Source organism: Narcine bancroftii, chromosome 6, assembly GCF_036971445.1.
Source record: "Narcine bancroftii isolate sNarBan1 chromosome 6, sNarBan1.hap1, whole genome shotgun sequence".
Taxonomy (NCBI): Eukaryota; Metazoa; Chordata; class Chondrichthyes; order Torpediniformes; family Narcinidae; genus Narcine; species Narcine bancroftii.
In genome coordinates this window covers 49,274,703-49,851,418 of record NC_091474.1, presented here as the reverse complement: position 1 = coordinate 49,851,418, position 576,716 = coordinate 49,274,703, and the positions used below count along the sequence as shown (strand labels likewise).

At 42.7% G+C, this 576,716-nt stretch overlaps 2 protein-coding genes and 3 long non-coding RNA genes across 10 annotated transcripts; 3 read left to right on the top strand and 2 right to left on the bottom strand.

Annotated features, from left to right (window-relative positions):
• Positions 1–6,178: 6,178 nt before the first annotated feature.
• On the top strand, positions 6,179–138,642 carry LOC138737510 (uncharacterized). Its single transcript, XR_011340988.1, has 2 exons — positions 6,179–6,308; positions 138,185–138,642. It is a non-coding gene; the product is annotated as an uncharacterized lncRNA (long non-coding RNA).
• A 57,637-nt stretch (positions 138,643–196,279) lies between these two features.
• LOC138737509 (uncharacterized) lies at positions 196,280–198,989 on the bottom strand. The gene is made up of 2 exons (XR_011340987.1): positions 198,598–198,989; positions 196,280–196,602 (listed from the first exon to the last, which is right to left on the bottom strand). It is a non-coding gene; the product is annotated as an uncharacterized lncRNA (long non-coding RNA).
• Positions 198,990–201,188: 2,199 nt separating this feature from the next.
• Positions 201,189–511,675, top strand: srrm3 (serine/arginine repetitive matrix 3). Of its 6 annotated transcripts, XR_011340078.1 has the most exons (14): positions 201,189–201,276; positions 201,922–202,193; positions 297,756–297,857; positions 409,255–409,335; positions 421,758–421,826; positions 432,982–433,017; positions 444,663–444,713; positions 456,839–456,946; positions 460,602–460,848; positions 472,338–472,684; positions 473,299–473,553; positions 493,871–494,008; positions 501,008–501,129; positions 511,387–511,462. XR_011340078.1 is itself a non-coding variant. In XM_069884948.1 (13 exons), the coding sequence occupies exons 2-13, from the start codon at positions 201,949–201,951 to the stop codon at positions 511,622–511,624; spliced, it is 1,917 nt and encodes a 638-aa protein (XP_069741049.1). In that variant the 5' UTR covers positions 201,189–201,276; positions 201,922–201,948; the 3' UTR covers positions 511,625–511,675. The 6 variants fall into 6 exon arrangements, 5 of the variants coding, with proteins under 5 accessions (XP_069741049.1, XP_069741050.1, XP_069741051.1 ...); XM_069884948.1 differs by lacking the exon at positions 501,008–501,129 and having other exon boundaries at positions 511,387–511,675; XM_069884949.1 differs by lacking the exons at positions 409,255–409,335; positions 501,008–501,129 and having other exon boundaries at positions 511,387–511,675.
• Positions 417,197–503,239, bottom strand: LOC138736074 (uncharacterized). The gene is made up of 3 exons (XR_011340079.1): positions 503,126–503,239; positions 419,656–419,745; positions 417,197–417,699 (listed from the first exon to the last, which is right to left on the bottom strand). It is a non-coding gene; the product is annotated as an uncharacterized lncRNA (long non-coding RNA).
• A 57,000-nt stretch (positions 511,676–568,675) lies between the features above and the next one.
• On the top strand, positions 568,676–574,873 carry hspb1 (heat shock protein, alpha-crystallin-related, 1). Its single transcript, XM_069884953.1, has 3 exons — positions 568,676–569,083; positions 571,389–571,452; positions 574,152–574,873. The coding sequence occupies exons 1-3, from the start codon at positions 568,711–568,713 to the stop codon at positions 574,336–574,338; spliced, it is 624 nt and encodes a 207-aa protein (XP_069741054.1). The 5' UTR covers positions 568,676–568,710; the 3' UTR covers positions 574,339–574,873.
• Positions 574,874–576,716: the final 1,843 nt, after the last annotated feature.

Here is a 576,716-nt window from a genome sequence, read left to right as displayed (position 1 = left end):
TGCCAAAGCCCTTTCCCGCTCACGGTGTCAAAGGCTTTGGTGAGGTCAACAAAGGTGATGTAGAGTCCTTTGTTTTGTTCTCTGCACTTTTCTTGGAGCTGTCTGAGGGCAAAGACAATGTCAGTAGTTCCTCTGTTTGCGCGAAAGCCACACTGTGATTCTGGGAGGACATTTTCGGCGACACTAGGTATTAGTCTATTAAGGAGAATCCTAGCGAAGATTTTCCCTGCAATGGAGAGCAGCGTGATTCCCCTGTAGTTTGAGAAGTCTGATCTCTCGCCTTTGTTTTTGTACAGGGTGATGATGGTGGCATCACGATGGTCCTGAGGCAGCTTTCCTTGGTCCCAACAGAGCTTGAAAAACTCATGCAGTTTGGCATGCAGAATTTTGCCGCCAGCCTTCCAGACCTCTGGGGGGTGGGGGGGGGGGTTGCTTTGCCACTTTTCAGTTGTTCAATTGCCTTATATGTCTCTTCCCGTGTGAGGACCTCATCCAGCTCTAGCCTTAGGGGCTTTTGAAGGAGCTGGAGCAGGGCGGATTCTTGGACTGAGCGGTTGGCACTGAAAAGAGATTGGAAGTGTTCTGACCATCGGTTGAGGATGGAGATCTTGTTGCTGAGGAGGACTTTGCCATCTGAGCTGCACAGCGGGCTTTGGACTTGGGGTGAGGGGCCGTACACAGCTTTTAGAGCCTCGTAAAAACCCCTGAAGTCACCAATGTCCGGCTGAGCTGGGTTCGTTTGGCGAGGCTAGTCCACCACTCATTTTGGATCTCCCGAAGTTTGCGCTGAAGATGGCTGCATGCGCGACGGAAGGCTTTTTTCTTTTCTGGCCAGGACGGCTTTGCAAGGTGAGCCTGGAGGGCAGCTCGCTTCTTTGCCAGCAGCTCTTGGATTTCCTGATTGTGTTCGTCAAACCAATCCTTGTTATTCCTGGAGGAGAAGCCCAGTACCTCTTCAGTGGATTGCAGTATGGCCATTTTCTGGTGATCCTAGAAGGTTTCAGGAGACGTGCCCGTGAGGCAGTTTGCATCCTCGAGCTTTGCTTGGAGGTTTGCCTGGAAGTTTCCTCTTGCTTCGTCTGACTGCAAGTTTCCAACATTGAACCTCTTTCTTGGGGCTCCACTGTTCTTCAACTTTGGCTTGAAGTGAAGGTTGAGCTTGCAGCGAACAAGCCGGTGGTCAGTGTGGCATTCCGCGGTGGGCATGACCCTGGTGTGGAACATATCTCGTTTGTCTCTTCCTCGCACCAGAACATAGTCCAGGAGGTGCCAGTGTTTGGATCGGGGATGCATCCAGGTAGTCTTCAGGCTGTCTCTCTGCTGAAAAAGGGTGTTAGTAATGACAAGCTGCTGTTCTGCGCAGAGTTGCAACAGGAGGCACCTGTTGTCATTGCACTTGCCGACACCATGCTTGCCAAGGGTTCCTGGCCAGGTTTCTGAGTCTTTGCCTACGCGAGCGTTGAAGTCGCCAAGGATGACAATCTTGTCGGCTGTAGGGGTGCGTTGGATGAGGTTGCGCAAATCAGTGTAGACCTTGTCCTTTACTGCTGGTTCCGCTTGAAGGGTTGGAGCATAGACACTGATGAGAGTGATGTGTCGCTTGTTTTGAAGGGGGAGTCGCATGGACATGAACCGGTCAGAGTGCCTGTCGGGAGGTTTTCGAGTTCTTGGAGTTCTTGACCACGAAGCCTACACCAGATAGGCGTCATTCAGCCTGAGGCTTGCCAGACCAGTAGAGTGTGTAGCCCACGCCATGTTCTTGGAGGCTGCCTACATCTGCAAGGCGGACTTCACTGAGAGTGGCTATGTCGATGTCGAGTCTGAGGAGTTCATGTGCGATGAGGGCAGACCGATGTTCAGGTCGGTGGCTGTCAGCCTTGTCTAGCATGGTTCTGATGTTCCAGCATGCTAGCTTGAGTTTGTGTGCATCTTTTGAGGGGGAGGACATGGACATGTCCTCAGGCCTGCGCAAAGGAGCTTTTAGGTGGAGTGCAGTGTGCGCAGTACTGGCCCCACCCTTTACACCCATGGTTCGTGTGCCATGGCCACGCAATCTGGGACATGGCAGCGAGGTCCTTGGGTCGTAGGTTTTATATCGGAGTGTCCTTCTCCTATGCAGGTTGCTTAACCAGGCTGAAGAGGCCTGCCACCAGCTATAACCCTAGAGGTAATTGCCAGGTGGAAAGGGAAAATCGCGCAATCTGGAAGGCAGTGGTTCTGGCCCTCACGTTCAAAAATTTACCAATGTCTTGCTGGCAGGACGTTTTGCCAGAAGCCCTCCATGCTATTCAGTCATTACTTTGCACCGCAACTAACACCACCCCGCATGAACGCCTCTTTGCTTTCCCTAGGAGGTCAGTGAATGGTTCTTTCATCCCTCCCTGGCTGACATCCTCAGGGCCAGTTCTCCTTTGGAAACACATCAGGGGCCATAAGACGGATCCACTGGTTGAAGCGATACACCTCATTCATGCCAACCCACAGTTTGCATTTGTGAGGTATCCAGATGGCCACGAGAAAATGGTGCCCTTACGAGACCTGGCAAGGGCCAGGGACCCCAAGACCGCCTTGCCGGCTGCTGACCATGCCGTGGACCTGATGGTGCCACACCCAAGCACAGTCCTGGAGTCCAAGCTGCCCAACAAGCAGCCGGACATCCAGGCTCCTACCCCTCCTACAGCTGCAGAGGACTCCCCAGATCTTCAGGAGTCCACTGCCAGCACCCCAATGCCCACAGTTACGCCAGCAGACGGTCCCCCATTGGCCTTCTCTTTGGAGGAGTCCGTACTGAAATGCCAGTTCCGTGGCAGTCCGGCTAACAACAACACTTACTTATTGTACATTGGCCTTAACCTTACATTGGCCTGTGTCATCTAAGATGTGTACACTTTCACACCAGGTGAGAGCGTAGCTGTTTGGGGATACATTGATCTCTGGAGAATGTGGGCATCACTTCCTAGGTCTGTTTCAGCAAACCTCCCTGGAATATGCACCCCATGGCTTTCTTTTTGCCAGTACTTGAGATTTTGTCAGTAACTGAGACGTTAGTCTAAAATGTCTCTCATGAACGATGGATGGCTCTTACATGTTCATTTTGTTTATTATTCGGTCGTGAGATATTAAGGTGGAGTGTACATATGGTTTTCAATGCAGAGGCAAACATCAGCTATGCACTTCATTTTTCTACTGCTTTCAATAAATCACTTTGACTGTTGGGACCATATTAATAGAATTAATTTACATGATAAATATGAACTTTAAACTTTGAACCTTGAACTCAGCAACAACTACAGAGAATAAGTAGAAAATCTTATGAAATGGTGCGAGAGTAACTAACTGAGTCTCAAGGTGGACAAGACAAAGGAGATGATTGCAGACTTCAGGGGGACCAGGAGTGACCATCCTCTAGTAGAGAAAGTGGAGAGCACCAAGTTCCTTGGAGTTCACTTAACTAACGACCTATCATGGACACTCCACATCTCCTCAGCTGTCGGGAAGGCTCAACAGTGACTGCACTTCCTGAGAAGACTGAAGCGGGCAAGGCGACCTTCTATAGGAGCTCTATCGAGAGTGTCCTGGCCGACTGCTTCACAGTGTGGTATGGTTGCTGCAGAGAAATGGATCGGAGGTCAATCCACAGATCCATAAAAGTGGCAGAGAGGATCACTAGAATCTCCCTGCTCCCATCGACATGATCTACCGGAATCATCTGAAGAGGGTGTGCAAAATCACTGAGGATCCCTTCCACCCTGCACCCAACATCTTTCATATGGTCCTGCCAGGGAAGAGATACAGGAGTATCAGAGCCAGCATCATCAGTTGATGAACAGCTTCTTCCCATGGGCAATGAGAATCCTGAACGACTAAAGGAACTGCTCACACTAACTATCTGAGGCACTCATTGATTTTTATAGATATAATACTTGTCCTGCGTATGTATGTTATGTCTGGTTGTGTGTCTGCATGTTTTGCACCAAGGACCAGAGAACGCGGTTTCGTCAGGTGGTAATAAACTCGACTTTGAGCAATGATGGCTGTTGCTGTTGTCTTCCTTGAGGAAAAAATGGCAGAAGGGGCAGAACTATTGGTCTTGAGTGCAAACTTCCACTGATTTAGCAGTCGCATTACCCTTCCTGTGAAAAGGTGCTGATTAATTTTATTCTGATGACCTTTTACCCTGAGAAAGGCCTTCCCTTTCTGCACTCTTGAAACGGGTTGCAGAATCAGTAAACGGAACCAGCTTTGGATTGTGGTGCAAAGATGGTCGGGATGGGGGAGTGGCCGCATCTCCATGTGCAAAAAGTTAGGAACAGGTAGGCCAGAACTGAGAAGGAGCCAGGTGGGCCAGTTAGCATGGACCAACAATTTTGAGCAGGCCTACTCCCGCTGGTAGAGGCAAAATGGGGGACCTTTTGCCTTAGTAAAGATTATTGATGTTGTAAAGAGAGTCAGCCGCCTCCCCCAACCGCCGGTCCCTCAGCCGCCTGGCCATCTCCCCCAACCTCCAGTCCTTCAGCCGCCTCCCCAACCGCCAGTCCCTCGGCCGCCCAACGCGAGCTGCTGGTCCCTCGACCGCCTGGCTCACGCTGCCTCCTCTCTCCCCACTTGCCGGATTTTGGAGCTTTCTGGATTTTAGATGTCCAGATAAAGGATCATGTACCTATACCCAGGTGAACTACAAATTATGCAAGATTCGCATTCCTAGAAAATGTTTCATTTTGCCATTTTTCATAGTACTAACCTCTTTTCACATTGATTCCCTCATCAGTGGTCAAAGTGACCATTTGCTATTACTTAACAAGCAAGGCCAACATTAGATCGTATTCACGTATGCAGGTCCACGTTGTATTACGGGTGGTCTGTTTTTAGTCATTACTGAATCAATAACAGCACTGTGATGTCTCAACAGCAATGCCATGCCTGGTGGTTGTGCCGCACTGGAGAGCTAAGGTCCTCAATCTGATCTACAACCTTGCTCACCCAACTGTGCAGATGGTCGTGGTGCAGTTTGTGTGGCACAGGTTGAAGAAGGAGGTGGCGGAACTGGTCAGGAACTGTACCAGGTGCCAGACCTCCAAGGTCCAGATGAGCCCCTATCCAGAACGTTGATCCAGCAGTTCGTAGATTACAACACATCCACGTTGATGTTGTCAGATTCCTGCCAGTGTCCAAGGAGGCTCGTTACCTCCTCAGGGTAGTGGATAAGGCTAAAGGTGGCAGGAGGCCATCCCGACTAAGGAGGCCTCACAGAGATGTGCGCCAGGACTCTGGTCAGCCAATGGATCGCTCGTTTCGGAGTCCCGGAGCACATCACTAGCGACAGTTCACATCTGCCCTGTGGACTCAGATGGCAAAGCTCCTGGGGGTCAAGCTCCAGCATACCACCTGCAATCCAATGGGTTGGTGGAGAGGTTCCAAAGGCACCTGAAGGCATTGCTTATGGCCAGGCTCTCTGGACTGGACTTGGCAGACAAACTACCCTGGGTCCTTCTCAGGATTAGGACGGCACCCAATGAGGACCTGCAGGCTTCAGCAGCGGAGATAGTTTATGGTATACCACTTTCCCTGCCAAGTGAGTTTTTTGGCCCAGACCATGACACCACGGCCACCGACAAAGACCTGCTGGCGAACCTACGCAGCCAACTGTCCTCCTGAGCTCCCCCACCCCCGGCACGCCATGTCACCCAGCCGTTTCATCTGCCCAAAGAACTTGACTTGGCCCAGTTCATTTTCGTGCAGAAGGGATCACAAAGTGCACCACTACAGCGACCATACGAGGGGCCATACAAAGTCTTGCACTGGTTCGGCAGAACCTTCACCCTGAATGTTGGGGGGAGAGAGGAACTTTTTACAGTGGACCGCCTGAAGGTGGCCCATCTGTACTTATCACAGCCGGTGCAGATGGCCGGGGCTGGCCGCCAAAGCGACAGGATGTGTAGTCGGTTCTGGGGGGGGATTGTGTGGTGGCACACATCCTCATGGCAAACCAGCCCCACTTGTATTGCCACGTGGTGGAGCAGCCATGAGGAAATGGCGCCGTCAGAGGTTTCTCTCTGACTCCACCATCCCTTCCAGCGCCCACCCTGGGCAGTGATTATGATGTCACAATGCACCAGGTGACTGAGCTCATGCTGCCCTTATAGGGGCGCGCTGAATTTGAATAAGAACAATCGCAAAAGACCCTCAACGTGGTGGCCGTGTTTCTCCCACTGGTCACACCCCCACAGAACTATCATTAAAGAGGAAATAGTGAGACATCTGGATAGAAATTGTTCCATTAGGCAGATACAGCAATGGATTCTGGAAAGGCAAGTTATGTTTGGCAAATTTACTGTCGATTTTTTTTTTAGGATATAATTACCACTCTGGATAGAAAGGAACAGGTGTATGTTGTGTACTTGGATTTGCTGAAGGTGTTCGATAAGGTGCCGCATAAAAGGCTTATTCATAAGATAATGATGCATGGAGTTAGGGAAAATGTGTTAGCATGGATGGAAGATTGGTCATCCAATAGAAGGGAGAGGGTTGGAATAAATGGGTGTTTCTCTAGTTGGCAGTCAGTGGGGAGCAGTGTGCCACAGGGGACTGTGCTAGGCCTGCAATTGTTCACAATATACATTAAAGATTTGGAGGAGGGGTCCGAGTTTCTGTATTCAAGTTTGCTGATGACACTAAATTGAGTGAAAAAGCAAATTGTGCTGAGGATACAGAGAGTTTGCAAAGGGTGTATCTAGGGTATGGCAGCTAGGGCACATGCCCTGGGCCTCACTTGCAGGGGGAGCCACTGTCCTTCCCTCGGCCGCCCAATATCTGAGTCCCTAGCCCAACACAGATTCTCCATCCCACTTGAGTGCCCTGGAGCACTGCTCTACCACCTCACTGGACTACTCCAGCCGGCATCTCACCAAGCCGCTTCAGGGCTGCACCCACTTTGGAGGATGATTTGAACCACGCCGCAGTGGCACAATGTAGAATCAATGGCCAAGATGCTGTCTTCCTTACCCATAATTCCCCCATGCAGCTGGAACCACTCTGCCAGTGCCAGCGCCAGAAAAATGCAGAGTATCATCTTTGTGACATTGACAAATGTGAATTAAAAGCGTGTTGATGCGTGACTGGAAAGGGTAACATAATCTGAAGAATTGAATTACCATTTCACTATTCTGCATTGTATTGCGAAGGGTCAAGACAGCACTACCCAGCACTGCTAGCGCCAGGGAAATGCAGAGCAGTTCCAGTTGAGTGGGGGATTATGGGTCAGGAAGATGGCCATTTTGCCCAATGATCTCGCATTGAGCTGCCATTGCTGCAAGCTGCCCGAGTCGTCCCGAAGGCCGAAGCGGCTCGAAGATATGCCGGAGAGGCTGGTGAGGTGACGACCTGAGACATTCCGAGTTAACCACCCTGAAGTTATCTGGATCACAGAAGCAGCAGGTCCTCTTGCAGAGGCTGCCAGCTTCCAGCCGTGAACAGCAGATAATAAACACAAGGCTGGAGCCTGGAGCGTCCCATGTCTTGATGACTGGGAATAATAAACCTCAATGTGGTGTGGCGTGGTTCAAAATCGAGGGTTCTGTTAGTGGAGGGGGGAGTGAGAAAGGTGGGTGTGTGAAGGGGGGGGCCTTTTCCTTACTAAAGCTCAGCCTAGAGGCCTGGGTGGGTGTCACTGGTTCACTTATAATAAATTACAACACAACGTGTGAAATTTGCAAGGCTATTTCGGGCACACGATTGGTGTAGATGTTAGCGCCAGCCCAATTGTGCGTGAAAATCGTCCGTCAACTTTATGTGCAATTTTTTTTAACAGGGAGTGTGCAAATTCAGTGCTTGCCATGGGCGCTATTTTACCTAGATAAGCCTCCAGCAGATGGAGCACCATGTTGGTAAATGCAAGGCCATCCACTTTGGTAAGAAAAATAGCTCAGGTTATGGTGAAAGATTGCAGCAGAGTGACTTGGGAATCAATGAAAGATTGTTTTGCAGGTGCCTCAGATAACTAAGAAGACAAATAGAATATTGCTTTCATTACTGGACGGGTGGACTTTAAGAGGAGGGACGTTTCGCAGTTACCGAGCAGGATACTGTTGAGGTTGCATCTGGAGCTCTCCTTACTTGAGAAAAGATGTACTAGTTTTGGAGGTGATGCAGAAAAGGATCAACAGGTTGATTTCAGAGATGAGGAGGTTAGCCCATGAGGAGAGATTGAGTCAAATGGGGGTATAAATACAGAAGAATGAGAGGGGATATTATAGATATATTATAGTTTGAAAAGGTTTGGTATGACATCAGAAACCCCAGCAAATTTCTGCAGATATATGGTGGAAAGTGTGCTGATCGGCTGCTTCACGGCCTGGCATGGGCACACCAATACCCTGAAGTGTAAAGCCCTCCAATGGATAATGGACACATCACAGGCAAAACCCTCCCCACTTTAAAGGACATCTACAGGAAACATTACCGTCAGAGAGCAGAAGCAATCATCAAGGATCCACACCACCTGGCACACACTGCTGCCATCAGAAAAGAGGACTAGGTGCCACCATGTTCAGCAAAAGCTACTACCCCTCCACCATCAGACTCCTCAATGACAAACTCAATCAGGGACTCATTTAAGGACTCTTGTGCACTTTATAGATTTTTTAATCCTTTCTGTATTGCACAGTCAGTTTGTTTACATTCATTATCTGTTTACAGTTCTGTATTTGGATACATGTTTACACTGTGTACAGGTTTTTTTGAACTACAAATAAGTGGTAATTCTGCTGCACCTTCAGAAAAGAAGAATCTCAGGGTTGTATGTGATGTGACGTATGTACTCTGACAATAAATCTAATATCTGAAAAATAAATCTGAAAATTATGAAAGGGATAAGAGAGGCAAGAAAGTTGTTTCCACTGGTAGGTGAGACTAGGGTAGGGAACACAGCTTCATGTTTTCGGCAATTAGATTTAGGATAGAGAAGCTGTTTTTCCGAGAGAGTAGTGAACTGATAGAGTTCTCTGCCCAAGGAAACTGTGGATGCTATTTCATTAAATATTAAGAAACAGGTAGGTTTTAGCAATGTTAGAGGAAGGAAGGGTAATGGGAAAAAGGCAGATAAGTGGAGCTGTGTCCTTGATCTTATTGAATGGCGGAGTCAGATGGCCTCTATTTCCTATGTTTTCATGTGACTGTATTCTTCAAATATTTAATAGAGCCTTACAAACAACACTTCCACAGGTTTCCCAGTGGCCAAGGACAGTTTGAACTAGGACTGGTAAACTATTAAAGAAAGGAATTTGTTTATTGCCTCGACTGGACCTGGAGTTGGATGAACATAGGATGATTTAGGAAGCAGAGAGGGAGGCAATCACACCCAAGAGGCAAGAGGCAGGTAAGAGGGTGACAGTCAGGAGAGGGAAGTGGAATAGTTGTTAGTGCAGGGCACCCATGTGTACTACTATGGATACTATGGAGGAGGACAGTCTACCAGGGACGTCATAGTGATCAGGTCTCTGGCACAGAGTCTGGCCCTTCAGCTTAGAAGTGAAGTGGGGAAAAGAGGATAGCTGTACTGATAGATTTTGATAGTGGAACAGTTAAGAGTCCCATATGGTATGTTGCCTCCCAGATCCCAGGGTCAGGGATGTCTCAGATGGAGTTCACAGATTCCGTGCCACATGTTGTGGACCACATTGATACCAATGCCATAGATAAGAAAAGGGATGAGGTCCTGAAGAGTGAATATAGGGAGTTAGAAAGGAAGCTAAAAGGCAGGACGTCAAGGACAGGATTTGGAAGTTATGGCGGATGAATGCGTGGCTGGTGCAAGGGGCAGGGGTTCAGATTTGTGGATCATTTGGATCTATGACTTACATCAAGAACAGGTTCCTCCTGAATTGGAGGGAGGCCAATATCCCACCGGGTAAGTTTTCTGGAGCTGTTGGGGAGGATTTAAAGTAGTTTGGCAGAGGGATGGGAACCATGATGAGAGGGCAGTGAACAGGGCAGATGATGTACAAGTAGGATCGACAAAGAGACAGACAACAGACTCGCCAAGGCAAATAGCGCTGTTGGAAGACTACACAAAAGAGTCTGGAAAAACAACCACCTGAAGAAACACACAAAGATCAGCGTGTACAGAGCCGTTGTCATACCCACTCTCCTGTTCGACTCCGAAACATGGGTCCTCTAACGGCATCACCTACGGCTCCTAGAATGCTTCCATCAGCGCTGTCTCCACTCCATCCTCAACATTCATTGGAATGACTTCATCACCAACATCGAAGTACTCGAGCTGGCAGAATCCGCAAGCATTGAATCCATGCTGCTGAAGACCCAACTGCGCTGGTTGGGTCACGTCTCCAGAATGGAGGACCATCGCCTTCCCAAGATCGTGTTCTATGGCGAGCTCTCCACTGGCCACCGAGACAGAGGTGCACCAAAGAAGAGGTACATTGAGCCAACCAGGGAAATTTTAGACATACCGCATGGTAACGGGCCATTTCGGCCCACTAGTCTGTACTGCCAAATTTACACCCAATTAACCTACATCCCTGGTACATTTCAAATGGTGGGAGGAAACTGGAGCCCCCAGGAAAAATCCATCCAAACATAGGAGAATGCACAAATTCCTTACAGACAGCGCAGGAGTCGAAACCCGGTAACTGCTACATCAACCATGTTTCCCCAATGAACTTGGGAACCAAAGGTAGGGGAACCCCATGAAGGCAGTGATCATAATATGATAGAATTTGGCCTTCACTTTGAGAGGGAGAAACAAAAATCAGAAGTGTCAGTATACCAATGGAATAAAGGGTACTGCACAGGTATGAGAGAGGGGCTGGCCAGAGTTGATTGGAAGGGGACACTATCAGGGATGCTGGTACAGCAGCAATGGCTGGAGTTTCTGAGATTAACTCAAAAGGGAAAGATCAAATCAAATGAAGTGAAGCCAAGTCTATAGTCATCTGATAGTACAAGTACAACCCGAAGAAACAGTATTCTCTGGTCGTCGATGCTGATGCATCATCAATCACTCAGAAGACTATTGTGGAAAAACCAATAGGCTTCAATTCACTTGAAAACATAGCATATCCCTACTGTTCAGTTGTCCTACACTGAGTTGCAAGAGGGCTGTGGAACAGCCACCTTTATGCAGGAGCCAGTAGTGAGGGGCCACAGATGCCACTGGCCAATTAGTATGCCTGACCTGATAATTATACATTGCAGTGGTTTACCACAGGTACAAAACATTCAGACACATAACCAGACATAACACACATATAGACAAACAATATATATGCAGGACAAGTATTTCAAGTATATAAATAAATATTGTTTCATGAACAGGAGAGACTTGCCTGAGCTGTTCCTTTGGTTGTTCAGCATTCTCAGCCTGGTGGTGCTGGCTCTGATCCTCCTGTATCTCTTCCCTGACGGGAGCAGCTGGAAGTTTCTGTGTGCGGGGTAGAAGGAGTCAATGATTTTGCGCCCCCTCTTCGGATAACAAAAGATAAATTAATCTCAAGAATGAGAAAGTGCTGTAAAGGGAGGATGAGGCCAAGTGGCAGACAAGGGAGGTGAAAGCAAAAGATGAAATGCGGAAAAAATAATGGGTATCAAGAAGATTGGGAAATGTTTGAAAGCCAAGAGAAGGGAACTAAAGGAAATTAATAAAGAAACGATGAAGATAAGCTAGCCAGCAACATAGAAGAGAATGTGAAATGTTTCTTCAGCTATATAAAAAGCAAAAGAGAGAGGTGAGGGTGGACATTAGACTGTTAGGGAGATGATAATAGGGGTCAAAGAAATGGTGGTCGAACTTAATAAGTATTTTGCATCTGTTTTCACTGTAGAAGATACCAGCAACATGCCAGAAGCTCAAGAGTCTCAAGGAGCTGAGGGGTGTGTCATTGGTATTACCAAGGAGAAGGTGCTGGGGAAGTTGGAAGGACTGAAGGAGGATAAATCACCTGGACCAGGTGAATGGTTTTGAAAGAGGTAGCTGAAGAAATTGTGGAGATACTGGGATTGATCTTATAGCAAACACTAGATTATCAAATGGTTCTGGAGAATTGGAAAATTTCAAATGCCACTCCACTGAGTGGAGTGAGAGAGGCAAAAGACAGGACGTTATAGGCCGGTTATCCTGACTTCATTGGTTGGTAAGATGTCCAAATCTATTATTAAGGATAATATACTTGGAGGCACTTGGTAAAATAGATTGAAGGCATCCTATTGAAGGAGAAATCTTATCTAACAAACATGAAGGATGGATAAAAGGGTGTCAGTGGATGTGATTTACCTGGATTTTCAAAAGGCCTTTGACAAGTGCCACACATGAGACTGTTGAGTAAGATGAGGCCCCAAGGTACTATTGGAAATAAGCTAGCGTGGATAGCATATTGGCTGACCAGCAGTGGGCAGAGTGGGGATAAAAGAGGCCATTTCAGTTGGCTGCCCTGACCAGTGGTGTTCTGAAATGTTGGGGCCAGTTCTTTTCACGTGGTATATCAATGATTGAGATGATGGATTAAATGGCTTTGTGGCTAAGTTTGTGAATGATACAAAGATTGGAGGAGGGGAGGGTAGTGCTCTGAGTCTGCAGGAGGACTTAGACAGGCTAGGGGATTGGGCAGCAAATGGCAAATGGAGTAGAGGGTAGAAACGCAATTTGGTGGAAGGAATAAAGGCATTCACTACTCTCTGAATGGGCAATGTTCAGAAATTTGAGGCACCGAGAGACATGGGAGTTCTCGTATAAGACTCCCTGGAGGTCAACTTGCATGCAGAGTCAAAAGTAGGGCAGCCAAATGGAATACTGGGATTCATTTCAAGAGGAATAGAATATAGAAACAGGGATGTGATGTTAAGGCTTTATAAGGCACTAGTCAGATCATTCTTGGAATATTGTGCGTAGTTTTGGGCTCCATATCTAAGGAAGGATGTGTTGACATTGGAGAAGGTCCAGGGTTGTTGGGGGGTGGGGGGTGGTGTTACAAGGCTGATCCCCTGAATGAAAGGGTTTTTTATGAGGAGCATTTTAAGTCTCTGGGATTGTACTGGCTGAAGTTTAGAAGAATGAGGGCGGGATATCATTGAAGCCTATCCAAACTGAAAGGCCTGGATTGACTAAATGTGGGGAGGATGCTTCCTATAGTGGAGAGTCTGGGACCTGAGGCCGCAGATTCACAATACAGAAATGCCCCTTTAGAACAGAGGTGCAATTTCTTTACACAGAGGGTGGTGAATTTGTGGAATTTGATGCCATGGTGGGCTGTGCAGATCAAGTCATTGGGGTTATTTAAAGTGGCATTCTTGATCAGGAAGGATGTGAAGGATTGCAGAGAGAAGGCAGGAGAATGGAGTTGAAAAGAATAGTGAATCAGTCATGATGAAATGGTGAGGCAGACTCAATGGGCTGAGTGGCCCAATTCTGCTCCTGTGTTATACAGTCTTTATGAAAATGGACGTCATGAACGGACCCATGATCCAACAATATATGAACAAAAAAGCAGTTGTTGAAGGAACAGTGGATCAGATAGCATCTGTGGAGATCAACTTCCATTGACCCTCAAATAACCTCTGCAGATGCTGCCTGACTTGCTGAGTTCTTGCAGAATTTTTTTTTCTTTGTCCAGATTCCAGCATCTATTGTCTCTTATGTCTCCAATATTGGAAAACTTTATCTGTTGGCATGATCTTTTTTTAAAAGTGGGCTAGTTTCTCCTTGCTGTGTCTATTTGCTTTCTACATTGTTCTTTACATTACACCTCCCCTTTATGTCATTGTAAACCCTCCGTAGCATGGACACTCCCTCTCTTTGCACTCTATTTTAGCTCAGCAACCCGTAGTACTTCTTAAGTCCAGCACTAATTTCCTAAGATTTTAACGATTTCTGTCCATGAAGCTTGAATTTCTACCAAAAACAAAAGTGTGATCAAAATGCTCCATCAAGCATCTTTTTTTATTTTTTTTTAATGTTTCACGCTATGAACCATACTGACCAAAATACACACAAACATTTCCCTCTTGAATATACATAGTGTGGAGGTGTGGCAAGATGGCGTAGGGAACAGATGTGCCTTCCAGACCTCTCCTGACTCTGATTTATTGTTTTGTCTTTAAGTGCCCGTTAAAGTTCTTTTAAAAGTTTATAAATAATAAGAGGTGTTGGATTAGTGCTTAATGGTTTATATGCAAAAAAAGAGGTAAAAGAAAATATCAACAGACTGTTAAAAAACTACATTTTCCGAAATTGTCTGAGCCTACTTGTTTACAAGAAGCCAGGACTTAACGTAGAATGGATCCAGAGGAGGACATGCAGAGTTCGGCATTGAAGCTTCATTTTAAGCCGGTGAGGCTCTCTGAAGGTCGCATTCAACAGCTTTCAGAACAAGGGGCTGGATGGGTGCCAGTGTTTCGCACGGTGGCCACTGCAGGTGTTGTTCCTGAGGCTTTGACAGTGGAATCAGCTGGGGCGCTACCAGCTGGAGAGTTAAAGAGTTGTCATTCGACTGCTATAGTGGTGGCGCTGCAAAATGCATCTTCAATTACAACGGTTTTTCCAGACATCGATTCAGTGAAGATTATTAAAGAGATTTGGCTTAAAGATAACCCTGATCTTCAGTCTCCTGGCATTGCTGGGGGGACTTTGAGAGGGATTTTTATACGAAGTCAAACTGCTAGAAAAGATACTAAATTAAGGGAAGGGACAGAAGATTCCGTGGTCTCTAAGGAACAGCAAGCCCCCATTATGCCTGAATCTACTTCTGTTGAAATGTCTGTTAAGGATCTTGAAGATAAGATATATTCTGTATCGAGTCACTTAGCTAATTTTGTGAACCTGTTTATTTCCAAGATTAATGCGATGGCGGAAGTCATTAATGGAGCTTTTAAGCTTGAAACCATTGAAAGATTTGAAATGTGTGATCAAGGTTTAGTCGATGCAAAGGATCGAAAATAGAATAATTGAAACATTGCAGATCCAAAATAAAAATTTAGCAAAAAAGGTTGATTATTTGGAGAATCAATCTAAACGGAACAATGTGAAAATTGTTGGTTTGTCAGAAGGCATAGAAGGACCAGATCCAAGAAAATTTTTTACTGAATGGATTCCACGAGTGTTAGGACAGGATAAATTCCCTGAAGGTTTAATACTGGAACGTGCTTATAGAGTTTTAAGAAGAAATTCTTTTTCAGGACAGAATCCAAGATCTGTTTTGATCCGTTGTTTAAACTATTGTGACAAAGAGACAATTTTACGTACGGCTATTAGAAATGCCCAGCAAAATAGATCTCCTTTGATGGTTCAGAATAATCCTGTTTTCTTCCATCAAGATTTGAGTCAAGAAATTATGTTTCAACGACGCAAATTTAATTCTGTGAAAGAACGGTTGTGGAAAAAAAGACATAAGGGAACATTCAGGTATTCTGCGGTACTGAAGATTTTTTAGGATGGAAATTAGCCAAAGTTCTTTGACAATCCTAAAGAGGTTATGGAATTTGCTCAGTATCTACCAATCATGCAGTTTCAGGAACGATGTAGTCTTTCAAGGTCTCCAAAGAGAGTAGAGATGTAAGGTGGGATCCAGATTTTTAAAAGAAATGGAAGCAATGGTGATCGAAGTGGTAACGTTGATTTAAAAAAATAAATCTTTTATCTTTTTTTTTGAGAAGAGTTTAAATAGTTTAAATAATGATGATAGTTTAATGAAATGGGAGTTGGGAGAGGGAACTGGGTGGGCACTAGTTTCCAGAAGTCATCAGCTACCTGTGAGTTATCTCACACCCAATATTTTGGGGGAGTTACCGCTTTGGGCAGTTTAAACAGGAGGAGGTAGTTGTGACCTCCGACCTGTTTTTTTTTTCTTTTTAATTTTTGGGTTAAGAAGTGAAGGATTTTTTTTATTATTTTTTTTAAATAAATATTTTTTTTAACTCTTTTTGTTTTGATTGTAATTGAGAGAGAATTAGGAGGTTTTTTTCTCTCCTTTTTTTTCTCTTTTTTTGGGGGTTTTTTTTATCTCTTTTTTCATTTTTAAGAGGATGATGTCACAGAAGATAATAAGTCAAAAACTGAGGATGTTGAATTAGATGAAGAGGAAGATGAGGGGAAAAGTGATAAGAAGAAGAAGAAAATTAAGTACAAATACATTAACATAACATAACATAACAATTTACAGCACAGAAACAGGCCATTAGGCCCTTCTAGTCCGCACCAAACCAAACACCCCTCTCTAGTCCCACCTCCCTGCACAATGCCCATAACCCTCCATCTTCTTCTCATCCATATACCTGTCCAAACTTTTCTTAAATAATACAATTGACTCCGCTGCCACTATTTCTCCCGGAAGCTCATTCCATACGTCTACCACTCTCTGAGTAAAGAAGTTCCCCCTCATGTTACCTCTAAACCTCTGCCCCTTAATTCTTAACTCATGTCCTCTTGTTTTAATCTTTCCTCCTCTTAACGGAAATAGTCTATCCACATCCACTCTGTCTATCCCTTTCATAATCTTAAATACTTCTATCAAATCCCCTCTCAACCTTCTACGCTCCAAAGAATAAAGACCTAATATGTCCAATCTCTCCCTATACTCTAGATGCTTAAACCGAGGTAAGATTCTGGTAAACCTTCTCTGCACTCTCTCCACTCTGTTTATATCCTTCCTATAATTAGGCGACCAGAACTGCACACAGAACTCCAAATTAGGCCGCACCAACGTCTTATACAGTCTCAACATCACCTCCTATATTCCATGCAATGATTGATAAAGGCCAGCATACTAAAAGCCTTCTTCACCACCCTATTCACGTGAGTTTCTACCTTCAGGGAACGATGTACCGTTACTCCTAAATCTTTCTGCTCTTCTGTATTCCTCAATGCTCTCCCATTTACCACGTATGTCCTGTTCTGATTCTTCTTACCAAAATGAAGCACCTCACACTTATCAGCATTAAATTCCATCTGCCATTTTTCAGCCCTCTTTTCTAAGCAGCCCTAATCCCTCTGCAATCCTTGAAAACCTTCTTCATTATCCACTATTCCACCTATCTTAGTATCGTCTGCATATTTACTAATCCAATTTACCACCCCATCATCTAGATCATTAATGTATATAACGAACAACAATGGGCCCAATACAGATCCTTGAGGCACACCACTGGTCACCGGCCTCCAACCTGACAGACAATTATCCACTACCACTCTCTGGCCTCTCCCTTTCAATCCATTTGACTATCTCAAAATTTATACCTAAAGACTGCACCTTCTTAACTAACCTTCCATGTGGTACCTTATCGAAGGCCTTACTGAAGTCCATATAGACAACATCCACTGCGCTACCCTCATCCACATTCCTAGTCACCTCTTCAAAAAATTCAATCAGATTGGTCAAACTTGACCTTCCTACCACAAATCCATGTTGAGTGCGCCTGATCAGACCCTGTCTATCCAGATGTTTATAAGTACTATCTCTAAGAATTTTCTCCATTAATTTACCTACCACAGATGTCAAACTTACAGGCCGATAGTTGACAGGCTTCCTCCTTGAACCCTTTTTAAATAACGGAACCACATGTGCAATGCGCCAATCCTCCGGCATTATCTCCATATCTAATGACATTTGGAAAATTACCGCCAGAGCCTCTGCTATTTCCTCCTTCACTTCTCTCAATGTCCTGGGGAAGATCCCGTCTGGTCCCGGAGACTTATCCACCTTTATATTCTTCAAAAGCCCTAAAACTACATCTTTTGTAATCTCTATATTCCCCATATTTACCCAATTTGCTTTTTTCATCTCACATCTCCCAATATCCTTCTCCTTAGTGAATACCGAAGAAAAGAAACTGTTCAATATCTCCCCCATTTCTCTAGGCTCCACACACAGTTTTCCGCTCTGATTCTCTAAGGGACCAATTTTGTCTCTAGCTTTCCTTTTACCATTAACATATTTGTAGAACTCTTTTGGATTAGTTTTCACCCTGCTTGCCATAGTTTCCTCGTACCTTCTTTTAGCTTTCCTAATTCCTCTCTTAAGATTCCTCTTACATTCAATGTATCTTTCAAACATCCCCTTAACTCCATGCTTCTTATATCTAATGTATGCCTCCCTTTTTCTTCGAACCAAGTTTCCAATATTCCTTGAAAACCACGGCTCTCTCAAACCTTTTTCCCCTCCTTTTAACCTAACAGGAACATAAAGCTTTTGCACTCTCAAAATCTGATCTTTAAAAGACTTCCATCTCTCTACTACATCCTGCCCATAAAACAAATTGTCCCAATCCACACCCTGCAAGTCCTTTCGCATCTCCTCAAATCTAGGTTTTCCCCAATCAAAAACCTCAACCCTTGGCCCTGACTTCTCTCTTTCCATAATGACATTGAAGCTGATGGCATTATGATCACTGGACCCGAAGTGCTCGCCAACACTAACCTCCGTCACTTGACCCATCCCATTTGCCAACAGTAGATCTAACACTGCTCCTTCTCTGGTTGGCACCTCTACATATTGTTGTAAAAAACTATCTTGCACACATTTCACAAACTCTAACCCATCCAGTCCTTTCACAGAATGTGTTTCCCAATCTATATGTGGAAAATTAAAATCTCCCATAATTACAACCCTGTGCTTATCACAAATATCTACTATCTCCCTACAGATTTGCTCCTCTAGGTCTCGGTCCCCTCCGGGTGGTCTATAATACACCCCTACAAGTATAACCTCTCCTTTCCTACTCCTCAGTTCCACCCAAATAGCCTCCGTGGATGTGCCCTCTAATCTATCCTTCCTAGGCACCGCTGTAATATTTTCCCTGACAAGCAATGCAACCCCACCTCCTCTTGCCCCTCCGACTCTATCACACCTAAAACAACGAAACCCAGGGATATTCAGCTGCCAATCACATCCCTCCTGCAACCATGTCTCACTAATCGCTACCACATCATACTTCCAAGTATCAATCCACACCTTCAGCTCATCCACCTTTTTTACAATACTCCTGGCATTAAAATATATGAATTTCAGAGATTTCCCAATTTTTAATCCCTGTTTTCCCTAATCTTTAATAACAACATTATTTACTTTTCCTGCCAATTGCCCTTCATCTTCTTCCAGAGCATTTCCCTTCTCTATCACCTGCCCATCCATATTCAAATACTTACTACAAACTTTCTTTGTTGCATTCTAACCTTCTCCTTACTGCTCTGTACTATTTTGTTCCCTCCCCCCAACCATTCTAGTTTAAAGGATCCTGAGTAGCCCTAGCAAATACCTCTGCCAGGATTCTGGTCCCCCTGGGATTTAAGTGTAACCCGTCCTTACTGTACAGGTCACATCTCGCCCATTGAGGGAGAAGAGTTTAATAAAATTAAGTTAATTTTGATAGAGAATTTTGAAGATGTTATAAATGTTATAAATGAAGAATATGGAGAATTTTATGAGTTTGAACTTTTTTTTCTTTTTTTTTCTTTTTTTATATAAGGGGAGGGGAAGGGAATAAAAAGTTTATCTGATTGTTTTTCTAAGGGATGTTTTTGTTCTCTCGATGAATTATAAAGGAAACTTGGTATTAATGGAAATTCTGTATTTATGTATTATTAATTATGATTTTTTGTATAACAGATATGTGGTTGATATATGATTTTAATATTTAAATTTAGTTTTAAAGTGGATTTCATTTGTTAAATACATGAATTATGTTTGATTTAAATATATGTTTAAGGGTATTATTTTAGTATTGATATTTTTTTGTTGTTAGTAATTTTTTTTGTTGTTAAGTTTTATCCTTTTTTTCGTAAGTGGGGTTTTTTCTATTTTATTTACAATATTGTTAATTAATTCTTCACTCTTTATTTTTGGGGGGAGGGTTGGATTAATTTTAAATTAGATGATTAATGTTGTGTTATAATTATTGAGGGGATTAATTTGTGTAGTTTAATGATGTAGTATTCTAATTTTTATTATCTTATATTTTATTATTTCTTTAAATGTAATTTTTATTTTATTCATGTCATAAAATTTTAAATAAAGTTTAAAAATAAAAGAATATACATAGTGTCATTTTCTCCCCTTTTTCCTCCTCTTCCCTCCCTCCTTCACACCCCCCCCCCTCCACTCACTCAACGTTCAACATATATGATACATTAAACCCATTAAATAATGTCATCACACAATGAAAATGAAGAAGAAATTTGTGTCTTCTACTTTTACATACTGGGTCAGTTCATTTCATCGTCTTCTCCTTCTGTCATTTTAGGCAGTGGAGGTCAGCAGTAGGACTTTTCTATTGTGTTCCATGTACGGTTCCCAAATTTGTTGGAATACTGTGATGTTGTTTCTTAAATTATATGTTATTTTTTCCAATGGAATACATTTATTCATATCTATGTACCATTGCTGTATTCTCAGGCTATCTTCTAATTTCCAGGTTGACATAATACATTTTTTTGTTACCGCTAAGGCTATCATAATAAATCTTTTTTGTGCTCCATCCAAATCGAGTTCAAGTTCTTTACTTCTTATATTACTTAGAAGAAAGATCTCTGGATTTTTTGATATGTTGCTTTTTGTGATTTTATTTAATACCTGGTTTAGATCTTCCCAAAACTTTTCCACTTTCTCACATGCCCAAATTGCATGTACTGTTATTCCTGTTTCCTTCTTACAGCGAAAACACCTGTCTGATACTGTTGGGTCCCAATTATTTAACTTTTGGGGCATGGTGTATAGCCTGTGTAACCAGTTATATTGTATCATGCGTAACCTCGTGTTTATTGTATTTCTTATATTTCCGGAGCATAGCTTTTCCCATGTTTCATTCTTTATCTTTACATTTAGATCTTGTTCCCATTTTTGTTTAGGTTTACAGCTGGTGTTAATTGATCTTTCCCCGTCTTTGGTATTACTGTAATTATTGCTGTTTTGCATGAATCTGGCATGTTCAATCTAGTTCATTACATCCAGGAGAGGAGGAATTAATAAGTTTCTAAACGTTTTATAGAATTCTATTGTGAGTCCATCCTCTCCCGGCTTTTTATTGATTGGTAGTTTTTTTAATATATCCTGTATTTCCTCTATTTCAAATGGCTTTATTAATTTATTTTGCTCCTCTTCTTACAATTTCGGTAGTTCAATTTTAGCTAGAAAATCATCTAATTTGTCTTCTTTCCCTTCGTTCTCAGTTCGATATAGTTGCTCGTAGAATTCCTTGAAGTTTTGATTGATCTCCATTGGGTTATATGTAATTTGTTTGTCCTTTTTCCTTGATGCCAATGCCGTTCATTTAGTTTGTTCTGTCTTAAGCTGCCAAGCTAATATTTTGTGCTTTTTTTCTCCTAGCTCATAACACTTCTGTTTTGTCTTCATTATGTTCTTCTCCACCTTATATGTTTGTAGTGTTTCATATTTTATTTTTTTGTCCGCCAATTCTCTTCTTTTTGTTGTATATTCCCTTATTGCTAATTATTTTTCTGTACTTGCTATTTCCCTTTCCAGCTGTTCTATTTCCCGATTGTAGTCCTTCTTCATCTTAGTTATATAACTTATTATCTGCCCTCTGATGAATGCTTTCATTGCATCCCATAGTATAAACTTATCTTTCATTGATTCCATATTTATTTCAAAGTACATTTTAATTTGTCGTTCAATGAATTCTCTAAAATCCTGTCTTTCAAGTAGCATGGAGTTTAATCTCCATCTATACGTTCTCGGTGGGATGTCCTCCAGCTCTATTGCCAATAACAGGGGTGAGTGATCCGATAACAATCTAGCTTTATATTCCATTTTCCTAACTCTCCCTTGGATGTGGGCTGACAACAGGAACAGGTCTATCCTTGAGTATGTTTTATGTCTACCCAAATAATATGAGTATTCCTTCTCCTTTGGGTGTTATCTCTTCCATTTATCCAAAAGTTGCATTTCCTGCATCGACTTAACCATAAATTTGGCCACTTTGTTCTTTCTGCTAGTCTTTTTCCAGTTTTATCCATCTTTGAGTCCAAATTAAGGTTAAAGTCCCCTCCTATCAGTATATTCCCCTGCGTATCTGCAATCTTCAAAAAGATATCTTGCATAAATTTTTGATCTTCTTCATTAGGTGCATTTACATTGAGCAAATTCCAAAATTCTGAATATATCTGAACACTTTATCATTACATACCTCCCTGCTGGATCTATTATTTCCTCCTCTATTTTGATTGGTACATTTTTATTGATTAATATAGCTACTCCTCTGGCTTTTGAATTATATGATGCTGCTGTTACATGTCCTATCCAATCTCTCTTTAATGTCTTGTGTTCCACTTCATTTAGATGTGTTTCTTGCAAGAATGCTATAACAATTTTTTTTTCTTCAGTAAATTTAACAGCCTCTTCCTTTTGATTTGGTTATGTATTCCGTTAATATTTACAGTCATATAGTTCAACTTGGCTATTTCATACTTTGTTTACCTCTCATTTCCACTTCCTCATCACCACCTTTCCTCCTTATCCATTTCTGTTTTCTTTTTTTGAACACACTGTCAGACAACACTTCGAAAACATAAAATATCTCCACTATTCCCACATCTAAAATTCCCTTAACCCCAAATGTCACCCCCCCCCCACCGAGTTGCCCCTTGTCCCTTGTCGGGCAACCACATCTCCCCTCTCCATTTGGATTTCGAACACGCTCGCAGGTGTCAACTGATTTCGCAGTGACTGTTATTCTCTCCCACCCAGCCCCCTCCAAAAAAGACTTTTATCTTCACATATAACAAAGCTCACTCTCTTAATTCCCCCCTTACTTCCTTTCTTCCCTTTCTTCCCCTTCTTAGTTCTTACTTATACTTTATTCTTCTTCTTTATGAAGTTTGTCATCATTCTTGTTCTTGTTACATCTCTTCATCTTTCTGTCTGTTGTGCAGGCATTCTACAAATTTTCGAGCTTTTTCCGGATCCGAGAACAGTTTGCTTTGCTGCCCCGGGATAACTATTTTAAGCACCGCTAGATATCTTAACATAAATTTATAGCCTTTCTTCCATAGGATCGATTTTGCTGCATTAGACTCCTTCCTCTTCTTCAGGAGCTCAAAACTTATGTCTGGGTAGAAAAAAAAAATTTTGACCTTTGTATTCCAGTGGCTTTTTGTCTTCTCTTATTTTTTTCATTGCCTTCTCCAATATATTTTCTCTTGTCATATATCTCAGGAATTTTACTAGAATGGATCTTGGTTTTTGTTGTGGCTGTGGTCTGTGTGCCCTTTCTATTTCCATTCCTTCCTGTAATTCTGGCATTCCTAGGTCCCTGGGGATCCATTATTTTATAAATTCTTTCATATCTTTGCCTTCTTCATCTTCATTAAGACCCACTATCATTATATTGTTTCTCCTATTATAGTTTTCCATTATATCCATCTTCTGAGCTAACAATTCCTGTGTTTCTTTAACTTTTTTATCAGATTCTTCCAATTTCCTTTTTAAGTCGTCCACTTCCATTTCTATGGCTGTTTCTCGTTCTTCCACCTTGTCTACTCTTTTCCCTATTTCTGTCATTACCATCTCTAATCTACTCACTTTTTATTCTGTACCTTTTATTCTTCTTTTTATTTCATTAAATTCTCATGTCTGCCATTCTTTTACTGCTTCCATATATTCTTCAAAAAATTTCCTATCTATGTACAGGCCATTCTCTTTATCTTCTATTTCTCTGTGCAGAGCTTGATGTTCTCCTTCCTCTTCCCCTGAGTCCACTCCAGGACCTGTGTCCTCTACCTCTCTTCCTTGTATCTGTGTCTCTTCTGACTTTATTGTTGGGCTGTTTATCTCAGTTTGCTGGGTATTTTTTTTTTAATTAATGGTGTCTTGATGTTGTTCCTCTTCCTCTGGGCTGGTCATCTGCTGTGTCTCTGATTTCCTTTTTTCATTCTCCTTCCTCTCATTCCCATTATTTTCTGTATCTTCCCGCTGGGAACCCTGTTGTCGGGTCTTACTCAGCTGTTCAAGTTGTGGAGTGGAACTCCACAGCTGGTCCCCCCTCCCGTCGGTGTTGTCTTTGTCGTGCGCATCACGCATGCGCGATTCCTCAGGCATGCGCGGTTGCGCACCTCTGTTTGGCTCCGTGAGCCATCCTTCTCGTCCTGTGCTCGGTGGGTCGTGACCCTTCGGGGTTTCCACTGACCTCAGGGAGTGGGCTCCTCTTTCCATGGCAGGTCCCTGCTTCTTCGTACAGGTAAGACCTTCACCTTTCTCTTCCAACATCTTTCCTTCTTTTCTTCCTGTTGTTTTTGGCTTTTCTTTCTTTGGTGCCATTTCCTCCACACCTTTATTTTTTAGTTGTTGTGGTTTGTGTGTCTGTGGCTTGGCTTTTTCTTTACTTTTTTCCTTCTTTTCTGGAGAGGGCTGGTATTCTCCTACCAGCCACTACTCCATCACGTGACTCCCCTCCGTCGAGCGTCTTCAAACAAAAATTCTGATTGTCTTTCTAAGGCTCAGTCCACTTTCTTCAGATCATTTTGTTCTACATGGCTGTCCCATGAGATAATGAGATGTTTTTTTTTAATGCAACGTTGCAAAATTAGACTAGATTAGATGTAGTTGAAGGTTTCAAGAGGTAAACAAGTTAAGAAATTAATGGTTTAAAATGTGTTAAGTATGAAACGCATTAAGATTGAATTTGATCAGTCAGAAGCACGTGTCACATGGTGTTTGTTCCATCAAGAAAACCTTCATGGATCAATGAGCAATTCCTGAAATGATATGTAACATGAACATGGTTTGTAATTTGCATATTCATATCAGGGTTATAACCCTGCTCACAAACATCAGAACCATGCTAGAGAAGGCTGTCAGCCACCGACCTGAACGTCGGTCTGACCTCATCACACATGAACTCCTCAGACTTGACATCGACATAGCCACTCTCAGTGAAGTCCGCCTTCCAGATGTAGGCAGCCTCCAATAACACGGCGCGGGCTACACACTCTACTGGTCTGGCAAGCCTATGGATGAATGACACCTATCTGGTGTAGGCTTCATGGTCAAGAACTCCATTGCCTCCAAACTCGAAAACCTCCTGACAGGCCACTCGGACCGGATCATGTCCATGTGTCTCCCCCTTCAAAACAGCCGTCTTCAGCGCAAACTCCAGGAGATCCAAAATGAGTGGTGGACTAGCCTCGCCAAACAATCCCAGCTCAGCGCAGACATTGGCAACTTCAGGGGTTTTTACGAGGCTCTAAAGGCTGTGTACGGCCCATCACCCCAAGTCCAAAGCCCGCTGCGCAGCTCAGACGGCAAAGTCCTCCTCATCGACAAGATCTCCATTCTCAACCGCTGGTCAGAACACTTCCAATCTCTTTCCAGCTCCCTCAACAGCCTTTAAGGCTAGAGGTGGATGAGGTCCTCACCCGGGAAGAGACATATAAGGCAACTGAACAACTGAAAAGTGGAAAAGTAGCAGGTATAGATGGAATCCCCCCAGAGGTCTGGAAGGCTGGTGGCAAAACTCTGCATGCCAAACTGCATGAGTTTTTCAAGCTCTGCTGGGACCAAGGAAGGCTGCCTCAGGACCTTCGTGATGCCATCATCATCACTCTGTACAAAAACAAAGGCAAGAAATCAGACTGCTCAAACTACAGGGAAATCACGCTGCTCTCCATTGCAGGCAAAATCTTCACTAGGATTCTCCTAAATAGAATAAAACCTAGTGTCGCCGAGAATGTTCTTCCAGAATCACAGTGCGGCTTTCGCGCAAACAGAGGAACTACTGACATGGTCTTTGCCCTCAGACAGCTCCAAGAAAAGTGCAGAGAACAAAACAAAGGACTCTACATCACCTTTGTTGACCTCACCAAAGCCTTCGACGCCATGAGTAGGAAAGGGCTTTGGCAAATACTAGAGCGCCTCGGATGCCCCCCCAAAGTTCCTCAACATGGTTATCCAACTGCACGAAAACTAACAAGGTCGGGTCAGATACAGCAATGAGCTCTCTGAACCCTTCTCCATTAACAATGGCATGAAGCAAGACTGCATTCTCACACCAACCCTCTTTTCAATCTTCTTCAGCATGATGCTGAAACAAGCCATGAAAGACCTCAACAATGAAAACGCTGTTTACATCCGGTACCGCACGGATGGCAGTCTCTTCAATCTGAGGCACCTGCAAGCTCACACCAAGACACAAGAGCAACTTGTCCGTGAACTACTCTTTGCAGACGATGCCGCTTTAGTTGCCCATTCAGAGCCAGCTCTTCAGCGCTTGACGTCCTGTTTTGCGGAAACTGCCAAAATGTTTGGCCTGGAAGTCAGCCTGAAGAAAACTGAGGTCCTCCATCAGCCAGCTCCCCACCATGACTACCAACCCCCCCACATCTCCATCGGGCACACAAAACTCAAAACGGTCAACCAGTTTACCTACCTCGGCTGCACCATTTCATCGGATGCAAGGATCGACAATGAGATAGACTGCAATCATGTCTGCCTGTCCCGCATCGGACTTGTCAGCCACAAGCGAGCCTGCAGCTGACGTGGACATTCTTTGGCTTGGCTTCGCGGACGAAGATTTATGGAGGGGGTAAAAAGTCCACGTCAGCTGCAGGCTCGTTTGTGGCTGACAAGTCCGATGCGGGACAGGCAGACACGATTGCAGCGATTGCAAGGGAAAATTGGTTGGTTGGGGTTGGGTGTTGGGTTTTTCCTCCTTTGCCTTTTGTCAGTGAGGTGGGCTCTGCGGTCTTCTTCAAAGGAGGTTGCTGCTCGCCAAACTGTGAGGCGCCAAGATGCACGGTTTGAGGCGATATCAGCCCACTGGCGGTGGTCAATGTGGCAGGCACCAAGAGATTTCTTTAGGCAGTCCTTGTACCTTTTCTTTGGTGCACCTGTGTCACGGTGGCCAGTGGAGAGCTCGCCATATAACACGATCTTGGGAAGGCGATGGTCCTCCATTCTGGAGACGTGACCCATCCAGCGCAGCTGGATCTTCAGCAGCGTGGACTCGATGCTGTCGACCTCTGCCATCTCGAGTACTTCGACGTTAGGGGTGTAAGCGCTCCAATGGATGTTGAGGATGGAGCGGAGACAACGCTGGTGGAAGCGTTCTAGGAGCCGTAGGTGGTGCCGGTAGAGGACCCATGATTCGGAGCCGAACAGGAGTGTGGGTATGACAACGGCTCTGTATACGCTTATCTTTGTGAGGTTTTTCAGTTGGTTGTTTTTCCAGCCTCTTTTGTGTAGTCTTCCAAAGGCGCTATTTGCCTTGGCGAGTCTGTTGTCTATCTCATTGTCGATCCTTGCATCTGATGAAATGGTGCAGCCGAGATAGGTAAACTGGTTGACCGTTTTGAGTTTTGTGTGCCCGATGGAGATGTGGGGGGGCTGGTAGACATGGTGGGGAGCTGGCTGATGGACATTACCCCTCCATAAATCTTCGTCCGCGAAGGCAAGCCAAAGAAAAGATAACCCTTCAGTTACTCCTGTAGCAATCAAAACTTAGCATACGGCAGAATTCACCTTGCATGTTGGAGGAGTGCAGTTAAAATCATTAAATGCTTGCAAGAATCAATAAAGCAAACCCACAGTGGAGAATGGTTGCTATTCTTCCACTAAGTGAGCAGTAATGATCAAAAATGAATTTGACCACCTAGGTGCCCTCATTGCTTCATTAAGTGTTTCTGACTGCGTGACCTTTAGCTAATGCTGTAAAATTGTGTATAAGTCTACACAATCCCAATCACTCTAATCTCCTCAATGCTCTTGCCCTCCCAACTCACCCTAGTACTTCTGAATACTGTCATCCCCTTTACAGTAATGCCATAACCTATGGCTAACTGCGATTGATGTCGTGCTGGCAGCAATGAATAAAATATTTTCACAGTAAAGGCAAATACTATTCTGGAGACAATTACTGATCTGACATTTGCCCGTAGCACTCTCTATTCAATGCCTACACAGAGGTGAAAAAAATAAAAGCAATACCTTTTCTTTAAAATGGTAATTTTACCAAAATATTGTCATGGCAAAATGTTGCATTGCTTGTTTCAGATTTCTTATTTTCAAAACCCATTAGACCTGGCAGTGACTGACACTTGAACACACATCTTCCTTCCAATTCTCTCACTTTATCTGACAGGGCAATAAAATTGAGTTAAAATGAATGATGTCAATTTGGGCAGCTCATAGATGAAGCAGAGTTTCTTCTGAGAATTCACAGCACTATTGTAACTGCATGGTAACATGACACGCTGCGTTATTTGATCCTAATTACTTACTTAGCAATTCCATTAATCCTGAATTTGACCCAATAAAATCTGACGAGCTTTCCAATAATCCGAGGATTAATCTCTTGACAGTGGGCAAATGATCAGCAGGAAATGAATATTAAATTTAAGGCACTAAGCTCCATTTTCTAGGTTAGGCCGAAACATTATTCCTGTAGAACACAGTAATGTACCATTGCTGGAGGACTGGGCAACGAGCACAGCGGGTGTACTTTAGATTTAGCTGCACAGAGCAAACCAGTCCCAGAGCTCTTAAACCTCTTCCAGTCACATGCCAATCAGAATTATGAACAAGTCACGAACTTCATTGTTTTGCGGGAGCATCACAGCGCAAACATTCATATCAACCACCTTACAAAAAAAAAATAGTGCACAAAAAGTCAAAGTAAGGCAGTGTCTTTGGTTCATTGATCATTTAGGAATCTGATGGCAGTGGGGAAGAACCTGGCCTTCTGCCAGAGTGCTTGTCTTCAGGGTCCTGTACTTTTCCCCGATGGTTGAAGAGTGAAGAGGGCATGGCCTGGGTGGTGGTCGTCCTTGAGGATAGAGACCACTTTCTTCAGACACCGCCTCTTGTAGATGTCTTCGATGAAGTGAAGTGATGTCGCAGGCTGTGTTAACAACCCTCCAGAGTTGATTCTTATCCTGAGTGTTGGCAACTCCATACCAGGCAGTGATGCAACCAGCCAGAATCCTCTCCACGGTACACCTGTAGAAGTGTACGAGAGTCTTCTGTGACATACCAAACCACCTCAGACACCTCACCAAGTAGAGCTGCAGGCGAGGTGCTTTTGTGATTGCATCAAAGTGGAGCCTCCAGGACAGGTGCTTGGAGATGTTGACATCCAGGAATTTGAAGTTCTTGACCCTCTCCCCTACTGAGCCCTCGATGAGGACTGGGTTGTGTTCTCCTGACTCCCTCCTGATGTCCACAAGCATCTCCTTGGTTTTGCCTCCATTGCCTATCCCTGACACCCCTCAATGAGCAATTGGTTCAACAAAGGCATCCTACTGTTCTGCTGTAACCCAACCCATCAGTTATCGAAATGCATTCCATGACCTTCCTTTTTAATTAAGTTACCCAGAAAAGGCTGCAGATGCTGTGATTGTGGTGCAATACACCAAAGAGCTGGAGAAACTCAGCAGGACACGCAGTGCTTTATCATTTGCTTCTTGTGTAACATACAACCAGTTATTTTGAAAATAATAACAAGGAGCAATTAATGGGATATCATATTTTGTTTAATTTAAGGATCGTGTTTGTGCACAAAAAGTATGTTTTGTGGTGGATCGGACTTGGGCAAAATTGCATCTCCATTCCTGAATCCCTAAGCCAATGGTTCTCAACCTTTTTCTCTCCACTCGCATACAAGTATGCCATAGGTGCTCTGTGATTTGTAACGGATTGCTTAAGACAGTGTGTGGGTGAAAAGAAAAAGGTTGAAAAACATTGTTTTAATCGTACTTAATTAACTCATTGTGTGCACTGTTTCATAACTCCGACGGGCCAATGACAATTTTTCTCAGGCAAAATATTTCAGTAACAAATTGGGTCTAGAGCAGTGGTCCTCAACCTTCCCTTCCCACTCACATACCACCTTAAGCAATCCCTTACTAATCACAGAGCACTGTTGGCATAGGGATTACTTAAAAAGGTATGTGAGTGGAAAGAAAAAGGTTGAGAACCACTGCCCTAAACCATGATATTCAGAAATCCAAATAAGTGAGTCCTCAACACCAATACTGGAGTACTGGAGTTAAAGCAAATGTGGAAAATTGTCCAGGAGTTTCCTCGCTAAAAGACAAGACAAATCCAATTTGGTTACTTCTCACCCAATCGGTCATCATCAGACTGACACAGTAATTTACAGTGCTATCGAAGGACGATTTTCAATAGCCTGCTCGGTTTATGTCTCATTAGAACCTTTCATTTTGAGACCTCATTAAAGTGTAGTCCAGAGTCTCTTTCTTTGGCTTGGCTTCGCGGACGAAGATTTATGGAGGGGGTAAAAGTCCACGTCAGCTGCAGGCTCGTTTGTGGCTGACAAGTCCGATGCGGGACAGGCAGACACGGTTGCAGCGGCTGCAGGGGAAAATTGGTTGGTTGGGGTTGGGTGTTGGGTTTTTCCTCCTTTGCCTTTTGTCAGTGAGGTGGGCTCTGCGGTCTTCTTCAAAGGAGGTTGCTGCCCGCCAAACTGTGAGGCGCCAAGATGCACGGTTTGAGGCGATATCAGCCCACTGGCGGTGGTCAATGTGGCAGGCACCAAGAGATTTCTTTAGGCAGTCCTTGTACCTCTTCTTTGGTGCACCTCTGTCACGGTGGCCAGTGGAGAGCTCGCCATATAACACGATCTTGGGAAGGCGATGGTCCTCCATTCTGGAGACGTGACCCATCCAGCGCAGCTGGATCTTCAGCAGCGTGGACTCGATGCTGTCAACCTCTGCCATCTCGAGTACTTCAACGTTAGGGATGAAAGCGCTCCAATGGATGTTGAGGATGGAGCGGAGACAACGCTGGTGGAAGCGTTCTAGGAGCCGTAGGTGATGCCGGTAGAGGACCCATGATTTGGAGCCGAACAGGAGTGTAGTCCAGAGTAAACAACCCAAATTTGGTCAATCCCTTCTGAGAGCTCATACCCTAAAAATCAGACAACGTCCTAATCAATCTCTTCTATACCCTTTGCAAACCTTCTCATCCTTCCCATATGGGGTGAACAGAATTGCACCCAGGTTTCCAATTACAGCCTATTCAGTTTGATGTAGCTTCGACATAACTCCTTTACATTTATGTTCGATGATCTGATCCATGAAGTCGCCTTCTTTACCATCATCTACATGCATGGTGGGAGGACAAATCGCTGAGCACCTCCCCTCCATCTGCTACAACAGAGACCTTCCAGTAGCCAACCATTTCAATTCTGAGTCACACTCCCACACTCAAAGGTCTGTCCATGTCCTTGTGTGCTATCCCACCCTGACCACCTGCAGATTGGAGAAACAACACCATATTTTCCATCTGGGCATTCTCCAGCCAGATAGCATTAACATTGACTTCTCCAGTTTCTGCTAACGTACTCTCCTTTTTTCACCTCCCCATTCCAGTTTTTCCAGTTCACTCCCCTCCACCCACCCAGCCATCCCTCCTGCCCCTGATTATTGCTGTCCCCTCCCTCCCTTCTCCAACTATCATCTCCTGCCTTTGCCCCTTCCCTTCCCCCCCCAATCCTTCTGTTTGGATACCTGCCAACATTCTTCCATACCTCGACATAGGGCTCAGGCCCAAACCATTGGTGATGTTTTCACTACACTGTTTGACCTGCTGAGCTTCTCCAGTGTTTTGTTTTTTTTTTACCTCAGGAGGTCGTCTTTCCATTAACATTTCCATTCCATTCTTATATCACTTTAGATTGAGCAGGGTAGGGATATTGGGTGGCAACTCCCTACGATCTTTATCTTATTTGATTAGTTAATTTGGACCTGTCCATCTCGACTGAGGTAGAACTTTGAAAGTAGAATATAAAGCATTACAGCACAGTAACAGACCTTTGCCCTATGTAAAGCAACTCCACCACAAGCCAGCTTTTCCCTCCCTCACACCAATAACTCTCTATTGTTCTCACGTCCATTTGCCTATCTTGGAGGCTTTTCTATGTCCCTATTTACCAGTCTCCACCACCACCCCGGTAATGCATTCCAGGCACTCACCACGCTCAGTGTAAAAAGCTTACCTCCACAATCTCCCCTAAACTTTTCTCCACTCACCTTATATAGATGACCTCTGGTATTTGCTATTGTAACCCTGGATAAAATGTGTTGGCTGCCCCTCATAATCTTACATACCTCCCATCCCTTGGCACCTTGCTCCATAAAATTTGATCTTCAATCCAGGCAACATCCTGGTAAATCTCCTCTGCACCCTATCTAAAGGGTCGGCATCCTTCCTGCAATGTGATGACCAGAAAGGAACGCAATACTCGAAGTATGGTCTAACCCGAGTTTTATAGAGCAGCAACATTACCTCATGACTCTTGAACTCAGTTCCCCAACTAATGAAGGCCCGCACACCATGTCCCTTCTTACCCTCACTTTCAATGGTGTACACCAATGTCCCTGGTGCATATGAGGATGCCCCTTTTGTCCCTACCTTGGTTTCTCTGATTACACCTCTGTCCTGTTAATCCTGGCATACAGATTCCTGGTAAAATGAAAAAGTGAACAAAGCCAATTTGCAGGGTGATCAGGATGTGGCTGGAGGGGTGTGGGGGGCACTGCAGCATTACAGGATTGCTTTGAGACTATGGCGGAGTGGACCAGTTTAAGGGAGGTGCCCACTCACAACGGCCGTGTAAACATCAAGGAGTACACAGGCTCAGTGACTGGTTCCATTAGCAAGGACATTGAAGATGTTCCGGAGATCAAATGCTACACAATTAGGGGCAACCAGAAACCATGGTTGGACGCAGAGGTCCATGCTCTCCTCAGAGCTTTGATGCTGGCTTCAAGGCAGGAGATAAGATGGCACAAAGATCAGCCAGGACTGAACTCCCCCATGCAATCCAGAATGAAGAGTGAGGGTGCACACCGATGATCCATAGTCAGCTGACATGAGGCGCATGTGAAAAGGGATCAAGACCATAAGGCACCAGAAGACAACCTTGTGAGTCAACGACAACAATGCCTCCCCTCCGGGCAGCCTGAATACCTTCTACGCACAGTTCAACAGAAGAACGGGCTGATGCCACAGAAACCTCCTTCTCCTCCTGATAAACAAGCAAGCCCCTTGCAAAGTGAAAGTGATGATTGTGGACTTCAAGAAGACCAGGGTCAACCACCCTCCACTAGATTTCAGATTTCTTGTCAGAGAACATACATAACATCACATACAACCCTGAGATTCTTTTTCTTTTGGGCCTGGCAGAATTATCACTTATTGCCAGTGTGAAAATAAACTATCTAATGTACATGTGTAAACAAATAAACAAATGCAAACAACTGCTTATGCAATACAGAGAGGGGAGAAAAAAAAACAAGCAGTAAAATGAAAAAGAGTCCTTAAATGAGTTTCTGTTTGAGTTCATCGTGGAGGAGTCTGATGGTGGAGGGATAGCAGCTGTTCTTGAACCTGGTGGTGCGAGTCTTGTGGCACCAAGACTACTTTCCTGATCAGCGAGATCAGAGCATGTGCTGGATGGTGTGGATCTTTGATGATTGCTGGTCCTCTTCAACAGCAGCGTTCCCCAAAGATGTTCTCGGTGGTGGGGAGGGGGTTTGCCTGTGATGTCCTGGGCTGCAACTCCTACACATTAACAGCTTGGTAGTGGAGACTACCAAGTTCATCAGATTCCACTTAAGAAGTGAGTTATCTTGAACAAAAAACAATTCTTCACTTGTCAGGAAGGTGCAACAACAACTGCACTTCCTGAGAAGATTGAGGTGGGCAAGGCTACCGGTCACCATCCTTTCAACCTTCTACAGGAGCTGTATCAATTGTTTCCTAGCCGACTGCATCACATTGTGGTAACAGTTGATTTAGAGCATCAGATCGGAGGATCACTGGAATCTTCCTACCCCCCCCCCCCAACCTCCCCATCAATGGGATTTACTGGGACCATTATCTGAAGAGGGCTCACAACATCAGTGAGGACTCCTACCACCCTGCAGACAGCATCTTCTAGCTACTCCCACTGGAGTATTAGAGTCAGGTCCACCAAGCTGAGAAACAGCTTCTTCCCAAGGCCAGTGAGATTGCTGAATGACTAATGAACTTCTCACACAAACCCTCCATGACTCAACCATTTATTTAATAATATTTATTTATTTTAATATTTGTATACGAGTTCAGTGCATAGATATCATTTGTATATTTGTTATGTTATTTCTGTATGCATGTTGCAGTGTGTTGCACCAAGAACTGGAGAACGCTGCTTTATCAGGTTATACTTGAACTTGCAGGCAACCTTGAGCTATCTATGGACCTTGGCTCAATGGTCTCTGTATAGCCTTTTGCCATTCAGCATGTTACTATACCTTCAAGCTTAACCTTCCAAAGTGCATCCCTTCACATTTAACTGGTTGAACTCCATCTGTCACTTCAGTTTCTTTTATACATCTGAGATGAAAATACATAACCAATGTTTCAGGTTTGAGCCCTTCATCAAGGTTGAGGTCTTTATCTTTATTGTCATACCTTGATGAAGGGCTCAAGCCCGAAACATCGGTTATGTATCTTTATCTTTGCTTTATAAAAGGATGACATTTTATTTTGAGGTAGAGGAGTAAGGCTTGTCCTCCTTCCACCCTTGTCTACATCACTAATCAAAGATTCCCATATTTACAAAACACATTTATTTATTTGTCTATATGACATTTTTTGTGTGTGGGTGTGTTATGTCAAGTTGTGTGTCTGCGTGTTTTTCACCGAGGGTCGGGGAACGCCGATCTAATTTTATTTTAATTTAGACATACAGCACCGTAACAGGCCAATTCAGCCCTACCAAGTCCGTGCCTCCCAATTTACACCTATTAACCTACAATCCCCAGTACTTATTTTGAAGGGTGGGAGGAAACCGAAGCCCCCGGAGAAAACCCATGCCAATGCAGGGAGAACATATAAAATCCTTACACGGGATTCGAACTCAGGTCTAGTCCCCGATCGATGTGTGAAAACTACACGAATATGTGGACCCCCACACTCTTCACCCATCCTCCCACTGAGCTTATTCCACCTGCTCCATGAAATCTCATGCAGTTTAGTCATCAGCACATCCTGTTGGATCAGGGACCTAACATGATGTTGTATCCAGCCTCCAATTTCTTTACAAAGATTTAGATCAACAACTAGTGCTACTAAGCAGCTAATGTGTAAACTGCCTTGGGCACCTCACAAAACTATTATCCACAAGTCCTTTTGTGACTTTAAACGCATGCTGACCTGTTTTGCACCAGCTGTTTGTTGCACTTTTGCTTGTTTGAACTAATTTTTGGACTAAATTCTTCTTTATCCTTTATTCTGTCAAACATCAGTTTAATGATGTTATTAATGAGTAACTTAGAGAATCAGTAGAGTGAGCTGTTCTTTCTACAGTTTCAAAGCCATCAGAATGGAAATTGAACCTGTTGGCACACCTCCTCTCTTCTAAATGTGACTCTACATGCTCTGAATTTGTGTCAATCTTTAGGATTATCAGAGGCCCAGAATAATCTGAAGGCCGTTGAATGATCAGGGACCAGTCCCTGAGACTGGAGTGTAATAGATTGAATATCTCTGCTGTGATCACCATCACTGGACAAGGTGGAGATTAAGGAAGCGGAAGTGTTGGATCTTCTTAGAAACATCAAGATTGATAAGTCGCCGGGGCCAGACACAATTTACCCCAGGCTGCTGTGGGAAGTGAGAGAGGAGATAGCTGGGGTAGTAGCTATGATTTTTCAATCCTATTTGGCCGCAGGGCAGTGCCGGAGAATTGGAGAATGGCAAATGTAGTCCCCTTGTTTAAAAAAAAGGTAATAGTAAGAATCCTGAGAATTATAGACTGGTGAGTTTTACATCAGTGGTGGGTAAACTAATGGGAGCGGATTCTTAAGGATAGAATCTATGGGCATTTGTAGAAGTACAGTCTACTCAAGGACAGTCAGCATGGCTTTGTGAAGGGAAAGTCGTGCCTCATCAGCCTAATAGTGTTTTTTGAGGAGATAACAAAAGAAATTGATGAGGGTGGTGTGGTAAACTGCTATAATGTATAATTATCTGGTCAAGCATTCCTATTGGCCGGTTGTGCATGTGGCCCCCTCCCCACAGGCTCCTGTATAAAGGTGGCTGTTCCACAGCCCCCTTCAACTCGGTGCAGGACAAACGAACAGTTGGGATGTGCTATGTTCTCAAGTGCATTAAAGCCTATTGGTTTCTCCACAATAGTCTCCTGATTGATTGATGGTGCATCAGTTAGGCTGGTAGATGTGGTGTACATGGATTTTAGCAAGGCATTTGATGAGCTCCCCCACGAGAGACTCATCCAGAAAGTCATGAGTCACAGGACCAGTGGAATATTAGCTGTATGGATTTTTTTTTAAATTGGCTCATAGAAAGAAAGCAGAGAGTAGTCAAGGAAGGAAAGCATTCTGAATGGAGGTCAGTGACTAATGGAGTGCCACAGGGAACTGTTCTGGCATCCATGCACTTTGTGATTTTTATGAATGGCCTGGATGAAGAGGTGGATGGATGGGTCAGTAAGGTTGGAGGAGTTGTGTATGGAGCTGAAGGTTGTCAAAGGTTACAAGAGGATATAAACAGGATACAGAATTGAGCAGAAAAGTGGCAGATGATTTCAATCCAGATAAGTTTGAGGTGACGCATTCTGAAGGACAAACAAGAAGGCTGAGAACAGGGTTAATGGTTGTTTGCTTAAAAGTGTGGATGAACAGAGGGACCTTGAGGTTCAAATCCATGCATCTCTCAAGGTTGTCGCACAGGTTGATAGGATAGTAAAGAAGGCCTATGGGATGCTGGGCTTCATTAATGGGGGATTGAGTTCAGGAGTAAAGAGGTCATGTTACAACTCTACAAACCTCTGGAGAGACCTCACTTAGAATATTGTGTCCAATTCTGGTCACCTCATTATAGGAAGGATGTGGAAGCTATGGAAAGGGTGCAGAGGAGATTTACCAGGATGTTGCCTGGATTGGGAAACAAGTCTTATGAGGCAAGGTTGGCAGAGCTGAGACTTTTCACTTTGGAGCATAGAAAGATGAGAGGAGACTTGACAGACGTCTACAAAATTATGAGAGACATAGATTGGGTGGATGGCCAGCACTTGTTTTCCAAGGCAGGATCAGCAAACACTAGAGGGCACAAGTAAAGAAAGGGAAATTTAGGGGAGATAATCAGGGGTAGGTTTTTAATAGAGAGTACTGGGTGTCTGGAATCCCTTGCCTGGGGTGGTGGTAGAAGCTGAAAGATTGGGAGCATATAAGAGACTACTAGATGGACATATGGATACAAGAAAAATAGACAGCTATGTGGTAGGCAGGGTTTAGTACTTTTTTTATTGGAATGGATAGATCAGTCGGCACAACATTGTACTGTGCTATACTATTCTATATTCCATATTTCAGAGTTAATTCCTACCCTTGCCATGTCAGGGAAAATAGAAAGTATGTATAATTTCAATTTACTTGTGAGATATAGCAATGGGAACAGGTTTACCAGCCCACAACCCACACTGCCCATTTATGACCAATTAAACTACAAACCACGCACATCTTTAGAAGGTGGGAGGAAACCAGGGCACCTCGAGGAAACCAATGCAGACACGTGGAGAACGTACAAACTCCTTACAGACAGTGCTAGATTCAAACCCTAGTCACTGACATTAACTGAAAATCTGAAAATCAGTGTTTTAAATCAAATTATTTGGAAATAAAGAGTGGAGCAACTTCAAAGCAGAGACCCTTCTCCAGCTGAATGATTGAATTTAGAGAATAATAATTGATAGTTCATGAACCAACCCCACACCTCGCTCAGCGCCGTAACTAACCCCCCTCTCAGTGCCACCACCAGCTCCCACTCTCAGCACTGTCACAAAACCCCCTCTCCCCCCTCAGCACCATCACTAAATCCTCTCCCAGCACCACCACCATCCCCCAATCTCAGCGCCATTACTAACCCCCCTCTCAGCGTCACCACCATCCCCCACTCTCAGCGCCACCACCATCCCCCACTCTCAGCACCGTCACTATCCCCCTCCCAGTGCCACCACCATCACCCACTCTCAGGCCATTACTAACCCCCCTCTCAGTGCCACCACTATCCCCCACTCTCAGTCCCACCACCATCCCCCACTCTCAGCGAAACCACCATCCCCACTGTCAGCGCCGCCAATAATCCCCCTCTCCTCAGCACCATCCCTAACCCCCCTTACCCCCAAGTGCCACCACTAAACCCCCCTCTCAGTACTTCCACTAACTCCCCCGCAACATTACTAATCCCTCTCAGCGTCACCAACCTCCCTCAGCTTTGCCACTAGCTCCCCTCACAGCACTGCCACTAACCCCCAACCCCACTCAGTATTGCCACTAATGCTACCCACCCCTCTCAGCACCACTACTAACTCCCCCACCCCACTCAGTGCTGCCACTAACCCACCGACCCGACTCATCACCGCCATTAAACCCCCCACCCCACTCAGTGCTGCCACTAACACCCCACCCAACTCAGTGCCACCACTAACTCCTCATCCTGCTCACCACCACCACTACTCTGTTCCACACCCCACTCAGCCTCGCTGTTGTCGGGGGGGGGGGGTGCTCGAGATATGGCCTAGAGACCAAGGGGGCATCAGCTGGGAAAGGTTTGGAGCCACTGATGCAAAGTTTGTAAAGATAGCCATCAGTGTGTGTCCACACATATAAACAAACAACGAGAAACAATAAAAAGATGGTGAGACATTCAATTGCAAATGATGTGGCACTGAACATGAACCAAAATAATGCCCAGCTTATGGAAAGGGCATAATCACTAAGCAAAGCAATGTTTTTCCATAGGGAAACAAAACAAAAGTGAAAGTGTGCACATGGTTCACGCTATAGAAGGAACTGCCCTCAGTGATACACTTTTCATTGACCTGGCAGTGGATAAAGGACTATAAACCAACAGACACTGAACTGCCAAATATGAACAGAGTCAAGCAGGATAAGTAGACTTTCATTCAATATAAATGGAGCAAATATTCCTTTCAAGCTGGACACAGAGGAAAACGTCAATTTGATCTGTGAGCATGACATCAGGGCAATGAAGATAAAGCCATACATCCATGCAATCCCTACAAAGCCTACAATGGACAGAGCATCAACACGAAAGGTACATGTAAAGTCAAGGTGAAAGTTAAAGATAAAGAACATCACCTCAGGCTCACAGTAGATGACCATAATTCATTGCTTATTGACAAACCATGTGTGAAGAGGATGGACCACAATGCACAGAACAGTGTAGAGGAAATAATGGATCATTTTTCTGACATCAGTTAAAGGAGGACACAGAGTCAGTAGTTCATACATGCCCCAAGGCGGGTTCCAGATGTCTTAAAGTGCAGGAGTCCAGAGAATGGGTGAATTCAATGGTGTGTGTCAAAAAGAATAACTGTAGTCTACACATGTGCATGGACACAAAAGACTTGAATCTCAATATAAAGAGGGAACATTATCAGATTCAAACCAGAAATGAAATTACGTGAGATGGCTGGTGCAAAGTTTTTAACTAAATTGGATGCATCTCAGGGCTTCTGGCATGAAGATAGCACAAGATAATGTACATTTAATACACCGTTTGGCTGATACTCATGTCTGAAGATGCCTTTTGGAATTTCCTCAGCTTCAGATGTGTTCCACAGGTCAATGGAACACATCATAGAAGGCACAAATGGGGATCCACACAAAAACAACACAACAGGCTCATCAAAGTGCCTCGACACATCCAGAAGGATGGATTAAAGTTAAACAGAGAAAAATCTCAGTTTAGTGTGAAGGAAATCACCTTTCTGGGAGATAAACTGTCAGAAGCAGGTGGAGAGCCAGACCAGAGCAAAGTGAAAGAAATTTTAGAGATGCCCAGACCCACTGACAAAAAGGCATATTGAGAGTGCTGGGAATGATAAATTTCATTGGTAAATTCATACCAAACCTGTCTCCCAAAACAATGTACCTAATGTCGGACTCTGGCTTTACCTTACCCTCAATTTAGTTTATGTGTCGTCTGAGTCCAGCGTGCTCGTTGAATGAAGTGATAGGAGAAGGTATTCGGTTCAACAATCAGTTTATTATACAGCACAAGAATAAAACTTAACAGAGCTCTGAGTCAGTCGTCAGTTCATAGGTCACCTGCACAGTGAGCTATTCCCCAAGACTGACCCCTATTGTCCAGTCTGCTCAGTTTATATAGCTACAATTTACCACACAGAACAAAAGTTGGCTTCCTTTGCTAGATTTTTACATAAAGTATATCACCAGCAATTTCCTTATTCTACAGTTTATCTCGGGTGTAGACCTCTTATCTTAAATCTTCCAGATCAGACCATCCTATTGTTTTGACCAGAAATCAATTCCTGCCTAGATATTTCCAATCATCGTTCTGTTCCTGTCTGGCAAAATGTCTTCTGTTCTCCTTAACACCTCCTCATGCCTTAATCTTCTTCCTAGACTGGCTTTCCATTCCCTTTGTTTCTTACAGGATATTCTTTGTTCTGGTCTGCCCTGTGTCTCCTGCGCTACTCAACACCTCCTTCAGTTGAGCATTCCTCCTAAATCGTTTCATCCATTTCCTCTCCCTTGTATTTTGAGCAGACAATTCTGCCCCTACTGGACTCAGCCAACTTTGCTCCATGCTGTGATTGCCAATTAATTACCTTATACTTTTCCCTTAACCATGAAGTAAATAGAAAAATTGTTACATAGTCCTCTATTCCATGATATTTTAGCCCCTAGATTCCAAAAGTCCCCCTTTTGGTCTCATGAAAATGAGACCAACCATCTGCTACCTTATTAGACCGAGATCTCAGGAGTTATTGCAAGGACTGGCATCTCCGACCCCTTGGTTTCAGTATGCTCTTGGGAGGGCAGTAGGGACAAATTCATGCCTTGGGATCTGGGGATGGCTCTCTGTGAAAACGCTTGTTGAACCAGGCACTGGAGGCAGGGAAGGATGCACGGAATCAGGATCAAAGCCAACACCACCACTTCAGCAACTAGCACTGCAGTCTGTATCCATCCCCAGCTTCCTGAAAACAAATTTCCTAGCCATGCGCTGCCCAAGGGTCACCAGGTCTGAACCGGGACATGAGCTAATTTGCGAATGCCTGAAGAAATATCCTTTACTGCTTGCCCATTGTCATCGACTTTTAAACAGCAATTAGTGAGATTCAATTTCCCACCCACTCCCCCCTCCGTGGCTAACAAATAGTCTAATGCTAAGCAGTTTTGAAACACCGTGGCCCAAATCTTTTGCTGCTCTTCTGCCAACAGATCAAGGCCCGTGGCTGTGTTAATTGGTGATAATTTCCAAAATAGCTTGTAACCGAATCAAACGGTTTAACATGTAAATTGGGGTTCGATACCCCCAAGACCCATCCTGGGCCCAGGTGGCAGGTCCGTAATAAGAAATAATGCGCTCTGGAGGCCAGTCCTCTCCCCACTCACCGATCTTTAAATCCCTCTTCTGACGGAGCCCCTGATATGCACGCTCAGCTAACTGATGGGAGTCGTTCTGGGGTAAAAGCACAAATTGTGGTTGAATGATACCTATACAACACGTTCCCCTCCAGTCTGGCTCCAAAAAAGTGTATGCCATATTCCCACAAATCAAATATAATCCCTCTGGAGCAAATCCGTGTGGAGAGGAATGAGCCCACAATTGTCTGAGAGAGGGAACCCCCTTATATGGATTATGCCCCGTGCAATTCCATACTACTTTACCACGGGAGTTATCCGTTATAGGTCTGCAATCTGCTTCATTCTGTGGGGCCAGGAACCACCGTGGTCGCTGAGGATGCCATTGAGGGAATTTTCCCAAGATTTTAACCCTTGTGCACCTCGAATCCCCTTTATACTGATTGCCTTGCTCCTTCCTGATACATTCCTCCCCTAATGGGTGATTTGCTAAGTGCCATGTTGGCGGGGAGGTGTCTCATCTGCCGATCCGTGAATACCCATCAACTCCCACACCTCCAGGGGCTCCCCGCTCCATGGCCATGTCCCAGCGTTGGCATAGATATCCCCCTTTTCGCTGTCCCATACGTATGGTTGTTTTCCATTTTGCCACATGGGTTCCCACTGTATCCTCTGAATTGGTATTGAGCCCCCTTTCTCCTTATCTCGGTCTCCCTCCAGGGCACAAAACCATGTTATTCCTTGTGGACAGCGGTCTCGATTTGGCGTGAACGGTAACGATCCCCAATTGAACTTAACATTATACACTTGTCCATTATGAACACACTTACGTCCCGTGTGAGTCCCAACACAGTGTTCAGGAAAGTCAGTCCAATCCGCAAAGTACTGTTCTTTTTCGTTATGCGACCCCCAGGCTGAATGCATACACTTCGTACAGTGGTTTTCCTCCCCAGATCCTTCAAGGGCTCGGAACACCAGCACCTATAATCCCCACAAAGTATTCATCCCTTTTGTTTTGACGTTAATATATTGATTATAACGTCAAACACTGATATACAGTCACCGTAGTCCAATAGTCTCTTTAAAAAGGGACACGTTAAATATTCTTAGTCCGTAGTTTCTTCACAGGTTCTCAGTCACCTCCGTTCGAATCTGTTCCAGTGTCCGTGTTGGTGGGTCCGTTGCTGGACACTGACTCCAATGATACCACGTCTCTCCTTTTCCCTATAGTCGAACCGGGTGGGACGTTCTCTCCACCACTCTGTAGGGTCCTGTCCACCTGGGCTCCGACTACTTTCTCTTGATCACCTTTAGCAGAACCCACTCCGCGACTGATGGTATCGGTGTTTCCCCTTTTCTGTCGGTACTGGTGACCTGTTGTGAAAAATCTGACACCAGAGCCGTTAGTTTATCATAATAAAGCTTGCATCTCATTGAACTTACCTCATTCTTCGTGGTCTGAATTCCTGCTCCAGGTCCCGGAAACTGGTGCCCCGTTTGTAGTTCATATTGAGTAAATCCTGTCACAGAACTTACCAAACTCCTTATTGACATTAACGCCAGGGGCAACGCATCCACTGTTAGGTCTGCTTTGTTCATGAATGAGTGAGTCAAACACCAGACTGAGTCGAAATCAAGGTTCTTTGTTCTTTATTGCCGGATTGTAACACTTGCAACTAACAGTGTTAGTTGGAGAAGGCGCATTCTGCCGTTATCAGCAAGTGGTGTTTTTTATATACGTACTTAGTAAATTATCATACCATGACATTGTCCAATGAATAAACTGTTGCTGTCCCTCTCTGCTAGCCTCCTGCACATCAATTTGTCATCCCCACTCTTATCTTGAGAGTACAAGGTCACAACTGCATCTTGTTACGGCCCAGCACTGGGTGACTCCCTCTACATTCCCAGCTCATGATGTTTTTACCTAACACCACCCAATTTAGTTTGGTCCGTGCCTGTACTTTCCCAATCTTACCTTTTATTGTTTGGTTCATCCTCTCCACTTTCCCTTGGGATTGTGGATGGTACACCGTTCCAAAGGCATGTTTCAACCCCAACATCGCTTCTACCTCCTGTAGATCTTTATTCTTAAAATTACTTCCATTATCTGATCTAATTTTTCTAGGGAATCCGTGTCTCGGAATATACTGGTTGATCAGGAACTTACTTACCGTCTTTGCATCTTCTTTTTTGGCAGGGATTGCCTCCGGCCACCCTGTGAACACATCTACTGCTACTAAGAGGTATCGATAGCCACTTGCTCTCTCAATCATGTCTGTGTAATCAATTACAATTTCATGCCCCGGTAACTTAGGCAACGGAAACTGTCCTTCATGTCGCCTTGACATTGAAAGTTATACATACCTCACACTCTCTAATATGGTTCTCCACCATTGCCAGCAGGAAGGGGTGCCATCAATGTATCAATTACCTTATCATCTGCTTCTTTCCACAGTGTGTTAACCCATGTGCCTCCTCTAGGAGGGGATTCATGAGTCCAGATGGTAAAACTAGCCTACCGTCTGTCGATCTCCACAGTCCTTGATCCTCGGTTGCCCCCCTTTCCTCCCATACCATCCTTTCCTGAGGTGATGCCTTCGCTTGTTCCTGAATTATTACTTCTACCTCACACGGTGGCAATAAGTCATGTGCCGTTCTGTCTGCCTGTGTCATAATAAACTGAGGGCCGTACCCTGCTGCCCTTTTTGCAGCCGTGTCCGCTTCCTGATTTCCCCGAGCTACAATCGTATCTGTTCTATCATGTCCTTTACATTTAAGAACTGCTAATGCCCTTGGTTTCAGGAGAGCCTCAGCCAATTTTCTAACATCCTTCTTGTGTTTAATTGGGGTCCTTGCTGCTGTTAAAAACCCACTTCTAATCCATTGACTAAGCTCAACCTGTATTGTCCCTACCACATATGCGGAATCTGTATATATATTGACCTCCTTCCCTTCTGCCCATTCTAATGCTGCTATCATTCCCTGTAGTTCTGCCAGTTGTGCTGACTCCTTTCCTCTCACTGCCCCTGTAATGATTTCTTCAAATCCTCCTGTAGTTTGTCGTACCACCGCATAGGCGGCTTTCAATCCATCCGTGGGGTATCTGTAACAACAACCATCTGTAAATAAGGTCTCATCTGGTTCTCTCAAGGGTGTAGCCTGTAAGTCAGGTCTTATTTTAATATCCTTTACTACCCTCTTTTCACAACAGTGTGGTACTCCCTCTCCCATATTGTCTGCCATGTTAATGCCTTCATGGGTAAACGTAACATTTGGAGCATTCAGGATCTTTTCTAGTCTCGTCTGCCTTAGCGAAGTCATTGTAAATGCTGTCGAGCTCACAAATGCTACAATACTATGTGTTGTAAATACCGTCAGGCCATGTCCCATCATTATGTGTGCCACCTTTTGTAGAATCTTTGCTACCCCCATTGCATGTCTCGTACATGGTGGGTGTCTGTCTTCCGTCGGATCCAGTGTGATACTCACATACATGAGCACACATCTTCCACCCCCTTTTTTCTGAAAAAGAACACCATTAATTGTGTGTGCTTTTTCAGAAACATCCAAAAAGAAAGGATGTTTATAATTTGGAATCGCCAAATCTATAGCTGTTGTAAGAGCTTGCTTAAGTAGAATAAAACTCATCTCAGCCTCTGCAGTCCAATCAAGTGTAGCTCCCAGATTCCTCATCCCCTGCTCATTCACTAAAGTTCACAGTGGATGTGTCAACTCACCATACGATGGGATAAACTGCCTACTATAACCCGTCAAGCCCAAAAATGAAAGCATTTCCTTAACTGTCTTTGGTTTTGGATGATGTAGTATCGCTGTTCGATGTGCAGGGGAAATCCCTGTACCTTTCGCTGAGACCATTCTACCTAAAAAGGAGACCACCTGTCTGCAGCATTGCAGCTTTGAGCGAGAGACTTTAAAGCCTGCCCTGAACAGCTGCATCAGCAGGAGACGTGTGGCCTCCAAACAGGAAATATGATCAGGTGTTGCCAATAGGATGTCATCTACGTACTGGATCAGAACTACCCCACCTGGCAGTACTAAACTCCCCAGCTGTTCCTTCAAAACCTGATTGAAAATCCCTGGAGATAAGATAAAGCCCTGCAGAAGTCTAGTATAACGTAATTTTCTCCCTCTATACATGAAAGAAAACACATCTCTTAATTGTTCTGCCAGCGGCAAACAAAAGAAAGCATTCGCTAAATCTATGCAAGAGAACCACTTGTGGTCAGGGGTTAAAGCAGTCATGGCAGTATATGGGTTCGGTACTGGAACTGTGGGTGTTCGCACAATACCATTGATGCGTCTTAAATCATGGGCCGTCTGATATTTGCCCGTGTCCTGTTTCGGAACAGGTAAGATGGGTGTATTCCAGCTTGAGCACGAATGCTCCAACACCCCTGAATCCATTAAGCCTTCAATGGCCTTTGCCAGACCCACCTCAGCTTCAGGTTTGTGGGGATACTGTGTCTGCCAAATTGGAGTATAATCTGACAGTTCGAAGTTTATGGGGTCAGCCTGCTGACAAAAACCCACATCTGCTGATCCCACTGACCACAGGTTCTCAGGGAGAGAATCTAGCATAGGGGCCGAGTCGGGGTGATCAATCTTCTCTCTACCATGAAAGCGTTCAATCTGTCTATGCTCAAGGAGGATTCAATCATTTGTCGGGTACAAAATCCTGTACGCCTGACCAGATGAGGAGAACTGCACTGTCGGTATTTTGGTATCGGACCAATCCCTTAAGGCCATCAAGTTCCGACACATCGGTCCCAAATCTTTTGCCTGGTGAGTAGTGCCAATTGCAAGGGTGACGTGCGGAATGGCCTCACCTGCCATCACATACCACTCCAGCTGTTCAGATGTCAGTGCTACCGTAGCTGCCACTCCCTCCTTTCCTACCACTATGTAGTCCAAATTAATCTCCCATTGTATGCCCTCTACCTCTTCATAAAAGGCATGCTGATAAATTTCATCCCCATCCCTATCGTAAAAGAGGGTCACATGGAGGGGGTCCGAGGGAGGGGTATACGGGTGTAACGTCTGGATCCACGGCTTCCATTTATTATAAAGCTTTAGCAGCCCTCCCTTCTGTGGGTCCTCTGGTTCCAGCAGCCCCCAGTAAATGTCAGCCCATAGTCCCTCAGACGCAGATCCTCCAGCGGCTGCCAACAACATCTGAGAACCGGAATGAAGTGTAGTTAATGAACAGTTCATAGAATATCCATTTGGAAAGGTGATCTCTATTCCGCTGGGTCCGCAAAGGATCGATGCTCCGCACCTGACCAGCAGGTCTCTGCCCAAAAGATTAGTAGGGCACCTGGCTGACAAAATGTATTGATGTTTGAAAGTCTGTCCCGCCACAGAAGTGACTAGTGGTGTAGAAAACGGCAGATTTTCTGGTGTACCCGAGAACCCTATCAGCTGGACGCTAGAGGATGATGTTTTAGCTTGAAACTCAGCGCCAATGAGTATTGAAAATCTGGCTCCCGTATCCACTAAAAAGGATACTTCCATGCCCATTACGTTCATCTGCAGGAAGGGGTCTGCCAACCTAACCTGCTCTTGGGTGCTCGGGCCCCGTCACTGCTGGTAATATGGCTCCTCCTCTGTCAGCGATGGGAATTGTCCCTTTGGAGCGAGAGCTGCATGGGGTGCCTGATGTCTCGGGAGTGGCACTGACGATCTCTGGGACTGGACCCAAGGCTCATATTGTGGTGGTCCATATCCCCTTCCCCCAGTGTCCTGAGGACCCCATACTAGGGGCAATCTCTCTTCCAGTGTCCTGGTTGACCACATCTGAAACATATGGCTGGCGGCATTCGTGGAACACCCCGACCTCTCCCTCTTTCTCGGAATCCCTCCATTGGACCTCCAATTCTGCCCCCATAGGTGGGACCCAGTGCCCAATTTGGGGCCGGGGGCCAATTCATATTATTCCCTTGTGGTGGCTGCGGTGGCTGCTGAATCATCTGGTTCGCACCCTTTGAGGAATTCTTTTTTACCTCGTTTACCTTTTTCCTAGCTTCTTCCAATTGAAACTTAAGGAGTTGCACTTGTGCCGACTCCGTACTTTGTTTGTCCTCCTTTTGCTTAGCCCTGTAACGCTTCATGTGATGGGTCAAATGTCTTTCCCATTGCTCATTCGAGCAATCAGGAATGTCAGGGTTATTCTCTAACGCCTCCCTAACTACAGCTGGCAGCCCGCTCGTTACTGCAGACCTAAAGAGTGTAGTCTGCAAGGGATCTGTGGCTGGGTGTACTCCTGCTTTATCTGTCCAACTCTCCTTACACTGACTCAAAAAAGACGAGATCTCCTCATCCTCCTTTATGGAAAAGGTCAGGGACTGCATGACCCCGGGGGGAACGGGAAACTTATCCCGCATTGCCCCTCCTATTGCCGTAGCATGTTTGGCAAATGGCTCGGCATCGGGGCACCTAGTGATTCCTGCGACCATTTCTACCTGCTGTACCTCCCACATTAACAATGGCGTGAAGCAAGGCTGTGTTCTTGCACCAACCCTCTTTTCAATCTTCTTCAGCATGATGCTGAACCAAGCCATGAAAGACGTCAACAATGAAGATGCTGTTTACATCCGGTACCGCACGGATGGCAGTCTCTTCAATCTGAGGCGCCTGCAAGCTCACACCAAGACACAAGAGAAACTTGTCCGTGAACTACTCTTTGCAGACGATGCCGCTTTAGTTGCCCATTCAGAGCCAGCTCTTCAGCGCTTGACGTCCTGTTTTGCGGAAACTGCCAAAATGTTTGGCCTGGAAGTCAGCCTGAAGAAAACTGAGGTCCTCCATCAGCCAGCTCCCCACCATGACTACCAGCCCCCCCACAGCTCCATCGGGCACACAAAACTCAAAACGGTCAACCAGATTACCTATCTCGGCTGCACCATTTCATCAGATGCAAGGATCGACAACGAGATAGACAACAGACTCTCCAAGGCAAATAGCGCCTTTGGAAGACTACACAAAAGAGTCTGGAAAAATAACCAACTAAAAATCCTCACAAAGATAAGCGTATACAGAGCCGTTGTCATACCCACACTCCTGTTCGGCTCCGAATCATGGGTCCTCTACCGGCACCACCTACGGCTCCTAGAACGCTTCCACCAGCGTTGTCTCCACTCCAGCTTCAAAATTCATTGGAGCGACTTCATCCCTAACATCGAAGTACTCAAGATGGCAGAGGCCGACAGCATCGAGTCCACGCTGCTGAAGATCCAGCTGCGCTGGGTGGGTCATGTCTCCAGAATGGAGGACCATCACCTTCCCAAGATCGTGTTATATGGCGAGCTCACCACTGGCCACCGTGACAGAGGTGCACCAAAGAAGAGGTACAAGGACTGCCTAAAGAAATCTCTTGGTGCCTGCCACATTGACCACCGCCAGTGGGGTGATATCGCCTCAAACTGTGCATCTTGGCGCCTCACAGTTCGGCGGGCAGCAACCTCCTTTGAAGAAGACCGCAGAGCCCACCTCACTGACAAAAGACAAAGTAGGAAAAACCCAACACCCAACCCCAACCAACCAATTTTCCCCTGCAACCGCTGCAACCGTGTCTGCCTGTCCCGCATCGGACTTGTCAGCCACAATCGAGCCTGCAGCTGACGTGGACTTTTACCCCCTCCATAAATCTTCGTCCGCGAAGCCAAGACAAGAAGATCTCCCACAGCCCAAGCTGTTTCCCTAATAATGCTCTCCAATCCCCTATGGCTATCTTATGCCCCATCGTATATTGGCAGAACTTTCCCATCCATGCTCCACCTCCCTCAGTCGGAGGTGGCATTTTGTCTAAAATACAATTCATGTCGATGAATGAGAAGGGTTGATACCTTTCCCCAATTTGCGGACCCTTATAAATTAACGGCATCTGTGTATCCTTTCTGGAAGCCGTATTTCCTCCCTGTCTCGCAATGCGTATCCCAAAGGGGAGCGAGGGTTTTCCTGACCCTGTCTTCTGTGTGTGACCATTCTTCCCCTGATCGTGACTGGCTGTTCCTCATCCTCACTCTCCACACTCACACTAGCTATCTCATTTTCCTCGTCCTGCCCTCTCTCCCGCTCCCATCTGACACTGACAGGGTCACTTCCCCTCCTTGTCCCTGCTCTCTCTCATCTTTTTTTCCCAAGCACCTACTATTTTCCCCTACTGCACATATATCGTTCTGTATTTCGTGCACCCATTCCTTTGTTTCCTCCACTCTCTCCTGCGCAACTCTCTTAAGTCTCTCATTCGCCTCATGTAGTTCTGGACCTGTTAACTCAGTGACATTCACTATTCCCTCACTTATCTGCATCGTTGGCATCTGGGGAATAGGATAAGGTGGTGGCAATGTCTCTGGTAACTTTGGATATAGCGGGGCTGACGGCTTAACCTCCCCCGTTTTCTCCTTTGTGATAGGGGATCCCTTTTTAATATCATGTTGAAGGTTCGCTTCCACAGCCATGCAAGCCAATGTCATATTATGTAGATCTGCCCTTCTCTGTTCCTTCGCTTCCTTCTGCTTTTTAAGCCTTCTTCTATTCCGTATATATCCTTGTCCCTTTGCCTCATGTTCCTGTACCTCCTTTGCCACTTCCCTCTCGGCTTCTCCCAAGTACATTACAAGCCGGATCTTTTCAAACCCTAGCGGTACCTTCCCCTGACTCTGTAGCTCTTTCCATATCTGTTCGTACCGTTTCATAGCTTGTACCTCCTCTCCCTTTGGTAATCCTCCCAGTAGTTCCTTGTTCTTTCCCACTGTCGGGTTACAGATGGGGGAACCCATCTGTCTTCCCCGAACTTTTGCCCTACATCCCTAATTACTCCTTCCATCTTATGTTCCGATTTTTAACCCTTCAGACTTCGTACTTCAATGGGTCTCTCACCTGGTAGGATTTTGCCACCCTGCAATCTACTTCAACCCTTCACACGTTATTATAAACACCCACGGCACACTGTACACAATACTTAACCAATAACTATTACCCAAGATATACAATCCTTAAACAAATACTTATTATACACTACTATAATACACGATCCTTAAACAAATACTTATTATACACTACTATAATACACGATCCTTAAACAAATACTTATTATACACTACTAAACGAAATAACTATAACACAATGTACACTATTCTATTAGGCCAAGTGTCTACACTAATATCTCGAGATCTCTACTAGGGGCCTCTAACCCTGTTTTCTACAGGGGTCTCTAACCCCCGTTTCTACAGGGGACTCTAACCCCCGTTACCTACAGGGGACTCTAACCCCCGTTCCTTACAGGGGACTCTAACCCCCGTTACCTACAGGGGACTCTAACCCCCGTTACCTACAGGGGACTCTAACCCCCGTTCCTTACAGGGGACTCTAACCCCCGTTCCTTACAGGGGACTCTAAACCCCGTTACCTACAGGGGCCTCTAACCCCTGAAGCTTTATTCCTTGGCTTCTACTAGGACTTTTGCAGAGTAGTGACAACACACAATTTTATCTTTGCCAATAGCAGAACTTCGTTTAAACAGGCGTCTACTTACCTTCTTTTGTTGAGTTGCCCCTTGTTGTTATCACCACACCACAATCGACCGTTGTGTCGTCTTTTTCTCTTCCGTCACTTCTCCATCTTCATCACATCGGAGTCACCAAATTGCCGGACTCTGGCTTTACCTTACCCTCAATTTAGTTTATATGTCGTTTGAGTCCAGCGTGCTCGTTGAATGAAGTGATAGGAGAAGGTATTCGGTTCAACAATCAGTTTATTATACAGTACAAGAATAAAACTTAACAGAGCTCTGGGTCAGTCGTCAGTTCATAGGTCACCTGCACAGTGAGCTATTCCCCAAGACTGACCCCTATTGTCCAGTCTGCTCAGTTTATATAGCTACAATTTACCACACAGAACAAAAGTTGGCTTCCTTTGCTAGATTTTTACATAAAGTATATCACCAGCAATTTCCTTATTCTACAGTTTATCTTGGGTGTAGATCTCTTATCTTAAATCTTCCAGATCAGACCATCCTCTTGTTTTGACCAGAAATCAATTCCTGCCTAGATATTTCCAATCATCGTTCTGTTCCTGTCTGGCAAAATGTCTTCTGTTCTCCTTAACACCTCCTCATGCCTTAATCTTCTTCCTAGACTGGCTTTCCATTCCCTTTGTTTCTTACAGGATATTCTTTGTTCTGGTCTGCCCTGTGTCTCCTGCGCTACTCAACACCTCCTTCAGTTGAGCATTCCTCCTAAATCGTTTCATCCACTTCCTCTCCCTTGTATTTTGGGAGCAGACAATTCTGCCCCTTCTGGACTCAGCCAACTTTGCTCCATGCTGTGATTGCCAATTAATTACCTTATACTTTTCCCTTAACCATGAAGTAAATAGAAAAATTGTTACATAGTCCTCTGTTCCATGATATTTTGGCCCCTAGATTCCAACACTAAGGAAGTTGTTACAGAGCAAATGTGAATTCAAGTGGACTGACAACCAAGAGGAAGAATAGGAATGACTGAAGACCATTCTAACTACAGAACCAGTGCTTTTGATATTCTTTGACACATCCAAAAAAATGAAAATATCCACAGACACTTCAAAAGATGGAATAGGTGCCATGTGGTTTCAGACTATAGGAGAAGATTGGAGGCCAGTAGCAGACACATCAAGGATGATGACAACATTTGAATGTTGATATGCACAGATCTAGAAAGAGTGTCTAGGTCTGGGCTATAGACTCAAGAAATTCCACAGTTATGCATATGGTCGACCAACATTAATGGTAGAAACAGACCACAAGCCATTAATAGCAATAATCAAGAAAAATCTCAATGTAATGTCACCGCGAATCAAAAGACTGATGATGAAGCTACAATGTGATGACTTTGAATTGGTGTATACAGCAGGGGCACCTATTGTGTTAGATGATGCATTATCCAGGGCAATGACACAGAGTGAAGCACACAATGAGAGTTCCATAGAGACCGATGTGAATCTCCACGTGAACCTAATCACTGAATCTCTTCCCGTATCTGACATGAAATCCAAGGAGATCTCAACTGAAACAGAAAAGGACACAGTTCTACAGAATCTGAATGACGGATGGCCGAGAGGTGAATGGCAGCCATACTACAACATCAGAGCTCAGCTTAGTGTTGTCAATGAGCTTCTACACAGACAAAACAGTATTATCATTCCTCAATCAAGAGATTGTGGAAAGAGTTTATGATGGGCATATTGGAATGAATAAATGCAAGAGGAGAGCCAGAACTGTTGTTTATTGGCCAGAGATAAATGCTGACATTAACAGGATGGTTTCCAGCTGTGAGATCTGTGTGAAACATCACACAAAGCAGGCAAAGGAACCCATGATAATAACTGATGTACCAGCAGAACCATGGCAGGAAGTTGGGACTGATTATTCCACAAGAATTACTTGCTGGTTATTGACTATATATCGAACTATATGGAGATAGCACTGCTTCCTAACATGTCTGCTGCTTGTGTCAATCTTTGCAAGAAATTCCTCAAATTGTCTACAGTGATAATGGACCATGCAATAGCTGTAGAGAATTCCAGAACTTTGCACAAGAGTATGATTTTCAGCATGTGACTTCAAGTCTTCTGCATCCACAGTCAAATGGTAAACCAGAGAAAGGAGTTCACTTAGTTAAACAGTTGCTCAAGAAAGCACTAGTCAGTGGCTCAGACCCACATTTAGCTCTATTGAGTTACCGAGCTTCACCACTTGAACATGACATGTCACCCACTGAGCTTCTGATGGGATATAGACTGCGCACCACATTTCCCTACTCTACAGACCCAAACAAGAATAACGATGTCGAAGATGTCAAACGGAAACAAAAGCATCTGTAATGGAGACAAAAAGCAAAGTATGACAAGTCAGCAAGAAGCTTTGGGCCACTGGCACAACATGACAAAGTGAGACTCAGAGATTCTAACACTTGGGACAAAAAGGCTACTGTTCTGTCCTGAAGGAAGTAAATCCAAGATCCAACATGGTCAGAGCAGAGGATGGTTAAATTCTGAGAAGGAATCAAAAGAGCCTGCTGAAAACACGAGACACTGAAGGAAGAGACAAATGCAGAAGCACCACCAGTGCTAGACAGTAGTGGACCAGCAGATCCACCTGTTTTAGAAAGATCCAAATGCATTATCAAAGCACCTGACAGACTGAATCTCTAAAAGAAAAAGAAATGCACTCTTAAAAAATTTGTGCTGACTCTTTTGTTAGATGGGATACAGTGATACTCCTGACCACTAGAGGGAGTTGGAGACTAGTTGATTGCAGCTTGTTGAATTCAAGAATGGATGCTTCCACACAGTCATGTGTTCTTTAGCTAATAAAGTATAGCTGTTTTAAAAGAATCAATTGTCATATTTACAATGAAATAAACATCACAAAGCTTGCAATTGCTATAGTTTCCTCCAAACTTCAGCATGTCCCATAGCATCAAGTCAGGTTCAACTAAAACCACAGTGACCCAGGTAGACATTATGAGATAAATGGTTTAAAAAGAGGTGAGGCAGCAACAAGAAGTTGATTGGGGGAAGAAGCTGATGAGAGGAAGAAGCTGATTGGAGGAAGAGAGGTCAGGTGACCTGAGGAGTAACAACAGCAAGAACTTAAAAAAGGGCGAGGCCACAGCACAAAGTTCATTAGAGGAAGAAGCTGATTAGAGGAAGAAAGGTCAGGTGACTTGAGGATTGGCAGCAGAAAAAAATTTAAAAGGGGCAATGCAGCAGCAATTAGTTGATTGGAGGAAGAAGCTGAAAATAATTATAAAAATGAAGATCTGTGTAGTAGAGTGGTTATTGAGGGAGCAGTAATTGCTGGATGCAGAGTGATAAGGCTTTGGCTCAACAGGTAAGAGGCAAGTGTTATGGTGTGGGTAAATGAATTGTGCATTAATTATTAAATTAGTTACAGACTAAGCAGTAAATATGCTTGGGGGAGGGGGGTGGGAAGCTGTGTCTCATTGAGACACTTCAAATGCTGAAAGCCCTGGACAGAGGTCATGTGACAAAGTTGTTTTCTGTGGTAGGGGAGTCTTGGACAAAAGGCCACAGTTTCAGGATAAAAGCAATGTGGAGATTTTGCCTGAGCCTGTGGGGTTGTGAGTTTGTGGAACTTGTTGCCACAAGAGGGGGCAGAAATGAAGTTGTTGGGTGTGTTTAAAACTGAAATTGACAGGCACCTGATGAGTCAGGACTTCAAGGGTTACAGGGAGAAGATCGGGGAGTGGGGCTGAGTGATAAGGATCAGCTCATGATTAAATGGCAGAGCAGACCTGATGGGCTGATTGGCCTACTTCTGCTTTTGGATCTTGTGAAGTGACCACTTTACCTATTTGAACAAGCAGTCTAGGTTAAAAATATCTTGTTTAAGGTCCTAATACATAATTGTACTGAAGTGCCAGCTGCAGTTATGTGCTCAAGTCATGGAATGGCACTTGAACTTGTAAACTTCAGACCCGGATGTCAAGCCAGGTAAGTCAAATTTACGTTGCCCTATACTGGAACCATCAAGTTGAGTCCGTGATCCTTCGTCCTTCTGCATTTTGTTAGTAGTTTTGGTATGTCACCAAAGGCTCACAGGTATCATTATGACTGGAGGTGCCAATGCACAGGACAAGATTAGATGACAGAGGGTTGTAAACTCTGCCAGTGCCATCATGGGCATTAATCTTTAGTCTTCCTGCCATTAATTACCTTTTAAGAAGCAGTATCTCCAGAAAGCAGCCTCCAACATCAAGGACCCTCACTACCCAGTCCTTGCCTTCTCCCTGCTGTGATAGCTGTGCTTCTGTCAAGATGCAAAAAGAATTACCAAGCCACACAGTGTAACACAGAATTTATTCGAGTCACACCAGTGGGAATGAGCAGTGATGGGTAGACAAGGTCACCTCACTAATACTGGTGAATCGCATTCAAAGAACTGTCAGAAAATACAATATTTAAGGCATTTTCCTGCATACAAATTTGATAACATTTCTTTGAACTCATTGTTATAAGGTGTGTTTTACATCTTGCATATCTCTATTCTAAAGGCGGAAATGGTTTGATGTCAATCATTTATTCTCACATACAAGTCATAATTAAGAGGTATCCTTGTATACAGAAATTAACAGAACTCTGGAAGAGTTGCTCCTGGTACACATCAAAATCTGTTCTCTGCCTGCCTGATTTCTGGTCTTTAATTAGCACATGCAAATAGATAGTTTGACCATAAACTTAAGTCATTAAAGTTGTCAATGGTCAGTGAAAATTCTGGGCAGGAACAATGTCAAACTGGGACTGGGCTGGCTGGCATTGTTAAGGTTACTGGATGCTTGCTATAGCTTTTGACAATTTGCATTGCATCTGATGGGTAGTAGACTCAATCAGCTCCATTTGGGCAGGAAACTGATTTATGAATAGACTTCTTTTTGAAAGCTCATTGACTAGATCAATAGTCAGTTTGCACTATTGCATGAAAGATATCAAGGATTCTGAAGCCTGGGTGGGTCTGTGGGGCAGAAGTGATAATTGAACCCTATCTGGAAAGTTTGCCAGCCTAAAACTTGTCTTTTCCAGTCTGATTTTATTTGTGTAACTGAGTAAACTCTATGCTAGTTTTCTTATAATCGATATTTGGAGTTAGCCTATCAACACAAACTTCTACACTGTTGCGATCAAGAAGGAGGTACAAGAGCCTGAAGACACAAGCTCAATGTTACAAAAACAGCTTCTTCCCCTCTCCCACCAGATTTCTGAATGACCAATGACTTCCGGACATAAACTTTTTTTGCACTTGTTACTGTATTTTTTTGGTTTAATTCTTATTTATGTAATTTTATAGTCATTTTGCACAATATTACTGCCACCAAACAACAAACCTTGACATATGTTCATGACAATGAATCTGATTCTGATGATCATATTATGAGGTATGGGCCATTATTCCCTCTACTTACTGATTCCTAACCTTTGTAATTGTGAATCTTTTATTGGCATGTTATCTCTCCTGTACTGTTTTAGTCGCTCATTGTTAATGTTTTATAATCACAAGTATGGGAAGATTCAGTGGTTCTCAACCTTTTTCTCTCCACTCACAGACCACTAAGTATTCCCTATGCCATAGATGCTCTGTGATTAGTAAGGGATTGCTTAAAGTGGTATGTGGATGGAAAGAAAAAGATTGAGAACCACTGTTTTAATCATCCCTCATTGACTCGTTATGTGCATGGTTTCAGAACTCCAAAGGAAGTGGGCCAATGAATTTTTTTCAAGCAAAATATTTCAGTAAAAATTTGGTCTAGAGCAGTGATTTTTCAACCTTCCCTTCCCACTCACATAACAACCTTAAGTAATCCCTTATTAATCACAGAGCACTGATAGTATAAACAATTACTTAAAGTGGGATTTGAGTGGAAAAAAAAGATTGAGAACTGCTGAAAAATGCTACAGTGACAAATTTTACATGCGAAGGTTGAAATATGAGAATTGTACTTTGTATACAAGGTGTTTAAAATAATGCATGAATGTGTGACAATCAGGAATAGCTGAAGAGGATGGAGCCATACTCCTGACCTAGTTAATGAGAAGTCAAATAGGGTGCATTAAAACTCTGAAGAGTTTTGATCAGGTAAATGGAGAAATGTTCCAACATGTGAGGTGCATTCAAAGAGGAAAGCAAGTGAAACTTGTTTAATGAAGAGGAGCTGATTGAAGTAACATTGGTTCCCCAAAGATAAAGCCAAACATGATGTGAAAGGAAGGATCAGGAATGCCAATGGAGTTGATGAAGAAAGGGAGGAGGCTTGCATGAAGTATTAAAAACTGGCATGAGCCCTGTAGGCCAAATCGTGTACTCTGAATAATAAACTGTAGCCTCAATTGCTGTTTAGTTGTATTCCCAGGATTGAGAGCCACAATAGCTTCAATGACACATAAATTTTTAATCATGATGTTGTGCTGGGAATCCACAGCAAATCCTTGCCCACCCACCACTGGTAAACTTTCTTCTGTAAATTGCCCATAGTTTGGTGCAGAAAGGTTGAATGTTGGGCTGGTGTTAGGGGGGGGTCAGGCAACTGGTGCACTGGGATATGGAGCACCCTGTCTGCTGGGAGTGTGGGCCGCTGCTGGCAATCAGCAGCACCGACTCCATTCTTTGACAGGCTGCCTGGTCAGCATGACCACCAGGGTGCAGGAAGGCAAGATCATTTGAGTTAAAAGCAATGCTGGAGAAACTCAGCAGGTCAAACAGTCGGGCTTGAGCCTTTCATCAAGGTATAAGCAAAATGTAGGCAGGTGTCTGAGCAAAAAGGTAGGTGGGGTGAAGGGGCAGGAGGAGGAGCACAGGGCCATGGGCAGGAAATAGCAGGTGGATGAGAAATTAATTTGCCTCTGACGAAACTTCTTCTCAGTTATGAATGGTCCACTCATTACTTTGAATCTGTGATCCCTCGTTGCCCCAAACTCTGAAACATAATCCCTCTATCTTTTATTTTAAACTTTATTTATTCGTTCAAAAAACAAATAGTACATAACATATACAACAATTAACCATAAACATGAACATTATTTTTTATATATAGAGAAAAAAAAGAAAAGAACCCCCCCCCCCTTTAGCCAACTCTCCTAAGGAGAGCCATAAAGAAAGAAAAAAAAAATTAAGGAAAAATGAAACATACATATTTAGATCTAATCAACATAAATTTAAATGTAAATATTCTGAGTATAACAATCACTTATTCATAAAAAACTATAATTATCACGCAAAACATGTAATTATTTCCATTATTAATCTCAATATTGTATCTATCCACGTACTAGCAATACACTTTTTCACTGCAGATAAAGCTAAATATACAAAAACAAGTTGAAATTTATCTAATCCCAAACCTTTCAGAGATTGCAAACTACCCAATAAAAATACTGTCGGATCTAAAGATATCTTAATCTTATACAGGTACTCTAAAAACAACTGAATTTTTTTCCAAAAAGATTGTGTGTGATATATATATATATCTATATATATCTATATATATCTATATATATCTATATATATCTATATATATCTATATATATCTATATATATATATCTATATATATCTATATATATATATCTATATATATATATCTATATATATATATCTATATATATATATCTATATATATATATCTATATATATATATCTATATATATATATCTATATATATATATATCTATATATATATATATCTATATATATCTATATATAGATATATATATATATCTATATATAGATATATATATATATATAGATATATATATATATATATATATATCTATCTATCTTTGGCTTGGCTTCGCGGACAAAGATTTATGGAGGGGTAATGTCCACGTCAGCTGCAGGCTCGTTTGTGGCTGACAAGTCCGATGCGGGACAGGCAGACATGGTTGCAGCAGTTGGAGGGGAAAATTGGTTGGTTGGGGTTGGGTATTTCCATCTTTGTCTTCTGTCAGTGAGGTGGGCTCTGTGGTCTTCTTCAAAGGAGGTTGCTGCCTGCCGAACTGTGAGGCGATATCAGCCCACTGGCGGTGGTCAATGTGGCAGGCACCAAGAGATTTCTTTAGGCAGTCCTTGTACCTCTTCTTTGGTGCACCTCTGTCATGATGGCCAGTGGAGAGCTCGCCATATAACACTATCTTGGGAAGGCGATGGACCTCCATTCTGGAGACGTGACCTGCCCAGCACAGTTGGATCTTCAGCAGCGTGTATTCGATGCTGTCGGCCTCTGCCATCTTGAGTACTTCGATGTTAGGGATGAAGTCGCTCCAATGAATGTTGAGGATGGAGTGGAGACAACACTGGTGGAAGCGTTCTAGGAGCCGTAGGTGATGCCGGTAAAGGACCCATGATTATATATATATATATATATATATGACCAAACAACATGAAAAAAAGTTCCAACAGAATTACCACATCTAAAACACAAATCTGATTCATGAAAACCATACTTTTTTAATTTTTCAGGTGTTAAGTATAATTGATGTAGAAAATTATAGTTATTGCATAATGTGCATTTATCAATCTAGTTACACTGTCCTAACAAATATCTAACCAATCATCCTCGGAAAAAAAATAAAACAAATATCCGCTTCCCATTTACTTTTAGATTTATCCCAACCCTTTTTATCCATACCATCCTGTAATATTTGATACATAGATGAAATATAACCCTTCTCTGGTACCTTCATAAGAAAAGTCTCAAATTTAGTCATTTCAGGTAAAATCATATCTCTACCAAATGTATGTTTTACCAAAGATCGAATTTGATAATAAAGAAACAAAGAGTTCTTATCAATACCAAAACTGTCCCTCATCTGATTAAAAGATAAAAATTTACCCTCTTTAAAACAATCTCCCAAGTTTTCCACACCTTTAAATCTCCAATGTAATAAACTTCGATTGTATATTAAAAAAGAAACAAGTTGATTTATTATACAACAGAGTCAAAGCTGATAATTCATCCCTATCATTTTATTTTTCTTTATCCATAACTTCATTAAATGTTTAGTCTAGGCACATTATGTTGCTGTAACAAATTTATATTACATCTAAACAGAAATTGATGTATTCAAATTCAGAAATATTTGCCATCTCAATTTTGGCCCAATTAGGAAGCCATTCCAAATCCATCAATGAACTAATAAATTTAAGTTGGGCTGCTTCATAATTTGAAAATGTGTTAAACATAATCCCCCTAACTCATATTTCCAAGTTAATTTATTCAAAGCTACTCTCGAAAATTTACCTCTCCAAAAAAGCACCCTAATCATTTTATTCAAATCTCGAAAAAAAAAAAAATATTATCAAGTAAATACGGAATAAATTGAAACAAATGTTGCATATGTGGAAAAATATTCATCTTGATTGTATTTATCCTACCCAATAAATTAATAGGTAAATCTTTCCATTTAATCAAATCAGTTTTAATTTTTTTTATTATAATTTAATTTATATAAAGATTGATAATTAACATTCAAAATTTTACCCAAATATTTAATTCGATCAGTCAATTTCAAATTAATAATTTTCTTATAAACTGAAAAATCTCCTTCACTTACCGTTAATATTTCACTTTTTTTCCAATTAACTTTATATTCAGAAAGACATCCAAATTGTATTAAACACTCCTTCAATTGCAAAAGTGACTGAGCTGGGTTTGTTAAATACACCAATACATTATCAGCAAATAAATTAATTTTATACTCCTCATCTAAAACTTTCATACCTTGTATCTGTCTTATCATCTGTGCTAAAGGTTCGATCACTAACACAAACAAAGCTGGTGATAAAGGATAACCTTAATGAGTTGATCGAGTCAATTTAAAAAGTTCCGAAATCAAGCCATTCATCAATACTCCAGCTATCAGTTTACTATATAAAGCCTTAATCCAACCAATAAAGAAAGGACCAAACTTAAATTTCTCCAGAACTTTAAATAAAATATTCCACTCAACTCTATCAAATGCTTTTTCTGCATCTAAAGATATCACCATCGGATAATCTAAAGATTGTCAATCTATTAATCAAACTAATCACACGCAGAATATTATCTGAAGCATATCTATTCTTTGTAAAACCTGTTTGATCCATATGAATCAACTTAGATAAGCATTTAGCCAATCTATTCGCTAAAATTTTAGCTATTATAATCTACATTTAACAACGAAATTGGTCTATACGAAGATACTTTCAAAAGATCTCTGTCTTTTTTTGGGATTACTGTAATTAAAGCACTAGAACAAGACTCAGGTATTTCATAATGTTCTCCAACTTGACGTAATACATCCCCAAACACTAGAGAAATCTTCATAAAAGATTTTATAAAATTCAACCGAAAATCCATCATCACCAGGCGATTTACCATTCAGCATTTCCATCAAAGCCATTTTAATTTCTGAATCAGTAAATGATTCTTCCAACTCCTGTATATCTGCATCCTCTAATATCGGTAATTTCAACTGTGATTTTTAAAAAATCAATTGATCCAGTTTCTTGTTTTTCTTCAGATGTATATAACTTTTTATAAAATGAACAAAATTCATCATTAATCTCACGAGGTTTATAAGTGATAAGAGAATTCCATTTAACAGCATTAATAGTCCTCAAGACCTGTTCTTTCTTTAATTGCCATGCCAATACCTTATGTGCTTTCTCTCCCCATTCATAATACCATTGTTTAGTCTATTAATCACACATTCAAATTGGTAAGATTGCAAAGTATTATATTCCAATTTCAACCTAGATAATTCTATTTTCTGATCTTCTGTAGCATCTTTCTGAAATTCCTTTTCTAACTCATCAATCTGTTTCTCTAATTCAAGACTCTGATTTAATCGATTTTTTTTTCAAGGTATAACTAATTATTTGTCCTCTCAAATAAGCTTTCATAGCATCCCATAATACAATTTATTTTGAACAGAATTAGAATTTTCTTTCAAAAAAATTAATTTGTTTTTTCAAAAAAACAATAAATTCCGTATTTTTTTAACAAACATTGTATTAAACATCCAATGATAGGCCACTTGAATTTTCTCAGATGTTGCATATGTAAAGTATAACAAAGAATGATCTGAAATCACCCTACTTTTATATTCCGCTTGTTGTATTTCCCCTTGTAAATGTGCCGATACTTTAAAAAAAAGTCAATCCTTGAAAACTATTCATGTCTAGATGAATAAAAGGAGAAATCTTTCTCTGTCGGATTAAGACATCTCCAAATATCTACTAAATTAAGATCTTTCATCAATGCTTGAACCTGAACTGCCATCTTAGATTTCTTAACTTTCTTCAGAGATTTATCTAATAAAGGTTCCAAAACACAATTAAAATCACCACCAACTAAAATATTATCATTAGCCTGACCCAAATATAAAAATGATTATGAAATAAATATTTCATCATCTACATTTGGGGCATAAATATTAAGTAAAGTCCAAAATTCACTAAAAATCTTACTATTCAGTTTAAGAATACATCCTGCCTTTTTCTCCAATGATTGTAATTCAAAAGATAAATTTTTATGTATCAAAATTGCTATACCTTTAGCCCTGAAGAAGAAGAATATACATGCCCAACCCAGTTCCTCTTTAATTTCATACTTTCTTTGACATTCAAATGTGTTTCTTGTAAAAAAGCAACATCAATTTTCATTTTCTTAATATACGCCAAGACTCGCTTAAGCAGTCTGTTTAAACCTTGAACATTAAAAGTAGCAAACCTCAACTTTGACATATCTACTATTATTACTAAATACCAATAATATCTTTGTATGAAAACTCAAATAAATGTATATAGGCCCTCCAGTAGGAGAAAAAAATCACAAATTAAAAGCTAGCTAAAATGAAAATAAAAAAAATAATTAAACCCCCCCCCCCCCAAAAAAAACTACCAAAAGGTAGTAATCCCTAAACAAAAATTGGGTGTGGGTCACCCACCAGTGGCTGATGATTAGTAAAGAACTTGGAGAAAATCTCTCCCTTCCCAGCCAAACAATGAATAATATCAAAATATCATAATAACATAACAAGTAAAATAAGAATAAGAAAATTCTTCTATTCATCCAAGAGATTCCAAACTCTGAGATCCCATTTCAGAAGAAGTTGGACTCTTTCCATTCCCATTTTTCCCATTTCTGCCATTTCTTCCATTTCCAGAACAACCAGATTTTTCTTTAGGAGACAATGGTGGACTACGTCTTTGTCCTCTTGTATCTGGCAATGAATCAGCAAAAATCATTGCTTCATGCTCATTCTCAAAAAAAAACGAAATTGATAGTCTCCATAAAACACCTTCAACACTGCCGGGTTGCGAAAAGTTTATAACGAAAAGTAGACTTATAACCTTTACGCCACAAAACTTCTTTAACTGGATTAAATCAACGTTGAATGACCTCTTGACTCAAATCAGGATTTTAAAAAAAACTCTGCTATTCTGAATCAATAACGGAGTTTGTCGTTGTCTCGCATTTTGCACTGCTAATCAAAGTATTGCTTCTCTGTCCAAATAATTCAAACATCGAATTATTACCTGTCTCAGTGGTTGACCAGGTAAAGTGTTCTTCTTAAAGCTCTATGAGGTCTTTCCAGTACCAATCCTCCAGAAAAAAATACTTGCCCTATTACCTGTGGGATCCACTCTTTAAAAAAAAAATGGAGGATCTTGTCCTTCCATACCTTCTGGCAAACCAATGATTTTCACATTATTCCTTCTGCTTTGATTCTCCAAGTAGTATATTTTCCTCTCTAACTCCTTCTCATGTTCTCCCAATTCTATAACTGATTTTTCAAACTTCAACACTTTTCCTGTGTTAGAAACCACTTGCTGTTTACATTCCAAAAAACCAGATTGAAATTTTTAAAAATCTTCACAAGATGCTTCCACACATGTTTTAACTGTATTCAATTCTGAACTTATACTAGCATTCATTTGAGCCATCTCATTCATTAAAGGTTGAATGACAGCATTTAACTGCATACATTATAGCTCAGAAAAGCTCAGCCCTGCTTTCTGTGACATAGTGGCAGAACCAGGTAACTGCAGCTCCTGCTGCAACTCAACAAAAGGCATTTTAGAGGTTTTACTGCTGGTCTCCCCCTGCAGCTCATTGTTTTTGCGCAAAATCACGGAGGAAAGCGATATCTTCAAGTTGAAATGCTTCCTGATGCATTTCAAACAATGGAGTCATCTTCCTCCATGCTCCCTCCATTAAAATCGAAAGGCTTCCAGAATCGGGATCCACTTCTTGGGAACACGCACTTTCCTCCAGAGAATGGATAATTCCAGTGCCATCCTTCACTTGGTGAGTAGTAGACTTTTTTTTTCAGCTCCCACAGGCAGTCTTTGTGGTTTAGACACTGAAGAAATTAAACCTGAAGCTGTAACAAGTTGTTTAGGCCCCAAATCTTCAGCAGTTCAAAAATGTAACTTCTTCTGCACTTGAGGTTTAATCTTTTTACCATTAATGGCCATAATAGTTCCTTAATACTTTAAACTAAAGTTTAAACTTAAAAAACAAAGGGTTAAAAAACGGGTACTTAAAAATCCGGCCAGAGATTACACGTCTAGATTCTACGCCATCTTGCCACGCCCCCATAATCCCTGTATCTACATTACCATCCTTTAGAATTCTGTACAATTCAATGACCATTGGATTTGAGACAAGTCTGTGGTAACAGGGCACAACACTCTTTTTCTCAGTCAGTCCCTTGGGATCACTGACTGATGTTTCAAACATCAGCAACCCGAGATCTAAACATGTATTACAGATTTGGTTTCAATTTTGCAAATGTTTGATTTTTTTTTTAAAATATTAGTTTATCAAGTCGTCTCTTGCCTAATTTTATTCACTGTCTATAATGGATCAAGCATTTTCTTTTTGGAAGGGCAAATTAATTGTTTATTTTTTGATCCATGTTTAATGTCTTTTGATACAATATCTAAACAACAATAATCTTCCCAAGTCATTTTTTAGATGTTTCCAAGTGAGGTTTCTTGAATAAGATATTACCTAATGTTCCTATATCATATCACCCTGATTTGGTGTTTTTTTTTCATTTGAATCCTTAAATAGGTAATGTTTACAACAATCTATCTCTAATGTTGAGAGAAGCTTAGGAATTGGAAATTCAGTCACTTCTCCCAGAGGAACTTTGGGAAAAGCTTTTTGGAATACCTCTTTATGTGCCTGACATGCATTGATTCAGTTTAAAATGGTTCATTGCATTCATAAGTCGAAAGATGCATTGGCTCATTCCTTTCCTAATGTCAGTCCTATGCACTATAGATGTAAATCACAAGTGGCCACACTAACACATGTTTTGCTCTTGCTGTATATTGGACAGATATTTTCAAGACTTTGACAATTATACTGGGTATTGGATTGCAACCTAATCCATTGATGACTATTTTTGGAATTATAGTTCCAGAGGTGGGTCGAGTTCCCACTCTACACATTGGGTTGTAGCCTTCACGACACAGTTGGCCAGATGAGCCATTTTATTTGATGTGATGGCTTTCTCAAGTTGTACTTTTGATACCTCTAAGTTTGAAGGGATTTGATGTCCTTTTGTAAGCTATTTTTGTATGAGCTAATCTGTATTTTGACTGTTCTCAATTTCTGTTGTATTTTTTTTTATTGGCAAGGACCAAATAAATAGTTTGTATTGATCTGTTGTAGTAATCTCTCAGTTCAGGCTGCCCAGCCTTTTATCTTTTTTGTTATATTTCTTGTTTATTTTGGTAGATTAGAAAGAGTTTTAATTTTTAAAAATCTTTCTTGAATATTCCAAATTGAGGAAAAAGGGAGAATATCATTCAATTCATTATAATTTTGTACATTGTATTATGTATTGCAATATACTGATGTTTCTGCTTTACTATTCGATTCTGGATCCTATTCTCCTCATGCATTGAAACCTCTGGTACAACCAGGATGCTTTCAGTCCCAATGGCCCTTTAGAGCCCTTGTACTCAGTACCCTTTTGAACGCCAGTTCCAATACTTGGTTTCCTTTGACTGCAAGTTGCCACCAGCTCCTGGAGGTCCTTCAGCTATGGAGCCCCTTGCTGGTCTGCTAGTTTGGTCAGTGTCCTGTAGGGAAGTCACCTATGTGACTCCTTGTCAATGTGAAGAGATGTCCCTGTTTCTGGTGACCTGTGCCAGTCCACTGCTCCATGGAATCTGCAAAACCTCGTGGTATACTGACCAGTGCAGGTGCTGCCATCTCGGGCACAGGCATGTGTGGTGCAGGATATAAAATAAAAATGCCGTCACCCCTTTTAACAAGCCTTTTAAAGCCTGTACAGTGCTCTTAGCATCAGGCCCAGGCATTAGGACCCCACAGAGCAATGTTGTGCCTCCTCTTCCCTGCTCTCCCAGGTCCACACCAGCAGCAGTGCTTCTGTTACAGTAGCACCATTTTAAAATATCTCTCCTGTTTTGAAGGCTCTGAAGTGGTAAATGAGTCTTGTGTGTGATCCACCAATGCAGCAGATAGTGGCTACTAGGATGGGCAGGAGGACACTTTGGGAGATGGTCTTCTCTTTTCCTGCTTGTGTAGGATCCTTTTGGACTTCCAATGCAAGGTTCTCAATACCATCTGGACATTGCTGCTCCACTTGGAGTGATCATGGGCAAGGATAAGCCAAAATAATTCCCAGGAATTCTTGCAATTGATTTACAACCTTAATTGCTCCTTTTGGAGTTTTAGGAGCAGATGTAGGTCATCTAGATGATAGTTTCTACCACCCTAATGGCTAGGACAGCAATTCTTCTGAAATGGAAGGACCCCACCCCTCCTATTATAATCCAAGGGTTTTCTCAAACCCTGGCCTGTTTGAACTTGGAGAAAATTAAAGTCCTGTATTTGATTCATCAGTTAAATCTGAAGAAACATGGGTCTCATTCTTACAATATTGTCATATGATGTTATTTCTAATATTTTTTCTGATTTATTCACCCTTCCTGATACCATTGTTTCTCTTTGGGTGAGGAGCAGGTTTCTTTTGCTTGCTGATCCAAGGCTTTGTTTTTTCTTTTAGATTATTATAGGTGGCTTTTTGCTACAAAATGAATTCTTTATTTTCTTTGTGTATGGGAGATGAAGACACTTATGTACTGATAGTAATCTTTTCAATCATGTTCCCTTATTCTCAACATCCATTGTCTATTGTAATTTTTATATGAAAATCAATAAAAAAAGATTGAAAAATAAAAGACAAAATGATTCCCAGGAGTCATGCTTTTAAAACATCCTTGAATATTGTCTTCCTGTCCATTTGGTAAGCTGTTCATATGACAGAGCTTGAAACAGAGTGTCTGTGCTAGGATTTGCAGTGAAGCATATGAATGGTGTGGCCTAAATAAGTGCCAATACTGCAGATGTTGGCCTGAGAGAGGAAACTGATGTCAGTTTAGTTATCCTTTCCAGTGAATTTGGAAGATTTTGCAAGAGACAGCGTTAGTAATATATTTTCTGGTGCCGAGAGGTTTTTGATAGAGATGGGGGGGGGTGGTGTCTGAAGCAGAAAGGAGACCTGCCCAGTTGACCAGTAGTTTTCTGACAACTCTTGAGATCTCAATCTTCAATTGACTTGTGGGCATGCTGAGCCAATAAAAGTGGTGATGAATTTCAACATCAATGTCTGCCCTTCAAAAGGTGGATCCCAAGATATGGGAAGTAGTTCACACTTGCAGAAGAGTGCAGTGTGGAGTTACAGAATCCATTAAGTCATCATGAATCACAAGAATCTTGTCCGTCTTAAAGATGCATCAATGCAGCGGACTCCAAAATGTGCATAAGACATGAATCCAGAGATGGAACGCTTCCACCAGCGTTGTCTCCGCTCCATCCTCAACATTCATTGGAGCGACTTCATCCCTAACATCGAAGTACTCGAGATGGCAGAGGCCGACAGCATCGAATCCATGCTGCTGAAGATCCAACTGCGCAGGGTAGGTCACGTCTCCAGAATGGAGGACCATCGCCTTCCCAAGATCGTGTTATATGGCGAGCTCTCCACTGGCCACCGTGACAGAGGTACACCAAAGAAGAGGTACAAGGACTGCCTAAAGAAAGCTCTTGGTGCCTGCCACATTGACCACCGCCAGTGGGCTGATATCACCTCAAACCATGCATCTTGGCGCCTCACAGTTCGGCGGGCAGCAACCTCCTTTGAAGAAGATCGCAGAGCCCACCTCACTGACAAAAGACAAAGGAGGAAAAACCCAACACCCAACCCCAACCAACCAATTTTCCCCTGCAACCGCTGCAACCGTGTCTGCCTGTCCCGCATCGGACTTGTCAGCCACAAATGAGCCTGCAGCTGACGTGGACATTTTACCCCTTCCATAAATCTTCGTCCGCGAAGCCAAGCCAAAGAAAGAAAGACAGTTTGGTCAAGATATGAGGATTATTATGGTGGTTTCCTGTTCTATATGTACCATTACATTTTTCTGACAAAGAGTAATTTGATTAATTCCAGTGCAGAGCAGCTACACCTTCATCGCCCACATGACTGATGATCCACATAGATGGATCATAATTCCCTCCACATGAAGACAATGGAATAAGTGCCATCCATCATTTTAATTAAGCAACATAATGTTGATATGAATTTTACATTGACCATCTGGTTAAGTACCTCGGTGAACATTTTGAATATGTGGGCCTGATTGTATTCCCTTCTCTCTTCCTGCTTTTGGGACCGTGCTCCTCCCTCACTCCTCTTACCCTTGCCTTTTTGTTTGGACACCTGCTGACATTTTTCCCATACTAAGATTGAAATGTCGTTTATGTACCTTTTGGTGTACAGGTACTCCCCTACTTGTGGCCAATGTGAATTACGTTTATCTGCACATACGACCAAAAATTTTTAAAAAAAAAAAAAGAAAAATATAAAAATTTACGTGGGTTCATGTTTTGGAGTTCAGTTGGCACATGTGAGTTAATGGCATGAATTCAATATCGTTGGAGTTCATAACTCATGCATGCACCCACCAAAGACTTGAAAATGCACACAGGAATCAAGATGGCCGCACCTAGCCTATGGAGCCCAGGGCACCAACTAACAAGGTAAGTATGCACATTTTGGCTGTTGCATGCCCTGTATCTCTATTATAATTTGTCAAATACAACATAAACTGTAAATTTTATATTTCTTATTTTTTAACAAATGTACACAATTCTGCCATTCATCCATTCAGAGATACAGCCAATCCTTCAGTCTGAATTACAGTTGTAAGTTGGGAAGTGCTTGTATAAAGTGCACTGTTTGACCTGCTGAGATTCCTCCGGCATTGATTTTACTTTCGTGTTGTACTTAATTGGCAGACATCAGGATGGGACACCTTGAGAAACATTTTTTTGCTCCCTGTGACTCATCTAGTGGGGAATGTGCTGCCTGACAGGTAGTGAGAGGAGATCATCTGACATTATGTTAATAAATGCATTTTGAAGCCCAGATGCTAGGTGAGGGGGGGTGGGGGGTGTTGGGTGTGGAAAAGTCTTCTGTTAACAGGTAGCATCTCCCTATCCCTGGGAAACACAGCAGCCTGTCTTTGAGTAGCATCTCACTATCCATTGAGGGCTACAAGTAGCTGACCAGTGGGACTTCACTGTCTGAAGCACTACTTCTTAAGTTGACATTCTAAATTGGAGAAAGGCCAGTTTTGAGGAAATGAGAAAGGATCTCGAAAGAGTGAATTGGGCTGCGTTGTTTTCTGGCAAAGATGTGCTCAGTAAATGAAAGGCCTTCAAAGGTGGAAATTTAAGAGTACAGAGTTTGCAGGTTCCTGTCAGGATTAAAGGCAAAGTTAACAGGCATAGGGAACCTTAGTTTTCATGGGGTATTGGGGATTTGGCTCACAGGAAGAGAGAAGTGTACCGCAGTAGAGGCAACAAGGAACAAATGAGGTAACTCTGTATATAAATGCAAGAAAAAAACTTAAAAGAAGACATGAGGTTGCTTTGGCAGACAAGGTAAAGGAAAGTTCTAATTGCTGTCTTAAAGCAAATAAGGGGGATAAATCCCCAGGACCTGACAAGAGATTTCCTTGGACTTTGAGGGAGGCTCGTGAGTAAGTTGCAGGGCCCCTTGCAGATGCATTTAAAATGTCCTTAGCTGTGGGTGAGGTGCTGGAGAATTGGAGGGTAGCCCATATTCTTTTTTTTTTAAAAAAAAAAGCTCCAAAAATAACCCAGGAAATTATAGACCAATGAGCCTGACATCAGTGGTAAGTAAGTTATTGGAACATTTTTTAAGAGATCTGATATATAAGTATTTGGATAGTAAGGGATTGAGTAGGGATTGTCAACATAGCTTTGTCCATGGTAGATTGTTTAACCAATATTGTAGTTTTTCAAGGTTACCAGGAAAATTGATGAAGGAAAACCTGTGGCTATTGTCTATATGGACTTCAGTGAGGCTTTTGATGAAGTCACACATGAAAGGGCAGTCAGGAAGGTTCAGTCACTCAGTATTAATGGTGAGATAGAATACTAGATTCAACTTTAGCTTTCAGTGGTATGCCTTGGGGATCAGTGCTGAGATTATTGATCTCCCATTTGAGTAAAATCTGATAGTATAGACAGGAGGAACTGAATGGCCACAGTTAACATTTCATAGAAGCCCCATCACAACAACACAATTCACAGCCCAACAATAATTCATTACATTGGGAGAACTGGGGGAAAGTTTGTCTCAGACTGTTACAGATTTGATACATTTGCAAAAACACTGCTTTTTCGCAAAGGGAGAGTTATTCAGACTGCTAAAGAGAAAGCAGTTTTGTGAAGCAGCTCTTGTGGCCAGCCATCTTTATGGCATTCAGAACAAAGTGTGCCTTGTATAAAGTGGATTGATCTGTGCCAGGAGAGTCTTTTTGGGAAGCAAAGTGTTTTATTTTGATTGTGACTAACAGTGAAGGTAACTTGGAGAGACCAGTGCCAGGGTCTTGGAAGCTTCATGGAGGCCATTCAGTTCGTATCTCCCCTACAAAAGATCCAGGAGTGTTATGATCACAGCTCGTGTGGATGGACATTTCTTCAAAGGCAGCACAAAGAGAATTTGAACCTGTAGCATCCACAACTCCAGTCATCCCATCAGTTCATCATTAATTCTGGGCATCAAATTTCAGAGGTCTACACTTTAAAACTGAATTTGAAAGACTGAACTTTCACGGACACACGCTGCTCATTACATGTGGTTCGTAACAGGACCATTGCAGTTTGTCATCTATCTCAATGATCTGGATGATGATGTGCTAAATTGGATCAGCAAGTTGGCAGAAAACACCAAGATTGGAGGGGTTGTAGACATAGAAAGGCTTTCAAAACTTGCGGAGGTGTCTGGACCAACTGAAAAAATGGGCAGATGGAATTTAATGTAGAGAAGTGTGAGGTGTTGTAGTTTGGATGGATAAACCAAGGTAGGTCATGCACTGTAAATGGTAAGATTCTGAGGAATATGCTAGAGTAAAGGGATATGGGAATACATATCGATTGTTCCCTGAAAGTGGCTTCACAGTCAGGTAGGGTTGTAAAGAAAGGTTTTGATGCATTGGCTTTCATGAATCAAAGTATTAAGTATATGAGTTAAGATGTCATGGAAAAGTTGTACAAGACATTGGTGAGTGGTGAGCACTATCGGTAGGCCAATAATGATCCAAACAGAAGACTGAGGGGAACGATAGGTTTTATTAAGCAAGAGACTGTTGGCCTGGGTCTAGGCTAGGCAAATGAGCGGGAAGGAGAGGGGACTCGACCTTTATAGCCAGGGGTCACATGGGAAGGATCAAGGGAGGAGCCAAGGTAGGGAGAACCCACAGAGGGTGGGCCAGCCAGTACATACAGCCACATCACCACATTCACCCCCCCCTTTTTGAAAAAAAGAACCCACCGGTAATAAACAAAACCCGGAGGCAATACAACAACTGAAATAATAAATTTAAACAATCAACAAAAACAGTAAAAGGAAGCAAACGCCACACCCCCCCCCCCAACCGGCTAGAGGTTGAGCTGCACAGATGGCTTCCCCAGTCTGTTGGACCACTGGGGATCTGGCGTTTCAGTCGCGTGCCCCTCCAAAGAGGGGGCCGAAGGGGGAGCGTCCGCTGCCAGAACTGTGGGGGTTGGGGTGCTGGCAGTGGACTCCTGAAGTGCTGGGGAGTCCTCCACAGCTGCAGGAGGGGTAGGAGCCTGGATGTCCAGCTGCAGGTTGGGCAGCTTGGACTCCAGGACTATGCTTGGGCGTGGCACCATTGGGTCCGCGGCGTGGTCATCAGCCGGCAAGGCAGTCTCGGGGTCTCTGGCCCTTGCCAGGTCTTGTAAGAGCACTGTATCTTCATGGCCGTCTGGATACCTCACAAATGCATACTGGGGGTTGGCATGAATGAGGTGCACTGCTTCAACCAGTGGATCTGGTTTATGGCCTCTGACGTGCTTCTGAAGGAGAACAGGCCCTGGGGATGTCAGCCAGGGAGGGATGGAAGGAACCATTCACTGACCTCCTAGGGAATGCAAAGAGGGGTTCATGTGGGATGGTGTTAGTTGTGGTGCAGTGTAATGACCAGAGAGCATGGAGGGCTTCTGGCAAAACGTCCTGCCAGCAGAACACTGGTAAATTTTTGGACCTGAGGGCCAGGAGCACTGCCTTCCAGGTGGTGCCGTTCTCCCTTTCCACCTGGCCATTACCTCTTGGGTTATAGCTGGTGGTCCTGCTGGTAGTTATGCCTCTGAGCATGAAGTACTGATGCAGCTCCTCACTCACGAACGAGGTGCCCCGGTCACTATGAATATAGTCGGGGTACCCAAACAGAGTGAAGATACAGCTCAGGACCTTGATGACAGTGGTTGAGGTCATATCCAGGCAGGGAATTGCAAAGGGGAACCTGGAAAATTTGTCCACCACCGTCAGGAAGTAGTCGTTCTTATTTGTGGTAGGGAAGGGGCCCTTGAAATCAATACTGAGTAGTTCAAAAGGGCGTGTGGCCTTGATGAGGTGTGCCTTCTCTGGCCGGTAGAACTGAGGCTTACACTCCGTGCAGATTGGACAGCGTCTGATCGTGGACTGGACATCCTCAATGGAGTAGGGGACGTTCCTTGACCTAATAAAGTGATAGAGCCTTGTGACTCCAGGGTGGCACATACTGCTGTACAGGACTTGGAGATGGTCAAGATGTGCACTGGCGCATGTCCCTAGAGATAGGGCATGCGGGGGATCATTGAGCTTAGGTGGACAACTCAATCCTCCACATCAAAATCTTGTTGTTCTTGATTGTACCCCGTTGTTTGGCGGTTAACATGAAGGCCACTGCCCTCTGATCAGTCAACAGGGTAAATCTCTTACTGGCTTGGTAGTGTCGCCAGTGATGCACTGCCTCAATGATCACCTGCACCTCCTTCTCAACGGAGGAGTGCCGGAGTTCGGGGCCATGAAGGGTACGGGAAGAAAATGCTACCGGTCTGCCTGGTTTAATGTGGCGGCCGGCATGAAGTCTGAGGCATCGCTTTCCACCTGGAAGGTTACGGACTCATCCATGGCATGCATCGTGGCCTTAGTGATGTCTCTGTGGATCTGATTAAAAGCAGCTTGGGCCTCCGCCGAATTACAGGATGGACCTTATCAGTGTAGTTGGGCACCCACTGCGCATAGTATGAGAACAGCCCTAGGCATCATTTCAGCACCTTCAGGGAGTTCTAGAAGTGGTCACATGCGGTCAGGGTCAGGAGCAATGACACCATGTGCCACTACACATCCAAAAAGGGCCTGGCGCTCCGTGTTGAACATGCATTTGTCCTTGTTGTACATGAAGTTAAGTAACTTGTTCATATGCAAGAACATGGTGAGGTTTGCATCGTAGTCCTGCTGATGCTGCAGTTGGTGACATTGTTGAGGCAGGGGAATGTTGCCGTTAGCCAGTGTTCCTCCACCATTACTCTGGAAAGTAGAAACACCATTAGTAATGCCGAAGGGTACCTGCAGGAAGTGGAAAAATTTCCCGTTGGCTTCGAATCCATTATAGATTTGATCGCTCGGATGGAGAGGAAGTTGGTGGTCAATGGTCGAAAAAATTCTATATTTGGCGACTTTATTGACCAAGTTGGATATATGAGGGAGTTGGTACGCATCCAGCTGGGTGTAGCGGTTGATGGTTTGACTATAGTCAATTACCATCCAGGGCTTGCCTGCCCCTCTGACCACTAGGACCTGTGCTCTCCAGGGACTGGTGCTAGGGGCTATGATCCCCTCCGCCAGGAGTCACTGATCCACAGCCCAGATAAATTGCTTATCCTCTAAACTATAATGCTGACTCTTGGTGGCAATAGATTTCCAATCCGGAGTGAGGTTCGCAAACAGTGACAGAGGGGGCACCTTTAAGGTAGTGAAGCCACAGGTCATAGCCGGGGACCGAGTGCCAGGACTGCTGGACGGTGCCGAGGACTTGGTGTTGGGGCCACAGGGCAGTAACAGGGCCAGCCATTTGGTCGGGGATGGTCACCCGAATGCCAAGGGCTGCAAACAGTCAGCAGTGGTTGGGGGCATCTGAACACCATCATCACGCTCCTTAACTGACTCAAAGTCGAGGCCTAGGAGGATCGGTGCACAGAGTCAGGGCATGACTAGTAAAACAAAGCCATTATAACATTTCTCCCTCCCTTTCCCCTGCCCCACCCCCCCCCCCCACCAATAGCGACGCGACACAATACCTCTGAATATTCATCTGTTGGTCCGTGGCCACCATTGAAACCATCCCGGTCATGGGTGTATGAAGCTTTCCGTGCTGCCGCTATCAAAAATACAGTTAATTTTATGTTCATTCACCTCGATCTGCATCATTGAGTTTGAGATTTGGTGAGGACCGGCTTGATTCAGTGTCACTGAAGCGAGGAGTGGCGTTTCTTTATCATTGTCATCGGTGGAGAAGCCTGCCCAAGATGGTGACCTCCAAGTTGACCACGCAGCATCGGATGAAGAAGAAGCCAGAAGTGGAGTCGAGGTGGTCAGAAGTGACGTCAGTAGTGTGGTAGGCTGAGTTACTGAGGCTGGGAGTGGTGGCCAGTAAGATGGTTCTCCCCTCACCATGTACGTGATCAGTGCCGGAAGCTTTTCGGGAATGCACACTGCACTGTTCGCTGCTTGCGATCGGGACCTACAGACCCTTTGATAGTGGCCCCTCTTACCACAGCCTGAGCACATCGCTCCTTTTGTGGGACAGAGGTGCCTCGCGTGCCTGGCCTTCCCACAGAAGTTGCACCTTGACGATGCGGTCAGTATGATTGCAACCGCGGTTGGGTCGCTGATGCACAACACTGAGTTCCAGGCCACTGGCCCTCATGGTGGAATGCACATGGTTGGCCCGTTTCTGCCCATGATCGACACCACCTGGTGCTGGGCTGAGTCCAGAGTTCTGACCAGTTCGATAGCCTTTTTGAGAGGGAGCGGGTCCTTCTCGAGGAGTCTTTGCCGGATGTAATCTGACCTCAACACCGACACACAGGCATCTCTGATCAGCTCTTCCATGCACTGCTTCAGCGATATCATGCCCGGGCCCATGAGATCCCCCAAACAGTCTTTTTGCTGTGTGACGAAGGACTGGACAAACTCTTCAGCAGACTCACCAGGCTGTTGTTTCTGGGATGCCAGCAGGTAACGGGAATAAACCACGTTCACCTTGGGTTTATTGAATGCCCGCTGCTCAGCCATCAAGTCGGTGTAGGTCATGCAGCCTTGGATGGTTAGGTAGGACTTCTGGCCGACTCGTGCCTGAAGGATCTTGAACTTTTTCTCGTCCAAGTCGACCACCTCCACAGCGGTGTCGAGGAAATTATTGAAACCATTCACCCACTGCTCAAAGAGAACCGATGGACCCGGCACTTGGAAGTCTACTTCCAGCCTTTCAGGGCGTAGCAATTTCTCCATAACCGGAGAGTTCTAAAATCTTGCTTAATAAATTGTTGGGCACAATCCGTCATCCCAATAATGATGCAGACAGAAGACTGAGGGGAACGATAGGCTTTATTGAGCTAGAGACTGCTGGCCCGGGTCTGGGCTAGGAAAATGAGTGGGAAGGAGAGGGGATTCAACCTTTATGGCCAGGGGTCACATGGGAAGGAGCTAAGGTAGGGAGACCCCCAGAGGGTGGACTAGCCAATACATAGAGCTTTTCCATGACATCGTGGTGAAATGGCTGTATAAGACATTGGTGAGATCAAATTTGGAGTTGAGTGCCGTGTTGGTCTCCTAACTACAGGAAAAATATGAATAAGATAGAAAGAGTGCAGAGAAGATTTATTTGGATTTTGCTGGTTCTTGAACTGAGTTACGTGGTGTTTCATCTTGTATTCGTATGTATGAGTTCTTAGACAACACATGGATGAAGGAAAAGGTTCTTTAAAGTTGATATGAACAGCACATGAGGCAGGCCATGAGACTGCAAGTCTTCATTACAGATCTGCATACTGTGCGTCTCCTGCTCTGTGCAGCCAATTCTAATCAAACAGCAAGGCCTTGCAACTATGATGAATGTCATTACACATGGAGAGGTTAAACAAGATAGGACTTTATTTCCCTGGAGCATTTTTTTTTAAAAAGGAAAATTTGATGGAGTAGCCTATTAAGTATATCTTTGGATGTGGGATGAAACCAGAGCACTTGGTGGAAACAGAAGATGCATAAACTCGGTCATCCACCTCAGCAGTGCTCAGAGCTGAAAGGCTGCAGGATTAAACTGCACAGTCATGTTGCTGGTGACCTGGTTGAGGTGTGGTAGGAAGAGGTGCCATCAGAATCTGCAAAGAAAATACCAGTATAACATGTAACTCTGTTGCATTTACAGTAAATGGATCAGCAAAGGATAAGGGGTGCTCATCAGGAATCCGATCATTCCCTACTCTCCTTTCAGCCTTGACCCAAATGGTTCCTCTCCATGAAGCTGAGATTTAGCTGTGAGAGGGCTCCCATCCCAACTGGCCACTGCCTTCCTGTTGCTTGCCAAACATTGTTGGCACTCAGTCTGACATAGAGAGATAAAAGTAATATTTAGTCAAGTGATCGAAGATTTAAGTGAGAGGCTGTGCACATTTATGAGTGAGAGAAATGGCGGGCGTGGGCATTACACATTGATGGGTGAGAGAAATGGCGGGCGTGGGCATTACACATTGATGGGTGAGAGAAATGGCGGGCGTGGGCATTACACATTGATGGGTGAGAGAAATGGCGGGCGTGGGCATTACACATTGATGGGTGAGAGAAATGGCGGGCGTGGGCATTACACATTGATGGGTGAGAGAAATGGCGGGCGTGGGCATTACACATTGATGGGTGAGAGAAATGGAGGGCGTGGGCATTACACATTGATGGGTGAGAGAAATGGCGGGCGTGGGCATTACACATTGATGGGTGAGAGAAATGGCGGGCGTGGGCATTACACATTGATGGGTGAGAGAAATGGCGGGCGTGGGCATTACACATTGATGGGTGAGAGAAATGGCGGGCGTGGGCATTACACATTGATGGGTGAGAGAAATGGCGGGCGTGGGCATTACACATTGATGGGTGAGAGAAATGGCGGGCGTGGGCATTACACATTGATGGGTGAGAGAAATGGCGGGCGTGGGCATTACACATTGATGGGTGAGAGAAATGGCGGGCGTGGGCATTACACATTGATGGGTGAGAGAAATGGCGGGCGTGGGCATTACACATTGATGGGTGAGAGAAATGGCGGGCGTGGGCATTACACATTGATGGGTGAGAGAAATGGCGGGCGTGGGCATTACACATTGATGGGTGAGAGAAATGGCGGGCGTGGGCATTACACATTGATGGGTGAGAGAAATGGCGGGCATGTTTCATGAGTAATAAATGAGTAGCAATCTGGATGGAGCATTTTGTTTCATCCTCCCATATACCCTCCTAGAAGTAGAAATCTCCTGTCACAGGTGGTGAACAGCAGCACACAGCACCTTCCTTGTGTCATAAATTTTCTCCACAGCCTTTTTTGCATGGCAAATGAATCTTGGAGGTCTTTTTTTTATTTCCTGCATCCTCACCACAGGTATAATATCTCACTTCTGTCTGGCTGCCATGGGACTGTCTCCTGTGAGGACTGTAGCCTGTTGTGATTGCTGTGCAGTAACTGAAATTCACAGGTTAGAAAATGGGAGCCACATTGTTTCCCTTTAGATTGAAAAGTTTTCCAGGCCCAGTATCCAAGTGCACATTACAATTTTCTTCAGTGGACCCACAAGCAATATCAATGAATTTCTAATATTATGTAACTCAGTAATTTTAAGGAAAGCAAATTTGGAATACTCAAGTACAAGTTCTATATCATGTGTGCCACTTTTAAGCGCAAAGCTGAAATACATTGTGGAGGCCTGTATTGATTTCATTCCTGTAGACAGCATTACTTAAAACACAATGAAACCCAATATTGATTATGACCAAGATTATTTAGGATTTCTCAACCTTTGACATATTGGTACAATGGAAGTGGCAGTTCACTTTCTCACCAAGACCACCGCAGTCTCCAGCTGTTAAACATGCAACACCTGATGTTGTTCATGACTAAATAATTCTCCTCTCTTCTAATTGTTATTAGAAAATGTCTTCAAAGATGAGATTGCAGGTAATTACATCTCTGCCTTGTATTATGATAAAACTTAAAATATCTATGAATGTAAAGGAGGAGCAGGTAGTTTTTGGTTTGAAACAATGTTTAATTTTTTTTTTAATTTAAATTTAGACCTGCAGCACAATAAGAAGTCATTTGGGCCCACTAGCCCATGCCACCCAATTAATCTACACCCTCTGTTTTGAATGGTGGGTGCAAACTGCAGTCCCTGGGGAAAACCTACGCAGACACTGAGAGAACCTACAAACTCCTTACGGACAGCACAGGATTCGAACCACAATCACTGTCACTTTAACAGCGTCATGCTGGCTGCTATGCTAACTGTGCTGCCCAACACAGCACAGTGACGGTCCTTTTTGGCCCACAAGCCCATGCCACAAAGTTATACCCAATTGATCTACAACTCTGGTACAATTATTTCTCAGGAGCTCCTATTACTGTACGCATTTTCTCTGAGCAAACAAATATGCTTATTGGATAGCTTGAATTAAAACTTCTGTTAATATTTATGCAAGAAAATGGATGAGCTGTGTAGGACTGAATGTGTAGACCACTGAATGTTTTGATTGAAAGATGTCAGAAACTTTAGGAAAAAAGAAATTGTAAACAATTCAACAGACTGAACAGGCATTTGTATATTTCATCTTTGTGATCCCATTAAAGCACAGGTGAATTTAGGACTAGATCTCCGATGGGGAGTGGAATGGGACTTGGAAGAAGACCAGAGGTGTGGTGAGGTATGGCACTTGGTAGGCAGCAGAAATTGGAAGTGTTGAGATGATGAGCTGCTAAGAGATTGGAAGTGGGTTTTGGTACAACATATTCATAAATGAGTTGGACTGAGATCACAAGATCAGAACAGATCAAAAGCTATGGATACATTTCTGCCAGGATTCAAAGGGAAAATAAGGGCAACAATTGAAGGTGGGGTCACATGAACAGGGTTGGCTCCTGGATGATGGGTCTTTAATTCATTCAGAGTTTGTCAACATTACTGGCAAAGCCCATGTAAATTGTCCACCTTTAATTGCAATTTCACCAAATATCTTTCCATATCATTTCTGAGAGCAGTGAAGAATCGAAAACATTATGATGAGTTATGAAAGATAGGTTGGACCAAATTATTTTTTAATGCAGATATTTATTGCCCATCCTCATTGCCCTCAGCTGAGGAGGTGGTTAGTAGTCGACCACTTTGTTAGGAGACACGTCTGGGTTGGGGCACCAGATGCACTTCTCCAAGAATGAGGGATTTCACAAAACATCCAGTTCATGTTTAATGTAACTGAGACTTGCTTGTTTTACAGTTCAAGATTTTGTTTAACATTTGAGTTTGTATTCCTTAAACTGTTGCAGATTTGAATTTGTATCTCTGGATTAATAGTTCAGAAGTGTGGAATGGAACTACCAAGTCTACTACCAATCAAATCAAACTACCAAGGAAAACAATGAGATTTAAATTTGTGCTGGAACTTGGTGCAAGAAGCAGTTCTTTTGGAGGTACTCAGCAGGTCAAGCAACATCTGTGGGAGAAAAATAAACTTCAATGGGATTGAGAACACAGAGGGGAGATGACCAGTATTAGGAAGACAGGGTGGGGGGGGGGGGGGGAGAGATGAGGTTGGTTGAGCAGGGGCCAGTGAGGAACCAGGAAGGGCTGATGATGGATAGATGAGGAAACAGAGGTAGTAGATTACCAGGAGCCAGACAAAGGAGCAAGAGGAAATAATGGGGGGAGTCGGGTGAAGGAAGATGGGTGGCGTAGGAGATGGCTGGAGAGGAGTGATGTGGATACAAAGGCTGCCAGTGTGGAATCTGAAAAAATGACATTGGTATAATAATGGAGAGAATTGCCATTGCCAACTTGTCAGATTCCAGCACTGGTAGCCTTTGTCTCCACTTACTACCTCACTCCAACTGTCACCTACTCCCCTCTGTATGACGTCTTCCTTCATCTGACCCCCCCCCCCCTTGTATTCTCTTGCCTTCCTCTTCCTTTGTTTGGCATCTGCCTGTGTCCTCATCTGTCCATCATCCTTCATTCCTCCCAGGTTCACTGATCTCCTCCTGATGCCTGTCCAACCACTCACAACAATCCTTATTCTCCTGCCTCCTGGCTATTTCCCCCCTTTGCAATTTCGCACTTGCTGAACTTAAAATGTTGGCTATTGTTTTTCTTGTATGATACTGCTTGACCTACTGATTCTGCACTGTACCATGGAAGATTGGCAAATCTTCCCCATGAAGAACGTAAGGGAGTCAAATAATTTATTCAGAGCAATCTGATAGCTCTGTGATCAGAAATACTTATACGAGGCCTTTATTCTAGATTCATTTAAATTATAAACTGGGATTTGTGTTTCTACCTCCTGACACCATTTATTAAGCTTCCACTAAAATTGGAACCAAAGCATTAGCGTGGAGAAAACCACCAGGATAAATGGATCACTTTCAGGTTGGAATCTTGTAACATGAAGAGCATGCTGGGAATTGGTGCTGGGCCTTTTTGCAGCCGTGGCTAAAGGGAGCAAAGGTTCAGAAGGGAGAAATGGCAAACAAATAAAAGTGAGAACAAAATGACACAGAGACCAGTGGAAACATAATATCTTTGCTATTATGGAAAATGGTTAAGAGAAGGCCAGGACTTCTATTGCACAGTCCTGGTCATGGGGCATTTCAGATAAGTTAGAGAAGAGCTTGCAAAAGGAGGGGTTTGGCAATGTCAGCTAAAGAAACAATCTGAGATTGTGAGAAGGGATGATGTGCTTGATTTTTTTTCCATCAAATGAACTCTGGTGGTGTTGGGAGTGTACCCAAACAAGGGAAATAAAAGAACACTTCTGACAACTGAAAAAATAAGTCCAGTAAAAGCAGGAGATTTAAATGACCTAATGATTGGGTCAGGTGACCTGCACCATGTCCCAGGTGTAGGATGTGTCTTTTTACAAAGTAAGGGAATTGAGGTGGACTTTTTTGAATGTGTATTCTCTGAATGTTAATAATGAGAAGTTTATCCAAGGTCAGTGCTGTCCTGTCGTCAACAGCGGGGAGAGAATATAAGCAGAGTTGGCAGTCTTCAACTTTGACTTCTTGGGTGTGTATTATTCTTTCCACACTTCACAGTAGCACGCACACTACATTGGTGACCCCGACAGGCCCAACTACCAGTTGGACCAGAAGATGACAGCTCTTCATGCAGTTTTGTTGAAGCTGCCAATCTTCTGGACAATGCAGCCTCACGTGTGGTTTGAACAGGCTGAGGCCCATTTCCACCTCCAACAGGTCACTGATGATGCCACCTGCTACTACTACGTGGTGAGCTCGCTCGACCAGGACACTGCAGCAAGGGTTATTGACTTCCTGTGGCAGCCTCTCGAACAAGGCAAATACAATGCCCTCAAGCTCTTTGCATAAGGACGGTTTGGAGGACAGGGCTACATCTGCCCTCATGATCAAGATGCTTGGCCGTGCTGAGGACCACAAACCTTGTCTGCTCTTCAAGCAAATTTTCCTGGAGCAGCTTCCTGAGGATATCTGACTCTTACTTGCCGATGAGGACTTGAGCAAAACCCCCACCCCCCCCCCAGGAAAGTCTAAAGGGAAACATTGCCTCGGTGGAGCAGATTATTAGGCCCCACATCCAACAAGGCCATAGCAAGCAGAGGCAAGTGGACCCCCTACCCACCAGTATTGTTACTATCACCAATGATGGGGTGCAAGGCCCATCGATGCTGCCCACACTACGTGTTTCGGGAAATGCATGGCCAACCTTCGTTAATGGCTGTGGCAGTTGTGTGGGACTCTGGGAGGTGCTTCCTCATTGACACCGGTGCTGAAATAAGTGTCCTCTCTCCTTCCCCACCCCAGCCGCCCCCCTCCACCTTCAGCCTATGACATGCGGAACTGGGCCTGGCACTGAGGGCAGCAAACAGCATCATCATACAAACGTTGGGCACCCACACCGTCCCCCTCCACTTTGGCACTCCTGGTGCCTTCAGTACCATGTGGTGGCTCAATGCCTTAATACCACAGCTGGCAGGTTCCCCGTGCCCCATATTTAAGACTTTACTGCCTATTTACAAGGGGCACGGATATTTTCAAAAGTCAACCTCATCTGGGTTTATTATCTGATCCTGGTCCATCCTGATAATGTCCCTAAAACCACCGTCTTTACCCTTTTTGGAATTTGAGTTCATGTGAATGCTCTTTGGACTTAAGAATACAGCCCAGACCTTACAGAGGCTGATGGATGTGGTGGGCCAGGATCTCCCATTCACATTCATCTATTTGGATGATATTCTCATCACCAGCCACAATCACACGGAGGACGCAGCCCATCTAAGGCAATTGTGCATCCAGCTGCAGGAGTTCAAGTGCCAGTTCGGGTTGGAAAAGATAGACTTCCCGGGGCATCGAATCAACAGGCACAGAGCGAAAGCCCCTGCCCGAAAACGTAGAGGCTGTTCGGCACTTCATCAAGTCTCGTGTAGTGAAAGGGCTGCAAGAATTCGCTGGTATGATTTTTATTACTGTTTAAAACCAGCAACATCCTACATCATGTCCCTGTTTGAACTCATGGCAAGGAAGGTAAAGACATTACCTGGGACATTGAGGCCTTGGAGGTGTTCCAGAAGGCCAAGGATGCTCTGGCCAATGCCACCCTTCTGGTACACCCCAGGCCAGAGGTACCAACCGCTCACACGTGAACTCCTCCAGCACAGCAGTAGGGGGAGGACTGGAGGCAATTCATTGAAGGGCAATGACAGCCCATGGCTCCCTTTAGCAGGCACCTGCAGCCACTCAGGCTTTGACTGTGAACTATGGTGCTGTACCTGGCAGTCAGGCACTTCAGTTATCTTTTTGGAAGGCAGGCAATTTAGGGCCTTCACAGACCATAATCCTTTAACCTTTGCCTTCCACAAAGTATCAGACCCGTGGTCGGCCAGACAGCAGTGACACACATCATACGTGTCCAAGTTCACCACAGACATCCAACACATTGCAGGTAAGACCAAAGTGGTGGCCAACGCACTGTCCTTCCCTGCAATCAAGTCCATCTAGTCCCTGCCTATGCAGTGTTAGCCAGGGCAGAGCAAGAAGACCTGGCATACAGGATGCCAGTTTCTGGGCTCAGGCTGGAGGACATCACAATGGGCCCTGGTAACTAGATGCTCCTCTATGATGTCTCTATCACCCCATTATGCGGGCGGCATGGAGACAACAGGTTTTCAATGTGGTGCACATACTGACATGCCCAGCCATCAAAACTTCTGTCAAAAAGGTGGCCAGTAGGTTTTTCTGGCACAGCCTCTGGAAACAGGTCTGTCAGTGGGCCAAGACCTGCACGCTCGGCCAGACATCCAAAGTGCACACGCATGTCAAGGCAACCCTCCCCAGACATTTGAGCCAACGTGATGTCGGTTCAGCCACATCCATATTGACATTGTAGGGCTGCAATGGTCTCCTGCGGTGCAAGGTATCTCCCCACCATGACTGACCGCTCCACAAGGTGGCCAGAAGCAGTCCTGCTGGCCGACACAACCACCGAGACCTGTGCCAGGGCACTAATTAACACCTGAGTGTTGATATTCCTGAGTCCTGGAGCATATGATGTCCTTTAGAGGTACACAATTGCCTTCAGGATTCTGGGTGGCACTGGCCAACCTGCTGGGAAACCAGCTCCACCACATCACGGCTTACCACTCTCAGGCCAATGGGTTGGTGGAGTAGTTCCACAGGCACCTAAAGGCAGCCTTGATAGCTCAGCTCAAGGGGCCAAACTGGGCAGACAAGCTGCCCTAGGTCCACATGGGGATTCACATTGGACCGAAGGAAGACTTCAACACCTCAGCAGCCAAGATGGTTTATGGCGTGCTATTGGTGATCTCTTGGCCACTGCCAAGGATCCAGAGGACACAAAGGCCTCATTGAAAAAGCTGAAAGGCTGGGTACTCTAGCCCCTCCTCAGCCTCTGCCGCACGGCAAGTCCCACATCCCCAAAGAGACTTGAGTACATTTTCATTTGAAGGGGAGAGCACCAGACACCTCTACCACAGCTGTATGAGGGGCTGAACAAAATAATCAGCCACAACGTGTTGACATGCTGCTATATATTGGCGCTATGGAAGGGATTTTCTCCGTCGACTGCTACAAGCCAGCACATCTGGACAATAGCAAGCTGATCTGCCCTCAGCCCCCACAATGCAAAGGTAGGCCACTGAAAGAGGCAGACAGCGCTCTTATTGCTGATTCTGTGGGGGGGGGGGTCATGTAGCAGCCTGGTAAATAGGGTGTGACCCGGGTACGCAAGATAGCTGACGACCGCGGGGGCCAACGACATTTGTCCCAGGTGAAAACCTGAATGGTGCAAAATGATGAGTAACAGCAGGAACACTGACCAATCCAAAGCTTCCACCCTAATGTTACTCCTGTTGCCAACAGTGGGGAGAGAATAAGTTGAGTTGCCAGTGCAATAAATCAGTCTTTGACTTTGACTTCTTGGGCGTATGTTGTTCTTTCCACACTTTGCGGCACTGTGCTATTCTATTAATTCCTATATTTATCAAATCTAATTCCTGTATTAGATCTGGCTTCGGAAACTCGAACTCTTCCAAAATCATTTTCGATGGCAATAAATATTACTTTTATTATTTTCAATTAAGAGCATATTTGAGGGATGAGCTAAGACTAAATGTTTTTAATCCAGTTGTACTGAAGCAGCATTCATCAGGAGAGGAATTATTTTAAAAAGTTACTTGTATGATGTATTCATTATTACAACCAGGAAACCCAAACAAGGACTTCATATATCTAGACAGCTGGGAAACAGATTTAAATATTACAATTGATGAGCAAGTATGGGTAAATTTATATAGTGACTGTATGACTAATACAATTAATGCAAGATGAAGATTAGTCCAATATTATTTTATACATTAATTGTAACAGTAGTTTTCAACCTTTTTCTTTCCATTCGCATCCCACTTTTAAGTATTCCCTATGATATCGATGCTCTGTGATTAGTAAGAGGTTGCTTAAGGTGGGATTTGAGTGGGAAGAAAGGTTTGAAAACCACTGTTTTAATCGTCCCTAATTGACTCATTATGTTCATAACTCTAAAGGAAATGGACCAATGACAATTTTTCTCAAGCTAAATATTTCACTAGCAAATGGGTCTGGAGCAGTGATTCTCAACCTTCCCACTCACACACCACCTAAGCAATCCCTTACTAAGCACAGAACATGAAAATCCCTTCCATGGCATAGGGATTACTGAAAGTGGGATGTGAGTGGAAAGAAAAAGGTTGAGAACCACTGAGTTGTATCTTATACTACAGAAGTTGAATAGATTGAAATCTGATTTATCAGATCAATATTTTAGATGTGGTGAAGATGTTGGTCTTGTCCCAATGTAAGACCCTTTGGGGCAGATTTACAGAATTTTTTGGAACATGTTATAGGAATCCTCTTTCAGCAAAGTCCTGATTTATTTTTATTAGGAAATATTGATGGTACAAGACCTAAATTAAAATTATTGATTTATCAATAGTAATTTGTTAAATTAGCATTAGTAGTAGCGAGGAAATGTATTGTGGTTACTTGGAAGTTTGATACATCTTTGGGTGGCATGCAGAAAATCAAAATTATATTCCTTTGGGGGGAAAAAATTACATACAATTTGAGGAACAAGTCTGCTACGTTTTTGAAAATTTGGTGCCCTTGCATAATGGGATTAAATAATGGGATTAAATTTGTAATCTATGCCTGTAGACCTACGATCTTCTCCTATGAGTGTTTATGAAAAATCTGGAGATAACACACCACTACCCACCCCCACCCCCACCCCCTGGGAGGGAGGGGTTTTTGAAATGGGGTGAAAAACATCATGTATGTTGCTTTATTTTCTTGAAATCTTTATGATTACAAAATGTATGGAAAAAATTATTTAAAATATTCAAAAAAGTTAGGGAATTACAGAATATGGGGAGAAGTCGGGTAGGTGGAGATGAAGCCCATTAGATCTCATTGAATGGTGGAGCAGGACCGACAGGCCCGATAGCTCACTCCTGCTTTTATTTCTTATTGATTTCCATTAGTTGTCAGCTTTGTTTACATTTTACTTCAATTACTCCTGACAATTAAGAGTTCAAATATCAAAAAAACCTCTAAAGTACCATTGTTAATTACACACTAGGGTAGTTTGTAGAAGCCCATTAACGAGTACAACTATCTCACTTCGGTCTTTTAAATTGGTACTTCACTTTAGTACAGGTTGCACCTCTCGAATCGGCATTTTGGTCTGCCACATTGTGAATCTGCCGTGATCGGCCACCAGGGCGGCGCTGTTAGCAGAGCTAATGCACCAAAATCTGTTTACGCTGCTGCCGAGTATTTTGGTGATAGTCCTGTTAATTTCTTGTATTTTGCTGTGGTGGGCTGCAATGATCGAGCCGACGGTGAGTGCAACCCAAAAGCAGCAGCTCGTGCAGCTGCATCAGCCCCAACAAGCAAACCGGCAGCTGAACGGCAAGTGCAGCTTCAAGGCCAGTGACCCAAAAATGGCACTGGTCTTGCTACACAGCCTACAGACAGGGTCAGCGCATGGGGAAGAAGAGTATTGTTATGCAAGAAAGCATCCACGTGCGGGATATCCACTTATTATGCATGTTGTGACATCAGCCAAGGGGGGCCAGGGCGGGAACAATGAAAGTATAAAAGTTGAGCCTGGGCCCTAATATAACTGAGTTTAAGCTGACTACACTACGTGTGTATATCTTCTTTCAAGTAGTGTGTGGCTACATTGCTGTATTTTAGCCCTTCAGGGTGTCATCCAAGAGACCAAGAGGTGAAGAAGATGATGCTAGTGCTAATAAGTGTTCCCTTTGGGGTCTATTTCTATTTTCTGGCATTTTCTGTGGTCTGGCAATGGTCAGGTCCCAACGTTGCCGAAGTAGAGGTACAATCTGTATTTAAAATACTTTATAAATTCTTTCTCAGGTGTTTGGAGCTGGCCTCCTACACAATGCAGCAAAACAATTCACCTTTTTAATGGAGACCTTTACCTGCGATCACGAGATATCCTACCATTCACATGTCTGGATGCCACTTAGTCTCAATGAACCCTGGATGGCAGGAAGAGAAGGCCATTGAAGCAAGGCCAAGAGATTCTGCACCTAGTGAGGTGGTAAGGGACCAACTTCACTGGTGAGTGGCCCTTCAGAAAGACTGCACCTTGTCAATCGGCACAACATTTGACCTGAAACAATGGTAAGGGACAAGCAGTCACAGCACGTGATTCAAACAAACAGCAGGGGATCTCAATATTCAATTCTGAATGTCAAAATGGTTGGATAGAATGGATGTGGAGAAGGCGTTTCCAGTCGTGGGGGAATCTAAGACCGGAAGGTATTGCCTCACTACAAAATAAGTGGTTTCTGGTCCATTCCCCTCTCATTTGTAATATTTTGTCTCTCTGCAGCCATGTCTCCCCCCACCACTAACAGCTACAGCCCTATGAATCTTTTGAGATTTCCACACTTTCTCATTCTGGATTCTTTTGTATCCATTTCATTAATTTCCCCCCCCCCCCTCCCTTGGATACCCAGACTGCATTTTTGGCCATCATTCTGGAATTCCCTCCCTATCTCCTTTGTTCGAATGTTACTTCAAACCACCTCTTCAACCAAACATTGGTCTTCAGTCCTAAAGTCTTGTGACCATTTTAATCATTTATATGACGCCTGCATTACTTTCAAGGTCAATACGTGCCTAATTGCACTTGGGAACCTTGTGATGAGCTGTAGCCCCCATTCCATGCAGTCTGTGTGGAGCCTGGTAATTATCATACACCAGTAATTGAAATAAGTCTAATACCTAGTGTCGCCGAGAATATTCTCCCAGAATCACAGTGCGGCTTTCGCGCAAACAGAGGAACTACTGACGTGGTCTTTGCCCTCAGACAGCTCCAAGAAAAGTGCAGAGAACAAAACAAAGGACTCTACATCACCTTTGTTGACCTCACCAAAGCCTTCGACACCGTGAGCAGGAAAGGGCCTTGGCAAATACTAGAGCGCATCAGATGTCCCCCAAAGTTCCTCAACATGATTATCCAACTGCACAAAAACCAACAAGGTCGGGTCAGATACAGCAATGAGCTCTCTGAACCCTTCTCCATTAACAATGGCGTGAAGCAAGGCTGTGTTCTCGTACCAACCCTCTTTTCAATCTTCTTCAGCATGATGCTGAACCAAGCCATGAAAGACCCCAACAATGAAGACGCTGTTTACATCCGGTACCGCACGGATGGCAGTCTCTTCAATCTGAGGCGCCTGCAAGCTCACACCAAGACACAAGAGAAACTTGTCCGTGAACTACTCTTTGCAGACGATGCCGCTTTAGTTGCCCATTCAGAGCCAGCTCTTCAGCGCTTGACGTCCTGCTTTGCGGAAACTGCCAAAATGTTTGGCCTGGAAGTCAGCCTGAAGAAAACTGAGGTCCTCCATCAGCCAGCTCCCCACCATGACTACCAGCCCCCCCACATCTCCATCGGGCACACAAAACTCAAAACGGTCAACCAGTTTACCTATCTCGGCTGCACCATTTCATCAGATGCAAGGATCGACAATGAGATAGACAACAGACTCGCCAAGGCAAATAGCGCCTTTGGAAGACTACACAAAAGAGTCTGGAAAAACAACCAACTGAAAAACCTCACAAAGATAAGCGTATACAGAGCTGTTGTCATACCCACACTCCTGTTCGGCTCCGAATCATGGGTCCTCTACCGGCACCACCTACGGCTCCTAGAACGCTTCCACCAGCGTTGTCTCCGCTCCATCCTCAACATCCATTGGAGCGCTTTCATCCCTAACGTCGAAGTACTCGAGATGGCAGAGGTCGACAGCATCGAGTTCACGCTGCTGAAGATCCAGCTGCGCTGGATGGGTCACGTCTCCAGAATGAAAGAACCATCACCTTCCCAAGATCGTGTTATATGGCGAGCTCTCCACTGGCCACCGTGACAGAGGTGCACCAAAGAATAGGTACAAGGACTGCCTAAAGAAATCTCTTGGTGCCTGCCACATTGACCACCGCCAGTGGGCTGATAACGCCTCAAACCGTGCATCTTGGCGCCTCACAGTTTGGCGGGCAGCAACCTCCTTTGAAGAAGACCGCAGAGCCCACCTCACTGACAAAAGGCAAAGGAGGAAAAACCCAACACCCAACCCCAACCAACCAATTTTCCCCTGCAACCGCTGCAACCGTGTCTGCCTGTCCCGCATCGGACTTGTCAGCCACAAACGAGCCTGCAGCTGACGTGGACTTTTTACCCCCTCCATAAATCTTCGTCCGCGAAGCCAAGCCAAAGAAGAAGAGTAATTGAAATAAGTAAGGCTGGAACTAGGTCAGATATCAGGAGACACCACTCTCTTTCAAATTGCTCTTAGTGATTGAGTTGGAGAACAACTCCTTTATAAAGATAACTACCCTATCAACCAGTGCAGCAACTTGAGAGATCTATGGATTTGGACCCTCTGATCTTCCACACTTTTACGAATCCTGCCTGTAACTATGTACTCTGCATTTGACCTTTTAAATGGATCACTTTACACTTGTTTGGATGGAATAATATCTGCCACTTTTTTGCCCAACTCTGAATCCTGTCTATATCTTGTTGGAACCTATGACAATATTCTACGCTACCCAGAACACTTTGTATCATCTTCATATCATTACCTTGTCCAGGTAATTTATAATAATCACAAAGAGTAGGGGTCCCAGAACAGATTTCTGCAGAACTCCATGAGTCACTGACCTCCAGCCAGCATTGTTCCATTCACGTCTACCCTCTTTCTGCAAGCAAGCTAATTCTGAATCCGCACAGCCAAGGTTCAATGGATCCTGTGCCTTATGACTTTCTGAATGAGTCTACCATGGAGGACCTTGACTGGTACCTTACTAAAATCTATATACTCCTTAATCAATTTCTTGAAAAACTCTTTTAGACTTGAGGCATGACCTTCCCCTCACAAAGCCGTGCTGACTATCCTTGAGTTGACTGTACTTCTCCAAATGCTCATAGATCCTATCCTTAAGAATCCTCTCCAATAGTTTGGCCACCACTGACTTAATAATTTCCAGTATTCTTCCTATTACTTTTTAAATGAGAGGGCCACATTTGCCATTCTCCAATCTTCAGGTACCTCCCCTGTGGCCAAGGAGAATGCAAAGATAATTGTCAATGCCCCAGCAATCTCTTTTCCTGTTGTAACCTGGGGTACTATCTCATCAAGTCCCAAGGACTTATCAATCCTTGTTTTTAAGAAGGTCTTTCTTGACCTTAACATGCTCCAACACATGTTCCATTTCTGACCTCACCTTGATCAAATTCCCTCTCTCTGGTGAATACTGAAGCAAAGTATTCAATTCCGACCTTCCCTACCTCCTCCAACTCCAGGAACATGTTGCCTCCTTACTCCTTAAGTGGGCCCCCCTTCATTCTCATCATCCTTCTATTCTTCATGTATGTATAGTACATGAGTTTTTTTTCCTTAATCCTACTTGCATAGGCCTTCTCATCCCTCACTCTCCAAAGTCCTTTCTTAATTTCCTTCCTGGCTGCCATTGTAATTCTCATGAGCCATTCCTGTGTTTTGCTTCCAAAACCTCATGTCTGCTTTCTTCTTCCTCTTAACCGCCTCACCTGTTTTGTCAATCACAGTTCCTTTATCCTACCATCTTTGTCCTGTTTCAGAGGGACAAAATTATCCAGAATCCTATGCAAGTGTTTTCCCCCAGAGAACATCTCTTCCCAATTTACTCTCCTTAGCTCCTGCCTAATGCCATTGTGATTAGCTTTTCCCCAGTAAAATACTTTTTTCATTTTGTCCGTTCTTAGCTATGCTTATAGGTCAGGGAGTTGTGGTTACTTTCACCAGAATGCTTCCCCACCGGGAAGTCTGTCACCTGACTAGGTTCATTACCCAGTACTCTCCTTGAGTTGGCTTGTCCACCTACTGTGTCAGAAATCCTTGCGTACACCTGACAAACTCAGCCTCATCTATTCCCCTTGCTGTAGGAGGAGCCAGGTCAATATTTGGGAATTGAATTCTCCCATCACAGCAACCCTGTTATTCTTCACAATTCCAACATCTGCCTACTTATCTACTCAGTGACCTGAGGACTCTTTGGGGACTAATTAGTGTGATTGCTCCCTTCGGTTTCTGAATTCCACCCACAATGACTCAATCGAGAAGCCCTTCCTTTCTGCAGCTGTGACACTCTATCCCTGATTAGTAATTCTATTCCCTTTTCCCCATCTTTTATCTCCCATCCTTCCCTTTTAAATCTTTGTAATGGCCACAATGTAATTCCACATAGTAATCCATGCTCAAATGCTCATCTCCCTTATTACAATTACTGCTTGTACTGAAGTGAACACATTTCAAACCTTCCAACTGTCTACATTGATACTCCCTTATTGTTCCTCACAACCTTGCATCAACCTTTCCACAATCTGCTTTAATCTCTGCCCTCTCATTCTGCTTTTCACAGATATCTTCAACATCGCACTCCAGTAGGGTGTGGTACCCACCTATTTCAAATTGGCGTCAACCGTACCAGTGCCCAAGAGTATAGCAACCTGCCTTAACAACCATCAACCAGTAGCACTTTCATCAATAGTGATGGTGTTTTGAAAGGCTGGTGGTGAAGCAGATCAACTCCTGTCTGAGCAGTGACACCTTAAGCAATCCCTTACTAATCACAGAGCATCTATGACATAGGGAATACTTAAAATGGTAGGTGAGTGGAAATAGAAAGATTGAGAACCACTGCTCTTCACAAAGCCCTGGAACACTTGGACAGCAAAGATGCATTAACCAGAATGCTCTTTATCGACTACAGTTTGGAGTTCAACAACATCATCCCCTCAAAACTGATCAGCAAATTCCAAGGCCTCAACACCCCACTGTGTAATTAGATCATGGATTTCCTCATCTCCAGACCACAATCAGTGAGGATTGGTAAGCACATCTCCTCCACAATCTCCATCAGTACCAGAGCACTACATGGCTGTGTTCTTAGCCCCTTGCTCTACTCACTTTACTCCTACGACTGTGTGGCTCGGTACAATAATAACACCATCTACAAATTTGTCAACGATAACACGGTTAGTGGGTTGTATAAAGGATGGGAATGAGTCAACATATAGGATAGAGAATAAAAACTTGGCTGAATGGTGCACCAGCAACAGCCTTGCACTTAAGTCAGCAATCAGCTTACTTTTGGTGACATTAAGGAAAGGAAAGCCAGAGATGTACAATCCAGGGGATCAGAGGTGGAGAGGGTGAGCAAGTTAGGTTCTTGGGAGTCACTATTTTGGAGGATCTTTCCTGGACCCAACACACCAATGGCATCTTGAAGAAAGTATGTCAGCGTCTCTACTTCCTTAGGAGTTTGCCAGGTTTGGTATGACATCAGAATCCCTGGCAAATTTCCACAGAGGTGTGGTGGAAAGTGCTGACCGGCTGCATCCCAGTCTGGTATGGCAATACGAATATATCTGAGGGTAAAGCCCTCCAAAAGGTAGTAGACATTACAGGCAAAACCCTCCCCACAATTGTGTACATCTATAGGGAATGCTACCATCAGAGAGCAGCAGCAATCATCAGACCCACACTACCCAGCACATGCTCTGTTCTTGATGCTACCATCAGGGAAGAGGTATAGGTGCTACAAGATTCACCACCAGGTTCAGAAACAGCTGCTACCCCTTCACCATCAGACTCCTCAACTACAAACTCAATCAGGGACTTAAAGACTCTTGTGTACTTTATTTGCTCTTCCTGTATTGCACAGTCAGTTTGTTTACATTTGTTATCTCTTTATAGTTCTTTGTTTACAATGTGTATAGTTTATTTTGCACTACCAATAAGTGGTAATTCTGCAGTGCCCGCAGGGGAAATTTCAGGGTTGTATGTGGTGCCGTGTATGTACTGTGACAGAATATATAGATATGTTTTTGGGAGATAAATTGGGAAAGTTTTGTTAGAGTAGGTCACATAAAACACTTTAAAACAGATCTTATTTAAAATACTGGAGCTCTGCCCCATGCTAGACATAATGGCTCCAGAGCTTTTGCAAGAGCTTTGAAGCATGCTCAAGAGACTTCACTAATGGATTGTTGTTTACAAAAGGCAGCAGGTGAAAGAACTTGTTGGAGCTGCAGATTGTCTGGAGTGGAACTTGCTGTTCTAAGAGGGTCATGTGGTTTTGCAAGCAGAGAGAGTCAAACAGGCTTTCTCTCAGTGCGAGAGAGAGAGTCACACACAGAGATCACTTCTATAATGTTACAGCCAGTGATAGCAGTTGGACTGGAACAGGACAAGCTGGCAAACTTGTGGAGAGCCCCATTTGGCCTGGTCAAAGCCCTTGTGGTTTATGCAAGAGGAGAGGACTGGCTGTCTAATGTTTCAATATGAATAAAAGAAACAAAAAGGAACTTTGTGGTGACCTGAAGAAAAGAGGTTATCATCTGGAGAACCCTGAAAAAGCAAGTCTCGTCAGTAAGACATTGAGGTAACTGATGGAAATAAATCAGTTGTGGATGTCCTGGAACAACAAATCTCTCTGAAAATTGTCAAGAACCTTCCTGAGTGGTAACCATTTACCTTTCAAGCACCAAAGCCTGGTGAACTTTATAAATGTTAAATTCTGTGCACAGTATAAGAATTGCCTGCAACCAGTGAACTTGGAGGAATGAGAAGTGAGATTTGGACTGTGAACCAAATAACTTTTCTGAACTTACACACACATTACATACAAGTGCGCTTAGAATTAAAAGGGGGTTAAGTTAGGTTAGTTAAGTCAATAGTGATAAGTTAAAGTGTGATTGTTTTTATGTTTAAAGATCATTAAAAGCAACTTTTTATCGATTGCTGCTGGGTTTTGGGGTCCTCTGTGTTCATAACGGTACTCTGACAATAAATCTGAATCTGGTTTCTCATCCCCCTGCCAAATTACTTTAAACCTTCCCCAACACTCCAGCAAACCTGCTCTCCAGGATATTGATCCCCCTTCATTTCTGATGAGCCCATCCTTTTTGTACAGGTCATATCAGATCCAGAAAAGATCCTAATGATCCAGAAATCTGAGCCCCTGCACCAACTCTTCTGCCACACATTCATCTATTCCTGCCCTTACTGGCACGTGGCATAGGCAGCAATCCCAAGATTACCACTCTTGAGGTCAGCTTTTCAGGCTGCACTCAGGACACAGAACAGGAATTGCTTAAGAAACAATGTGAATTTAGGGGAGGCAGTTTAAAAACCACTGGACTATATGCTTAATGTGGCATCAAGAGCACATTGGTGGGTGCTTACACTGTATTAAGGCCAGCACTTGATCTCGCAGAGACATTTTTGTGTGAAGGATGGTCAAGGTTGAGCAGAATAGTCTTTAAAACACCAAGGAAGTTTAACACAGCAGACATTCGCTTAACTGTGCTAAGCATTTGCCATCAGTACTGCCTGCCTTTGCATCGTACAGGTTTTGAATTTATGGTCTTGAGTGCTGACACAGGCTGAGAAAGCTTGTTTTGCGAGCAGTCCACCCAGTCAATCCATACCTAGTATGGCAGTAGGCAAAATGTGGAGTGCAGAGATAAAAGAATTATCAACAATTCATCAAATTCTCACCAGTGCGTGATAAGCTCACTTCACCTAAACATTTATAAACAGAAATCACTTGGGTCCATTGATATTTTCCAAGGTGGACTCTGCCACACATCAATCCAAGCTTGTCCACTTGCTCACAAATGTGTTACATTGGCAATCTCCCTTCAATGACCCTGTAGGAGTTCCTTCACCCCAGCCACTGCAGGAAGCTACTTACAGTCCCAGTGCAATTGGAATTTATGATTGCATAGTCACCTAACGGTGGTGTATCCTCACCTCCAGACCCCAATCGGTGCAGATTGGCAAGAGCGATCTTCATCAGCACCCGAGTACCACAGGGCTGCATACTTCATCTCCTGTCCTACTCCACTCACTTGGCTCAGTACCACAGCAGCACCATTTACAAATCTGTGATCCAATTATGCAGAGTGGTATTAAGCCCCAGGGTTTGGAGTTTGCTGATCAATTTTGAGGGGATGATAGTGTTAAATGCCAAACTGTATATTTAATTATTTTTTTTAGGCTTACAGCACGGTAACAGGCCCTTTCAGCCTACAAGATCATGCCATCCAATTACACTCAATTGATCTACAACCCCCGGTATGTTTTGAACAATGGGAGGAATCCGGAGCCCCTGGATAAACCCACACAGACACAGGGAACATACAAACTCCTTACAGACAGCTCGGGATTCTAATTCCTGTCTCAGTCGCTGGTGCTATTATAGTGTTGCACTGAACACCACGCTAACGGTGCTGCCCTGATATAGGTGATAAAGAGCAGTGGTTCTTAACCTCTTTCTTTCCATTCACATCCCACCTGAAGTAATCCCTCTGCCATCGGTGCTCTGTGATTAATAAGGGATGGCTTCAGGTGGGATGTGGGTGAGGAGGGAAGGTTGAGATTCACTGCTCTAGACCCAATTGTTACTGAAATATTTTGCTTGAGAAAAATTGTCATTGGCCCATTTCCTTTGGAGTTCTGAAACCATGCACATAATGAACCAATTAGGGATGATTAAAACATTAGTTTTCAAACTTTTTCTTTCCACCCCCATACCACCTGAAGCAATCCCTCACTGATCACAGAGCACTGATTGTATAGGGAATACTTAAAGTGGGATGTGAGTGGAAAGAGAAAAGTTGAGAACCACTGATAAAGAGCATTTTGATATATGCTTCTTTGCTGTGCGGATATTCCAGGGTTTTGTGTAGAGCCTGTGATATGGCATCTGAACTGAATTTGGCAGTGCAGTCTTGAGGCAACAGCATGAAATATTTACATACCACTCAAGAAATGATGGTAAAGAGGGAGTCACGTGATGGAGTAGTGGATGGTAGGAGAATATCAGCCCTCTCCAGAAAAGAGGAAAAAAAGCAAAGAAAAAGCAAAGCCCCAGACACAAATCACAACAAATAATAAATAGAGAAAATGGCACCTAAGAAAGAAAAACTGTAAACAACGGGAAGAAAAGAAGGAAAGATGCCGGAAGAGAAAGGTGAAGGCCTTACCTGCATGAAAAACCAGGGATCCACCATGGAAAGAGGAACCCACCTCCCGAGGTTAGTGGAGACCCCGCAGGGTCGCGACCTACCGACCGCGGGACTTCAAAAATGGCTCACTGAGCCAAACAGAGGTGCACAACTGCGCATGCGTGAGGAATTGCGCATCCACGATGCACAAGACAAGGAGAACACTGACGGGAGGGGGGGACCAGCTGTGGAGTGAAACTTCACAACACGAACAGCTGAGAGAGGCCCAACAGCAGGGCTCCCAGCTGGAAGATAAAGAAAGCAACGGGAAAAGGAGGGGTGAGAAAGAAAAAAGGAAGCAAGAGACACAACAGATAACCAGCCCAGAAGAAGAGGAACAACATCAAGAAATCATGGAAAAAAAATACCCAACAAACTGAGACAAGCAACTCAACAAGAAAGTCAAAAGAGACACAGATACAAGGAAGAGAATTTGAAGACATAAACCCAAGAAGAAGGAGAAGAACACCAAGCTCAGCACAGAGGAATAGAAGATAAAATGAATGGACAGTACATAGATTAAAAAAAATTCAAGTACAAATGAAAGCATTAAAAGACTGGTTGACACTAGAGTTTAGTGAACTGAAAAGAAAAATGAAAAGTACAGAAAAAAACAGATGTAGGGAAATGATTAGAAAATGTGGAAGAATGTGTAATGGTGGTAGAAATTGGAAGAAAGTGACAAAAAAGTTAGAAACACAAGAGTTGTTCGCTCACAAGATGGATATATTGGAAAATTATATAAAGATAGTGTGTCTTAAGGAAGATGAAGAAGGCAAAGATATGAAAGAATTTATAAAAGAATGGATCCAAAAATTCCTGGGAATACCAGAAATGCAGGAAGGAATAAAAATAGAAAGGGCACACAGAACATTAGCTCTGAAACCACAGTCACAACAAAAACCAAGATCCATTTTAGTAGAATTTCTGAGATACACGAGCAAAATCGATCCTATGGGGAAAAAAGGCTATAAATTTATGTTAAGATATACAGCGGGCTTAAAATAGTTATCCCGGGGCAGCAAAACAGACTGTTCTCAGATCTGGAGAAAGCACGAGAATTTGCAGAATGCCTGCAAGACAGAAAGAGATGAAGGGATGTAACAAGAACAAAGAAGATGACAAACTACATATAAAGATGTAAAAATAATGTACAAGTAAGAACTAAAAGAGGGAAGAAAAGGGAAGTAAGGGAGAAGGGGGGAAAGAAAGAGAAGGGGTTAAAAAATAATAATAAAAGAAAAAGAAGAAAAGAGGGGGAACTTTGTTGTAATGTGAAGATAAAAAAATATTTTCTGGAGGGGGTTGGGTGGGAGAGAATAACAGTCACTGCGAAATCAGTTGACGCTTGCGAACAAGTTCACAGTCCAAATGGGGAGGGGAGTTGTGGTTGCCCATCAAGCGACGAGGGGCAACTCAGAGAGGGGGGGAAACTTGGGGTTAAAGGAATTTTAGATGTGGGAATGGTTGAAATATTTTATGTTTTAGAAGTGTTGTCATACATTGAGTTCAAAAAAGGAAAACTGAGAGATGAAAATGGGGAAAAGGGGAAAGATGGTGGTGAGGAAGAGGAAATGAGATGTAAACAGAGTACAAGATGCCCATGTTGAACTATATGACTCTAAATATTAATGGAATGCATAACCAAATCAAAAGGAAGAGGCTATTAAATTTGCTGAAAAAAGAAAAAAAGTAGATATAGCATTTGTGCAGGAAATGCATCAAACTGAAGTGGAACACAATAAATTGAGGAGAGACTGGGTAGGACACATAATGGCAGCATTATATAACTCAAAAGTCAGAGGTGTAGCTATATTAATCAATAGAAATAGAGGAGGAAATAATAGATCCAGCAGGGAGATATGTAATAATAAAATGTCAGATATATTCATAGCTCTGGAATTTGATCAATATATATGCACCTAATGAAGAGGATCAAAAGTTTATGCAAGATATATTTTTGAAGATTGTAGACCCACAGAGGAATATATTGATAGGAGGGGACTTTAACCTTAATTTGGACTCAAAGATCGATAAAACTGGAAAAAAGACTAGCAGAAAGAACAAAGTAGCCAAATTTATGGTTAAATCAATGCAGGAATTGTAACTTTTTAATATATGGAGGAGACAACATTCAAAGGAGAAGGAATACTCATATTATTCGAGTAGACATAAAACATACTCAAGGATTGACCTGTTCCTGTTGTCAGCCCATATCCAAGGGAGAGTTAGGAAAATGGAATATAAAGCTCGATTGTTATCTGATCACTCACCCCTGTTATTAGCAATAGAACTGGAGGACATCCCATCAAGAACATATAGATGGAGATTAAACTCCATGCTACTTGAAAGACAGGATTTTAGAGAATTTATTGAGCGACAAATTAAAATGTATTTTGAAATAAATACGGAATTAATGAAAGACAAATTTATATTATGGGATGCAATGAAAGCCTTCATCAGAGGGCAGATAATAAGTTATGTAACTAAGATGAAAAAGGACTACAATCGGGAAATAGAACAGCAGGAAAAGGAAATAGTAAATACAGAAAAAGAACTAGCAATAAGGGAAGATACAACAAAAAGAAGAGAATTGGTGACAAAAAAATAAAGTACGAAACATTACAAATGTATAAAGTGGAGAAGAACATAATAAAAATAAAGCAGAAGTATTACAAGCGAGGAGAAAAAAATGCATAAAATACTAGCCTGGCAACTTAAAACAGAACAAGCTAAAAGAACTGCATTGGCATCAAGGAAAAAGGACAAACAAATTGCATATAACCCAATAGAGATCAATGAAAACTTTAAGGAATTCTATGAGCAATTATACCGAACTGAGAACGAAGGGAAAGAAGACAAAATAGATGAGTTTTTAGCTAAAATTGAACTACTGAAATTGCAAGAAGAGGAGCAAAACAAATTGATAAAACCATTTGAAATAGAGGAGATACAAGATGTATTAAAAAAGCTACCGAACAATAAAATGTCTGGGGAGGACAGACTCCCAATAGATTCTATAAAACATTTAAAGAGTTACTAATTCCTCCTCTCCTGGAAGTAATGAACCAGATAGATGAAACACAAAACTTGCCAGATTCATGTAAAAAACAGCAATAATTATAGTAATACCAAAGACGGGGAAAGATCCACTAACACTAGCACCATATAGACCAATAACTCTACTTAACTCAGATGATAAGATAATTGCAAAACTATTAGCAAACAGATTGGCTGACTGTGTACCAAAAATAGTAAAACTAGATCAAACTGGATTTATTAAGAAAAGACAAACAATGGACAACGTTTGTAAGTTCATTAACTTAATCCATGCAGTACAAGGAAATAAGACGCCAACATTGGCTGTTGTTTTAGATACAGAGAAAGCCTTTGACAGGGTAGAATGGAATTATTTATTCAAAGTATTACAGAAGTTCAACCTACTAGAGAAATATATTAATTGGATTAAAGCATTATATAAGGGTCCAATGGCAAAGGTGACAGTAAATGGATATATATCAAACCAATTTAAATTAAACAGGTCAACTAGGCAGGGATGTCTACTATCTCCCTCACTGTTTGCTTTAGCAATAGAACCATTAGCAGAACTGATAAGAACAGAAAATAAAATAAAAGGGGTAAAAATAAAAGAGAGAGAATATAAAATCAGTCTATTTGCAGATAACATCATATTATACTTAACAGAACCAGAATTATCAATAAAAGAATTACAAAAGAAATTAAAGGAATATGGAGAAATATCGGGGTAGAAGATCAACGCAAATAAAAGTGAAGTGATGCCAATGAATAATGCGGATTTCAAAATTTAAAAAAAGAATCACCATTTAAATGGCAAACACAACCAATCCAATACCTAGGTATTAGACTAGATAACTCACTGCACTGACAAAAGGCAAAGGAGGAAAAACCCAACACCCAACCCCAACCAACCAATTTTCCCCTGCAACCGCTGCAATCGTGTCTGCCTGTCCCGCATCGGACTTGTCAGCCACAAACGAGCCTGCAGCTGACGTGGACTTTTTACCCCCTCCATAAATCTTCGTCCGCGAAGCCAAGCCAAAGAATCTAGGCCATCTATACAAGTTGAATTATCAGCCATTAATGAAGAAAATACAAGATGACTTAGAACATTGGAAAGAGTTACCACTAACACTGATAGGAAGCGTAAATTGCATTAAAATGAACATCTTCCCAAGGATACAATACCTATTTCAATCGTTACCAATTCCCTTAACAGAGAAATTCTTTAATGAGCAAAAGAAAACAATAAGAAAATTCTTATGGAAAGGGTGGAAACTGAAGGTAGTGCTAGATAAATTAACAGAATGGTATAAATAAGGTGGTTTGCAGCTACCAAACTAAGAACTACTATAGAGCAGCACAATTAAATATCTATCAGATTTTTATCAAAGTAAAAACCAGATTGGACCAGATTAGAGCTAGATAAAATAGGGGAGAAGGTACCAGAATATATACTTTATAAGTGGGATGAAAATCTGGTACAATATAGAAGTTCACGAGTACTGCACCATCTACTCAGCATTTGGAAAAAGATTCATGTCGAAAGGAAAAAAAACAACTACCAACTACCAAAATTACTATTGACGCAAAATCAACTAATCCCTTTCACAATAGATAACCTTTCCTTTAGAGAATGGGAAAGAAAAGGGATTAAAAGAATAGAAAATTGTTTTTTTGGGAAATAATTTGTTATCATTTGAACAAATGAAGAACAAATATGGAATAACTCACGGTACAATGTTTGAATACCACCAACTGAAAACATACTTAAAGGACAAATTGGGAAGCAGACTGAGGTTACCAGAAGGAAGTAGCTTTCAATATGTGATTACAGACACAATGATAATTAAAAGATTTATAACAAACATGTACATCAAGCTGCAAGAGAAAGAAAATGATGAAATAAGCTGTAAACCCAAACAAAAGTGGGAACAAGATCTAAACATAAGAATAAAAAATGAAATATGGGAAAAACTATGCTCCGGAACAATGAGAATTACAATAAACATGAGGTTACGCATGATACAAAATAATTGGTTACACAGGCTATATATTACACCTGTAATGGAGGATTAAAACCATGTACTCAGATGCTTTTTGCTTATGTGGAACTGACGACACTGGGTCCACACGCAGGTCACCTTACTTTCAGAACTAGCAGATGTAATTAAACTCAGCCATGGGGACTTATCTGAAGATACACTTTGAAATGGAATTCCACCGTGAGGCCCAGGGAAAGCAGTTGTCAAATACGACACTCTGAAATTGACGTATTGGTCACAACCTGTCTTGCTCAAGAAGTTTTAATGAGTCCTTGTATCTACGAGATAAACCAGGATATCATAGCATCCTGCTCCATAATAATTAATCTTCTAAATTGTAGAATAGTATGCTCAGCTTTGATTTTGACTGACAAATGTTAGAGGGAGTGGGTGCATGATTAATTGTTTTTGGGGTATAAAAGTCTGTGGTCCTGCTGCTGAAGTTTAGACTCTCCGAGGGGTGGGAACACCCCTTGTCAAGAAGGAAGAACAGCCAGAGTCCGAGCAACGTCCCGGTCGGGGGAGGTGGAGAAGCTGCTACCAGCGTCCTGACAACCTACTACAAGTGTGCAGTTGTTGCCTCGCTTCGGCAGTTGGGACCAGTCCAAGCGTTGATAAGTATAGTTGGGAAGGGCTTGCATATTGTAGTGTGAAATCAGCTTTTGAATTAGTAATAAACATTTGTATAAACTGAACTGCTCTCGGTGTGTGTGTCTATTTTCTTTCGGTAGCTAAAACACTGTGACCAATCTAAAATGAACAAAATGAGAGGTATAAGTTTACCCAAGACAACACCCCAAAAGTTAAATAAATGGGACCCAACAGTATCAGATAGATGTTTTCGCTGTAAGAAAGAAATGAGAACAACAGTACATGCAATTTGGGCATGTGAGAAAGTGGAAAAGATTTGGGAAGATCTAAATCAGGTATTAAATAAAATCACAAAAAGCAACATACCAAAAAATCCAGAGATCTTTCTTCTGAGTAATACAAAAAGTAAAGAATTAGGCCTCGAAATGAATGAAGTGCAAAATAGATTTATTATGATAGTCTTAGCTGTAGCAAAAAAATGTATAATGTCAACTTGGAAATCAGAAGAGAGCCTGAGAGTACAGCAATGGTATATAGAAATGAATAAATGTATTCCATTGGAAAAAATAACATATAATTTAAAAAATTAAGTCACAGTATTTGAACAAATTTGCAAACCGTACATGGAACACAACAGAGGGCCTACCGCGGATCTACACCCCTTAAAATGATAGAATGAGAAGAAGATGAAATGAACTGACCCAGTGTGTAACAGTAGATGACGCAATGTTTTTGTTTATTTTCATTGTGTGATGACATTGTTTAATGGATTTATTGTATTGTGTATGTTGAACGTTTAATGGGTTTGGAAGGGATGGGAAGAGAGGGGGAAAGGGGAGAAAATGACATTGTATATATTCAAGAGGGAAATGTTTGTGTGTATTTTGATTAATATGGTTCATAGTGTGAAAAATAAAAAAATATTTTTAAAAAATGGTAAAATTATTAATGAGGTATAGGTTGGTTTAATATAATTTTTTGCATCAATTATACTTAACTCCTCAAAAAAAATGTAAAAACTGAACACAACATCATCAGATTTATCTTTCAGAAGTGATCAAAAAGTTGGTTCGTTTTTGCATTCTACTTGGAAGTGTCCTAGAGTAAAACCTTTTTGGTTGGAGGTTGGGAATTTTTTCAAAAATGTTAGGGGTTAAACTCCCACAGGATCTGGTTATTTTTGTTGGGTAATATTAAAGTTGTTAGACCTAAATTAAGGTTAACTATGTATCAAATTGAATTTTTATGACTAGCTTTATATTTTTCTAGGAAGTGCATAGTCATTACTTGGAAACCAGATGCAGATTTAGGGATGCAGAGATGGCATGCTGAATTGCGTGTTCCATTTGAGAAAATAACAAGTATCAATAATAAGTATCAACTTTTTTCAATAATATTTTGACTTGAAATTTTGAAGGACTTTCTGAAAGCCCATCCCATTGGCAAACCCCAGTTCCATTATTATTAGTGTTGAGACTTTATTTTTCTTTTCGACATTCTCCCAACTCTTTCATTTTTCATTTCTTTTATTTCTTTGATCTATTTTGGGGGAGGATGGGTAATTGGGGGGGGAGGGAGAAAGGGATTGCAGTGGTTTTGTGTTTTTTTTTCTCTTGTAGCTTTTTTGAATGTGTATATATGATTTTAATTATTTTTTTAATTTAAAAAAGAAATTATGGTAAATGTGTCAATCAAAGTGTTTTACCCTTTATTATTTTAAATTAATGAAACTATTGAAATTGATAATAAGTGAAATTGAAACCAGCTTGAAGCTGTAAGAAATTAATGAAGGGCATATGTCGAAAAGGTATATAGCATGCAAGTTCATTTGAGGCATGGTTTTGGCAACCTGGAACTGTAATGTGCTGTTCTATAAATTTAGATCCACCTTTAAACCCCTGATACATTTCGAATGTTTGGAGGGAACTGGAGCCTCCTGGGAAAACCCACTCAGACACTAGGAGAAGGTACAAACTCCTTACAGACAGTGCAGGATTCGAACCCCAGTCCTGATCTATGGTGCTGTAAAGATGTTGCGCTAACTATTACACCAACCGGGCTGCCTCTGTTCTTTCTCCACTACCATGTATCAGTGCTGAAGCTGCTTTCTTACAAATGGCTATGAGATTGTGGCCATTACAGATAAGTAGTTGCAGGGTGGAGATAATAACCAGGGGTATTAGATAATTTGGATGGATATGCCAGAGGACCTCAAATCCCAGCAGAAATAGATATTCACCAAGACAAATGGTTACTTAAACAAAAGTTGCTTTAATGATCTTCATGAAAACAGAATCACACTTTAACTTATCACTATTGACTTAACTAACCTAACTTAGCCTCTTTCTAATTCTAAGTGCACTTGTATGTAATGTGTGTGTAAGTTCAGAAAAGTTATTTGGTTCAAAGTCCAATCTCACTTCTCATGTTACCAAGTTCACTGGTTGTAAGCAATTCTTATACTGTGCACAGAATTTAACATTTATAAAGTTCACCAGGCTTTGGTGCTTGAAAGGCAAATGGTTACCACTCAGGAAGGTTCTTGTCGGTTTTCAGAAAGAGATTTGTTGTATGCTGGACACCCACAACTGCTTTCTTTTTAATCAGCCACTTCAGTGTCTTACCGAAGAAACTTGTTCCCTCAAGGTTCTCCAGATGATATCCTCTTTTTTTTCAGGGCAACACAGAGTTCTTTTTTGTTCTCTTATTTCAAGTAAAATATTAGGTAGCCTCTTGCATAAACCACGAGGGCTTTGACCAGGCTGAACTAAGCACTCATAATCCATCTTCCAAATGCAGCTTTCCATAAGCTTGCCAGCGTGTCCTGTTCCAGTCCAATTGCTATTACTGGCTGTAACACTATAGAAGTGATCTGTGTGTGTGTGTGTGTGTGTGTATGTGTGTGTGTGTGTGTGTGTGTCTCTCTCACTCACTGAGAGAAAGCCTATTTGACTCTCTCTGCTTGAAAAACCACATGACCCTCTTAGAACAGTGAGTTCCACTCCAGATAGAATGCAGCTTCAACAAGTTCTTTCATCTGTTGCCTTTTTGTAAACAACAATCCATTAGTGAAGTCTCTTGAGCACTCTCCAAACCTTTTGCAAAGCCTATTGGTGCCGACATGTCTAGCATGAGCAGAGATCCTATATTTTAAATAAGATAATTTTTTAAATGTTTGTATGTGACCTACACTAAAAAGCCTGCCCCAATTTATCTCCCAAAAACATATCTACATACAAAACAAACACAATATGATCTGTCATAGATAGTCTGGTGGTAAGAGAGTTGTGCAGTTGGTACCTGAGATCCTTGTGAGGGCTAAACTGTGAGGCCTGGAATCGGAGCTGGAAATCACTAGTACCAGAGATCCTTGTAGGGGCCATCGGTACCTGAGGTGCTCACGAGGGCCAATGGTTGGAGGTAAGGGAGATGCAATATCACTCTTAATTGTAGGGTGATAGTGAAAGATTTATTTAGGCTCCCAGGATCAAATTGTTGGTCAGATCACCAAGAGCAAGGGGAAAATGTGACTTGGGGGGGCAATTATTGGGCCACCAAGCAATAATATTACAGAGGCACAGGCAATCAACAAAGAAATAACTGATGTACATACAAATGTTCATTTGGGGCACTTTAACCAACATCTCTTTGGCTTGGCTTCGCGGACGAAGATTTACGGAGGGGTAAATGTCCATGTCAGCTGCAGGCTCGTTTGTGGCTGACAAGTCCGATGCGGGACAGGCAGACACGGTTGCAGGGGAAAATTGGTGGGTTGGGGTTGGGTGTTGAGTTTTTCCTCCTTTGTCTTTTGTCAGTGAGGTGGGCTCTGCGGTCTTCTTCAAAGGAGGTTGCTGCCCGCCGAACTGTGAGGCACCAAGATGCACGGTTTGAGGCGATATCAGCCCACTGGCGGTGATCAATGTGCCAAATCAAGTTGGTCGAGACAGTCTCGAGGCAGTTTATAGAATGCATCCATGGTTCTTTTATTAAACAGCAAACTGCGAAACCTGCAATGGAGCATGCTATCTTAAATCTGGTCCTGTGTAATGAGACAGATCAAATTAATGATCTCACAATTAAGGTTCCTCTTAGAAACAGTGATCATAGCATGGCTGGATTCCTAGTACAGATGGGGTGCGAGAAAGGTGGATCTAAATCCAGTGTCTTATGCTACATTGAGGAAGACTACAATGGGATGAGGGATGATTTGGTTAATGCAGACTGGGAGCACTTGCTGCAGGATATGGATCTGTGGAATTCTCTGCCAAGAAAATAGTAGAGGGTTCAACTTTAATTGTGTTTAAGAGAGAGAATTTTGAATAGCATGGAAATTAAGGGTTATGTGCAACCGGCAGATAAGTGGAGCTGAGTCCATGGCCAGATCAGTGATGATCTTATTGAATGGCAGAGCAGGCTCAATAGGACAGATGGCTGCCCCCTGCTTCTATGTCATATTTTCTTATGGTGTCTTCTCTAATCAAATTACATGACAAAATGGTTACAATTTTGTTTCGAAATCTCTTTGCCTTTACAGAGTATTAATTTTCAGACACCCAAATATTCCTTCACTGTAATACAAACTCTTTTAGTGTTACAGATTTCAGATTATTGTCAGAGTACATACAGGACATCACATACAACCCTGAGATTCCCTTTTCCTGCAGACCAGACTGAATGATCATTAACTAGTAGCACAAAAAAAACAGTACATACTGTAAACAGATAATGAATGTAAACAAACTGACTGTGCATTATAGAGAGAATAAAAAAGAAAATCAATAAAGTGCACAAGTAAGAGTCTTTAAATGAGTCCCTGATTGAGTTTTTCATTGAGGGGTCTGATAGTGGAGGGGGAGCAGCTGTTCCTGAATCTGATGGTGTGAGTCTTGTGGCACCTTGACCTCTTTCCTGACGGTAGTATCTAGAAAAGAGCATGTGCTGGTTGGTGTGCGTCTTTGACTGCTGCTGCTGCTCTCTGACGGCAGCGTTCCCTGTAGATGCACTCAATAGTGGGGAAGGTTTTGTCTGTGATGCCCTGGCCTGTGTCCATTACCATTTTGTGAGCTTTACGCTCAGCAGCATTGGTGTCCCCATAACAGATTATGATGCAGTCAGTCAGTCAGCACACTTTCCACCACACCTCTATAGAAATTTGCCAGGATTTCTGATGACATACCAAACTTCTGCAAACTCTTGAGGAAGTAGAGGTGTTGACGTGCTTTCTTCACAATGCCATTGGTGTGTTGGGTCCAGGAAAGATCCTCCGAGATGGTGACTCCCAAGAAATTAAATTTGCTCATCCTCTCTACCTCTGATCCCCCAACAATCACCTCTAGCTTTCCTTTCCTGAAGTCCACAATCAGCTCCTTAGTTTTGGTGATATTGAGTGCAAGATTGTTGTTGGTTCACCATTCAGCCAAGTTTTCAGTCTCCATATTTCTGCTGACTCATCTCTACCCTTTATACAACTCACTACCGTGATATCGTGGGCAAATTTTTAGATGGTGCTATTATTGTACAGAACCACACAGTCGTAGGTGTAAAGTGAGTAGAGCAGGGGGCTAAGAACACAGCCTGATGGAGATTGTGGAGGAGAAGTTATTACCAATCCTCACTGGTGGTGAGGAAATCCAGGATCCAATTTGCATCCATGTTACAATTGAGAACTGAAGCAATTAGCAAAAAGCTCAAGGAACCAATATTCTCAAGACTCTTGCGGAATCAAAAAAATAAAAATTAAACAACCCAACAAAGCAATCTATTGGAATGCACAGTCCTTGTTAGTGTTATTGGCAGACCACCTTAAACAATCCCTTGGTAAAGGGAATACTTATGTGAGTGGAAAGAAAAAGGTTGAGAAGTACTGCTTTACACCATGGTATATGTTTATATTGTAAAAAATTCCCCTTCTGGTTTTGAGCAATGTTATTTCTTAATATTTGTCATTAATGTGAAAGGACCTTCACAAAAAAATATAAATACACAATTTTGTTGACAAAGAATACTAATAATTTAAAATATATACATATACCATAAAAGAAAAATTTTGTATATGCTTACGGAAGCTTGAAGAACAATACCTTCTCTTTCTTTGAGGGAAGTTACAGCCTGCAGAACTCAATATCAAACTCTCCGGTTTTGGATAACTCTGTTTCCATTTGGATTTCCTGTTTTTCCTCCTCTTTTTCTTCTTTCTTGTGAAATATTCAAGTCATAAATTATTCAGTGCACTTTTATGCAAAATACAAACCTCGACATTCTGCAACAGGGTTTTGCACACTGCAAACGCTTGTAGGAGTTATAGGATGGATATTTGATGTTCCAATTTATTTTCTAGGGATGTCAGTAAATGTAAAGAATGTTGAAGATCTGTGTTGGCAATTTCTGGCAGAGACAATGGATCAAAATTAATAAATCACCTTATAAAACTAAACATTGTCCTAAACAAAAACTGATTGAATAGAGTCATCTAACATGGTATTTTAAAAGTTCATTTACCCACTCAGGATTTGTTACTCTCTGGTTCTATATGACATCTCAACCACCTTCCCCCAAGCAGTCATTAGCTATTTATTAGGTTTCTTATCAGGATACTTCATAGAATCTCTATGTGGGAATTTATTGTTTTTCTTTGTTTTCTCTCTATTGTAAACTCATCCAGCGACAATGTGTTCCCTGTTTACAAACTTCAAAGATTGATTTGTGTCATCAGGGTTTTGTGAAATTTATTTTCTTCCAATGTAAGAGGAGGCCTTTGGCCTAGTTAAACTGTGTTGGCAATTGAGAGCAATTCCATTAATGCCATTCCCCACTTATTTCTCTGTAATTTATTCTCTCACACATTCCCATCAACATTCCCCTGACTCTACCACCTCCAACCTACATTAGTCATGATTTATTATAGCTTTTAGCTTAATAGCACACTTTGGGATGTGGGAGGGAAGTGGAGTGCCCAGGGGAACCCTGTGGTCGCAGTGTGTAGACCTAATAAAAGCAGTGGAAGGACATGATTCACAAACAAAGTTGAAATCTATGAAACGTCATATTGTGGTCCCAAATTACTGAATGGAAGTTTCTAATTGAGGAGATTTACTACTCTCAAAAAATCCAAGAGGTTTTTCCTAAATATTCCTAGAAATGTGTAACAATGAGCTATATTTATTGAAATGTTTTTGACAAAGTCTAAATATTATCCACTACTTTACCAAGTACAAGCAATAAAAAAAAATCAGGCCATTATAAAGCACAGTGTAATATCAACATGATAAAAATAAAGTAAGAAAGCATTTGAGCGGTGGTTAACCTTTTTCTTTCCACTCACATCCCACTTTAAGTAATCCTTATGCCATAGGTGTTCTGTGATTAGTAAGGGATTGCTTGAGGTGGGATGTGGGTGGAAAGAAAAAGTTTTAAAACCACTGTTTTAATCGACCCTCATTGACTCATTATGTGCATGGATTCATAACTCCAAAGGAAATAGGCCAGTGATAGTTTTTCTCAAGCAATTGGGTCTAGAGCAGTGATTCTCAACCTTCCCTTCCCATTCACATCCCACCTTAAGCAATCCCTTGCTAATCACAGAGCACTGATGGCATAGGGATTACTTAAAGTGGGATGTGAATAAGAGAGGAAACAGGTTGAGAACCACTGGCTTAGAGCTTGGAAATCTAAAAAGATACAGAAAATACTGAGTAAGTCAGGTGGTATCAATAGAAAGAAAAAAAAGAGTTAATATTTCAGGTTATAGAGTTTTCACCAGCTCCGAATCCATTTCTGACCTCAACCAGATACTCAAATGGAGTGGACGGGAAAAGGGAAACACACATGGCATGATAGGATTATTGTAGCGGTTAGTGTAACACTATTATAGCGCCAGAGACATGGGTTCAAATCCAGCATGAGTTTGTACATTCTCCCTGTTTGGCTACATGTGTTTCCTCTGGGTGCTCCAGTTTTCAAAACATAGAGGGATTGTAGGTTATTTGGTGATTTGGGTGACACAGGCTCATGGAACATAGAACACTGCAGCACAGTACAAGCCCTTCGGCCTTGATGTTGTGCTGACCCATATATTAACTTTCTGGTTCGCAATAATGTCTTCCAAAATAATGAAAGAACAAATTAATGTTTCTGCCTTTTCCTTTTCTTTTCAATATTTTTATTGGATTTGACAGAAATAGTACACAAGCAAAAACCATTAATTAAAAGTCATATATAAAAGATATATACAGAAAAAATGACTTAATAATAAAAATTAAATTATTATATATAAATTCAGTAATATAACAGTCAAGCAAAAAGACTTAAACAGTGACAACATATGGCTAACTGAAAAAGATTTTTAAAAAGTAAATATTCTACTATATTAAATATCCCACCCCATTCACATCTGAAGTTATCTGGTAAATACATATAATTTCACTACCACAAAAGGAAACCACCAACTCACAAAAGCAAGATCCAAGTGATTTTATAACATAGGAAAATAGTTAATTTAAATCTGTTACAGTGGAGAAATACTGATTTTTTTTTCTCTAAAGTTTTAGGCATTCCATCATATCAGATTACCATTGAACATGAGAAGGAGGGACAGTATCTTTCCATCTCATGAGTATTGAACATCTAGCAATAAAGGAAGCAAAAGAAATTACGTGGGATTGAGATGTAGTTAAATTCAAATCAATTGTCTTAGTTGAACCAAAAAGAGCAATTATAGGATTAGGTGTCAGATTCACATTGAGATCGAAAGTTAAAGTAGAAAAGATATCCTCCCAAAAAAAGGAAAGAAAGGAACAAGATCCAAACATATGTAACAAAGTACCTTCCTCAGTCTTACTCCTGTCATATTTTGAGGAAATGTTAGAATAAAATTTAGTCAATTGAACTTTAGAAAAGTAAGCTCGATGTACTCCATTTCCTTATTGGCATTTTGTATTTGTGTCAAAGACATTTATCTTCCTTTTTGATTTCTTTCAAAAACTCATAAAAGCTTTTCTCTGCATGTTTTTTAAATTTTCTCTCATTCTACCTTCTTCTTTCTAACATGAATTAATAGTTTTTACACAGCTTCTAGACAAAGCAGCAAGAGCAACATGTTTGGCGTGGACACATGGATCGAAGAGCATGGTCCTGTGCTGTATTCTTCAATCTTCCACATGGTCATCCTTTACTCCCTTCAATCCAATTTGAAATGGACGAGCAATTTTTCCAGTTGTATTTTATTGCTCAAAAAACTTGATAAATGTAAATCATTTTTTTCAAAGCATATCTTGGATTTTCTACTGCCATATCTTTTAATCTGATTCTCAGTCTATGTTGGACAGTTTCTTGCCTGGCAAAATGCTGTTCATTGGATATTTATCAAAAGCTGTGAAAGAATGGCCAGGCTTTCCAATTAGGGCACCACTGTGGCATTTTCAAAATCAATTGTAACCAGCACACGTTTGTCACTCACACACCTGAACACTGAAAATTAAAATCAAACACATTTCTGCCCATCCATTGCAGGAAATAGCAACTGTGCAAAAATCGAATGAAGGACTCAAAATGCTCTCAGGTAACTCAACAAAATAATGAGGAAAGTGCGTGTGCAAAGACTCTGGGAATCCAAGGATATGGACCACAGGCAGATAAATGAAAGGATAAAATGAATGGCAGAATGATCATGAGGGGCTACATTGCCTACTCTGGCCAGTGTTTCGAGGTTTAAGTGGGGACACGATAAAGTTTTTGTCTTATGTGGTAATGTAGTCTGCGATACTCAGGTTCAATCAAAAATACTTGTTTGGTGCCCTTACTTAAGGGGTAAATGAGTATCAGAGCATTCAAGGAGAAGATAGTAAGGGTTCAGACAAATTAAATTTTATAAAATCCTGTATCAAAAAGTGAAAGAGCATGAGATATTAGGGAAGTTAATAATTTGGACAATGATTTTGGTTATTATTAAGGCATCTGAAAATGTTCACATGATGTCTGGTGTGAAAGAACGCCGAGGTTGCAGGAAGATAGTCAAAGCGTGCAGGAAAAAGGCAAATTAAATTTATAAGCCTGAGCTAATGCGCCTGGATGGGAGAAACCAAACAGGAATTATTGAGAAATATTGAGGAACAGAGGGATCTTGGAGTGCATGTCTTTAGGGCTCTGATGGAATCAGGATGAGTAACTAAAATATTCAAGTAGATTTGTTGAAAATATAGGACATGTGCAGGCCCTTCCATCCACCATGATGCCAATCTAACTAATCCCAAATGCCTGCACCTGGTTTATACTCCTCCAACCCCTGCTTGTTCATGTGTCTGTCTAAATGCTTCTTAAACACCAACTCCCCTGGCAGCCTGTTCCAAGCACCTATCTAACTTGGTGATTTTAAAAAAAACCATAAACCTGCTTTAAATTGTGGCCCTCAAACTTTAAACATCTGCCCTCTAGTTCTTGACATTTCCACCCTGGGAAAAAGACTCCTGACTATTCATCCTATCTATGCCCAACCCGATCGCTCTCTGGCTTCATCGTCCTATCTATGCTCGATCACTCTCTGGCTTTAACATCCTATCTGTGCCTGACCACTCTCTGGCTTCTCCCATAAAGCCCATGTCAAATCCAATTTACTACGTCATCATGATATTCTGATTTTTATAAATGACCTGGATGAAGAGGCAGAAGGATGGGTCAGTAAGTTTGCGGATGACACGAAGGTTGTTGAAAGTTACCAAGAGGGTATAAACAGGATAGAGGGTTGGCCAGAAAAGTGGCAAATGGAGTTCAATCCAGATAAATATGAGGTGATGCATTTTGGAAGGACAAACCAGAAGGCTGAGTACAGGGTTAATAGTTGGTTTCTTAAGAGTATGGATGGACCTTGAGGTCCAAATCCATGGGATAGTTAAGAAAGCCTCTGGAATGCTGGGATTCTTTATGGGGATTGAGGTCAAGAGGTCATGTTGCAACTCTACAAATCTCTGGTGAGACCACACTTACCGAATTGTGTTCAGTTCTGGTCACCTCATGACAGGAAGGAAGGATGTGGGAAGCTATGGGGAGGGTGCAGAGAAGATGTACCAGGATGTTACCTGGATTGGAAGTAAGTCTTATGAGGCAAGGTTAGCAGAGCTGGGACTTTTCTCTTTGGAACGTAAAAGGATGAAAGGAGACAATGGAAGTCTACAAATTGAGAGGCTTAGCAGGGTAGACAGCCAGCACCTGTTTCCCAGAGGAGGAATACAAAACACCAAAGAACATCTGTACAAAGTTTAGGGGAGACATCAGGGGTATGTTTTTTGACACAGAAAGGGGGCCTGGAATATGTTGCCAAGGGTGATGGTGGAAGCTGAAATATTTGGGGCATTAAAGATGGAAGAAAAATAGAGGATAACTGAGTAGGGAGAATTTAGTACTTTATTTTAAAGGAATATATGGGTTGGCACAACATCGAGGGTCGAAGGGCCTGTACTGTCCTGTAGTGTTCTATATTCTATGCCTCTTGTAATTTTATATACTTCTGACAGGTCGACACCTCCAATGTTTCAAAGGAAGTAATCCAAGCTTATCCATCCTCTCCTTTGGTCAGCCGAGTACTATCCATCCCAGGCTACATCCTGGTGAACCTCTTCTGCACGATCTCCAAACTCTCCACATTCTTTCTATAATGTGGTAACCACAATTTCACACAACATTCCAAATGTGGCCTGTTCCAAGTTTAATACAGTGGCCACATGACAACCCAGCTCTTAGACACATTACTCTGACTGAAGAAGACAAGCATCCGTACACCTCTTTTGCCACTTTCAAAGAGCTATGAACCTGCACCACAAGAAATCTCCACATGTTGATGCTCTTAAGGGTAGTAACAACAATAACTGAGGGCTGAAGGGCCTGTAGGTACTATGCTGTGTTCTATAATCACATATAAGGATAATGTTGATATGAACTTAAATTCTTACTTCCTATTTCAAAATAGAAACTTCATAAATTCAGAGATCAATTCCAATAATATACATTAAATGACCATACAGAAAAAAATAAAATATTGATAGGTAATAAATGTTCACCGTTCTAGTCGTTTACATTGAGTGTCATTAATATCAAAGAGTGGCAGGGTTAGTGCAGCGCTATTACAGTGCCAGCTGCTCGGGTTCACACCCTGGACTGTCTGTAAGGCGTTTGCACATTCTCCCCGTGACTGTGTGGGATTTTTCGGGGTGCTCCGGGTTCTTCTCATATTTCAAAGACGTACAAGGTTGAAAGGTTCGTTGATGACGCAGGGCAGCGCGGAATTTGTGGTCTGGAAGTGTCTGTTACCGTGTTGAATCTCTAAGTAAAAAATAAATCACCAAGTCCTTTAGCATTCACATCATGAGGGTCACCAGAAAGTTCCGTGGACCAATCACAGAAATACTGTGGCTGTAAGGTCAAGATACACAGGTATCTTGATGGAAGTGACCCAATACTTGGCACCCTAAAGCCTTTCCATTATCTGCACAGTTCCAATGACATTCAACAAACAGCCCACTTGAACAGCATCCCATTCAGGACCTTAAACATTCATTCTGTCCATCATCAGTCTGCCATGGCAGCAGTGGCACAAGCTGCATCATGCTCTCAGTACTTGATGCTTGATATCACTGTCACCAAGCGGGACAAGGCAGTATGGAAATGTCACCTCCTGTCCTCCAAGATCCTGATTGAGAAATACCTTAGTATTCTTTCATCTACACTGTATTCAGTTCCAGGCAGTACCTACTGATCTGCATTATGGGTGTAGCCTTACCAGAGCACCGCAGTAATGCAAGAAAATGATTCACGACCACCTTCTTTCGAGCAATTCAAGATGAGGAATAATGCTAGCCTTGACAGCAATGTTCAGCCTCCATGAAATGAACAATTAATAAAACAATCACGACAACATCTTACATATACATAGAGTCCTTGATCCCTCATAGACCCACATAGGGTCCTTAATCCCTCACAGACCCACATAGAGTCCTTGATCCCTCATAGATCTACATAGAGTCCTTAAGCCCTCATAGATCCACATAGAGTCCTTAAGCCCTCATAGACCCACATAGGGTCCTTAATCCCTCATAGACCCACATAATCCCTCATAGACCCACATAGAGTCCTTAATCCCTCATAGACCCACATAGTCCTTAATCCCTCATAGACCCACAGAGAGTCCTTAATCCCTCATAGACCCACATAGAGTCCTTAAGCCCTCATAGACCCACATAGAGTCCTTAATCCCTCATAGACCCACAGAGAGTCCTTAATCCCTCATAGACCCACAGGCTTGGACCAAAATAAATCATTGAGTAGACATGCAGTCTCCATACACATCTTACATACACAGAGAGTCCTTGATCCCTCATAGGCCCGCAGGCTTGGACCAAAATAAATCACTGAGTAGATATGCAGCCTCCATATGCATTAGTGAGGGAAACTACATACCATATGCATGGTGTCCGGGCCTCCCAGCAACAACCCAAACTTTGTTCCAACACACCCCAATCATCAAGTAACAAATCTGTGAATTAAGCAAGCAAGTGATAACAAGAACAGTAAAAAAAAATGCAAAACGGAGCTGGGTCCAAGACTTCAGCATTGGTGACGGCGACTCCATTCTCAACATTGGATACATGCCGTCCATGTAGAAGAAGTTGCCTCGGGCTCCCAGGCAGGAGCAGGGACCTCGGGCTCCCGGGCAGGACTGGGGACCTTGGGCTCCCGAGCTGGACTGGGGACTTCGGGCTGTACAATTCTTTCGACCTCAAAAGTTCAATTGACTCCGATGTTTATTGATCTCTTTTCGACCCCCTGGTATTTTTTGACCCCTTGGATATTCCCATCGACCCCCCCAGGGGTCACTATCGATCTCTTTGGAGACCCCTACTCTAAATATTCATAAAGCTGTGTCTCTTTTTGTTCAATGATGCAGCTTTAGACACAGCTCGAGCTCAACAACACAGAATAGGCCACAACTCATGCGACGTGTTCTTGCTCTTTTCAGAGTCAACAGATTACTCTCTTGCTCTCTCCATTGTCCTTCAAATTTCTCCTTTCCATGTACAAGTTTAATTCCTTTTCAAGATACTATTGAATTGTATTCAAGCATGACTTTAGCCTCCTGAATTTAATTATCATCTGGAGGTTCATATTACTAATCAAGTTTGTGTCTTCCTTTGTTATCAAGCTTCATAGACTGAGAAACCTAATACAATGCATGAATACATCACCATCCTGTGTATGTCATCAGATCTCAGGAAGTGTATCATTAAAATTAGAGCCAAGGCTTTCAGGCAATGCCAGAAACCACTTGTTCATGCAGTCGGGAATTTTTGGAGCTCTCTCCTCAAAAATGAGGGCCAGAGGACATTTTGAAATTGCATGTGTTTGATTTTTACTTGTTCTGGTACTAAAGAAAGTGCAAAGGCCTGAAGTGGAGGTATGATTTGAATCTGCCGTGATCTAATTAAAATTAAACTCATCTTGCTCAGAATGCTGAATGACCCACCCTTGTTCAATAATTACCATGATGCTAATTATTACAGCCCTGTTCTACTGGTAGCTGAGTCAGGAGAATGACGGTGTAATTTTCTAAAGTGGATATGGTATTTGTTCAGGACTTGCTTGGCTTCCTGCATGATGGGCTCCATAGTGAAATAACACTTTGTAGATCAGCTTGTCTCTCCTTCCACTCCGATGCTTTGCAGAATCAGTGTCCAAAATTCAAATTCACAGTTCAAGTTCATTGTCAGAGTACTCAGGATTCAACTTAGGGGCAGGGAGGTTTATTGCTGCAACTGCACTAGGTACTGATGAGGCTGCATCTGGAGTAACGTGCGTAGTTCTGGTCTCCTCTCTTGAGGAAGGATGTACTGGCTTTGGAGGCGGTGCAGAGGAGGTTCACTGAGTTGATTCCAGGGACGAGGGGCTTGGCCTGTGAGGAGAGGTTAAATCAACTGGGACTGTACTTGCTGGAATTTAGAAGAATGAGAGGGGATCTTATAGAAATGAATAAATTTATGAAAGGCATAAATAAGATAGAGGTAGATAAGTTGATTCCATTAGTGGGGGAGACCAAGACAAGGGGATGTGGCCTCAAGATTCAAGGTAGTAGATTTAGGATGGAGATGAGGAGGAACTGCTTTTCCCAGAATTTGTAGCCCTTTGAAGTAGTGGAAGCAACCTCAATAAATATACTTAAGAAGGATTGGATAGATTTTTACATCATGAATCTAAGGGACATGGGGAAAAAGAAGGCAAGTGGAGATGAGCTTATCATCATGGAACCATAGAACATAACAGCACAGAAGAAAGTCCTTCTAATCTGTGTCGAACTATTTTTCTTCCTCGCCCCACTGATCTGCACCCAGTCCATAGCCCTCCATATCCCTCCCATCTATGTACCTGTCCAAATTTTTGTTGAGTGTTAAAACTGAGCCCACATTCACCACTTCAGCTGGCAGCTCGCTCCATGCTCCCATCACTCTCTGTGTGAAGATGTTACCCCTAAACTTTTTCCCTTTACCATTTACCCATGTCCTCAGGTATGTGAAAAAGACTATCTACATTTCTTTCTTTGGCTTGGCTTCGCGGACGAAGATTTATGGAGGGGGTAAAAAGTCCACGTCAGCTGCAGGCTCGTTTGTGGCTGACAAGTCCGATGCGGACTTTTACCCTGTCTATAACCCTCATAATTTTAAATACCTCTATCAAATCTCTCCTCATTTTTCCATGATCCAGGGAATGAAGTCCTAACCTGTTTAACATTTCCCTGTAACTCAGTTCCTGAAGTCTGGGCAACATCCGAGTAAATCTTCTCTGCACTCTTTCTATCTTATTGATATTTTTCCTGTAATTAGGTGACCAAAACTGCACACAATACTCCAAATTTGGCCTCACCAATGTCTTATACAACTTTACCATAACATCCAAATTCCTGTACTCAATACTTTGATTTATCAAGGTCAATAAGGCAAAAAATCTCTTTACAACCCTATCCACCTGTGACACTACTTTCAGGGAATTATGTATCTGTATTCCCAGATCCCTTTGTTCTACCACACTCCTCAGTGCTCTACCATTTACTGAGTACGTCTTTCTTAATTTATCCTTCTAAATGCAAGACCTCACACTTGTCTGCATTAAATTCTATCTGTCATTTATCAGCCTATTTTTACATCTGGTCCAGACCCTCTGCAAGCTTTCACTGTCCACAACACCTCCAATCTTAGTGTCAACTGCAAACTCGCTGATCCAATTTACTACATTATCATCCAGATCATTGATATATATGACAAACAACAATGGTACTATTACGTGTTCCCAGTTCTTTTTCATTTGAGTGGGACTGTCACTTTAAGAGAACAAATCAAGCTGTAAGCCCTGCAAGCTTTGGAGATTGACTGTGGGGTACTCAAATTCGCTACTTCAGAAAAGAGGGGAACACAGGTGCAGAGACCATGTGACCAACATATTAAAGAAAACAATACATTGTGTGGTCAGGGGCCATTTTAAGGAAGTAGAACAGGAGCAGCAGCTCTTTGAGAAATACTATACTGAAGTGGCTTTGCATGGCTAAAGGTCACTTTTGGAGGGGACGTTGAATCCTACCATGACCAAAGGAAAGGTCATTTTGAAGGGAACTGTTGAACCCCACCATGACAAAAGAAAGGATCACTTGAACGAGCCAACAAAAGGGTTCTGAAACCTTGCTTGGTGTCCCTTATGTCAAGAAAAGTGGAATTTTGACTTCCACGTATGTAAAGGAGATTTCTCTGGAAGCAACTCAACAAGGATTTTGTGAGTTTACAACCATCTGTCACCCTGTCTCTCCCACCTGGATTTCTGAGACTGAACTTTGAACTGACATTCCAGAATTGTATTTAAGCTGTAATGGTTTGTTTATTTACACACACACACGCACACACGTATATTTGTGCATAGTTGGGGTTAAGTTTAGATAAGTTAGATAAGGTCCTATGTTAATAGTAATTAATAAAAATATTATTTTAAATATAACACTGTCCTGGAGAATTTCTATTGTTGCTGTCTGCATACATAACAGTTCCAGCACTGATCCCTGAGGCACACCAATGATCACAGGCCTCCAGTCTGAGAAGCAATCATCCACCATCACTCTCTGGTTTCTCCCATATCACCAATGTCAAATCCAGTATACTACCTCACCATGAATAGATCAGCCATTGAAATGGTGGAGCAGCCTTGCTGGGCTGGATGGCCTACTCCTGATCCTATTTCCTATGTTCTTATGACATGACATTGCTTACAAATTTGAGAATTTTTTTCTCCTTTAGGCCAAGCAAAAAATTCTAAATTACCAATAACTGTAAACTATACTCAATGAGAAACAAATGTATACAAAAGAAAAATAATATAAACAAATTGACTGTGCAAATACAGACGTGAGTTTCTGAATGAGTCAGTAATGCAGGAGACTGATGGTTAAGGGGTTCCAACTATTCCTGACCCTAGAGGTACAAGTCCTGTGGTGCCTATACCTCCTTCCAGATGGTAGAGACATTTCTTTCCATGGAGACTGCCAGCCCCCCTGACTCCTCAAACCTTTCAGTTTAGTCAAGATATTGCGCTGCCACTGCTACATCTGACTACAAATTCATTGCATTAATCACAAGTTGAAATACTGCAGTGTAGAGCAGAATACCTAATTACACACCAGTTGCATGACATCTCTGTACAGCTACACTTTATGTCATTAAATGAAAATGTTATATAATAGGCTATTGCAGAGAATTCATGATAATTTATTTTTTTTAATTGAGTCATGCAGCACCGTAACAGATCGTTTCGGCCCACAAGCACCAAGCCGCCCAATTTAAACCCAATTCATCTACAACCTCCAGTATGTTTTGAACAGTGAGAGGAAACCAGAGCCCCCGGGCAAAACCCACACAAACATGGGAAGGACGTACAAACTCCTTACAGACAGCACGCAATTCAAACCCCAGTCCCGCTCGCTGGTGCTTTAACAGCGTTGCACTAACTGCTATGCCAACCCTGTTTTATTTTATTTTTTAATTTAATTATAATATCTTAATGTTTATCACTGCCCTAAAACATGTTTTATTTTGCCTTCACTTTATTTCAGGTTAGAGAAGAGTGTGTTGGGTTAAGTCATTGGTTCTCAACCTTTTTCTTTCCACTTTAAGTAATCCCTATGCCATTAGTGCTCTGTGATTAGTAAGGGATTATTTAAGGAAGGGAAGGTTGAGAATTGCTGCTCTAGACCCACTTGTTATGGAACGATTTTGCTTGATAAAAATTGTCATTGGCCCATTTCCTTTGGAGTAATGCAGCTCTTCAGCGCTTGACGTCCTGCTTTGCGGAAACTGCCAAAATGTTTGGCCTGGAAGTCAGCCTGAAGAAAACTGAGGTCCTCCATCAGCCAGCTCCCCACCATGATTACCAGCCCCCCCACATCTCCATCGGGCACACAAAACTCAAAACGGTCAACCAGTTTACCTATCTCGGCTGCACCATTTCATCAGATGCAAGGATCGACAATGAGATAGACAACAGACTCGCCAAGGCAAATAGGGCCTTTGGAAGACTACACAAAAGAGTCTGGAAAAACAACCAACTGAAAAACCTCACAAAGATAAGCATATACAGAGCCGTTGTCATACCCACACTCCTGTTCGGCTCCGAATCATGGGTCCTCTACCGGCACCACCTACGGCTCCTAGAACGCTTCCACCAGCGTTGTCTCCGCTCCATCCTCAACATCCATTGGAGCGCTTACATCCCTAACGTCGAAGTACTCGAGATGGCAGAGGTCAACAGCATCGAGTCCACGCTGCTGAAGATCCAGCTGCGCTGGATGGGTCACGTCTCCAGAATGGAGGACCATCGCCTTCCCAAGATCGTGTTATATGGCGAGTTCTCCACTGGCCACCGTGACAGAGGTGCACCAAAGAAAAGGTACAAGGACTGCCTAAAGAAATCTCTTGGTGCCTGCCACATTGACCACCGCCAGTGGGCTGATAACGCCTCAAACCGTGCATCTTGGCGCCTCACAGTTTGGCGGGCAGCAACCTCCTTTGAAGAAGACCGCAGAGCCCACCTCACTGACAAAAGGCAAAGGAAGAAAAACCCAACACCCAACCCCAACCAACCAATTTTCCCCTGCAACCGCTGCAATCGCGTCTGCCTGTCCCGCATCGGACTTGTCAGCCACAAATGAGCCTGCAGCTGACGTGGACTTTTTACCCCCTCCATAAATCTTCGTCTGCGAAGCCAAGCCAAAGAATGAAACCGTGCACATAACGAGTTAATTAGGTACGATTAAAACAGTGGTTTCCAAACATTTATTTTCACTCACATCTTAAGCAATCCCTTACTAATCACAGAGCACCTATGGCAGAGGGAATACTTAAAGTGGGATGTGAGTGGAAAGAAAAGGGTTGAGAACCACTAGGTTAAGAGTTCAACATGTTTTATTTTGCCTTCACTTTATTTCATCCCACACCACAGATCCTTCTTTTATTTTATTCTGATATTTTCTTCCGAATTCCCTTGCCCAGGAAGTTTGATTGCATTATATAGAAATCTGGGCCCTCCCATGTGGTTTACATGTCTTAACCAGAATGGCCAGCCATGCAGCATCACTCTCATGCAATGTCACTTTTCAGCTCTCTTAATGTAAACTTGAGCTTAGAATGCAGGAAGAACATTTCCAAGAGGATTTCCATTTCATTGGATATTCCATTAACATGGATATCCTGCAAAACTCATACCTGAAGCAGATTCAACTGCCCAATGTCCAAGCCCTTATTCATAATGCAAGGAATGTTCTCGTGGCCAAAGTGTACTGGATACTCACACACCTCTGTCATTCTAAAAGTGACAATCTGACCAATGTCTCCATTGGTCACCACAGTGCAGCCCTGAGGGCTACTCCTTGTGTCATGAGGGCCACTTTGTGAGCACCCAGCTTCTGGCTGACCAAAACAGTCTTGGAAAACACCTCCTTCCTTCAAATGAGCTTCCAAATGAACTGATAAATGCAAATTTTTTTAAAATTATATTATTTTGTAAAGAAGATTTCTTGCAAACAGATAGAGATAAGATTATACAATGTGCAGGGAGTCCAAGATATTGGGATATTTTTTTTTTAAATAGATCGATGACTATCAGCCAAATGGTGCAATTACTGTCAATTACCTTGTACCTATTAGCTCCATCAAATATGATCTAGGGATCTTACACACGGGAGCTCAGTGCTCCAAGAAATGTTGATGGTTAAATGCTTGAGAGAGAGGTTTACCTTTCAAATTCATAAAGAGATCATAATACTAACTCCTTGATGGCTATGAATAATGTGTACTTTAATCTCTGCAGGCACTTAAGGTCCTTTCATGCAGGCCTCCACCTGGAGGCCAGCCACAAGCTTAGAGGGGATACATAAACTTACCTTTCATGTTGAGCGGCACCTCATAGCACCCTCCAGAGCTGATGGAGGCAGAGCGACTGGTGCCATAGCGCCACCCATCATAAATATGCAGCAGAGCAATGGCCGCCTTACCTACCCATAATCCCCCACGCAGTTTGAAACACTCTGTGCTTCCCAGAACAGTTCCAGTTGCATGGGGGATTCGGGGTAGGGAAGACAGCCATTGCTCTGCCACATTTTGAATTGCAGAGAGTGGCCCCAAAGGCCAAAGTGGCCTGATGAGGTGCTGGAGCAGCCGGCGGGGCTGTCACAGCCTGTACTGGCTGCCCCTACCCCACCGGCCCCTGTCCTGACGGCTCCTGCCAGCCGCCCATGCTTTCAGGGGGTCATGAAGGGAGAGGGGTGAGTGGGGAGATAGGTCGCTCCACTAATTATCTTTCCCCGAGAGGTTTTGCAGTGGACACCTTGAAGGTAAGTCTCCCAATGTAAGGGCGGAGAACCTCTACCCTTAACAGTCGGACTTTTTCTTTGCATGAAAGGGCCTTTAGTCTCAAGCGGATAAGGTATTACTTTAGGGGTTCTTAGCACTTCCATTAGTATTTCTGCTGCTGGTGCTGCTGGTTCCACCAGCGTTGTCTCCGCTCCATCCTCAACATCCATTGGAGCGCTTACATCCCTAACGTCGAAGTACTCGAGATGGCAGAGGTCGACAGCATCGAGTCCACGCTGCTGAAGATCCAGCTGCGCTGGATGGGTCACGTCTCCAGAATGGAGGACCATCGCCTTCCCAAGATCGTGTTATATGGCGAGCTCTCCACTGGCCACCATGACAGAGGTGCACCAAAGAAAAGGTACAAGGACTGCCTAAAGAAATCTCTTGGTGCCTGCCACATTGACCACCGCCAGTGGGCTGATATCGCCTCAAACCGTGCAACTTGGCGCCTCACAGTTTGGCGGGCAGCAACCTCCTTTGAAGAAGACCGCAGAGCCTACCTCACTGACAAAAGGCAAAGGAGGAAAAACCCAACACCCAACCCCAACCAACCAATTTTCCCCTGCAACCGCTGCAATCGTGTCTGCCTGTCCCGCATCGGACTTGTCAGCCACAAACGAGCCTGCAGCTGACGTGGACTTTTTACCCCCTCCATAAATCTTCGTCCGCGAAGCCAAGCCAAAGAGTATTTCTGCTCAATCAGCTATGAAGGCACCCTTGCAAGAATCTGACTGTAAATTCATTGTGGGATTTCCCATTAGGGAAACTCAGAAGATCCTCTTAAGGTAATTGCACCCAGTGACATCAACCAACCATTTAATGGGAATCTATTGATCTATGTTCAACTCTAATGTTGGGAATTGAAACATTCCTGGGAAACTGATTACCTCTGACCCATTGCATTCAGATTAATGCACTTAGCACCAAACAGGAATCAGAACTGAGATCCTCAATCGGGGCCCCACACAAAAGGGAAATGTCAATAGTGCAAATGAAACCTCATTTTCTGTTTGGCCTTAGTTGATGCAGATCCTTACTGATGATTTGTGAATGATATTATTCCTTTTCACACTGGCTAACTTGTAAATTGGCTGTTCAATGAAGTGATTAAAGAAGCCGTCTTTGCCATTCACACTGGACCACTGTTATCACATTCACCACACAGGCATCCCTGGGGAGAGGGGTGCCTATATTCCACCAGTGACATCTGAGTGACACATCCGCTAATTATGATCTTGCATTTAAACAAAATTAATCATTCCTAATTATAACACAGTATGATCCCTTCAGCCCATTTTTTTATACTGATCTGTATAAATTATAAATTTATAAAGGACCGTGAGAAAGTGGTATAAAGCACGTAGCCACGCAGAGAAACTATTCCACAAGTGTTTCATGACTGATCCATTCATACAGCCCTTTCTCTGCAGCACAGAATTCTGGGAGGGCAGGTCCGCCATCACTCAATGTGTGTATTTCATCCCTGACTTTCCCTTGGTCTTTATAAATTGTGCGGCTATGTGTTTGATTGCCGCTTCCACATTCCCACAGTCCTTATAAATTGTTTCACACAGCGCTATGCTGTACATAAAGCTTAATTATGTTATTAAGATTAGGCATGATTCATTTTGTTTAAATAAAAGATCATAATACATTGAACAGGATTTAGTAAACTGAATACAAAGTTTATACCTTTTTAATCTTTCACTTCTTTCGTGCAAAAATATCATCATTGCGTCACTACTTTGTCCCTGGATAGTCCATGCCCCTTTCTTCTTCTTCTTTGGCTTGGCTTCACAGACGAAGATTTATGGAGGGGGTAAAAGTCCACGTCAGCTGCAGGCTCGGTTGTGGCTGACAAGTCCGATGCAGGACAGGCAGACACGGTTGCAGCGGCTGCAGGGAAAAATTGGTTGGTTGGGGTTGGGTGTTGGGTTTTTCCTCCTTTGCCTTTTGTCAGTGAGGTGGGCTCTGCGGTCTTCTTCAAAGGAGGTTGCTGCCCGCCAAACTATGAGGCGCCAAGATGCACGGTTTGAGGCGATATCAGCCCACTGGCAGTGGTCAATGTGGCAGGCACCAAGAGATTTCTTTAGGCAGTCCTTGTACCTTTTCTTTGGTGCACCTCTGTCATGGTGGCCAGTGGAGAGCTCGCCATATAACACGATCTTGGGAAGGCGATGGTCCTCCATTCTGGAGACGTGACCCACCCAGCGCAGCTGGATCTTCAGCAGCGTGGACTGGATGCTGTCGACTTCTGCCCCTTTCACACTGGGCTAATTAACATGCAGGTGTCTGACAACCCCAGGGATGTTACTACCTGTTAGGCACTCCATCCTTGGCGTTATTTGATGCCTGCGTGGCAATTAAGGAGCCTTCACCTTGGGTCCTTAACTTGTATATTGCTCATTATTTACTCAGACAAGGTGCCAGTGTAAAAGGGGCCATTGAGAAAGAAGTGAACTTCAGGCTGTGCCATTCAGCTAGTGCCCTTAAATTCAAAAATATATATAATTAATAATATTCAGTTTATATATATATATATATATATATATATAAATCCAATGTATTCAAAGTCAGGATGTCCAGTAAACCCATCCCTAAACTTTGAGACCCTGGCCCTAGCGTCCTCCCACTGCATCTGGATGCTTGACGTCTGTTTAACAGACTACAGTGAAGATGGAACAGCACCTCAACAATCACACTCAACGCTGGCTGCCCACAATGCTGTGCAATCAGCCCTCCCTTTTATTTCCTCTACACCCCATGACTGTGCCACCAAGTACTGTTCCAACTGCATCTTTAAGTTCATTGACAACACTGCAGTCGGAGGCCAGATATCAAATATTGATGGGACAAAGCGTGAGGGTGATTGAGAGCCTTGTGGCATGGTGACAAGATAGCAACCTCTCTCTCAATCTCAGCAGCTGTTGATAATGGTCTTCTGGAGGGCATAGAGGCCACACCCACCCATACATCAGAGGTGCTCAACTGGAGACAGTAGATAGCTTCTTGAGAGTAAACGGTTGCAGTGACCTGATCTGGATCATCCATATCAAGACAATCAAGAGAGCACACCACTACCACGACTTCCTGAGAAGGCAAAAAAAGGTCAGCATAACCCCATGTCCTTTCAAAACTTATGCAGATATCCTGTCAAAAGCACCCCAGCTGGATACAACGGAGCTTGGCAAGGGAGCTGCTCTGCTCAAAAGTACCAGAAGGTGGTGAAGATGACAGGACATCACGCAAACCTCCCTCCCCTCCATGAATTCCATCTACCCCTCCCACTGCCTCAGAAAGGCAGCCAAGGACCCTGGTTACACCCTTCTTTTATTGAGGAGAAGGCTAAATGTTCAAAGATAGTTGCTTTCCTGCAACCATCAGATTGGACCTCACAATGGTGATCTCACTCTGCCTCCGCCAGGTACGAATCAGTCTTCACATCCTACGCTCTTGCTCTTCAACTTTGACCTGCTGTGTGCATGTAAGAGTTGACTTGTTGGACTGCTTGTGAAATGAACCTTTCTCACTGTACCAGGTATAACATGACAATAAACTTGAAATTGAGAAGCTGCTGAGAGAAGGGGAATAGTTGGTAGAAACAGTCCCTTAATTATGATGAAATGCCAGTTAAACAAGGATAGGGCACCCCTCCTCCTCACCAGCCTCCACATCCAATAGATCATTCTCTGTAATTGGTCCAATCTTCAATGGGTTTCAACCAATGGAAACAGCCCTTCCCCTCCCCTTTCAGCATTCCAAAGGGACTCTTCGCTTTGCTATTCCATAGTCGTCATTTCCATTGCCACCATCATTCTTCCATGGAACTGTCCCATACAACCCCTCCAGGCTTCCAACAGTCCTTGCAGGGGGGAGTAGAAACTAACTTGCACTAGTGTCAGTTCAGGGCAGCGCATCTGATTCTCCACCATGGAGAAACCTAGCGCAGACTGTGTGACTGTTGAAGAGCAATGCCATTCATTTCACCAGGCTGACACTGAGCTTCCAATTCTCCGGCCCATTTCCACTCTGCCTCCTTCTCTGCTCCAAGGCAGCCTCATGCTTGAGGAACAGCAACTCATCTTCTATATGGGCAACCTTGGGAATTCTTGGGAATTGCGTCAATTTTCAGATAACACAGCCTTTTTTATGGCTGGGTATTTCAGGTTTGTTTTGATGCTTTGATTCTTTGATTCTTTTCTGTCTACTACTGTCAGCTTTTAAAATCACAGTTTTGGTCAGCATCCAATGTGCAGACATAGCCTCTGTCCTCCTCACTCTTTCCCTGCAGCGTGCACTCCGTTTTACCCTACATTAAAAAAAACCACCAAACTATTCCTCTCAACAGCTTTGTAATGTTCCAGAGACAGGCCAAATAAATTTCTCGGCTGATGTACCTCCATGGCCAATACCTGAAATCTAGCCGCAGTCTTGCTTCTAGGAACAAGAGCACATTGGAGATATGCCAGCAAAGGGTATAACAGAGTGAAGAGACAAGTCCTTGCGACAGCTGAAATGAACCTTCAGTCTATGAATTGTTTCTAGTGGCTTGACGGCACATTTATAGCAAGTTTGTGGATATAAGCAGAAAGACAGAAACTGGCTGTACTTTAATACATGGAGCACAGTGAATCCCCATTCCTTTAGCCAAACCTCTAGCGCAGGTGAAAACTTGAAGTTTTGGTCACCTACCTACAGGAAAGATAGCAATAAAATTGAAAAAGTGCAGAGAAAATTTACTAAGGTGTTTCCTGGAGTTACAGGGAAAGGTTAACAGCTTATTCCCTGGAGCATGGAAGAATGAGGGGAGATTTCATAAAGGTACAATATTTACAATTATGAAGGGGATAGACAGAGTAAATGTAGATAGGCTTTTTCCACTGAGGTTAGGTGAGATCCAAAAGAAGACATGGTTAAGAGTGAAAGGGGAAATGTTTAGGGGGAACATTAAGAAGAACATTGAATTGTGGGAGTGTGAAATGAGCTGCCAGCTGAAGTGTGTAGCATAAATAAAAGCTCTCACTGGAGGGAGAACAAATGCTTTTATTAGCTTAGAACTCTGGGTAGGGTCTCACAGTCATCTTTAGAAGGGTTCTGGGTTTAAGTGAGAAACCAGGGTTATATGTGAGCAGATGGGGGCGGAGCCAGCCATCAGCACAGCACACCACCAGTGAATCCTAGTTCACTGCAACGTGATGAATGCGGGCTCAATTTTAACATTTAAGAAACATTTGGACAGACACATGGATGGGAGAGGCTATGGACTGGATGCAGGTAAGTGGGACCATGCAGACTAAGAGTTTAGCACAGACTTGAAGGGCAAAGGGCCTTTTCCTAGGCTGTGATGTTCTATGGTTCCATAATTCTTTATCCCATCATTTTTTTTGATAGCCAATGGCAGAATATTCAGCAAATCGGCAGTATATATTTACATACCAAGATTTTGATTTCTCCAGTGTATTAATAGATAACAATAGAGAAGAGTAGTATCCATGTCCAGTTAATTCATGGCACAAGTTCCTTGGAACAATAACAATTATCATTTATCATTAAAAATTTGTCATTTTTAAAAATGATTCATGGAGTAACTTAAAACTTTATGTGTTGCAATTCATTTGTTCCTTAGCATAAGAAATAAAAATATCTGCTGCCCATCAAGGCAGACATTTTGTTAATTTTTGATGGCTACTACTGTGATAACGAGCCTGGCACACGACCAATGAAACTATTGTGGTTTACAGGCTAGTAGGTGAATGTGGGAATACACCCTGTACCATGAAACAACCTTGCAATGCTTCAAAAATGAAACAAAAGAAATTCTTTGTTTATGTACCTGCAGAGTTACAGCTGAAGAAAATATCTTTGCTATTAGAAACCGCTCATATGCAGTGGTGTTGAAATCATAAGGATGGATTTCTATCTTCTCAGGGTGCCCCATGGAAATTTACGCCAAAGAAAAATGAATATTTTGATATTATTGTCATCATTTTGCCAAATGGTAGAAATTGTTTTGTGCATCAGCAGAAAATAAATGAAAGACTGGCCAATCAGTTTTGATATTGACTGTTGAGGAAGGGTTATTTGTTCAGCACTGGATGAATGAATGCTTGAATTCTCTTCTCATAGTGTCATTGTTTCTAATTTACTGATGAAACTTTGATCTAGGACACAGCACCTCTGAAAATGCAGCACTTCTTCAGTATGGCACTGTATTATGTTAATATTGGCTTGAATATTAAATGCTTGGATGCATCGCATTCTGACCCAGCAGTTGATAGTATGACCAACATGCATCTGCAGTTTTCTTTTTCAGTTTCTTGCCAGTTAATGAATGAGTTTAAACTTAAATTTAAACAGACAGACAGTAACGGGCCCTTTCAGCCCATGACCCCATACCACTAAACGACACCCAATTGACTAACAAATCCCAGTATGTTTTGAAGGGTGGGAGGAAACCTGAGCCCCTCTGGGGAAAACCCACGCAGGCACGGGGAGAACGGACACATCTCCTTGCAGACAGCGCGGGTTTCGAACTCCAGTTCAGTGCTGTAACAGCACTGTGATTAATCACAGTGGCTTAGCTAGAAGGTGCAACTGCTCCCCCTGAACACATTCTTCAAAGGTGGCACCTTTTTCACCTGTGTGCTCACTGCTCAGTCTCCTGTGATGTTTATGATATAGGAATAACAATTACCTACTTCCTTTCAAACTGTATCTTTTTAAAGTTTCTTGCATTTTGATGTTAAATACAAAATAACAAAGTATGATGAATTTAAAATCATTTGGAACGCATCTTGGACATGGTGCCAGCATCAAACCACCGCCACCCCCTCCCCCAGTCTGAGCCACCGAAAAATCAGCACGGCCCACTATTCAACCACTGATTCACTATCTGGTGCATTCTTTATATGCTCGCTCCCCCTAACTTTAGCCCTTGCTAACTGTCATCTCCAAAAGGGCACTGAAATTCTTATGTACATCACGTGAACTAAGCTACCACAATATCAACTCAAGTCAAATTTATTGTCATCTGACTGCCCAAGTTCAACTTGAGAGCACCAGCCCCAGATCTCTTAAACCTCTTCCAAATCATGTACCAATCAGAATCAGAAGTTGTTATCATGAATAGGCACGGAAAGTCAAAGTGAGGCAGTGTCTTTGGTTCAGTGATCATTCAGGAATCTGATGGCAGTGGGGAAGAAGCTGTCCTTGTGCTGCTGGGGGGCTCATCTTCAGGCTCCTGTACCTTTCCTCTGATGGTGGCAGAGTGAAGAGGGCATGGCCTGGGAGGTGGTTCTTGAGGATAGAGGCTGCTTTCTGAAGACACCATCTCATGTAGATGCCCTCGATGGAGTGAATTCTGGTGCCCATGATGTCACAGGCTGAGTTTTTTTTCTTGTTCTGAGCATTGGCCCCTCCATACTAGACAGTGATGCCCCCACCCAGAGTATTGGACAACATTCCAAATTTCCGAAGAAAATAAAAGTGTTCACGTGCCGTCTTCATGGTTGCTTCAATGTGCAGGTTCCAGGAAAGGTCCTCCAATAGGTGGATTCCCAGAGACTTAAAGGTACAAACTTTCTCCACTGCCACACTGCAAATATAGGTAATGATTGATCTCCTGGCCTCAGCTACCTAACGATCAGAATCAGCTCCTTGGTCCTGCTGATGTTGAGAGTATGATTGTGGACCTAGCACCACACAACCAGGTCCTCAATCTCCATCCTATATTCTGATCCGTCATCATTTCTGATGTGACATGATTTTCCTCTTTCCATAGCTACCATCTGAGCTGCTTTTTTTTCCCAGCATTCACCTCTATTTTAAATTTATAGCAACTACAGTAGTCCCCCCTTATGTTCCAAGATCCCAGCAGATGTCTGAAACCACAGATAGTACCCTATAGACACACACACTATGTTTTTCTCTATACATACACACCTATGATAAAGTCTAATTTATAAATGAGGCACAATAAGAGATTAACAACAGTAACTACCGTATATTTTGGTGAATGTCGAGTCATGAAACCCTAAAAATAAAATGGGGGGGGTTCGACCTGTACGCCAGATATACTTTTAAGGCCTTAAATTCAGCTCAAAATCTACCCCTTGCCAATTTGGTGTATAAGTCGACTCTTGAAAAACAAAAAAAACCCGACTGCGACAGATTTCATTGAAATTTTTATTGAAAACAACAACACGTTTTGAACCCATCAAAATCACTCTTGCTATCATCGTCTGATGAGGCAGCTTCAGCTTCATCATCAGTGTCCCTCAATAAATCATCTTCAGTGCCATCAATTGCACAAGAGATACCACACTTTTAAACAATTTTATTACAGTCTCTACTTTCACTTTGTCCCGTGCCTTGAGCACTAAGTTACACAGCCCTGCCTTTTGTGAATGACTTTTCTGCACTCAACATCCATGTATTCCATTCCTCATGGTCTTTGAATGGCTTGTTCAAGCAGACATCGAGAGGTTGCAATATAGATGTCAAACCACCTGGGATAACCGCCATTTAAGTATTATGTAGTGCTAATCTACTTTCAGTTTTCTCAGTTAAGTGGCTACGAAACATATTACAGACCAGCAAATTCCGTTCCTTGTGTAAACTACATATTGTTATCCATAGTTTACACCATTTTCATCCATCCATCCTTTATCATGAAAAACATTTGAAAATACCAACAGGGAATTTTATTTTAGGTTTAAGTTTGCATTTGAAGATTATCTTTTTCCCGTCGTCCATGCACAATTACACCACGGTAAACCTGGTCCTTTTGTGGCCTGAACTTCTGGTTTGCAGTTTTAACACTTTTCCATTTTACTGTTCTATTGCCTATCATGTCAAAATTCATGGGCGTTTCTTCCATGTTTCCAATATTTGCCGATGCAAACTTGTGTTTCTGCCAGTTCCGTATAATAAACTGGTGAAAACTTACAACTTTATGATCACATTTCTGAGCAATTTTTGTTTTTTTTCTCATAATACCAGATTTTTCTGAAGTGGTTCCACCCGCCAACTGTAGCCTCAAAATCATCACTGAGGTCTAGGTGCGACTTGGCCTCTGCAATGCAAATATTCAATCTTGCCTCTGTTCATGGACCCATTCTGCCATGTGTTTTTCCAACTTTGGCCAACGAGTGATTCCTCTTCTCATTGGTATTTTTCTTAAAGTCTCTTCTTTCTTCGTCCAATCTCTTACCAACTTCTCATGCACATCACATTTTCCTGGCAGCAGCTCATTTGTTGGATTTCTTGGCCATTTCTATCACTTTTAATTTAAAACTCGCTTCATACTTTTGTCGTTTCAATGGACCGTCCATGATGACAACCACCCCCAGCAACTCAATCCACAATTCTTGAAGGTTGACGTATGATAAAACCATTAAAATTGGCTGAAAAAGGGAGGTCAACTTATCTCCCAGTCAATTTATATGCTGAAATATATGGTAATAATAAAATAGAACAATTATAAGAATATACTGTATTTTATTCCATAAATATTTAAGGGTTTCTTGAACACAAGCACTGCACTATCACAATAGCCAATCTGATAAACGAGATGGCCTTCTGTGACTAGCAGGCGGGTAGTGTATACAGTGTGGATATGCCGGACAAAGGGAGGATTCACGTCCCGGGTGGGATGGCGCAAGATTTCATCACACTACTCAGAATGGCAGGCAATTTAAAACTTGTGAATTGTTTATTTCTGGAATTTTCCATTGACCGCGGAAAGCGAAACCACAGAGAAGGGGTAAACACTATATTGTGCTTTGTATCTCAGAGTTTTGGCAAGAATTTTTCCTCTCTTTTGCCTCCTCCAAAACAATTAGCAGCCATTAACAAGGCTTCAGCACACTCTCCCAGATCACTCCAACTGTATCATTCAATGGTGTCTCTGCCCTGTAACAAAATTCTTTTTGTTCACCCCTTCTCTGCAAGTTTAAACATGCTTGTGCCTTCCCAGATTTAAAGAAAGGTTCTTGACCTGAAATGCTAATCCTTTCTTTATTGCTTAATTTAATTAATATCGCCAACATTTTCTGTTTTCATCCTGTCATGAATCATCTTATGACTGAATAAGCAGCTGACCTAATTATTCACTCACAATAATTTGAAGGGCTTTTCAAAGATGATAAGTCGACAGACATTGCAATGGCAAGGCAATTAAATCAAACATTGCGTTCAATAAATCACTGACAACTCTCAAGTGTGGCTGCAGTGACACATTTTAGAGCAGACCCAGAAGTCAGTCAAAGAAGCTACAGCTCAGGTGGTGGTCTGAAATTTTGATGAAGTGGGTGTCCATTTCCAAAGGGAGGTCAGATCGTCCAATGTAGGGATGGATTATGGTGGGATCCCAATTGAGGGTTGAATTGAATCACAGGGATAGGTTTACTTGGGGAAGGAAAGGGGTAGGTACCTTTCTGGTTTGCGTGTGTGTGTGTGTGTGTGTGTGTGTGTGTGTGTGTGTGTGTGTGTGTGTGTGTGTGTGTGTGTTTTAACACTGTTTTAAACTTTATTTTTAAAACTATTTTTAACTGTTTCTGTGCTGTAATGTCCTATGGTTCAATAGGCTTTTGATTTGAGGATGTGTCCCAAATACAGGGACTGGAAGGAGAGTCTAATCATGGACAGTGGTGGGTTGAGATCTGATTGTACATGGGAGATGTTTACAGCCACCTTGCATATTGGATGCTTAATCTGAAGCAACAAGAGATCCAGTGATAGTTATGGAAGGAGGCATGCTGGCCCGACTGAAGCAATGAATTCAATCGTACAGCACAATAACAGGCCCTTCTGGCCCATGAGCCCATGCCCCCCCAAACACATCAATTAACCTTACGCTTCTGACTGGTGGGGGGAAACCAGAAGACCTGGAGGAAACCCATGCAGGCATGAGGACAGTAATAGTGCGGCGCTGACCATGCTGCCCTTTAAAATACCTGTCCCCCCCTTGAGCTCAAAGCCATTCAAGTCATGGCAGCTTACTCAATTCCATCCATTCACAGCCCATCCTGTGCACAACGGCACCAAGTATAAAATGCATTGTCATGACTCACCAAAGTGTCTCTGCAATCAACAAGCAGAACCACCCAACAAGGCACATTGCAGCAGCATGGAGGCACATGGAGTGGCTGCAGATGGACCAATAAACACCTCAATGATGAAGGGTTCTGACCTGAAACTTGGACAATTTTCTTTTTCTCCTACTGCTGCTGCTCGACCCAGCAGCAGATTGTTTGTTCTGCAGGTGCCAGTATGTTCTCCAAGTCACACTTCACACTTTGTAATTCCTTCATTATCACACAGACAATATGGTCACCACTGAACAGCCTATAACTGTACCTGAATGAACATACAAAAGCTTTACTGCCATCTTTTCAAGTGCAGTTAAGGATAGGATTAAAACTGGGCCCACATTCCAAAACTAAATGAAAAAACAAACCCTGCAAGACAGGTTCAATCTGATGAAGAGTTTTTTTTTAGTTGGCTTCAACCTGAAATATGAACAACTTCTCACTTCCCAGTTTCGATGAAATGTCTGTGACTGCTTCTCCGACAACAGATGCCACCTGACCTGCTGAGATTTTCCATTTTTTAAAAATTTCAGATGTTATTTGCAGCCTTTGCTTTTCAATGTTTGAGTTGGGAAGTGGTTGTAATTAACTCTGGCTGGTCCAACATGGAAAGCCGTTGAACTCTCCATTCCTGATCCCTCGCTTTAACTAACACCAATTTAATGAAATGTCATTTTTAGATTTTCAGTTAAATTTAATGTTTTAAAATTTGTACAGACAGCACGGTAGCAGGCCATTTCGGATCATGAGTCCGTGCTGCTCTATTAACCTACACCTCCCAGACATTTCGAATGATGGGAAGAAACCGAAGGTCCCGGGGAAAACACATGCAGACACAGGAAGAATGTACCAATTCCTTACAGACAATGTGGAGTTCGAAACCTGGTCCTGATTGCTAGCGCTGTAAAGGGGTTAAGCCAACCACTACACCAACCATCCCGCCTTATTGCAAAGTTGATGCAATAAGTTGGGCCAGCAAACTCTTATAAAGGGAAATGCTCAGCAGATCAGGCAGCTTCTGTGAAAAAAAAATCACAGGTAATGACATCGGATTAGAGCTTGGAAAAGTTCTGGCTCAGAAAAGCTTCAAGCTTTAGAAAAAGGGAGAGTGACAACAATAACATTAAGAAGGGTCTTTGATGTAGTGGAGTGTGGAGGACAAGATAGGCTGTAATTGAAATGTAAGGTAACATTCACTTTGTCACTTTACAATCAAATTCATTTTCTTTGTGTTTTTTCCCTCAGTCATTGTTTTTGATATCTTTACGATAGATTACATGACAGGGCGGCCCAGTTGGTGTATCGTTCAGCACAGCGCTCTTACAGCGCCAGTGATCGGGACGGGTTTGAATCCCACACTGTCTGTAAGGAGTTTGTACGTTCTCCCCGTGTCCACGTGGGTTTTCCCTGTGGGCTCCGGTTTCCTCCCACTGTTCAGAAACATACCAGGGATGTAGGCTAATGGGGTGTAATTGGACGGAACAGACTCATGGGCCGAAATGGCTTGTAACCGTGCTGTGTGTCTAAATGTAAAAATTTAAAGAAAAATTATATTTAAAATTACTTCATTCATGAAAAAGCTTCACTTTTTGCTTTACTTGAAAGCACATCAGATGCTGGTTTACAGCTGTGGGCTTTCTTCCTTAATTAACCTCCATCTTCAGACCACATCATGTCCACCTGATTTGAATTATTCCATTGTTTGAATAACTGATGGTTTTTAAACTCAAACTCATTCAGTAACAATCCAAACTAAACCTTCAGTTAGGAAAGGACCTTAACCCGAATTCCGATCCGCCTTCAAAATAAATAAATCCTCATGTCACATCTTTTTTATTCTCCGGCTGGTAATTGTTCACTCAGGAATACAGCTTGTGGCAGCTGGGAATGACTCATCTCTTTGTTCGTAAAGCAGTGATATTGGATTTGCATGAACTTCATTAATGATTAGTCTAAAATGACTGTTTAGAGGAAGAGTCCATAGTAAACATTGATTCTAAAATGACTGTTTAGAGGAAGAGTCCATAGTAAACATTGATTCCAAAGTGAACATGTTTGAATGAAACATCTTCAAGCTCTTCTGCAGCATTGTTTGTTTTGTAATTTATCCTCGGTAAAAGAGCTGAGAGCTGTGAAGGTCTATACTCTGCTGCTTGCAAGATGTAAGTATTCCATCGGGAGCAGTGACCTGGACTGAATTCTGTTTGCTCATGTAATTTACATGTTTAGATTTTCCTTATCTTTTTCATAATTACAAATCAATACAAGATGAATACGCTAAGCTTAATTTTGAAGCTACAGGTTTAAAAGACCATGATGCTAATGTCATGCAGTGATTAAGCTCCAGACAAGTGCTTTTAATTGTACTCCTTGAAACAGATAACTGTTGTTATGAATGTGTTCAATTCTTCATCAAAATCAACTTTGTACATCCATGAACACTGCAGTTATTTGGTTTAAACCCCTTATAATGCTGCTCACTCCGTTCATTTTTATCAACTAACCATAAAATCAATTCTGTCGTAGATGGTGAAAGTATGTAGGGTTGCCTTTAAAACATTTCACTGCTGCCATATATCTTGCGGTTTGGGATGGAACGTTGCCATTTTGGTTTTCTTCAGGCTTACAAACAACACCAGGAGGTGGGACATCTGTCAGAAAAGTGGCACGTGTGGACGATCACCGATAGCAATGAGGTGGTGTACAGGAGGGAAAGTAGTGCCACAAATATGACCTTGCACTCAACATTAACAAAACAAAGGAGCTGATTGTGGCCCTCAGGAAGGGGAAATCAGGAGCGCACGAACCAGTACTCATCGAGGGGTCAGCATTGGAAAGGGTTAAGAACTTCATCATTCCATGGGTGTCAACTGCCCTGTCCTGGGACCTCCATGTTGATGCATTCACGAAGAAGAAGGCACACCAGTGGCTATATTTCGTGAGGAGTTTGAGAAGATATGGCAGGTCGCCAAAGACTCTTGCAAATGTCTACAGGTGGAGAGCATTCTGACTGCTTGCACCACTGTCTGGCATGGAGATGCCAATGCACAGGACGGAAAAAACTACAGAGCGTTGTGAACTTGGCCTGCCTCAACACGGGCATCAGGACATTGAGGACATCTACAAGAGTTGGTGTCTTAAGAAAGTGGCATCTATCCTAAAAGCCCATCACCACCCAGGCCATGCCCTCTTCATGCTGCTACCATCGGGAAGGAAGTACAGGAGCCTGAAGACAACCACCTAGCAGCACAAGGACGGCATCACATTTTTTTTTAGACATACAGCACAGTAACAGGCCATTTCGGCCCATGAGTCCGTGCAACCCAATTTACACCCAATCAACCTAATGTTTCAAACGGTAGGACGAAACCGGAGCTGCCAGACGAAACCCACCCAGATACGGGGAGAACGTACAAACTCCTTACAGTCATGGCGGGATTTGAACCCCAGTCCCAATCGCTGGTGCTCTAAAGGTATTGTGTTAACTGGACAATGGATAATGAACTGTAAACACTACCTTTGGCAATAATTTATTTATTTTTAAGCATGTAATTTTATAGCAATGTTTGCACTGAGATGCTGCCACAAAACCCTAAATTTTGTTACATGTTCATGGCAATGAACAACACTTTTAAGTGTAGATGGGAAGGGCACTGCTTTCACGATTTTAATGGAAATGTCATTTTTGTTTTGCAGTGTACACGGTGAAAAAGTTTTTGAAGTAGTGATGACTATTTACCAATGTACTGATTGTCTTCCTTCTGAAATGCTGATGTTCTCCCGGAATAATGAGAAGTAATAACTCGGCTGCAATGAACGTTATTGATGAGCGGCATTTCTCTGCAACCTCCGAACGACGACAGTATCTTCAAATCTAATTACTTTGAGTCAGTGCCACAAATAAGGTTGAGCAGCAGAACTAGTTCTCAAATCTGCTGTGCATATCACTCCTTGACCCATAATGAACTCCTGCATGATCAAATGCAAATACAATTTACATGTTTCTGGGGATCTGTATGAGCTTGATTGCAACAGTAGAACTGATTGCAGCCAACTGGATTTCATTGCTTGTTTGTTGGTGATGTTTTTTAAAAAATAATAATTTGTCTCTTCTGGCAAAAGCAATAAAATTCTCTAGTCACTTTTTAAAATGGTACCATTTGTCTGTATCTCTCCACAGCAGTTGTAGCTCCAGCCAATTTATTAAAAGAGAACGCCAGCGCTGATAAATGATCTCCCTGTTAAGATGAATAGTGATGCTAATTTCACTATTATTGATAATAATTCAGTGCAGATAATGATCCCTCCTTGTCTTAAACGCTACTTCTCAAACATAAGGTTCTCGTCTATTACATTCAATCAGCAAACCTCTGTCTGGCTTCAAACTTCATTGTAACCTTTTGCCCACCCCCGTTCACTCAAGAGTTCTCAATGTCACTTTTCATTCTTGCAAATTTACTTGCTCCCACTGCTATGCGATTCACTTCAACTATGCCATGCAATCATGAATTCCACAGCCTAAACGAGCTATATTTCTTCTGATTTCTGACAAGCCATTTTGTTGTGTGAATTCATCAGCCCAGGGGCAGCGCGGGTGGTGTAGCGGTTAGCGCAACAGCCTTTCAGTGCCAGCCAATGAGACCGGATTTGGGTTCAAACCCCGGCCTGTCCATGAAGGAGTTGGTACGTCCTCCCTGTGTGGGTTTTCTCCAGGGGCTCTGGTTTCTTCCCACCCTTCAAAAATGTACCGGGGATTGTAGGTTAATGAAGTGTAAATTGGGCGCCACTGGCTCATAGAGATGAAATGGCCTGTTACCGTGGTGTGTGTCTAAATTTAATTTTTAATTTTCTTTTTAAAATATTTTTTAATTTAACATATAAATCCTACATACAAAATCATTTAATATAACGAACAACAGGCCATATCATGTACATATCACATATTAAACATATAGCGGAAATCAAAAACCTGTCCATGATTGTTTATTTAACTTGTTTCTTCAATTATATAAGACTCCAGAGAAATTAACAAAATACAAATATATCTCTTCTGATTTATGTTTTGGATGCCATAAGGAAGTGGGTTCATTTTTATATTCGATTTGGTTCTGTGAGATGGTTAAACCTTTTTGGAGCAAAGTTAAGGAATTTCTGGAAGTTAAGTTTAAATTTAAAATTTCACTTGATCCTATGATTTTTTATTGGGTTATATTAAAAAATTGAGTTTGGATTTAAAACTAGATAGATTTCAAATTGCTTTTTTTTGAGATTGGCTTTAGGTGTGGCTAGAAAATGGCTTGCAATTACTTGGAAAAATGAGACTAATTTGAGTATTGAAAGATGGCATGTGGAAATGAGATCTTGTATTCCCTTGGAAAAGATCATATATAATTTAAGAAATAATCATTCTTTTTTTGTTTGAACTTGGAGCCTGAATATGGAATACATCCGATTTAATCATTGATATCTTTTTTTCCCATACATTGATGGTGTCGCCTTTTGTTCTGCATAAACAAAGAATTTTGCGGCTAAAAATGTAGGAACAATTTTGAGACACTTTGACAGAAAGTTCAGGATTAAACACTGCTATCAAACCATGGTAAATAATTGAAGGGTGTTATGTCAGTTGATCTCTTCTTTTTGCTTTTTTCTTTCTTTTGGGGTAGTTTAGAGGGAGGTTGGGAGGTCTGGATGGGATAGGGTTGGGGGGTGGGGGGTTTATATGGGATCAAATATTATGTATTGGCTTGTATTCTGCTTGTATAATTTTTTTTGTCATTCATAGATAAAATTTTCAAAAAAAATTGTTTCTTTAAGATATCAAATTCTACAAATATGTTGATTAACAGTTTATCTCTTTCTCAAAATATATCCCAATATAGCTATGGATAGAAAACAGATAAGACTAAATTAAACCATCCCTTTATCTGGACAAAGGGTGCATTCCATCCTCATCAATGATATGATCCAGGATAACCATATTTAAACTTATGTTTAACTAATTAATCTAAAGATAAGAAAAGATTTTAAAAATCCACTGATTAATCTAACCCCTTAATTTTTTTTATTAATTGTCTATTGTGGCCCAGGAAATGAACATTTGCACTTAAAAGATTTCAGATTTATTGTCAGAGTACATACATAACATCACATACACCTTGAGATTCTTTTTTGCTGTGGGCCAGACAGAATTACCATTAACTGGTAGCACTAAAAATAAAATGTACATAGTGTAAAACATGTAAATAATCAAAAGAATTATAAACCGATAACGAATGTAAACAAACTGTGCAATACAGAGAGAACAAAAAGAAAATCAATAAAGTGTGCAAGTAAGAATCCTTTAACTGAGTCCCTAATTGAGTTTGTCATTGAGGAGTCTGATGGGGGAGAGGGAGCAGCTGTTCCTGAACCTGATGGTGCGAGTCCTGTGGCACCGAGACCTCTTTCCTGATGGTAGCAGCGTGTGCTGGTTGATGTGTGTCTTTGATGCAGTGTTCCCTGTAGATGTACTCAGTAGCGGGGAGGGTTTGCCTGTGATGTTCTGGGCTACGTTTTGAAATGCTTTATGCTCAGGGGTATTGGTGTTCCCATACCACCGTGATGCAGCCGCTCAGCACAGTTTCCACCAAACCTCTATAGAAATTTGCTAAGGTTTCTGATGTCACACCAAACCTCTGCAAACTCCTGAGGAAGTAGAGACGTTGACGTGCTTTCTTCATGATGCCATTGGTGTGTTTGGTCCAGGAAAGATCCTCTGAGATAGTGACACACAAGAACATAAATTTGCTCACCTTCTCCACCTTTGATCCCCCAATGATCACTGGATTGTAAACCTCTGGTTTTCCCTTCCTGAAGTCAACAATCAGCTCCTTAGTTTTGGTGACATTGAGTGCGAGGTTGTTGTTGGTGCACCATTTACCAAGTTTTCAATCTCTATCCTGTCTGCTAATTCATCCCTTTCCTTTATACAACCCACTACTGTGGTATCGTTGGCAATTTTGTAGATGGTGTTATTGTCATACTGGGCCACACAGTCGTAAGTGTAAAGTGAGTAAAGCAGGGGGCTAAGAACACAGCCCTATAATGCTCCAGTCCTGATGGAGATTGTGGAAGAGAAGTTCTTGCCAATCCTCACTGATTGTTGTCTGGAGGTGAGAAAATTATACAATGGGGTGTTAACTCACAAGTCCTGGTGTTTGATGATCAGTTTTGATGGAATGATGGTGTTAAATGCCAAACTGTAGTCAATAAAGAATATCCTGATATATGCATCTTTGCTGTCCAGATGTTTCAAAGCTTTGTGTTGAGCCAGTGAGATGGCATCAGTTGTAGACCTGTTGCTACGATAGGCGAACTGGAATGGATCCATGTCATCGCTCAGACAGGAGCTGATATGCTTCATCATCAGCCTTTAAAAACATTTCATCACTGTTGATGTAAGCTAGTGGTCGATATTGATAAAGAATATTGATCCTCAGAATTCATTAGTGCACAGTGAAGCTTAAAAGAACAGTATTTCCCTCTTACAGTTGTTTTGCATCTTGGTGGCATGAATTGAAACGTTATCATTTTCACTGACATTTGAAAAATAAACAGGAGTGCAAAGGTAGCTCATTTACCAGTTGACAATATAGCAGAAGATGAATTTTCTTTTGTTCTGCATCCAGCAAAGTATTTTGCGGCTAAAAATGTAGGAACAATTTTGAGATACTTTGACAGAAAGTTCAGGATTAAACACTGCTATCAAATAGAATGCTCTGAAGTATAATTCTCTAAAGTGAAGTCATGCCATTCAGAATGGACAATCAAAATCTTGCCTTCAGTTAATTGTCACCAATGCCTGAACACTGGGCAAAAGGAGATCAGTACCTTTCGTAAAACTACATTTTCTTCTGTAAATATTGTTTGTACATGAAGTTGACAAACAATCACTAACATTTATAGTATTAAAGTGGCTGTCCATGTGGAAACAGAATACAGGTAGGTTAATGAATGAAGAAGCTAAGTCTGTTTTGTATTTTGTATTTCATAATCTTCATTTGGTTTTACTGTAAACTTCCAGAATTATGTTTGAGAATCTGGTGCATAATTATTTTGCATCCATACTTTGTTATTTCTTAGACTGTGGTGTCCAGCCAGGACTACCTTTGCAGTACATTTGCCATCAACAGAAAGATACATTCCCAGAACATGGAAGAAAAGGCAGATTGCATCTTTTAAACCCAGAAGATCTGGGGATCCTGTTATGGAGTCCAGAGGTCCCCAAAAACCAACAGCAATACATATGTACCACAACACAGGGTTACTTAAACAAAAGTAGTTTTTAATTATATTTGAACAAGAAAACAGAAATGAACTTTAACTTATTACTTAAACTACCTAACTATTTAATCCCCCCTCGAATACTAAGTGCAGGTGTGTAATGTATATTTAAAATTAGAAAAGTTCTTTGGATCACAGTCCAATCTCACTGGTTGCAGGCAATTCTTGTACTGTGCACAGAAGTTAGCATTAACAAAGTTTACCAGTCTTTGGTGCTTAACAGGCAAATGGTTACCACTCAGGAGAATTCTTGCTGGTTTTCAGAGAGAGATTCCTTTTCCAGGACATCCGCAACTGATTCCTTCTCAATTAGTCTTGCTGACGAAACTTGCCCCCTTTAGGGTTCTCCAGATGATCCTCTTTCTTTCAGGTCACCTTTCAGATCGCCAGTCTTCTCCTTTGACCGGACAGCCTTCCAAAGTTTGCCAGCTCTGTCCTTCTGGAAACAATTTCTGTGACTCCTCTCTCTGTTTCACACCTTCCCTCTCTGAAAGCAAATCAGTTCTCTGCCTGCAAAGATCACATGCTCTCCCAGGCATTTTTGCCTCCTGCAAAAAAAGCATTCTGCAAAAGTCCTGCAAATATTCAGTGTTTTAAAATGTGTGTGTGCAACCTGCTCTAACAATTCCCCCAAAACCACCTCTTGATACTCTGTCACAATCCTTTTGAAAGTGAGGAGTAGCTGAACGTGTGAGAATGAGAAGGTATTGTGATGGTAATGCAATCACAATGAAGGCTCGCCAGCGGCGATACTTTGTGAGGTGTCTGAAGAGATTCAGTATGTCACCGAAGACTCTCGTAAACATCTGCAGGTGACCACCATTCTGGCTGGTCGCATCACTGCGACCAAACTCTCGGGACAAAAAAATCTCCAGAGGGTTGTTAATTCAGCCTGCGACACCACAGGCACCAGACTTCACTCCATCAAGAACATCTACATGAGGCGGTGTCTTAAAAAAGCAGCCTTTACCCTCAAGGACCCCACCACCACCCAGGCCATGACATTTTCACTCTGCGACCATCGGTGGGGAGGGGGGTAAATACAGGAGCCTAAAGACGAGCACTCAGCAGCACAAGGACAGCTTCTTCCCCACGGCCATCAGATTCCTGGATAATCAATGAACCAAAGGCTTTTCATGCAATATAATTGTTATTATTTTTATAGTAATGTTGTAAGATGGTTACAATATTTTTTTTCACTATGATGCTGTTGCAAAACACTGAATTTCACGACTTGTTTACGATAATAAATCCTGATTCTGATTCTGCATTGATACACGGTGTGGAAAGGAAGAGAGACATCCTGTATTCCAAGAAGGATGAATGTTCTCCAAACATCTGCTGGTGGAACGTGTGGAAGTAATGCCAGTACTGGAAGAGGTTTAACACATGACAAACCTATGCACTTGAGCAACTATCTCATGGTAGCTGAGAAACTGCAATTGGCAAAAGCTCCTTTGCCTCCCTCCTCCTCATAATTCAGCCTTTTTCGTTCTTGTTCAAATTCAAGTAATCAAAAAACTGGATCTGTTCCAGTGAGAGGAAGAAGACAAAAGTGGTGTTGATGCCTTTCCTTGAAGACACTGTAATTACCAGCTCGTACCCTGACACAGCGATGACATAGAAGCCTAAAAGCCAGAATACGCCTGGGATTGTCTGATCTTGGAAGCTAAGCAGGCTCAGGCCTGGTCAGAGGGAGGAAGGGAGACCACCCAGGAACACCAGGTGCCATAGGTTTCTGTGAGGGGCAAAGAATTTCAGGTATGTTACATTCTAAATGTAGTATTATGCAATGGAAGCTTACCTTTATATTTTACACTTGCATCAGAAACTGAGAATAAGGATGACATTACATGCAAGGCTGCAGGACCAACAGTGGAAGCAAGGAGGGAGGGAGTGAGGGACAGAAAATGCTGGTGCCAACTCACCACATGGGAGGTGCCAGGATATGGAAGAAGGCTGACGGGCAGAAATAACACATGTTTGGCACACCTGCCACAATAAGCAGAATGCAGTCATCACAAGAGGTCCCCAGAATCAGTCCTTTCTAGATCTGGACACAGCCATTCCAACCTGGGTCACTTACTTTGGTAAACGTGATCTATCCATGATGGCAATTATTGCAGCTTTTATTTCTGCTCTCATCAAAGATACAGATGCTACAGTGGAATCTCAACCAGTGGTCCGTAGACTTCGAGAGTTGCTATTGTGCATCTAAAGGGATTATAGTAATCTGTCAATGTTCATCAAGTCATCAGGGAGTCTTACAATTTGGGCATGAAGAAAATTATTTTTAAAATTGTACCATTTGTCACTTTTTAATAAGCCACATGTGCTGCAAAATCAAACAAGAAATTCAGAAGGAACTTCTGTATCCAGAGGGTAGTAGGAAAGTATTATCGTAGTGAGGTGTGAGGCTTGAAGAAGGAACTAAAAAGGCATCTGAAGGTGCAGGGACTTCGATTAGGAAGGAGCTGCTGTGGTTCATGACTATGCAGATGACGCAAAGTTGAGTAGTGGGATTGGCTGTGTTAAGGATGCTAGAAAGGCGCAGAGTGATTTGGACAAGTTAGGCGAGTGGGCCAAGACGTGGCAGATGCAATATGATGTGGATAAATGTGAGGTTATCCACTTTGGAGGTAAGAACAGGAAACAGGACTATTATCTAAATGGTATCTGTTTAGGAAAAGGGGAGATGCTGTGCATCAGACGTTGGTTGAAAGTGGGCCTGCAGGTGCAGCAGGTGGTGAGGAGGGTGAATGGTATGTTGGCGTTCATAGCAAGAGGATTTGAGTACAGGAGTACAGAGTTCCTGCTACACATGTACAGAGCCTGGTGAGACCACATCTTGAGTACTGCGTGCAGTTTTGGTCTCCTTATCTGAGGAAGGACATCTTTGCCATGGAGGGGGTGCAGAGAAGATTCACTAGACTGATACCAGGGATGGAAGGACTTGCATATGAAGAAAGGTTGGATAGACTAGGCTTGTAATCTCTGAAATTTAGAAAATTGAAGGGGGATCTTATAGAAACATAAAGACAGGCTAGACGCAGGTAGGTTGGTTCCAATGCTAGGAAAAACCAGAACCAGGGGTCACAGTTAAAGGGTAAGGGGAAAGCTTTTTAGGACTGAGATGAGGAAAAATTTCTTCTCTCAGAGGGTGGTGGATCTGTGAAATTCTTTGCCACAGGAAATAGTTGAGGCCGGTTCCTTGTCAATATTTAAGAATAGGTTAGATTTACCCCTTGTGGCTAAGGGGATCAGGGGGTATGGAGTGAAGGCAGGAACCGGGTACTAATCAGCCATGATCATATTGAATGGCAGTGTAGGCTTGAAGGGCCAAATGGCCAACTCCTGCACCTATGTTTCTATGTTCACGGACAACCGCAGCATCTGTTTCTGTGCTGTGTCCTTTGTGTACTGCTTGGAATCACACCCCTGCAGATTGCAGGGCTTCCTGGGGCACTGCTTCTCAGGAATGACAGATGGTGCAAGGAACATTAATGTGTGATTCATGGAATGGGACTATTCCTATTCACAGCTTCGCCACACTGCCATTGTTCTCCTGGATTGCATTGGCCTCTAGCCTAGATTTTTGCAGCCATGCCCTTAATTGGGTTATTTCGGGTCGCGATGGTTCCTCAAGGCCAACTACAAACTGCTTAACTGGAGTCTTTTGCCACCCAACCTTTATTTGCAAGGCAAACAACCTGTTGAATACCAAGTTAACCAATGGTAGAGGAGAAGAAAATACCTGGACAAAAAATGATTAAATTAGCTTAATGTGGGAAATTAAATGAATGGATAAAATTAGGATGTAAAATAAAATGACCAGTGAATTTCAGTTTGTGTCCAAGATATTGTGATAGTTGGTGACAAAGGCTGGAGGAATGATAGGATTGCTGATCGGAGAGTTGTTGAAGCTGGGGCATCACTCATGAAAACTTTTGAAAGCGCAACCAGAAAGGAACTTGCAACACTCGGCTGTTCTCCTCCTCTTGATCCTCATTCCCCTCCTCAATACCTACCTTGGTATTCACTGAAAACCACCCTGTTTGCTGAGGAATCTGGTCCAGGGTTTACTGATGCTCATTGTAGCCTGGTACGGGCACATGTTGGAGCCTGGTCATTGTCATGAGACTATGACCGATGTTGATCAGCAATCATTCTGTGACTTGCTGAGGTCGATGGTGCAAATGACAAAAAAATAAAAAATGGAACCATGATTTTCTGCCTCTGACTAGTCAGCAAAGGGCACATTTAGGTAATGGGATTCCCCTCTTATCAAACGTCAAAGTCAGTGAGTGAGTGAGCCGGTCGTGACTGCTTGTCCTGTGCTCATTTCTCTAGATCCACTGCGTGGCTCTGGCAACAGTGAATGAACTTAAAGTGCTTGTCTTGACGTCAGACCCCTCAATTTCCACATCATGAGGCACTCTCCCGAAAACTGCCTAATATCGCATTTGTCTTCCAGCAGTTGACTGGAAGAAGCCAAGTACATTAATCTCAGAGTGATGGAGGTCCATCGCTGCCTTAGTCTGGGTACAGTTGTGCTTGATGCCATGGTCCATCTTGTGATGCTCTGATATTTCATCCATTGGTCTTAAATCAGATCACAATAAGTGAATTGCTTTATGAATTGCTTCCTGCTGCCAGCTATCCCCACTTGCCATCATTTGCATTCTCAGCACTTGCCCTGCTCCAAAAGGGGTCTCATCATTTGTATTTTTGGAAAGCCAACCATGCCTGCAAACAACAAAAGACTTGAAATGAGTGAGAAACTGCTTCAGGTCCAACCAGAATGCACCTTGTGAAGTACTGAAACATGAGCCAAGTCTAAGGATGATCCAAAGATTGCAACACTTACCAGAGTAAATGATTAAGCAATTTACTAATTATGATTTCATAATTGCCTTCCATTGCACAGGTGCATTGTGCTGAGTTATAACTCTTTGGATCGTGTAGGGAAGTGGAAATAACAACACTGGTAAGAAATCAGCATATTTCCTGCTCAGGATGTAGCTGAATTGTTAAATGCACATACTCCTTTTCCTGTACACTTCCTGACAGAAGTGTTCTCAGTCTTGTTCAATATAAAGCCCTTCAGCTCATGATGTTGTGTTGATCTATATAAACCTATTCCAGCATCAATCTAAGCATGACCTCCCTCACAGCCTATAACCCTCTATTTGTCTTAGATAGTCCATACGCCTATCTAAGAGTAATTTAAATGACCTTATAATGTCAATCTCCACCACATCCCTTGGCAGTGCATTCCAGGCATCGCCAACTCTGGTTTTATTAAAGTAAAAAACTACCCCTGACATCTCCCCTAAACTTTTCTCCACTCACCTTAAACAGATGTCCTTTGGAATTGGCTATCGTCGCCCTGGGGAAAAAGGCGCTGGCTATCCACTCCTATTATTTTAATCTAATTTTAATTTAGAGATGCAGCACGGTAGCAAACCATTTCAGCCCACGAGCTTGTGCCAGCCAATTTACACCCAATTAACATACAACCCCCCCCCCCCCCGCTGGCATGTTTCAAATGGTAGGAGGAAACCTTAGTCCCTGGGGAAAACCCACGCAGACACGGGGAGAGCACACAAACTCCTTACAGACAACATGGGATTTGAACCTGTCCCCATCACTGGCACTGCAATGGTGTTGCACTAACCCCCTACATCAACTGTGTGGCTAATCTCTGCTTCTCAAGATCTTGCACATCTCCATTCTCTTCTCAACTCCAAAAGATGTCGCTCAGTCAACCTTTCCTCTTGCCTCAGCCTGCCCTGTCTTCTACAAGGATTCTATTCCTTTCTCTCCACTTGAACCCAGCAAATGCAAATATTATTGTGTGTAACAACTTTCCTTAAAACATATGCAACATCCTGGTAATTTTTAAAAAACATATGTTATTTTTAATTTTTCAAAAAATCAATTTCCATATTCAAATATAATTATAGCCATGTACAAAATCTACCACCGAGTTCAAGTCATTTCTCCCCCCCCCCCCACACCAAACCCTCCTCATACCTCGTCTACAGGACATCTACAGCAGAGGTGAGGAAACCAGCAATGGGATCATTCCTGCCCTTTATTCCTTTCAAGTGCTTCTTAGCTCTGGGGCTCTGTCTATACATACTAATCCATTTAGGGGCAGACACACCTCAAGACACTATTGGACATTCTCATTCGCATGCAACTCCCAGACTAACAGGAAAAAAAGGAGAAAATGGAAAGGAAATTAACCAATAAATAAGGTTCGGAGATTCGCCACATCTCAGCAGTTTTTAGGAATTTTAGGATTTAGGAATAAAAATTAATGATCAGTGCTGGTCAGACCTGTGTCAGATCAGCTTGGTAGCAATTATATAGGCTGGTACAGTACAACTTATTTCACCAGTTATATTTGGCACCAAAGAAACTGAACAAGGCTAAGCCAGAAATTTCAGACCAATGCTTTAAGGGCGACATAACAAAGGGAACCCTTGTGCGCACGACCTGGACATGTACCAAAGTGAGGCCCTTTTGGGTCAATTTAGGCCAAGTCCTGGAAAGAATTATAGTAAAGAGTTCCCATAGGAGTCGGAGTTGTTCCTGCTGGGGAACATGCTGGATGTAAGACTAACGATGAATCTGTTCCAATTCATAATGATCACCTTGGCAGTGGCCAGGATGTGCCTAGTGGTTACCTGGGAACCCAACTCCCACCTTGGCAGTGCGCGTTGGAACATGGAAATGCAGAACTGTGTTCCCCTGGAGAAATTTACCTATAATCTGAGAAAAAAAATTCAATCCTGTAACGCGATCAATGACCACTCACAGACACGAATTAAAGGCCAAAGGCTTTATTGATCTTAAGATCCAAGCATGCCTCAGCATGCTGCTGGCTCAAGTCCAAAGGCAGGTATGAGGGGTCTAGGGGTCTTGGCCTTTATTAGGGGTCTTAAGGGGAGGGGCTACCGGTTTGGCAAGTGAGCCAGCCTACCTAGCTCAGTGGGGAATGTGCCCGCAATACCATGTTCCACCACAAGTACGTTAATTCAAATTTGGTGACATTATTTAAATTATATTGGAGTGCAGGTGTAGTGTGGGTCTATGTGCCTCCACCCCCTACTCCATCTATGTATCTTTCCATCGGGGGGGGGGTGCTAGGGAGGTTGTTCCATCATACCATGTTTGAGAACAGCTAAGGAAAAGTGACAGCCTGGGTGCCAGCTGCTGAAATGTGGCTCACCCTGGTAATTCTCCTCTGCACCCTCTCTAAAGCTTCCACCTCCTTATAATCAGGCCTTCATTCTACTTTGAAGAAGGGCTCAGGCCCGAAACTTTGATTATATATCTTTACCTCGTATGGATGCCACGTGTCCTGCTGGGTTCCTCCAGCTTTTCTGAGTTTCACTGGTCTATACTTCCCAGGATTATCCATGGTACCTTTCTTGAACATTAGAGAATATTTGCCACCCTCCAGTCCTCTGGTACTACCCCTCTGGCCACTGAGAATGTAAAGATCATTGGCAAAGCCCCAGCATTTGCCTACTTCCTGGAGTAACCTGGGATATATCCCATCTGGCATCAGGGACTTGTCAAAATTTTAGATTTAAATTTAAATTTAGACATACAGCACGGGATCAGGCCATCTTGGCCCAAGAGCCCGTGCCATCCAATTACACCCAATTGACCAATTGAAGGAGGGGAGAAAACCAGAGCCCCGGGGATAAAACCCATGCAGACATGGAGAGAACACACAAACTCATTACAGTCAGTATGGATTTCGAACCCGGGTCCTGGTCACTGGCACTGCAATAACATTGCGTTCATCATTACACCAATCATGCTTCCCTTGATGTATTTGAAAAATGTTGATGTTCTTCAGAAACTCCAGTGCTACCTTTTCATAACCTCTGTGCTTCAGTACAGTAGCCTGTCCTATGCTGACCTGAGATTCTTTAAGTCCCCTCTCCATGGTGAGCAATGAAAAATGTTCATTAATTCCCTCCCCTACCTCCTCTGCCTCCATGTCCATGTTTCCCCAACATGGAACAGCCCTGCATGCCTCAATTCCCGGTTTACCTGTTTTAAAAAATAATCGCTGAAGCTCTTTATCAAAATGTGTTGGCTTGTTTTGGCAAACTTTCTATCAAAGTTTATCTTCTTTGAGGCCTGATTGCTGTCTCTGCAGGGGAACACTATCAAAGTTGGGACAAACAGCTGTAGCTTCCTGGTCAGGTAACAACTGTCTGAGCTTCTCTCCTAACTTAATCGGAATTTATTGTCAGGAACAAGTCATGAAATTTGGTGTTTTGCGGCAGCATTATGGTGCAAACATTCATATTATAACCATCTTGCAATAAATAACTACTATTTATTAATATATATTACTATAAATTTAAACAAATTACAATAATAATGCATGAAAAGTCAGGTAGTGTCTTTGGTTCATTGATTATTCAGGAATCTGAAGGCAGCAGGGAAGAAGCTGTCCTTGTGCCGCTGAGTGCTCATCTTCAGATTCCTGTACCTTTCCCCCAATAGTAACAGAGTGAAGAGGTGGTGAGGGTCCTTGAGGATAGAGGCTGCTTTTTTTTAAGATATCACCTCGTAGATATCCTTGATGGAGTGAATTCTGGAACCTGTGATGTCGCAGGCTGTGTTTACGACCTTCTGGAGTTTATTCTTGTCCTGATGTTGGCGCCTCCATATCAGGCAGTGATGCGACCACAGTACACCTGTAGAAGTTCAGAGAGTCTTCGGTGATATACCGAATCTCCTCAGACACCTCACAAAGTATAGCCACTAGTGAGCATTCTTTGTATTGCATCAATATGGAGGCTCCAGGACAGATCCTTGAGATGTTGACACCCAGGAATTTTAAGTTCTTGACCCTCTCCACTACTGAGCCCTGGATGAGGACTGGTCCGTGTTCCCCTGACTCCCTCCTGAAGTCCACAATCATCGTTAATGTTAAGCACAAAGTTGTTGCTGTGATACTACTCAAAGAGCTGATCTCTCTCCCTCCTGTATGCTTCTTCATTGCCTTTGTGATTTGGCCGACAACAGTGGTGTCATCGGCAAACTTGTAGATCACATTGGAATTGTGCCTGGCCACACAGTCATGGGTGTATAACGAGTAGAGCAGAGTGATAAGCACGCATCCTTGGGGTGCAACTGTGTGGATGATCAGTGAGGAGGAGACGTTGCTTCCAATTCATACTGACTGTGGTCTTCCAATGAGAAAGTCAAGGATCCAGTTGCAGAGTCAGTTAAGAGGCCTAGAGTTTGTATCTTCTTGACCACTCTGAGGGGATAATGGTATGAAGAGCAGCCACATGTATGAGTTGCTTGTTTTCAAGGTGTTCTTGAGCTGAGTGGAGAGCCAATGAGATTGCATCTGCTGTGGAGCGATTGTGACCATGGGCGAATTGCAATGGGTCCAGATCTTTGCTTAGGTACGTGTTAATTCTGGCCATGACCAGACTTTAAAGTATTTAATCACTTAAACCAGGATGCCTCTTAAAAATTGCTGGAACCTGAACCAAACTGCAGCACCTGGGTAGCCCTGCTGGGACCCAGGTGCGATAACTGGGGCAAAGGTGCTGGAAGTATCTTTTAAATTGTGGGGGAATCTACCCGGTGATTTAATGACGCCTCATGCACTCACCAGAAGTGTTACCGGATGTTCAGATGCTGGCTGCCCGGTGACGCACGCACTGTCCGCGGAATAAGCGGGACGGCCATTTTCTTTTCAAATCGGCCATGGACGTGACCAAGGTAAGTTTAACTGGGTTCCCTGACTACCTCTGAGCTAGGTCAGGGACCCGGTTGGGTTCTGATGGGGTTGACTCGGTTGGACCTTTGCCATGTTACTGGGGCGCTAACCGTGCAAATTGCCCGGTTAACCCTATGGCAATATGAAAGGGCCTCTTGTGTGGGTTTACTCTGTTCGCAGTTATCCAAACGTCCGACTGGTGACTTCTTAATGCACACTTTATTTTTGCACATTTTCCTGCTTTTCTTGTTTACTCTTGATTTAATCTTTTAGTTTAAATGGGATTTGGCACTTTACACTCCCCTGTGAAAAGTCACACTTCAATATGCAGATGAGTGTTGCTTTAACAAGAACAAGATACATTCTCACTAGAGTCTTTTCAGTCAGAAACAAATCAAGGAGGTTGATCATAAAAGGGCACCTTATGCTACAAGGTGTTCAGTCTCATGCAGCAAAGTAACACACCATCTGTTACAAACTATCGTTCACGTTTCTTGCTCAATCCCTGCAGAGATTAGAATCTTTACAAAGAGGAAAACTCTTTTAATAATACTTTTTGCTTTCAGAATTCCAATTTAAGAGGTGGGAATTTAAATCGTTTTAACTTTGAGACTGTCATTTTTGTTGGAGTTAAGGATAGCTGCAGAGAAAGGAAGTTGGTTAGTGTCTAATATTTATTTTTAGTTTACTTGCTAATTTCTTGCATGTAGGACTCAAATGACACTAGCTGCTTTCAGGTGGCCAGAATACTCCAAAGTAAAGTCTCCTAAAATACCTGAATGCGGCTGTTGGGAGGCCATCTGAAAGCAGAGAATCCTGTCCTGAGGAGTACGTGCCCAATCCTCCTCAGGGTAGGCATATTCTCCGCTTCCGAGTGCTTCCCCCCCCCCCCCCCCCCATCATTCCAGGCACCTGAAAGCGGGCGGGACTACGCCTATGGTCTACAGGAGCCGGCGTTTGCTCTGCCGTGCCTCTCCCCGCTGCAGATCTTTCAGGTGCCAGAACAGCGCTTTCGGCACTGCCCCCTGAATGTCGCTTTGCACACACCCACAGCCTGCCCTGTAGTTGCATTCTCCCAGCTATTCCACCTGAAAGCGGCTGCTATTGGATAAAGAAAACCTTCAAAAATAGCAATGTTTGAGATGCTTGTGATACAATAACTACAATTTTAAGTGTGCCTCAAGCATTCTACAATTTTTAAGACTATGAATTAAAACCCAAGCATTTTATCAAACAAATTAACATCTCTTTTTTCTTGTTCAACCAATAAATTTAAATGTATTCAAGTTTGAATTCAAATTTTTGACATACAGCATGGTAACAGTCCCTTTCGGCCCACGAGTCCGTGCCGCCCATACACCCAATTAACCTACAAACCCCGGTATATTTGGAACAGTGGGAGGAAACTGGAGCCCTTGGGGAAAACCCATGCAGATACGGGGAGAATGTACAAATTCCTTACAGACAGCATGGGATTTGAACCCCGGTCCCGATCATTGGCGCTGTAACAGCGTGGTGCTGACTGCTACGCTAACCATGCCGCCATGTAGAGGAGTTTTGCAGCTGCACTGAGGGTCTATCTACTGAGGCTGTGTGGGTAGAGATCCAAAATAAGGAACAGCCATTCACTCTGATCGAGCTGTACTATCGGCCTCCCAATAGCAACCAGGAGGTGGAGGAACAAATATGGAGACAGATTGTGGATAGTCGCCGAAGCCTCAGGGTCATTGGAGTTGCCAACATCCCGCAGCCTATGTGAGTCCTTCACCCACAGAGCCCCTTGCTGGTCCTCTGCTATAGTCGCTGTCATGTAGCATCCTCTCCTATGCTTCTTATTCTCAATGAGGGGAGGTGTTTCTAGTGCCCTGGTTCCCCCAGAGTCTGCAACCTGTTATGGTATGCTGTTCAGCATATAGACCCATGGTTGCAGGATTAAAAATAAAACACACCATCAGCTCCTTTAACTGGCTATTTAAAGCCAGTCCAGAGCCGAGGTCATTAGGACCATGCAGAACAGCGCTTTGTCTCTGCTTCCCTATTCTCACTCGCCTGTACCAGCAGCAGTGCCACCTTTATAGCAGCTCTGGCAATAGAGGTCTTTTTTTTAAGTTTAGAAAATGGTGGGCTTCTTTAGTGAGAATGTATCTTGTTCTTGTTAAAATGATGAAGACCACAAAATTTCCCTCACTTTTAGTGAGTTCCAGCAATTGCTGTTCTAGTCATTTCTGCTTTTTGCACCTCCGACCCAGCCCTTCTATTCCTATTATCTATCCCAGCGGTTCTCCACCTTTCTCTTTCCACTCACATCCCACTTTAAGTAATCCATATGCCATAGATGCTCTGTGATTAGTAAGGGATTGCTTAAGGTGGGAAGAAGAAGTTTGAAAACCACTGTTTTAATCATCCCTCATTGACTCGTTATGTGAACCATTTCATAACTCCAAAGGAAATGGGCAAATGGCAATTTTTCTCCAGCAAAATATTTTAGTAATTATCGGGTCTAGAGCAGTGATTCTCAACCTTTCCTCCCCCCTCACATCCCACCTTAAGTAATCCCTTACTACTCACAGAGCACTGATGGCACAGGGATTACTTAAAGTGGGATGTGAGTGGAGAGGATAAGGTGGAGCCATGGTTGTTAGGCTGGTCGAGCCTAGTTCCAATGTTCATTTGTCGTGGTTTATCACGCCCTTTGTCTTTTATACTCTCCAGCCTTCCTCCCTATCGCAGGAGCCTTTTACTGCCTCTTTTGTCTCCTCAGTCAAACACAGATTTAAAAAAAACACTCATCAGCTCAGAAGGCAACTCTATTTCTTACTCCAGGGAAGATAATAAATAAACCTTCAGAGTATTTTACCAGCATTTAAGTATTTTTTGTTTGGATTTTCAAAACACTACCCATAATTAAACTAATGGAATATATACTGTATCCAATCATTAATGAATACCATGAAACATTTAATTATTATTATTGAACTTGAAAATGTTTAAAAATCTATACCGTGATTAGGAAATTAAACCAAACAATTTAAAAATAATGACAATGAATTCAGCTGAGTGGTTAGAGCACTGGTCTTATAAACCGGGGCTGTGAGTTGGTTCTTTGCTGGGGCCTCACTTCGTGAGGGCCGCTGGACAGAGTGGAGACTCGCTCTTCTCCTTACGGTGGACAAAGTTAAAGAATTTCACATATGCTCCATTCGAAATGTAGGATTACATGACAATAATGGAGCCTTTACCTTTATTGCAGTGGTTCTCAACCATTTTCTTCCCACCCACATCCCACTGTAAGCCGTCCCTTACTAATCACAGAGCACCGATGGCATAGGGATTACTTAAAGTGGGATACGAGTGGAAGGAAAAAGGTGGAGAACCGCCGCTTTATTGTCATACATATTGCAAAAGTACATATGCACCTAAATTCTTACTGGCCAAACAGTTACTTGCAAAGAAGATCTATAATAGAAGATTAATTCAATTGAATAAAGAGACAATAAATGCATGAGATAAATAAAAAATATTGTATGCACAGGAATCCTAGTGCAGAAAAAGCGACTTGAAATAATGCACAGTCCTTTTGTACTGTCTATGATGAACACAGAAATGGTGGAGAAACTCACCAGGTCTTGCAGCATAAAGGTCTTGAAGGTAAAAGTTGATTAGTCCTGAGCCCTTCTTCAAGGTAGGAGTAAAAAACCGGCAGGTGCCCAAGTTAAAAGGCTGGGAGAGAAGGAAAGAAAGGGGGAGGGGTACAGACCAACAAATAGAAGCTGTTTATTGGACATGGACAAGAGGCTAGAGAGAGAGGAAAGGTGAGAATTTAATGGAGGAAGGGGTTGGTTAGCTTTGTGAATGCAGACCTGGGGAAAGGAGATAGAGGGAAAAGAGAGGAGAGAGCGAGAGAAAAAAACAGCTAGAGGAAATTAGACATAGGGATAGATGGGGGAGGGGGGGCTAATGAAAGCTGGAGACGTCGACATTATCCAATTGGAGCATGCTCATGTGGAATATGAGGTGTTGTTTCTCCAATTAGCGGGTGGCCTCATGAGACAATGAACACGGGCCGCATGGTTTTGCATAGCAGCTAGTGAAATGTCTTTACAAGCAAGTGATCAGGACCGAACTAGGGTTCAAATCCCGCGCTGTCTGTAAGGAGTTCGTAAGTTCTCCTTGATTCTGCGAGGTATTTCTCTGGGGGCTCCAGTTTCCTCCCACCATTCAAAATGTACTAGAGGTGTGGGTTAATGGGGTGTAAATTGGGCAGCATGGACTCACGGGCCAAAATGGCCTGTAACCGTGCTGTATATCTGAATATTTTTTAATTTAAAAATACAGACTTGTTTTCAAATGTATGGGTTGGGGAATTGAAATGGGTGGCCACTGGATGATTCCTGCCCTTGAGGAAGATAGAGCTGTGACGTTCAACAAAGCATTCTCCCAGTCTGCGCACAGTCTTTTTAATTTTTTAAAAAATTTAGACATACAGCATGGTAACAGGCCATTTTGACCTGTGAGTCCATGATACCCAATTTACACCCCATTAACCTACACCCTTGGTACGTTTCCAATTGTGGGAGGAAACTGGAGCCCCAAGTAAAGCCCATGCAGACACGGGGAGAACATACAAACTTCTTACAGACAGCAGGGGAGATGAACCCCAGTCCAGATCACTGGTGCTGTAAAGGTGTTGTGGTAACCACTCATTAAGTGTGCTGCTCCAATGTAGAGGAGACCTCCGTGGGAGTACTGGAGATGGTCCCTGGTTTTACAATTTATAAGTGAAACATTACTACTCTTGGAGGACTGGTTGGGGACCCAAATGATGATGATGATGATGAGGTGGGGGGGGGGGGGAGGTTTGAGTGCAAGTGTAGCACCTCCTATGGTCACAGGGTTCAGAGCTAAAGGGGTGATATGTTCAAAGGGAAGAATGGTTTTTTTTTTTTTTTTTAATTTTTTATTTTTCACACCATAAATCACAATAGCCATGATATACACTTTTTCTTTTCCACACATTTACAGTGACTTTTTCTCCCTCCCCCCTCCCTCCTCCCAAGCCACCCCCCCACCCCCCCCCCTCTCATCCATTTTAGGTATACAATCTAGGTTGCATTAATTCAGTTAGACAATGTTGTCATTCAACAAAAATACACCAGAAATTCTACTGAGTCCATTCTTTTCTTTTCTTCTCCTTCCATCAACTTAGGTAATGTTTGTTCCCGGTAGGTTTTCGCTATTGTATTTAATGTAAGGCTCCCATACTTGTTCGAATATTTCAATATTATTTCTTAAACTATATGTTATTTTTTCTAATGGAATACATTTATTCATTTCTATATACCATTGTTGTATTTTCAAATTATCTTCCATTTTCCAGGTTGACATAATACATTTTTTTGCTACGGCTAGGGCTATCTTGACAAATCTTTTTTGTGCATCTTCCAAGTCAATTCCAAATTCTTTATTTTTTATGTTACTTAGGAGAAAGATCTCTGGATTCTTTGGTATATTGTTTTCTGTTATTTTATTTAATATCTGATTGAGATCATCCCAAAATTTTTCTACTCTCTCACATGTCCAGATTGCATGAATTGTTGTTCCCCTTTCTTTTTTACATCGAAAACATCTATCAGATACTGTTGGGTCCCATTTATTTAACTTTTGCGGTGTAATGTATAGTCTGTGTAACCAATTATATTGTATCATACGCAGCCTCGTATTTATTGTATTTCTCATCGTTCCAGAGCATAACTTCTCCCATGTTTCCTTTTTTATCTTTATATTTAAATCTTGTTCCCATTTTTGTTTAGTTTTACCATTTGTTTCCTCATTCTCCTTTTCTTGCAGTTTAATATACATATTTTTTATAAATCTTTTGATTAACATTTTATCTGTAATCACATATTCAAGGTTACTTCCCTCTGGTAAACTCAAGTTGCTTCCTAATTTATCTTTCAAGTAGGATCTCAGTTGGTAATATGCCAGCGCTGTATCTCCAGTTATATTGTACTTATCTCTCATTTGTTCAAAGGATAAGAATCTACTTCCTGAAAAACAATTTTCTATTCTTTTAATCCCTTTTTTTTCCCATTTTCTAAAGGCAAGGTTGTCTATTGTAAAAGGGAGTAGCTTATTTTGCGTCAATATTAGTTTTGGTATTTGGTAATTTATTTTATTTCTTTCTACATGAATCTTCTTCCATATATTGAGGAGATGGTGTAATACTGGAGAAGTTCTATGTTGTACCAATTTTTCGTCCCATTTATATAATATGTGTTCAGGTATCTTTTCCCCTATTTTATCTACTTCTAGTCTCGTCCAGTCTGGTTTTTCCCTTGTTTGATAAAAATCTGATAGGTACCTTAATTGTGCGGCTCTATAATAATTTTTGAAGTTTGGCAATTGTAAGCCTCCTTGTTTATACCATTCTGTTAATTTATCTAGTGCTATCCTCGGTTTCCCCCCTCTCCATAAAAATCTCCTTATTATTTTCTTTAACTCTTTGAAGAATTTTTCTGTCAGTTGTATTGGCAATGCCTGAAATAAGTATAGTATCCTTGGAAAAATGTTCATTTTAATACAGTTTATCCTTCCTATCAGTGTTAGTGGTAGCTCTTTCCAATGCTCTAAATCGTCCTGTAATTTTTTCATTAGTGGATTGTAATTGAGTTTATATAATTGGCCTAGATTTTTGTTTATTTGCACACCTAGGTATCTTATTGCCTGCGTTTGCCATCTGAATGGGGATTCCTCCTTAAATTTTGAGAAATCCGCGTTATTCATAGGCATTGCTTCACTTTTATTTATGTTTATCTTGTATCCCGACACTTCTCCATATTCCTTCAATTTCTTATATAGTTCTTTTATTGATAGTTCTGGTTCTGTTAAGTACACTATCACATCATCCGCAAACAGACTGATTTTATATTCCCTGTCTTTTATTTTTATTCCTTTTATATTATTATCTCTTCTTATTGATTCTGCTAGTGGTTCTATAGCTAGCGCAAACAATAATGGTGATAGTGGGCATCCCTGCCGCGTTGACCTGCTTAAGTTAAATTGCTTTGATACATGTCCATTTACTGTCACTTTCGCTAACGGTCCCTTATATAATGCTTTAATCCAATTAATATACTTCTCCGGTAAACTGAATTTTTGCAATACTTTGAACAAGTAATTCCATTCTACTCTGTCGAAGGCCTTCTCTGCGTCTAAAGCAACTGCTACTGCCGGTGCTTTATTTCCTTCTACTGCATGAATTAAGTTAATAAATTTACAAATATTGTCTGTTGTGCGTCTTTTTTTGATAAATCCAGTTTGGTCTAAATTTACCATTTTCGGTACCTGTTCTGCTAATCTGTTCGCTAATAGTTTAGCTATTATCTTATAATCTGTGTTTAGCAGAGAAATTGGTCTATATGACGCTGGTGAGAGTGGATCTTTCCCTTGTTTTAGTATCACTGTAATTATTGCTGTTTTACATGAATCTGGTAAGTTTTGTGTCTCATCAATCTGGTTGATTACATCCAGGAGGGGCGGTATTATTAGGTCTTTAAATGTTTTGTAGAATTCTATTGGGAGTCCATCCTCTCCTGGTGTCTTATTATTTGGTAAATTTTTTATTATCTCTTGTATTTCTACTGTTCCAAATGGTTCTGTTAATTTATTTTGTTCCTCTATTTGTAGTTTTGGTAGTTCAATTTTAGTCAAAAATTCATCTATTTTCCCTTCTTTCCCTTCGTTTTCGGTTCGGTATAATTGTTCATAGAATTCTCTGAAGTTTTCCTTAATTTCTTTTGGATTATATGTAATTTGTTTGTCTTTTTTCCTTGTTGCCAATACCATTTTCTTAGTTTGCCCTGTCTTAAGCTGCCATGCTAAGATTTTGTGTGTTTTTTCACCTAGTTCATAATATTTCTGTTTTGTCTTCATTATATTCTTCTCCACCTTATATGTTTGTAATGTTTCATATTTTATTTTTTTATCCGCCAATTCTCTTCTTTTGGTTGTATCTTCCTTTATTGCTAATTTTTTTTCTATGTTTATTATTTCCCTTTCCAACTGCTCTGTTTCCTGGTTATAGTCCTTCTTCATCTTGGTTGCATAACTTATTATTTGCCCTCTAATGAATGCTTTCATTGCGTCCCATAGTATAAACTTATCTTCCACTGATTCCGTATTTACTTCAAAGTACATTTTTAATTGTTTTTCAATAAATTCTCTAAAATCCTGTCTTTTAAGTAGCATGGGGTTTAATCTCCATCTATACATTCTTGGAGGGATGTCCTCTAGCTCTATTGCCAATAACAGGGGTGAGTGGTCCGATAATAGTCTAGCTTTATATTCCGTTTTCCTAACTCTCCCTTGAATGTGGGCTGATAACAGGAATAGGTCTATCCTTGAGTATGTTTTATGTCTAGTCGAGTAGTATGAGTATTCCTTTTCTTTTGGGTTTTGTTTCCTCCATATGTCCACAAGTTTCATTTCTTGCATTGATTTAATTATAAATTTGGTTACTTTGTTCTTCCTGTTAATTTTTTTCCCCGTTTTATCCATATTTGGATCCAAATTCAGATTGAAATCCCCTCCTATTAGTATGTTCCCTTGCGTATTAGCTACCTTCAAAAAGATATCTTGCATAAACTTTTGATCTTCTTCGTTAGGTGAATATATATTAAGTAGATTCCAAAGCTCTGAATATATCTGACATTTTATCATAACATATCTCCCTGCTGGATCTATTATTTCCTCTTCTATTTTAAATGGCACATTTTTGCTAATTAATATAGCCACTCCTCTTGCTTTTGAATTATACGATGCTGCTGTTACATGTCCTACCCAATCTCTCTTTAATTTCTTGTGCTCCAATTCAGTTAAGTGTGTTTCTTGGACAAATGCTATATCTATTTTTTCCTTTTTCAGTAAATTTAGTAGTTTCTTCCTTTTAATTTGGTTATGTATTCCATTAATATTTAGAGTCATATAGTTCAGCGTAGCCATTTTATATTTTGTTTATCTTCTCTTTCCGTTTTTCCATCATTACCTTTCCTCCTTTTCCATTTCTGTTTTCTTATTTTCAACTCTTTACCAGACAACATTCCTACAACATCCAACATTTTCCTTATTCTCCTATTTCTATCTTCTTTATCCCCAGTCTCCCCTTCCCCTCCTGAGTTGCCCTTTATCCCTTGTCGGACAACCACATCTCCCCTCTCCATTTGGATTTGCGAATCCACTCGCAAGCGTCAACTGATTTTGCAGTGACCGCTCTTTTCCCCCACCCAGCCCCCCCCAGAAAAGATTTCGCTTTTTATATGTCACAAAGGTCACTCTTTTAATTCCCTCCTTATTCTCTCTATTCCATTACCTTCTCTTATTAATTCTTGTCTATACTCTCTATGTTTTCCTCTAATTACAGATACTTTCACATATGCCCATTGTCTCTATTCACTCTTATACCTCTTTACCCGCATACATATCAATCGTGGTCATTTTTACCCTCATTACCCGTCTTCATCCCTCAGTCTATTTTTGTCTTTACCCACATACATATCAATCGTGATAATTTTTGCTCTCATTACCCGTCTTCATCCCTCAGTCTATTTTTGTAATTGTTCTGCAAATTTTCGTGCTTCTTCTGGATCCGAGAATAGTCTGTTTTGTTGTCCTGGAATAAATATTTTCAATACCGCAGGATGCTTCAGTGTAAATTTATATCCTTTCTTCCATAAAATCGCTTTTGCTGTATTGAACTCTTTTCTCTTCTTTAGGAGTTCAAAGCTTATATCTGGATAAATGAAGATTTTTTGCCCTTTATACTCCAGTGGTTTGTTGCCCTCTCTTACTTTTTCCATTGTCTTCTCCAGTACCTTTTCTCTTGTAGTATATCTTAGGAATTTTACTACAATAGATCTTGGTTTTTGTTGTGGTTGTGGTTTAGGGGCCAATGCTCTATGTGCCCTTTCTATTTCCATTTCTTGCTGTAGTTCTGGACATCCTAGGGCCTTAGGGATCCATTCTTTTATAAACTCCCTCATATTCTTGCCTTCTTCATCTTCCTTAAGGCCCACTATCTTTATGTTATTTCTTCTGTTATAATTTTCCATTATATCTATTTTTTGGGCTAGTAATTCTTGTGTCTCTTTAGTTTTTTTATTAGATTCCTCCAATTTCTTTTTTAAGTCTTCTACCTCCATTTCTGCTGCTACTGCCCGCTCTTCCATCTTGTCCATTTTTTTCCCCATTTCTGTTAAGGTCATATCCATTTTATTTATTTTCTCTTCTGTGTTGTTTATTCTTCTTCTTAAATCATTGAATTCCTGTGTTTGCCATTCTTTAAATGACTCCATGTATCCTCTAACAAGAGCAAGTATATCCTTTACCTTGCCTTTCCCTTTATCTATTTCACTGTACTCTTCCTCTTCTTCTTCCTCTGGGTTGACCATCTGTTGTTTCTTTGCTGCCCTTTCCTCCTCTTCTTTCTTGTTTCCATTGTCTTCTGTGGTCTCTTCTTGCTGCAGGTGTTCTGCAGCTGTCGTTGCCGGCTGTGGAGATCGACTCCCCAGCTGGTCCCCCCTCCCGTCGGTGTGTTTTTTTGCATGCGCGGTTGCGCACTTTTACTCGGCTCTGTGAGCCATTGTTGTAGTTCTTTTTCTACCGACCTGAGGTAGTGGGGCCCTCTCTCCACAGCGGGCCTCTTCGGACAGGTAAGGCCTTCACCTTTTTCCTCCGTTGTCTTCTCTTCCTCTCTTCTTTCCGTTGATTTTGATTTTTCTCCTTTTGTCTCCATCTTCTTTCCACCTTTATACTCACTTTTCTTTAACTTGTATTTCTGTGCCTTTGTATTTTCTCTTGTTTTTCCCGACTTTTCTGGAGAGGGCTGGAGTTCACCGTCCGGCCACTACTCCATCACGTGACTCCCCCCAAAGGGAAGAATGGTTGAGGGAGCACTCTGTGGAACTTGGAGAGGAGAGGAGAAGGGAAGACTTTGGTGGTGGGATCATATAGTAAGCAGCAGAAATAGTGGAGGATGTGCTGCAGCCAGACATGGATGAGGTAATAGGTGAGGACAAGGGAAATCCTGACCTTGTTGGGCACGGGGGCAGAGGGGGCCAGAGCAGATGTGCGGGTGAGGACTGAGTTGATGGTGATTGAGTGGAAGCCACATTTTTTTGTGTAGTTAGAAATGTACCGAGTGAATTGAGCTCAGGGGGGAAGTTGGTAGCAAAGTGAATAAAGTCATTATAGGTGCAGGAGGCAGCACCAAAGTAGTTGTAGACGTTGCGGAGGAAGAGTTGAGGGGCCTTGCCTGTGTAGCTTGTAGTATGATCCATTTATGTGTACTCTTCCCCATTTTTTCCCTTTTCCCCAGCCCCTTAATTCAGGCGCCTGTTTCCTTTTTACTCCAACACAAGGCCTCAAAATGTTGGTTGTACCTTTGCCTCCCTCTGGACATGCTCAGTTCCTCCAGCATTTCTGTGTTTTTACTACAATCACAGTGACGGCAGACTGTCATGTTTCACGAGAATCTATGATTAGTGTGCAAAAGTGAGGTTCAAGAGCCTGATCACTGTTGAAAAGGAACTGTTCTTGAACCGAGAGGTGCTGGTTTGCAGGATTCTGCACTTTCTGTCTGAAGGTAGCAGCGAGAAGAGGTTGTGACCAGGGTGAAGGGTGTCCCTTATGATGCTTGCTGCCTTCTAGAGACCGTGCCTCACACAGAAGTCTGTAATGGTTGGGAGGTCAGGTCCTATGATGGACCAGGCCATCTTTTCCACCGTCTGCAGCCTTCTGTGTTCCTGGCCAATTGTCCATGCTTTGCTGCAATCAGTCAGCATACAGTGCACCTGTTGAAGTTTTCTTGTCCAACGACATGTCAAGTCTCCTCAGGTATAGGTGTACCGCGATGTGCTGGCTCTGGGAAATCGCTTCTGAAATGTGGACTCCCAGGAACTCGAATGTTCCTGACAGCATACAAGCCACTAAAAAATGCATGGCACTACCCAATTTTGATCCAAGCATTTGCCTCTTGCGTTGCCCAACAGCTAGATTGTTCTGTCCTGGGAGGTTGCAGTTCGCATGGGTTTTAATTCCACCTTCTGCAGCAATTGCAAGGGATGGATCAGTTCATTCCTGCAAAACAAAAGCTGTTCAGTCACAGAGGAATGCATCTCCTTCAAATTGGTTCGAGTGTCAGCTCTTAAAGTTCATGAGATAACTAAACATCATGACTGATGCGAGCCTGCAATTGAGCTGATGAAGTGGGCCCTCTCATGGTGCAATGGATGAATGAGAATATGTTGCTTACATAAGTTAAATTCCGAGTAACAGGTCCTTTCAGCCCACAAGCCCATGCTGCCCAATTGACCTACAACCCCCCGTACATTTTGAACGGTCGGAGAAAAGCCTGAGCCATCGGGGAACACCCGTGCAGACATGGGGAAAACGCACAAACTCCTTACAGACAGCTCTGGTTTCGAACCCGATCGCTGGTGCCGTAACAGGGTTGCACTAACCGTGCTGCCCTGTTAATGCCTGAACCCAGCAACATCATGACATGAGAGTGTTTGCTCCCTTGTCACTGAGTCAAATCCTGCATATCTAATTCTGACAGAAGCAGTGGGAGTCTGCATTGTAAAGCACTAAGCCGTTTCATGCCAGGTGCGGAGGGAAAACATAAAATCTACCCTTTATAGAGTAGCCCTAAAAGGCTGCTCCTGTGCTGCATTCATGTTGAGTGGCGCTTCGTATCACCCTCCAGATCCAATGGAGACAGGGCGACTAGTGCCGTAGCGCCACCTGTCATAAATATGCTGCAGATCAATGGCTGTCTTCCCTACCCATAATCCTCCACCCATCTGGAACCGCTCTGTGTTTCCCAGAACAGTTCCAGCTGCATGGGGGATTATGTATAGGGAAGACAGCCATTGCTCTGCTGCATTTTGAGCCACAGAGAGAGGCCCTGAAGGCTGAAGCGGCGCAGTGAGACTGTCACAGCCCGCACTAGGCTGCCCCCTGACAGCCCCTGCTGGCCACCCCTGCCCTGATGGCTCTCACCAGTCCCCGCTTCCTGATGGCTCCCACTGCCTGCCCTGATGGCTCCTGCCATCCCCTGCTGCCCTGATGGTTCCCGTCACCCCACGCTGCCATGACAGCTTCCACCGGACCCTGCTGCCCTGATGGCTCTCACCGGCCCCAGTTGCCCTTATGGCTCCCACTGGCCCCCACTCCCCTGATGGCTTCTGCCACCCATGCCTTGAGGGGGTTATGGAGGGAGAGGGGTGAGTTGGAAGATGTGTCACAGGCTGACAGTGTCATCAGCCCACCCTTAACCAGCCACTTGCAGGGGCAATACATTCACATGGGGACCTGGAGCACTGCGCTCTGCCAGTTATCCTTCCCCGAGAAGGGTTGGATTCGATGCCTCAGAGCCGGCCACGGTACATTCAGAAAGGTAAGCCTCTAGGCTTAAGGATGGAGAACCTCCACCTTTACAGACGGGCGTTTTCCTTGCCTGAAAGGGTCTAGTAACTCAAGTCATGAAATATTGGGTAAATAAAAATAAGGGTCACCAAAATTGCACCTTGATTCTCCTCTGCTGTTGATGCCTTGACCACATTTATTAATGAATCATTCACATTATAACCATGATTGCATTTAAGTCAAAAGCCATCTGAACATTGCCCCGTGGGTACGTTCAGCGACTTCAGAATCAGAATCAAAATTTATTGTCATGAACAAGTCATGAAATTTGATGTTTTGCGGCAGCGTCATAGAGCAAACACCCATATTATAACCATCTTGTGACATTACTGTAAAAAATAAAATAACAAATTATAGGACTCTTGCATTTTGCAATGACTTGCATTTTGTTCGCCTTTTACCTGCACCACCACGTCTCCACAGCACCTCCCTCAGTGACTGCAATGCAGCCGGACAAAGACTGTTGATTTACATTAGTGGAAGTTGCAGTGGGCCCTGAAGGATTCTCTCCAGCAGATCTGGGCCTGATTGACTCGGCTTCTGACTGCAACACCTCAGCAAGGGCACACCCAGCATGGGCGTGGAAGTAATCAAATCACAAGTGTTTTCATCCTGAGGGTGGACAGTGCTCTGTGGAGTGTGGCACATCAACACCCTTGACGTCTAAGAGTTCAGAACAATAATCTTAATCCTATGGGCTTGGTTATAGAATTTTTTGCAGCATTATATCTAAGCCCTTGAAGACTCAATTCTGTCACTAACTTCCCTGGCCATCTCCTGCTGCTGTGATTTTATCTGAACTCTGCTCTGGTGCACTTAATACTGAAACATAGATCGTATTTTACACTGGAAACCATTTCTCAGTGGCGGTTACATTTTTAAAATTAAAATTGAGACATACAGCAAACACGGTAACAGCCCCTTTCAGCCCATGAGCCCATGCCACCCAATTACACCCAACCGACCTACAACCCCTGGTACATTTTGAACAGTGGGAGGAAACCAGAGCCCCCGGGGAAAACCCACACAGATATAGGGGGAAGGTACAAACTCCTTAAGGACAGCGTGGGATTCGAACCCAAGTCCCAATCACTGTTGCTGTAACAGCATTGAGCTAACCATGCCACCTTAAAGATTCTCAGTGGAAATTTGAGAACCCGTTTAAGTGATGAAGAATATCGAGACTCTTTGGTGCAATTCAAGCAGATCTGCTCATTTTCTCTTATTTTCCAAGAACTTTCCAGTTAAAATTTGCGTGAGCTGTGCATTGTTTAAACAGTGATTAGTCAGGCGTCTATAGAATTACTTTTCAGCATGAAAATAGAAGGACATCTGCCAAACCTTATGCCTTTCATTAAACTTTACAGAAGATCAAATTACAGACCTTGAAAAAAAACACACAAATGCTGGAGAAACTCAGCGGGTCAAACAGTGCCTTTATGTAGCAAAGATGAAGATACATCAGCAACGTTTTGGGCTGGAGCCCTTCATCGAGGTATGTGAAATTACAGACCTTGTAATTCATCCATGATCACCAACCACAATGGATTGATAATGGCAGATAGAAATCCTGACATCATAGCCCCTCCATGCTTTTTAAAAGGGATTTGGAAAACTCCCATGCTAACCACTTGCTCTCTGAACAAAAATTTGAGCTCAAGATTAATGTAATTTGCAATGTGAGAATATGAAGGGAAAACTTGCACCATGTGGTAATAAACAGCACTAGTTACATTGGAGGTGGAAGCAGATTTCATGGAATTGTAGAATGTCTACCATAAGATGGAGGCCAGTGTTTGTCCCCATTCCCTAACAGATCAATTCTCTCGTGTTTTCTCTAGCCTTACAAATTTGTTTCACCACTTTAAGGCCACAATGAAACTTGCCTCCACCACTCCCCGAGGCAGTGCATTCCAGGTTCCAACCACACACTGAATAAACAAATGCTTCATCTAGACCTATTCATTTTCTTTCCTTTTATTTTTGTGATATTTTCTTACAAAAACACAGAACCAGGCCATTCAGCTTATAGGTTCCATACTACCCTTCAGTGCAATCTTATTGCTCCTCTTGACACTCAAGTGGTCATTAATTGCCCCTCCAATCAAATTTTGGCTGCACATTATACTTGGGCCAATTCTTAGGAGTCAATTCTACCAGCGCACCTGAGGGATGTGGGAGGGAACTGGAGCACCTGGTGAGAATGTGCAAACTCCACCCAGAGAGTGCCCGAAATCAGCATTGAATCTGGTTGGTTGAAGCTGTGCAGCTGCAGCACTCCCTTCTGCTCCACCCGTTAACCCTGTAGGTGTGACTTGGACCCCCATATACCAAAGAAACAGTCTCCCACTTTCCATTCTATCTGGAGCATTCAATCAAATATCTCCTCAACCATCTCAGCAAAGAAAAGGTCCCAGCCTTTCTAGTCTATTCTTGTAACGGCAGTCCCTCATCTCAGGAACTATTCTGTCTGGATCTCTGTATTTTTAAAAGTGAATTGGAAGTATAATTGGAAGTGAAAGACCTGCAGGGCCATGGAAAGGGTGGGATAATGTGACTGAGCAAGTCAAAGAGCTTACACTCCTGGTGGACAGAATTACTTTCTCTTGTGCTATCCATTATACATTATCTTATTTCCAACAGCCCTTGGACAATTCCTAACTTGCTCTCTCTCTCTCTTACCCATAAGTAAGAAGGTTGTAGGTTGAAGCAAAGAGGTCAAGCATTGCTTCTGGAGGTAAAAAGTGTCAGTACTGATGCAGGGTCTCAACCTGATTGTCGAATCCATCCTCACCTCTTTTACTCCCTCCCCTCCCCCGCCCCCCCCCCCCCCTCACCATAGATGATGTTTGACTTGCTAAGCTCTTACAGTGTTGTTATTTGGTTTAGTTGCCCCACATCCTAACAAACATCGATCTTTCAAACAAGATAAATTGTATGTTCTTCTAACACATGAGTCTCCATGGAACCTCACAATGTTCAAATTTGAAAAATGCACTTTTACAACTTTTTCAAAAGTAAACGTGAAATGCATTGGGATGTTCACAGGTCGTAAATATTTTGAAATAGTTCAAAATTCTTGCTCTGATTTTGCTATCCATTTTACCCCATTTCATATATTACATGGATAGATGGACAAGTATGAGATGATGAATTTTGGAGGATCAAACCAAAAGGCTGAGTACAGGGTTAATGGTTGTTTACTTAACAGTGTGGAGGAACAGAGGGTCCTTGAGGTCCAAATCCATACATCACTCAAGGTGGCCACACAGGTTGATTGGATGGTTAAGAAGGCCTGTGGGATGCTGGCTTTCATTAATGGGGGATTGCGTTCGAGAGTCGAGAGGTCATGTTGCAACTCTACAAATGTCTGGTGAGACCACACTTGGAGTATTGTATTCAGTTCTGGTCACTTCATTAAAGGAAAGATGTGTAAGCTATGGAGACGGTGCACAGGAGATTTACCAGGATGTTGCCTGGATTGTAAAATAAGTCTTATGAGGCAAGATGAGCAGAGCTGGGACTTTTCTCTTTGGAACAAAGAAGAATGAGAGGAGATTTGATAGAGGCCTACAAGATTGAGAGTTAGTAATTTAGTAAATCAGTGTTGAGGACAAATTTTATTGTTTGGCTGAAGCCAACCTAACCTTCTGCAAACTACAACATAACCAACAATGTCAGTCAAAAGATTTCAGTCAGAATAAATATGTGCAGAATTTCATTGATTTGGTTTCAATCTTTATTAAAACTCTTTGCATTCACAGGCATTCATAAAGAATGTAAAATTTCATATTAATGAGATAACAGTTTATCCAACAATTTATTAGTTGCATACCATACACTGAATAAATTTTGCTGTCTTTGCCAATATACAAAATGCAGTAAAGGTGTATTTATTACATTTACACTTTAAACAGATCCACCACATGTAATCTCCAGTTCAATAGTTAGATGATAATTCCAATAGTTTCTATTTCCTGTGTGTGTTGATCTTCTGTTAACAATGCCTTTTTATTGAATAATTTTTGAACTGCAAGTTCTACTTTACAATCTAGTTGAAACTCATACTCCAGGGGCGTGGCAAGATGGCGTGAAGGGAAGACATGTGGTTCTACCTTCCCACAGTTAGACTTCTAAATATCTGACTTTAAAATTTGTAAAAGTGGTTAAAAATAGTATTTACAGATTTTGGAATAGTGAAGGATTGAAATGGCTGCAAACTTGAAAAAAATCAAAAGCTTAATTGCAAAAGAAATTACCTTACAAAGGTGTTGATGAATTGAGGCCTACCTATCAAATTGAAGCCACGGAGTCGTCGACTGGAGACCCCAAGCCTCAGAGGACTCCTGCTTGGTTAAGTATTACGCCGGCGCCGATCGCGCATCTGCAAGATGGCGCCGGTTCAGCGACGAGCTCGGCTGCTTTTGATTCATGCGCTCATGAGTCCGGGCACGTGGGTGGATCAGCCGAGCAAGGACAGTCCCACAAGCCCACAACATTGCCTGGTGGTCCGGGGTGCTCAGAGTGGCATCGGAAGACGCACCTGCGCGGTCAGTGGTTCTGCCGGGCATGTGCAGTGCATCGCGGGTCCGTGAATTACTAGATAAGGTGTGGGCCATGGGGAAGCGCAAGTGACAGCGGACTGATGAGGTCAGCGCACTGTCGTCGAGTGTCCAAACTCGCAGCCGCACCAGAAGAGGCCCTACTGCGTTTGAGGAGGAAGAGAGCTCAACTTTATTGGAATTTACACAGGAAGAAATGAGGACTGACATCAGAGGTAGGCAGGCCTCAAAAGGAGCTGATGGAACCTGGACTGGATGCTGTGTTTACAATCTTGGAAGGGATTGCTCATCAAATGGAAAAAATGTCAATGCATATGTCTACTCAGATGACTCAAGGATTTATGGAAGTGAAAACCAAAATGACTACTATATGAGAAGAAATAACTTTTATGAAGCAAGATATTACTGTAGTTAAAAATGATGTTAGTAGATGCATAAAATCAGTGGAATCCATATAAGATAATTTTTAAAAGATTGAAGAAGCTTTTTTTGAATGTAAGAATCAAGTGGAATGTAATAGAGAAAAAATGGATAAAGTGGATGATTCTTTCATGGATTGGGGGATTCAGAAGAAGGAATTATTGAAGGAGATTGATTCATTAGAGAATCAAGGTCAAAGAAATAATGTAAAATAGTAGGTCTTCCAGAAGGTCTAGAAGGTTCTGATCCAGTAAAGTCTTTTAAGAAATGGATTCCTGAAATTTTGGGCAAGGAATTCTTTCTGGATGGTGTGCAGTTAGATCGAGCACATAGAGCATTAAGGAAGAAACCATTTCCAGACCAATCTTCATAAGCAGTTCTGATTCGCTGTTTGAAATATCAGAATAGAGAAATAATATTGCGAATAGCGGTGCAGAAAGCATGACAAAACCAGGCTCCAATGATGGCTCAAAATAACAGGTTGTTTTTTTATGCAGATTTGAGTCAAGAAATTATTAGAAGGCACCGAGAATTTAATTCAGCTAAAGAAGTATTGTGGCGAAAGGGATATAAAATTGCTTGCTTTTCGTTATCCAGCAGTATTGAAAGATTTTTATGGGAATTTTCAAACTCAATTTTTTGAAAATGATCATGATGCATTATTTTTTGCTAATTTATTGCCAGATTTACTAGGAAGTGGACAATCATCATCACTGTCACCTAAGAGGAGGGTAAAGAGTCATGGAAATGGGAAGAATGGGAAACATGGAAAGAATGGGAAGAAAGTTGAATTAACACAAAGTCTTCTTGATATTGAGGAGCCAGAACAATCACTGGCACTGGAATCTCTGGGTTGGCTGTTTTTGTTTAAGTACTTTGTGAAAGTCTGATGGGGGGGGGGGGGTGGAGACACTGAGACCTTTAGTCTCCTGCCACTAGTGGGTTTTACCACACCCAGATTTTTAGAGGGCTACTACTTTTTAGTGGTTTGTTTTGGGATTGTTTTTTTTTCTTTTCTTTCTTTTGGAATTTTTATATAGGGGGGATTAGAATATTATGGGAATTAGAAGGGGAGCATTATTTTACAGTAGTGGAATATATTATTAGATTAAGAAATGTCTAATTTGAATTTTTCAACTTTCAATGTTCAGGGTTTGAATAACCCAATTAAGCACAAACAAGTTTTGGCTTATATAAGAAAAAAAAAAGTTGATATTGCTTTTTTGCAAGAAACACACTTGACTGAAAAAGAGCATTTGAAATTAAAGAGAAGGGGGGTGGTCATGTGTTCTCTTCTTCTTTTAATTCTAAGATGAGGGGTGTTGCAATTTTAATTCATAAGAAATTACCGTTTGAATTGGAATCGTTTGACAGTTAACTAAAATTTTTACTGAATCATGGACTTTGTTAAATGTTTATGCTCCTAATGTAGATGATGAATGGTTCATGTCGGAGGCTTTTGTATTGTTAAATCAGGCCAATAAAAATATTCTGCTTGGGGGAGATTTTAACTGTGTTTTGGATCCTTTAATGGATAGATCTCCAAAAAGTATGAGGAAATCAAAGGTGGAAATACAAATAGGAGCTTTGTTGAAAGATCTGAATTTGGTTGATGTTTGGAGGAGAGTAACCCCTACAAAGAAAGACTTTTCTTTTTATTCATCTAGACATGATTCATTTTCTTGAATAGACTTTTTCTTGGTTTTGGCACATTACAGGGTAGAATACTACAGGCTGAATATAAAAGTCAGGTTATATCAGACCATTCCATGTTATTTTTCTCCTGTGTTAGTTCAGAAGTGATGCAATTGTCTTATAGATGGAGGTTCAATACAACGTTATTGAAGAAACCAGAGTTTATTACTTTTATTAAGAAGCAGATTACTCTGTTTCTGGCTGAAAATATCAAGTCAGTATGTAGTAATTTTATACTGTGGGATGCTTAGAAAGCATATTTACGAGGGCAAATTATTAGCTATACTACGAAAGTTAAAAAGCAATATGTGGTGGAAAGTTTAACATTGGAGAAACAAATTACTGAGTTGGAAAAAGAATTTCAGAAAGATGTTACAGAAGAAAAGAAGCTGCTTTAACTAAGTTGAAACGACATTATAATACATTACAAACTTATCAGTATGAGCATTTAATTTATCGATCTAAGCAATGTTATTATGAATTGGATGGGAGAGCTCATAAGGTACTAGCATGGCAGTTAAAAACAGAACAGACATCTCGAACTATTAATGCTGTGAAAAAGAATTCAACAGTAACATATAAACCTCAGGAAATTAATGACCAGTTTTATTCATTTTACCAGAAATTATATACTTCTGAGGGAAACCACAATGCTGGTTCTATTGAATCGTATTTATCTAAATTAAATTTACCTGTTTTAGGAGAGGAGGAGGTTAAAGAATTGAAAGGTCCATTCACGGAGATGCCGAATGGAAAGTTGCCAGGAGATGATGGATTCTCAGTTGAATTTTATAAGATTTGTCTTCTGTATTTGGAGATGTATTGCAGCAAGTAACTGAGGTGCAGTTGTGACCAGAATCTTGTTCGAATGCTTTAATTTCTGTGATTTCTAAGAAAGATAGGGACCCATTGAAAGTGTCTTCGTATAGGCCTATTTCCTTATTAAATGTAGATTATAAAATTATAGCGAAGGTGTTAGCGAATAGATTTGCCAAATATTTACCTCAGTTGATACATACAGATAAAACAGGTTTTATTAAAAATAGAAATGTGTCTGATAATATCCTCAGATTGATAACATTGGTCAATGCAACCCAACCACTGGTTGCGCTAGATGTGGAAAAAGCCTTTGATAGGGTTGAGTGGAATTTTTTATTTAAGGTGTTAGAGAAGTTTAATGATGGCCCTTATTTTATTGGTTGGGTTAAGGCTTTATATACAAATCCAATTGCTAGGGTGGTGACAAATGGCCAAATTTCTTTACCGTTTAAATTTATGCGATTGACTCAACAAGGTTGTCCATCGTCACCAGTCTTATTTGCATTGGCTATCGAACCGTTAGCTCAGACAATTTGACAGAACAATAAGATTAAAGGAATGAAAGTTGTGGATGATGAATATAAGATTAATTTGTTTGCAGATGATGTGTTGATATATTTGACAGAACCGGAACAATCTTTGAAATATTTACAAGATTGTTTGTTAAAATTTGGGGAGTTGTATGGATATAAAGTGAAATACTGCCAGTTGGGGGTGGAGATTATTCAGAATATAAAAGTATTATAAGATTAAAGTGGTCAGATAGAATTAAATATTTAGGGGTGGTAGTAAATGCAGATTATCAATCTTTATATAAATTAAATTATGTTCCTTCATTTTAAGGATTAAAATGGATTTGACTAAATGGAAAGATTTGCAGTTAACATTAATTGGTTGAGTAAATTGCATTAAAATGAATATTTTTCCTCGAATTCAATATTTGTTTCAGTTGATACCATGTTTACTTTCAAAGGGTTTTTTTTTGGATTTGAATAGAGCAGTGCACGAGTTTTTATGGAAGAGAAAATTAGCATGAGTAGCTTTGCATAAATGTACATGGAAATATACATTAGGTGGATTGCAGTTACCTCATTTTCAAAATTATTATGAAGCAGCTCAGTTGAAATTTGTTAGTAGATTGATAGATATGGACCAACCACCAAGTTGGGCAAAGGTATGTATATCTGAAGTTAAGATACACCAGTTTATATTTAAGTGGAATGGGAATTTATTGCAGGAATGTAATATGCCGGTACTAATTCATTTGCTAAGAATATGGGTAAAATGAAATATGGTTTTAGGATCAAAGGGTAAATTATCAATTCAAACCCTGTTATATCATTATCAGCTTATTCCTTTTTTAATGTTTAATAATCATTTAAAGAGATGGAATTCTAAGGGTATTAAAATAGTTCAGGACTGTTTTGAAGAAGGCCAGTTTCTTTCTTTTAATCGACTGAGGGAGAAATTTGATATATCTGTAAACTCTTTATTTGTGTATTATCAACTTAATTATGGTAAAGAGATGAATCTACCCATGTTGACGAAATTTGAGTCTTTGATTTCCTCTGTACCTAAGAAAGGTTATATTTTGGTTATGTACCAATTGTAACAAGATGCGATGGATAAACGAGAATGGGAGAAATCTAGACTTAAATGGGAAAGTGATTTAACTTATATTTTTCCTGAAGATAATTGGGAAGTTATGTGCCATGATAGTGTAACTAAAGTGACAAATGTACGATATGGAATGGTTAATTATAATTTTTTGCATCAGTTATATTTGACTCCGGAGAAATTTTAAAAAAATATGGGTTTAGTAATTTGGATTCTTGTTTTAGATGTGGATTATGTACTGGAACTTTTTTACATGCTGTCTGGTCTTGTGTCGAAGTACAACCATTTTGGGAACGAATTAGATTGGTTTTGGAAAAATTATTTAATATTAAATTGCCATTAGACCCATCGACTTTTTTGTTGGGATATATGGTTTCTTTGAAAGGACTAAGGTTGAATAAATTTCAAATTGCATTTGTACGTCTAGTGCTGTCTTCAGCACGAAAATGTGTAGCTAGTATTTGGAAAGATAATGTGGAGGCTAATATAATATTCTGACATAATGAATTGAGAACATATTATTATGAAAAAAATTACATGTAATTTACATGATAATTATTCATTTTTTGTTAAAATGTGGTCTCCTTATTTGGAGTATATGAATTTGGAAATACTTTGAAATATTCTTTATATTAATTGTATTGTTTTTATATTTGGGTCCCCTTAAGGGAGCTGGCTGAAGGGGTGGGATGGTGGGTGGTGGGGTTTTTTTAAATATATATATAAAAATTTGTTCTTCACTTTTCTTTGTTATGTTTAACTGTATTTTGATTAAAGTCTTTAAATAAAGTTTTAAAAAAAACTCATACTCCAATACAGTTCCTGCTTGTACAAGGATAAAAGTGCCAAGGAAGTCCAAAAGTTTGTTACACACGTGCCATGATGGCAGGAGCATGTCCCTTCACTCCTGTTAGACACAGGAGTTTAGACAACTGTAGTGAGAAAGAAGAAGACCTGAACCAAATCTTTGGAACAATTCTTTCCAGCTCTCCCATACAATCTATCCCAGAGCTTGTATGCACAATCAGTGGGAAGTGACAAAACTAGTTTTGTGCAAAGTTTCTGTGAACCGAGTGTTGTGTGAAATAAAAAAAATACGAGAACCATTCAGAAGTTCAGGCTGCGTCTGTGGAGAGAAGAGCAGTAAAAATCACAGATGATTGGCTGAAATGGCTAGCTCTGAGACAAAAAAAAGAAAGAGCTATCTAAAGTTGGCAAGTTTGTTATTGACACTGGAAGGTTGCAATATTCCCACATGGAAGATGAGGTCCAGTGCCTCAAACATAAATTGGGCAGGAGGTCAGAATGGGAATAGGATGGAGGATTAATGTATCAGGTAACTCAAAGCTCCGGGTCCCTCCTATTGTGCTCTCTTCCCCTTTCCCTCTCTATTCAGCAAACCATCCCTCCTCCCCTTGCTTGTTGCTTTGCCCTCCTTCCCTTCTTCACCTATTACCTCCTACTTTTGCGACCTTGCCCCTCCCCCCACTTATCTTTTTGTTTGGGCACCTACCAACATTTTTGCATACCTTGATGAAGGGCTCAGGCCCAAAATGTCAGTTATGTATCTTTATCTTTGCTACCTAAAGGACACTGTTTGATCTATGAGGGACGCTGGACAAGTGGCGACTCTCTATCTGCCTTATGATAGACAAAACTTAAATAATTTCATGTATATTACATTCTAAATGTAGTATTACATTGAAAATAATGGAACCTTTAAACTTCAACCTTCTCCAGCATTATGATTTGTACTTCATCCACAGTTTCTGCAATTGTTTATGTTTTCCATTCGGTGGTACAATATTTGGTTTTCCAATGTAGAGGAGATTACATTGCGAACTCTTAATATAGTACACTTGAATGGAAGAAGTGAACATTTCTTTGATCTAATGTACTTCACCTGGAATTCACATATACCCCTATATTGGAGAAACCAAAAGTGAATTGGGTGATAACTTTGCAGAGCATGTGTGTTCAGATGTCAGAGGGACCCTGAGCTTGTCAATTTAATTTCCATCCATTCAAACCCACCTGTGGCTTCCTGCACTGTTATATTTTGGTTCAATCTTTCATCTTGCAACATGGCATGTTATAACCTTGTGAATGTTTTTGTTTTAGATAACTTGTTTTACTTGCCAGAATCAGAACTGGCAGTTGCTGCCAGCCATTCATTAGAGTTATGTTAAGTAACTTTGAACATTGCCAACAAGGAGCATGTTAGGTAACTGGAAGCCAGTGGTTTCAGGCTGCTGCCCCCTTGAATGTTGAAAGACAAGGACAGAGTTGGTTTAGAAAGGTTGTTTGCCATGGAGGGATGATCTAGGACAGTGGTTTTCAAATATCCCCCCTAAACTCGCATCCCACTTTAAATAATCCCTATGCCATTGTGCTCTGTGATTAGTAAGGGATTGCTTAAGGTGGGATGTGGTTGGGAAGGGAAGGTTGAGAATCACTGCTCTAGACCCAATTGTGACAGAAATATTTTACTTGAGGAATATGGTCATTGGCCCATTTCCTTTGGTGTTCTGAAACTGTGCACCTAACGAGTCAATTAGGGACGATTCAAACAGAGGTTTTCAAACTTTTTCTTTCCAACCACATCCCACCTTAAGCAATCCTTTACTAATCACAGAGCACCTATGGCATAAGGATTATTTAAAGTGGGATGTGAGTGGAAAGAAAAAGGTTGAGAACCAGTGGCATAAAGTATAAAAAAAAAGCTTATGGGAAATATGTGGGGTATTTTGTCAATTTGCTTTTGATTGTACTAGAAGCAGGAATGAGCTGATCATACAGTGTCTCACAATTGTTAATTAATCTGTCTCATAAAGACCATCAACTGAAATAACAAGTCCTGGTGTCTGAACTGTGGAGCTACTTGGATAGACAAACTGTGGTTATCTGAGATAGAGGGAGGGGATCTCATAGAGATGCATCTCATTCAACCAAACTATTTATAACACTCACTTACGTGATTTTGAAGTTATTAGTTAGTGACAATTCACATTGTTAGTCTCCGACACCACTAATCTCTCGTGATTGCAACTTCTTCAGATGTTGGTGAACTGTCTGAGGCACACATGTCAAACTCAGGCCCACGGGCCAAATTTGGCCCGTGATATAATTATATTTGGCCCGCAAGATCATATCAAATATGTATTAGAGCTGGCCCGCTGGCTGCTGTGCCAGTATAGCGCGTGCACAGCTAATACTACAAATCCCAGAATGCTTTGCAAATGCATTGGCGCCGGCCCGTCAGCCCGCTAATCGCCCCCACCTCCTCTCTTTACTTCCATTAGCATCTGCGACCTGTCGCCCAACTCACACGTAATAAACCCCTTACGAAAAATGGCCAAGCGAAAGACAGAAAACAGGACCTTTCAAGACAGGTGGGAGGCAGACTCTGACCCCAGAGTTTGATGAACTTGCATCTAAGAAGAGATGCCAAGTATCTGCTTTAGACCCAGGTGCATCAGAGTAAATCACAGTGTAGCAAGCTAAGCTTGGATTAATATTTTCTTTGGTTAACTTTGGACTGTTCATAGTTGAAAGATTGGATTTTCATTGAAGCAAGTTGTTATTTTTTTGACTTGTTGGCTTGTGAAAAAAAAATACATTTAAAAGGAGCTTAAAGGCTATAGAGAAATATTATTTATTGAATATTTTATTTCTCATCTGTTAATGCTTCTTCTGGAAAGAGTTTAGCCAAAACTATTATTAAACATTTATTTTAATAAGAAAAAGTTTAACATTGCATATGTTGAAAGAAGAGAAAACATGCAGATGTTGTTGAAAATTTTCAATAAATATTTAGTTTGGCCCATGACTTAGTCCAAGTTTTTAATTTTGGCCCTCTGTGAATTTGAGTTTGACACCACTGGTCTAAAGAATCATGGCCACTATGCTTCAGCCACATTAAAACTCTTTGATGGGTTCCTTTAGGGAGGTGGTTGAGATTCTCACCTGCTGGCCCACACAAGAGAGATAGGATCATTGTGAATATCAATGTTGAATTGATAAACACGATCCAAGCACTCCTGGCTGTTCATGGAATCTTCCTTTCAAAGCAATGTATTTCTAGACAGGTCGCAAAGTATGTGTGAATAACAGGCTGGGGTTAATCCTTGCTGAATGATGAGGGAATCTGCCTTGAATGTCAGTGGATGATATCACTGATAACGTCTTCATCTGTTGAAAGAGTATCCTCCTGGAGCAAGAGATTTATTTTTTGAAAGAGATCAAGTAATTGGTTAATAGCACAAAACAGTCAACTACAGAAAACAAACAAGAATGTATTGAAGGATCAGTTTCTAACAGTGCAGAAAGAAAGAGAAATTGCATTTCACAATGTAACAAACAAGATAAAGAAATAATATCGTTTGAATCTCATTCATGACCAACTATGGAACAAAAAGAAAAAGGTGAGCAAATCTGGTCGCAGAAATGGTTAAAGAAACCGTTCATTAAAATCGAGAGGATCAAATAAATTTTCAGGATTTGATGTTAAGAGTGTGGTGACTCAACCACAACACTGGCCGCACTCCTACCAGCTGACTGCAGGTAGGCAACCTGGGAGGCTGGCCCCACCTAGCCAGCTGTCAATCATCGGCCAGTATATAGACTCGAACCAATCCCTCCCGGGGTTAGTCGGACACATGGAGTCAGCGAAGGACAGCCAGGCACATGTGATCCCAGCAAAGATATTAAGGCTGGTGTGTACAGAGTTTGAGCTGATTAAAGCCTGTGGTTTGTATTTGCTTGCTGCACCACGGCACATCACAAAGAGTTCAAATTTTCCCATGAGAAGCAGAATGCTGAAGAAAGAAAGCAAGCAAACAAGCAAGCAAGCCAAACTATGTGCTGAAGAAGTACCTCAAAGGGAAAGCTGTGTCCATTTTGTCTGTGGAAGATTTGAGGTTTACCGATTGACATTTTAACTCAAAGATTCTGGAGACAGAGGAACTTTAATAAGTACAAATTGACTTTATTTTGTTGTTTGAATACTACACAGGTTACAGACTTTATTGATCCTGAGTGGTGGTAGAGATCACACTTTTTCAAGACTATCTGCTGGTAACCTCTGGCCTTGTGAAGAAAAAAAAAAGATCTGTATAAAGTTTGAATTTATTTGTATTATTGTGTAATTGTAATTTAAGATATTACATCTAATTATAATAATTAGGGGCGGGATTTGTAAGAGCCAAAATGTACAATTGCTTTACTTCACTAATTTGGTAACGCATTGGTCTCAGTGTGGTCAACAGAGTCCCGAATTTGTTTGGCTTTCCACGGTCATCTTTGTTGTCGTGGGCAGTGCATTTGGGTGTTGCAGTGCTGTGTTGGAGCATGCGCGGTAATGTCTGACACCCATTGGGAGCTTCAGATAGAATATCATAAACGTGGAGCCCTAGAGAAGGGTGACTGAAACACATAGGAACATAGGAATATAGGAAGTAGGAACAGGAGTAGGCCAAAAATGGACCATTGAGCCTGCTCCGCCATTCAATACAATCACGGCTGATCTAATTTATGACCTAACTCCACCTACCTGCCTTCTCCCCATATCCCCTAATTCCTCTATCATGTAGAAATTTATCTAACCAAATTTTAAATATGTTTAATGAGGCAGCCTCAACCACTTCCCTGGTTAGAGAATTCCAAACATTCACTACTCTCTGGGAAAAACTATTTTTCCTCATCTCTGACCTAAATCTACTCCCCCGAATCTTGAGACTGTGTCCTCTCGTTTTAGTTTCCCCGGACAGCTCAAAAAACCTTCCTACATCTATCCTATCCATACCCTTCATAATCCTATATGTTTCTATAAGATCTCCTCTCATTCTTCTGAACTCGAGCGAATACAATCCTAGATGATTTAATCTTTCATCATAAGTCAACCCCTTCATCCCAGGGATCAACCTAGTAAACCTCCTCTGGTCCGTCTCCAAAGCTAGTGTATCCTTCCTCAAATATGGAGACCAGAACTGGACACAGTACTCCAGGTGCAGTCTCACCAGGACCTTATACAGTTGCAACATTACCTCCCTACTCCTCAATTCAATTCCTCTAGCGATGAAGGCCAACATTCTATTTGCCTTCTTAATAACCTGCTGCACCTGCAACCTAACTTTTTGCGATTCATGCACAAGCACTCCCAAGTCCTTCTGCACAACAGCATGCTGTAGTTTTTCACCCTTTAAATAATATTCAGCACTTTTATTTTTCTTGCCAAAGTGGATAACCTCACACTTACTAACATTGTACTCCATCTGCCAGACCTTTGCCCACTCATCCAGCTTAACTATATCCCTCTGCAGACTCTCCACATCCTCATTACAATTTGCTCTTCCACTCAATTTGATATCATCCGCAAACTTGGCTACACCACATTTTGTCCCCTCCTCCAAGTCATCAATGTAAATGATGAACAGTTGTGGGCCTAACACTGACCCCTGTGGCACCCCACTTACCACTCTCTGCCAACCTGAAAAACTCCCATTTATCCCGACTCTCTCCCTCCTGTCAGACAACCAATTTTCAATCCAGGCCAATATACTTCCCCGGACTCCACTTTTCTGTAACTTACTGATAAGTCTCTTGTGCGGCACCTTATCAAACGCTTTCTGGAAATCCAAATATACAACATCAACCTGTTCCCCTCTATCCACCACACCCATTATATCCTCAAAGAATCCTAACAAGTTTGTCAAACAAGATCTTCCCTTTCTAAAACCATGCTGCGTCTGCCTGATTGAACCCTTACGTTCCAAAAGTTTCACTATTTCATCTTTAATGACAGCTTCAAGCATTTTTCCAACTACAGACATCAAATTAATTGGCCGATAATTTCCAGTCTTCTGCCTACATCCCTTCTTAAAAAGTGGCGTGACATTTGCTGTCTTCCAGTCTGCCGGGACCTGCCCAGAATCCAAGGAATTTTGGTATATGACCACCAATGCATCAACTATAACTTCTGCCATTTCCTTCAGAACCCTTGGATGCATATCATCAGGACCAGGTGATTTGTCTGGCTTTAGTCCCATTAGTTTCTTCCATCACTACTTCCTTTGTAACAAATATTTTATCAAGGCCCTCCCCAACATTTGCATCCTTAACTCTTCACTTGGGCATGCTGGACGTGTCTTCCACCGTGAAGATTGACACAAAATATTTGTTTAATGCCTCGGCCATTTCCTCATTTTTTGCTACCAGTTTTCCTTTCTCATCCTCCAAGGGTCCTATGTAAACTCTGGCCACCCTCTTCCGTTTTATATATTTATAAAATTTTTTGCTTTCTGTTTTTATATTTTGTGCCAATTTACTTTCATAATCCTTTTTCCCATTTCTTATTACCCGCTTTGTAACCCCTTGTTGTCTCAAAGTTTTCCCAATCTTCTAGTTTCCCACTGCTCTTTGCAGGTTTGTACACCTGCGCCTTCAATTTTATACTCTCCTTTATTTCCTTTGTTAACCACGGTTGATTTTTCCCTCCCTTGCTGCCCTTTTTCCTGACCGGAATATATTTTTGTTGAGCATTACAAAATATTTCTTTGAAAATCTTCCACTGTTCCTCAACTGTTTCATCAATTAGCCTGTGCTCCCAGTCCACTCTGCCCAATTCCTCCCTCATCCTATGGTAGTCACCCCTGTTTAAGCATAATATATTAGTTTTAGATCTAACTATTTCCCCTTCCATCTGAATGAGAAATTCAATCATACTATGATCGCTATTTCCCAGATGGTCTCTGACTATTACATCATTTACTCTACCTATCTCATTGCACAGCACTAGATCCAGGAGAGCATTTTCTCTTGTTGGCTCCTTAACATGCTGCTCAAGAAAGCTATCGCGGATGCATTCTATGAAGTCCTCTTCCAGACTCCCACGACCAACTTGATTTTCCCAATCTATGTGGAAGTTAAAGTCCCCCATGACTACTGCCTTTTCGTTATTACATGCCTCACTTATCTCTCTATTTATTTCCTGTGCCATTAAACTGTTGTTATTTGGTGGGTGATAGATAACACCCACCAATAATTTTTTTCCCTTTGTTATTCTTTATCTCTACCCAAATGGACTCAACATTATGCTCTTTAGATCTTATATCATTCCTCACTACTGCCTGGAGCTCATCTTTGATTAAGAGTGCAACTCTACCTCCCTTACCATCCTGTCTATCTCTTTGCACCACCTGATACCCTTGAAAGTTTAATTCCCATTTAGGGTCACCTTGTAGCCATGTTTCCGTGATGGGTACCGATTTGCACCTCAAGTTCACTAACCTTATTTCTAATACTGCGGGCATTCAGATAAAGTGCCCTCATGCTCTTTGTCCTTTTAATATCTAGTGACTTCTGTAACCTTTTCTTTTGATTTTTCTGCCCACTATTTTTCTTTGTAATTTTCTTAACACTATCATTGACCCTAAAACTCACTGCACCATCTGATTTTTTTTACTTTCTCCTCCCAACATTACTTTTCCTATTTTACTTTTCCTGGCCATTACTTCATCTTCCCTACCCTTTTCCCTATCACTGTTCCCATACCCCTGCCAAATTAGTTTAAACCTTTCCCCACTGCTGTACCAAACATACTTGCCAAAATGTTGACACCTTTTGGATTTAGGTGCAACCCGTCCCTCTTGTAAAGATCATGCCTTCCCCAAAAGAGATCACAATGATCCAAGAAGCCAAACGCTTGCCTTTAACACCAGCACCTCAGCCACACGTTCATTTTCCTTACATTCTTTTCATCACTTGCATTTGGAACAGGTAGTAATCCCGAGATCACCACCCTAGCGTTCCTTTCTTTCAGCTTTCATCCCAGCTCACTGTAATCCCTTTTCATTACCTCCTCCCTTTTCTTGTCAATGTCGTTTGTACCAACATGTACCAAGACATCAGGCTGCTCTCCCTCTCCTCTCAGAATATTTTGGATCCGATTTGTGATATCTCGTACCCTTGCACCAGGGAGGCAGCACACCATGAGGGTATACTTATCTGGCTCACAGAACCTCCTGTCTGTACCCCTGACAATGGAGTCCCCAATAACTACGGCATTTCTCCTTTTCCTTTTCTTTTGCACCACTCTGCCAGGCTCATTGCCATTGACCTGATGCCCGTGACCATCTTCTGTCCGGTCATCTCCCTCAACAGAATCCAACACAACATAACTGTTGCTGAGTGGGATAGTCAGTGGTGTGCTCTCCGTTTTTCTCGCTTTTTTCTTCCCCCCCTGACGGTTTCCCACTTACCTGGCACGGGTTCTGGAGAATTTATCACCCTGAAAGTTGAGTCGATTAACTCCTCACTCTCCCTTACAAGCCGCAGGTCATCAATCTGCAACTCCGTATCCCTAATTCGCTCCCTTAGTAACTGCATCTCGGTACACCTGGTGCAGATGTGGCCATTTGGGAGGGTGGAGGTCACCCATTGTTCCCACATCTGTCACCCAGGACAGAGCACTAACCCTACTGGCATGACTCTGAATACGAAGGCAAAAAACTCAGCTTACTTTTTATCCTTGTCTGCTTTCGCCGAAGCCTGATAAGCCAAAGCCAGGAAGTCTCACTCCTTCACTGCTCCACTCACTCACTGAGCCACTCCTCGCTGACCGCTCCCTCCCCTTGACCAATTAACCCTGTCACTTTCAGCAAGCTCATCACTTTAGTTGAATGTTACTGGAAGTTTATACAGATGTTATTTATTGATATTTAATTTCACCATTAAAGAAGATACTTTCAGGTTTATGTGTTAAAATAAAGGATTAAAATACATCTGGACTTGTATTGAAACTAATTGAAAATGTAGCAGCTACTCAGCCATTGAAGGAGATTTGTATTGCCCAATTACTACAGGAGAGGAACTGGAATACTGGATGGGGGCTAATGGTATGCCTTTATTTAAAAAGGCTGCAAGGAGAAGCCAAGAACTACAGGGAGCATCAGTTGTGTGTAAATTAGCAGATGGGATTCTGAGAAACAGGATCTACTTGCATTTGGAAGGTAAGGAGTTATTCAGGATAGTCAACATGACTGTGCTTAGAAATAATTTTCCATGAATGTGATAGAGTATTTTGAAGAGATGGCCAAGAAGACTGATGATGGCAGTGTGGTAAACTTAGTGTACACGAAACTTGGCAAGACCTTTGGCAAGGTCATGCTGGTCTGAAAGGTCAGATCACATGAGATGCAAGGTGAACGGGCCTATTAGAAATAGAATTATTCCATTTTCCCCAGCCTTTTAATGCAAACATCTGTCATTTTTTTTACTCAGGAAATATACCTTTACTTCTTATGAACACTGCAATATTAGCTGAGTTCCTCCAGCATTTCTGTTGTTACCACAATCACAGCACCTGCAGACATTCCTGTTTCCCTCATCATGTAACATGTCCCTGCTCCTGTACTCAGTGCCCTGTCTGATAAAGGCAAGTATTGGGAAGGACAGTGGCTGTCACGTGACAGTGCTCCCCCCTACCTTGTCAGAGGACACATCAGCTGCCAATCAAGGTTTGGTTCTGCCCCACCCATTAGTGCACACCTTGTTGTTGTAACATGTAAATTACCTGGACTGCACTCTCCAGCCTGCCTGTTCTTGGCCTTGGGCCATTGCCTGTTGTAATTAGATTAACCCTCCTTCCACTGAGCTATTGGCCCCCAGTAAATTGTCCCTCCCGCACTATAAAGGCGCCATGTGCTTTTTGTTCTCTCTCTTTGCCAGCTTGGGACCACCCTGCTTCACTGCAGACCTAGAAATGTGGAAGGGTGCTGGAGAAACTGTGGGTAAGATGTGCACTGTTAAAATGGTCAAGAGCATTTAATTAGTGTCCCTTGTAGCATAGAGCCGTGCCTGCACTGAGGGGTGGTGGGGCATCAAAGTGATTGTTCCCTGATCATTGTATGTACCAGTTCATTGTGTGCGTGCGTGCGCGCGCGCGCGCGCTCTGCATCAGTTGCCTTCTGTAAATAAAATCCTTCCCTACATCAAAATTGTGTTCAGAGTCCTTGCCTTTGAGACCAACCAAACCTGTTTCCTCACTCACAACACTCTGTAGATTAGATATATAGTTCCATGAATATTGTGACACAGATACATAGGGTGATGGAGAAGGCATTTGGCGTACTTGCCTTCATCAGACAGGGCACTGAGTACAGGAGCAGAGACATGTTACATGATGAGGGAAACAGGAAAGTCTGCAGGTGCTGTGATTGTGGTAACAACATAAATGCTGGAGGAACTCAGCCAATATTGCAGTGTTCATAAGAAGTAAAGGTATATTTCCTGAGTAAAAAAAATGACAGACATTTGCATTAAAAGGCTGGGAAAAATGGAATAATGAGACAAGAAGAGGTACAGATGAATGGGCAACAGGAGGAAGGATGGGCCTCCTTCGTCATTCTGCCTTCTACTAAGTAATCACATGACCAGACACATATTCCCTTCTCTTTCCCTCTCCACCTTCCACAGGGACCACTCCCTCCACAACTCCCTCATCCATTCCTCCCTCCCACCAATTGCCCCCTTGGCTCCCCCCCCCCCCGTGACCGCAGGAGATGCTCCATATGCCCCACACCTCCTCCATCACCATCTTTCTGGGCCCCCAACAGGTCCCTTCAAAGGAAGCAACACTTTACTTGCGAATCTGAAGTGTTCATCATTTGATGCTCCCATTGTGGTCTCATCCAATCAGATTGGACCCTGACTGGGAGATCACTTCGTGGAACACCTCCACACTATCCAGTGCAATAGCCGGAACCTCCGTTTCAATTCCCCATTCCATTCCCTTGGTGACATTGACTCATACACAGCCAAACTGAGACCACCTGCCAATTCGAGGAACAACAGCTCATCTTCCGTCTGGGCCCCCTCCAACCACAAGGAATGCACATCAAATACTCCAGTTTCTGTTAGACTCCATGTCTCCTTTCCTCTAGAGCTCTGCCTCTCTCTTTCTTCCCTTTTCACCCTGTCTCCTTTCACAGAGCCAAAAACAAACCCCCTCTCCCAATCTTTTCTCACCTTTCCTCTTTCCTGTCCCCTTATCATATCTAATTAACACCTTTTGTGTTTTTGTCTACTCCTTCCCCTCCCATTCTTCCCTTTTCACCAGCCTTTTAATACTGATGTCGGTTTTTCACTCATACCTTGAGGAAGGGCTCAGGCCTTTACCATTATTTTTACCTCCTACAGATGCTGCGAGACTGGCTGAGTTCCTGCAGCATTTCTATGTTTTTATTTCAAGGCCACTGTGACAGAGTATTTAGGGGTGGTTTAGAAGGAATTGTTAGAGCAGCTTGCACACACACATTTTAAAACAGAATATTTGCAGGGCTTTTGCAGAATGCTTTTTGCAGGAGGCAACAAAGTATCAACAGCAGCTTGTCTGGGAGAGCAGGTGATGTTTGCAGGGAGAGGAGAAGAGTTTTGCTCTCAGAGAGGGAGGGTATGAAACAGAGAGGAAAGACACAGAAATCAGTTCCAGAAGAACAGCTGGTAAACTTTGGAAGGTTGCCTGGTCAAAGGAGAAGACTGGTGGTGTGAAAGGTGACCTGAAAGAAAGAGGATCACCTGGAGAACCCTGAAGGGGTCAAGTTTCATCAGCAAGAATGTTTGAGAAGGAATCAGTTGTGGATGTCCTGGAAAAGGAATCTCTCTCTGAAAACCAACAAAACCCCTCCTGAGTGGTAACCATCTGCCTGTCAAGCATCAAAGCCTGGTGAACTTTATTAATGCTAACTTCTATGCACAGAACAAGAATTGCCTGCAACCAGTGATATTGGACTGTAATCCAAAGAACTTTTCTAATCTTAAATATACATTACACACACCTGTGCTTAGTATAAGAGGGGGGGATTAAGTAGTTAAGTAGGTTAAGTAATAAGTTAAAGTTTAATTCTGTTTTCTTGTTCAAATATAATTAAAAACAACTTCTGTTTAAGTAACCCTCTGTTGTGGTGCATATCTATTGTTGCTAGCTTTTGGGGTCCTCTGGACCCCGATGACTCCACACTGAGAACTGGGCACAGTTCTGGTCACCCAACTAGAGAAGAGTTGAAAATAGTTTTGCATAAAGCACAATGGAATTCTAAATTATTATCTGGCCCTAGGGAGGCCCCTCTCCCTATTAAAGTATATAATTATAATGTAGAATAAAATTAATAGTCAAATTGGGGGCAAGGTGGGGGGGGGGGCGCTTTCACAAAACATTCCTGGCTAAAAATATATTAATTCCAATAACGATTGATAATAAAATCCTCGACACTTGGTCCCAGGGAGGGGTCAAGTGTATTGAGAATTGTTATGAGCAGGGACAATTTATGACATTTGAGCATATTAAGATTAAATATGGAGTTTAAATACATATTTTTTTCTGCTATCTTTAGTTATGATCTTATTTAAGGGAAAAATTAGGTCCAGCCTTCCGCAGTGTAGTGAAATAGAGACTGGTTTGAAAGAGGAGGATGATTTTATTTTATTTCAAATATATATTCTTTGCTTCAGACAGGAACCCCTAAACAAGGGCATGATAAATGAAGACAAAGGTGGGAATCAGATTTAGGTATAGAAATTGATCCACTTTGCTGGTCTGACTTATGTTGGGACAGCATGATGAACACGATTAATCTGAGCTATCAGCTGGTGCAATATAACTTCTTACATCAGCTATACCTTACTCCACAAACATTACATAAACTGAAATCGGAAATATCACACCAATACTTTTGATGTCATCAAGCAATAGGTACTTTCTTGTGTTCAACCTGGTCATGCCCTGAAGTGAGGCCTTTCTGGGAAAATTTGGATAATCTCCTGGAAAAAAAAACTGGAATTTTATACCCTCAGGCACATGAATTATTTTTATTGGGGAATTTAGAAGACATACGACCTAAAATTAGGCTGTTGAAATATCAATTAAAATTTGTTAAGCTCTTATTAGCAGTGGCCAGGAAATGCATAGTAGTTACTTGGAAATCTGATTCCCAACTAGGTTTAGCCCGCTCGAAGATAGAAATTGTCTTCCCTTGGATAAGATCACCTATAACCTCAGAAACAGATATGATGTATTTTCAAGTATATGGAGTTCATACCTAAGGTACATCAGGGTAAATCTTTAATGATTCCTCCCTCCTGTCTCTTCCCCCAGGGATCACAGCACTGAGAACCCTAGAATAGTCAGGTTATTTGTCCTTTGATGGAAGTGGGGTTTATTCTTGGTGAAGTCAATTTTTTTCTTTTTCTTATTTGTTCTCTTTTCTTATACTTTCTTCTTCTTTCTTCTCACTTCTTTTAATATCGACATGTGGATCAATATTTGTAATTTTTAAAAATATTATTGATACTGATGTTTTTATTTTTGATGATTCTTTGTTTTGACTGCATGTTGATTGGAAATTCTCAAAATAAAATATTCAAAATAAATGAGGGGAAGTCGTATTAATCAAATTACAAATGGAATTCCAAACCTCATCAGAAAATGAAAGATTCAAATCCTGTTCTCAATCACTCTTGATCCTAACTAAAGAGGCTATACTTAAATAGGGAAAATTACTATAAATTAGAGTTATTTGTGAGAAAATTCAAAATCCAAAAGTAAATCAAATATATTCACCTCAGGAATTAGCAGAAAATCAGGAAATGAGATTGAACAAAATGTCTAACTTGTAAATATCTAAAAGAATGTGTATTTAGTAAATTAAATGTTGCCACTGAAGGAAAACTATTATGAATCAAAAAGTCTTGAAATATTTAATACCCAATCTATGCAAATTATTAAAAACTGTGTTTTTCAAGGAAGGTTTAAAAAAAGATGATTACATAAAATTCCCAAATCAAAAAAACTTTCCAAATCAAACTATGTTTAATCATCAGATTATTAGTTAAATTCTAAATATTTTAGCAACACAAATATAGCTAAATGCTTTTTCTAGCTGTACCTGGTAAAAGTCCATTTTATAGTTATCAAGCAGTGATTTAATCTAAAATGCAAAGTAAACTAATAAGTGATTACAAATGTAGTGACCTGGAATGTCTATTTACATTATTGCAAGCAATGGTATCATCCAGCTGCCAAATCTTTTCACAATATTGCATTAAAGGGGGATTAACTGCCTCTGTTTGCTTTGCAAGATGTATTACCATTGTGCAAAATTCTGTCATAGCTAACCTATATGTATGTTTTTGTTAAAACAAGCAGCTAAATTAAGGCAAATTGCCATCAATTACATTTGGTTTCAGGTGGTTCCACCTTAACATATTATTAATATATTATGAAAATCTGTAATTATGTTTCCAAAGTAACAGGCATTCATTCTTTGCAATGTAATGCCAGCCATGTTCTAACATAATGCAGAATTAACCAGATAGCCAGGGCATCAGGGGTTATTGATTATACTACAAGGCTTGAAGGAGTTGAGATGATATATTTTGAATCAAACATCTAAGAAATTGAACCTGCAGAAGTCTAATGACTTTTTTTTCCAGATACAAACCATTCACTTGCCAGTTTGATGCAATTTCTTCCAAATTATTTGACGACAATACGATTCATGTAACCTTTGCTTCACTGCTCACTGTTGTCAACATTATCACACTCCCATGAGTGTTTGTGAAGTTGCCAGTGTTGGCTGTTGTTGGTTCTCAACACTAGTTCATCCTAGTAATAGAAGAATTTGAGGTCACTGAAGCAAATGCACGATAGTGCCATCTTCTTGCCTTGAGCAGTATGCACTGTCTTCACACCAAATCGAGAAAACCTTTATCTTGAGAGAGAATTGAGCCCACAATCAAACTATCTTTTACAGAGGAATAAAGCATTTCTTTGTCTTCATCTATCAAACAACAGTGAGGCAGTTTTTGCTAAGAATATTTGTATTGTGCAATGTTCGAGAACTGTTCAAATTGACTTAAAATTGAGATCTTAATCTGGTCAGAACAAGTGCAGTGGACTCTCTTTATCCTGTCACCATATATCACCTGTTCAGAAACCATGATTGGAAGCAAACGTATTCCATTTTATATGTAGAACAATCAGAATTCATCTTACTTTGATCTTTTTCTGCAAGAATGGCTCTTTCACTGACAATGGAATGACGGTGTAAAATCAGTTTTGATTTTTGTTAGAAAAATGTGATGAATACGAGTGTTATGTCAAATTCACACTTGTGTTGTCCAATGATAAAATGCATATTTTGTCCAAACTGTTAATTAGGTTGCATCTGCCAATGCACAAGGTGATTTGTAGTACCCAATTTGTAGTACCCAATTTTCTCTGATGTGTTCCTATGGGATGTTTTTCCTCCCACATTTTCATTTCTTTGGCAATGACACAAAGTGACCCACCACTGTTATTTCAAAGTGGACACCATTATTGGACTGGATGGATATGACCTGCAAAATCTGTCGAGTTTATTTTGGAATGTTCCTCCTATTTCAACATTGCCGCTAGGTTTTTCCTACTGCTCTGGGATTTGATAGGGAATCCAGAGCCCATCTCTATCCTTCCGCTTCTGTTCCCCTACGATGAGACAGTGCTATATTTGTCCTATTGGAGTTAGACTATTGACTGCGACAGTACCACCATTACCTTCCACATCACCATTTCTTATTGTGACTGAACCAAATAAGCAGAGAAATGTGGAATTAGACATTCCTGACAATTTATTTGAGAACCTTGCTCTTATGTGGATTTCATGACCAAGTCTCACTATATAGGAATTTTTCTTCTTTAACCTTACCTCTAGTTATCTCCTAGTAACAAATTAACAGCCAGTTCTTCCGATTACTGGTGAGGCCTTGGACTCCATTGTCTTTGAGTGAACCCATTGTTTTTAATTTTACTACAACTAAATGGCCTATCTTGTTGCTTCTAATTTATTAGACTTCCGAGACCTTGCATCTTAGTAAAGTAAACTTACTTACTAATTCATCACTGCCACTAATGAATCAGGGAGAATATTTCATTAGGGTATTTTTCCTTATGTCATGTTAGGCTAGTTCATCCTGTGATTAATCAATGCTGGAAAATAACTCCTGCAATTAACATATCGTCAATCTTCTTGCTTATAATTTGTTGACATTCCCAGAGAACTTCATAGATCATCAACCATCTCTGTACACTGCAATCTCCAATTGTTGGTTCAGATAGAAAACTCTGTCCATGGAGTGTTGTTTTTAATCCTTACACTATCACAGTTCCCCACTGCTCCCCTTTTGATCTTGAGTTCTACACCTGCAAGGATCATAACACACTTATGTATCACTGAGTGCAAAATGGTTTAATTTAGACACACAGGTAGTCCCTGACATGTCCATAATTGGGACTGGAGAATCAGCCATATCCCGAAATGGGCACAAGTCGGAATTTTTCCCATGCATGTGGAGTAAGTAAGTCTTAAAGCAAACTTTTTAATCAAAATTTTCATCATCTGAATTTTCCTTGTTAGTGTAATTTTCATCATCTGAAGCTGTCCATAGGCTGGATGTAGCCATCTTGATTCCTGTGCACCCTTAACTCTCTTGCATGCGTGGAGGGTTTGCGTATTAGAGTTTGGTTAGTGCATGTGCGAGAGTTAAGGACATGAATTTAATATCGTTAGGGCACTTAACTTGAGTGGCTCATAAATCAGATGTTTTTAGCCTGTATTTTAAAACTAATAATATGGTCACTGGTCCAAAAGTGCTCCTTCACTGTCATTCCAGGCACTTGCACAAAGATAGTAGGCAGCTTTAAATTCTTAGTGCCTGACCTGATCGACTGATGACAATGTAGAAAGCAGAGAGTAGTTGTGGATAGAAGGTATTCTGTCTGGAGATCAATGATTACTGGAGCTACGTGGAGACTTGTTCTGGGACAACTGCTCTTTGTGACTTTTATAAATAACCTGGATGAGAAATGGAAGGATGGGTCAGTATGTTTGTGGATGATTTGAAGACTGAAGGAGTTGTGGATAGCATTGAGGGTTTCAGAGGTGACAAAAGAATTTAGACAGAAAGGAAAGTTGGGTGGAAAAGTGGCAGATGGTGTTCAATTTGGATAAGTGTGAGGTGATGCATTTTGGAAGGTCAAACCAGAAGGCTGAGTACAGGGTTAATGGTTGGATGCTTAACAATGTGAAAGAACAGAGGGCAGTCTCAAGGTTGTCAGGAGATGGGATAGTTAAGAATGCTTATGGGATGGTGGGCTTCATAAGTCAGAGGACTGAGTTCAGGAGCCGTGAGGTCATGTAACTCTACAAATCTCTGGTAAGACCACACTTGGAGTATTGTGTTCATTTCTAGTCACTTCATTACAGGAAGGATCTAGAGGCTCTGGAGAGGGTGCAGAGGAGATTTACCAGGATTGGAAAATAAATCTTACAAGGCAAGATTAGCAGAGCAGGATTTTTCTTTCTGGAGCGAAGAAGAACTGGCAGCATGGTTGGCGTAGCAATTAGCACAATGCCTTTACACCACCAGTGATCGGGATTGAGGCTTGAATCCTGTGCTGTCTGTAAAGAGTTTGTACATTCTCCCCGTGTCTGTGTGGGTTTTCTCTGGGAACTCTGGTTTCCTCCAACCATTCAAAAATGTACCAAGGGTGTAGGTTAATTGGGGATAAATTGGGTGGCATGGACTAATGCACCAAAATGACCTGTAACTGTGCTGTATGTCTAACTAAATAAATAAATAGATAAATAGTATTAAATAAATGAGACATGATTTAATAAAGATCAATAAAATTCTGAGAGGCATAGATAAGGTAGAGAGCCAGCACCTTAAATTTCCCAGGGTTAGAATAGCAAACACCAGAAGACACATGTACAAAGTGAAGGGAGGGAAGTTTAGGGAGATGTCATGTGCATTTTTTTACACAGAGAGTTGTGGGTGTCTGGAACACCTTGCTGGAGATGGTGGTAGAGGCCAAAACATTTGGCAGCATTTAAGAGGCTCTTGACACCCACACTGATAAAGTAAAATAGAGGGTGACAAGGTATGAAGGGTTTTGGGTTTTTTTAGTGGGAATATATGGGTAGGGACAACATCGAGGGCCGAAGGGCCTGTACTATGCGGTAGCGTTCTATGCTCTATGTAATTGGATGACCACAAAAACTCACTAATGCCTCTACTTTCTCAGAAACTTGAGAATTCTTTGTCCTTCAACCACTTCTGATGCTCTAGTGGAAGTTTTCAGTCAAGGTGCATGACTGCCAGGTGGGGGAACTGTTTCATATAAGGCCACAAGAAGCTGAAGAGAGTTGTGAATCACACATGCCCTCCATCCATTCATCAACTCTAGCTCTACTTTCTGCTTCCTTGGAAAAGCAGGTAACACACTCATCCCACCCTAGCCACACTATCTTCACTCCTTCCCACTCCAATCCCATCCCATTAGAAAGAAGATTCACAAGTCTGAGAATGTGCATCACCAGATTTGAGGACAGTTTATTTCCTGGAATCTGCACGTGACAAATTTTGGTTTAATTTGTGCAAAATTGCAGGCAGGTGGTAGTGTGAACACAACTGCTCTATTAGGGTTATAAAGATGTGTATTGTCAATCTGTAAATGCTATGTTAAATCTCTGACAGCTATCCTGATCATGGATTTATGCTCTCGAACAATCCTATTCTAAATGTGTGGCACAGTTAACATAGTGGTTGGCGCAACGCCATTAAAGTGTTAGCGATCAGGACCTGTGTTCGAATCCCGCACTGCCTATAAGGAGTTAGTACGTTATCCACGTGTCTGTGTGGGTAGTCTCCGGGGGCTCTGGTTTCTTTCCACTTTTAAAAACATCCTGGGGTTGTAGGTCATTTGGGTGTAATTGGGAACCTTGGGCTCATGGGCCAAAATGGCCTGTTACTGTGCTGTATGTCCAAAATTAAATTATAAGAAGTATGTTCATCTTGAATGATTTGACACTTCCTAATATTAATCATCTCATAGATAGATGATAGTCACATTTATTCTCGAGATCAAATTTCCTCAAGCCAACACCATGGATTTTTACCAGTTTCCAACCATTTTTCAATCAACCAGCTTTAAGAAAGCCATTCTCTAATGGCAACACAGTGATTACAGGCCACAGGTGGGGATGGATGTATTTAGGGAAAGTCTTAAACATATCATAGCCTTTAAAATGTTTAAAATCAATTATCCATGTTCAATATAAAGAGTGCATTGTTCTTAAAATAGATCAATCCCTTGCTTTCAACAAGCTTCATTGTGAAATGATTGCTTGGCTGGTGTTACGTGTTATTGTGTTAAATTGTCTTGAAAATATTGCATTGTAATAATTATGACTATTGTAACTATCCCATTTCAACTGAAGGTAGTGTTCCAAAATTCCCTTTCCTGCTCTTTTAAGAAGTATTAATCGATTTAATATAAATAGGTTTGTACCTCCATTCAAAAGCACTAAATCAATGAAATTCAGGCTATTTTCCTAACTTGTAGTAAAAACACACAGAAATGCTAGAGGTACTCAACTGGTCTCTCAGCATTCATAGGAGGTAAATAAATATAACCGATGTTTCAGGCCTGAGCCTTTCTTCAAGGAATAAGCAGAGAATGGAAAGTGTAAGAATAAAAAGACTGAAGACAGGATGAGAGAGAAGTCTAGACCAATAAACGGTGTTAATTGGCTGTGGAAGTGAGTCTGGGTGAGGACATTGTCATAGAGCTTGAGAGCAGCAGCAAGTGCAGGAGAAGTAACAATTAAAAGGATAATGTTTCAGCATTACATGATTGGTATACAGAATTTCCACCGTTTGGAGGAAACTACCCCACAAGTCCTTCAAGTGAGATCTTCAACAATTTACCAGGTTAATTTGGAGAGCCTCAAGTGGAGTTCCACCCTAATGTTACCAATGTTATATCTGGCTTGGGATCAGTATAAATTGGAAAATTGTTTTGTGACAAACATAGATTCTCAAGGTGGGGTGTGCACCCCACCGGTGGGCATGGGAATATTTTGGTGGGGCATGGGGCTTAAGAATATTTTAGTAGAACGTAGGAATATTTTGGGAAATAATTAAAAAGTTGGTTTAAAAAATAAACTCGTTATGTTGATGTGAAAGGTGTGACTTGGCAATACTATCAGTACAACACAATTGTGGTAACTTCCAAGTAAAATCACTTGGTTCTTTTTATTTTCATAATGTGTATTTTTCCTCTTCCAAAGTTTCTCTGTTGTTTCTCTTATTTTAACTATTGTTATCCTTGGTTAACATTATAAATATATTTTTTCTGACCAGTCTTACTATCATTGATTCCAAATTATCTCAATGGCGATGAGGATTCCAAATGATCTCAACAATCATATCTCCGTCCATACCTCTTTACTTTTTCAGTGAAGAAGACCTGTATCTGTATGTATCTTTGAGCACTAGCCAGTGTCACACTGAATCATACCCTTGAAGCTAGTTTTGAAATTTCTCTGCTGATAGAAAAACATGGGAAGAATCATATGATTGGGGAGGAACTGATTAAATCTGCAATATTATTGTTCCTCAAAACAGTTCTGCAAAAGGATAACAAAGATGTCCAAGCAATTCCATTGAGTAAGAGTACTGTCTGCAACAGAATAGATGACATGGGTCAAGATGTTGAAAAACAGCTTATTAAGAAGGTGAAATCACAATACAAATGGATGAATGTACCATATGGGACAGTGAGGCTCTGTTATTGACATATGTGAGATATATTGATCAGGAAGAGTTTCAAGAAGAGATGTTGTTTTGTGAATCATTCGAAACAACCACTATTGCAGTTGATATCTACAGCAAGCTCAAAAATTATTTGGAATGAAAATGAAATACCAAATGGAAACATTGTATCTTGTGCTGTAGATGGTTAAAAAAAACAGGATGTTTAAAATTAATAAAGGATGAAAATCCAAACATGTTGGTTGTGCATTGTATTATCCACTGAGAAAACGTAGTGGCCAAGAATGTTTCCCCTGTTCTACATGAGATATGCATTCTGTGATCAAGTGTATCAATGTCATCAAACCTAATGCCAAATGTGAATGTCTGTTTAAGCACTTTTGTGTCGATAAAAATACAGAACATGAGATTATTGCTTTGCACTGAAATAAGGTGTTGTCAAAGGGAAACTACTTCAAAAGGTTTATGGAACTGTTTGATCACTTCAGCGAGTTTTTGAAGGACAAACCTGAAATGAAGCTCTTGCTAACAACAGATGGCAAAGCTTATGTGAGTTACTTGATGGACATTTTTGAGAAACTAAGTACATTGAACAAGCAACTCCAAGAAGCAAATATGATGCTCGTTGATGCAAAAACAAAGATATTTGGATTCATGACACTTCTAGAATTATAACAAAGGAATATTTCTGCAAGAAATTTCAGTCAATTCTATTGGTTGAATAAGTGTGGGGTAACGAATGCTACTACAAATGTCATTGTTGACCATTTGAAAATGTTGGTTACTGACGTCGATGATAGATTTAAAGGCAATGGATTTCCCCTTATTGGTTAACTCAGCCATTGCTAGTGGACTTATCTGAAATTCCAGTGCAATACCAAGAGGAATTATCTGAGTTGCAAAGTGAAAGGAACCATGATGTGGCTGTCTAAGGAGATTGAAAGGAAATTCACAAACTCGACTACTTTAGCAAGAGAATTATTGATACATTTTCCATCATCTTCTTTAGTAGAATGAGGTTACGTGCTGTTAGTGACTTTCTACAAGTTAAGAGAAACTGACTGGACATTACAAAACATGGAGATTTAAGGTTGAAACTAACAAAATTAGTCCCTCAAATCAAAAAAATCTGAAGCCAGCATCAGGGGCAAGGTTCCCACTGAAGTGACAGCAATTGTTGAATGTGTTTGAGATGGTTGATATATTGTAGTAGTAATTGAATATGAAATGTGTGTTCCAATGTATTCCCAGCCTAATTGCTTTGAAATGCACTTGCAGTAGATGATTTAATCAAAACTTCTTTTGAATATATAACTTTTTCCCGCTAATGGTGGGGCGTATGTTTTTTTTTTAAATTAAAATGGGGCCTAGAGCAAAAAAGGTTGAGAACCACTGATCTAAAGTGTAATTTCCCATGGAGCTTTATAACAGATATTCTCAGATGAATTTGGATGCAGCACCATATTTTAGATGGGAAAACCCAAATCAAATCCCACAGCAAAGGAATTTAAATCAGATGGAAAGGGTTAGAGAAAGAATTCCAGAATAATGCAGATTGGTGGCAAGTATGGCAAAGGTACAAGCCAGAGGAATAGGTTTTTTGGCCTGTGGAAAGGGTCTGTAGGAGTAGCTTTCCAGGGAAGGGGAGATATGAGGCCATGAATTGATTTAAAGACATCAATCATCTTGCAATACAGTTTTAGGAAACTTGTTACATGTTTTGTATTCTGTTCTCCTGGATTGTGTTGTTGATAATTGATGTTCCGCACCTGTATCCTTGGAGAACTGGGAGTGGTTCAGAAGCCAGTCGTGGTCGAGTGTCCATCAGAAGGTGCCCAAGACAAATGGAGTGGTCTCAATATTTGATCTCCTTTCAAGCTGACATTGGATTAAACCTGCAACTTGGTATTCTGGTGTTGGACATTGTGGAACCAGTGATTTTCACATGCACGATCTGACCACCCCCCTGCTCCAAAGCACTTTTTAACTCTAAAAAAAGCATTAATACCTTATATCTAGAAATGTTAAAAAGGTTGCATTATTGGCACGTAATACTACATTTATGAAATAACATGCATGGAATTCTTTAGGTTTTGTCCAACATAAGGCAGACAGAGGGTCGCCACTGTCCAGCGCCTGGTCACGGGATAACCGTGGCGTTTTGCACTGCTGTTCTGCAATGGAACGTCGCCGAACTAAAATGTATCCGTGATCTAAACGTCTGGATTGTGACGTCAGTCTTCCCTCCATAAATAAATAGTTCATCAGCAGAACTCGGCAGTCATGCATCAGCGTTCAGCCTTCCCCGTGAGAGGCTCCAAGTAGAGCCCCGTCCAGCAGGTCCAGGGGTGCCAACTTTTCATCTCCCTTGCATGAGAACCGCCCGCCTACGTACTTCATCTTCTTCCTCTGATGAAAGGTGTCGAACGCTCCATCTTCCCGAGTAATAACTCGCAGTCACGTGATGTTTTCGTGGCCCGGGTGGACAAATGCTTTCCGTGAGCTCCCTGTCCAGAAGTGCTGGGGAAAGTCAGCAGGTCACGCGGCGCTCCTCCTGCAGCAGCAAAGAACCAAAGCCGCTGGGGCCCGAGCTGACGCGGCGCGGTTGAATGTGAAAGGATCGCTGGAAGCCTGAGTGTGTGGCGGTGGGGGGAGAACTGCGGGCCGAACGTCGTCCCGTGACTGCAAAAATAAACGGGTTCCCAAATGAAGATTTTTGATGGCTTTCTGCTTTCGCGTTGAGCAACGCTTAGTTCTAAGTTGAAGGCATCAGACTCGAGCGGGAACCGACTTCGAGGAAACCTGCCGCACAGAAGGGTTAAAAGAAATGGACGCCTGAGCTCACACTGTCGTTGCAGCCCTTAATATTAAAACATCTCCCCCACCCCCACTCTGAGCACTCCCCATGACGTTAGCATAGCTCAATTGCTTTGGCGTCTTGCTGAAAGCAGGCAGGTTATTAACGCCCTCATGGGTGACTCGTGTTGGAGGAGCACCATGAAACTGGTCGAGACGAAATGATTATTTCACCCGAGCTCATCAGAGAAATTGCAATCGAGAGCGAGTTAATGCAGATGGTCTGTACGCCTTTAGTGCCATCCAACCGGTTTCTTTGATCCTTTGAGTCGAGTTTTTAATTCGCTTGGTGCAAAATAAATCGTCAAGGCAGTCACAAGAAAGAATGCCCTCCTGAAGAAAGTTAGAAGATGTCTTTCCGCAGATAATAGGAAATGGTAGTCTGGCGATTATAAACACATCAAGCCAGTTTATTAATTCCCCGCTCTCGAGTTCCGGAGCATACATTAGGAATCAGAAGTAATTAATTATATGCGGATGCTTTGCCTTTGTTCTCGGAGAGAGTTAGAGATTTGGGAACAATATATAATCAGTTTACAGATTCTGACTTGACATTTGACTTATTTTCGTAAAACATCTGATTGTCTTATTACAGAGTGAAAAGTTAGTCTCAAGAGATTTTATTCCTGTGTACATTAGAGATTTAATCCCAAGATTCAGTGTATTATTTTTACATCTAGAAATAGGTTATCAGTCATCTGCAACTTTTCTTTGCACGGAATTCTTCAATCTATGTCGGACTTGTAAATTAAATTGTTTCCTTTATCATTCAAATTGAGCGATTGGGTGGTTGGACCCAGTGTCACATATCTAATTATAGTGCAACGGGCTTTATACTATGGGGAGAATTTGGGTCTGATTTCCTCGAGGCGAGTTGACAAGTGGGGAGGTGTATTTATATATAGCAGGCGTTGGCAGTGTCGGCGCATTGTGTTACACGGGACAGCTGGCAAAGCAACCTCCTTTTCACATTACCCATTGCAAGCTTTTCTCCAGTGAGGTAGCGACAGATCGGGAGAGATTTGATAGTCCCGCGCACAGGAACTCCAACGCGTTTTAGGACTGCATTTCGTTTTGCCTAGATCATCGGACGACTGCAACCGTCGCGACACATTTATGAAGGGAAGGGAGTTGCACCAGGACGTTCCACATTGATCATTTCGAGCAACGAGTCGACTGTACTAATATCTCACAAATAGAAGTACAGCAATCCACGTTACTGACATCCTCAGCACCCTGCACAGCGAATCGCATCATGCACCACGGATGGTGAGACCAGGATATTACAGCTTCTTGGAAACTTGCAGCTTGTAGTTAAAGTCTTATCAGCACCGCGGATAGCAACACAGCAGCAGCAACCCTGTTTTCAGCACCGTGGCAAAGCAGCGCCACGGAGAGTCTGCTTTCAGTACAAAGGACAGCAACAGCGCCGGTCACCCCTGCTTTCGGTACAGTGGCTGGAGGCACAACTGGCGCAAATCTGCTAAGCAACGAGGACGTTTTCGGAGAGACGACGGTTCCACTCGTCCGCACCTTGGACAATAACACGGCGGCGAATGCTCCAGCTTCCGGCTTTGCAAATAACACAATAGGTAAAATACACCCACAGCGACACCCTATCTGAATTTACTCGGATGGGAACAGTGAACATTAGTCTGGTTCGTCTTCCAGCACCGGACTAGTTAAAATGGGGTCCGCGAATGTTCATCCACGGAAATGAACAGCCGTGCTTAAATTGTGAACGTGGCAGTGAAGAATGTTAGGAAACATTTGCATTTGGCCGATGGGGGTATTTGGCCAGTAGAGTTTGGAGATGGAGGGTGGTACTTTTTTTTTGTAACGTTGAAATCGGTCGTTTGAGTTACCGCTGAATTGCACCCTCTCCGCGCCCCGTGAGAAGCAGATCTTTAATCTAACCCTGGGATCAATGCCGTAAACCCATCTTCACCAGAAGTGGCTGATTAAATTGTAACGATAGCATTACAGTTTGCAATATGGCAAATATAGATCTGGTTTCCAGACATTCAATACTGTGTTTACCACTGGGAAGGTTGAAGTGAAGATGAAATCGACTAAAATATTCTATCCATCAGGCTTCGATGTAATCCGTTAATCTGCCACTACGCGTGTGAGTTGCCGGTTGGATTCAAACTGAAGTCTCGTCTTTTTTCTCTCTCTCTCTTTCTCTCTCTCTCTCTCTCTCTCTCTCTCTCTCTCTCTCCCTCCTTTCCTTGCAGAACCTGAGCGGTCATTCGGCCAAGATCATGCACAACAACGGCGAAGGTTTGCCCTGCCCCCGGGAGAGCTGCACAAATGGCTGCGGCCAGCCAATGGTCTCCACGGCTCCGCAAAGGAAGGGAAGTGGCGCGGAATGCAGTGCCGAGGAAGAGCTCAAGCAAATGGAGCCAATGGTGGTGAAAAAGGCCAACCGGGAAATATTGGACCACGAACGCAAAAGACGCGTCGAACTCAAATGCATGGAGCTCCAGGAGATGATGGAGGAACAGGGGTAAGTCCACTAGCCTTCGCTCTGGATAAAAGTTTCCTGCAAATTAAACCCCATTCAAGTTAGTGTGGGAAATACATTCAACTACTTTAAATTTAAAAATAAATGTTTATTGATCGTGTTTCTGGACAGAAAGCGACATTTTTTTTGAATAGGCGTGATACGAAACCAAAGTGTAAGTTCAACTGGAGATCTGGAGCGAAACAGAAAATGCTGGAAATACTCAAACAGCAACATTGACGCTGCTTCTCTCCCCACGGATGCGGCTTGACCTGCTGTGCATTTTCGGTCACGTTAAATATATGCCCAATCTTGCCAATGAATCCTCCAGGCCTAATAGTACAATAAGTCATTCTGTTCACTCGGAGCACAAAGCTTCTAAAAATATATATTTATAACAATGCTTTATAACAACTTCTTTCAATGGTTTTCGGGATTATTGAAGGCAGGCAGTTGTACCGGAGTGATATCCCACTCGGCTCCTCAGCGAGGTGTGATCTGTGGATAAAGGGTCGTTTCCCCCCCCCCCCCCTCCACCCCGCACCACCGTTGCAAACCGTTAGTGCACTGTCTATGATCGAGGAAGGAGGGCGTTTGTTATAAGAAGGAAGAATTGTGTGTTGCTGGAGTAGTCTTGTTGTTAAGATATTTCTTGGGTTACTCGATTGGAAAGTAAGGGTGATAGCCATTACAAGTTTGTCATTTCATAAATGTAATATTACGTGACAATAATACAACCTTTTAACATATCGAGATATATTATTCACATCCTAGTTCTGTTTGGACTTTAATGCCCGTTGTACATGATCTCTGATTTCTTGATTACAACTGGCAGACATTTTCCAGCATTCATTTTTGGCTGGGATGCAGAAAAAAAAGGTCCCTCATAATTAATTGCACCTCCTATTCTGTTTCTTTAACAAATTACGAGATCTTGGGCAAGTGAAGGAAAGTGTGATGTAATGAGCCTCCACTGTGCCGCCTCTAATCCCCTGCCGATTTCTCGCAGCATGTGATGGTTCCATAGCGGGTGCCACAGATTGCAAATTAAAACGGCAGCAATTAAATCACCAAACTAATTAACTCTTGCTGCCCTGGCAATTTTGTGATTTATTGCATAATTAGATAGTAGACTTCACACATCACAGTGGTTCTCAACTTTTTTCTTTCCACTCACATCCCATTTTAAGTAATCCCTTTGCCATCGGTGCTCTGTGGGGTTGCTTATGGTGGGATGTGAGTGCGAAGGGAAGGTTGAGAATCACTCCTCTAGACCCAAATGTTTCTGAAATATTTTGCTGGAGAAAAATTGTCATTGGCACATTTCCTTTGGAGCTATGAATCCATGCATATCATGAGTAAGTGAGAGACCATTAAAGCAGTGGTTTTCAACCTTTTTCTTTCCACCCACATCCCACCTTAAGCAATCCCTTACTAATCACAGAGCACCAATGACATAGGGAATACTTAAAGTGGTACGTGAGTGGAAAGAAAAAGACTGAGAACCACTGCTTTAGATACATACAGCTATAGAATGTTACAGCACAGAAACAGGCCTCCGGCCCTTCTAGTCTATAACATAACATATATAACATAACAATTTACAGCATGGAAACAGGCCATTAGGCCCTTCTAGTCCGCACCGAACCAAACACCCCTCTCTAGTCCCACCTCCCTGCACAATGCCCATAACCCTCCATCTTCTTCTCATCCATATACCTGTCCAACCTTTTCTTAAATAATTCAGTTGACTCCGCCGCCACTATTTCTCCCAGAAGCTCATTCCACACGTCTACCACTCTCTGAGTAAAGAAGTTCCCCCTCATGTTACCTCTAAACCTCTGCCCCTTAATTCTTAACTCATGTCCTCTTGTTTTAATCTTTCCTCCTCTTAACAGAAATAGTCTATCCACATCCACTCTGTCTATCCCGTTCATAATCTTAAATACTTCTATCAAATCCCCTCTCAACCTTCTACGCTCCAAAGATTAAAGACCTAATGGTGAACTATTATTTGCCTAGTTTCATTGACTTGCTCCCAGTCCATTCTTCTCCTGTCCATGTACCTGTCCAAATTCCTCTTAAATGTTAAAATTGAGCCCACTTCAACTGGCAGCTCGTTTCACACTCCCACAACTCTCTGTGTGAAGAAATTTCCCCCCCCCTCATGTTCCTCCTGAACTTTTCCCCTTTCACTCTTAATCCATGTCCTCTGGTTTCTATCTCACCTGTCCTCAGTGAAAAAAAAACTATCTACATTTACTCTGTCCATCCCCCTCATCATTTTAAACACCTCTATCAAATCTCCCCTCATTCTTCTACACCCCAGGGTATAAAGTCCTAACCTGTTTAACATTTCCCTCTAACTCAGTACCTGAAGTCTGGGCAACATCCTAGTAAATCTTCTCTGCACCTTTTTTTTATCTTATTGATATCTTTCCTGTAGTTAGGTGACCAAAATTACACACAGTACTCCAAATCTGGCCTCACCAATGTCTTATAGAACTTTATCATAACATCCCAACTCCTATACTCAATACTTTGATTTATGAAGCCAAATATGTCAAAAACTCTCTTTACAACCCTATCCACCTGTGATGTCACTTTCAGGGAATGATGTATCTGTATTCCCTGATTCCACTGTTTGACCGCAATCCTCAGTGTGCTACTATTCGCCAAATATGTCCTTTCTTGGTTTGTCCTTCCAAAATGCAAAAACTCACACTGTCTGCATTAAATTCCATCTTTCATTTTTCAGCCATTTTTCAGCTGGTCCAGATCCCTTTGCAAGCTTCAAAACATTCTTTGCTGTCCACAACACCTCCAATCTTAGTGCCATCAGCAAACTTGCTAATCCATTTTACCACATTATATCGAGACAAACAACAATGGTTCCAGCACTAATTCATGAAGCACAGTATTCATCACAAGCCTCCAGTCTAAGAAGCAATCAACCACCACTACTCTCTGACTTCTTCCATTCAGTCATTGTCAAATGCAGTTCACTACTTCACCCATCAATACCTAGGATTTGAACCTTCCTGACTAATCTCTGATATGGGACCTTGTTCAAACCCTTATTAAAGTCCATGTAGATAACATCTACAGCCTTTCCTTCATCAACTTTCCTGGTAACCACCTCAGAAAACTCTATAAGATTGGTTAAACATGACCTACCATGCACAAACCCATGTTGACTATACCCAATCAATTTCTGGCTATCCAAATAATTATATATCTGAGCTCTTAGAACACCTTCCAATAATTTACCTACTGCTGATGTCAGGATCACTGGCCTATATTTTCCAGGGTTAATTTTGGAGTCTTGTTTAAACAATGGAACAACGTGAGCTACCCTCCAATCCTCTGGCACCACACCCGTGGCGAAGGATATTTTAAATATTTCTGCCAAATCCCTTGTAAGTTCTACAACAGTCTCCCTCAAGGTCCAAGGGAATATCTTGTCAGGCCTTGGGGATTTATCCTTACTTATTTGCTTTAAGACAGCAACCACTTCCTCCTCTTTAATCTGTACAGGTTCCATAACCTCACTGCTTGTTTCCCTTACTTTGATGACTCTGTGCCTGTTTCCTGAATGAATATGGATGAAAATAAATTTAAGAACTCTCCCACCTCTTTTGGCTCTATAAAAAAGTCAACCACTCTCTTCTTCATGGGGACCAATTTTGCCCCTTGCTATCCTTTTGCTCTTAATATGCCTGTAGAAACCCTTAGGATTTTCCTTCACATTGTCTGCCAAAGTAACCTCGTGTCTTCTTTTCGCCTTCCTGATTTATTTCTTGAACTTTTTCTTGACTTTTTAATACCCCTCAAGTACTTCATTTGCTCCATGTTGCCTATACCTGCTATACACCTCTTTCTTCTTCCAAACCAGATCTCTAGTATCCCTCAAAAAACCCGTTCTCTATATCTGTTAAACTTTACCTTTAATCCTGACAAGAACCTTCCAATCCACACATTCTAGAACCTTTCCTCAAAATTGGCCTTTTTTTTTTCAATTTAGAATCTCAAACCAAAGCCCAGACCTATCCTTCTCCATAATTAACAAAACTAATGGTATTATGATCACTTGACCCAAATTGTTTCCCTGCGTATACTCCCTGTTTCATTCCTTACCTCTATATATTGATTGAGAAAACATACCTGAACACATTTAACAAACTCCATGTCATCCAGCCCTTTGATGGAATGGGAGTCCTAGTCAATATGTGGAAAGTTAAAATCCCCTACTATCACAGCCTTATGCTTCCTGCATCTGTCTGCTATGTCTCTACAGATTTGCACCTCTAATTCTCATTGACTATTGGGGGGGGTCTATAATACAAACTCATGAGTGTAGCGTGGGATCCGGGGTTCTCAACCAAGGCCTCTTCATTTCTGTTTCTTGGATTCTAGAATTTTTTTTAGTGTGAGGCATGTCAAAAACGATGGTACAGTGAAAAATTATGGGTTGAAGTAGGTAGTTTGTCAACACACCCACATCGCAGGATTTGTGCAACCTTTTTCTCACAATCCAATTCCATAATTCAGAATTTAGATAGCAATATCACCGTGTTAAGTAATTTCCTGTGCATTACTGTTTTCATGAATGCAATTCTGTCTCTATATTTTAATGTAAATAATTTTTTCAGTTGAACATAAAGCTCTGTGTATGTGGTACTGCAACTAATAGTATTTATTGACTATTTTCAACATGTTCAATGCCACTCTGAATAAATAATATTGCTTCTTATCAGTGGCTGGCAGTAAATTATTAAGACATAAAGTATATATACATTGCCTCAATTTTTAACTCTAATCATTCTACACGCTGCTTCATTTTACTTTGTGCATTAATTTAAAAACACACAAATTCACAGATACTCACTCTCACACACACACTCACACTTTCTCACACACACTCTCACTCTCTCTCTCTCTCACACACACACACAAGAATTTAAATTAAGTGAGATTCGAGTGTATTAAATGTGACATTTTTAAAAGGATTTTGTTTAGCATTGAGATCAGAAAATCACACAGCACAGCCAAGGCCTTTTGTCCCATCTTATCCATGCAGAGTTATGTTCCTATTTCTAATTCCACTTGTCAGTTCTTGGTTCTCAGTTTTCCATGCCTCATGATTCAAATGTTTATATAGATATTTTCTAAATGTGAAAGAGGTTCTGCCTCTCCCACCCTCTTCCAGTTTATTCCAGACTCAAACCACGCTCTGGGTGAGAAAGGTTCTTTCTCAGATTGCCCTCTAAACCTCTTACCTCAAACCTCTGCCATTTATCTTAAGGTACCTCCGCTTCAGGGGAAATTTTCCTCTATCTTCCCTCTCTATGCTGTGGATATCTGGCTCAACCTCCTCATCTACAAGGAGAATAGGCTCAGCCTATCCTTTCCCTCCTCAAAACAGAAATGCTCCTCTCGGGCGACTTGGCTCTATGCTATCTGCTGTACAATCGTGTCATTTCTGGAGTGAAGTCGTAGCCTAATCTTGTTCCCTACTCTCATGGCCCCTAAATTCAGTGTTTCAACTAATGAAGGCTGTTAGCCTGCATGGCCTTCTTCCACCTCTTATCGACGTGATTCAATAACATTTGCAGCTTTCTTTCAGACTATCAGTATCATTTCACTCCTAATGCATTTTCAACAAAGTATTCACCTTGTTGTTTCTGTGGTCGATGTGCAGCTGTTGAAAATCATTAGTTACTGGAACTGAGGAACATTATCTTCTTTTGCCATCAGGAATGGGCTTTGCATCCCATCGCATCTACATAAATCTGTCGAGGGTAGACAACAGCAAGAAAATAAATTCCTTAGCTCCGAAGGACACTGTGCTCCAAAACAGTCAATTCCATGGGAAAACTGTTTCAAAAATAGCTCAGTGTTGAGTGAATCTAAAATCAACAATTTATAATTTTCAAATATAACTGGTGAGACAGCTATAATCTTGCCAATGTTATGTAATGTACTCAGCCAACCTTATACAGACAGTTCCGAGTTCGTGCTGAATAATCTATATAAACTATTATATTTCACGGATTAAATATGTAGTTAGTAATTCAAAGTGGGATAATTATGAAAATTTGGCCTGACATTTATTCTGTATCTATTTGATTCAAGCAGGTTTCAAATTTTACTTAAGAATTTTGGCTTTTTAGTGGACTGATTACACCTGTAGCTCCATTATCTTATCCAGGTGGCAATCTATGCAAACAACCTGGGATGAGATGGTGCATTTTGGCAGATGCTAATCCCATCATGAACTACATCTCATTCTTAATATGTGTAACTACATGGAAAGTCTTTTTATTATTATTTCTGTATTATATCAACTATAGTTCAAAACATAGCATCTGAAATATAGAATTTGCAATTCTGCATTTGATGTTTTGGGTTCTCACGAGTTAATGAGTGTATTTATTAGGAAGGATATTTCTGGCACTAATTGCATTAAAATCGCTATTAATGGATTTTGTTTCATGCAGATGGCTTGATTAACAAAAAGGATAATTGAAATCCCATCAGAGCAGACCCCAGGGTGAATTTTTTAGGCAGAATTTGTTAGCTCTTAAATTAGTAATTTAATTTAGCTATCCCGTTAAATTTTTGAAAAACAATTACAGGAGTTGAGCCATATTTTGACATTTTCAATTGTGTGCTTCATTTGGTGAAAACAGCTGCGTCCACTTTAGATTTTTGTCTGATTTTTTTCTAAATTTTTAATTCAGCAGAAGGATTGTTTGCAACAGGAGAACATCACTGCAATTGATGATAACTTTAAATTGAAAGGGGAATTATTTTACAAATATTAAGGAAGATGAGCCTCATGCAGTATCTGAATAGATTTCTAGTTTGGTTAGACAAGCCCCTGTCTCTAGGAAAGATCACTATGTCAAAATTTCCAAAGGGCGGCAAGTCTACCTCGTGGTTAGTGCAACGCTGTAACAGCGCCAATGACCTGGGTTCAAATCTGGTGCTGTCTGTAAGGAGTTTGTGAGTTCCTCCCACCCTTCAAAATGTACTGGGGTTTGGGTGTAATTGGGGGTCACGGGCTTGTGGACTGGAAGGGCCTGTTACTGTACTGTATGTCTCCATTTTAAAAAAAACAATTAAAACTGAGAAACAACAGCTCCTGCAACATTTGAACCAGAGGACATTACAGCACAGAAAGTGTTAAAAATAGTTTTAAAAGTTAAGTTTAAAATGGTGTAAAACACACACACACTTTGTGGTCCTACTTTTCAGCTCTCTACCCTGTGCTCACTTTTCATGACTTCTCTCTTCCTCCCTACATGTACCACGACCTCTGGCTCATCTCCCTCCCACTTTAGGATATATTGGACATGAGCAACATCCCAGACCCTGCCACCAGGGAGACAAACCACCATCCGGTTCTTAGCATGTCCACAGAATCCCCTATCTGTCCTCCTAATCATTGAGTCCCCTGTGACTACTCCCTCCTCTTCCTTTCCCTACCATTCTGAGCCACAGGGGCTGACCCTGTGCCAGAAGTACAGCCATTGTTGCTTCCCCCAGCTAGGCTGTCGTTTCCCTCCACCCCCCCCCCCCACCAACAGTACTCAAAGAGGAGAACCTATTATTGAGGGTTACAGCCACAGGGGTCCTCTCCAGCACTTTACTCTTCCCCTTCCCTCTCCCAACTGTGACGCACTTATCCTCCTCCCGCGGCCCTGTGAGACCACCTGGCTGTAACTCTTATCTATGATGTCCTCACTTTCCCTGACCAGGGCTAATTCATCGAGCTGCAGCTCCATTTCCCTGACACTGAGAGCAGGAATAGAATGAGGTGGAGGATGAATGTGTGGCTGAAGGGGTGGAGCAAGGGGCAGGGATTCAAGTTTCTGGATCACTGGGACCTTTTTTGGGGGAGGTTGGACCTGGACAGAATGAACTTGAATCCCAGGGGGACCAGGATCCTGGCAGGGACATTTGCTGAGGCTACTCAGGAGACTTTAAACTAGAATGGTTGGGGGAAGGGAACCAAATGAAGGAGAACAGCAAAGAGAAGGTTAGATTGCAGCTTGTAGACAGACCTTGGGGGTGAAAAGGCAGGTGATAAAGAAGGGAGGTGCTCTGTACGAAGATGGAGGGGAGGTGATAGAAAAAAAACATAATAGAGTTGTTTGTAAAGATAGGGGCAAACAGAGAATAAGAGGTGGTAAATCTCTGAAATGCATATATTTTAATGCTAGGAGGATTGTAAGGAAGGTGGATGAGCTGAGGGTGAGGATAGACACTTGGCAGTAAGACGTGGTAGCGATTAGTGAGACATGGTTGCAGGAGAGATGTGATTGGCAGCCAACTATCCCTGGATTTCGCTGCTTTCGGTGTGATGGAATCAGAGGTTCAAGAGGGGGTGGTGCAGCATTGCTTGTCAGAGAAAATATTACAGCGGTGCTCAGGCAGGATAGATTAGAGGGCTCGTCCAGGGAGGCTGTATGGGTGGAATTGAGAAATGGGAAAGGGGGTGTATTATAGACCACTTAATGGGGAATGAAGCACAAATTTGTAGGGAGATAGGAGATATTTATAATAAGGACAGGGTTGTGATAGTGGGAGATTTTAATTTTCCAAATATAGATTGAGAAACATTCTGTGAAAGGGCTGGATGTTTGTAAAACATGTGCAGGATAGGTTTTTACAGCAATGCATAGAGGTACTGGCTAGAGAAGGGGCAGTGTTGGATCTACTGTTGGGGAATGAGATGGGTCAGGTGACAGAGGTAATGTGTTGGGGAGGACTTCAGGTCCATTGATCATAGAGCCATTGGCTTCAATGTAATTATGGAAAGTGATAGGTCAGGGCCAAAGGTTGAGGTTTTCAAGTGGGGAAAAGCTAGATTTGAGGAGATGAGAAAGGATTTATAGGAGTGGATTGGGACGATGTTTTTTTATGGGAAGGATGCAGTAGTAGTCTTTTAAAGGTGAGATTATGAGGGTACAAAATCTTTATGTTCCTGTCAGGATAAAAGGCAGAGGCAAAATGTTTGAGAGAGCCATGTTTTTTAAGGGATATTGGAAATTTGGTTTGAAAATAGAGGGAGACTGACAATAAATATAAGAAACTATGAATAAAGGAGATGTTTGGAGAACACATTGAATGTAAAAAGAATCTTAAAAAAGAAATTAGAAAAGCTAAAAGTAGGTACGAGGTGGCTGTAGCAAACAGGGTGAAAATAAATCCAAATGTTTTCTACAATTATGTTAATAGCAAAAAGAGAGTGAGAGTGAGGGATAAAATTGATCCCGTAGAGAATCAGAGTGGACAACTGTGTGTGGAGCCAAAAGAGATGGGGGTGGGGGGGGGATCTTGAACAATTTATTTTCTATTCACTAAGAAGGATATTGAATTGTTCGGGGTAAAGGAAGCAAAGAGGGTAATTATGGAAACTGATGATTAAGAAAGAGGAAGTACTAGAGCTTTTGAAGCATTTAAAGGTGGATAAGTCTCTGGGTCGTGAAGAGATTTTCCCCAGGAACTTGAGAGAAGTTAGTGAGGAAATAGCAGAGGCTCTGACAGTGATTTTTCAAATATCGTTAGAAATGGGTATAATGTCGGAGGATTGGTGCATTGCTAATGTGGTTCTTTTGTTTAAAAAGGGTTCGAGGAGCAAGCCTAGCAATAATGGGCCTGTAAGTTTGACATTGGTGGTAAGTAAGTTATTGGAAAGTATTCTTAGAGATAATATATATAAGTATCCTGACAGACAGGGTCAGATCAGGAACACTCAACACGGATTTGTGCATGGAAGGTCAAGTTTAACCAATCTTGTTGAATTTTTGAAGAGGTGACAAGGAATATTGATAAGGGTAGAGCAGTGGATGTTGACTATATGGACTTCAATAAGGCCTTCGATAAGGTTCTGCATGGAAGGTTAGTTAGGAAGGTTCAGTCACTAGGTATTAATTTTGAGATAGTCAAATGGATTCAACGGTGGCTGGAAGGGAGATGCCAGAGAGTTGTAGTGGATAACTGTTTGTCAGGGTGGAGGCTGGTAACAAGCAGTATGCCTCAGGGATCTGTTTGTCATCGATATTAAAGATCTGGATTATGGGGATAGGGATAAATTGGATAGTGAAATACACAGATGATACCAAAATAGGTGGAATTGTGGATAATGAAGAAGGTTTTCAAAGATTGCAGGAGGATTTGGACCGTGGGAAGAGTGGGCTGAAAAATGGCAGTTGGAGGTTAATACTGAGAAGTGTGCAGTGCTTGTTTTGGAAGGAATAATCAAAACAGGACATTAAAACAGTAAATGGGAGGGCATTAAGGAATGCAGTGGAGCAGAAAGATCTCAGAATAATGGTTCAACGTTCACTGAAGGTAGAATCTCATGTGGATAGGGTGGTGAAGAAGGTGCTGGCCTTTATAAATCAAAGCATAGAATGCAGGAGTTGGGAGGTGATGTTGAAACTGTTCAAGGCATTGGTAAGGCCAAATTTAGAATACTGTGTGCAGTTCTGGTCAATGAATTACAGGAAGGATATCAACAAGGTAGAGAGAGTGGAGATAAGATTTACAAAAATGTTACCTGAGTTTCAGCATCCAGATTACAAAGAAAGACTGAGCAAATTAGGTCTTTATTCTTTGGAACGTAGAAGATTGAGAGGGGATTTGATATTTAAGTATGAGAGGGATAGATAGAGTTATTGTGGATAGGCTTTTTCTATTGAGTAGGAGAGATTGAGTTAAGAGTTAGGGGCAAAGGTTTAGAAGTAACATGAGGGGAAACTTCTTTACTCAGAGAGTGATGGCTATGTGGAATGAGCTTCCGGGAGAAGTAGTGGCGGCAGGGTCCATTTTGTCCTTTAAGGAAAAAATTGGATAGGTATATGGATGGGAGGGGAATGGAGGGTTATAGGCAAGGTGCAGGTGGGTGGAACTAGAGGAAAGTACTTAGTTCGGTGCGGACTAGAAGGGCCAAAATGGCCTGATTCCGTGCTGTATTGGTTATATGTTTAAACTAGAAATCACAGCTTGAAATAGAGTTGGATTAAATAGAACATTTTTGGATATAAGTTTGAAATGGAGAAATGTTTGCGGATGTGGTGGAACTGAGGGGAGTGGGGCCATTTGGATGGTGGTTTCAAAGGAGGTCCAAACATTGAGCTCGTTGGCCTTCTCCTGTGTCAAATGTTCTCTGATAAACGTCAACTCTGTCAACAATTGTTCAATTTGGAACTTTCACCCTTTAAAGTTATAGCATTATTTAAATTTATATTTTTTGTGGCAGCATCAAATTTTGAATAAGAACTGTTCTCCCTCTTACACCATTGCTGCTTAGATCCTTGTTAATCATGGTGAGCGAGTCTTTTATAATTGAGTCATTAACCTGTTTAAAGGCTGGGAGAATGCAATAGAAGAGGTTAATCATTTTATTTTGTTGAGACCATCAGGCTTGGTCTACTTCTCTGGGAATAGTGAGAAATTTTGCAGAATTTAAAAAAACAGCAATTAATGATATTATTTTCAAAGATACTAATCAGAGAGGAAATGATAAGAAAAGGACACAAGCAAACTAACTTCAATAAGTACATGATGGTCCTAATTAGTGTAAGCTTTTCCTGTAGTTATTGGAATATTGCGAAAGGGGGTGCTTTCTCGAGATATTAGCGTCTGTGGAGCTCGTAGCTTAGAAGGACAAAATCATGAGTTCAGCTTTGGTTAGGGGTCTCGGTCTGTGGATCCAGTAATGGATCACATCTTGGATTGTTATTAGTTGTGCTTTAAAATTTGGAGGGCTAGTTATAGAACCAATTTTAATACTTACTCTTCATTATTTTCATCAAAATATAAATGTTCTTATGAACTGAATGTCCTTCAACTCATTAACCTGAGTTTTTCTGGAAGGCTGATTGGAAAAAGGTTTAAGGACTCTTATTTGCTTCTGTAATTATGAAACGTCATTACAAATAGATTTTTTTTGAAGTAGGTTGAACTTGTAAAGAATGAATAAAATTAACTTACTTTTGTAAAAGCTATATCCTTTGTCACTTAGAAAATATATCTTAGTTGAGATGGTTCAGTAACCCATAATTGCTCACATTGATGTTATCTGTCACGTGCTGCTTCTGTCGTTAGAGTTTCAAAAATATTTGATTTGCATAATCAATATGCATTTATTCTACCCATTTCAAGAAAATAAGTAAAAATAATCCAGTTTGTTGGGTAACAAATACATTTTTGAGATCTTGTGATTGTGTAATCCTGGACATCTCTTTCACTGACTCATCCCCAAGTGGAACTTGAGGGCAAAGTGTAGCATTTTGATCTGGTACAGTTCTCACAAGTTTTTAATTCAATTTTCACCAGAATGATAACAAAGTTTCCATTATTGAAATATTAAAAAACAATCTTAGCTACGATTTGATAACACTGTAATAATGTTTCAGAACTGAGTCTGAGTCAAGCTTGTGGGATCAATCCTAATGAGCACTTCAGCAAGTGGTCTCAGTCACTCCTTCACTGCGGTCCTCACCTTTCGATAGGATATGAAATTGAGGTCTGGATTCTCAGCTCAACTATAAATAATCATTCACACATACAGTAGATGAAAAGTATCTCAACTGTCATTGTTTATTTGCTGAATATAATATTAGAAATTGGCGTCCTCTATTTATTTAACATGATTTATCGGCAGAGTTTAGCAAGACTGGGAAGGTTATAAAGCCCATTTTAATTCTTCCTCATGACATCTTGTGAGTGAATTAGACTCATTTATAACTACGTCTGTAAATAGCTTTATACATTAGCTCAAAACAAAGGGCAATGTTTATTGCATTGAGAGGCTTGGCTAACATGAGCATTTATTTAGCGAAAGAATTTCTGAAGGCTGTTAGGAAGACCCGCGTTTCTGCCCTAAAATATATCACCAGTGCAAAGGAATCTGTTGAGACAACAAAATTTACAAAGGTAAAAGGATGTTTTACATTTTTCTCTCTTCCAAACTATGTTTTAAATGACCAATAGCATCTACTCCAAAGACCATCATCTGAGCATAAACCTGTGATCTGACGTGGAATCTGTGAAAAGTTTTCTCTCTAAAATACTGGCTCAACAATGTACCAGTAATAGGCCAAGTAGTGACAGAACTTTCATTGATGTAAAGCAATTTTAGATTCGCAGTTGAAGGAACACTGTGCAGCGAACCAGGAGGGTAATGGATTTGCAAGGCACACACCCTTCGTCTTAGCTAGACTATGTGGGATAGGATTACCATTTATTTTGATGTTTTTATTGTTTCTAATTCTGTTCAACATTCAACTGCTATCCATAATTTGCTGATAGCAATTGAAGAACAGAATTAAAGTATAATAATGGATAAAAACAAGATAAATTATGATTTAAGTAGTCCCCTGCTGTTCGTAATGTCCAAGAGAAGATATGCATCCATAATATTATAAACAGATTGGAGTCTATTTAAATTAGTTTATATAAAAACACAAAAGCCATTTTGAAGTGGCAGGCTTTCATTTTTTAAAAATTGATATTGGAAGAAGCTCATGAAATTAAGACCCTTTTGGATAGAATTAGGGGAAGAGTTGACAACATTCATGGGGGTGAACTTCCCTCTAGACCCAGAATTATTTCTTCTGGGTTGTAAAAGTTAACTTCTTCCCCAGGAGTAATTCTGAATTTATTAAAATTGCATTGTCAACAGTCAGGAGATGTAGAGCAGTAACGTGAAAATCTGATTCCCTGCTTCATATTGATCATTGGAACATGGAAGTGCAAAGTTGTATTCTCCTTGAAAAGATTACTTACAGGAATAGATTGAGTATGTATGTCAAAATTTGGCCAACTTATTTAGATTTGTCAATTAGTATACTCCTTATTAGAAATGTAATACTTTTAAAATGATGTGACTCTGAGATGTTAAACCTTGTCCTGTTGCTTTTTCTTTTCTATTTACTTCCTTTTCATCTCTCTCTATTCCCTGCCATCTGTCCCCTTTTCTTTTGAATGGGGGGGAGGAATGCTCCTTTTTATTGGACCTTATGAATACTTTTCTAAGATTTTATATTCAATGAAGTATTGCTATTATATTAATTGAATTCTGTACTTTCTTTAAAATTTTTAAAATCAGTAAAAAAAAATGGAAAGGAGCTCTAAAAGGGAGTTTATATTTTGTGAAAGAATTCTTTGCGTTGCTTGTATAGATCTACACCATCATGTTGGAAGGACACTCGGCTCTAACCCTGACTCAGCATGAACAGCATCTATATCGCAGCTTTGGTAACCTGTATTGATGTCCCACTATAAATTAGATCATACTGCTTAAAATAAAAATACTCTGAAATAAATCTGCCTTCGTAGGAAATGTTATGACTTTGTTGGATGGAAGTTATTCCATCAGATTTGTAACAGCAAAAAAAAAATTCTAATAGTACAGCTGGTCTAATGCAGGGTCTTGGCCTGAAATGCCAATAATCCTTTTGCTCCCATAGGTGTTTCTGGACTGCTGAGTTGCTCCGACAGTTGGCTTTTTCCAGATCCCAGCATACGCAGTCTCCTGTACAGAGACAGGATTTTAAATGGCTCTAGTGTCATTTTTATGAAATCCTACACTACTTGGATTTATTTAATAAGAAGAGTAAAGAACAGAGGAAGTAGCTCCTTGATCATCCAATGTCACTCAATAAGGTCAAGGCTGATGGGATAAAAATCTAATCTTATTAATGCGAAGGAAAATCTGACCACGTACTACACATTGATGTCGTTTATTGATCTTCCGGGCATCGCAATGGAATTATTCTGTAATCTGAATGGGCCTTGGACTGAAAGAGTTAATTATGAAGATATGTTACATAAGCCTTGTCTGTATCGCCTTTTGTACAGAAGATGAAGATTTTATTGATGTTGAAAATGTTAACAGGATTTAACAGACTTGATTCAGAGAATCTATTTTATCCATTGATTGATGAGGGTGGGTAGAGGATGGGGGTGGGTCTATCAAGAACAAAGCAAAATGAACACAAGGCAAGGCTTAATTTCAAAGCATTGCAATCTGAAAATCTCACCACTAAAATGAGGTGGATAACAAGATAATTAAAGCTCCAAGGGTGGGTAAAGTTGATGTTTGTAGGTGGTTATTGAGAGATATAAAGGAGTTCAGGTGCAGATCAACAAAGGTATCAATGGATAGTAGACCAAGCTCAGAGGCTTTCCAATGTTCCTAAAAAATGAGGTTAGCTTATAATAGACACACAATGAGTGGTGTCTGTAACCTACCAGACTTCAGCAATAGAAATTAGCCCAGACTATTTTTAAAATAAAATTGCTTACAGTTAATTAACAATAACATTACCTAATTTAGCTAAACCTATCTACTTAACCCCAATTATGCGTGAATATGCTTACGCATGTGTGTGTGTTTGTGAGTGAATGAGTGAGTGTGTGTTTGTGTGAGTGAGTGAGTATGCATTTGTGTGAGTGAGTGAGTGTTTGTGTGTGTCAGTATTTATGTGTGTGTTTGTGTGTGTGTGTTTGTGAGTGAATGAATGTGTGAGAGTGTGTGTGTTTGTTTGTGTTTGTGAGTGTATTTATGTGTGAAGGTGTATTTGTGTGTGTGAATTTGTGTGTGGGTGTGTATGTAACTGTACATGTGTGTTTGCTTGTGTGTGTGAGTGAGTGTGTGTTTATGTGAGTGTGTGTGTTTGTGTGAGTGTGTGTATTTGTGTGTTTGTGTGAGAGTGTGGGTGTGTGTGTGAATGTGTGTGTAAGTGTGAGATTGTGTGTGTGAGTGTGAGAGTGTGTGTATGGGAGTGAGTGTGTGACTGTTTATGTAAGTGAGTTTGTGTGAGTGAATGTGAGTGTGTATGTGTGAGATTGTGAGAGTGTGTGTGAATGTGAGTGTGTATGAGTGTGAGTGTTGGTGGTTGTGTGTGTGTGGGAGTTTGTGTGGGTGTGTATGTGTGTGTTTGTTTGTGTGTGGGGGAGTATTTGTGTGTGTTTGTGAGTGTATTTGTGTGTGGGTGTGTGTGTGGGTATGTATGTGTGTTTGTGTGTGTGTGTTTCCTTGTGTGTGTTTGTTTGAGTGAGTGTGTATGTGAGAGTGTGTGTGAGTGTGTGTGAATGAGTGTGTGTGTTTATGTGAGAGAGTGTGTTTGTATGTGTGTTTGTATGTGAGTGAGTGTGTGTTAGTGAGAGTGTGAGAGTGTGTATGTGTTTGAGTGTGAGTGTGTGTGAGTGTATGTGTGGGTGTGTGAGTGTCTGACAGTGTGTGTGTAAGTGGTTGTGTGAGTGTGTGGGAGTTTGTGTGTGTGGGTGTGTGTTCCGGGAGAGTATGTGTGTGGGTGTATGTGTGTGATTGTTTTTGTGTGTGGGAGTATTTGTGAGTGTATGTGTGTGTGTGTGTGGGGGGGGGAGTGTGTGTGAGCATGTGTGTGGCTGTGAGTGTGTGGATGTGTGTGTAAAAGTGTGTGTGGTATGTAAGTGTGTGTTTGTGAATGTGTGTGGGTATGTGAGTTTGTGAGGGTGTGGGAGTGTGTGTCTGAGTGGGTGTGTGTGGTTGTGTGTGTAGGTGTGAGTGTGTGTGGGTGTATGGGTGTGAGTGTGTGTGTGGGTGTGTGAGTTTGTGAGTGTGTGGGTGTGTGCATGTTAGTTTGTGTGTGAGTGTGTGTGGATGTGTGTGTAAAAGTGTGTGTGGTTGTGAATGTGGGTGGATGTGTGAGTGTATGATTGAGAGTGTGTGTGGTGTAAGTGTGTGTGGGTGGGTGTGAGTGTGTGCTTGAGAATGTGAGTGTGTGAGTGTGTGTGAGTGTAAGTGTGTGTGGGTGTGTGAGTGTTTGAGAGTGTGTGTGAGGGGTTGTGTGAGTGTGTGTGGGAGTTTGTGTAAGTTTGTTTGTGTGTGTGGGTGTGTTTGTGTGCATTTGTGAGTGTATATGGTGTGGATGTGTGTGTTTGTGCATGTGTGTTTCCTTGTGTGAATAAGTGAGTGAGTGTACACGTATTTGTGTGTGTATGTGTGTGTGTTTGAATATGTGTGAGTGGTTGTGTGAGTGTGTGTGGGAGTTTGTGGGTGTGTGTGTTTGTGAGTATATTTGTGTGTGGGTGTGTTTTTGTGTTTGTGGGTTTGTGTATGAGTGAGTGTGTGTGTATGTTTCTGTGTATAGGTGTGTGAGATGTGTGTGTTTGTGAGTGTGTGTGAGAGTGTGAGTGTGAATGAGTTAGTGAGGGTGTATGTGTGTGTGTGTGCATGTGTGTATGAGTGTGTGTGGATATGTGTCTAAAAGTGGGTGTGGGAGTCTGTGTGTCTGTGGTTGTGTGTGTAGGTGTGTGTGTGGGGTGTGAGTGTGTGTTTGTGAATGTGTGTGGTTGTGTGAGTTTGTGAGTGGATGTGTGTGTAAAAGTGTGTGTGACTGTGAATGTGAGTGTATGTGTGTGTGAGGGTGTATGATTGTGAGTGTGTGTGTGCTTGTGAATGTGTGTGGGTTTGTAAGTGTGTGTGGGTGTGTGTGAATTTATGTGAGAGTGTGTGTACGTGAATGTGTGTGAGTGTGTGTGAGTGTAAGTGTGTGTGGGTGTGTGAGTGTTTGAGAGTGTGTGTGTGAGTGGTTGTGTGAATGTGTGTGGGTGTGTTTGTGAGTCTATTTCTGCGTGGGTGTGTTGGTGTGTGTGTTGATGTGTTTGTGCATGTGTGTTTCCTTGTATGAATGATTAAGTGAGTGAGTGTGTATGTATTTGTGTGTGTGTGTGTGTGAGTATGTGTATTTGTGAGTGAGTGTGCATGTGAGTGTCAGTTTGTGTGTGAGTGTGTGTGAGTTTGAATGTGTGTGAGTGTGTGTGTATGTTTGTGTGTGTGAGTATGTGTGAGTGTGTGTTTGTGTGTGTGAGAGTGTGGGAGTGTGTGAGTGTGTGTGTGAGAGTTTGTGGAAATGTGTGTGGGTGTAAGTGTGTGTGTGGATGGTTGTGTAAAAGTGTTGTGAATGTGGGTGTATGTGTGTGTAGCTGTGCCTCTGGAGGTGTGAGTGGGTGTGTATGTGTGTGGGTGTATGTGTGTGATTGTTTGTGTTTGTGGGTGTATTTGTGTGCATTTGTGAGTGTATTTGAGTGTGTTTGTGTGTGGGTGTGTGTGCTTGTGTGTGTGGGTTTGGGTGTGCATGTGTATGTGAGTGTGTGTGGATGTGTGTGTAAAAGTGGATGTGGGAGTGTGCATGGCTGTGGTTGTGTGTGTAGGTGTGTGTGTGAATGTGGGTGGGTGTTTGAGTTTGTGTGTGAGTGTATGTTTGTGTAAATGTTTGTGTGGTTGTGAATGTGGGTGTATTTGTGTATGTGGGGGTGCGAGTGTATGATTGTGAGTGTGTGTGGGTGTGTGCATGTTCATGTTTGTGAGTGTGTGCTTGTGAATGTGTGTGTGGGTGTGTGTGTTTGTGTGTATGTGAGTGAGTGTGTGTATGTGAGCATGAGTGTGAGAGTGTGTATAAGTGTGTGCATGTATTTGAGTGTGAGTGTGTGAGTCTATGTGTTGGTGTGTGAGTGACTGACAGTGTGTGTGAGTGTGTGGGTGTGTGATTGTGGGTGTGTGTGTGAGTGTGTGTGCAGATGGTTGTGTAAAAGTGTGTGTGGGTGGGGAAGTTTGTGGTTGTGAATGTGGGTGTAGTTGTGTGCGTCGGTGTGTCTGTGGAGGTGTGAGTGCGTGCGGGTATGTGTGTAGGTGTGTGGGTGTATGTGTGTGATTGTGTGTGGGAGTATTTGTGTGTTTGTGAGTGTATTTGTGAGTGGGTGTGTATGAGTAAGTTTGTGTGTTTGTGTGTGTATGTATTTGTGTGCATAGGTGTGTGAGCATGTGTGCGTTTCTGAGTGTGTGTGTTTGTCTGAGTGTGAATGAGTGTGTGAGTTTGAATGTGCATGTGTATGTGTGTGAGTGTGTGGGTGTGCAAGTTTGTGTCTGAGTGAGTGAATATGTGAGTGTGTGTGAGAGTTTGTGGATTTGTGTGTGGGTGTAAGTGTGTATGTGTGTGTGTGGATAGTTGCGTAAAAGTGTGTGTGTGGTTGTGAATGTGTGTGTGGATGTGCCTGTGGGGGTGTAAGTGTGAGTGTGTATGGGTGTGTGTGGGTGTGTATGTGTGTGATTGTTTGTCTGTGGAAGTATTTGTGTGTGTGTTTGTGCGTGAGTGTTTCCTTGACCGTGTGTGTGTGTGTGTGTGTGTGTGTGTGTATGAATTAGTGGGTGTGTGCTTTTGTGTGAGTGTGTGTGTTTGTTGGTGTGAGTGCGAGTGTGTGTGGATGTGTGTGTAAAAGTGTGTGGGTGTGGGATTGTGTGTATGCATCTGTGGTTGTGTGTGTAGGTGTATGTGTGGGGTTTGAGTGTGTTTGTGAATGTGTTTGTGGGTGTGTGAGTTTGTGAGTGTGTGGGTATGGGTGTAAATGTGTGTGTGGGAGTGTGTGTCTGTGAGTGGGTGTGTGTGTAGGTATGTGTGTGGGTGGGTGTGAGGGTGTGTTTGTGAATGTGTGTGGGTGTGAGTGTGGGTGTTGAGTGTGTGTGAGTTTGTGAATGTGTGTGGGTGTGGATGTGTGTGTAAAAGTGTGTGTAGGTGTGAATGTGGATGTATGTGTGTAGGTATGTGTGAAGTTGTGTGAGCATATGAGTGTGTGTGGGTGGGTGTGAGTGTGTGCTTGTGTGTGTGTGGGTGTGTGAGTGTGATTTTGTGAAAGTGTGTATGGGTGTGTGTGTTTGTGTGAAAGTGTATGTGGGTGTGTGTGAATTTGTGTGTGTGAGTGAATGTGTGTGTGTATGTGTTAGTGTGTATATGTGTTAGTGTGTATATGTGTGAGTGCGAGTGTGTGTGAGTGTTTGAGAGTGTGTGAGTGAGTGTATGAGTGTGTGTGCATATAAGTGTGTGAGTGTGTATGAGTGTGTGTAGATGAGTTTGGCTGTGTGTGTGTGAGTTTGTGTGTGTGAGAGTGTGAATGTGTGTGTGTGAGCATGTGTGAGTGTGTATGAGTCTGTAAGTGGGTGTGTGGATGTGAGTGTGAGAATGTGTGTGAGTGACTGAGTGTGTGTGTGTGTGTGAGTTTGAATGTGTGTGAGTGTGTATGTGTGTGAGTGCAAATGTGTGGGTGTGCTTTTATTGTATTTGTGTGTAGGTGTGTGTAGGTGTGTGTGTTTGTGTGTGTGTTTCCTTGTGTGTGTAAGTGAGTGAGTGTGTGTGTATTTGTGTGCATTTGTGTATGTGTGAATGTGTGTGTGTGTGTCTGTGAATATGTGTGTGAGTGTGATTGAGTTTATGTATGTGAGTGTGCATGTGAGTTTGAATGTGTGTGAGTGTGAATGTGTGTGTGAGTGTGTATGAGTCTGTGTGTGAACACACACAGAATGTTATTGAATATGAATGTGTGTGTGTGAGTGTCTGAGAGTGTGTGTGTGAGTGATTGTGTGAGTGTGTGTCTGTGTCTGAATGTGAGTGTGTGTGTGAGTGTCTGAGAGTGTGTGTGAGAGAGGTTGTGTGAGTGTGTGGATGTGTTGTGAGTGTATTTGTGTGTGTTTCCTTGTGTGTGTCAGTGAGTGTGTGAGTGTGTTGTGAGTGTATTTGTGTGTAGGTGTGTGTGTGTGTTTCCTTGTGTGTGTGAGTGAGTGTGTTTGTTTGTGTGTGTAATTTGTATATGTGGGATTTGTGTGTGTATTTGTGTGTGTTTGTGTGTGTGAACATGTGTGTGAGTGTGAGAATGTGTGTGAGTGTGATTGAGTGTGTGAGTGTGTGTGAGTTTGAATGTGTGTGAGTGTGTGTGTGTAAATGTGTGGGTGTGTGTGTGTATGGTTATGTAAATGTGTGTGTGGTTGTGAATGTGTGTGTAGGTGTGTCTGTGGGGGAGTGAGAGTGAGTGTGTGTTAGTGTGTGTGTGAGAATGTATGAATGGGAGTGTGATTGGGTGGGTGAGTGTGAGTGTGTGAGTGAGAGAGTGTGTTTGTGTGGGTGGGTGTGTGCGAGTGTAAGCATGTGAGTGTGTGTGCATGTGTGTAAGAGTGTGTGCACGAGAGTATGAGTGTGTGCGTGAGAGTGAGTTTGTGTGTGAGCACATGTGCATGTGTGGATGTGTGTCTGCATGAGTGTGTGTGAGTGTTAATGTGAGTGTGAGTTTGTGAGTGTGTGTGGGTGTATGAGTGTTTGTGTGTGGCTTTGTAATTATGTGGGTGGGTGAATGTGAGTGGGCGTGTGTGTGTGAGAGTGTGTGTGAACATGTGTGTGAGTGTGATTGAGTGTGTGAGTGTGTGTCAGTTTGAACGTGTGATTGAGTGAGTGAATGTGTGCGTGTTTATTATGAGTGTGTGTATGAGTGTTTTTGTGTGTCTGTATGTGTGAGTGTGTGTGTATGTGAGCATGTGTGTGTGAGCATGTGTGAGTGTATGAGTCTGTGTGTGGGTATGGGTGTGTGTTTGTGAATGTGTGTGGGTGTGTGAGTGTGAGTTTGTGAGTGTGTGGATATTGATGTGTGTGGGTATGTTTGTGTGAGTTTGTGTGTGAGTGTTTGTATGTGTTTGAGTGTGAGTGTGTGAGTGTTTGTGTGTGTGGCTGTGTTTGTGAGTGTATTTGTGTGTAAGTGTGTGTTTGTGCATGCATGTTTCCTTGCATGTGTGTGTGAGTGAGTGTGTGTGTTTGTGTGTGTGTTAGAGTGTGAGTGTCTGTGTGTCTATGAGTGTGTGAGTGTGTATTTGTGTGAGTGTATGTGTGGATGAGTGTGGCTATGCGTGTGTGAGTGTGAATGTGTGTGAGAGAGTATGAGTGTTTGTGTGTGTCAGTGTGGGTGTTGGGAGTGTGTGTGGATGTGAGTGTGTTTGTGAATATGTGTGGGTGTGTGAGTTTGTGAGTTGAGGTTGTGAGTGTGTGGGTGTGGGTGTAAAAGTGTGTGTGGGAGTGTGTGTGTGAGTGCATGTGTGTGGATGTGTGTGTAGATGTGTGTGTGAGGTGGTGAGTGTGTGTGGGTGAGTGTGTGTGAATGTGTGTGGGTGTGTGAGTGAGAGTTTGTGAGTGTGTGGGTATGGGAGTTGTGTGTGGGTGAATGTGTGTTTGAGTGAGTGTGTGTATGTGTTTAAGTGTGTGTGTGGGTGTTTGTGTGTGTGGGTGTGTTTTTGTGTGTTTGTGAGTGTATTTGTGTGTAGGTGTGTGTTTGTGCATGTGTGTGTGTTTTTTTGTGTGTGTGTTTTTGTATGTGTGGGAGTGAGAGAATGTGTGTGAATTTGAATGTGTGTGAGTGTGTATGTGTGTGAGTGCGAGTGTGTGGGTGTGTTTGTGATTGTGTGGGTGGGTGAATGTGAGTGGGTGTGTGTGTGTGAGAGAGTGTGTTTGTGTGTGTGTATGTTCATGTGTGTGTGTGTTTATGTGAGTGTGTGTATGAGTGGTTTTTTTGTGTGTCTGAGTGTGTGTTTGTGTGTGTGTGTGTGTGTGTGTGTGTGTGTGTGTGTGTGTGGAATATCTCAATTACTAAACTCAGGCCTAATTCTGGACAGGCTATTTAAAGTTAAGTCTCAGAAAATCCAGTTTCGACATGCAGGCTTTAAATTGATGCAAAGTAGGTGGGAGAAAACAGGGTGACAAGACTGTTCTAAACTCATGAAATCCTTCTCAAGGTGCTTCCAGATCCAATGTCCTTTTCAGACGAGTGGCGACCAAAACTCCCCTTTTCCTTGGCGTAGGTGGCGCAAAACAAGTGATTTTCACAAAGCTTCCACAAACCCTTCCGTGGGTCAACCGTTGAATGTGACCTTCACAATTGGTCAAGGTGTAGTACACTGATCCCCCTTCAAAAGTGACCATTCCTTTGGCCATGGTGGAATATACTCATAACATGGAGAAATCAGACAAATCAGTGACCACACCAGGTCACTTCAACACACTATCCCTTGAAAGGAACGCTTCTCCAAATGCTGCTTCTTTAAAATGGCCCCCAAGCAAACAATGTACAGTGTCTGTAACATGTTTGTCACATGGTCTCTGCACCTGTGTTCTTGGAACTTCCTCTCTCTTCAGAAGTATTAAATTGAGTACGCACCGTCCTAGTCTGTCAGCTCACAGCCAGTCCCCCAAACTCGCAGCTTAGAGTGACAGACCCACTCAAATGAAAATGAACTGAAAATGGGAGCACGTAATATGCCTAAGTACAGTTAGCTTGGCAGGTTATGTTTCAAACATATAATAGTGTCATTCACTCAACTACCTTTATGGAGTGTGGTCATGTGTGTTAGAATTCTTTTTCACAGCCCAATAAACTCATTGCAATTCATGGCAAACTTCTTTTCACATCTGAACTTAACGAGCATTTTATTCCAATATATCCTAGACTTACCTTCTGATTGGGAATTGGAGGTTTGAAATAAATGCTGGGGGCATCACAGACTTCCACCAGATTTGACTCCATTCCAGCTGCTAAACTGCTACTTAATGCCGCTGTTATAAATATAGTAGAACAATGCCTTTGTGTTGGAGGAACTGTCCAAACATTCCCTCCCCCAACCCCACATATGTTTCCAATTCCATTTTCTTTCTTTCTTCCATTATCCTTACAGGTCAACGATCTTAAATCTTGACATTTGACCCTTCAGCATGTGAAAAGCTTATGCACATTTAGTTCACCCTTCCATGATTTTAAATCCCCAAATTAAATAAAATTAAACATTTTTTTCAAATATCTATTTTAAGAACATGACCAGTTCCTGTTATCTCTCCAAAGTCTGGCATCAGATTTTATCCGCATCCTCGCTGACCCAACTTTAACTTTAGCTGAGGCCTAAACAATGAGTTATAAAAATCAGTATAATATTTTTATTGTTGTCATCAGTACTCTGTTTGGTATGCCTATTTATAGTGTCTTCCCACCATGCACTTGGACATGCAATTTGTTCTAGTTCATTGGATGGTTTAATTCATTCAAATAACTAAACAAATAGGAAGAGGGATTCATCAAAGCAGAAGCTTTTGCACCCAAATTCTCATTAACTTTTAGGGACAGTCCCCAATATTTTAGATATTGGTCCAGATTTTACTATAACAATAACAGTGAGGGAAAATTTGACACCTATTTCTGTCATCCACATACCATGGTTAAATGTGAAGATTCAGATGTTGCATCCAAGGTAGGCAATCTTTCACAGAAGGTGGTGTTTCAATGGCACCAACTTCACTGTTAGCTCTGCTCCAGAGAGTGTTGCGATCAGACATGTGTTTTTTTTTAACAATCTTACATGCTCATCAACGTTACATGGGAAAACATGGTATCCTCTCAGGAGAAAATTAAATGATAATATTGTAATTTAAAAATATATTAAATTTGTTCTTTTTTTTTATTCCTCTCACATAATTCCAACCACGTGTTGCTTCTTGTAGATAATTAAAATGTTGCTTGTATTTTCTTTCTTAAATTCCTGACTTGGTTTCCTCATCCATCATTCTGATGTTTTTTGAAGAGCTTCTCCCTGTCCTCAGTAGATGGAACCTTAGCAAAGCAGGCATCAGATTAGTGAAAATCTGCGGACAAATCCAACCGGAGCAGTGAGAGTGAGGTGACTGGGAAGGGTGCTTCCTTCAGCAACGAGGCCAAAATCCAGGCCACCATTGGGAAATTGGGAAAATAAATAGACACATAAAGTCACATTTCAAATCAACAATGAAGAACAAGCTAATGCTTAAAACTGTTTTTCAGAAGCCTATTATTCAGCTGATCAGAACTGCCTTAGATTTGCTCAATTATTGAGAATTGACAGCTCAGGGTGGCACGGTTGATGTTGTGGTTAGCTCAACGTCTTTACAGTGCCAGCGATCAGGACCAGACCAGGTTTCGATTCCTGTCTGTAAGGAGTTTGTACGTTCTCCCTATGTCTGCGTGGGGGTTTCTCTAGGGGACTCCGATTTCCTCCCACCATTCAAAACATACCGGGGGTGTAAGTAATTGGGTGTAACTCGGGCGACACGGACTCGTGGGCAGAAATTTTAAAAAATCTTGTTTTTAATATAATTTGCCTACCCTGCTTTAACACTATCTCGATCTTCGCTACCCTCTCCTATCACTTCACTTTTCTCTCTACCCTCGTACCTGTATCCACCTATGACCTCTTAGCTGTTAGGCTATGCTCTTCCCTCTGCCCTTTCGTCCCTCCCCACCACCACCACACTTTTTATTCAGACACCTCCCTGTTTTTTGCTGCAACTTGATGCAGAGCCCAAGCCTGAAATGTTGGTCGCCCTTTACTTCCCCTGGATGCTCCTTGACTTGTGAGTTCCTCCAGTATGCGTGCATTGCGCTCAACCCCAGCATCCGCAAACTTCCTGGTTTACTTAGATCTTGACTGCTCTGTGACTTTACAATTTCAGAGGGTATCCATTATCCACATTTCTCAATTGCAGTTACAATTTGTAGCACAAATCTTTAAAGCCCCAAGTTTCTGCTACTAAGATCTAATAAAATAATGTAACTTAAGCAGTGCCTACTGGTAATGGAACAACTTTTTCCTCTTTGATACAAGACTTTGCTCCATGTTCTGTCTAGAATTGAATAACATGATGTAGTGTGAAATAGCAGCCTGTCAGCTGCCATTAACCAACCAAATTGTAGGCTGCTGCATTCAGATTAAATTGTGGATGCTCAGAAATGATTGCCTTAATTATAAGTTTCTATTAATAAATAACCAGTTTTGGCCGGTCATATTTGAAGTATGGTGATTTTCAATCCTTATAAAAATGAATCTTCTTAAAGTGCATCCCCTAGGACAGCATCTGCAACAAGACAGGTGGGAAAAAATAGTCACATCTATTTCAGCATCACTTGCTAACTCACTCTTCAGGCAACAATGGTGATAGACAGTTGCTCAAAACATGATTGCTGCTGTAGCATTGTAACAAAACAAAGGAACGAATCCTCCACATTCCGAGCCTTGTAGACATTTTTTTATCTGCTGTCTCAGGGCCACTAAATTGATTACTGAGACAATTATTTCTTCGGTGTTCATTGAAACTAGCTACACATGGACGTCTTGCTGCTTTTGGTATGCAATGTCCTCATTATTCAGAAAGGATTTCTGTGAATAACAGATTTCGCTAAGGTTGCTGGCAACCTGGTGATGTGGATGACATTGCTGTTAATCCTTCCATAAATATGACAATTTCTACGTGGGTTTTAGCTTTTACAGTTTGATGAGAATATGCTCGATAGTCTTAATTTTTCATCAGTAAACATGCATCTTATTCTCCCTTCAATCACTCACCTTTTCAGACAACACCTGATTGGGCAATTGAGTTCAACAGTTGAAGACAGCTGCTATTCAAAGCATACCAGGGTGCTGTAGGTTAATTGGGTGTTACCATGCTGTATGTCTAAATTTAAATATTTTTTTTAATATAACAATAGGCACAAGTTACAATCTGACCAGCCAATGGTAGAAGGGCTAGATCAGGGGTTCTCAACCTTTTTCTTTCCACTCACAGACCACTCTAAGTATTCTCTGTGCCGTAGATGCTCTGTGATTAGTAAGGGATTGCTTCAGGTGGTCTGTGAGTGAAAAGAAAAAGTTTGCAAACCACTGTTTTAATCGTACCTAATTGACTCGTTATGTGCGCGGTTTCGTAACTCCAAAGGAAATGAGCCAATGGCAATTTTTCGCAAGCAAAATATCTCAGTAACAATTGGGTCTAGAGCAGTGATTCTCAACCTTCCCTTCCCTTGCCATCGGTTGGAGGATGCTCAGTCGATTTGTGGGTGGTATCAGCCTGGCAGTGCATGAGACCATGGACAAACATTTCAGCAAGGGAATGGGTTGGAGAAATGAAATGGGTGGCCACAGGGAGATCCATGCTATTGTGGTGGACAGAGCCAAGATGCTCAACAAAGTGACCTCCCAGTTTGAGCCCAGTCTCTCCAATGTAGACAAGATGACCCCTTCAGATTCACAAGTGAAATGTCGCATCATTTTGAAGGACTGTTTGAGGCCCCGAATGGTGACAAGGGAAGAGGAGTGGGCGTGTGGAGCATCTGCTGCAGTCACAGGGGTGAGTATCGAGGAGATGATTGGTGAGGAGGGAGGAGTGAACAAGGGAGTCACAGACGGAGCAGTCCCTGAGGAAGCTGGAGATAGGAGGAGAAGGGAATATGTGTCTAGTGGTGGGGTCACATAATCTATTGCGGAAATGGGCAGAGAAGGATGTGTTGGATGTGGTGGCTGGTGGGGTGGTAGGTGAGGACAAGATGAATCCTGTCCTTGTTGCGCGTGGGGGCAGAGGAGGCCAGGGCAGATGCGCGAGTAATGGAGGATATGCAGGCCGAGTTGACGATGGTAGAGGGAAAGCCACGTTGTTTGAAGAAGGAGCACATCTCTGATGATCTGGCATGGAAGTCCTCATCCTGGTGCAGATGTGAGAGAGAAATGGAATCCTTACCGAGGACAGGGTGTGAAGAGGTGTAGTTGAGGTTGCTGTGGAAGTACTGAAACAGTTCAGGTGTGAAACACATGGGGTGATCTAAATAGACTTTCATCATGGCCCACACTGGCATGAAGATCTAAATCAAATGCATCAACTCAAATGGAACATTAATTACAATGATGAGTCTGTCATTCACCGAGCGATTACACTATCTGTACTTACCCTGATATAAAATACCTTCCTTATCCTTTAACTTTTCCTCGTACATCATGAGCCAAAATAAATCTTGGGGGAAGATATTTAATTTTTTGGAGTTCACTTGTATGAAGTGAAAAGAATTGCAGCAAGCTCAATTCAATCTCTAGTGGATATGTTTCCATTATGCAAAACCAACAATATTTCTCTTCTAATTTGCACTAAAATGCTAGTCTTGCAAGAAGATAATTAGCATGGGAGATGCAACCTGATCATGATATTTAAAAGCATATGCTGTAAGTATCTATATCAAATGGCTCTCCAATGGAGCTAAGTTTGTGAACTCGTTACCAACTTCAGGGCTTCAGGAAGGGTGATGAGCTCATCAATTCTGACAAAACTTTCCTCACAAGGTGTTCAAACAGGAAGCTTTGTGAAGTAGTGAAAGGAATAAATCTGGAGTGGGCAACGCTACATCAAATCAGGATGTGAAAGCAGCCTTGACTTTCCGATCAAACGATATGGCATAAATTCATGAAGATTTCAAGAGGAAGATCTTGTTATTTTACTGATAATTTTTCTCATTAGTTTATCCCTAAAAGCCCACACAACAGCCTGGATCTGGTAATTTTATGGCCTTCATGTTACAATTGGAAGTGGCCTCACAGGTAGGTAGGGTCATCAAGAGAGCTTTGACAAATTGAAAGATTGGGAATAGGAGTTGGGATGTTAGGGTGAAGGTGTATAAGTTATTGGTGAGGCCCAATTTGCAGTATTGAGTGCACTTTTGGTCACCTAAAGAATTTGGACAGATTCATGGATGGCAGAGATATGGACGGCTATGGTCAGTGGGACTAGGCAAAAAAAAAATTTTGGCACAGACTAGAAGGGCTGAATGGGCCTATTTCTGTGCTGTTAATGTTCCTCTATGGTTCTAACTACAGGAAAGTTAACAATAAGATTGAAAGAATGCAAAGAAGATCTACAAGGATGTTGTTGGGATTAGAGTTACAGGGAAAGGTTAAGCAGGTTAGGAGCTTATTCCCTGGAGTGTAGAAGAATGAGGGGAGATTTGAAAGAGGTTTACAAGATTATGAGGGGATAGATAGGCAGAATAAATACAAGTAGGCTTTTTTCCCACTGAGGTTGGGTGAGACAAGAACTAGATAATATGGGTTAAGAGTGAAAGCTAAAATGCTTAGGGGAAGCATTTTCAGGAACGTCCATGCATAGAGTTGAAGGAGCTGCCAGCTGAAGTAGTGAATGTGGCCTCGATTTTGATATTTAAGATAAGTGCATGGATGGGAAGGGTAGGGAGGGCTGTGATCCGGTTGCAGGTCAGTGGAACAAGGCAGAATAATAATTTGTCATGGATTGCAGGGCCAGAGGGCCTGTTTCCATGCTGTAGTACTCTATGGTATGACAAGATAGGGATTTGGCTACTGTCATCATACAATTATAAGAACTGGGATAAAGATCAGATTTGTAGTAAAAAATCAAACTTGTGATGCAAACTTCAGAATTCCGAAAATAATCAGGAGGTAAAAGAAATACCGATAATTGAAACAAGTTGTAGCTTCACAAATAAGAGTAGGTTCTCATACACTTTTACTGCCCAGTTAGTTCATATATTGAAAGGTTAAGAATTCTTGAAGCTTTCAGTAAATTTCAATTTTCCACAAATGACTGGTGAACATTAACTACACCACCATTAACCATGATGAAACCAAAGTTCACAGCCTTGCTATGAGCCTCCCCGCCGAGTTCATTGCATGTTGTAAAGTTGTAGGATTTTCACTGAAATTGCAACATAAACACAGCAATGCCATTTCCTGGCTTGGGAATTTACGTGGTAAGGGTGCTGCCAACAACCTGATTACTGTCCTCGCGTGCAAATCAGTCTTGTAGGTTGAGAAAGAGAGCAATGAAACAAAAAATAACTGTTCCTGTTTTTTAAAGTTATTTTTCTCCCCTATATTTCCTATTCATGTTATGTTTTATGATTAAAGTTGTATTGATATTCAGAGATTCAGATTTGATGCACTTAATTTGGAAAATAACTCTTTGGGATAAAGTGATACGCAATATGAGACCACGTTTATGAGGAGGTAAACATGGTCTTTGACTCCCACAACATTTCACCACTAAGACCTATCAACAGAGTTGATTATTATGATCTGTCAACAACTTAAATATTGGGTATCATTTAACAAACAAGAGAGACGAAGGCAAACAAGATAAATTTTGAATATTTTGAATTCACTGAATGATGAACTTGCTGGATCAATACTATTTGTGTATTCTTTAGCTCCAGTTTTTCCATTTAATCATTTACTTTGAAAGAGCCATCAAACTCCCAAGCACAACTACCCAAGTTAGAATGTGTTTTTTTTTTAACTTTACAAATAAATTGATTAGCTGGAAACCATGTTGCAGGGCTCGGCAGCTGGTACATCGTAACGTGTGGTTTTCTACCCGTCCATGTCCTGGTAATCAAATAATGGAGAAAACCACAAGGTCAATAAGTGGGAGTAGTGGGGGGGATGAAGCAGGGGTGGGGGGAGAGAAATTACTGTTACAAGCAATCAGGAAATCATGCAGACCGAGTTATCCCACTGCAAAAACATGCATGATGCAGTTTCAGTCAAGGGGTTATCCCCCTCAAAGGCAAACCCCAACATCAGCTGTTAACATAACCAGGGAATCCGTTTTCTGACAGAAGAACTATCTAGAGTCAAGACATCAGTAAAAACTGCCTAGTATTCTATTCCTATCAATACACAGAATAACTCTGTGTCTTGTTGTCCTCCCCCATCCAGCTTTCCTCGGGTAAATAGACCTAGAGACCTGAGCTGAATTAAATAAGGTGAAATCATTTAAGCTAGGGAACAATTCTTATCGTCCCTTTGCAATTTCTTCCTATGCCATTGTATTTTTCACCCTTGTGCAGACCTTTCCATAAATCAAAGATGTATTTTATTGCCAATTGCACTAATTTGATTTTGTTTTAATCCAAACTTTGAGATGGGTAGGACGCAATGGGACAAGTTCCTGGAAGCATGATTTGCAGCTTTCATGATCTTCTTTTCAACTGCATTGTAGTAGGGGATACCTTTTTGCAATAATTATTGAGTGTTTGTAATATCAACAGGTGTCCTTGTTTTAATATTAAAGCATTAGTAATTGAATGTGGAATACATTTATCTGATAACAAACATGTACAACCAGTATGTCCTTAAGAATTGTATGGTTCCAAAGCAACATTTTATATAAAATATTTCTTCTTTGGCTTGGCTTCGCGGACGAAGATTTATGGAGGGGGTAAAAGACCACGTCAGCTGCAGGCTCGTTTGTGGCTGACAAGTCCGATGCGGGACAGGCAGACACGGTTGCAGCGGCTGCAGGGGAAAATTGGTTGGTTGGGGTTGGGTGTTGGGTTTTTCCTCCTTTGCCTTTTGTCAGTGAGGTGGCCTCTGTGGTCTTCTTCAAAGGAGGTTGCTGCCCGCCAAACTGTGAGGCGCCAAGATGCACGGTTTGAGGCGATATCAGCCCACTGGCGGTGGTCAATGTGGCAGGCACCAAGAGATTTTTTTAGGCAGTCCTTGTACCTTTTCTTTGGTGCACCTCTGTCACGGTGGCCAGTGGAGAGCTCGCCATATAACACGATCTTGGGAAGGCAATGGTCCTCCATTCTGGAGACGTGACCCACCCAGCGCAGCTGGATCTTCAGCAGCGTGGACTCGATGCTGTCGACCTCTGCCATCTCGAGTACTTCGACGTTAGGGATGAAAGCGCTCCAATGGATGTTGAGGATGGAGCGGAGACAACGCTGGTGGAAGCGTTCTAGGAGCCGTAGGTGATGCCGTTAGAGGACCCATGATTCGGAGCCGAACAGGAGTGTGGGTATGACAACGGCTCTGTATACGCTTATCTTTGTGAGGTTTTTCAGTTGGTTGTTTTTCCAGACTCTTTTGTGTAGTCTTCCAAAGGCGCTATTTGCCTTGGCGAGTCTGTTGTCGATCTCATTGTCGATCCTTGCATCTGATGAAATGGTGCAGCCGAGTTTTGTGTGCCTGATGGAGATGTGGGGGGGCTGGTAGTCATGGTGGTGAGCTGGCTGATGGAGGACCTCAGTTTTCTTCAGGCTGACTTCCAGGCCAAACATTTTGGCAGTTTCCTCAAAGCAGGACGTCAAGCGCTGAAGAGCTGGCTCTGAATGGGCAACTAAAGCGGCATCGTCTGCAAAGAGTAGTTCACAGACAAGTTTCTCTTGTGTCTTGGTGTGAGCTTGCAGGCGCCTCAGATTGAAGAGACTGCCATCCGTGCGGTACCGGATGTAAACAGCGTCTTCATTGTTGAGGTCTTTCATGGCTTGGTTCAGCATCATGCTGAAGAAGATTGAAAAGAGGGTTGGTGCGAGAACACAGCCTTGCTTCACGCCATTGTTAATGGAGAAGGGTTCAGAGAGCTCATTGCTGTATCTGACCTGACCTTCTTGGTTTTCGTGCAGTTGGATAATCATGTTGAGGAACTTTGGGGGACATCCGATGCGCTCTAGTATTTGCCAAAGCCCTTTCCTGCTCACGGTGTCGAAGGCTTTGGTGAGGTCAACAAAGGTGATGTAGAGTCCTTTGTTTTGTTCTCTGCACTTTTCTTGGAGCTGTCTGAGGGCAAAGACCATGTCAGTAGTTCCTCTATTTGCGCGAAAGCCGCACTGTGATTCTGGGAGAATATTCTCGGCGACACTAGGTATTATTCTATTTAGCAGAATCCTAGCGAAGATTTTGCCTGCAATGGAGAGCAGCGTGATTCCCCTGTCCTGGTCCGGGCGAAGGGTAGGTGGCGGCGGCCCCGATCCGGGCAGGAGCAAGGGGGAGACGGCAGCCCCGGCCTCGGTCGAGTGAGGCAGGCGGAGGCCCCGGTCCGGGAAGAGAGTGGGAGGCGGCGACCCCAGTCTGGGCACAGAGAGAGCAGCGGCGGCCCCAGCCCCGGTCCGGGCGAAGGGTAGGCGGCGGCGGCCCCGATCCGGGCAGAAGCAAGGGGGAGACGGCAGCCCCGGCATCGGTCGAGTGAGGCAGGCGGAGGCCCTGATCCGGGCAGAGAGTTGGAGGCAGCGGCCCCAGTCCGGGCACAGGGAGAGCTGCGGCGGCCTCGGCCCCGGTCCGGGCAGTATGGACCGACCTAGGAGGGTAGGTAGACCCCTCCAGCCCGGGTAAGAAACCTGCATAGGAGAAGGCCACTCCGATATAAAACCTACGACCCAAGGACCTCGCTGCCACGTCCCAGCTTGCTTGACCACGGCACACGAACCATGGGTGTAAAGGGTGGGGCCAGTACTGCGCGCACTGCACTCCACCTAAAGCTCCTTTGCGCAGGCCCGAGGACAGGTCCACGTCTTCCCCCTCCATGTCCTCCCCCTCCACGTCCTCCCCCTCAAAAGATGCTCACAAACTCAAGCTAGCATGCTGGAACATCAGAACCATGCTAGACAAGGCTGACAGCCACCGACCTGAACGTCTGTCTGCCCTCATTGCACATGTACTCCTCAGACTTGACATCGACATAGCCGCTCTCAGTGAAGTCCGCCTGGCAGATGTAGGCAGCCTCCAAGAACGCGGCGCGGGCTACACACTCTACTGGCAAGCCTTCGGATGAACGACGCCTATCTGGTGCAGGCTTCATGGTCAAGAACTTCATTGTCTCCAAACTCGAAAACCTTCCGACAGGCCACTCGGACCGAATCATGTCCATGCGACTCCCCCTTCAAAACAAGCGTTGCATCACCCTCATCAGTGTCTATGCTCCAATCCTCCAGACGGAACCAGCAGAAAAGGACAAGTTCTACACTGACCTGTGCAACCTCATCCAACGCACCCCTACAGCCGACAAGGTTGTCATCCTTGGCGACTTCAACGCTCGCGTCGGCAAAGACTCAGAAACCTGGCCAGGAATCCTGGGCAAGCATGGCGTCGGCAAATGCAACGACAATGGGCGCCTCCTGTTGGAGCTCTGCGCAGAACAGTGGCTTGTCATTACAAACACCCTTTTTCAGCAGAGGGACAGCCTTAAGACTACCTGGATGCATCCCCGATCCAAACACTGGCACCTCCTGGACTACATCCTGGTGCGAGAAAGTGACAAATGAGATGTGCTCCACACCAGGGTCATGCCCAGCGCGGAATGCCACACTGACCACCGGCTGGTTCGCTGCAAGCTCAACCTTCACTTCAAGCCAAAGCCCAGAAACAGTAAAGCCCCCAGAAAGAGGTTCAATGTTGGAAACCTGCAGTCAGACGAAACGAGAGGAAACTTCCAGGCAAACCTCAAAGCAAAGCTCGACGATGCAACCCGCCTCACGGACCCGTCCCCTGAAACCCTCTGGGATCAGTTGAAGACTACCATACTGCAATCCACTGAAGAGGTACTGGGCTTCTCCTCCAGGAAAAACAAGGACTGGTTCGACGAAAACAGCCAGGAAATCCAGGAGCTGCTGGCAAAGAAGCGAGCTGCCCACCAGGCTCACCTTACAAAGCTGTCCTGTCCAGAGAAGAAACAAGCCTTCCGTCGCGCATGCAGCCATCTTCAGCGTAAACTCCGGGAGATCCAAAATGAGTGGTGGACTAGCCTCGCCAAACGAAACCAGCTCAGCGCGGACATTGGTGACTTCAGGGGTTTCTACGAGGCTCTAAAGGCTGTGTACAGCCCCTCACCCCAAGTCCAAAGCCCGCTGCGCAGCTCAGACGGCAAAGTCCTCCTCAGCGACAAGATCTCCATCCTCAACCGATGGTCAGAACACTTCCAATCTCTTTTCAGTGCCAACCGCTCAGTCCAAGATTCCGCCCTGCTCCAGCTCCCTCAACAGCCCCTAAGGCTAGAGCTGGATGAGGTCCTCACCCAGGATGAGACATATAAGGCAATCGAACAACTGAAAAGTGGCAAAGCAGCAGGTATGGATGGAATCCCCCCAGAGGTCTGGAAGGCTGGCGGCAAAACTCTGCATGCCAAACTGCATGAGTTTTTCAAGCTTTGTTGGGACCAAGGAAAACTGCCTTAGGACCTTCGTGATGCCACCATCATCACCCTGTACAAAAACAAAGGCGAGAAATCAGACTGCTCAATATAAAATATATACAATCACATTTGATCTGAGTTCCACCTGCAATTTTTAGAATTGTTTGGTGTGAAATATGCTTTATTTATAGAACTAATATCCTATTCCAACATATCAGACATGCTTTACAGACAGGGTAGTAAGAAGTATAATCAATAACGGACAGATTCTTTATTTTAGAAATTTTAGTGAGTTAAATATTGCCATTCATTTTAATGTCTGCTTTAGAAAGCAATTGAGGTCTAACATCTTTTGTGAAATTCACATCCTTTGACAGTGCAATATACCTTCAGTGCAGCACAGATGTCTTGAAACACAGCCTTTTGTCCAAAAAACCGATCCAGAGTGAACATTATTTTGAACATGGTAATTATATCTGCATTCAAATTATCTTTACGTGCTCAATCCATGTTTATTCTTCAGATCTGATCTTCATAATATATTAGGGTTTGATGACCAAGGCATTCCTTCAAGTAGAGTGCAAAAAAAAATTAGTTACTAATTATCATGTTGTACTGTAGATCATGCGAAGTTCAGCATTCTGAAATACGTTTTCCACAGAAGCTTCTCAAATTGTTTTGCAAGCCTTTGGAGAACTGTATATTAGAGCAGCAGAATCAGTGTGTACCCCTGGCTAAAGGCAATGATGCAGCTGAGATTGTGAACTAATTAGGTCAGGAGAGAGTCAACTAAATCCAAAGTTCTTATCCTGCATACAAATGAGTTTTGAGTAAATTCGAACCAATGCCAGAATTTAGATGATGGGAAATGATCCATAATCTGCATTCTGGTCTTCATTTGTTCACATTGAATCTCACCAGGACAGCTTGTAAAATTCTTGCCAGATTGCTTTTGATTCTGCCCCCTCCCCCCCCCCCCCCCCATTAGATTGGAATAAAATACAATCGTTATGCATCTTGCTTGAGGAAGAGTGATAAATGTGAAGAGTCATGAAGTGAATCACTTGCTCCAGGATACCTTGCAGCTATGGCAAGCTTGTGTCTGCCACCACTTTGTTGATGGGGCAGTAATCAGATGGATTTTATTATGGTGAATTTTCCAGCTTGTTTCATCCATACCCGTGTTTCAATTTCAAATAAAAACTTAAATGGAACTACACCTAATTCTGTAGGACAGGTCGTCAACATTACGGATTATCTAGCTTCCATTACTCTCAATTTATTTATATCAGGTCGATTCTTTGAACCATTTCAGGTCCTTGGCTGCTTATTTTAACAAATTATATTTCAATCATTTGGAACACATCCCATTTTCATGTGCAGCTTACTTTGTACTGGAAGGTCAAGGGCAAGCTGAACAAAGCTTAGAAGTGGTGGATTTGGTTGAAGGATGGAGGCAGGAAATGCAGAGGTCGGAGTATTCACATTGTAGGAGTGATCCATTTCCGTTGCACGTCGAGAGAGGAATTTTTATTGCACACATTTTTCCACACAGGGACACAAAAGGGATTGGCAAGTGTATCTAGGTACCACAGTCCCAAGCCAGACCAGAATAATAGATCATACCAAGTCAGAGAAGTTGATGACTGAAACAGCTTGTTCAATCAATAGGTTTCAAGGAGAGTCTTAAAGTGAAGAGGTGATTAATATTAATGTCAGCTTAGTAGTATTCAGTGCAGAGAGTTTTGCTGGACCCCACTGTACAAATCTCCGGCTTTAACCTGATATTACTGTTTAGAAATCATAGTGACCAAACCCAAGTAGAGGATGGTATCTCAGCTTTGATGTAGCCTCGCATGGATTGTGAACCTAGTGTCATATGATAATGAATTTACCATCATACACAAACATTATTTGCTGCAAACCAACAGGTAATTTTGTAAAAATAAACAACACCTCCGCATTATATCTTAAATTACCCCAGTACAAAAGAGGTAATAAATATAAAATATAAACAATAGATATCCACAGCTATAGTTAGTATAAGAAAGTGGAGGCATCAGTGTGCCTTCTTCACATTATTAGTAGCTGGTTTACAAGGTACACTTTGCATGCTCATCAAATCTCAAATAAAGGTTTAAAGGTCCCTTTTAATGTCACGTAAACATACATTAAAATGTGATACACTTCAACTTATGTCTGCATAAGGCAGAGTCACCGTGAGCATTGCCTGACACCCCTACCAAAAGGAGGAAGAGAAGCAAAATGGAGTCCCTTCAGAGTCACTGAGTGTCTGTGCATTCACCTCCAGCAATTCCCGCAGCCTCTGCAGCCACACAGACTCCAAATATTTAGTCAATGGGAATATGTCATTTTTCTAATGTTGATTCCCAAAGGTTTCTTAGCGTTCACAGAGTTTTCTCGCGGGTGTAATTTTAGCCCTCACAGTGCTTGTCCATTGGATGCAAAGTCTCAAATGTCACTTCCAACTCAAAGCTGAATTGTTAGTTATTACACCCCAGCATTACATTGTTGTCTGCTTTTCCATGAGATTGTCTTTGCATTGAACAGAATATTGTAATTTTGTTGAGATCGCATGCTTAATTTATTGTTGCTCTCTGAAACAAATTCAAATGACATAACTCATACCTTCAAGGTGTCATGCCCAAAATGTTGGTAATACATCTTTACCTCCCATGGATGCTGCATGACCTGCTGAGCACCTCCAGCATTTTTACTACAATCACAGCACTTTTATGTTGCACTCATATTACATAATTTGTATGTCTCCCGTTGAAATACACAAAACTGTTTCAAAACCAGCAGTGGACAGATCTGTGAGGTAATGATAAATGAAGGGCATTGAGGGCCGAGTCCATCATGACTAAGAACTGCAGCAACATTCACTATATGGATTTCCCATGCTTGTTTCGTTAGAACTCAATTCAGCTTTGAGTTGGAAGTGACATTTGAGATTTTGCATCCAACGGACAAGCACTGTGAGGATCAAAGCTACATCCATGAGAAACCTCTGTGAATGCTAAGGAACCTTAGGGAATCAAAATTAGAAAAAGGACCTATTCCCATTGACCAAGTAGGGATCATCAGTAGAAAATCTTCAGCTAATTTACATCAATACTAGAGACAGTTCAGCTGAAGCCAGTGAACTGAGTTCAAACTCAGATATCAACCAAGCTCTAGTGATACTATCATTAAGCAGATACCAATGAAACAGCATGTTCTACCTTTATTTACTTTGTTGCAGCTAACTTTCTTTTCCTTCCAACCTCCGACAGAATGTAATTCCAATTTGTCGCTTAATTTCATTCAGTCCATTCATGTGCTCCCAATACCTTTATTTTCTCAATTGAAAGGAGCAACCAAGCTAAGAGATTTCAAAGGTAATAAAAAAAAAAGGAATTTTTCTAAAAAATGCATATGCTGGAGATGTGAAAGAGAAACATCAAATGCTGAAACAATCAGCTGACCAGGCAGAATTTTAATGCTGTTGCAGCCCTGTGGCCTGAACTAGGGAAGTGATTGTACATGCATTGTAAGTAATCTGAAATGGTCTTTGTGGATCAGAAACTCTAACACAATGGTTCTCAACCTTTTTCTTTCCACTCACATCCCTCTTTGTATTCCCTGTGCCATTGGTGCTCTGTGATAACTAAGGGATGGCTTAAGGTGGGATGTGAATGGGAAGGAAAGGTTGAGAATCACTGCTCTAGACCCAATTGCTACTGAAATATTTTGCTGGACAAAAATTGTATTTGGCCCACTTTGGAGTTCTGAAACCGTGCACATAATGAGTCAATTAGGTACAATTAAAACAGTGATTTTCAAACTTTTTCTTCCCACTCATATACTACCTTAAGCAATCCCTTACTGATCACAGAGCACCAATGGCATAGGGAATACTTAAAGTGGTACGTGAGTGGAAAGAAAAAGGTTGTGAACCATTGATCTAACACCATCTTCCAAGTGAAAGGGAAATAGCAGGGAGCTGCATGCTTACTGGCTGTTCTATGACTGGCTGGAGAAACTCAGCAGGCCAAACAGTGTCCATTTTATTATCTTTTATAGCCAAGTTAAAAATAAATAACCAACGTTTCAGACTTGAGCCCTTCATCAAAGTACCTTGATACCTGATCATCCTTGAACCCTGACCATCTAAAATTCTCCAGGATTGATTTTTTTTAAACTTCAACCACATTGTCTATGGATTTTCATGTGTTATTTATTATTGGCAGAATGCTGGGATCATTTATTAAATTGATAGCATTCGTAGAGAACTTATCCAACTGGAGATGCATTCCATCCTTGCACATTCAGCACAGACTTATAGAAACAGGTTGTCCAAGCTGACCAATGTGCTGATCTAAACTAATTTATATTTGCCTGCATTTGACACATATCTCTCAAAACCTTTCATCTCCCTCTATCCGTCCAAATGATTTTTGAAGTGGTGTAACTGTACCTGCCTCCATCACCTCCTCTGGCAGCTTCTTTCATAGACCCACTACCTTTGGAGTGAAAACCTGACCTTCACTTCCACATTAAAATGTTTCTCTCTCCCCTTAAACACATGCCATCTAGTTTCTGATTCCCCTACCCTGAAGAAAATGTTGCAACTATCTTGCCTATCCATGCCCTTTATAATTTTATCAACCTTTATCAGCTCACCCCTAAGCTTCCTCTCCTCCAAAGGAAACAAAACCAGCCAATCAAATCTCTCCTTATCACTCAAGCTCTCCAGTCCAGCCAGCATCCTTGTGGTTTTCTTACAATACTCTAGCAACCAAAGCTGAATGCAAAGTGTGCATTTTGTACAACGGTAACTGACATCCCAACTCCTGAACTCCAAACCATGGCCTTTTGCTTTCATAGAATCAGATTATGTATTTCAGGATATTTGTAAGTAGCTAAAACAAAGGGATTAGATAAATGGTGGGATCCAGTCTTGTTCTTATTTAATTAAATGAAGTCACCAACCTAAAATAACTGGCTAATTTAAGTAAGTATTTCTTCTCTTTGAAGGACAAGGGATCTCTATAATCACCTTGTTAATGCTAATCAGAGGAATATCCTACACCCGTGTAACTTCAATGCTAGAATTGCACATGCTGCCTTCAAAAAATAAGTCTATCACTAACTGATTTCCCATTCATTGTCTTATAACTGATAAGAAAAACTTCAAGTATAAATCACAAGACTGTGTAATGTGGTTGTAACCCTCCCGCTTATCTTTCTAAAAATCTAGCCAATGAATATAGAAAGTGGCTGTCTGGTTCTTGAGTAACCATGGTAATATTTTCTGTTACTGGACAGTCTTGCATCCCTTAAGATTTCTGTTAACCCGACAGAAGCAAACTCCTTAATCATTTAAAAGTTGTCAAACGTTAAACTTTGGAGCTAAACTTTTCTGATTCCTCTGTGACATTCAAATGATCGACGTGGTTACAAAGTTGGGATACAGATCATGAGGTACTTCCTTTATTTCCTTCAAAATGAAGTAGCCCATAGACTAAGTTCTGAAAAGGGAGTTTGTTACGACATAATTGAGAGCATGTTAAAAAAACCTCGTGACATTTATATGTTTCTCAAAACCACCCATAGAAAAGTAAGGACTCTTGGGGCATTGGAGGTAAATTTCAGAGAATATTAAAAAGATAATAAAAAAACGGGTTGAGGCAAAAGCTGATGTGCTCCCGCGATGAGCTGCAGCTGGCTAATGAAGACCCTCAGGAATCTTCCCTTGGATCTTTGGATTGGCATTTGATCAGTGATCAAGATTGCCACAGTCTTTGAAAGCAGCTGCAGAATCACTTGAGATGGCTAACTGGTTGACAAAGGAAAAGGTTACCCGAATGGATTTGCAGAGTGCAAACACCTTTGCTGATGTGTGATAAATGGAATGGTGCAGATGAATGAGAGGTAAGGTGCAGTAGTGACAACAACATTAATTAGAGGCTCACAGTAAAGAATATAACCTTGAAATAGGACAGGAAAAGGAAGGGAGAGGCTGGACTTGGGGAATTGAATAAGTCTGCCTTAACAGTTTGAGATAATGTAATAGTTGTTAAATGGGTTACGAGTCCAGAGGACCCCAAAACCCAGCAGCAATAGATACTCACCAAGACAAATAGTTACTTAAACAAAAGTTGCTTTTAATTATCTTTAAACATGAAAATAGAATCACACTTTAACTTAGTACTATTGATTTATTTAACCTAACTTCACCCCCTTCTAATTCTAAGTGGACGTGTATATAATGTGTGTGTAAGTTCAGAAAAGTTCTTTGCTTCACAGTCCAATCTCAATTCTCATTCCTCCAAGTTCACTGGTTGCATGCAATTCTTATACTGTGCACAGAATTTAACATTTATAAAGTTCACCAGGCTTTGTTGCTCAAGAAGTAAATGGTTATCACTCAGGAAGGTTCTTGTCGGTTTTCAGAGAGAAGTTTGTTGTTCCAGGACATCCACAACTGATGTACTTCCATCAACTCAGTGTCTTGCTGACAAAACTTGCCCCCTTTAGGGTTCTCCAGATGATAACCTCTTTCTTTCAGGTCTACAGAGTTCCTTTTTGTTTCTCTTATTCCAAGTGAAACATTAGACAGCCAGTCCTCTCCCTTTGCATGAACCACAAGGGCTTTGACCAGGCCGTCTTCCAAATGGGGCTTTCCTCAAGCTTGCCAGCTTGTCCTATTCTTACTGGTGATCACAAGTGATCACAAGTCTATTTGACTATCTCTGCTTGCCAAATCACATGACCCTCCTAGATCAGCTCCAGACAGAAGCGACTCTGACAAACTCTTTCAACTGTTGTCTTTTGTAAACAACAATCCATTATTGAAGCCTCTTGAGCACCCTCAAAGCTCTTGCAAAAAGGTATGAGAAGCCACTATGTCTAGCAGAGCTCCAGTATTTCAAATAAGATCTGTTTTAAAGTGTTTGTATGTGACCTACTCTAGCAAACCTTTCCCAATTTATCTCCCAAAAACATATCTATATATTCTGTCACAAATGTCACAGAGGTGGATTAGTATTTATCCCTTCAAAGCACCATCTTGAATGCTCCTTGTTTCAGTTACCATTTTTCAAAGAGGAATTTTCAATTACAGAAATTGGTGATCAGGATAAGACTGATATTTACTTGTGATCTCGGCTCCTCTTGACATTTAGTTTGAAATAATGCATTTGGAATCCTTATTCTGGAATTGCTTCCAAAATCTTGTTAACACCAGCTGGAGCAAGAGCAAGGTGTCAACACAAAACTGTAAGGAGATTGTAGCTTCTCCCTGTGTCTGCATGTGTGTGTTTTCCCTGGGGGCTCCGGTTTCCTCCCACCCTTTGAGGTTGTAGGTCATTCGGGTGTAATTGGGCACCAAGTCTCCTGAAATGGTCTGTCTAAATTTTTAAAAAATTGAATTTAATAGGGAGTCCTTGAGATACACAAGAAATGGAAAATGCTGGAGACTGGAGCAAGAAACAATGTGTTGGAGGAATCTAGCAGGTCCAGCAGCATAAGCATGAGAAGAAGTATTGGTAATATGTCAGCTCAGAAGCCTTCATCAAGACAGAACTGCTTCTCCATCATTCAGTTCAATCAAAACGCAACTTAATTTCTCTATATTTTCTCAATATTCGTTGATACAAACAAAAATCTATTATACTCCATCTTGAACATCTTCCAGGTTTCACCCAGCCACCATTTCTGGGCCGAACAATTTAGAAATTATCAGTTTTAATGAATTATTGCTTTTGATTTCAGACTTAAAACTCCTAGCAGTACCTTTTCAAGATCATGCTCTGTTGTTCTATAGGAATGCTTCGCAAATGGAAGTTTCTGTTTAATTATAATTTTGAATTCCTTACTATTTCGTGGTGCGATTAGGCTAACTTTAATCCCTTATTTTCAAGGGAATACAAATTAAGATTGTTTAGTCTTTCCTCAATATAGTCCTTGGAACCTTGGTTTCAATATAGTCAATCAACATTCTTTCCCTTCCTTGGGATTTTTCTTCATAGCTCTACATAGCTGGAAATGTCCAACCTTATAATGCCACCGGGTAACTCCCTGTGGTGGAACCACTGTTATATGTATGGCTGGCCCACCCACCCTTGCTCATTCCCTTTGATTCCCCTAATAAAGGTGGCAACCCCTCCCCCAGAATAAGTTCGGGGTCTCGGGTCAGTGACGTGAGATGTTTGTGGTAATCAGTCAGGTAAATTCTAGATTTTGGAGTTATCGATAGTGCATCACTCCCCGACAGTTCAACATTCCATGTGCAATTCTCTGCCTCACTCTACCTTCAATCACAGCTGCAGCATTTATTCTGTGCATCATCAAGGACAGTACACCAAGAGGTCCCTCCTCCCTTCTCACAATTCAGACCCCACACCTCCTCCCTCACCACCATGTGAGGCCCCAAACAATCCTTTCACTTGTGACTATGCAAGGGCCATCTACTGTGGCCTCCTCTTCAACGGAGAGTCAGGCTGGGAGATACCTTCGTTAAGCACCTTCACTCTCTTGGTTGCAACAGTGGGGATTCCTGGTATCAAGTCCCATGAATCTGTCCATCCACTGCCAGACTGAGACCACCTGCAGATTGGAGGAGCATCACCTCCTATCGCATCTGGGCACCCTCCAAACAGGTGGCATTAACATTCACTTCTCCGATTTCCATCAGCAATGCCCCCATCCCTTGACACTTCCCTTCCCCTATTCCTAGCTCTCTCGCTCTGTCTTTCCCTTTCCCTCTGACTCTTTTCCTCCAACTCTGAATTCACAGAGCCTCCCCCTCCCCTGATCTATGCTCACCTTTCCTCTCCTATCCTATCCATTTCCAATTATCACCTTTGGCCTGTTGGCCCATGTTCTGCCCCCCTCCTCTCCAGACCTTTTTCTTCAGGCACCCGCCTGCTTTTTACTCATACCTTGAAGAAGGGCTCAGGCCTGAAACATCACCTATGGACGCTGCTGAGTTTCTCCAGAAATTTTGTGATTTTACTACAGAGTTTCGTGTTTCACCCCAACAGCTCCTTAGGGCAGCTTTTATTTGGCTCAGTCATGTTCAGATGCTTCTTCAATTCCAACTATGAAGGTCAGGTGTGGATCTTCTGCGGATAATTGCATAATATTTAATTCAATTCAGCAAGACCTAAACAATGTACAGGAATGGTTGGACGGGTATATAGGAAGTGCTGGGCAATAATTATCTCTTTCAGCAAGAGAACCATAGATCTATGGAAGCACATTTCATCACACAAAACAGGCCCTTCGGATCTTCTAGTTTGTGAAGAACTATTATTTTGTCTAGTCCCACTGAACCTTAGAACATTATAGCACAGAACAGATCTTTCAGCCTTCCTAGTCTGTGCAAAACCATTTTTTTCACCTAGTTCCACTGACCTGCACCAATTCCCTATCTCTCCACATCCGTGAACCTGTCCAAAGTTTTCTTAAATGTTAAAATTGAGCCCACATTGACCACTTCACCTGGCAGCTCATTCCATAATCCCTCCACTCTCTGTGTGAAGAAATTTCCTCTAATGTTCCCCCTAAACTTCTCCCATTTAACTCTTAACCTGTGTCTTCTGGTTTGAATCTCACCTAACCTCCACTCAGGGAGCAGGGAGGACATGCTCCATCAAATCTCCCCTCATTCTTCTACATTCCAGAGAGCAATGTCCTAGCGTAACTTTTCCCTGTAACTCACTTTCTCAAGTTCTGGCAACATCCTCGTAAATCTTTTCTGTTTTATTGGCATCTTTCCTGTAGTTAGGTGACTAAAACAGCATACAATGCTAAATTTGACCTCACCAGTTTTATACAATTTTACCGTATCAACATACTTTGATTTGTGAAGGCCAATTTGCCACAAACTCTCTCACAACCCTATCTACCTATGTCGTCACATTCGGGGATTATGTTTCTGTATTCCTGGATCCCTCTGTTCTACCACATTCCTCAGTGATCTACCATTTAGTGTGCATGACCTAGAAAAGCAGATTATTATTTAAATGGTGAAAAATTGGAGCATGCTTTAGTGCAGAAGGACTTGGGAGGGCTTGTGCATAAATCACAAAAAGTTGGGTTGCAGGTACAACAGGTTATTAAAAAGGCAAGTGGAATGTTGGCCTTCATCACTAGAGGAACTGAATTCAAGAGCAGGGAGGTCATGCTGCAACTGTTCAAGGTAGTGGTGAGGTCACACCTGGAGAATTGTGTACAGTTCTGGTCTCCATACTTGAGAAAGGATAGACTGGCCTTGGAGGCAGTCCAGAGGAGGTTCACCAGGTCGATCCCGGAGATGAGGGGGTTGACCTACAAGGAGACACTAAATCATCTGGGATTATACTCACTCAAATTCAGAAGAATGAGAGGAGATCTTATAGAAACATAAAATTATGTAAAGGAATTTCTCCCATTTGGCAGGAAAAATGTTTTCACTGGTAGGTGAGACCAGAACTAGGGGACATAGCCTCAAGATTTAAGATGGAGATGAGAAAAAACTTTTTCCCAGAGAGTAGTGAATCTGTGGAATTCTCTACCCAGGAATGCAGTTTGAGTCTACTTCATTAAACATTTGTTAAGTTAGATAGATTTTTACATAAAAAAGGAATTAAGAAATATTGGGGAAAGCCAGGTAGGTGGAGTTGAGTCAATGATCAGATCAACCATGATCTCATTGAATGGCGGAGCAGGTTCGACGGGACTGATGGCCGACTCCTGCTCCTATTTCTTATGTTCTCAACTCCCAAAATCATCTATTTTTATTTGGATCTTACCTGCTCCAGGAGCCTGGTTAACAGTTAACTAGGCAACCTCCTGGCCTTCTTCAGTAGTTGGAGTCATTGCTGCCAGTTACCTTGTGAGACACCTATTTATACATTTTTTCACATTTTGCCTTGTTCTTTATAGAATATCATGCCGAGGACCAGACCTATCCTTCTCCATAATTACCTTGAAACCAATGGCATTATGATCACTGGCCCCAAAGTGTTCCCCTGCACATACTTCTACCACCTGTCCTGTCTCGATCCCTAAAGGGAGATCCAGCATTGCACTCTCTCTAGTTCAGGGGTAGCCAACCTTTTAATCTTACATCTTTAATTTAGACATCCAGCACAGTAATAGGCCACTTCAAGCCACGTGTACGATGCAGGAGTGTAGGTTAATCAGGCGCCACGGACACATAGGCCGAAATGACCTGTTACTGTGGTGGATGTCTAAATTAAAAATGTAGAATTAAAAGGTTGGCTACCCCTGCTCTAGTTGATAGCTCAATATATTGATTTTGAAAACATTCCTGAACAGATTTGACAAACTCTAAGCCTTCCAGCCCTTTTACAGTATGGGAATCCCAGAGAGAGATAGACTCAATCCACCTACCCTTGACATTTGTCATTATCATCACTGAGTCCCTTATCATCAACATTCCTGGGATCATCTTTGACCCATATTTTACCTGGACCAACTGTATAATTGGAAAGATTCTTTTAAAATGTTGAATGATCCAGCATCTGACACCTCAAAGCGATGCCATCATCTACGTTTTTCACATCTCTCCATTTTTGTGAATGCATTAAGCTCCAACAATGCTACAGAAGATTAATGTTTCAGAAAGCCATTTCCTGAATGTATATTTGTGTCACCATATTGAAGCAGTGACATGATTGGTGGTTTAAATGCTAAGTTGCATCATGGCCTGATACCCAGCGGGCTCCATGTGTAAGTGCAACCTACACATGGGCAGCCAAGTTACAACTGACAGTAGTATTTGCCGAGCTTGTATGCATTAAAAATATTTCAACTGGAAAATAAGATACTAAATCACAGTTATCCAGCTTACTGAATTTGCTCTTTGCCTCAACAGCGAAAGAGGAAATAAAGTTTTAAGGGATGACTGGAGATGCAACAAGAAAATGAGGTTTGAGTTTCCACTCAGTTGTCCTGCCTTTTTGAGTTAATTCACACAAATTCATTGCATGGATGAAAGCCCCATTACAAAAGGGATGAGTTAATAACCATTGGATGTTTCCACAGATTGCCTTTGTTTTACAGTCCTTGAGAACCAACTGAAAACTAAGCTGATCCACTACATACAACAACTTAAAAGGCAGTGAATGCATTTTTAAAAATATATTAAAATGCTGGTTACAGTGTCAGTATATCGAGTAAATAGTTCTCTACATTTTTAAGTAATTTTCAATAACTTAACAATTAAAGTTAATATTCTCAGATAACACTGATAACACTGATTTAAAAGATGATTATGTTCATCAAAGTGCACACTCATCTTATTTAAATATAACTATGTAAAACAAATTTTTATACATTTTAAAGTTGTGCCTGACAGCAGATTTTGTGTTCAGCGATGCAAGTTGAATTTGAATAGAAACTCATAACAAATTTAAACCTTAAATTACGTTCAGTTTTGGCCATAGTTTGTAACGACTCTACATCCGTAAGCAGAAATGCCACTTTTTAAAAGGAAATCTATTTTATTGTTTCCTTAGACATTTATAAATCAGTCAATTTCTATGACGGTATCCAAACCAAAATAGTTCGATATAGATTTTCTGTCCCCCATAACTGTGTTCATTTGTCATGAACTTGGCCTTGAACTATCATTTTAATTGATCTTTTTCTGAATGCTTCCTAACCAGAACCTTTTTATTGGGACAGTGCAGTTGGTCGAGCATGGGGAAATTGTTCAGAAGCCTTTAATCATTTGAAGTTTAAGTGTAGGCCTGTAATTTACCAGCAATACTTTTATACAATGAATGGGGTTTCAATGTTAGAAATGGTGGGATTTGTGAGAATTGGCCTGCCTGGAAATTTTGGCTCCTGAGTGTGGAGACTCCCCTGTCCCAGGGAAATGAGACCAGTTGTACCTTTATCAGGGCTTTCACTCCACCTGCCACCACCACTGCCTGCATTAAACATTCTTTCAGATATGAGTCCAACTTCCAAATAAATTCAAATTCTATTTGTTGAAGAGTAATTTTAAATAAAAGAATCCCATTGCTAATCACTAAAGATTCTGCCTGAGGCCAAGTTCTTTGAACTCCAGCAATTAAATTGTTATAAAATTCCTCTCACTTATGTATCATTTTTCCCCAGCAATAATTTCACATCCATTCTGTTTGAACACCTAGAAATGTGCTTCCGTAGGTCTGAGGATCTATTTACATATGAAATGTTGTAAACACAATAAAAATGGTTGTTTGCATATGTCAATTTCCAGTCAAGTTTATCGCAGGAGTGCTAAAGAAAATTGATTGCCAGTGAGGAGAAAAGATGAAGAGAATAAGCAGACGTCTGCTGCCCCATCATTTATTATTCACTCCCCAGAGGTTTAGTAACAGTACTTTAGCATCAAGGGGAGCATAAAATTCTGCTTATTCCTTGAGGAAATGCTCAGGCCCAAAACCTGGCAATATATCTTTGCTTTTTTTTTGTTTGGTATGACATCAGAAACTCTGGCAAATTTGTACAGATTTGAGGTGGAAAGTGTGCCAACTGGCTGCATCATGGTCTGGAATGGGAATACTAATGCCTATGAGCATAAAGCCCTCCAAAAAGGTAGTGGAGGACATCACAGGCAAAACCCTCCCCACCATTGAGTACATCTACAGGGAATGCTGCCATCGGAGAGCAGCAGCAATCATCGCCACCCAGCGCACGCTCTGTTCTTGCTGCTGCCATCAGGAAAGAGGACAAGGTGCTACAAGACTCGCCCCACCAGGTTCAGGAACAGCTGCTCCCCCTCCACCATCAGACTCCTCAACAACAAACTCAATCAGGGACTCATTTAAGGACTCGCACTTGTGCACTTTATCAATTTTCTTTTTGTTCTCTCTGTATTGCACAGTCATTTTGTTTACATTCATTACCAGTTTACAGTGTAGCAAAGTATTCTATACTGAGCTACTATAGACATCAACATACAAATTGTGGAATCTCTATACATGTTGCCAAGTTGATGTATACACAAGGAACTCGATATACACACGGAACTCGATGTATACACAAGGAACTCGATGTATCTGTTGTGGCACCTCCAGGCTTGCATGCTGGGCTTATATACATCCCTGCTTCTGTCATAAAGATTTGTATAAACTGAAGTGCTCTCGGCGTGTGTCTCTGTTTTCTTTCGGTAGCTCAAATACTGTGACCAATCTAAAACGAACAAAGTGAGAGGTATAAGTTTACCAGTACAATTACTGAAAGAAAACAGAGACACACGCCGAGAGCACTTCAGTTTATACAAATTTTTATTACTAAATCTAAAGCTGATTTCAAACCCTTCCCAATTATATTTTATCCCCCTACAAATTGTGCCCCATGTTATCAGGAGATAACAACTGCCTCGCTTCGGCAGTTGGGACCAGTCCAAGCCCTTCCCAATTATATTTATCAATGCTTGGACTGGTCCCAACTGCCGAAGCGAGGCAACGACCACACACTTGTGGTAGGTTGTCAGGGCACCGGTAGCAGCTTCTCCACCTCCCCCGACCGTTGGACTCTAGAAGTTCTTCTTCTTGCTGAGAGACGTTTCCACCCCTCAGAGAGTCTGAAACTTCAGCAGCGGGACCATGGCTTATATTACCCAAAAATTGTTTACTCATAGCTTACCACTTTGAATAAATGGTTTACTTAGCTTCAAGGTCTCATCTGACAGTCTGCGTCCAACAAAAGACAACTGCATCTCTGGGCCTCATGGTGTAAATTAGATTATGCATACATTATTCTCAAAGTAGGTTACTGATACTCAGCCTTGCATAAGCAAAAGCATGGTTTAAATCCTCCATCACAGCCCATCCTTCCCTTCTCCTCCTCTTGCATATGCTCCTCCTATGCCCCTCCCATCCAGCATTTTATCCAGGTGACTGCCCGCATTTTCTCCATAGCCCTAATGAAGGGCTCAGGCCTGAAATGTTGGTTATGTATTTTTTATCTTTACTCACCCCAAGTCCCCTTCACGCCTTCCTCCCTCTCTTCTCCTCACCCCAGACACCCTTAACAGTCCATCCCCCACCCCTCACCCCACGCTTTCGCCACCAACCTTCGTCCAGCAGCTTCTCCAACCTAGGAGAGGGGCGATGAATACAAGTAACCCGCCGGCAGCTGCTGCGGGGCTCCCACCATGCAAGCTGCAGCTATGAGAGAGTCAGATCTAGGAGCATGTCATCAGGATCGAAGGAGGGCCAGACAGGAGAAGAGGCGGCGCGAACTACTCAGGCCCGAGGTTTCAGGCCTACTCCGGGCCTAGCGCTGAGCCTAGATATTGATGTCTGTTTGCATCACTTCCTCCTGGATTGCACCGAGCAGCTGCACTTGCAGTCCAGGCTGCTGGAAGGAGAGTGTCTTGGAGCCGGGGAGCGGAACGAGGGCAGGAAGGAGTCGGACCAGGATTCAGTTACGGATGGAGCTCCCTCCTCCCAGGGGTAGATCTGTGGGTTCAAACCACCTGCTGCCTTGCAGGTTTTGCCTCTTCAGGCAAAGGCTAGGAGAAGGTAACGCTGACTTCAAATCCCCAGGCTCGGCTCACCCAGCCATCAGTACCTGGAAAGGGCCCCAGCTATGGGCAAATAGCACATGTCAGTCTGGCAGCAGGGGCTGGCAGCTGTGACGAGCACAGGAAACAGTTTCCCTAGTGGTCTGCAGCAGCAAACTCGGTGGGCGAAGGATCCGGAAGGACGGCTGGCGAGCACGGTCATGGAACAGATGATTATGGGGCAATCCTGCATCACTCTGGCCTTCATGCCTCACACTCCACCAGGCCCAGTGGCGTGGGACCCAGAGGGAGGTGTTTTTCCTGGGCAAGCACTCGCCTCCAAGTCCTTGCGCCGGCAGGCCCTTTTTTCCTACTAAAAGCACCCATGGACATCCCACTTTATTCTCCACACATTCCCATGAACTCCCCCCCCCCCCAACCCACCAGATTCTACTATTCACCCACAAACAAAAAGCAACTTACAGCAGCTGTTCAGCCTATCAATCCACACCACCTTGAGGTATGGGAGGAAACCAAAGCACCCAGTGGAAGCCCTCACAGTCACAGGCAGAACATGCAAGCTCCACATAAGCAGCACCAGAGGTCAGGATTGAAGCTACTGGAAACTACCAACTGAACTTAAGGTAGATAACTAGCACCACAGGAGAAATGAAGGACAAAATCAGAAAGAAATGCCTCACGAGTGGTAGAAACAGGTCCAAACGTAGATGACAGATGAAAGTGAAGACATACCTTCAGTGGAAAACACTTACAGGGCAACACGTATAGATCAGGAGTGATCTGAAGAGTGTTCATACATCCCTTTCAAGAACTGAGGGGCACAGGAATGCTGGTTTGATTGTGAGCAGTATAATCTTACAATTTTAAATGACCAATTTGCTCTTCTATCCCCTCCCTCCTGATAACATGGGGCATAATTTGTAGGGGGATAAAATTGGGAAAGAGAGATGAGGTAAGTGGGGTCCACGGCAATACTCCCGGCAGTATGCTCCAAGACCAGAGAGTGTGCTGGGGGTACAGAGACTTGGAATTCAGGAAACCCCAATGTACGGAAAGTCCTACTATTGAACCACGCCAAGAGGTCAAGGCAGCAGAGTCGGGAAATATGTTTGGACATTGATAAAAATTGAAGGCGCAATCGGAGCATCACCTATTTTGGAAACTTATTAACCCCTGCCGTAATTTTTTTGACATAGAGATTAGTTGTTGTCCTTAAGTTACATTCCTCGCTGCTTGTGGACCCAGCTCTGTGTAAACTGTCTATTACATTTCCTGTTTTGCACTGATTACAGAAAAACCATCTCAGCATGAAGCATTCTAATACTGACCTCTAGGGGTGAAAAGGCTCTACTCAATGTGTTTGGAGATTCCTAAATGATTTCAAGGGGAACGTGTTCATCAAACCAGATGGTCTTTGAACGTCCTTTTTTTTTCCCCCAGAGGCTGATGCCCAATGGTCACTGGTGAATTTTGACATTTCTTTTGGACTGATCACTGCATTTCACATACTGAGAAAATATTTATTTGGAAAACTGACCTGTTATATATTTCCATTGTTCAATTTTTAATACAGATTTCTGAAACTACATGTCTGCGTCATAAAGGAAGGCCAAAACCTGTGAATTCCATACCTGAGGATAATTGAATCCCTTTAGTGCATTGACTATGAGCCATTGTAAATAATTGTAAATTCTTCTATTTTCCATTGAGAATGAAAAGAACAATGGAAGTGAGGGCATAGCAATGTTTGTGCTGTTATGGAGAGAGGAAGGTGCTGGGCTAAATTTCAGAATGTGTATTCTATCCACTCAGTGAGAACACAACAATATTTGCCCCTTGATAGTGGAGCACAAAATCCAGTACAGACATTGTTTGTCAATGGCTTCTGTTGAGCTTTAAAAGGAAATTTGTGGCTGTGGGACAATGTATCAGCTACTCTCAGTGTCCTGACATGCTGCCTTCACTATATGGTCTCGAATGTATTAGACCTTCTGAAACGTATATTGTGACATCTTCTCATTCAGACAATCAGTGGAAAATGCTCTCTGCTTGTTCTTTCCTTTGTGTAATTGAAGGCTGTCCTATTTCACTTGAGTCAGATTTATTCACTCTACCAACATGCCATTGCCTGATTGCTAAAATGGAGTTCACTTCAGTCTTATTTTGCATCTATTCCAATAATCCCCCTGAAAAAGTGTAACATTTCTCAAATGTAGATTTTATCAACACCTAATGAGGAAGATCGACTGTGGCGGGACAGCACCTTATTGGCTGGGGGAGGGGGAGCTGTCCAGTAAAACGCAACTGTCTCTCCCTCTGTCGGAAGCGACCCCTGAGGTCATGCTCTACACCAGCCAAGCATTATGACATCACTGGTAACTGCTGCCTTCTGTGTTTGTCCAAAGCTAAAGCGAAGCTGGAGTTGCCCCTCCAGGCCACAACCCAGGGCAGAGTTGATATGGAGGATCCATCTGTTGCCCATGCAGTGGGATCCCACGCCCTCCATGCTAATGACAGGTCCAAAGGAACGACGAGTTGACACAGTTTGGTGCCATGCGGATGCTGGCTACAACAGTCAGGACTTTGACTCCAGATTTTTCCTTGGGGTTTACTCCCAAAGCCTTTCCCATAAGTGGGTATTGCCACAAGGCAGCAGAGGTTTGAAATCAGTTTTCCCTCTCCTAGATGAGTTGCCATCCATGGTCCACGAGCCCCATCCCCTTGGAGCAGCTGGTTTCAAGGTGCCAGTGACCCACCTTTGCCCCTTCTCCTGTCAGTTAGAACAGCTCTGCTGGGCATTAGAACTACATTGCACATGAAGGCCAGGAGTTGGATTTGGCTGTCAGAGGCTTTTGGAGATGCCCGCCATGAAGAGCATTTGTGCAGCTGTGGGAGCTCATCCCCACTGCCACCTTTAGAGTCAGCATGTCACAGATAATTTTGAATTCAGGATATTTTAAACTTTTTTCCCCCTACAAGAGAGGAAAATGTAAACACAACAGGTCACTTGTTTAAAGTCTTTAAATCTCATCAGCTCATCTGCAGCTCCCAAACACACAGATTGAATTTGGTAACGAATTGTATACTGAACTTTGTTCTTTGCAGTAGAAACCACATCTAATTGCAGTATTTACATCAGGAAATCCAAGCAGGGCTGCTAATATCAAAGCAAAATACTTTAGAGCAGTGGATCTCAACCTTTTTCTTCCCACTCACAGCTCACCTTAAGCAATCCCTTACTAATCACAGAGCACCGATGGTGGAGGGATTACCGTAAATATTCATGTATAATGCGACCCATGTATATTGTGACCCCACCCCTCCCCTCACCCACCTGAGTCACGCTGCCGCTTGCCCGCCCGAGTCACGTTTCCGCTTGCTCGCCCACTCGCCTGCAGAAAAAAAATTTGATAATTTTACTCTCAAGTATAAAGCAACCCCCTATTTTTGAGGGGAAAAAGTGGGGAATTTTTTTTGCATTATACACAAATATTTACGGTACTTAAAGTGGGATGTGAGTGGAAAGAAAAAGGTTGTGAACCATTGCTTTAGATGGTGGAGATCTGAAATTGGTTCTGCAGCATCTGTGGAGAGTGAGTTACAATCAAGACATCAGATTAATGACCTTTTATGAGACCACAGAGAAATATTTGGAAGTGTTGCCTCAAAGAGTATTTACATTCACAGCTGTATGTTTTTAACACTTGAGTAGGCAATAATTATTCTGGATCTGCTTTCATGTAAGTAAAAAGTCAATTTTTATTGGTGTTAATTAAAGCACTCTTTCACATAAACATCAAAATGCCTGATCAGATGTTTAGCTTCATGGAGCTGCTTGGGAAGCTTAGGCTGATTGTGTAAATAGTAGAACATGGAGCAATGGTGGTGGTGCAGTGCTTACGTTAATGGCTATGGCCAAGAAATTCAGACACCTGGTCCAACATTCCAGAGACTCAGGTTCAAATCCCACCATGGCAATTGTGGAATTTAAATTCAGTTTATAAACTGGAGAATTCAAAATAAAGCAACAAAACTATTGTATTGTTGCATAAATCTGTCTGGTTCCCAATGCTCTTCAAGAGAGGAAACCTGCCAGCAGTAGCCACACCTGGCCCATATTTGACTCCAGACCCATTCCATGGAGTTTACCCTTGAAAATGCCCTTTAAAATGGCCCAGCATATTAGTTAATGACCATCACCTTCTCATGGGCCAATAAATGATGGTCTTGCAATTGATGCCCAGATCCTGAAAATTGAATAAATAAATGTGATCCTCAACACCATCGACTTCTTCTTAGGATATTGGGGATCTCGATGACTTACTCGACTTGAGTGGTAGGAGCATGTACAGGGTATGTGGTTGTTCTTGCACATCAGCTGCTTCATGGGTTTGACCAAGTAAAGTCTTTGTCCATAGCACTAGAAAGCCAAGTTCAACTCCATGTTTTGTCATACTCTGACCACCCACTCACCATTCAATAGACAATCCTCACCTCCATTTGACAACCACTCTCCTATCTTGACCCCTTCATTTGAACTTCGATCCTGTTCCCTAATCTTCCCATAATCGTCACACTCCTATGGTCCCCATCTGTCTCTGCACACATCCTTCCGGCTTAGGCAATTGTCTCTTCCTTCCCCTCTCAATTCCTATGCACCCATTCCAGTCCTTCTATTTACTAATTTCCAGCTGCTGGGGAGTTGATCTCTCTTGTGTGGTGTCCCACCAACCATTGTGGCTTGTTCTCTTCAAGGTTGCTTCTCACTGCTTCTTATCATTCACACCTGGTCAAAGTAGCCAGGCCACCCAAAATTTGCAGAGAAACCAAAAACCCATTGAGCCCTCCTGTAAGCCCTAGGAGTATCGTCATCTGTCATCTGTCCACCTGATGCTGCCCAATGTCAGCCAACAGTGACCTTCTGCTGGATACTTTTTGTGTGATTTCCAAGCGCATGCTGGCTGACTCATCCTGCAGCAGTGAGGGCATCTCACTTTCATTCCACAGAAGCTGTTGTAATATAGGGAAATAAGGCAGCTGTTTTGCATAGACTAGGTCTCCCAGGCAGCTGTGAGATGTTCAGATAATTTACAGTTTTAATGATGTTCTCTATGGGTTAAATATTAAAAAGGGCACTGGGTGAACAGCCTGCTCAAATTGAGCTATGCAATCTTTTCTGTATACTAGAGAGGACGGACAATGCCTCTGTTCAATGTTTCAATTGAAATCAGGACCTCTGACAGTGCAATACTCCTTTAGAATTGCATTGAAGTCTCTGAAGGTGGACTCGAGCCAATCCTTTTGCCTCTGTGTTACCAATGAAGCACATGAAAATGAAAGGATTGGCGTAGTTTGTCTCCCAGTGGTTTGTCAAATACATTCAACCTTTTGCACCTTGAAATTGAAAAGGTTTCAAACTATGAACGCTGCATTTTATCTGCAGTGATCATTGACAATATCGGAAAATATAGGAAATACTCAGCTGGCCAGACATCATCTGAGAAGAGAGAGAAAAATGGCTTTTCCGGTCTATGTCCTTTCTAGAATGTCATCAGCTCTGTTTTGCTGTCTGAAGAAGCTATCTGATTTGTTAAATATTCTCACTATTAGTCCTTTTTGTTTCACGATTCCATCTCTCCAGGGTCTTTTGCTTTTGCTGATTAATAACAAAATTGAAGAAATTAAAGATTATTGCAGATCAGTGGGCATTTGAATGGAAATAGTGCGACTGAAATGACAGGGTTATTGCTGTATGAATTCATGCCCAGATTGGCCTACATCAATTCAGTTCCTCACAGTATTAGATCCAAGTTGCTTAAGAATCCCATCAGTTCTTTCTTTTTATGTGATTAACAATGCAGCTGCGATAAAGGGTTGGCATAAAGATTCACTGGACTAGATTCTGGGATTGCATATTTGTAGCTGATAAAATCTATATTTTCTATAATTTAGAAGAATGAGGGATAATGTAAGTAAATAAAGGTCTGGACCCCCTGCAATTCCCCCATCATCATAATCGCTCCACTGGAGACGCAATATCGCTGACCCTCCTCAGCTCTGGATCACCTCAAACAGCAGTTCATACATACAGCTGCTCTTCATCGACTACATCTCGGCCTTCAATACTATTATTTCCTCAGTTCTGGTCAAGAAGCTTCTGTAATCCCTCTGCAACTTGATCCTTAACTTTCTCATCGGAAGACCACTGTCAGTATGAATTGGGAACAACATCTCCTCCTCACTGATCATCAACACAGGTGCACCCCAAGGATGTGTGGTTATCCCACTGCTCTACTCGTTATACACCCATGAATGTGTGCTCAGGCACAATTCCAACGCTATCTCCATTTGCCGACGATACCACAGTTGTCGGCAGAATCACAAACAGCAATGAGGAAGTGTACAGGAAGGAGATAGATCAGCTCGTTGAATGGAGTAACGATAACAACCTTGCACTCAACATCAGCAAAACCAAGGAGATGATTGTGGACTTCAGGAGGAAGTCGGGGAAACATGACCCAGTCCTCATCGAGGGCTCAGTAGTGGAGAGGGTCAAAAACTTCAAATTCCTGGGTGTCAACATCTCCTAGGATCTGTCCTGGAATCTCCACATTGATGCAATCATGAAGAAGGCTCGCCAGTGGCTATACTTCGTGAGGTGTCTGAGGCAGTTTGGAACATCACTAAAGACTCTTGTAAACTTCTACAGGTGTACTGTAGAGAGCATTCTGGCTGGTTGCATCACTGCCTGGTATGGAGGCACCAACTCTCAGGACAAGAGTAAACTCCAGAGGATTGTAAACTTGGCCTGCGACATCACAGGTACCAGGCTTCACTCCATCGAGGACAACTACAAGTAGCGGTGTCTTAAGAAAGCAACCTCTATCCTCAAGACCTCCACCACCCAGGCCATGATCTCTATACTCTGCTACCATTGGGGAAAAGTACAGGAGCCTAAAGACGAGCACTCAGCGGCACAAGAACAGCTTCTTCCCCACTGCCATCAGATTCCTGAACCAAAGACACTGCCTGACTTTTGGTCCACTGTTACAGTTATATTATTTTATTTTATAGAGTAATGTTGTAAGATGTTTGCACTGTGACGCTGCCACAAAACTCTGAATTTCATGACAATGGACCCTGATTCTGATTCTGAAGTAATTAAATTTATAGAGGCTTGATAGAGTGGATTCTAGGAGTATGTTTCTCCAAATTAAATAGTCCATAACAGGCAATCAGTCTGAGATTAACGTGGAGGCCTTTAGGATTGAAATGAGGAGACATTTCTTCACTCAAAGCGTGAAGAATATTTGGAAATTTACAGGACAACAGTAACTGAATTAGTGAGTTCATTGAAAATGAAGAGCATTCGATAGAGGGATTCTTACCTCCAAGGAATGTACTAAAACGTTATTCAAGGAAAAGGCATTAAGGTTCTTAGGGAATGGCAGGGCAGGCATGAAAGTCTTTATGATCAACTCCTTCTCATATTCTTGTTCCAAATGACTTTGGAAGGAAATTATATTATTATAATTATAAAATTATAATTATTGGTACAACTATATTTGTAGCACATTTTTTTAAAATAGCATAGTCCACTTTTCTCACTATAATCTAGGTAAGTCAGTAAACCTGTTGCAAATCCTATGGTTTGAAAATGACTTTCTGCTTGATTATACCTGATTCAGAGACACTTTTGATCACTTGAGAATAAATGCTTTCCGACGTCCCCTCGGCCAATTCATCTGAACAAGCTTAACAATGTGAACTTGCTATCAAGAGGAGTTCACCCAATATAATAATGTCCAAGTGAAAAATTTATGATGACCAACTCCAAAAGGGAGTCAGTTGGTCATTACAATGCTCAAACTTCAAAGCATGGTGTATTGAACACAACCTTTGCAGGTATTGCTACCAATTTGATGCTTTAAATCCTATTTTATCATCACCCAAATGCTATTTCATTCCATTCCATCTGCTCTCTTTGCTCAATCAATTGGTCCAATTTTTTGACTGCTCCTCAGGTACATGAATATCCCAAGGTAGTCTATCAGAAGGATTGCATGTGCCCTACTCAGCAGTTGAGTTGTTTCCTACCTAAACTCCTCGGCTAACTATCCTCATCCTATAAACGAAATGTAACGATAACCAAAGTGTTCAATATTGCAGGCAAATCCTATAGGATTGTTTGTTATGTTTTTTTTCATATAGCTCTCCTTAATTTTCTTCAATGTTCAAATCCAGTATAGAATTGTGCAACCATGGAAAATATTCTTAAATTAAGTAAAGCAATTGATGGCCTTTCCTATATCTTAAAATAAAGTTTGCAGATTACATGAATTGTGGAAATGAACTAGGAAAGTTAAATCAAATGATGCTAATTTGAAAAGCAGTATTTTGATGTGCTCTTGGACCAAGAATTGCTGTGCATTTTATCCTTTGTAAATATTAAAGGCTTTTAGAAGTTGCTGCTGTCAGCACATGGTTACTGGTATGCCTTCCAAAGACGTTTGAAAGGCAATATCAGTAATGTCTGCTAGCTTGGATGCAAATGACTACAAAAGATGTTCACCTATTATCTCATCAATCGTTACAACTTGATTCAATAAAATGTTCCAGCACCGTTTTAAACTATTAGTATAGTCACGTCACATATTCAACAAAATGCTCACTTCGAAATTTTATGGCTAAGGGACAGCTGTTTAAGAAAAGTGATCTCCTTCAGACATTAGGAGTAGACTTTGCACCTTATCACATCTGCATACATTTGGAGAAGATAGGACGATGAAATAAGTGTCAAAGACATTGAAGACACCCTGCTCCAGGACAACCAATTTCATGGAGAACAGTTCCCAAAGTAATCCAGCATTCAGAAGTGCTATCTGTGAGTCATTCATCTTCACAAAGTGACCCATTTCTGTTGATGAAGATCCGTGTTCAAAAAATGAGGGGAAAAATGGTTTCCAGGTGGGGGGAACAAAAATGTACATGTATCGCTCTTTTCACAAAAGGTGCCTTATAACCCAATGAAATTGTTTAGAAAACGAGATGGCCTATTCACACACAAAGGCTCCGGTGAACAATTTGTCCATGAATAGATACTGGATCTTCAGTGGAAGTAGCAAAAGCAGCTTCAGCATTTCTGATCTGATTAATGCTGCCCCAGATCTTTCTGTCGTGCTCAGCAATCATACCGATTAACAAAGCTTCCTGATGTCCTTTCCCCCTTGAAACACCCTACAATGTAAATGGGGGATAACATTTTACTATTCGATTTTAGAGACGTTTTCATCCCTTCCAGCAAAATCATGGTTTTTTTTTAATTTTGCTGGCTGCTCTGCATCACTTGTTTAATGGCTCATTCAAAAGTTCTGCTGCCAATTAAGGCTCCAAGATTCAACTTCATCACCCCTACTAATTGAACCACATCTACAAATGTTGGAATTAAAAACCGAAGGGACTGCAAAAAGAAATGTTTCAGGTCGGAGATCCTTTATCATAATTGGGGGAGGGAGATGAGAAGGGTGATGGGAAAGATGGATAGGACAGAGCAAATAGCGGTGATGGGGCTAGGCCAGGTGGCATGGGATAAGGGTGTAATTAAAGGATGATTATACCTCTATGTTTAATTTTATAATTTAGAGATACAGCACAGTAACAGGCCCTTCCGGCCCAATGTGACCAATTAACCAACTAATTTGGTACGTCTTTGCACTGTGGAGGAAACCCACCCAGAAATGGGGAGAACCTACAAACTCCTTGCACCCAGAGGTAGATTCAAACCCAGGTCACGAGTGCCAAAATAGTGTGATGCTAAACACTCCACTAACCAAGCTGCCCCTGTTTGTGTTGTGCTGCTCGTAGCAGGGTCCTAAATGGAGGAGGAAAATCTGAGCCAATATTACTACTGATAGATGACTTGGAGCAGAAATGGCTAGTTCTGAAGCAGACAGAAAAAAATTGAGCAATCAGAAGTTGCAAGTTCAGAAGGTTGCAATATGTCCCATATGTAAGATGGGGTGTTATTCCTCAAGATGGCATTGGCCCTTATAGTAACAGTGTAGGCTGTCACAGATGGATTAGTCAGAATGAGAGGACGATGAAAACTAAAGAGATAACATGAAGATCAGGATCACTTCAGGGGACTGAATCAGGACCTCCTTAAAGAGATCAACTAATCTACAGAGACTGTATGGAGAACACAAAATACCATACTCTCTCTAGTGCTAGACTTGTTTGACCCTCCACTCACACCACACTTAGGATATAGATATCTAGGAGAATTTTCTGCATAACGGAATGCTGCAATCTTTCACCTTTAAATAATAATCTGATCTATTTTTCTCCAAAGCTGATTTATCAACAGTGTATCCATCTGCCAGACTTTTCCTTTGTACATTTTGTCATATATTACCAGCTTTTGTCATTTCAATGATTTTTAAATACTGGGACTTGAATTTAATAATAGAAGCAGCATCTCTGTAATTGGCGCACAAAATTGGCAAACGTGCAATGATGTATTAACCATGTTTTTCAGCATTTGCCATGGGCAAATCCATGATTTCAGTTGAAACATATGGCCAAAAATATATTGAAAGCCCTTCACCGCCCACACTTGCGGACATGTATTGGACATTCTACTATCCAAGACTTGTTCAGCAAAGCCCTGCATGACCGATTCTAGTCATATCGTGGACCATAACAAACCCTACTCATGAAATAATAGACAGATGGCAAACCCATAACTCCAGTTATGCCATCTGTCACTATTTTGAATGGCTCTGAGTTCTCCTTTCATAGAAACGCCTTGTAAAGACATCACAATCAGATAAACAATTAAGATTCTGAAAATAAAGTATTAAAAAATTTAAATATTAAATCACACAAATATATTTAAAACAATTATAACAAATTAAAACTTAGAGCAAACATAAAAATTAAAATAACAGTTTTATTCTTACTGTCCCTCCTGGCAGCCTTAAAATCTATGCTTCAACTGAACGACCTTTCACTACTGGCACAATTTCCACTGGGAATTCCACCATCTTTGTGGTTTTCTGCTGGACTCCACATGGAATCTACATGGAATTACAAGCAGATTCCTGCCAGCAGGTTCGGGGCTAATGTGTGGGAGTCCCAAATGTTGTCATTTGTCTTCAGCACCTTTCTATCTGTAGCCAATGAACTTGTTGAAGAATATTGCAACTTTTGTACTTGTTCGTGGAAACGGCATTTGATGCAGTTGTTGGGATAAGAACACCACTTGCCTGGTCCCTATCTGATAGGCTGAACTCACTGGATGAACATGAAGGACCCATTCTGTAAGAACCTGGTTAGTGATAGGTTTCTGGGGATGCCATTCCTCCATTTTTGCCATCTGTCAATTCTTAAATGCTTTTGAATACCCCGACATTATGAATCTATTCATCTCATCCGCCTCTTAATCTTCAATGTCTGCTTTGAAATGAACCAGTACTGCCTTACCATGTGATGTCACCATGTCTCAATGAATTGACAGTCCACTCAGTCACAACTTCATTCCTCCATTCCTCTAAACTCTAGTTGACAGAGGCACATGTTTTCACTTTGTTCTTATAGTTGAATGAAGAACAGTGATTTATTTTTGTGCAGGATTTATTTGAATGGCAGTACTCTCTTCTTCATCCCATAATACACAACAATGGCTGCTTTGCCTTGTATGTCTTCTAATGGATGCCCACTGTCAGGAGAGAGGGAAGGATCAAAATGGTTTGAATTGCTAAGATGCTGGGAATTGGGTGATTCTAACCTGCATCAATACAAAACCCACATACAGTGCATGTCCTCATTTACAATACAAAACTGCTAAATGAGGCTTCACTATTCTTAATGTAATTTGTTTGAAATTTCTAGATGCCACTCTTCTTGGCCTACTCAAACTTGTTCAACAATGTTCTTTCTTTAATAATTTTAATTTTTTTTAAATTTAGACATACAGCACGGCAACAGGCCATTTCAGACCACGAGTCCGTGCCGCCCAATCACACCCCCAGTACGTTTCAAAACTGGAGCCCATGGGGAAAACCAACACAGGCACAGGGAGAGCGTACAAACTCCTTACAGATAGCTTGGGATTCAAACCCTGGGCCCGATCGCTGGTGCTGTTAAAGCATTGCGCTAACCGCTACACTGACTATGCCGCCCCACAAATCGACACCACAAAGATCTTGTTCCCTGATCTCAGTAGCTCACTTACCTTATCAACACACCAGTGAAGGCATCTGTCCTATGGAATAGCCTTGAAATGCTGATCCTTTGCTGGTGTGAACAGTTTTGCATTTCTACATCTTACAACATCCAAGATTTGCTGCCTTCTGCATTTCTTGATCTCATCAGGGAAAAGGATCAATCCAGCCTCTTCCATTTTTGTCCTCAATTTTCACAGAGGACATTTCTCATGAGAAATTAAGTGAACGTGGGCTGTAATGTACTGTGTACTAAATTGCATTACAGTAGCAAGGGCTGATAAGAGCTTATCTGTGCCAGTGAACAGAAAATGTTCAGTGCAAATGAGTGACAGTCAAAGATAAAGGGTAGCACAGTCAGCATAGAGTTACTGCAATGCTATAACAGCACCAGTGACCCAGTTTTGAATCAGGTGCTGTCTATAAGGAGTTTCTACGTTCTCCATGCGTCTGCATGGCTTTTCTCCCATCTTTGATGCATACAGGGATTGTAGGGAAAAGGCAGCATATGTTAGATATAGGAAGCAGGAAACAGGAAGGGCTTATGAGAAGCATATGTTAGCCAGGAAGGAGCTTAAGAAAGGACTTGGGAGAGCTCAAAGGGGGCATGAGAAGGCCTTGGTATGTAGGATTAAGGAGAACCCCAAGGCGTTCTATGCATATGTGAAGAACCGAAGGATGATGAGAATAAAGGTGGGGAAGAGGTTGGGGAGGTCCTAAGTGAAATACTTCGTGTCAGTATTCACAAGAGAAAAGGACCTTGATCATGGTGAGATCAAAATTGAACAGGCCTGTGTGCTGGACAATATGGAGATTAAGGAAGAGGAAGTGCTGGATCTTCTTAGAAACATCAAGATTGATAAGTCCCAAGGGCCGGGCGTGATATACCCCAGGCTGCTGTGGGAAGTGGGAGAAGAGATAGCTGGGGCAGAGGCTATGATATTTGAATCCTCTTTGGCTGCAGGGGAGGTGCTGGAGAATTGGAGAATATCAAATGTGGTCCCCTTTTTTAAAAAAAGGTAATAGGGAGAATTCTGGGAATTCGTCGAGTCGAGAGGTCATGTTACAAACCTACAAATCTCTGGTATGACCACACTTAGAGTATTGTGTTCAGTTCTGGTCACCTCATTACAGAAAGGATGTGGAAGCTATGGGGAGGGTGCAGAGGAGATTTCCCAGGATGTTGCCTGGATTGGGAAACAAGTCTTATGAGGCAAGGTTAGCAGAGCTGGGAATTTTCTCTGTAGTGAAGAAGGATGAGACTTGATAGAGGACTACAAGATTATAAGAGCCATGAGATCAGGTAGATAAGCTTTTTTATACAGAGTTGTGGGTGCTTGGAGGCTGAAACATGGGGAGCATTTAAGAGACTCTTAAAAGAGACTCTTAGACACATGGATGAAAGAAAAATAGAGGGTTACAGGTTAGGGAGGGTTTAGTACTTTTTTTAAGGATGGAATGTATGGGTTGGCTGAAGAGCCTGTCCTGTGCTGTATTGTTCTATGTTTTATGTTAATTGATGTATTTGGGTGGCATGGGATTGTGGTTGAAGAAAAAAATGTCATGCAGGGTCAGTGCAGAATGCAAACCATGCTTCTTCTGCCCACCAAATGTCCCCTATTTTCCTCTTTGTGTTGTTGTTACTTATACATCAAAGAGGCAGCCACTCATCCCCTTCTCTTGCCTTACTCTGAATGGCCTGGCCTCAGGCTTCTCCACTGCCACAGTAAGGTAAAATAAAAACCAATAATATAGCACATCCTGGCCTACTATCCAATGGTATGAACATTGACTTTACCAATTGCAGATTCGTTTCCTTTCTTCCTACAAGTCTACACAGGGCCTTCCTCCCTTTGTTCACCTTTATCATCCATCTCCCCCTCACTCTCTCCCACCAACTTCCATTAGCCTATCATCCACATACCGATCTACCTGGGGTTTTTCCCCCTTGCTTTCTCTTTCCTACTCCTTCTTCCATCTGTCCAAAACTTTCCAGAACTTTTTTTTGCTCCAGACAAATAATCTGCCAAATTGGACGAAGTTTCCAAGGCAGATTTCACCCAAGGGCCATTTTAGTCAGAGAAAAGCATAAGGAACAAGAATAAACCTTTCAAGTTCAAATCTATTGAATTAATTCATAACTTTTTTTAAATCTCACCACCATTTACATATTCTGTTTCTATTGATGCCCTAATCAATGAAAAATCCTCTGATTTTGAAGGTTACTATATATTTCCCTTATGTTAAAGAAGAAAATTACAACTCTTTACTATCAGCTGTATGAAATATATTGCAATTTCATTCCTTTATTTCTACATTTAAGATGATGGGTCCTCATTGTTAATCCCATCAGCATAGAAAATTATTTCACTGCCATGTGAAATCCATTCAAAACTTAATGCCTTTAAATCTGATCCTCTACATCCCAAAATGTCCTTCAGTTATTTATTCCCCACATCAAGTTGTCAAAAAATGATGCTTCAAATCTTCAATATTCTGGTTGGAGTTGCAGTCAGATTTGAGGTTAATTTCATAATAAACCTCTGAAAACCTATTTGAAGCTTTTTTCATTTCTGAAATTTGAATCCAAACTGTTGTTCTAATTAAAGCTAGCAATCAATAAAGTCGAAATGTGAAATGCACTCCAAAAGAGAAAGCATTGTAAACAAACAAACTGTTCAAATGCAGATGTGGATATAATATTCAGTAATGTATAGTCCTTAAATTAGTCTCCGAATGAGTCTGTTGTTCTGGAGTCTGATAGATTCCTGAACCCTGTGGTGTGACTCCTGTGGCATCTGCATTTCCTTTCTGACAACAGAGCACGTCCTGGGTGGCATGAATCCTTGGTAGTCGATGCTGCTCTTCCATGCCATCGTTCCACGCAGATATTCTTGATGGTGGGGAGAGCTTTCCCTGTGATGTACTGGGCTTTTGTAGGATTACTGATCTCTTTCTTTTAATGGTAACTTGTTTGAGAATTCCAATCTCCCTTTAATTAATTCTTCAATTACAATATCTTTCTCCACTTTGAATTATAGATGACAAGTGTTCATTTAAAACTCTCCCTATATTGTCTCACTCCGCATACAGATTATCACTTTGCTCTCTAATCTTTCCCTGGTTACCCTCTAGTCCCTGATAGACCTCGCCATCCTAGGGTACATCATGGAACATGGTGTCATTGGTCCTGACCCAGAATGTATGTGTCCACTAATGGAACTGTCCCTCCCCCACATGGTCAAGGCCCTCTGCAGGTGCCTTGAGCTTTTCTCCTATTACTCCCAGTGGGTCCCCCGTTTTTCGGACAAGGTCTGCCCACTGGCCCAAGCCACCACCTTTCCCCTCCTCCGCTGAGGTGCAGGCAGCTTCTGCTCACATCAGACATGGACGAGACCACCCCACACCAGGTGGATGTTGATGCCTCTGATGCTGCCCTCACGGCCACCCTCAACCAAGGGGGATGGCCCGTGGCCTTCTTCTCCACGACCCTCCATGGTTCTGAGCTCGGGCACGCCACCACTGAAATGGAGGCCCAGGTGATCATGGAAGCGGTCCGCCACTGGCGCCACTACCTGGCAGGCAGGAGGTTCACCCTCCTCACCAACCAATGCACAGTGGCTTTCATGTTCAGCATCACCCAGAAGGGCAAGATCAAGAATGATAAGATCTTGTGATGGAGAGTCGAGCTGGCCGCATTCAGCTACAGCATCCAGTACAGACCTGGGTAATTCAATGCCTCCCTGTCCCAGACCTGCACCATAGTGCATCCAACCAACTGCAGGTGCTGCACAACACCCTCTGCCACCTGGGCATCACGCACCTGTACCATTTCATCAAGTCCCGGAACCTCCTCTTCACTATCCAAGAAGTCTGGACCATGACTGTGGTCTTCCTGCAGGTATAGAGATCGCCCCCTGCAGTCGGCTGGTGGTCATATCACCATAACCCATTGACGACTTTAATTTCTGATCTATCATCATCCTTTTCTACTAACAACAGAATTTGAGTTGGTTGTTATCACTATGTCTGAGATATTGTCCCACTGATATTTCCACCACTTGCCCAGCTTTTATTCCAAAGATGAGATCCAATAGTTCCTCTTTCTCTGTATCTCTGCAGTGGTTCTCAAGGGTCTCCTGAACCTCACTTTAAAATTTCACTCCCTCTAAGTCTTTCACACTAAGGATCGCTTACTTAATATGAAGTGCGTCTTACCACCTATGATTTCCCTGTGATTTCTCTGGGTGTTTGCTCCTCGACTTTTCACCATTGGGAGCCAATACCACACCTTTAAGTTTTTTTTTAAATTTTAGGCATATAGCATGGTAACAGGCCAACTCGGCACTACAAGTCCATGCCACCCAATTTACACCCCATTAACCTACACCCCCGGTACGTTTGGAAGGGTGGGAGGAAATCGGAGCCCTCGGAGAAAACCCACACAGACACGGGAAGAACAGCGCGGGATTCGAACCCAGGTCTGGTCCTGACCGCTGGTGCTGTAAAGGTGTTGCACTCACTGCGACACCCAGCAAGCCACCCCCGCCCTAGTGATGAGCCACTTTTTATTTCAATATGGCCTCACTCATAAAACTTTCTACAGTATCCTTCCTCTTCTCTGCAATGCCACCCCTTCCTTTCCAACCCTGCCACTGTCAAGCATGAAGAATCTATGCCCTGGAATGTGGAGTTGCTGGTTTTGCCCAGTTTTCAACCATGTCTCTTTGATAGCAATATCTTCATGTTCTTGTGGGCTGATCAAATCTCAGATCATCTTATCATAATCAGTGTTAAATTCAATGCAATCAAGCCTTGGATTCCTCCCACGTGCCTTATTAAATCTATCTCTACTCCGTTTATCATAACGACTTTGCCGCCTTTCTCTCTTCTGCTGTCCTTCACCCCCTATTGTACTCCTACTCTGAATTCCACTCGGCTGCCAATTAATTTAAACTCTCCCAAAGCCCCAGTAAACACCACATAAAACCTGCTCTGAGCAAGAGCAACTTGTTCATCTTGTAAATCTCACCAATGATCCAATAATTTGAAGCTCTCTCCCACGCCATCTCTTTTGCCACGTGTTTATCTGACCTTTCTTCATATTCTGATAGCCTCCAGTGAATGTCTGCCGAACTTTTTGGGAAGCAGCCACACCTAATGAGTGGTAAAACTCTGCATTCAAACACTTTTGCGTATTGCACTACCAACATGGTGCCTGCAGATTTTCCTGTTTAACATCTCACGACTCTGCTGTTCAGTGGGATCACACTAATAAATAGAGACAGAGAAAAATACAACAAGCTGTATGTGAGGCTACATTTGCAGCATTTACTTTAGGTTGTCCTGCGCCTTAGTGTCTGAACAGTAATAGTTTATGTTGCTCGAACACCAGCACCCAGATTGCTAAATTAGCTTGCCCTTCAAAACTGGCTGAAATAAAACTCACCACATGGATGGCTTTGCATAACACCTGCACTTTTTATTAATTGTGATTAGATCAAATAAGATTCACTGTGTAGTTCAATCACTTGAATGTTTAAATTCACAACCTTAACATTCATTTACTCAAGTTACTTTCACAAGGGCAGGTCTTGTTTGATAAACTTGCTGGAGTTCTTTGAGGATATAATGGGTGTGGTAGATAGAGGGGAACAGGTTGATGTTGTATATTTGAATTTCCAGAAGTCATTTGATAAGGTGCCACACAAAAGAGATCAATAAAATACAGATGAGTGGAGTCGGGGGAAGAATATTGGCATGGATTGAGAATTGGTTAGCTGACAGAAGGCAGAGAGTCAGGATAATGGATGTTTTTCTGATTGGCAGACAATGGGAAGTGGGGGGCCTCAGGGGTCAGTGCTGGACTCGCAGCTGTTCACCCTTTACACTGATGATTTGGAAGAGGGGACAGAGTGTCGTGTAGCCAAGTTTGCGGATGATCTAATTCGAGTGGAAAAGTAAATTGTACAGAGGATGTGGAGAGGCTGCAGAAGGATATAGTTAAGTTAGGTGAGTGGGCAAAGGTCTAGCCAATATTATGTCGGTTAAAAACATAGAAACATAGAAGATAGGAGCAGGAGTAGGTCATTCGACACTTCGAGCCTGCTCCGCCATTCATGGCTGATCTTAAAGTTCAGTACCCCGTCCCCGCCTTCTCTCCGTAACCTTTAATACCCTTATACTGAAGAAATATATCTAATTCTCTCTTAAATATATTTAATGAACCTGCCTCTACTGCCCTCTGTGGCAATGAATTCCACAGATTCACCACCCTCTGGGTAAAGAAATTCCTCCTCATCTCGGTCCTAAATGGTTTGCCTATTATCCTCAAACCATGGCCCCGGGTTCGGGATTTTCCCATCATTGGAAACATCCCATCTGCATCCATTCTGTCCAGTCCTGCCAGAATTTTATATGTCTCTATGAGATCCTCTCTCAATCTTCTAAACTCCAGCGAGTACAATCCCAATTTGCGCAATCTTTCCTCATAAGTCATTCCTGCCATTCCAGGTATCAGCCTGGTGAATCGCCTCTGCACTCCCTCCATTGCAAGAACATCCTTCCTTAGATAAGGTGACCAAAACTGCACACAATACTCCAGGCGTGGTCTCACCAAGGCCCTGTACAGCTGCAGTAAGGTATCCTTGCTCCTATACTCAAACCCTCTTGATATGAAGGCCAACATACCATTTGCCTTTTTAATCGCCTGCTGTACCTGCATGCTCGCCTTCAGAGACTGATGTACAAGGACCCCTAGGTCTCTCTGCACTTCCCCATCTCTTAATCTATTGCCATTCAAATAGTAATCTGCCCTCCGGTTTGTATTACCAAAGTGGATAACCTCACATTTTTCCACATTGTAGTGCATTTGCCATGTATCTGCCCAGTCCCTCAATTTATCCAAATCACACTGGAGCTTCCTGACCCCCTCTTCCGTGCACATAACCCCTCCTAGCTTAGTGTCATCTGCAAATTTGGAGATATTACATCCAATCCCCTCATCCAGTTCATTAATGTAAATTGTGAACAGCTGGGGTCCCAGTACAGATCCCTGTGGCACCCCACTGGTCACCGCCTGCCACTCAGAAAATGAGCCATTTATCCCAACTCTCTGTCTTCTACCTGCCAGCCAGTTCTCAATCCACATCAATACTTTGCCCCCAATCCCATGAGCCTTGACTTTGTAAGCCAGTCGTTTATGTGGGACCTTATCGAAGGCCTTTTGGAAGTCCAGGTACACCACATCCACTGGCTCTCCCCCATCTATTTTACCTGTCACCATCTCAAAGAATTCCAATAGATTTGTCAAGCACGATTTACCTTTTGTAAATCCATGTTGACTCTGTCCGATCCCTTCTCTGCTAGTCATATGCTCTGCTATTACATCCTTAATAATGGATTCCATCATTTTGCCCACTACTGATGTAAGGCTCACCGGCCTATAATTCTCCGCTTTTTCTCTACCCCCCTTTTTAAATAGTGGGGTAACATTAGCTACCCTCCAATCCATGGGTACTGATCCTGAGTCTATCGAGTTCTGGAAAATAATTCTTAAAGCATCTGCTATCTGAATGGCCACTTCCTTAAGTACCCTAGGATGTAGATTATCAGGCCCTTGGGATTTTTCTGCCTTCAATCCCATCAATTTCCCCAAGACCATGTCCTTAGAGATACTGATTTCTTTCAGTTCCTCCCTTGCATTAGTCTCTATGTTTCCCAACATCCTTGGGAGGTTATTTGTATCCTCTCTTGTAAAAACAGAACTAAAGTAAGAATTTAATTGGTCTGCCATTTCCTTATTCCCCATTATATATTCCGCTGATTCCGACTGCAAAGGACCTACTCTGGATTTCACCAATCTTTTCCTCTTGACATATTTATAAAAGCTTTTGCAGTCGGTTTTTATATTTGCCACAAGCTTACTTTCGTAATTTATTTTTGCTCTCTTGATTAATCCCTTTGTCCTCCTTTGCTGCATCTTGAACTGCTCCCATTCTTCGGTTGTGGTACTTTTTTTGGCCAATTGATATGCTCTCTCTTTGGACTTAATGCTGTCTCTAATTTCCCTTGTTATCCACGGTTGAGTCACCTTTTTTGGTTTATTTTTATGCCAAACCGGTATAAATGATTTTTGCAATTTCTCCATTAGAGCTGTGAATGCTTTCCATTGTCTATCCACAGTCAACTCCCCCATAAACACCACCCAATCAATCTTACTCAACTCCCGTCTCATACCATCATAATTCCCTTTATTTAAATTCAGGACCTTTTAATTTCATCACTCTCCATGTCGAGTGAGAATTCGATCATATTGTGATTGCTCCTACCCAAAAGGCCTCGTACAACAAGATTGTTGATTAGCCCCTTATCATTGCATAATACCCAATCTAAAATGGCCTGCTCCCGAGTTGGTTCCTCGACATATTGGTCTAGATAACCGTCCCGTAAACATTCAAAGAATTCCTCCTCCTCAGTATTTTTACTAATTTGGCTAGTCTGATCTATATGTAAATTAAAGTCTCTCATGATGACAGCTGTTCCCTTATTGCACGTTTTTCTAATTTCTCTTTTAATGCCTTCCCTCACCTCTACACTACTATTTGGAGGCCTATATACCATCCCCACTAACGTTTTCCACTCCTTGCTATTCCTCAGTTCTACCCATATAGATTCTGCATCTTCCGAGTTGATATCCTTTCTGTCAATTGTGTCGGTCCCTTCTCTCACCATCAATACTACCCCACCCCCTTTTCTTTCTTGCCGATCCCTCCTAAATATCGTATACCCCGGGATGTTGTTCCCAGGCTTGCCCACCCTGCAGCCATGTTTCTGTAATCCAATCAAATCATATTTGTTTATCTCAATTTCCACAGCTAATTCATCTACCTTGTTCTGAATGCTTCTTGCATTAAGATATAAAGGCTTCAGATTTGCTTTTTTCACCCTCCTTGCTCTTTCTGATTTTTTACTTTCGCTGCCTAACCTAACTTTTCCTGTTTTATCTTTTCTGTCCTTTGCCCTATCATGCAGGTTCCCACTCCCCTGCCAAATTAGTTTACACCGCACCCAACGGCTGTACCAAACCTAGCTGCCAATATATTGACCCCTTTTGGGTTTAGGTGTAACCCATCCTTCTTGTAGAGGTCATGCCTTCCCCAAAAGAGATCCCAATGATCCAAGAAGCCAAAACCCTGTCCTTTACACCAGCCCCTCAGCCACACATTCATTTTTCTTAACCTTCCATTTTTGTCCATTTTTGTTAACTTACAGGACTAGCATCTACAGAGTCCAACATTAGTAAATGCGAGGTCATCCACTTTGGCAGGAAAAATAGAAGAGCAGATTATTATTTAAATGGTGAAAGACCATGCTGTCGTGCAGAAGGACTCAGGAGGGATTGTGTTGCGGGTAGAACAAGAAACTATTAAGAAGGCAAATGAAATGTTGGCCTTCATCGCTAGAGGAATTGAATTCAAGAGCAGGGAGGTCATGCTGCAACTGTACAAGGTACTGTTGAGGCCGCACCTGGATAACTCTATGCATTTCTGGTCTCCATACTTGAGGAAGGATTATACTAGCCTTGGAGGCAGTCCAGAGGAGGTTCACCAGGTCGATCCTGGAGATGAGGGGGTTGTCTGGGATTATACTCACTTGAATTCAGAAAAATGAGAGGAGATCTTATAGAAACATAAAATTATGAAAAGGATGGATAAGACAGGCAGGAAAAATGTTTTCACTGCTAGGTGAGACCAGAACTAGGGGACATAGCCTCAAGATTTAAGATGGAGATGAGGAAAATCTGTTTTTCCCAGAGAGTAGTGAATCTGTGGAATTCTCTACCCAGGGATGCAGTTTGAGTCTACTTCATGAAACATTTGTTAAGTTAGATAGATTTTTACATAAAAAAGGAATTAAGGGATATTGGGAAAAGGCAGGTAGATGGAGTTGAGTCAATGATCAGATCAACCATGATCTCATTGAATGGCGGAGCAGGTTCGACGGGCCGGATGGCCGACTCCTGCTCCTATTTCTTATGTTCTCAACTCCCAAAATCGACTATTTTTATTTGGATCTTACCTGCTCCAGGAACCTGGTTGACAGTTAACTAGGTGAGGTCTTCTCCAACCTCCTGGCCTTCTTCAGTAGTTGGAGTCATTGCTGCCAGTTACCTTGTGAGACACCTATTTATACATTTTTTCACCTACCATCCAACACATATTGCTTTGTTCTTTATAACCAATTATATGGCTTGAAGTCCAATTCTTATCCATACAAATATTTCAAGTTCATGCTACCACTGTTGCAAAATTACTGTACTTCAATCAACATTTCATTCATTATGTTGGTACTTTTGTAATTTGTCAGACTGCCCCTTTCACAGGGTGTCAGTTCCAAGAACATTCTTGTTCTGTCCTCCTTCATGTCACTGACAACACTGGCATTTAGGGCTGTCTCTATTTGACTCCTGACCTAAGTGGTTTGAGAGGATATTTAAAAGTCAACCAAACTGATGGATCCAGAGTCATGATGAGTAAGGGTACCCGAGTGCCCTTAAAGGACATTAATGAAGCAGAAACAATTCAAGAGTTCTGAGATTGTCATTACTGATTCCAGTTTTATTTTACATTTAAATCACTAAATTATTTTCATTTAAATCACTACCCACGCCCGCCCCCCCCCCCAACCCGACCCAGCCCCTGCCATTGCAATGGTAAGATTCAAATCCAGATAAGACTCTGTGGATGCTAATCCTGTAAGTTAACTGTCATGCTAATGTACCTCTTCCAAGCAGAAAGTTTAAACGTCACATCACTATTCAGAATACAAAAGCAACTCCGATAAATTAGTAACAGAATGGCATCTTGTGGTGAATATGGCACACTACAATGAAAGGAACATAATCAAAGAGGTTTGAGAGGAGCAAAACATGAAAGTCCGTAGATGCTGTGATTGTAGTGAAAGCACACAGATTTTTTTTTTATACTTAGCCATACAGTACGGTAACAGGCCCTTTAGGCCCACGAGTCCGTGCCGCCCAACTTACATCCAATTAACCCACACTTTTGAACGGTGGGAGGAAACTGGAGCCCACTGGGAAAACCCACACAGTCACGTGGAGAATGTACAAGCTCCTTACAGACAGCACGGGATTCGAACCCCGGTCCCGATTTCTGGTGCTGTAACAGTGCTACACCAACTGTGCCAGAGGAACTGAAGGTGCTCAGCAGGTCTCACAGCATTCATAGGAGGTAAAGATATTTTACTGACATTTTGAGACTGAGCCCTTCTTCAAGGTACAAGCAAAGAACAGGAAGGCATCAGAAAAACAACTGTACAGTGTTCCTCTCCTCTCTCCCCATCCACTGTCTCACTTTCCATGATTTCACTGTCCGAAAATATTAAATCAAGGGAGAGAGAGAGAGACCACATTCACATAGCTTTTATTATAGTATATTGCTATAATTGTTCTATGTTATTATTAGTTATTGTTGTTAATTTATTATTGTGCCTAATCCAGTGATTCTCAACCTTTTTCTTTCCACTGACGTCCACTTTAAGTAATCCCTATGCCATCGGTGCTCTGTGATTAGTAGGGGATTGCTTATAGTGGGATGTGAGTGGGAAGGGAAGGTTAAGAATCACTCCCCTAGACCCAATTGTTGCTGAAATATTTTGCTGGAGAAAAATTGTCAATGGCCTATTTCCTTTGGAGCTATGAATCCATGCACATAACGAGTCAGTGAGGTATGATTAAAACAGTGGTTTTCAAACTTTTTCCTTTCCTTTCCACCCACATCCCACCTTAAGCAATCCCTTACTAATCACAATGGCATAGGGAATACTTAAATTGGTATGTGAGTACAAAGGAAAAGGTTAAGAACCATAGGCTTAAATTTATAAATTCACCTTTATCCTAGGGGTGTAGGTAGGGAAAAATCATAGTATGTATAGGGTTCAGTACTATCCGCAGTTTCAGGCAACTGCTGGGGGTCTTGGAAGAGGTATAATTTTACCCAAGACACCCCCACAGATATGAGGGGACTGCTGTAGTCTGGTAAGAGAGGACCAAGAAAAGGTGTTATTTGGATATGATGAGGAGAGGTGAGAAATGATTCTGATTCGATGAAAGGAGATGGAGGGAAAATGGAAATCAGAAAGAAAGAGAGACAGGGGGAAGAAGAGGGGAGGGGGTATTTAATGGAAACTGGTGAAGTCTATGTGTTAATGTCATTTGGTTGAAGGGTGCCCAGATGAAAGATTAGCTCCTCCAATTTGTGGGTGGTCTCAGTCTGGAAGTGCATGAGCCCGTGGACAGATATGTCAGCAAGGGAATGGGTTGGGGAATTGAAATGGCTGGCCATGGAGAGATCCATGCTGTTGTAGCGGACAGAACTGAGATGCTCAACAAAGCGATCTCCCAGCCTGTGCCCAGTCTCTCCAATGCAGTAGGTGACCCCTGCAGAATCACAAGTGAAATATTGTTTCATTTGGAAGGACTGTTTGGGGCCTCGAATGGTGGTGAGGGAGGAGATGTGGGTGCAAATGGAGCATCTCCTACAGCCACAGCAGTAGGTTCCAAGGGGACAATTGGTGGGGAGGGAAGAGTGGATAAGGAGTGGTCCCTGCAGAGCACAGAGAAGGGAAGAGAGTGGAATATGTGTCTAATGGTGGAATCATGTAAAAGGTGATGGATATGTTGGACACGGAGGCTGATGGGGAGGTTGGTGAGGACAAGATGAATCCTGTCCTTGATCCGTGTGGGGGTTTGAGAGTCCATCCCTATAAAGAGAAAACACTTAATAGTTAATAGTTCCCAATGTTTCAGAATCAAATTATGAACTTGCTTTACATCAGATCATGAAGATTAAATATTGTTGAAAATAAATTATGTATGAAAAAATTACCTTACATGGAAAACATACTTCGTTTCACTGTTCGTCATACCTTGGGTATTCATTGCCTTCAGCTAAGAACTTCTAAAATCTAACCAGACAATAATCTGCCCGTCACAACGCTTCCAATTAAAAATGACTAAGTTCTTAACTTTGAATAAATTGACATTCTATAGTAGTTTAATATTGTTTCCTTTATGCAAGATCTATAATATTTTTTAAATGTTATCCAAGAATAAAATATTAATTATTTTCAAGGCAGATGCATTCTTTATTAAAATTAAGCATTATGGGATTTTTTGTGTTTCTCTATATGGCAATCCTTGTCGGACTAAAGTAATTTGCCTGTGATGAGTGCAGGTTCCAAAAGCATCCAAAATGGACTCAACTACAACCATAATATCTTACATTTATATAGCATTTTTAACATTGCAAAAATAAATCACAAGATCCTTAAATAAAGCAATTAAAATATAATTTGTTATCAATTCACATCAGGGGAGGATATTTCCCTTTGACACCAGTTTCAGAACCATTTAAAACCTCAAAATTTGCACGGTTCTGCAAACTGTCAATCCCCCTGCCAAATCAGTGCAGATCAATTCTGTAATTGGTCACTGTGTACCAACTGAAAGTTGGAAAACTGCAAAGAGGATGGTTATTGTCTCAGCACCGTCATGGCCAGGATGAACATGGAGACCGAAAGGGCCTTTATCTCTACATCTTTACATGACTTCATAACCTTCAAAAAGATGGTTAGATGGAAAAAGCAGAGTCGCCATTGGCAACCCTAACCCCAGTGTAAGCTAGAAAGATAGAAATTCACATACTCACGTTCCATTTCCAAAATTAGATCCCTCTGAAGTCACTTTCCATTCGTGATTCCATGATTACCAGCCTTTTCAACCCAGATTTTCACCTGGACTCATATAGGATCCACTGAGAAGTCTTGAGGAGATTTGGCACATGGTTGAATCCTCTACCAGCCTTCTACAGATACTAACTTGTTGTATTGCAGCCTGATTTGGTGATTCCAGTCCTCAGGTACACAGAAGATTGCAGAAAGTAGCAAACATAGCCAGGCCTGTCCTATCCACTGAAGGCAACTCTGTGAGGCGCTGCCTCAAGCATGAAGGCAGACAACACGATAGAGGGCCCTCATCACACTCTTCTGACTGCTACCTTCAGGAAAAAGGTACAGAAGCCTCAAGTCCATGATTTATTGGTACAAGGACCGTTTTTTTCCTCCAAGCCCCTATTTCAAGTTTAAATTTATTATCATCTGACTGTGCATGTACACCAGATTAAATAGTGTTTCTCCAGACCATGGTACACACACATATATACATAATACACAGCATATAATCTTAAAATATAAACTGTAATAAATATGTATAAATATTTCAGATAAATCATTAATCTCACAGCCTGCAGGAAGAAGCTATTTCACTGCCTGGTGATCCTGATTTAGATGCTCCTGTTCCTCCTTCCTGATGGCAGTCCTGTGTGATGGATGGTAGGGATCCTCAATGATTCTTTTGAGGCCTACTTATGTATCACTCCCAGTGAATGTTGTCAAGAGGAAAGGGAGACCCCAGAGACCTTCTCGGTTGGTTTAATGATCCTCTGAGTCAACTTCCAGTCCGATGCTTTGCATCTACTGCACCAGACGGTGATGTTGCCAGCCAGGACACTTTCAACTGTGCTCCTGGAAAATGTTGTTGAGATAGGACCCAGTATCCCTGCCCTCATCAATCTTTATAAGAAGTGCAGGCCCTGCTGATTAATGAGGAGGAGGAGGGGAGGTCCATGATAGGCCAGCCATTATATGCACATCAAGATGCTTTGTGCTCTCCACTCTCTGTGGTTCATTGGATTTTATCCTGTTACTTGTATGAATACAAAAAAATATAGTGTTGGAGCAAAGGCAACTTTACTGAATGGTGGGACTTATTGGGCATCTAGTTAGCCAGCAAGATTGGAGAAAGAAGGGGGACAATGCTTCAAATGGGGTTCAAGCCCAAATAAAGAGAGGATAAGGAAGACTAGAGTGAGAAATAAGTAATGTACATATCTGGTTATCTCTGGAGGAATTAGATCTTTGTCTCAATGATGCTATCATGCTCCAAGTGCAAAGATGTTCAGAATTCAGCCATCTTGTTTAATTGCGGACTATTTTATCCACATATTTAGAAGCATGAACCACCTTCGCCATCTTACAATGTGACAAATTACATAGAATTTATGACAAGAGTATATAGAGATATATATAGATACATTTTTGGGAGATAAATTGGGAAAGCTTTGTTAGAGTAGGTCGCATACAAACACTTTAAAACAGATCTTATTTAAAATACTGGAGCTCTACCCCATACTAGATGTATCGGCTCCAGACCTTTTGTAAGAGCTTTTGAAGAGTGCTCAACAGACTTCATTAATGGATTGTTGTTTGCAAAAGGCAATAGTTGAAAGGGCATGCCAGAGACACTGCTGTCAGGAAGAGAGCTTGCTTTTCTGAGAGGGTCATGTGGTTTTGCAAGCAGAGAGAGTCAAACAGGCTTTTTCTCTCACAGAGAGAGCGACACACACACACACACACACACACACACACACACACACACACACACACACACACACACACACACACACACACACACACACACACACACACACACACAGATCACTTGTACAGTGTTAGAGACAGCAACCGGGACTGGAACAGGACAAGTTGGCAAACTTATGGAAAGCACAGTTGTGAGATGGCCTGGTCAAAGCCCTTGTGACTCATGCAAGAGGAGAGGACTAGCTGTCTAATGTTTCACTTGGAATAAGAAAAACAGAAAGGAACTCTGTGGTGACCTGAAAGAAAGAGGTTATCATCTGGAGAACCCCGACGGGATAATTTTCATCAGAAAGACACTGAAGTGGCTGATTAAAAGGAACAACAAATCTCTCTCTGAAAACCAACAAGAACCTTCCTGAGCAGTAACCATTTACCTTTCAAGCACCAAAGCCTGGTGAACTTTATAAATGTTAAATTCTGTGTACAGTATAAGAATTGCCTGCAACCAATGAACTTGGAGGAATGAGAAGTGAGACTGGACTGTGAACCAAAGAACTTTTTCTTAATTACATACACGTGCTCTTTTGTTTAAGTAACCATTTGTCGTGATGAATATCTATTGCTGCTGGGTTTTGGGGTCGTCTGGGATCGTAACAAAGTATAAACTCTATCTTGATGCATTGGAGGTTCTTAGTTGTAAAATGTCTGGGTTTTGAGCAGGAATACAAATTACAAGGATAACTGTTTACTGCTGTAGATGATGCTGATGTTGCTGGTGCAGAGAATTTGAATTGACTTCATGGAGGTTGGTGCTTAAGTTTGATTACAGTGATAATGGTATTACAGTGATATAAATCACACATCAGTACCATCAGTGCAGAATATTCTGCTTATCCTCACCGCATCTAGATGTTCCCCAACTGCTCCTCGACAGGACGACTACTTGCAGCAATCTTGATGGAACTGCTTTTGTTCTGTCTTCAGATATTTAGCTCATGTCATTAAAAATGAATAAACAGCCATCACAGCCATCAAAGGATTTTATGTTTCAAAGGAATAAAACTGATTAATATCCTAACATTCAATGAAATAAGAAGAATGCAGTCTCCTCTTGTTATGTGGTAACCTCAGTTGTTGATCACGTTTACTTCATTGACTGTATCCTTTGAAATGACATAAATATGATGCTGTTGATATTTAATACCACAGTAAAGCAGTGGTGGAAGAACGTTGCCCCACCAGAGTATTTCTATATTCAATGATCCATCGAAACTAAAGCACCAACTCTATCAAACACTACAGAACAGTGACAAGCCTATTATTCTGCCTAGTCCCATTGACCTGCACTCGGACCATTTCCCTCCATACCTCTCCCAGCCATATACCTGTCCAAATTTTTCTTAAATGTCAAACTTGAGCCTGCATTCACCACTTCAGCTGTATAAAGGTTTTTTATTTTGCGTTTGAGGTTCTCCAGTGCACGATGACGACTTACTTGCCATGTTTATAGTGTGGTAGAGCACCCCAGCACGTGTATTAATTTGATATTGAGAGACTCTTCAGATGCTTGATTCTGTGAACAATTAGCAGTCCAATTAGTCATTTGTCTCCTCTAAGCTTCATTCAACTTGCATAAAGTGAGCTAACGAGAAGTTCCAATTCAAAATTATTTCACCACCCCACTGATTCAGATTTCTATTCATTTTTGCACACAAGGTTAGGTGCAAACCTCTGAAGTTTTTTTTTCCTCCTCGTTTCCACCTTGCTTTCTCAGCCCTCTTCATTTACGCTGCTCAGGTGGTAGAATAATATGTGGTGCAGACTTCCCACTGCTGACAGACAGACAATGAGAGCATAGTTCATCAAGATGTGTCACAATCTTTAGACAAATAAGTAGCTTTTCCAATCAAATGCTTGGAAGCAATTTTTTTTAAATAGGAGAGAGAACAAAAGATTTCTTATAATTACTTCATTTGTATGCATGCTTTTCTGTCTCGGTGTGGTCCAGTAATCATAACACAGCGAGTTGCACCTGCAACTTGTGCTTTGTGCAAGACCTGCATTTCTCCCAGTAGAAAACCAGGAAATGTGGTCAACTGAAGACAAAAGGTTGGCTAACAGCTGGTTGGGGGCAGTCTACTGTAGGTACGTTTGGTGTAACCACATTGGAAATTGGTTTATTATAGACTCTGCACTTTTGTGGCCAAGCATTAAAAGTAGTGTGTTCTGTGGGTTATAAACATAGAATTTATCATTTGAACATGAAATGATCTTCTGTCACAAAGATCGGTTCGGTTTGTCATTGGGTAATATTCTTTCCTCATAGCAACCATTTGTCACGAAATCTAGATAACGATTGTAGATTTTGTCATCGTCAGGATTACTGCACAAAAAGGTTTCCGTCGGATCGTGGATGCTCGGGCAAGTTAAACACTGCGGGAGTTTTAAATGGCCAGTGAATGGGCCATTTAAACTTTGGGAAAGTTAAAGAGACATCGCACGGACCATTTCAACACAGCGGGAGTTACTGGCAGGCGAACCATGGGTCATTTAAATAAGACCATGTTGGGGGGGAGGGGGGGCTACCGGTTAAACTGAGATGCTAGGCCCTAAGACTTCTGCTTCCTCCCATCCTCCAACATACAAACTTGATGAACTCCGAGCCAGATTACAACATCAAAGGGACATCAGGGAGTGCTGTGTGATGTGCTTCATAGAAGCACGGTAAAACAAGGACATCCCCGACATGGTGCTAAAGCCTGTGAGCTACACCCTCCATCGTGCTGACTGGACACTGGTGTCAGGAAAAACCAGGGAGATGGCATTTGTGTCATCATCATTTCATCATGGTGCACAGACATGATAGTCATATTCCAGACCTGCTCCCCCGACTGCAACATCTGGTAATTAAGTGCCATACATTCTGCCTGCTGAGGGAGTTCACCGCCATCATCCTGGTCACAGTGTACATTCTGCCCCAGGCTAACATTAGGAGGGATGGATCACTGTGATTAACAGCCATGAGTCAGCACATCCTGATGCCTTCCTGATCATTGTAGGGGACTTCAATCAGGCCAACCTGAAGAAGACTCTAATGAACTACCACCAACACATCACATGTGAGACCAGAGGAGCCAACACACTCAACCACTCCTACATCACCATGAAGAATGCCTACCGAGCTAAGCCATGGCCACACTTCCGCAAGTCTGATTACCTGGCTGTACTTCTATTCCCAGCGTACAAGCAGAGACTGAAGACCACAACACCAGTTATGAAGATGACGAAGGTGTGGTTGAGGGAGGCGGAGAAATGTCTACAGGACTGCTTTGAATTGGTGGACTGGAACATATTTAAGAACTCATCCATAGACTTGAATGAATATGCAACGTGTGTCACCGACTTCATCAAGACCTGTGTGGATGATTGTGTGCCCACGCACACATACCAGGTGTTCCTCAACCAGAAGTCTTGGACAAATCAGAGGATTCACAACCTGCTGAGGGCGAGGTCAAGGCGTTTAAGGCCAGGGATCAAGATCTCTACAAGAAGTCCACGTATGACTTGCGGAAAGCCATTTCTGAAGCAAAGTGGAAATTCCGGAGGAAGCTAGAGACAGAGACAGATACACTCCAAGCCTAGAAAGCAAGGGCAAACACCATCAATGGCTGTGGTGCTTCAGTAGCTGCTTTGAGAAGGAGAACTCCACAGTGCTTTTGAGAATCCCTGAAAAGGCTGAGGACCCTGTGATTCTGTCTCTGAGACCGACATTAGAACATCATTTAGGAGGATGAACCCTCGCAAGGCCTCAAGCTGTGATGGCGTACTTGGCAGGGTACTGAAAATCTGTGCCAACCAACTAGCCCGAGTGTTCACGGATATTTTCAATCTCTCTCTCTCTGCTGCAGTCAGAGGTTTCTACCTGCTTCAAAAGGGCAGCAATTGTTCTGCCCGAGAAAAGCAAGGTGAGCTGCCTCAATGACTAACGCCATGTAGTACTCAGATCTATTGTGATGAACTGCTTTGAGAGGTTGGTTGTGGTCAAAATTAACATGTACCTCAGCAAAGATTTTGACCCATTTCAATTTGCCTATCTCCACAACAGACGCAATATCAATGACTCTCCACTGAGCTCTGGATCACCTCGAAAAAACAGCAACTTATACATATGGCTGCTCTCCATCGACTACAGCTGAGCTTCCCTCAGTGCTGGTCAAACCGCAGGCATCTGCACAAAACCTTACCCCCCCACCCTCACCTCCCGCAACTGTATCTTTGACTTCCTCATCAGAAGACCACAGTCAGTACAAATTGGAAACAATATCTCTTCCTCACTATTAAGACGGGCACCTCCAGGATACTTGCTTAGCCCACTGCTCTACTCATTCTATACCCATGATACACCCATGAATGTGCAGTCAGGCACATTCCAATGCTATCTACAAATTTGCCAATGACCCATGTTTGTTGGCAAATTCACAAACAGGAAAGAGGAAGCATACAGGAGGGAGATAGATCAGCTCGTTGAGTGGTGTCATTCCAACAAACTTGCACTCAAGGTTAGCAAATCCAAAGAGATGTCTGTGGACTTCAGGAGGGGGGTCAAGAGAACACAATCTAGTCCTCATCGAGGCCTCAGTAGTGGAGAGGGCAAAGATCTTCAAATTCCTGGGTGTTAAAATCTCCGAGGATCTGTCCTGGAACCTCTGTCAATGCAATCAGGAAGAAGGCTCGCCAGTGTCTTTACTTTGAGGTGTTTGAGGAGATTCAGTATAACTCTGAAGACTCTCATAAATGTCTTCAGGTGTACCGTGAAGAGCATTCTGGATGGTTGCATCACTGCCTGGTACAGAGGTGCCAATCCACAAGACAAGAAAATAAACTCCGAAGGGTTGTTAACTTGGCCAGCGACATCACAGTCTTCAGACTTTATTCCATCGAGGAAACCTACAAGAGGTGATGTCTTAAGAAAGCAGCCTCTATCCTCAAAGACCCCCCACCACGCAGGCCATTCCCTCTTCACTCTGCTACCATTGAGAAAAAGGTACAGAAGCCTAAAGACGAGCACTCAGCGGCACAAGGACAACTTGTGCTCCAAAACTCTAGATTTTCCCTGAAATACAAACCACCTAAATAGCTTGTGAATGAAACAAGAATGTCTTCAGTGGCTGTCATTGTAGTAAATGCTGGTACACAAAATTGCTGAAGAAACTCAGCAGAAAAATGGAGTGAAATAAGAAAGTCTGTAGACACATCTTCCCGGCTTCTCCCTTTTCCACTTTCCAAAGTTGAAGTATATTCAATGTATATTCCATTTTTATGTATAATTATGTGACAATAAAAGGGACCTTGAACAATACCTCTACCAGTGACATTTCCAGGGTGATGCACGAGAGTATTACTGTGCATATGAGAGTCAGAATGGGGGGGGGGGTTGTACACTGTGATGGATTGGATGTATGTGAAGGGGGCACAGGAGGAGGAGATTATGAGCATCGGAATCACTCAGCGAGCCATTGAAAAGGTCTGGATGGTGTTTTATGGGATGAAGAAAGAGTTGTAGTTGCTGAGAAGAATAAAGAAGAACTGTACTGTAGAACATGTTCTTTTGATTGAGTGAACACTGTGGAACTTATAGCAACTACACTGGAAACACCAGGGCCTGGAGTTGCCCTCCAAGGCCACATGCCATCCTCTCTTAGAAATATATAACTGTTGCCTCACAGTCACTGGTCAAAATCCTGGAATCCCTCCAAAATAGCATTGTGCATCTCCCCAAGCAACATATTATTCAAGAAGGCAACCCACTGCCATGTTCTCAAAGACAATTAGGAATAAATAGCTTGTAAAGCCCACTTCCCTTAAATGAAAAATAAAAACATCTCTCTGTCTCCATGTCAGGAGACAAATGATCTTACTTTTTTAACCCCACTAAGTCCCACAATTACCTTGATATCTTTTCTCCTGCAGCCATTCTATTCCTTACTCTCAATTTCCCCCATCCCCTTTGCATCTGCTCCCAGGATGAGACCTTCCATTCCAGGAAACCTGAGATGTCCTCCTCCTTCAGAAAAGTAGCTTCCTTTCCACTGTTATTAATTCAGCCATCACATGGCTCCCCTCTATTTTCCCACACATCTGCCCTGGCCACTTTACCACCCATCCCCACCCCAGATGCAATGAGGACAGGGTTCCCCTCATTCTCACCTACCATTGAGTCTCCTCAAGCAACATTTTAAATGTTAGATGTGCAAGCACAGTAACAGGCCATTTCGGCCCATGTGCCCGTGCCACCCAATTAACCTGCAATCCCTGGTACGTTTTGAACAGTGGGAGGAAACTGGAGACCCCCCCCGGGGAAAACCCACACAGACACGGGGAGAACGTACCAACTCCTTACAGCTCAGGATCCTTCTGAGCCCTCTCCCCTTTTCATTTTTCAGCTTTGTTCCCTTATACCCTCCCACCTGCATCCACCTATAATCTCTTACCCATTAGCCGATGCTCCCCACCCCCCACCTCCACCTTTTTATTAGACAGCTGCCTATTTTTTCGAAAGATTATCTCCATCACTAGGTAATCTTATTTTCTGATGGGCTTGCCTTTTCATTGTGGATTTCTATATGCTGGATGTTGACTTATTCATAAAACAGTTAATTTCCCACATGGATTTGTCTGTTTTGGTGGTTCCTCGGAAGGGTCGTCTCATTAATTTGTCGTGTTTATTATTCATTTCCAGGATGTGGATGTTACTAACACAGCTATCATTTTGCAGTGCAGTTAAGAATCTATTTATACAGTTACCATTTTTAAAAAATTCTATTTTATTTAAAGGAAATTAAGCTTCCATTCTCCCAACATGGAATTTTAATTCACAGCCTCAGCATTATTAATTTTGGAACACAACCCCTTTTCTGCCATGGCTGTGTTCTGAGCCCAGTTGTCTAAATGAATTAAAGTGCTAGGATTATGGTGAGAATTAAAGTGAGTGCTGGATACCTTGCTCCAATTACTAAAATTATATTTCTTAAATCATCCCAAATGAAATCAGGTTTTGGGCGAATTGTTCAAACTGTATAAAAGGCTGACTAAAGTATTTTTGGAATGCTTTTTTTTAACTCCTCTGCATTTTGTGCACCACTGTTCATCGTTGTTAAGTTCTTTGAGACTGTTGTCATGGTGATTTCCTGGCCGATTTATTTCCCGAGAGATAAAGTTTCAAGTCTCTGTGATAAATCTTACACATAATTTAAGAACTAGGTTTGAACATTTTATGTTGCAGAAACCTATTTTGATAATAATGAATACTGAACTGGAATCAGTTGTGGGTCATAATTTTATGTGGTTGCATCTATGTTCCCAAAGTAAATATCTGTTGAGCTTAGAATTTGGCTTCAACTTGCAGACCCCTAGAGGCCAGTTTAAATGCAAGGAGCCAAACATACAGGCTATATGTCATGGTAGGACCATCAAACCAATCTAACGATAAGTATATTTAATTAAGGGAATGGAACATTATGCAGCATTTAAAATAAAGGCATAAAATCAAATGACTTTTTTTGATGTGTTATGCAAACAATGAAATTGGAAAAAATGGTTTCATTGATCATATAATTTCATAAAGGCCTAATTAAAAAAAAAATCAACCAATCTATCTCCATTAACCACATTGGCCTCTGTAGTTAACATTTCTGACTGCTTTATGTCATGTAATAGGACAGAACGTAATATTAAATGAAACTGGCTTCCGCCATAAAGCAGACAAAAGTTCCCATTATTGTAGCCTGGCACTCCTTACTGTAAGAGAGAAAGAGAAACAAAAGAGAGTCCCTTCAGAGTGTCTGTGGATTCACCTCCAGCGCTCCTGCAGCCTCTCCTGTTCGATCCATCTGCAACCCGAGTTCCAGATCCAACATGGTCAGAGTGCCTTCAGTGCCCAAGGCCCTTCGGGAATACTTGGCCTCAGCACCCTCTTGATTCCCAGCTCGAATACCTGGTTCCCACGAGCCTGTCTACAGCAGCCCGCGGCCTGCATGAGTCCTCCAACCTCCAATTGCTCCCCAATCTGTGTGGGTTCCTCAGCTGCTGAGCCCCTCGTTGGTCTGCTGCCACCTCCCCTTCTCAACAGGGGTTGTTCTTCCCATTTCTGATGCTGCACACTGGTCCACTGCTCCCCAAAGTCTGGAAACCCCTGTGGCTGCTGCCGTGGTTGCTGGATTTTACAACCATCATTGGTTCCTTTAACAGCCCATTTAAAGCCTGTCCAGAGGTGTCAGCAGTGGGACCAGGAGGTTGGGAGGTTGAGAACAGCACTGTATCTCAGCAAAGTGAACAGTGGAATTGTGGAGAACATCACGGCAAAGCAGACATCGATAATAAATTTCACCACTATCTTTAAAGGCTTCACAGAGAGTTAGGCCCCATTGAGAAAAAGGATATTTGAAGGTGAAAGTCTCGGAACTGGCACAGAAAGAAACTATTGTTTACCAGTCAGCATGTTCCCTGCCCTCCTATTTGCTTCTGAAACCTGGACTATGAGTGCGGCTATCTAAAGGCACTGGAGAGATATCACAAAGGCACTACATTCACTTAAAGTTATGCAAATCATTTTCAGTGTCAAAGATTTTTTTTTTAATTTGCAGAAGCAAGAAATGTAAAACAAAGATGCAAGTTTGCTGGATACACTTCTCCTCAGTCTCTCCTGATCAACCATGTAGCTAAGGCACTCCACAGGCCCAAATGAACCCTATCTTTTGGTGGAATGCATTAATGCTCCAATAATCCTCTTATCTGTCCATTCAGTAATCAGGTCATGATTGTCTTCCCATTCTCACAGCATTGGCACCAGAACGAATGTTGGTAGGGACATTAGTGTGTTAGAGCACTGTGCAAAGCTCATAAACTCAGTCAGTGGCAGTGGAGGGGGAGGTGCTGTTACCATCATCTGCTCCTCTGATGTAGGTGCCGAGTGCACTGCTTTTATGGAACCAGGAGTCATTAGCCACCATTGATGCTTGGTGCATGCTAGTGACGCAGCCAGGGGCAGGTGTAGAGTCTCTAGTGTGCTCAAGCTAGACGGTAGTGACGCTTGACACACACTAGTCATCCAATGGGGGTGGGTCTGATGGTTGCGACCATATCAGGGACACACCACTTCACTTGGGGGGGCAATGCCTGTGGATGCCCCCCTTGGTGCCAACCCTGCCCTCTCAACTCATCGGGCCCCAGTTTCTACCTTCTGTTTTAGCACAATGGTTTTCAACCTTTTTCTTTCTACTCACATAAGCAATTCTTATTACAGAGGTGCTCTGTGATTATTAAGGGATTACTGAAGGTGGTCTTTGGGTGGGAAGGGATGGTTGAGAATCACTGCTCGAGAACCATTTTACTGAAATATTTTGCTTGAGAAAAATTATCATTGGTCCATTTCCTTTAGAGGTATGAAACAGTGCACATGACGAGTCAATTAGGGACAATTAAAACAGTGGTTTTCAAACTTTTTCTCTCCACTCACACCCCACCTTAAGCAATCCCTTACTAATCGCAGAGCACCGACGGCAGAGGGATGACTTAAAGTGGGATGTGAGTGGGAAGAAAAAGGTTTGAAATCAACTGGTTGAGCACATCATGCCCCAAATTCCCTTTCAATCTTTTTATTAGTTTCAGGTTAATAAATATAACAATAATGCCAAGAGATCAGGGTTGCATTAATAACTGTTAATGTGTACAAACACAGACACCAGCATATGTAAACTGAAACTCCCAAACTTTTAAAAGCCAAACATGAAAAACGATCAAATGTTATTACAAAAATATTCACCTAATTAAAAAAACAGAAGAAATGGAGAAGACAAAAGCTTTTGGCTCCGTATTGCACTGGTTAAATTGTAGCGTGTTGTGCACAAGAACAGCGAAAAGACTGAGACAGCAGGCTGTGAGCTCGTTTAGCATAACTGATTTACTTTGAAGTTCACACTGAAGCCTTTACGGCTGTCCAAACCCACACCTCACGTTCCAGATCTTGCATCACGCTGTCATGAGCGTGCACGAGCTCTTTCGGTCTGCACCATCCTTGCTGCGGCTGCCCTGCTGACCGCACGTGTCAAGCAGGGCTAGTTTGCCGCTACAATCATGTGCGTGGCCACAAAACTATCATTTTGTCGTGAGCTCTGCTCCTCAACACTCAAATAAAAGTCGAGAAGATTTGGAAAGGATCGACTTAAATCATATGAAAATGTTGAATAAATACTCTCCGTGTTCCTTCAGATTTAACCAAAGGGATTTTTTTCTAGGTCTAAACAGGCTTATTTAGTTTGGGAAAACCATTAAAAGGTGATAGATGAAGGCTCCTAATTCCCACTCCCACTCTCCATTCATATGAGTTCCATTTTTTGTGCACCCTTTCCACTTATCAGGATCCTGGTTCCTGTAGTGATAGAATACTACCACCAGGAGGTGTCAGAGATGGAATGTGTAGCATCTGGGGAATGTTGCATCTTGCGAATGTTGTTGCATCTTTAGGAGATTCAGGATGGATGCCTTCCCATGAGGTCTGCATGTATATGTCCTGTTGAAGGTACTGTTTGCTTAGTTCATAAACCTAGTTGTTTTAAAAAGAACCCAAGTTTCTTTATTGTAATAAAAGAAACTTCACATGGCACCAGGAGTGGAAGAAACAGCAAGAGTGCAAGAAAGCCAAGTTCTGCTGTGCACAGGAGCGAAAAAAAAACAGTGTACATAGTGAGTACTGGTAACAATCAATATCAGCAGAGAAAATATGAAGGGTTTAAAAGCTCTAACACAGTAAATTGGACTGGAAATATCGGCCATGAATGGAAGCTGTTTAAGCAAAGATTTATGCTTTACCTCCAAGTGATTGGAACCAATAGCCAACTGGATATACAGAAGACTGCAATGCTATATACTGTGGTGGGATCTCAAGCTCTGGAAGTTTTCAACATTTGATGAACAGTGATCACCAAAGAAAAATGAAACCTTCAGGAGCTATGTGTTTCGCTCACGCACATGGCTGCAGGGAGAGAGCTTTGATACCTTTTTAATAGGCTTAAAATTAAAAGCAAGAATATGTAATTTTGGATCGATGCAAGATTCAATGAATCATGATCAAATTGTGTTTAGAATTAATGATAAGAAAGTGAGAGAGAGGTTGCTGCGAGAGACAGAGCTTACCTTAGCTGGAGCTGTGAAGATATGACATGCCAGTGAATTAGCTCCGCAGCACACGAAAAAAATTCAGTGATAGTGTAAAACCCAGTGGAAATGAAGCCATAGTCATAGCCACAGGGTCTGGACACACACATAAACAAAAAATGAGATACAGGGACATTCAATTGTAAACAATGCGGCACTAAATGTGCCAAAGCAACGCTCAGCTTATGAGAAAGTCTATAATAAGTGCAAAGGACAGAATCACTATGCAAAGCAATGTTTTTTTTTCTAAATGGAAACTAAATAGAAGTAAAAGTGAGCACACTATAGAAGACACCATGGAAGACACTGTACACGCTATAGAAGTAACTGGTTTCATGGGCATGTTGGTGCAGGAAGTGAACAGTGTCAAACAGGATAAATGGATTGTGCCATTGCATACAAATGAAACAAATATTCCTTTCAAGTTAGAAATGGGGTCAAAGGTCAATTTGATCTGTGAGCACAACATTAGGGCAATGAAGATAAAGCCATACATCCATGCAAATCCTGTACTCCTCAAAGCCTACAATGGACAACACAAAAGGTACATGTAAACTCAGATTTACAGTAGTCCCAGATGGACTTGATTTACTGCTTGGTGATAAATCATGTGAAAACTTAAACCTAGTCAAGAGGGTGTATTACATTACTAGTGACCATGCACAGAACAGCATTGAGGAGATACTGAATCAATTTCCCAACATCTTCAAGGGGTTTGGAGTTCTACCATTCAAGATACATTGAATATGTTTGAAAGATACATTGAATGTAAGAGGAATCTTAAGAGAGGAATTAGGAAAGCTAAAAGAAGGTACGAGAAAACTATGGCAAGCAGGGTGAAAACTAATCCAAAAGAGTTCTACAAATATGTTAATGGTAAGAGGAAAGCTAGAGACAAAATTGGTCCCTTAGAGAATCAGAGCGGAAAACTGTGTGTGGAGCCTAGAGAAATGGGGGAGATATTGAACAGTTTCTTTTCTTCGGTATTCACTAAGGAGAAGGATATTGGGAGATGTGAGATAAAAAAAGCAAATTGGGTAAATATGGGGAATATAGAGATTACAAAAGGTGTAGTTTTAAGGCTTTTGAAGAATATAAAGGTGGATAAGTCTCCGGGACCAGACGGGATCTTCCCCAGGACATTGAGAGAAGTGAAGGAGGAAATAGCAGAGGCTCTGGCGGTAATTTTCCAAATGTCATTAGATATGGGGATAGTGCCGGAGGATTGGCGCATTGCGCATGTGGTTCCGTTATTTAAAAAGGGTTCAAGGAGGAAGCCTTGCAACTATCGGCCTGTAAGTTTGACGTCTGTGGTAGGTAAATTAATGGAGAAAATTCTTAGAGATAGTACTTATAAACATCTGGATAGACAGGGTCTGATCAGGAGCACTCAACATGGATTTGTGGGAGGAAGGTCATGTTTGACCAATCTGATTGAATTTTTTGAAGAGGTGACTAGGAATGTGGATGAGGGTAGCGCAGTGGATGTTGTCTATATGGACTTCAGTAAGGCCTTCGATAAGGTACCACATGGAAGGTTAGTTAGGAAGGTGCAGTCTTTAGGTATAAATTTTGAGATAGTCAAATGGATTGAACATTGGCTGAAAGGGAGAGGCCAGAGAGTGGTAGTGGATAATTGTCTGTCAGGTTGGAGGTCGGTGACCAGTGGTGTGCCTCACGGATCTGTATTGGGCCCATTGTTGTTCGTTATAAACATTAATGATCTAGATGATGAGGTGGTGAATTGGATTAGTAAATATGCAGACGATACTAAGATAGGTGGAATAGTGGATAATGAAGAAGGTTTTCAAGGATTGCAGAGGGATTTGGGCTGCTTAGAAAAGTGGGCTGAAAAATGGCAGATGGAATTTAATGCTGATAAGTGTGAGGTGCTTCATTTTGGTAAGAAGAATCAAAATAGGACATACGTGGTAAATGGGAGAGCATTGATGAATACAGAAGAGCAGAAAGATTTAGGAGTAACGGTACATCGTTCCCTGAAGGTAGAAACTCACGTGAATAGGGTGGTGAAGAAGGCTTTTAGTATGCTGGCCTTTATCAATCATTGCATGGAATATAGGAGTTGGGAGGTGATGTTGAGATTGTATAAGACGTTGGTGCGGCCTAATTTGGAGTTCTGTGTGCAGTTCTGGTCGCCTAATTATAGGAAGGATATAAACAGAGTGGAGAGAGTGCAGAGAAGGTTTACCAGAATGTTACCTGGGTTTAAGCATCTAGAGTATAGGGAGAGATTGGACAGATTAGGTCTTTATTCTTTGGAGCGTAGAAGGTTGAGAGGGGATTTGATAGAAGTATTTAAGATTATGAAAGGGATAGACAGAGTGGATGTGGATAGACTATTTCTGTTAAGAGGAGGAAAGATTAAAACAAGAGGACATGAGTTAAGAATTAAGGGGCAGAGGTTTAGAGGTAACATTAAAACAAGAGGACATGAGTTAAGAATTAAGGGGCAGAGGTTTAGAGGTAACATGAGGGGGAACTTCTTTACTCAGAGAGTGGTAGCCGTGTGGAATGAGCTTCCGGGAGAAATAGTGGCGGCGGAGTCAATTGTATTATTTAAGAAAAGGTTGGACAGGTATATGGATGAGAAGAAGATGGAGGGTTATGGGCATTGTGCAGGGAGGTGGGACTAGAAAGGGGTGTTTGGTTCAGTGCGGACTAGAAGGGCCTAATGGCCTGTTTCCGTGCTGTAATTGTTATGTTATGTTATGTTATGATACAGTTAAAGGAGGATGCACAGTTCATGCCCCGAGGCAGGTTTCAGCATCACTAAAAGAAAAGCTCAAGCAAGAACTCGACTGAGGTCATAAAGAAAGTGGAGGAGCCCACAGAATGGGTGAATTCAATGGTGTGTGTCAGCAAGACAATTTTTAACTAAATTGGATGCATCCCAGAACTTCTGGAAAATAAAACTGCATGATTATTGCACAAAATACTGAACACTTAATACACCGTATGGCCAATACTCCTGTCTGAGGATGTCTTTTGGAATTCCCTCAGCTCCAGATGTGTTCCACAGGACAATGGAGCACATCGTAGAAGGCACAAATGGGGTACATATGTACATGGATGACACTTGAACATGGATTGTCACCTGCTGAGCTTCTGATGAGACGTAGACTTCCCTACTCTGCAGGCCCAAACAAGAACTGGGATGTCAATCGGAAACAAAAGTGTCTGCAATGGAGCCATAAAGCAAACTATGACAAGTCAGTGAGAAGCTTAGGGCCACTGACACAACATGACGCAGTGAGACTCAAGAGATTCCAACACTTGGGTTAAAAAGGCTACTGTTCTGGGAGAAGTAAATCCAAGATCCTACATTGTCAGAACAGAGGAGGGTCAAATACTGAGGAGGAATCGAAGGGGCATAAAAGTTTCATCAATTTTGGGTGTCAATTCCACTCAGAAATCAACTTCACATGGTGCATCCACCTTTCTGATTCTGTATCTCATTGTTTGCATCTTGGAATATGTCATAAACATGTGAAAAAGGCCCAGACTCCTGTATCCATGTTCATGATTCTTTCCTCTACTCCGCCTCCTTTAAGAGCACCATTACATTCTCACAGTGTCTCCATTTCCAAATGAAGAAACGTTTCGTAGAGGTGCCTCTAAAATGTCCTTCATCTTCCTGAATCACGGACAAAGCCATTGACTATACTTTATCACCTCTTCTCTGACCCCTTCTGCCCAGCCCATCATGTTGAAGCAGCGATTCTCTCCATTTCTTCCAAAATAGTGTACTGTATTCATGATATAATCTTCTTTGAGTGATCACTTTGCAGAGTACCTGCATTCAGTCTGCAGCAGTGAACCGGAGCTTCTGGCTGACTGCCACTCTTAGTCGCTTCTCTGAGTTGTCAGTCTGTGGCATCCTGCAAGCAGCCCAAGGCAAACTTGACAAATAATGCCTCACCTTCAGAACTCACTATCAAATTCTTCAACTTTAGGTAGCTCACTTTCCACTGATATTTTGCCTGTTCTAGTGTTGGCTTAGTTTTCTATTTGTATTTGCTGCTGAGAGCCTCCCATAGCCTTGCTATTTACATTACATTCTGCAGACGAAGAAGCTGTGTGCTGAGATTTGCCCTCACTAATGTATTTGGTCTCACTCTACCGGAGACATGCATTTTTTTTTGCAATTATTGTTATGAGCCCAGAGGACCCATAAACCCAGCAGCAATAGATCTTCACCAAGACAAATGGTTACTTAAACAAAAGTTGCTTTTAATTATCTTTAAACATGAAAACAGAATCACACTTAAACTTATTCACGATTGACTTAACTAACCTAACTTCACCCCCCTCCCTTTAATTCCAAGCGCACGTGTATGTAATGTGTGTGTAAGTTCAGAAAAGTAATTTTGTTCACAGTCCAATCTCACGTCTCATTCCTCCAAGTTCACTGGTTGCAGGCAATTCTTATACTGTGCACAAAATTTAACATTTATAAAGTTCACCAGGCTTTAGTGTTTGAAAGGTAAATGGTTACTGCTCAGGAATGTTCTTGTCGGTTTAGAGAGAGATTTGTTGTTCCAGGACATCCACAAAACTGATTCCTTTTTAATCACCCGCTCCAGTGTCTTGCTGACGAAACTTGCCCCCTTCAGAGTTCTCCAGATGATAACCTCTTTCTTTCAGGTCACCACAGAGTTCCTTTTTGTTTCATTTATTCCAAGGGAAACATTAGATAGCCAGTCCTCTCCTCTTGCATGAACCTCAAGAGCTTTTACCAGGCTGAACTAAGAACCCATCTTCCAAATGAGGGCTAAAAATGGAGCAGGAGCATTTGGAATGGTATTGAGAACCTGAAGGTTGCCCATTGGGTGCACAGCAAAGCCCTGCACTAGTGGGAGAAGTAACAAGCTACTCACAAACCAACCATATAACAATTACAGGCCATCTCAGCCCCTCTAGTCCATACCGATCTAAGTGATCTCCTCTAGTCCTACCTCCCTCCACTTTGCCCATAACCCTCCAATCCCCTCTCATCCATATACCTTTCCAACTTGTCCTTAAATGACTAAATTGACTTTTCTGTGACCGCCTCTTCCAGAAGGTCATTCCACTCAGCCACCACTCTGAGTGAAGAAGTTCCCCCTCATGTTACTTCTAAACTTTTTCCCCCTAACTCTTAACTCATGAACTCTTGTTTGAATCTCACCTACCCTCAAGGGGAAGAGCCTATTCACATCTACTCTGTCTATCCCCCTCATAATTTTAAATACCTCTATCAAATCCCCCCTCAACGTTCTACGCTCCAATGAATAAAGACCTAATCTACTCAATCTTTCTTTGTAATCTAGAATCTGAAATCCAGGCAACATTTTAGTAAATCTTCTCTGCACCCTCTCTACCTTATTGTTACCCTTCCTATAATTTGGTGACCAGAACTGCACACAATATTGGCCTCACCAATCACTTGAATAGTCTCAACATCACCTCCCAGCTCCTATATTCTATGCTTTTATTTATAAAGGCCAGCATACCAAAAGCTTTCTTCACCACTCTATCCACATGAGATTCCACCTTCAAAGAATGGTTTCCTCGATTCACTTACCAATCCTGTCAATCATTCCTGACTCAGTCTGCAGAAGAATCACCATCTCTGGACCTACAAAAGAGGAGGGCAAACAATTTAAATTTAAATCTTTAAATTTAGACTTACAGCAGGGTAACAGGCCATTTTGGCCCACAAGTCTGTACTGCCCAAATAACCTACACCCCCAGTACATTTTGAATGGTGGGAGGAATCCGGAGCCCCCAGGGAAAACCTACACAGACAAGGGGAGAACGTACAAACTCCTTACAGACTGGGCAGGATTCGAACCCCGGTCCCAATCACTGGTGCTGTAAAGGCTTTGCACTAACCGCTATGCCAACCATACTGCTCAAGGGATAGCCAAACAAGAACTTAATTCTTCAGAATGATCCATTCATTTGGTCCTTCAAGGACTCCATCTTCATTGTCTGTCACAGAGCCTATACCACAAGTTCCCTATATGAACAAGAACTTCATGGCAACTAGTTCTGCTTTATTCTACACCAGTGGTTTTCAAACTGCCTCCCCTAAACTCACATTCTACCTTAAGCAATCCCTATGCCATCAGTGCTCTGTGATTAGTAAGGGATTGCTTAAGGCTCTATGTGGGTGGGAAGGGAAGGTTGAGAATCACTGCTCTAGACCCAATTGTTACTGAAATATTTTGCTGGAGAAATATTGTCATTGGCCCATTTCCTTTGGAGTTCTGAAACCATGCACATAACGAGTCAATTAGGGACGATTAAAACAGTGGTTTTCAAACTTCTTTCCCCACTCACGTACCTCCTTAAACAATCCCTTACTAATCACAGAGTACTGATGGCATAGGATTACTGAAATTAGAATGTGAGTTCAGGGGGACAGTTTGAAAACTACTGCTCTACACATGTTTACTCTTTATGCATTGATTTTTAAAAAATATTGTTTTTTTTTTCTTGACTTGCTTACAAATTTAATCTTTTATTGCCTTTTCAGTTATACCCATGAAGAAATTCGCCAGAAAGTTGGGACTTTCCGACAAATGCTGATGGAAAAGGAAGGAGTATTAACTAAAGAAAATCCTCAGGAACATCATGTGTAAGTGTGCAATTGCTTTATTAAATTGACCATCATTTCTTTAAATAAATAGAAGAGATGTACCTTTATTTTAGGCTTATATTTCCGTCTGTACAAATTATTTGATTGGAGGCTATTGAGAGTAACTATTTCATCTGTGATAGCTCTGTGGTGCCCAGGTTCAGTGAGTGTAATCCTAAACTTATGCCATTCAGAGTGGAGCACTCACAAAAGGCATCTGGACTCCCTGTTCCCAAAGATGTCCTTTATGCAGGGGAATAAATTAAGTAAATGAAGGCACGGATTAACTGTGAGCAAATTGAATGACAAGGCAGGATTGAAGGGCCGAATGATGCATTCTGTTTCCGTGAATGAAGGTATGTGCTGCTTTTTTTAAATGGCACCTTTTTTGAATGTATACTCATTTGTCTCACTAACCACTGGTAAAAAACTGCCGAACACTGCCCTGCAACAATGCAAGCCATATTTTCTTTTCCACTAACAGTGGAAAGTTATTTCCGCACATTTTCCAGAGTGGATTGAGCGAGAGTAAATAGAATTTTTCATCTGGAGCTTTATTTCAACTACATTTTTCCCTTTCTCATCAAGTAATAAAGATGTGTTGATAGCTTCCTCTTATTTAAATATTTCATTGGTAGTGAAAGGTTAGATAAGTTTGCTTTTAAGAATGGATTTACAGTATCTACAAGGCACGTTAATTGGATTATTTATATATATTTGAAGTGTTATGACTGCAATTATACCATATGAAATGCAATGGCTTATATTTGCAACAATGCAATTAAAAATATCCTCGAACGTGGTCTAGCAAGCCACCCTATGCCAAGTATTAATTTACTGTCCGTGAGGTTCCAGGGTCAAAGGTGGGGGTTGTCAAGTTCTTCAATCATCAGCTCCTATTTCTCCCTCAAGTTTCCACTTTCAATTGGCTTCACCTTTCCGTCTGGTGCAATTCCTAGACCCTAGAGCACACATGTCAAACTCAGGCCCGCGGGCCAAATTTGGCCTGTGATATAATTATATTTGGCCCACAAGATCATATCAAATATGTATTAAAGCTGGCCCGCTGGCCCCCGCGCCAGTATAGCGCATGCACAGCCAATACTACAAATCCCAGAATGCTTTGCAAATGTGTTGGCGCCGGCCCGTCAACCCGCTAATCGCCCCCACCTCCTCTCTTTACTTTCATTAGCACCTGCGACCTGTCGCCCAACTCACACGTAATAAACCCCTTACGAAAAATGGCCAAACAAAAGACAGAAAACAGGACCTTTCAAGACAGGTGGGAGGCAGACTATATGTTCATCATTTTAAAAGACAAACCGGTTTGTCATTGAAGCAAGTTGTTATTTTTTTGACTTGTTGGCTTGTGAAAAAAAATACATTTAAAAGGAGCTTAAAGGCTATAGAGAAATATTATTTATTGAATATTTTATTTCTCATTTGTTAATGCTTCTTCTGGGAAGAGTTTAACCAAAACTATTATTAAACATTTATTTTAATAAGAAAAGTTTAACATTACATATGTTGAAAGAAGAGAAAACATGCAGATGTTGTTGAAAATTTTCAATAAATATTTAGTTTGGTCCACGATTTAGTCCAGGTTTTTAATTTTGGCCCTCTGTGAATTTGAGTTTGACATCCCTGCCCTCGAGTGTGGAGGATTTTTTCCAGGTGCCCACCATTCAATCACCAGTGAAACAGTGCCCATCCAAAGAGCTGTTCTACCACCCAAGTGTGCAAAGGCAATCTTTGTTGCATAACGACTTTCAATGGTTGAAAATGTGAGGGGCAGTTTACTTTCAGCTCAATACAGTCTTCTGGAAATACTTGCAGTTAGAATGCAAAAAAATAGGAGAACGATATGATTGGCTTCTCTGAACACTTGAAACTGTGGAAAGCTTTTCATCCACAGCTCCACAAGCTAACTTCTTTTCCACCTGTCTATTTCTGATCTGCTCCCCACAGTGGTGCAGATAATGGATCTGCTGCCTCACTACTCCAGTGGAGTTGTACCTTGGGCTGCATCGGTTTTGTCTGGGAGTTCCAGTTTTAAGTTTAAGTTTATTTGTCACAGAATACTAATGACAGTGAGAGGGGGGTCTTCTACAAATGAGCAAACAGGTTGTCACTTATTCTCATACAGCCATATAAAGAGTACAATTTATACAGTATAGGATTATAATGATGAAAGGGCAGCTTCAGAATACTGTTATGGGGTTCATTCAGAAGCCTGATGGCTGCAGGGAAGAAACTGTCTTCAAGCCAAGTAAAAACACAATTCTAGAGAAACTAAGCAGGTCAAACAGTATACTTTATATATCAAAGATAAAGATTCAGAATCGACATTTTGGGCTTCAGCCCTTCTTCAAGCCTGTGGCATACTTTCACACTCCTGATCTTTCATTCTTCCGATGGGAGAAGGGAGAATGCCATGGGTGTGACGTGTCATTCAATATGTTGGCTACCTTTCTGAGGCAGAGGGAGACATAGTCCCTGAAGGGAAGGGAAGTGAAGTTTTTAATCACATTCTGGACTGCATTCGCTAGCTTGAGCAGAGGAACTCCCATACCCCGCTGTGATACATCAAGAAAGCGTGCTTTTGATGATGCCCCTGGAGAAATTGTTCTTAATCTGGAGAAACTTTCTTAGTCCTGTGGATAGTTGGGGTGTTGGTGCTCTCTCTTGATGTACATGTCAATGAGCTTGACCCAGGTAAGGTCACTAAGCTATCAATACTTTTGAATTCAGTGCCATTAATACGAACTTTTTCTCCTCCTTATGATTTATGTCCTTCAACTTCGAGAATTTGAAAGAAAAGTTTTATCTTGGCACGATACCACTAGACCAGTGGTTCTCAACCTTTTTCTTTCCACTCATATCCCACTTTAAGTGATCCCTGTACCTTCAGTGCTCTGTGGGTGGAAAGAAAAAGTTTGTTGTCCCTAATTGATTCGTTATGTGCCCCATTTCAAAACTCCAAAGGAAATGGGCCAATGACAATTTTTCTCAAGCAAAATATTTCAGTAACAATTGGGTCGAGAGCAGTGATTCTCAACCTTCCATTCCCACTCTCATCCCTTACTAATCACAGAGCACCGATGGCATAGGGATTACTTAAAGTGGGATGTGAGTGGACAGAAAAAGGTTGAGAACCACTGCTCTAGTCCATCTCTTTCCTTAATTCTGACTCATCAGAATTTGATGCCCAGCCCACCACTTTGGTGTCGTCAGCCAATTTTAAGGTGAAGTTGGAATAATATTTAGCTGTCTAGTCGCAGGGAGGAGGCATAGTAAGGGACTGAGTATCCATATTTGAGGAGAGTCAGAGCTGAATGTGATCATGGAGGAGATGTTGTTACCTGATTGTGGTTTGTTCGACAGAAAGCCAGGGACCAAATTGTAGAGAGGGTCACTGAGGTCTAGATCCCAAAATTTGAGAATGAACTTGGTAGGGACTAACTGTCTCACATGGGTGTCCTTGGGTTCCAGATCTTTTGCTTTGTCGTCCCAAACATAATAGTCAATTGGCTACTGTAAATTGTTCCTAGATACAGGTAAATGATAGAACCTAGGAGTAGATGTAAACTCTACATACCAAACTGCTGGGACCAAGGAAAGCTGCCTCAGGACCTTCGTGATGCCATCATCATCACCCTGTACAAAAACAAAGGCGAGAAATCAGACTGCTTAAACTACAGGGGAATCGCGCTGCTCTCCATTGCAGGCAAAATCTTCGCTAGGATTCTCCTTAATAGACTAATACCTAGTGTTGCCGATGTCCTCCCAGAATCACAGTGTGGCTTTCGCGCAAACAGAAGAACTACTGACATGGTCTTTGCCCTCAGACAGCTCCAAGAAAAGTGCAGAGAACAAAACAAAGGACTCTACATCACCTTTGTTGACCTCACCAAAGCCTTTGACACCTTGAGCAGGAAAGGGCTTTGACAAATACTAGAGCGCCTCAGATGCCCCCCCCAAGTTCCTCAACATAGTTATCCAACTGCACGAAAACCAACAAGGTCAGGTCAGATACAGCAATGAGCTCTCCGAACCCTTCTCCATTTGTCAACGGCATGAAGTAAGGCTGCGTCCTCGCACCAGCCCTCTTTACTATCTTCTTCAGCATGATGCTGAAACAAGCCATGAAAGACCTCAACAATGAAGATGCTGTTTACATCAGGTACTGCACGGATGGCAGTCTCTTCAATCTGAGGTGCCTGAAAGCTCACACCAAGACACAAGAGCAACTTGTCCGTGAACTACTCTTTGCAGACGATGCCTCTTTAGTTGTCCATTCAGAGCCAGCTCTCCAGCGCATGATGTCCTGTTTTGCGGAAACTGCCAAAATGTTTGGCCTGAAAGTCAGCCTGAAGAAAACTGAGGTCCTCCATCAGCCAGCTCCCCACCATGACTACCACCCCCCCCCCCCCCCCACATCTCCATCAGGCAACCAGAACTCAAAACGGTCAACCAGTTTACCTACCTCGGCTGCACCATTTCATCTGATGCAAGGATCGACAATGAGATAGACAATAGACTCGACAAGGCAAATAGTGCCTTTGGAAGACTACAGAAAAGAGTCTGGAAAAACAACCACCTGAAGAAACACACAAAGATCAGCGTATACAGAGCCATTGTCATACCCACGCTCCTGTTTGGCTCCGAATCATAGGTCCTCTACCGGCATCACCTACGGCTCCTAGAACACTTCCATCAGCGCTGTCTCCGCTCCATCCTCAACATTCATTGGAGTGACTTCATCACCAACATCAAAGTACTCGAGCTGGCAGAGTCCGCAAGCATCGAATCCATGCTGCTGAAGACCCAACTGCGCTGGGTGGGTCACATCTCCAGAATGGAGGACCATCACCTTCCCAAGATCGTGTTCTATGACGAGCTCTCCACTGGCCACCGAGACAGAGGTGCACCAAAGAAGAGGTACAAAGACTGCTTAAAGAAATCTCTTGGTGCCTGCCACATTGACCACTGCCAGTGGGCTGATATCGCCTCCAACCCTGCATCTTGGCGCCTCACAGTTCGGCGGGCAGCAACCTCCTTTGAAGAAGACCGCAGAGCCCACCTCACTGACAAAAGACAAAGGAGGAAAAACCCAACACTGAACCCCAACCAACCAATTTTCCCTTGCAACTGCTGCAACCGTGTCTGCCTGTCCCGCATCGGACTTGTCAGTCACCAACGAATGTGGGGAGGATAAAATGGATTGGGATAGGATTAGTGTACAATTTTTTTTAAATGGTGGCTCTGCTGGAGGTACTGTAATGATATCCCTGATTCTGCTTTGCAACCAGGAGAGCAAAGAGCGGAAACACAGTGCTGCTCTGAAAGGTTCAACCATCTGGTTCTGATGGCGGCAGCTCCGTACAAGTGTTAAATGGCTGGTCTAAACTGAAATCCTGCAATGGTGGGTCTGTGGCCACGAGGGGTTGCAGACTCTGGGGGAACAGCAGACAGGGCACCAGAAATGGGGAGAACACCTCCCCCCACATGACCCCCCCCAACATTGAGAGACCCAGTGAGAGGCTCAATAGCTGAGCAACCCACATTGACTGCAGGCGACTTGTGGTTGGGAGAGCAGCATAGGGTGCGAACCGTTAGACCCTGCCTCATGGGGACCAGGTACTGATTTGAGAGAGTGCTGAGGACAAGAAGGGTCCCAAGGGGCTTCTGGCGGCTGAAGACTTCCTGATCATGTTGGAGGTGTGGATCTGGAGCTTGGGTTGATCAGGAGTTTGAACGACTGCAGAGGATGTGGGAGCGCTGGAGGTGAATCCATGACACTCTGTGTCTCTGAGGGTCTCTCTTTTGCTTCTCTTTCTCTCATACTTACAGTAATGGGCACCGAGCAACAGTAATGGCAACTCTTTACCTTATGGCAGGTAGAAAGCAATTTTGTGTAATATATGTTCTGTCCTATTACATGACAATATAGGAATCTTGAATTTACTTGATGGTTAATGAGGACTTGATGGCTCTGAAGGCCCAATCTCCATTCTGTCTCACAGGCCAAAAAATATCATCAGGGATGGGGTAGAAAGCTGGCCCTGCCGGAGAAGTTTTGGTTGCTTTCTTTCAGCTTTTGCCTTTTGTTCATGTTTCTACTGACTAGAGTAAAAGGCCTGGATATTACTGTCCATTCCCAAACAGCCTATTTGTGATAGATCATGAATGAAAAAGTGATCAATGATCAAAATTTTTTATAAAAGTGTAATGTTTTTAAATTAAAAATTTTAGACATGCAGCACGTTAACAGGCCCTTTTGGCCCATGAACCTGTACTACCAAATCACACCCAATTCACCTACAACCCCCGGTACATTTTGAACAGTGGGAGGAAACTGGAGCTCCCAGGGAAAACCCAGATGTACAAACTCCTTGTGGAGAGCGCGGGATTCGAACCACCCATAACATGACACCAATATTCATGTTTTGCCCAGACATAACATAAGTGAAGTGATTTCAAGTTTGCATGAAAGTCAATGTGAATGGTAAAGGTACTTTTCTAGGGTCACTTTCCTTACAAATACCATTTGATCTGTTTTGTGTAGTTAAATTGAGTTACCAAGACATGTTGGATTTGTGTCACCATAGTACCAGGCCCAATGTAATCACCAGTTTTTTGATGCCAATGCTTTTTTATCAGCTTCTCCATTAAGACTGAGTTAACACAATGCAGATTGTGTCAGGTTGTTTGAGGACTAATTGCACTCTGAACATGTTTTGCCTCCATTAAAGATTTAATTTATCGTCATGTAATAAAAACAAAACAATATTACACAAAATTCGCAGTAAGGAAGACAGATTAGCCATAGACAGAAATTGACTGAAGCACCTCTTACAGTTAGACAAAGAGAAGCAAAGGAGTGTCCCCTCAGAATCACCGTGTCCATGGATTCACCTCCAGCGCTGCCTCAGTCCCCGCAGACACACAGAGTCCAGTCCAAACCATCAGCAGCCCCGAGCTCCAGATCCAAACCTCCGGTGCGATCAGGACCCATCAGCACCTTCTCGCATCCCATTTTTAATACCAGGTGTCCTTTCAGCTGGTCTTGAGCCAGTCTCCAGCTGTCTGCCGTGTGGTGTGAATCCCTTGTCCGCAGTCAGTTGCAGCCAGCGTGGGTTCCTCACCTTGAGTCTCCAACAGCCCACTGCCCGTGTGTTTCTTCAATCGCAGAACCCTGCCATGGTCACCGTCCTGTGTGTCATCTCGTCTGCTTCTCCAATGAGGGAGAGGGGTGTTCACCTAATTTTTTGGTACCCTAAGCCAGTCCTCAACTTCCCCAGACTTTATATTTACTGTCAGTGAACATACATGACATCACATATAACCCTGAGATTCTTTTTCTGAGGGTGAGACTGAATTACCACTTATTGGTTGTACAAAAATAAACTGTACCCTGCATATACATGTAAACAAGTAAAGGGAGGTAAATAGATAACAAATGTAAACTGACTGTGGAACACAGAGAAAATAAATAAAATCAATGAAATGCAGAAGAGGCTTTAAATGAGTCCCTGATTGAGTTTGTCTGATGGTGGAGGGGTAGCAGCTGTTTCTGAACCTGGTGGTGTGAGTCTTGTGGCACCAATATCTTTCCTGATGGCAGCAGTGAGAACAGAGCATGTGCTGGGTGGTGTGGATCCTTGATGATCGCTGCTGCTCCAATTTGCTACAAGCCAGCCAGAATACTTCCTTTGAAGAATACTTGTGCTGAAAGATGGTTTTATTTCTGTTGGAAGAATAAGGTTATCTTCCAAATAAAGTACACAGTTCGACCTGCTGAGTGTCTCTTGCATTGTGTTAGTACCACCCCACCAGCCTCTGCCTGTAACATATTATCCTCCTCGATTTCTGTCACCTACAACATGCTCCCTCCACCAGACACATCTTCCCCATTGCTCCCCTCTCTGCCTTCCATAGGGACCGCTCTTTCCATGAATCCCTCATCCACTCATGCCCGCTGCGACTACAGGAAGTGTCACACTTGCACCCCCACCTACTCTCTCATTCAGGGCCCCAAACAGTCCTTCCAAATGAAACAACACTTCACGTGAATCTGCAAAGGTGATCTACTGCATCCAAAGCTCCCGTCGTGGCTTTCTCTATATCAGACAGACTGAACACAGATTGGGAGATTGCTTCGCTGAGGTCCTTTGCTCTGTCCACATCAAGGACATGGATCTTCCAGTGGCCAACCATTTCAATTCTGTACCCCACTTCCACACCATGTTTGTCTGTAGTCTCAACCACTGCCAAAACCAAATTGGAGGAGCAACACCTAATATTACGTCTGGGTGCTCTCCAACCGAACGCCATTAACATTGACTCTTGCTAGTTTCTGCTAGACACCCCCCATTCTCCCTCTCTTCCTTATCCCTCCTTTGCTCCAGCTCTCTACCCTCTTCCCTCTCCCTCTGTTTTCTGTTGTGCCCTCCCTCTCTTATCCACCTATGAACTCTTGCCTGTAGGCCTGTGCACCTCCCCCGGCCCTTCTCCCTCAACATTTTGTTCGGGCACCTGCCCACATGTTGCTCAACCCTTGATGAAGGGCTCAAGCCTGAAAGGCTGGTTATGTATCTTTACTATATAAAGTACAGTGTTTGACCTGCTGAGTTACCCCAGCCTGGTGGTTTTATTGTTATCATCTAATTATTTGTATTCAAGTATCTGGAACAATGCACTGCTCATAACTCAAGGTATCACCTCTGATTCTAATACTATTTATATCACTGGGCTCACGAGGGAGGTGCCACCGGGTGACCAAAATGACTGTCTCTTAATGCTTTGTCCAATGTTTCAGCAGAAATTTATTATTTTTTTAAATAAATCCCTATAGTTAGTTATAACAATGAAAACATTTTTCATAAGCCCAGTTTACATGTATCAGTATAGCTACAAGGCTAAAACTCTATGTTAATTTCCTTTTTGAACCTTCTACTGTGCTCCAGTCAGAGCAGTAGTTATTACCCAATGACAATTCAAATCACATGGGCTTGTCTGCACGCGCTACAAGCCCGCACTGTTGTTTTCATTGCTGCTGTGCATATGAAACTGTAATTTAAAGGTGTAAAATTTCATTTTTCTAGTTGTTTATCTCATTATTATTGCCATTACATTCAGTGATCTACGTAAATTATGATTTCAAAGTAACGTTCGTACAAAAATCATTCCTAAGGATTCTGTATGATTTGGTAAGGGAGGAGGTGCATGGTGGAGGTGGGGGGGGGGGGGGGGTGGTGGTGTGGGTGACACTATACGTTACCGCTCTCTGGGTGACACCAACCCTAGTGACACCACTGATTTATATTATAGGTGATAGGCATCCTAAATAGAAGTACTGAAATGGAAGTCAGCTTAAAACAACATGAATTTCCAGGCAGAAAATCTCATTGGGTAGTGCAGTAGAACTTTCTAGTTCCTGGGAGTCAGAAGACCTATCCTGGAGCCAACACATAGAGACAACCAGGAAGAAGGCAGGCCAACACCTCTACTTGCTAAGGAGTTTGAGGAGATTTGGCCCATCGTTGGATACTGTATCAACCTTCCATGGGTGTACTATGGAAAGTATACTGACTGGTTGCATGGTTTGGAAATGGGTACCAGTGAGAAGAGGTTATGACCAGGCTGATGGGGGTCGCCTTCTTGAGGCAGCATCTCACATCGATGTCTTCAATGGATGGGAAGTCAGAAGCTGCAATGGTCCTGGCCATACTTGATACCTTCTACAGTCCTGGGCACTCAGGTAACCAAACCAGGCTGTGATGCAAGCATCAGTATTCTCTACACTGTGCACCTATAGTAATTTGATAGAGTGCTCAATGACATGCAAATCTCCTCAGACTTCTTAGAAAGTATAGGCGTTGGTACACCTTCTTCAATGTGTTGGCTCCAGGAGGGGTTTTCTGAAATATGGATTCCAGGCAGGTATTAACCCTTTCCACCTCTGTCCCATCAATGCAGATAGGTGGGTCATCTCTTAGCCTCCCTTCTAAAAATCAGGAATAAGATCTTTCATCTTAGTGACCTTGAGAGTGAGATTGTAGATATGGATGATTTAGAACAATTTATTTATTAATTTTATATTTAGACATACAGCGCAGTGATAAGCCATTTCAGCCCACAAGTCTGTGCTGCCCAATTACACCCAATTAACCTACACCCTGGTATGTTTTGAACAGTGGGAGGAAACCAGAGCCCCCAGGGAAATCCCATGCAGACACAGGGAGAACGTACAAACTCCTTACAGACAGCGTGGGATCCAAACCCCAATCGCTGGTGCTGTAAAGGACAATCTAAATGTGGCAGCAGAGTTTCAACAATCTGTGAACATCAATAATCCATTCTATTTAATTCCCAGCCTCAAAACTCATAATTTATGTTAACCGCAAAATGAAGGGTGGCACGGTTAGTGTAGCAGTTAGCGCAACATTGTCACAGCGCCAGCGATCCATCCCCATTCTGATGACATCAAATTCTTTTGTTTCTTTCTCAACAGCAGACCCAACTGGTCTCCCTCACCACCACCCTCCTCCGGTTGGCAAAACTTGTACTCGCTCTCAAGTAACTTCTCCTTGATTCATCCCACTTTCTCCAAGTAGAAGGGGTTACCTGCATGGATCACAGCTATGGCTACCTTTTTGTTGGCTATACAGAGCAATCCACGCTACAAGCATACACATGGCTCTTCAACTCTTCCAGTGCTACTTTGACGACTACATTGGTACTGCCTTGTGAATCCATCAACTTTATACACTAAATACACCTCTTCTTTAAAGGACAATAGTTATAAATAGCCAGAAGACACACCAGCAGGTTCAATAACAGCTGCTCCCTCTCCACTATCAGACTGTTAAATAACAAACTCAATCAGAGACTCATTTCAAGGCTCTTACTTTGCATATTATTGATTATTGAATATTTATTTTCTGTATTGCAGTTTGTTTGCTCTTCATTCTTGTTTACATTTCTTACTTTTGTATATGCATCTATTTTTGAGTAAAGTTTGCTTTTGTACTGCCAATAAGTAATAATTCTGCCTGGCCCACAGGGAAAAGAATCTCAGGGTTGTATGAGATTCAGTAAATCTCAACTTTGAACTTCAGTCAGCATGGATGATTTGGCACCAAGGGCTTGCTTCCAGGCTGATGAATCCATCATTCCTCAAGTCAGACAGCCAGATGATTAAGTCCCACTAAAGACACTTGAGCTGGTAATCAGGGGTTTTTAAAAAATTCAGTGCATTATTGAGACCATCGGCTTTGCCAGATGCATTGTTTATCAGATGATATCTTAAAATCAGACACAGACTGTCCTTCCAGAGGGCTGTTAAACATGCCGCAACGCGATCCAAAAATATGGAGAACATTGGGAGTTAAGCACTTTGTGACACCCAGGGGCTTGTAAATGCATGTGTAAGTAAGCATTTATTTTACTTCTATATACATAGAACATAGGTGCCGACCTATATATTCCTCTCAAAAAATAGTAAGTCTACCTACATCCCTGTACCTAAGAGTCCCTTAAATGCCCCTAATGTTTCAGCCTCCACCACCCCTGGCAAGGCATTCCAGGCACCCACAACAAACAACCTACTCCTGATGTCTCCCCTAAACTTCCCTTCCTTCACTTTGTACAGATGTCCTCTGGTGTTTGCTATTTCCACCCTGGGAAGTAGGTGCTGGCTGGCTGGCCTCTCAGAACCTTGAATCTCCTCTTCTCCTCCTTTGCTCCAAAGAGTAATGTCCTCGCTCTGCAAACCTTGCCCCATAAGACTTACTTTCCAATGCAGGGAACATCGTTTCGTTGCATTTACATCTGCCACATTTTAAGTTAGGTAGCAAACTAAGTTACACGCTCATTGCCCGAAGATCATTTTACGCTACCTCGTCAAATAGTATGTGACATTGAATTAAAAACTGACCTTACTGCAAGGGCACGTATTCCTCAAAGAAAAGCTCAATGGGGGTAAAACATTAACTCATTGTTGTCGATAAGTTAAGACAGTATTTTAAACCAGCCATTCCCAACAGGGGCCACAGCACCATTTAAGGGGCTATGGATTGAATATCTTTTTTGTTTGTTTTTGTTACGTAGTTGGTCAAGGAGAATTACAGAAGATACCAACTAAACTTGACTGCTTCACGGAGAAAGGAGCCCATAACATTGAGCAAAGTCCGAAGGGGGCCATTAACCAAATAAAGGTTGAGAATGGCTGCTTTCAACTGCAATCATTTTAAAAGCCCACTTTCCAAATCAACTGTTGCAACGATTAGAACTAAAAATAGAACATACTGGAAATGTTCAAATCAGGAAGGATGGAGAAAAAATTTCAATCAATGACCTTGACCTCGGAATAAAAATGAACTCCATTTCTGCCTGCCCTGACGCTGCTGAACCTGCACCTTGTTTTCAGTTTTTATTTTCAGGATGTACATTATTTTGCTTTCCTCATAATCAGTAATAATGCAATATATCCCAGAAAGAAATGGTTACTACAACATGAAGTCAGTCTTAGTAATAAACTCCCCAATTTTAGATTGGAGAACTTATGTCACTTCTTGCAATGATGGATCTATTTGTACTGGCCTTTCATTAAGCACTTTCTTACAATATTGTAGAAATCCTTGTTCCTAGTCTTCATATGTAGCCCTTTTATCCATGTTAGCACACTACTGCTGCTAAGTGACTTGCTTTAATTACTCCTTTCAAAGCTCATTGTGGGCTAGAAAAAAAATATGTACACTTTCTCCTTCAGTTGTTTAACCATCCCCTGGAAGTAGCATCTCCTAGAATCATATGTATTAATGCAGAAAAGACTTGTGAGGACTGTTATTTCTATGGCCTGGATTTTGGCACAAGATCAAGTTGAATTTATAAGTAATTTGAGAGGAAGCAAGGTATTTAGCAACATGATTAGGGAATAGTTGTCACGTCGTAAACTTGTACAGAGGATGGTTTGCCACTTCAGGGTGGAGAAGTTTATACTGAACAGCTCATTGAACCCCAAAATGTAGGGTAAGTCTATTCAAGCAATGCAGTCCCTTGAATAACAAAACATCCCATTGAATAAAAAGCAATGATATGAATGTAAAAACACAAAGCTGGAGAATCTCAGCAGGTTAAACAAAGATACATGTGGTGGAACATGGTACTCTGAGCATGTCCACACTGGGCTGGGCATGTCCATCTTCTGTACCTGTACAGGTGCCCATAAAATCCCCTAATAAAGACTGAGAATCCTAGTCTCCTCCCTCAAAGCTGCCTTGGACGTGAGACAGCAGCATGTATAGGCATGCCTGGGCCTTCTGATCAATAAAGCCTTTGACTGCTTGCTTCGTGTCTGCGAGTGGCCATGATCGCGCCACAATACATAACCCATGTCTCAAGCTTGAGCCCTTCATCTAGGTATGGAAAAATGTCTGCAGGCTTCTTTGTCAGTGAATTGGCTCCTTGTAACCGGTAACATATTGTCAAGATTGGAGAGACGTGTACCTCAGAAGATGGTTCATTATAAATTATAAAGACTAAGCATTTCTGAATACTCAAATGATCACAATCCTCGTTTTATCATCAAGTCAAAATTAATTGAAGTTAATCAAGTAAATAACAATTGAGAGGTCTTCAAGCTGTCAAACTAATTTCTGCTGTATTCTGCTCCCGACATTTAGACACCATCTGTTTCTGTTATTGCTGCAATCAGGAACTTAAAATATATAGTTAAGCCCCGCATATAAATGGTGGCACCGTGTGTTGGTGCTAAATCGTTGTGCCGTACAATAAAGGGCTTTCTAATCTTGTCACAGCATGTCTGAAATTGAGTGAGGAACTGCTATTTTCACTTGCACTGGTACAATCTGTACCATGCACTGATGATGCATCCTGCTTTTGATAACTCCATTCCCTGATCTCAGCTTTGAATAGTCATTGGAAATCTAGGCACGTGTCTCGGGTCATCATAAATAACAAAGGAACATGAAGATCACCTCACAAGGTCACAAGAAAAAGGAACAGAAGCAGGCCATTTGGCCCATCGAGTCTGCTCTATGAAACCTCCCCAAGCTAAACTGTTCTTGCATCTAGTTCCAAGTTCCAACCTTGTCCCCATATCCCATGATGGCCTGACTAATTAGATACCTATCAATTTCCCCTTTAAATTCCCCCAATGATCCTGCCTCCACAGCCCCAACAAATTTCACAAATCTACTACCCTCTGGCTAAAGAAAATTCTCCTCACCTCTGTTGTAAATTGGTACTTTTTAATTCTAAGACTGTGGCCTTTTGTCCTGGAATCACCCAACAGGGGTAACATTTACATCTACTCTGTCCAATCCATTCATTATTCAAAATGTTTCTATGAACTCCCCTCTCATTCTTCTAAATTCTGATGAATAGAGTCCAAGAGCAGCTAAGCATTCCTCGTATGTTAGCCTTCTCAATCCTGGAATAATTCTGGTAAACCTCCTCTGCCCCTCTCCAAACTTGCAATATCCTGTCTCAGATATGGGGCCCAAAACTTCCCACAGTTCTCCAAATGAGGTCTCCCCAGTGCCCCATAGAATCTCATCAACACCTCTTTATTCTTATGCACAATCCCCTTTGAAACGAATGCCAACATAGCATTCGCCTTCTTCACTGCATGAACTGGGTGAATATTTTCCCCACCATATAGTATTTTTTTTCTGTAGGATTCAAATGATCAACCTCTCTTTAATGTTAAACCAAGTCCAGCAAGGCAGAGTTTCCATTTCAAGTTAGGTGCAGGTTCTGATTTGCTCGCAGGAAATAGAGGAGTCATTCACGTACAGCAGATTACCATCAGTTTTACTTTAGGATTACAGTCAGTACCTGCTGGCCCTTAGCTCTGTGGTAACTGGTGTGTAATACTTATTATGGAGCTTAGTGTGAGTTTATTTAATCACACACTCATACCTTATCAACAAGCTTGAAATACCAGGTCTGAAATTATTCTGAGGTACAAGTGCAAGTAAGGAACGAAGTGACTTCGTCCTTCTCTGGAAACGTGCTCCAACAAGAATGGAGATCACTGAAAGCAATTGACCTGTGGTACAGTGCAGAGATCAGGGCTGAGCACACTGTTGTCTGCCATCAATATTAACAACTTGTGGTAAAGTAGACAGTGAGGAAGGTTATCTCAGACTACAAGATCTAGATGAAGTGGGGAAGTGGAATTTAACTTGGACAAGTGCAAAGTGCTGCATTTTGGTTGGTTTGACTAGGGCAGGACTTGTGCAGTGAATGGTAAGGCCCAGGACAGTGTTGTAGAAAAAAGACACTTGGGGCACAGGTACATAGTTCCAACATAGTGGGCAGGCAGGTAGACAGGGTGGTGAAGAAGGCACCTGTCATTTGTCAGGGCATTCAATACAGGAACAGGGATATATTGCCTCAACTGTTCAAGACATCAGGGCACCATAAACGGGAGGGGGAAATACCCCATTGAGAAGGAGAAGCAGAGGAGATGATCAAACAGGATGGTTATTACAGCTGAAAATCAGTGAGGGGCTCAGTGGCTGTAGGATCCATACAAGTTGCAGGGACTGTCAGCGATTTACACAGGCTGCGGGCTGTTGGAAATGGCTCATGGAAACCAGGTTAATGGAACTGGGTTTTGAGAAGGTGCTGAGGGCATGAACAACTCGCAAAGGGCCTCGGGCGCTGAAGGCTTCATCGTCATATCAGAGGGTTGGATCTGGAGCTCAGGTTTCTGATGGTTTGAACAGGAGCCTGTGCGGCTGCTTCCCTTTTTGCCCTATATAGGGGTGTTGGACAATGTTTATGACAACTTTTTGTTTGCCTTACAACAGACAAAAGTTGAAGCATCTCATGTATGCTGTATTTTGAATGTATTATTACATGCTCAAGGTTGTCATTGCCGAAGGGTGGTACTGGGGACCAGCTCCCACTTCAAGACAAAAGCTCTTCATGGCAGGCATCTCCAAAAGCCTCTGATAACCAAGTCCAACTCCTGGCCTTCACATGTGGCATAGTTCTAATGCTGGCGGAGCTGTTCTCACTGACAGGAGAAGGGGCAAACGGAGGCCCTTTGAATCTAGCTACTCCGGGGAGATGAGGCTTGTTAACCACTGACGGTAACTGATCGAGGAGCAGGAAAACTCCAATTTTAAACCTCCACTGTGTTGTGGCTATACCAATTCATGGGAAAGACTTTGGGAGTGAACCCAAATGAAAAATTCGATGTCAGAGTCCCAAAACTGGCTGATTGCTGTACCCAGCACTGGCACGGAAAATCCTGCGATGATGCTAGATCGGCTTTCGTTGTTCCTTTGGACATGTCATTAGCATGGTGGGGGCACTGCATGGGCAACAGGCGGATTCTCCATATCAACTTGGCCCTGGGTCATGCAGAGGCTGCTACAAGGGGCGCCGTACCCATGATCAATCATGGCTGCGGAGGCCACAAGATTATTACACAACAAAAAGAACCTTGACCTTGAACCTGAAACATTGGAAGGACCACACTGGACTTTTGTACACAGGTTTGTTCACGTAACTATAGGAAAGATGTCATTAAGCTGGAAAGGGTACTAAAAAAAATTCACGAGAATATTGCCACTGTAGACTTGAATTATAAGGAGAGGCTGAATAGGCTGAGACTGCTTCCTGGGGCATGCAGGAGGCTAAGAGGAGACCTTATAGAGGTTTATAAAATTATGAGGGGCCAAGATAAAGTTAGTATTCATAGTCTCTTTCCCAGGACAGGAAACTCTAAAACTAGAGGGCATAAGGTAAGAGAGGAAAGATTTAGAAGGAGCCTGAGGGGCACCTTCTTCACAGAGGATAGTGGGTATATGGAATAAGCTGCTAGAGGAAGTGGTGGAAGCAAGGACAATTGTAACATTCAAAAGATATTTAGAGAGTTGAGTGAATGGAAAAGGATTAAATTAATATGGGCCAGATTTCCGATTAATTGTCAAAGAACACACATGACATCACATACAACCCTGAGATTGTTTCTCCTGCGGGCATGGAAGAATTACCACTTAATGGTAATACAACAAAAAAACTCTCCTCGTATAATGCACCCATGTAAACAAATAAAGAAATGTAAACAAACAGACTATACAATACAGAGAAAGAAACAAATCAATAAAGTGTAAAGTAGAAGTCCTTAAATGAGTTTGTCATTGAGGAGTCTGATTGTGGAGGGGTAGCAACTGTTCCTGAACCTGGTGGGGTGAGTCTTGTGGCACCGAGACCTCTTTCCTGATGGCAGCAGTGAGAACAGAGCATGTACTAGGTGGTGTGGATCCTTGATGATTGGTGCTGCTCTCCATGGCAGCGTTCCCTGTAGATGTTCTCGATAGAGGGAAAGGTTTTGCCTGTGATGTCCCGGGCTGTGTCCACTACCTTTTGCAGAGCTTTATACTCAGTGTCCCGATATGAGACCATGAACCAGCCGGTCAGCGCACTTTCCATTAAAGCAGGTAAATTGGAACTAGCTTGGTCAGATGGACAAGTTTGGTTGAAGTACCTGTTTCTATGCTGTAGAAGCATAAAACCAGGAAGAGGAACATTGTGACATGATGACTGAATTCAAAATGAAGCTCCAAGCTTTGTGGCAAACATAAGAATATTTTACTCCTTTATTTCTGATCAGAATTGCTGTGCTCTCAGGTCATAGTAACAAATGAATCATGTTTTGGATTCAAATACAATTATTTATTGGAGTATAAGAAAACATTCTGATCAATTTTACAAGCAAATAAGTAATTTTCCAATTTATCAAAGGCATATTTCTTAATCTTGCATTCAGAATTTCAGTTTGAGTATTTTCTTGACTTCAATGCCTGTACCAAAGACTCCATCATGTGGTCGATTGTGCTGTTCTGCACCCAACTGCTTTATAGGCACAGTCCTTATAAGGTGCAGAACCTCGTGGATACATGCTCTACACACTATTGCTAAAATGTTGCCAAGAATCTGCATAAATTATTTCTGTAATATTATAAAACGTGAACATTGTTATGTTATGAGTAGATTGAGATAAGCAATGACTTTTCATTCGATTAAAGAGTTTTTCCCCTTCAGGGGTACAGACTGTAATACTCTGAAACTGTCTGATGGTTCAGAAATCCTGATGAATCATAGGGACATAGGAAGTAGGAACAGGAGTAGGCCAAAAATGGCCCATCGAGCCTGCTCCGCCATTCAATACGATCATGGCTGATCTAATTTATGATCTAACTCCACCTACCTGCCTTCTCCCCATATCCCCTAATTCCTCTATCATGTAAAAATTTATCTAACCGAATTTTAAATATGTTTAATGAGGCAGCCCTCAACCACTTCCCTGGATAGAGAATTCCAAACATTCACTACTCTCTGGGAAAGACTATTTTTCCTCATCTCTGTCCTAAATCTACTCCCCCGAATCTTGAGACTGTGTCCTCTCATTTTAGTTTCCCTGGCCAGCTCAAAAAACCTTCCTACATCTATCCTATCCATACCCTTCATAATCCTATATGTTTCTATAAGATCTCCGCTCATTCTTCTGAACTCGAGCGAATACAATCCTAGATGATTTAATCTTTCATCATAAGTCAATCCCTTCATCCCAGGGATCAACCTAGTAAACCTCCTCTGGACTGTCTCCAAAGCCAGTATATCCTTCCCCAAATATGGAGACCAGAACTGGACACAGTACTCCAGGTGCGGTCTCACCAGTACCTTACACAGTTGCAACATTACCTCCCTACTCCTGAATTCAATTCCTCTAGCGATGAAGGCCAAAATTCCATTTGCCTTCTTAATAACCTGCTGCACCTGCAACCTAACTTTTTGCGATTCATGCACAAGCACTCCCAAGTCCCTCTGCACAACAGCATGCTGCAGTTTTTCACCCTTTAAATAATATTCAGCTCTTTTATTTTACTTGCCAAAGTGGATAACCTCACACTTACTAACATTGTACTCCATCTGCCAGACCTTTGCTCACTTATCCAGCTGAACGATATCCCTCTGCAGACTCTCCACATCCTCATTACAATTTGCTCTTCCAGTCAATTTGGTGCCATCCGCAAACTTGGCTACACCACATTTTGTCCCCTCCTCCAAGTCATCAATGTAAATGATGAACAGTTGTGGGCCTAACACTGACCGCTGCGCTCACTAGATGCTGATCTCTGTGCCCTCTTTAACACTTCAGAGCATTGGTTCACAGGCTCCTTGGAACACATTGAGGCGCTGGTTCCCGTGTGACCTCAGTTCTCACATCATGGTTCTGGTTCCTGCCCTCTTTATAAACTTAACAGATTCACATTAAAAAAATCTTATCATACTGTGCAACATCAAAAAAAATGAATTTGAAAATGTGTTAGATGTTGTGTTGGAGATTTACCAGGATGTTACTGGGATTGGGAAATAAGTCTTATGAGGCAAGGTTAGCAGAGCTGGGACTTGTCTCTTTGGACCATAGAACGATGAGAGGAGAGGAGACAGCCAACACCTATTTCCAGCACAGGAATAGTAAACACCAGAAGACATTTGTACAAAGTGAAGGGAGGGAAGTTTAGGGGAGATAACACAGAGTGTTGTGGGTGTCAGGAATGCTTTTCCGGGGATGATGGGGGTACATTTAAGGAACTTTTAGACAGACACATGGATGCAAGAGGGTTACAGGGTAGGAAGCGTTCAGTACTTTTATTTAGGAAGGAAAATATGGATTGGCACAACATTGAGGGCTGAAGGGCCTGTGCTGTGCTGCATTGTTCTATGTGTTGGGTAGAGTATTAATGAGAAAAACCTCCAAAGGTCTGGAAAATTTGCGAGTCAAGTACCACCAAAATCTTGAGCATGCCAGATTAACAATTTTACTGTAAATACATTTAAAAACACAAACTGCAGATGCAGAAAATCTAAGCTACAAGCTGTAAACAATGTTCAGACATCATCAATCGGAAGTTGAAAAAGTTAGTATTTCAGGTGGGTATTTCCTGTTGCGATTGGGATTGAAGGGGCCCCCTTGCTGTTAATTGGCATCTCCGGCCTCCCCTCTCATAAACAGAGCTGCATCTCCTAGGTTTTTATTTTAATTTGCCTTCCCCATGGAGTAATCAGGGAGAATGATGCAATGGAACTCCTGCGTAATAAATGGAATGAGCATTGAAGGAGGAGTATATTTGTGTACTCAGGCAGGTAAACAACCCAACATAGCTCCATTAGAAGATGTTGCAGGACAGAACCCTGTGCTTTTGTGAATCCTGCTGCGGTCAGTGTCAGCTGCAATTCGTACATAGATTCTGCATTCTTTCCCCTACTTGTGGTTTACAGAAAAGAGCAAACACCTCATTCTGCAGGGAATAGTTCTGCATATCCAACCTAGTCAGAACAAAGCTAAAATCTGATTTGGCAGCTGCTAATACTGGAGGTGCTCTGCAGATCAAGTGACTGTTTAATGTAAGGTTAATCATCAGAATAAACCCAATGTTCAGAGCAAGGGCTCCATCTGAATTATTAATCTTTTTTGCAGTGGATTGCTGACCTTTCTTTAACTTGTGTTACACTAGATTAAGCAGCTCCAGTTTTAGCGCTTGGATCTGGACTCCGCAGAATAATGTGGATAAATGCGGAGTTATTGCAGTAGGGAAAACAGTGATGTGTTATTTAAATGGCATTAAAATAGGAAGAGTTGAGGAGCAAAAGGTTTTGGTTGCTCACCTCCACCACTCATGGAAAGCCAACATGCAAGTACAATAAGCGATTAATAAGGCAAATGCATGTCAGGTTTTAAAGCCTGGCTAGGCCGAGCTACATCAGTACACAAGCAAGGAGATCTTTCATTCACCATGTTCAATTCTACCATTGGCTATTGTGCAGAAGTGCTTTGATTCAGTAACTGATTAAAAGGAGTCATAGTATTTAAATTTAAATTTAAACGTTCGGCACGGTAACAGGCCATTTCGGCCCACGAGCCCGCACTGTCCAATTACACCCAATTAACCTACAACCCCCGGCATGTTTCGAATGGTGGGAGGAAAATGGAGTCCCCGGGGAAAATCCCATGCAGACATGGGGAGAACGTGCAAACTCCTTACAGACAGCACAGGAATTGAACCCTGGTCCTGATCACTGGTGCTGTAACAGCATTGTGTAACTGCTATGCCAACTGTGCCAACCCACGTCTTCACTTTTTCAGCATAGAACCTGACAGTGGTAACGTTGGCAAAATATTTTTTTTCTCTCTGCCATACTTTCTTGTTGAAACTGTAAATTTGTTTGCCTGGATACTTAGTGCCAATATTTGGGGGAAGATGATGAGAATATCAGCAGAATTTTAAAAAAAATGAGATTAATGTGGGTTGGTATGAATGGGTGTTTAATAGTGTGAATTGACTTGGTGGGTTGAGTGCCTTTTTTTTTCTATTCTATTTATCTCGATCTCTAAAATAATAAGCCAAACAAATCCTACAGCTAAATACAAATTTTAGATATGAATCAAAAACAGAAGAAATGCAGGATTACTTAGTGGATCAGGAAGCATCTGTAGTGTTTCAGAAATGTTCTTGTTATTACAGGAAATGATAAAAAAAAGGTAGATATATTTAAAATAAAGGATAAATGAGAAAAGGACCTATCTATTCCCATCTCTGTGGAGGAGTGGTCAGATATGTGCCTGGATAGTGTAACAAAATTAATTAATGTACGATATAATTTAGTTAATTATCATTTTTTGCATCAGTTATATTTAACTCCAGAAAAATTGAAAAAATATGGATTTAGAGTATCAGATTTATGTTTTTGGTGTGGTGATCAGACAGGTACTGTTTTACATTCATTGTGGGAATGTACAAAGGTTAAGCCTTTTTGGGAAAAAGTAATTAAATTTCTGTGAGATTTATTCAAAATAGATTTATATGTTGATACATGGGTATGTTTATTGGGATATATGAATATAATATATACAGCAAATTTACATTTGGAGAAACCTCATATTGCATTTATACATCTAGGATTGGCGGTGGCTAGAAAATGTGTAACTGTAACTTGGAAAGATGATGTTGAATTGAGTATACAAAGATGGCATAATGAAATTCAATCATGTTTCTATTTGGAGAGGATAACGTATAATTTGCAAATTTTTTTTGTTAAAATGTGAGGTTTGCATTTGAATGTAAGAGTTTAGATGTTATGTAAAAGTTTTATAAGTGATGAAAGATGTAAATGGATGGCACACCATCCAACAACCTGTTATAACTTGATATTATTGTGTTTTTTTAATAAAAATAAGCTCCGAGGAGGGGGAGGGTTATAGAGGGTGTGATAGGTGGGAGGGAGGGTAGTAGGCAGTAGTTTCATATTATTTATTTTGATTTTTGTAAAACTTTTAAATAAAATTTTCCAAAAAAAAAAGGAAGCATCTGTAGTGAGTTTGAGAAACTTCTTCACAATAGTGAAGAACACCAGTTAAAAAGAAATGGGATAAAATGAAAAGGAATAACACTGAAATTCATCGCACAGAATCGAATGCCTGTGAAATGCTTAAAAGAGTGAAAGAGAGGATAAAATACTTAGAGTGAAAGAGAGAAGATGATGAATGTTAGAGGCGGACATAAAATCTGGTGCCTTTCACATCGTTGTTACCTCCAAGCCAAGAAACACTGTTGTAGTCAGGGGAGTTGGCTATAGCATCAGGTAACATCATTTTATAAACACATCAACTGTGGCAGCAGGGTTGATGTGGCGGTTAGCACCACACTGTTACAATGTCAGCGATTGGGACCAGGATTCGAATGCCACACTGATTTTAAGGAGTTTGTACGTTCTCCCCGTGTCTACATAGGTTTTTTTCCCCAGTTCTCTGGTTTCTTCCCACCCTTCAAAACATACCAGGGGTTATAGGTCAATTGGGTGTGATTGGGCAGCACAGGTTTGTTGGGCGAAAGGATCTGTAACTGTGATGAATATCTAAATTTAAAATGTAACGTATCTTTACAACCAGCTCGTGTCACAGAAATTGATGCAGACTTGCTGCTTGATGTATTACAAGCTCTCACAAATAGTTGTCCTTGATCTACTGACCCGTAACCAACAATCTTCTTCAAAATAATATCACACTCATGATCTCATCATAAATAAGGTTGTGAATGAAATTCACCTTCATTATAATGATGTTGATCTGCAGTAGACGCTAACTGTGCCCTTCCATTATTTCGTCACTTCAAGAAGGAGGACAATTTTACGTGTCCAGCTGTGATAAATTAGCCTGTGATAAAGGTAGCCTGAACAGCTTAAAGTATAAGTGGGAATAGGTGCAACTGGTTCCGACAAAGTGACCTGGGAGGCAGCAAAAGTAGAACCTAAGGTATGGGAGCAGGAGTAGGCCACCTGTCTCCTCAGGCCTGCTTCACCGTTCAACAACCTTACACGGACTGAGCTCCACTTTTCCTCCATAGCACTTAGTTCCCTGACTATTCAAAAATCAATCCGTCAGTGCCTTTGATCAATTTAATGAGGCTGCCTCTACTGCTTCCTTGGGCAGAGAATTCCACAGATTCACTGCTCTCGGGGAGAAGCAGTCCCTTCTTCATATAACCATATAACAACTCCACTAGCTCCTCCGCAAACTCCTGAGGAAGTAGAGGCTTTCTTCATGATGCCATTGGTGTGTTGGTTCCAGGAAAGATCTTCCGAGATAGTGACTCCCAAGAACCTACATAAGGGGGAATTTTTTTAGGACTGAGATGAGGAAAAATTTCTTCTCTCAGAGAGTGGTAAATGTGTGGAATTCTTTGCCACAGGAAGCAGTTGAGGCCGCTTCCCTGTCAATATTTAAGTGTAGGTTAGATTCTCTGTCTTAAATCTACTCCCCTGAATCTTGAAGCCATGTCTCACTTACTGGTGGAGATAGCTTTTTTCTGCTAATTTATCTGCAGGAAAATTATCAATGAGATAGAAAGAGTGCAGTGAAGATTTACTAGGATATTTCCTGTACTTCAGGAACTGAGTTAGCAGGAAATGTTAAACAGTTTAGGATTTTATTCTCTAGAGTGGAGAAGAATGCGGGGAGGTTTGAAAGAGGTATTTAAAATTATGGGGGGGCTAGACAGAGTAAAGGTAGATGGGCTTTTTCAACTTAGCTGAGATACAGACCAGAGGACATGAGTTAAGGAGAAAGGTGTAAGGGGAACTTCTCGTGGAGAGAGAGGTGGGGGTGTAGAACGAGTTTCTGGCTGAAGTGCTGAATACGGGCTCAATTTTAACATTGAACAAGAATTTGGATAAATACATGGATGGGACGGTATGGACGGCCATGGACAGGTCTGTGCTGTAACATATGGTTCTATCTATTCCTGTCAAAATTGTATGTTTATATAATATTCCCTTCATATTCTCAATTCCAACAAGTATAATCCAAGGTGACTTAATCCCTCCACAGAGAGTAACTCCCTCATCTCTGGACTCAACCTGGTAAATCACCTCTGCATCACTTCCAAGCCCAGTATATAGTTTCTCAAGTAAGAAGACCAGATCTCATGCAGTCCTCCACGTGAAGCCTCACCAGGACCCTGTACATTTGCAGCAGAACCTTCCTGCTTTGCAATTCAGTCCCTCCAGCAATGAAGGCCAGCATCCCATTCGCCTTCTTGATTACGTGTTCCACCCACAAACCAATCTTTCGTGATCATTCCAAAGCTCTGCCAAGTCTTTCAGCAACATCAGCAGGCTGCAGTATTCATCATTTAAATAATAATCCAGTCTATTGATTTTTTTCTTCCAAAGTGGATGACCTTACATGTATCAGTGTTGAACTCCATCTTCCAGATGTTTTTCCATTCACTTCACCTACCTGCATTTTTCTGAAAACTTCTGATCATCCAACACAGCAGAGATTAACATACAATGCTATTCACACACACAAGCACAACAAGTAGAACTTCTGCGGTGTAATGGTCTTGGAAGTGCTGTTACTGATCCAGACTGTTAGAGGTCTCTTCAACAGATAGTCAAGAATCCAATTGCAGAAGGTGGTATTTAAACCCAGCAGGGTATAACCCAACTATAACCCCTGATTGTGTTGAATGCCAGAATGAAGTCAATAATAGAACATACCTTATTTTCCAGGTGGGTGAGGGCGAGATAGAGAATGGTGGCAATGGCATTGTCCGTAGGGTGGTTGGATCTGTCTGCAAACTGCAGAGGGTCCAGTGATAGGGGCAGCAGGAGGTCAATGTGCCCCATGATGAGCCTCTCGAGGCCCTTAATGATGATGGATATGAGTGTGACAGGACGGTCATCAATGAGGCAGGAATCAGACGACTTCTTCAGCATGGGGACAATGGTCGCGGCTTTGAAGCCCATTGGAGGCCACGGCGCTTCTCAGGGAGATGTTAAAGATGTCGGTGAGAACATCTGCTAGCTGAGCCACACATCCCCTGAACACTCTGCCAGGAATGTTCTCCAGTCCAGCAGCTTTCTGCGGGTTGATGTTGCCTAACTGTCTCTTCACATCAGCTATTGCAAGACTCAGCACCTGATCATTTGGAGGAGAGGTGGTCTTCTTCGCCGCCGCATCGATGATCACATCAAAATGAGTGTAGACGTTGTTCAGTGTGCCTGGGAGGGAGGCATCACCACACCAGACAGTCTTGTGGTTGGTGATATCTTGTGGATTAGTAGGATAACTTGCTCATAATGCTTAGGTGAGCATGGGATCTTCGGAAGTTTTTTTTTAAAATTTATACATACAGCACAGTTACAGGCCATTTCAGCCCATGAGTCCATGCTACCCAATTACACCCAATTAACCTACAACCGCAGTATGTTTCAAACAGTGGGAGGAAACCCCGGGAAAACTCACGCAGACACGGGACGTTAAACTCCTCACAGACAACGCAGGATTCACGGGCACATAAAGGCATTGCACTAACCGCTACACCAACCGTGACGCCCAGTTCTTGTGAATATTGGAAGAATACAATCAGGTGTGTGTAGGATTCATGTACCCACTTATTTCATGGTAGGCTGAAAGGGTTTCCACGCTGAATTACTATTTGACTTTGTGTCACTGTACTAAACTGAAATATTAAATAGATATACCAGTACCTACAAAATCCTCAGACACTTAGCATATCTGCAAGTCCCATCTCCATATTGGCATATTGGCCTTTATAAATCAAAGTATTGAGTACAGGAGTTGGGATGTTATAGTAAAGTTGCATAAGACAATGATGAGGCAAAATTTGGAGTATTGTGTGCAGTTTTGGTCACCTAACTATAGGAAAGCTACCAATAAGATAAAAAGAGCGCAGAGAAGATTCACCAGGATGTTGCCGGGACTTCAGGAACTGAGTAACAAGAAAAGGTAAACAAGGTTAGAACTTTATTCTCTGTAGTGAAGAAGAATGAGGCGAGATTTGATAGAGGTTTACAACATTATGAGTTGTATAGAAGAGTACATGTAGGTAAGCTTTTTTTCCACTGAGGGTAGATGAGATACAAACCAAAGAACATGGCTTAAGGGTGAAAGGGGAAAAGATTAGGGGGAGGTTCTTTACACACAGAGAGTGATGGGAGTGTGGATCAAGCTACCAGTTGAAATGATAAATATGGGCTCAATTTTCACATTTAAGAAAAATGTGGACAATTACATGGATGGGTCAGAATATGGAGGTCTATGGACTGGGTGCTGGTCTGTGGGACAAGGCAGAATAATAATTGAGCACAGACTAGAAGGGCTGAAGGGCCTGTTTTCTGTGTTGTAATGTTCTACAATTTTATGGTTCTATATCTCACAGCCACCAATTATGGCAACTGGATCACTGATACACTGTTACCTGACCTGGCTGCACATAACTCGGGGCTGTGTCATCCAAAAAGACAGTGGGTGTTAGCCACTGTTGGAAAGCCATTACTGATTCCATGAATAGCATCAGAACCCATAGAAGATAACAGTTATCTTCTTATAGAAGACAGCAGGAGGAAAGTGAAGAGTAAGACATATGGTCAAAGGTGTGCTGGGTTGTAAATTAATTGCACCTAGGAAAAAGGTCTAGGTGCCGCAAGACTTGCACCACCAGGTTCAAGAACAGCTGCTACCCCTCCACCATCAGACTCCTCCATGACAAACTGAAGGACTCTTTCTTGTGCATTTTATTGATTTTTTAAATTCTCTCTGTATTGCACACAGTTTGTTTACATTTGTTATCTGTTTACAGTTTTTTTAAATTTCTTTACATGTTTACTCTGTTTGCACAACCAATTAGTGGTAATTCTGCCACACCTACAGTAAAAAGAATCTCAGGGTTGCATGTGATGTCATGTATGTATCTGACAATAAATCTGAAATCTCTAAGTGATCTCTAAGTGACAAGCAATGATATCAAGAGGAAAATTGAAATTAATGTAGGATTGGAATAGATGGGTATTAGATGGTCAGTGTGAACAAAGTGGGCTGAAGTGTCTGTTCTCATGTCCTATGGTGTTATGACAGTCACAATAACAGTCCCAACTGAGCCACTTTCATGTACCAGTTACCGTGTCATGTATCGAGGCCAGGGTAGTATATGAATTGGATGAAAAGTTGCAAGGCTATATTTTTGCCACTGAAACTTATCTTTTCACCAGCCATGCTGCAGCCCAAATGAATTGCAGGACTCAAGCAGGCTTATGCAATAAGAGGCTTTGTACATGCACTTTGAGAATGTGTTGATTTACAAATTTTGTTTGGAAATTTTAATCTTGTGCTGACCTTTAGTTCGGTGCTCTGTTTAAGCTGTATCCTGTGGTCAAAAACAGGAGAATCATAAGATGTTTGGGAACGGAGAATTAATGTTGTGTTCAACTCTAGCATAGTTAGTTGGTTAAGAATTGTTCGGCCTAAATTTTTACCAAAAGGTGTCTCCAGGTTCTCTCCTCTCTATCTGTTGTCCATAATGCTGTGTACAGACTCCACCTACTTCTGCTGGAAGATTGAATGGAATTCTTGCAACTGCAGATGACATTGAAAAACTGCAGTTACCCATAGCTCCAATCTTAAAGATGAAAGTTCAATGTCACTTGAAGGTTGACATTGGAAAGTTGGTCCACCATCCTGTTTTAGGCTTAAAGGTATGGCTAGGTGTCGTTTTCAATCATGTCATTATTACTGAAGTGCAAATTGCCTCCAAAGTGTTCTGCACAGAAGATGAAGTAGGAATGTGGAATGGGCTGCCATCTGATGTGGTGAATGTGGGTTCGATCTTAAGAATAAATTGGAGAGATACATGGATGGGAGAGGTCAATGGGACTAGCGAAATAATTGCCTGCTTGGACTAGAAGGGCCGAATGGCCTGTTTTCTGTGCTGTAGCGTTCCATGGTGCTAGGAGAACTCTTCTCTAAAGATTATGGAGGATATGGCTACAGAGAGCCCGCTCTTTTACTCCTTCTGCAGAGGACACTAATTAACATCTGCTCCTCTACTAAGTTCTGCTGCATTATGGGACGAACATTTTTTAATGTACCCATTCTGAAAGCAACTACTTTGTGGAGAAGTTTGTCAGGATAAAATTCTTCAGCCCGTGGTCACCACTCTCTTAATGGTAATGAACACTAGAAGGCGTCACGTCTTTGCAAAAATATAGTAGTAACCAGTCAAAATTATCGAGAACAAACCTATAAATAGTTGACAATCCCATGAAGTAACATGAAAGATTAAAGATTTTATATTTGGGTCTGTATGATTTCTCACTCTGCCATTGACACGTACTTTTGACTTTATATGTATTGTACACACCTATTTGGCCACATGAGGGAGCAAGGGAGTATTTGAAAAGTTTTTTTTTAATTTGAGGCTGTGGAAAGGTTAGAAAGGCAAATGTGGAGTCCCAGGAAACTTGTATCTTTAAGTTGGCCTTGAACCAATAGCCCCTTTCACACCGCCAATTACATCTACGTTAACCCGCCAATATCGCAGGTCAAATCGCGCGGTGTGAAATTACATAACCAGAAAGGGCAAGTAGATTTCAACCGGGCTCTGATACGTGGAGGGAGCAAGTGTCAGAGCCTGGCTGAGTTAACTCACTAATTGCCTTCAGGCGATTTGAAAAGGGAACCAGTCCAGTATGATTAGTGATGTCAGCGCCTGCGTGCGTACGTCGCGGTGGCGGGCAATTTGTCAGCGTAGGCTCTTGTTTTAAATTGACATTCAAAACAAAGTCAGAATAAGCCTCTGTTTACGTCTGTGACCACACAACTCTGCCTGCCTACCTGCCTCCTCCTCCCTGATTCTCCCTGTATGCTCCGTGAAAGAGCAGTCTTCTTTGGCCAGTGTTTCCTACGCAGCATTGATAACTGTGTCAACAAGATTTGCCTGGTTTATAATACAACCGCAGAGTTACAGAGCCAGCATCCGAAAATCAAATCCGTTCTCCATTACTACCGTCGTGATTAGACTTTTATGTAACTTGCAGTGAGAACTTACCATATCACTCGCGATGACATCGTTAGAGGCTGTACCCAGCCCTTTTTTAAAATCACAACTTGCAAAATTAGGGTAAAGAATAGTAGTATAAATTTTTACATTTAAATTTTAAAATTAGGCATACTGCACAGTTGTGGGCTATTTTGGCCCCTGAGCCCGTGCCGCCCATTCAATTAACCTACAACCCCGATATGTTTTTGAATGGTGGAAGGAAAACGGGGCCTCAGGGGAAAACCCACTCAGACACAGGAAGAATGTACAAACTCCTTACAGACAGTGCGGGGTTCGAGCCCCGGTCCAAATTGCTGGCTCTGTAACCCTACACTAACCGAGCCGCCCCTAAAGTATATGCTCCATGTGAGAATGATGTCCTTGATTTCTTTTTCCTTGATTGTGTGAGGTTACAAGTTGAATTTTGCACGCTGTAAGTGCTCATTGTGAGTTATGTCATATTGAGGAGCTACACAGACGGGAAGGCAAGTGTTGCGCTCTCATTGACTTGTGGAGCTGAAGTTCTCCATCATTGGGTTGACACTGAAAACTATGTTTAAACATTTTAGTAATGTTGCTTTGAGGGGGCTGGCATATATTGTGCAAAGGAGATCATTTTTTTTGGCAGTGCTGTATTACATCCTGTGAAAACCTACTCACTAATTTGAGTGCTGCATCCAAAGTTTTCTTCCAGAATTAGATATTGAATTTCATGCCAAAATGTGCAGATGTCACATGATCCAATTTCAATTTTTTTTCAATTGTAAAGGAAAAATATGGATTTTATATGCATCCCATGAAATCGGTGTTCTTTCTGGATGCTTCGTGCGCTAGGCATAATGGACCCTGGACTCGCACATTTTGCAAGGTAAGTCTGGTTACAAAATGAAATGTTTAGGTTCATAAGAGCTCTGTTTTCCATGGGCGTTTCTCAGTGATTATAATTGCTGTGGAGACCTCCCAACTCGGTGAAAGACAGCCTCTGGTTTGCCAAAACTCACCAGTTTTATGGTGTAAGGAGCTGTCCTTGACCGAAGGCTGCAGTGTGGATCAACCTAACTTTCAGGACTGTGTGCTGAAGGATGTGCCAGGTTTGGTTCAGCCACTGCTCACCATTCCAAGGCCCTAAAGCCTGAGTGATGCATCAATTTCAAACCCACATGCTGTCGCTGAACTTCTGAGACTGAACTTGGAACTGTCTTCCTAGAATTGAGCCTTGGGGCATTCCACACACAACAATATATTTGTGCATAGTTAGAGCCTAAGTTAGATAATTGTATCTAAATTTAATTAATTTGAGATAAGTTAATTAAATGAGAGTAGGTGTTATATAATTGTTGATTAAATATAACACCATCTGGGCTCAACTTTATCACTGTTGTGCCTGTAACAGTAGTATCTCCTGTGTGCACAATAGACACGGCTTATTGTTCTGTTTTAGCAGAGATTTCTGCTATAACAGAGACTGACAAATTTTGAAATAAAGTATTCCAAACCATTATTTGCATCAGTCATGTCACCATTCCATGATAATTTAAGTGTCTAGTTACTGTTGATGTAGAAGCCATTACTGACTCTTCCCTATTCAACGCTCCATTCTGACATCTCCAGCCCTAGCTCGCTCCCCATTTGTCAGATGCAAGCTCTTCTTTCATGGAGAGAATGAATGAAAAATTCAGTGTAAACCAGGAGTCATATCTGGCACCTCTTCTTCTTTGGCTTGGCTTCGCGGACGAATATTTATGGAGGGGGTAAAAGACCACGTCAGCTGCAGGCTCGTTTGTGGCTGACAAGTCCGATGCGGGACAGGCAGACACGGTTGCAGCGGCTGCAGGGGAAGATTGGTTGGTTGGGGTTGGGTGTTGGGTTTTTCCTCCTTTGCCTTTTGTCAGTGAGGTGGGCTCTGCGGTCTTCTTCAAAGGAGGTTGCTGCCCGCCAAACTGTGAGGCGCCAAGATGCACGGTTTGAGACGATATCAGCCCACTGGCGGTGGTCAATGTGGCAGGCACCAAGAGATTTCTTTAGGCAGTCCTTGTACCTTTTCTTTGGTGCACCTCTGTCACGGTGGCCAGTGGAGAGCTCGCCATATAACACGATCTTGGGAAGGCGATGGTCCTCTATTCTGGAGACGTGACCCACCCAGCGCAGCTGGATCTTCAGCAGCGTGGACTCGATGCTGTCGACATCTGCCATCTCGAGTACTTCGGCGTTAGGGATGAAAGCGCTCCAATGGATGTTGAGGATGGAGCGGAGACAACGCTGGTGGAAGCGTTCTAGGAGCCGTAGGTGATGCCGGTAGAGGACCCATGATTCGGAGCCGAACAGGAGTGTGGGAATGACAACGGCTCTGTATACACTTATCTTTGTGAGGTTTTTCAGTTGGTTGTTTTTCCAGACTCTTTTGTGTAGTCTTCCAAAGGCGCTATTTGCCTTGGCGAGTCTGTTGTCTATCTCATTGTCGATCCTTGCATCTGATGAAATGGTGCAGCCGAGATAGGTAAACTGGTTGACCGTTTTGAGTTTTGTGTGCCCGATGGAGATGTGGGGGGGCTGGTAGTCACGGCTGATGGAGGACCTCAGTTTTCTTCGGGCTGACTTCCAGGCCAAACATTTTGGCAGTTTCCGCAAAGCAGGACGTCAAGCGCTGAAGAGCTGGCTCTGAATGGGCAACTAAAACGGCATCGTCTGCAAAGAGTAGTTCACGGACAAGTTTCTCTTGTGTCTTGTTGTGAACTTGCAGGCGCCTCAGATTGAAGAGACTGCCATCCGTGCGGAACCGGATGTAAACAGCGTCTTCATTGTTGAGGTCTTTCATGGCTTGGTTCAGCATCATGCTGAAGAAGATTGAAAAGAGGGTTGGTGCGAGAACACAGCCTTGCTTCACGCCATTGTTAATGGAGAAGGGTTCAGAGAGCTCATTGCTGTATCTGTCCCGACCTTGTTGGTTTTCGTGCAGTTGGATAATCATGTTGAGGAACTTTGGGGGACATCTGATGCGCTCTAGTATTTGCCAAAGCCCTTTCCTGCTCACGGTGTCGAAGGCTTTGGTGAGGTCAACAAAGATGATGTAGAGTCCTTTGTTTTGTTCTCTGCACTTTTCTTGGAGCTGTCTGAGGGCAAAGACCATGTCAGTAGTTCCTCTGTTTGCGCGAAAGCCGCACTGTGATTCTGGGAGAATATTCTCGGCGACACTAGGTATTATTCTATTTAATAGAATCCTAGCGAAGATTTGGCCTGCAATGGAGAGCAGCGTGATTCCCCTGTAGTTTGAGCAGTCTGATTTCTCGCCTTTGTTTTTGTACAGGGTGATGATGGTGGCATCCCAACAAAGTTTGAAAAACTCATGCAGTTTGGCATGCAGAGTTTTGCCGCCAGCCTTCCAGACCTCTGGGGTGATTCCATCCATACCTGCTGCTTTGCCACTTTTCAGTTGTTCGAATGCCTTATATGTCTCATCCTGGGTGAGGACCTCATCCAGCTCTAGCCTTAGGGGCTGTTGAGGGAGCTGGAGCAGGGTGGAATCTTGGACTGAGCGGTTGGCACTGAAAAGAGATTGGAAGTGTTCTGACCATCGGTTGAGGATGGAGATCTTGTCGCTGAGGAGGACTTTGCTGTCTGAGCTGCGCAGCGGGCTTTGGACTTGGGGTGAGGGGCCGTACACAGCCTTTAGAGCCTCGTAGAAACCCCTGAAGTCACCAATGTCCGCGCTGAGCTGGGTTCGTTTGGCGAGGCTAGTCCACCACTCATTTTGGATCTCCCGGAGTTTGCGCTGAAGATGGCTGCATGCGCAACGGAAGGCTTGTTTCTTCTCTGGACAGGATGGCTTTGTAAGGTGAGCCTGGTGGGCAGCTCGCTTCTTTGCCAGCAGCTCCTGGATTTCCTGGCTGTTTTCGTCGAACCAGTCCTTGTTTTTCCTGGAGGAGAAGCCCAGTACCTCTTCAGAGGATTGCAGTATGGTAGTCTTCAACTGATCCCAGAGGGTTTCAGGGGACGGGTCCGTGAGGCGGGTTGCATCGTCGAGCTTTGCTTTGAGGTTTGCCTGGAAGTTTCCTCTCGCTTCGTCTGACTGCAGGTTTCCAACATTGAACCTCTTTCTGGGGGCTTTACTGTTCCTGGGCTTTGGCTTGAAGTGAAGGTTGAGCTTGCAGCGAACCAGCCGGTGGTCAGTGTGGCATTCTGCGCTGGGCATGACCCTGGTGTGGAGCACATCTCGTTTGTCACTTTCACGCACCAGGATGTAGTCCAGGAGATGCCAGTGTTTGGATCAGGGATGCATCCAGGTAGTCTTAAGGCTGTCCCTCTGCTGAAAAAGGGTGTTTGTAATGACAAGCCGCTGTTCTGCGCAGAGCTCCAACAGGAGGCGCCCATTGTCGTTGCACTTGCCGACGCCATGCTTGCCCAGGATTCCTGGCCAGGTTTCTGAGTCTTTGCCGACGCGAGCGTTGACGTCGCCAAGGATGACAACCTTGTCGGCTGTAGGGGTGCGTTGGATGAGGTTGCGCAGGTCAGTGTAGAACTTGTCCTTTTCTGCTGGTTCCGCCTGGAGGGTTGGAGCATAGACACTGATGAGGGTGATGCAACGTTTGTTTTGAAGGGGGTGTCGCATGGACATGATTCGGTCCGAGTGGCCTGTTGGAAGGTTTTCGAGTTTGGAGGCAATGAAGTTCTTGACCATGAAGCCTACACCAGATAGGCGTCGTTCATCCGAAGGCTTGCCAGACCAGTAGAATGTGTAGCCTTCGCCGCGTTCTTGGAGGCTGCCTACATCTGGCAGGCGGACTTCACTGAGAGCAGCTATGTCGATGTCAAGTCTGAGGAGTTCATGTGCAATGAGGGCAGACCGACGTTCAGGTCGATGGCTGTCAGCCTTGTCTAGCATGGTTCTGATGTTCCAGCATGCTAGCTTGAGTTTGTGAGCATCTTTTGAGGGGGAGGACGTGGAGGGGGAGGACGTGGACCTGTCCTCGGGCCTGCGCAAAGGAGCTTTTAGGTGGAGTGCAGTGCGCGCAGTACTGGCCCTACCCTTTACACCCATGGTTCATGTGCCGTGGCCAAGCGAGCTGGGACGTGGCAGCGAGGTCCTTGGGTCGTAGGTTTTATATCGGAGTGGCCTTCTCCTATGCAGGTTTCTTACCCGGGCTGGAGGGGTCTGCCTCCCCTCCTAGGTCGGTCCATACTGCCCGGATCGGGGCCGCCGCCGCCTACCCTTCGCCCGGACCGGGGCCGGGGCCGCCGCTGCTCTCTCTGTGCCCGGACTGGGGCCGCCGCCTCCCATTCTCTGCCCGGATCGGGGCCTCCGCCTGCCTCACTCGACCGAGGCCGGGGCCGCCGTCTCCCCCTTGCTCCTGCCCGGATCGGGGCCGCCGCCACCGCCTACCCTTCGCCCGGACCGGGGCCGGGGCCGCCGCTGCTCTCTCTGTGCCCGGACTGGGGCCGCCGCCTCCCACTCTCTGCCCGGATCGGGGCCTCCGCCTGCCTCACTCGACCGAGGCCGGGGCCGCCGTCTCCCCCATGCTCCTGCCCGGATCGGGGCCGCCGCCACCTGCAGGTTTTAAACTACTTGTGAATGGAGCCAACTCTAATACACCCTCTATTCTTGTTGCTACCATCCGGAAAGACGTATAGGTACCAGAAGACTTGCACCACCAAGTTCAGGAACAGCTACTACCCCTCCATCATCAGACTCGTCGACAACACATTTAAGGACTCTTACTTGTGCACTTTATTGTTTGCTTTTTTCCCCCCCTCTCTGAATGGCACAGCCAATTGTTTACATTTGTTTATTTGTGTTCATGTGCTCATTGTGTAGTTTTTTTGCACTGCAAGTGTAACTATTACCATGTAAGTGGTAACTCTGCGTCGCCAGCAGGAAAGAGGATCTCAAAGTTGTAAGTGATGTTATGTGTGTATTCTGATAACAAATCTGAAATCTACCATGTTAATGAATCAAATACCAGTGCAGCATTAATTTTAAATGCAATTAGATGCATTCGTCATTTGTGGAATTAGCAAACTGGGTTAAAGTTGTTAGTTGTGAAAGAGAATTATATTAATGTCAGTCAATCATTAACCTGGATTGCATCGAGAGTTACACATCTTCTGTATAATATCTGCACTCCCTCCTCTGCTCTCCAAATCCCTAACTCAACTGCACATCAGCAGTCATTGCTTAGACAGGATACATTTAATAAAATCGAAATGGCAATGAAATTCAGCACCAATATGATAGGTTTCAATGTTAAGAATTTATCCCCAGTTGTTAATCATTTAAGAACTAGGAATTAATTCACTCAGCTTTAAAAAAAACACAGTTAAAACCAGAACAGAGTCAATTTGCACACTGCTCTGGTTGGCAAATCTGTATAAATGTTTTAATAGGATTTTGGTTCCTTCAGAATATTTTTTAGAAACACTAAACTTCCCCAAATCTTACTGGCAGTAGAGGATGAAGAGAAACAGTAGTTTTGTGAACTCACAGAACTTGTGGGTTTCAATGACCCCCATTTCCCCAGAAACTTTGTTCTTTAAAGGGCTAACACTCAAACTGCTTTCTATCTCCAATACTCAGTTTCTTAGCCACGGGACCACTCCAGGCTGATACTTTTGTTCTCTGTCGCCATTTGCTAATCACATTAAAGCACAGAAGGGAGACCCTCAACCTTTCGAGATCATGCATGCTCGTCCCATATTTGGAATATATGAACAACCACTCGCTGTCACAATGTACCAACTCCAAAGGGTCACCAGCTGAGATCAGGATAAATCCAGCACCCTTGAGCATTGAGGCAGTGCTGCTAACTGCTAAGTCATTGGGAAACACTGCTGCATTGAATGCTATGGTAAATATAGTATACTGTATAACCCGAGATCCTTGTTCTTAGAGAGGACGCTGTTTTCATCTATCACAGATAAAGATATTTGCCAATATTTCATGCTTCCCAAAGTGCATCCGTTAATTCAATAACTGGGAAGGTGCCAGTTGTTCATTTGTCTGACTTTATAAGAGGTGACTTCAGAGATCATACTCGCTGTGTATTCATATGAGTGAGCTTACCAATAGGGAAGCCAATATTCTTACCAATATTCTCTATCAATAGGGAGCAGGGGACTATCATTGCAATTTTTCTCACTGTATTTTCACAGTTACTGCTCTTGAATCACCAAAAGGGGAGGGGGGTGGAAGGAGCAAGAAGTCACAGGGGGGGAGGCAGAAGAGGAAAAAAAGGTAAGAAGAGATAAGGAGAGGGTGTCTTTGATAGGAGAGGGAAGAAGAGAGGGATAAGGAAAGAGAGGGACTCAGGGGAGAGGTTTAACAGAGATGTTAACGCAACCTGGTTGGAGAGTGTGCCATATGAACTGCCAGGAAACATGGCTTGACTTAGGTCAAAGGTTTCCTCTGAGCAGTGACTTCCCTTTCTCTTCATCAGGACTTCAAAGTTTTTTTTTTGGAGAAGTCTATGTGGTCAGGAATGTAATTATTGGCAACTTGGACCGAGGAGGACCCTTAAAACCTGCCAATCTATCTGCTTGCTACCAAACTGATTCTAAAGTGCTCAGTCATTTCTTTTTCTTTCGCAGCGTACAATTAGTGAATTTTAGTGAATTGCAAAGTGTAATATACAATAAAACGCAGTGAGTGTCACAAGTTCGTTGAATGGTGTAATAACAACAAAAACCTTGCGCTCAACGTCCGCAAAACCATGGAGATGTTTTTGGACTTCAGGAGGAAGTCGGGGGAACATGACCCAGTTCTCATCGAGGGCTCAGTAATGAAAAAGGTCAAAAAGTTCAAATTCTTGGGTGTCAACATCTCCGAGGATCTGTCCTGGAACCTCCTTGTTGATACAATCACAAAAAAGGCCCGCCAGCAGCTATACTCTGTGAGGGGTTTGAGGCGGTTAGGAAAGTCATCGAAGACTCTCATAAGCTTATACAGGTGGACCGTGAAGAACATCACTGCCTGGTATGGAGGCGCCAACTCTCAGGTCAAGAATAAACTCCAGAGGGTTATTAACTCGGCCTGTGACATCACAGGTTCCAGACTTCACTCCATCGAGGACATCTATATGAGATGGTGTCTTAAAAAAGCTGCCTCTATCCTCAAAGGCCCCCACCAACCAGGCCATGCCCTCTTCACTCTGCTGCCATCGGGGCAAAGGAACAGGAGGCTAAAGATGAGCACTCAGCGGCACAAGGACAGCTTCTTCCCCGCCGCCATCAGATTCCTAAATAATCAGATCCAACGACACTGCCTTACTTTTTGTGCACTATTTATTTACATAGTAATGTTATAAGATGGTTACAATATGAATGTTTACACCATCACGCTGCTGCAAAACACTGAATTTCATGACTTTTTCATGACTTGTTCATGACAATAAATTTTGATTCTGATCTCAGTTTTGATCCCTGGAATGAGAATAGACCAGTCTAACATGGCTGGAGGATCTCTTGCAGAATATTGTATGTCTCAGTGAAGACCTGAACCTGCAGAAACATTGCTTTTTTTTTTTAACAGAGGTCACAATAGGATCTTTGATCTCTAAAAACTGAGGGCCCATAGAGCCTGTAAGACTCTATGATTCTAATGACGGACAATCTTACTTAATGGTATTCCATTTTTATGAGGGGAGATGCATAAAATATATAAAATAAAAAATAAAGAGCTAACTACAGTGAAACCCTGTTATAACACGATTGTTTGGGTCAATAAAAACTCATCGTGAATAAAGCGGGGTCGTGCTCCCCACTCCTGCCTGCTGCCCGACGTCCCCGCTCCTGTCGGGAGCCCGACACCCGAGTCCAATGACTCCTCACGTTACATCCGAATTCATGTTAAATCGGGGTGCATAAAATTGGGGTGACTGTATTCATGACTAAAATTGATTTTTTTTTTAATCTAGTAAATCTATGGAATTCTCTCTGGAAATTGAAGAACCTGTTTTAACGGACATTATGAGGTTACTAATTGAATCATGAGATTAATTCAGGAAAGTAGCACCGTGATAAAAAGATAAGCCATGATTTTCCTGAGTGATGGAGCAGAGACAAGGTCCAAATAGCCTAGTAGCCACTGCAGTTTCCATTATTCGAATAAGTGGTAGTCCAGGTTGCTGGGTGCAATCCAACCCAGCCCGGTTCAAATTTATTATCAGAGTACGTACAACTCTGAGATTCTTCCCTCGACAGGCCAGGCAGAATTACCAGTTGTGTAAACTGTACTGCAGAAAAAGAGAGAAGCGTGAACAAACTGACCATGCAGGTGCAGAGAAAAGAATATTCAGTAATAAATAATGTACATCTTTCAGACTGCACGTCCAAATCTGGCAGCTGGTGAGATCCAAGGGCTTGATGCTAATGAAGAGTTCTGACCCAAAATGTCAGCAATTCTTTTTCTCCCACTGATGACCCACTGAGTCCTTCCAGCAGATTGTATTTTTTTTAATCATCTACTGTCTTTTTTGTTTCTCCTGTTCTGATCCTGTTAGGCCCATGTTGGGAAGCTGAACTTGACACTCATCAAGATGATCCCATAATCTTTTTTTAAATAATTTTTATTTAATTCTTCACTCTGAACTACCTCAATACAATATATACAAACATTCATCATTAAAATAAACAGGGACAATATTTTCCCTTCCCCCCCCCCCCAACCCTCCCCACCCCATAACATAAAGCAAAAATAAAAGAAAGAAGAAAAATAAATAAACAATAAAAGAACACAAAAGAGAACAAAAAGAAATTATGTCACCCTAAATTCCATATTGAAGTATTTTCATAGTTGTAGCTTATCATTTTAAGAGATGGTGGTCAGAAATCAGTGGTTTCTAGTGTTCTCTCTGTATGGTTTCCAAATTTGTTGAAATAAAGAATGTTTGTCTTTTAGATTGTAGGTAATTTTTTCTAATGGAAAACACTTGTTCATTTCTGTGTACCATTGTTGTATTTTGAAGGTTGTCTCCATTTTCCAAGTTCCCATTATGCATAATCCCATTATCGCCACCTACAAATGCGGAGAGAGGTATTAATGCCTTCTATATTCATCTTGTGCTGTAAAGGAGCAGGAAAAGAAACAAATGTTGAACATTTGACGTGGTCAGTTAGCTTTTTGAAAGGAATTGCTTGGATCTGATGTATTTTTTCATGGAAGGCTGGTTGAATAGTCTTTTTTTATATAAGTTCATAATGAAGTTCTATGAATAACAACATTGAAAACATGTAGCAGCCAAGTGGTGCATAAATCCACTTCACTTTACTTTGTCAGCAGAGAAGGAAAGGAAATGGTTGGTCTGTACAATATAATTTAGATTGAAAAATCAATGTCTGAAGTTGACAGGATTGGTAAGTGGATCAAGGAATAAAGGTTCACCATTCTTTGAAGGTGAAATCTCATGTAGATAGGGTGGTGAAGAAGGCTTTTGGTATGTTGGCCTTTTTAAATAAAAGCATAGAATATAGGAGCTGGGAGGTGATGTTGAGACTGTTCAAGACATTGGTGAGGCCAAATTTGGAATACTGTGTGCAGTTCTACTCCCCAAATTATAGGAAGGATATCAATAAGGTAGAGAGGGTGCAGAGAAGATTTACTAAAATGTGGCCTGGATTGCAGTATCTAGAATACAAATATATATTGAGTAGACTGGGTCTTTATTCATTGGAGTGTAGAAGGTTGAGGGGGGATTTGATAGAGGTATTTAAAATTATGAGGTTAGGGTTAGGGTTGTGAATATGCTCTTCCCGTTGGGAGAGTTGGTGAGATTGGAACAAGGGGTCATAAGTTAAGGGCTGGAGGGAAAAAGTTTAGTAGTAACATGAGAGGGGGCTTCTTCACTCAGAGAGTGGTGGCTGAGTGGAATAACCTTCTGGAAGGTTAAGCAGGGTCAATTTTGTCATTTAAGAGAAGGTTGGATAAGTGCATGGATGTGAAGGGATTGGAGGGTTATGGACAGGGAGCAGGTAGGTGGGACTAGAAGAGATCACTTAAATCGGTGCAGACTAGAGGAGCCGAAATGGCCTGTTTCTGTATTTGTTATGTGGTTAATATATTCCTCCTCACAATATCAAAATTTTTCATGAACCCTCAGGCCTTCACAGGGTCATAAAAAAAGTGACACAAAATGCATTTTCCAGCTAGTGTTTTCGTCTTTCCTCTGACTAGAGGAATGGGAAAATTTCTATTTGGCTTAATTATGTGCTCCTCTCAGTCAAAATCATCGATTACTGTATTCATATATTTCTCAGTGCATTTATATTTCTCACTGTAAAGGCTGTACAGGAAAAAAAGTGTCTGTATTTCACTCTTAAATTGATCTGCACAGATTATATTTTTAATGTATAATCCAAAAAAAATCTTCTATTAAGTTGCTGGACTTCACATTGATCCATCTCCTGACATCATGAAAATGAAATTATTAACATCTGAATCAAGCTGAGGCTGCAAATTAGAATCGGATCTTCTCTGAGCAGCACAAGGGTTCTCAGTAAAAATGATGTTCGCCATAACCCTTGCCTTTGCTTTACATGAAGCACCTCGGCCTTAAAAGATTTTGCCATCACAGTTCTCTGGGATAGAGAATTCTAAATGTTCACAAACCTTCTCAGACCTGTATGACATGGATGGCCCTTATTCTTAAAATAACCCCCTAAATTGGAAGGAAAATATCCTTTCAGCATCTCCCTTGCAACAGACACCCCCCCCACCCCCAGAATTTTATTTGTTTTAATAAGATGGCCTCAACTCCAATGGATGCTGGCCTAGTCTGCTCAATCTTCTCTCATAAATCTTTCCTCATAACACAAACCCCACATCCCAGTGATTAATCTAGTTAATGTCTCTATCCTGCTTTCAGTACATTAAGTAAAGAGACGAATGCTAAATGTAGTCATGAGGTATGATCTTATCAACGTGCTCGACAATTGGGGCAAGACTTCTCTGCATCCAGCTTTACAAAGGCCAATGTCCTATTTGCCTTCATAAATACTTGCTATGCTTCTAACTTCCCCTGTTTCATTTTTGGGGGCATTGCAGCATTCGTTTCCCTCTCCTTTTTTTTAATATTTGGATCAAAATGGACAGCCACACATTTTCCAGCATTTTACTACACCTCCCAGATTTTTGTGCACTTAGCTAACCAACCTGCTTCCCCTTGTGTTTTCCTCGCAATTTGGTTTCCCACCTATCCTTGTCCCACCAACAAACCTGGCAATAGTACACTCTTAAGTCTCCGCATCCAAGTCATGAACATTGTTATGAGTCCAGAGGACCCCAAAACCCAGCAGCAATATATATGCACCATGACAAAGGGTTACTTAAACAAAAGTTGCTTTTAATTATCTTTTGAACATGAAATTTTAACCTATCTCTATTGACTCACTTAAACTACTTAACCCCCCTCTAATTCTAAGTGCATGTGTGTGATGTGTATATAAGTTTAGAAAAGTTCTTTGGTTCACAGTCCAATCTCACTGGTTGCAGGCAATTCTTGTACTGTGCACAGAAGTTAACATTAATAAAGTTCACCAGGCTTTGGTGCTTAACAGGTAAATGGTTACCACTCAGAAGGGTTCTGGTTGGTTTTTCCAGAGAGAGTTTGACTTGTTTTCGGTCACCACAGCGTTCCTTTCTGTTTCTCCAAATCAAGCGAAACACCGGACAGCCAGTCCTCTCCTTTGACCAAGCCTTCTTCCAAAGCTTGCCAGCTTGTCCCTCTGGAACCGATGCCTGTGTCACTCCTCTCTCTCTTTCTCTCACTCCCCCCTCTCTGAGAGCAAAGCCTGTTTTTTTCTGCTCTCTATCTGCAAAGATCGCATGACCTTCCAGACAGTAAATGCTCTTTTCCAGACAAAGCTGCCACTGCATGTTGTTACATTTGTTGCCTTTTGCAAATAACAGTCCATCATGAGTCTGTCCATCATGAGTCTGTCCATCAACAGTCCATCATGAGTCTCTTGCAAAAGCTCCTGCAAGAATCCTGTGTTTAAAAGTGTGTTGTGTGTGACCTGCTCTAACAAACCTTTCCCAATTTATCTCCCAAATACCTCTATATACTCTGTCGCAACATACTATTGTACATATTTGTCATGACCTTTCCTGATTGACCCTGCCCCCACTGGCTGGCTCATGACTCCTCCCCCTATATTCCCCATAAAGACTCTCATGCCACAAGCCTTCCCCCAGTTTGAGTCCGGCTCAGTGTGAGTGACCAACACAGGGATACTGTCCATCTCTTGCAAATGAAAGCCTTCAGTTTCAGCAACTTCAGTCTTTGTGTAATTGATCGTGCATCACATACGTTATAGATAGTTAAAATAAGATCATTGATCTCTGCTTCATCCCATTATGTAGTTTGCCACCTAAAAATGAACCATTTATCTTGATTTTTTTTTCTTTTAGTTGGCCAATCTTCTTTCCATGCTAATATACAAACCCAATGGCATAAGCTCTTAGCTTGTGCAATAATATTTGCTGTGACATCTGTGAATGCCTTCTGGAAATCCCAAATGCAGAATATTTACTCTTATTCCATTCACCCTGTTATATTCTCAGCAAATTCTGGCAAGTTTGTCAATTTCCTTCCAATAAAACCATGTTGATTCTTATTATATTATGATTTCTGACAGCTACCTCCTTAAAAATGGATTCGGGTGTTTCTTTTTCAGTGGCAAAGTTTCAAAAAAATTGGCATGGGCTTCAGGTGAAAGATGCAAGTTCCAATGATAATCTGAGGGGTAAAAGCTTTAGACCATTATTATGTCTAAATAACCAGGACATAGATGTATAAGGGCCTAAGACAGGCAAGTGGCACTAGTACAAATGGGCAAGAATGCCAGTGTAGACATGGTGGATTGAAGAGACTCTATCTATGTGAGCTCAATATAATTATTTGTCCCCCCAATTACCTTCCCCTTAGAGTCCATGTAATATGGACTCTCACTCTATTCCGAGCTCCATCATTGCAAGAGGTTACCCAGGTAGACAGAGGAAACCATTCAAGAATGTTATCTTAATTAAAACTATAGCATCCCTACCATTTCTGGGAATCTGCTCAAAATCTGAAGGAGCATTGAAGATACCATTATGAACTTTGAATACCGTAGCTGCATTTGGAGCTCGGAGAAGGTATGAGTGTATTCCAGCCACCTGCCCCATCAGGCAATTCCTGCTCCATCTGAGGCATCATGTGCAGGTTCTTGAAGGCCTGACAAATCACCTCAAAACTGGAGCAAAAGCAAACAAGCCTTCATCTTCTGGGATGGCCCAGCGAATTTTATTGTTTTTTAAAAAAAAGTTGGGTATAGGTCGAAGAGAAAAGCTTATATACTGAATAGAGCATATCAGTGAAGTGTAAATCTTGGTGGAGATCTGGTTCTGTGGAATGTTGCTCAACGAAGGAATTGAGGCAACTGTAATGCAAGGAAGTGGAAAAGGACACCAATAAAAGGAGAATTGTGAAGGATAGCTGAAAATAACAGAATTTGAGAAGCAACGATAGCATCTAGAGAGTTCCGGTTAGCTTAGAATTAAATAATTCGTAGAACACTACAGCACAATATAGGCCCTTCAGCCTTCTATGTTGTGCTGACCCATATTTTCCTTAAAAATATACTAAACCATCCCTTCCCTGTAACCCCCATTGTTCTTTCATCCATGTACCTAAGTGTCTCTTAAATGCCCCCCCAGACTTCTCCACCATCTCTGGCAAGGCAATACAGGCACCCACAACTTGATCCCCTGACATCTTCCCTAAACTTACCTCCCTTCACTTTGCACATCTGTTCCCTGGCATTTGCTATTCCCACCCTGGGTAAAAGATGCTAGCTGTCCACCCTGTCTATCTCTCTCTCTCATAATGTTGATCAAGTCCCCTCTCATCCTCCTATGCTCCAAAGAGAAAAGTCTCAGCCCTGATAATCTTGCCTCATAAGATTTACCAGACATTCATTTCTGACTCATAACCTTGATTTCCATTGACTCTCACAGACTTGATAATTAGATTTGTAGTCTTCACAGCATCTTGGACCTATGTTATTCCCTTTCTCAGGCACTTCTGACTCTCAGTCTTTCATCCAACCATTAACACACCAAAATCAACTGGAAACGTGGCCCATTCATGGCTGATGGAGAAATCAAAGGCCATAGAAACCGAACAGAAAAGGCTGTAAAGGTTCTAGGAACAGCTGTAGCCATGGGATTTGAATATTTTAGAACTCACTGAAAGGGGACAAAAAAAGCTAATGAAGGGATAAAAGGTAGAATGTGAGGATAAAATGACAACACAAAAAAAATGGATCATGAGATCTCACGTTTGGACATGAAAATCAAGACTCTTGTAAGGCAAATGCACGTCTCCTGTCGAGAGAGCTGGGACAATTTAGAGTTGGGAACTGTGCATTTTTTATTGAGGAAATAAATTCTGCCAAAATACCAGAGAACAAGGAATCCAGAGAGCAAAAAGAACTAATCAATATTACATTGTTGCTACGGTTGCAGCGAGGTTTATAGCTCTTGGTTACAGCTCTTGGTTATAGCCCTAAAGCTGTAACTCAAATCCACAGGAGAAGAAAGACACACACACACACCAGTCAAGTGTATTCGACTCTCAGTTTATTCAGTGGCAGCTCTGCCTTTTATAGTCAGTTCAGCCGCATCACCACTGGGACGTGGTTTGAGTGGGCCACTTGCCAATTGGTTACCTTGGATGCCCAGGTACTGATTGGACATCTACCAGTGGTGATTGGCCAGTTTCACTGCTCAGCTGGTGGCCTATGGAAATGGGTTTTTCAGCCTGCACAATGCTTTGCCAGTCGCTGCATTCGATGGCAATTTCTTGTGTCGGCCCGAGGCCCACGCTTCGGGCCGCTACATGACACCCCCAGAACCGGCGATTGGGGCATTGTTTCTAGGAGACTGACCCCTGCACCGTGGGGTCAGGTGAGTGATGGGCTGGTCAAAGTCCAAGTCAGCCGGTTTCAACCAGTCGAGTGTGAAAGATTCTTCCCTGCCGCCGGTGTCTAAAACACAGGTGGAGCCATTGTGTCTGAGGACATGGTATGGCCCCTCCTAAGGCTGACATAGAGGTGGCAAGTGAACCCTGCACTGAACAAACACATATTTACAGTCAGTAAAGTTCTTTGGGATGCAAGTGCAGGGTTGGCCATGGGTCCTCCAGTTTTAAGCCGGTGAGCGTTATCCAGTATGCTGGAATGTCAGGGTCTGCTTGCTGCACATCAGCCAGGGCTGCATAGTCAATGTCAGGGTTAGAGCTGTGCACTTCCAAGGTAGCCAGATGGGGTAGGGCATCGGCCACTATGTTGGATTTGCCAACCATGTTTTGAATGTCTATTGTAAATTCGGAAATGTAGGACAGATGCCGCTGTTGCATGGCTCACCACAAATCTGAAGGTGAAGGTAAGGGGTTGTGGTCCGTGTAAATTTTGAACTTCCTGCCTTCCAGGAAGTAACGAAAGTGCTGAATTGCCAGGTATAAGGCTAACAGTTCTCTATCAAAGGCCCTGTACTTGTGCTCTGGTGGCCTGAGGTGTATACTGATAAAGACCAACGGTTCCCATTGTCCATTCACCAGTTGCTCAAGTACACCCCTGACCGCTGTGCTGGAGGTGTCTGATGTGAGGGCGGTCGGGGCATCTGTTTGTGGGTGCATGAGGAGGGTGGCATGTGCTAGAGTATTTTTGGTAGCCTGGAAGGCATCGGTCGCTTCCTGGGTCCTACATGAGGAGAAAGAGTGGACTCATGATGCAGGCCGCTGCAGGTATGAAGCGGTGATAAAAGTTGACCATACCTGCAAACTCTTGTAGTCCCTTCACCATCAATGGCATGGGGAAAGAGGGAATAGCATCCACCTTAGTGGGTAACGGTCTGGCTCCATATTGGTCAATACGATGACCCAGGAAGTCGATAGTCTCTCGGCCAAACTGGTACTTGGCTGAGTTGATGTTTAGGGCAAAATCGCTCAGCCTGGAGAATAATTGTTTTAAGTAGATGACGTGCTCGGTGGGTGTGTGACTGGCAATTAAAATGTCATCGGGGTAGACAAAGGCAAAATGCAGATCCTGGTCCATTGCATCCATCAGCCTCTGGAAAGTTTGAGCCGCGTTTTTTAACCCGAAGGGCATGCAGAGAAATTCAAAAAATCCAAAGGGAGTCCTGATGGTGGTTTTGAGATGTATTCAGGGTGAACCAGGATCTGGTGATAGCCCCTGATGAGATCCACCTTTGAGAATATCCATGCCCCTTGCAGATTAATGGGGAAATCTTGAATATGGTGCACAGGATATGTGTCTGGTATGGTGGTCTCACTGAGGCAGTGGCAGTCTCCACACGGCCTCCAACCACCTGCTGCCTTGGGGACCATGTGGAGAGAGATGGCCCAAGGACTATCGGAGCGCCACACAATGCTGAATTCCTCCATCTTTTTGAACTCGTCCCTGGGTAGGTTGAGTTTCTCAGGGAGGGAGACACCGCACCCTGGCATGGAGGGGGGAGTGCCCTCAGTAACAATGTGGTACCTCACCCCATGTTTGGGTTCTGCCGAATGGAAGTGAGACGTGGTGATGGAGGGGAATTCTGCTAGGGCCCGAGTGAATTAGTTGTCAGCAGTGCTCAATGAGGGCAGGTGGGGGCTGGTGAGTTCAGTGCCCTTGAGCGAGAGTGAGTGAAATGTCTGGGCGAGCACCAGCCGGCGCCCCTTAACATCCACCAAGAGTGAATTGACCCGCAGGAAATCTGCACCCAGTAACAATTGTTGCATGGCTGCCACCGTAAACTTCCAAATGAATTGTCTCTCTCTGAAGTGAAGGGCAATGGTGCGGAGGCCAAATATTCAGATGTTGGAGCTGTTTGCTGTTCAGAGCTCCCAGCCCACTTTGCCACAACGGGTCTCCAGACTGGTCGGGGGAATAACACTGTATTGTGCCCCAGCGTCCACTAAGAAACATCGGCCCAACATGGAGTCTTGAATGTGTAGCAGGTTATGCAGTTGGCAGGTCGTTGCAGCCATTAATGATGGCCGGCCTGGGCCTCGGAATCCCACTGTCAGTGATAGAAACAACACTGCTCACCGGTGGGGCGTGGTGTTTGGGTTGTCGATCAGTCAAATGGTTGGTTGGTGCTGTTACCTGCTCAAGCATGCCCTCTTAATCCCTCTTCGCTGCCCATAGCAGGTCTGCTCTGACAGCTACCTTCCTGGGGACTTCGAAGTCTTCCTCCGCGATGAGCAGCTGGATGTCCTTGGGCAGCCTCTCCAGGAAGATCTGCTGGAAGAGTGGGAAGGAGGTGTGGCCATCATTGAGAGCGAGCATGTTGCTCATGAGGGCGGAAGGGGCCATGCCCCCCAAATTGTTGATATGCAACAGCCGGGCAGCGTGCTCGCGCTTTGAGAGCCCAAAAGTACGGGTTAACAGCTCTGTGATGGCCACACACCTTCCTTGTTCTGGGGGCTGCTGGAGGAAGTCAATGATGTGGGCTGCGGTGCCCTGATTGAGGGCACTGACCATGTGATAGTAGTACATGTCATCGGTGGAGATCCGTCGAATAGCGAACTGCGCCTTGCTCTGCTGGAACCACACCTGTGGATGAGACATCCAGTAGCCGGGCAGCTTCAACGCTATGGCATCGATCGCAGGTTGCTCTTCCATCTTCAGGCCCAAAGCCCCATTTGGACCAGTCTGGGTCACCACTGTAGTGAGATCACTGCAGCTACAGCTGGGTTACACCTCTTGATTATAGCCCTAAGGCTGTAGCTCGAATCCGCAGAAGAAGAAAGGCACACACACCAGTAGTCTGTATTTGCTCTGCCTTTTATAGTCAGCTCAGCCACGTCACCATCAGGGCGTGCCTTGAGCAGGCCGGCTGCTGATTTGTTACCTCGGATGCCCAGGCCCCCTGCGATCCACTGATGGTAATGGGCCAGTTTTACCGCTCTGCCAGCGGCTATGGAAACGAGCATTTCAGCGCGCATGATGCTTTGCCGGTCATCACGTTCAACGACCACTTCCTGTGTCAGCCCAAGGCGTGGGTCGCTACAAAATAAAAATATTGTAGAGATTAGTGAAAGTTAAAACCAATCAATCCCAAGAATCTGATAATCTACCTTTAGGACTTCTAAAAGATATAGCAATGGATATAATGAATGGGTTGATTATCGTTTCAAAATTCAAAAGCCTTTAATGTGGTTGTCCAGGTCCTGGTGGGATATATCCCAGAAAGAGGCAAGTGAGGAAATTGCGGGGGCTTTGATGAAGATCTGTGTATCAATCGCTAGCAGCAGATGAGGTCCTGAAGGACTGGAGAATAGCCAGTGTTGCACTGCACAAGATGGGAAATGGGGATAATCTAGGAATTATAGGAGAATAAGCTTCACACCAGTGGGAAGGAAACTTGGGGATCAACATTTCAAAAGATGTGGTCAGATTAGTGATGGTCAGCAAGGCTTTGTGTGGGACAGGTCGTTTTAAATTTAAATTTTAAAATTTTAACTGTTATATTTAGACATACAGCACAGTAACAAGCCCAAGAGTCCTTGTCATCCAATTTACACCCAATTAACCCACACCCCCGGTATGTTTCGAATGGTGGGATGAAACCAGAGCCCCTGGGGAAAACCCATGGAGAGACAGGGAGAATGTACAAACTCCTTGCAGATGGCGTGTGATTCGAACCACAGTGCCGATCGCAGGCACTGTAAAGACGTTGTGCTAACTACTACATCAACTGTGCCGTCATGCATTACAAATTTGATTGCGATTTCTAAGGAGATAGTAAAGGTGGTTGAGCAATGTAAGTTGAGGAGTGCTGTCTACATGGAGTTTAATAAGCTATTTGACAAGGTCGCTCATGGTATGCTGATCCAGAACACACAGATGCATGGAATCCAAAGTCCAAAGGGTTTTCTGGATGGAGATCCGTGACCAGTAGGGTTCCACAGGGATCGATGTTGGGATCCCTGTAGTTTGTGATATACAGTACAACTCGCATTATCTGAAATTGAATTATCCAAAATCCTCAATTATCCAAAAAATTTTGGACCCAGAGTGACATCTGTTTGGCTCCAAAAAATGTTTTTGGAAAATTAAGGATTTCAGAAAAATCAGAAATCCTCATTTATCCACAAAATTTCGAAACCAAAATGACATTATTTTGCCTCCAAAAATTTTTAGATAAATGAGGATATCTGAAATGATCAGAAATCTACTGTTATCCAAAAAAATTTTCAGAGCCGAACTAATGTAACAGGTTTTAAAAGTTTTGGAATTTTGGAAAAACCTCTGAGTAGAATTTTGAGCTTTTGGTGTTGGATTTATCTTGTTCAGGTTGTTTTTTGGGTGAGAATTAAACATTATTTCATGCTTTAAAAGTCTTCCCTTGTTGTTTGTTGTTGTTTAAACACTCTTACAAGTGATTTGCTGTTGCTACTGGGCTGTTTTTAAAAAATGACCAGTTCTCCAAAAATATCGTTTATCCGAATTACGGCCAATCCCAACCATTTAAGATAATGGGAATTGTACTTCATATAAATAACTTGAATGAAAAAGTACGTGGTTGGGTTGGTAAGTTTGTCGGTGACCATAAGATTAGTGGAGTTGTGGGCAGTGTAGACCACAATGACATAGTACATAAGAATATAGAATATATGGGCAAAGTGGAGCTTCATCTGGACAAGTTCTTGGAGCTCAAATGAAAGGGAGCTGTATACAGAAATAATGGCAATCTTTAAACTATGATATACTGAGGGAACTGAGGACTCGGGTCCATAGCTCCTTGACAATGCCCATACAAATATATAGGGTAGTAAAGAAAGTGTTTGGAATACCTATACTTGCGTTCACGGCATTGAGTAAAAAAGTCAGAAAATTATATTGCAGGCATATACAACTTGGGCCACACTTGTGAGCAGTTCCATAAAGAGAGGGCAGAGGTGTTTGGAAGGGTACAGAAGAGATGTACCATGATGTTGCCTGGATCAGCTCTGGGGAGAGGTGGGACAAAGTTGGGTTGTTTTCTCTGGGTGTCAGATGCTGAGAGGAGACCTGATAGAAGTTTAAATAATTATGAGAAAATTGGATAGAGTAAACAGTCAGAATCCTTTTCCTAACATAAAAATGCATGGGGGTGGGGGGGTGGAGATGGAAGTGGTGGTAGGTAGTGTTTAAAGGAAATGTGCAGAGCAGGTATTTTACACAAAGGGTGGCAGGTGGCTGAAATGAGCTGCCAGTTATAATAGTCCAAGCAGAAACAATGGTAGCATTGAAGAGACTTCTAGGTAGACATATAAATATGCAAGGAATAGAGGGATATGTATCCATGCCCCAGCAGTAGAGCCTTTGTTTAATTTGGGCACTGTATTTGGTACAGAGCCAAAGGGCCCATTCCTGTGTTCTCCTCTTCTTGTGACTGGAATACTTTCTGCAGATTGTAAAATAACAAGGGTGACCCCACTGTTTCAGAAATGGGGTGGTGGTGGGGGGGAGGGGGGGAGATAACAGGAATCTAACAACATCAGAAGTTGGGAAAATATTGGAATCTAGACAAAAGAGTATAATAACACACAACTGGGAAAAAAATAATTGCATTGAGCAGAGTTATCATGGATTTATGAAAGGACAAACAGGTTCAACTAATTTGTTAGAGTCAGGATGGAGAATGCAAAAAGGAGAACCACTGGTCAAGTCAAAGTTCAGATTTCTTATCAGAATACAGACATGACATCACATTCAACCCTGAGATTCTTTTTTCTGTGGGTCAGGTTGAATTTCGACTTGTTGGTAGTGTAAAAAAATGTATTTAAGAAAAGATACATGTACAAATGTGAGAAATGTAAACAAGAAAAGAAGTGCAAAGTAACTGCAATACAAAAAATAAATATTCAGTCATAAATGATGTACAAAGTAAGTCCTTAAATGAGTTTGTTATTGAGGAGTCTGATGGTGGAGGGGGAGCAGCTGTTCCTGAACCTGGTGGTGCGAGTCTTGTGCCACCGATACCTCTTTCCTGGTGGCTCTGGGGCATTTAAATTTTCAGAAGATGGCAATAGAAGTTTACCAAAATATTTGGTCAACAGATTTTTAAATTTTAAATTTAGACATTCATCACGGTTACAGGCTATTTTGGCTCATAAGCCCGTGCAACCCAATTACACCCAATCAACCTACAACCCCTGGTACATTTCAAAATGGTGGGAAGGAACTGGTGTCCCCAGAACAAACCCACACAGAGACGGGGAGAACGTACAAACTCCTTATGAACAGTACGGGTTTTGGACCCCGGTCCTGATCGCTGGGCTGTAAAGGCATTGGGCTAACCGTTATGCTAACCGTTCTGCTCCTGGGCACATGGATGCAGGGGTAATGTATTAAATAGATTGAAAACTGGTTTAAGGACTGAAAGCAAGGAGTGGCTATGAATGGGTCTTCTCCAGTTGGTCTACTGCATCTAGTGGCATTTGGGAATCAGCTATTCATAATCCATGTTACTGAGTTGACTGATGGTGGGGGGTGCAAGAGAAGAGAGGGGTAAGTGTGATATTTCCAAGTTTACTGATGATGCAAAATAATCTGTGATTAGGGAGAAGATACAAAGAGGCTTCAAGTGGCATGTAGATAAGCTAAAATATTTGGGCAACAGGAAGTGAATCATAAAAAATTGCAGAGGGAGTATAATGTGAAAATATGGTCATCCACTTTGTTAGAGAAAAGCAGAGTATTTTAAAAATAAGGACAGATTGGAAAATGTTGATGAACGCTGTCCTTGTACAGAAGTAAATGAGCGCTAATATGTAGGTATAGCAACCAATAATAGTTTTCCACTTAACTTCTGTCAGTTGGCTCATCAGCTCTGGCTTAGTGCATCTCCTGCTTACTGGTAACTGCTCCTTCTCTTGCAGTTCTCCTCAATCTATCTTCCACTTCAAGTGGATCCTATATTTCCAGTTGGAAAATAAAACATGGAATCTGCTGCCAAATGAGATTGATTATGTGACAAAACTCAAAGTAGCCAACTCTTGCCCTGACAGTGCATCAAGGATGCACTGACTCTTGAATGAAGGCTGGTTTTCTCTTTTTCAGTGGGGAGGTGTAGGTGCCAATCACATGACAGATTTCATTTAGTAATTCTTGGTGTGAATCCTACAAAAAAATAGCAATTCAAATACATTCCTTGAAATTCTGTTTGCACAAGGCATGCAGAAACTTTTTTATTTCCACTACACCAATTCTAAGCAGACACATTTCTCTGAAAACCTGGTATCATTATCACACAAGTCTTTTAGGAATTTATAACATATAACCATATAACAGTTTATGGCATGGAAACAGGCCATCTCGGCAATTGTACAGGCAAATCCCTTATACAATTAAAGTCCAGCAATTTTAATTTGCACAGTCTTTGGGGCTGATTAAAGAAGCAGAGAACACTGGTGCATTAAAATGCAAATCTGATGGATTTTTTTCCAAAAATAATAGTCTGGCACATAGTATCTTAGCGTTTTGAGACTTGTATTAAATGTCTTATACTTAGTGGTGCAGTACGAGACTTGTGAATGTTTGGTTTTGAAAATTGTCCACCACCTGGGATTTCTTGGCTTTGTATCTGTGTGGTTTGAGCTAATTAATAACAATTTAATTTTGTAATTACTAAATGTCGGTGTCGATGCTATCCAATTGCTCAAAAAAAGGAGGTGCGGGGCACTCCGTCCATCCAGTAGCCTATAGGTCACCCTTGGGCAAGGTGCAGTACCTGTTTAGCCTCCCAGTCAGGGTCACGTGAAGCCATGGATTGCAGATGGAGGATGGTTTTTACAAGCAGATCCAACATATTGAAATTTATGGTTGTAAAACTAAAAACACTGGGCAGATGATTCTCTTGATCGACGGCTAAGGTTTCCTGTCCTATATGGACACAGCCACTGAAGAAGGCATCGGAAAACCACTTCAGTATAATCATGAACTCAACATCGACTGTGGTCTCAGTTAAAAACATTGGAAACTTGGGACTATTTTATGCTGGAGCAGGAGCACTGCAAGAGCTGCATCACATGAGTGGTAAGCATGCTCAGTGCAACAGTGTATTCATACATGACCGGCAGCCTGAGATGTGAGTAAAATTTGTGCTGTAAACTTACAAGCTTCAACAAGTGTTTATTAAAACTTCCAATGGTACAACCAAGGACATAACATGGTGGCAGCGGTGGGATTGACAGAAACCCACATTAGATAAGGGAAAAATCCCTATAAACTAAAATAAACACGAAGAGAAGGAAACAAAGAAAAAGCACCATTACCTGACTACCAGGGCTGGAGAAGAAAATGGCCACAGCAGCATTGCACCCAGTCATGGACAACATCGTAGAGGCTTTTAAAGAGTTCAAGCAGAAGTGCAACCTGGCATTGAAAAGTTTCCTCAAGGGAATCACACCAGAGGAAAAGGTTAGTGTGATAGTACAGACCTATCACCAATGTATATAGTTACAGTATCTAGAGTGTAATGACTGTGCTTACAGCGATTGGCTGAGAGCTTAGCCACGCCTACTGTCTGGGCTTTAATGGGTTGTGTCCCTAGCCAGGTCAGATCATTCCAGACTGGTCAGCCGCCTGTGAAGAGCTCCTGTCTTTTGCTAATAAAACCCTTGGTTTGGATCAACAAGTCTTTGGTTCTTTCGACGAGCTCTACAATTTTATTAGCAAAAAGAATTTTTTTTAAAAAGGGATGGAGCATCTGACTCGGCCAGAAAAACTTGACATTCGACCCACAGTCAGCTACAGCCTTCAAAGCCTTTAAGTTCTGGCTGATGAACTTTGAAAACTTCCTAAGGCTCATTGAGGTGGAGGAGGATAACCAGCGTCTAACAGCATTGCTGTCTATGGTGTCCTTGAGAGTCTACGAGAACATCCAGGATGAGACCACTTACACCGCAGCCATGAAGGTACTAAAAGAACTGTATGATCAACCGGTGAACAGAGTTCATGCCCGGCTCGTGCTTGCGTCGAGGAAGCAACAGCCCGGCGAGTCCAGCAGGGCATATTTACAAGTAGTCAAGGCGATGGGCAAGGACTGTAACTGTGTGGATGAAACTGCTGCCGAGATCACAAATGATCTCATCCGGGATGCCTATGTGGCCGGGCTCCGATCGAACGAAGTGAGGCTGCGCTTGCTCGAACAAGGGGTAGAAAAACTAGAGGACGTGGCCCGGATTCCAATCACAATGGAGAATACAGCCTTAAAGTCAAACGAGTTCTCTAGGGACTGGACCCCACGTTCTGATGTGAGTAGAGTGCCCTTCTACCCTACCACCCCCCGAGATACTGACGACCTGTCGGCTGCTGCTACACTGCCCCCTGCGAACCCAAAATGTTATTTCTGCAGGAGGGACAAGCACAGCAGGTCCCAGTGCCCAGCAAGAAAAGCCAGGTGCCAGAAGTGCCTTAAAAACGACCACTTTGCTGCAGTCTGTAGGTCTAAAATGGCTGCCGGCAAACACAGTGCCTCGTGTGAAGCCCAACCACCACTATCCCATTCAAACTCTACTTCCCCAGAGCTCTCGTCCAATGAGAGTGAGGACTCCCCTGCATGGCAACGCCTGACACCACAGAGACGCCGAACCCGGAAGGGGAAGCCCACCCTAGCAACCATGATTTTGGCCCGCATCTCACCCCCATGCGAAACACTTGACCCGGCCTCGGTCCCAACTGTAGACCCAGCTATTGCCACGGCCACGACCACCCCCGGGGCCGACGCTACTGCTGCCGCTGCCACCGCCACCTCAGTGATACAGGCCCTTCACAATATCTTCGCCATTTTCGGGTACCCCAATTCCATCCACAGTGATAAGGGGTCCTCATTCATGAGCGCAGAGCTGCAACAGTACCTTCTGGAGTGTGGTATCTCTTCAAGCAGGACCACCAGCTATAACCCACGTGGTAACAGCCAGGTCGAGAGGGAGAATGCCACCATCTGGAGAGCGGTTACACTGGCTCTCCGGTCTAAAGGTCTTCCCACCTCTCACTGGCAGGAGGTTCTCACTAGTGCCTTACACTCCATCCGCTCCCTCCTATGTACCGCAACAAATGCCACCCCCCCCATGAAAGGATGTTCCTTTTCCCAAGGAAATCCGAATCAGGAACCACTGTACCGGCATGGCTCACCGTCCCTGGCCCCGTCCTTTTGCGACGCCACGTCCAGCACTCAAAGAACGGCCCCTTGGTAGACCGAGTGACTCTACTCCTCGCGAACCCGCATTACGCCTACGTTGAGTTCCCAAACGGACTGGAGGACACTGTTTCGGTGCGGGACCTAGCTCAGGACGCGGTAGGCCCTGCAACCCCCCAAACCCAACCTTCCCCAACTCTTTATTCCCCAAGCCCTGTGCCGGAACAGAAGAACCAACAGCACCCCAACGACCCGGGCCACCCTGCCGACAACACGGCTGGGGAATTGAGCGAAGGAGCGGTTGCACACGACGAGCCTGCTGGCGACACCACTCCAGCGACCCCAATCCCGGCACCACGGCGGTCACGCCGGATGGTCAGACCCCCTGACCGCTACAGTCCTTAATTTACCCCTTCCATTCATTCTCTCCCTTGTTTTTTTTCCTTCCCTTCTCCCTCTTCAGCCCTTCCACCCCAGGGTCAGTTCTCCAAGAAGGGGTGAATGTGATAGTACAGACCTATCACCAATGTATATAGTGTATATAGTTACAGGATCTAGACTGTGCTTACAGCGATTGGCTGAGAGCTTAGCCACGCCTACTGTCTGGGCCTTAAAGGGTTGTGTCCCTAGCCAGGTCGGATCATTCTGGACTGGTCGGCCACCTGTGAAGAGCTCCTGTCTTTTGCTAATAAAAGCCTTGGTTTGGATCAACAAGTCTTTGGTTCTTTCGACAGGCTCTACAATTAATCACATCCTTCTTTGGACGGGGGAGTGAGGACTAGATCTGCTTAATAGCTGGGAGCTGGCTGAAGGGAAAGAAAATAACCCAAAAAGGATATTAGAAAAATTTTCCTCTCATCTGGAACCGAAATCCAACCATAGAATAAAGAGAGACGAGTTCCAGGGATGAAAACAAGAGCCAGTCGAGTCAGAAGATTATTTCCTCACAAGGCTAAAGAATATTCCAGCAAAATGCAGTTCAAAGAAATCGAGGAGAGAAGGGTCGACCAACTAATCTGGGGAAGGGCTCATCCTGAAGGGCAGAAAGCTCTCATAAGAAAAGACAGCTTGAAACTAGCAGATGCTGTAGATGCAGCCAGGGCCTTCGAGGCCACTATAAGACAAATGCAATCCCTCTCCGTGCAGGCCCACATGCAGCACAGAGATAGAAGGGTCAATGTCATAAAGTGCACACAGAGAAAGTCACAGACATCTGAGAACTGCAGGAGGTGCGGTGGAATACACCCCTTCAATGACTGCAAGAAATGCCCCGCGTATGGTTAAGTGCAGGACCTGTGGAAAGGTCAATCGTCAATCAAAGATGTGTAGGTCTGTAATGGAAGATTTAAATTATTTTTACTTTTTCAGCCTTTGTTTCTACAAGGCTGAGAACCTGCTTGTTTTTTAGAATCAGCAGACATAAGCTAAATCCCACCGATGGGCCAGAGATGTTGTTATCTGACGAAAGGACATCTGTGTACCAAGAACATTTAATCTTCCTGCTTGTTTTGGTCACAGACTGTCAGAGGCCTAGACTTGATGCAAAATAAACCATTGTATTCAAAGTGATAAACTGAAAATTATGATATTCGATAGAAGCCTAGCATGCTAGCTTATCTTTCTTGTTGTGCTGGGAATAGGTGCTTGGGTGAGCAGTTTTTGGGTAATATAAGCCATGGTCCTGCTGCTGAAGTTTGAGACTCTCTAAGAGGTGGCAACATCTCTCAGCAAGAAGAAGAACTTCTAGAGACCAGCCAATGTCCCGGTCAGGGGAGGTGGAGAAGCTGCTACCGGCGCCCTGATAACCTATTACAAGTGTGCAGTCATTGCCTCGCTTCGGCAGTTGGGACCAGTCCAGGCATTGATAAGTATAGTTGGGAAGGGCTAGTATATTGTAGTTTGAAATCAGCTTTTGAATTTGTAATAATAGCTCAAACACTGTGACCAATCTAAAAAAAACAAAATGAGAGGTATAAGTTTACCCAAGACAAAGTCTGACATGAAAAGAGAAAGAAACCAAGAATACAGAAGGAAAGTACAACATGTCGAAGAAAGTGACAGCAGTGACTCCAACTCATTGACGCTCGGCATCGAAACAATACTCCTTCATGAGATATCCAAGAAAGGGAAGGGAGAAAAAGATGAATTGCACACTACAATCCAAGTTAAAAGAAAGATCAGAAACAAACCAACAACATTCAACTTGAATATAAAGTTGGATCACAAAGCAACATCCTCCTGCTTAGACTGTACCACCAAATGTTCCCCAAGTACATAAAGAAGGCACACTAGAGCTGCAAATGTCATGCTCACAGCCTATGGTGGCCCCATGATTAAACAACTAGGAAAAGTCCAAATAAAAGGCAGACATAAAGGAAAGAGCATCATATGCACATTCTTTGTGGTTGATGCCCACCGACTAACAATCCTAGGCCTGAATAGATCACAGCTAATCTCTGTAAACAATGAGATCAGGGAGAAGAAAATGTCCAAGAGGATCAACAGCGACACCCCACTTGAGCAACGCCCTCCAATTACAAATAAGGCCGAGCTCATGGAAATATACCCTGAATGCTTTCATGACATAGTCAGGTGCTTTGGGGACTTTGAATACCACATTACTATAGATCCAAAATACAAACCAATAATCATGCTCCATGGAAGGTGTCAATAGAGTTGAAACAAAAGCTAAAGCAGGAGCTGGAAGAAATTGAAGAAAAACGAATAATAGCAAAAGTAGTAGAGCCAACTAACTGGGTAAATTCTATAGTAGTTAAAGAAAAACCGAATGGCCACCTAAGAATATGTCTGGACCTCAAAGACCTAAACCAAGCAATCAAAAGAGGGCACTATCCAATACCAATGCTGGAGGACCTCACTTCTGAACTAGCGGGATCCAAAATCTTCAGTAACCTAGATACCAAGAATGGGTATTGGAATGTGAAGCTGGATAAGAATCAACATTGCTAACAACTTTCAACGCTCCATTCGGCCAGTAAAAGTTCCTGCACCTACCTTTTGGCCTAAAGGTGAGCCAAGACTTTTCCAACAAAAGATAGATGAGACCTACATGTGATGCAAGGGCACTGTTGGCATCACAGATGACAACCAGATTTTTGGCAGAGACGGGAAAACCCACGATCTCCACCTACATGAGGCCATGGAGAGAACAAGAGGGGCCGGCATCAAACTCAATGCAGACAAATGCATCATCAAGGTGGAGGAGTGCAGTTCTTTGGAATGGTGTACCCCACCTGAAGGGGTCAGGCCAAGCCCCGAGAAGGTAGCACCCATTGCTGAAATGGAACACCCAAAGGACATAAAGGAACTAAGAAGCTTCCTCGGCCTGGTCCAATATATGAGTTCCTTCATCCCACACATGTCAGACCACACAGCCAACCTCAGAGAGTTGCTGAAAGAGGATGTGGAGTTTCAGTGGTCACCATCGCATCAGCGAGATTTCCACAAGCTAAAGCAAGTGGTCTGCAGAGAAGTAGAACTGAGCTACTGGTCATATCACAAGTAAATGCTTCCATCAGAGGCCTTAGGGCAGCACCGGTGCAGGAAGGAAAACCAATAGCCTTTGACTCAAAAGCTCTGACAAGAGCAGAGACCCAATATGCCAATATTGAAAGGGAGCTGTTGGCAGTCGTATATAGATGTGAAAAGTTCCACAAATTCCTCTATTGGAGAGAGTTTGTGGTAGAGAGTGATCATTGCCGACTGGAACACATCCAGAACAAGAACCTAAGCAAGGCACCAGCCAGATTACAGAGGCTACTCCTCCGGCTCCAATGTTACCTTGAAGTATAGGCCAGGGAAGGAAATGGTGCTTGCTGATGCCTTGCTGTGTCTTTCCCCAAATGAAAAATACAAAATGAAAGACGTGGAGATCAAGATGCATCACCTCGTCAGGGTAACTAATAACAAACTAAACCAGAATAAAGAAGAAACCGCAATGGATGAAGAGCTCCAGCTGTTCTCCCAACAGGTGCTACAGGGATGGGCAGAAAGGATAAAACAGATACAGCCTACAATACGTCAGTATTGGTCTGTCAGGGACGACATATCCCTGGAGAACGGTGTACTGCTGGCAGGGTCTCGGCTAATAATACCAGAGACAATGAAAAAAGAAAGTCTCCAGAAAATACACCAAGGTCACATGGGAATGGAGAAATGCAAACTTAGAGCAAAGTTAGCAGTTTACTGGGTAGGCATATTCAAGGACATCAAAAACATGGTGGCTACATGGCCGGCAGGCCAGAAATACAGAAATACACAACAAAAAGAAGAGATGATACCTGCAGAAATACCCACCAGGCCATGGCACACAGTGGGAGCAGACCTGTTCACAGAAAACCAAGAATGGTATCTGATTGTGACCTGCTACTGCTCCAAATTCCTCTTCATCAGGAAAGTGAAGGACATGGAAGCATCAACCATCACCGCTGCAGCATGTGCACTCTTCACAGAATAGGGGATACCCAAACAAGTGATATGTGACAATGGAACCCAATTCACATCGTGTGAATTCAGAAAAATAGCTGCAGAATATGGGTTCACCATCACTACTTCATCACCACATTACCCCAAAGGCCATGGATTCATTGAGAGGCATGTACAGACAATTAAACGCACTCTCAAAAAGTGTCGAGAGACAAAGGAAGATCCCTATCTCGCCCTTCTGTCACTGCGAGCAAATCCATCCACCAGATGACCAAGAGGAAACAAGAAGAAAGCTGACTAACATACATGAAGAAAGTCGTCAACATTACAATAAACATGCACAAACACTACCAGAACTCATGTTCATGTTCGAGAGCCAGAGATAAAAACCTGGAGCCCAGCAAAGATTGTTAGAGAAGCTGAGACGCCAAGGTCATACATCATAGAGACAGAATCTGGTAGGCAGCTGAGACGAAACAGAATCCACATTCGCCCTGTACTGACAATAACCACGATCCATGTATTAGGCAGCTTTAATAAACTAATATGTACACTAAGAGGTCTTGTCTCTCTGCAAGACGAACCTGGAAGGTTAGACTGTAGCTCTGGACTGCTTTATATACAAGGTCACCAGGATGACTCCTGGTGACTTAGTGGTGTAATTACATATCAGCTGACGTGGACATTTACCCCTCCATAAATCTTCGTCTGCGAAGCCAAGCCAAAGAGAGACATATCACCACACGCCCAACCCCAGATCTGACACTGAAAGTACCAGCAGCTTCTAATAATCCAGAAACTTGTGAAAGAATGCGAGTAGAAACCCCAACCAACAGCACCGTAACAACTGAACAGCAGGCAACAGAAGAACCGAGGCAAACAACACCACCATCCACAACTGTACCAACACCAACGAAGCAAGCAGACACAACAAAGTCTACAAGGTGGAGATGCAACATCCTACCACCAGTGTGATACCGTTGAGAAGAATATAGAACTGCAATTGTATAATTAGAATATTTAATTCTTAATGGCAAGTGTAGGTAAAGAAGCAGTAACAATTTATTTTTAAGAAATTTAAATCTTAATAAATCTTTTAATTTTTAGACTTTTTTTTAAAGAAGGGGATGTTATATACAGTGGAAACTTGAGACTATTTTATGCTGGAGCAGGAGCACTGCAAGAGCCACATCACACTTGCGTGGTAAGCATGCTCAGTGAGACACATTGTAAGAGCCACATCACACTGAGTGGTGAGCATGCTCAGTGCAACAGTGTATTCATACATGACCAGCAGCCTGAGATGTGAGTAAAATTTGTGCTGTAAACTTACAAGCTTCTCTGAGTGTTTATTAAAACCTCCGATGGTACAACCGAGGACTTAACAGAGCCTTCACCGAAGGAGAAAAGGCAATAACCACAATTTGGAGGGTCAGAGATCATGACAGATGGGGAGACATGATTGCCCACGCCAAAAGCAATGAATGAATGAATTGCTAAATGTCATTGATACCTTTTGGAGCACATGACCATCAAAGTGGAAGAAAGCTCAGTCGTTGGCCATGCCCACTTCCTGCGAGAATTTCTGTGAGATTTCCTCTTTTCAATGATCGGGTGGAATGGCCAAAGTGAATGTTTTCGACGTATTTGGCTCACATGGTCTATTGATGTCAGTTTTGGTGATGTGTGGTAATGTGTGTGCCAAAATCCATTGTTTGGCAGCAGTTTCATGGAGGTGTTTTATCTTAGAATTCTTTGTGGAAACATCAACCAGGTTGGATAGAGTGAAACTAGTGGATGTAATATATTTGTACATCTAAACAACACTGGGCAAAGTGCCACCAATAAAAGGTTACTTCACCAGGTTAGAAATCAAGGAGTTAAAGTTTGGCAATAACCAGTGGAGTCCCTAAGGCATCAGTGATGCAACTACAGCTGGTTGCACAACGTATTACTATCTCGGAGGAAGGGAGCAGATGGGCAGTTGCCAAACATGGCGATGATGCCAAAATGGAATGGGGAGAAGGCAAGGTGAGAGGAGCAAGATGAACACTGAAAATTCTGCACACTGTCCGGGCAGAATCTGGGACAAGAGAAACTGAGTGTCTGTTTCAGTCAGAGAGACCCTTCATCAGAGAAAGAGAAAGAACATAAACTTTGCTGTGGCTGAGGGAGGGAGAGATTCCATTTTCCCTTCTTTTCCCTGCCATTTTGTAAGTGATCCTGGTGCCATGTATGTAGTAGATTGCCGGTGCCATTCTTTCTAGTGTTTAGTACTGTAAAGATGACATACTTGAAGAAGTACTGCTCTTAACTGATTGCAGATTAAAATGCTAACTCAGATTATGGAAGGCAAATTTAATGTCAAAACAAACTCCGAATGTAATGACATATGGGTCCATTTCCCATTACCAGATCGATCTTCGCGCGGGATCAAATAATAAAACTGTATTTTGAACATTGGCTGTAATTCCTTAACTGAGCCATCAAGACTTGAGGAAAGGCAGCTGTGCCTAATTCTTTGGTGACCAGTGGAAAATCATTTATCTGCATAGCAGGTTGCTGGATTTTTTAAAATAAAATCATGCCCGACCTGAACTAAAATAAAACATGTACAGCAGTGATTTTCTTTTTCTGTCAACACTCCCTTCTTTGAAAGGAACTGAACAAGGTATGCAAAATAGGAAGCTTGTGTGCTCTGTGTAATTGAGTCAAGATTGATTTGCAGCAATCAGTGTGTGTTGGCACAATTTGGTTCATTTCACTTTTTAAGCTGGTAGTGGCATATAATAATGTTTACCTGTTGGAAGATTGCTTCAAATTAGAGGGAAAGATGGACTGATGCAGGATAATGGATCCATTAGCGTGTGTACAAGTTTCAAATTGGTGGCTATGCTCTTTAAGATTGGTTTTCATTTGGGGAGAGAGAAGTGCCGTAAATAACTTGCATCATTTCCATATTTTGCAGGCAGTAAGCCAATCGATGATACAAGGATCCTAGTTATTGTTATTTGCACATCCCGTGTTTTCGTAAAATTTACACAGTTAGGTGGCTCATTATTTACATTTCAGATGAAGGAATTTTGTGAAATATATTTGTTGACCCTATTCCAGACTCCTAACTCAATTTGTACATTTTCATCAAAATTTATACATGTTGGCATCCCAGTTAGCGCAACGCTGTTACAGCACAAACGATTGGGACCTGGGTTCAAATCCCGTGCTGTCTGCAAGGAGTTTATACATTCTTCCCATGTTTGCGTGGGTTTTCTCTGGTCCCACCTTTCAAAATGTACTAGAGGTGTAGGTTAATGGGGTGTAAATTGGGCAGCATGGACTCATGGGCCAAAGTGACCTGTTACTGTGCTGTATGTCTGAATTTTTAAAAATCTAAATTTAAAATTTTCTCTAAGATAGCTAGAGCCCCAGAAATTTATTTCCATAGCATCATAACATAACATAACAATTACATGTTGACATACATTTCACAAATGAATCTTATAAAAGTTCTAAACACTTTTGGCGGCACACTCGCTCTGCACGGGAACCGGCTCCCGAAATTAAGGTCGCCTGAGGGCAAAGAGGCCAGCTCCCAAGATAGAGAGAAAGCCCGCATGTGGGAAGAACCCTTTGTATTCACCGGTCACGTCATTTCCGCCGGAAGTGGCGGAAATATAAAGTCAGGCCTTCGGGCCCTAATGAAGCAGTCTTTTGTTTTTGAATATTTTATTTAATCAACATGTATATAATCATAAAAACAAACAGTAAATAAGTAGCCATAATTCTTCTTTGGCTTGGCTTTGCGGACGAAGATTTATGGAGGGGTAAATGTCCACGTCAGCTGCAGGCTCGTTTGTGGCTGACAAGTCCGATGCGGGACAGGCAGACACGGTTGCAGCAGTTGCAGGGGAAAATTGGTTGATTGGGGTTGGGTGTTGGGTTTTTCCTCCTTTGTCTTTTGTCAGTGAGGTGGGCTCTGCGGTCTTCTTCAAAGGAGGTTGCTGCCCGCCGAACTGTGAGGCGCCAAGATGCACGGTTGGAGGCATTATCAGCCCACTGGCGGTGGTCAATGTGGCAGGCACCAAGAGCTTTCTTTAGGCAGTCCTTGTACCTCTTCTTTGGCGCACCTCTGTCTCAGTGGCCAGTGGAGAGCTCGCCATATAACACGATCTTGGGAAGGTGATGGTCCTCCATTCTGGAGACGTGACTTACCCAGCGCAGTTTGATCTTCAGCAGCGATGCAACCAGCCAGAATCCTGTCCATGGTATACCTGTAGAGGTTTGAGAGTCTTTGGTGATCTTTTAGTCATTCCATCAACTATAATTTGCTCCAAATTTAAAAGATCTTTTAAAACCATTTCTGATCCTAATTTCTCTCTTAAATAAGCTCTCAACTGAAAATAACCAAGTAATGTATTATGAGGAATGTCATATTTAACTTTTAATTGAACAAAGAACATCAATCTATCATTATCGTAACAATCTCCCAGTTTTAAAATTCCTTTATTATTCCATATATTTTTTTTAAAAGTTATCTTTTGAAAGAATTAATGAAGGATTAATTAACAGCATTTTTAATGAAAGAATATTTCCATCAATTTCTAACTTAACTTTATTCCAAATTTTAAACAAATGTTTCAAGATCGGAACATCTTTATCTATTGTTATAGATTTTAGCTCCCAAATAAACAGTCTTGAGTACAACTCCAAATGTGTACGTTATTGTTACTTTAGTGCTTTGTGTAGCACCTCACTACACACTAAATATCATTGCAACCTACTTTGTGAATTGCGTAGCTTGGTAACTTCATAGGTTTTTGTTTCGTTATTTTGGGGACGTGAGCATCACTGACAAAGCTCACAATTAATCCATTACTAATGGCTATCGAGAAGGTGATGGTGAGCATCCTTCTTGAGGTGTACCAGTTCTTGTTGCAAAGGTACTCCCACAATGTTGTTGGGCAGGGTATTCCAGGACATAGACCTACTGATGATGAAAGAATAATGATACACAGGTATTTCCAAATCAGGTGGCGATGTCATTTGGAGGCAACCTGCAAGTGGTGTTCCAAAGGGCCTTCTTGGCACTAGGGATTGCAACTTGGAAAATGCTGGCAAGATAGCCTCAGCAAGGAAATGTAGTGCAGTTTGTTAATGATACAAACAGCAGCTCTGGTACACAAGAAGTAGAAGGCGGTGATGCACTTGCACAGAATGCTCTCAATACATCGTCTGTAGATGGAGGGTGGGAGATGAACTTTCCTCAGCCTTCGCAGGAATTAAAGGTGCAGCTGGGCTTTCGTGGCTATGGAGCTGGTGTTTAAGGGACCAGATGAGATTCTCCGCCAGGTCCACTCCAAAGAACTTGATACTCTTGATCACCTCATCGATGGAGCCGTCAATGGTCAGTGGAGCATTGTCCCCCCAGGCCCTCCTGAAGTCGACAACCATTTCTTTTGTTTTATTAACGTTCAGATACAGGTTGTTGGCTCTGTACCAGTCTGTTAGCAACTGCCCCTCATCTCTGTACACTGACTCATCATTCTTACTAATAAGGCCCACCACTGTCGTGTTGTCAGCGAACTTGATGACGTGGTTCAAGCTGTGTTTAGTTGCACATTTGTGGGTCTGCAGAGTGAACAGGAGTGGACTAAGCACGCAGCCCTGGGGGGGCCCCCGTGCTCATTGTGATGGACTTGGAGATGCTGTTACCGATCCGGACTGCCAGAGGACTCCCTGTCTTCTGAGTGTTTAGCATGCAGGTGCAGTGAATAATTGGGAGGGGAAATGGAATGTTGCCTTTATTGCAAATGGGGATAGGTATATAAATGTCAGCAAACTAAATAAAACTGTTCTGGGCATTGATGATACTTGGACATTCTATTTACAATTTTGGACACAAATCGGAGAAGATTCTGTAGGTTGATTCCTGGGAAGAAAAGATTAATTCATCAATAAATTCATCAGGTTGGATGTGTATTCAATGAACTTAAGGACTGATTTTCATAAGGATTTCTCTGTTCGATACTCCTGATCATTACCTGACCTGGACCTTCCTTAACCCTCTGTTTCTTCCCCGGTTACCTCCTAGCTTGTTACATTATTCCCATTTTCCCCTCCCACCTGTATACAACTATCATCTTGGAGTAAAACAAGGAAGTCAGTAGATGCTGGGGTTGAGAGCAATGCACAAACGCGCTGGAGAAACTCAGCAGGTCACGCAGCATTCATGGGAAGTGAAGGGTAAGCAAAGTTTTAGGCCTGGACTCCTCGACAGGTAAAACCAACAACAGGCAGGTAGCTGAATAAAGAGGTGGGGAGAGATAGGAGGAAGAGGGGAGGGAGAGTGGAACAGGGGAAGGAGCTCAGACAGCAGGGAATACCCATCCCTTTCCTCTCTTATCAGAGAACTACCCTCCCCCTGTCACTTCAGGTTTTTTTTTCTTCTATCCTCTCACATGCGTCCATCTCTTGCCAGTAGGACTGTCCTCCTCCCCCTTCCCCTTCCTCCCCTCCCCATCTTTTACTTCAGGTGTGCGCATGTTTTTGGCTGAAACCTGACAAAGAGCCCAGTCCTAAAACTCATAGATGGATGGCCTGCTGAGTTTCTACAGAAACATTTGTGATTTTTCACCTATCTCCTGCCAGTTTGTGGTGCTCATTCCCACCCCACCCTCCACCACCACCCCCGCTCACCCTTTCATTCTGGTTTCTGCATTTTTTCTTCCCTGCCCTGATGGAAGGGTTTTAGCCTGAAACGTTTGATAGCTGTTGCCTTCCTTCCGTGCATCCTCCCAGAACTCCTCAAGCATTTTGTATGTTGCCACTGGGATAATCCTTCCTATGCTAGACAAGGCAGATTATTGGCTTTACTAATGCATAATCTATCCAGACGAGGTGAGTTTAAATCCCACAATGGCGAGTTGTGAAATTGATCTAAGCATGTCCATTGCAAGGATGGTAATACACTACCAGCTGTTGTAAAAACTCAATTGATCCTAAGAACCATAGAACATTACTACACAGAAAACAGGCCTTCATGTCTGTGCCAAACTATTAGTCTGCCTAGTCCCACTTATCTGTACTCATTCTCTATCCCTCCATACCCCTCCCATCCATGGACCTGTCCAAATTTTTCTTAAATGATAAAATTGAGCCCATATTCACCTGGCTGCTCTCCAACGGCAGCGTTCCATGTAGATTTTCAAGATGGTGAGGAGAGTTTTGCCTGTGATATGCAGGGTTGTGTCCACAACCTTTTTGCAGGTCGTTCCACTTGGAGGTCTTGGTGGCTCCCGTACCAAGTCGCAACACTGCTGGTCAGCACACTTTCCGCAACACATCAGCAGCTGTTTTCCAAAGTTTGCAATGACATAAACCTCTGAGGAAGTGGGGACGTTGACATGTTTTCTTCATGATGACATTCATGAGTTGGGTCCAGTAAAGGTCATCTGAAAGAGTGACTCCCAGGGATTTAAATTTGCTCACACACCTCTGGTTTTTCACTTCCCAATGTGCTCCTTGGCTTTGGTGACATTGAGTGCATTCTCCATTGGATATTGGATCTGCTTTAAGAAGAGTTCCATTATGAGCCAGATGTTTCTCAAGTGACCTTTAACTGGATTGTGTGACAAATTTGTTTGTGACTGCCACAGATGTTTCAACCCTGCCCCCACCAAGCCCTGGGAGCTCCAGTTTATGTTGTGGAGGTTTCAAATGTAAATTCCATGATTATTGGCTTGATATGCATGTCCAGTTCTCGGAAAACATGGCTATAGATCCTAACTAATTGGCACATTCCACCTGGAAATAATCTCTGTTATAGCCATTTGGCTTTTTTTTTTCAGTGCTGAAATTAACAGCATAATCAAATTCAACTTCTAGGCAAGGAAAAAACATGGCTCATGAAAGGGAACTTAATTTCAATTCAGGTCAAAGGGGTAACCATGGAGAATCAGAATCAGAATTTATTGTTATGATCAAGTCATGAAATTCATTGTTTTGCGGCAGCGTCACAGAGCAAACATTCATAAAAACCACCTTACAACAATAAATAAAAATAGTCCACGAAAAGTCAAAGTGAGGCAGTGTCTTTGGTTCACTGATTATTCAGGAATCTGATGGCAGCTGAGAAGAAGCTGTCCTTGTGCCGCTGAGGGCTCATCTTTAGGCTCCTGTACCTTTTTCCTAATTTTTTTTTAATAACATAACAATTACAGCACGGAAACAGGCCATTAGGCCCTTCTAGTCCGCACCGAACCAAACACCCCTTTCCAGTCCCACCTCCCTACATAATGCCCATAACCCTCCATCTTCTTCTCATCCATATACCTGTCCAACCTTTTCTTAAATAATACAATTGACTCCGCCGCCACTATTTCTCCCAGAAGATCATTCCACACGGCTACCACTCTCTGAGTAAAGAAGTTCCCCCTCATGTTACCTCTAAACCTCTGCCCCTTAATTCTTAACTCATGTCCTCTTGTTTTAATCTTTCCTCCTCTTAACGGAAATAGTCTATCTACATCTACTCTGTCTATCCCTTTCATAATCTTAAATACTTCTATCAAATCCCCTCTCAACCTTCTACACTCCAAAGAATAAAGACCTAATCTGTCCAATCTCTCCCTATACTCTAGATGCTTAAACCCAGGTAACATTCTGGTAAACCTTCTCTGCACTCTCTCCACTCTGTTTATATCCTTCCTATAATTAGGCGACCAGAACTGCACACAGAACTCCAAATTAGGCCGCACCAACGTCTTATACAATCTCAACATCACCTCCCAACTCCTATATTCCATGCAATGATTGATAAAGGCCAGCATACTAAAAGCCTTCTTCACCACCCTATTCACGTGAGTTTCTACCTTCAGGGAACGATGTACTGTTACTCCTAAATCTTTCTGCTCTTCTGTATTCATCAATGCTCTCCCATTTACTACGTATGTCCTGTTCTGATTGTTCTTACCAAAATGAAGCACCTCACACTTATCAGCATTAAATTCCATCTGCCATTTTTCAGCCCACTTTTCTAAGCAGCCCAAATCCCTCTGCAATCCTTGAAAACCTTCTTCATTATCCACTATTCCACCTATCTTAGTATCATCTGCATATTTACTAATCCAATTCACCACCCCATCATCTAGATCATTAATGTATATAACGAACAACAATGGGCCCAATACAGATCCTTGAGGCACACCACTGGTCACCGGCCTCCAACCTGACAGACAATTATCCACTACCACTCTCTGGCCTCTCCCTTTCAGCCAATGTTCAATCCATTTGACTATCTCAAAATTTATATCTAAAGACTGCACCTTCCTAACTAACCTTTCATGTGGTACCTTATCGAAGGCCTTACTGAAGTCCATATAGACAACATCCACTGCGCTACCCTCATCCACATTCCTAGTCACCTCTTCAAAAAATTCAATCAGATTGGTCAAACACGACCTTCCTCCCACAAATCCATGTTGAGTGCCAGAGTTTGACATGTGTGCCCTAAAGGATTAATTATGTGTGGAGCCTCACATAATAGAGAGATCTTAAACAGTTTTTTTTAACATCAGTATTTACTCAGGAACTGGCATAGTATGAAGGAAGGGAAACAAACAGAAGTGTCATGGAACATATAGAAATTAATGAGGAAGAGGTGCTTGCTGCCTTACAGCAAATAAAGGTAGAATCCCCAGGGTCGGATATGATATTCCCTCGGACCTTAAGGGAAACTAGTGTAGAAGTTGCATGGGCCCTGGCAGATATATTCAAAATGTCATTAGCCAAGGGTGAGGTGCCAGACAGGAGCTCATCTTGCTCCATTGTTTAAAAAAGGCTCAAAAAATAAATCCAGGCCAGTGAGCTTGCGGTCTCGTCCGGGATCCTCAACTCCCACCGCGACTGGCTATCGAAGAATGAGAAGGTGCACCCCACTGATTTCAGTGGTCTCCGATTTCATTGCTTGCCGTCAGCGGTTTGAGCAAGTGATATCTGGACAGGAGACTCTGGAGAACAGGACCTAGGAAAGCTCCGGTAGAGGGAGTGGAACAGAACGAAGGAGGAGTGGTTCGGTCGGGGCAACTCTCGTGCACGAGACCCGGTTAAGAAAAATTGACTATTAAGTACTTCTCGGGCAATCGGGATTCTGTCAGGAGTGAGTGATCTGACAGGGATATAAGAGTACCCAAGAAAAGAAGGGACTCCAGAGTGGGGGTACCAGGATTGACATGCCGCCTGATAGTCCGTTAGGGCGGATGTTAGGAAACTGGTGTCAGGGAAGGACCCAGGGAAAGACTAAGGAAACTATGATAAAGTTTTGTTTTTACAAATGGCCTCAGACTCCGATTCTGGGGTCTTCGGTTTGGTGGCCCCGATTGGGGTCAGATGAAGATTGGATATGTCAGAAATTAAATTTATTTGTAAATGAAAGAAGCCCTCCAAACCGGGAGGAGTCAGATTATGCAGCGTAATGGTAGCAGAGTGAAGAGGGCATGGCCTGGGTAGTGGGATCCTTGTGGATAAAGGCTGCTTTTTTAAGACTCTACCTCTTGTAGATGTCCTCAGTGGAGTGATGCCTAGTTCCCAGGATGTTCTCTCTGACCAAGTTAACAACCCTCTTGAGCTTTTTTCCCTTGCAATAGGGGGGTGTTGGGCTGCGGACCACACTGGGTGACACCATCAGAGGGAGTAACACCAAAATTGACTGTCTACAGAAGTTTTTGCACAGTGTTTCACCAGAAAGTTATTATTTATTATAAAAATATCCCTGTAGTTAATCACGACACCAAAAACATATTTGTACGCCGAGTTTGCATGTATCAGCAATCCCACAGAGCTGAAACTCAATACTCAATACTTTTAGAACCTTCTAATGCGCTCCGGTCCGATCTGTCGTTATTACCCAATGACTGTCGGTTTGAATCACATGGTCTTGTCTGCACGTGCTACCAGCACGCGCTGTTGTTTTCATTGCTGCTGGGGTTTTTATTGTCACTGCTTTCATCAAATTTTCTTGTGCTACAATATTGTGGTCATTAGTACTTGTGAACCTAGATCAATAATTTTTTGAGAATTAAAGGAGGTATGAACTGTACGGGAGGAGATCTATGGTGTGGGGGTGACACCATGGTGGGGGAGAGGGGAGACACCATGAGTTACCGTACTGGGTGTCACCAACCCGAGAGACGCCACTGTTTTCTTGTCCTGACCATTGGCACTTCTGTACTAGACAGTGATGCAACCAGCCAGAATCCTGTCCATGGTATACCTGTAGAGGTTTGAGAGTCTTTGGTGATATACTTGCATTGCCCCAGTATGCCTGCCTTTTTGTTGGCCATGTCAAGCAATCCATGCTACATGGGCAAGGCTCCTCAACTCTTCCTCCACTACAATGATCAGCACCCATGATGAGCTCTTTAAGTTCATCCACTTTACTGCCAACTTCCACCCCGACCTGTTTCCTCTTTCTTGATCTCTCTGTCTTCATCTCAGGAGACAAACTCATAGCAAACATTTTCTACAAACCCAAAAACTCCCACATTTACCTTTTCCCACCCTGTCCCCTGTAGGGATTCTGTCCTTTCTCACAGTTCCTCCAACTCCATTGGATCTGCTCTCAGGGCAAGGCCTTCCATGAGAGATGTCCCTCTCTACCATCAACATGGCCCTTATCAGTGTATCATCCATTACTCACATACTTGCGCTGGACCTTCCAGCCCAAGGCCAAAAAGGACAGGATTTCCCTTATCCTCAACTACCACCCCATTAGTTGCCACATCCAACATATCATCCTTTGCAATTTTCACCAGCTACAACGTGATCCCAACACCAAGCACATCATCCCCTCTCTTCCCCTTTCCACCTTCTCCAGGGATTACTCCTTCCGTGACTCACTCATCCACTCATCCCTTCCCACCCATCACCCCCTTTGTACCTACCCTTGTGACTTGCGCCCACACCTCCCCGGTCATTACTATTTGAGGTCCCAAACACTTCTCTTGTGAATCTGCAGGAGTCATCTACTGCATCCTGTGCCCTCTTTTTAGTCTCCTTCACATCAGAGAGACGGGAAGCTGAAAGGGAGATCACCTTGGCTCTGTCCGCTGTAATAGTGGGGATCATCCAGTGGCAACCCATTTCAATTCCTTGCCCCATTTCCAGGCCAATATGTGTGTCTATGGGCTCATGCACTGCCAAACTGAGACATGCCGCAAATTGGAGGAACAACATCTCATATTCCATCTGCAACCTCTAACCAGATGGCATTAACATAGACTTCTCCTGTTTCTCAGAGATACCCGCTCTCACATCCAACATATCATCCTTTGCAATTTTCACCAGCTACAACGTGATCTCAACACCTATATCTATAATCCACCTATGGCCTCTTGTCTGTTGCCCTGTGCTTATGCAACTGCCCCTTCTTCCCTCCATCCCTCTCTCTTTATTCAGGTGCCTGCCTACTTTTTCCTCGCACCTTACTGGACCAAAATTTTGGTTGTATATCTTTGTCTCATTTGGATGCTGTGGAACCTGCTGAGTTTCTCCAGCAATTTTGTTTATTTACTACAATAATGTTGTCTGTGGGCTTTCTTGTTTCATTAATTTAATGACTCAACACCCCTCTCTGTAACTGGATCCTGGACTTGCTAACGGAAAGACCACAGTCTGTCTGGGCGGTAGCAGAACATCGAGTGCCGTCACGCTGAGCACTGACGCACCTCAGGGCTGTGTGCTCAGCTTGCCCCTCCCCATGCTACTGACCCACAACTACTCCAACTGTGCCATCAAGTTTGCAGAGGACACGACAGCAGTTGGCCTCATCAGCAACAAACGATGAGTCACACTGCTTAAAAGAGCTGGAAAATCTTGTGTTATGGAGCAAGAATAACAGCCTGAGTCTCAATGTGAATGAGACAAAGGAGATGATCATGGATTTCAGGAGGAGCAGGGATGAAGACCCTCCACTATACATCTGTAGTAGAGAGAGAGGAGAGCACCAAGTTCCTTGCAGTTCACTTAAATAGTGATCAATCCTGGACACTCCACATCTCCTCACTTGTCAGGATGGCGCCACAGTGACTGCATTTCTGAGAAGACTGAGGCGGGCAAGGTGACCGGCCACCATCCTGTCAACTTTATAAAGGAATTCTATCCACAGCATCCCGACCAGCTGCATCACAGTGTAGCACAGGTGCTGTAGAGCATTGGACCAGAGGACAATCTTCAGGACCATAAGAGCGACAGAGTCTCTCTCACCCCCCACCCCCCCACCCCATCGATGTGATCTACTGGGATCACTATTTGAGGAGGGCTCATTTGGGACCCCTATCATCCCGCACGCACCATCTTCCAATGGGAGGAGATGCAGAAGAGCAGGTTGAGAAACAGTTTCTTCCCACCTGCACTGAGACTGATGATCTGTTGATCCAGTCCCTCCGAGACTCTACTATTTATTCAACACTATTTAATATATGCACTGCCTACAAGTCGTTTGTAATAGATGTGGTGTCTATGTCTGCGTTTGCATGTATTGACAGCAAGGACCACAGTTTCCTCCACTTGTACTTATAGTAATCAACTTGTATTTAGATTCAGCGCACTTTACAGAAAAATAGACTTTCATCTGGAGCACCCTGATGTTGGACGCTGATTACATGGGCAAAGATGCTTGTATTTGGTGTGGTGGAGTGGTCCTGCTCATTTGCATCAATGCCTCCCCTTCAGCACATTGTCCGGGCGGCCGGGGCTTGACTTCCTCCTGCGCAGGTTTCTGGATTCAGTCCAAACCCCTTTTAATTCTTCGGAATTGTCCTCCCTCCCAGTTCTCGCCGCGAACGAGCGCAGTTGCGCCCCGCGCCGCGCCGCCCGATGGAGCTGCGAACCATTGCGGCGATGGGGGGAAGCGGCCACCTTTGCCCGTGTGCCTCAACCGGGGGGAGGCGGGGAAGCGGACGTTGTGGGAATGTCTCCAGCGAGACCACGGAATAAATCCCCGAGCGGCCGGCTGGAAGCATCGGCGCTGAGCGCTGCGGACGGCTGCATGGACCGCGCTGGGCGCCGCACGCCGCCGGTAACATGGCAGGCGCCGTCCCCACCGTGAGAGCGGGGCCCTGGTTCCTTCCCTTCGGCTGGGAGACAGTCCCTCGGCCATCCATTTTCTGGTAACCCCCCCTCCTCTGTGTCCGTGTGCTCCCCCCGGCTGGAAGCTGCCCGTAAATGATGCACGATGTGCGCCGACATGAGCAGGGTGGACTGCGGCGAGAAGCAGCTCTTGGAGCAGTTTTGGAAAGGAGCCTTGCAGACCGTGGCCCCTCAGAGTGTATCCGTGGCCCGCATTGTTTCCAGAGAGCCTGGCAGCGCCTGTCAAAGCAGGTGAGGGTCCCCCCCCCCCATTTTGAACGGGTTGCCAGTGTCTATGGCGGAGAGTTGCAATGTGGTGCAGGCTGTGCCTTTTAATTTGCTCCATATAAAATGGATGCTTTATTTCCGCGCTCCTCCTTCTCCCGAGCCGGGTCCATTGCGGGAAACGCTCGGCTACTCCCGGCAACATCCACTTGATGCACCGTGTGCGCCTTGGCTCAGGGTTGGTGGGGGGACGGGGGGCTCGCTTTCTCCCCTTGCTCCAGGGTGTGGGAACGGACACGGGACCCAGAAATGCAGTCGGAACGGTGGCATCTTGTGCGAATTCAGGGCGCTCAGTGTGAACGGGATGTCTTCACCGGCTCGCAGAAACCTCTGATGCTTTGCCGCAATTGGTCATGGGCTTGAGATATTTTTGTTTACGGCATCGCCATGTTATTCGTGACCAGCAGTGAGAAATGTTAAGATGAATCGTATATGTTTAAATGGGACCTCAAAGTCATCGATGCGACTTTCTGCAGGGGAAAAGTCTGTCGCCCAGTGGGTCTTGCCCTTTTGCTTTCCACTCACACCCCACTTTCAGTCATCCCTGTGCCACCGGTGCTCTGTGATTCGTCAGGGATGGCTTCAGGTGGGATGTGGGTGGGGAGGGAAGGTTGAGAATCACTGCTCTAGACCCAATTGTGACTGAAACATTTGACGTTCTGCAACCCTGCACAGAACGAGTCAATGGGGGATGGTTAAAACAGTAGTTTTCAAACTTTTTCCTCCCACCTGAAGCCATCCCCTCCGAATCACAGAGCACCGATGGCATAGGGAAGACTTAAAGTGGGATGTGAGTGGAGAGTAAAAGGTTGAGAACCGCTGAGGGCATCCACTAAGTGCAGATGAGAAAATGATAGACAGAAAGAATCATCAGTTAAGCCATATCATCTACATGTCCACAGTATCATCTGTATATTCACCGTAGCATCACTCCAGGTTGCAGGCCATGGGCAACGCTGGAAAGTCGATGGTACTCTCTAAAATAGTGCCTCCAGATTGGAAGAAGTTGCAGAAGGTAGCAAATGCAGTTCAGAAATTTATAAAAATGACCCTCCCCTCCGTGGATTCCATCTACAACTTTGAGCGGCCCATTGAGGGAGCTGACGGGGTTTTATTTGAAATATGGTGGCGCCTATTCATCGGCAGCAGCCACGGGGGGACTACAGACTCCTAGGAAGTGGAGGACTGGAGCAGGGCACCAGAGGATGGGAAGATCAACCCCCCTGTATGAGAGGGAGAAACAGACGACCTGCAGGGACGGTGATCACGCAGAGGACCAGTGAGGAGGCTCTGCGGCGGCGGGCTACTGACGACTCAAGGCGAGGAACCCGTGGAAGCTGCGGGCTGCTGTTGGGAGACAGCGAACCGCTGCAGGCTGCCTCAAACTGTCCAGAGGGGGTACCAGGTAGCAGAGCAGGATGCGGGAAGATGCAGAGGGCGCTGAGGGGTTTCTGACTGTGTCAAAGGCTCGGGTCACCAATAGTTTGGGCTGGACTCTGAGTGTCTGTGGGGGCTGCAGAAGCACTGGAGGGCAAATCTGTGGACACTCTGGGGGGACTCTATTTTGCTTCTCTCTCTCTGACTGACAGTAAGAGGTGCTTGAGTAATTCCTGCCGGTGGTGAATCTGTCCGCCTTGCAGCAGGCATGAAGACATTTCATGTAAAATGACACTGTTCAATTACTATGATAATAAATTGAATCTTGAATCTCCTTTCTAATTGCTAGTCACATAATGGGGTAAAAGGCATTAGTTGAACTATATTTAAAGCATTGACCTGCTGAAACATGTAAATACAAGTGTCCCCTTTAGACTACATTTTGACAACTTGTTAGAATCCAAAATGATCTTGATTTCAACACTGTCCTGTCCATCCCAAGCTCCTGTTTCAACTCCCCCTCTTATTCCCACAGCCAGCCGTCTGTGTTTGGCTCTCTCCACTGCCAGAGTGAGGTTCAAGTTTATTTATTTATTTACCAAACAGCATTCCGCAGTGCAAAACAGTGTAGACACACATACAGCCAAGTACAGTACACGTAGACATCTATTAAAATACAGGCTACACCTGTGCAATGTGAGATGTGTGTTATATGTGCGAGGTGAGCTTGATGCAGGTTGACATTTATGCAAAGTATTATTTGCAGTTTGATAATGCTGAAAAACACTATCAGAATTATTATTTTCCCCAACAGCTAACATTTAAAAAGTTAATTGAATAAAGCATTGAACCATTGAAAGAAAAACCCACTGGCAGTGGTCTCGAGGGGTTACAGACTACAGGGAAGCAGGGAACTGGCACAGAGCACCATAAAACTGGGAAACCACACACAGTAGGGAAGGAGAAGCAGAGGAGATGACCCTGTTGGATGGTGACCAGTGAGGGGCTCTGAAGCTGAAGAACACACATACTCACAACAGGTCACAGACGACTGGGTGCTGGGCAATTTCTGCTGAAGATGAATCTTTGTCTGCCTTAGGGTAGATTAAATTCAATTTTGTGCAATATTACATCTGGTTTATTATATACCAATAAAAGAATCTTAAATATTATTAATAAATAGTGGAGTCTCAGAGAGTTGCTTCAGCATTTCATCATCATTCTGCAATTTCCCTGTCTGTGGGAAGAAGCTATTCGTCAACCTGGAGGTTCTGGCTCTAATACTCCTGAATTTCTTTCCCGACAGGAGTAGCTAGAAGATGCTGCAGGCAGGGTGGTAAGGGTCCTCACTGATTTGACAAGCCCACTTAGAATAACGATCCAAGTAGGTCTCGCTGCTGCTTTTATGGTCCTATGGATTGACCTCCGATCCAATTCTCTTCAGCATCCACACCATACTGTGATGCAGCTGGCCCAGACGCTCTCAATAGAGCTCCCGTAGAAAGCTGACATGAATGGTGACCAGTAGCCTTGCCCACTTCAGCCTTCTCTGGAAGGGTATCCCTGTTGTGCCGTCCTGACAAGTGAGGAGATGTTGTGGGTCCAGGAAAGGTCTCTGAGGACCTTGGTGCTCTCTACTCTCTCCACTACTGACTATTAATGTCCAATGCAAACTGGAGATCTAATGCAAGCTAGAACAAAAAAAATACCTCACACCCTGTCTGCATCACAATGGTACGAACATTAAAGTTTACAAATGCAGTAAAATCTTATCTCTTATGTACCTCCTTTTGACCAACTGGTCTTTATCTCCTTTCACAGCCCCCTCTCCTTCAGTTTCCCATCACCCATTTTCACCCCTCCCCGTTCTGTTCCATCCATTTCACTAACAAGATCCCTTCCTCTATCTGGTTCAATCACATCTCTGCTGATAGTTTTTATCACCATCTTCCTTACGTGGCCCTTGTGCTCTCACTCATCACCCTCTGGCAGGTGTCCTACCTTCACCATCCCTCTCCTCAACTGGCTCCATCTGCCCTTTTATTTCTCTCCTTGTTGTCTGCCATCCCTTTTCCACTGGCATCTCAGTTAATTGGCCGTGCAGTGCCCCAGGATTGGAAGCCCTTTGTGCCATTTCCACCGGGCCACCCTTAACTAGGACACTAATTGCTTTACCACTGAACACACTTATCCCCGGGGATCGGAGGGTTCTACCTTCAACAGGAAACAGGTGACTTTCTGCTGTCCCTTTTCCACTGGCATCAGCAAACACTGGGGATATGAGTAGGGGTAGATGTTGTTAATCCGCAGCATGAAATGACGTCATTTGACGCCGGCGTTAGGACAGTTCCTTTTCCACTGGACCTTGTCCCAGTAAATTCCCAGTTAATTCCTGGGACAGGGTGCCAGTGAAAACAGGGCTGTTATTTGACCTGGCTCTGTCTCCTGACAGCCCCCTTCCCTGCCTGGCTCTGTTTGTCCATCATCCTTTACCCCTCCTTAGTCCACCAATCACCTACTGGCCCCTCTCTCACGGTTCCCTCTCTCCTTTTTAAACTGGATATCCAGTATCAGTCTTGTTGAAGGGTGTGAACCTGCATCGTCAGCAATTTCTTTCTGCCCCATGGATATCGCTTGAACTGTTGTGTTTCTTGAGCAGTTTGAGTTTAGGTTTGTATTTCTGCACTTCACCCGACGAGTGGAAATTTAATTTTAAAATCAAAACCCAGGGAGGAAAAGGAGATTCCCCATTCCAGAGAATCTCGCTATCATGTCTAGTCAAACCTTGTCTCCACATATTTATATCAGCTGGGAGTCTGAGCTATATAACTAAAGCTTTCTGGTTATTGATCACATTATTGATTTTGGGACATCCATGCATATTGGTTGTCAAATTTCTTTACAATATTTCTGACGATTAAAAAGTACATACTGTAATCGGTTGAGAAGCATTTCAGAAGATCCTGATGTTGGGAAAGGTACCATATGAATCAAAGTAGGTTGTTCTTTCTAAAATTAGAGCATTATTGCTGTTCCTGGTTCTCATGGAAACCTTAAAAAAAACTTTCGTTTATTTGGGCTTCAAATCCTTCTTATCTTGCTTGTTACCATTACTGGAATAGAATTTATATTCAAATCACATCCTCAAGCACTGGACTTTACATACTTTTTACCTATGACAAGTGTTCGCAATACTAACGAAAGTCTGTGAGAGAATATCCAAGGTCCATCTACCGTTTGACATCACTCCTCTAGTCAGACAAGTGTTCATTTTCTTTAAATTTAGATATCCAACAATGAGCCCTCTCCACCCAAGTACACCCATGTGACCTATTAACCTTCTAACCCCGTACCCCATGTATTGTTTTATTGTGCTGGTGTTTTTATATTTTATTGCTTGATGTGCGTGCACACTGTCAGGATGTGTGCTCAATTCTGTTGTACTTGTGCAATGACAATAAAAGGTTATGTAATCTTTGAAAGGTGGGAAGAAACTGGAGCACCCAGAGGAAGCCCACGCAGTCACAGAAAATTCCTTGCAGCCACTGGTGGATTCAAACCCAGGTCACTGGCGCTGTAATAGTGTGCTAACCATTACGTGATGCGACCAAAGATGGCTGCAGATTAAACATGTCCATTTTAGTTTGCATTTAGCAGCACACTACAGCTGTTTAATGACATTTAAAAATTGATCCAAGTGAATGTTTATCATACAATAATTAGTGTGCATTTGAAAACCAAGAGGACAGCATATAGTTACAATGCATGGCCTTGTCTTTAATGCCTATATTCCTTGTCTTCGAAGCACTTCAGACAGTTGACCAAAAATTATCAAAGGTATACTGGAGACGAATCCATCAAATTAATTTTGTTTCAGGTTTGAAACCCTGATAGGAAAATTAACAAATCTTACTGTTAAACTCTGTTACTTTGACGATCAAAGTCCATTTGTGGTTGGTCCATGTGGCATACATTACATGCAACTAGAGATGAGGACAGAGTGCTAGCTTGATGTACACTGTAACTTCCCTCATGGCCTTGAATTAATTAATGAATGCAATGGCAGCAAAATCACAGGACACTTTAGTAGGAAAGAACAAAAAAATTGTTTGAAGAACGTAATTGCATTTGGAGGAATTTGCTGACACCAATCATGGGGAACGTCGTAATGTACGGTGATGGGAAAAAGAAGCAATAATACGTGATAGATCTGTGGACGAGCTTGCCAAGCAGTGTAATTAAGTGAGAAGCATGAAGGGTGCCTGCTAAATTCTGGTTGCTATAATGAACAACATCAATCCTACAGGTGAGCCTAATGGGTGAACACTTGCAAGTTAATGTCAGGATTTTGCTGTTACACTAAATGATGAGTTACTTGTGAGTCATTTTGTATCACCTTACATGTTGGCCGTTCTGTGTTTGTGGACATTAGATTAGGATTGGATGTACCAGACTGGAAGTAGCAGATTGTGTTTTATTGTTGGCTGTGTGTGGTGGAACACTGTATTACAGTCATTGTAGTGGTTGGCCCACCCCAATACTGTAATTCCTCCCCCTCCACGATTTCTAATAAAGGTGATATCGCTCAAACCTCTCCCTCAGTACTGGCTTGGAATCGGGCCACCAACATGTAAGATATGACTGTAAGTTAGAGTGATGAAAGCCTATTAATACTCGACTTCTGGTCTGCTGGGTCTAATTGATAGGGCTACACTGCATTTATTTTAAAAATTCACATCTCACACGGGCAGCAGCTTCAGAAGCAGGTCTGTAATAGTTTGAGAAGATTGCTCACTAGGTCAATTGAAAATGGACAGTAATGCTGGCCATTCCAGCCATCCTCACATCCCTTTCATGCAAAAGTCAACACTCGCAAGAACCCTGCCATTTACTGTATATGCCCTCTTAGTGTTTGACATCTAACATTTCGACTGATCAATGTATCCTTTCCAAATCTTCTTCATTATCTACTCCACCAATTTTGTGTAGTCCACTTACCTAGTTATCGAGGTCATCTATATGTATGAGGATTAACAATAACCCCAGTTCCAATCTGCTGGTTGCAGACTTCTAGTCAGAAAACACTTCTCGACAACTAGACTCTACATCCTATCACTAAGCCAATTTTGAACTCAGCTTTTCAACGCATCTTGGATTCCATGTGCCCAAACCTATTAGACCAGCCTACCATGCAGGAATTCTGTCAAATCTTTGCTAAAACGATTATCGCATAAGGCTCTTTAGTTTTAAAGACGGGGACACGGGTTGTTTCTTTGGAAGGGAGAAGTTGAGAAAGGATCTGGTAGATGTGTTTAAAATCACAAACACATAGAATCAAGTGAAGGTAGAAACATTTCCCATTAGCAAAAAACTCAAGAGCCGTTGAACGAAGGTAAATAACTGAAGTGATGTAAAGAAAAAAAAAACTAGTATGGGGCCGATAACTGGAATCTGAATGCACAACCAGGAATAGCAGGAGAAGCAGATTTAACGGCAGCATTCAGAAGGAAGCTGGAAGAATCCAGACCAACTTAAGGTGTTAATTGGATATAATAAGGGGAGATGTAAGAATTTATCATGTTTGTGCAAAAGGAAAGAGGGAAGGGAGAGCCAGAGCTCGGGGAAGGTGATGGGGGAAGAAATGAGGGTGGTGCTCGCTCTGTCCACCACAATAGTGTGGATCTCCCAGTGGTCACCCATTTCAATTCCCCTTGCTGACAGGTCTGTCCATGGTCTCATACACTGCCAGACTGAGACCAGCTGTAAATTGGAGGAACAGCACCTCATCTTCCGACTGGGCCCTTTCCAACTGGATGGCATTAATATTGACTTCTCTGGCTTTTGTTAACCCCCCCCCCCCACCACCACTTCTACCCCCATCGCCTTCCCCTAGCTCCGTCTCCTTTCGCACAGACATGATAAATTCTTACCCCTCCCCCTGTCATATCCAATTAACCCCTTTGGTTGGTCTGGAATCCTCCATTCGAATTGTGAGCTTTTCTGAGATTTCCTGCTTTTGACTCATTCTGCTTATCACCTTGAAGAAGGGCTCAGGCCCGAAATGTCTTTGTCTTTTATGGACGCTGAAAAGACCGGCTGAGCTCCTCCAGCATTTCAATGAGTTTTAACTCCAATCACAGCCTCTGCAGACTTTCATGTTTCACTCAGTTGGAAGAGGGCTGCTTGTGTTTCATCTTTATTAGAACTCCGGGCCGAAAATGCAGATGTGACGCTAAATGCCTGCAATTACTGAGACTTTTGAAAGTTTTTATTTAATGCAAGAAGGATAAAAGTGAAGTCATGCAGAATAGTGTAATGATGTAATTTGATCGTTTTGCCAGACTAGCTTATGCTGAAGTGTTGTTTCTTTTACCCACACACAGAAACATATCTGTGAGCTACCCAGAGAAGTTGATTGGTAAAGACCACTGACGTGGTTGTCATGTTGTGAAACTGAACTATTTCTTCATATATTTTTATTTAAAGCCTTTACAAGGTCTTTCTTGTCCCTTTATTCATCTACTTAGATTACTTGTTATGCTGAGAGAGCATGAATAGCAAAAAAGTTAATCTGCAGGTGCAGAAGGTAGTCAAGAAGGTAAATAATATGTTGGCCATCATTGCTGGAAGGATTGAATTTAAGAGCAGGGGGTTTCTGCTGGTGATACTAAGCCCACACCTACAGTACTGTGGGTAGTTCTCATCTCCTTACTCAAGAAAAGATGTAAAAACACAACGCTGGAGAAACTCAGCTGCTCAAACAGAGTACTTCATATAGCAAAGGCAAAGATACAGAACTGACGTTTCGCCCTTCGCCAAGGTTATGAAAAAATGTCACCAGGTGCCCAAACAAAATGGTAGGGGGAGGAGCACGGACCCAAAGGCAGGAAGTAATAGGTGGACTAGGGTGGGATGGATGGCTCTGTGGACGGAGAGGGAAGGGGGTGGAGAGCTAGGGGAAAGAAGACAGGGGGAAAGCGAAGGGACAGAGAACGGAGAATGTATGTGCGGCTTTGGAGGTGATGCAGAGGAGGTTCACCAGCTTGATTCTAGAAAGGAAGAGGAGCAAATGAGTCACCTGGGACTTTCGAGAATGTCGGGAGATCTTAGAGAGTCAAGTACCGTATGTACTTGTGTAATCATCAATTTTGTGTAATAGTCAACCCATCAATTTTTTGGCCCAAAAATTGAGTGTTTTTGTATGACCCGTATAAATCAACCCCCCCCCTTCTATTTTTGGCCCTGACCAACACCCCCCCCCCCACCCCCATTCGAGCATCTAACAGTGAATCCTTGCCCCGGCTGCCCATTCATCCAACATCCCAGCTGCCTGCCCATCCGATCTCCCGACCGCAGATCCTCGCCCTGGACTCCTGTTGGACTTTCCACCTGGCCCCACCCATCCAAGCTCCCGATGACGCAAATGGCGCACGTACTGACGAGGTCAAGAGCGGTCTTAAATGCCACGATTAAATGAGTCTATATGGAATATAATTATGAAAGAAACAGATAAGATAGAAGCGAGGAGGTTGTTTCCATTGACAGGTGAGAATAGTCCGAGGAGAAACAGCCTCAAGATTTGGGAGAATAGATTTAAAATATAGTTTTCATAATCAATCTGTAGAATTCTCTGCCCATGGAAGCAGCAGAGGCTGCCTCATTGAATGTATTTGGAACAGATAGGATTTTGAGGAATGAAGGTATGAAGAGCCATTGGGAATGGGTGTGTGTGGAGGGGAGTCTATGGCAGATCAGTCATGATCGTATTGAATGGAAGGGCAGACCCGACAGGTCAGATGGCCTACTCCTGCTCTCACTTCTTGAGCCCGCATGCACAGTCATGTTTTCACCTATTCTTTTAAGAAACCGATCTTGATGGAAGGTTCCTGATGAAAGGGAGGTATTATTTTAAATTAAATTTCAAAGTAAGTGCAGACATAGAGCATGGTTACAGGCTATTTCAGCCCACGAGTCGGCACCGCCCATTTACACCCAGTTGACCTACAACCCACAGTACGTTTTGAACGGTGGGAAGAAACTGGAGCCCCCAGGGAAAACCCTCGCAGACGCGGGGAGAGCGTTCAAACTCCCTACAGACAGCGCCTGATGCAAACCCCGGTCCCGATCACTGGTGCTGTAACAGCGTCGCGCTAACTGCAACGCCAGCCGCATTATGGTCATTGAGTTGTTTTGCATCCACTGGCTCGTGTCATGCAAGCATCTTTGAAGATTCCCATTCCCCATCTTTGCTCCTCGTAACGAGAGTTTGCATCTCGTCCACTTCCTTGTGAAACCGCTGCCCTCCTGTGGTCAACTCCTCAGTCAACACAATATAAAAGAATGAATTGGCAATCGCCGAGTGCAGTTTGCTGCCCCGGGAAGGCTTAAATGGAGTTAAGTGACTCAGGAATGAATGAGTGAGTGAGTGATTGTGTGAATCACAGCTTCTCTACTCCTGAATCTGAAGGTACTGAGGAAGAAGAATTTAACTTCTCATTCTGAGCACTAAAAAATACCTGCTGTATTCAATTGTGTGTTCGGTGGAATACAAAGGAAACAATTTTTAAATAGCTGGTACTTTGGCACCCCTTGTGGGTTAAGAATAAATAGTTATCGTGGTGATAGATCCTCAGTGTGGATGTTTCCACCAAATTGCCTTAGTGGAATTCAAATGGCTTCTCTTGCAGCCAAAGCACTAATATGATGAAACGTTTCTGAGCCTGTGTCATTGTCTGAAAGCTGAATTTGCTCCTGGACTTGAGTTCAAATTTCAGAACCATTTTAAACCTGATCACCTGCTGTTTTGTTTCATTTGCACAAAACACATTCTTCCTTCTTCTGAAATACTTATCCTTTCCAATCGTTTCACTGCAGATGTCATGAGACCTGACAGATGGTCATCTTTAATTAGAAAGAGAGTGTAGCTTTTTGGTGGGAAGTGATACAGCACAGGTTGACCTATTTCCCATCTTGTTTGTAATGGCAGAGAAACTACCAACTCTCATACTGGAGAGAATGCAATCAGACCTCCATCTTACATGGCTTGCTTCTGTGAATCCACCAGTCCTATCTGTGGTGTAAAGATAGTTTTTCAACGTTGTCATAATCAAGTCAAGTTTATTGTCATCTGATTGAACAAGTAGAACCTGACAGAGCAGCGTCCTCTGGTCCTCAGTGTGAAACATGCAGACGCACAATCAGACATAGCATACATAGGGACAAATAATATATATGCAGGACAAATCTTTCATCCGCACAAATAAATAAATATTGTTGTTTTTTTACATATGAGAACAGTTCCTCTGGTCATTCAGCGTTCTCACTGCCCGTGGAAAGAAGCAGTTCCTTAGTCCTGCTGGTGCTGGTTCTGATACTCCGATGGGAGCAGCTGAAAGATGGAAGGTGTCCTCAATGATTTTGCACGCCCTCTTCAGACAATGATTCTGGTAGATTGTGCTGATGTGGGGTGGGACGGGGAGGGGGAAGGGAGACGCCAATCATCCTCTCTGCTACTCTTGTGGTCCTGTGGATTGAATTGACCTCTGATCCATTTCCCTGCAGCAACCATATCTCACTGTACTGCAGTCTGGCGGAACGCTCTCAATGGAGCTCTTATAGAATGTTGACATAATGGTGGCCAGTAACCTTGCCCACTTCAGTCTTCTCACGAAGTGCAGTCACTCTTCCACCTACCTGATGAGCGAGGAGATGCTGAGTGTCCACAATAGGTCACTAGTTAAGTGAACTCCAAAGAACTTAGTGCTCTCCACTCTCTCTACTACAGAGTTGTTGATGTGTAGTAGAGGGTGGGCATTCCTGGTCCTCCTGAACTCCACGATCATCTCCTTCATCTTCTCCACATTGAGACTCAGGTTCTTACTCTCACACCATTTCACGAGATTTTCCGCCTCTGTAGTGCGACTCATCGTTCTTGTTGATGTGGCTGACGACCTTTGTGTCATCTGCCAACTTGACGACACTGTTGGAGCTGGATCTGGTGATGCAGTCGTGGGTCAGTAGCGTGAACAGGGGTGGGCTGAGCACACAGACCTGAGGTGCACCAGTGGGTCAGCTGATATACAAAGTAGGCTAAATCTTAGAGCCCTAGAATCATTAAAGTACAAAGGAAATTGCTGAAATATTTGCAAGGCAGATAATGTAGAACTCTTTCTTTCAGTGGGGTGTTCAGAACTGGGAATTTGGAATTTTAAACATGGATTTGCAAAGTAGTGGAACTTTTCTTACCTGCTGAGATGCTTTGAGGTGGAAGATCGTGAAAAATACTAAAATTGAGGTGTCTATTGGGCAAGGTCATGAAGGATTGTGATGCTAAGTTGGGGAGAGAGAGTTAAGATAAAGATCGGTGATGAGAATAATTTCAGAATCAGAAATTGTTGTCATTGAGAAGTCATGAAATTTGTTGTTTTTGCTGCAGCGTCACATTACAAACATTCATATAAACCACCTTATAAAAGTGAAAGTACGGCAGTGCCTTTGATTCATTGATTATCCAAGAATCTGACGGCAGCGGGGAAGAAGCTGATCTTGTGCCGCTGAGTGCTGGTTTTCAGACTCCTGCACCTTTTACCTGATGATAGCAGAGTGAAGAGGGCATGGCCTGGGTGCTGGGGGTCCTTGAGGATAGAGGCTCATGTAGATGTCCTCAATGGAGTGAAGACTGGTGCCTGTGTTGTCACAGGCTGAATTAACAACTGTCTGCAGTTTTTTCTTGTCCTGAGCATATCAGATAGTGATGCAACCTGCCAGAATGCTCTCCATGGTGCTCCTGTAGAAGTTTTCAGGAATCTTGGGTGGCACACCGAATCACCTCAAGCATCTCATAATGTATAGCTGCTGGCGAACCTTCTTCATGATTGCATCGACGTGGAGGCTCTAGGACAGATCCTCGGAGATGCAAACATTCAGGAATTTGAAGCTCTTGACCCTCTCAGTCATTAGGCCCTCAATAAAGACTGATTTTGGTTCTTCTGACTTCCTCCTGAAGTCCACAATCATCTCCTTGGTTTTGATAACGTTGTTGTCGTCACACTACTCAAGGAGCTGATCTATCTCACTCCCTCTTCTTCGCTCCCTCATTGCCAGTTGTGATTCTGCTGACAACCATAGTATCATCGGCAAATTTGTAGATAGCATTGGAATTGGGCCTGGCCAGTCGTAGGTGTAGAGTAAGTAGAGCAGTGGGCTAAGCACGCATCCTTGGTGTGTGCCTGTGTTGATCGTCAGTGAGGAGGATACCAATGAGGAAGTCAAGGATCACCAGTCCGCCCGCTCACTCGCTCCCTCCCACCCCCCCCCCCCCCCCCCAGGCCGTCTCTCTGTTGGTCAGTCACCCACCCACAGGCTGCACCCACCCCCTTCCACAAGTCCCTGCACTTCGGGGCTGTTTTGGCACATTGAGACTGCGGTGCAATGCGAGATGAATGGCCAACTTTGTTTCCCATAATTCTTCCTGCAGCTGGAATCGCTCTGAGAACTACAGATCGGCTCCAGCTGCACGAGGGCAACCGTTCATTTCACATTGTGCTGCCATTGCGATGAGCCGAAGCGTCCTCCTGTTGTCAGGAGGTATGAATCTGTCAATTTTAATTTTAATCGCCTATGTGATGCAGCACAAGGCTTCCCCTGCTTGGCCATTTGCCTTTTCATACCGCAGGGAGAGGGTCATCCGGTAAAATATCCTGAGGTAGGGTTGTGGACCGGTTTAAAATTCCCAAGCCAAATTTTACACACCAGAGGTTCACAGGAGGGTTCCCAGGAAAATTTCCTGGGAACCATCATTTTACACTCCAGTGTGAAAAGGCCTTCTGATAGGAGAAAGGAATGGAAGGGTTTGTTTACCTAATCCCTTATCAGATGCGGTAATATGCACCCTTTGTTGTATCCATTGTCACCTCTCAGCCTTTGTCACTCCAGTCTTTGGTCTCCTACTTAACTCCATCAGTCCAAAACACATTCTCATCTGGACCCACCTGTCTCTTTCCAGCTCCCACTTTGCCTTTTTCCCCTCACCTTATATTGACTGTCTCCTCTTTACACTCTCAGTCATGATGCATGCCCTTGGCCCAAAGTGTCCATTGTCCCTTTGCCACCACAGAGGCTGCCATATCCACTGAGTCCCTCCAGTAATGTTTTTTATGTTCTTGATATCACCATGATATTTTGGATTAAGGGTACTGAGAATTTATCTTCTAAACATAGAACCCTGCAGCACAGTAAAGGCCCTTCGACCCTCGATGTTGTGCTGACGTACATATTCAAGTCGAGTCAAGTTTATTCTCATCTGATTGCACAAGTACAACCCGACGAAACAGTGTTCTCCAGTCCTCGGTACAAAATACACAACCAGACATTACACATATACAGACAAACAATACATATGCAGGACAAGTATTCATATGTAGAAATAAAAATTGTTTCATGAATATGAGAGTCTCGGATAGTTAATGCGTGCAGTTTCTCTGGCTGTTCAGCATTCTCACTGCCTGTGGGAAGAAGCTGTTCCTCAACCTGCTGTATCCTGTATCTCTTCGCTGACGGGAGCAGCTGTAAGATGCTGTGTGCGGGATGGAAGGGGTTCTCAATGATTTTGCATGCCTTATTCAGATAATGATCCTGGTAGATCACATTGATTGGGTGGGTGGGGGGGGGGGGGGGGTGAGAGGGAAATTCCAGTGATCCTCTCTTATGGTCCTGTATATTGACCTCCCATCTATTTCTCTTCAGCAACCATACCACACTGTGATGCAGCCAGCCAGGACACTCTCGATAGAGCTCCTGTAGAGGGTTGACATGATGGTGGCCGGTAGACTTGCCCGCTTCAGTCTTCTCAAGATATGCAGTCACTGTTCCTTCTTCCTGACTGAGGAGATGTTGAGTGTCCACATAGGTCACTAGTTAAGTGAACTCCAAGGAACTTTGTGCTCTCCACTCTCCCAACTACAGAGTTGTTGACGTATAGTGGAGGATGATCATTCCTGGTCTTCCAGAAGTTCACAATCATCTCCTTCATCTTGTCCACGTTGAGAATCAGGGTGTTACTCTCGCACCATATCATGAGATTTTTCACCTCTTCATCGTTGTTGCTGATGAGGCCAACGACTGTTGTGTCATCTGCAAGCTCGATGACTCTGTTGTAGCTGGATCTGGTGATGCAGTCGTGAGTCAGGAGTGTGAACAGGAGTGAGCTGAGCACATGGTCCTAAGATGCGCCAATGCTCAATGTGATGGTGTTCAATGTTCTACTACCAACCTGAACAGATTGTGGTCTTTTCATTAGGAAGTCTAGAATCCAGTTGTAGGCTTACCAAAAAAAATACTAAACCCTTCCTACCTTGTAACCCTCTATTTTACTTTCATCCATGTGCCTGTCCTCAGAGTCTCTTAAATGCCCCAAATGTTTCAGCCTCCACCATCACCCCTGGCAAGGCATTCCAGGCATCCATTACTCAGTGTAAAAAAAAAAAACTTACCCCTGGTATCTCCCCTGAAGTTCTATTCCTGCCCTGGGGAAAAGCCCTGGGCTGTTGACCTTAGCTATGCCTCTCATAATCTTCTAGACCTCTATTAAGTCTCCTCTCATCCTTCTTCACTCCAAAGAGAAAAGGCCCACCTTGCCTCATAAGAATTATTTTCCAATCCAGGCAACATCCTGGTAAATATTTTCTGCACACTGAACCAAACAGATGATCATTTTGTGGTCATCTGTGAACAGCCCTCATTTTGACCTCTGGTCATGTTTGCCTGAAGTGCTGGAGGTTGTGGAAATCTTTTTTTTCCCCAGGTGTTCAGAAGACCATTATTTTGTTACAACCTTCAATAGTAAATTTTTTAAAATCCTTGACAAAATGAAGGCGAAGCTCAGTGAAAAATCTACCACCTCGGAGTGAATTTCTGCCTAAGCTGCAGCTGTTAAAATGGTGCCCGTGAGTTCAAGATTTTCAAAATGTTTACTTTGCCATCTGCCCTGATAAAAATCGTTCTTGGAGTTTAAAAGATAACGTAAAATTATGTTCGAGAGACTGATGTAACAATCAGTAGTTCTGAGTTTATGATATTTACCTTTGGTTCATGACCAAGGTTGCAAAACCAATCAAAATTAATCAGATGCTGAAAGCTGAAGTGAATCCATAAGAATGACATTTTGAAACGGAGGTAGGGGTGTGGACCCATTTAAAATTCCCAAGCCAAACATGGTTTGGAGATGGCTTGAAAATGGCCCAAGTATCTGTCACATGACAAGAATACATTGAATTGAATACAAGACCCAACATAGAACTTGCTGAAGTTGTCATTATGGAGCTACCTCCTTACAAATGCTGTTGAAACTTTAATGAAGGATTCCTAATACACAGACCTTGACTAGTGAGATACACGATAGGCTGCAGACACTGTGATTGCTGAATAGATTGGCTGAATTTCTCCAGTATTTTGGTGTGTTTACTAGATTTTGGCTAGTACCGTGTTTTCACTCATATAATGCGCGCACACATATAATACGGAGACAGCGCTGATGGAAGCATTCTAGGAGCCGTAGGTGATGCCGGTAGAGGACCCATGATTCAGAGCCGAACAGGAGCATGGGTATGACAATGGCTCTGTACACACTGATCTTTGAGTGTTTCTTCAGGTGGTTGTTATTCCAGACTATTTTGTGTAGTCTTCCAAAGGCGCTATTTGCCTTGGCGAGTCTGTTGTCTATCTCGTTGTCGATCCTTGCATCAGATGAAATGGTGCAGCCGAGGTAGGTAAACTGGTTGACCGTATTGAGTTCTGTGTGCCCGATGGAGATGTGGGGGGGGATGGTGGTCACGGTGGGGAGCTGGCTGATGGAGGACCTCAGTTTTCTTCAGGCTGACTTCCAGGCCAAACATTTTGGCAGGTTCCGCAAAACAGGACGTCATGTGCTGGAGAGCTGGCTCTGAATGGGCAACTAAAGCAGCATCATCTACAAAGAGTAGTTCACGGACAAGTTGCTCTTGTGTCCTGGTGTGAGCTTGCAGGCGCCTCAGATTGAAGAGACTGCCATCCGTGCGGTACCTGATGTAAACAGTGTCTTCATTGTTGAGGTCTTTCATGGCTTGTTTCAGCATCATGCTGAAGAAGATAGTAAAGAGGGTTGGTGCGAGGACGCAGCCTTGCTTCACATCGTTGTCAATGGAGAAGGGTTCGGAGAGCTCATTGCTGTATCTGACCCGACCTTGTTGGTTTTCGTGCAGTTGGATAACCATGTTGAGGAACTTGGGGGGGGGCATCCGAGGCGCTCTAGTATTTGCCAAAGCTCTTTCCTGCTCATGGTGACAAAGGCTTTGGTGAGATCAACAAAGGTGATGTAAAGTCCTTTGTTTTGTTCTCTGCACTTTTCTTGGAGCTGTCTGAGGGCAAAGACCATGTCAGTAGTTCCTCTGTTTGCACGAAAGCCACACTGGCATCACCTACGGCTCTTAGAACGCTTCCATCAGCGCTGTCGCCGCTCCATCCTCAACATTCATTGGAGTGACTTCATCACCAACATCGAAGTACTCGAGCTGGCAGAGTCCGCAAGCATCGAATCCATGCTGCTGAAGACCCAACTGCGCTGGGTGGGTCACGTCTCCAGGATGGAGGACCATCGCCTTCCCAAGATCGTGTTCTTTGGCGAGCTCTCCACTAGCCACCGAGACAGAGGTGCACCAAAGAAGAGGTACAAGGACTTAAAGAAATCTCTTGGTGTCTGCCACATTGACCACCACCAGTGGGCTGATATCGCCTCCAACCGTGCATCTTGGCGCCTCACTGTTCGGCGGGCAGCAACCTCCTTTGAACAAGACCGCAGAGCCCACCTCACCGACAAAAGACAAAGGAGGAAAAACCCAACACCCAACCCCAACCAACCAATTTTCCCTTGCAACCGCTGCAACCGTGCCTGCCTGTCCCACATCGGATTTGCAGTCACCAACGAGCCTGCAGCAGACGTGGACATACCCCTCCATAAATCTTCATCCGTGAAGCCAAGCCAAAGAAAGAAAAAAAAGATATAATACGCAGAAAATCATAAATTGTGTTTTTAAAAAAAAATTGTATCACGCACGCACGCACGCACGCACGCACGCACGCACGCACGCACGCGCACACACACACACACACACACACACACACACACACACACACACACACACATGTGCACATATACATATTTTCTGACTGGCAATATAGTAATTTGCATTTAAATTGGACAGAGACAAAGCACAAACTAAGGATCTGCCACAGTTAATCTCCCGCAATTAACACCCAATCAACTTCCCTCAGAAGTGTCAATCATCCATTATATAGAATCAATTAGATAGATCGAAGATAAACTTCTGAGTTAAGTTTGATTTTAATGGTAATGTCTCAAATCAAGAGGCACACCTCCCTCAGGCATGGGTCTGGGCAATTAACATTGATAAGGTGCAGTGCCCTAGCCAGAATGTCCTGTTTATAGTACCATGGCATTCAGTACAGAGAAATATTCCCAAGATCAAAATTTCCCACAGCCGCTAGAAATTGTGCCAGTTCTTTCATTGCTGCTATTATATTCTCATACTCGCTATAATATCCCCATGCTCATTATAAATCGCCACCACGTCTTTCCCACGGCCGCAATTAATTGTGCGTATTCTTTCAGTGCTGCTGCTAATATTTCCACTCTCGCTATAAATTGCCGGTTCGACTTTCCCACACCTGCTATTAATTGTGCACATTCTTTCATCATGTAAAAATATTCTCGTATAGCGCACGCGCACATGTAATGCGCAGGGGGTATCTGCTTTGTAAAATACACATATAACATGTGTAAACCTATGGTACACAGGGATTGTTTTTGTTTAACTTCAGTCAGGATGTACAACCTTTGCTTGCTCAAAATAAGGTCCTTTGACTGAGCGATTTCATTGTGATTAAATTTCAAAGATGCAGGATGAAATATTCTAATAGAGGACACCTGTTATTCAATTAACCTTGTATGCTATTAAGTATATAAACACATGAGCAATTTGTATGAATTAATTATATTGCTATTATTTTGTCATAGATTAATTGTGGTGTGTATTTAAAAAGTGGCCAAAAAATAGCTGTCTCCATTATAACTGAATTTTTAAAAATATGTTGTGAGATTCAGCTGCTGCTTGCTGCCATGTTTTAAAATTTATGTTCTATTATCTATTCACAGAAATTTGGGAAAAGGATTTTAAATTTAGATCCGTCAGGACTGCACGATCACTTCTTTGTTCAGTCCTGGCAGGATTGAGAGGAGCAGAACATTGGAACTCTGACGGGTGAAGAGACCATTGAATCCTTCATGAGCTATTTGCTTGTGAACCTCTAACTAGCTCCCATATGGTGTTCGGTTGTTGCCAGGATATAGCTGTCCATGATCCAATTTAATAGGTGTGGGGAGTAGGGTGTGGTGAAATCTATAATTCATTCTGTGCACAGAATGGAAGGGGTGGGGGGAGAGAAAGAGAGAGGAAGTTTTCTGCAAACCTTAATAAACACTTAAGAAGTTCTTTAAAATTGCAGGGTGAAAGAATAAAAGCCTCGAAATTCTAGTTCATCCAAATGGATGATATTGACGGGCTCTGTTTTGAATGTTTGAAAATATGCCACGTGGCCACGTCTAAATCCAGGGTAGGGCATAATATGAGACCTGGGCTGGAGGACTTGAACGTGAAGTCAGAGAGTGGAGCAAAGGAAGTAGATGTTTGTGTTAAACAAGAAAGTCTGCAGATGCTGGGGTCAAGTGCAATACACAAATGTGCTGGAGTAACTCAGCAGGTCGCACAGCAACTGTAGGAAATAAATGTAGGGAAAGGAGGGAAGAGGAGAGAAGGAAGGAAGGGGGAGAAGCACAGTGGTTCTCAACCTTTTTTTCTTCCCACTCACATCCCTGACTAATCACAGAGCACCTATGGCATAGGGAATACTTAAAGTGGTATGTGAGTGGAAAGAGAAAGGTTGATAACCCCTGGGCTAACAGATAATAGATGGATATAAGGGTGAGGGTATAAGAGAAAAAAGCTGAGAAGTGATAGACGGTGGGGGGAGGGTAGTGCCTGATTGGAAAAGGAAGGGGAGGTGTTTGGGGAGCTGGAGGAAAGGTGGCAGAGAGATGGGGAAAGAGAGAGACCGGGGAGGGTGGGGGGTAATGGAAATTTGGAAAGTTTAATGTCAATGCTGTCTGTTTGGAGAGTTCCATGACAGACTGCTCTAGACTGTGTTAATCAGTAGCTACATTTGGACACGTTTCCAGCACACGTGTCCCAAAGAAGTCTCAACATAACTCTCGGCATTGCAGAGGAGGAACACACCTAGCTTCTGAGCTCCATATTTATCTCCTAAATTAGAGAATGCAGATCATCCAGTGAGGCTATTTGGGTGGAAGTGAGGAATGGGAAAGGCATGAAAATGCTAATGGGGATGTATTATAGACCCCCTAATGGACAGAGGGAATTAGAGGAGCAAATTTGTAAGGAGATAGCAGATATGTGTAATAAATATAAGGTGGTGATTGTAGGAGATTTTATCTTTCCACACATTGACTGGGACGCCCATCCTGTAAAAGGGCTGGATGGGTTGGAGTTTGTCAAATTTGTTGAAGAAAGTTTCTAAATCAATACATAGAAGAACCGACTAGAGAGGGGGCTGTATTTGATCCCCTATTAGGGAACGAGATAGATCAGGTGACAGAGGTGTGTGTTGGCAAGCACATTGAGTCTAGTGATTATAATACTATTACTTTTGGGTTCATTATGGTGAAGGATAGGGCTGGGCCTAAGGTTGAGATTCTTGATTGGAACAAGGCTCATTTTGAGGAGATGCAAAAGGATTTAGAGGGTGTGGATTGAGATAATTCATTTCCTGGGAAGGATGTAGCAGATAAATGGAGGATATTCAAAGGGGAAATTTTGAGAGCCCAGAGTTGGTCTGGTTAGGAAATATGGGGAGTCTTGGTTTTGAAGGGATATTGGGAATTTGGATTGAGGGATGTGTTCAACAGGTATAGATAGTAGGGAATAAATGAGGTGCTTGACGAACATAAAGAGTGTGTTTATAAAACAAAAAAATCTTAAGAAAGAAATTAGAAAGGCTAAAAGGGACATGAGGCTGCTTTGACTGGCAAGGTAAAAATAAATCCAAAGGGTTTCTTACAGGTACATTAAAACCAAAAGAATAGTGAGGGATAAAATTGGGCCCCTTGAAGATCAGAGGGGTAGGGAATGTGAGGAGTCAGAAGAGATGGGGGAAATTTTAAATGATTTCTTTTCTTCAGTGTTCACTAAGGAAAGGAATATTGAGCCAGATGAAGAAAGGAAATCTGGTAGTAAGGTCATGGAGAATATACAAATTAATGAGGAGATAGTACAGGCTATTTTAAAGAGAATCAAGGTGGATAAATCTCCGGGTTCTGACAAGATATTCGCTAGGACCCTGAGGGAGAATAGTGTAGAAATAGTGGGGGGTCTGAAAGAAATACTTAAAATGTCATTAGCCACAGAGAAGGTGCCGGAGGATTTTGAGGGTAGCTCATGTTGTTCCACTGTTTAAAAATGGTTCTAAAAGTAAATCGGGTAATTATAGACCTGTGAGTCTGATGTCAGTAGAAGGTAAATTAATGGAGAGTGTCTTAGAGATGGAATATACAATTATTTAGATTGACAGGGACTGATGAGGAGTTGTCAACGTGGTTCTGTGTGGAGTAGATAATGTATAACAAATCTTATCAAATTTTTCATGTCGGTTACCAAGGTTGACAAGGGGAAAGCTGTGGATGTTGTCCATATGGATTTTAGTAAGGCCTTTGACAAGGTTCTGCATAAGAGGTTAGTGAGGAAGGTTCAATCATTAGGTATTAATATTGAAGTAGTGAACTGGATTCAGCAATGGTTGGATGGGAGATGCCAGAGAGTAGTGGTGGAAAATTGTTTGTCAGTTTGGAGGCTGGTGACTAGTGGAGTGCCTCAGGGATCAGTACTGGGTCCATTGTTGTTTGTCTTGTAAATTGGATTAGTAAGTATGCAGATGATACAAAGGTTGGTGGTGTGGACAGTGAGGAAGGTTCAAAGCTTGCAGTGGGATAAGGGAGAGAATGGGCAGAAAGATGGCAGATGGAGTTTAATACTGATAAGCGTGATATGCTACATTTTGGTCGGACTAATCAGCAAAGGTCAAACATGTTAAATGGTCGACAATTGAGGAGTGCAGTAGAACAAAGGGATTTAGGAATTCTGGTACATAATTCCTTGAAAGTGGTGCCACATGTAGATAGGGTGGTGAAGAAAGCTTTTGGTATATTGGCCTTCATAAATCAGTTTTGAGTACAGGAGTTGGGATGTCATGTTTTGATCACTGAATTATAGGAAAGTTATCAACAAAATAGAGAAAGTCTAGAGAAGATTTACAAAATGTTGCCTGGGTTTCATTTACAGGAAAAGGTTAAACAGGCTAGGACTTTATTCCCTGGAGTGTAGAAGATTGAGGGGTGATTTGATAGAGATATTTAAAATTATGAGGGGGACAGATAGAGTCAAAATGGATAGGGTTTTTTCCATTGAGAGTGGGGGAGATTCAAACAAGAGGACATGGATTGAGATTGAAGGGGGAAGAGTTTAAAAGAAACATGAGGGGGAATTTCTTCACTCAGAGGGTAGTGGGAGTGTAGAATGAGCTTCCAGTCAACATGGTAGATGTGGGCTTGATTTTAACATTTAAGGAAAAGTTGGATAGATATATGGATGAGAGAGGTATGGAAAGTTATTGGCTGGGTGTGGGTCAATGGGATGAGGTGGGAGAAGGTTTTTCGGGATGGACTAGAAAGGTTGAATTGGCTGTAATGGTTATATTATCTTAGAGAAGTTACTTCACTCAAAATTCTACTTACTACAATATAGAATCTTCCCCTTTATTTTTTTCTTGACGTCTTTAGTTTACCTTTATGAACTGTTATAATAAAATAGTAGATTTAACCACCTGATTGTAGTGACCAATCACTGTCTAAACTGCTGCAGAGCCTTCAGTTTTTTAAACCTGTCTCGATCTTTGTTGGTCTGCTGGATTTAAACTGCAAAAGTGTCAAGGTAACTTACTGCCACATATGTCATGCCCTTGAACCAAAGTCCAGGAATCGGACGTTGCTCAGATCCTCTCACTGCCATCACTACCTCACTGGAGCTCACTCACGTACCTAAGTCTGAAGACTACAGCACTTCATGCACCACTGTGTACGAACCACTTTCTGGATTTTTGGTGTCCCTTTTTAAGCACCCATTAGCATTAGTCCAAGTTGGTAAATGGCCTGTGTTGATGTTAAGGCCTGTCCTTTAACAAAAGCAAATGGAAATGTCGCTACTAGTTTGGACCTTGGTCTTTTGAATGTGTACAAATGCAGAATTTGTCTGCGTACTGCAGCTCTGCCATTGAGGTTTCAGTAATTTAGGTGTTGGAGTCTAATGTTGGATGTTAGGTGTAATGTTAGGTGTTGGAGTGTTGGATGTTGAACAGCTTTCTCCTTTTTCAATTTTTAAGAGCTAACATCTCGAAGAGGTCCCGTGCATGTCTGCACAAAAGGAGTAGCCATTCAATGTGTAGTATCCACCGTGACATAGCCACATTGAGTTCATTCTGCAATGTTCTTAGATAATTGTTCCAATGTATTTATGCAAGTTCCTGTAAAGATTGAAGTCAGTTGGAGTCGCGGTCAGCTCAATGCCAGTACAGCGCCAGCAATCGGGACCGGGGTTCGAATCCCGCACTGCCTGTAAGGGGTTTGTATGTTCTCCCCGTGTCTGTGTGGGGTTTCCACAGGGGCTCTGTTTTTTTTAACCATCATTCAGAATGTCCTGGGGATGGGGGTGGGGGGTTGTAGGTCAATTGGGTGTAATTGGGCAGCACGGGCTTGTGGGCCGAAAGGACCTGTTACCGTGCTGTGTGTCTACATTTAAAATTTGCATTTAAAAATTGAAATGCTGACGAGAATAATGTTTTTCATGCAACCTTATCCATGTACATGAAACACATTTCTGTTTAAGTGTCAACTAATTGAATACAATTACGGTTTCGGCAATTAGAGTCAATGTCATAAGGAAATACTGAATTTTTACAGCTGGAGACAGAATTGCCATGTAGGTACTGAGGGACAAAAAGGGAGGACACCAATGTCAAATTATTACCTGCAGCGAGAGATCTTTTTTTTGCATTGGCATATTAGGCTCTCTAGCTGTCTCATTGAAGATCAGTACCTATAAATAGAAATACCATGGTGATAAAAGAGGCATTATGTGTCATTCACAGCATGAGTCATCACTGCCTCTTAATTATCATGGGATTTTCTGGTAATGTTTCATTGTGTAAGAAACATTTTCAGTGTTACTTTGGCATATCTTTCCAATGGAATGTGTGCAGACTTTATAGTTGCAGAGGGGAAAAAATGGCAGCACTGCCAGTGCTACTGCTGGTGCGGACCCTGGGAGACACAGCACTTATCCGCAGGGTCCTACTGCCCAGTCCTGCTGCTGTCAGCTCTTTACGGGCTTCAAGTGGCCTGATAAAGCAGCTGGAGGTGTTTTATTGAAAATCCAGCAGACCCAAGATGGCAGCACCCGTGTTCAGCAACAGTCGGGTTGCAGACTCTGGGGGAGCAGCAGATTGGCCCGGGGGGGAACATGCCTCGTTGAGAAGGAGAAGCAGAGGAGATGACCCTAAGGACAGTGACCATGGTGGCAGACTATAGAGGTGCTCTGTGGCTGAAACGCCGGCTGTGGTTTGATGGCAACATGCAGGCTCACACCTGGCTGTGGGCTGCCAGAAACTGGCGCATGCGAACCAGAGATTCACAATGCTGCTAAGGGCAAGAAGAGCTCCCGAATGGACCTGGGCACTGAAGGTTCCTCCAGAGGTTTGGTCTCAAGTTGCCGGAGGTTTAAACTGAATAGGAGTCTGTGCAGCTGCAGACGCTGTGGGAGCGCTAACACATGAATACTCTGAGGGGACTTGTTTCTCTGGCTGTAAGAGGAACCGGGCAATGCTAATGGCGAATCTTTGCCTTATGGGAGACTAAAGGCAATTACAGTTTTATCAGATGACAATATATAGTATCTGATCTATCTAATTTACTTAATCTCTTTCAATAGCTATTGATACAGTGGCAATGGGCTTCCAGCAAGTAAAAGCAAGGCAATGGTCATTACTGAGCATTGTTTATTTTTATTAATTGCTGCAGACTTGACTGCTACATCAATTCATGTGTTCCCTCCGTCAGGTTAAATTCTTTTTCCACAACAACACCCCTTCCCTTGTGGTGAATATTTTCTTAATTTAACATTTGAATGTTTTATTATTGTTCCCTCAGGCAACAATCTGTGGACATACATGTTAGAGTTTAAAGTAGCATAAACACTACTTTTTGATTGTGTTTGATCACAGGCTAATATTTTATATTTCTGTTAAGTCTGAACTCTCCTGAGACATATTTCAAAATGTCTTGTAAATATTGAAAATCTGCTGTCAGATTTGTGAAGCAAGTAAAGATTCTAGTCACATTTGCATTGTTTGGGAGCCCATAATAAATGTTAGTGAACCACATGACTGTTCGAGTCCGGTTGACCATTCAGTCGTTTCCTTGATAAAGGTAACTTTTACTTATTTGCTTCTTCCCCAAGATCTCGACTCCCCTAAAGACCACAAATCTCTATTTCTTATTGACTCCACAAAACAATGGAATAGAGAATTTCATAAATTTATTACCCTCTGAAACGATGATTCTGAAACTTTGCCCACTGGCTTGAGACTTTGCCATGAGCGGCAATATCTTCTTGGCATCTACCTTATCAAGCCCCATTAGAATCTTGTGTTTCAATAACATTGCCTCTCATTCTTCTAAACTCCAAAGGATATAGGCCAAATCTGATAAACTGTAAGACAACTCCTTCATTACTGGAACCAAGTTAGTTACTGAGGTCAATTTAGCTTCAGATATAGGGTCACAGTTTAAAAATTGGCAATTCCTTTCCCCTGCTTAACCTGTTAACTTGCTCAACAAATTGTTTGCCTTTGCTTTAGATTCCACCATCAATGGCCTTTTGAGTTTCAACCTAGTTAACTTTCCCTGAATTGCCTTCAGTGTGAATACACATAAGAAAAATAACCCCATTTGCAGAGATTCAGATATGACTTCACCAATGTCCAGTACAGACTGCCCCACTTTTAAACTGCATCCATTTACGTGCTCTACATGGATGCTAAATGTTTGGGTCTCACAAAGGACAAAACCCACATTTCTCTCTGTTGTAGCATTCTGTATCCTCCAGAAACAATATTCTATTCTTCCTATGAAAGTGGCACCCTCTTAAAGTGGCACCCTCTTAAAGTGGCACCCTCTTAAAGTGGTACCCTCTTAAAGTGGTACCCTCTTAGCATTAAATGCTTCCTGCAGGCAGAGAGACTGTCGAGTGACTGCTAAAACAACTCTCTGAGACTAGTATTTACCAAGAATATTCATCTTAATATATGTGCACTGTGCCATCTGAGTGTACATTGTGTCTGTACGCATATATTGCACTGTTCTGCACCATGGATCAGAGAACACTGTTTCGTCGAGTTGTACCAATAAAATTGGATGACAAATAAACTTGAGTTTTCTGCAAAACCTTTGCCCGGGAGTTTAATCCAGTTTTATTATTTTACAGACTCTACGTCCACCTTGCAAATTGCTTTTTACTATACATCTTTATATTGCACCAAGTATCCCATTTAAGTCATTAATACAACTGGACCTGTAGCATTAAACCCATGGTACCCCACTAATTCCAGCATGCTAAATCCATGGTAAAACCCATTAAACCCATGATACCCCGAGTCTTTTAATGAAATACCATCTGGAAATCCAAATACAACGCGTCTTTTGGTTCTCCATTACCCATTCTGCTCAAAGAGGATAAATAAATTTGTGAGACTGCTTTCTTTTCATGAAGTCTTGTTGACTTTGAATTATGATTTTCTAAATAGCCTATTTTTTGTTCCAACTTTTCGCAATGATTGTCAGTTTAACAGATCTATAATTTCCCACTTTCTTTCTCCCACCTTTCTTGAAAGGATCTTATATTTCCATCTGGTGGGATTGCATCCATTATCCATGCGGCTATTCATTTTAAGACTCCAGGCTGGAGGCTCTCGGGTCCTGGGGATTTGTCAAACCTTGGTTCCATTAATTTGTATTTTTTCTCTGGTGAATATCATGATTTTAAGTTCCTACCTCCTTTACCTCCAGATTTTCTAGAGTAATTGCTGCTTTTCCTATGAGGAAAGATACAATATATTTATTCACAGTTGTTGCCATATCCTCGCGCCACCCGAATCCTCGCGCCACCCGAATCCTCGCGCCACCCGAATCCTCGCGCCACCCGAATCCTCGCGCCACCCGAATCCTCGCGCCACCCGAATCCTCGCGCCACCCGAATCCTCGCGCCACCCGAATCCTCGCGCCACCCGAATCCTCGCGCCACCCGAATCCTCGCGCCACCCGAATCCTCGCGCCACCCGAATCCTCGCGCCACCCGAATCCTCGCGCCTTCAAATATCTTATGCCATCCGTATCCTTGCACCATCCGTATCCTTATTTCCCATGTTAATTCCACATTCTCTCACTCTAAAGATCACATGTACCTTTAGTATAGTTTTCCTTTTTATAAAGTTACAAATGCTGTATACAAAATGGTGATGGGTATCGAAAGAGTAAATGCAATCAGGCTTTTTCCACTTAGGTTGGGTGAGATAAAAACTAGAGGCTGTGGTTTACAGGTGAAAGGGGAAATGTTTAAAGGAAAAGTTAGAGGGAACATTTTCATGTGGCAAGTGGTGAGAGTGTGGAACGAGCTGCCAACTGAATTGGTAAATGTGGACTCAATTTTGACACTTAAGAAAAATTTGGACAGGTACATGGATACGGTCCATGAGCAGGTCAGTAGGACTCGGCCGAATAATAGTTGGTGCTGACGAAGAGGGCCGGAAGGTCCATTTCTGTGCTGCAGTGTTTAATGGATCTATGTTACTATCAGTTTTGTATTTCTTGCCAGCTGCTTTCATTTTGCATTTCAACATCCTTTGCTGGGTTCCAATTTTTTCCAACCTCCTGGCCTATAATTGACATTGAATACAAGTGATGCCATTCCACTGGTACCTACTAACGGTTCATTTTTCCCATTCAGCCTTTATTTCCTTAAATAGTTGTTGTTGATTATCCAATCACATTATATCTGCCCGCTACCCTTTCAGTTATTTTTGTTAACTTGTTAGTCACTTCATGAAGCATTTACTATCATTAAAAAGATTTCACCTGTTGCCATAGTTCCCATCAATTAGAAACGATGATATGAAATTAGTTATCATTCACTTTTTGTATTCATTCACTGACCAGCTGTGAACGTTCCGGCAAAGTCAACATTTTTATTGCTTCTCATGAGATCAGCCATCTCGTTGAACCTGTACTATTCACACAATAAAAATGCTCCCATCGTAATTTAGAGCAGCAGTTCCAAAATATTGATCCAGTGATGACAAAGGGACAGTTGTATATTTCCAAGTCAGGATTGTGTACAACCCAAAATGGAAATTGGGGCTGTGTTCCCAAGCACTTACTACCTTTAATTATCCAGGCTATTGGTCCGATTCATTTCAGGAGTTTGGGGGGTGGGGTGGGGGCTGTTGCTGTATAGGAACCTATTATGAGTTACAGGAATGTATCAGCGGCCATGAATGATAATGGTAATGAATGAAATGCCCTACAAGTGGACTGCTTTATTCTGGATGGATTGCTTCTTATTGGAGTTGCATGGATACAGTTACTGGAAAGTATTCCATTCCACATTTAACTTGTGCCATGCAGATGGCAAGAAAGGCCTAGTGGAGTCCTGCTATTGAGTGGAGTCCAGTGGATGCCAAGTGCAACCCTACTATTTCAAAATGTATTGGGCGTTGTAGATCAATTGGGTGTAAATGAGAGCCAAAAGGGCCTGTTACCATGCTGTATGTCTAAATTTGAATTTTAAAACAATTTAATTGAGCCTTTCATGTCACTATTTCTGAGGTTAGCACAGATGAGTTTCAAGTCTTTACTATTTGTGGGAATACTGGAGCGTTTCATAGCTGGAATTCCATTTATTGTCTATAAAGTGCAGTAAAATCCTCTCTCGTTGGTCATTTAGTGGGTTGAAAATGTGGTGTGAATATTACCCGTCAATGAATAATTTCCAGATCGTGTGTGGAGTGTACTGTGAGCTGTGGAGCTACCTTAAAGAAATACGATGAAATCATCAATGAACTTTGCCACACCTGATCTTATGACAGAGAAAGGGTCATTGTAAAGCAGCTGAAGATACTTTGTCAGTGGCAATCGCCAGGCCTGCTGGGATGAGCAGCTACCTGTGTGCTGAGGGTTGGTGGGAAGCTGAGAGAACTGAATTTGTCAGGTTGCTCATACTTGACAAAACCAGACGATTTTCTCACATTGAGCGAAACAAGAATGTGTGTGGATGCTTTGATTGATAGTCAGCAGATGCATTTTCTCACCTTGTTCAGGAGACCGCAGTATCATATCTTCTGCTGGAATATCAAGCCAAGTAAATTGCCCTCATTTGTTGTGTTTATAATTAGAATGGCTGTTAACATAGTTTAAAGTGCTGTTAAACTATTCCTTACTGTTAGCTGAAGTGGGCTAATTTCATGACTAATGAATTCACTTTTGGCTGAATTTCCTTGAAAGCATTTTAATCTTTGCACTTTAATCTTTGAAGTAATGAATGCTATAGGAACATCCTTCACCCATATATTACTTGATTAACTCTCATTATTCTTGACTAAATGGGCTAGGAACTTTCCAGTCTTGTTCCGACGGTTTAGGCTGTAGGTGTGGAAGCAGTGCAGCCTTTCACATTTAAGATGCAGATGGCCCTGTTTTAGCCTCACTGGATTGGTGTCTCAGTCTGCAGTAAACCTGCTATTACTTCTAAAACGCACTTCCACACTTCCCTTTCTTGTGTCACGAAGCAGCATGTAGAGGTGGACAGCGGGTAGTCTACAAAGTCTGCTTTTGCAAGCGCTGCAGTAGACGCTTCTGATGGTGCCCAAGGCAACTATCTCAGAATCAGCTGCTACCACAGGGCAAAGCAAACCAGTCGTGGTCCAACTGAACCACAATTGATGAGAACTGAACTTTCCCACATTTTTCTTAGACGTATAACAACATGGATTCCCCTGTATTCTCTCTCACACATGGTCAACAACACCCCTTTCAATTCTTTTCATCAGTCACCTAAGCTAGTCAACTTCACCCTGGGAGACCGACCGTCATGGAAAGAGAACCCATGTGAGCTCTGTACAGGAGGCATCAATAGGCACTTTCGAGCTGCCTTGTAAAATGGGGTTACCGGGGCAATTTGCCCAGTTAGTGCCCCATTCACAAGGCAGCTTGAAAGGATATGACCCAGTCAGCGGGGTCCTAAATCAACCGGGTCCCTGCCCTACCTCGGAGTTCATCAGGGAACCCAGTTAAACTTACCTAGATCTTGTCCACCGGCGGCTTGAAAATGAAAATGGCTGACCCAGTTATTGTGTGCTGGCGTCACAGCGAAACCTCAGCTGAAGTGTCTGCCGTGATCAGGGGGGAAAGCGGTTGCTTCCCACGGGGGAGGGTGGTGGGGGAGAGAAAAGGGAGGTCACTGCTGTGGGGATGAGAGGAGAGGGGTCACTGCTGTGGGAATGAGAGGAGAGGAGTCAGGGGGCGACACTCAGCTGGTGGGGGAGGGGGCAGGGCAAACTTACTGATAGTTCCCCTGAGTGCATGCTGCATCACTTACCGCGTCATCGTAGGGGGTGGGATCCCACTTAAATTGCCACATTGGCGATTTAATGGGTCCATCCCCCCCGCAGCTTAAAAGGTGCTGTAAGCAACTTTGCCCCAGGAAGAGCATCTGGGTCCCAGGGGGGCTACTCGGGTGTTGCAGCTTCAAAGCACCTAATGGTAAGGATGGAACCTAGATCCTGGATTATCTTTGATGCTTTTTCCAGATGTAGGCCAAAGCAATGAGTAATAACAGGTTTGTGCTGAGAGACATTAGGATCAATGTGTTTTCTTAGCCTAATTTCATATGAAGTGATAAAATGTATAGTTGAGGAACGTAGCGTTCTTTCGTATGAGTGATTCTCACCAGTAGGCCAGGGATGTGATGATGGATGTCGAGAATGCTTGCCGGTAGGTCTTGTGGTACTTTCTCTGGATTAACAGACAACTTGCATTGACAGTTTGAGACTAATTCATGTATCGCATTGCTAATTGACCCATTACTATTGTACTTAGTGTTTTGTAATCAAATGGCTAACCAGTGCCGTTAAAATAGTCAGCCATTCCAATTTGACGACCATAGCAACAGGTCTAGGGCAGATGCCATCTCACTGGCTCTTCACAAAGCCCTGGGACACCTGGAGAGCATCAGGATGCTCTTTGTCAATTGCAGTTCATCATTTAACACCACCATCTCCTCAAAATTGATCTGCAAACTCCAAGATCAAGGAGTCAACACCCCACCGTGTAATTGGATCCTGGATTTCCTCACCTCCAGACCACAATCAGTGAGGATTGGTAAGAACATCTCCTCCACAAGCTCCATCAGTATTGGAGCACCACAGGGCTACGTTCTTAGCCCCCTGATCTTCTCACTTTACACCTACGACTGTGTGGCTCAGTACAATAGTAACACCATCTACAAACTTGCTGATGATGCCATGGGAGTGGGTTGTATATAAAGGGGTGATGAGTCAACAGACAGGAGGGAGATTGAAGCCTTGACCAAATGGTGCACCAACAACAGCCCCACACTCGAAGTCACCAAAACTAAGGAGCTGATTGTTGACTTCAGGATGGGAAAACCAGAGGTTTTACAATCCAGTGATCATAGGAGGATCAGAGGTGGAGAGGGTGAGCAAATTCATGTTCTTTGGAGTCACTATCTCAGAGGATCTTTCCTGCACCCAACCCACCAATGGCATCGTGAAGAAACCATGTCAGCACCTCTACTTCCTCAAGGGTTTGTGGAGGTTTGGTATGACACCAGAAACCCTGGCAAATTTCTACAGAAGTATGGTGGAAAGTGTGCTGATGGGATGCATCACGGTCTGGCATATGGGAACCAATACCCCTAAGCATTACGCCCTGCAAAAGGTAGTGGACACATCCTAGGTCATCACAGGCAAAACTCTCCGCACCATCAAGAACATCTACTGGGAACGCTGCTGTCGAAGGATCCACACCACCCAGCACAAGCTCTGTTCTCACTGCCGCCATCAGGAAAGAGGTCTTGGTGCCACAAGACTCGCACCACCAGGTTCAGGAACAGCTGCTGCCCCTCCACCATCAGACTCCACAGTGACAAACTCAATCAGGAACTCATTGAAGGCCTCTGCACATTATTTATTATTAAATATCTATTTTCTCTATTGCCGTCGGTTTGTTCCCATTTCTCTCTATTGTACAGGTATCTTTTCTTAAGTACAGGGTTTTGCACTTCTGATAAGTAGAAATTCTACCTGGCCCACAGGAAAAAGAATCTCAGGGTTGTATGTGATGCCAAGTATGTACTCAACAATAAATTTGACCTTTGAACTTGAACTTTGAACATTGTATAGGCTTGGGCCCTTCCCCAAAGGAGAAAGTGGCTTCATTGTCAGGGTGGTAAAAATGCCATTTGACATGCTTACCATCATCAGTCAAGGCATTGAGGACAGGAGTTGGGATGTCATCTCATTACTGTACAAGGCGTTAACTGGATCATATTTGGAGTATTTTGTGCAGTTCTGGCGACCCAATTATAGGAAGGATTCCATTAGGGTAGAATCATAGAACACTACAGCACAGAAAACATTCAGCCCTTCCAGTCTGTGCCCATCATTATTTCACTAGTCTCATTGACCTGCTGCCTTTCCATAATCTTCTAGACCTCTCCCATCCATGTATCTTTCCGATTTATTCTTAAAACTTGATCGAGCCTGCATGATGGCAGATGGCATCAGATGGCAACTCATTCCACACTCCCACCACTTTCTGTGAGGAATTTTCCCCTAATGTTCCCCCTAAATCTTTCCCCCTTCATCTTAAAACTATGACCTCTCATATTTATCTCCCCAAATCTAAGTGGAAAAAAGCCTACTCACATCCTGTCTTTTAACATAACATAACAATTTACAGCACGGAAACAGGCCATTAGGCCCTTCTAGTCCGCACCGAACCAAACACCCCTCTCTCATAATCTTGTAAACCTCTATTAAATCTCCCCATATTCTTCTTTTCTCCAAGGAATGAAGTCCTCTTTATTTAACTTTTGCTGTTTAACTTTTGCTTGTAACTCAACTCCTGAAGACCCGGCAACATCCTAGTAAATCTTCTCTGCACTCTTTCAATTATATTGATATTCTTCCTGTAGAACTGCACACAATATTCAAAATTTGGCTTCACCAATGTCTTAAAACAACTTCAACATAACATCCCAACTCCTATATTCAATACTTTGATTTATAAAGGCTAAGATGCCATAACCCTATCCACCTGCTCTCTATGTTCCATGCCACTACAGTTTGTTTCCCTTCCTTCCCTTTTCCACTGCCCATTTCCTGGGTAAATATTGATGCAAAAAAACTGTTTAAGATCTCCCCCATTACTTGAGGCTCCACACATAGTTGACCACTCTGATCCTCTAGGGGACCAATTTTGTCCCTTACTATCGTTTTACTCTTAACATACTTGTAGAAACCCTTCAGGTTTACCTTCACATTATCTGCCAAAGCTACCTCGTGTATTATTTTTGCCTTCCTGATTTCTTTCTAGAGTATTTTCTTACATTTCCTGTACTTTTCAAGTACTTCATTAGCTCCTTGTTGCCTATACCTGCGATACATTTCCCTCTTTTTCTTAACCAGATTACCGATATCCCTTGAAAACCAGGGTGTGCCTGGTACTTAATCCTGACAGGAACATGCAAATATGTACTCTTAAGATTTTGCTTTTAAAGGCCATCCACTTACTGAACACATCCTTGCCAGAAAACAACTTATCCCAATCCACTCTTCATAGATCTGTTCTCATTTCCACAAAATTTGCCTTCCTTCAATTTAGATTCCCAACATGAGGACCAGGCCTATCCATAATTAACTTGAAGCTAATGACATTATGGTCACCAAAATGTTCACATACACATATATCTGTCACCTGACCTGTCTTGTTCCCTAATAGAAGATCAAGTACTGCATCCTCTCTCATTGATACCTCTATATATTAATTTAGAAAACTTTCCCAAACACATTTCTCAAACTCCAAACTATTATATAGTCAGGATAATGTGAACTATTTGGTAACCATGCAAGAATACACCCTTCTGTATTAACTCTAGTGCACCACTGTGGGACGTATGTATATGTATAGGAGTGTGTGAACAGTTTCCTGAGATGGTGGAAGATGTCAGTAAGTAAAATCTTTTCTGTTATTAGAATCTTGCATCTCTATGTAACTTAAGAAGCCTCCCAAGTAACTCCAGAGACATGATGGCAGCAGTATAAAAGAACAAAATTAAAGCCATACAATTGATGTAATTCACTGAAATACGAAAGGGAAGAAGAGAAAAAACATTCCTGAAAAAAAAATGGCTGGAGCAACAGCAGTTCACCCAGTGATGGACGGGAGGCTGAAGACATTGTTGAATCGTTTAAAAAGTTTCAGAAGAAGCACAATTTAGCATTTAAAAGCTATTTTAAAAATGCATCAGCAGAGAAGGTCAATTATCTACTTCTCTGGACAGGGGAGCGAGGCCTTGACTTGTTTAATAGCTGGGAGCTTACAGAGGTGGAGAAAAATGATCCCGAGCAGATATTTCCAAAGTTTGTTTCTCACCTTGAACCCAGGTCTAATCATAGAATTAAACGCTATGAATTTCATGGCTTAATGCAAGAGACTGATGAAACTATTGTTAACTTCCTCACTAGACTAAAAATTGTTGCTGCAAAGTACAGATTTAAGGATATAGAGGAAAGATTAGCTGATCAACTAATATGGGGGAGTACCCATCCCGAAGTGCAAAAGTCTCTTATAGGGAAAGATAGCTTCAAGCCAGCTGAAGCCAGAGCCTTCGAAGCCACAAGGATGCAGACCCACAGCAAAGAGAAGGAAGAGTTGATGTTATAAAAGAACAAAATCAGAAAAGTGCAAACCCCCAAGACCTGCAGGAAGTATGGCAGGCAACACCCGTTCGATGACCAAAACAAATGCCCCGCATACAGTTCTGAATGTAGAGCCTGTATAAAAGCAAGCCACTAGGCAAAGATGTGCAAATCTGGTATGAAGAAAACAGTAATACCAGTGAAGAAAAAATAAAAGAAGATCCACCACATAAAGGGAAACAACAATGAGGACTCTGACACCCAGATGCTGGAATACATACACCTTCACGAGATGTCGGGTGAGATGAAAGAAGGAAACGAGTTGCACACAAGGATCCAAGCAAGTATTATGTGACAATGGAACACAGTTCACGTCACAAGAATTCAGAAAGCTGGCTGCAGAGTATGGGTTTGTTATTACTACATCATCCCCAAACTACCCTAAAGGTCATGGGTTCATTGAAGGACAAGTGCAAACTGTGAAACGCACACTAGTTAAGTGTTGCAAAACAAAAGAAGATCCAGACCTAGCTCTTCTATCATTACGAGCCACACCTTTAAGGGCTGACATGAAGTCCCCGGCAGAACTTCTAAATATAAAACAACTCTGCCAAGCAAAATGCACCCACAGAAGACCAAAAGGAAACCAGAAGAAGACTGGCTGACACACCAGAAGAAGGACACCAGCATTATAACAAACAACTACAAACACTGCCAGAACTCTTCAGGGAGCAGCACGTGCATATTTAAGAGCTGATGTTGAAAACTTGGACTCCAACAAAGGTCATCAGAGAAGCTGGGACTCCAAGATCATACATTGTCGAGACAGACTCTGGCTATCATCTGAGGAGGAACAGAATTCACATCCGGACGACCAAGATGTGATGAAGCAAAAAGCTTTAATACCAGCAATCCCTGCCACACCAACATCAAGTGAAGAGACCACGACCACTAATACCATAACATCAACAGAGCAGTTGTCAGGTGAAGCACAACAAACTACATCACCTACACGTGAACCAGCAACACAGAGCCCATCGGTCGCAGCCAAATCCACAAGATGGTGAAGGAACATAATGCCGCCAGTGCGATATCGAGAAGAACTATTTAATAAAATAGTTGTGTAAATAAACTAGTGTTTAAGTTCAGTTTACTTAAGTTGCACTGGAAAGAAAGTGATAAAGAACACTAAATTTTCCTTTATCTTGAGAAGGAAGGATGTTATATAGTCAGGATAATGTGAACTATTTTGTAACTGCGTAAGAATACACCCTTCACACTGTAGTGCACCACTGTGGGGTGTATGTATATGTATAGGAGTGTGTGAATAGTTTCCTGAGATGGTGGAAGGCATCAGTAAGTAAAGCCTCTTCTGTTATTTGAATCTTGCATCTCACAAGTAACACAAACATAACAAGCCATCCAGCCCTTTCACAGTATGGAGTCTCAGTCAGTATTTGAAGGGAGCGGAGAATATACACAAGGATGTTGCTGGGCATGGAGGGTTTTAGTTGTAAGGAGAGATTGGAAAGGCTGAGATTTATCCCTCTGAAGAGTTGGAGGCTGAAGAGTGACCTTTACAGAGTGCCTTAAGGTTAATTCATTGTCCTTTCCTGCGTGGGAGAATCTAACATTTGAGGCCATAGGTTTAAGGTGAGAAGGGAAAGATTTTAAATGGATCTGAAAAAGACAACTTCTTTTCACCCAGAGTTGTAGGTATGTGGAATGAGCTGCCAGAAGTAGTAACGGTGGGTACAGCTGTAATGTGCAAAAAGCATTTAGACATGGACATGGATAGACAAATTTTAGAGCAAGGGTTCCCAACCTGGGGTACATGTACCCCCAGTGGTACATTTGCACTTTTCAGGGGGTACATTGGGTCTGAGAGAATAACCACTACTGTACAATACATGGTGTTGTAATCTGCAGACAGAAGCACAATGTAATTTTTTTGTTCCTTAATTTTTAGGGGTACACAGGAGCCTATAAAAATGACTAAGGTGTACAGAGGAACAAAAAGGTTGGGAACCTCTGGTTTAGAGGGATATGAGCCAAACACAAGCAAAAGGGACTGTTAGGTAGACAACTTGGTTGGCACAGACCAGCTGAGCTGATGGCCCTGTTTGCATGTTGTAAACCCCTGATTGTGAAATTTGAGATGTAATGTGTTTTAAAATTGAACAAAGATTTAATAAAATAGGCAAGAGAAGGTTCTTCTATTTGAAGTGAGAATTTGTTCTGGTTATGTGTTGCATAATTCCTTATCCCATACTATGTAACTTAGTTGTGTTTGTCTCTGAATAATTTCTCCACATGCTATATGACGGTCAAGTATGAAAAGGAAATCGAGCAGTTCTCCGTCACCTCCAACCAAGAAGAAGAAGAAGAAGAAATCAGGCCACTACAAATTCCGGTAAATGTCTTTTGGTGTTGGACAGTAGGGTGTTATGAAAAGGGCAAAAAAAACTTCATGATTAGTTATAAATAACTGTTGATAATTACCATGCAATAGGTTTTTAAACCTTTTTCTTTCCACTGACATGCACTTTAAGTAATCCCTATGCCATCGATGCTCTGTGATTCGTAAGGGATTGCTTAAGGTGGGATGTGGGTGGGAAGGGAAGGTTGAGAATCACTGCTCTGATCAAATTGTTACAGAAATATTTTGCTTGAGAAAAATTGTCATTGGCCCATTTCCTTTGGAGTTTTGAAACCGTGCAGATAATGAGTCAATTAGGTGCAGTGGTTTTTAAATATTTTCTTTCCACCCACCTCCCACCTTAAGCAATCCCTTACGAATCACAGAACACCGATGACATAGGGAATACTTAAAGTGGGAGGTGAGTGGAAAGAAACAGTTTGAAAACTACTGACGTAGATAGTATTCTTAAGCCAAGCTTTATTTTACTGTGCGGGTCTCTTCTGAGGAGCCATTTCAGGTGCCAGGCCCACAGAGGCATCATGGGATAGCTTTGAATTGGTATTCATTAGCAAACCGATTGGTCCATGTACAAAATATTTGTGAAGATGAAGCCATCTCATTTTTTTTTTTTGTTGTCTTTGTTGTATATTTGGAGTAAACCCTGTAAAATCTTGCTGAAATTCTCGACAGATGGACACTCATAGTACGAAACTTCCACGATGATAATGATAATCAGTGAACCGTCTATTGTCTATGCACCAACCTTCTTGTTGCTACAGCTGCACAAGTACATTAAAATACAACAATATTTAATTAAATTAAAAAGAGATAATAAATACAAAAGATAGAGAATAAAGATTCACAGTTACGTAGTTCCAATATTTATTCATAGTTTACTAAACTGAAAAATTTAGGAAAACTCCAAGATATAATGTCATCGCACCTCGTGTTCTAGAAGAAAATCCCTATGTTCACAATGTTACTTTTTAAAAATCCTTTATCATATGTATCATCTTAGGCTTGTATGTGATAGAAATTATCTTAGGTATGTTTATTTTAATGCAAGGAGTACTGTTAGAAAGGCTGACGGGTTTAGGGCATGGATTGACACGTGGGATTATGATATTGTTGCTGTCAGTGAGACTTGGGGGCAGGACTGGCAGCTTAATATTCCGGGGTTCCATTGTTTCAAATGTGATGGCGGGGAGGGATGAAAGGGCAAGAAGTGGCATTGCTAGTCAAGGAAAATATCGCAGCTGCGCAAAGTCAGGACAGCCAGGAGGATTTGTCCACAGAGGTCATATGGGTGGAGATGAGGAACGGGAAAGGTGTGACCACACTCATAGGGTTGTATTATAGACCGTCCAATGGTCAGAGAGAATTGGAGGAGCAAATCTGTAGAGAGATAACAGACTGATGTAAGAAGCAGAACATTGTGATAGTAGGAGATTTTAACTTTAATTTTGGTGACCATAATATCATTAGCTTCAAGTTATTTTATGGAAAAGGATAAGTCTGGTCCTCATCTTGGAATTTTAAATCGGAGGAAGGCAATTTTTTGAAAATGAGAAAGGATTGGGATAAGTTGTTTTCTGGCCAAGGTGTGTTAAGGAAGTAAAATTTGGAGAGTGCAGAGTTTGCATGTTCCTGTTAGGATTAAAGGCAAAATTACCAGACATAGGGAACCCTGGTTTTCAAGGGATATTGGGTATCTGGTTAGGAAAAAGAGGGAGATGTATTAGCAGGTACAGGCAATAAGGAGCTAATGAGGTACTAGAAGGGTACAGAAAATGCAAGAAAATACTCTAGAAAATCAGGAAGGCAAAAAGATGTGAGGTTGCTTTGCTGCTAATGTGAAGGTAAACCCAAAGGTTAGAGAAAAAGGAGGTTATGAGTGCAAAGGATTCAAAAACCAGCAGTAACAAAAATTCACCAAGACAATGGTTACTTAAACAAAACTGGTTTGTTTTCTTAATACATAAAAATGAGATCAATACTAAACTTATTACTATTAACTTAGCATAACCCCATTCAAATTCTAAACATGTGTGTACTTAATGTTTGTGTTCAGGAAAGTTATTTTTCACTGTCCAATCGTTTACTTTTCACTTCTCCAAGTTTGCTGGTAATCAGGCAATCTTCCACAGTGTGCACAGAATTGAACAGATATTATATTCACCAGGCTTTGGTGTTTTAACTTAAGTTTTTACCACTCAGGAAGGTCTTTGTTGGTTTCAGAGAAATGTTCGTTGGACACACAAACTGATGACCTTCAATCAGTAACTGAAGTGTCTTACCAAATAAACTTGCCCCCTCTTGGTTTTTTTTCCAAAAGATAACCTCTTCTATTCCAGACTACAGAGATTTAGAATAAGCTGAATTCAGAACTCAAAACCCATCTTGAAATGGGGTCGTGCAGCAGGTCTGCCAACTTGCAGCCCCAGCCCTGTAGTCCCCCACCGGCCGCTCCAGCTCTGTAGTCCCGTGCCAGGGTACTGTCAGGCAGCAGGGACTGATAGTTACCTGAAAGCTGCTTTGTCTGGTGCTGCTTTCAGATGCAATGGGGGATTTTCCGAGCCAGAGAATATACCTGCAGGAGGAGGGTTAGGTAAGTGCTCTTCCTGGCTAAATTCTCCACTTTCAGGTGGCCAGCCGACAGCTGCATTGGGGTAGAATAGGCAACTTTACAGTTGGGTATTCTGGCCATCTGAAAGTGGCTTCTCTCTCTCCCCCTCCCCCTTCCCTCTCCCCCTCCCTCCTCCCCCTCCCCCTCCCCCTCCCCTTCCCCCAATCAATGGATGTTTTCTTTCTGTTTGCAAACTTCAATCAGAAATTTAAAACTCTGGCACCAGTTTAGCAGCAAAAGATTTCTCCGTTCTTGAGCCTGAACACTGTTCAAAATGCTGGTCCATTAACACCGACTTGTGAAACTCTCACATTCTCTTCCCATTGTCTCTGTAAAGCCAAATGCAGACATGATATCTACCTTTACATAGTTCTTGTATGGCAAATGAGATGTTTGTTTGTGAAATGTGACCTAATAACTAAACCTCACAATCTTATCCTTTTAAGATATATTTTATCATAATTTTATTAACATTCCATTACAAAAGGTAGTAAGGGACAAAATTGGTCTCCTAGAGGATCAGAGTGGTCATCTACGTGGAGAGCCTCAAGTAGTGATACAGTTTTTCTGTATTACTCAGGATACTGGCATAGTTCAGAAGGAGGGAAGGGAAGCATGTATCATGGAACAGATGCAGATTAAGGAGGAGGAGGTGCTTGCTGCCTCACAGTGAATAAAGGAAAGGTAGATAAATCACCAGCGCCTGACGTGATATTCCCTTGGACCTTGATGGAGATTAGTGTAGAAATTACAGGGGCTCTTGCAGATATATTCAAAATGTCCTTAGCCACAAGTGAGGTGCCAGAGGATTGGAGGGTAGCTCACGTTGTCCTATTGTTTGAAAAAGGCTCCAAAATTAAACCAGATAATTATAGGCTAGTGAGCCTAATGTCAGTAGTAGGTAAATTATTGGAAGTCAGTTCTGAGAGATAGGATATATTTGAATAGTCATGGCCCGATTGAGGACAGTCATCATGGCTTTGTACATGGCAGGTCATGTTTAATGAATCGTGGAGTTTTTTGAGGTGGTTGCCAGGAAGAAAAGGCTGTGAATATTGTCTACATGGACTTTAGTAAAGCCTTTGACGAGGTCCCACAGTTAGTTCCAAAGATAACTATACCAGGTATCCATGGAGAGGTAGTAAGCTGGATTCGAAATTGGTTGTGTGGGAGAAAACAGAGAGTGGTGGTGGATGGTTGGTTCTCAGACTGGAGGCCTGTGACTAGTGATGTGGCTCAGGGATCTGTGTCAGGTCCATTGTTGTTTGTTGCATATATCAATGATCTGGATGATAATGTGGTAATTAGATCAGCAGGTTTGCTGATGACACAAAGATAGGAGGCATTGTAGACAGCGAGGAAGATTTTCAAAGCTTGCAGAGGGATCTGGACCAGCTAGGTGAATGGGCCAAAAAATGGCAGATGGAGTTTAATGCAAACAAGTATGAGGTGACACATTTTGGAAGGGTAAACCAAGGTAGGAGATATGTAGTTAATGATACAGCACTGAGGAGGCTGGAGTAGCTGAGAGATCTGGGAATACAGATACATTATTTCCTGAAGGTGGCGTCACAGGTGGACAGGGTTGGAGAGAAAGCTTTTGATATTTTAGCCTTTATAAATCAGCATTGAGTATAGGAGTTGGGATGTTTTGTTGAAGATGTTTAAGACATTGGTGAGCCAAATTTGGAATATTGTGTGCAGTTCTGGTTGCCTAACTACAGGAAGGATACCAATAAGATTGAAAGAGTGCAGAGAAGATTTATTAGGATATTGTCATGTCTTCAGGAGTTGAGCTACAGGGAGAGATTACGGGTTAAGACTTTATTCCTTGGAGTGAAGAAGAATGACGTGAGATTTGATAGAAGCTTACAAGATTATGAGGGGTATAGACACAGTGGATGTGAATGGGCTTTTTCCACAGATTGGGGGAGATAAATTTGAGAGGTCATAGTTTTAAGATGAAGGGGGAAAGGTTGAGTGGGGAGCATTAGGGAGAAGTTCTTCACTCAGAGAGTGGTGGGAATGTGGAATGACCTGCCATCTGATGTGGTGAATGTGGGCTCAATTGTGTTTTTTAAGAAGAAATTGGATAGATACATGGATGGGAGAGGTCTGAAGGGTTATGGAATGGGAGCAGGTCAATGGGACTAGGGAGATGATGGTCAGCACAGACTAGAGGGGCCTAATGGCCTGTTTTCTGTTCTGTAGTGTTCTATGGTTCTATCATGTATAAAACTTATCTGTGGAATCATATTCAATAGCTTTGTTTGTTCAGAGGCCAGTTTGCTAACACCATGTGTCCCTCATAATTCCTTTAGCATTTCAGACTTTAAAGAAATAACAGATGGCCAGCAAGGGAACACATTTTTAAGTTTTCTATTTTTGATAGTTCCTTAAATGCAATCAAAATATCCCATTGTAAAACACCAAAATATGTAGACACCATGGTTGAGGTAAGAACACAAAGCTGGATAACACAGCAGGTCAAACAGGATCCTTTATATAGCACAGGTAGAAGTACAGATCCGACATTTCGGGTTTGAGACTTACATCAGGGTAAGGTTCATCATTCCTTGATGAAGGGCTCAGGCCCGAAAGGTTGGTTGTGTATTTTTACCTGTGCTGTATAAAGAACATTGTTTGACCTGCTGAATTCCCCCAGCTTTGTGTTTTTTAACTTGAAAATATTCCTTAAATGAAAAAGAAATCCCCATTCAGCTGAAGAAGATTTACAAGGATAAAAAAAATTGAGGCATTGTTTTTCTTGCTTATAATGGAAAATGAAAACTCTTTAGTTCAAGAATACTCCTGGTATAGATTCTGCCCTTCCCTTGAGGTGCAGGCTCCACCCTTTCAGTACTAGTTTTCAGCACAGGTTTTGCTCCTTCTGACCTACCTATTTTTTTATATTTTTTTATTTTTCACACTATAAATCATATTAACCAAAATACACACAAACATTTCCCTCTTGAATATACACAATGTCATTTTCTCCCCTTTTCCCCCTCCCTTCCCTCCCTCCTTCTTACCCCTCTCCCTACCCTCTAAACGTTCAACATATACAATGCAATAAACCCATTAAACAATGTCATCACACAATGAAAATAAACAAGAAAATTGTGTCATCTACTTTTACACACTAGTTCAGTTCATTTCGTCTTTTTCTCATTCTGTCATTTTAGGGGGTGGAAGTCTGCGGTAGGCCCTCTCTGTTGTGTTCCGTGTATGGTTCCCAAATTTGTTCGAATACTGTGACGTTATTTTTTAAATTGTATGTTATTTTTTCCAATGGAATACATTTATTCATTGCTGTACTCTCAGGCTCTCTTCTGATTTCCAGGTTGACATTATACATTTTTTTGCTACAGCTAAGGCTATCATAATAAATCTTTTTTGTGCTTCATTCAAATCGAGGCCTAGTTCTTTACTTCTTATATTACTTAGAAGAAAGATCAATGGATTTTTTGGTATGTTGCTTTTTGTGATTTTATTTAATATCTGATTTAGATCTTCCCAAATCTTTTCTACTTTCTCACATGCCCAAATTCCATGTACTGTTGTTTCCGTTTCCTTCTTACAGCAAAAACATCTATCTGATACTGTTGGGTCCCATTTATTTAACTTTTGGGAAGTGGTGTATAGCCTGTGTAACCAATTATATTGTATCATCCATAACCTTATGTTTATTGTATTTCTCATAGTTCCGGAGCATAGCTTTTCCCATTTTTCATTTTTTATCTTTATGTTTAGATCTTGTTCCCACTTTTATTTGGGTTTACAGCTTATTCATCATTCTCTTTCTCTTGCAGCTTGATGTACATGTTTGTTATAAATCTTTTAATTATCATTGTGTCTGTAATCACATATTCAAGGCTGCTTCCTTCTGGTAACCTCAGCCTGCTTCCCAATTTGTCCTTCAAGTAGGTTTTCAGTTGGTGGTATGCAACATTGTACCGTGAGTTATACCATATTTGTACTTCCAAAATTCTGAATATATCTGACACTTTATCATTACATACCTCCCTGCTGGATCTATTATTTCCTCCTCTATTTTGATTGGTACATTTTTATTGATTAATATATCTACCTGTTTGATTGCAGTTTAGTTTACTTTGCCTGGAACCTGTCCCTTTTCAACATACTCTCCAAGAAAATATCCATTCAATGTTCATCAGGTAGCGCAAAGCCTAAACTTGTCTCTCCTCAATCAAAAAGTCCTCCTTTGGCCCTATGGTAGTCTTTTGAAATTATAGATTAATGTCACAAGATCTGAAGACCAAATAAGCAAAGATAGAAATAAATGCATTTGTTAAATTGTTTGAACAATGTTACCGAGACGGGGGAAAAAAATTACACACACAAGCATATCCACACATACACACACACACACACACATGTAACCACGCACACACATGTAACCACGCACACACATGTAACCACGCACACACATGTAACCACGCACACACGTATAGACACACACACACATGTAACCACGCGCACACATGTAACCACGCGCACACATGTAACCACGCGCACACATGTAACCACGCGCACACATGTAACCACGCGCACACGTAACCACGCACACACGTAACCACGCACACACGTAACCACGCACACACATGTAACCACGCACACACGTATGGACACACACACACACACACACACACACACACACATCGACAAACACACAGGCATGCACACGCACACACATATCCACACATGCATACACGTATTGACATGCATACACGCACACCCACACATGTATCAACACGCACACACACATGCTCGCACATGCACACACATACACACACAGATATAGATATACAAGGTAGGTATACATTTTCAGTTCATGCAAATAAAAGATTGTAGAAATCAATAGATCGTGCCTGACCTGCATTAACCTGCCTTTGTTCCATTTTCCCTTGATTATTTGCCTTCTGAAAAGCTACCTTGAAAGCTCCAATTGACCAAGTATTCACATTATTTTACGTGAAGAGATTCTGGATCTCTACAACCATTTTATGGGAATAAAATGCTTCTTGATTTTGAATCCAAATAATCCAAGCTTAATTCTTGATTCTATAACAGAGCAAATATCCATGTTATCAATTCTTCTATATTTTTAAACAAATTACCATAAGGCTACAATATTCAGTTGTATTTTATTGAAATACAAGATAACTGTATACACACAAAAGAATTAAACTTTTAACACACTTAACTATAATTTTTCCAATCACCTTCTTGGGAACGATATGTTGTAAGGGGTTGCGTCTCCAAGAGCTTTTTGCAGTGTTTTTGCAGACATTCTGGGCCATTGTGGAGGAATTTTCGGGGCATTTTGGTGTAGGAGGGCTCTCAAACTCCTGAAAGCTCCTTCCTAAAAAGTTGTAAGGCTCCAATTAGTGATCAGGGAGAGGAGGGTTTGACTGCAGCCAGGAATTAGAGATCTAAAGGAGGTTTCACCTCTGCCATTAGTTTCTAAAACCAATCAGAAAATCCTGGAGAACTCAATAAGTCAGGTAGCATCGTTAGAAAGAGACACTGTTAACATTTTGGGCGTGTGACCCCATTTTTCAGAACAGGGAAAGTTTCAATTGGAGATATTAGTTTTGTCTCGTGTGTGGACAAGGAGAATCAAGTGGTGGAATAAGTGTTTAAGAAGTTCAGCTTGCTTTTCAGTGATGTAGAGATGTTCAGCGAAGATTTTGAAGATAGATCATCTGGAATCAGAGAGAAGGTCAAAGAAGAGAGTGCCAATAGAAATAATTCCATTTTCCATTATAAATTGTTCAAACAATTTAACAAATGACATAGAAAAGAGAGGTGGGTTCAAGGAAAGTGATGGAGGAAAAAGATCTGGTGGAGCATTGATATCCAAGAGCAATTGGAGCTCATGTTCATTGACCTATTATTTCTAATTCAGGAGAAGGATAAAGTGAAACTACAGGTAATGTTCTCATAGTGTACATCTTCTCCTTTATCCCATCTCCGTAATATGGATGGGCCCTGGCTTTGCCAGCCTCGTCCTAAAACATGTCACATTTTAAGTCCTATTCAAGACTCCTTTCATCTCTCTTTACTGGTATTTGCTTACTCTGTCGATACTGTCGAATGCTATTTCCGTAAGCTAGAAAACTTTGCAGCGAATTTCAACTTCTTCACCTTGCTGTGCACTATTTCTGATTCTTCCCTCATCAACTTGTCTATCTTCGTTTTATGGGGTATCACTATAACCAAAGAATTATCTAGTCCAAGGGTCTTCCATATTGTTTCCATTAAGGACTGTTCTCCATTTCTTTGAGGGATTCTACCAACTTCCATTTCTACCAAGTCATCCTTTTTCATCCATTGAGATCCTCTTCAGTCAAAGGTCCATTCCCTTTCCTACACCTCCTTTACACCGTTCTCTCTCCCTTGCAACTGCAATGGGTTCTCCTTGCAACCCGCCAATCTCCACATTCAACCTTCAGCTACCAGGATCTTGCTGTTGCCACTCCATTCCTCAATCCCCCCACCCCGGACCCCCGCATCAACATCTCAAAAAATATTTCTCCTTGCAATATCCTAATCATTCCTCCACCAACAGACGTCACCGTACCACAATACTTTTTTTTGTTACTACTGAAGATGCAGAAGCTGCCTGTTTCCTTCCTTCCCTCCCAATGTTTAGGCCCCATATGTATTTTCCACATTAAATATTGACTTGCACATATTTCTCTCACGTCGTGCATTCATTACATTTGTTGCTCATGGTGCCATGCTCTCTACTTTTGAGAGAACAAATTGCAGATTGGGCAATCACTTCAGAGACAGTTCCGTTAACAAGCCTGTCCCCCAATGCAGTGAAGTACCGTGAAGTGCTATCTGTGAAACGGTAAAATATAAATAAACCTTGTATATGCTAATGTTAATTACATTATAAAATAAGAGAAGATTGTATTGACAGTGTGGCATTGGAAGATCATTTTTGATTGAAATAATGAGAGCTCATTTGTGACTTTCCAGCAGCAGTTTTTAAGATGCGCTGACCAGAAAAATCATTTGCATCTATTTCCGTCCAATCAGTGAAGTCAAGTGATAGCAAATCGCTTTCCTCATTAATTAGTTATTTTTCCCAATTCAAATGTTAAAAGATTAATTTGCAACCTAGGTCTTCGAAATCATTCAATTCCTGTTCTGCAAAGTCTCAATTCTTAAGACTGAGACCTTCTTAAAAGTCATTAGCAGGAGCTTCTCTCAAATCACTGGCCTTTGCTCAAATGACAAACAGCAGGTATTCTCATGAGCTTTATGGATTCTGCTTGCTGCTTATCCTGGAGGTTTCCTTTCCTATAAATTGCATTCTGCTGCAGCAGATTTCCTATTTTAATGGGCTAACGGTTTCTTGTGCATTGAGTGGTTTACGGACTGAAGCTTGGCTTTCTCTCTTTACTAATCACTGTTGCTCATCTGTTTCTCACATTGATCATTGCAAGCAAAAAGAGGAAAGCGGGAAAAGAAAGAAGGTAAGTGTGAGAAAGTCAAAGTCAAGAAGCCATCTATTGAAACTGTGCTGAGAAATTGTCCTATTTAAATGTCTGTGAGCAAGTCATTAAATGCTGTGTACTCTTCCACGAATTGACGTATGTTTTTAAAGGCCAGAAGTGCTGACATTTTAACATAAAGAACGTAATTACCTTCAAAGTAAATGCTTTGAAGTTGTCCACTTTCTCCATTCTTCATGGGCAGACTGTTCCCTATGTCACACCTGAACTGCCCATTCCATCCTATGAAAGAGAGTGGAAAGATTAGATATTGAGGTACACAGAGAAATAAATAATTAAGATGTTCCTTTACTGCCGACAGATTTGATTTAAATTACCTGGATGCATCGTGAGGAAAGTGGGCTTCACAAGCACCATTCATAATGGTGAACTATCTTTTTTTTTTAAGAGCTGGAAAGATGTTTTCAATTTTGAAGGATTTTATGTTTCCAGTTCCATTTCTCCATTGCCACCTTCATAAGTTTGTGGAGGCCTGTGGCTGTGCTGTTTGTATTGTAATTCTATAGGGCCATCATGCACCAGGGCTTCCAGCAAAGCTGAGGAAAGCAGTGTAGCAGGTTGGAGCAGGAAGTGATGTTGGGAAGGAAGCCATTTTATGCACTGACTGAATTCCTTGATCCTGCTGGCAAACCCACTCATTTGAAAGCACGTACGTCTCAGGTGAAAAGTGAGTTATGTCAGGGAAATCCATTCGCGTGGGCATAGAGGAACAGAGGAGCCCCGTGAGCATAAAATGAAACATGGCTCAAGATTCCTTTCAGTTGTACCTTCAACATAGACCACATTCCAGCAGTTTGAATCCAGAAATGATATTGGATCCTATGATCATACATAATGATCCTATGATCATTAATATACATAATTCATAGTAGTTAATACCCAACTAATTCAGTGGGCACCAGGAATTAAAGCTGGAGATGATTGGCCACCTGATGACAGACTCTACTTAACAGATCTTTATTTGGTATTTTAACTTTTAATTTTTAACTAAAGTTTGTAGTTAGAAATCAAGATACTCTTTATTTCTGCCGCCGCTAGTTCTTTCAGAGGAAATGCTTTGGTGTAAACCATTTGGCCTTTTGAGTCTGATGGAAAAGCAAAACTATAAACAACATTTTAGTGGAGAAATAAAATAAAACTGGAAACTACTGAAGATAGTCAGTAGATCAGACAATAGAAAGAAACCAAAGTTCAGAGTTTCATGTCAATAACCTTTCATCAGATCTGGAAAAGTGAGAAAGCAAGCACGCTTTGCATTGACGAGAGCGATGGAGAGAGCCAAGGGAATGCCTGCGAGTGGAGATTTCGATTGTTCAGTTGACAGAGATGCTGCCGTCAACATCTACAAAAGAGCGATAGATTCTTGCGAGTCCTCATTTTTTTTTGTCCAGGAGAGTGTAAATAGAAAGGGGTAATGAAGGCAATGGGGAGGAAAAAAATAAAAAGATGCTTGAACTGAGAAATAAAAAATTCAAGTTGGATATCACCAGCTGTACTTGTGTCAACTTGACAATCTTAATCTCCACCCTATCACAGATGTTCCCTTTGTTCTCTCCATCCATCACTCCCACCACTGCCATATAAAAACATGCTCATTTTCACACCCTTTCCAGTTCTGATGCAAATGTTCAAGCACTAACCTTAACTGTTTTCTTCCTCTACAGGTACTGTAGATACCTTTTGAGTATCTCTTTGATTTTCTTTTTTATTCTGTGAGTCTGTAGTTCCCCTCAATATATTATAACTGATCAACATTTTAACTCGATCTACTTTCCTGGTTCCACATCCCTTAATACATTTCTGTAAACAAGCTGGCAAACTCAGTTTTTAAATTTTCAGATTCATCACTGTTTCCGGAAGATAAATTTCCTTGACCATTTGCACCGAGAAAGGCTTCCTGACATCACTCAGATCAGCGATAAACTGTATTCTGCTCTTTTGCAAATTCCATTTCCATCTTCCCAATCAATAATTTATTGGGAAGCTACGACTACAAAGTCACCCTGTCAGTTTTGTGAAATGCAGCAGATTAAACTTGCTTACAAAATACCATGAGAAAATACACAGGATGTATTAGAATTCTTCCTCGAGAGTTGCTGATTTGTCTTTCTCTGTTGCAAATAAAATTGTAATGCCAGCAAGACATTTTCCTGAATGGTTCCTCCTGTACCATCTACATGTATTTTTAGACAGAAGCAATTGGTATATTTTAAATGTGTTGTTTTTCCTCATAGCTGTGAAAGTTCTTCATCGTCCCGGAAAGAGAGAAAGAAGAAGAGTGGGAAGAAACACAAGAGAGACAGGTGGAGTTTCTTTTGTCATCTGTGGCCACATTAGGACCTATTAAATGGAGCTCTTTGGAAGAAAAGTCAAGCAGGCACATACATAATCCCCGGTGAAAATCATGATGTCTTGGCCTCAGGACAATATCTGGATGATGTAGTTATAAAAACCTATATTGCTTAAAGGCTTTGAAATAGCTTACGGTTCAATTTTAGATCTGTTTCCTAAAAATCATGGTGTTCCAATAACAGGACCAGTGAATTCTTCTGAAATAGCCCAGAAATTATGCTGACATGGTTTAATTCAGAGTAATTTATTTTTCCTCCACCCAATGTTGAAAGGTATCTATTTTCTAGATATCAACAACACAGTGCTTGGATAATTTTAGAGCCTGGACTTGACACTGCAACCATTCATCCAAAATTCACTGAAGCTCTATGAATTATTGGACCTTCTTACCTAATTTGTGTAAGGAAAGTGCAAGCACAAAAAAAAAGTAGCTCTCTATATGTGAGTTCATAAGTGACATGTTGTTTGATGCGTCATTCAAATTCAGCCAATATAACAAGCACCAAGAATTGTTTCCCCTTCTGTGCAATATCCCCTGCCTTTATTCTGGAATTAGACAACACATCTGATGACTGAACTTTACAAAGACTTGTGTGCCAAGCAGAGCCTTATGTGCCCTTCTGTATTTCCCCCTCTTGCAGCGCTGACACCTCTTGACAATTAGATGAAAGCTTCAATGAAATTTGGGGGCGACCTGGTTGGCGTGGCAGTTAGCGCAGTGCTGTTACAAGTGCCAGCAATCAGGATCGGGCTTCAAATCCCACCGATATCTGTAATGAGCTTTTACCTCCTCACCGTGTCTGCGTGGGTTTTCCCCAGGGGCTCCAGTTTTCTCCCACCGTTCGAAACATACCGGGGATTGTAGGTCAATTGGGCCGCATGGGCTTGTGGGCCAAAAAAACCTATTACCATGCTGTAGGTCTAAATTTAAATTATAAAAAATATAAATGTACATTTTTAAAAACTGAATGGATTAGCAGTAGGCTGTATTTTTTTTTTAAATTTTGTTTTAAATTTTAAATTAAAATAAGATAAAGTTGAAGTTCCCAACCCGAGTCCCTTAAAATGATGACAAAGCTTTATATTTGACATTCATTGTGAAAATACTATAGCAGGAGTGTATTGTCACCAGTATTGGAGCTGCTCCTGCACAGCTTCAGGACTGGGAGTTTAATCTGTGACTTCATAAAATGCCAGTTAGATTTTACATCCCTACTTTGACTGTTCCCACAGTGGGTTTCACGTCACACTCACTCTCCTATAGTCAAAGTCAAGGTCATGCTCTCTCTTTTCTCAGTTTCCCAGCCTCTCAGACATTCCAGCCTGTATCCGCCGATGTGCACCATTTATCACGGTTTGCATCTCACCACTTCATTAGCGAGATCATTCACACAGTATTCCACAAGATCCTATGTTCACCCTCTTAGCCCAACTGTGAACCAACAATGAGAAGCTGGAGGGATTTGGTGGGTGAGCCAGCATCCGTGGGTAGAAATGGTCAATCAATGTTTTGGGTCTTTGGGATATAGAACCAGAGAACACTGGGCCCTTTGACAAAAGATTTTTCCACTTAGTCCCATCAACCTGCTGCTGGGCCATACCCTTCTCATCCATATACCTATCCAAATTTCTCTTGGACGTTGAACCCTCATCCACCACTTTTCTTCTGGCAGCTTGTCCCACACTCTCACCACCCTCTGAGTGAAATCCCCCTTAATGTTCCGCTGAAATATTTTGCTTTTCACACTTAACCCATGTCCTCGCAATCCTGTTTCACCCAAGATGGTGATAGTTTGAAATCTTTTAAGCAATTAATCCAACAGTATGATATATCTAGATCACAATTTTTGGAGATATTTTCAACAGCGTCAGGTCTACACACAACTTTTGGTTCTACACGGCAACTCCTACAAGTTGCTACGATACTGTCAGCTCTATTGGCTGCATATGGTAACGGTCACAAAGCCTCATTTTATTATTCAGCCTTAACACAAATCCCAGTGGATAAACTTCCATTGGGTCTTAAAAGAGCACGGGGAAATAGACCCGAGTGTAATTTTTGAGAAGGAAGAATGTGACAAAATTTGTTAAAAATATCAAAATAATGTCAAGAGACCTGAGATTGCTCCAAATTCAGTTAAAGATTCTGCATCATTTTTATTGGACTCCAGCAATGTTAAATAGATCAGGGTTGAAAATTACCCCTGAATGCTGGTGATTTGAGGCAGATATAGAGGACTTGGTACATGCGTTTTGGTCTTGCCCCAGAATTCAAGAATTTTAGGTTATGCAGAATTTATGGTGAAGTTTCAGGTATCAAATTCCTTTTTGCCCCAGTCTCTTTATCTTGGGAGATTCACTTGGGTTATTTGGGGATAAATGCTCTCAAAATTGGATTCAGACAAGAATAATGATAGGAAGACAAATTATACTTAGAGGTTGGAAGAATTTGGGGAAACCATTTCAGAAGTGGGCCTCAGCATGTCTGACAAACAGCTTGATAAATTGGACACATACACACAAAAATGGGGAAAATATCTAGGTTTCTGGGGGCGGGGGGAGAACAGTGATGGATGTAGTGGTGAAGCATATTAATGAACGGCAGTTTTTTTCCATTGTTAGAGGTCTAAATAGACACATATGGTTATTGACAATTTTTGCTGCCAGGTTTGTTTCGATTTTATGGGTAAGCGTATGTTTTATAACTTATGATTTACATAACTTTTACACTGACTCAAGAGTTTGGGAAAAATTTTTATTTAAATATTTAATTTTTTAAAAAATCTTGTTTCACCCACACTCAGTGGGAAAAGCCTGCTTGCATTGACCATATCTGTATCCCTCATAATTTTATATACCTCCATCAAATCACCCTGCAACTCCATCATTTTAATTTCTGCAGTGAGTTACTTCCACCTTTTACCAGTCCCTCTCTCACATGCGCTCACACCAACTCCAATTAAGCATATAACGATATAATAATTACAGTAAAGAAACAGGCCATCTCGGCCCCTCTAGTCCATAAGTGATCTTCTCTAGTCCCACCTACCTGTACTTTTCCCATAACCCTCCAATCCCCTCCCAACCATATATTTATCCAACTTTTCACTGAATGACAAAACTGACTTTGCTGTGACCACCTCTTCCAGAAGGTCATTCCACTCCATCACCACTCTCTGACTAAAGAAGTTCCCCCTCATGTTTCTTCCAAACTTTTGCCCCCTAACTCTTAATTCATGACTTGTTTGAATCTCACCTACCCTCGAGAGAAAGAGCCTATTCACAAGTTAAGGGTTAGGGGATCATAAGTTAAGGGTTAGGGGGCAAAAGTTTAGAAGTAACATGAGAGGAAGCTTCTTCAATCGAGGAGTGGTGACTGAATGGAATGACCTTCCGGAAGAGGTGGTTGCAGCAGGCTCAATTTTGCCATTTAAGAGGTTGGATAAGTGCATGGATGTGAGGGGATTGGAGGGTTATGGAGAGGGAGAAGGTAGGTGGGACTAGAGGAGATCACTTAAATCAGTGTGGACTAGAGGGGCCAAGGTGGCCTGTTTCCATACTGTAATTATTATATGGTTATCTATAGGAACATAGGAAGTAGGAACAGGAGTAGGCCAAAAATGGCCCATCAAGCCTGCTCCGCCATTCAATACGATCATGGCTGATCTAATTTATGACCTAACTCCACCTACCTGCCTTCTCCCCATATCCCCTAATTCCTCTATCATGTAAAAATTTATCTAACCGAATTTTAAATATGTTTAATGAGGCAGCCTCAACCACTTCCCTGGTTAGAGAATTCCAAACATTCACTACTCTCTGGGAAAAACTATTTTTCCTCTGTCCTAAATCTACTCCCCCGAATCTTGAGACTGTGTCCTCTTGTTTTAGTTTCCCCGGCCAGCTCAAAAAACCTTCCTACATCTATCCTATCCATACCCTTCATAATCCTATATGTTTCTATAAGATCTCCTCTCATTCTTCTGAACTCGAGCGAATACAATCCTAGACGATTTAATCTTTCATCATAAGTCAACCCCTTCATCCCAGGGATCAACCTAGTAAACCTCCTCTGGACCGTCTCCAAAGCCAGTATATCCTTCCTCAAATATGAAGACCAGAACTGGACACAGTACTCCAGGTGCGGTCTCAACAGTACCTTACACAGTTGCAACATTACCTCCCTACTCCTGAATTCAATTCCTCTAGCGATGAAGGCCAACATTCCATTTGCCTTCTTCATAACCTGCTGCACCTGCAACCTAACTTTTTGTGATTCATGCACAAGCACTCCCAAGTCCCTCTGCACAACAGCATGCTGTAGTTTTTCACCCTTTAAATAATATTCACCTTTTTTATTTTACTTGCCAAAGTGGATAACCTCACACTTACTAACATTGTACTCCATCTGTCAGACCTTTGCTCACTCATCCAGCTGAGCGATATCCCTCTGCAGACTCTCCACATCCTCATTACAATTTGCTCTTCCACTCAATTTGGTATCATCCGCAAACTTGGCTACACCACATTTTGTCCCCTCCTTCAAGTCATCAATGTAAATGATGAACAGTTGTGGGCCTAACACTGACCCCTGCGGCACCCCACTTACCACTCTCTGCCAACGTGAAAAACTCCCATTTATCCCGACTCTCTGCCTCCTGTCAGACAACCAATTTTCAATCCAGGCCAATATACTTCCCCGGACTCCACTTTCCTGTACCTTACTGATAAGTCTCTTGTGTGACACCTTATCAAACGCTTTCTAGAAATCCAAATATACAACATCAACCTGTTCCCCTCTATCCAACGCAACCATTATATTCTCAAAGAATCCTAACAAGTTTGCCAAACAAGATCTTCCCTTTCTAAAACCATGCAGCATCTGCCTGATTGAACCCTTACGTTCCAAAAGTTTCAGTATTTCATCTTTAATGACGGCTTCAAGCATTTTTCCAACTACAGACGTCAAGCTAATTGGCCGATAATTTCCAGTCTTCTGCCTACATCCCTTCTTAAAAAGTGGTGTGACATTTGCTGTCTTCTAGTCTGCCGGGACCGGCCCAGAATCCAAGGAATTTGGTATATGACCACTAATGCATCAACTATAACTTCTGCCATTTCCTTCAGAACCCTTGGATGCATATCATCAGGACCAGGTGATTTGTCTGGCTTTAGTCCCATTAGTTTCTCCATCACTACTTCCTTTGTAACAACTATTTTATCAAGGCCCTCCCCAACATTCACATCCTTAACTCCGTACTTGGGCATGCTGGACGTGTCTTCCACCGTGAAGACTGACACAAAATATTTGTTTAATGCCTCAGCCATTTCTTCATTTTTTGCTACCAGTTTTCCTTTCTCATCCTCCAAGGGTCCTATGTTAACTCTGGCCACCTTCTTCCATTTTATATATTTATAAAATTTTTTGCATTCCGTTTTTATATTTTGTGCCAATTTACTTTCATAATCCTTTTTCCCATTTCTTATTACCCGCTTTGTAACCCCTTGTTGTCTCTTAAAGTTTTCCCAATCTTCCAGTTTCCCACTGCTCTTTGCAACTTTGTACACCTGCACCTTCAATTTTATACTCTCCTTTATTTCCTTTGTTAACCATGGTTGATTTTTCCCTCCCTTGCTGCCCTTTTTCCTGACCGGAATATATTTTTGTTGAGCATTACAAAATATTTATTTGAAAATCTTCCACTGTTCCTCAACTGTTTCATCAATGAGCCTTTGCTCCCAGTCCACTCTGCCCAATTCCTCCCTCATCCTATGGTAGTCACCCCTGTTTAAGCATAATATATTAGTTTTAGATCTAACTATTTCCCCTTCCATCTGAATGAGAAATTCAATCATACTATGATCGCTATTTCCCAGATGGTCTCTGACTATTACATCATTTACTCTTCCTATCTCATTGCACAACACTAGATCCAGGAGAGCATTTTCTCTTGTTGGTTCCTTAACATGCTGCTCAAGAAAGTTATCGCAGATGCATTCTATGAAGTCCTCTTCCAGTCTCCCACGACCAACTTGATTTTCCCAATCTATGTGGAAGTTAAAGTCCCCCATGACTACTGCCGTATCATTATTACATGCCTCATTTATCTCTCTATTTATTTCCTGTGCCACTAAACTATTGTTATTTGGTGGGCGATAGATAACACCCACCAATAATTTTTTCCCTTTGTTATTCTTTATCTCTACCCAAATGGACTCAACATTATGCTCTTTAGATCTGATATCATCCCTCACTACTGCCTGGAGCTCATCTTTGATTAAGAGTGCAATTCCACCTCCCTTACCATCCTGTCTATCTCTTTGCACCACCTGATACTCTTGAAAGTTTAATTCCCATTTAGGGTCACCTTGTAGCCATGTTTCCGTGATGGCTACCAAATCATAGGCATGGGTACCAATTTGCACCTCAAGTTCTCTAACCTTATTTCTAATACTGAGGGCATTCAGATAAAGTGCCCTTATGCTCTTTGTCCTTTTAATATCTAGTGACTTCTGTAACCTTTTCTTTTGATTTTTCTGCCCACTATTTTGCTTTGTAATTTTCTTAACACTATCATTGACCCTAAAACTTACTGCACCAGCTGATTTTTTTTACTTTCTCCTCCCAACATTACTTTTCCTATTTTACTTTTCCTGGCCATTACTTTATCTTCCCTACCCTTTTCCCTATCACTCTGGTTCCCATACCCTGCCAAATTAGTTTAAACCTTGCCCCACTGCTGCACCAAACATACTTGCCAAAATGTTGACACCTTTTGGATTTAGGTGCAACCCATCCTCTTGTAAAGATCATGCTTTCCCCAAAAGAGATCCCAATGATCCAAGAAGCCAAATCCTTGCCTAGTACACCAGCACCTCAGCCACACGTTCATTTTCCTTATCCTTACATTCTTTTCATCACTTGGATTTGGAACAGGTAGTAATCCCGAAATCACCACCCTAGCGTTCCTGTCTTTCAGCTTTCGTCCCAGTTCACTGTAATCCCTTTTCATTACCTCCTCACTTTTCTTGTCAATTTCGTTTATACCCACCTGTACCCACATCTATCCCCTCATAATTTTAAAATCCTCTATCAAACCCCCCCCCCTCAACCTTCTATGATCCAATGAATAAAGACCCAGTCTACTCAATCTTTGTAATCTAGATTCTGAAATCCAGGTAACATTTTAGTAAATCTTTTCTGCACCCTCTCTACCTTATTGATATCCTTCCTATAATTTGGAGACCAGAACTGTACACAGTATTCTAAATTTAGCCTCACCAAAGCCTTGAATTGTCTCAACATCACTTCCCAATTCCTATATTCTATGCTTTGATTTATAAAGGCCAGCTTTCTTCACCACTCTATCCACATGATTCCACCTTCAAAGAATAATGAACCTTTATTCCTAGATATTTCTGTTCCTCTGAATTCCTCAATGCCCTCCCATTTACTGCCTATCTCCTGTTTTGATTATTTTTTCCAAAATGAAGCACTTCACACTGATCTACATTAAACTCCATCTGCCACCTTGCTAAACAGTCCCATTCCCTCTGCAGCCCCTGAAAACCATCCTTACTATCCACAACTCCCCATATTTTGTATCATCCCCATATTTACTCACCCAATTTACCACTCCATCATCCAAATTATGAATGTAAATGATGAACAACACCGTTCCTTGAGGCACACCACTCGTCACTGGCCTCCATCCTGACAGACAGTTATCCACCATGGCACTCTGGCCATCTAGCCTTCTAGCCATCGTTGAACCCATTGACTATCTCAACATTAATACCTAGCACCTGAACCTTCGTTACCAACCTTTCATGTGGAACCTTATCGAAGGCCTTACTGAAATCCATATAGACTACATCTACTGCTCTACCCTCATCAACCTTCCTAGTCTCCTCCTCAAAAAATTCAATAAGATTTGTCAAATTTGACCTTCCCCACCCACACCCACACCCACACCCACACCCACACACACAATGTGGAGAGTTCCTGGTCAGACCCTGTCTCTCTAGATACTTCTATAAATATTTTCTCTAAGAATATTTTCTATTAGCTTACCATCCACTGACGACAAACTTCCCTGCCTATAATTGCTTGACTTACTCCTCGGACCCTTTTTAGACAGAGGAACCATATGTGCAATACACCAATCCTCTGGCCCTATGCCCATCTCTAATGACATTTGAAAAATCATTGCCAGAACCTCCCCTATCTCTTCCCTGACTTCCCTCAAGGTCCTGGGGAAAATCCCATTGAAACCTGGAGACTTATCCACCTTTATATGCTTCAAAAAATCCAATCCCCCTCTTTCCTAATCCCTGCATTTTCCATAATTACCCCTTTTGATTCCCTTGTCCTGCACAATTCAATACCCTTCTCCCTAGTGAATACTGAAGAAGACCTTCTCCCTAGTGAATACCGAAGAAGGACAGTTGCCCGCTCTGATTCTCTAAGGGACCAATGTTATCTTTCACTCTCCTTTTGCTATTTACATATTTGTAAATACCCTTCAGATTTATTTTTACCCTGTTTGCAAACTCCACCTCGTTCCTTCTTCTCACTTTCATAATTTCTTTCTTAAGATTCTTTTTAAGCATCTCATTTACATCTTGTTTCTGATATTTAATGTAGGCCTCCCTTTTTATTGAAACCAAATTTCTAATATCCCTTGAAAACAACGGCTCTCTCAAATTTTTGGCTCTGCCTTTTATCCTAACAGGAACATAAAGATTCTGTACCCTCAAAATCTCACCTTTAAATTACATCCAATTCTCCTCCACCTCCTTCCCATAAAACAAATCGTCCAAATCCACTCCTCGCAATCCTTTCTCATCTCTTTAAATCTGGCTTTCCCCCAATCAAAAACCTCAATCATTGGACTAGATCTAATCTCTTCCATAATTATATTGAAACTAATGGTACCATGATCACTGAACCTGAAGTGCTCCCCAGCACATACCTCTGTCACCTGCCCTATCTCAGTCCCCAACAGTAGATCCAACACTGCCCCTTCTCTAGTGGGTACCTCAACGTATTGCTGCAAAAAAACTATCCTGGACACATTTTACAAATTCTAATCCATCCAGCCCTTTCACAGAATGTGTTTCCCAATCTATATTAGGAAAATTAAAATCCCCCACTAACTCAACCCTGTGCTTATTACAAATATCTGCTATTTCCTTAGTGTTTCGGTAGTGGTAGCATAAGGGAATGTGTGTGGTGAGATGAGAAGGGAGGAAACGCATGGATGTGTTAACTAGCATGGAGATTGGGGATGCCAGTGAACTCTTGGAGATCAATGTTTGTGGGAGATCATAAAGATAGGAATGTAGTCATTTATTGATTTGGACAAGAGGGATATGCTCTTGGTGGATTGAAACTTGCCCTGGAAAACTATAGATCTACCTGTCCCGCCTCATTTTATCTATTGAGTTCCCCAGAAAAGTGGATTGAAAGTAGAAATCCCATTAACGTTAAATGAAATAGCAATATTGGAAGGCTTTCACAACCAACTTTTCTTCTGATTTTATCCACCTTTGTTAAAACCAGCATTTGGTGAGTTCAAGGAGGTACAGTAATTATGGAAGGGTAGTTCAGGATTGAACAGTTTAAGTTGGGGTCCCTGTTCTCAATTAGGGGCTGATGATATTAGCAGGGTCAGGTCAGTAATAACAAGTTTAGCCACAGTGGACCATGTCGATCCAAGGCTTAACGAGTATCAGAGATGTTCACCAGCCACTTATGAGCAGAAGCTGTAGATTTCATGTACGTCAAAACACAGCTTTTTCTTTTAGTTATTGTCATTGTGTTTGCTCAGCCCTCTCCATGGGTATATAGTCAAAACTCTGGCAGCTCACTACCAGTGGCTGCACTTGTTTTAAAGTTTTTCTTTCTCTTTTGGAAAAAAAAGTCTCATCTTGCAGAAAATGTCTCACTGCTCAATGTTCTAATGTGTACGTTTGAATCAAAAACTCGCATTTACTACAATAGAAAAAGTCCATGAATTCTTCATCCACGTTCTTCAAGGCACATGTTGATCTTTCCAAGAGTAACAGAGGAAAGAGGAGGAAAACTAGACTCATTCAGTGAACTAATTTGGAGCTCTGAGAGAACTATGAAATTGTGAAGAAAACCCATATTTCTGATAGGGGTGGGAGGTGGGGTGTAGGGGTGGGCCTTGATGCTGGTTTAAGGAATGCTCCAGACTTCAGATGAATAAATAAGGGCAGAATATTATACAGATAAACTGATGAATATTAAACTCTGTTTGTGGAGTAAATTACAATGCCCTAATGTATATGTTACAGTGTTCATGAGTGTGATATCAGTGAGGATCATTTTCCATAGAACTCAATGAAAGGGAAAAAAAAAGAATACAACCGGTATACAGTGCTATTCCTTCTGCATCTAAAATATGTAACAATAGTATTTTGCATGCCATGAATATCATCCAGATTATGTCTTGCTTTGATTTTTTAAATCTGAATATGTTTTGCTGCATCAGAACTTAATTATCTCTTTGAACTGAAATGAGAAAGTTACAAAAGAAAACGGTGGATGTACAAAACTGTTGGTGAATCCATTCTGTCTCAATCTTTTGCAAACAAGCCACAGTAAGTCATATCCAACATTATATATGAAAACATAAATGGTGGAAATATTCAAAAGGTCAGGCAGCATCCGTGGAGAGAGGTATTGTTTCAGGTCACTGATGTTATGTCCAGAATGCTGAAGCCCAGGCTTAGAAGTTGTCTAATGGTTCTTTGATATGCAACTGATTTTCTGCACGATTGGTTACCCACGTGCTCCTACGAAATGTTCTTAAAAATGAGAATGGTCTTTGCATATCTGGATGGTACATGATAGCAGTCATGAGCCTTGAAATGGAAAAGAATGTACAATAATCACTTAAATATATTCTCACGATCAAAAATTTTTTGTATTGTGCCGGAGTGAATGCTCTTAACTCTTTGAAGCAAATAACCTAATTTTTTTTGACAAATTATTTTTATTTGGAACAATCATTGTGTATTGTGTTAGAGGCTGCATCGAGCAAACCCCTACACTTATCCACTTCTCATCTTATGCAGGTCTGATTCAGGTTCCAGAAAAAAGCGGAGGCATAGGTAAGCGGAGAAAATCATTTGATACAATTTTAAAGGTTCATTATCTGCTTACTGTCAATATCTTGAATCTGGCGGGATTAGAATTAGTACTTTTGAAAACATGAATATTGGCTGGTCTTCTTTTGTTTAGTCCTTAATGACCAACGCCTACGTGCAAGATGATCTGACAAGGGACAGGTTGCTGTAGGGAGAAAAAGTTAATTCACAGCTTTGTTGTTCAGGGGATTTTTTTTATAAAGGAGGGAAATAAGATTTAATTCAATCCAAAATCAAAGGTTTGAATCGAAACACTGTGAAGGATATTTTCAAAGCTATCAGTAAACAAGTAATGGCATTTAAAGAATTCTACCATCGTTTACAACAAATATATATCAATGTTAACGAGCTAAAAAGCAGCTGGGAACCATGGTGAACATTTAAATATAATATTAGTTCAAAGGAAAAGACTTACAATGCTGTCAAAAAGAGCAAGAGATATGAGCGTCGGGTAAATTTTTAAATTCGCCAAAGGAAGGCCTAGATATCAATATGGAATTGTAAAATGGAAATATGAGATCAAACAAGAAGCACAAGAAATGAGAAAAGCTTCAATACATATGCAAAATACAAAGATTAGTGAGACTTCCTTTCAGTCTGAGACGTGAGAAATTTGATTGAGGAATAAATAAATCTCCATCTCAGAAAAATAAAGCAAATATTTTATTTATAATTCCTTGAAGAAAAATAATGGGAAACAGTTGGTGTAGAATGATCCGAGAGAGCGGAGAAACAACACTGCTTTCAAAGGGTTCAACTGCCCTGTCATAATGCCAGTGGCTCCCCGAACTTCACCTGCCTGTGAAAAGGATCCAACAATGTTTTAAGTAAAATCCCACAGGAGGTCTGTGCCCAAGATGGTGGTGGTCGGCAGTGGCCATGAGGGATTGCAGATACTGGGGAGCAATAGACTGGCACAGGGCACCAGAAACTGGAAGAAACCCCTTTGTGTGAAGGAGAAGCAGAGGGGATGAACCTACATGGCACAGCAGTAGACCAGTGAAGGGGCTCCGTGGCTGAATGGCCCACACAGGTGGCGGGCAACTTGTAGTCAGCGGTTTGTGTGGCTGCATGCTGCTGTGGGCTGTCAGGGCCAAGATTCCATGGGTTTCTGGAAAGCTCTGAGGTGCTGGAGGTTTCCCGATCATGCCAGAGGTTTAGATCAGAGCTCTGATTGCAGATGGATCACACAGGGATCTTTGCAGCTGCAGAGGCTGTGGGAGATGAATTCACGGACCCTCAGTGACTCTGAATGAACTCTCCTTTGCTTCTCTTTTTTCTTTTACTTGCAAGGGGCAAGGGCAAAACTACTGGTGACACCTTGTATGCCTACTGCAGGCAGAAGTCAATTTCATGTAATATTTCATGTTCTGTACCACTGCTTCATGTTCTGTACATGACAATAAAAGAAATGAGAAATATTAGTTTAAAAAAAAATGAAAATAGGAAGTTAATGGAATTGAAAGCTGATCTATCCTCTGATGGTCCTCACTGATGATCCATATTGCAAGATTAGTGAGGAGGTGCACTGGCTGTCATGTTCTCAATTTCCGTAGAATGGAGAGTCGTTCCCACAAATTAGAAGAATGCAAATATCAGCCCAAAATTTAAGAAATGAGGGAGAAAGATAATTGGGAGAAAGAACAGACGGCCTGAAATTATCGAGAAAATGTCAGAAGCCACGAATAAGGAAGTGGAAACTGGACTTTTTGGAGGCACGGTTAGCGTAACACCATTGAAGCAGCTCTGTTCGAATCTGGCACCGTCCGTAAGGTGGCTGTACATTCTCTTTGTGTCTGCTCTGGTTTCCTCCCCCCCACTTCAAAATCATAGGTAAAGTGGGGTGTAATTGGGGAGCACGGGCTCGTGGCCCAGAAGTGTCTGTGACCATGTCTGAATAAATCGATAAGATCGGGAAGAAGAAGGAGATTTACAGAGATAGAGGCTATAAATAGCAGAATAGTTAAGGGAACAAAAATTGATGTGGTGAATTTGAACGTTCAGAATGCCTTCCATAATGTGGCAAATGATAAGCAATTAAACAACTTGGGATTCTGTAGGGTTGTAGTGCCCCAGTAACTAAATGTACTTAAACTGTGGATTTTTGTTTGAGGTGTAGACCAAGTTGGCCATGAAGAATGGTGAAGCAGTGCCAGGGGCCAAATGACCCATGTGTCTGTTCTTGGATATGATACAGGGAAAATAAGTGGGGAGGGGGGAGGAGAGAGTGAAGAATTTTGAAATTCTACTCAATAACACAAGTACACACGCACTTACGCAATCACAGACTTGCACTTACTCAAGCCACACACTAGATCAATGGTTCTCAACCTTTTTCTTTCTACTCAGTACCACTTTAAGTAATCCCTTTACAATCGGTGCCCTGTGATTAGTAAGGGATTGCTTAAGGTGGAATGTGGGTGGGAAGAAAAAGTTTGAAAACTACTATTTTAATCATACCTAATTGACTCGTCATGTGCATGGTTTCAGAACTTCAAAGAAATGGCCAATGACAATTTTTCTCCAGCAAAATATTTCAGTAACAATTAGGTCTAGAGCAGTGATTCTCAACAATTCCCACTCACATCCCACCTTAAGCAATCCCTTACTAAACACAGAGCACCGATGGCATGGGGATGACTTAAAGTGAGATGCAAGTGGAAAGAAAAAGGTTGTGAACCACTGAAATCATACAACCATAGAACACCACAATGCATGAGTCAGAAACAGGCCATTTGGCCCATCTATTCTGCTTAGTCCCATTGACGCACCTTTCATACCCCTCCCATTCAAATCCTCTCCCGCAAAACTCTTGCTCCACCATTGATATTTAATCCTTCCATAAATTAAGAGGATGGTAGAAAAGTGACTTGACTCTTTTTATTTCCTCTATTTCGTCAAAATGAATAGGAGAGAGGCCACCCACAATGGAGCTGCCCACCACCTCTTCATCATTCTCACAAACCATGGGTGCAGTGTTCCACTGAATTGAGACAGAGATCCAAACCAACCTTACAAGTAGAGTCTCGGCATAATCTGCCATTGTGGTTATTGAGCAACAATATCCATTCCATTACATATGCCCTACTGCCACACCACCCACAGCTAACATGTGCAAGTCTCCTGTTTTGTCTTGCTAGGCTATAAAGAGGGGCCATGTATTTGCCCTCACTAAACATCAGGGCACAGAGCAGGAGATGTAGCTGATAGCAGAGCAAAAGGGAATAGGGCAGAAGGGGAGAGGGAATCCCGGTGCATTCATCATTTATGGCATCCCCTCACACGTAGGTGCACTGAGGAATGAACAAACTACATGGGACTTGTGGCAGGGAGATACCGCAGGGTGGCAAGGTTGATGTGAATGGCACAAGAGGATGGTGAGTCGCTGTCGGGCCTGCCTGGCCAAATGCAGGAGGCGCCAGAGAGGAGTCGATCTCTGAGTTCTTGCAGGAGGCAGTGCAGGGCCGGTAGATCCAAACCCTCATCCTGGAGGTGGACAACAATTCCATCCCACTAACCACAGATACAGGAAACAACTCTGTGAAGATGCAGGAGGATGTTACAAAACCTTTCTCTTGCTATAAAGTCTCATAACTGATAAAACTAGAGATCTGGTGCTTGTCACACATGATGAGCCATAAAGCTCCCCAGGAACAATGCCAAACCAACATTTTAATATAAAAGAAGGGCCATTCATGAGTAATTATTGCCCTATGAAGAGGCAGGACTCTCAGCGAGCAAAGGAACACTACCTGTGATTGACAGTCTGCTCTCTATGAGTGGAGATGAGCTGTGTTCACCAATTCGAGCAGAAAAAATTGAAAATTGTCTTTCCAATTGCACCTTCTTTGTGAACAGAATCCTGTGCTAACAGCTTAGCAAGCTGGCTCCAAGAAGAGTGAAGGCAGCAAACATGTGATGGGGGTAATCTGTACCCATCTCTGACTGACAGTAGTCTGAAACCACCCTATCTAGGCTTGAAGTAGGTCGCTAGTTATGTCTATGTGGATTTAATAAGGAATGGAACTCTTTTCCCGTAGTCAGACTTGAGCATAAGTGCAGCAGTACCATCAAACCCCACTACAAGCTGTTCTAATGGGGCTGAGCTTGATAAGCAAATGTGATGACTTTGCATTGCCTTTACTCTGGTATAAGCAATTTCACAATGCGTTCTGAATTGGAGCACCAAGTATTTTCACTAAGCAGGGACAAGTCACACTGGTGTGGGATTGGTGCAGATCATGTGATGCCCTTGTACATTTAATGGGCAATGCATTTCAGGACAGCAGGGTTGAGAAAAACTTCTATTGTTGCTATGCTGGGAGGAATGTTATGCCAAATGGAAAGGATGCAGCACATGATCATAAAATAATCATAGCTGTTGTATTATTTCCACAGTGAAGGAGTGAATTTGTTTTATTTTTATCTTTGGATTCTTCTGAGCTTTATCTGCTTACACAAAATGCATATAATGGTGTCCTTTCATAGATATGCTCCTTTGTGATGCTGAAGGGGTGGAACGGTTAGTGTTTCGGAGACAGCGCCAGCGATCGACACCGGGGTTCGTGGGTTTGCCCCGGGAGCTCTAGTTTCCTCCCACCGTTTGAAATGTACCGGGGTTTGGAGGTCAATTGGGTGTCATTGAGTGGCGCCTGCTCATGGGCCAAAATGGCCAAAAGCATGGCTCACTGCTGTTTGTCTAATTTTTTTTTAATTTCAAAAGAAACATGTGCTTTATTGTATGGTGAGATGAAACATCTGCTCAATGTTGCCCATTCTCTGGGATTGCTCTCAGCCTCCTTGGTTCTTGGGAGTATAACCCAGGCTATCAAACTTCTTCCCATAATGGAAGATCTCCAATCCAGACAACAAACATCCTGGAGACTCACCTCTGTACTCTCTCCATCACCACCACATCCTTCCTACTTCCTACACTGTGGTAAACAGAACTTCATATGATACTCCCAAGTGTATTCTAACCAATGTTTTCGAAAGTTGCAATACAATGTCCCATTCTGTGAAGGCAAATATGCCAAATGCATTCTTCTCCTCCTTATTCACCGGTGTTGTCACTTTAATACTTGTGATCCACTTTCCATAACTTGAACTTGATTCACCACCCTCTTCAAGAAGACATTTCTGCACACCTCAGTTCTAAATGTCTAGCTCCTTATCTTTAAGTTATGTCCCCTTTGCACGAATGAAAGCATCCCAACATGGATCTGTCAGACCCCCCCCCCCCTTTATCTTGTATGTTTGAAGAAGATCTAAAATCTTCAAAGGTCCAAGAAATAAATGCCCAAACTATTAAACCTCTCTCAGTAGGAAAGCATCTTCATCTCAGGAATTAGCCTGGTAGAGCTTCTTTGTTCTGCCTTCATTGTTGCTGTATCCTTTTTTAGGTTAGGGGACCAATTCCAGGTGGAGCTTCAACAATGCTCTGTACAACTGCAACAAAATCACCCTATTGTTAAACTCCTTCACAATGAAGGCCAAAATGCCAATGGCCTTCTTAACTGTTTGTGGAATCTAACCTATACGGTAGCTTTTGTCTTCTAGAACATCTAGATCTCACTGTACTTCATTCATACCTAGTCTCTCTCCATTTTGGATCCCCCCCCCCCCCCTGCACCATTGCATTGTCCCCAGTCTTTGGTCCACTCACTCAAACTATCCAAAACTTGTATAATCGAACTTTCTTTCCAAATCTAAAACCTCGCATGCTCTTCCTTCCTCTGTGCTATTAAGTGAATGGTTGTGAGCCAAGAACTGATCCATTGCAGTGCTACACTTGTGATCTTCCTTTATTCCATCCCTCTGTTTTCTCTGAGACAGCCAGTTTTCAATCCATTTGAACACCATCCATTGACATCATGGGCTTTTAATATGTGCACCTACCTTTATGTGGTACCTTGTCAAATTTCTTTTGGAAATATAAATGCATTACATCTACAGCTTGCCTCTTGCAACTCTCCATGCTACATCCTCAAAGACTTCAAGCAAAATTGTCTAATATGATTTACAATACATTAAATCATGTAGACTTGGCATAATTATAACCATATATATTCTTCTTTGAGATGGTGACAGGCAAAATAGATGGAGGAGAGCCAGTGGATGTGGTGTACCTGGACTTCCAAAAGGCTTTCGATAAGGTCCCGCATAAACGACTGGCTTACAAAGTCAAGGCTCATGGGATTGGGGGCAAAGTATTGATGTGGATTGAGAACTGGCTGGCAGGTAGAAGACAGAGAGTTGGGATAAATGGCTCGTTTTTGAGTGGCAGGCAGTGACCAGTGGGGTGCCACAGGGATCTGTACTGGGACCCCAGCTGTTCACAATTTACATTAATGATCTGGATGAGGGGGTTGGATGTAATATCTCCAAATTTGCAGATGACACTAAGCTAGGGGGGGTTGTGTGCACGGAAGAGGGGGTCAGGAAGCTCCAGTGTGATTTGGATAAATTGAAGAACTGGGCAGATACATGGCAAATTCACTACAATGTGGATAAATGTGAGGTTATCCACTTTGGTAATACAAACTGGAGGGCAGATTACTATTTGAATGGCAATAGATTAAGAAATGGGGAAGTGCAGAGACCTAGGGGTACTTGTACACCAGTCTCTGAAGGCAAGCATGCAGGTACAGCAGGCGGTTAAAAAGGCAAATGGTATGTTGGCCTTCATATCAAGAGGGTTTGAGTATAGGAACAAGGATACATTACTGCAGCTGTACAGGGCCTTGGTGAGACCACACCTGGAGTATTGTGTGCAGTTTTGGTCACCTTATCTAAGGAAGGATGTTCTTGCAATGGAGGGAGTGCAGAGGCGATTCACCAGGCTGATACCTGGAATGGCAGGAATGACTTATGAGGAAAGATTGCGCAAATTGGGATTGTACTCGCTGGAGTTTAGAAGATTGAGAGGGGATCTCATAGAGACATATAAAATTCTGGCAGGACTGGACAGAATGGATGCAGATGGGATGTTTCCAATGATGGGAAAATCCAGAACCCAGAGCCATGTTTTGAGGATAATAGGCAAGCCATTTAGGACCGAGATGAGGAGGAATTTCTTTACCCAGAGGGTGGTGAATCTGTGGAATTCATTGCCACAGAGGGCAGTAGAGGCAGGTTCATTAAATATATTTAAGAGAGAATTAGATCTATTTCTTCAGTATAAGGGTATTAAAGGTTATGGAGAGAAGGCGGGAACGGGGTACTTGAACTTTAAGATAAGCCATGATCTTGTTGAATGGCGGAGCAGGGTCGAAGGGTCGAATGACCTACTCCTGCTCCTATCTTCTATGTTTCTATGTTTCCTTTCTTTGGCTTGGTTTGGCTTTGCGGACGAAGATTTATGGAGGGGTAAAGTCCACGTCAGCTGCAGGCTCGTTTGTGGCTGACAAGTCCGATGCGGGACAGGCAGACACAGTTGCAGCGATTGCAAGGGAAAACTGGTTGGTTGGGGTTGGGTGTTGGGTTTTTCCTCCTTTGTCTTTTGACAGTAAGGTGGATTCTGCTGTCTTCTTCAAAGGAGGTTGCTGCCCGCCGAACTGTGAGGCGCCAAGATGCACGGTTGGAGGCATTATCAGCCCACTGGCGGTGGTCAATGTGGCAGGCACCAAGAGCTTTCTTTAGGCAGTCCTTGTAACTCTTCTTTGGTGCACCTCTGTCTCGGTGGCCAGTGGAGAGCTCGCCATATAACACGATCTTGGGAAGGTGATGGTCCTTCATTCTGGAGACGTGACCTACCCAGCACAGTTTGATCTTCAGCAGCGTGGATTCGATGCTGTCGGCCTCTGCCATCTCGAGTACTTCGATGTTGGAGATGAAGTCGCTCCAATGAATGTTGAGGATGGAGCAGAGACAACACTGGTGGAAGCGTTCTAGGAGTCGTAGGTGATGCCGGTAAAGGACCCATGATTCGGAGCCGAACAGGAGTGTGGGTATGACAACGGCTCTGAATACGCTAATCTTTGTGAGGTTTCTCAGTTGGTTGTTTTTCCAGACTCTTTTGTGTAGTCTTCCAAAGGCGCTATTTGCCTTGGCGAATCTGTTGTCTATCTCGTTGTTGATCCTTGCATCCGATGAAATGGTGCAGCTGAGATAGGTAAACTGGTTGACCGTTTTGAGTTTTGTGTGCCCGATGGAGATGTGGGGGGGGCTGGTAGTCATGGTGGGGAACTGGCTGATGGAGGACCTCAGTTTTCTTCAGGCTGACTTCCAGGCCAAACATTTTGGCAGTTTCCGCAAAACAGGCATATATAACCACTTACAGCACAGAACAGGCCAGTTCGACCCTACTAGTCCATGCCATAACAAATCCCCACCCTCCTAGTCCCACTGACCAGCACCCGGTCCATACCCCTCCAGTCCTCTCCTCTCCATGTAACTATCCAGTCTTTCCTTAAATGTAACCAATGATCCCGCCTCAATCACGTCTGCCGGAAGCTCATTCCACATCCCTACCACCCTTTGCGCAAAGAAATTTCCCCTCATGTTCCCCTTATAATTTTCCCCCTTCAATCTTAAACCATGTCCTCTAGTTTGAATCTCCCCTACTCTTAATTGAAAAAGCCTATCCACATTTACTCTGTCTGTCCCCTTTAAAATCTTAAACACCTCTATCAAGTCCCCCCTCAATCTTCTACGCTCCAGAGAAAAAGCCCCAGTCTGCACAACCTTTCCCTGTAACTCAAACCTTGAAATCCTGTCAACATTCTCGTGAACCTTCTCTGCACTCTCTCTATTTTGTTTATATCTTTCCTATAATTTGGTGACCAAAACTGTACACAGTACTCCAAACTTGGCCTCACCAATGCCTTGTACAATTTCATCATAACCTCCCTACTCTTGAATTCAATACTCCGATTTATGAAGGCCAACATTCCAAATGCCTTCTTCACCACACCATCTACCTGAGTATCAGCCTTGAGGGTACTATTTACCACAACTCCTAAATTCCTTTGTTGCTCTGCACATCTCAATAGCCTACCATTTAATGCATATGACCTATTTAGATTTGGTATGTTCAATTCTTGAGCAATTAGCTATTTCCTTTTTGATCTGCTCTCGGAGTTGATTTGATATTCAAAGTATTATGTGAATCTATGATTAACCCACACACCCAATAAATTAGAACCTATTTTCGTACTATTTTTATTCTTTTATATACAAAAGCACAGCAGTACTCTCCTTTTATTCCTGTTTCTACATTTTCAATACCCATCCTTCGGTCTAGTTGTAATTATTGCAGATAGAGTCATACAATGTGGAAAAAGGCTCTTTGGTCCAACTTGCCCACGCCAACCAAAATTTCCCACCTACACTTCTTCAACCTACCCGCATTTGGCCCATACCCCTTTAAACCCTTTTATCCATTCAGCTGTCTAATTTATTTCTTAAGCTTTATCATTTTCTTGTTTATAGTACCTGCTTTAATCAGCTCCTCCAGTAGCCCATTCCATACCCCTCACTGCCCTAAGTTCCCCAGTCACAAAATCAAAAGATAAAGGAACAGAAGCAGGCCACTAGGCCCATCGGGTCTGTTCCGTGACTATGCACTAAGCTAAACTAAACTCACCCCTAGTTCCAATTACCAGCCTTTACTAATGAGATACCTATCCATTTCCTGTTTAAATACTCCCAGTGATCTGGCCTCCACTGCTTTGCGCAGCAGTGAGTTCCACAGATCCACGACCCTCTGACTGAAGATGTTCTTCCTCCTCTCTGTTTTGATTGGATAACTAATTTTAAGACTATGACCCTGTGGTGCACTGTTAGACAGAACCAGACACACACAAGGTAAAGACTGTACAACAGGCTTTAATCCACAAAGACTTCCACAGAGCCAGGCTAGCTGTGGCTGCAGCAACTCTGAGTGAGACTTCAGAGGCTAGTGCAGGCTGATAACCCGAAGGGTGATTGACACCCGACTGGGTGGGGCTTGATCCATTCAGGTCAAGTGATTGACTGCCGGCCAGATGTAGTCCTGTCCCCCTTACACTCCTGCAGGTATAGAGGTTTCCCCCTACAGTAGGTCGGCAGTACACTCCTGCAGGTACAGAGGTTGACCCCTGCAGTAGGCTGGTGGTGTACCACCACAGAGCCCTTGTCCTCAACTCGCCCATCAAGGGAAACCTCTTACCCACATTCATTCTGTCAAAACATTTCAATATTTGAAATGTCTCGGAGATCCCCCCCCCCCCACCCCCCACTCTCCTAAACTCCAACGAGTACAACCCAAAAGCTGCCAAATGCTCCCCATAGGCTAGCCCCTGAATTCCAGGAATCATCCTGCTAAATCTCCTCTGCACTCTCTCCAACAGCATCACATCCTTTCTAAGATAGGGGAACCAAAACTGTACACAGTATTCCAAATGGGGTCTCACCAGTGCTCCATAGAACCTCATTAACATCTCTCATGTCCTCATGTCTTTCTCCACAGTAAAAAAACAGAAAAGTACTTGCTGAAGACTTTACTCTCCACACTGGGTTATAGACATGAAATCTCTTGGGATTATCCTCACTGTTATCTGCCAGAACTATCTTCTGCCCCTTTTTTGCCTTCCTGATTTCCTTTTTTTAGTTGCCTTTTCAGTCCCGAAAACTCCTCCAAGTGTAGCCTTGATTCCAGCTGCTTATACCAGCCCAAGCCTCCTAACGGGGCCTGAGCTTCCCTCATCACCCAAGCTTCCCTGCACTTTCATGTCTGACCTCTCATTCTAACTGGAAAGTGCACATCCTGGGCTCTTGTCAACACACTTTTAAACATATCCATTTTTTCTAAAATTCCCATTCCTTCAAACAACATGCCAATTAACATTCAAAGTTGGCCATACCCTAAATCCAAATTTTAACTCATGATCCAATCCTGTCTCTCTCCAAAACTATCTTAAACCTCATAGAACAATGGTTGCTGGCCCCCAAATCCTCATCCATAAAATACTTCATCCACTTGCCTTCCCAACTTCCCAAGTGTTGCCCTCTCCCTGTGGCACCCTCTCGACATGCTCCCAGAGGAATGTTCCTAAACACACTTGAGAAATTCCACCCTGTCTAAAATTTCACACTACACCTTTCCCATTCTGTGTGATGAACCGAATGCTTTACATGGTGGGGAGGGGTGGGGGGGGGAAGTAAATATTTATTTCTGCTTAAAAAGGTATGCAAGCTCTGCTGTAAAACACAAGCCGAGGCTGAGAAAGGGAGATGTCAACCGTCAATAATTTATGATGAATGGCTACCTTATATGGATGAACAGTATTGGCAATTCAAATAGCCAACGGCAGGTGGTCTTGAACCAAGTTAAAAATGTTGGAGAACACTGAAGAAATTGTAATTCTCTATTAGATGAATGGAAACAACTCCAACGGGAAGTACAGTATTTCATGCAGATTTTGCAAGCAGATTGTGGTGAAGTGTATCATTCATCAGAATGTTTCATTCTAACGAGATGCTGATTTAATCCCATATATGGGGAAGGGGTGGGGGGGGGGGGACAGTATATTTCAGCTCTGAGGCAAATATAAAATCCTAAAGAATTTCTGTACATTGGTCCTTTATTTTAATTCTTCTGATTGGTGTTCCTTTTCTTTTATTCTTAGATCTACAAGCCCTAAAAGCAAACGCAAAGATAGAAGCAAACAAAGAAGGCGGTATGTTTAAATAATTAATAGTTATCCCGGCAGGACTCACAGTTCACCCTCTGACAGAAGATGGGTTTTTTTTGCACACATCTTGGATGCTGCCTCGGCTGCCTTTTGGAATGAAATAGGGACTTGGTACAGGGTTGCAGTTGTACACCGCTGTATTCTCTACAGTTCTCTTTTTCGATTTTCTCATTTGTTTCTCTTTATTTCTACAGTTCTAATGACTGATTTAAAATGATCAATAAATGTAATTTAATAAAAATGCAAGATCCTGCTCTGATAAAATGAATCTGTCTCTATAGGATTGAAGTACATGGGGATTGAGTATCTTGTGGCCAACCATCCCAATGTCATTGTTAACTAGAATAAGTTCCACCAGCATGTTTGTCTGAGTGCATTCATTTTGTATGTAGCTGTTGGTTTTTAATTTTGTTTTCAAATTGTTTATTCAATTCAAGTCAATTATTATTACAGTTGTACAATTGTAAAGTACAACAGGATGAAACAGTGATCCTCAGTGTAAATATGTGGATATAGACACAGTACACATATTTACAAGCAACTTTATATGCAGAATACGTATTTAAAAAATACATTCGGTTAAATAAATAGTAGGGTCTTGGAGGGATTGTATCAGCAGTTTATCAGTTTGATAACTGGTGGTTTAATCAGGTGGTTCTGGCTCTGATACTCCTGTATCTCTTCCCCAATGGGAGTAGCTTGAAGATGTGGTGTGCAGAGTGGTAGGGGTCCTTAACAATTTTGCACGCCCTCTTCAGATGACAATCCTGGAGGGATATGAGGGAGGGGGAAGGGACACTCCAGTGATCTTCTCTGCCTTATGGTCCAATGCTTCACTGCAGTCGTACCACACTGTGATGTAGCCAGCCAGGAAATCCTTTAGAAAGATGACTGGAAGGTGGCCGGCAGCCTTGCCCACCTCAGTTATCTGAAGTGCAGTCACGGTTGCGCCTTCCTGACAAGTGAGGAGATGTTGTATGTCCAGGATAGGTCACTAGTTAAGTGAACTCCAAGGAACTTGGTGCTCTCCACCCTCTCCGCTACAGAGTTATTGATGTATAGTGGTCATTTCTGGTCCTCCTGAAGTCCACGATCATCTCCTTTCTCTTGTCCACATTGAGACTCAAGTTCTTATTCTCGCACCATTTCACAATATTTTCCACCTCTTCTCTGTAGGGCGACTCATCGTTGTTGCTGACGATGCCGACGACTGTTGTGGTCATCTGCAAACTCGATGACACTGTTGGAGCTGGGTCTGATGGTGCAGTTGTGGGTCAGTAGCATGAACAGGAGCAGGCTGAGTACTCAGCCCCAAGGAGCACCAGTGTTCAATGTTCTGTTGCCGACCCAGACAGACTGTGGTCTTTCCATTAGGAAGTCCAGGATCCAGTTACAGAGAGGGGTGTTGAGGCCCAGTGAGCACAGCCTCTCCACCAGCCTCTTATATGTAGCACCTCATCGAATGCCTCTGGAAATCCATATACCATCCACCTGTTCCCCTCTGTCCACAGCACTCATTATATCCATAATGAACTTGAATAAGTTTGTAAAAAGTGGCCAGACCTTCCTGAATCTATGCTGATTCAACTTCATGGAATAATTTATATCCCACTCTCTCTCTATTTCTTACTGAAAGACAGATTCAAGCATTTTCCCGGGTTTGCTGGCCTGTAATTATCTTCCTTTTGCTTACATCCGATATTAAGCAGTGGTATGATATTTTCTGATCTGCCGGGATCTGCCCAGAGTCCAGAGAATGTTGCTAAATTACCACCATCGTCTCCACTTTAAGTTCTGCCCATTTCTATCAATATCCCAGGGGGTAGTTCATCAGGACCAAAGGACTTATCTACCCATGGACCCATTAATTTGCTCACCACTACCTCTTTAGTGATAGCATTTGTATTGTGGTCTTTACCATTCATCATACCTTTAATATCACTCTTTGACAAGTTGAGCATGTCTTACTGTAAAGGATGACATAAAATAGTCATTCAAGGCCTTGCCCCATGTATTAGAACCCTGTAACTTGTATCAGTGTATCTCTACATTTATACCCCTTGCAAAGAAATACAAATGGCATTTGTATTTCACACATTAAGACCCCAGATCTCTCTGTACTGCATATTTTGCAGTTTCATCTACTTGGGGTTTAATGATGTGCTTTTTCACTCTTCGAACGTGAATAACATCGTTGTCGCACATTATACGTCTTTTGCCAACTTCTTGCTCTCTCACTTAACCTCCCTGTATCTCTTTGTGTTTTCCTCACAACCTGCTGACCAGACGATCTTTGTATCATCAGAAAATGTGGGAACAGTAGTTGAAACACAGGACATATTGTCATGGATAGGGGATTGACCATCATTGGTGGTCAACATATTATCACCAATACCAGGTGTTGTTGTGCAATTTTTTTTAAATTGGCACCTCAATGAATTCGAGAGGGGCATCGATTTGTTAAGCGCCTCAGCTCCGTCCACTGCAACAGCGTGGATCTCCCAATGGCCACCCATTTCAATCCTGCATCCCATCCCCTTGCTGACATATCTGTCCATGATCTCATGCACTACCAGACTGAAACCACCCACAAATTGGAGGAACCTCATCTTCTGACTGGGTTCCCTCCAACCGCATGGCATTAATACCGACCTCTCTGGCTTTTGTTAAACCCCCCCTCCCCTATCTTACCCTGTCAGCTTCCCCTCTCTGTCTCTCCATTCTATCTCCTTTTTAATAATAAATTCTTACCTCATCCTTTTCATGGCCAATTGACACCTTTTGTTGGTCTGGACACCTCCCCCAGCCAGAATGAATTCTGAGACTTTCAGAGATTTCCTGCTTCTGGCTTCCTCCTTGAAGAAGGGCTCAGGTCCATAACGTCGGTGATATATCTTTATCTCCTCGAGATGCTGAAAATACCGGCTGAGTCCTCCAGCATTTCAGTGTGTTTTACCTCAGTGAATTCGCCTTGATCACAATTTGTTACATCCACAGAGGTTACTGGCAAATTTGTCAAACACGATTTCCTTTTCATGTCTATAATGAATTTGCTTGGCTGTCTTATTATTTTCTAAATGTCCTGCTTTCTTTTTGTTATACTGCATTCCCATATCTTTGCAAATCATTACGTTAGATTAACTGGCCTATAGTTTCCAGTATTCAGTTGAATAGTAATGTGGCATTTGCATCTGGAAAAATGACAGTCTTGTTTTCATTCAGAAGAAACCAGCCTTTTCCTTTAAACTGTCTTCCCTGGAATGATCTTACTTAAAGAGGCAGCATTCAATTTTACTGGGCTTCTGCACAGTGCTCTACAGATTCACTGCTTGCCCTAAAAACAGACAAGCCTGAGACAACATTGCATGAACAACGACTATCCTGCTTTCCTAAATCTAATTGGGATCTAACTAGGCAAAAATCATTCTCTCACTAGAGAATAAGGAGAAGGATCATGTGCATCAGAGACATTACAAGGCATCAGTCATATCCGGGAAGAGGCATAGACTTTGTCCACCAGCCTTTGGAGTGGACCATGCTAATTGGTAGACTGTGAATTTTACAATGTTTTAGCACTGTTAATCCCACTTAAACTTTCTCCCCTCTCCTGAAACTCATGTCTTCTAGTGCGTGACTCTTTTATCCTGGGGAAAAGATTCTGACTGTCCACCTGAAGAATGCCTCTCACAATATTAAATACATTTCCATCTGGCCTCTCTTCAGCCTCCGATGCTCCAGTGAAATAACCCAAGTTTGTCCAATCTCTCCCCATAACTCACCCCTCTAATCCAGGTAATATCCTGGGTAAACCACTTTCCAATGCTTCCTCATTCTTCCTGTGACAGGTGACCAGAATTGCACATAGTATTCTAAGTGTGTCAAACCAAAGTTTCATATGGCTTGATATGATTTCAATACACGAACATGCTGGAGAAACTCAGCAGGTTGTAAGATCTATGGGAAGAAAACAGTAGCCAATGTTTTGCGCTTGGACCCTTTCTCTATGAATACTGCATGCCCTGCTGAGTTTCTACAGCACGATTGTGTATTGTACTCAATCCCAGCTTCCCAGTTTAACTGCATTATGACTTCCTTACTTTTATACTCAATGCTTCACCCAACGAAGTCAAGAAGCCATATGCCTTCTTTACCACTTTCAATGAGCTATGGACCTGGACCCCCCCCCCCCAGAGCTGAGGATTGAGAGATAACTGGTATAGTGTGGATGGAGTGGGAGGGATTGGACAGGGGGAAATTAGAAAGGGGTGAATGATGACAGAGGCAGTTGATTGGCAGGCGCCAGTGAAAGAGAGAGCAAGGTAAAAGGGAATGAAGGGTGCGTATGGAGTCCTGCAGGGTGGAGCAAGCGATGTATAGACCCAAAGGCTTCTAGAAGGTGATAACAGTGGTAAAATTAGAGCTGTTGAGGAAGAGCAGTTAGCGAAGGACAAATGGAATCAGATTGGTCACAGCAGCGCAGAGATGAAGGGGGATGTGGAGGATAATCCAGGGGAAATGTGGGTGGAAGAGGACAGAACCTGAGAGGGGATGAAAATGGGTGAATGTTGATGGGGATGGGGTCAAAAATAGAATATGGGGGGGGGAGGGGAAAGAACAGAAATAGTTGCAAGAAGCAAGAGGACCTGAAATTTGAATGTTCATGAATATGAGGCGTTGTTTACAGTGGGCTTCAGTCTTGCGGTGGAGAAGCCCAAGGGTGGAGTGGTGTATGTGCGTGTGGGAGTGCAAGTAATGGAAATATCAAGCATCTGGCAGCTTGGGGTGACCATTACAGACAGCGTACAGAGTTTCATCAAGGCAGCCTTCGCTGAGATGTCTGACTTCATATACAGCCTTCCACATGTAATTGAGTTTCTTCATCATGGATGCCAAGAACATGATTTCTCTCAGCTGCCTGCTTCAGTGTCTCTCCACACACATCCCAGAGTTTGCTGCTGACTGCTACATAATGAAGGCCATCCATACCCTTGGAGAGAAGTAAAACATGAAAATCTGCAGATACCGTAAAAGCACAGAATGCTGGATAAATTCAGCAAGTCAAATAGTGTCCTTTATATAGCAGAGGTGAAACTCTGGAGAGAGGTCTTCATCTACTTTCCTTTACCCAGAGTAGGCACAGGGATATATGCTAGCATTACAGGTTTCCTGGCAGTGCAGGAGCTCACAGGCTGCTGTTCCTTAACGGAAACATCCCTGGCAAGCTCCTGACAAGAGCATGGGCTGCAGTGTTGCAAGGGCTCAGTGGCATCCTTGCACGAAGGGTGTGCCTCCGATGCAGGACGCTCTCCAACAAGTTTGTCCATGAGCACTCTGCTCTCCTTCTCTCCTTCATTTCCTGAAGCATTGGTGTCAGCTGGAGGAAGACTGCATTCATTGTATGCCTTTAAGACCTAGCTGTTAAGCTCAGAGATTGAGACCCAATGCTTGCACCTGCTAGATCATCACAGCGCCAATGTTGTACAGGTCCCTGTCACTCTGATCACAAACTCTTCTCACTGCTACCTTCATGTAATCATTTAAACATACAGCATGGTAATAGCCCCTTCCAGCCCACGAGCAAATGCCGTCCAATTACACGCGTACATTTTTGAAGATGGAAGATGATATTGAAGCCTGAAGACCAGCATCTCTAAGTTCAAAAACAATTTCTTTCCAATGGCTATCAGGCTCTTGAACCTCCCCTGTTTACATTAATCATGGACTGCTTCGAGACCACAAAAAGACTGTCTGTACTATTGTTCCGCTGCATTTTCCTTGCACCATGATAATTGTGGGAAGAATAACCAAAATAGGACGTATGCAGTGAAGATGAGGGCATTGAGGAAAGCTGAGGAACAATGGTTCAGTGTTTCTGGAAGGTGGATTCCCATGTAGATAGGGTGGTGAAGAAGGCTTTTGGTATGCTGGCCTTTATAAATCATAGCATAGAATATAGGAGCTGGGAGGTGATGTTGAGACTGTTTAAGGCATTGGTGAGGCCAAGTTTGGAGTATTGTGTGCAATTCTGGTCTCCAAATTACAGGAAGGATATAAATAAGGTAGAGAGGGTACAAAGACGATTTACAAAAATTTCTGAATTGTAATATCTTGAATATGGAGAAAGATTGAGTAGACTGGGACCTTATTAATTGGAGTATAGAAGGTTGAGAGGGGATTTGTTAGAGGTATTTAAAATTATGAAGGGAATAAATAGAGTAGATGTAAATACGCTCTTTCCCCTGAGGGTAGGGGAGATTGGAATGAGGGGTCATGTTAAGGGTAAGGGGGGAAAAACAGAAGGAGTAACAGTAGGAGTTGCTTCTTCACTCAGAGAGTGGTGGCTGAGTGGAATGACCTTCCAGAAGAAGTAGTTGCGGCAGGGTCAATTCTGTCATTTAAAAGGAGGTAAGATAAGTACATGGATGTGAGGGGATTGGAGGGTTATGGGCAAGGGAGTGGGTAGGTGGAACTAGTGGAGTTTCATGTAAATCGGTGTGGACTAGAAGGGCCGATATGCCCTGTTTCCATACTGTAAATTGTTATATCCATACACAGCACAGAACAGGCCAGTTTGGCCCTACTAGTCCATGCTGGAACAAATCCCCGCCCTCCTAGTCCCACTGACCAGCACCTGGTCCATACCCCTCCATTCCTCTTCCCTCCATGTAATTATCCAGTCTTTCCTTAAATGTAAATAACGTTCTTGCTTCAACCACCTCTGCCGGATGCTTATTCCACATCCCAACCACCCTTTGCATGAAGAAATTTCCCCTCATGTTCCCCTTATAATTTTCCCCCTGCAATCTCAAACCATGGCCTCTGGTTTGAATATCCCCCACTCTTAATTGAAAAAGTCTATCCACGTTGACTCTCTCTGTCCCTTTTAAAATCTTGAACACCTCCATCAAATCCCCCCTCAATCTTCTACGCTCCAGAGAAAAAAGCCCCAGGCTGCTCAACCTTCCTCTGTAACTCAAACCCTGACATCCTGTCAACATTCTTGTGAACCTTCTCTGCACTCTCTCTATTTTGTTTATATCCTTCCTATAATTTGGTGACCAAAACTGCACAGTTTTCCAAATTTGGCCTCACCAATGCTTTGTACAATTTCATCATAACATCCCGACTCTTGGATTCAATACTCCAATTTATGAAGGCCAACATTCCAAATGCCTTCTTCACCACTCTATCTACCTGAGTATCAACTTTGAGGGTACTATTTACCATAACTCCTAAATCTCTTTGTGGCTCTGCACTCCTCAATTGCCTACCATTCAATGTATATGACCTATTTAGATTTGCCTTTCCAAAATGCAACACTTCCCACTTATCCGTATTAAATTCCATCAGCCATTTCTCAGACCACTCCTCTAACTTTCCTATATCTCTTTTTAAACTAAGGTAACCTTCCTCACTGTCCACAATACCACCAATCTTTGTTTCATCTGCAAACTTACTTATCCAATTCACCACCCATTCTTCCAAATCGTTAATGTATATAACAAACAATAGTGGACCCAGGACCGATCCCTGAGGAACTCCACTAGTCACCAGCCTCCAATTTGACAAACAATTTTTTACCAGTACTCTCTGACACCTCCCATCCAACCATTGCTGAATCCATTTCACTACCTCCTTATTTATACCTAATGCCTCCACCTTTTTTCCTAACCTCCTGTGGGGAACTTTGTCAAAAGTTTTACTAAAGTCTAAATAGACAACATCCACAGCCTTCTCTTCATCAATCATTTTTGTAACCCCCTCAAAAAACTCTATAAGGTTTGTTAAGCATGATCTACCTCTGACAAAACCATGCTGACTACTACCTATCAATCCCTGTTCTTCCAAATATTTGTAAATGCCATCCCTCAGAACACTTTCCATCAACTTACCCACCACAGACGTCAGACTCACAGGTCTATAATTTCCAGGCTTACATTTGGACCCTTTCTTTATGGTAAATAACAGCGGAACAACATGAGCCACCCTCCAATCCTCTGGCACTACCCCCGTGACCAGTGACATCCTAAATATCTCTGTTAATGGCCCCACTATCTGTACACTAGTCTCCCTGAGTGTCCTTGGGAATACATTGTCCGGACCCGGAGATTTGTCCACCTTTATCTTTTTTAACACTGCCATCACTACCTCCTCGGTTATCCTTATCTGATTCATGACCTCCCCACTATTTTTCTTTACTTCAACTGGTACAATATTTTTTTTCCCTAGTGAATACCGAGGAAAAGAAATCATTTAAAATTTCCCCCATCTCCTCTGACTTTTCACATAGCCTACCCTCCTTATCTACAAGGGGTCCAATTCTATCCCTCACTAATCTTAAGATTTTTTCTACACTCCTTGTAGTCCTCTTTCAATTTCTCATCACCCTGCTGTTTATACCTCTTGTACACCTCCCTCTTTCTCCTAACCAAATTTCTAATTTTCCTCAAAAACCAAGGCTCCCTATGACTTCCAGCCTTTCCTTTGATCCTCACTGGGACATATCTATTCTGTACTCTCAAAATTTCTTCTTTAATATTCTCCATTTTTCATTTCCATAATTTCCTGAAAAAAATCATGTCCCAGTCAATACTCCCCAAAGCCATTCTCATTCCTTTGAAATTTGCTTTTCTCCAATCCAGAACCTCAACTTTAGGCCCTTTTTTGCTCTTCCCTAAAACTACCCTAAAACTAATAGAGTTGTGATCACTAGACCCAATTTGTTCTCCAACATTAACCTCAGACACCTGACCTATCTCGATCCTTGACAGGAGATCCAGTATTACACCATCCCGAGTCAGTTCCTCTACGTATTGATTAAGAAAACTATCTTGCACACATTTGACAAACTCTAGCCCATCCAGCCCTCTTACTGTATGGGTATCCCAATCAATTTGAGGGAAGTTAAAATCTCACATGATCACTACCTTATGTTTATTACACATATATGCTATCTCCTTACAAATTTGTTTTTCCAATTTTCTTGGCCTATTTGGTGGTCTATAATACACTCCTATTAGTACCCTCATGCCTCCTCCACCCCTCAATTTCACCCAAACTGCCTCACTGGACAATCCCTCCAAACCATCCTGCCACCTCACGGCAGTAACGTCCTCCTTAACAAGAAGAGCAACTCCCTCCCTTTTTTACCCCCTGTTCTATCTCATCTAAAACATTTGTATTCTGCAATATTTAATTGCCAGTCCTGACCCTCCCATAACCAGGTCTCACTAATTGCCACAACATCATGATTCCAAGTGCCAATCCATGTTCTAAGCTCATCTACCTTGTTCACTGTGCTTCTTGCATTGAAGTACATGCATTTCAGAGAATATATTCCCTATTCTACCTTTTACCTTAACCCCCATCCTTCCTTTGTTATCTTTATCGTTCTTAACTAGGTGGCCATGCACCCTACACACTGCTCGCAAACTCTGCTCCCCACCCCCCGCCAAACTAGTTTAAACCCTCCCCCCTCAGCTCTAGAAAATCAGCTTGCCAGGATATTGGTCCCCCTCCAGTTCAAGTGGAATCCGTCCCTTTTGTACAGGTCCGACTTTCCCCAGAAGAGATCCCAATGATCCAAAAATCTTATCCCCTGCCCCCTGCACTGGTTCTTTAGCCACGCATTCATCCTCCACATCCTCCTATTTCACTAGCGCGTGGCACCGGCAGCAATCCAGAGATTACTACCTTAGAGGTCTTGTTTTTTAACTTCCTGCCTAATTCTATGTATTCCAGTTTCAGGACCTCATCCCCACTTCTAACTAAGTCATTGGTACCCACATGGACCACGACTTCTGGCTGCTCACCTTCCCCTTGCAGAATTCTGTGAACTCGATCAGAGACATCCCTGACCCTAGCACCAGGGAGGCAACAGACCAACCTGGATCCCCGATCTTGTCCAACAAACCTCCTATCTGTCCCTCTGACTAATGAGTCCCCAACCACAATTACCCTGTTCTTATCCCTCCTTCCCTTCTGAGCCTCAGGGGTAGCCCCTGTGCCAGAGACCTGACCCCACGACTCGTCCCCGTTAGGCTGCTCCCCCCAGCAGTATCCAATGCCGAATACATGTTGCTGAGGGGCACTTCCACAGGTGTACTCTGCACTGGCACTCTCCCTCCTTTCCTTACAGTCACCCAATTCCCTGACTCCTGCCTTCTAGGGGTGACTGTCTCCCTGTAACTTATATGGTTATAAGAGTCAATGGGATAATTTGGCCGATATAATTTTTAAAAAATCAATCACTCTTTGGGAATAAATTAAATGCAATCAATATTATCACTTGCATTAGAAGATGTTGGAAGATTTTTGAAATAAAAATGAGTTAGATTAATTACGGGAGCAAGTTTTTTTTCCCGCTGTGAATCGAGAATTAGCTTCAAGATTCAAGATTCAATTTATTATCATAGTAATTAAACAGTGTGTTATTACTTGAAATTCCCATTTTCATGCTGCAAGGCAGATAGATTTGCCACTGGCAGAAGTTGCCTCGGCACCTCTTACATTTCTTACAATCAGAGAGAGAGAAGCAATAGAGAGTTCCCCCCCCCCCCCATAGAGTGTCCATAGATTTGCCTCCAGCGCTCCCACAGCCCCCGCAGCCACTCAGAGTCCAGTCCAAACCATCGGCAACCCGAGCTCCAGATCTGAATCTCTGACACGGTCAGGGACTCTTCAGCACCTCATCGCATCCCTGCTCCGATACCTGGTACCCCCTCCGGCCAGCTCGGGCCAGTCTCCAGCAGTTCACAGCGAGTATCCCGACAGCGATCTCCAGCAGCCCCCTCACTGGTCCACCTCCATGATCACAATCCCGTGGGTTGCCTCTTCTGCTTCTCCTTCTCAGATGAGGGGGGAGGTTGGTATTCCCATTTTCTGGTGCCCTGCTCCAGTTCTCCACTTCCCAGGAGTCTGCAGCCCCTCATGGCTTCTGCTGATTAATAGGTGCCACCATATTAGGTGCAGATCCAGAGGTTGCGGGATCTCAAATATAAACCACCGCTGGCTCCCTCAACGGGACATTCAAAGCCCATTCAGAGCCGAGGGCAGTCGACTGGGCGCTGGACCCTGCAGGAGAGCTGCATCTCCTCTCCCTCACTCTCCACGGTCTGTGCCAATGGCTCCAGCCGTCGCCTTGTTCTTGGAAATAACACAGAAAAGAAACAGCATTACATGCAGCTGGTAATGAACTGAAGGATCTGGATAGCTCAGTCAATAGAGCATTAGGCTTTTAACTTGAGAGTCCAGGATTCAAGTCCCCATTCAGGCATTTCCTTTTTGCCACATTGAAAACAAATGCAAATGGGGAATTTCACTAAATTAACCTTCAATGTAAATGGTACAAAATGGTCAACTGCATCAATTGTTTTTGGGCGGCCCATTTGGCATAGCGGTCAGTGCAACACCACGTCAGCACCAGTGATCAGGACAGAGGTTCGAATCCCGCTCTGTGTGGGTTTTCCCTGGGGGCTCCAGTTTCCTCACACTGTTCCAAATGCACCGTGAGTTGTATGTTAATGGATTGACACGGGCTCGTGCGCAGAAATGGCCTGTTACCGTGCTGTATATCTGAATCTAGTTTGCTTTGAAAAGCAATGCCAAAATGCAATGATTCTTAGTACCCTCAACTGGCAAATTTATATTAATTTGAAAATTCAATTAAAACTCAGCTTCAGCATTTTTTTTGTGTGGAGAAAGTTCTAGTTTTTATTGTTATTCATGTGAAGTTCCTCCTGATTTCTCACCTGATTCTCAAGATCATGTACCTATCTGAATTCTTTACCAGATGAAATATTTTCTCTAGGTTTATTCTTCCAAAGCCTTTAATACCCTTTTTAAAAAAACAATTATATTTTCCCCTCAGGGTAGGCCTATATTCACAATTTATATAATGTATTTTTTGTGATAGTGATTGGTGGAATTTTTTTGGACAAATAATGATTGAAGGGAAGGTTCTCCGTGAGACAATGTATTTTGAATTGTCTGCTCGTGATCTTTTTTCTTGAAATCTATTACCCCCAAATTCCCATGATTGTCCACGACTTCAGGAAGGGACATTACTTGGTAATGTGTATGTCTAATTACATGTTTCATTTCTTCACTAGGTCACCCAGTGAGTCACCGCCTCGGAAACCACACAAAGCACGGAGCTGTTGCAGCTCCCGCAGTGTCTCTGCATCTTCCATACATAGCTCCTCCAAATCTCTAAGCAGGTTGGTATTGCCTGCCAAAAATACTGATGCAGTCCTGCATTTTTTATGTGCGGTCTATATCCTCATGTTTACAAAACAGAATATTTCACTAATATGTGAATATTGTGGGTCGTGATAAGCCAATCTTGTAACTGACAATTTCTCTATATTACTTGCTGAAACACAAAGCTTCCAACGTTTTGTAAAATAGAATCAAACATGGATGTTGTAGAGGTTAGCACCAGCGATGGGGACCGGGGATCGAACCCTGCACTGTCTGTAAGGACTTTGACCCTTCTCCCTGTATCTGTGTGGGCTTTCCCCATGGGCTCCGGTTTCCTTTCGCCAGGGATTGTGGGTCAATTGGATGGCATGGGCTCATGGGCCAAAAAGGCTTGTTACCATGCTGTATGTCTAGATTTTTTAAACATTTCTGCATAATACCTACCCCTACAAGTTGTAAAAGTTTAACAGATCAAGGTTCAATTGGCATGTAATAATGCATGAAACTGTATTAAACACGATATACTTCAACATTGGTCTGTCTGAACGGCAGTCAAAGCGTCACAGTGAGCACGGCCTGGTGCCCCTAACAAATTGAGAAAGAGAAGCAGTTGAGAGTCCCCCCAGAGTCACTGAGTGTCCATGGATTCACCTCCAGTGTTCCCGCAGCCTCTGCAGCCGCACAGACTCCAAGTCAAACCATACACAAGCCAAGGTCCAGATCCTAACCTCCGGTACAATCAGGAAGCCTTCAAAGCCCGAGGTCCTTTGGGAGCTCTTCTTGCCTTCAGCGCCCTCTTGAATCCTGGTTCCGATGCCTGGTTCCCATGAGTCATTCTCCAGCAGCCTGCAGACTGTGTGGGTCCTTCATCCTCAACTCACCAGCAGCCCACCGCCTCTATGATTCCTTCGACAGCAATGCGCCAACAGCCCGCAGTGTGTGTGGGTCCTTCATTCACTGAGCCTCTCACTGGATGCTGACATGGTCACCTTTCTTGCAGGGCTGTCTCCCGTGCTTCTCCTTCTCAATGGGTGTTGGGGGTAGGGGCATGTTGGGATGTTCTCCCTATTTCTGGTAGAGTTACTGTGGTGATATGTATATACTGCTGTGTATGAGTGGCTGGCCCGCCCACTGATGACTGGATCCCCAGTAACTCCTCCCCTTGTGACCTGACCATAAAAATTGACCTCCCTCCCCATCCATTCATTTGAGCATATGGAGTCAGGCCAGCTACAATCTAAAATGCATTAAAGCCTATCATTCCTCACTCACTCTTTGGAGTCATCGATAGAGTGTATCAGTTACCTATTGGGAATTAATGGCCTTATTCTTGAAAATTATAGTCATAATTTAAATAATATATTTTTTTGTGATAGTGATTGGTGGAATCATATCATCTCAGATGTCGAATATACAAATCAAACTTCCTGATGTTAATGCTTCCATTATACCTTTCTATCTCCGTTCATAGTTAGAATGGATTGCTAATTTTGATAAGATGTTACTCTTAGGCCATCTGCTCAACACAACACCAAGCAACTCAGTTTCATTGCAGTTAATAGAACTAGATATTGGGAAATGATTTCAATGTTTCCACACTGCGCTGATTATATGATTGAATGATGTTACCACCATGGAATTTCCAATTTGTGACTCTCTTTATGTAAAACTTTAAAAATTTGTGTCAGGACAGGCGTTTGGTCACGTTCTGTTTGACAAAGTGCTGGAAATTTGGAGGATCGGCAAGTTATGTTGTAACCCAGTTAAAGACAGGATTGCCTCCGGGTGCGAATGGATAAATGAAACCTGAGAAGAAGAGACTGGCAATGAAAAGGGAGAGAGAAAAAAAATGAGGAGAGAGTGAGAGAAAGAAAAAAAAATGCAGGAGGGGAAAGAGAAAATATTGTTGCTTATTTGTGAAGTTAAAACTGAGATTAACTGTTACTTTTGTTATGGTCTAATGGCCTTACTAATATATTTTGATTTCATAAATAAATAACGGTGCCATGTGAAAAAGGACACAATGTATCACTTTAAAACTAGATTGGACTCTGGACCATTTACCTTCCCATGTGACCCTCCTTTTACTTGGTCTTTACCCATCATGTGTGACAAGGGCAGCTATGACAGTGAACTTATCTCTGTACCCTTGTGGAACTGAACATAAAACTATCCGTACATCTGCCAGTTTACAATCTCAAAAATGTTCTAAGTTAAATTTCTTCCCACTTGGCTTCCAAGTCAGGTTTGCATCACATCCATGCATCCTATCTGTAAATCTGCTATTTCTGAAGATGAGCTGAAAGTTCATGAGCAAGCATCGGAAGCTGAAATGCTGAAATACTGGCTGGAATTGTCCCCGAGGGCATGCTGCCTGTGATCCCCAATCATTAGGGAAGGCGATTAAAAAGGTGTTCACATCAGAGCCAAGATCTGGAAGGCAAACAGCAAGGTCCTGAGCAGCAGCAATCCAATCCTTTGGTTGGAACAATGTCCACTTACAAAATCCTCCGGAACTTTAGACAGCTGCTTTGTAGAAGCTGCAGTCTGTCACAGGTAGCTTTGCTTCACTCTTGGAGAACTGCACTGATTTCTCTGCAGATCCCGCAGTAGCTCAAAACATTGCTCTTTGCCTCCCATGAAAGCAGTGAGACCTGCTGAGTTTCTCCAGCACTTTTGTGTATTTACTACAATCACAGCACCTGCAGACTTTCATGCTTCACTCTGTCTACTTTCTTGCCATTTGGAAAAACATTTTTCTAATCTTTCTTCTGCACAACTCTCTGATCTGTATTCAAAATGAAGTCCTGTGGACCCTGCACCAAATCTAACCTGTGCAGAGGATCTAACAGTAGATTTACCTTCTGGAGAATCTCAGCAAGTTGAAAGTGAGTTGCTACTTTGCTGTTTTACTCCAGAGTTGGCATGATTGCCTTAATGGTAAGCGCAACACTGTTACAGCGCCAGCAATCGGAACTGGGGTTTGAGTCCTGTGCTGTCTGTAAGGAGTTTGCGCGTTCTCTGCATGGGTTTTCCCCGGGGGCTTCTGTGTCCTCCTACCATTCAAAACGTACCGGGGTGTAAATCGATTGGGTGTAAATTGGGCGGCACGGACTCATGGATTGAAAAGGCCTGTTACCGTGCGATACGTCTAAAAAAAAATGATAAGTTAGTTCAACCAGGAAATATGAGACTGATATATTTTATGAGTTCCCAATACAAATTTGTGGAATTATTTACAAAAATCACAAAATTGCCCTTCTTATCACGCTCTAGTTAATGATGTCTCGCTGCAATGATTCTCATGATTAAATAGCAATGCCATGCCATTGTATACATTTTGTTAAATCTTTAAACCTAACATTATTTGAACTTCACTAAACAGAGGAGAAAATAACAAACAAGTATATTGCAGATTAAACTTCAAAAACAATATAGAAATGACATAGATGTCCGAGAGTGAAGCTGTATAGCCTTCCGGTGTGGAGGGTGGTCAAAAATAAGCTTGAATTATATTCATGAATTCACTGCATGCTATATTACAACTAAAACTAGAGTTAGATCTTTGAATTGTCCATTGACAAATCCAACTTCGCCCATTGACCAAGTGTTAGAGCTCGGGTAATTAACTTGTTTCCACTTAATCAGCCAGCTGATTTATTTGTTTTCCAGTTCCCACAGCCCATCTTCAGAGCCCAGAGCATCACATTTCAGAGCCAAGCGCAGTGCTATGCCCAGACAGCCCAAGAGCGACACAAATGAGCGGAAGCCATGTTGCGCTCGATGCAGCCCCAGTCAATCTCCTCTGCAAGGCCGACGCAACAGATCTATGACTCCCAGGGAGAATGGACACAAGGGTCCTTCGTGGAGTGACAGACACAGTCCAAGACACAGACATCCTCCAAACAGATCACAGGATGTATGTAGTCTTTTCCTTTTTTTTCTGGTTTTCCTCTTTCCTCTATCTTTTGCTCCTCTCCGGTCCCCCCCCCCTCTCTCTCTCTCTCTCTCTCTCTCTCTCTCTCTCTCTCTCTCTCTCTATTTCCCTCCTCATCCTCCTCTCTCACTCTCACTGTTCTGGGAGTTTTGAAGCCAGTTTCCAATTAGAATTTTGCGTGTGCTCTCCATTCTCCACCACTGTTTTCTATTTCTCATTTCCATCCAAACAGCATGTGCAGTTCATTAAACAGTGAGAATCATTTATGTTAGCAGATTTCCAAATCCCACAAGGTGAAATTTAGCAGAGAGTGGCGTATTATTAGCAGAATGTCCTCCCCCCAGATGTAAATTGTCCCTCATGTTCCTGACTTTGTTGGTTGAACTGGTGATCATTTCATTTAACCTTTTTAGTGAAAATTATATCCCATTGATAAGGTCAAGCAGGGAGAAGAGACCCAGAACAAACTAGCTAAAAAAAATTGATTGTGCACAGTATTGATAACATTTTAAATCAAGTAGGGGTGAGAGTTAAACTTGGGTCCTTTTGAGCTGAGAAAACTTGCTATAAATTTCAAGGGAAATATTTGAGACTATGCAGGGAGGACTACTGGCAGGAGGCTCGCAGGACAAAAGATATAAAATAATTGTCAATGACGAGAAGTTGACAAATATTCTGTGTTGAGGTTTTGTTTTAACTGAGCACGTGCAAGAAAGGTAGCAAAAGTAACCTTAAACGAGGAACTAATTAAATACTTCAAAAGGAAAAGTAATCCATGTTAAACATTGGGATGGGCATTCCTTTTCCAGAGCAGGGGGTAATAAAAAAGTGTCATTAGTTCTTATTTAGTTTTTGCAACAATGGCCCCATTGTAATGAATTGCAGATTGCTGGCCACCAATTCAAGGATATTGGTGGAGAGGTTCAACAGTCTGGGAATGTAATCCCCAGCGTCCATCTCCACAGTATTGTGTGATTGTTGTCTGCCTGGTTCAAAGGGGGGGTAGGGATTACTTGAACTAATGTTTGATGTATTCCATTTTTCCTGCACTGTGAAACAAAATACAAGAGAAACAATCTGAAGCCACATGACAGTGAGTAAAGGGAGTGTCCTTGGGTTACAAATTTTCAGGAGATATCATCGCTTTTTTGTTCCTCATCACTGCCACCATTTTGAATATACTGATACTCCTGGTAGAACCAAACACTCAAAATAACAGACTCCAACAGTTTTGGATTGCATCATTTCAGAGAGCAGTCACGTGCATTTTCTTCCTGGCAATAGACAGGTAGTGAATGATTTGGCGGAACACAAGATGGCATTTATTTTATTTGTGGAGTAATTCACAAATCTCTCCAGGTGCCTCTGCTGGCTTTTCAGACTTGCCTCAATCTCGGCAGCCTAGCACCCACCCCCTCCCCAACCCAGAAGCTCCTGCATTAATCCTGTAGCACAGTTGCTTACCCAACATTTCATCTTTATCCTGAGGGATATTGAGTAATTATTGAATGAGTGAAGATGAAATGTAGAATTCCAAGAAGCTGATATTCCCGCAGATCAGTCAGGGACGCTGATTCCAACATCCTGTGCCTTGTCATTAGAACCCATCAGCTTGCTACCTGGCTGTGGGTGATCGTAGGCTAAGCATTTCTCTACTAGCCATAGAAAGAGGTTCAAGCATACCATGCCGGCATAGACTTGGGCGAAGATTTGTGGTAAATTCACTTCCGCTTGCTGTATTCCACTAAATGGGTTTCTCAGGCACTTCCAGGTTTTCACTAAAAACAAGGTAAATTACCAATGAGGGGAATGGCTGTAATTTCCACAAAACAACGGATACCGGTGCAAGCACCCTGTAAATAGGGGGGAAAAGCTCCTTCACCTGTGTCAGAGGCTACATCCATTGTTCTAAAACACACCACTCAACAACTATATCCGTCAAGCAATTCTCCAATTAAATGTATGCATTTGAAAATTACTGACTTCATCAACTTACAGTTGATAACAAATATTCAGCTTGCTCTATGTGAAATGTCACCTGGGCAACATTTGTGTCGGGGACCTTTGTTATTTGCCTCCGAGATTGTCGGAGAGACATTTGACTTTTGACCAGTGCCAGCGGTGATCAGGAGCATTAACCGCTTGTTGTGCACAACTCTGCATGTCAGTTTTGCGAACGTGAGTTCAGCTGGCAGCAACTACTCTTGGACATATTGAGCCTTGGTGACAAGAGGTGAATGTCTTTAAGGCCCCTTTCCCTTCCTGATTGCCCCTTCCCACATGAGTTGAGTCGGATTGGAGTTCATTCATTGTCAGCAATAAAATAATCTGTGCCCTTTGAGATGCAATGATAAAGATAGAACTCAAGACAATGAATAAGGAATGGCCTGATTCGCCAGTGTCTAAGCAAGCCCGGAAAAAAAATGTAAAAAGAGCATTTCACTGGTAATTTTGTTCAGTTTTTCTATAAAAATTCTTCTAACTACATTTTTTTAAAGGGATGTGGCAAAAGTAAGAAACTGAAATTTGCCTGTAGATCATCAATAATCTCACAGAATCACATAAAGGGCTCGGACGATTTAATGGCAAGCTTTTCTGATTTTTAGCTTCAGTTTTAAAGTTTAATATCATGGTACTGAAGTTACGGAACATTTTATGCAATGCTGCATCCAGGCAAAGATCTCCTGTTAAGGACTCTATTCACCTGTATTAAATGCCTTTAAATTATTAGTTATTTAGTGCTAAACTGACCAAAGCAAACTTTGAAGGACCTATGCCAGTCCCAGAATAGTTTTTATCCTCCTTGAACCCCGTTGTACGATGTATCTCTCATAACGAGTATGAATTCCACGGCAGATGTGAACCCCCCCCATTAAGTTCATGTCATGCCACCTGCTAGTCTTTTTTTGCTGTTCATCAGAATGTAAACACCACCATTACCCCGGGCATCAAATGAAATGACACAACACGTGATGCAGAAGGGAAGAAATTTTGATCGAAAATAAAATGATTTTATCTGATTGCAAACTCACCTACTGCATTTGGCACACGGAATGTGATGCCCTCCTCATCAGTGAGAGTGACTGGTTTACTGAGCACCAACACTCTGCCTGGAGCTCCAAGCTGGAACTAGCCATTTTAATTCCCGCACAGACCTATCTGCCCTCATTCTCATCCATTCCTAGGGCAGGCTAAATGTAAACTTAAGGAACAACACATTATATCCCGCCAGAACAGCCTGACATCCAAGGGAATGATTGTTAAATTTTCCAAGTTTAGGTAACCCCACCTGGTTCCACTATTTCCATCACTTCTTTATCTCCTATTCTCTTACTTTGCTCTGTAATTCCCCTCCCCAACCTCTTCCCCGATCTTTCCACTTCTCCTAGCTTCTACTGTCGAATACCCTACAACATTTTTGGCCCCTTCACCCCCCTTCATGTGTTTAATGTCTTCCCTTCCAACTTCAGTCTTGACTGTCCATTTCTCTTCATGTATGCTGCCTGACCCATTGTGTAACTCCAGCCTCTCTCTATTTACACTTAGCTCTGCTTCTGCCTTCCTGTCATCATCAATGCTTATCCATGCACCAGTCATGATCACGGGTTGGCATTGTCTCTGACTAAATGTTCACAAACACAACAGGTAGCGTAGTGGTTAGCGCAATGCTGTTACAGATCCAGCGATCAGGACCGGTGTTCGAATCCTGCGCTGTCTGTAAGGAGTTGTACATTCTCCCCGTGTCTGTGTGGGTTTCCCCCAGGGGCTCCGGTTTCCTCCCACCCTTCAAAAGATATGTAGTGTCAATTGGGTGGCAAGGACTCATGGTCCGAAATGGCCTGTAACTGTGCTATATGTCTAAATTTAAAATTTTTAAAAATTTGCTGTGGCCGTGGGTACAATCTAACATCACAAAATATTCCACTCTACCAGTAAAAAAAGGCAGACTTATAAAAGACATAACTATTTGCATGATGTGCCCATCACCCCAGGTTTTTTTTTTCAGTTTAAGGCTGCGTTCATCCAAGCATCAGCTTTCAGTTTAGAATTTGAACCCTGCTTGTGGAATTGGGTCTCCTGGTTGGGCTTTAACTGCACAAATTGCAAAAGGATCCTTCAAACATTCATTGTTAATGTCTCCACATCCTGAGTGGGATATGTTGTCGCTAAATCAAACTGTAATCACCTGATATTCCTCCTGGAATTTTTTTTTTGGATGTCTCATTTGAAATCTACCTGGTTCCAAAGCAGGCTGATCATAAGTCAGAACTTTAAAGAGATGGAGGCAAAACCCACTTGACCAGCAGGAATAGTCGCAGGTAAAATTTTACAACAGAGGATAAGATTGGGAATCTAAATGGGATTAAATTGAAGCAAAAAAAGAAATTAAGGATTTGTACGACTCTTTTTTCCATCAAATAAAATGCTATCTGAAATGTGTCTATCCATTTTGTTCCCCTAAGCATCGCAGGTAAGCCAAATGTTATTGATTATTGTGAGTGATGTGTTTTAAATCCCAGTGGCTCAGCTCTTAAAGGACTGATATCCCTTCATTGATGCGCAGCTGGCTTTAACCTTGGTGGTACAATGAAAACATTCACTGGGTGTTGAAGTGTCGTAGGTTTTGGCAAAGCATGAAATAAAAGCTTTCTCTGCATCAACTGTAACCACCAGACTTAATCTGCATATTTAACACTATGGTGTTTGCAGCAAGTGATTCTTCATGACATGGGTGTGTGAGAAAGCAAGCTGAAATTTGTAATACGATCCTATTGGTTCTGTTTTCTGGACAAAACTGACTGCCCCTCTGAAACAGAAGACCCGATAATCTCAAAGTATGTACTTCACTTAATGCACCTTTAAAACTGTGGCTAAATATAAAATGTAGTGTTGCCAATACAGTGGTAATACTCTTAACTCAGATGGACCAAGAGTCGATAAGCACAATGCACTCTGTTCGCATCTTGGGCTTCCAGTTACATGTCATTTCACATTGCCACACCCATCTGTCTGCCTCTGCTTTCCCCACTGATATGGTGAGACCAAATGCAAATTAGATCCTCATTTGGCTCCTGAATTTTCCTATTTCAGGGAGCCAACACCCCAAATGTAGCTTTTCCACTTCCACTGCTGCATTTAGGTCCTCTCTCCCATTGCTCACTTTTTCTATTCACCCTTCTCCCCCAGTACTTACATTCATTAACCTCCCCCATTTAGTTCCGATTGTCCATCACCTACCACGCACCTATCTACCATGGTTTCTTCTCCCTTAGCCTACCCTTCCTATCTCCTCCCCATCTGCCCATCATCCCTCTTCTTATTCCATTTCTTGTTTCACTTTCAGCCTTTGTCTCTACCTTCCTCTTTTCTTTCCACCACCCCCCATCAAATCTGGCTTCATTTGCCTTTTACAGTATATTTTTCCTTGTCTGTTTCCAGAGCCTTCCTGGCTCCATCTGCCCACCAATCCCCACCTTGCCAGGTACCACCTATCACAAGTTAACCCTCTGCCCCATCGTATCCTCTCTCCTCTTTATGCAGGCTCTCAACCTTCTCAGTCCCAACCTGAATTGTCGACTATCCCTTTACCCCTAAAAATGTTGCTCGACCCTTGGAGTTCCTCCAGAAGTTTTTTTTTCGCTCCAAATTCCAGCATTTGTGGTCTCCTGTGACTCCATTGTATCACCAATGTTGGGACAGCCTACTTTATTTTCTTTGACCAAATTGCAATTGAACTTGATTATTCATACAAAACTAAAGCCGAAAGAAAAATGTTGCCAAGTTGTCCGTTTATAAAAACAAGGCGGAACTGTCATTGCTTCTCGTCAGAAATTAATCTATACCATTCCTCCTGATGTATTAAATGATACCTGTGCAGGTCAGCACTGTTTCAATCCATTTCATTTATAACAAATTGACTAATCTGACAATTTGCATAATGCTTAATAATGTTCATTGACCTTGCAGAGATCAAGGACAATAATTTATAAAGGGATCTGAAATGTTAGCCCCTAACTGGGGATTTATTTTAGAAAATGATAAGTAATGCCTTAAATAAAATCTCTAATATCATCTTCAACTTCTGCATTCAGTTCAGCAATTTCAAATCTGCACTGGAAAAATTAAATGTGCATGGCCCTAGATTCATAACTTGATCAGTGAGTTTTAATTGGCCAGTCCTGCTTTTACTGATAAAGAGCATGACTGCCTGAACACGTCCTTCATTGTTTTGCTTCCTCTGAATGAAGTACTTGTTGCATGTGCTTCATTATAACTGCCCAGCAAATCAATTTGCAAATTATGAAAAACATCCCAAGAAAATTTATAATTTTTAGACATAGTTCATTAATGGGAATAGATAGATTATGTACTAGGTGGCTTAACTCAAAGACACCAAAGTCTCTAATATGCGATAATAGAGAGTGAGCTTGCATTAGACTAAAATCAGGACAATAAAGGCCTCAATAGTTTTCATTTTAAAGTGAATGGTCTCTTAGTGTTGTTGTACTTGCATAAAAACTAAGCCCTGACCAATTAAGGGGAGATCATTTAGGACTAATGTGCCTCCTAGTATCAATAAAAATAAGGATGTAGTAGAGGTTCATTCAATGCCCCTTTCCAGAAGGAAATTTGACATCTTGAAATGCTCAGGACAATGACTGACTCCACTCCGGTCCAGCACAGTTGGCATGTAGATGATTCTGATCTAACCTAACAATTAAACAAATAGCTGCCAGCCCCTGCCGGCAACACCCACATGCTTTTGTTAAAACTGAAGTCCTTTCCCATTTCACAGAAGGTGAAATTTGTAGCCGTCTCAAACATTTCTGTCCATTCAAATGCCTACTCTGGAATCAGTCCAAGCCTCTATTTATTTAATCCCCATCGAATTTAATTTTTCACCTTCAGTAAGTCTGTAGAGTGAGTCACCATTTAAATTGTGTCCTATTATATCAATGTCACCAGGAAGTCATTTCAGTCCAAAGGAGAAATGTCAATGGGCAGGCTTAAATGGTCATCACAATTTTTGAACACCATTTTGGTTTATTCTTATTGGAGTTCATCATCCAGTGTTGATGCTTCATGAATGACATCATGAGCTAGATTTTCACCCTTGTTGGCTAGGCAGGCTTTGAAGGAGTGTTCACATTTCCTTTGGAGATCTTTCCTGACATTGTGTTTTGACTTCAATAGACTAAGTGGCAGGTAGTTTTCATCACGGCAGACATCTGTCAACTCCACCCCTACCCCCACCCCCCACCACCCCCATCCAGAACCTGGAGATGGGAATGCACATGGGATCTGCATTTTTACATCAAAGTCTTGCCTGCCATTTGTTTCTCTGTTTGCATTGTATGTTTACAATTAAAGCACAGATTTGGTCCCGACCTCTCTCAAGATTGGCACACATCCCTGTTGACTGTTTCTGAGGCCAGGAAATCATATCACTTTCTAAATGATTAGGTGGCAACAGAATTTTTAAATAGTTCTCATAGGATTAACTTGCTGGAGTAGAAGTTACCTCTAGGTTGTGTCACCCATTCTCTCATTGTCAGCTTCCTTTCCCTTTCTGTGTGCTGATGTCACCTGTGGGCTTCCTCTGTGCATATGATCCATGTGCACTTTCTGTTTTCCTTGGTCAGTTGTCTTGTCATGTTATTGCATTGCATGCAGTTGGGCTTTTATGTTTAACAAGATTTTTCTTTTATTGAGCATTTTGTGAATGAAACATCGTGGCTGCAATGTTTGACATAAAGATAATAGAGGAAAAACTAACCGTTAGCTTCAAGTCAAAAGGCTCGTTACTAAAGCGTCACTGTCTCTTTCCCATATTGCACTCCAATGTGGAGAATATTGTTTCCTTTTATTATTGCACTCCTGTCATTGGTTGGAAAGGTAGGTATTTATTTGCCTTGGCACGCAACACATCTGCAGATGAGTCTGTTAAAGCACCCTGGCTTGAAGTTAAATCTATTTAATTTCTATTTTATAGGTTTATTTCCTTTGTTTAAAATTTTCTGATTGTCCTGTTTCATTATTAAATCCTCCAGTAAGTCCCTGCTCTGAATTTTTTTTAAACCTTCATGTTCTTTAGAGTTGTTAAGATGCATATCTGTGTGTCGTTTGTAGCACTGATCCATGAATGATGCCTTTGAAGCCATTTTATTTTATTTCCCTTATTTTCAGTCGCTGTACTAACATATATAGCTTCCCTGAATACAGTGGTTGTTTGTTCTTCTCTAGCTATAGAAAGTAAAAAGGAAACGGTCTCAAAATATAACGACCAAATACATGTATAAGATGCGTGAGTATTTTGTCAGTGCATTCCCTGTTTGGGACATTGCATTCTCGATCAATCTAGATGAAGAATACATTTAAAAAAGACCTTGATTTTTAGCTCTCCTTGTAGATACTTTTTTTAAAAAATATGTGCCACGTGTCCCATTGTCCTCACTTTCTTGTACTTATCCTGGTGTCGAATAAGGAGATAAGCAATCCTGATCACAAGGAGAGCAAATATTTCTTGAAGACCTTTTGTTTCTTCTTTCAGTGTTTTGGTAAGCTCGCAGCCTGCTGGTGATAGCATTCTCGAAATGCATGGCTAGTTGTCTCCGTTTATACCTTTTGCTTGATTCGTATTTTGCTTTTTGGCTTCACAATAAAGTCAGGACCTCCACGATATCTGTGCATAATTGGATTACAATCAAGTCTTAAAGCAGGTGGAATTTTTTTAATCAAGTCATTTTTACCAAAAACATTGACTTGCTTGAAAGAAATTATGGGAGATTGAAGGTATTTACAATGCAGTTTATTTAAAGGGCTGTCAAAGCTACAGAGTGGAGAAGATTGGTTTGGAGGATGGTGCGTCACCAATGTTCTCGCAGAGACTAGTGATGCACCAAGAGTTCTAGGTGCTACCCCTAGTGGAAAAACAAGGTGTAGCACTGCCCAGGCATTTGGGTCAAGAGCAGCAGAGCCATCTGTCCTTCTTCCTGCAGCTCATGTTCACTCATTGTAGACTCCCAGACATGGCAGAGAACATGAATAGAAAAGCAAGAAAGCCATCATTACAAGTCGTCCCATGTAGCCCTGCAATCTAATACTGCTTTCTAGTTTTCAGATAGTTTCTAAAATATGCTTTGATTACTTCTCCATCATTTTCTTTAATTTAGTGAGGTTAAAATTTGCCAATCAGCTTAGACATGTTTTCAATCCTGATTAATTAGAAATATAAAAGCCAAATTACAATTTGATAGGGTTATTTTGTCTTCATGCACATTTGGAAACCTGATAAAAGTCAAGTAATGGGCAAATAATTCCCAAGTGTTTTTTTTTATTGTAGAAGCATAGTTTACATTAGGTTTAACAAAATCTCTGGTTTCTATTCCAAAGTATTTGATTGAATAGAACATGGTAGCACTGGATGACCAGTTCTTCATTCCTCATTCTACCCAACCTATTCTATCGTAGGAAACAAGGGAGACAAAGCAGAAATGGGGATAGGGAGAGATCACTTGGGGTTGCCTTCTCCATTTCCCACCCACTACTCCCAGTGAAGCTGATACATCTGACCAAAACGTCTACATGTTCTTGGCATCTGTGATACTCTAAGGGGATTGAAACTAAATTGATGCGATAGCAAGTTTTTTTTTTAAACTACTGCTTAGAAGCTTTCAGAAAAACAATAAAGCCCACTTTTTATTGGGTTTGTTGTAAGATCTTTAGCAAAATTGACGTTTCTCCAAATACTTACTCTGTAAAACATGCACACTACAGAATATCACAAATAGAAACTAATTTGAGCTCAGCCATCAACATCGTTAATGTAATGTTAATTCAATATGATTTGAATATTATAATGAATATGAGATGTGTGATGTTTGGGTATTCTATTGAGAAGAGAAATTAGGTCATTTATAATGAAGCACAGTGTGAACATGGAAGGGAAAAGGACCCTTGGTGACGTGTCTGGTAACAGTCACAAGCTCAGGTCCAGTGGTGAAAATTCATCAAACTGGGCCCAGTTAAATTGATCAGATCTCATCTTAACCACACTCTTTTCCTCTGTGAAGCATCTTGGGTTAGTTTACAATGTATAAATGGACTCAGTTGAAAAATGAACGGATCTTATTACCAAAACATTAACTTGCTGCTAAGTCCAGAATCTCACGGTGAGAAAATAGGCCAGGGCAACCATTGTAACAAAGGACAAATTAAACTGGAGAAAGACAGAATGGTTTAATCGTAGCAACATGAAGTCTGGCAAGAGAGTAGAGGTGGCTAGACCAATATTCCATCCTCTCCAGATATGACAGGAAAAACAGAAAATCTGATCAATTAAATCTTGAACCAATTCACAAAATTTTGGGGATTAAGTAACACTACGGAATTGAAAACAAAAAATCCCGAATGTTGGACTCCAATTGTTAAGCATCAACTCTCCGACTTCTCTTCCAAAAGTTTCCCTTCGGCCGGACCGCCTTGAAGAAGGGTCAGGGGTCACAAAGGGGCTGGGAGTGGCCAACGTCCGCGCTCGAGTCAGACACATTCTGCATTTCATCCTGCTTCTTCCAATCTCCTGGCCCGAGCTCGCCAGGTAAAATCTGATCGTCCACGTGCATATATTTTCCTGATGTGGAGCTGTAGCCCAGGGACCACCCCCCGCCCCTCCCCCCACCAAGACTGGCCTTATTTTGTGCATCAGTACTTGGGTATTGAAGCAGTTGCATAATTGTAGTATTAATAAATTCCTTTGCACATTCTTAATTTCAGACATTGTTCATATTTCACGACTTGGAAAGGGCTTTTTGTGTCTTTTTTTCTCTTGCATTTTGTGACTTCTAATGATGCACTTATGTTGCCCCGCTTTTCCCTTTCTCCTCACACCTTACCTACTAATGGAGGAAATGCTACCTGATTGGTAAGTGTATGTTAACCAAACGGGGGTACAAAAAAAATCATTAATAATCTGGGTCGATCATGACAGATGAGCAGTTCTCTGCAGGAAAAAGCACAAAAAGAAAACAGTATTATTCAGCGAGTTTTGTTTGAGTGATAATTAATACATTTGTGGATTCTTTTCAATTTTTGCCTTCCATTTCTGTGCCGTTCAGTCAAGTTGTCTATCTTCACTTTGTTTTTTTTTTTAACCAGGAATTGTAAGAAAACTGTCCTTTCCTCAAAAATACAGCAACCTGTTAAGCTCACTTTTAAAAACTTTATTTATTCTTCCATTCTATTTCTACTTAAACTTTTGTTGACTCTTTTATTTTTTTTTTCCCCCATTCCAGGTTTTTATTTTCAATTAGTTTTTGGTTTGCATGCAAAATCTTGCATGAGCTGCACTGTAGAGGACTGTGTTAGATAAAATATTGACGTAGGCTGTGTCATAGGGATGTGGCAAGAATTGGAAAATGGTTCGGCTAAACGTTAGCGTCTCTTTTAAGATTAACCTTTTTCTCCTGCTGCAGAGCACGGATTCCAGGTCATTGTCGCCAGGAGTAGAGTCCAGGTCTTCGTCAAAGTCTCCGAAGGGCAAAGAGGGCAAGCACTCGAAGCATGACCCCCGGAGTTTCAGATCCAAATCCCCAGGCCGCAGCAGGAGATCATCCACTGAGGGCAGACGCGCCAAGCTCAGATCAAGGTCAGCATCTGCGCCCAGAGGCTCAGGCCGACGGAAGTCCACTTTGCCAGCGCGCAGGGCCTCTTCTCGCTCCCCAAGCCAGTCAGACGTCAGCAGTGACTCGACGGAGTCCGTCAACAATCGGTCACGACTGCGCCATCCGTCAGGCCGGAGTAAAAGCATACGAGCAAAGAGGTTAGTACTTCTATTTTTCTGATTTTCAATACAGAAGAGTTAGTGTTCAGCATCCACACTATCTTAAGTTCTTGTCTACCCGTTTTCAGGTCACTAATTGCCACACGGAACTGTAGGGCACCGCATTTGCCCCACCATACGAGCAGCACTTCACGTGACAAATCAGGACATTAAAAAAAAATTTAAACATACAGCACGGTAACAGGCCATTTCAGCCCATGAGCCCTTGCTGCCCAATTACACCCAGTTAACCTGCAAACCCTGGTATGTTTTGAACGGTGGGAGGACACTGGAGCACCCGGGGGAAACCCCACACAGACACGGGGAGAACATGCAAACTCCTTACAGGCACCACTGGATTTGAACCCTAGTCCTGATTACTGGCGCTGTAACAGCGTTGTGCTAACAGCTCCCCATTGTATGCAACGGATTGGAAATGTGATTCTAACCATATTTTCAATTTCCTTAATACCAGTCATTCCACCCAACCCTCAATGTATAATCCCTTACTGTTGACAAAATTTCCCACACATTTCTTGCTGGCGCTGTATGCTGACTGCTTCACCTCAGATTATAATGCAAACAATAAGCATGTATTTTCTGCTTCTCTGAAGGTTAAGGCAGGTGTCAAGTCATCACCACCAGAGGCGTTACACAAGCAGGAACAAGAGCCACTGCTGGTCTCCAGGGAAGCATGAGCAACCCAGCAGTCATAACGCAGACAAGAAGAAAAGCTCTTCCTACAGCCCTCGACGCAAGAGCAGCTCCAGGAGTTCCAGCAGATCTCTGTCCCGCTCGTGCTCCCGGTCACATGATAAGAGAGACGGGCGGAGCAAATCGCGGTCATCACCTCGGAAGGAGCAGTCCAGGTCAGCCTCATTCCACCACCGTACTGATCAAGGTTATAGGTAAAACACAAAAGCCTGCAGACACTGCGGTTGAGGTAAAAACATAATGTTTCACCTTGATGAAGGCCTCAAGCCTGAAATATCGCTTATATATATTTTTTTATCTTCACTGGATAAAGGACGCTGACTGCTGCTGAGTTTCTCCAGCACCATGTTTTAACTCATCAGGGTTTCGTGGGAATATTTGTGCAACTTCAGTTTGCTCACTCTATGTAGAACCAGTAACGTGGAATGTGCTCTTTTCAAATCTGAGCTTGGTTTGCAGGACTTCTATATGTGTTTGTCATATTGAAGTCCATTCCCCTGCTCCTGGAGTTTGCCATGATCTTGCCTTTTTCAAAATCTGATCCGCTTCTGGTTAGGACATGGAACATAAGTATAAGATCACAGTAGAGGACCTTCAGCCCACAATGTCGTTCCAACCTATGGAAACCCAGTCCACAATATCCTAAATTTTCTCCACTTCACAGCCATTTCCAAGTGTCTATCAAAGAATGTCGCTATTGTGCCACATCCCCAAACAATGTTTTCCAGACACCCGCCACTCTCCGTGTTTTTAAAAAAAAACATACCTCCAAATTCTCCCCTGAACTTCCCTCCACTCACTTTAAACCTATGTCCTCTGGCATTTGCTATTGTCGGCCCAGGAAAAAGGTGCTGGCTGTCCACCCCATGTCCCTCATAATCTTATATACATCTATTATGTCATCTCTGATCCTCCATCACTCCAAAGAGAAAAGTCCCAACTCCGTCAGCCTTGCTTCGTATGACATGTTCTCCAATCCAGGCAACGATCTTGTAAATCTCCTCTGCATCCTCGCCAAAGTATCTAGATCCTTTCTGTAATGAAGCAAGCTGAACTGAACGCAGTAGGCTGGCAGTAACCTGTGTAAAGGAAGGTGGCCAAATGAACCAGTTTCAGATACCTAAAGAGATCAGACTTCAAGGGCGGATCGGTTAGTGTAGCAGTTACTGCCATGCTGTTACAACACCAGCAATTGGGCACCGATATCTTGCACTCATCCAAATATTTATGTCTTTGATCAGTCTGCCTTTTGTAACTGGTAGAGTGGAATATTTTGTGATGTTAGATTGTACCCACGGCCACAGCAAATGGCCATTGTTTTTTAACTTTTAAATTTAGACATAGAGCACATTAGGATTAGGGTTAGGGACACGAGCCCAGGCCGCCCAATCGGCCTGGACTCCCAGTATGTTTTGAACGGTGGGAGGAAAGTGGAGACCCCAGGGAAAAGCCACGCAGACACGGGAAGAACGTACAAGCTCCTTACAGACAGCGCGGGACTTGAACCCCAGTCCTGATCACTCGTGCTGTCAGAGGATAACACGAACCGCTACATTAACTGTGCTGTCCTATGTCCAACCCACTACTCTAACAACTGCCCAGAATTACCTTACTGCGTAGTCCTCCAATTATCATGGCTCCATGTATCTATCTAATAGTTTCTTAAAATATCCTATTGGACCTGCCTCTGCCAGCAGCGCATTCCATGCCCCTACCACTCTGTGCGGAAAAATATCTCTTACATACCCCCTGTACTTACTCCAAAGTACCTGAAAGTTATGACCCCCGGTTGTGATAAACCACTTTATTTATCTGTCTGGGCACACCCATTGGCCAACTGTGGACCTTCCCACAGGCTCCTGAATAGAGGTGACTGTCCCTCAGCCCCTCCTTAGTTCAGGACAGTCGACCAGCAGGGATGTGCCTTCATTCTATTGCGAAGAAAAGCCTATCAATTTTGCTCAGCTTCAGTCTTTTGGAGTCATTAATGGTGCATCAATTTTATTCGCAATAATCTTGACAATGGAGGAGATCCCTGAAGCCAGAGAAACTGGAAATCGGTCCCAAATTGTCTGTGGTGTCTATCAACTATGAAATCTGGCTGCGCTGTCTCAAAGCGTTCCTGCAGGCATCAGCAGCCATCATTCAGTCGGAGAACGACAAATTCCAGGTACTGCTCTCCCGAGTTGGGCCCCTGGTGTTTTCAATGATCAAGGAAGCCATGTCGTACTCGGAGGCAATGGACATATTGAAAGACCAGTACCTGAGAAAGGTCAACGAGGTCTATGCCAGACACCTCTAGTGACCCGAAAGCAGCAACTATGGGAGTCAAATGCTGAGCACCTCTGGGCCCTGCGAACCTTCGGACAGGCCTGTGAATTCAAGTCCATGACGGGTGTGGAGTACACAGAGGACCTGATCAGGGATGCCTCTGTCGCAGGGATCAGGCCCACTTACGTCTGCCAGAGACCACTACAGCAAGGTGAGTTCAGTCTGCGGAGGGCGATCAAATTGGCAGGCGCTCTGGAGGTGGCCCTTCAGGACATGGAGGCCTACTCAACCGACAACGTGGCCACCTCATGGTTATCTCAGATGCTGCCAACTTGGGACATGCTGCCGCCACCACGTTCCTCCAGCTATCCGATCATGAAAGCCATATGCCATGAGCACCTAACACTGCTACTGCTATGCTCCGCCAGTGAACTGACCACAACCACCTGAGGTGCTAATTCGGCGACCTGGGAAAGCATCCGAGGAAATGCTGCCCAGCAAAGTCATGGTATGCTCCAGCTGCGGGAAGAAGGGATGTTATACTAAGGTATGCAGATCAAAACTACCCCTCCCTTTCAGTGCCGCATGTGGGATGTGGGGGCCACCACGTTGGACGACGCCAGCTCTGGGAGCTAGCGGTGCCACGTATGAGTCATGGGGACCACCATCTTGGGTACAATTTCTGAGACCCAGCAGTGCCGCTTGCAAGTCGTGGGAGCCACCGTCTTGGGTGCCATCTTCGAGATCCAGCAGCATCACATGCGGGCCATTGGGGTCGCCATCTTGGAGGCCACCATCTCCCGAATCAACATTTGAACATTCTGACGCAGCAATCCGACACTGGGTTCCACCACACTCAACCTGGACGGACCCATCAACTCCAGTAAACAGCCACGTGACAAGTTGCCTGTTCAATAGTGGGAGCATGGAGAGCTTTATTCACCCCGGCACAGTGCAGTGCTACTCCCTCATTGTAAGTCAGTAAGCCAAAAGCCTTAAGGCCACATACGGCGGATGTCCGCGGCTACTGTGCAGAGACTATAAAAACTTTAAACTCCTGAAGTTGACACAGCTCTGCGCTGCCGTGCTACTAGGACTGGCCTTTCAATGTCACCTGAAAAATGTGACGATGGAGTATGATGGGCCCCATTCCCCCCTCCCCTCTGTCTGTAACCAACAGTTTTTAAATCACCCACTGTGCTCCCCTTTCAGCCCCCTCCCCTACCGCACACAACCAACAATCTGATTGCCTGTCCTGCACAACCTGCGGACTCTCCACCCTCAAAATCACCCCTCCATTGCTGTTCGCCAACCTCACCCCCGACTGTAAACCCATCGCCACAAAAAGTAGGCAGGGGTCAGGGCAGAGGGGCAGCCACTACTCAACGAGGGGATTGTTGAGGCCAGCACCAGTCCTTGGAGAGCCCAAGTGTGGCAGTGAGGAATGGGGAGAAAAGCAGAATGGTCATCAACTACAATCAGATCAAATGGACGTGTACCCCCTCCCCAGTATATCCGATAACACTTTCACAGCACTTTGTGCCCTCCACCAGTAATAGGGTTGGAGCCAGGTCCAGAGGGGTGGTCTCCAAAGAGAAACCTGGAGATGACAGTTGGTTCAAGTTCGAGCTGTTAAGTAAAGGGAGAAGAGCAACAGTCGACTGCCAAGAACTAGTGAGCACCATCTGTCAGAGCTGGTGGTCTGCGACTTGGATGTGAGGAGGTGCTGGGTATGGTGATAATTAATTCTAAGTGCGTGATTGTGCTTCACTGTTTAGGATGGGTGCTGTGCTTCAGAGGAGATGGGTGGGATTGGGCTGGTCTTGTTGGCAGATCAATGAATAAGCCACAGCAAGAGGGGATTCATATACTTGGAGGCAACTGAGCCTTGCTATGTTGGTAGGGAATGGAACACAGCGAGCAAATTGCTCAAGGAATTTCTTCCTTCTCCTCCCTTCTGCTCCCTCCCTTGTGCACTCATCCCCCTTCCCCCGTGCACTCATCCCCCCCCTCCCCTTCCACTGTGGCCGCAGGAGGTCCAACATGCGCCCTCACCATGAATCAGGGCTTCAAACAAGCCTTTCCAGTGAAAGCAACACTTCACTTGACAGGACTTACTTACTGCATCCGGTGACCCCTTTGTGGCCTTCGCTACATTGAAGAGACCGGTTGCAGACTGGGAGATCACCTCCTCTCCATCTGCAACAATAGTGACCTCCAAGTAGCCAACCATTTCAATTCCAAATCCACTCCCACACTCACACGTCTGTCCATGGGCCTGTGTACTATCCCACCCTGACCACCCAGAGATTGGAGGAACAGCATCTTATTTTCCGACTAGGCCCTCTTCATCCTTTCTGTAACATCGACCTCTCTGCTAAACTTTCTTCACTTTCCCCTCACCCTTCCCAGTCTTTCCAGTTCTCCTCTCCCTTCCCCCTTGCCCACCCAGCCATCCCTTCTTCCCCCACTCCTCCCCCCCACTGCTGCTGCTGTCCCCTCCTTCCTTTCTCCACCTATCATCCTTGCCACCCCCTTCACCCCTCCTACTCTTTTGTTCGGACACCTGTCGCCATTTTTCTGTCTTGATGAAGAGCTCAAGCCCGAAACATCGGTTCTGTATCTTTACCTTTTGCTACATAAAGGACCCTGTTTCACCTGCTGGGCTTCTCCAGCATTTTGTGTTTTTATTTCAACCACAGGGTCTATGGATATTTGTGATTTACTTTTTGCTGAGTTGGGCCCCTTGCAATAGCCTGTCAAGGAAGGACCCCTTTAGAAGCACACTTCTGTACTTGCACTTGGCTTGTAAATGCTGTGAATTATTCAAAAGCCACTGAATCAAATCATGGATTTCACAGTAATGGTCCACAGAAAGCCGCCATTTTTAATAACATTTTTACCTTTTCACATTATGCAAAACAAAGACATGATCCAATCTGTGGGCATTGAGCTACAAAAGTCTGTGCAAGCTGTCAGCATCGTTGCCTGAGTTCAGCTCCTGCTCCGTGACCTCAGTGAAGACACTAACACACGTCTGGATGGACCCTCAAGGGAGTACTGTAGGAATGGTTGTGGTGGAGGGAGCTATCTTTTGGATAAGGTCCTGTCAACTCTTGGTATTGGCAGGGGCTCCAGCCATGCCAATAATTTGGCACAATTCTGTTTGTTTTAAAATAGTTAAACATAGGATTTGTCCATGAGTTAAAGTACAAAATTAAGGCAAGGCTCATTTTGATGGTAAGAATTTGCAAAGGTTGTAATCAGGAGAACCTGCAGATGCTGGGGTCGAGTGCAGTGCACAAAAGTGCTGCAGAAACTCAACAGGTCACACAGTACCTGTTTAAAGTAAAAGGCAGTCAAGATTTCAGGCCTGAACATTACTGATGAAGATCTCAGGCCCGAAACATTTACTTTTTTTTTTAACTTCCTATCAATGATTGGGATGGCCTGCCTGCAGGCAAGGGTGAGCCAAAATGTTATTGTTACAGTGAAGGAGAAGACTGTCAGCATTGGAAAGCCCTGCTATTGAGGATTTGGTCAGGAAAAAACAGGATTATATCAGGTGTAGGCAGTTACGATCAAGTGAATCCATTGAGGACGACAAGAGATATAGGAGAACGCTTAAGAGGGAAATGAGGAGGGCAAAAATAGAGCATCAGCTATGGCCGATGGAGGAGAATCTGAAGAAATTTGGTAAGTACGGTGTATCAAGAATAAAACAGTGGGCAAACAAGTCCCCTTAAGGATCATTGGTCATCTATGTGTGAGCCACAGGAGACAGGCATGGAATAAAATGAATATTTTTTAAAAATCTGTATTTCTCGTGAAAATGATTGGAAGTTGTGGAATTCAGGGAAAGAAATAGTGATGTCTTGAAACATTACAAAAAGAAAGGTGCTGGCATTCTTAAAAGGAATTAAGGTGGATAAATGCCCAGGAACTGATCAGGTATATCCTCGGACATATTGAGAGACTAGAGAAGAAATCGCTGGAGCCCTGGCAGAGATATTTGCAACGAGGTCCAGAAAGACTGGCCAGTGGCTAATGCTGTTCTGTTATTTAAGAAGGACTTCAAGGACAAGTTAAGAAACTATAGAATGGTGAGCCTAACATCAGTGGGTCAAAGGCTGCTGGATGGAGTCTGATGGACAGGATCTACCAGTGTTTCAAAAAGCAAGGGCCAATTAGGGATAGTCCGCATTGCTTTGAGCATGAGAAATCACGATTCACAAATTTAAGTTTTTGCAGATGTGACCAACAGGATTGACAAGGGAAGAGTGGTACACATTGTCAAAATGGAGTTTAAATAGGCATTTTGCAAGGTTCTGTATGATAGGCTGGTGTAGAAGGTTAGATCATATATGACCCAGCCAAATTGACACAAAATCGGTTGGATGAGGTGATAGCGGAGGGTTGCTGTTCAGATAAGAGGCCAACAACCAGTGGTTTGCCACAGGGATTGATGTTGCACCCACTGGAGTTATTCAGCTCCATTAATGATTTAAATGTGATTGAAGTTAGGATGGTCCAGAAGTTTGCAGATGGTGTAGTGGACAGTGAAGAAGATCTGAAATGCATCAGCATCTAGATCTATTGGGGAAATGGGCTAAGAAATTGCAAATGGAATTTAATGCAGGCAAATGTGAGTTGTCATTTCTTTTAAATTTTAAGTTATGTTTAATTTGTTTTAAATTTAGACCTACAGCATGGTAACAGACCATTTTGGCCCACGAGCCCATGCCACCCAATTGACCTACAATTCCCTATGCATTTCAAACGGTGGGATGAAACTGGAGCCCCCAGGAAAAGCCATGCAGACACAGGGAGAATGTGCATACTCCTTACAGACAGCACGGGATTCTAACCCCGATTCTGATTGTTGGTACTGTAACAGCGTTGCACTAACCCTGCTGCCCAGCTTTAGCCCCTCATGATTTTATAATGTCACAAATCAGCCTCTGATGTTGCAGGAAGTCCCAGCCCATCCAGCCTCTCTCAACTTCAGCCTTTCCAGTGCAAGATGCATTCCAATGAATGTTTTCTATGACCCTTCAAAGCTTGATTACGTCCTCCCTGCAGCTGGGTGACCAGAACTGCTCACAATATTCCAAGGGTAGTCTCATTGACTTCTTCAGCAATGGTTAAACCAAAAAAATTTAATTTAATTTCGACATACAGCATGGTAACAGGACCTTTCGGCCCATGAGATTCAAACTCCAGTCCTGATCGCTGGCACTGAAACAACGTTGCGCTAACCGCCATGCCAACCGTGCTGCCCATGTTTTTTTTAAAATAATGGCTTACACTTGTATGGTACCCCTCCCCCTGGGAAGTGTTGTAGAACAGAGAAATCTAGGGGTACAGGCACTTAATGCCTACATGTTGTAGGCATTAATGCTCAGCATTTGTTGCCCTTCCCTTTATCAATCAGGGCAGTGAGTACAAGAATGGGGATGCCATGTTTCCATTGCTGAAGAAGTCAATGAGACTACACTTGGAATATTGTGAGCAGTTCTGGTCACCCAGCTGCAGGGAGGAAGTAATCAAGCATTCATTGGAATGCTTCTTGCACTGGGAAGGCTGAAGTTGAGAGAGGCTGGACGGGCTGGGACTTCCTGCAACATCAGAGGCTGATTTGTGACATTATAAAATCATGAGGGGCATAAATAAGGTGAATGGTCACAATCTGTTTCCCAGTATGTTTTGAAGGGTGGGAGGAAACCGGAGCACCTGAAGGAAACCCACACACGCATGGGGAAAATGTGCAAACTCCCTACAGGCAGTGCTGAATTCAAACCTTGGTCGCTGATGCAAGAGACCTCAGCAGCAACTTTTTCAGAGAATGAACGGTATTCAGAACGAGCTGCCAGAGGAAGTGGTGGAGGCAGAGCAATTGTAACCTTTAAAAGCCATTTGGACATGGATGGGAAAGGTTCAGGAGGCAATTGGGTCTAGTTCTGGTCAGCAGCTTAGCTGGCATGGATGAGTTGAGCTGAAGGGCCTTGTTTCTGTGCTGAGTAACTATGACAGGCTGGATGCAGGGAAGATGGTGAAAGAATTTAGAATCACAGCCTCTGGACCATTGTTATATAGTCAGGATAATGTGAACTATTTTATAACTGCACAAGAATACACCCTTCTCACTGTAGTAACTGCAGTGCACCACTGTGGAGCGTATGTATATGTATAAGAGTATGTGAGAACAGATTTCCAGAGATGGTAGAAAGCATCAGTAAGTAAAGTCTTTTTTGTTATTTGAATCTTGCATCTCTAAGTTATTTAAGAAGCCTCTCAAGTAACTCCAGTCATTTATAACTGAGATGAGGAGAAATTTCTTGATGCAAGCAGTGGTGAATTTTTGGAATTTTCTATCCCATGAGACTTTAGAATGTCACTCAATAAATCAATCAGGATTAGGGTTGATAGCTTTCTGAATATTGGGGTTGTTATGTCTCTGTGTTACTTGGGAGGCTTCTTAAATAACTTAGAGATGCAATATTCAAATAAACGGAAGAGACTTTACTTACTAATACCTTCCATCATCTCAGGAATCTATTCACACACTCCTCTACATATGCATACGCCCCTACAGTTACTACAGTGAGAAGGGTGTATTCTTATGTGGTTACAAAATAGTTCACGTTACCCTGACTATTTTCTTCTTTGGCTTGGCTTCGCGGACGAAGATTTATGAGGGGGTAAAAGTCCACGTCAGCTGCAGGCTCGATTGTGGCTGACAAGTCCAATGCGGGACAGGCAGACACGGTTGCAGGGGAAAATTGGTTGGTTGGGGTTGGGTGTTGGGTTTTTCCTCCTTTGTCTTTTGTCAGTGAGGTGGGCTCTGCGGTCTTCTTCAAAGGAGGTTGCTGCCCACCGAACTGTGAGGCGCCAAGATGCACGGTTTGAGGCGATATCAGCCCACTGGCGGTGGTCAATGTGGCAGGCACCAAGAGATTTCTTTAGGCAGTCCTTGTAACTCTTCTTTGGTGCACCTCTGTCTCGGTGGCCAGTGGAGAGCTCGCCATATAACACGATCTTGGGAAGGCGATGGTCCTCCATTCTGGAGACGTGACCCTCCCAGCGCAGCTGGATCTTCAGCAGCGTGGACTCGATGCTGTCAGCCTCTGCCATCTCGAGTACTTCGATGTTAGGGATGAAGTCGCTCCAATGAATTTTGAGGATGGAGCGGAAACAACGCTGGTGGAAGCGTTCTAGGAGCCGTAGGTGATGCCGGTAGAGGACCCATGATTCGGAGCCGAACAGGAGTGTGGGTATGACAACGGCTCTGTATACGCTAATCTTTGTGACTATATAACAGGGGAAATCGCTATCTATTATATGTTTCCACCATTTTCTGATTTATTTCTAGATGTCCCATTTGTTTTTTATATTGCTATTCATTCACTCTCACATGTGGTGCACTAGCCCACAGAAGTATTGGCACTGGTTTCAAATTTTACTCTTTAGATTCAGTTGCAATGATGAAAGGTGTTTGACTGTCACTTTCATAAAATTACTTACACTTCAACAGGAATGGCTGTGATCATCCACTCCTCTGTTGGCAATAATGAGGTGTTTTTTTTTAAATTGACAATATGCTGCTGTGCATACTGTCAGCTCCCAGTTCCCATTACCCCATCAAGGGATTCATTTACACTATGCAATGGTGAGAGCAGAAGAACATCTGGCTGAGCTGCCAAAATATTCATTGTGCTGCAATGACGCCCCGCAACGTCTACACTGCCTCCCTCTGCTGGATTAGCAAAGAATAGCAATACTTGGCAACCGAGGGGAGCTTTTCCACATTACCAAAATCCCAATGCCTAGATTTTGCTGTGTTGAGTTTGTTGCTCACATGCCTCACTGGAGTTTGTTCCTACACTAACTAGGTCCAGATAATATTGCTGATCTTGCTTGCCAGTGCTGTCCTGGATCCAAGCCATCTAGTTTTAAAATTAAATTTAAATTTAGACATACAACACGGTAACAGGCCATTTTGGCCAACGAGTCTGTGCCACCCAATTTACACCCAATTAACCTATGCCCCGGTATGTTTTCAATGGTGGGAGGAAGCCAGAGCCCCTGGTAAAAACCCACAGAGACACAGGGAGAACATAGAAACTCCTTACGGATAGCATGGGACTCGAACCCCGGTCCCGATCGGTGGCACTGTAACAGCGTTGCGCTAACCACTACACTAACTGTTTGATGGACTATTAAAAATGTAAAAAATAATTACATGATTAATGGCCAAGCATATTTTTTTTAATATTAAATCATTAAAACACTCAAACAACTTTAATAATAGGTAGTTTAGTTCATTTGTGCTGTTCTTCCTCCAATCATCCAGTCACGATTCAGAAGAATGGGCTTGTAGAGTCTCCGCGTATGGACTGTGTTGAGTCCAGGGATTCAGCACAGCAGGAGTATTGCACGCAGAGCCCAGCCAGTATATTCCATCATTTCACATTGATGCAGTGGTCTCCTATTTGTGCACCTGCACACCTGCCTGCAAGACTTTGCACTGTATCCTGACCCACTATGTCCTGTCAGTATAAAATAAATCGGCTTCCTTTCATTCATCTGGTGTAAGTTCAGAGAATACAAAAAGATGTCATCTGCTTTTGCTTGATTAGAAATATATATTCCCTCTGATAAAGGATGCTTGTATCAGCCCAGAATTCTACCCAACTGTGCATTTCAGATCACACCAACCTGCTGGATAAACAAAGCCATCAGAGTCGATTTGTAAAATAGAAGTTTTATGTTATGAACCCGAATACAAACAACCCTCTCTTTACATAATTAATTCATCCCAATTTTTATTCCTATAAGACAAATTCACATTAGGTGATTAACAGAATTAATGGGAATAATTACAATGAACCCCTGCTCTTTCAGATCGTCCGTCAAGATTTTAAAAAATCTTTTAGCTCCATATTCTGCCAAAACTGTTAAGGGTGATTTTTAAAAAATAATTATGTTATTTTTTATTTATTTCATAACTACATCATAACTAAACTATTTCTTAGAAAAATATTTGTCCAAAGTTGACTGCACAGATTTTGATTTTTTTTTCTCCTCATTAGACAATTTCCTACAGCTCGATCACTTTTTTCTAAATTGCTACGGATTTCCAAGCTTATTTCCACGTTAGGATCAACCTTTTTTTGAAAATCCTTGGCGGCTTCCACATGTTCAAATCCTTTTTGAAAGATTTCTCAGCGCTGGCAGTTTCCCCTGAAATTCTTACGTTGTGTCATCCTGTTCGATGTTTAAAGCGGCCAAACCAACCCAAACTTGCAGCAACCATTTCCTTATCTCCTTGAAATTTAGTTTCTTCAAGCATCGAAAAGATGTTTAAAGCTCTGGTTTGAATGTTTTTTTTGTACAGTCATTTTCATTTTTGGTTACAATCTTCAGTCCCAAGATGAAGTAGCTATTCTATTTCAATCATGAACAGACTTTGTTTGAGTAATTTGCACTTTGAGAAACTGATGCAACTTTACCTTGTTCTTTATATTCGCGCTTCTTACTTAAAATTGTATGAACTGTGGACTCATTGTAGCCCAGATCGTGTCAGATTTTCACGTTGCTAGCACTGTCTTTATGTCCTTTAATAACTACTTCTTCTAAACTAATTGCTTTTCTTTCCCTTTTACAATCATTGTCAGATTCTTCCCCACATTTTCTTTTCTCATATTTAATAGGGGGCACACACTGAGTCTGACGGTCATTTGCACATATTTTATTTAGGGCTGTTCACACCATCTACTTGTAACTCGAGTTTTCCAGAAATTTCCAGAAAGATCTGAATAATGACATGTGTTAAACAGGAAATGGTCGCTGTATTCCAAATTGTGGTAACTGAATTTTGCGTTGATTGAAGTAACGCCTGTGCACCTTATGGAAGTTCATCGCATAAAATCTTCGGCCAGGATACCACCAAACATAATTTCCACGTTCCTTGTGAAACCTGTCATTGTCCATGCTTGGCATCAGAAGCCAGAGTTTTAACTTTGGCCAAACATCAACTAGACTTATCCTCTGCTCTTCAACCATCCACTCCATTCATTGTAGTTTAGCACCAACAGAGAGGCCATTTTAAACTTTAAGGACAAGTCATTTTAGAAATAGAGAATAGTGCAGAAAGATGATGCCGGAGGTTGGAGAATGGTGGTGGGGGTCAATAAAAGGTTTCTGAGAAAGATAGGCTGTTCACAATTTAAAATAGGTTGCCCTCTCAACTGGACCAGGACTAGTATTCTAAAGGGAAGGTCTGTTCACTGGGAAGAGTTTGAATTAGCTTGACATGGAGATGGAAAGCTGAGCAAAAATTCAGAAGGGAGGAAAGCAGAATTGGAATAGGAAAGCAGAGAAGCTGTGGTAGAGTTTGAAAAGCAGAGAAAGCAAAAGTTAGAGAATAGACTAAAAACAATGTAAAATGGTGTGCACTTCAATGCAACAAACCGTGTAACTAATGCAGATGAGTTGAGGACAGAAGGGTAGTGAGATGTAAAAGCAATTAAGGAAACAGCATAGAATTCCTTGGTTGCATTCAGGAGATTCTTTTTAGCCAGTATGTAGCAACCACAGCCTGAATAGGGTGTGCAGAGGTGGGGCATGCAATTCTAGATTTAGATTCAGGGAATTAAATGGGCTGGCAGATTTATTATTTTTTTTTTGTAACGGCATAATTCAGTTAGATTTAGCTAGTTATGCAAAAATGCAAGGCTATAAATTGGGTTATGGCCAATCTTATTGCATTTATTTATCCAAAGTAGACCTGACAAAGCTACTCAGTAAATCAGTTTAATAAAGGTCAATCAGAAGCATGAAAGCAAGAGAATGAAAGGGTTCAAGGTACGCATGTTCCCACAAATAGAGAGAGTTGGACTACCAAATCTGGAGTCTCCAAACTGAGAAAGTGAAGATGTGGTGATACTGTTACAAGCCCAGAGGAACCCAAAACTCAGCAGCAATAGATATTCACCAAGACAAATGGTTACTTAAACAAAAGTTGTTTATAATTATCTTTAAACATGAAAATGGAATCAAACTTTAACATCACTAACTTACTTAACCTAACTTAACTCCCTTCTAATTCTAAGCGCACGTGTATGTAATGTGTGTGTAAGTTCAGAAAAGTTCTATGATTCACAGTCCAATCTCACTTCTCATTCCTCCAAGTTCACTGGTTGCAGGCAATTCTTATACTGTGCACAGAATTAAACATTTATTAAGTTCACCGGGCATTGGTGCTCGAAAGATAAATAGTTACCATTTAGGAAGGTTCTTGTTGGTTTTCAGAGAGAGATGTGTTGTTCCAGAACATCCACAACTGATGTACTTCCATCAGTTACCTCAGTGTCTTGCTGACAAAACTTGCCCCATCATGGTTCTCCAGATAATAAACTCTTTCTATCAGGTCACCACAGAGTTCCTTTTTGTTTCTCTTATTCCAAGTGAAATATTAGACAGCCAGTCCTCTCCTCTTGCATGAACCACAAGGGCTTTCACTATCTCTCTCTCTCTCTCTCTCTCTCTCTCTCTCTCTGTGAGAAAGCCTGTTTTACTCTCTCTGCTTGAAAAACCCTCTTACAACCGCAAGTTCTCCTTCCATACAGCAGTGGCTCCAGCATTCTCTTTCATCTGTTGCCTTTGGTAAACAACAATCCATTAGTGAAGTTTTTTGAGCACTCTTCAAATGTTTTGAGAAGCCATTATGTCTAGCATTAGTATTTCAAATAAGATCTGTTTTAAAGTGTTTGAATGTGACCTACTCTAACAAACCTTTCCCATTTTATCTCCCAAAACACTTCTATATATTCTGTCACAATACAACCACTGTCAGGGACTGCCTGCACCTGGCGCACTCCTGCACTGCCTACTGCAGGGGGATACCTATTGTACCTGCAGGGTGGTAACCTGGGAGACTGGTTCCACCTACTTCCTGCCAATCACTGGCCCCACATAAAGCCTCACGCTGCTTCTCCCCCCCTCCCCCCCCCCCAACCTGGGCAGGAGCCAGAAAGGATTCAGAACCTGGTGTGCAAGTTTAACCCTGTAGTACAGCCTTTCAATGTTTGTGCCTATTTGTTTGCACTGCAGTGCACCACAGCAGAGAAGTTAGGACACACAAATAAAAAGCTTTTGTTAAATGCTGAGAGAGTAATGGAGCTTCTAGGTAAGCATAGGAAGAGTATAGAAGTTGTCAAACATAAGAATGTAAAAAAAAATAAACAAGATGATGGCTGATTATTTACTACAGTGCCACGTCTATGCCTTATTCCCATATCCCTTGATTCCTCATACATTGAGAAATGTGTTGATTTTGGCTCTTGAGTAAAATCAGTGACTGAGCTTCCATGGGCTTCTAACTAGAGAATTCTAAAGGTTCATCAAACTCCTCGGCCATGAGTTGATCCACTTTTCTACTCAGTCCCACTGCCCGGCGTTCTCCCTCTAACCTGGCTAATTAGGAAGCTATCGATCTCTGCCTTAAATCCACCCAATGGCCTCCACAATCGCATGTGGCAACAAATTCCACCAACCTCTGGCTGAAGAAATTCCTCTGCATCTCTGTTCTAAGTGCATGCCTTTCAATCCTGGTTTTACCAACTTGTCCTTGATTCTCCCCCCTTTCTACATCTACTCTGTCCATAACTGTACATATGTCCACAATTCCCTGAAAATAGTAGCAAATTTAAATAAGGTGGTTAAGATAAGATAACTGCATTGTTGAGACACAGAATACAAGTGCCAGGAGATTGTTGTATGATCTAATAAGGTTGTACAACAGCGATGCTCACAGCATTCTAGGAAGGTGTGATTGCACTGGAGAGGACATTCAGCAAGATCTTGCCTGGGATGGGAAGTTTCATCTATGAGGTGGGAGGCTGGCTTTGTATTCCTTGTGCAGGGAAGAGTGACATGAGACCCAGCTGAGATGCACAGAACTGTAGAGAGCTTAAATAGGGTAGATAGTTAGAAACTTTCCCCTAACCAGAGGGCGTAGCTTTATGTTAAAGGGCAGGAAATTTTGAGGGGATTCTTTTTCACTGACACTCATTGAACTCCGACGTACACTGCCTGAAGCAAATGCTTTCACAACATTTAGGCACTCTTTGGAAATGTCACGGCATAAAAGGCTGATGTGCTGGGAAATGGGGGTTCACATAGATGAGTGTTTGATGAGGGCATTGGCACGGTGGATTGAAGGGGCTGGTTCCACACTGTACAGGTCTATAGCACTATGCTTTGAGCATTTTGCACTTTTTCTCCATTTGTCACGTTCTTGGCTGCTTATTCGTCCTGTCTATATCCCTTTGCAATCACATTAGTCATCTACTGTCACACTCCCTCTTGTTATGTGTCACCAACAGTCCTGAAAATGTCACTTTTGTCACTTTATTGAAATTTTTAATATAGAGAATAAATTAGGCACCCAAACAGGAATCCCTGCAGTACATGAGAGGACACTGCTTGCCAACCCAACCGAAGGTAAACCAATTCATTCCTACTCATTGCTTACCATTTGTGAACTAACCTTGTGCCCAAACCTTGATCAGCTACCAACTATATGGATTCTGGCCATCCATCCCATAGGATGATGATGGTTCCTTTCAGTCAGTTTGTGGGGTTTATACCCCACTCCTCAGAAAAGCACAATGTGTGTGTGAATGGATTTTAGGTAAGTCGGGGGTTGCACAGGTCCAGACCCACCCTCTTGATATCCCCTCCCAAATCCAGAGGCAGGGTGAGGTCCACGATGGCTGGGGAAGTTGTGTTCCAGTGAATGGCCAGAGCGAGCTTCGATGCAAGGGATGCCTGTGTTTGCTCGTTGTCCATTGACCCCACGAAAGGGTTCGTTCACCCTTTGTCAGGTCTTGTTTTCATCCTGCAAGGTGTCTACCCACCCTCCGACAAGGTGCGCCTGGTGGGGGAGCCGGTTTAGTCTCCGAACCCCCCCACCCCCACCCCAACCAAACGACAGGTAGTACTGGGTTATATGGTACCAGTAGCACTCAGACCAGTGACCTGACACACTTACAATATGAGACTTTATCAAAAGACTGAACGGGAAACAGTCCCACCCACTACCTTTCAATCAAGTCCCCTCTTGCGCTTTGAGATTCCAGCAAATTCCAAATGTTCCTCATGAGGCAATCAGCCTATTCCAGATGTTGGTTGAAACAACCTTCTCTGCATTGACTCTAATGGATTAACCTTTAAGTAAGGAAACCAATACTGTTCTCAGTTCTCCAGGTATGTTCTTAATAATTCCCGTAAGAATAAAGCATTATCTCCTTACCTTATGGTTGATTTTCCCCCACAATAGAAGACAACATTCCGTTAGCTTTCATAATTACTTGTTGTGTCTGCATGCTGGCTTTATGCAAATCTTGTATTTCAATCCTCAGCTCCCTTTGCAGTGTCTCACCACGGAGTATTATATTCCTTTATTTTTCCTGCCAGGTGGATAATTTCTCATTTTCCTGAAACATATTCCATCTGTCAGATTTTAACATTTCATTTATTTAACCTATCCATATCCCTTTTAATCACTTAGTTTCAGAGCTAGCTTTGCCCAATCAGCATACCTTTGATGTCTTCATCTGACCCACATAAATAAATTGTTGAAAGTTGAGGTCCCTGGCCAGTTCTTTGCTGTATGCCACTTTGTATGTCTTGCCTAATCTCTATTTATGGTCATGTAATAATACAAAAATGTACTATTCATGTTAGACTTCAACCTTGGATTGCCCACCGCCCCAATAATAAGAGAAAGGGAAGCAAAAGAGAGTCCCTTCAGAGACACGGAGTGCCCGTGGATTCGCCTCCAGCAGCCTCTGCCACCGCACCCTGCAGCCTCTGCCACCGCACAGACTCCTGTTCAAACCATTTGCAGCCCAAGCTCCAGGTCCAAACCCCCAGTATAATCCAGAAGCTTTCAGTGCCCGAGCCCCTTTCGAGCTCTCATCACCTCAAATCGTGGTTCCGACATCTGGTTCCCACGGGCCAACCTCCAGCAGCCCGCAGTCTGGTGTGAGTCCCACAACTGATTTATTCTAAGCCAACAAATCTTCCCGTCCACATTAATAAGTTACCTTCTCTGCCACAAGATTTTGTTTTCCATGTTGTGTGCCATCAAATGCTTTCTCCTTGACTTCCATTACTAAAGGTTTAGCATTTTGGAAATTGATCAGCTTGGGTAAAGAATATCCCAGACTGATATGTTCAAGGGTAGAAAATGCAGAAGTTCTGACTATGATTTTTACATTAACCCAAGCTGCAGGCTTGTGTAACTTGGACAACAGGCAAATTATTGGAATCCATCCTGAGGGACCGTTTCAACCTGAATTCGGGAAGGCCAAGATTACTCAGGTTGAACAGCATGGGTAAGGGAAGGGAAGGTTATATTGGACTGATGTGAATATTTTTTTTGAGGGGAGGTGCGGGGGAGAAGCAGCAACAAGGAAAGTTAGCTGTCGCATATTAGATTTTAGCAGAACATTTGACAAGGCTCAAGGTGTGTCAAAAAAAAGTGAAAAGTGATTGAAAGAGGAATGATAAATAGGATCAACAATTGACTTAGTGGCACGAAACATAGGGCAAAGGTTCTTGGGTGATTTTTTGTTTCTGGAAGGCTGTTACCACTGGAGTTCCAAAGGGCTCAGTACTTGCTCCTGTGCATATTAATAATTTAGTTTTAAACGTAGAAATAAAAGTTGGCCAAATGATTGGCCAAGCTCTCAATTGGGCTGTAAAGCCATGAGTGGGATTTAATCCTGTGAAGTGAGAGGTAATGCGGAAGGGGGCAGTGCATCGAGGTAAGCAAATATAAATGAAATGAAAGGTGTGGAGGAACGAGGTACTTTGGAATACACATCCGAGTGTAACACCACGGGTCAGTAAAGTGATTTAAAAGGTATTAGTGAAGCTTTTCTTTCTTAGCAAGTCACTAGGGCAGTTAAAATAGAATAACAGGTCAAGGAGATTACGATAGAATTGCACACAATAGTTAGGCCTCAGATTTAATGATGCATTCAGTTCTGGTCACCAGATTACTGGAAAGATTTCATTGCACACTGGAGACAGTGTACAATGAGATCAAAGAGAACGTTGCCAGGACTGGAAAATTATTTCTTTGAGTAAAGATCTGATGATCAAATGTTGTTTACTTTGTAGCAGAGGAGGCTGAGGGGAGATTTTGAGGCTGAGGGGAGATTTTGAGGCTGAGGGGAGATTTTGAGGCTGAGGGGAGATTTTGAGGCTGAGGGGAGATTTTGAGGCTGAGGGGAGATTTTGAGGCTGAGGGGAGATTTTGAGGCTGAGGGGAGATTTTGAGGCTGAGGGGAGATTTTGAGGCTGAGGGGAGATTTTGAGGCTGAGGGGAGATTTTGAGGCTGAGGGGAGATTTTGAGGCTGAGGGGAGATTTTGAGGCTGAGGGGAGATTTTGAGGCTGAGGGGAGATTTTGAGGCTGAGGGGAGATTTTGAGGCTGAGGGGAGATTTTGAGGCTGAGGGGAGATTTTGAGGCTGAGGGGAGATTTTGAGGCTGAGGGGAGATTTAACTGCAGTATGCCAAATGTGAGAAGTGAAATAAAAATAAATAGGGTGGAATTATTTCCCTTAGCAGGGATGAAAATCAGAATGTAATTATTTAAAGTGATTGGTGAAAAAAAACAATTGTGCAGGAGTAGGCTGTTCGGCCCTTCGAGCCAGCACCACGATTCACTGTGATCATGGCTGATCGTCCGCAATCAGTACCCCATTCCTGCCTCCTCCCCATATCCCTTGACTCCGCTAACTTGAAGAGCTCTAACTCTTTCTTGGAAGTATCCAGGGAATTGTCCTCCACTGCGTTCCACAGATCCACAACCCTCTGGGTGAAAAGGTTTCTCCTCAACTCCATTCCAAATACCCCTCCCCTTATTCATAAACTGCAGCCTCTGGTTCTGGACTCCTCCAACATCAGGAACGTGTTTACTGCCTCTCATATTTCCAGTTGTTTCCAGAAACATAATCTTACATTTTTAAATCAGATCCCCTCTCATCCTTCTAAATTCCAGTACGTACAAGCCCAGTCGTTCCAATCTTTCAACCCCATGCCGGGAATTAACCTTGTGAACCTATGCTGCACTCCCCCAATAGCACAATTAAAGTGCTGATGAGGAAAAGGAATGTGGAGGCACATGCCCTTGCATCTGTACTTGAAGACCTGTGACCTGTACAGCTTTTGAGTAATTGCTGGAAGGTGGATTTACATTGGAGGGAAGTATTTGACTGGGGCAGACAGTATGCCCCAAATGGTCTGATTCCTAGTCATCAATTTTACATGATGCTATGATATTTATATCCATAAATATAAAATAAATATCTGTTGTTCTTAATATATTCATTATTTAAAAACTTAAATATCTAAAATAGGCCCATGATAGTTTGATAATACCACAATCCTGGAAATGCTCACTGGGTCAGGTAGTTTCTATGCAAAAGAACAGGTCACTGTTTCAGGCCAATGGCAATCTTTCCTGTTTTAAAGATGGTATCTCCTTAACATAGTTTTAACTCCTCACTCATGAACAAATTCAATTGTGTTCTAGAGAACATTGCCAACTTAGATTCGTCTCTAACCCATGGACAGCAAATACATCTACTGCTGGGAGTGGACTTCCTTTTCCTGTAGTAAAGTTGGTGTTTTAATATTTACCACATGTGTTGCGCTATCAAACAGAAAGCAGACACACAAACATAAAGTCTGTTCTACAGGCTTTATTCAACATAAACTTCCACAGAGCTGGCTGTGAGAATGCTGTACAAGCTCTGAGACTGGCCTCAAGGGGCTGGATCTAGCTTGTATCCTGGTGGATGATTGGCAGCCGATCAGGTGTTGCCTTGTCCTCCGGTGCTCTTCTGCAGGTACACAGGTTGCCCCCTGCAGTGGTGTATCACCACACCATGTAATTATTGTTAAAGATTAAATCATTTATAGTCGGCAGAGAGACACAAGAGAATGCGGTCCTGGTGCAAAACACAAACTGCTAGAGGAACTCAGTGGGTCATAGAGCGTCCATGGGGAAGGGAGAAAGAATTGTCAGCATTTCAGCTCGCGATCCTGCACCCAGAGAAGCAGGCCAGACTCCCTTCAGTTCATACCTGCGCCATCACCCATTAATTTTCTCTTGGTTACAGAGAAAGAGATAGTGATGTTGGAGCGCGACACCATGACTCTGAAGCAGAGAGACATCGGCGTCGGTCAAGAAGCTATTCACCAATTAGAAAACGTAGGCGGGATTCACCTAGTTTTATGGAGCCCCGTCGGATTACAAGGTACACCATTGTGAGGGTTCGGCTGCTGTACATCAGTGAGTTTTGTTTGGGATGCAGGCGTGGAATTAATGAAGGAAGAATCAAAGGGGAAGAAAAATTTACTGACAGTGTATGCATTGTTTCCAGCAATTCCAGTTTCATCACATTGTGAGTGCGGTGTCATTTTTGAGCACTGTTGCAAGGGATGTTTGAGCAGATTCCCGACGTGACCACATTTATGCATTGATAATGTATGATTCCTTTGATAACCTAAACCTTCTTTCATATGATACGTATTAAGTTGCAGGTGGGATGTGAAGAAGGCAATCTTCAAACATATTTCATGTACTTTCAAAGCTTCTGAATGCTGATATTGCTTTGTTCTAATTGGCTGTTAGGCAGCTAGTCCAAGAAGTTGATATCAAAATTATTTGTGGCCTTTGTTACTCCTCACCAGCTACAATCATTCATAGCCCAAATGCCAACTTCTGATGGAACAGAATATCCATCAGAGGTGAGACCATATTCCTTGCATCTGTGGTGTGGGCGGGAGAGCCGGGAATTGTTGCAAGGATAGCTGATCATTGAATTATTAGCAAGCCTGCTGTATGAATTTGCAATATTTCCCCCCCGCCCCTCCCCCCCCCCCCCCACAGGTTCCGTAGGCCCCAGTGTCGTGATATTAAACTTTTTTGAAGGAGAGTTGCAGTTTAGCTGCACCCATGTGCTGACTGGTAATGAGAAAGGTGACACTGAGATGTAAGCAAACAGGCTTCCCATCCTGCTTCAAAATCTGCACAGGTTTGGGTGTGGTGAGTCTGGATGGAAAAATTCACAAGAAATTGGCTTAAAAATACAATGGTGTTTAACAACGTGCAGAGATTATATAACGCATATACATCAATTCAATACAAAAACACGGTTACAGGCCCTTCCGATCCACGAGCCCATGCCCCCCAATGAACCTACTAACCTCGCCCACCTTTAAAATGTGGGAGGAAACCCACATGGTCATAGGGAGAACCTACAAACTCCTTGAAGACATTTGAGCCTGGGTCGCTAGCACCTCAGGTATTGGAGTTTTTAACATTCACCCAAGTAGCTCATCCCTCCATCAGTTACCTTTCATGCAGCAAATTCCTTTACTGGTCTCAAAATCCAGAAAAGAGCAGAAAATGGGTGCATTCAGCCTTCAGCTTCTTTTCTACTGGTCTCCTCACCAGTAATCAGTTAATATTCACTGTCTAAGTTCAAGCATTAAAAGGCATGTGAGGCAAGAGGGTGAATGAATCAATAGTTTAAAATACTAGCAGAACACACTTCCATTTTACAAGGGATTTAACTGAGTCAAATTCTTTAAAGTCCTTTACAAGAGCATTATCAGATATAATAAATAGGAGCAGGAGCCGGCCATCCAGCCCATCGAGCCTGCTCCGTCATTCAGTGAGATCACGGTTGATCTGATGATCGGCTCATCTCCACCTCCCTGCCTTTTCCCCGTATCCCTTAATTCTCCTACTATGTAAAAATCTATCCAACCTTGTCTTAAATATATTCGCTGAGATAGTCCCAACTGCTTCAATGGGCACCAAATTCCACAGATTCACCACCCTCTGGGAAAAGCAGTTCCTCCTCATCTCCGTCCTAAATCTACTTCCCTGAAACTTGAGGCTATTATGGATTTTTTTTAAACATATAATTTACAATTTTCTCCCATTCAAATATTTCTTCCTACCTTCCGGAGTGGCCGTTCACACACAAACTCGAAATTTGCGGTCCCTTATGCGATTTTACCCTGAATGTGCGGTAAGTAAAGAGGTGGGACTTGCAAATGCATGCTATTCATTAACCCGTTGTTGCCGTCTGCCTGCAGTCCAGTTTAGACTACAGGCGGTCCACAAAAATATCTAGGGGTGCCACAGGAAAAATTTCAGAACGGGAATGAGCCACACTTTTCCGTTCCAAACTTTTAACAGAGCCTACATTGCAGGAATTTTGTAAACATTTACCATTACGCAGCAGCTGGGTAAAAACCATACATGTCCCCGACTTCATGTCTCCCCCACCAATAGAAACAACTTAGCCCCTCGATCTTATCCATGCCTTTCTGGTCAGACAGTCTGACAAAAGCTACTTGAGAAGTGACCGAAACCTTGAGAGGTACATTTAAAGGAGTCCCTGAAAGGAAAAGCCAGAACTGGAGTTATTCAAAACCTGAGAATCTTGGCACCTAAAAGTGCAGTCTTGATGGTGCACTGAAGGAATCCAAAGATGCGCAAGAAGGAAGAACGACACATGCAGAGTCTAGAAGCAATGTGGATACTCGAGACCATGGAGCGATTCCAAACATGAAAATTTTAAACCAGGTAATAAGCATAATTAGGTGGAAGTTAAAATACAGAAAACAGGAGTTTGCCATGTTCGAGTTCACTTGCAAGAATTAATTTGTTTGATTTGATTTGATTATTTAATAATTACTATAACAAAGCAGGATGACTTCACCAGTGCACTATGTAAAGTTCTACATTCCTGTCATTTGCTGGAAAGTCACACAACATGGAAGCAAGAACTTCAAACTAATTTATCCACACTGGCCAAAATGTCTGACCCATATGAGTCCCTGATACAGTGAGGAGGGGTCATTTCATGAGCAATCCAGCAAGTCAACTCTAATGCACAGACAGCAGTACAACATAGGACACATATTACAATGTGTAGTGTTACAATGTTAGATCGATAAGTGCATATCAAGGGCAGCATGAGATCACTACTGGGGTTGATTTAGGAGCCTGGTGGTTGAGAGAAAATACTGTCCTTGATCCTGTTGGTTCTTGATCCTTCTCCCTGACAGGAAGTGGGAGAAGAGAGTGTGGCCATGGTGGTGTGTCCTTCACTATGTGGGCTGCCTTCCCAAGGCAGGGGGAAGTGGAGATGGAGTTAATAGAGGAGAGATGGAGGAAGAGGGAGGTTTGTGTGATATCCTGAACTGAATTCGCCACTTTGTGTTGCTTCTTCCAATCTTGGGTGGAGCAGTTCCTACTATACACTGTGATGCATCCATCTGGGATGGTTTTGATGTTGTACCTGTTGGTGTTATTGAGGGAGATGGGGTCTTGCCCAACTTTCTTGGCCTTCTCAGGAAGTAGAGGTATTTGTGCACTTTTCTGATTGTCTTGTTGACATGGAGGATCCAGATCAGGTCTTTGGAAAGGTTTGCTCCCAAGGAATGACTGTTTCCACTTCAGCACCATTGATGTGGTCAGGCAAGTATGTTCTAGTCCCCTTCCGAAGTCTTGCTGACATTGGGAAAGAGAGGTTGTCACCTTGGCACCAGGCTACAAGACTCTCATTCTCCTTACTGTATTCCTTCTCACCATTATTTAATATCTTGCCTATGACAAGGGCTTTAGCAGTGAACATAAATATGGATGGTGCAATATTTGCGATGCAGTTGTGGGTGTATTACCCTATCTCCACATCCTTTTGAAGGTTCAGTTCTGAGTGTGATCATGGAGGGGGTGTTGCTCCCCATTTACACTGATTACAGTCTGCTAGTCAATTCTAGTTGCAGAACAGAATAATGAACCTAAGGTCTCAAAGTTTCTGGGGTAGTGGGAACTTTTTGGGGACTATAGTATTGAAGATGGAGCTGCCATCTATAGATATCAGCCTAATGGGTGTCCTTGGTGTCAAGGTGTGGAAGGCAAGGAAGATGGTGTCTGGCATTGACCTGCTCGACAAGCAAATTGAAGGCTGTCTGGGAGGCTGGAGTTGGCGTAAGCCAGTGTGATAGTGGCCTCCTTAAAACAGGTGGGAACTATAGCATGTTGCAAAGTTAGATTAAAGATATCTGCAGTTCTACCCACCACCTGATCAGGCAAGTTCTCAGAGCTCCTCCTGCACCAGTTTCTTTCCATGGGTGCAGTCTCCGGACAGCCAATGTGGGATGTGAGCAGCAATGACCGTGGCTGCAGGAGTGCATGAAGATGTTGAGGTGGAACTTGCTGCCTCACCAGTTTGAACCCATTAAGCCTGTCGGGCCTCTGCTTTGCACCCTGTGATATCACAAAAGACTGGATAAGCTGGGGTTTCTTCTTCCCCTGGAGCGTGGGCAGCTGAGGGATGAGCTTATAGAGGTATAAAACATTGTGAGAGGCATAGACAGGTCTATTTTCCCAGGATAGGTGAGTCCAAAATTAGAGGGCAAATACTTAATCAAAGGGAGAAGCACATAAAGGGGGCCCGAGGGGCACTTTCTTTCACACATGTAGTGGTGGGTATATGGAATGAGCTGCTCGAGAGGGTAGTAGAAGCTGGAACAATTATATCTGAAAGGCATTTGTACAAGTTTAGAGCGATACACCTACAGGCAGGCAAATGGAACTAGCTCAGGAAAGCAGCTTGGTCCAGATGGGTGTATGGGCGGAAGAGTCTGATTCCTTGCTGAATAACTCTATTGAGAGCTCCTTCACTTTGCCCAAGATTCAAGCCTGAATAATTGCAAGTATGAGTTTCACTGCTTCTTAAAGGGCCATCTTTATATAATATACGTCACCATGATTTTTTTAAATTAAGGACGCCCCAATAGTTTTTTTTTGTTAAAGCGAGAATTGGGATTTGCACTGCCCACAGAACCCACCATGCATCATATAAGGGGAAAACTACCTTCTTGGATACAGCGTTTTATTATGCTAGTTCCCTGATGCTATCCAAAATCTGATTCGATCCTGAATTAGATTATTGTTCCTCTTTTGAGCAGCAAAAAATGTAAAGTTTTAGTTCATTCAGATTTTCATTTTATAATTGACAAAATCTGATTCAGACCTAGTATCACTTGAAGCATTAACACTGGTATTGATTGTAGGTGCAAAATCGATCGAGTTTCTATAGTTGATTCACATCTCAATAACCATATAACAATCACAGCATAAAGACAGGCCAATTTTCCCCTTTTCGTCCATGCCAAACACTTTCTCCCACCTAACCCCTCTGATCTGCACTCAACCCGTAACCCTCCATTCTTTTCCCGTCCATATACATATCCAACTTCTCCTTAAATACTCATATCAAGCCTGCCTGCACTACTTTGTCTGGGAGCTTGTTCCACACACCTACTACTCTCTAAGTAAAGAACTCACTCTCCCCCCCTCATGTCTCCTCATGCCCCCCAACTCTCAACTCATGTCCTCTTGTTTGTATCTCCCCCTTTCTTAAAGAAAAAACTTCCACTATACCCCTAATAATTTGAAATACCTCAATCAAATCCCCTCTCAACCTTCTAAAGAATAAAGACCCAACTTATTGAACCTTTCCCAAAAATAACTTAGACCCTGTAACCCCAGCAACATTCTAGTAAATCTCTGCACTCTCTCCAATTTGTTGATATCTTTCGTATACTTTGGTGACCAAAACTGTACCCGATACTCCAAATTTGGCCTCACCAATGCTTGTACAATTTTAACATAACATCCCAGCTCCTATACTCAAGGCTCAGATTTATAAAGGCCAACATACCATAAACTTTCTTCACCACCCTATCCACATGTGACTTCACCTTCAAAGAACTATGTCCCATTATTCCTAGATCCCTCTGTTCTACTGCACTCTTCAATGCCCCACCATTCACCATGTGTGTCCTATTTTGATTAGCTCTACCAAAATCTAACAACCCGCACTTATCTGCATTAAACTCCACCTGCCATCTTTCAGCCCACTCTTCTAACTGCCCTAAATCCCTCTGCAAGCTTTGAAACCCATCTTCACTATCCACAGCTCCACCTATCTTAGTATCATCCACATACATGCTAATCTAATTTATCACCCCATCATCCAGATCATTCATGAAAATGACAAATAGTAATGGACTCAATACTTGAGCAAGTTGAAACATAAATTCCTGGAAATTCTCTGTAGGTCAGGTAGCAACTCTGGAGAGAGAAGCAGAATTATTTTTTATATAATTTAGATATACAGCACGGTAAAGAGGTACTCTGTATATAAAATCACGAGGGGCATAAATAAGGTGAATGATCACAATCTGTTTCCAGGATAGAGAAGTTTAAAACTCAATGGCAGAGATTGAAAGTGAGAGGGAATGTACGGTATTTAATTTTTAATTTAATTTAGAGTAACACGCCTTTTCAGCCCACGAGTCCGTGCCACCTAATTAACCTACAATCCCAGTGCATTTTGAATGGTGGGAGGAAACTGGAGCCCCTGGAGGAAATCGGCATAGACACTGGGAGAACGTACAAACTCCTTACAGACAGCGCGGGATTTGAACCCCAGTCACTGGCGCTGTAATAGCATTGGACTAACAATTTCGCTAACTGTTTCTCAGTTTGATGAACTATCATTTCTTCAAGTAATGCACTGAAAGCTAGGCAAGTCGAAGGATTTTGGCTTGGCGTTTCTACTTCACGAAATGCAGGAGATTAGTATGTTCTTGCACCAACTTCCTTCTCAGCTCACCCTGATTCAAATGTACATTTTGATAGACAGTTCACTGAAAAGTTTTCTAGGATCAGATGGTTGGTTCCTTGCAGTTTGACAAGAAGATATTCTATTCTCACAAAACATGAGAAGCGTAGATATTGCAAGAGCTCAGGGACAAAGAATACAGTGTTTATTTGGCTAAAGTTACGACTGGTTAGTGGATTCAATACTTAACACAACAATGAAGACCAGACAACTATAGCCACTCACTGGAAGTGAAGTACTTCAAAATCCCTTGGAAGACAAGGTAACAAACTTAATGGTTATTCTTGAATACTGGTGGTCATTGATAAATTAGTCGATTAAATTGATTTGCAGCAATATATAATTCTGATTCCTGTGGCTAAGTCATTAACATTTTGGGGCATGGATGATTTGAGTCGTGTTTGAAGATGCTCCGTATTTAACTTTATTGTTCTCTGTGTGTTTTGGATGATTAACCTCTAGCCTTTCATAGAGTTTCTTCTCCAAATTGTATAAACTTGTTTCAGTTTGTCTTTTGTCCATTTTTCCTCCCACTTGAAGGTTTTGGTGAAGATTTCTCCATCTGATTCTGGTTACCTGAGTAACCGCTGCTCTGCACTGGAGTGACGCTGTCCTACCTTGAACCCCATTTTGTGAGGCAATTATCGAAGAACATCCTATCTGTACGGCCAACATTTCTATCTCTCGGTCCCTACTGAATCACTTAAGTAGTAGCTCATCACTACTTAAACCCTTTCTGGTGATGGGGCCCTTTCATCTAATCTAATGTGCAAACTTTCAGAGTGTACTTATAATTCAGCTGATGTCATGGTGTTAGAAGTTTGTGCCACTAATTTCCACTGTATCTGACCCCCGGATCCATGTTTTATTCTAATCCTCATTTCTTCCAAGTCAAATGTAATCAACGAACAAGCCACAAAAGCAAAGGGTGCAAGTTGTGAGATTCTGACCCTAATTTACTCGGTCTTGACACTGACGTTCTGAAATTGCTTGGGAGGGGAAGTTATACAGGGCTTTCATTGACAGGCAATAAGTCTAGTCCACTGACAGTCTGCCCTTGAGGTCAAATTGTATCTGCCTAATAATGGCACACATCATCAATGCGGCCCTGAAAGATCACAGAAATATCAAGAAGGCTCACCAAGGTTTTCATGAAAGGCATATTGTTAAAGGGAGTTTTGTTGTATAATTAGCTATTCTGTACATGACTACTGAAATTTTAAACTTAATGTTCAGTATCTAAAATAGGAACGGTAAATTTCCCGGACAGGCCAGGTATAGAATGGGTGCTTAATCCAAACATGCACCATTCTTTCCTGTGTTAGATGATATTTTCCTTGTTAATGAGCTCATAAGTTATATTTGACCATTTTTAAAAAATATTGTCAAGTAGTTGGCTGGATAATCAACCATTTCAGCCATTTGGCTGATTGTAACTCTTCGTCATCTGGTGCAGCCCAAACAGAGTAGGGATCAATTTTTAGTTTGTCCATTATTGGAATGATGTTCTTTATAAACATTAAAAGGTGATGAACAGGAGGAAAGGGCATCTCACGTAGACATCATCTGAGTCTGGTGCAGATCTGATGTTGTACAAAACTGAATCATTGCTTCTTTGCTAACAGCAGCAAATTGCACAGCTGGACCTAACAGATTATGGACTCCCTCTCTGGCACTGCAAGTTTAAGAAGGACTGCTCACTGGGGAATATTTCATAAACTTCCTCAGAATCCTCAATTGAAAACAAAAAATTCTGCTTGATGTTGCCCTTCATTTCCCTACAGTCCCTGGATGTTCAAGTTAGACTGTTTCTGCTGTCTGTGGGGGCTGTCAGTGTCGCACCAGCATTGTTGATACATTCACTTCTCTTATCAATGAGATATTCGAGTTCCATTTTGTACTGCACACTGAGAACAGGCATGTTTACACACCAGGTATGTTTCAAACCTGCTCATATGAATTAAATAAATTTTATAAATTTGTAAATTAAATGTAAAAATAAATAGAAATACATTTAAATTATAAAATTAGATTTAAATTTACACATACATCACAGTTATGGGCCACGAGCCTGAACCACCCCATTAACCTACCACCCCCAGTCCATTTTTGAAGGGTGGGAGGAAACCAGAGCCCCCAGGGGAAAACCCACGCAGACATGGGGAGAATTTGCAAGCTCCTTACGGACACAGCACAGGATTCGAAGCCCAGTCCTGATCGCTGGCACTGTAGCAGTTTTGCGCCAACCACTGCATTAACCATACTACCCCTCTACGCTAACCGTGCTGCCACTGTGGTAACCGGATGGTAGCAGTTTGCTCGGTAAAATCATTTACAAAATACTTAGGCCCATAGGAAAAGGCAAATGAGTTGATTGTATTTTTGCATCCTTTGTGTTTCTGCTTCTCTTCACCGGAAGACAATTACCCAATCTCCTCATTGGAACTGATGACATAAATATCACATACAGAGATTAGTAAATGCAAATGTTTGCAATCTATCTTTACTTGCAGTCTCATTGGAGGAAGCCAATTGGGATACAGTATATCATTGGTATGTGTCCTTTCAACATGCTAGTCACTGGAACTTCCCACATCCCCAATGACCAGGCCTTTTCTATTCTAATCCAACATGCTTACTAACCAATGTTATATTCACCTCTTGTAGATCTGTTGCATCTGATCTTGCAGAAGAACAGCATAGGCTTTCAACTGATCTTTTAAGTAATTTCTTGTCACATGTTAATGCCGAGAAAGTAGCTTGTGATTAACTTTTTGCTCGCAGTCAAATAAAATGTTCAATGTTTCAGTGTTCTCCATACAAAAAGTTACATGAATAATTATCTTTTGTTGAAATCACTCATTTTGATTGGGTATGAAGAACTGAGTACAATGTAAATTCCTGTCACTTTTATGAATTTCTAGTGAGTTTTCACTAAATATTTTTTTCCCTATCAAGATATAATGGTTCTGAATGCTGGTAAATTGATGGAGGCTGGTATTTTATAAAGGACAGGGTCTGTTACCTCAATAATCTTTATGGAAAACACTGACACAAAAATGACAGAAATTACAAGTGGTTTTGTCTTGTTTATATTTGTTCTAATCTGTATCTGGTAATTTGAATATTCTGCCTGGTTTACAAATCTTGAATAGCCAGGGAGATTCTCTGCATACTAATCAGACTTTTGCAATGTTTCTTTCAGATTGCATTTCTTCACATTAGTTGATTCCCTAATCTATAGTGATTTGAACCATTGTATATCTGTTTCGATGTTGTTATCTCTGCTGGTTGAAATTTTCAGAAGCAATTCATTTTTTTTTACACAAATTTTGTCCAATATTTTGAAGGCTCTTTAATTATACTTCTGTTGCGCACCAGAACTTAATGCATGTTCAAGTGTACAGTCCAGTCTTTTACAAGTTTGATAAGAGCTTGCTTAATTAAAAGGTTTTATTCTCTAAATGAAACAAAGCAAGCTCATGATTTGGGGCCAACTTAAAATGATTTGAAGCAACAGATTTCTGATCCAGTTTTGCCCCCTTACCTCTAGTTTTAACATGGTTCTGATCTCACCTCCTGTCCCTGGAACATCCAGAAACATCACCTGTCAGGTTTAATTAAAAAGCATTGATACAAAAACAAATGCAATAATTAACAATCAAAGCACCAAACACATAATGAACGTAAAGTACTCGTAATACTGCAGCATGTTGCAGTTAAGAATAGTTATAAGCTCCCGGGAGCAGACAGAGTGTCCTCCAGGTTATTATGGGAAGCAAGGGAAGAGATTGCTGGGGTGTCCGCATTGATCTTTATGCCCTTCATGGCCACAGGAGAAGTATCAGAAGACTGGAGAATGGCAAATGCAGTCTCCTTGTTTAAGTAAGGTAAGATAGAGGATTCTGGGAATTATAGAGCCGTGAGGGTTGCTTCATCATTGGGCAACTATTGGAGAGGATTCTTAGGGAGAGGATTTACGAGCATTTAGAGACTCATGAGCCTAACTGAATTTTTGAAGGAGTGACGAAGGAAACCAATGAAGGTAAGGCAGTGGATGTGGTGTATATATTTTAGTAAGGCGTTTGACAAGGTCCCCATGGACCTTACTCAAAAATGCATTAGCCTATTTATCACTGTTTCCCTAGTGACCTCTTGTGGCACCCTAGGGTTCTGGGAAACCCTGGTTGAGAAACACTGGGCTAGAGGGTTGGGTGGAGAAGTGGCAGATGGAGATGAATCCAGATAAGTGCGAAGTAATGCTCTTTGGACGGTTGAACTTGAATGCAGAATATGGCAGGATTCATAATAGTTCAAAGGAACAGAGAAATCTTAGGGTCCAGGTCAAGGTTGCCACACAAGTTGATAGGATAGTTAAGAAGGACTAGGGTGCATTGGTCTTTATTAGTCGGGGATTGGAATTCAGGAGCCATGAGGTAATGTTGCAGCTCTATAAATCTCTGTTTAGACCACAATTGGAGTATTGTGCTCAGTCTTGGTCACCTCATTATGGGAAAGATTTAATGCGTTGGAGGGATACAGAAAAGATTTATCAGGCTATTGCCTGGATTGGAGAACATACCATATGAAGCAAGACTGCCAGAGCTAGGGCTTTTCTCTTTGGAGCAAGGAAGTTTAAGAGGTGACTGAATAGTTGTACTGTATATAAGATAATAGGGTGGACAGCCAGCAACTTTCTCCTGAGGTGTCAATTGCAAATGTTAGAGGACAACAGTTTCCGGTGATTGGAAGAAAGTTTAAGGGAAATGCCAGATGTCAGAGCTTTAGTCAAAGAGTGCTGGGGACCTGGAATGCATTACTGGGGATGATGATGGAGGCTGGTGCAATAGGGGCATTCAAGCAACTCTGAGACAGGAACATTGACACAAGAAAAATAGAGGGAAATGGGTGTGAAGCAAGGAAAGATTAGATTGTTGTGGAGTAGATTTATGTAGGTTGGGCTGAAAGGCCGGTAGTTTGCTGGAATGTTCTACGAAATAGGAGTTCAGGCAGCATCTGGGAAAAGATGAATCGAATTAATATTTCAAGTCAGTAGCAACAAACAATAATTAGTCTCAGAGATTAACAAAATACTAGCAATTTTCAACATTTGGCACATTGCTTCAGTTCAAAAAATAGTTGGTACATTGCAGATCTGCCTACAATGTTATTTCGGGAATTGTAGATTTGAACAAAGTGAACTCAAATCTTTGCAGTCTTTTAAAATAACAAAAATTTCTAATGCTTCATAGTTTTTGATGTCAAAGTTCAGGCCTGTCGTCTTTTAGGTAATCTAAATTGTATGATGACCAATTTGAACATGGACACCTCATTATGGGAAAGATTTAATGTGTTGGAGGGGATACAGAAAAGATTTATCAGGCTATTGCCTGGATTGTGTTCTGGGACAGATAGATATGTGGCTTTTTTTTGTTAGAATATTTGCAATTTGAGATTGGATCATTGTAATTTTGTATCAGTAGATTTGAGCTCAATGTCAATTAAATGAAGATAAATGTCAGCATTTTCAGAAGTATTGGGTAGTTTATTGGAATTCTGCAGTTGTATGGTCAGATATGTAGATTTGTGTTGAGTTATTACCATTCCAGCATGAAATTTAGGCAAACAAATTGAAATTAGGCATGTCATTGAAAACAGTCCCCATGATTGAAAGAAATTAATGGAATACTGGGCTTTCTGGTGGATCGATCCCTCAAAGTTGCCACGCAAGTTGATGGGGTAGTTAAGAAGGACTAGGGTGTGTTAGTCTTCATTAGTCGGGGGATTGAATTCAGGAGCCGTGAGGTAAAATTGCAGCTCTATAAAACCCTGGTGAGATCCTGGGATTTCATGTTCTCTATTGAGGTCCAGGCAAATGATTACAATTCTATATTGGCGATTGAAAATTGGGCATAATGGAGGTCTATAGCTATAAAGAGAAATTGGATAGAGTGGATATATTCACGTGTGAACATAGGAAGTTAAGATGACCTAATGAAGATTTATATTATAACATCGAGTCTTTTTTCCCAGGCCATGGGAGTCTAAAATTAGAGGGCAACGATCCAGGGAAAAAGGAGAGAAATTTAAAGGTTAGGTTTTTCCATGTATTTATCAGGAGCAAGATGCCAAATGAGGTGGTAAAAGTAGATACAGCTACAATGTTTGAAAACAAATTTGGACAGGTACTTGGATGAGAGAAATAGTGGAGGGATAATGGACCCACTGCATATTTCAATGTACAAGTCAACTGGCAGATAAATCAGGTCCTCATTTTCAGCCTCATTTTAATGGTTTTCATCATATCGGCCGTATAAGTGAATGCCACCCCCCCCCCCCCCCACCAAATCATGATGGCTGAGCTGTGGGTGTTGGCTGGAGGTGGCTGTTATCATGGAGGCTACAGCAAAACGACGAGAGTATGAAGTGAGTTATGTTAAAAGTGATAGAAATGGCCAAGAAATCTAGCATCTGTGCTGCTGCAAGAAAATTTGATGTACATGAGAAGTTGGTAAGAGATTGGAGGAAGAAAAAAGAGACTTTTAAGAAAAACACCAAAAAGGCAATGTTCAATCAGAAGAGGAATCACTCGTTGGCCAGAGTTGGAAAATCACATTGCAGAATGGGTCCGTGAACACAGGCAAGATTGCTAAAATAAGAACATTTGCACCGCAGTGAGCCAAGTCGCACCCCAGACCTCAGTAAAGATTTTGAAGCTCCAATGGGCTGAACAGGAAAAATCTATTATAACATAGAACAAAAATTGCTCAAAAACTACCAAAAGATCTTGATCATAAAATTGTAAGTTTTCACCCATTTATTATACAGAACCAGCGGAAACACCAGTTTGCATTGGCAAATATCAGAAACGTGGATGAAACATGGATTTTGACATGGTAAGCAATAGAACAGTGGAATGTAAAGGTGTGAAGACTGTGCAAACCAGAAGTACAGGCCATGAAAGGACCAGGTGTTATTGTGCATGGCCAACGGGACGAAGTTAAGACCCATGGTAATCTTCAAACGCAAAATTAAACCTAAAATAAAATTCTCAGCAGATATTTTTGTACATTTTCATGAAAAAGGATGGATGGAAGAAAATGATATAAAACTATGGATAGTCAATGTGTGGAATGGGTGGCCAGGCGGTTTACGCAAGGAATGGAGTTTGCTGGTCTGGGATTGTTTCGTAGCCACTTAACTGAGAACACTAAAAGTAGATTAGCACAACATAATGGCAGTTATCCCAGGTAATTTGATGTCTCTATTGCAACCTCCCGATGTCTACTTGAGCAAGCCATGGATGTCGAGTGCAGAAAAGTCATTCACAAAAGGCGAGACAATGCGTGCTGCGTCACTTGATGTGCTGTGTGACTTCATGCTCAAGGCACAGGACAAAGTGAAAGTAGAGACTGAAAAAATCATTTAAAAAGTGCAGTACCTCTTCTGCAACTGATGGTCCAGAAGATGAAATATTGTGGGACACTGATGATGAAGCTGAAACCACCTCATCAGATACAGACTGGGACCCATATGATGTCTGTTTAAGCAGTGAGACTAACGATGTGCTTGCTGCCATTTTTGCTTCAGACGATGATAGTGGGAGTGATTAGGAAGGATTCTAAATGTTTTTTAATGAAAATGTTGTTCTAATATATACTGGTAGCATGAAAATTTATTGTAGTTGTTTTTTTTTAGTTTTTCAAGTTTTTCAATGTTGAATCAGCATTGACCAGTTTTTTGAGTTGAATTTAAGGTCTCAAAAGTGTATCTGCTGTATGTAGACCCCCCATTTTTGAGGGTTTCAAGACTTGATTTATATGCCAAAATATACTGTAGCTCAGGTAAATTGATTAGCAAAGACAGACATCATGGTCAACAAGGACAAGATAGGCAGAAAGCCACTTCTTTGTATGATTCTCTGATTCCAATAGCTGCAATAGAACCCAATGCTTATTGTGGACTAATGGGACATAGAACAGTACTGCACAGTATGGGTCCCACTGAATCCACATCAATCTAATCCTTTCCAACTTCACAGCCCATAACTCTCTACGTTTCTAACATCCATGTGCCCATCTAAGAGTTTTTTTAAATCTCCCTTTTTATACTAGCCTCTGACATCTTCCCTTAAACTCTCTTCCACTCACCTTTAAACTCCACTGCTGTTTGCTATTGTTTCCCAAGGAAAGGTTCAGTCTGCTCATTATATCTATGCCACCCATAAACTTATAAACCACTATTAAGTCACCTCTCATCTTTCATCGCTTCAAAGAAAAAAGCCCTTGCTCCGCCAACTTTGCTTCATATGTTCTCCATTCTCAGCGAAGTCCTGGCAAATCTCTGCAGCCCCACAAAAGATTCCTAATCCTTCCTATACTGACCAAAACTGAAAGCAATATTCCAAATGTGGACTAACAAGCTGCAATATTACTTCCTGGCTCTTAAACTCAATTCTCCGACTAATGAAGGCCACCACATCATAAGCCTTCTTAACCACCCTATTAACTTGCATTGCAACCTAGAGGGACCTATGGACCTGGACTCTAAGATCCCTCTGTTTCTCCTTAATCCTACTGTTAATACTCTGCCTTCAATACGACCTTCCAAAGTGCATCACTTCACACTTTTCCAGATTGAACTCCATTTGTCAACTCTTTGCTCATCTCTGTATCCTATGTTCCATTGTAACTGCAATAATCTTCCACCCTATCTACAACACCTCCAATCTTTCTCTCATTTGCAAACTTACTGACCCGCCCCTCTAGTTCTTTGTCCACATCATTTATCAAAGTCATAAAGATCAGGAGTCCCAGAGCTGATCCATGCACAACACCATTAGTCACTGACCTCCAGGTAGAATACACCCCATCTGCCACCACTCTCTGTCTTGCCTGGGCAAGCCTATTTTGAATCCTCATGGCCAAATTTCTGTGGAACCCCTATCTCATAACTTTCAGGATGAGCCTACCATGAATGGCCTTGTCAAATGCCTAAAATCCATGTACACCCCATCAATCACAGTGCCTTCATCGATTTTGTTTGTCACCTCAGAAAAAAAGACTCAGTTAGGCTTGGGAGGCACGACCTGCCTTTCACAAAGCCATGCTGACAATTCCTTAAAAGACCATGCTCCTCTAAATCCTGTCCCTAAAAATCCTTTCCAAAGGCTTGCCCACCAGACACAAGATTCACTTATCTATAATTCCCAGGATTCTCCCTATGGCTTTTCTTGAATAAGGGGACTGCATTCGCCATCATCCCATTCTTCAGTCCTTCCCCTGTAGCCAGGGAGGACACAAAAATCATTGGTAATACCCCGGCAATATCTTCCCTAGCTTCCTGTGGTAGTCTGAGGTATTAATTCATGATCACCTGATCCATATACTTCTCAAACCAAAAGCATTCCATCCTCTACACCTCATACTGCAAATGGGCCAGTGTCCAATATCCATTACCTGATGGTTACCTTCCCAAACAATGGAGGTCAAGTGGCTAAAACCCTCTCTACTTTACACTCAGTTTGCTCTGGACCACCTGAGTTCTATGTCTAGGGAACCCAGTTGTTCTATAACAGACCACATACAATCCTATTAGAGCAGATCCTTCATTAATAATCTCAAAAAGGCTTTAGGACAGTGGTTCTCAACCTTTTTCTTTCCACTCAGATACCACTTTATGTATTCCCTATTCCATAGGTGCTCTGTAATTAGTAAGGTGGTAAGTGGGTGGAAAGCAAAAGTTTGAAAACCACTCTTTTAATGGTACCTAATTGACTTGTTATGTGCACGCTTTCATAACTCAAAAAGAAATGGGCCAACATCAATTTTTCTCAAGCAAAATATTTCAGTAATAATTGGGTCTAGAGCAGTGATTCTCAACCTTCCCTTCCCACTCACATCCCACCTTAAGTAATCCCTTACTAATCACAGAGCACTGATGGCAAAGAGATTACTTAAAGTGGGATGTGAGTGGAAAGAAAAAGGTTGAGAATCAGTGCTGTAGGAGATGTATCATTTTGAGAGGTCCTTTTTTTTGGCAGATGTGCCTCTTGTCAGATTGCGCTTTTAATATATTTGGTAAGTATCAGTGGAGCTGTAAGCTCGTGACGTACGATTCAATAAATAATTTATCTTTAAAGCATCTTTTAAAAAAAGATTAAATGTGTTATACCATCACCCTAGAATGCTTTAGCAGAACATCACTGCAAATTCCATACAAATAACTGATAAGAGTATTTGTTAAAGTACCTGATCGACCACTATCCAACCTCTCAGGAGAAAAATAGTTACCTGAATCTGTATTGCAGCTAATACATTATTTTAAACAACTTGAAAAATAAGACCATATTTAACTAGTTAAACATTTAAAAAAAATAGCCCCTCTCTTTTTATAACCAGAGGTTGAGTTCCCATATGAACATCAATTTTTGGTCTGTTCCCATCATCATTTCAGATGCTGTTCTAAAAACAAAATTTTTCTTTCTGTTTCTTTTCATATGAAATCAACAATGCTGATGTTAAATTGGGCATGGGCCAGGTTGTTAAAGAATCAGACTTGTTTAAAAGACTGGTTACACTGAGCACATCAGACATGGTGTATGAAATAACAGAGGTCTGGCATGTAACAATTTTGCAGCAACATGAATTCTTTTGAAAATCTTGGATTCTTTGAAACAAAGTCCATATTGAGCAACTTTTCCTGCATTGGTGTGCCCAATGCCTTGAGATTGTTTGGGCAAAAAATATGGGGAAAGGGGAATGTTTTCTCACATTCCCGGAGCAGGAAAAGGTGCCCACTGTGAATCAGAGGTGCCATTTTCAACACTTAGGACCAGTGCTGTCAGTCGAGTGGTAACTAATCCAGCTTATTTCCTGTCTTCCTTTCCCCTCTTCACTTTGGTGTCCCCTCTCCCTTAGTGCGCGTAAGCGGCCAATTCCATACTACAGGCCCAGCCCGTCGTCGCCCAGCTCCCTCAGCAGTTACTCTTCCTACAGCAGGAGTCGAAGCCGCAGCTACGACAGCTACAGCTCGTACAGCCGGAGCCGGACTCGGAGCAGAAGTCGGAGCCAGACCCGGAGCAGAAGCCGGAGCCGGTCTCGCAGCCGGACTGCCAGCTATGACAGCCGCACCAGCTCAGAAAGTACAGGATTTTAGGAGTGGATCTAACAAAAAAAAAGCACACAAATAAAATTGAAAGTTACAGAAGTGAGTATCAGCTACCAACTCATTTTTAAAATGGAATGTGAAATGAAGCATCAGTAAACCCAGTAGATCAGTGCAGCCGGATTTATATTATAACAAGTATATATTTATATCAAGATAGCCTTGATAAGTTCTCATTTCCTGGCTGACACAGCATTCAGCACTGATAACAATATTGCAGTCTTCAAACTGTCTCCATTAAGCGTTTCCCCAGTCAATATCATTCAGGAGCTTTACACTATCTGCCTGGTGCTGGGATTTAAGTGAACATTTTTTTTTTGTAAAAAAAAACTTGAATTATAAACCTCTGCAAATAAATTCTTCCATGAAGTTATCCGAACCAAAAGGCAGCAACTTCCTCCAAATGATAAACATGCAGCTACTTTAAAAAAAAACTTCTTTTCTGGTTGTCTTGAATTTTCAATGAACAAATCTTCAGGAATTTCTGCGCTGATATCTTTTGAAGAGCCTCAAGATGAACACATCGGATGAAAAAGTGAGCATGTAAACTCTCTAACTGGTCTCATCCAGCTACAACAGTACTCCATGCCCTCATGCCTCTCGCTGACCTTGAAGCGAATGGGAGGGGAAACCAGGATTTAGGCGCCAGTTGCAAAAATGGAAAACTATGCACTGTAAATATGGTACCGTTAACAAATGTGGGTTTGGTAGGGGGCCGGCAAATGTGTGACCCTGAGATAATAAAAGGGAATTGTTTAACACAGATGATACTGAAGTAACAACATGTGTGGAATTGTGCCCCAACACCTAGTTACAATTGGTAGGCGGTTGAGGCATGTTTAAGCAGCATTGTCGAGAATGTCTCAAAATATACATTTAAATGTTGTGCAACAAAAGCAATGGTCTTTCATTTAATTATTTTCCTATTCTCTCATTACTGGTCTTTTTTAGAGCAATGTCTTAACTTGTTGTTACTTATATCCCATTAAACTCATTGTGTCGGGTTAAGCCTTCGACCATTAAATGACCATCATTCATTGACGGAGGAAACACCAGAACTTGCGGACGCTGAAGTCAAAGAAAGAGAAGCTGTAGGGCCTCAGCAGGTCAGGTAGCATCCATGGAGAGAAATGCTTTGGGTTGGGGCCCATTCTTCTGAGAAAACCCAAAACATTGACTGACCATTTCTCTCCACGGACGCCACCTGACCCACTGGGTCCCTCCAACTTCTCGTTGCAACCCCCAGTGACTGGAGTTCAGCCACTCTGCCTGCGTGCAGTCAGCTAAAACTATTTGTATAGTTAGTTTGGAAAAAAGGGCAAAACCAAGTTGATTAACAGTTCGAGCAATGGGGTGACGAGCAATTGACTGAAGAATGGCATAGTGAGTCCCATTTACAGAAAGGGAGGGTCGAAGAGGAGCCAGTGTTTGTAGACAAATTCTATAATTACTTGAGTCCATGAATGGGAGACACCAGTTTCGAGACCAATATTAAACATATGTACACACTGTCATTATTATTCAAACTGTAGGCTTGGACCAGCAGTTTGAAAGACGTCCATAGTTATGGAGTTGGCGTATTGCAGTTAGAGGTTTGATAATCACTGAATTTTCAGTGTCCTAATGTTGAGGGTTAATCCAGAGCAGCTCATCTTCCCCTGCCCTCTTGAGTTGAAGAGATTGAGTGAAATCCCCTCCCTAGTCTCTCTCTTTCCCTATTCCTCTCTCTCCTTTTCTCCAGTTCCCCACCTTTTCCGCTTCCCTCTTTCAGAGAGCTCCCCTCCTTAGCCCAGTGCACACCTCTTACTCGTTAAAAAAAAGTGTGACAGAGAATTGTTTACTTGTTTTGGGGTCCTCTGGGCTCATAACAAACATAGAACACTACAGCACAGTCCTTCGACCCTCAATGGTGTGCTGGCCCATATATTCCTTTTTTTTAAAAGTACTAACCCCTCCCTGCCCTGTAAACCTCTATTTATCTTTCAATCATGAGCCTATGAGTCTCTTAAATGCCCCTAATGATTCAGCCTCCACCACCATCCAGACACCCAGAACTCTCTGCGTTTCAAAAAAACTCTCTCTATGCTCTCTCCCCTCCTCCCCCCCCCCCCCCCACCTTTTTATTCAGATATCTACCTCCTGACAAAGGGTCCAGGCCTGAAACATTCATTACCTTTTATTTCCACTGAGTTTCTCCGGCCCATGTGTGAATTTCATTTACATATGAGGAAGGGGAAGGAGATCTAATTCAATCTTGTCCTGCGGATGTGCAATTTTATGCAGTATCTTGACAATTCCATCGGTATCTTTCAGTGAGTACCAATGTATTGCTACACCTGCTTCTTGTTGCATGTCCAGTATAAAGAACTGATAGAAGGGATTTAGAAAGGATACAGGCCAGAAGGTAAAATAATTTGAAGGAGGACTACAAGGAGTGTAGAAGGAATCTTAAGAAAGAAATTAAAACAGCCAAAAAAAGGCACGAAGAGGCTTTGGCAGACAGTGTAAAAATAAATCCAAAGGGTTTCTATAAGTACATTAAAAGTAAAAGATTAGTGAGGGATAAAATTGGACCCCTTGTAGATAGTGAGGGTAAGCTGAGTGAGAAGTCAGAGGAAATGGGGGAAATTTTGAATGATTTCTTTGCCTCGGTATTCACTAGGGAAAAAAATATTGAACCAGTTGAGGTAAAGAAAAATAGTTGGGAGGTAATGATGCATATAAGGATAACCGAGGAGGTAGTGATGGCTGTGTTGAAAAAGATAAAGGTGGATAAATCTCCTGGACCGGACAAAATATTCCCAAGGACACAGGGAGGCAAGTGAACAGATAGTGGGGTCATTAACAGAGATATTTAGGATGTCACTGGCCACGGGGGTAGTGCCAAAGGATTGGAGGGTGGCGCATGTGGTTCCGCTATTTAAGAAAGGATCTAAATATAAACCTGGGAATTATAGGCCCGTGAGTCTAACGTCTGTGGTGGGCAAGTTGATGGAAAGTGTTCTGAGGGATGGTATTTACAATTATTTGGAGGTACAGGGATTGCTAGGGAGTAATCAGCATGGTTTTGTCAGGGGTAGATCATGCTTGACAAACCTGATTGAGTTTTTCGAGGGAGTTACAAAAAAGGTTGATGAAGGGAAAGCTGTGGATGTTGTCTATTTAGACTTTAGTAAAGCTTTTGACAAAGTTCCCCACAGGAGGTTAGGAAAAAAGGTGGAGGCATTAGGTATAAATGAGGAGGTAGTGAAATGGATTCAGCAATAGTTGGATGGGAGGTGTCAGAGAGTAGGGATAGAAAATTGTTTGTTCAATTGGAGGCCAGTGACTAGTGGAGTTCCTCAGGGATCGGTCCTAGGTCCACTATTATTTGTCATATATATTAATGATCTGGAAGTTGGGGTGGAGAATTGGATAAGCAAGTTTGCGGATGATACAAAGATTGGTGGTGTTATGGACAGTGAGGAAGATTACCATAGATTAAAAGGTGATTTAGGAAGGCTGGAGGTGTGGGCTGAGAAATGGCTGATGGAATTTAATACAGATAAGTGTGAGGTGTTACATTTTGGAAAGGCAAATCTAAATAGGTCATATGCATTAAATGGTAGGCTATTGAGATGTGCAGAGCAACAAAGGGATTTAGGAGTGATGGTAAATAGTACCCTCAAGGCTGATACTCAGGTAGATGGTGTGGTGAAGAAGGCATTTGGAATGTTGGCCTTCATAAATCGGAGTATTGAATTCAAGAGTAGGGAGGTTATGATGAAATTGTACAAGGCATTGGTGAGGCCAAATTTGGAGTACTGTGTACAGTTTTGGTCACCAAATTATAGGAAAGATATAAACAAAATAGAGAGAGTGCAGAGAAGGTTCATGAGAATGTTGACAGGATTTCAAGGTTTGAGTTACAGGGAAAGGTTGTGCAGACTGGGGCTTTTTTCTCTGGAGCGTAGAAGATTGAGAGGGGAATTGATAGAGGTGTTTAAGATTTTAAAAGGGACAGACAGAGTAAACGTGGATAGGCTTTTTCAATTAAGAGTGGGGGAGATTCAAACTAGAGGGCATGGTTTAAGATTGAAGGGGGAAATTATAAGGGGAACATGAGGGGAAATTTCGTTACGCAAAGGGTGGTGGGGATGTGGAATGAGCTTCCGACAGACATTTAAGGAAAGACTAGATAGTTACGTGGATAGGAAAAAACTGGAGGGGTATGGACCGGGTGCTGGTCAGTGGGACTAGGAGGGTGGGGATTTGTTATGGCATGGACTAGTAGGGCCGAACTGGCCTGTTCTGTGCTGTAAGTGGTTATATGGTTATAAAATAGAATGAAATATCGTTTGAAGATCATATGTTCGGAGCAGAAGTTCTGAAGTAGATCGATCCATATTAATTGGGATTTCGGTCAATGATACAGTCTTATTTTTCAGTTTAGCAGAATATTTTAGGTTGATCTCCTGTTTGTGTAGTTTAATGGTTTTACCTTTTTTCAGCCAGTACACTCGTCATACTCCCTGGTGTTTGATTCCCATCATTCCAGGTTTTAACTGTTTTCTACCCTTCTTTCTCCCGTAGATGAGGCATAAGAGCCCAAACCACAGATTTAGCGGATTTAAGGAAAGGGCAACAACAGCCTCACTTTGAAAGAAGGGGATACCTATGTAGAAAAAAAATAGTTGTAGGGATTCTGGCCCCATTTATTTGTTGAGTGAGAAATGTTTCAAACACACCGAGGCAAGGAGCAAAAAGTCCAGAAACATTTTATGTTGTAAGCTTTTTTCCCCTGTGTTTTGCCACATCCTTCAATTCCTTGTGAATAACCATAAAGTCTAAAATCTAAAAAAGTTAGTAAAATTCAAAATATAACGAAGGGTACAGGTGCAGACTGTTTATTTAGATATTGTGTTCAGTTAAGTTTACCAAACGGTGAATTCACTATCCTGGTCCACCCTGCAAAACACTTCATACTGTAAGATCTATCGTGACCAGTGATATATTATATCGAGCATCACCAATTTGCAATAGGTCTGTTGAATGTTTTTTTTTGCTGCTGTGTGTAATTATTCTGATCATCAAATTGCCCAAACTTCCTTTTTCAAGTACTGGTACTTTGTGTTCTATTGTCACAGTAGGTCACTTAAAAGGGAGGGGAGGAAAATGTGCTTCAGGTACCACTTGCTGTAACTCTACAGTCCTCTCAAGGGGCCATCAGTTGTCCACAATAGATGAATGGAAGTAGAGGGGTTGCAACAACATATGGAAGGCAACTCCAGCTTTCCTTTAAAAATAGAATCCTCATATCGAGGTCACAACATTTATGGCTACTTCATAACTTCTGCTGTACTGTTTCCATAGGGATTGAACAATTAAAAGTAAAAGATGCAGAGTTATGGTAATTCCACAGTCTGTAAATAGACCTATTCCAACTTCTAATACAGATCCATCAGACCTTGAGATTTTGAGAATGCTCCTTCCTTTAATAAACATATTACACATTTCTTGGAGATTGGGGTGACATTAGCGGGGCTAGTATTTACAGATCCATCAGACCTTGAGATTTTGAGAATGCTCCTTCCTTTAATAAACATATTACACATTTCTTGGAGATTGGGGTGACATTAGCGGGGCCTAGTATTTATTGACATCATTGTGAAATTCCCTCTGTTAGCAATTAGTATTTTGAGCTAGCAACTGGATGGCAGCACCCAACTTGCAAGAGGATTAAAAAAATAACCCTTACTTGTTTATACAACAAATCTCCGATAATCTGAATCCTGAGTTAATGAGGCCCCTTTAGCACACTGGGTCCCCAATTCTTACACATTGCTTGGAAACTCACACTCCTCCTCTACTGTCTTCACTGGAAAACCTATAATGGGATGAAACACAATATTTTGAAAAGTAGCTGGTCCAACACCACTAAAATAACAAGAGTGTCAGATTAGAGAACTATTATTGCTTGTTTATATGCAGAGAAAGATTGGGGGGAAATAAACTGGTCCATCCATATGGAATGCAACCTATTGTCTGATGTTCTAATGATCAACCAGACTGAAATGAAACAAAAAACTTTGAACACATTTAATGGGTTTAAGGAACCCTTAGTGTGTTATTTTGGCAAACAATAGTTAAAAAGTAGGATGATACAATAAATGATTCTACCAGCAATATAATTTAACAGAATTAGTCTTTGTGTAGTGCCTGCATTTCCAAACACGATGATTATACCAATAGTCATACTTACTAGCTATTCAGCAGAAGAAAACATTTCACTGGGGGAGGAGCTTATTGTGATCATTTTTCACAGCATGTTATCTTGTAACCTATTATTGAGATTGCCTGTGAATCCAGGCTCCCTTCCCCCAAGAACAGTAGATTTCAACTATTGATGTTGAAGGATTATATTTAAAAAAGGAACTCGGCAAACCTCTTAAATTTATTGCACAAATCTCAATCATGTGATTTACTACTATCCCAGAAAGAAACCTTTGATGTTTAAGTTCAGGAATTTATGGTTTTGTCTTTTACTTTATTTGGTAAAATTAACTTATTTGTAAATATGTACCTTGGTGGTTAAAATGCATTTATTGACAAACCAATATTATATTAAAAAGTTTTTTTTAAGGTGGCATGTAATAAGCCTCCTTCAGTCTTGTACGGATTGGGTTTATTCTGTGTTATATTGACTTGTATTGTTGAAATGTAAAAGTTACAAAATGCTGCTTTTTTTCTGTACAGTATTAAATGTGTTTCTCTTAACTTGGTTATCATGGAGACCCATGTATCACAGAGGGGCTAAGTTTTCTATAATATTTTAACAAAATTCACCAAATTCCCCAACCCACCATCTCATTAGGGACCCAAGTGTAAAGATTAACATTTATACCAATACTTTGCAAACTCTGGTTAACAGCTCAATCCCAAAATAAAGAATAACAATGGGTTCTGAAGTAACAGGAGGCCTGAACTGATCCAAGTCAAAACAACCACTGAACCAGTTTCAATCCAGTCGTGAAAGCTTATCATTTAAGCAGGTAGTCTGTATAAAATTATCTCCATCCAAAACACTCCTTAAATTAATTCTAATACAGATTCTATTTTGAATAATTCAGAAAACCAGGGTAGATTTTAATGGAGTTTACTCCCATTTTATATCCAGACATATTTACAGGCCCGTCATAACATGTCTCCCACATACACTTGATACCATTATGGTTGTTACTGGGCTCGTTTATCCAGAGACATTAGATTGAATTTCACTTTGGCAGCTGGGAAATTTAAATTCAGTTGGTTAATAAGATTAATTTTTAAAACCAAACAGTTTTGTGATGGTATTCTTCAAACTATTATCATCATAAAATCTAGTAACGCCTTTACAGCGGCAGCGATTGGGATCAGGGTTCGGATCCCACACTGTCTGTAAGGAATTTCTGCATTCTCCCCGTGTCTGTGGGGGGCTCCTGTTACCTTCAACTGTTCAAAATGTACCAGGGGTGTAACACAGACATGTGGGCCGAAATGGCTTGTTACCTTACTGTATTTCTGTTTTTTTTAATCGAATGCCCTTTAAAGTAGGAGATGGACCAACCTTGCTTGGTGTAGTTTTCCCACAACTCCTCACCGCAATGTGGTTGAGTTTGAACAGAATCCTGTGGGGCAATCAAAGACGGGAAAGAGGCCAGTGATACCCGCAGCTTATGAATAGCTAAGAAATCCCTGGAAGGCATTAACGAGCAGAGGGTTACATGCTCCATGCTCCGAAAAGCGGCACTAACTCAATAATGTTTGAAAATGAGCGGCAGAAGTAAATGATTTCTTAAGAGCTTAAAAGTTTTTGATCGCAATCGGTTGAGGGGGATCTCACAGATCATAAGTTGGGACATCCAAATTTGGTCTTAATTTGTGATTGCAATGACAGAATTAATCTTCAGGTCAATTGAGGGGGGTGGGGGATGGGTAAAAGGAAACAGCCTGGAAAGTAGTGAAGTATGATAGCAGTAGCCCCTTTGGGCATGTGACTGTATGGAACTGTGACAGGCTTTTAATTTCAACAGCCACATCAGATACATGTGTATAGCTCAGGAGGAGGGTAGAACATGTACATTCTGGACAAAGTCTGAGTGTTCTTGCTCATATCTATGCTGTACAATACACCACTCCCCTCACCCAACTCCCCCTCCCTCCCCCACCAAGAACCATGCATGAGTTCAATTTTGCAGCTCCTCACATACTTGAAGGCTCTCGAGTCAGCCAAATGCAAATATTTCCAATGTGCAAATTAAGGGCATTTTTAAGTGAAAATTATACATAGATTTTGTTTCTTAAAGAAACAAAGTACAGGCATGTAGAGTTTAATTGACGCCGAAGAGAATGTTGTGACTTTGAATGATTGTGTCAAACAGTTGGTAGAAGATCCTGTTTCCGTTTCTTTTGACGTTATTCTAAGGTGTTCCAAGAGATCAGATATACAAGTATTTGGATAGCCAGGGACTGATCAGGGATCGTCAACAAGCCTTTGTGCATGATAGGTCATGTTTAACCAATCTTATAGTTTTTCGAGGAGGTTACCAGGAAAGTTGATGAAGGAAAGACTGTGGATGTTATCTTTAGTAAGACCTTGACAAGGTCCCACATGGAAGGTTAGTCAGGAAGGTTCAGTCATTCAGTATTCAGAGTGAGATAGTAAACTGGATTCGACATTGGCTGGACGGGAGATGCCAGAGAGTAGTGGTGGATGATTGCTTCTCAGACTGGAGGCCTGTGATTAGGGGTGGGCCTCAGGGATCGGCCTTGGAACCATTGTTGTTTGTTATCTATATCTATGATCTGGAATGATAATGTGGTAAATTGGATCAGCAAGTTTACCGATGACACAAACATTGGAGGTGGGGTGGACAGCGAGGAAGGCTTTCAAAACTTGCAGAGGGATCTGGACCAGCTGGAAAAAAAAATGAGCTGAAAAATGGCAGAAGGAATTTAACACAGACAAGTGTGAGGGGTTATGTTTTGGAAGGGCAAATGGTCGGGCACTGAGGAGTGCGGTAGAACAGAGGGATCTGGGAATACAGATACATAATTCCCTGAAAGTGGCATCACAGGTGGGTAGGGTTGTAAAGAGAGAGAGCTTTTGGCATCTTGGCTTTCATAAATCAAAGTACTGAGTACAGAAGTTGGGATGTTATGTAAAGTTGCATAAGACACCCATGAAGCCAACTTTGGAGTATTGTGTTCAGATTTGGTCACCTAATTACAGGAAAGATATTAATAAAATTGAAAGAGTGTGGAAAAGATTTACTAGGATTTTGCCCGAACTTTAGGAACTGGGTCGCAGGGAAAGGTTAAACTGGCTAGGACTTTATTCCCTTGAGCATGGAAGAAGGAGGGGAGATTTGATCGAGGTATTTAAAATTACTGTATGAGGGGTATAGACAGAGTAAATGCAGATAGACTTTTTCCCACTGAGGGTAGGTGAGATACAAACCAGAGGACATGATTTAAGAGTGAAAGGGGAAAATTTAGTGGGGAACTTCTTCACACAGAGAGTGGTGGGAGCGTGGAATGAGCTGCCAGCTGAAGTGGTGAATGTGGGCTCAGTTTTAACAGTTACGAAGAACTTGTGCAGATTCATGAGTAGGAGGGGTATGGAGGACTATAGACTGGGTGCAGGTCTGTGGAACAAGGCAGAATAATAGTTTAGTGCAGTTTTGAAGGGTCAAAGGGCCTCTTTCTGTGCTGTAATGTTCTATGGTTCTATTGGTGATAAAAATGGTGGAAGCAGACTGCTGGCTTGCCAGCGTCCTTTTCGGACTGTTGCTCAAGGTCATAATCCTACATTGCAGTTACATTGGACCAATAAATTGTAAAAGAAATTTGTGACAGTGCAATAAGAAATCTTTATTTGCATAGAAAGTCAAATACCAATCGTTTTAATAGTTGAAGACAAGTGGTGATTGATCATTCTTTATCGGTGAAGTTGGACCCAACAACAACTTGTACATCGCACCTTTAATTCATCCAAGAACCACCCCTCGCCCCACCCCCAACCAGCCCCGACGTGCTCCATGAGCCCTCTCAAACAAAATATGACACTGAACTAATCGAAGGACAGATTAGGGATGATGAACGCAAGCTTTGTCAAAGCAGCAAATTTTTAAGGAGCACCTGGTAAGTGGAGGTTTTCAATAGGTCGAGAGACGTTCACAGGCACAGTCACCACTGACGAACCCGTTCAGGCACAGTCACCACTGACGAACCCGTTCAGGCACAGTCACCACTGACGAACCCGTTCAGGCACAGTCACCACTGACGAACCCGTTCAGGCACAGTCACCACTGACGAACCCGTTCAGGCACAGTCACCACTGACGAACCCGTTCAGGCACAGTCACCACTGACGAACCCGTTCAGGCACAGTCACCACTGACGAACCCGTTCAGGCACAGTCACCACTGACGAACTCGTTCAGGCACAGTCACCACTGAAGAACCCGTACAGGCACAGTCACCACTGACGAACTCGTTAAGGCACAGTCACCCCTGACAAACCCGTCGTTCAGGCACAGTCACCCCTGACGAACCCGTCGTTCAGGCAGAGTCACCCCTGACGAACCCGTCGTTCAGGCAGAGTCACCCCTGGCGAACCCGTCGTTCAGGCAGAGTCACCCCTGACGAACCCGTCGTTCAGGCAGAGTCACCCCTGACGAACCCGTCGTTCAGGCAGAGTCACCCCTGACGAACCCGTCGTTCAGGCACGGTCACCCCTGACGAACCCGTCGTTCAGGCACGGTCACCCCTGACGAACCCGTCGTTCAGGCACGGTCACCCCTGACGAACCCGTCGTTCAGGCACGGTCACCCCTGACGAACCCGTCGTTCAGGCACGGTCACCAATGACGAACCCGTTCAGGCACGGTCACCACTGACGAACCCGTTCAGTCACGGTCACCACTGACGAACCCGTTCAGGCACGGTCACCACTGACGAACCCGTTAAGGCACAGTCACCCCTGACAAACCCGTCGTTCAGGCAGAGTCACCCCTGACGAACCCGTCGTTCAGGCAGAGTCACCCCTGACGAACCCGTCGTTCAGGCAGAGTCACCCCTGGCGAACCCGTCGTTCAGGCAGAGTCACCCCTGGCGAACCCGTCGTTAAGGCAGAGTCACCCCTGGCGAACCCGTCGTTCAGGCAGAGTCACCCCTGGCGAACCCGTCGTTCAGGCAGAGTCACCCCTGACGAACCCGTCGTTCAGGCACGGTCACCCCTGACGAACCCGTCGTTCAGGCACGGTCACCCCTGACGAACCCGTCGTTCAGGCACGGTCACCCCTGACGAACCCGTCGTTCAGGCACGGTCACCCCTGACGAACCCGTCGTTCAGGCACGGTCACCAATGACGAACCCGTTCAGGCACGGTCACCACTGACGAACCCGTTCAGTCACGGTCACCACTGATGAACCCGTACAGGCACGGTCACCACTGACGAACCCGTTAAGGCACAGTCACCCCTGACAAACCCGTCGTTCAGGCAGAGTCACCCCTGACGAACCCGTCGTTCAGGCAGAGTCACCCCTGACGAACCCGTCGTTCAGGCAGAGTCACCCCTGGCGAACCAGTCGTTCAGGCAGAGTCACCCCTGGCGAACCCGTCGTTCAGGCAGAGTCACCCCTGGCGAACCCGTCGTTCAGGCACGGTCACCCCTGACGAACCCGTCGTTCAGGCACGGTCACCCCTGACGAACCCGTCGTTCAGGCACGGTCACCCCTGACGAACCCGTCGTTCAGGCACGGTCACCCCTGACGAACCCGTCGTTCAGGCACGGTCACCCCTGACGAACCCGTCGTTCAGGCACGGTCACCACTGACGAACCCGTTCAGGCACGGTCACCACTGACGAACCCGTTCAGTCACGGTCACCACTGACGAACCCGTTCAGGCACGGTCACCACTGACGAACCCGTTCAGGCACGGTCACCACTGAAGAACCCGTACAGGCACGGTCACCCCTGACGAACCCGTTAAGGCACGGTCACCCCTGACGAACCCGTCGTTCAGGCACAGTCACCCCTGACGAACCCGTCGTTCAGGCAGAGTCACCCCTGACGAACCCGTCGTTCAGGCAGAGTCACCCCTGGCGAACCCGTCGTTCAGGCAGAGTCACCCCTGGCAAACCCGTCGTTCAGGCAGAGTCACCCCTGACGAACCCGTCGTTCAGGCAGAGTCACCCCTGACGAACCCGTCGTTCAGGCAGAGTCACCCCTGACGAACCCGTCGTTCAGGCAGGGTCACCCCTGACGAACCCGTCGTTCAGGCAGGGTCACCCCTGACGAACCCGTCGTTCAGGCACGGTCACCCCTGACGAACCCGTCGTTCAGGCACGGTCACCCCTGACGAACCCGTCGTTCAGGCACGGTCACCCCTGACGAACCCGTCGTTCAGGCACGGTCACCCCTGCCGAACCCGTCGATCAGGCACGGTCACCCCTGCCGAACCCGTCGTTCAGGCACGGACACCCCTGCCGAACCCGTCGTTCAGGCACGGTCACCCCTGCCGAACCCGTCGTTCAGGCACGGTCACCCCTGCCGAACCCGTCGTTCAGGCACGGTCACCCCTGCCGAACCCGTCGTTCAGGCACGGTCACCCCTGCCGAACCCGTCGTTCAGGCACGGTCACCCCTGCCGAACCCGTCGTTCAGGCACGGTCACCCCTGCCGAACCCGTCGTTCAGGCACGGTCACCCCTGCCGAACCCGTTGTTCACGCACAGTCATCACTGATGAACTTCTTCAGTTCATTCTGTAATTTTAAATGGTTTACAAAGATAAACTAAAGCAATTACTTTAATTCGATGATAGGAGGTTTTGAATAATTGGCAATATACATACAATCTATAAAAATAAATGTTTTAATGATGCCAAAGTTCCAGCATTAATTACCCTTGTACTTTTTAAAAAATTAATGTGTACCTTTTTGGATCCTGAACTACCCAGTCAGGCACTAGAAGACTAGAAGCCAAGCTGCTCATCGAGGGTGGCTTGGCTTTGCTGGCCAGGGTTTGCAGCTTGATTACTCAACTTGATTTTCTTCCATGTATCACAAAGGAACTTTCTGTTGTCAGTTTATCTGTCCTTGTAACTGGAGTTCCAGACCCTCCAACCCTATAAAATACACTAGTCACAGCATATTTCATTATTTGATGGTGGCTAAGCTCTAAAGTTTTTGTTTTGAAGTTCAAAAATCAAAAGCAATAAAGAACAAGACACAAAATGCCCTCCGAAGATTAGCACCAGTGCCGTACCTTCAGTGGGATCTTCAGTCTTCCTTGAGCACTTCCAGGTTTTATCACCTCCTTCTTCATTAAACATGATCAGGAGTACCACAAATGAAATTCTGCATCTGTTTGTTGAGATTGTGTATGACGGTAATTAGTGTAACTAGTTAACATTGAAATAAAGAGTGTCTGATAAACCATGTGAAATGCTTTAATTTCTGCTGCAGGAGCAGAGACAATGAGAAGCCCACTGATATTATCTTCCCCCTTTGGTCCATTCTTCCACTCCCTCTGCTTCAGAGACTCAAACCGAAATCTCTCCGAGAACAAAAAAAAACTAACCTTGACTCCCTGGTTTCATGTATTATCCACGTGACACATTACAATCAAACGAGGAACAATACTTCACAGAAATAAACAACATTTTGCACCAGGGCACAAAAGGAGACATTGGAACAAAACAGCAGGCTTTACAAGATATCATGTTGGAGGGGGGTGGGGGGGAGGTAAGAGGATTAACGAGCCAGTGAGGTTCATGGAGGGAATGTGACCGGAGGACCTAATGAATTCTGCAAGTGAGGGAGCAATTAAATTGGAATGATCACGAAGCCAGAATTACACTGAGATGAATATGGCTCAGAGCACGAGCTAGAGAGATAGAACATCGTGAATGGAAATTGAGGCACTATGAGTGACAGGGAAGCAGCATGAATGAGTGTTTAAGTGACAATAACACAGATTTTGGAAAAGCGACAATTCATTGGTCTCTATGGTCTGAGACGGTGTGTTCAGCTGAGCACATCCTGAGGGCTGGTCACCACTCAGGAAGGAGAAAGGTATTCCGCACGTGGACTGGGCTGATTACTGACCACATGCTAACAAATGGTTAGGCAGATCAATCAATGGAGATGGCAGTTTCTCAGTTGATGGTGCTACATCTCCTGGGTATCAATAGGTAGCTACACTTTCTATTTTGATCAGCTGCCAGAACAAGAACCAGTAGCATTTCCTCCTCCTCATCCTGAGAGACCAAGTAAGACTTGGACTCAAATGATTAGTATTGGTCCCAAACAGTCCTTCCAAGTGAAGCCACATTTTCACTTGTGAATCTGCAGGGGCCATCTACTGCTCCCGCTGTGGTCTCCTCTACATCGGAGAGACTGGACACAAACCAGGAGACCATTTCATAGAGCACCTTCACTCTGTCCGCAAGGACCTACAAGTGGCCAACCATTTTAACTCTTCCCACACCTTTCTATTCAGGTGCCTGCCTATCTTTGCTTACACCCCCTTTAGATGTTGTGTGACCTGCTGACTTTCTCCAGCAGGTGTGTGTATTGCAGGATTGATTTTTTCTTTGCTTCACCCATTCCAACTAAGCTTTGAAACTCCGCTGCCATCATTCCTTGAGTGGTTCCTACAAAGTTGTGAGAAGAACAAGTTAACTCTTCATTATTTATTCTTCAACTGCAGATGAGATCTCATTCTGGGGAAATCTCTGGGATAAAAGTTAATACAAAGTGTTAAACAGACACAAACAAAATAAATTATGAGGGAGATGGCTTTTCTAAATATGCTATCCCAATCCACCATTGTTAAAGCAGTCTGGTTCAAGGTTATATTTAAATGGATTCATGATTCAATTTATTGTCATAGTAATAAAAAAGTGTCCTATTACATGAATTTGCCTGCTGCAAGGCGGACAGATTGGCCACTGGCAGGAATTGCCTAGATGCCTCTTACAGTCAGAGAGAGAGAAAGAGAGAGAGAGAAGCAAAAGAGAGAATACCCCAGACTCATTGAGTGTCCATGGATTCGCCTCCAGTGCTTCCGCAGCCCATGAAACCACAGAGTCCAGCCCAAACTATTGGCAACAAGCTCCAGATCCGAACCTCTGACATGGTCAGGAACCCCCCCCCCCCCCGGCACCTCCTCGCATCCCAGTTCTGATACCTGCTTCCCCCTCCAGCCAGTTCAAGCCAGTCTCCAGCAGTCCACAGCCCGGTGTGAGTTTCCGGACAGCGTACTCCCATCAGCCCACACCTTCCACGGGTTCCTTGCCTCAAGTCGCCAGCAGCCCGCCGCACGCACTGGTCCCTCAGCCACAGAGCCCCCTCACTGGTCCGCCACTGTGGTCGCCGACTCTGCAGGTTATCTCCTCCACTTCTCCCTCTCATATGGGAGGTGGGGGGGAGAGTTGGTCTTCCCATCCTCCGATGCCCTGCTCTAATCCCCTGCTTCCCCGAAGTCTGCAGCCCCCTCGTGGCGATTGCCGATTAATAGGCTCCGCCATCTTAGGCACAGACCCCGCGGTTGCGGGATTTCAAATAAAAGCTTTCACCAACTCTCTCAACGGGCTATTCAAAACCCATTCAGAGCTGACGGCGGTAGACTGGGCTGTTAGCCCCTGCGGGAGTGCTCCGTCTCTGCTCCCTCACTACCCTGCAGGTCCGCACCAGCGGAAGCACTGCCATCACATCATCTCCAGCAGTGCCACCATTTTTGAGATACCTCGAGAGCCACAAGTGATGGCATTATGGCATAAAGTATCCTGTGTTTCAAGTGATATATAATCAACGCTGGCATTTTTGAGCACACAGTAGCACGTCTGGGATTTTGATCTTCAAAAGTCGCTTTTCTCAATTGACTAACGCTTTGAAGTGGACAGTGAAGTTAATTGAGAGGGAGCTCTGAGATTTGGGAAAGGATCCTTCATTGCCAAGGTCTCCTTCCAAACCTTCGTACTACAGGTTGGTAGAGGACCCTTGCTCCACATATATTGAAGTACTGGAGTCAACAATCATCAGGCTAAGTGTTGGAGGACTGTGGTCCACTGAGGTAGCAGCGAACAAGCACAAAACTCAAAGACTGTACCACAGACTTTATTCAGGTAAAAGTCTGGACACCAGTTCATGCTTCAGTGGCTCCTGTGTGACTGGCTCAGAAGGGGCCGACTCAGGTCTATATTCGGGTTGGCTGATTGACAGCCAGCCAGGTGGAGTCAGCCCCTTATGTGGTCTTCTTGCAGAAACAGAGATCACCCCCTGCAGTCGTATCACCGCAAGGACCTCTCCTGACTACCAACCAGCAGTCCCAGACAAATTCCTCCATTTGAAGGGCACATCTAGTGAAGCCATTGCCTCAGATACCAGAGAATTAAGTTCAATCCTGACCCCCGGTATTGCCGTTGTGGTTCCCTGTGATCTCAAGGGTTTCCCGTAGGTGCTCTGGATTCTACAAAAACACAAAACAGGAAGCAGTGCAGGTCACTCATGGCCCCTCAAGCCTGCCCTGCCACTGGATCGTGGCTGATCTCTGGCAGCCTCAAATCCACTTCTGTTCCAGCTCCTTATAATCTTTCAAATGTTAACCTGTCTTCACCTGAAATATATCTAATGATCTGACCAACACTGTCAGGGTCAAAGGATTCACTACATTCTGAGAGAAGACATTTCTGTGCACCTCACTTTTAAATGGCTGGCCTCTTATTTTGTAGCTATGTCCCCTTATTCGTGGGGTGGCACGGCTGGTGTAGTGGTTAGTGCAACGCCTTTACAGCACCAGCGATCGGGACCGAAGTTCAAATCCCGACCTGTCTGTTTGTACATTCTCCCTGTGTTTTCCCGGGGGCTCCAGTTTCCTCCCACCATTCGAAACATACCAGGGGTTATATGTTAATTGGGTGTAAATTGGGCAGGATGGACTCATGGGCCAAAATGGCCTGTTACCGTGCTGTATATTTAAATTAAAAAATGTTAAATATGACTCTCCCACTAGTGAAGACATCTGAACATCTACCCAATCAAATCCCCTATAGATCTTCAAAGTTTTCTTCTAAATTCCAGGGAATAATGGACCCAAATTGTCTTACCTATCTTGCCAGGATGACTCTCTCATCCCAGGAATGATCCTGACGCATTTTCCTTTGGGTGTTGCTATATCGTTCTACATAAGGGGACCAAAGCTGTGTGTAGTACGAAGTCACTATACTATTGTAACAAGACCTTTCAACACCAACCCTTCATATAAAGGCCAACTTGCTGTTTGCCTTCTGAACCACCATATATAATCATGTAATCACTGAATCCGTGTAATTGTCAACCCTAATGCCCTGGCCATCTGCCCACTGGAAGTCCCGATGCCCCAACTTCCCACCCTCAGGAGCTCCCAATGTCATGGCCGCCTGCCCACTGGAACTCCCGATGCCCCAACTTCCCACCCTCAGGAGCTCTCAATGTCATGGCCGCCTGCCCACTGGAACTCCAAAATCCCCAACCACCCACTGTCTGGAGCTCCCAGTCTCCCAGCCGCCCACCCTCCAGAGCTCCTGACACCCAAGCCACCTGCCCTCTGGAGCTCCCCACACCCTGGCTGCCTGCTCCAAATGCCTGGAGAGTGGACTGACGGCCCGAGAGTGGACCCTCAGCATGGCAGCCTGCCCACTGGAGATCCCTACACCCTGACCGCGGACCCTTGCCCTCGTTTACCCACTCATCCAAACTCCTGACAGCCTGGCCACACACCAATCTGAGTTCCCAACCGAGGAGCCTTGCCTCGGCCACCTGCCCATCCAAACTCCCAACACCCTGGCCACATACCCATTCGAGCTCCCTACATCCCTGCCACAGACTTACCACCTGATCCTGGTCATCCGATCTCCCCACTCCTTGATGCCGTATAAAAGTTAACCCCCCTCCCTCTTTTATTGGCCAGAAAAAGTGGTCCAAAAAATTCGACTATTACACGAGAATATACATTACTTGTGGGAGCTACCTGATCATATGTTTCTTGCACCAGAAAATTTTGATCCATAATTTTGCAATAATCGCTCTCTGTTCAGATTGTAATTGGCCTTTAACCTTCAAGTTGGCAGGTTTACCAGCCACTGAAGATTAGCCTGAACGTGTAGATAAGGTGGAATCTGGGAGATGACGAACATGTGTGGAGCACTTTCTAAAAATGGGATTTGAGCGAAAGGATGATTGATGATTGGTGCAGTTCAGGTTTCTGTGATGTAACTGGCTCCATAACACATGGAAGATGCCCTCAGAGTGGGAAGGGCCTGAGTGTATTCACTGCTGATTGAAATGATTGAGTCCCCTTCAAACAGATCCCACTTAGCCTTCCCTGGATAACCAATTTAATAATATTGGAATGGCTGAAAGCTTTGAATATAGCAATAGTTACATCCCTGCTGTAATTCTGCAGTCCCCTGCTCCAAAGTTACTCATGAACTGTTCGAACACAGGATTTCACCCGACAGTGGAAACTGCTAGCTATGCCCTGTCCATTAAAGTCAAACCCAGTCAAGGAGGCAGGAGGCCAGGGAGCATTATCAAGCAACCCTCTTCATGGTGCTTAGTCTGAGTCACACCAGGACTTCATAACCTGGGTCCAAACGTGAATCTTGAGGTGCTTTCAAACTGCCCTGTAAAATGGGGTTAAAATTGCCTGGTTGGCGCCTCATTCACAGGTCAGTTTGAACAGGTAAGTGTCCTTCCATGGCTTGAAAGTGAAAATGGCAGACCCAGTTGTTCTGATGACGTCAGTGTTTGCGTCACCGGGCGCCAATTGTAGAGGAGAAACTGTGAAGTGCAGGTCAGCGAACAGGACCTCACGTCATGGTTTGAATGTGTTTTAAGTGTACTGACAATAACCACACCAGCAGTGCAAGTATAAGACAGCTTTAATAAACTAATATGTACACTAAGAGGTCTTGTATCTCTGAAAGAGGAACCTGGAAGGCTAGACTGTAGCTCTGGACTGCTTTATATACAAGGTCACCAGGATGACCCCTGGTGACTTAGTGGTGTAATTACATATCACCACAGTAAACATCCAAAGTTTAACTTCATCTCCTCTTTTGATAGTTTAAGCTACAGTGGGAAGTTTTTTTGGGGGTGTTCAGGTAGAGATAGGGACTTAGTTGCAGCCTTGAAACCTACAATTTGTCACCCCTCCCCCCCCCCCCCCCCCCCCACCGAGTGCTTGGATGAGTATCAGGTTTCAGGTTCAGTGGGTTCACAGAGAGACAAATCAGGACACAAGTGTTGCAATCAAAGGTAATTTTACTGAACACATGGGAGACAAACAGGAAAGATACTTAATTACTCTACTACTAAACAACTATTATAGACATTCACATTTGACCCAGATTGGACTCTGATTCCAGTGGCCGCCTATCTTCTACATGCTCCCACACATGTACACACTTCACAGACTTTCAAACACACTCCTGATTCCCTGTACCAATGGGAGTGTGGCTCTCTGCAAGTACTGATCAGCTTAAGTGTAGTTCACACCTTACCCATGACTCCTCCAACGATGACCACAGTAGTGACCTGGCATTGAGCGATGACCAGGACTTGGACCTGGAGGTAGAGAGAGAGAGAAATTTGGTATGCATCAATGTTTTATATTGGGGAGGGTAACTTTTTACCATGCGTGGGCCGTATGGTGTGTCAGTGGTTGAACGGCGGGCCATACCATAAATGAAATAAATTCTGAAACACAGACATTGTGTAAGTTAAATTTTCGATCGTCTCTGCTTGAAGTACGTAAGTACAATATATGAACATAACTGACGATAATTTATCAAAAAACAGTCCACAGAAAAGTTCAAGCAACAAGATCAACTGCATTCCTTCCAAATACCTACACAATGATGCATTTCAGGTCAGGGAAGGCATCTTCAAATCTGGAAATACACCAAAAATCACGAGTTAGTCATTAAAATGACACACAAAAAAACCATAAAAGTCAAAAAGGAGAATAATTAGTCATAATGAAAACCAAATAACTATGGGATGATCATTTTAATGGTCATATTTGTTCTCAAGTAGTTCTTGGTACACTTCATTTCTGAGAACAGTTGCTCACACATGTATGTAGTGCCAAACAGACTCCAACTCAGCACGATGCAAATTCGACGTGACGTGATGAAACATGAATTTGACATGATGTAATGAGATGCCGATTTGACATGACGCGACATGAATTTTAATCAAGGCGACACGAATTTGACTTTTTTGCAGTAGTATCAGCAGACTGGGTGCACTTGGTACAGACGACACTTTCCAAGTTCCAGTATTTTCCAATTTCAATACATGTCCTTTTCAAGGAAACGTGAAGACAATATTCCAAATTACTATCTTATTAATCCAATAAATCAAATTTCATTGTTGTAGCTGTAAATAGCCTTAATTTATTGATATAACGAATTAACATTTTGCATAACTTCGCATTGAGAATTTCATAACGATAAGTGAACAAAGCAAACTGTATATAATGATATTCAACTTCAAACAGATATAAAAGAAATAAACAAAATAAGATGAATTCAAAGATAAGTATATCTTGAGAGCTTACATCTCTGTCACAATCCTTCAAAAAAATGAGATACAAACTCCCAGTCTGCTTGGATATTGTGATATATGATGTCATAGTAACTATGGTAACACTACAAACAATTTTCCTTAAAGGAATAGGCACAAAATTAACAAAAATCAAAAACACAAGGTTTTAACCTTTAGACGTGGTGCTTTTGCATTGGGTTGCGGGATTAATAAATTTGGATCCGGCCCACAGGCTGTAGGTTGCCCACCCTTGTTTTATACTGTTCTGAGCTGGGTATCTGCCCATTGGTGGCACTGAGTCATTTAAATGAGCTAATGATAAGGTGTACACAAATGGGTGGCTGGAGTCTAACCTTGATTGGCAGGTGATGTGACTTCCAAATAGGTTTCAGACTGCAAGGTCATGTGAACCTCCACAGTCCACAATATTCCTGACAGGGAGACCAGGTGTTCCTCCACAATCTGCCTCCAACAGGGAGCCATGCAAAAGGGGCAGGTTGGGCCTGATGTAGCAGGCACCAGTATCCTTGCAGAGAGTGCACTAGTGTCACAGAAAGTGGGGGTAGGGGGTAGGTCAGGGAATCAGCAGGTGGTGATTTTGAGAACAAGGACGTGGTTCGGTCAAGTAAACCTAATGGAAAGAACCAGCAATGACAGGTTAATGAACATGGGACTGATGCCTGACGTGAATTTATTTTCATGCAAGGAGTAGAATGGGAAAGGCAGATGAGCTTTGAGGCTGGATCAAGTATCGAGCTACAATGTTGTGCAAAGAGCAGGACTGGCAACAGTGTTCCCTCTAAGCTGTGTGTGCACGTGCGCATTTTACAATTGGTGCACAAAGGAAATGAACGTGCACACAAAAGCTCAGTTGCCTAAAATAATGCAGGAATTGATCATTATAGAAAATAATCTCGTAGCGAACTGTTTCTGTTAACTAGTTTGTTAGTTTTAAAATATCCCCATATAATTTTATTAGCCATGAGAGAGATAGGTTGTGTGAAAATTATCTTAATTTCAAGCATTCAGTGTGCACATACTTCTGTCACAGGAAAAAAAAATTGCACAACGTCGATTTTTGCGCACACTGTCTACTAGAAATTAGAGGGAACATTGACTGGGAGCTTATTGTTCAAGGATTTAGATGATATTTCTAAATCCAGGGTTTAAATGATGTTTTAGAAGAACGACAGGAAGGACAGTAACATGGTCCCCATGCAGGAAGGTACAATGGCACGGCTGCTACCTCGCCAATCCAGGTTTGAGCCAGACCTCGGCCACTCTCTGCAATTCTCTCTGTGATCAGGAGGGTTTCCTCGAGGTCCACTCATTTCCTCTCACATCCCAAATCCTTGAAGGTTGTGAGGTTAATTGGATGCTAGATATTACCTCTAACATGAAGGTGGGTAGTGGAACCTGGAGGAAAATGGTGAGATTGGAGAGAATAAAATGGGATGGATGTAAATAACAATCAGCATGGGTTTAATGGGCAGAATGGCCCATTTCCATGGTAACAGGGTTAGGGTTAGGATGACTTTATGACTAACTTGCAAGGAATAGGTATGTAGCTAACGGATGGTGTTTAAAGTGTGCTCACATGTGTTGTTGAGGGAAGTTGAGCCAATTTGCAGACAGCAAGCCCTTTCCACACCATGTCAGTGTTCTTCACTCATGCTGTGGAATGCATATTATTAGGGACGGACAGGCTGAGTCAAGGACAGAGCTTGCTAAAATATTCCCCCACCCGTTTAGCTGGGTCATTGCTGAGATATCTGGGGTAGCCATCTTCTTCCAGCAAGGTCTCTTGCATGTTTTTCCCTTGTCTTAGTCCCATTTGTTATCTTACCTCTTACTGTCAATGTCTTCCATCATTCCCAAACAGACAACACTCACCCAATCATCTCTCTCCTGACTAATTTTCTCCTCTACCGAATACTCCCCTCCATCCATTCCCAATCTGTCCTCCGTCTTCTTGTGACTCCTCACCATCCTCCTGGCTGCGTTGCCCCTGATTGATTTTCTCTGCGGGGTCCACCCTTTGCAGTGGGTGGGAGCTCATGGTGCACCCAAGGCTCACCGGTCCTGATCTTCTCTGATGCAGAAAAGGGGAAATATCACTTCCCAGGAGCCTTGAAAGAACTGGGGCAAACCCACCCCCACCACACCCCTTCCTAACTCCTGTCAACACCATTGCCTGTTCATCGAGGACTCTGTAGATCTCCAAATCTCTAATTACTGTAAATATACATGTATAATGCATTTCAAGTATCATGTGACACACACCCCCATTTTTGAGGGGAAAAAAGGGAGAAAAATTTTACCCCCATGTATAATACGACCCCACTCCCCTCACCCACCTGATTCACGCTGCTGTCTCTCTCCACCCCCCCTCACCAGCCTGATTTGCACTGTCGTCTCTCTTTCCCCTCGCCCGCCCGATTCCTGATGCTGTCCCTCTCCCCCCTAGCCCACCTGATTTCCTCTGCTGTCATCTCTCTTTCCCCTCACCCACCCAATTTGCGCTGCCATCTCTCTACCCCCTCACCCGCCTGACTCGTGCTGCCGTAAATATGCATATATAATGCGACCACCCCCCCTACTTTGAGCTCAAAGTTTGGTACAAAATATTTTGCATTATACATGCATATTTATGGTAAGTCATTAGCTTCAATTGACACAAGTTTGAATTGTTGAAAAAATTTCAAAAATTGTACTGATGGAAGATATTTTCACCTGCTCAGTATTGCATTTGTCTAAAGAGGGTGTGCAAAATCATTGAGGACCCCTTCTGCCATGCATATAGCATCTTTCACCTGCTCTCGTCGGGGAAGACTTAGGAGTATTAGAGCCAGCACCACCAGGCTGAGGAACAGCTTCTTCCCACGGGCAGCGAGAATGCTGAACGACCAAAGGAACTGCTCACACTGACCATCCGAGACTCTCATTTATACAAAAAAATATTTATTTACTTCTATATGATACTTGTCCTGCTTATGTGTTGTTTGTCTGCATGTGTGCACAGAGGACCGGAGAATGCTGTTTCGTTGGGTTCAATCAAATGACAATAAACTTGACTCTCTAGAAACTGCTGTGAAAGATTGAAAAGTCATCTTTTTTCTTCCGTACAATAATTATAGTTATTGTATGGGGTTAAAATAACTCAGCCCATTGTGGTGGATGCATGAGGACAGTCACGCTTTATTCAGGCCCTTTAGTCAGGGAGTGAAGACGCTGATCGTTATGCCTTCTGTCGTTGACCCATTGAAAAAAATTCTGATGACTGAACACCATTCAACAGTTAACCTAATAATTAACCCTGCTGTCAGATGCTGATTCACTCACTGTGGCTTTCCAGAACCTTCTATTTTTATTTTGTTTCATTCCGTGGTGCGCAGGCTGGCAACTGGAATCTGGACCCATTCCATTTCTGATATAAATGTTACTCAATCCATCTCACAAGCTAAGAATAGGGACCTTGGTTGACTCCAGGTCAGGCTGCAGAGCTCAATGTCGGATATGTTGACAGTATCAATAACGGAGCGATATTACAGCACAAATAAATCAAATGGAAAATAATGGGTGATAAAAGTCCAAGGAATATCACTTCCAATTATCATGTTTTAACTCCTTCTGGCCCTTTTCCGTCCACACCTTGATCTGTAAAGAACTTGAATTTCTATAGCACCTCTCACAAGCTCAGTGTTTCCGACAGTTGTAGTGAGGAAAATGTGTCACGGACAAAAAGCTGCTTGTCACAGATCCCAGCGACCTGGGTTTAATTCTGATCTCTGGCACTGTTTTGCTTCCCGCTTTCATTCCACACCTGAAAGGTGTGCGGGTTGGGAGTTTAATTAGATGAAGTAAATTGCCTCCAGTGTGTAGGTGAGTGGTAGAATCTGGAAAGTCAATGGGGAATGTGGAGAGACTGGAAGAGAATTGATGTTTGCGAGTGCTGGCCCGATGCACTGTCAAGCCAGTTTCCTTTCTATTTAACTCTATGGAAATTGCCGCACAACACATTCCCACAATCACTGAAATAATCAGCTAATCTACAGGCATTGAGGGAGAGAACAACCCTCTTCTCCCTTCATTATCACATTCAGACATACTGCGCTTGTTTGAGATAAACACGGGGTCTTGATTTAACAGCACAGAACCATAGGGCTGCACGGTAGGCATAGCGGCTAGCGCAATGCCGTTCAGCGCCAGTGACCAGGATTCGAATCCTGCGCTGTCCGTAAGGAGTTTGTACATTCTCCCCATGTCTGCTTGGGTTTTTTCCATGGGAGCTTCTGTTTCCTCCCACCATTTGAAATGTACCAGGGGTTGTGGGTCAATTGGGTGGCACGGACTCATGGGCTGAAATAGCATTACACAACTCAAAACAGGCCTTTTGGCCCTTCTAGCCTGTGCCAAACTATTTTTCTGCCCATTCCCACTGAGCAGCACCCAGACCATATCCCTCCATAATTCTCCCATTCATGTACCCATCCAAATGTTTTTAAGTGCCAAAATTTGACCCTGCATTTATCCACTCAGCTCATTCCACCCTGCGCGAAGAAGTTTAAACTCTTAAATGTAGACGTACAGCACCATAACAGGTCCTTCCAGCCCATGAGCCTGTGCCACCTAAATTTTCCAATTAACCTACAACTCCCGGGACATTTCAAAAGGTGGGAGTAAACTGAAGCCCCCGGGCAAAACCCATGCAAACACAGGGAGAACGTACAAACTCCTTACAGACCACGCGGGATTTGAACCCCGGATTGCCAGCACTGTAATAGCGTTATGCTGACCATGAGGCTAACAGAGCTACCCAATATTCCTTTCAAACTTTTCCCCTTTCACTTTAACCCATGTCCTCTAGTTTTTATCTCTCCTAACCTCAGTGGAAAAAGCCAGCTTGCATTTACTCTACCTGTACTCATCATAATTTTGCATACCTCATCCAGAAGATGAGACCCGGGGATTGTAGCTGTTCTCCATACTAAACTGGAGTGTCAGCCATTTGGAATAATTAGAAGTCTTCAAAGGTTTTCTTTCTGAGATATGATTTATCAGTATCATCCTGCCTGATCCTGAGGGATAAATTGTTTGTCTTACTGTTCGAAAGTGTTCCATTATTTCAATTTAAATAGATTAAATATATTTAGCATGGTCATTAAAATTCCTTTCTAATGTCTGAATAGTGGAATCATTCAGTCATGTTATGTGCAAGAGAGCAGTACATTTTAAAACTAACAAACAACATTGCTCGTGCTTCTATAAATGTTTTAATTGGAAACTGCTGCACTTTTGAGGGCAGTCAAAACTGAGCTCATTTAACAGGAAGATTAAAAAAGAAAGATAATTTATAGACAACCATAAATATTACTTTCAGTAGTTCAAATATGTTTCCCTTTTTTACCATTGTCCAAAGCAATATTGTTCCTTTAAGAATAGCCTGAAGCAATATTGTTTTTTTTAGATAATATAAGAGAGCTCGAGTTTGAGTAGACTGAAACAAGACAAAATAAAGTAGGTCTCTTAAAAGCACCATTAAATAGAACAGTTTATTTAAGGGAAACACTAAAACAGACTCAGTAACAGTGGGGAATGCTGCTGAGAAATGAGACCTGCTTAGGCAATTTTATGCCCAAATTGTACCTAAAATCATTTTTTACAACTCAGCTTCTGATAAAACCCTTCCCAATGACTTGCTGAAACTGTGAGCTAGTCTTGTGTTTCTTGTAATGAGGACAGCCAGATTCCTCTGAATGCCAGCAGTCGTTAGTTGAAGACCATTTAAATAAAGCTCTGCGCCTCAAACCTTTCCACCATTATATCTCAACTCACATCTTCTTTCCGCACTCACTTAACCTGCCTAACCTATGCCCAGAAATTGGATAATAGCTTTTCTTGTTTGGTGAACTAAAGTATCAGTTTAAAGGCATATCAATGATTATTCATGGCATTGGATATTTTCATCCAACAAAATTCAGAGGAGGGTGAGCTCACTTGTTGACGTGTTATTTATTTTTCTACACTACACCAGAAAATATTTCTGAAAACACCTAATTGGGCTATTCTTTTCTGGACCCACCATAGCCAGAATTAGAATTTATTGTCATGAACAAGTCATGAAATTTGGTGCAAACATTCATGTAAACCACCTTCCAACAATAAATAAAAATAGTGCACGAAAAGTCAAAGTCAGGCAGTGTCTTTGTGATGCACTATCAGGAAGTTCCCTGATGACAGGCTTTTATTCCAGTAAGACTGAGTGTGCATTCATGTTGCTGGTCCAATTCCAGGGTTCGTACTGGAGGACAAACATGGCGTTACTGCCTTCATTAGGGAATTCCAAGGGTTAGTCAGCAGGAAGGTGGGCCGGCCATGCACACGGGGACAGTACAAATGGAACAAATAGCGTTACCATGGTATTATCACATTCACCCCCTCTCTTTTAAAAGAAAGTCCAGTGGGGTGGAAAGGGTTCAGTATCCAACACAAATTCAGATGGTCTGGTGGTCTTTTCTGTCTCCGTAGTGCCGGCTGTGGCTCAGCTGCCGGTTCCTGGGCAATATGATGCATGTTAGCAGTTTGTGTGTCCAGTGACTGAGGGAGGGGTTTGGGCATAACAGCCTTTATAGGGATTCAGAGGGGAGGATTCACATGTACAGGGGTGGGCCAGCCCCTATAGTACATTCATAAAGGCAGTGCTAACACCACACTAGACTTACAAACTTTTGAGTAGTGTCCCTCCTTTCCGCATCCTGAGCATAACGCTTCCTTGGCCAGGTAGGCTTCCAGGGTGCTTCTGTTGGCCGCAGCGGCTGAAGTGAAGTCAGGGTGCCATTGTGTGGCAGCGGCCTGGGACCCTATGTCTGAAGGAGACAGCGCCCACATCTCCCATGTTGTTGGAGGAGAACGAGTCCATATTGAGGGGGGCTACATGCAACATTCTGGATATCTCTAAGGCCCTCTGCAAGGCCACTTTGTCCCGTTCTACCAGCCGCTGGCCAATATTACAGCACAAATAAATCAAATGGAAAATAATGGGTGATAAAAGTCCAAGGACACCTGCAGCCACAGACTTTCCCGGGTTCGTGCAGGACCTGAGAATATTCTTCCGGGGGGCTCAGCAGGTTGTTGCTTGTGTGTGGCCAGGAGACATCTCGCGTGGACCTTGTTCGTCCTAGGTCTGCACTGGTTTTGGAACTTTTTCATCGCCTCTTCGTACGTAGTGCAGCCCCGATCACTGTGTAGGCGCAGTGGCCGACCCGCAATCATAGTAGATGCAGCTTGTTGTCATCTGATCCTGTGACTTGGGCGGAGGGTTTTAGAAAGTAATTGAAACTGTGCAGCCAGAGTTCGAATCGGTCGGGGCTTCGGGCGATTGTGGATCAATGTCCAGCTTGTCCAGCTTCAGCAGCTTGTCCATTGCGATAAAAAAATTATGGGAACAAAATTGAAACACGATCAGTAACTTCAAAAGACTGGAAGTTGCCAGAGGCTTTTATTCCCATAAGAGTGAACGTGCACTCATGTTTCTGTCCCGATTCCAGGATTCGTACTGGAGGACAGACTTGGGCGTAACCATCTTCATTAGGGAATTCCAAGGGGAGGAATCACAAGGTTAGTCAGCAGGGAGGCATCCCAGCCATACATACAGAGACTGTACAATTGGAACAAATATAATTATCGTGGTATCACCACATTTTGGGTCATTGATCATTCAGGAATCTGATGGCAATGGGGAAGAAGCTGTCCTTGTGCTGCCAAGTGCTCATCTTTAGGCTCCTGTACCTTTTTCCCCATGGTAACAGGGTGAAGAGGGCATGGCCTGGGTGGAGAGAAGCTGCTTTCTTAGACACCTCTAATGTAGATGTCCTCAATGGAGTGGTCTGGTGCCCGTGATGTTGCAGGCTGAGGTAACAATCCTCTGCAGTTAACAACCCGCTATCTCCATCTCCCCATGCCTGCTGACCCCATCTTCAGCCACCTGCCCCACAACCCCCTTCAGTCACTCCCAGTACCCAGTACCCGCTCAGCAACTCCCCCCTCCCCTAAGCCTTTTGCCAACCCTTGCTTGGTGATCATGTGTAGTCAGGACATTCAGAGCACCACACTCACACTGACCATCCGCATTAATCTCATATTTCACCACTCTCCCTTTATAACTCTAGCCCTCCACTGCCCACCTCTCCATATTCTCCTCTCCCTCAATGGCACCAAGTGATGGCGGAAAGTTCTATCTCAAGTTCTTGCCTCAAGCTAAATAGATTATGGGACAATATTTGGTAAGAAACATAACTCAGCATGGAAAAGTGTTGCCAAAGAGTCTGTTAATTTCATGTTGAAAAACTCTATGAATTTATGATTATCAGAGGCCCACTTTTAGTGGGTCATCGGCCTTCTCGACAAGCCTCCTGATCCTTGACAATATAGTTAATTGATTTTAAGGAGTTGTTTTCTGTCTTACACTGCAGTTCCATGCAATCCTTATAAACTTCATTATCAGATTAAATTTTCCCTTACTCCCCTTAACTTGTGCTCTGTGATCAAAGGCCACTCCTTTAGCAACTACCTCTGACCCAGAACTCTTGCCCAGATATCTCTGCACTGTCCTATTTCCAAAGCCTTGCAACTATTTGGCAACTAGGGCAGCACAGTTGGCGTGTTGGTTAGCGCAATGCTGTTACCACGCCAGCGATCGGGACTGGGGTCTGAATCCCACTGTCTGTTTCTGTTTGGGTTTGCCCCGCGGAGGGAGGCTCTGGTTTCCTCCGACCATTCAAAAAATGTTCCGGGGGTTAATCTGGAGTAATTGGGCGACATAGGTTCATGGGCCAAAATAGCCTGTCACCAAGCTGTAGGTCTAAATTTAAATTTTTACATTTTAAGAATTTTTTTTATTTTTGCTGGATCCAATCCTCAGTTCTCAAGTCTAATCAAAAGTTTCACTTTCAAAGCCGGCTCAGGATCAAGCCTAATTTTTTTTTAGCCAATCATGCAATTTTCTCTGAAAATAATCCCTCTCTCCTGTGAAGCTCAGTCTCTTACCAAGGTTAAAGACTCTCTATGTCCACCACATATAAATTAGGAACAAGAGAAGGGTGATCGACCTTCTGAACCATGCTCTGAATAAATAGGCCACCGGCTGGTCTGATTGAAATCCCAACCCAATCTGCATTCCCATCTACCCACAGGAACCTCTTTCATTCTTGCTGATCAAGAGTCTGTCTGCCTTAAAAAAAACTGAAGCTCTCTTCACTAAAGGAAGTCCTCACTGTCCTTCAGCGAAAAGAGTTCCATTGACTCGTATATTCTGAGAGCATAAATTTTGCCTTGTCTGTCTTATTTTCCAACAGTGATTCATTATTCTAGATTCTCCTTCAAGGGGAAACATTCTCTCTGCTGTTACCCTGTTAAGTCTGAATTAAGTTTATACTTGAAATATAAAATTTGTCTCAGGGCTATTCTTTCTTTGGCTTGGCTTCGTGGACAAAGATTTATGGAGGGGTAATGTCCATGTCAGCTGCTATTATGCTTTCAGTAAACTACAGCAGATACAAGGCTAGACCTTCCAACCTTTCGTCTGCCTAATCTTTCCTGATATGAGTCTGGTAAACATTTTCTGAACTGCTTCCAATTCTATTTCTCTAGCTGTAAACTATAACATTCTGTTAACTTTAGTCTTTCATTTATTTAGACTTTCATTTATTTAGACAACATGATTCATTTTTTTTAACAGGAAAAGTTTCATATTTTCTCACATTCTACTGCGTTTTCCAGAACCCTGCCTACTCACTTAATTTTTGGAAATTATTTTGTAAGAGGAACTTGCGAGCATGTTAAGTCAAAAGCCAAAATCTCTGCTTACAGCTGTGTTGTGCTGAGCTCTGTGAGGCTCAGTCATGAACTCCGCCTGCCTAATTCAATGCACTGCCCACAAGCCACAACTACCCATCTCCCACACCACTCCCAACCTCGGTTCAAGTAGCTCTTCCAATGCCTGCTCTCCGACTCATAATTCCCTTCGACCTCTCTGCACCATGTTTCCGGTTTTTGTTTTGTCCAGAAGAGGCTGGATCACATCCAGAGCTAAAATCATCCCCTCCAGTTCTGACTCTACTGAAGACAGGTTTGTCTCTCAGTGTCTACATTTGACGAAAAAACAACACAATCCCTTCCAAAAGGAAGCTGCTTTAAGGTGTCCAGTGGATCGGAGCCAGAATCTTTTTCTGCTGGCTCTTGTCCTCCTTTTGGGAGTTTCTGTTAACATACAAAGGTCCGTCAGAGGTTAACTGGTTTAGCCAGGAAAAATAAATCTCCAGTTTAAGCCAACAGGGAAGTGATGTTCGTTGCTTTGGGAAGAGATTGGGTTGTGAAAGTGAGGAGAAAGTTACAGGTTGTTTTCCTTCCCTTTATTTTTTAAGGTGTAACATTAATTATGAAGTTTTATACAATATAACCATGAGGCACAGAAACAGGCCTGTTCAGTCCTTCTAGACCATGCTGAACACCTTCTCCCTCCTCGTCCCATTGGCCTGCACCCAGCCCATAACCTTCCATACCGCTCTCGTCCATATACCTATCCAACTTTTCCTTAAATATTAAAATCGAGCCTGCATCTATTAAATATTGAGCCCGCATTAGATAATAGATACATTAGAATACCTGGCATTAGAGAGTTCTCCACCTCTCTTCATCCTACCATCCCGTCATACTCTCCCAACCCCAACAGCCTCTCCTACTCAAGCCCCTATTTCCTAATTTCTAATTCAGTGGCCTCCCACTCATGTGCAAGGGTTCCAGCGGGAAGTCTTGGCAGAGCTTGGATCACACCAGCCGGTGACTTCTTGGTCCCAGCTGTCTGGTGAAGGATTGGGCACAGGTTTAGCCGTGAAATTGATCACAAATTCAGTGAACGGGGAGGCCAAACTAATGTCAGGTTGGACAACCCATCCCAATGAAGAGTTTGTCCCAGATGTGCCCTTGGTCTTTTGTAGCAATAAATACTTGTTAAATTGCTGGATGGTGGCAGAGTTCAGATCATTCACTTGTAAATGATCATTTGTAAGTATGTCTTCAACTCCACCCTGGCAATGACGGGATTTAAATTTAAGCAGTAAAATAAAACATGGAATTTTTAAAATGGAGCTCATCTTCTAACAGTAACTATGAAGCTAGCAAAGTGAAAATGCTAATATCTTTGAGGGAAGTACATCAACCAATCTCATGCAGTAAGTCTTGGGTGGGGAAAATGGGACATAATTCTCTGAAAGTTGAATCACACGTGAAGAAGGCATTTAGTATGTTGGCTTTGATAAACCAGAGTATAGAACACAGGAGTTGGGATGTTATGTTGAAATTGTACAAGGCATCGGTGAAGCCAGATTTGGAATACTGTGTGCAGTTTTGTTCGGTGAATTGCAGGAAGGATATAAACAGTATAGAAAGAGTGCAGAGGAGGTTTACAAGAATGTTGCCGAGGTCTCAGGTTTTGAGTTATAGGGAAAGGTTGAGCAGGCTGGGACTTTATTCCCTGGAGCGTAGAGGTTGAGGGGGGGATTTGATAGAGGTATTCAAAATTATAAGGGGACAGATAGAGTCAATGTGGATAGGCTTTTTCCACTGAGAGTGGGGGAGATTCAAACAACAGGGCATGGATTGAGAGTAAAAGGGGAAAAGTTTAAGGGAAACATGGGGGACTTTCTTCATGCAGAGGGTGGTGGAGGTATGGAATGAACTTCCAGCAGTGGTGGTAGAAGCGAGATCGATGTTAATATTCAAGGAAAGGTTGGATAATACATGGACAGGAGAGGTGTGGAGGGTTATGGGCCAAATGCAGGTCAGTGCGACTAGGTGGGAGATGTTCGGCATGGACTAGTATGGCAAAACTGCCCTATTTCTGTGCTGTAAATGGTTACATGATTATATGGTATCAAAATAGAGAATAAACCTTGTTTGTATTGTGTAGGTGGACCCAAGACAAATGCCATCTATGTGGGGTATAGCCTGAGTTATCACAAAACACTGGAACAGCCCTTGGCTCAGCATATCCATCAAGTGCATATCTACATGAATCCCAGTTACCTACATTTAGTCTGTAAACTTCCAAGCTTTGGTGATCTAAATGATAATTCAGATTCTTGTTAAGTGTTCTAAGAGGTCCTATTTCCACCATCCACTCAGGTGCCAATTCATCTCTGAGTGAAAACAAAACTTTCTCAGATTCCCCCTATAAACCTGTTACTCCTCAGGTGATACCTCTGTCACCTCTGTTATGGCGGAAGGTCTTCCACTACCCCTCATAGCATTGATCATCTTTGTTAGGACTCCTCTCAGCTCCTTCAAGGAAAACAAACCCAATCAATCCAATCCAAGTGAAACTTCCAAACCTGGGTATCTTGCTGGTGAAGCCCCTCTCCAGTGCAAGCATATCCTTTCCATAGTGTGGGTGCACCGAGGCTCAGAAGGTCGAGGAACCCCCGGCCTGAGAGTCCTGAAATCAGCATGTTCAAATGTGAAGAAACTCCAAGACTGGGCTGAGGAGAGGAAAGAGAGAATAAATGAATGTGAGAGGAAGGAGGCAGTGTTTTAGCACAGAGAATAGAGGGTATGTGGAACCAGCTGTCAAAGGAAGTGGTTCATGAATAGGAGAGGTTTAAAGGCAAATAGGACTCCTCAATGACTCCCTTGTCCGCTCTTCCCTCCCTATCAATCATCCTCCTGGGACCTACCCCTGTGACCATAGGAGATCCTCCACTTGCACCCAAACCTCCTCCCTCACCACCATTTGGGGCCCCAAACAGTCCTTCCAAATGAGGCAGCATTTCACGTGTGAATCTGCAGGGGTCATCTACTGCATCCGATGCTCCCGCTGTGGTTTCCTCTACTTCAGAGAGACAGGACGAAGGCTGGCAGACTGACTTGGGCCGAACGACTTGGAAAACCTTATAAAAGCTTCTCATTGAACAACATATTGGTATTTTACAAAATAAAACACAGAAAAACTATCCAATGTGTTTTAACAAAATGTACTGATTATGTTTTAATTTTAGCCTCTTTGTGGCCTTACACAACTTTCATTGACCTTAATGCACAAGCCTCCATATTGAGACATTCAAAATGTACGACTTGACTTGATCCCCCTCTAGACAGCAGAAGGATTAAAGTGGTTCATTACTCATGCACTCGCAGTGCAAAGCCAAAAATAACCCAATGGCGACAATCATAGCTATGTTATTCACAGAAGCACCAGTCAGTCAAAACCCCAGCTAGCCTGTGGTGCGTGGACTGTGACTGCTGTGCCATGGCATTGATAGGTCATTCTGAACAGCAAAATCCAAAAATGAATTGTGCACAGAAACTTTTAATTGCTACATATGTATTTTCAAGTGTATTTCATAAGAATAGTCCACAGAACACAAGAAAAACAATTATAATTTCTATTGAAGCTTTCTTATGTGATAGTGGCTTGTAAGGTAGTGAAGTGTCATGCTGTGGGAAACTACTGATTCCAACACAATGCTTCAATTACAATAGCGCAGGTCTCCATGAAGGAGCAAGATTCCAACAATGTGGCTTTCTCTCTATCATCAACTTGGCACTCGCCTGCATATCCTCTTTTTCCCGCGCATCTGCCTTGGCCCCCTCCGCCTCCACGCACAACAAGGACAGGATTTCTCTTGTCCTCACCTGCTATCCCACCAGCCACCGCATCCAACACATCCTCCTGCACCATTTCCGTGACCTACTACGTGACCCCACCACCAGGCCCTCTCCTCCCCTCCCCACCTTCCACAGGGACAACTCCTCAATGACTCCCTTGTCCGCTCTTCCCTCCCTATCAATCATCCTCCTGGGACCTACCCCTGTGACCGTAGGAGATCCTCCACTTGCACCCAAACCTCCTCCCTCACCACCATTTGGGGCCCCAAATAGTCCTTCCAAATGAGGCAGCATTTCATGTGTGAATCTGCAGGGGTCATCTACTGCATCCGATGCTCCTGCTGTGGTTTCCTCTACTTCAGAGAGACAGGACAAAGGCTGGCAGATCGCTTTGTTGAGCACCTCGGCTCTGTCCGCCACAATAGCGTTGATCTCTCAATGGCCACCCATTCGATTCTCCATCCCATTCTTTTGCCGACACATCTGTCCATGATCTCATGTACTGCCAGACTAAGACCACCCGCAAAATGGAGGAACAACACCTCATCTTCTGAGTGGGCCCCCTCCAACCGGATGGCATTAATATCAACTTACTTGGCTTTTGTTCAAATGTTCTCTCCCGCCCACCCTTTTGCTTCCCCTGTGGTCTCTCCATCGCCTGTCTCAATTAGCACAGACATGATAAATTCCACCTAGTCCTTTATCACATCCAATGAACACCTTTTGTTGGTCTGGATTCCTCCCCCATTGTTTGAATTCTGAGACTTTCTGATACATCCTGTTTCTGCCTTTTCTGATGTTTCCTTGAAGAAGGGCCCAGGCCCGAAATGTCAGAAATATATCTTTGTCAAAAACAATCCTAGGTGCTGAATAAACCAGCTGAGTTCCTCCAGCATTTTGGTGTCTTAATGACAATTGACTAAATCTGCTCATTTGCCTCTTTCTATTCAGCTCAACAGCACCAGCTGCTCAAGTTACACACAGGAAGAAAGGACCACCAGGGAGCACTAACCATTGTTCTTTTTCAAAGGGGTCCTGGTAAAATGAGCATCAAGGGGAAAATGCTCCATACGGAAAGTCAAACATGGCATTGAAGTAGATTTGCGTGTTGTGGTCAACCATCCCAGCCACAGGACTTCATTGCAGGTGTTTCGGAAGACAATGACGTGGGCCCAATCATCTTCAGCTGCTTCATCAATGACTTTACTTCCTTTGTAAGGCCAGAGGTGGAGAAATTCAATATTGATGGATCAATGACATTCTACAGCCTATCAGCATCAATACACTGGGGATCGTGACAGAATTTCAATTAGACCATCCCGATAAATACTGTTATCTACAAAACCATGATAAAGCAGGGTCCTATTACATGAAATTCCTTTTTGCCTGCTGCAGGGCAGACAGATATGCCACCGGCAAGAACTGCCTAAGTGCCTCTTACAGTCAGAGGGAGAAGTAAAAGAGAATCTCCCCCTAGAGTCACCGAGTGTCCGGAGATTCACCTCCAGCACTTCTGCAGCCACACAGAGCCCGTCTAAACCATCGGCCACCTGAGCGCCAGATCCGAACCTCCAACGCAGTCAGGACCCCTTCAGGCCACGAAGTACAATTCAGGAGTATGATATCATACTCACCATTTAAATGAAAGAGAGCATCTCCCATGCTCAAATTAACAACATCTGGGACAAACATCCACTTGACTGTTATTTGATCCATCGTCCTAAGCTTCCATTACCATGTGATGTGTACCAGTTACAAACCCTTGTGTTATTCAGCTAAGCTACTTGATCTCACCTTCTAAAACTGTGACCTCTAGTCTTGGTAGTCAAGTGTTGTGTTGGAATCAGTAGTTTACCAAAGCATGACACTTTCCAAGGACTGTATTATCAACTGCAGGTTTTTCAACAGAACATGCATTATTCTAACCTTGCAATATATTTTGCAGTTAAAATTTTACATTTAAATTATGACATACAGCCCGGTAACAGACCCTTTTGGCACATGAGCCCATGCCACCCAATTACACTGAATTAACCTATAATCCCCAGGTCACTTTGAACAACGGGATGAAACTGGATCCCCCAAAGGAAACCCATGCAGACACGGGGAGAATGAACAAACTCCTCACAGACAGCGCGGGACTCGAACCCCAGTCTCGTTCACTGGCGCTGTAATGGGCGTTGCACTAACCACCAGGCCAACCATGGCGCCCACTGCCATCTAGTTCCAAATTAATTTTCAGTAACTGACTCATTGCCAGCAATAGGATGTCTGCAGTGGATCAAAAGGATGGGTCACTCCCTCTGCAAGGCAACAGCTACTAAACCTGCAAGCAATGCCCACATACTGAAAAATGAATACAAGTGGCAGTATTTCAAAAATCATCAAGAAGGAATTGGAAGGTGGGGCATTATAATGCATCCTTGATTGAATACTCCATCAGTTCAAAAACAAACTGTTTAATTTGTCTCTTCCTGCCTACGTCGAGATTTCTGTTCTGGCTGAATTTACATCAGTTGTGACAACTGTTATTCAGTATGGTCAGTTATTTTGGAACTGTAAATGACCACTTAGTGTAGGTTAAAAGCAAAACAAAAAAAAAATCAGAAGAGAATTTCTACGCACGTGTGAGAGAGAATAAGTTGCTGGGGTGCAGATGCAATTAGACCCTTTCAAATTACCATGTAAAGTCGGGTTAACTGGGCAATTTGCCCACCTCAGTTAGAAAGGTCAACCCCGTTGAAACCAAACCAGGTCCCTGACCTACCTCAGGGGTAGTTGGGGAACCCAGTTAAAACTTACCTAGGTCTCGTCCATGGGCGTTTGAACAAGAAAATGACCGACCTGCTTATTCTGGTGACGTCAGCGCCTACAAGCGTGTGTCACCAGGCAGACAGCATCTGAACATCTGGCAGTACCTCTGGTGAGATTGTGACACGTCACTGCGGGGGTGGCATCCCCCTTAAATTACTGGGTTGGCTATTTAATGGGTAGATTAAGGTGCTTCCAGCACTGCCCCAGTAATCACACCCAGGTCCCAGGAGGGCGACCCAGGTGCTGCAGTTTGAAAGAGGCCAATGAGACTTGGGAATCAGCATGGTTTGTTTCTGTGTCCACATTTGTATCTTATGTTCGGAATGCAATTAAAATATTGATGGCTTCTACCATTCAAAAATTATATTGGCATTTGATTTGGGAGTGAACTGTCACCAGGAGAAATTCAATATTGAATTCAAACTATCAAATTCCCGTTTCTCCAAGCTGTTCTACTCATTAATGTTTTTTCAGGCTGCAATGTTGGGAAAATTAACATAATGATTGCCCGTGTGGTCGTTCACACTGGGTGCCTTTCAATGAATGCAATAGTCCCGGGGGTTGGACGTGCAGTAGAGTGGATGGCCGTCAACTAATGTTTCTGGTACGATTTACACTGCAGGCTTCCTCCAAAAAGCCTTCAGGATAAATCATGGTGCAGGAATTGACTCCAAATGCCTGCATGTTCCTTTTCAGACTGTCCGTGTAGTGGCAAAATTCCTGGATTGTGCCGTTACATGCCCGCAGTCTAAAATCCATCAGCTGCAGGATTTTCTATGACTGCAGAAGGATGAAGCCTGAATCAAAAAAAACCCAAGTACAAATGTGCACAGGGAGTGAAGTCTCTTTAGCAAATAGATCCAAAAAAAACCGAAGGATTTCAGGCATGGATGTTTTCACTTCTGATGTATGGAATTTTAAAGTTTATAACTTATAGGATAAGAATCACAGCAGAAGCTCCAAGAGGCCAATCACTGATCTTGACCCTAAACTCCCTAATTCTAATTTTACCATTGTACGAGTTGTAGCAAACACAAGCTAGAACATGAGAATTTCTATCTCTCCACTGCGGGAAGGACGCAACAGCACTGGCACAGATGCCCCAAGGAGATTTAATGACACAGCCCAGTTAGAGGACCGCAGTCATGAAGACAGACCGATAAAGGAGTAGGTATTTTCTTTGGAACAGAGAGGAAATTAAATTAAGATGCATAAAATTATGAGGCTGACAGGTGAACTGGAATGACCCATTTCCCTGGAAAAATCCCAATATCAAAGATGTATCGAATTGGTGGTCAGAAAGGAATTTAAGAATGAAAGCATGAGAAAAGCAGTAATGTTTGCAAATTGTTGTCTGAGGCAGCAATGGTGACTAAAATCCTCTTGAGAGTTAGAATGGTCCTGGATGAGCATCAAAAGAAGCTTAACCTGACTGATCCTAAATAACTCCCATTTTATGCAACGTAGATCTGGGCAAAATTACCCCTTCTATGACGTCAATATCTATGAAGTGCCTATAGAGGAATCGATCACTCAATATTTTCCTTAACAGACTCCATCATTGAAATCACTTCTCACTCTTTAGAACTTCAATGAGTACTGTAAAAAAACTAGGTACTTTCAAACTGCCTTGTAAAATGGGGTTAATGGGGAAATTTGCCCCACTCACAAGGCAGTTTGAAAGGATCTGACCTGGTCAACGGGCTCCAAAATTAACTGGGTCCCTATCCTGCCCTCAGAGGTCATCAGGGAATCCAGTTAAACTTACCCAGGATGTGTCCACTGGCAGCTTCAAAACTAAAATGGCCAACCCGGTTACTCCTGCGACATCAGTTCATGCACACTTGTGTCATGGGAAACCCCTCCTGAAGTGTCTGCCGTAATAATCTTCGTCCGCGAAGCCAAGCCAAAGAATCGGGGGGGGGGGGGAGAATAGAGCGGGGTCGCTGCCACTGGGTGCGGTGGGCACAATTGGGGGGAGGAGGTCGCTGTCATGGGGGGAGAGGTCGCTGCCGTGGGGGGAATGCGCGATCGGTGGGGCAGTGGGGTCGGCTGACGCAGGGGCAGAGGGGTCTGCTGATGCGGGGTGGGGGGATGGGGGAGGCTGACCACCGATAGTTTACGTTATGCATCACCTACCGTGTCATCATGGGGGCAGGATCCCCCTTAAATCGCCGTGTTGGCGATTTACTGGGTTGATTTCCCACCACCCCCCCCCCCTCCCCAGCTTGAAAGCCTGCAATCCAGCTCCAGTAAACCTGAATGGGGCTTGGTTCTCCCACCTTTGAAATGCACTGAATCTCAGGTTTCCATTCTCACTTGAAATTCTCCTGGGCCTGTTCCTATGATCTTTTTAAACTGAATGAGGCCCTAGTTCCTATTCCATCTTTAAACTTACCTGGTTTGATCCACCTCTGATCCCCCAATGATCACTCGTACGATCCAGTGATCATTGGGGGGATCAGAGGTGGAGAGGGAGAGCAAATTTAAGTTTTTAGGAGTCACCATCTTTGGAGGGTCTTTCCTGATAACAGCACACCAATTGCATAGTGAAGAAAGCACATCATGCCTCTACTTCCTGTGGAGTTTGGTATGATATCGGAAACCCTGGCAAATGTCTACAGGTGTGTAGTGGAAAGTGCGCTGACTGGCTGCATCACGGACTGGTATGGGGATACTAATACCACTGAGCATAAAGTCCTGCAAAAGGTAGTGGACACAGCCCTTCTCGCCATCGAAAATATCTACAGGGAACACTGCCATTGGAGAGCAGCAGCAATCATCAAGGCCCCACACCGCCCAGAACACAAGTCTGTTTTGGCTGCTGCCATCAGGAAATAGGTATCAGTGCCACAAGACTCGTACCACCAGGTTCAGAAACAGCTGCTACCCCTCCAACATCAAATTCCTCCACAACAAACTCAATAAGAGACTCATTTAGGACTCTTACTTTATTGTTTCTTTATTTTTTCCAATTTGTGTTGCACACAGTTGTTTACATTAGTTTACATGTGTACATTGGGTACAGTTATTTTTTGCACTCTCATTAAGTGGTAATTCTGCCTGTCCCACTGGAAAAAGATTCTCAGGGGTGTATGTGATGTCACATATGTATTCTGATAAGAAATCTGAAATCTAATGTTTGCGTCTCATCAATGTGAATTAAAAAATGTAATCGTATATTAGTAAATTAGTAAATATAAGCACCAATGACTTTCAAAATCAGCCAATCCTGCACCGTCTCAGGCATTATCCCCATAATTCTCCCCATTGGATAACCCGCATCCCTGGGTTCAATTTTGAAAATCTATTGCTATGTATGTGGAAATCTATGGAAAAAAAATACTCCAGTGTTGTTAACTCAGCCTGCGACATCACGGGCACCAGACTTCACTCCATCGAGGACATCTACACGAGGTGATGTCTTGAAAAAGCAGCTCCTCTCCTAAAAGATCCTCCCCACCCAGGCCCTGCCCACTTCACTCTGCTACCATCGGGAAAAAGGTACAGGAGCCTGAAGATGAGCACAAGGACAGCTTCTTCCCCTCTGCCATCAGATTCCTGAATGATCAATGAACCAAAGAATTGCCTCACTTTGCCTTTCACTTTTTCTCAAGTTATTTTTATTTATTTTGCAAGGTGATTTAGAAAATGTTTGCACTGAGACACTGCTGCAAAAAGATTGGATTTTGTGACATGTTCATGATGATAAATTCTGATTTTGATTCCGTCGCTAAATGCACTGTTACGTCTCTTAAGGCATTAAGATCTAAGCACATGAGGACTCAACAAAGCCCTGTATAATCTCAGCCAAAGTATCCTTGTTTGGTGCTCCCAAAGTCCACCTGTCACTGTTTTACACGATAAGCAAATAACTTTTCAATTAAGTGAAAAAGAAACCTCAAATTAATCATGAGAATTGCAAAGTTCCATCCAGGTAGAGAGTGGAAGAGGCAAGAGACTGATTGCTCAGAATTGCTGACCTGTTCAAGCTGCTGGAGAGATGGATGGGGTGGGTGGTGGTGGTCATAAATGTGGACGGCCCATTAAACTTACCATTTAAAACACTACTTGCCCAAAACACTCGTCAAGCCAGAAGGTAGTAGATACAGGTCAGAAAATTGCGCAAACTTTCCTCTCCTCTAAGGACTCCATCTACATCTGCCTAAGAAAGGCAGGTAACGTAGTGGGAGGGGGGGCCATCGCACCCCAGACACACTCCCTTCTCCATCCTCTCATTGGAGAGAAGCTTCCCAGTGTGAAAACATACAGACAAACAGGCTTAAAGACAGCTTCTTCCCTGCAGCCATTAAACTTCTGGATTAACCCCAGTACAGTTCCATCAAGCAGTCCTTGCTTGGTGCTAATTCATTCCAATGCAATCTTCCACTCTGTAATTGTGATCTTTATATGGTTGTATGAATATTAGGGATAGCCTGCTAGTCTGCTCACAGAAGGACCCTTCCCAATGTTTAGCTCAGTGGTTCTCCGCCTTTTTCTTTCCACTCACATCCCACTTAAAGTAATCACTATGCCATCAGTGCTCTGTGATTAGTAAGGGATTGCTTAAGGTGGAATGTGATTGGGGAGGAAAGGTTGAGAATCATTGCTCTACATCTAGCTGTTACTGAAATATTTTGCTTGAGAAAATTTGTCATTGGCCCACTTGCTTTGGAGTTCTGAAACCGTGCACATAACGAGTCAATTAAGTACGATTAAAACAGTGGTTTTCAAACTTTTTATTTCCACCCACATCCCACCTTAAGCAATCCCTTACTAATCACAGAGCACTGATGGCATAGGGATTACTTAAAGTGGGATGTGAGTGGAAAAGAAAAAGGTGGAGAACCACTGGTTAGATATTTTGTGAAAAAAAATTACATTTAAGCAAAATACACAGAAAAGTAGTTAATCTTTCAGGTCAACAACATTCAGGCCAGGACTAAATGTAGAAAATAATAGGTATTGATCATCTCCAACTAGAGAGTTTAACACTGCCTTTGACATTCATTGACATCAATACCATTGGGTCCCAGTTCATCAGCTGCAGGTCACCAGGTTAGCCAGTAACTTGCTGGACCAACTATGTCCATCCACAGCCTCAGAAAATTGCAGTAAAATGTGTCAAACACGATCTCCCTTTTGTAAGGAGTGGCATGGTTAGCGCAGCCTCGTTACTGTGCCAGCGATCGGTACTGGGGTTCGAATCCTGCACTGTCTGTAAGGAGTTCTCCTCATGTCCAAATATATATAACCACTTACAGCACAGAACAGGCCAGCTCGGCCCTACTAGTCCATGCCGTAACAAATCCCCACCCTCCTAGTCCCACTGACCAGTACCTGGTCCATACCCCTCCAGTCTTCTCCTCTCCATGTAACTATCCAGTTTTTCCTTAAATGTAACCAATGATCCCGCCTCAACCACGTCTGCCAGAAGCTCATTCCACATCCCTACCACCCTTTGCGTAAAGAAATTTCCCCTCATGTTCCCCTTATAATTTTCCCCCTTCAATCTTAAACCATGCCCTCTAGTTTGAATCTCCCCCACTCTTAATTGAAAAAGCCTATCCACATTTACTCTGTCTGTCCCTTTTAAAATCTTAAACACCTCTATCAAGTCCCCCCTCAATCTTCTGCGCTCCAAAGAAAAAAGCCCCTGTCTGCACAACCTTTCCCTGTAACTCAGACCTTGAAATCCTGTCAACATTCTTGTGAACCTTCTCTGCACTCTCTCTATTTTGTTTATATCTTTCCTATAATTTGGTGACCAAAACTGTACACAGTACTCCAAATTTGGCCTCACCAATGCCTTGTACAATTTCATCATAACCTCCCTACTCTTGAATTCAATACTCCGATTTATGAAGGCCAACATTCCAAATGCCTTCTTCACCACACCATCTACCTGAGTATCAGCCTTGAGGGTACTATTTACCATAACTCCTAAATCCCTTTGTTGCTCTGCACATCACAATAGCCTACCATTTAATGCATATGTCCTATTTAGATTTGCCTTTCCAAAATGTAACACCTCACACTTATCTGTATTAAATTCCATCAGCCATTTCTCAGCCCACACCTCCAGCCTTCCTAAATCACCTTTTAATCTATGGTAATCTTCCTCACTGTCCACAACACCACCAATCTTTGTATCATCCCCAAACTTGCTTATCCAATTCTCCACCCCTACTTCCAGATCGTTAATATATATAACAAACAATAGTGGACCCAGGACCGATCCCTGAGGAACTCCACTAGTCACCGGCCTCCAATTGGACAAACAATTTTCTACCACTACTCTCTGACACCTCCCATCCAACTATTGCTGAATCCATTTCACTACCTCCTTATTTATACCTAATGCCTCCACCTTTTTTCCTAACCTCCTGTGGGGAACTTTGTCAAAAGCTTTACTAAAGTCTAAATAGACAACATCCACAGCTTTCCCTTCATCAACCTTTTTTGTAACTCCCTCGAGAAACTCAATCAGGTTTGTCAAGCATGATCTACCCCTGACAAAACCATGCTGATTACTCCCTATCAATCCTTGTACCTCCAAATATTTGTAAATACCATCCCTCAGAACACTTTCCATCAACTTACCCACCACAGACGTCAGACTCACAGGCCTATAATTCCCAGGTTTACATTTGGACCCTTTCTTAAACAGCAGAACCACATGCGCCACCCTCCAATCCTTTGGCACTACCCCCGTGACCAGTGACATCCTAAATATCTCTGTTAATGGCCCCACTATCTGTCCACAAGCCTCCCTGAGTGTCCTTGGGAATATTTTGTCCGGTACCGGAGATTTATCCACCTTTATCTTTTTCAACACAGCCACCACTACCTCCTCGGTTATCCTTATATGCTTCATGACCTCCCCACTATTTTTCTTTACTTCAACTGGTTCAATATTTTTTTCCCTAGTGAATACCAAGGCAAAGAAATCATTCAAAATTTCCCCATTTCCTCTGACTTCTCACTCAGCCTACCCTCGCTATCTACAAGGGGTCCAATTTTATCCCTCACTAATCTTTTACTTTTAATGTACCTATAGAAACCCTTTGGATTTATTTTTACTCTGTCTGCCAAAGCTTCTTCGTGCCTTTTTTTGGCCTTTCTAATTTCTTTCTTAAGATTCCTTCTACACTCCTTGTAGTCCTCCTTCACATTCTCAGCTCCCTGCTCTTTATACCTCTTGTACACCTCCCTTCTTCTCCTAACCAAATTTCCAATATTTCTCGAAAACCAAGCTAGGAGTTTGGAGTTTAGGAGTTATGACTTCCAGCCTTTCCTTTGATCCTCACTGGGACATATCTACTCTGTACCCTCAAAATTTCTTTTTTGAATATCCTCCATTTTTCATTTACATCCTTTCCTGAAAATATCCTGTCCCACTCAATACTCCCCAAATCCCTTCTTATTCCTTCGAAATTTGCTCTTCTCCAATCCAGAACATCAACTTTAGGCCCCTCCTTGCTCTTCCCTAAAACTTCCCTAAAACTAACAGAGTTATGATCACTAGACCTAACTTGTTCTCCAACATTAATGTCCGATACCTGACCTAGCTCGTTCGCTAACAGGAATCCAGTATTACTCCGTCCCGAGTCGGTTCTTCTACTAATTGATTTAGAAAACAATCTTGAACACATTTAACGAACTCTAGCCCATCCAGCCCTCTAACTGTATGGGTATCCCAATCAATGTGAGGGAAGTTAAAATCTCCCATGATCACTACCTTATGATTCTCACACATATACGTTATCTCCCTACAAATTTGTTTCTCTAATTTTCTTGGCCCATTTGGCGGTCTGTAATACACCCCTATTAGTACCCTCATGCCTCCTTCATCCCTCAATTCCACCCAAACAGCCTCACTGGATGATCCCTCCAGACCATCCTGCCACCTCACGGCAGTAATGTCCTCCTTAACAAGCAGAGCAACTCCTCCCCCTTTTTTACCCCCTGATCTATCACATCTAAAACAAATGTATCCTGGAATATTAAGTTGCCAGTCCTGCCCCTCCTGTAGCCAGGTCTCACTAATTGCCACAATATCATGACCCCAAGTATCTGTCCATGCTCTAAGCTCATCTACCTTGTTCACTATGCTTCTTGCATTAAAATATATGCATTTCAGAGAATGACCCTCACCTATATTCTCTTTTCTACCTTTTACCCTAATCTCCATCCTACCTTTGTTATCATTATTATTCCTATCTAGGTGGCTATGCTCCCTTGACACTGCTCTCACACTCTGTTCCCCACCCCCCTGCCAAACTAGTTTAAACCTTCCCCCACAGCTCTAGCAAATCTGCTTGCCAGCACATTGGTCCCCCTCTAGTTCAAGTGGAGTCCGTCCCTTTTGTACAGGTCTGACCTTCCCCAGAAGAGATCCCAATGATCCAGAAATCTTATCCCTTGCCCCCTGCACCATCTCTTTAGCCACGCATTCATCCTCCACATCCTCCTATTTCTACCCTCACTAGCGCGTGGCACCGGCAGCAATCCAGAGATTACTACCTTGGAGGTCCTGTTTTTTAACTTCCTACCTAATTCCACATAATCCTGTTTCAGGACCTCATCCCCACTTCTAAGTCATTGGTCCCCACATAGACCACGACTTCTGGCTGTTCTCCTTCCCCTTGCAGAATGCTATGAACTCGATCAGAGATATCCCTGACCCTGGCACCAGGGAGGCAACAGACCAACCTGGATCCCCGATCTCGTCCCACAAACCTTCTATCTGTCCCTCTGACTAATGAGTCCCCAACTACAAGTATCCTGTTCTTATCCCTCCTTCCCTTCTGAACCTCAGGGACAGCCCATGTGCCAGAGTCCTGACTCCCACGACTCATCCCCGATAGGCTATTCCACCCAGCAGTATCCAATGCAGAATACATGTCTGTGCGGGTTTTTCCCAGCAGCTCCATTTTTGTTTGAAATGTACCAGGGGTGTAGGTTAATTGGGTGTTATTGGGCAGCACGCTTCGTGGGTTGAAATGCCCTGTTACCATGCTGGATGTCTAAATTTAAATTTAAAACTTTAAATCCTTCTTGACCTTAACTAACTCCATCATTGCTTTTTTTTTCTCAAATACTCTGATTTTCCATCTTTACTGATGCTCTCTTGAATTTTTGCACTGCATAAGTCAGAATAATTCTCTGTATCCTCTCACCCTCCTTTCTTAAGCAATGGGGCGACATTAGTTTGTGGCAATTCAATGGGGCAGATACAGTATCTACTGAAACAGCCATCAATGCAACCACTACTACTACTAACTTAAGTAGACAAAAAGCTGGTCATCCTGCAATATTCTGGAATATTCCATCACTTTTGTAGAGCATGTTGAAAGAATCAAAGACTTGTTGATCCAAACCAAGACTTTTATTAACTAAAAGACTAGAGCATATCACATGTAGGTCAACCAGTCCAGAATGACCTGGTCTGGCTAGGACCAATCCTTCAAGACCTGCCAGTAGGTGTGGCTACGCTCTCAGCCAATCACAGTCAACCTACACTACAATCTGTACAAATACACATTGATGATAGAATCTGTACTATCACATTCACCCCTTCTTTGAGAACAGACCCCAGGGTGGATGGAGGGCTGTAAAAAAGGAAAAAGAAAAAAGGGCCCAGTCGAGGTTAGGGGCTGTACCGGTCAGGTGGCCTGACCATCCGGCATGACCTCCATGGTGCAGGATTGGGGTTGCTGCAGTCGTGTCGCCAGCAGGCTCGTAGGGTGTGGCCACTGCTTCACTCAATTCCCCAGTGGCATTGTCAACAGTCTGGCCTGAGCTGGTGGGGTGGTGCTGGTCCCTCTGTTCAAGCACATGACCTGGGGGAGAACGAATAGGGGGAGATTGGGTTGGAAACACTGCTGCGCCTGATCTGGCTTGGGCTAGGTCCCTTACCAAGACTGTGTCCTCCCGCCCATCCGGGTACTCAATGTAGGCATAATGCGGATTCGCATGAAGCAGAGTCACTCGGTCAACCAAGGGATCATTCTTTGAGTACCGATATGGCGTCATAGGAGGACCTGCCCGGGAACCGTGAGCCATGCCGGTATGGTTGTTCCCGATTTGGATTTCCTCGGGAAAGAGAACATCCTTTCGTGGGGGGTGGCATTGGTCATGGTGCATAGGAGGGAGTGGATGGAGTGTAGGGCACTGGTAAGCATGTCCTGCCAGCGAAAGGTGGGGAGACCTTTGGAACGGAGGGCAAGCATAACCGCTTTCCAGATGGTAGCATTCTCTCCTTCGACCTGCCCATCACCATGTGGGTTATAGCTAGTGGTCTTGCTTGAAGCTCCAAAAGGAACTGCTGCAGCTCTGCGCTCATAAACGAGGACCCCCTGTCACTGTGGATGTAACTGGGGTACAAGAAGATGGCGAAGATGTTGTACAGGGCCTCTATGACTGAGGAGGCGGTCATGTCCGAGCAGGGCACAGTGAACAGGAGGCAGGAGTACTCGCCGATGGCCGTAAGGATGTAGGTATTATGGTTGGTCGATGGTAGGGGCCCCTTGAAGTCCACGCTGAGACGCTCAAAGGGGCGGGTGACTTTGATGATGTGGGTGTTCTCTGGACGGAAGAAGTGGGGCTTGCACTCAACGCACACCGGGCAGGCTCGGGTCATGGAGCGAATCTCCTCGACTGTGTAGGGCAGGTTGTGAGCTTTGACAAAGCGCGCGAACCTAGTGAACCCTGGATGACAAAGCTCCTCGTGGAGTCTCTGCAGCCTGTCCAGTTGTATGTTGGCGCAAGTCCCCCTGGAGAGCGCATCTGGCGGGTCATTGAATTTACCAGGCCGTTACAGTATGCCGTAATTAAAGATGGAGAGCTCAATTCTCCACCTTCTGACTTTGTCATTCTTGATCTTACCTCGCTGGGTATTGTTAAACATGAAGGTCAGTCAGCAGTGTAAAGCACCTGCCAGTGAGGTAATGTCTCCAACTACTTCGACTATGACCTGGGCCTCCTTCTCGACAGAGGAGTGTCAGCTCTCAGGACCCTGGAGGGTTCTGGAGAAGAAGGCTACCGGCCAGAGGGCCGGCCTGGTTCAAAGTGGCAGCCAGTGCAAAGTCAGATGCTTCGCTTTCAACTTGGAACAGAATGGACTCATCGATGGCATGCAGTGTTGCAGCAGCGATGTCTGATTTAATGAGGTCGAAGGCCGCTCTGGCTTCAGTTGACAGGGGGAAGGAGGTGGTCTTGATGAGTGGCTGTGTCTTGTCAGCATAGTGTGGAACCCATTGGGCATAGTAAGAGAAAAAGCCCAGGCAGCGTCTGAGTGCCTTCTGGGTGTTTGTGGGGGGAGGGACACGTCCACGAGGGGACACATGGGGTCAAGGTATGGCATGACCACTCCATTCTCCACCACACAACCTAGAATTGCGAGCCGAGTGGTTCGGAAGACACACTTGTCGAAAATGTAGGTCAAGTTCAGCCGAATTGCAGTCTGAAAAAATTTCTCAAGGTTGGCATCATGTCATGGCCGTAGATGGTGACATTTTCCAGATACGGGAAAGTAGCAGTCAGCCCGTTCTGGTTCACCATCCGGTCCATTTCCTGCTGGAAGACCGCGACGTCATTTGTGACCCCAAAGGGTCACCTCAGGGTATTGATACAGCTGCCCATTCGCTTCGAAGGCCGTGAAAGCTCGGTCTTCTTAGCGGATCGGGAGGTGGTGATAGGCCGAACGTAAGTCAATGGTGGAGAATACGCGGTGTTGGGCAATCCGTGATCCGAGGAAGGGGGTACACATCCTGAAGTGTGAAGCGGTTGATTGTCTGGTTGTAGTCAACCACCATCCATGGCTTCTCCCCATTTTTAACAACCACCGCCTGGGCCCTCCAGGGACTCGAGCTAGGTTCGATATGCCCTCATCCAGCAGTTGTGTTGATCAAACCAAGGCTTTTATTAACTAAAAGATTGGAGCATATACATATGTAGGTCAACCAGTCCAGATTGACCTGGTCTGGCTAGGAGCAATCCTTTAAGTCCTGCCAGTAGGTGTGGCTACACTCTCAGCCAATCACAGTCATCCTACACTACAATCTGTACATATGCACATTGGTGATAGAATCTGTACTATCAAAACTTCTTAACTTCCCAATGCCTTTCCAGCAAACACAAGGCACAGGTCAGGACATTACTCAGACATCTGGAACACCAACAACTCTTAAAAGGATCAATACCATCCAGGATAATGCATGCTGTTTAATCACTTGCCCCGACACTAAAGAACAATGACGGCACTGGTACAATTTAAAAAAAGAATGCACTACATTTGCTTGCCCAGGCTACTATGACAGCATCGCCCCAAGGATCTGACCAGTGGGAACAACAAGGTCAAGGGCAGTAGGTGCATTGTGAACTAATGGGAGTTATAGTGAATATAAGAGAGCATGGATCAACTTCAACAATTGTTTTTTTCCCGTGAGGCTCTAAAATAAAATGAGGTCCGAGGAGACATAAAATTTTGTTCAAAAAGCTACAAACTGAAGACTCAGCACTAAAGAAGGAAGTGGTTAATTAAAATGCTGAGAGTAAGTTTGCAGGGAACATGAAAAGTGTGAATAGAGAGAAGGTTTAGCAAAGACAAATGTTGGCCCTTTACAGTAGCTTTTATAATAACAAAGTGACGGCAGGACAACCAAACAGATATTTTGTTTCTCTCTTCGCAAAGAGGCCACAAATAACACCACCCAGGAATCCAAGGGTCTCGTGACAAGAAGACTGTAGAAAATTAGTGTTCGTTGGGGAACAGTGCTAAGGAAATTGATGAGATTGAAAAATAATAAATTCCCTAAGCCTGACAGTCTGCGTCTCAGAATAGAGATGGAAGTGGGTTGAAATCGTATGCATGCTTTGGAGTTTATTTTCCAACAGACATTAGACACTGGATCTGTTCCCGTGAATTTCCATTAGCTAATATAACCCAATTGTTTAAAAGAAGATGCAGAGATATTGATTGAGTCCATTATTAAACTTGTAATAGCAAAGAATTTGGAAACAAGGTCAGCAAATATTTATGAAGGGGATATAAAATTTGGCAATGGTTGAGTTGATCGGGAAGAAGGCTTTCAACAAGCTTCTACCTCAGAGTTTGGTAAGCAAAATTAAAATTTACAGGATTGGGGTAAATCAGCATATAGCTGGTTGAGAATATGGGCTCTTGATAAGATACAGTCAGGCTCCAGCGTGATCTGGACTAGTTGCGTAATTGGTAACCATATGGCAGATGCAGTATTAACATGGACAAATGTGAGGCGATTCCATTTTGACGGCTGTGGTGATATGTATATACTGTTCTGTGCTGCTCTGTGTATAAGTGGCTGGCCCGCCCACTGATGACTCGATCCCCTGTAACCCCTCCCTCTGTGACCTGGCCATAAAGGTTGACCTACCAGCCTCCTTCCATTCATTCGAGCACATGGAGTTGGGGTAATTGAAATTGTATTAAAGCCTATCGTTCCCCACTCTGCCTTTGGAGTCATTGATAGTGGGATCAATGGCAAAAGCAGGAAGATAAATTATCTAAATCAATGGTTTTAAAACTGCCTCCCTAAACTCACATTCCACCTTAAGTAAGCCCTATGCCATAAGTGCTCTGTGATTAGTAAGGGATTGCTGAAGATGGTATGTGACTGGAAAGAAAAAGGTTGAAAACCAGTTTTAATTGACTCGTTGTGTGCACGGTTTCAGAACTCCAAAGGAAATGGGCCAATGACAATTTTTCTCAAGCAAAGTATTTCAGTAACAATTGGGTCCAGAGCAGTGATTTTCAACCTTCCCTTCCCACTCACATACCACGTGAAGCAATTCCTTACTAATCACAGAGCACTGATGGCAAAGGAATTACTTCAGGTGGAATGTGAGTTTGGGGGGCAGTTTGAAAACCACTGCTCTAATATTGAGAGATCAGGAAAGAGAAAGGAAAAAAGCAATTGTCCTTGTGCACTAGTTGATTGAAGAAAGCGTGTAGGTGCTGCATGCTGTAAGGAAGAAAATAGTGTGTTGACCTTCATAATGAGAGAATGTGAGTGCAGGAATATACAAAATTCAGGTATATGAAGGTTTAGTGGCATAAGAGTCAGGGAATCAAGAATAGTTTGATTGGCATGGACAACTTGAGCTGAAGGCCTGCTTCCGTGATGGGGATATCAATTTTACACAGAAATCCCATGATATTGCTGTAAGGAAGACCCGGCATTAAGCTGGCTTTGGTCGTTTACACAGAGCTGAACAAAGCCAGCATAATGCCGGGTCAGTGTGTCATTTTACACACCAAGACGGTATTCCGGGAGCAAATGAGGCAGGATGTATTACACATCAGCGTCAGTGTCTTGTGTGATGTATAACATATCTTTGTACACAAAAATGGCGGTAGATCTTGATATGTTAATGTTACTTACCGTGAATATATATAGCACTCTTCGAGCACAAGCACATTTCCTGTGCATGGTACACAATTTTATGATGTACAGATGGACGGATTCGGGCATCTAAGCCCCGAGCATTCGCACGGACCTTAGACACTGAAGATGGAGACGTTTAGTTCTTGTGAGACAATTCATGCTGGTCTCAGATAGAATGATGTGGAGGAGAGAGAGAGAGATCACACAGGCCCATGTTCTAGTCTATTGTCCTCAACAATTTTGATGAAGCCGAGTGTCTCGGGCCACGTTTGACACTTTATTCAGAATCAGGATTTATTGTCATGAACAAACCATGAAATTTGGTGTTTTGTAGCAGCATCACAGGGCAAACATTCATATTATAATTATCTTACAACATTACTATAAATAAAAAGAAATAAGAATGGTAGGGCACGGAAAGTAAGGCAGTGTCTTGAATCCGGAATCTGATGGCAGCGGGGAAGAAGCTGTCCTTGTGCCATATATCCATATTAGTGTCTATTCTATCCATTCTGTCGGAAATTTCTTCCACCCTTTCTTCAGTTTCACTCACCCTACACAGGTCCAGACAAAGATGGGAATCAGACTTAAATATAGTCATTGGAGAACAATGCTGGTCTGATTCGTGTCAGGACAGCATGGTTAGTACTCTTAATGTAAGATACAGACTGGTGCAATATAATTTCTTGCATCAGCTATACCTCACGCCACAAAAGTTGAACCAACTTAAAGCAGAAATTTCAGATCAATACTTTAGATGCAGCAGTGAGGTCGGAGCCTTTCTACATTCAACCTAGTCGTGTCCCAAAGTGAGACCTTTTTGGGTAGATCTGGGTGATCTTCAAGAACAAATTACTGGGAAACAATTTCTGCAGATCCCGGAATTATTTTTGTTAGGAAATGTTAAAGACGTAAGACATACAATGAAGCTGTCAAAACATCAATTATAATTTGATAAAGACGCATTGGCAGTGACCAGGAAATGTGTAGCGGTTCTCTGGAAGTCTGATTACCATTAAGGATTGGCACGTTGGAATGCGTCAATGAAGAACTGTGCCCCCCTGGAGAAAATCACATAATATGAGGAATAAGTACGACATATTTATGGATTTTTGGCACCTCGACCTACCTTTTCCACCCCCTTCCCCTGATCCAGAAAGTTTTTAGGCATGATAGATTGGTGGAGGTGCCTGGCAGATCTTTCTCTTCTTATTTCTGTTGTTTATCTATCTTACTCCTAGACCTATTCTTCCTTTTGTTTTTTTCTATTTTTCCAAGGGATGGGGATAGGAGGGATATTTACAATTATAGTCAACAAGAAGGATTGTTGTTAAACACATTGGTTAATTGCATCGTTGGATTTATTTGATTTGTTTGGCTTGTAAATTCTGTAAATAAAATATTCAAAATAAAATCTGTCCTTGTGCCACTGAGTGCTCGTCTTTAGGCTCCTGTACCTTTTCCCCGATGGTAGCAGAGTAAAGTGGGCCTGGCCTGGGTGGTGGAGGTCCTTGAGGATAGAAGCTGCTTTCTGAAGACACTGCCTCATGTAGATGTCCTTGATGGAGTGAAGTCTGGTGCCTGTAATGTCGCAGACTGAGTTAACAACCCTCTGGAGTTCATTCTTGTCCTGTAGAAGTTTACGAGAGTCTTTGGTGACAAACTAAACCTCATCAAACACCTCACTGAGTATCGCCACTGCCAAGCATGAATACCTCAACGTGGAAGCTCCAGGACAGATCCTCGGAGATGTTGACACCCAGGAATTTGAAGTTCTTGACCCTCTCTACTACTGGACCCCCGATGAGGACTGGGTCATGTTCCCCTGACTTCCTCCTGAAGTCCACAATCATCTCCTTGGTTTTGCTGACATTGAGCACAAGGTTGTTGTCATTCAACAAGCTGATTTATCTCCCTCCTGTGCACTTCCTCATTGCTGTTTGTGATTCTGCCAACAACTGTGGTGTCATTGGCAAACTTGTGAATAGCATTGGAATTGCATTGGAATTGTGCCTGGCCACACAGACGTGGGTGTATAATGAGTAGAGCAGTGGGCTAAGAACACATCCTTGGGGTGCGCCTATGTTGATAATCAGTGAGGAGGAACCCTTGTTTCAAATTCGTACTGACTGTAGTCTTCTGATGAGAAAGTCAACGATCTAGTTGCAGAGGGGGATACAGAGGCCTAGAGTTTGTAGTTTCTTGACCAACACTGAGGGAATAATGGTATTGCAGGCTGAGCTGTAGTCAATGAAGAGCAGCCATATGTATGAATTGCTGTTTTCAAGGTGATCTATTACTGAATGGAGAGTCAGCAATATTGCGTCTCAGGTGGAGCGATTGCGATGATAGATGAATTGCAGTGGGTCCAGATCTTTGCTCAGGTTCGTGTTAATTCTGGCCATGACCAGCCTCTCTAAGCACTGGGAACTTGTTAAGTCATTTATCATGCAAGATAACAAACTGGTGACAGCCTCTGGAAGCTTGGCTTAGACTCACGTTGCTGTGTGGTGTTATGCCACCCCATGTGAATATCGATCCATAAGTCATATTTTTGGTGTCAGTATTGCCACTGTGTCTGTCTTGGTACACCAAGTTACTGGAGCATTGAAGAAGGTCCTTCTTAAACATTTTATTGACCTGCCAAGTGGTGCATGTCTTCAGGAGGCAACGGACAGATTTGCAGAAGGGGTACCCAATATATGCTGGTGCCATTAATGGCACACATATTCCCAACAGGAACCCCCCCCCCCATGAAGACACACTAGCCTACTATAATCTGAAAGGGTGGCACTCCATTGTTCTTCAAGCTATTGTGGACCATAACTAATGGTAAGGATCACGGCCTGAGTTACAATTATTTTTCTTTATCGATTAATGTGTTTCATATGTCTATCTAAACATAGACTTTTTGTTGTTCCAGCTTCACAGGTGTGTATGTGGGTTGGCCTGGGCATACCCATGATGCTTGAGTTTTAGCCAACCTGCCCATCCACAGCAAGGGCAAGGATCAAGGCAAGTACCTCTTCCCACGAGAAGCAATTTAATATACCCCACTGTACAGTGATGTATGCGTGGATCAAGTAATCATTTGTGTTTTTTTTTGTCACATGTAACCATATAGGATACAATGACAATGAAATATATATATATGTGTGTGTTTAAACTGAAGGAATGGCTGACTGACTACATCAAATGAGACATGGCAAGTCCAAGGGTCAAGTTATATCCTGTTATTGTAAAACAGCCACGAGAAAACTTAGGTGAACTAATTGTTTCTGATCTCAGAGGTTGCATAACATCCTTATACATCTACATTGCTCTACTCACAGAAATCCACAACTGTTAACGGAGTGGGAATTCCCGTGCATCTAATCGGAGACCCAGCTTACTCCCTCAGGAAGTGGCTAGTGAACAGGTTCACTTGTCAGAGAATTGTAGTGAGCAGGAAACGACAATAAAAAGGTTTAATTCAGCGGCGTATAGCTATTTAAAGCAGTTCAATATAACAAAGCACCAATAACCATGTGCTAAAATAGTACCTGGCACATCACTCCAGCAGCTGGAGGAAGGAGATGATTGAAATGACTCGTCCGTCTCGTCTGTGTGTTCCATGCTGTCGTTGTGCTGTGTGCCGGAGAATAATACTGGCTATGGGGTGAAGAACCAAAGTGCTGCTATGCGGGTGCTGCTGGGAGCAGGGTGCTGTCATGCAGAAAATGAAATGATTCCAGAAACATGTAAAAACATGTAAAAATAGATGCAAAATGCAAAATTGTATACCTTTAGAAAAAAAAATTACTTAGAGTCTAAGAAATCAAATTGAGAGGTTTTATAAAATTTGGCAGCCGTATATGGATTTCATGAATAAAAGTCCTTCCACATTTTCACCTTACCCACTCCTCTCAGTTAATAATTATGAAAAATACTCAATAAATACAGTATATGCTAATAATATTAAATATAGATTTAGGTGCTCTTTCCTTCTTTCTATCTTTCAGGGGGTAGGGGGAAGGGTTGTTGGGGAGAAAATAGAAAAAAATTATTTTGCAAGTTATTATTTCATTGATATTGATATTTCACTGCATTGATAAATAAAACTTTCAAAAAAAGAGATGACATGAGTCCAATCATTTCCCATAGAAGTGATGCCTGGTTCTGCACCTCACCCTGGAAGTCCTTGAACATGCTGCCGAACCCATTCGTTTCCTCAGCCCACTCATGTCTATCAGCCTCCCGAGCTGTCATCTCTGCTTCCTGCACCTGCCTCTTCAGTGGCTCCTCGTGGGCCCTCTGCACCTCCAATTGAAGACGTTCCCTCTCCACGTCTTCGCGGTCCTTCATCTCCCTGCTCACCACCTGGGCTTTGGTAGGCTTCCGCTTTTTCTGTGGAGTGGCATTAGCGAGACCGCTCTTCTGCTGGCAAACACTCTCATAAAAGCACATATTAATCACCAAGAGAAGCAGGCTTTTACCTGACCCATCATAAGACATAGATTCTTTATTGCTGGCCTCTGTATTCATGCCACTAGGAACTCCAGCATCAGGACTGCTGCTGGAGGAGGGTCTCAGGTGAAGATGAATCCTCCCTGTTGCTTAGAAGAGCAACTGGGTTTGCCGAGTGACTTGTGCCCTGACGGAATAGCACTGATCAAAATACAGCCAGTCCAAATGCCCTCTACCGCCCCTGCTGTTGTGGTCGTTTACCTGGCCGTATTTCTTATGCGGGCTTTTCATCTTGCTTATAGTTTGTGACCTGTCCTGAGCAAAGCCATGATCTCTAAGCTTTTGAGCAAGCCTCTCCAAAACGGACCATCCTTTACTGTTCCCTCAAAGTGGCATTTAATTTCATCCTCAGCACAGAGGGCAAGGAGTTCACAGATCTCTTTATCCTTCCCCCCTCCCCAATTCTCAGATGCTAAATCCCGACTGTGACTTTAAAATTTTCAAATTTCCCGTTGCATACATTGAACGTCATCATAACATTACATTCCTTACCTGACTTGATCCCCGAATGCCAGATTCACCTTTCACTCAGTCAGCGTTCCAGGACTGTTATTATGCTGGGACCGTCATCGGTGCTTTTTGGACAGCAGGCATATCGTAAAAAAAGTTGCAAATAACCCGGAACAAAGGGCCTGTGTAAAAGTCTCTCATGACTTTACAACTAGGGACAAAGCTGCGGTGACATTGGGGTGTGGATACAAATGAAAACCAAAGAAACAAGGCCCTTCACCATGGGAAGTATAGGCAACACTTTGTGGAAGGGGAGTGGAAATATTTATTCATCCTCAGCCAAAATAAAATCACAAGGCCAGGTTTAAACAAAATGTGCAGGGATTATTTAAAAATAGTGCACTGTGCCTGTGAGATTTTGTTATCAGTTCCTACACAATTAAAAGGGACTGATAGCTTGCCACTTAGAATGCTCCAGAAGTCTGTTGCATTCCAACCCAATGACTGTGTCCCCATACTGGGAAACCTGTTCCATTTATAGCCCAGCCAGCAGATATAAGAGCCCGATACAGTGGCTCCAGCCCCACTCGCATCTCCCTCCCACGATGTCTGAACGCAGGATCCCCTTCAGTTTCTTGCGTAGTCCCAGCTGGGATCCTTTCCGGGACTGGCACTACCCGAGCCGGCTTTTTGATCAATCGTTTGGCATGCCGGCTTTAACCTATGACTTGGGTGCAGACTGGCCAGGCATGTGGCCGGGTTACCTGCGCCCCTTCCTGCCATCCAGCTCCAGACCCCCTGCCGCCGAAGCAGGAGACCAGGCGCCCGCATCCGGCACTGCCCTCAGCCGCCAGCAGAGCACCGGCATCTCGGAAATCAAGGTCAGCTCGGACAAGTGGAAGGTCAATCTGGATGTCAACCACTTTGCCCCTGAGGAGATCACTGTCAAAACCAAGGATGGATACGTGGAGATCAATGGTGAGCACTTGGGATTAACAGTGGGAAAGTTCAGCCCAGCCATTTCTCTCAGGGAAACAAATTGGGGATGTCTACTGGATTCTTCAATGAGGTCCATACACTTTGCTGGTAAACCCAGCCAGGAACTAACAATGGGAAACTTCAATCCCACCTAATTATTCCCAGGGAACATATTAGGGATATCTACTTGGTCTATATTGAGACCCATAAACTTTGCTGGTAAACCCAGCCAGAAACTCAATCATCTTCCCCCAGGTTAAGTCAAGACAATCAGTTGATTCCTCATTCACTGGTTTAGCGTGGTCAATCTAGGGCGAGCATATTACCAGGAGGGTCTTTTGGACCTGTCAGCTACCTCCCTTGGCACTGCTCCTGAGCCATTTCCTGGCAAATTTCCCAGGGAATTCAGTAGTCCCATCCACTTTGAGGAATCCAAAGGTCTGATCATGTTTCCTCACGTCATTAATATTCAATACATTTCTCAAGAGCTAAAAAATCATTAACAGGATTTAAAATGCCTAAAGAATGTCTTGAAAGATTGCTCTACTGAAGCCCGTAGTGTGCGGAGATACATTTTTAAAATTTAAATTGAGACGTACAGCACGGTAAGAGGCCATATGGTCCATGGGTCCGTGGCCCCCAATTTACGCCTAATTAACTTACGGTGGGAGGAAACCGGAGCCCCCAGGGAAAACCCACACAGACACAGGCAGCATGGGATTCGAACCCAGGTCCCAATCACTGGTGCTGTAACAGCCAACCAGGCTGTCCAACTCACACCAACCAAAGTAGTTGGGGGGGTGGGGAGGTAACACTGCGATCCAGGTCATTTCAGGTACCACCCAATCCCAAACATCAACAATTAATCACTTCAACCAGTGGACAATTAAAAGCAAAAATTGCAATGCTAAACTTTATTTTTAAATTGATTAATTGGCAATATGCCCTCCCTAGAAGGTTTTCTTTGTTCCATTGCATTGAATCAAACCTGAGGCAGGAGTGTTTTTGAGAGAATTTGCAATGGGTTGGAACCCGACACTGTAGTGAAACTGGTAGTAGAATGCTTTTAAAGCAGTAGTATGTGATGAGATATGAGCAAATTTGGAAGTTATACCTTGATGGCCAAATGTCAAGCGTTCCCAATGATCACCAACAAGACTGCAAATGCTGGAAAACACACAAAATGGTGGAAGAACTCAGCAGGATAAGGCAGCATCCACAGAAGGCCACAGAGAGTCAATATCTGGGGCTGTAACCCTTCATCTCCATTGCAAGGTAAGGCCTAAAGTCCAAATTAATGGGTTGTGGTGGGAGGGGAAGTGAGAGGGTAAGAAGCCACGAGGTGACAGGAGGCAGAGGCACATGTCCTGCCCCTCCCACTGGTTTTTCTCCTCCACATTACCAACCTTGATAAAGGCGTTCGGCTTAAGACGTCAATATTTCATTTTTCTCCCACTGACCCTCCTCATGTTTGTAAGCCTCTAATAGTCAGAGGAGGCCAACCTTTTAATTTTTAATTTAGAAATGCAGCATGGTAACAGGCCATTTTAGCCCACACATACGTGCCGGGGGGGTGTAGGTTCATTGGGCGGCGCGGACTTGTGGGCCAAAATGGCCTGTTATCGTGCAGTATTGTCTAAAATAAAAATTAAAAGGTCATAGTTCTTCCCGTACACATCCAGGTATACTTTCAAGGTGAGACGTTTGCTGTCTCCGCCATCCTTTACAATCGAACGTTTCCAGACCCCTACTACCAAGCATGTAGCTCCTTTTCTCATCTTGCCTCCAACCCCTTTTAAATCTATGCTTCTAAATCTTTGAAAGTTCCTGGCTATCAATAGTTACCACTCTCAAAACAAGACGTACCTGACCTACTGAGAGGGCATCCAGCATTTTCTGTTATGATTTCAGATTTTCAACATCTGCAGTTTTGTTTGATTTTCACCAAAATAATTAATTGTCTTTGAGTTTCTTTGAGATTTGCAATGGACAATATGTAATATGGATGGCCCAGATACCAACTTCAATCATTTCAAGAATATCTGACAGCTAAAAATAAACTGTGGCTGACCATGAACTATTCCATTTTTTGGATATTTGATTTCATTTCATATTATGTAATTTAAACAGATTGTACAGTTTTTAACTTAATGTCCGATTTTCAGAGCTAGTGAGAAGTAACCTGTTATGAAGCAAATTAGCATGCAAATATCTGCAGACATTTCCATCCACCTCACTGGAAATTGTGGTATTTATCTAGCTGATGGAAATATACTAAAACCAATTCAATAATTCTCCTTTGTAGGCAAACATGAGGAAAGGCAAGATGAACATGGTTTTATTTCAAGGTGTTTCACACGAAAATATCTGTGAGTAAATTCTCCTATAAATCATCTTATCATAAATCTACGTCAAGTCACATGGCTACTTTTGTTTAAAAGAGCACAGGAGGCAGCGGTTAGCACAACGCCTTTACATCACCAACATTCAGGACCGGGAGGTTTTGAATCCCGCGCTGTCTGTAAGGAGTCTGTACATTCTCCCCGTGTCTGCGTGGGTTTTTCCCGGGTGGGGGTTCCATTTTCCTCTCACCAGTCAAATTGTACCAGAGATTGTGGTGGGATTGTAGTGGCATGGGTTTGTGGGCCAAAATGGCGTTACTGTGCTGTAGGTCTAAAAAAATTTTAAATTAAGGAAATTGAGCTTTGGCAAGGATGCTTTCAAGCCTATATCCTCCAGTGGGTTTCACCCCTACACCCCCAAGTCCATGTCATCTGCTGTAACCAAGCCCCACATAGCAACTTGCCAACTTGTGCAACACCTTCAACCTTGAGGCACCTGGCCACTATCTCATCACCAAACCATGCCCAATCGACGATTACCTCATGGTTACCTCATTATGAAGCCCCCACATCCTGGACACAGATTCTACACCACTTCCTTCCCACCACCAACTACTGCCTGACCTACACCCACCCTGTTCCCCCAGACTCTAGACCCTAGCTCCAAATTAGCCCTTCCAGCCCACGAGCCCATGCCCCCACAAATACACCAATTAACCTACTAAGCCCATACATCTTTGGAGAGTGGGAGGAACCTGGTGCACCTGAGGAAACCTATGTGGACATGGAGAGAATGTGCAAACCTTTTACAGACAGTGCCAGATTCTAACCTGGCGCTGTAATAGCACCGTGCTAACCATGCCACCCTTGTGAACCGTGCCGACTCCCTCAACCCTGTCAATTGGACCTGCTGTCAAGCTGCGTCCATCCGTACACTTGTTTTTCTTCTCCTTGCTATAATCACTAGCTCTTTTATCACAAGACCACTGCAAACTTTACAAACACCAATAGATTTCTGGTTAACTTTCTGCCCTCATGGCTTTCATTAAAATCATAGGTCTTTAGATCCATAGTTGGTAATTAGTGTATTATATTTAATGGTAGACATAATGACATAATGTCCACTGAACACATCAAACCAACAATCAACAGCCATTAATTCAATAGATCAGTTCATGTCAACATTCCAGTGTATTTTGCCACTTGTTCAAAAAGCCTTGCAGGTCAAATTCAAAATCAGGACCAAGTACCAGCTTGTACATATGTAATTCTTGATTGTGAAAATTCTTGTGGGTGGTACACATTTTTATGATCTCAAAGGACAGTTCCTCACAAGATCATAAGATACAAGAGCAGAAGTTGGCCAATCAGTCGGGTCTGCTCCGCCATTTAATCATTTGATGAAATTGTGTTTGTCACTCAGCCCCACTCCCAGCCTTCTCTCCATAACCCCTGATGCCCTGACTAATCAAATACCTGTCAACTTCTGTCTTAAATACACGCAATGACCTTGCTTCCACTGCCGCCTGTGGCAACAAGTTCCTCAGACTCACGACTCTCTGGCTAAAGAAATTTCTCTGCATTTCTGTTTTAAATCTTTTATCCTGAAGTTGTGGCCTCTTGTCCTAGACTCCCCCACCAAAGGAAACAACTTTGTCACATCTACTCTGTCCGGGCCTTTCAGCATTTGAAATGTCCTCCCTTCTGTCTCTAATGAGTGCAGTCCAAGGGCCACCAAACGACCCTTACATGCTTAATCCATTCCTCTTGCTAAGTGAACACATCAAAACTGTCTCACCTTCTTCTGCCAGAAAGTGGGATCTCCTGCAGCAGAATGAGGCACTGCAGAATTTCCAGTGTATCCTACATGATATTTGAGGGAACCTCAAAACGGGCAGTGACTTCCCCCATCTGAGTTCTGTTGATAAATAAAGTGTTAATGTGATAAAGTGATACAATGTCATTTTCAAACAGGAAATATGTGGTTTTATTGGAATTGAGAGCAAATTATTTGCTGGTCTTTAGAGTAAGGTCCACTAGCTGGTCCCAAGAACTGCGTAGAAAAGAAAAGTGCCCCCATTTCCTTGTATCTAGAAGAGTATTCGTGCTCAGCCCAGCTGTGCCCATTCCCACTTCATCCATACATTTGCACTCCAACCTTATTTTCAGATCTGCATCCACTTCCTCTCCATACATTTTCCTCTTTTATTTCACATTATTTCAGGAACTAAATCAACCTTCTGGAAATTGGAGGCACGGGAGAGGGGGCAGGGTTGCTGGAAACAATTTGCCCAAACTTTATTTGTAGTGATATGAACCTGCACTGTCAACCTGGTCAGTTGACAAGGTGGATGAAACACCCTTTGCTATCATGCAATAAGCAATGCCATCAGGTGCTACTCAATATAGGAAGTCCATCATTTATAATCAAGGCTACTGGGTTATTGGTTGAGTTTTTTTTTAAATAATTGTGACATAGCTTTATCTCATTACCCTTTTGGTTCACAAGAGTAGTGAGTGATATCTCCGAATTCCAATCCACGATTATGATCGTCGAACTGGCTGCACAGACTATTGCACGGGAGATGGGCAAAATGTGTCTTTAATGGTATGGCTATCAGAGGTGATTGATTCATTTATTGTTCAATTCTTGGGTTGCACAATGTTCCTACTAATTAGTGTATTTACCCTTATCCCATCTAACTTGGTCTTTCCTTCTACTTCAGCCTTCCTCAAGGCATTGACGCTGGGGTGGTTTCTTCAACACTGTCTCCCACTGGGGTCCTGACGGTGGAAGCACCAATGGTCAAGCCAGCTCTGAAGTCTTCTGAGGTCACTATCCCAGTGACCTACGAGTCCAAAGCCCAGATTGGAATACAGGACGCAAAGAAGGGCAACGAAGCAGCAAAGTGACTGGGCCAGCAAAAAAAAGAAATGACATGGCTCATATAGTACCAGCACCTCATAAAATAACCAGAATAGCACTGATAGATGGACTAGATCCAAAGTATCCAGTACAAGACTGAGATAGCTACTGCAACAACCAGCATGATCGTCAACCATTACCACTCACGGACCCCAGTTTAATTAAATAATCTGGTCTTGTCATACTCAACGTCTCCAGAGAACTTGTAGTCAGATTACTAAATATGTTTCAATTTTCATTTTAGCAGTTTTCCAAATTTTAAATCGGAGATTGTAAAATCATTACAGCCCACTAAGAGACCATTAAAAAGGCCATTATTTTCTTTCAAGGGCCTTTCAAGCTCTGAATGGGTTTGTACCACTGTTACAAGCCGTGATTCTTGATCATATCCAATTTGCATATTGAACATTTTGCTTTGACATTATATACATTTGTTACCAGAGATATCTGTTAGACTGGCATTAAACTTTAATAATATAATGAATGATGAGCAAAAAAAATAAATACATTTTATTGCATTAATGCATTGTGGTTTAATGTTTTTGTCTGCAAACCTCCCCAAGAGCTGTTCCCATGCGAAGGAAAATCTAGGATGGAAGCCCAAAGCTGGTACTCAGAATCCAACTGAACTTGGGATAAATTCTTGATAGTTGCTTCCCACTTGAAGTCATTTCCTTCTATTTCATCAGAATTAAATGAGATTCTCTTCCAATGCTTGATACAAAATTGGTCCAGATTACATCAGGAATTGCAGCATTCCCCTCCTTAGAAATATTTTAATATCATCAACATCACCAGAATTTCCAAAGTTGCCAATATAAGCAAACACAGATGAGATAGAAAAATATTTTTTAGACATACAGCAAGGTAACAGATCATTGTGGTCCACGAGCCGAGCTGCCTAATTACACCCAATTAACATACAGCTCATGGTATATTTCGAACTGTGGGAGGAAACCAGAGCCCCTGGGGAAAACCCACACAGACTCAGGGAGAATGTACAAACTCCTTACAGACAGCGCGAGATTCGAACCCCCATCCCGATCACTGGTGTTGTAACGGCGTTGCACTGATTGTCGCGCCAAAAGTGCTGCCCCCAAGAAGATGCAGCTAGCTAAAAACTGGAGGCTTGATTTGAGGTGGGGTTCAAGCATATGCGTCAGCGGGTACAAGGGGGACTGCTGTACTCATGCGCTGCTCTTCAGAGGGTGAGTTTGCAGGCTGGTTCTGCTGACAATGTAGAATGGTCCAGGGTGCAACAGGTGAGGCTCCTGTCTCATCATGCCAGAACCTAGGTTTGACCCTGACTCCTGGTGGTGTCTTTACCCAAGTGTGCAGATTACAACATCATATCATGGAATGAGGCCCTTCAGCCCAAATCATCCATGCTGACCAGGATGTATTTTCTTACATTGGCCATATCCCTCCATTCTGTTTCCTTTCCATGCCGTGTCCAAATGCTTGTTAAATGCTGATTGCACCCTCCTCTACCAACACATTCCATAATACTCACCATCGACCAATAGCACTTATATCAACAGTGATGAAGTGTTTTGAAAGGCTGATGGTGAAGCAGATCAGCTCCTGTCTGAGCGATGGCATGGATCCATTCCAGTTCGTCTATCATAGAAACAGGTCTACAGCTGATGCCATCTCACTGGCTCGACACAAAGCTTTGGAACACTGGACAGTAAACATACATACATCAGGATGCTCTTTATCAACTACAGTTTGGCATTCAACTCTATCACCCACTCAAAATTGAGTTAACACCCCACTGTGTAATATTTCCTCACCTCCAGACAACAATCATTTGGTAAGAAGTTCTCCTCCACAACCTCCATCAGTACCAGAGCACCACAGGGCTGTGTTCTTAGCCCCCTGCGCTACTCACTTTACACCTACGACTGTGTGGCTCAGTACGACAATAACACCATCTACAAATTTGCCTGTGATTCCATGGTAGTGGGTTGTATAAAGAATGGGGATGAGTCAACAGACAGGATGGAGATTGAAAACTTGACTGAATGGTGCACCAACAACAACCTCGCACTCAATGTCACCGAAACCAAGGAGCTGATTGTTGACGTCAGGAAAGGAAAGCCAGAGATGTACGATCCAGTAATCACTGGGGGATCAGAGGTAGAGAGGGTGAGCACATTTAGGTTCTTGGGTGTCACTATCTCAGAGGATCTTTCCTGGACCTAACGCACCAATGGCATTGTGAAGAAAGCATGTCAGTGCTTCTACTTCCTCAAGAGTTTGCGGAGGCTTGGTATGACACCAGAAACCCTGACAAATTTCTTAAGAGATGTGGTGGAAATTGTGCTGACAGGCTGCATCATGGTCTGGTATGGGGACACCA

Coding starts and splice junctions, on each gene's coding strand:
- srrm3 (XM_069884948.1), top strand. CDS start 201,949: ATGCACAACAACGGCGAAGGTTTGCCCTGCCCCCGGGAGAGCTGCACA. Junction 409,336..421,757: donor TCAGGCCACTACAAATTCCG/GTAAATGTCTTT, acceptor TTTTCCTCATAG/CTGTGAAAGTTCTTCATCGT. Junction 460,849..472,337: donor CTCCAAACAGATCACAGGAT/GTATGTAGTCTT, acceptor CTCCTGCTGCAG/AGCACGGATTCCAGGTCATT.
- hspb1 (XM_069884953.1), top strand. CDS start 568,711: ATGTCTGAACGCAGGATCCCCTTCAGTTTCTTGCGTAGTCCCAGCTGG. Junction 569,084..571,388: donor TGGATACGTGGAGATCAATG/GTGAGCACTTGG, acceptor TCTCCTTTGTAG/GCAAACATGAGGAAAGGCAA. Junction 571,453..574,151: donor TGTTTCACACGAAAATATCT/GTGAGTAAATTC, acceptor CTTCTACTTCAG/CCTTCCTCAAGGCATTGACG.